We start from the raw sequence: 535,000 nt of genomic DNA, 5'->3' as shown, positions 1-535,000 counted from the left end.
GATAGATTATAGCCTAATTCTGTAAAATCAGGGGAAATCTGGACTGATGAATCGAGGCATAATTAAAACATTATTAGTGTGTGTGGGGTGATGGAGGAGTAAACACATGAAATAGGGTATAGAAACATTTTTCAGTTGATTATTTGACCCTGTTTAGATTAGCAGCAATGTGTGCGTTATTGTTTTTACCCTGTGGGGGAGAAACTCACAGGACGCTGTAAAATCCCAGGACGTAGCCTACCTTTTCCCACTGAAATCAATATCGGATGGTTAAATAGTCGTTTAGAACCCTCAGAGTTCTCAGTTCCACTTATGTGAATGATTTCAATAAGTTATATACAATTACAAAAACCCCACAAAGATGTTTAGTTCTTGTTCAACGCACTGGATTTGTGTAATTACTCAGACATGTTTTCATTTAGCTGATCGGATCAGGACATACGACTCTCTAACAGTCTAATGCACGTGATGAATCTAATGCCGTCGATCAAAAGCAGACCAGAGACTCGAGCTTCAACACTAGTCACCGGAACAAACCAGGAGAGGTTATATGCTCAGTTTGAGTTGGAACTACGGCTCGAAGGAGCAAGAAAACGAAAAACATATTTGCGGGATATTAATTAAAAGCAGTTCTAGTTTGAGTGTTTCTCTGTGGATCGGCTTATGGAGTACAGGCTCATGATGAGAGGACGGCTCTCGCGTGTCCGGAGCCCTCGGCCCCCATGTGTAACACATTAGCACCCCCGAAAAATATCACGGCATCGAGTTCGTCCCCATGCGCGCGCGTGTGCGTGCGTGTGTGCGTGCGTGTAGGTGACTGATCTTCGCGCCTTTATATGCCACCCTGCTGTGGTGAAGAAATATGTCTTTAATAATACAAAGTATAATTGATGACCTTCACACAGGAGTGTTTTTTTTTTTTTTTTTTGGTAAGGAGGAGGCGTTTTAAGTCGTTTTGCCTTGCATAAACTATCTTGTACGATAAAAGGCCTAATCACATTATTTCTTGACGTATAGCATTAATGTTATATAACTATGCTGGACGGTTTGGACCTGTTGCTGTACCTTCCCGCCTTGGTGATGATCATTTCCGTGCCGATGTCGTGGAAGCGCTTCCACAGATCCGCGCACTGCAGCTCCACCTGGATCTCATCCATGGAGGCGGCGGGGTTCAGATCCGCGGGGCTACCGAGTGAGCAGGACGATCTCTCCGCCAGAACCTCGCCGTCCGAGCCTGGACTGGCCTCGCAATCTGCCAACAGTACCACAAGAACATTATCCAAGCTAGACGTCACCTGCACTAAGCATAAAAAATTCGGGTTCAGAATGCAATCCAATGCAGCCTAACGCTGTGTGGTAGAATGAAAATGTATATGTGCGCACTAACCGGGCAACATATTTATTTCTGTGGTGTGTTCAGAGTCCAAGACAAATAAAAGAAAGCAGACAAATAACACGAATGTTTTTAGGATGATAAAATGTGAACCAAAAAATCTCACATCTCTCGACGTGTTTATGATTTAAATTCTCCTATTAGAATAAAAAAGGTAAGAGGATGCGCAAAAAAAAAAAAAAAAAAAAAAAAAGGAGCGGAATTAGAGAAATAGGGTTGAGTAATGCACTAACTGGCAGCCAAGATTTCTGAGAAATCGCACAAATAAATAGAGAATGTAAGTATATGTGCTAACACAACAGGCCTACTATTGTTTTTTTTAAATGCAAGAAAAAATATTCAAATTTTCACAGGTGTTAAGATCTGAAACTATATCTATGTACCATTATATTTAATTCCCTACACACAAAAGTATGACATTAACTACTTATTAATTATTATTATTATTATTATTATTATTGTTATTATTATTATTATTATTATTATTATTATTATTATTATTATTATTATTATATTCCAGGCCTGTCCCCTTCATTTATAGATTTTTTAATAAATGCAGAATCTCAATTTATGCATGCACACACACACACACACACACACACACACACACACACAAAATGCACAGCACAGGATATACCAACACTATTATTATATTATATTCACCAACACTGAATATAATGAGTTTAAGAGCAGAATTTCGCTATTAGCTATAGGATTGTTTTATGGTGTGTTTTATTACTAAAGCCACCATGCACAGAGTCTATTCACACGAATGAGATTGCTTTGGAAGCACTCGCAATGTAAATAAGGCAACACGGACGCAGAGCTGCAGAGAGACTGGACACTGGCCAGTAACATTGGCTTTATAAGTCACTGCACACACGAGACAAGCTCCTAAAGTCCCATGGCCGTGGCCTTGACTTAAAGAGAGAGAGAAAAAATAAACATTTATTGCCTTCCTGAAACTTTTTTCCTTATCAGCGTCTTCATGTCTCTCCCTTTCACACAAGAAGGAGCGCTGTAGGACTGTTCGTGCATGTCCATGAGTCCCAGAGGTCTCACCTCCAGCCAAACCAATCATATGGTACCGTTTCACTGCTGCTGTCATCAGCTCCTCGTTTCCTCAACACGAGCTCGCCTGTCTGAATATCATCGGTCAAACTCCATACCAGAAACAGTATAACAGTATTACAGATTACTAGATACCAGCAAGACCGAGTGAAAACCTTGTGAACGTGTTTGAATTAAGAGTTTATTGATATCTGATAAACTGTGCTTGTAGGTACATTAGATATTTAATAGACATCATAAATAACAACGTTTTGAATAGTCACGTGGGCAATAACTGATTACGTAGCATCATGTTAAGTTACTATAACAAATGTGGATGGTTACATTTCACTTTAAAAGTTGTGTTTTCAACAACGAATAATTTCTCGTTATGAAATCGATCTGAAGCCATGAGCTGAACATGTAATGCAGTGAAGAAGGACTTGAACTCGGGTATGAGGCGACTCACTAAGCATGAAATGTTAGAGTAACCCAATGCAGCAGGAACAGAAGCACCTGTTTCCCGCTGGATTTAATTCAATCCCACGTGAAAGGCAGGCAATAAAGTTAAAGATTAAAACTCCTTTTTAAGCACACACATCTGTCGTCTTTCGTTATAAGCTTCTCTCAATAAGACTCAAAGGGGTAATAGAGATCAGATTATTTATAGATAAATCTGAGCACACAATATTCTGTGAATAACCTCACACACCATGTCACTGAAGGAGCGCAGACATTTTTCATAGTAGCACATCATGGTGCGGGTCAATCTGACTTATTTAGAGTTTTCTTGTACAGGTGAGAGAAATGAAAAACATATATAGGTCTAATTTTCCTTTATTTATTTATTTTTTTAAAAACTAACAAAAAAACTTTAATGGTTAAATTTTAAGTTCTAGTCATATTAGAGAGTTCAAGTGTAGGTCATTTGTAACATAAAATAAAAGGGCTTAAAATAAAATATCTGTAAAAAAATTTTTGTTATTAAATAGTGAATTTTGGTCTCTCTCTCTCTCTCGCTCTAAATATAGGCTATGTACGTATATAAACACACACACACACACACACACACACACATATATATTTATATATAAACAATATATATAAACAATATATATATATATATATATATATATATATATATATATATATATATATATATATATATATATATAAACAAAACAGCCTAAAGATGGATTTAGTAAGTATGTAAACAAATGCATGGAAACCAAGCGGAATTTCCCATTTCATAGAAGAACACGCAATTTGAATGTGTTTAATGTGACTAACAGGAAAACGAAAATCCAGTGCAATGCCGTCGAATTAAAATAATTGTGTAATTAATATATATTTTGTAATGATCAAATACAAGTTTGCTTTAAAAAAAAAAAAAAAGACAAAGCATTTAACATTAAAAATGGATATCAACTACAAGAGAATCCGAATAATCCTAATAATAAAATAAAGCATAATATAGGCCTATACACTTAGTAATCTAGTTATCAATAATAAATAAATAAATAAAAAACCATGATAAATGCTTACAAAGGACTTAATTTACTTTAAACAACGGTACAAAAACAATGCCGCCTATATGAAGTGTATGGACTGTGAGAGGAATTACACACACCACTGGACACAGAAGATTTACAGCAGGGTCTCTTTTGCTGTTTAACCTTAGCAGCTTATTATTCATTAAAGGTTTTTAAACTTCTGATGTGATAGCTGGTCTGGATTTCCGTGCGATCCGGCTGTGGAAGTGTTTGTCCAGAGCGACCCGCGCGCACATGCTACAACCACACCGACCCCCGACATTACCTGGTTAATATTTAGCCATCAGAAATGTCATATCATGTCCTTAGGCTCTAAATGTGACCATAGACCAAGTAGGTGCTTTATTCTAATAAAGTGCAAAAAGGCTTTCTTCAAGTTTCCTGGTGCTTTATGTTCAGATAAACAACGCAGTTGTACATCTCCATGAAAACACCAAATACTGCAGAAATTTTAAATTTTAAACATGTCGAGTATTGTATCACGTCATCTAGATATAATCCATTTTTTAAAAAAATCCATGCATTCAGTCAAGATAAAATGTGAACTGAAGCGCACGTGTTTGGACCAGTCTTTAATAAGTCTGATTATTTTTGTTCGCCATCATTACATCAGATGTAATACATCTACTGAGGACACTGGATAATCATTGTGGCGGTTAACCTACGACATGTAGATTATTTTTAAGTAGTCCTAAAACCTGGGGGAAGGTAGACTATAGTCATCTGAATATATATATTTTTTAATCCTTTAATGATAAGAAGGGAATCTATCCTTTATTCTCAGTTATCCAGAAGCCTTGAAAGTGCCTATTCAACATTTTTAATTGAAGCTTGACATTACTATACACGAAATAACCTACTGAAGCAATGCTCTCTGAAAAATCCTGAATCCCAAACTGTGATTTAAATCCAGGTTAGGTAGGACATTTTGTAATGAAACATCTTGGAGGTGCCGTGTTGGTCCACCTCATTGGCGAGGCTAATCAAGTGATGACTGGCGCTGCAGCTGATCTCCGTATCAGGCCTTCAGACAGACAGACAGACAGACAGACCTCCCCCCCCCCCACCCCACACACACACACACACACACAAACCCTCACACACGGTTAGACAAGACTCTAACGTTTCTAGATCGGACGTAAACATACCTACATTGGACAACTACTGACCACAGAGGCTCACTCTCGCGGTCACTGCAAGTCAGGCCAAATTTCAAACAAGACAGAAAAGGAAAGAGAGCCATTTAGTAATAAAGGCCCATTAGCGTTAACTGAGGCCTGAAATAAATTCCCCAAAAGCATCGCACCCGGATTTTCATCTTAAGGAAGCAGTGTCAGCTAAAGTTACGCTGTTTTTGACAAGGCATGTGCATTAATTAAAAAAAAAAAAAAAAAAAGAATAATAATAATTTGTTTAGTAGACATTCAGCTTAAGTTGTTGATGTTAAAGATATATACTCACACGCGCTATATATATATATATATATTTATTAATCAAAGTTTAGGTACAATAACTATTACTATATAATAATTTGATCTCTCTTAAACAATGTGTTTGTAAAATTAAGAAATGTACCATTAGACATTTTAAATATTGCAGCCATACTCTAAATGTTCAGCAGAGATCTTCATATTCCATTGTATTATTATTATTATTATTATTATTATTATTATTATTATTACTCATGATGTTGGGTTGCTTCTTCTCATTTCCTTAATTCCTATTACTTTCACATATACAGATGTAGGTCACTTAAAAAGTAAGAAAAATGTTCAGGCTAACCATGTGGATTTTGACTGTTGATACAAGTTATTATAAATCATCTTGTAATGGCCTTGTGTTCGCCATTCCTACACTGTGTTTCTCATGCAGACAAAGTGTCCATGAACACCGACGTTACGCAAGAAAACTGTGCACTGTGCACGTGATTGCGCACTAACCCGGGTCGATATCCAGGCACTGACCGGTGTCTTCTCCGTCCCCCAGCTGTCCGTTGCTTGCGAGGTTTTCCATAGAGAGCTCGAGAGCCTTCTCCTCCCAGCCTCGGAGCTTACGCTTTTTGTTCGAGCCGATGAGAGCCTCCACCGAGAAGGCGTGCGCTCTGGAGCTCAGCGCGGCTGCCGATCGCCTCCTCTCGCTCATCTCTCCCACGGCAAATCCAGCCGAGAGTGAATCTTAACAGCACCTTCCGCAGGCACCAAGCGCAGGGCCGGCGCACACACTCACAGCGGTTGTACAAGTTCAAAAAGTTCTCCAGTGACAAAAAATAATCCAAACGAGCATCTAATTCGCACGTTGAAGGATCCTGGACACGTGCGCGGCCATTCCTAAAGTGCGTATCGCCTCGCTCCGAGCTGTATTTTGCGCATAGATCTTCTAGTTTTGTGTGGCTCCACTTTCTATTCCTCTGTCTCAGTGTGTTTCTTTCTTCTCTCTGATTGATACTCGCTTCTGGAGAACTTTTTTTTTTCTTTTTTTTTTTTTTCGAAGCGTCGAGGGCAACCCTCTCACACCCTGTCAAACTCTGCTCAGCCAATCACACACGTGGAAGCAGTACGAGCCAAAACGCGCTGTCCAATGAGAAAGGAGGGCAAAAACACGTCGTATCGGAGAAGTAGATTTCAGCTGGGAAGTCGTTCAAAACAAAAAAGTTGAACCTGTTCTATGAGAGAAAAATAAGAAATCGCTTTTAAAACGCTGTTTGTCGATTGTGTAAAGTATTCCATGAAATAATTCTGACTGTCTGATAGGAATATGTCTGATATGTGAGTCGTTTAATAACATCACACGTTAATGTTGCGCTGGTGTTTCTTCTGTAGCTATACATTTCCCATCTTATATTTATTAGGGGGAAACAATCAGCCTTAGGAGTCTATAAACCGATTCATTAGTAGAAATGTATAGGACATTCGGTGTTACATCCTGACTAAGAATTTATGCGGCTATTCATTTAGGATCGGTTTATCCGAGATTGTTCTTAGTGATTTTACTCGGTTAATGTCAGTCGACTTATTAATCCAGTGCGACTTTCACAGATAATGTCCTTCTCATTCTTACTTTCACAGATAATGTCCTTTTAATTCTTACTTTCATAGATAATTTCCTTTTAATTCTTACTTTCACAGATAATTTCCTTTTAATTCTTACTTTCACAGATAATTTCCTTTTAATTCTTACTTTCAAAGATAACGTCCTTCTCATTCTTACTTTCAAAGATAATTTCCTTCTAATTCTTACTTTCACAGATAATGTCCTTCTCATTCTTACTTTCACAGATAATGTCCTTCTCACTCTTACTTTCAAAGATAACGTCCTTCACATTCTTACTTTCACAGATAATTTCCTTTTAATTCTTACTTTCACAGATAATTTCCTTCTCTTTCTTACTTTCACAGATAATTTCCTTCTCTTTCTTACTTTCACAGATAATTTCCTTCTCTTTCTTACTTTCACAGATAATTTCCTTCTCTTTCTTACTTTCACAGATAATTTCCTTCTCATTCTTACTTTCACAGATAATTTCCTTCTCATTCTTACTTTCACAGATAATTTCCTTCTAATTAAGCTTTTCGTATATTTACGCAGTAAATCTGATTATAGCAAGAAAACAGGTGGCACAGTAAATAAATAAGTGCTATTGACTTTTTTTTTTATTTAAAGAAAGAAAAAAAAAGAAAAATCAAATAAATATAAATGCGGAACTCCGGTATACTACATGTGGGAGCAAAACTATAACTCTTAAAATGTAAAAATAATTTTAAAAAATAAAATAAAAAAAGGGGGGGGGGGGGTAAATAAAACAGTAGGCCTAAACAAAAACATTCAGCATGAAGTGTTACGTTAATTATAAAATGCGCGTTTAGATGTCCAAATAACCTCCTGTAACACTGTTATAACCAACTAGCATTTTTATTCAGTAAAAAAAATTTATTATAATAAAACCTCAGCTAATAATAATAATAATATATATAATTATATATATATATATATATATATATATATATATATATATATATATATATATATATATATATATATATAAGGAAGGTTAATTTCCTAAAAATAGGTCATTTTTTTCCCACTGATTAAATCGAGCAGCCATGTTATTCATATAAATAGTGAAGTAGGCATTTCCTAATAACAAGCAAGCGAACAGGCTGAAACAGTGATTTGATTTCTTAGCAAAACGTCTCTTAGCGCATAGAATAAAATCTCTGCTGCGGTCAAATGCGCGCACTGTTTAATCATCACTCCTGCTGGAAAACATCTAACGTCTTTCGATTATAAAATTCCACATTTAAATTTACAGCAACGCACGCCTTGTTCCACAAGAGGTGAAGATAAAGCGCATGAGATGATAATAATAATAATAATAATAATAATAATAGGGTAATAATAATAGGGTAATAATAATAATAAGGTAATAATAATAATAATAATAATAATAATAATAATAACAACAACAACATGTTATATGTATTTAATATAGGCTGCACACAAACTGTTGCTTTGATCTATATTATAAAAAGTAATATTCGTTACACTGTTTAAATATAATTTTCGTTCCGGTTGGAAATCAGGCTTAAGGAAAGCTTCAAGAGAAACTTTAGCGCATTTTGGCCTCTAACGGGTTCGTTTGTCCAAAATTAATTCTTGGTATTTACCAACCAACACTGAGGCTGTACAGTGCAAAACGGGCAGCATCAGAAAGACAGCCACAACCCACCTCCCCAAAACAATATCGAGGAAAAAACCTAACTATTAGAAATGTTAAGTACCCATGCAGTCTCCTGAAAGTGAGATGTTTTTGTGTGTTGCAATGCTGAGTGCAGCTTTTACACTGCCCCCTGTCGTGCCAGCCAGTTAGAGAACCCAATGCTCCGTGCATATGCGAGTGTGTGTGTGTGTGTGTGTTAGTGTTTTACAGAGGAGACTCGGCTCGCCCTGCAGAAACACACAGCTACAGCACAGTACTTACGGATTCATTTTTAAACAGCGCTCGCCACTTCCTTACCTTCACAAATCTCACAGAGATTCCGATAAATACCGACTAAAGCGAAGGGTTAACACGCAGTTAAAGCAAACTCGAATTGAATCCACGACCTCATAGGGAACAGTCAAACAGGCGCACAAATATTATCACGTAATAAACCAGCAAAAGGTGCGACAAATGCGCACACCATGACTGAATCAGACCTGAACACTGGAACATTCTGGACGTCTCCAGAAACAACACGATATGCTCTTGCTGGCGTTGTAACACGTGTAATATATCTAAAAAAAAATAAAATAAAATAAAAAGTAGATTGACTTCCTAACCTTAAAGCATATTAAATGGGTGCGTTTTATTGCATGGCTAGGCTATAGTCGGATCCTTTTTAAGTGAGACGCGCTATTTTCAGCGACAGCAGGACATTTCTGTAAAGCCTTTCATTACCTGCAAGTATCGTAGACTGCAATAAAAGGATGTGGTGGTGAACAGCAGTCTGCTCCGAGCCTGAAAACCCTATTTGATTCACTACAGTGGACATTGGAGCAGAGCAGAGGGTAATTAATCGCCAAGTAAGGTTTCCGCACCACACCTGCACCACTGCGCCGAAACGCACACTTTTATTTATGGCTGCTGTTTCATTGAGCATTTTTAAGATATTAGGGAGAATATATGACGCACGTAAGAATAACATTTACTTAAAGGTCTTTGAAATGTAGGCTGCTCTCACGTGCTTCCTGCACAGTGCTGATTTAAGATGCAAACTTCATGTGGCTTCTCTCACCACAAGAGGGAAAATGAACCACATGATGAGGGTGTTATTCCTGATTTACAGGAACGGACAGGAAATACAGGTGATATTCCTGATCTACGGTCTACAATCTACTGTTAAAACAGAAACGTTAGGCAGATCACCTGCTACTGAGAGTTACAGGCACTTGGAATTAAAAGCGGTTTTTTTTGTTAAACATTTCCCGATATAAAATAGTTTTTTTTTTTTCTTCCCACAATTAGAATATGGGGCTGATATTTAAAGACTCTTTTAATGCGTACGGAATAAATATCTTGAAGCATCTGCCACAAGCTGATATAGCTTCTATTTTGGCTTCGCAAGTTTGAAGCCTCTTCAAAGACCGAGTAAGTGTACATATCTATACGGGGAAAAAATGACAACCCGGTGTCCAGCTTTACAGTGATTTATTCTAGTGTGGAGATGAAAACAAATTCTGAAGATGTTTCAATGAAGCAGAAAGGATGAGACGATCATCCTTATCACGGTTGAGGCCGTGTCATTCTACCAGTCTGTGGAAAGCGTTCAATGTCACCTGTTCTTAAACAGATGTCCTTCTAAATATGGACTTAAGGGGACATTGCGATGTTCCTGTGTGGAGAGCTATTATCGTATCGATGAAAACACGTACACAGAAGAGGAGCATGGACTGAAATAAATACAAACATAAAATTGCAACGTATACAAGTGACAACATTATAGCGATTTATCATCTATAAACTCTCATTCACACTGTACTATACATCCACCTGTGACAGACTGCGTCATCTGATGATTAGGAGAAGCCCACCCGCTTCCTGACCTCCTGCATCACTGGGGCAGCCAGACTGCGGGCTTTCTCCGCTCCCTCGACTAACACGCTCTCCAGGTGGCTCCTGTCAGCCTTCAGTCTCTGGATCTCCTGCCTTATGGGCTCTAGTCTCTGCACCACAGCTTCTGCGACCACAGTTTTGTACTTGCCAGTGTCCAGCCCTTCGGCTAACCTGACCACGTCCTCAACAGTCTGGCCCGAGACGGCAGCGTGGATAGACACCAGATTGGCTACACCTGGCCGGCCCACGGGGTCAAAGGTGACCTCGGATGTGAAATCGGTCACAGCTCGGCGGATTTTAAATACTATGTCGTCAGGGTTGTCGGTAAGGAATATGGTGGCTAACTTCTGTGGATCCGACTTAGACATCTTAGAGGAGGGATCTCGTAAAGATTTCACCTTCCGGGAAGAACCTGGCAGGGAAAGAGACATCAAAGATCAAATCAACGCTAAAACGTAGCGCTGAATACACAACATTGCATTCAAACTCGATATTAAACAGGGAAGGTTCGTTTTGAAATAAAAACGGTCTTCGGGATGAAACAATTGTTTTGTATTAGACTCTTCCTCACCCTAGTGGTGCCATGACACAGATGAATCGTGATTGCTGATACTTAGATATAGTGTGTAATAAATAGCATGTCTAGAGGTTCTACGCTTTGGTACTGGCAAAGACATATAGGTCCAGCTTAGGACACAAAATGAAACCAGAGATCTTTTATATTAAGTAATAAATAAACAAAAAGAAGAGCAGTGTTCCAGACCAAGTTCCCATCATTACCCAATCAAAATTAGGTGCAGAAATCGGCAATCTATTATCCCTCCGTTATGCTGAAAGAAGAGGAAGGAGAAAGTCCTTTAATCAAAATGCCATGGCGTGCATGATTGGTTTCATATTGTGTTCTTATGATACAGATAATTGGAGAGCATAAAAGGGGCTCCAAGAAGAGCTCGTCCTGCTGCTATTTTAACGTAGCCATCTGACCGAGCAAGTAAAAGGATACGTTTCCCCGTGTACGGCTGATTGACTGTGCATGCGTGCGTGCGTGTGCATACACAGATGCAACACACACTGCTCAAGTCACTGAGAGAAACACTAAGCACGCATTTTATTAGTGCTGATTGCATATGTTCATGGAGTCAGCGAGTGCATACTCTTCAACGTCTTCTGATTTGAAGTACATTTCAGACCATAGTTCTGACCTTGTAAAGGGGAATAGCAGGTTCATAAGGATAAAGTAAAGAATTTTTACTGGGGGGGAAAAAAAATGAATCACTTACTAAGTAGCGCACGAGGCTCAGGAAAAAGCTGTCCATAACTGTTGTTGAAGATCCGGGCTAGGTCCTGGGCTAATTCTAAATGTTGGATCTGATCCTCCCCTACCGGTACATATGTGGATCTGCACGTAAACATTAATAGTCAAGATCTTAATCAATCACCAGAGCTATATACACAGTGTGCAGCAAATACAACAGGTCTTACTTGTAGAGTAATATGTCTGCAGCCTGCAACACTGGGTAGGTATACAGACCAACACTTCCTTCACCTTTTTGCTTACTTTTCATCTAAGCAAGAGAGAGAGAGAGAGACAGAGAGAGAGGTGTATAATGGTAGATATAAGAACATCAAACAACACTGTGGTTAAGAGATATCAGATGCAGGTACAAGAGGATATACCTGACATGCACATACAGAAATGAAATGACAAAACGTTAGAGAGAGAGAGAGAGAGAGAGAGAGAGAGAGAGAGACAGTGATAGTATTCCATGTGGATAAAAATAGACAGATGAATAAAATGGAAAGGCAACCACAACACATTGAACCTCCTGGTAGAAACTGTCTGTTTGTTCATCTGTACAACAATCTCCGTCTCTTTCACACGTTAACACATGCAGTCTGCATTCAAAGGCCGTTTTCCGGCACGTTTAACATGCACTCAACTGTTGAGTAAACAGCAAGGCCTTTTCCCTGCAGTGATGAGAGGCTGCTGCCTGAGCATTCCTACACACACACACACACACACCCATCCCACATACACACACATACATATACACACACATACATATACACACACACACACATACATACATATATATATATATATATACACATATATATATATACACACATATACATATATATATATATATATATATATATATATATATATATATATATATATATATATATATATATATATATACACACACACATATACACATATATACACACACCCACACACACCCACACACACGCGCACTCTCAAACTGTGCCGTGCTTCGGGAAAGTCAGATGCCTCTCCATCCCTGCCAGGTGCAGTAACACGTTAAAGCAGACTCTTATGAGAACACAGAGGAAAAACCCAGACATCAGACCTGGCACTAAACCTGATCCTCATCTAACCTTTCATGCTGTGACTGACTACAGAAACGTAAATAAGTATTTTAAGTAGAAATAATCCTTTGCTGAGCATGTACAGTCATTACCTTCCACTGAGGTAGGTGGCGCAGACGAGGCATGCTGGTCAGGCAGCCCAGGATCCAGGAGAGCTCAGCATGCTCCGAAACCTGCACAGGACAGAATGTATTTCTTTAAATCTCACACAAGCCCACCACACAAAACAACCAATAGGCTTTTACGTCCATAATGCTTTCATCAAAGCTTCCTGCGTATATTCACATAAATCTTGGGATTAACCCCTCTGTATGACTGTAAGGAGAACAGCAGTCCTTCGACACACAGACAAACGCGCGCGCACACACACACACACACACACACACACACACACACAGATGCAGCAAACCTCCCAACAGGTCCCCAGTAAGGAGCCTCTCTCATCCTCATCTGGCCTAATAACACTAATGCCATTAAATCGGCCCATCCTCTGAGGCTTAAAGAGCACAGACACTTAAAAGAGCTCTTTCCCTCATGCTAAAACCATGTGAGAGTTCTCTCATGCAGGGATCTTGGCAGTGTACATCCTGCTAAAATCTCCAGTTGCGAGAGGAAGAAAAGAGGCACTAAACTCTTCTGCTTCAGAGAGTTAAAGTTTATGGGTGCTGGCGACGTGGCCGCCATCTCCCTCGATTACAAAAGGATTCTAAAAAGACCCTGATGTAAACCGTGGCAGGAATGAACATTAGGAGCAATTTTACACCACGTCCTGGTGCGTTTGTTTGAGCCAAGCTAATATATGTGAGAAGGTGTGAGAGGGGAATGACGGACGAACATGAAACGATTCCATTTACAGATACAAAACAGCAGAGAGTAAAACGGTTGCTGTCGGTATAGAACCCAGAACTCTGCAACAGCGTTACAGAACAGGGTAAAGAAAGAGTTAGGAGAGGCTCCAGAGTGCAAAACATAAATATTGATTATTCTTCACCCAGATCAACACTGAGATGAGAGGTTGCATTTTATATACACTTGGATTTATGGGCCCGGTTCTGTCATTCCAATCTGACAGAAATATTCACATAAATCTCACTCTCTGGTGTGTGGCTATTATTCCCGTAAAAAGGGGTGTACACACACACACACACACACACACACACACACACACACACACACACACTTTAGATCCGACCGATTTCAGATTGTCACCATTTTTTCAATGAAGTCAAGTGTTTTCTTTGGACAGCACTTTTATTTTTACATGTGGAACAGTCCTGTGCTAGTGTGTACAATGGGAGGTCTTTAGCCCTGCCAAGATATGTGGCATGAAGTTAAACTGGAACAAAAACAGAAGTGTGGGAGAGTGTGTGTGTGTGTGTGTGTGTGCGCGCATGTCTGCGTGCATGCATAAGAACTCCATGCAGACAGAACACAACCCTACTCATCCACTCACAGTGTCTCTCAACTTCTACCAGGTCTAATAAGCAGACACACACACGTGTCCGGTATCTAAAAGCAAGACCTGCCTAAGCTCATCCTTGTAGAAGGTTTTTTTTTTTTTTTTTTTAAATATAAGCTGCTGAGTTGCTGCATACTGCAAGTCTATTATTATCGTCTCTCCTTACTTCATGTGGCTTTCTTTGAAGTAAATGATGGAAATGGTTTTGAACAGTTGCACTGACTAGAGAATTTGTTAAGCCCACAGTTAAGATAGGCATCGGTTTAGTCAAATAAGCAGGGAAACAAACCGCGATTAAATAAACATTTACCGATGGCAAGGATTCTCGCTGACTCTTGATTGGTGAGAATGATAAATGAATCTCAGGCCATTCCTTGGATGACAACAAGCCATTTATCATCTTCCTTGTCGAGTTAAATATAAATAAGCCATAAAAACAAACAAGAGACGCGAGATGCGGAGTGAAGATGGTTTATTCCGCATGTTCTGACATCGGTGTTGTTGATTTTCTTTAAGAACAACAACACCACCAAAAAAAATAAATACGTGTCAAAGAGAGCTGTGTGTTACTGACCACAGACTGTTGGAAAAGGATAGAGCGTGTGGGGTCAATGCCACAGGCCAGCAGGCTGGCTGCCATGTCCAGGATGTTGTTCTGTAGTAACTCTGGGTTCTGAGGCTGGGTGATGGAGTGCAGATCAACGATGCTGTACAACACGGAGCTGTAGTCGTTCTGCATGGACACCCAGCTCTCCAGAGCACCAAGGTAGTTTCCCAAGTGAGGAATCCCAGTGGGCTGGATTCCTGAGAACACACGCCCTTCATGGATGCCCTAGAGAAAGAAAGAGAGAGGGATGGTGTAATGGTAGATATAAGCCAATCAAACAACTCTGTGGTTAAGAGATATCAATAGCAGGTACAAGAGACATACACATACGGATACAGAAATGAAAACGACAAAAGATGCATTAGAAAAATATACAGTGGGAGAACTGACAAAAGCTGGATAAAGGATATAAGAAAACATCGAGAGGTGAATGAGTCGGCTCCTGCACTGACCCTGGAAAGTTAGCACGGGAAATACAGGGAATTCTGCACAACAGTTTAGGGCCTGTTATCCAAATGATCAATCTAAAGCAGACCCCGTCCAATGAAAACACTCCGTCTCCATCCAATGAGAGTGTTTTTCACTCTCTACAAAAAGGAAAAAAAAAGGACTGGACTTTACACATTGTACAGCTAATTAGGAATTTTTTGAAACGGATTTCAAAATCCTGGGAAGACTGGGAATGGGGTCCCTACTATTTCTCCTTTTTCAAAGGAAGAGAGAGGCAGCTTCGTAACGAATGGATCGTTCGGTAAATATTGTTCCGAGTGAGCCAGGCTGCCGTCAGGTCTGGCACGGCTTACTGAGAGAGTGCCAGGCTAAGCAGCTTGATCCCATGTAGTCGTGGCACTTTGCCCATCCCTCAGCACAGTAAGCAGAGGTGAAGAGGGCACAGGGAAAAGTAGAGGGCAATTGTAGACTTACCAGCCGAAGAAAGAATGAGAACGACATTAAGTCATGATGGGTACCTAGTAGTGCTGGGCGAAATACCGGTAAGGACATGGACCATGATATAGAGTATCATTTAAGTGTCATTTATAAATCAATTGTTGTTCAATATAACCAGCGACCGATTGGGTGCTAAAATCCAATTTATTTTCTTGCATTAACTAATGATTTTTTTTTTTTTTTAATTCATTCATCTTCACTAACCACTTTATCCTGATCAGGGTCATAGTGGATCCTTAGCCTATCTTGAGAACATTGGACATAAGGTGGGATTATTCACCCTGGATGGGACACCAATTCATCGCATGCCACCATACACACACAGGGCATTTTATCATAGCCAGTCCACCTACAAGCCAATTTTTGGACAATATTAAGAAACTGAAGAACCTAGAGGAAACCCACACAGACAGCTTGGAAGATGCTGCACAGACAGTAACCCTAGCTCAGGATTGAATCAGTGACCCAGAAGCTGTGAGGTGGCAAGTCTCACCAGCATGGTGCCCATATATTTGCTAAATGCTGAATAAAATATGCATTGTAACTAGAGATGCACCGATACTAAATTTCTCAGCAGATACCCATAACCGAATATTCAGAGTGATATCGGCCGATACCGATACCCGATACCGATCGTCCTGCCTTTTATATCTTCTTTTAAATTAAATAATAATTAATTCCACAATTCTGAACGAAATGCAAGTAAAAACTTTATTCTCTCCATTTCAACACGTTGTTTCACAGTAACTGGTCTCATACACAGAAAACACATTACTCACATTAACATTAACACATGAACTCAATTCTGAAGATTAAAGTAAGATTTCATAACTTACTGAATGTTATTAATGCATATTAACATTGACTGAATACTAAAAACCTCCTGTTAGTCTCACATTCACTCATCGCAAACAAAAGCATTTCTACTTCATCACTGACATCAAACTGGTTATATAGAATATCAACTTTTTTTATATATTAACATTAACTGGATATGAAATATACTACTCTAGAAATATATTTTTCTGTGCAATATATACTTTTTCGTCAACTCATCTTCATTTAAATCTTTCAACAGTGTACCGGCCCTTTAATTCAGCACGGCAAAAAAAAAAATTAAATAAGAATTAGACTCGATGCCGAAACTCCCGCTTCACTGCAGCTCACTTCCGGTGTCAAATTTTTGACCGTGCAGAGATTACAGAGAAGAGGTTTTAAACTATCGCCTGGCACCGATTATCAGCTGATACATCGGTGCATCTCTAATTGTAATGTATGGTGTGTTGTGATGTCATGACATTCCTTCCAGCATTGACACTTTGCCATATTGCTTACCCCAATGCCTAATCAAACTACTGTACCCAATTATGAATCCATTGGAATATGTTAAAGTCAACAATGTGTAAGACCATCAAACTTAAACTCCATTCTTTTCACGATAACATGAACTCTATACAAATATATATATATAGTTCCCCCTTTCATATTATATTTCTGAGAGTATGAGGCCGTATATAATCATACGAGCAAAGCTTCAAGACTTTGCATTAAATGACATGTTATTTCCTGTTCAAAGTCTGATATTACCGCCTGATCCGACGTTATTTTGGCTCAAGGCTAGACTCCATCTCCCAGCATATGACAACTAATGCAGAGTTATCAAGCAGCCGGCCTAGAGAAAGGAACAGTTTATTAATGCTGTAGCTAAGTGAGCAGTGATTGCGCAGTGGTCTGGATGCAGAGGGCCTCTCAGAGGTGTCAGGAGTGATTTTAGGGTATACAGTCTGAGTCTGGTTAATGTGTGTTCTCACCTCGCTCTGACAAACCAAACACATGTTTCCCTTTCACCTTCAGGCAGCCATTACCCTCTCAGACATGGTAATGTGTCATTTGAGACAATCACGCATAAGCTGAAACACGGCTAACCGAAACTACCGAAGGAATAATCATACTATCAGACCTCAAATCTACCAACACCTAGACGTGTCTGAACTTTACGAAGAGGGAAAAAGTCGGATTCCTTTACTAAAATCTTAGCATTGCTATATGAAAAATTCGTAACGATCGGGTTAAAGCTTCACAAGCCTCAACAGCAGAGCCTCCGCAATGCGGAATGCCAAATCTGCAGGGGGTTAAAACGTGTTCCTAACAAGCCTGTGTCTCTCATTATTTATATCACTGACCCGTCTAAGAACTTGGAAGAATTTGCCAGGTGCTATTCCTCCGATTGGGAAACGTTCAGAGGTGTTCACACTGAGAGTGGACCAGATGCAGATGGAAACTCGCATTCTCCTGAAACATGCTCTTTCCTTTTTTTCACACTTTTTTTTTTCCTTTTATAAGCTCATTAACATTAATGGTACTCTTTGAGTCCTTAGGCTTCATCAGACAGGTGAGGTACACGCTGTTCCTGTGCGTTCACCTCAGAGTGTCATAGCTCATTAAGTCGATTCCCTCCCACGTGTCTTCAGCGGATTTTCGGCATCTAGCCAACTAACGGCTTATAAAAGTACTGCTCAAAAACACAAGACAAACGGAAAACCAAATACGGACCACCATCTCAATGTTTTTTGTCATCCCACCTGCATGGAAGAGCACGACGACTGGCTCAATTATTCCTTCTCGGCCTCCACGTATCGAGATAGCCATTAACTCTACAGCCGTCCACTTTCCATTGCCTCCGTATCTTTCTGCTAGCTCTGACCGAACGAGTCACTTCCTTTCCCTCGGTTTGTTCCTGATGATACATGGCAGGTTTACAGTCGTAACTTTGTGTGTTCTCTCCTCGTATTTTACACAGACAGGCACGATGCTGCTATACCGGAGCAGGCGATGAAAAGTTTGTCCTAGCATATGGCGTACGTATTAGCCCTTAGTACTGTGTGTAGGTGTGTGACACCAACAGATCGGAAAGCTCGAAATATACAGGTTTTTAAACTTGCACCGTTTATTGAAATAAATATTTCATCTGTGCATGAGAGAATGTGTATATGAACATACACTGTACAATACGACTGTATGTACACTTGCCTATTGCAGAGAGATTTCACAGAGGTCAGAACAATCACTCTTCCATCCTGCATTGCCAATAGAAGAGAAGTCCAGAGGACACTGTAGTGTTTCAGTTTCATCCGTAATGCATGGCTCATTTCCATACAGTGAAGACGCTGGAAACATTAGCAACAGGGACGGAAAACCAGCGTCAGATACACCACTATGCAAACAGCGTTAGCTCCAAAAACAGCTCTTCAGAATGCTACAGGCTGGAATTGCTAGTTAGGAAAAAATGACTGGATGCTACAATTTATTGTACTTTCGAAGGCAAAACATGATTCTGTTTCCTTTGCGCTTGTGTTGGTTCACTGACAGACTGAAACCGTTTTAAAGTTTATATATTAGAACATAGATTAAGCATAGGTCCTCAATAATACAACAGGTTTGGGGTATGTGTGTAAATATCTGTATATTAAATGTGTGTTAAGTGCAAGAGAAATTGAAATGCTTTTGAGAAAAGGATATTAAGAGTTATACCATGGGACAACTGACTTCCCAGTTCTGATTGGTCAGAAGGTTGATTAGTTTTCTACAACAGCAGCAGCTGACAGCCGTTCTGGTGGGTGCTCTATGTAAGTGGATTTAAAATATAAATAAATAAATAAATAAATAAAAACCTTTGTAATTGTCGATACGGCGAAGTTTTCGGTGAGGAGACATTTATTTAACATTTTCACTGTCACAGCTGAGTAACGGTCAGAGCTGAACGACTTCCCGTACGTTTTCAGAGACGAGAACGTTTTCAAGATGGAGAGAGGCTCAGGGTTTGGGTTTTTTTTTTTTTTGTCTTATTAACTAACGAAACTAAACTAAACTAAAGAAAAAGAGAAAGAAAGAAAGAATGAAGGAAAGAGAAAGAAAGAAGGAAGGAAAGGGAAAGAAAGAACGAAGGAAGCAAGGAAGGAAAAATAAAGAAAGAAGGAAGGAAGGAAAGAGAAGAATAGGGAAAGAAGGAAAGAAAGAAAGAAGGAAAGAAAGCGAAAGAAAGAAGGAAGGAAGGAAGGAAGGAAGGAAAGAAAGAAGGAAGCAAGGAAGGAAAGAGAAAGAAAGAAGGAAAGAGAAAGAAAGAAAGAAAGAAGCAAGGAAGGAAAGAGAAAGAAAGAAAGCAGGAAGCAACGAAGGAAAGAGAAAGAAAGAAAGAACGAAGCAAGGAAGGAAAAAGAACGAAAGAAAGAAAGGAAGAAAGAAAGAAAGAACAAAGCAAGGAAGGAAATAGAAAGAAAGAAAGAAAGAAAGAAAGAACGAAGCAAGGAAGGAAAGCGAAAGAAAGAAGGAAAGAGAACAAAAGAAAAAGAAAGGAAGAAAGAAAGAAAGAAAGAAAGCAAGGAAGGAAAGAGAAAGAAGGAAGGAAAGAGAAAGAAGGAAGGAAAGAGAAAGAAAGAAGAAGGAAGCAAGGAAGAAGAGAAAGAAAGAAGGACAGAGAAAGAAAGAAAGAAAGAAGGAAGCAAGGAAGGAAAGAAAGAAAGAAGGAAGGAAAGAAAGAAAGAAAGAACGAAGCAAGGAAGGAAAGAGAAAGAAAAAGAAAGAAAGAAAGAAGGAAGCAAGGAAGGAAAGAGAAAGAAAGAAGGAAAGAGAAAGAAAGAAGGAAGCAAGGAAGGGAAGAAAGAAAGAAAGAAAAAAAGAAAAAAGAAAGAATAACTGTTTATGCTGCTATAATGCATGTGATAGGTCTTCTTTTGTCAAAGGTGATCTGAAAAAATCTATAATATAAACTATATACGTATGAAAAAGTTTGGAAGATTTTTTTTTTTTTTTTTTTAAAGTGTTAATTTCCCCTATGTATGGAGACTTTTTGTAAAAGAGCAGGCGGTCCATTTAGCGCTGAGAAAGACTGGGAAGAAAGGCACTACTCACACTGCTTCTACAGTTCATCTGCCCCCTAGCAAGCCAAAAAACACACAGAACTCGGTGTTAGCGTGTGTCAGTGTAGTCCTACGCACCCTGTTAAAACAGGCATCACGCTGAAAAACACGGCCACTCCTGCAGCCTCACTCCCACACCCTCTCACCCGACCCTGCTGGACCGGCCTACTCTCAGATCCCTGCTGTAGTGAAATCCCGAGCATGAGAGAAACTTTAGCGGTCCTACTGCTGCTTTTAAAAGTGTGATGCAGTGGGGCACCGTGTGTTTTCTCTGCATTGAAACACACTCAGCTTGAAGCAAAGTGCGAATGACCTAAAATAAAAACAGTGCGAACAGAATGAAAGGGATCTTGAGGGGGAAGAAGGGACGAGAGAGGGACGAGAGAGAGAGAGAGAGAGAGAGAAGAGGTATGTTAGGGGAAGGAGGGTAGTCTTCACGAGGTAGCGGGTGGGAGGAGGAGGAGGAGGAGGAGGGGGTGGGGTACGTGTTAGACGAAACGTTTGATTAAATCTGCGGTCGACATTTCGGACAGGTGAGATTGATGAGGTTCCTCTGCACGTCACACTGTGCAGAGAGTGCAGGGAGAAGAACAGAAACGTGCAGTGTGGAGAGCCAGGGCCAGGGGCCCTCTCGCACCGTGGGGTCCCCAACCTGATTAATGGCGCTGAAGTCCCTTCAAAAACAGCGCTTGCAGGAGAAAGCGCTGCGCCGCTCTCCAAAAATAACCAGACCAGGACAGCTGCACCAGTACGCGCCGCCGCTCAACATACCCATGGGGCCAGAGGCCTAAAGCAGAATCAGAGCCGTTTAGCACCACTGACTTTTATTACTATACCATCCACACGCTGCTGATCATCTTACAATAGCCACTAAATAGATTATTATTATTGTAAAGGCTTATTACTAAGACAAATATGTGTATAGAAATAAAAATGAGTGTTGTAATCACCCCTGAGCAAAAGGCATTAAAGATACAAACATACAGTAGTAATATACCGACACGAACACTACACGTTTTGTCAATCGCCGTAAAATATTTTTGCCATTGAATAAAATGCCAATTGATTGAAGTGTTACCCAACTAATAACACATTAGCCACATAAAACTCACAGCTAAGAAGAAATAACCCCCCCCCCCACACACACACCTCATAAATTAATCAATATGTAATTATGGTAATACTCAGGTGTAGCCGTAGCCAACGTCCTATTCTCCCCCTCACCGTCTTTCCCCATTGCTCACTCTGTCTAATTTCCTCCAGTACAAGCAGCGAATGTTGACTTGAGTGCAACCCAAAAGTGTGATACCAGATAGTCTCCCTGTACAATTTAATTAAAAACGGCAGATTTCCTGAAAGTGCACGTCGACATGTAGGATGACGCAAGACACCACCGAGACTCCAGTGGAGTTCGGAGCCAAACGCAATGACTGAATTATCTGGAGAAGAAGGAGAAGAAAAAATGTCATTAATAAGTCGACGAAATCTAGGGATGCCTTTAAGGCAGCGTTCATTCTTCAACGTGATGAACCTAATAATAACAATGCAGAGTGAATTAAAGTGCTTAAGTGACATGTAAAAACAAATGATTATATAAATGAGATCACTCATTGAATCGGGTCTGCTTGATATACGGTTCTCTTCCTCTTGTTCTTTCTCCTACTTACTGCTGAGAGTCGGGTTAATGGTTTTAACTGACATGAGAGCGAGTGCGTCTGGAGCTTATGGAGAATTAGGATCTGTTTCCTCTGTGTAAAAGCACAAAGGCTGACATGACTGATATCAGCCATTAAGACCACAGGCGATTAAGAGCTGCATAGGGAACGCTATGTTTTATCACACAGTCAGAGATCTCAGCCCACAGAGGCCCACTGCTATGCAATACAACATGCACAAGGCCAAGCTGAACAATTTCAAATATTCACTTTAGACGGTGTAGATGGATTATTCAGCCTCTCATTTACAGACCATTACAGACGGCTCAATAATGTACAACACGGTCGTTCTTTAAATAAAGCTTTGATGTTTAAAACTAAACTGCAGTGAGATGTGAGAGAATGACAATTTCGGTTTTAAAGTCAAGTTATTAAAAACAAAAATAATAAAAGTTAAGAAAATCCTTGTGAAACTCTGTATTTACATTCACTAAGGTTACGTAAGCTTAAATCAAAACCCGTGTCAGTATTTTTTTTTCTTTTCTTTTCTCCCCCCACAAACGTTTACTTACCATCTGAGATTTTATTAGGTCAAATTTCCAGTTCCAGACATTCTGAACACGGAGCATATAGTTCACCTCAATATTAGTCTACCATGGCTAAAATGTCTTTTCATAAACTTTCCCTGCCAAGAATACGCTCAGTGTTTTGACGCACGTAACACCTCGGGGCATTGTGAATGTCCGCGTTTGTGTTCGGTCGGCCACATTTGGAGAAAATTAAAACAAACGAAAACACCTCGTTTCTGATGTTGTTGCTGTTAATGAAGGGGTGATGTGATGGTTTTTGAGGGCTTACTATTTCTTGCCACTAGATCTGTGTAGTGTTCACCCCCTGCCGTCACGGCACACACCTCTCCAGCATCCCTAGTGACACGCTGCCTAACAAAACACAGACGGGTTGGCGGTCAGCACGCATTCCATCACACCGAGTGCGCAGCAGCCATCAAGTAACTCAGCTCGTCAATCATGTACAGAGACAGGTCTGAGCTGCAAAGGTGCACTTCAAACACTCCAGAGCACACTTACGGCTTTGTAATTAGGCTATTGTTGTACTTAATCTCAGCTGTTACGGAAACAAGTGACTAGGGTTAACAATGCATTAAAATACCGAGGTGTACTCTGTTCATGCATGTGTGAGGCTTTTTAATAGGTCAAAACAAGCCAAAAAGTAAAAAAAAAAAAATTCTTTATTTCTTATCTTCTGATAACACATTTTCAGGCCAATACGCTCCTATACTCAGCTTTCAGTTTAAAACTAAGTAGTGCGCAAAAGTAAAATGATACATGGAGCTGAATTCCCCAAACACTCGACTTCATGTCAGATATTGACATGAGCCTAAAGGTATTCCAAAAACATTCATATCTTTTAAAAACTGCCTCAAACTTGGAACATACACACTCAGGGGCCACTATATTAGGTAGTCCAATGTTATACCGACATGTACATTTACTGGTCACTTTCTCAGGTGCACTCTGTAATTATGCAATTATTATAACCGTCTGCCACAACAGCAAAAGAGGCTCATTGTTCAGTTACAGTTTTAAAATATATATTTTTTTTATCTAAATCATCATAGCATTAATTAATCCCATTATTGCTATACATTATAAGGACAAAAGTTTGTAGACACCTGACCATCACATCCATATGTGGTTTTCCCCCCAAGCTGTTTCCATAAAGTTGGAAGCACACTATAGTATAGGATGTGTTTTTATGCTGCAGAATTAAAATTTCCCTTCAGTGGAACAGAAGGGAATGAAAATGTTCCAGCATGACAATGCGCAAAGTGAGGTTCATGGTTTGGCAAGGCCGGTGTTGAAGAACTCGAGTGGCCTGCAGGAAGCCTTGATCTCAACACGTCTGAACACCTTAGGGATGAACTGCACCCCAGGCCTCCTCACCCCTGACATCAGTGATTGTGACTTCATAAAATGTTTTTTTTATACTGACTCAATAATAGAGAAGTCATAAAATAAACATCTATAACTAAATTTGTGCCAAAAAAAACACCCAAAAAAATAGAGTGCCTAAGACATTTGTACAGTACTGTACGTCAAACAGGAAGGAAGCGATTGAGGAAAAAACTATTTCAGCTATTTGACCTTGTTGTGACCTTGACCCTGTTTTGATCAATTCCAAAATCCAATCAGTTCATCTGCTGGTGACAATGATCATTCGAATTAGTATTCCAAGCAAAGGAACTTATGTATAGACAGACAGAGACAGACAGACAAAGAGTACATATCTGCAGGCAGACCTTCTCCATATGTTTCTCTGCATAATTTAAAAGCTTTTCTATTGAACGATGCTTAAATGGAAATGGACCACCATAAACAACCGTTGTAATTGTCACTGCAGTGCAGTTACATTAGTATACGGAAAATCGCCAGCAACAGCAGTCGTATGGTCGGAAAGACATTGTTAAAGGTTCCAAAGGACCGTTCATACATCGTGCATGGAAAAAACGAGCAATGGTTTGTAACTGGGTGTAAATTCACACTATTTAAAAAAATGTCATACATATGTACCGGCGCCGCTACCATTGCACTGTCACTGCTGTACTGAGAAAGATCCAACAATAAAATGATGCCTGGATGGACAGCGGTGGTCCAGTGGTGGTCCAACAGGATGACAATTTGTGCACAGAAAGAAATGAGCTACAGTCTACCTACAAAGTCCACTATATCATAGGTGTATGTAATAAACCCATTCCGTGACCACTAACTCCATAACATAGTAAAGACACAGAATTTCTCATTGGGGCAAAATGTGTGTGTAATTCTTTATTGCACGTAATTAGTTATCCTAAGAGCTTAGCCTTAAAAAAAAAAAAAAAAAAAAAAAAGGGGGGGGGGGGCCCTCAAATAAGGCTTCAGTAAATAAATAACTAAATAACTAAATAAATAAATAAATAAATAAATAAACACATTTAGTATTTTTCTGCTAAAAAAAAAAAAATAAAAAAATTTTAAACTCATTACAATAATAACCGCTGCATAATATTGTGCAAATACTGTAATATTGATCGACTTGGTAAAGCTCTAAACGACAGGGCTGATGGAATTGTGCTTGAAATTACACAAACATTTATGTAGCCCACATGACATTAAATTAGGGTTTAATATAAATTTACATTTTTACTTTAATATGATATTAATCTGAAATAACCACACACGAGGAGTCTGTATATGAGCAGACTGAATAGTTGAGCTAATTTACTGAAGACATTAGTGGAACAAAGAAGATAATATAATATAATATAATATAATATAATATAATATAATATAATATATAATAGCAAGCACTGAATATCAGCCACATCTATAAGCAAGAAGTCAAACAGCATGTTGTACAACTGCAAGGAACATTCTGAACATTCAAAGACGCATTCATTGTTTTGTTTTGTTTTGTTTATTCTTATGAAGATCAAAACAGTGTTTACATCAGACTAAATAGACATGCTTAATGTTTCAGTGTAAATCGTTAGCCTTGGTACGTTTTTTGTCTGAAAAAGCTGATTAATTAACTATTGATTAACTATTTGACACTCGATAAGGACCACAAGACATATTTAAGATCATGCATGTCACAGTCTGGGTGGGAAAAAGTCTGCTTTCTGATGATTTCGGAGTTATATCACGCAAAAAGTCACCATGTCAGTTTACTTAACGTGATAAATAAAAACCGATACATATCATATTGGGTTCAAATTCATTCATACCTTCACTTCGGACGCCTTTTGGGTGCAAAACGACCTTGTTTTAAGATTGTTCTTTTGAATGAAACTTAAAACGCGTTTCATGCTCCTGCTCATGGAGACCGCCATCTTGAATTCACACAGAACGGCTTGTACGGTGTCCCATAAGGTCCATCGGTCCTAAAGCAAACCCGTTCCAACACATTATATTACTCAGTCCACAAGGGACGCAGGGTCTGACATGTTTCATGTTCAAATATGTGACCTAATATGTGTACAAAAATCACTTGGAATGAACCATGAACAAATGGAAAAGTCTAAGTATGAAGTGATTAAGCTACAATCATAATTTTAATGCAACCCTATACAGATACCTAATGAATTTGCCCAACATTTGCCTATGAAAGTTTGGCATTGTATAGCTGCTTTGCAATCACTCAACTGTTCACACACTCCACCCTGCTGGATCATCCACAAGCCTGGATAATCTTACATCTTGCTGAGTTCAGATCCTTTATTATTCCTTCAGTCACATCTGCTGTTAATTTCTCCCACCTTTACATCTGGTTGTATTTGTATAATTCCATATTCAGGATCGTCTCCTCCGGCATTCAGCATTCTATCTCATGAAACTCTGATATCTGTATGTAGATATAGCAGAGGAACTGTCTGTGTTGTAGTGTCTCATACCCTCCCACCCTCATTCAGACCTATAGCCTCTGGGCTCGGGTTCCTGGCCACCCAGTAGATATTTTTCGCCTCCATTATGAAGCTCTTTCTATCAAAAAAGTGAATTATATTATTCTTTCCTTCATTTGTGCTTTGCTTTTCCTGTCCAGGAAAGATGGTTTAATTTAATTCCAGCCTCTTCTCACATTCCCCACTACCTTAATTCCTGGAAGAGACTTTGTTTTTTGTTTGTTTGTTTGTTTGTTTGTTTGTTTTTGTTTTATTATTATTATTATTATTAATATTCCATCAGGAATACTGTTAAGAATTTTAAAATATGAAATAGTTTTGATTTGCTTAATACTTTTCTTTGTCGATGCATAATTCCATATGTGTTATTTCATAATATTAATATCTTCATTATTATACTAAAATAGTCAAAAATACAAAAACATTTATATAATCTGAAAAAGCTTCTTTTTTTGATAGTCAAACTATGCTCTGCTAGTAATTAAGAAATGCCTGTCTTTATCTGTAAATGTAGTATTTGTGGTTTGTTTGTTTACTTGTTTATTTGATTGATTTTGCCAGGTTCTTCCCATAAGGAGACTATGCCATAATATGGTTTATAATAATAAGTTAATTATTATGACCTTCATTACATGTTCATCTACTCAGAGTCATTACAATATCTCAGCACCTGTGCAGGCAGAAAACTGGCTATCTACCAAGAACATGTCTTTCATCACTCTCTGTGCTCACTAATTGTTCATCTCCTCACCAACAGATCTATGTGGATGACCACCCTTTCAACTTTTCTAAAAGTTCTTGCAAGGTCTCTCTCCCATACCTCACTGGAGTGTATTATGATCAGGGCCTATTGACCGCACCTCCTGAGCTGAGGATTGGATAGGCTGCTTGGTGGTGACCGACAGTCCACCTGTGATAATAGAAGCAGGCAGGGGGTCTGGGGAGCACTGGGCCCCAGCCTGCATCAACGACTCCCTGATATGCCTCTCCATCCTGACACTGACAGACAGGCCTTCCCCTCTGACACTGCGGCCCGCCAAGCCCACAGGGCGGCTGCCACCCAAGTGGATGGATGGATAAATGGATGGGAAGATGGATGGATCAGCTAGTTTGACGGATGGATAGCTCCATGTGTTTGAAAAAAAAAATGTAAGGCGCGCCTAAGGAAATCTCCACGGCTTCAACCCGTAAACTCATTTTCTCCCCTGCTTTAGTGTGAAACTCTGTTAAGGAAAATAAACCATTACAGGCAAGTATTTTGTGTAAAGCAATGTTTGCTTCTCAGAGGAGAGTCTGGGTTTTATTATAGCCATGCCATGTCTGGCAAGGCTGCAGCCGAGAGCAAGAAAGCCAAACTAGCACGTAAGATTTGACTATGTGTGGGCTTATAATGGTGTTATCTCTGTCTTAGTTCTGTAATGCCACATAACATCCAGCAGAAATAATCAGAGACAGCAGACCTTCATGCACATGATCCTTCTGTCTTCTGTGTATGTGTATGTTTTGAACAGCATTGGAAGCAGAGAGTCCTGTTTGTGTGTGTGTGTGTGTGTGTGTGTGTGTGTGTGTGTGTGTGTGTGTGTATGTATGGTTAGTACGGTGATGGTGGGTGGGGGGTGTCCCTCAGGAGAGCTATGTTTCAGCACCTTGTCTCCTTGTCTGTTATAGCGCTGACAGAACGGGAGGGAATGAGTGCAGGAGGGAGGAGAGTAATCTGTTCTCTCACTCTCCTCCACTGTCTTCACTTTCCCTCCATCATATATTCATAATCGAGGGGTTTCAAGTTGATAGTCGCAGCTATAGCAAGGGAGCAGTGCAGCACTTATCACTTAGGATCATTTCAATCCATGCTTACAGAAATTCAAACACACTGTTCAATTTAAACACACACACAGAGAGAGAGAGAGAGAGAGAGAGAGAGAGAGAGAGAGAGAGAGAGAGAAGACTAGGAGGATATGTTGTGTGAAATCTGTGCTCCAACAAGCTGCAAACTCTTTAGGAATCTCTTAGAAGGAGCACACCTACACCAGCCATCAGTTCCTGTGAGGCACCAAGGTCCCACTACAACCAGGGAAATTAGGTTTACTTTGGCCAAGCTTGGGGTTGTATGATTATTATTTATCATTCAATCATTTATTGGTTCAGGATATCATTACCCAGCATCAGCACATTAGGCAACACTAATGACTGCTGTGTCACTCAGACTTTGCAGTTATGTGATGACTGACGAGAAGAGAGAAAGTTGAACTGGGGGACAGTCTAGAGCATGCACTCAAGTCAAAATTACAAGACAAAACTTGTTAGATTTTTTACATTTTTTTATTTTATAAACCAGCACAGTTAAGTACTTATTCTTATCCAGAGTATATGAGATGTTGATATATTAGAGAGTGAGAGATCGGGTACAGGAAGCCACAGAGCAGGACAGTGATAACCAGATAAAGCTGCTTGGCTTGTAGCCTAATTTAACTACTGCACATCATTACAATTCTTTCTTTCTCCTTTACTTTTTCCTTTCCCTCCCTTTGCTTGTGCTATCATATACAGTATGCTATATAGTGTTGCAAATAATGTACGCTGTATGGTGTATGGATGGAAAATCGTGCCCTCTTTAGTTTCTCCTGCTGTGAGCAGACTACAAATCGTATTACGCTGAAGTCATAGACCTTAAGCTCCTCCCTTCTCTCTGCATTAAACCTTGTTATTTCAACTCGCATTTAATTTCAGTGGAATCTCTTTATGTTCCTCAAAGTAAACACAGACCTGGTATCAGTAAGCAGACCCAATGATCCAACCCACTTAGTAAACATGAGACCAAGGTTCAAACAAAGAAGGCTAGGGTTTCTGAACCGACCAGAGTTTGATGGGGGTTTACAATGTACAGAGTGTTAGATCGGGGGGAAAAAATCTGCAGTGAACATGACAGATGCAATACAGTCTAATGAAGTATATAACACAATAACACCATAGACAGAGACATGTAAATAGTAAGCACTCCATGAATGCACAGTAGGTCTACATGCATAATGATTATGAATCCTCAAAAGACAATACGCTATGGTTTATTGGCAGCTGAGCATCCATAGACAATGATTCTAGTCAGAGGCATATGTGAGGTCAACTTAAAAAAATCACTGATTTATATGTCTGCACTGAAGCCAGTGAACTCACATTTCAGAAAATTAGAAGGTTCAGTGGCATAAACACAGCCAAGAACAAACATTTTAGCATGTAATTAGGAGCCCAATTAAAGTACACAATAGATTGCTTGGAGACTGCAGGATCTGGTGCCTGATTTTATGGCCTGGTGCTTTCCAGCTCTGTTTCTCAATAATGAAGAGGAGAAAAGTCCAGGCATATACAGCACAGCTGGAATCTCCTCTCGTATCCTTACAAGGCTGCTCAGAAATTAGTCTTTTTTTTTTTTCTCCAAACAAGCTGTTAACATTTCAGGTGAATTACTACATGATGGTTGTTGTTTATACAGATTGTTCTGGGTTTTATTATTATTATTATTATTATTATTATTATTATTATTATTATTATTATTATTATTATAAACAATGTAATTTTTTTTTTTTTTGATAAATCTAATTTTCCACTGTTTTTATCAGTGGTGTGAAACCATATTTACAGAAATATTCTGTGCCACAATATTAGGATTTTGAAAAGATTATCTTCAGAACCCCAGGAGTATTTAAATGCATTTCTATAGATTAATGCATGTCAAATGTTCAAAACATTTTTTTTATTTTTATTTTTTTACGAATTTGACAAGCAACTCATGTTTAAAATTTTATTATATCATTTATTGCTTAACTAAACAAATTACCAATTCCCATAATTCCCAATAAATCCTGACAGTAACAGTCACATGCTGCTACCAAAGTAACATCTGATGTTATAACCTGGTGAGCAACAAATGTAGTTGTCTACAAAAGACAGAATAATATATATAGTATTGTTTATTTTACCTTTTTTTAGATTTTTTTTAAAGAATAATTTTTGTTTGATGAACCAAAAGAGCAATTGATACAAGTATAAATATACATTGCGACAGAAAAGGCTTTATTATGATCTAACAACTCTGATAAAATATTATTAATTGAATTGGGCTTGATGGGTGTATGATAAATGAGTACAATGGAGTAAACATATGACACGAAGATGATAATGATACTGAATATGCCCCTATATTATTAATAATGCTTCCGTATATATTCAGAAGAATTGTTTTGGTACATAAACTCTTCAAACTGCTTATGACATGTTTCAATATGCAAAAACAGGACAAACAGGACAATGGTTTACATGTAGAGTTGTACATTTGCAAACTGCATATTCATAGAATCTGGATTAGGATAAAGAGTAGATGTTTCTATGCGTTCTGTGATCAGTTCTTTCAGTTAAGCAGTTTATTAGTATACATGGCCTTCCAAAGATGTTTGGGGTACCTTTTATCTGAAATACATTAACAGTTATGTAGTTCCAGGTCCCAGCAAAATGTTGCTTAACAAGCTTCTACATGAGCCCAAGAAGGACACTCTCCACCAAAACCTCCAAAGTTCATGGGTTAGCATGTCTGATGATTCCTGAGTATAGGCCACCCTCTAGTGGGGAGATTCAAATTTGTCTGGGAAGACTATCAGTTTCATCATGGTTTAGCTTGAACCTCACAGACAGAAACAATTAGACATAATGAAATCAGCCAACCATCCGCACCCACACTAAGAGGACTGGAACGTAATGAATCAAACCAAAACCACAGAGCCACGGGTGAATGATCCAGCCTAATGGAAATGATATAAGTGATTGGCCTTTAATGTGCAGTGAATGAGGATATCAGATATCATAGGCAGCATGTACTGGGGGGTTTTTTCCCCCTCTTTTTTTTTTTTAACAATATCAGGAGGTGCACTTTTAGGACAACGACACACCAATGGAAACAATCATCATTCCTGCATAATCAGAGTCTGTTAAATAAAAAAAATACTCTGCAAAACAGTGGAGGTTCGTTGCATTGTAAGTAGGGTGCTATAGAACTCAAATGTAAATAATGTGGTCTTTCAGTGCCATCTGGAAAAGATTGGGTCTGGGTGCCGCTTTTTGCCTGATACACAAGGGGCTCCATTATTGTATTCATTTGTACTACCCGGATCTCTGAATGAGATTATGTAGTGAGGAACTGAGATTGTATCCTAAATAAACAGCACTATTTAGGAATATATGCTCAAACAATAACGGATTTACAAGGCTTTATCCTATTCACAGTTTCCTAATTTTCCAGATACTGAAAGCAGACTGAAGGGGTGAATGTATAGCTCTGCGGGAGTCAGATGTGGGCTAGGGCTTCTACCATCATTTTTAAAAGAGTAGAATGGAGGGGCAGAGTGAAGCAGTGAAAAGCCAAGAATCTACCTTGTTATTCTGAAACTAGACAGCAAGTCAGGCAGGGATGTTTGATTGCAGACATTCTAGAATCAAGAATTTGTTCCTACTGTCAATTGTTGGCTCTCACATGGACACCTGATGGCTGCCATCCACTTATTGTTTGAGTCTTATTGAACGCAGCCTATCAGACTGTCTTAATCGCTAAACAATGTTTGCATCGTCTCCCTGTCACTTTCCATAAGAAATCCCAGCACACAGTATCACTACGATGTCAAGCTCACGTCTTGATTAAGTACGGGATCTCTCTGCTCGGGATAACAGCTGGCAAGACCCGAGAGTACTAGGAACACTCTTTCTTTTCCTCAGTCCCACTTCCTGCTTTTCCCATTTAAGACGCCGTACAAACTATCTGTTCATCATGCTTCCTGTTTCTCTTTGCTTTTGAACACTAGTTCTCTGCTCTTGTAATCCAGACAGTTAACCCCTATATGCATTTTACGAGCCCTATGTACAGTACAATTCATACAGTACATTCAGTATCTGTTTTAACCTGGTCAGGGTTGCAGCGGATCCAGAGCCGATCCCAGGAACACTGGGCATGAGGTGGGAATACACTACGGATGGGACACTAGTCTGTCGCAGGGTTCCATGCAGATAATTCCAAGCCACATAATAACATGTTTTTGGAAGGTGGGAGGAAACCAGAGAACGCAGAGGAAACCCACATGAGCACCAAGGAAGCATGATAAACTCCACACAGAGAGTAAAGTGAGCTCAGGATTGAACTTAGGGAACCTGTGAGGCAGCAACACTACCCTGTTCAGAGGTACAGCATGTGAGTGAATTAAAAGTCAGCGAAATGTTTGCAGTGACTCGATTAAAGACCGATTTTAACTCCAGACCCAAAAGCACACGTCTGCCCATATGTGTTTGAAAAAATTATTATTATTTTTCGTCCCACACAGGCAAGGACACATGTCAAACACACACACACACACACACACACACACACAAACCAAGCCTTTGAAACCATCCCATACTGTGTTCACTGATCTGTTGCCCACTAGAGAAAACACTGCTCTTGCTAGTCATGAGAATAAATTCTGAGTGTATATGGATTCTCTGCCTATGCTGAAGGTAATTTTCTGCTATAGAAAGCCAGTGCTCTTGAAATGGTGCTGCCTGTCATATTCTTTGCATACATCTGAGCCAATAAAGACCAGGTGATGGGCTCAAGGATCAGAGAGAAGTCCGGAGCAACGCTGACATGCTGACATGTGACCGCAGAGGAGTGATAAGAGAGTGATCGATGGAAAGTGGCTAACTCCACATGGTCTCAGAAGTCATATCCAATCAGTGGTCAGCTTCTGAACATCCAGAGGCAGTTCAAACTAATCATACTTCCTTTGAGAGTGAATGCGGTGCCATCCTAACAGCTGAGACTGCTTAGGCAGATTGCTGGGTCAAACTAGTTTGGTCTAATGAGGACGAGAGTATGATATGAATTTGTGATCGTAATCTCATAAAATGTTTTTCTTCCTTTTCCTCTCTGCTGTCTTGCCGTTCATCTGGCACTGATTTCTTTAAGTTGTCAGCCTTCGACCACTGGACCTCTTCCATACTAGTGCTAAGAGGAATGAAGCAAAGCAAAAAGAGGGAAAATTAGAGAGAAGCAGAAGATCAGACAGAGATCAAGAGAATGTAAGAGGAGAAAGGGAGACACAAAGTGAAAGGGATAGCCTGCACTAATTAGGGATCCTTTACAAAGCCAAGAGGAAGTGGGGCTGCCAGGTCAGCTTTCCTCTGTGATTCCTCATAGTGGCTGTGTTGAGAGCGCCTGGGGCTTGGCCCTCTCCACTGGAGCTCCCCGAGTGTGAGGTGCCAAGTCCAATATCCCCAATTTCTCTTTTCTTCTTTTGGAGTCCTGCTTTGCTGGGGGACAGTGGGGGAAGAAAGGGAGAGGGATCTCACGTCGTTTCTCCACACGCCTGTCTAAATGAGGCAAGATTACAGTCCTGTCTTGAATTATGTTCTGACTTCCTTTCATAAAGGCAACGGAAGGAGCTAAATACACCTTGTCGATAATATTCTCAAACTTTAAAACAAGTGTACATAAATGCATTCAGAGCACACAGTGTCCTTGTACCACGCAAGGTTATGATTGTAATACATCATAACGTTCATGAAACCCACAAATAAAAACAAACACCTGCCAGATGTTCACATGCTGATGTTCATAACTAAGTCCCGTCCATTTGTAGACTCCACCGGCTACAGTGTGGATAGTGCACGTTCCTCCAAGTACGTTCAGTAATGTCTTTCAGTCTATTTGCTCATCCGTTTAAAAGTACCTATGTGCTCCGCACAATCTGCAGTGCAGATGTGGAACTGATTTAGAGTCCAGCTATGAGTAGCGTTCACATTTTTATCTGAGAGCATTAAAAACAGATAAAAGCGACAGCATGCTTTAACGGGCTGAGCTGACAGGTTTGCGAGGTTTGCTATAAAGTGCTTGGAAGGAGACTGAGAATGAGAGGAGGACAAAGTTATCACCTCAGGAAGAGCTTTATACAAATCTCTCTGAAAGAATGATGGTATACAATAAAGCAAATAAAATCTGCCACATATAGGAGTCTGTACATTATAAACGCTTTTGGATAGTCAATCTGAGTACTGCACTCACTCCTTTAGATATACATGATATGCTGTCTGTAAAGTTCTGGATCACGGAGATCATAGTTTTTCAGTATTTCCGTTACTATGCCTTTATTCTCTCTTCTGTTGCTGTGTTATTTAAATGGTTTCGATTAGAATTGTTTCAAAGGTATGACACACAAGCCTTGGTGGAAGCCTTAGTGGAGGCCGTCGTGTTAAAAGAGATTAGACATTTCAATTTTGCCAGAGCATCCACACAGACACACAACATAATCAACAAGACAACACACATGTGTAATGTAATAATTGTGTGCTATGTGTCCCTGCTCTTTTTCAAAATCTGGAAACGAACGAGTTTAAAAATAATAATAATAATAATAATAATAATAATAATAAAAATAATAATAATAATAATAATAAGTTGACAGTAACATGTATATCAAGGAAACATCGTTAACAGTTTTATATCTATTGAGTCATTGGTGCTGTTCAAGTTAACTAGTTGTCAGTGGTTTCTGTCTTTTTTAAAAAAAAATCTTATCTAATGTATATTTAGATATGATCAGTAGACAATAAACATGCTTATTGTTTCATAGCCATTGTCATAAGAAATCTCACATGGAGCACTAAAGTTAATGTCAAAAGAAAACATGAGAATTATTGTTGAAAGAAATATTCACACAGCAGGGTTGTTCATGCAGGTAATGATAATGAGTCTTTATTGATCACATATACATGTGAAATTCTTTTCTTCGCATATCCCAGCATGTCAGGAAGCTGGGGTCAGAGCGCAGGGTCAGCCATGATACAGCGCCCCTGGAGCAGAGAGGGTTAAGGGCCTTGCTCAAGGGTCCAACAGTGGCAGATTGGCAGCGCTGGGGCTTGATCCCCAACCTTCCAATCAGTAACCCAGAGCCTTAACCGCCAATCCACCACTGCACAAGTTAGGTGAAAATGTTAATTAGGCTACCAGTTACCAGTTAACCTACCCTGTTTATGAATGACTCAGGGTAAATTTAGCTCTCAGCATTATATCTATAAGGCTTGATCCTGAGGTTAATGCTAGTATTAACATAATGTAGACATGATAAAGTCTTTGTCATCTCTCCTGCCTTTCCAAGGATCCTCACCGTGTCTCTCTATTGCAGAAAACCCCCCCAGAGATTTAGTGTTTTAAAGCAATATTTTGTTTTTTGATTGGCAGCCCCCTTTGCATTTCAACTGTCCTATGCTCAAAGCAGACGGCAAATGGTTGATACTGCACACACAGTGTGATTCGAGCAATTTGGAATTGAGGTAATTACCTGTTTAATACAGATGGGTAGAACTAGATTTAAACTTTTAATGAACATCACATCACAGTTTGAAAGTGTAGCAAAGTAGAGAGTGGTTTATGATTCAGTGGCGACGCACCAGGTGAAGCTTTGTGCTGTTATTTGGAAGGTTGTGAGTTTAAATGCCAGCACCACCATGCTGCTATTGTTGGGCGAACAAGCAAGGCGTGTAACCCTCAAAAGCTCAACTTAATTAAAGGTCGCTGTGGATAATAGTCTTGGGCAATGGAAATCAGAGACTGTGCCGTGTCCCCTTAGCTCCATTTATCCAGTAACACTCACTCGATGTCCATGCTGAGAAACTGGCTACCGCAAATTGAAGATACAGGCACACAGAAACAATAAGGCTGGAACATCAGTACAAGTGATCGAGAAGGCCAGAACAGAGCTAGTTTATCAAAAGCCTTTTTCCTTTCTCTCATAAATACCAAATCAGTGAATAAGAAATCCTCCATCTTCACAGAGGCAGATCTGGTCAACACATGAGTGAATTCTGTGCTGTGGGTGAAGATGAGCTCTTCAGAGGGCTCAGAACATACAAACAGCACATATAATGCACAGAACATGAATACAGTGAATACTGTCAAATTGATCTATCTATCTATCTATCTATCTATCTATCTATCTCTCTATCTATCTACTGGCACCCTGTCCAGGGTGTACCCCGCCTTGTGCCCGATGCTCCCTGGGATAGGCTCCAGGTTCCCCGTGATCCTGAAAAGGAGTAAGCGGTAGAAGATGGATGGATGCATGTATCTATCTATCTATCTATCTATCTATCTATCTATTGTTTGTTTGTTTGTTTGCGGGGTTGTCTAAATGTATTATATTATGTATTATAACATGACAATTTTATTCTGCTAATAAAATGGAGGGGTTTTTTTTTTGCATATTTTACCAATTTAGTTGAAGCTGAGAGCAGGCTTTGATAGTTGGAAGCAATGGTTGGGTTCACTGTGTTTCCCAGAAGGCTTTAAAGAGCTCCATTCAAATCTCTCTTCTGCGTAGGCATGTATCTAGGGAGAGGAAGGGATCACAAAGTGATGCAATCCTGAGCAGCTGATGAAGGAGCTAAGCCTTTAAGCAAAACAATATAATTGTACATAATAAAGGCCAGGAAAACTGATATGCTGTTCATTACAACTTCACTCACATCTTTGTAGTAGAACGCTCCTGCTGTTAATAGAAAACAGGTGCAGAGCACCCCTGGGGTTTAAGAAAACGCTTTCTGACACACATGCAAGGAGAAAAGTCTGATTCTGTAACCACCAAAGGATATCACCTGCGTCTACGGTCTCACAGGGCTAATACCCTGTGGTGTGAATGTACAAGACAATGAAGGTGAGATTGAGGGTGAGTACAGAACACACAATCGATCAGTTAGTCATGTACTTTTCCCTTTCTTTCAATGTAATCTGTGTAGTTCCATGTTCTCTCCTCAACCCATTTCTTTATATTACTAAGATCAAGCACATCAAATCTTTTAGAAACTGAAACTGCCAGAGTGTCTCAGTATGTTAATACTCCAGTGATGCGTCAGAAATACTGTTACATGTTCATGCCGATAAAGCTTGCAAAAAGAATTAAATTGAGAGAGAAGGAATGATGCATTTGTAGTGTAGCTGCAAAAGGTCATAATAATAATAATAATAATAATAATAATAATAATAATAATAATAATAATAATAATAATACTTAGTGTGTTAGTTGTCACATTAATTTAAATAATTCAATATTTTACATAATAATAATAATAATAATAATAATAATACTTAGTATGATACTTGTCACATAAATTTCAATAATTCAGTATGTTTATGTAATAATAATAATAATAATAATAATAATAATAATAATAATAATTAGTATGTTAGTTGTCACATAAATTTTAATAATTAAGTATGTTTATGTAATAATAATAATAATAATAATAATAATAATAATAATAATACTTAGTGTGTTAGTTGTCACATTAATTTAAATAATTCAATATTTTACATAATAATAATAATAATAATAATAATAATTAGTATGTTAGTTGTCACATTAATTTCAATAATTAAGTATGTTTATGTAATAATAATAATAATAATAATAATAATAATACTTAGTATGTTAGTTGTCACATAAATTTCAATAATTCAGTATGTTTATGTAATAATAATAATAATAATAATAATAATAATACTTAGTATGATAGTTGTCACATAAATTTCAAGAATTCAGTGTGTTTATGTAATAATAATAATAATAATAATAATAATAATAATACTTAGTATGTTAGTTGTCACATAAATTTCAATAATTAAGTATGTTTGTTATAATAATAATAATAATAATAATATTTAGTATGTTAGTTGTCACTTAGTTAGTTGTCATTCATTTAAATAATTAAGTATCTTTATGTAATAATAATAATGATAATAATAATAATAATAATAATAATAATTCTTAGTATGTTAGTTGTCACATTAATTTCAATAATTAAGTATGTTTATGTAATAATAATAATAATAATAATAATAATAATAATAATAATATGTTTAATTTATATAGCACCTTTCCAGAGCTCAAGGATGCTTTACAATAGTAATACAATGATACATAAACAATGAACAATCATGGGCAAACACAAAATGTCAACAGCAATGAGCAATCAAACCCAGAAGATGAAATACACAGTACAGAGAGTACAGTCACTGAGAGAATGCACAGTAACCGATTAGGACAGATAACATTGAGAAAACAGATATGATTTTAATTGGGATCTGAACTCGGAGATGGATGTGATGCTGTGAAGAGTCAGAGGGAATGAATTCCAGATTTTAGGTGCTACAACACTGAAAGACCTGCCACCCATCTAATATGTTTATGTTTTGCCACTCTTTCCCCCATTATTGTTACAGGATATTACTCTATCCACTCTTCAAAAAACAGCTAAAGACCCACCTCTTCCCTGAGCCCTTAACCAATCCCTAAAATTCCAACCCCCACATTATTAAAAAAATAATAATAAATAACTAAAAACGTACTCTGGCACTTACACCTCTACTCCGCACATTTTGCTGTAGTGTGCGTAATTGCAGGGGAAAATGCATGCTAGTTTATATCTGCAGCATGTGTATTGCATTGTAAGTGGACATCCATCCTTATAAAATTCAAGCTGACAGGATAATTGAGGTCTTCTTGACACCACGTCTATGTAAAAAAAATAGAAATGTACATGTACATACATGGATTAATCACTGACTGGCTTTGATATGAACAAATCAATCAGTATGTTTAGAATAAAGCACTTCCTCATACTGGTGAAGGACATGACTGTCTTCACTTAGATACAGACTCAATGATGATACTGTTATTCTGTTTATTCTGTGCAACGTTGTTTTATCATAGCAATAGCAAATTACAGCATCTGAAAAGTCCTTACACCTCATTAAAAAGCAGTTTCAGTGGAAATAATCCCTTTTCTCGACCTCTTTTTTCTTTTACAGTACACACACTGACACTCACACACATAATACACATCTGCTCTGCTTCATGACAAAGCCAAGCCGAATAAAAACAGTGCCTTCGCTTCTCACTCTGTTCTGTGCACAAAACACATCAAGAAAACGATGTCTGCGTGATCGAGGTCCTAAAAAATGTCATTCCTGTCTCCTTATGTGCAGCTGTAATAAATCAAGTGTCTGATTTCGATCAGCGGGGCTGTCTAAGCTCTGCACTGCATTATGATCACATGTCATTCACACATTGGAGACGGATGCAAAGAAACCTCCGGTCATTTCAAATCCCTGCTGAAAAAAGGGAAAAGAATCAAACAAATAAAGAATCAAACAAACAGAAGGAAGATAAGGTGACTGGGAAATCCTCGTGAAGTCACACCAAAGCCCTAATCTGTGTCTTCATGATGAACGACTAGACAATTCCCTTATGGATTTGTGTGTGAGGAGCACACAGCAACTCTGCCAGCAAACATGCAAATACGCCTGACTCAGCTGGGGCTCGCTGTCTCCGTCTCGCTTGCTTTGTAACACACACATAGTTGGGTCTGTGGTTTACTCTTGAACATTGTAGGAGACAAAAGACTTCTCTCTTGGGGTTTGCTTTCATGATCCTAAGTAACACACAAGCACACACATCTTATATGACTTTTCGTGGACAGGCTCTCTGTCTGCGTTGATTGATTTCCTCTGCAGTCTCCCAAATTACTCAGGTCAAAATCAGGAACATTTAGAGGCACGCGTGTGCACACACACACACACACACACACACACACAGAGACAGAGAGAGATGACTAATAATGAGCTCATTCTTAGGTTCACGTCATCATTTTCACTGAAACATGAATGACCTAATGCATCCTTTCTCAATTATTCTAGATAGAGTACAATTTTTTTTTTTTTTTAATCAAATAGAGAATTTAGTTCTCCACTACTTAGATTTTCACTCCAGTTTTCTGTCTTCGGATGAGAAAAAAATGTATTAGTTCAGTTCGTAAACATCAGTTTTAATCACACAGAAAAGAAACACCTGGCTTCTGACTTTGAATTTGGTGTTCTAATAAAGAGAGAGAGAAAAAAGAACCTTACGCGAGTAGAAATTTGAGTCGGATGGGCATGAGAGATTTCCTCGATTGATAGGAAAATCATCTGAACTACCTACTTAAAATGCTGATCACTGAAATCTTTGCTAGGCGCAATATGCAAGACTGCTCCACAAGGGCGGACTTTACCATTAGACAAAGGTCAGTAATTGCCTTGGGCCCCGAGCTACCAAGGGCCCCCAAAACGTTGCATAAACTTTTGGTTAAGAAAGTTTTATTTTTACTTTTCGCTAATTAATTATGCTTTTTCTAAAAATCCATACGCTAAAATGCCATCAGAATGCTTACTTACTTCATGAGTGGCGTAGTGTGGGCCGGGTGTGTTGGTCCGCTCTGGGCCAGAAAGTCCAGGGCCACTTTTTGGTCCCAGTCCACCCCTGATTATTGCTATTAATGCTAAATAAGACTATGCTAATGCTATTTAAATCTCGATGTTAAAACACTGAAATAGGGGCCCCATTCCTATATTTTACCAAGAGCCCCTAAATCACTAAATCCACCCCTGCTGCTCCAAATCACCACTATTACCCCATGTATTGTACAGTCCAGTTTATTCTCCAGTGAAACCTTAATCAAACACACAGAAAGCAGACAGCAAAAGCAGATATTACGCTCTACCTGGTGAATTAGGCATGCTGGGTTAGAAAGACTGCATTCATTAGTGTAATTGAAATGCTTCAATATCTCTACATTGGTGTTTTAACACATATATATATATATATATATATATATATATATATATATATATATATACTTATATGCAAATAAAATGTAAGGTTTTTTTTATATATATATAATACATTTTATGTTACATTTTTCCTTTTCCACAACAATTCTGTCAGCACAATATATTTCCTCAAATATCCAGGCATGTATTTTTGTCTATTTTAGTAATCACGTATACACAAAACTATACTTGAGTAAATGTTTAAAAGTATCCGTACATAAATATACTCAAGCAGCAGTAAATAAAAACATTAATGATTAGAAATCAGATCAAGTGGGGGTTTTTTTCCCCAACATGGTCTCACACCAATTCATAACAATTCAAATGACTCAGTGTATGAACACTTGTATGAATTATTATGAAAGTAAAGGTTATTTAGTGAAATTCTAAAACATCACACCCTTTCACTTGAATTCATGTCTTTTTTTTTTTTTTTTATGAGCGCTTCCTTTTATTTAAAGTAATTTTAATGTGCAAATAACATGTGGAAGTTACATGATTTATAGTTATAGGCGTCATACAAATTACGGTTTTTATTTATTTTTTAATTTAATTATTAATTTATTTCTAATTATTAACTTAATTCTAATTTTTATAAATTAAGTATTAAGTATAATTATGTTGTTTTTTTTTCTATGAAAATATAATAAGTTGTAATTCATTCTCTGATAAAGTACAAAATCACAAACTACAATTACTTAAGTACTTTCCACCTCTGAATATTACAACATAATTACCTACATAAGAGCATGTGACTTTATTTCTAATCACTAGAAATATTAGATACAGGAAACAATCTAATATAGTGGAGTAACACTTTAGAAGAGCTGTCCAGAGTGCTGAACTATCACCAATGACAATAATTTTTTTTTAAAATCATCATTACTGAAACTAGGAAACATTACCTGCATATATAAACACAGCACAGTAGCACAGACTCACGTACTCCCTATACAAAAGCCATGAATGTGCTAGAACCTGATCTCATCTCACAATGTGCACCAAATCACACAGGTTAGAGGGATGTGTCTGGATTTTGATTTCATACAAATAAAGCTGTTAGAAAAGAATGCTAAATATGCCAATATCCATTCATAACAATTTTCGTGCAAATTAAGGAAATTGTTCTGAGACATGAGACAATGCTAGTATGCTACAAAGATGCTGCAATGCAACTTTCAGTACTGATGGGAAAGAGTACATAGATTGAAAACATATTTGTTTACTCAAGCTTACCATGAATAGACGTTCTTTTACGCAAAGTATACGGTCTTATCCATCACGGGATAGAAAGCATACCTAATGATCTCTCCCTCTCCTTACCTCCCTCTCTCCTTCTGTCGAGTCACACATGATTTTATGGAGATGCCAGTGATCCTGACCCTTTCTGCTCTCCGGACCTGCCTGATCCATCCTGGTGCCCTACCTCTGGATGGAGCTCTCATGAACTGGAGTCTGCATCCTGGAGATTGCTTAGGATGGTACCGATTGGACTGCAATTACCACATGCAGTCTTGCACTCAGGTCTCCTTTAGTGAACAGTGGACTAGTTCAACAAAACAGATGTCATGTAAAAACCATAATGAACTTTCCTTTACTTTCACACTATCCGTTGTTACCCAGATGAGGACGGGTTCAATTCAGTTCAATTCAATTCAATTTTTATTTGTATAGCGCTTTTTACAATAGACATTGTCTCAAAGCAGCTTTACAGAAATATCAACATGGTATACAGATATTAAAGGTGTGAATTTATCCCAACTGAGCAAGCCACTGAGTGGCGACGGTGGCAAGGAAAAACTCCCTAAGATGTTTTAAGAGGAAGAAACCTTGAGAGGAACCAGACTCAGAAGGGAACCCATCCTCATCTGGGTAACAACAGATAGTGTGAAAAAGCAGTTCCTGCTTGCTGCCGACTGTAGGATCTAGTATGCTAGCATAAGAAGCATTCCCTTCTGAGTCGGGTTCCTCTCAACGTTTCTTCCTCAGATCATGTTTGGGAGTTTTTCCTCACCACCATCACCACCGGCTCGCTCAATAGGGATAAACTCACACACTTAAAATCTCTATCCTGTGTTTATATGTTTCTGTAAAGCTGCTTTGAGACAACGTCCATTGTTAAAAGCGCTATACAAATAAAACTGAATTGAATTTAAATGAATCAACACGAACAGATTTACATTTAGGGCTACATGTAATTATATTCGTTATAGGGTATTTTTAACCGAGTGTGGTAGAATACAATCCAAGCTTTTAACTAAGCAGCTAAACATTAAGTGTTTTGCTCTAGGGCCCAACAGTGGCACTTGGGCAGTACTGTGATTTAGATTCAGCGAGACATTTCAGTCACTATAACTGAGCTACTAGAGCCATAACGATATGACTAATCATATCATTCAAATAAAACTCTCCATTCAATCCGTCTGGGCATCGAACAATACGTAGCGTCCTCGTTATCTCAAATCAGGAGAGGCTAAACAAAAAACACTTCTGTGAAGCATGATGTTTTTCCAAGAGCACTTATGCTAGCATACTAGATCCTATAGTCGGCAGCAAGCAGGAACTGCTTTCCACCAAATATTTAAGGTCTGGTTTCTGGGAGCACTTTGGCTTCCCAGGAAGTTGATGCTGATAGCTAGTGAGTGGTGGACCAAAACATTACAGTGTGCTGAATCTGCGAAATATGTGTACAATACACCATGCCGTATAGCATATGGCTATACAGCATGTGCATGTGCATACATGCGCACCAGAAAGAACTCACTGCAGTGGAAAAATTCATATGTGGTAGTGAAGAACACAGGATTTAAAAACACATCGAAGGCTACAGAGAGCAGCGTGGCTCTGATAGCACCAATATCTAACAGAGGAATCAGAAAAAACAGCGTGCTTCAGATGTGCACCACGTCAGTGTTTCACTGTAATGCAATTTTGTTTCGTTATATGCTACTAAGAGTCAGAATGGACCGCACGAACATAGTGCCATTATTAAGTTTAATAATGTTGAAAGTTTAAATCAATTAAAAATGGAAATCTAAGACATACATACTGTAAAACCGGATAAGTTCATTTAACTCAAAAAATTTGAGGACTCTAATTACCTCAAAAAATTTAAGTTGATAAATCAATTTCTTTAAGCCAAATACAGTTAAATATAACAAAATTTCCCCTTTTTTATTTGAGCTCAAACAAACAATCTCCAGTTTCATTTCTGCTGAACATTTTTGCTGAACATTTTTGCTGAACATTTCTGCTGAACATTTCTACTGAACATTTCTGCTGAACATTTCTGCTGATCATTTCTACTGATCATTTCTACTGATCATTTCTACTGATCATTTCTAGTGAACATTTCTACTGAACATTTCTACTGATCATTTCTACTGATCATTTCTAGTGAACATTTCTGCTGAACATTTCTGCTGAACATTTCTACTGAACATTTCTGCTGAACATTTCTGCTGAACATTTCTGCTGAACATTTCTACTGAACATTTCTGCTGAACATTTCTTCTGATCATTTCTACTGAACATTTCTTCTGATCATTTCTAGTGAACATTTCTACTGAACATTTCTACTGATCATTTCTAGTGAACATTTCTGCTGAACATTTCTGCTGAACATTTCTGCTGAACATTTCTGCTGAACATTTCTTCTGATCATTTCTACTGAACATTTCTTCTGATCATTTCTACTGAACATTTCTAGTGAACATTTCTACTGAACATTTCTACTGATCATTTCTAGTGAACATTTCTGCTGAACATTTCTTCTGATCATTTCTACTGAACATTTCTTCTGATCATTTCTACTGAACATTTCTTCTGATCATTTCTGCTGAACATTTCTACTGAACATTTCTGCTGAACATTTCTGCTGAACATTTCTTCTGATCATTTCTACTGAACATTTCTGCTGAACATTTCTTCTGATCATTTCTACTGAACATTTCTTCTGATCATTTCTACTGAACATTTCTGCTGAACATTTCTGCTGAACATTTCTGCTGAACATTTCTACTGAACATTTCTACTGAACATTTCTGCTGTTCATTTCTACTGATCATTTCTGCTGTTCATTTCTACTGAACATTTCTACTGAACATTTCTACTGAACATTTCTAGTGAACATTTCTGCTGAACTTTCTGCTGAACATTTCTACTGAACATTTCTACTGATCATTTCTAGTGAACATTTCTACTGAACATTTCTGCTGAACATTTCTGCTGAACATTTCTACTGATCATTTCTAGTGAACATTTCTGCTGAACATTTCTGCTGATCATTTCTACTGATCATTTCTACTGATCATTTCTACTGATCATTTCTGCTGAACATTTCTGCTGAACATTTCTTCTGATCATTTCTACTGATCATTTCTGCTGAACATTTCTGCTGAACATTTCTACTGATCATTTCTTCTGATCATTTCTACTGAACATTTCTGCTGAACATTTCTGCTGAACATTTCTGCTGAACATTTCTACTGAACATTTCTGCTGTAGATTTCTACTGAACATTTCTACTGATCATTTCTACTGATCATTTCTAGTGAACATTTCTGCTGATCATTTCTACTGAACATTTCTGCTGAACATTTCTGCTGAACATTTCTGCTGAACATTTCTAGTGATCATTTCTACTGAACATTTCTGCTGAACATTTCTACTGAATCTTTCTACTGAACATTTCTACTGATCATTTCTACTGAACATTTCTACTGATCATTTCTAGTGAACATTTCTAGTGAACATTTCTACTGATCATTTCTACTGAACATTTCTACTGAACATTTCTGCTGAACATTTCTGCTGAACATTTCTACTAAAATATAAGAAAGTTGGAGTTAAATTTTTGTTATATTTACGTGTGTTTGGCTTAAAGAAATTGATTCATCAGCTTTAAAATTTTGAGGTAATTAGTTTCCTCGAATTTTTGAGTTAAATGAACTTATCCGGTTTTGCAGTGTATTCAGGCAATGCTTATTTGTACTGTATGAAAAATGTATAACATCGATGCAGCATCATTACGAAATTGTACTGAATTTGAATTTTGCGTATCGTTACACTGCCATGAGCTACCATAGTCCGCTGACCCATCTAGTCAAAAGTCCGTCCAGTTATTTCCCAGTGATTAATAGATGAGTCGGCTAAGGCGATGTTGCTGATAGACAGCAGTGTAAAACACGTGTGAGATTAAATAAGGTCTGGTAGGCTGTGGTGAGTGAATCTCTTCACTCAGGCGCAGCATCAAGAAATCATCAGTCTGTTTCAGCCCCAGATTTATGATTAGAGACAGTGACGGTATAACAGGAATGGGAGAGGGTTTATCAGTGAGGTTTGTCTGACAGGCTTAAAATTTGGAGACAGTGTGAAAGTTTGTCTTCTGAGACAAACTTCGGAGATTTTATAAAAGGTTGGATGTTCAGCACGTGACTATGACTTCTCTGAAAGAACAAAGCTGAACGTCCATACAAAATAACACCGGAAAAACTCCAAAAATGAAAGTTTAATAATATAGTCAAGTAATTCTAAGAGCCCTATGTACACCACACAACCGCGTTGATAAGGGAATCCCATTTAAGTGAGAAGACGTTAGTGTTCTTGATCAAGCACGTATATTATTGAGCAGCAGCCGGTGTTATTATGGTTCAGGGTGATGTGGAACGAAAAGGATCAGGTGAAAAACATTCGACCGTCCAACGTGAACTAAATCTACTTTCAGTACTGTCATTTGTGCATGTAGGGGGTTTGGGGTTGAGGTAAAGACAGAGAGATTGTGACCAGGTCAGTAGAAATCTATATCACGTATCACAATCCGATACACATGTTGTGGCCTGATGGTGTTGTAGCCTGAAGGCAAAGGCAGAAACAGCAGCTGGAGGGGGGAAGAAAAAAAACCTTTCCAACAAGAATTTTTTTAAAAGGCTCAGATTTGAGAGGCAATGTGAACCGAGTAGGGGTGATCAAAGATGAGAAATGTGTCTATGTGTGTGTGTGTGTGTGTGTGTAATGTGTGTGTAAAAAGGGTGGGAGAAGGAGACAGAGACAGAGAGAAAAGAAGATATGATCAGCATTAGAACCAGCTGTGGATTAACCCAATTTCCACCTCAGTAAAAGCAGGTCCCGTCAACACTTCCATGTGTTCCTCTGAGAAGGCCATCAAAGAGTTTCCTCTGAACCTGAACGCGGTACTCACCCTCTCTCAAACCAACTGCAAACCAAAATAACACCATTTTGGAATCCTGTGGGTCACTGGGGTGATCAAATGTAAACTGATTAGGCTGAATAAATAGGATAAAAAACTATAATGAAATAGAAAAGAAAATCGAATTTAGCTCTGGCAGAACCAGCGCGCTTAAGGTTTTGTTACAACAATGTTTACATTCCGCGATATCCTCACACACAACACATGCGAAAAGCCAACGATCAAAGTTTTTCACTTTCATACTGACGCACACCAAATCAGAGTCGAGATCCACTACTGAAGGAAGTGTATCTTATGTACCAACCAGCAACCGAAGATATTATTTGAATTGATTTCCTAACCCTGAATAATAGTCTTGCTGATACTGATAGTCTGTTACTAATCTACTGTGTGGTCTTGACATGATCTTCTTACAGAATTAACGTATCCTTTCTTTTTCCTTAATCTGAAATCAATGTGACTGTTCTGAGGCAACAGACCAGCTCAACGTCAACTGGCGCTATATAGGATTACACAGCATTCTTAAAGAAGTGCACATTATTGAAAACATCTGAAACTAAAAGTTGTGGCAAACAATATACAAAAAAAAAAAAAAAACTCTTGGGTGTCATGCCAGGGATTTAAACACAATCGAAACAAAACAGTTCCACTGACCCCTTTTCAGCCATATACAATGTGAGGACTGGGCCCACAATGCTGACAGTGGAGCTTATCTGTGTGTGTGTGTGTGGGTGTGTGTGCGTGTATGGGTGTGCGTGCGTGCGTAGTTGCGTGCGTGCGTGCGTGTGTGTGTGTGTGTATGTGTGTGTGTGTGTGTGTGTGATCGTTAGACTACTGTGTTATAACCCAAACTACACACGTGTAACAGGAAAAGGGCAAAGCAAGAAGCAAGAGCTTAAATAGGTAGGACCATCTTACTTTATCTTACTTTATATGTCTGTCAGCAGCATTTATTCTCTCTTCAGCTCCCTGTGAGTTGAGATGGATTACTTAAACCTACAAAACATAAAATAATGCAGACTAAAGAAATGATCTTATCACGAATTAATTTCACGTCATATCAAGACATGATTAAGTTTCCTCTAATATAAGTTATCCCTTTTAAGGTGGATATTTTACAATATTTTTGTACTGTACATTGACCAAATTTTTACATTTCTTAATTTGGTAAGTAATTTGTCAACATAAAAAAGAAAAAATAGAAAAGGTCTTGTTTCTAGAAATGTGCGTTAACAATGTGCCTTTAAAAGTGTGTGAATGCAGCTAAATGGTATGTGTGTGGTGCGCTGTAGTTGGATGCCCTCGCCATTCCCACACTGCTGACTGCTCATGAAGTTAAAGTTACTCAAGTGCACAAAAACATTTCATTCTGTGTAATACTCAAGCGAATATGCTGTCTCAGCAGCTATTTTAATGCATATGTATTCACTAATGCAGAGGAAGGAACTGACTGGCATTATATGAACAAAGTACTTCATATCCTTTGATTTTTTCAGTTCATAATCTTTAGCATTCTAAGCAGCCACTTGTAGCAAACCACGTGTGTGTGTATATGTGTGTACGGTGTATATACAGTGTTATATATATATAATAGAAATAAGTACCAGTAATATTTACACACACACACACACACACACACACATATATATATATATATATATATATATATATATATATATATATATATATATATATATATATATATATATACACACACACACACACACACACACACACACAACTAATGCAAGGATTTGAAGATGGATGCTCCACATAAACAGATTTAAAAGCGTGTTTTTTATATATATATATATATATATATATATATATATATATATATATATATATATAGTGAAGCTGTCTGGAAGGAGCTTTCTGTATTTGAGATTTCTGGAAGGAGTCTCCAGTGTTAGCTCTTTCTATAACATGATGTATACGATGTATTTTGTTTATTAGAAATATTACTGGTGCTTATTTCTATTTCTGTTTCTTAAAATCTATATGTACATACATATATATTATTGAACTGTGGTGTAAAAAAAAAAAAAAAAAAAGCCCTGTTTCTCTGCAAAAACTCTATATAATATACATACAGATTGTGTTCATCCCACCAGTACAGTTCCAGAGACTTGTAAACTCTATGTGGTGGCCCAACAATTTACTCGCACACTTGATGTTGATTTTTCCTTTAATTTGTCTGTATATAAACAGCCTGTCCTTGCTTACGCTACGGCCACCCGGTGTCATTGGTGTATTTTAATATTTTTCTACCATTCAAAGATCTGTGTGGATGTTTTCAGACTGAAGTCAAGGCATATCACTTCACGTTGAATATCTCCTCGAGCTATAGGAAAATGGATTTACGTGGCTTGATTACAAAAATAATATGTCCGATGTTGCTTTCAGACCTGTGGACATTAGGGAGCTCATCTTAAATCACTTAAAACACAATATAGCATAACCTTGTGTATCTTTGCCAAAACTACTTGAGCCATACATTTGCAGATGTTTACTTTCAGTTGTTAATTAAAGCTGGTGAATAAATATGTACAGAAACATTTGCTCTTTTGCGTTTATAGAAAACCGAGTTAAGAAGTCAAATAAGGGCAGGAGAATCGAAACAGATCCAAAAACACACCTCTAAAAGACTGAGAATGCCCAGCACTACTGAATCACCTTCTGCCCTTTATTTTCTAATTCATGAATCAATAGATAAGCAAGTTAAATAGTTATGTGATTAATCCTTCTTCTGGCATATGGGTAACAAAAGTAAATCTTCCTTTAACGGTCTTAAACCTGCCATCTTTGAGTGATTGTGCCACTCCAAGAACCCTGCATATGCACTGATGGACATGTCCAATTTATGATTGGAGCATGGCTATGTAGTTAAAGAGGTTAACGCTCTTTAAACTAAAACTTTCAACTAAAAAGCAAGTCTATACAACTCACTGAAACTATGACCTAGACATTTCTGTTTATACAATGATCTTCTTTAAATTATTTTCGTATTATTTAAAGGATGATGATGTTCACTTTTAATTAACAATTTAATTAGCATTTTTTTAAAAATGTACAGTTAAAATGGCAGATCAGATCAGTCCTGCTATAATAAAGACCACGAAAGCTGTGAGGAGAAAAAAGGATGAAAAAGGTTATTAAAACATCAGCAAAGCTTTGAACTTTCCATTATAACAAAACAGAAAATATATGCTAAAACCCAGACACTACCGAGATCAGTCCAAACTGAGCGCTCGGGCAAGAAGGGCAATTATAAATTAAAAGTGTCTTTTGGAAGAATGATAACAATTGGCACAAACCAAACAGAGCCCAACGCCCAGGTAAAACCGTTCCTGTGATCAAACATGTTACTTTATTTAATTTTATCACTGTAGAGTCACTTCAAAAGGCCCAATTCTAATATAATAAATATACTATTTCTAAAAAAAAAAAAAAAGAAAATCCCATTCTAATATATTTAAATTTTATGTTGCAATACAGCAACAAGATAAATAATCACTGGGGGGTAATTACTTTCTGGAGGCACTGTATATGATGGATTGTGTGGACTTAATAAACTATGTACTATGTTATGGACTACACCAACATACTGACTCGGTTGGTAATGCAACACTCACGTAAACAAACTGAATAGGCCTATACATCCTGTAGGCTACACGTGACAGAATGGAAACAAACTCCAATAGAAAGAGAAAGAGAAAGAGAATCCGATCAATAGGCTACACAGTCTGTTGTTACTATGTCACCGCCCCTCAACCCCCTCAATTGATGGAAAGGACCATCACCATCTCACAGCAGTTACACTGACATACTGTCTATCAGGCTGGAATTTTTAAACACCACAATATCACACACACAAAAAAACTCAGTCAACAGTGACAATGAGAAAGGGTCAAAGGGACAATAAATACACTGTGTATTGGAGCAATCTTAAAATCATGTATTATTATATATAAGATAGATTTACTTCCTTGAGTACTTACCTGTTTATCGATAGAACTTCTTAACTGTTATCTGACTTACCTACCCTACGTACCTGTTATCCAAATATCAACGCCTAGTGTTGCATACTAGTCACCTGTAGGCAAGTAGGGCTCTTTTATACTGGAAGTAGTATCTACTTTAAACCGCCACTTGGTAGGAGCAAATAGTTTTCAAATGCACTGTTAGTCACATGGTCCTTGTTTGCATTGTTGCAATGGGCCTTTTGTTTGATTCCTTAAATAAGGCTTTTGAATTTCTTGTAAAGAAACTAATTGCTTATTGTGCTAATGGTGGCTAATTCCTTTGAATTGCCTTAGTCAATAAAATGTGTAAAATGACTGAAAACTCATCGACCGGAATCTGGCTATTACACTGTGAATGGAAAAAAGATCAGTTTATAGTACCTATACATTGACAAGTTGGGACTAAGAAGGTAGGTGGGTTTTTAAAAAGTGGCCCATCAGAGTTCAGTGTTTAAAAAATCTTATCTGTGAAGACATGTTTTGATTTGGTATGATTGATAATGTTCTTTTTCTACTTGGTTCCCAAAATGGAAAACAACCAAAAGTGAGTGATACTTGTGGCTTAAAGACCCCCTGTAATAGACATAGATAGTAAAAGTCACCATTTGTGGTCAAACTACCATATTTTAATGACTTTGTTTCAAAACAACCAACCCAAATGACAAAACTGACAGCATTTCAAGATAGGTTTTACAATTTGTGCTATTTTGGCATGCCTAGTTGGTGATGTTAACTCACTAGTAGAATGTGTGAAATAACTTTAAGGTTCAATTAGCAAAGTCCTTCCATGTTGTCTTCATATTCAAACTTAGATACCAGGCCATGTTTTGCTCAGAATCGACTGTACACATTTACATAGAATATCTATGACTTTGAGGTTGATACATAAATTAAATCAAACCCTTTAAATGAGATAAATATCAGCAATCTTCATTTATTTGAATTAGAAAGAACACAGTTGAAACTCAGAAAGGATGATTTAGAAAACAAACATACATTACTCCTTTAGGTCCTATATAGGCTGTATACAGCCCCCACTGAAAGTATTGGAACTGCAAGGCCAATTGTTGTTTTTTCTATACACTGCAGACATTTGAGTTTGAGATCAAAAGATGAACAGATTGGAATTTCAGCTTTCACTTCCTGATATTTCTATCTAGATGTGTTAAACAATTTAGAACATGGCACCATTTATTTTAAACCACCAATTTTTCAAGTCATCAAAAATATTGGAGCATGTGACTGGCAGGTTTCTTGTTGCCCGGGTGTGTCCTGTTAGATTGACGGTTTAAATGGTAAATGATCTGCACTTATATAGCGCTTTTATCCAAAGCGCTTTACACTGATTCTCATTCGCTCACACACTCACACACCTATGGTAGCCGAGCTGCCATGCAAGGTGCTAACTTGCCATCGGGAGCAACTTGGGGTTCAGTGTCTTGCCCAAGGACACTTCGGCATGTGGAGTCATTTGGACCAGGAATCGAATCCCCAACCCTACAATTAGTGGACAACCCGCTCTACCACCTGAGCCACAGCCACCCCGGTTTAAACATTTAATAGCTCTGAATGTCTGATCTTGGTTTGAGCCATTCCTCTGTATAGCTTGTACACATTGGACTGAAATGTCATTTCTCCAGGACCAGGGTGCAACACATAACAGAACACAAGAGTACATAAAGTGCAGATACACAACAATGTACAGGACCATAGCACTGTCTGTATCTGAGAAATCCAGTTCTGTGCTGCAAAAGTTCAAGTTTCTCCTCTGATAATTCTCCCAGTATGGTGTTCTGGGCTGAACAACAGGCAGGCTTTTATATCTCCTTTTTATTGTTGAAGACTGAACATGATCTACTTCAAGTTTATTTCCAAATTCATGCCTGTACGCCTGTACAGAATCTTGCCTGATGACATAAGCCTACCAGCATGCTACAAACACAATAGCATGTTCCTGTGTACAGCCATGGAGCATGTAGTCAAGTCAAAACTTGAACTACTAGGGGCTTGCGTTTACTTTCAATCATATTTCCATTAAATTAAGATATTTTTTATAACTTTGTCTTTTGTTTAATACCTTTATTAACCCCAAAAAAGAATTTGGGGTGTTTGGCTTACGATATTCTAAAGTCTGGGATCCAGTCAAACAATTGTCCTTATATACTCACAGAACACTTCATTAAAAACACTATACTAATACTGGGTAGAGCGTCCCTTTGCTCTCAAAACAGCCTCAATTCTTTGTGGCATGGATTCTTCGTTCTATCACATCCCAAAGGTGTTCTGTTGGATTCAGATCCGGTGACTGGGAAGGCCACTGAAGAACACTGAACTCACTGTCATGTTCATGAAGCCAGTTTGAGACGACTTTTGCTTTGTGACATGCTGCATTATCATGCTGGAAGTATCCATTAGAAGATGGGTAAATTATGACTACGAAGGGATGCACATGGTCAGGAACAATACTCGAATACGCTGGGGCATTCAAATGATGATTGACTGGTATTAACAGGCCCAAAGTGTGCCAAGAAAACATTCCTCACAGCATGACACCACCTCCGCCAGCCTGGACTGTTTACACAAGGCAGGATCCGTAGATTCATGATGTTGACACCAAATTCTGACCCTACCATCTGCCTGCCTCAGCACAAATAGAAATTCATCAGACCAGGCTACATTTTTCCAGTCTTCCACTGTGCAGTTTTGGTGATCCTGTACCCACTGCAGTCTCAGCTTTCTAGTCTGGGCTTACAGCAGTGGAATCTTCTGCTGTTGTAATTCAAGGTTAGACGTGTTGTGCTTTTCTGCTCACCACAATGGTACAGAGTGGATATCTGAGTTGCTGTAATCTGTCAGCTTGAACTAGTCTGGCCATTCTCTGCTGTCCTCTCTCATCTACAAGTCGTTTCCGTCTGCAGAACTGCTGCTCACTGGATGATTTTTCTTTACTGCACCATTCTGAGTAAATTCTAGAGACTGTTATGTGTGAAAATTACAGGAGATCAGCAGTTATAGAAATACTCAAACCAGCCTGTCTGGCACCAACAATCATGCCACGGTCAGAAACACTGAGATCACACTTTTTTCCCCATTCTGATGGTTGATGTGAACATGACCCGAAGCTGCTGGCCCGTAACTGCATGATTTTATGCACTACACTGCTGTCACACGACTGGCTGATTAGATAATTGCATGAATGAGTAGGTGTGCACGTGTTCCTAATAAAGTGTTCGGTGAGCGTGCTGTATGTATGGTCGAATAGGCAAAAATAAGGTTCATATCTGGATATATCTAGATATGAAGACAACATGGAAGAACCTTGCAGCTTGAAACATAGCAATACAATAATTTTTCATGATTCTACTCATTTATAAGTCAACATATTGCAAAATTTTAAAGATTAACATGTAACTTTGTCAGTATCTTCAATTGGGTTGGTTTTTCAGACCTCAGATTTTGATACAAAGTCAATGAAATATTGTAGTTTGGCCACAAACTGTGATTTTTACAATCTGTGTGTATTAAAGTGGGGTTTATAAGCCTCCAATATCACTCATGCTTCAAAATATTGCACATTTCTCCATTTTGGGAGCCCTGTATGAAAAAAACTGACCTTCTGTGGTGACTTCTGAGCATATGCCAAAATTCATGAGACTGGGATTAATATTAGTATTCCGGAGCTATTAAAATCGTAAACAGCTCATCCCAGGTAAGGCAATTTTTAATTACAAAAAATTATACCTTTCAGGAACGTGAAAATATGTGCCAATGTTAGAATTCAGCAGAAAATCTGAGACATGCAACAACACATCACCAGGATTCTGTCTGAATTGACACGGAATGACCCTCCTACCAGTGCAACACCTTCTAACGGCCTCAACATGTCAGTATCACTGCTGTGATGCAAAGTGTCTACCCATACAGTATCTGGCCAGTGACGGTCCTACAGTGGTTCCTATTCAGTGACAGTGACAGTGTGCATAGCATCAGATGGGATACAGTCAGTAACTGGCTTAAAGTTGGCTTGACGTTGGACGTTCGATATTCACAAATTGAGGGACCGTCTCTAAAGTTACATACGACCTATGATGCAAACCGTTTAGATTTTTTTGATATTTAATAAAACAAACCATCAAATCATATGTAAGAAATTGCAATGTATTTCACTACCGAACAGGCTCAAACACAAAATATACCACAATTTAAAGCTGAATAGCATTTGAAGAGACTGACTTACAGGCACAAAACCAACTGGAAAGTGTTCATGTAGGTGTCAGCTATAGTGAAGTGCCACGATTCTGGCGTTTGTCCTAGTGACATAACATTCATTCTTAAGTTCAATAACACACACTAAATGTGTGTCAGTCTGGGGAAAACCCATTCACATGATCTAATTTGGAGAGGTTCTTTTGTTTGACACTATATTTTGTTCTGAAAACTCCATTCGGTTTCGTTTTTGCTTGCATCTCAACCAAAAGTAGAGGTTAGGAGCTTTGCCTCAGACCTCCGGAGTTGGGGGTTCAAATCCCACCGACGCGTTCGCGCTGTGTGCGTGTGCCGCTTGCATGTTCTCCCTGTGCTTTGAGGGTTTTCTCCAGGAACTCTGGTTCCCAAAGACATGCGTTGTAGGCTGACTGGCATTTCCCAAATTGTCTATAGTGTGTGATTATGCCCTGCGATGGCGTGGCACACCATGTCCAGGGTGTCCCCGTCCTTGTCCCGCTGGTTCCCTGGGATAGGCTCCATAGGCTCCACCATGACCCTGTGTAGGATAAGCGCAGAAATTAGCAAAGAAATGAATCTTTTGACATAACACAATATACAGTAGACAGCTGCTTGATTACAGTTCTGGTTCTCTCTGGCCAGTCGTGGCTCGCATCAGCAACCTCCCGGTGCATGTGCAAATAAATTTGAAATGCTTTTCTTAGGGTGACCACAGGTCCTCTTTCCCCAGACATGTCCTCTTTTTCAGACCTTTAAAAAAGGACCTTTTTAGTTCAGTTGCCTTTTAATACTTAAAATCTACTAAATATAATTGCTCTGGGAAAGCCGCTCGACCAATCAGATTAGTGGGCCTGAACTAGCTGTTTGTTGTATAACCAAGAATTCCTCTCAAAGTTCATACTGAAGTGCAGAGCAAGGGTCATCAGTGGTTCCTGTTGCGTCATCAGTGGTTCCTGTTGCGTCACCAGTGTCATACTGTGCTGTAGTTGCTGTGCTTGGACTGAGCATTTTTCTCGATAAGTTGTTTACTCTTTCAGAGTTTTAATCAACGTAGGTGTTTAGAAGCTATGTCATTACTCACAGGCAACATTTAATCCGTTTGCATCGTGTCTCGTTATACTGACATGACTTTAATGCTTACTTTAATGCGCGTGGAGACTTTTATTTAACTTTTACCATATTTGTATATTCATTTCTGATTAATAGTCATCTTGAACCGTTTTTATGGTACTGTAGTAGTGCATAACACTACAGCGGATTATTCTTTCGTTTCAAAAAATAATAAATAAATAAATAAATAAATAACACCGAGTTGTAATATGCGCTCTGGGCGCCACCTAGTGGCCAATATCAAGAATAGCATTTGTGCGTCCTTCTAGTGAACATGTTCGTCTATTTAGGTCTACTACAGTCCATAAATTTTGAGCACTCATAAATATATTAGAAATGCAATTCCACGGGTTGAAAATGTACAGTATGTATTAGTTATCAGATATTTTTTCACTGATATGTCCACAGAAAGTAACGTAAGTTACAAACTGGAACTATTGTGAAATGTTAAACCGTAACAGTTGCTTTATGGTTGTTGACCCCCTTAAAATTTATTCCCACAAACATTCTACACCATTTATGATGACATATCCATGTTTGATTTAAGTGGCAACGAACAAATATACACTACCGGTCAAAAGTTTGTGAAATGTTTCTCATGATCTTAAAAACGTTTTCATCCGAAGGTGTGTGAGTAAATGTTCAAAACCGGTGTCGTGGAGAAAAATAGAATCGTGCCGACGTATTCGTTTCTTTCATTAGAAAAGTAACATTATATTTACAAAATCGAAATTTATTAAACGGACGACTCGGAGCGAAATATTCCGAAAAGCAGTCGATAAGAGTCCAGCGTCGGTGTGAACGCATTTAATACTGTTTCATCCTTTTAATACTGTTTAACCTCAGGGAAATTCCTCAAGAAATCGGTTGATAAAACGCCAAGAATAGATTTCTAGGAGAAAAGGGTGTCTCCTTTGAAGATTCTAAAATACTAAATTATTTTGATTTATTTTGGATGTTTTATCACAACATAATTCCCATAGTTCCATTTCTGTTACTCCAGAGTTTTGATGACTTTATTATTATTATTATTATTATTATTCAAAAATGTGGGGAAAAATTATAATAAAGAGTGAGTGTGTCTAAACTTTGACCGCTAGTGTATATTATGAAATATTGTCACACCCAACCCCCCCAATCTTGTCGATGTATCAACACTTGTGTGCTCTACTAGTTATTTTGTATCAGGATGAACATTCCGGCTAAGGTGTGTCTGAGTGATTTTGAGGAATATGCCAAACAGCATCTCTCCAAATCTGTCTGGGATTATTACTCCGCTGGAGCAGATGAGTGCTACACCAGAGATGACAACCTCCAGGCCTACAAAAGGTAGTGTCATGTCAAAAGGTTATGTCAATGCTCCAAAAACTCTTCTTATTGTCTCGGGTGAAATCACCACCAGGATCCGTCTAAGGCCTCGGATCTTGCGGGACGTGTCCGTGACTGACACACAAACTACCATTTTGGGCACCGAGATCAGCTTTCCTGTGGGCATTGCACCCACTGCTTTCCACTGTCTGGCCTGGCCTGAGGGCGAGCTAGCCACTGCCAGGGGTAAGTATGAAAATACAGACATTTTTGGGTAAAGTCGCAAGCATTTAGTGCAATAAAACGTATTACGAACTTCGCAGTGTAGCTTGATGTATACTGATTAATCTGATTTTACATAAGGAAGTAGATATAATAGTGTTTGGTTTTTTTTAGGGCTTTTTCCTATTAACATTAGATTGCGATATGGTGTTGTGTTCTTGAGTCGATGCGGTATTTTCCACTATCTCCATCCTGATTTTAATCTGGTCCTGCAGCCACGGAAGTTGTGAACACCTGTTACATTACCAGCACTTACTCCACATGCTCGGTGGAGGAGATTTGTGCAGCAGCTCCAAATGGCTACCGCTGGTTTCAGCTCTACGTGTACCGTGACCGCAAACTATCGGAGCAGCTGGTGCACAGAGTGGAGGCGCTCGGCTACAAGGCCTTAGTGCTCACAGTCGACGTGCCATACACTGGCAAACGTCGTGATGACATCCGCAACCAGTTTAAGCTCCCCCCTCACCTGAAAGTGAAGAACTTTGATGGCATGTTTCAGGTGATGATGTACTTTTCTCACACATACTGATTTATGTTTAAGCTGCGTTTAAATTTTCTCCTATCGGGTATTGGCCCTTTCGTGTATTTTTTTTGTTTGTTTTGATGTTCTTACGTGTGTTATGCTTATTGTTAAGACCGAATGCGTTCTCGTACAGGACGCTGCAGAACCTGAAGAGTATGGCGTTCCGTCCTGCACGTTAGACCCATCCATCAGCTGGAAAGACATACACTGGCTGCAGTCTCTCACCCGCCTGCCCATTATCATTAAAGGTATCCTGACGAAAGAGGACGCAGAGCTGGCTGTGGAACATGGTGTCCAAGGGATCATCGTATCCAACCATGGAGGCAGACAGCTGGATGGGGGACCAGCGACAGTGAGAAAACGCACTGATTTTTAGTGGTTTTATAGCTTATATAACTTCTACTTTATAATGCAGATTTTTAAACCGCTTCTTTGTTTCGAATTCTAACAAGCTCCCTTTCCCTTCCTGTTTTATTCCCTCTGTCCTTGTCCCCTGCTTCTGCAAACAGATTGACTGTTTGTCTGAGATAGTGGATACAGTGCAAGGCCGGATTGAGGTGTACATGGATGGAGGCATTCGCACAGGCAGTGACGTGCTGAAGGCCTTGGCCCTGGGAGCCAAGTGTGTGTTTATTGGAAGACCTGCAATCTGGGGCCTTGCTTACAAGGTAACTGTGAGGAAGTGCGTGTGTGAATTTCTTGATGTCCTTGCTGGAGTTAAAATATTGTTGACTACCGTCAGTTTAGTTCAGAATTTTTGCCCAGTCTGTCAGCAGTGACGCTCATGTCTGTTTTGGACAGGGTGAAGACGGTGTGAAAGAAGTTCTGCAAATACTACATGAAGAGTTCCGTCTATCCATGGCCTTATCCGGTACCGAAACTCCTCACGTTCACTGTGAATCTCAGCGCATTCTCAGTTCAAAGATGTATGACTGTACACCACATTTTCATCTTTCTTGTCTTCTCAGGTTGCAGAAACGTGGCCGAGATCAACAGGAACCTCATTCAGGTTTCTAAACTCTGATCTGATCGAATACAAGGAACTAAGGGCAAGATCAAGATAAGCTTCAATTCAACTCATTCTCTATACGATATCTTTAACGGCTAGCTCGTCTCTCAAAGGCCGACGAGCACAGAATGGATGTAGTCAAATGGTTCACATTATATGATAGTTTATTCAATCAACTATGTACAAATGGGCAGCAAAAATCCTTCACACTAAAAAATTATTTCATATGATTGAAGAGGCATTTCATGGGTTTGTAAGTTAACGCATGAGTGTCTTCTTAGCTAGCTAACACAAACAGCAGATATGACTATTAGTTCTTTATCAATGACATGAAAATATATGACACCTCAGGGTCAGGTTGGTTGGTTTGGTAGCAGGAGATCGTAAACTTTAAAGATGAAGGGTGGGTTGCACCAATAAGGATTAACGCTTTAAACTAGATTAAATCAAGGTTTATCTAATAATTCTGTTGCGCCAAACTTTAAACCTTGTTTAAAATACGCAGGTTTGCATTTAAACCATCACGTTCATCCCGGATTTAATTTCACAATAAACCTGGATTAACTATAATCTTGTTGCTCCATCACTTTAAACACAGATTAAATTATTTATTTATTTATTTATTTATTTATATTTTTTTCATTTTCTCAGCCCGTATCGGTTACGCGAATGAGCGGTTAATAACGGCAGTTGATTTTCTTTTTCTTTTTTTTTTTCCATTCAAAGTTTAAAGTTCACGACCCCTTTGTAGCCACTCCAGTGGAAGTGAAAGAGTTACATCGTTGCTGTTTAGTTACCCCGGAGAATTCGTATATTTCCACGTTTATGAAATCCACGTGCACTGCCGCAACGTCGTCGATGGCGAATCCATCATGGTGGCGAAAACGAATCGTAGATGCAGGTTTTAATCGCAGGTTAGAATTCTAATCCCTGACCTGTTCATCTGTGTTTAAAATGAAGTGGTGCAACACAACTCGATTTAAAATAAAGCCCAGATCAACAAATCCTAGATTAGCTCTAAACTGTGCTTAATTTAATCCTCGTTGGTTCAACCCACCCTAAAAGATGAAATGAAGTTGGCTGTTTGTGGTGGTTATATCTAGTTGCGCAGTGTTTTATCAGTCCCTCCAGGATTTTGTGATTTTACGATCGACTAAATGAACACAAAATAAAGGTTGTTCAGCCACATGCGCATCCAGCCAAAGCCTCTCTTCGATTCACATGTGTCGAACGTGCGAGCGCTGCGAAAGACCTTGCAAAACAATTTTGTGCAATTACAATTCCGCCAATTCAAAAAATTGCGAAATCCTGTAAGGACTGTATTATGAGTAGATGGAGAGGTCTGGTGGGGGGAAAAAAAAAGGGTTTGGAACGTCATTACACAGAAGGATCAAATGAATGTCTTGTGACGCAGGGTTATGCAGTACCTGATATTAATAGCTGACATTAATTGAATACCTGAAGCACAATATCAATAACACTGAATAATAAACTGTATCGCAGAGCCGGCTCCGGTTGATGATTTAACAATGTCTTGTCTTGAGGATTAAAAATCAAATAAAAGGTTCTGTTAAAGGTAACAGTTATTATTTAACAAAGCATTCAGTATTTGACTCTGTTTACTTCTATCATGTCAAATCCACGATGGTATTCTGAGTATACAGTTGTGCTCATAAATTTACACACCCCTGGCAGAATCTGCAAAATGTTAATAATTTAAAAAAAAAAAAAAGTAAGATTTTGTCCACAAGACACAATAATTACTGAATTTACACAAATGAACCAGTTCAAAAGTTTACACACGCTCGATTCTGCTTCTATGTGTTGTGTTTGTGATAGATAACCTTTTGTAATAGTTTTGCAGCTACAGTTGGAAAGGGGTCAAATATGCAGAAAATGCTGGGAAAGCATATCCAGGACCTGGAGGATGTTTCTGAAGCACAGTGGGCGGTTTAACTGCTCAGGACAAACAAGGGACTCGTGAAGAACTCTCGTAAAAACGTTGATCATCCAGCCAACAACACAAAAATGAACTGGTTCATTTGTGTAAATTGACAATTTACTATTGTGTCTTGTGGACTATATGTAAACATCTGTTGTGTGAAATAGCTTCTTCGGGGCGGTACTAAATAAACAACGAAACGCACGTTTTAATCGCCCCTCTAATTATTTGTTTCACGATTAACGTCTTGCGGATTCTCCAAGGGGTGTGTAAATTTATGAGCACGACTGTAGGTATAGCTCATATAAATGTCACGTTTGACACTATTCTTCTCACACGGCTATTTAAAGTAAACGATGAACTTTGGTGTGGTTTGCCACTCTTTGCATCGTTAAAAAAGATTCACTTCAACACTAAAGGCAAGAGATCAAAGAATAGGGAAACACCACTATAAGGTAAGACACACACCAATCCCTAGTATATACAGGATCACTCTTCCTTCATCATCACTGTGTATGGATTTAGCTTTTAGAGTATATATGTATAGAGAGTTGCCAAAAGTGACCTCTTGACTAAAGAATGTAACCTTAAATAAAAAGAGGAAGAAAAAACTGTCTGTGTGAGAAAGAAACAGACAGAAAAAAAAAAAAAACTAAGAAAAGAGAAGTGAGGCAGGAAGTTGAGTGGCTTGTGGTAAACAGCTCACAGAAGTAGCAGTGAGATGCTTAGTGCTGTGATGCGCAGAAGACCTTGAAAGTATCCGTACCCAGAACGTATCAGTGTTCGGTAAGTTCCTGTATAGGAAACCCTTTTCTTGTATTCTTTAAGGAGAACACTATGATGTTATAAACATTTGAAATCCTTTTTTGCTATATACATTTTTCTGCTATATGATGCATGTATTTGAGGAGCGTTTCATTATGATCTGTTGAAAAGACGCTGCGCGGTTCAGTGTGAACGATGTGTTCATGTAGTCGTGCGAATGTCAAAGGAAATGCGAACGTTTTTGGACATCTACTTTGTGTCATGCCACGTTACACCTGTTCTGGTGGTTTCTTCATGTGGGGTGCGTATAAGGTCTTGCTAACCTCCTTTCACTTCCTTTTTCAGACACTCAGCTCTGTGAAAGCGTTCTCAGTGTGATCCCAGAACAACATTTCGTGTCGCGTTCGTTCGTTCGTTCGCCCGTCACGAAGACCGTGCGAAGTGATTGAATTATTTGAACGTCACAAACATGGGGTAAGATTTGTTCCTGTTCATTTTATGTTCGTCATAAAACATCACATGACATATTTTGACAGGAAAGCGTTGAACGAATTGGCATAAGTGAACGGAATGTTGTCGAACTTTGCACTTTGCATACCGATGAGCCGTCCGTATATAAATGGCGACTGCTCGAAGCACCCGCTACTGAATTAGATACGACCACTTAGAGAAACACACGGTAAATGAATTTGACTGCTGAATGTAGCTCTTCGTACACTTTGCTAAGATCACAACGTCGAGTACGCACTTGTAAGCAGAACCGGAGACGATGCAGAATATCTCTAGATCCTTGCTTGTCGGCTCACGTCTATAGATCACCACTCAGGTGCTGTGTATGCAGGCGTGGTTAATGATCCAGTTTGGATATGGATTGTTAACTTGTGAATTGTTTTAAATCACTGCTATACTGGATTTATTCATTTGGCAGGTGCTTTTATCCAATGCACTTACAGTTGAGCTGGGCAGATGTTAAGGAGGGTTACGGGCTTTGCTTCAGGGCCTTTGTTTAAAGGAATGCGCAGTCTTCTGAGCAGTAGTCCAGAGCCTTAACTGTTGAGCCCCTACTGTCTTTTGGATTCTCTGACAACCCAGTTTTACCCTAGAAACAGCTAGTTTCTTTGATATGTCCGGAAATGTACCAAGCCGTCTGACGCCATGACGTATCCAACCCCATACCACACAGTGGGCATCTGCATTGCCTCATTTTTGCATTCAACTTTTGTGGTAAACTGACTTTTTTTTGTGTGTGGGTGTGCTCTAAATATTTTTTAGCTGGCAAGGAAACTCCCTACTAGCACTCTTCCAATAACTCTAGATGATTGCATTTGGTCATTGTTTTGGAAACCATGATGCAAGCGACATGTGCTTTTTGTGACCCTTGGAGCAAATGTACTTAATAATGTGTGAGGTTAAAAATAAACCTGGGACCAAATTGTGCCTAAACTTTTAAGCAAGGATAAAATTGTGAATATGTAATATATCTTTTTGTTTTGTTAATTGTAAAAGATATTTTTTGAGAGATTTCTGTAGAAATATTTGAATTATTACCTGAACGCAGCTTCCGGTGACTTATTAGATGCATGCAAGTAATTTTTTTTTTTTAATAGGTCTGATAAAGGTTCTCAGTCACGGTCAAAGGTATCAAGTGCATAGCACTGCATTTTTGGGTTTTCAATAACAATAAAAGCACTTACTCAGCTCATGACAACCCTTGACAATTACTTATTGTGTCATACGTGTCATGTCGTACGTGTCACTGGATTCAGCGTCCAATGACCCAATCTGCGTTCTTTCAGAAACAGTGGAGAGGAGGGAAAACTGCACCGAAAACTGTCTCGCATAGGGAGCAGGAGTCAGAGAGAACCACCGAGACCTCCACCTCAAGCGGAAAGGCCTCCACCTGCCGCCCCACCTAGACAACCTGAACCTGCTCCAAAACCTCCAGAGGCTTCTGCAAAACCTGTAGAGCCTGCACCCAAACAGCAAGTGGTCTGTCCAAAGCCCCCTGATGCCTCCTTAAAGCCCAGTATTCCTCCCAAACCTCTCATACAGGTGTTCAATAGCAAGGAGCATGGAAATGCCATACTCCAGGTAAAGGGTCCAATTTTGAGTAATGAAAGCACGAAACAAAGCAGGATTAAATTGTTCTTGCCGTATCTTGATTAGAATTGAACAATATGCTCATAAGCTCTTTATAACCACAAGTGTAATGTTGTTTGTCAGGGTCTGGATCATTTTCGCTGTGATGAAACCTTGTGTGATGTCACTCTGGTGCCCGGCGATAGCGCTGAAACCTTTCCGGTTCACAGAGTGATCATGGCTTCCGCCAGTGACTACTTCAAGGCCATGTTCACAGGTGAGTCCTGGAGATAAAAAGAACTAAACGATGTTGGGATGTTCTCAGCGTTCAAATAAACGGCGCCGATTTTTAATATTCGAACACAAATGATCCGTTTAACAAATGACTCTGTATCTGGCAGGTGGAATGAAAGAGCAGGAGCTGGCTGAAATTAAACTACATGGAGTGAGCAGCACAGGCCTGAAGAACATTATTGAGTTTATTTATACCTCTCAGCTAAGTTTGAACTTAAGCACGCTCCAGGACACTCTGGAGGCTGCCAGTTTTCTCCAGGTGCTTCCAGTTCTCAGCTTCTGCAATCAGCTACTTAGCAGTGAGGTATGTGGCTTTTACATAGAACAGAAATTGCTGGAATGAAATCGCATATACCACACGTACGTAGTGTATTGTTTCTAAGAACCACTTGGGGTTTTTTTTTTCTTCATACGCTAGGTCACCATAGAAAACTGCACAGAAGTTGAGCGCATTGCTAATGATCTTCTCCTGGAGGATGTCCAGACCCACATACACAACTTTGTCTGTGAGAACTTCTCAGCTCTAGTGCAGAGTGGTCGTTTCCTGCAGCTTTCTGAGGCTAGCATAGCACATGCCCTATCCAGTGATTCACTGAAAGGATTCTCAGAGATGGAGCTCTATCGCACTGCCCGTGCTTGGCTGGCACATAAACCCAGTGAACGCCGGCCTGCGGCCTACTCCTTGATGCGCCACGTTCGCTTCCCCCTGATGAGCCCTGCTGAACTCCTACAGATATCTCAGGAGGACCAGATTGATGAGGCAAGCGGTGATGAAAAGGAAGGCAGGGAGCCATTCATGCGTTCTGACACAGCTTGCGTGAACCTACTCTTGGAGGCTAGCAACTACCAGATGCTGCCGTTCCTTCAGCCTTCACTCCAGACCGAGAGGACTCGCATTCGTTCAGACACAACGCACCTTCTGGCTCTGGGTGGGGTGATGAGGCAACAGCTGGTGGTGAGCAAGGAGCTTAGGCTGTATGATGAGGAAGGAAGAGGCACCTGGAGGGCCCTCCAGCCAATGGAAGTGCCTCGCTACCAGCATGGAGTGGCTCTCTTAGGGGGCTTCCTTTACATTGTAGGAGGGCAGAGCACTTATGACACAAAGGGTAAGACAGCAGTGGACAGTGCGTACAGGTACGACCCTCGTTTTGACCGCTGGCTGCAGGTGGCCTCCCTGAATGAGAAGCGGACATTCTTCCATCTGAGTGCTCTGAAGGGGAAGCTCTACGCTGCTGGGGGAAGAAACGCCACCGGAGAGATTGGTAAGTTTCAGACATTTAGATAAAATAGATCTCTAGTACTGACTCTCACTGGCTATATGACAAATGGCTTGTGTACTTTATTTAAAATGATTGCAAAAATGCTTAAGCGGCATTCCAGTTGTGATATGATTTGATGTTGTGTGATATGGATGAAATACACAAATGCGTACCACTCATTAACCCCTTAAACACCTACGGTCATTTGGCAGGTCCAGACTTACGTTCCTCACTCACATAAATATATACACTTTTCTATCATTTTAAACTCATAATAATATTTCAGTAATACTTTAGAATTCATCGTAGTTCCTAAATAATACACGATATAGCCAAACGTTCGTGGACATCTGACCATCAAACCCATATGTGTTTCTTCCCCAAACTGTTGCCACAAAGTTGTAAGTACACAATTATCTAGAATGCTGTGGCATTAAGATTTCTCTTCACTGGAACTGAAATGCCCAAACCTTTTCCATCATGACAATGCCACTGTGCATAAATCAAGATATGGTTTGCCAAGGTTAATGTGGAAGACATTGAGAGGGCCGAGTCCTGACCTCAACCCGACTGAACACCTTTGGGATAAACTCCAACTCCAACTCCAACACGAACAAAGGGGGGAAGCCCCAACTCCATATTAATGCCCATGGTTTTGGAATGGGCACATATGAGTGTTGTAGTCAGGCGTCCAAATACTTTCGGCCATACAATAAGTTGAGACTTTAAGGACGTAAAACTCACCTTACTCTAGCGTCACACTATCATGATATCAGTGTCTTCTTAAACAAATGTCTTGGGAATGCTACAAATTCTAGAAATTTCTACTAAAACCTTCCCCACAGACACGGTGGAGTGTTATAACCTGAGCAAGAACGAGTGGACCTTTGTGGCTCCCATGAGTGAGCCTCATTATGGCCATGCTGGTACAGTGCACGGAGGATTAATGTATGTGTCTGGTAAGTACCAAAGTTTTCTAAAAGATTACTAATTACACAACATTGTCCACATTAAGTTAACATCCAGTCCAGAGGGGAAAAAAAATATACAGGGAGATAAAGTGAGTTCATTACCTAACTAATTTAAAGCATATTTTCTTGACTTAGTTCAGTCTGACCAAGCTCTTTAATAAAACCTTTAACAGAGGATCCCCTACAAGTTTCTTTACACAACCTTCAGGCTAATAAGAACATTAATAACAACTCAGCAACTCTAGAAATTAAACCCTTTTCTTCCTAGAATGATGATGTTAAAACGTAATGCCTTTCATTTCACATGAATACATTTGTTTCTTTTTTTAAAATACTGACCTTTATTCGGATAAATGTGAGTTACGACTAGCCTGAAAGCCTGAGTGGGTGGGGGGTTTTTTGTAATTGGTTGAGGTCATTTAGTTCGCACTCCTAACCACATCCTTGCTGCTGACAGCTATTACAAACTTGCAGAGGCGCAACAAACCAACAAAGTTTTTTTTTTTTTAGATTCTCAACAAAGATTGATTTTTTTTTAAAAATTAGATAAAGAAATGAAATATGTCAATATTTATGTTCCTCCTTTAGGGGGAATAACGAGAGACGCTTTCCAGAAAGAGTTGGCTTGTTATGACCCAGACACAAACTTGTGGAGTCGTCGCGCAGACATGATGGAGCTGCGTGGACTCCACTGCATGTGCACTGTAGGAGACCGACTCTACGTTATGGGGGGAAACCACTTCCGTGGAACAAATGACTATGATGATGTCCTCAGTTGTGAATACTACACTCCTGCAATTGACCAGTGGACAGTGGTGGCTCCGATGCCCCGAGGTCAGAGTGACGTTGGCGTGGCCGTGTTTAAAGGCAGAATTTATGTGGTAGGAGGCTACTCTTGGAACAGTCGTTGTATGGTCGACATTGTGCAGTGTTATGACCCTGAAGTGGATGAGTGGGAGAGGGTATTTAATGTGCTGGAGCCTTTAGGAGGTATACGTGCTTGCACCATGACTGTACATCGTCCAAGTGGGTCTGTAGATGAAGAGCAGATACAGGAATGTCTCCTTCAGACAACTAAGAGCTGAGGAACAGAGGAGAAATGACATATTGACATGTCTGAAAAATACACAATGAGTGTATATGCGTGTGTATTTTTCAGGATATATATATATATGTGTGAATGGAGAGTGTTCTGGAGAATTAGACTAGGTGCCCCTGTATAAACCGCATATGAAATACTTTTAATAATGTGGCTTTATGAAATGAATCCCAGTTTATTTGATTCACGTGGAAACTTGCTTTTGTACCAACTACTGATTAGAAGTATTATATGGACATTGAGTCTTGAGGAACGAGACCGCAAACTGTGAATATTGTTTGTGTGCATTGTGTGTATTACTGTATGTTACTCCTTTTTACTCTTTGTGTAACATTAACGACAACAACAAAAAAAGACCTGCTTTTTATACAGTCTCGTCCTAACTATAATTCAGTAAACTATAATGCAATAAATAACGCAAATATCTCAAATAGTGCAGTCTGATTAGCTGAAAAACATTCTAGACATACTATTATATCTGTATCGAATGTACATTTTATATGGGGTGTTATTGGAAATTACATCATGGCTGTGATGATCTACAGAACTGGCTGAAGTCATGATGATGATGATATATATATAGTATATATATACTGTGTTCTATTGCTTAAACTCTGGATGAGATGCCAGACCATCACAGGGCACCATGCACAAACCATCATGAAAACATCAGTTGAGGGAATATCCTTTGGTAAGAATGGTGTTTATCACTCCAGTACTGTTCCAGAGGTGTGTATACTTAATTAACATACAGTTCCTTAGGGTGAGATAGTCTTAACGTACAGTTCCTTAGGGTGAGATAGTCTTAACGTACGGTTCCTTAGGGTGAGATAGTCTTAACGTACGGTTCCTTACGGTGAGATAGTCTTAACGTACGGTTCCTTACGGTGAGATAGTCTTAACGTACGGTTCCTTACGGTGAGATTGTCTTAACGTACGGTTCCTTAGGGTGAGATAGTCTTAACGTACGGTTCCTTAGGGTGAGATAGTCTTAACGTACGGTTCCTTAGGGTGAGATAGTCTTAACGTACGGTTTCTTAGGGTGAGATAGCCTTAACGTACGGTTTCTTAGGGTGAGATAGTCTTAACGTACGGTTGCTTAGGGTGAGATAGTCTTAACGTACGGTTGCTTAGGGTGAGATAGTCTTAACGTACGGTTCCTTAGGGTGAGATAGTCTTAACGTACGGTTCCTTAGGGTGAGATAGTCTTAACGTACGGTTCCTTAGGGTGAGATAGCCTTAACGTACGGTTCCTTAGGGTGAGATAGCCTTAACGTACGGTTCCTTAGGGTGAGATAGTCTTAACGTACGGTTCCTTAGGGTGAGATAGTCTTAACGTACGGTTCCTTACGGTGAGATAGTCTTAACGTACGGTTCCTTAGGGTGAGATAGTCTTAACGTACGGTTCCTTAGGGTGAGATAGTCTTAACGTACAGTTCCTTAGGGTGAGATAGTCTTAACGTACAGTTCCTTAGGGTGAGATAGTCTTAACGTACAGTTGCTTAGGGTGAGATAGTCTTAACGTACAGTTGCTTAGGGTGAGATAGTCTTAACGTACGGTTCCTTAGGGTGAGATAGCCTTAACGTACGGTTCCTTAGGGTGAGATAGTCTTAACGTACAGTTCCTTAGGGTGAGATAGCCTTAACGTACAGTTGCTTAGGGTGAGATAGTCTTAACGTACAGTTCCTTAGGGTGAGATAGTCTTAACGTACAGTTCCTTAGGGTGAGATAGTCTTAACGTACAGTTCCTTAGGGTGAGATAGTCTTAACGTACAGTTCCTTAGGGTGAGATAGCCAGTTGGGGGGGTCCATCCTGCTATAAAACACATTGTGTCTCTTCCATTTGGTACTCTGGTCACTGATACACTTCATAGAAGCTCAGGGGTGTAAAAGGGTGCTTTGCACAATACATGGGGCTTCTGCCATCAAGGGCCTTTACCATCGGGGGCTTTTACCATCAGAGATGCTTTACCATCACTCATCCTAGATCTCTGACATTGACCATCACTTTGTAAGTTCTCTTTGTTTCTATTTTCTGTATATCGTTCATTTGGATTTTGTATAATAAATTAATTTGTGATTCTATCTCTGAATACTCAGCAGTTCTTTGGAAAGGAAGTATGATGCATTAAGAGTGCATGATTTGCAGGTTTTGTATGGTCACTATAAATAGTTCCCTAAGCTAAAGTTTTCGTACGTTAGACTTTAGACACGTTTGAAATCAACCTCTGACAAGCTAATATAAAAGGCCTAGGCTTGCACATCGATAGAAACCTCTGAGCTAATAAAATAATTGTTTAATAAATTAATTAATTATTTTATTAATTAATGCCATCTTAATGAAAATCTTTCTTGAAGCTGTTTTAAAGTGAATACTACTAGAGCACTGAGATTTTACACTTCCAGCACTAACTAGAAGATCATTCCATGGAATCAGATAAATACGTTAACAGTCATCATTATCTGGAGTCGGATATTTAAATCCGAAACTAAAATATTAAGCGCATACTAACCCTTTATACTTTAGCTCTACATGGTGGCCCAGCACCTTACTAAGATTCATGTTCGCTTTCATTTGTCATACTGTATTTAAAATAAGACACGATGATGGATCCTTCAAACAGACTTTGAAAAAAAATTGCAAAGCTCTAACCGTTATAACCTTGACAGTTCAGTCATCACAGACTGCTGTTCTCTCAGGAGTCTAATCTCTAAAGTGGCATTGGATTTGTCCCTGGCAGAAAGCTTTAAAAACATGCCTCCCTTCTTGTGCCTCTGTGAGCCTTCAGACAAAGGCATTTTCCTTCTAATCTCCGAGTGTCTTGGCAGTCCTTTTTTCTGTCTGTGGAACATTCTAGGCAGGAGAAACTATAGCTATGTCTTTTACCGGAGGTGTGTGTGTGGTAACAGGAGCATGTGGCTTTCTTGGTGGAAAGCTAGTTAAGCTACTACTGGAGGAAGAGAATCTTGAAGAGATTCGACTGTTAGACAGATGTATTCGACCTGAACTCATACAATCACTAGAAGGTAAACATCAATCCTGAGTTTTATTTTTATTTTTTTAACCCTTTGTCTCTAATTCACCGTCAAACCCATGTCGTGCTGTTTGTTTTTGTTTGAATTTTCAGTAGGTATGACAGCATGCAAAGTTTTCCTCAATAAAACGAGCTTTACAAGATAAATCACATGTACCTGTAATTTTGTTTTTATATTTTTTTTTGGATAAAATATTCCGAAAACAAACATCGGGACATTCAAGAATAATTTGTAACATGTTTAATACTCGTGGTTTAATATTAGGTTGCCAGGGTGAGACAAAACTGAGTACGTTTGAAGGAGATATAAGGGACAGTGACCTGCTGAAGAAAGTGTGTAAAGGAGCATCCATCATTTTCCACACTGCCTCTCTTATCGATGTCACTGGAGCTATTACCTACAGCGAACTGTACGAGGTAAATGTGAAAGGTGAGGTGTTATTTTGTTGAGCTGCCATGTGTTTTCTTTAACCTGTATTTAGTCATAAGTTTATTATGAACATAAACCTAAAGGGAAGGGGTTTATGGGTTTTTTTTAAATTTCGAATCCCATCATGAATCTTGTTGAATGATGTTCGAATCCTTCTGATCTGTTACTACAAGTAAAGATAGGCACATGGCGTAGAGAAAGCCTGTGCAAGGAGTGGATCCAAAACACTAAACATAGCAATGAATATATTCAGATTAGAGACGTAACCAACCAAATGTCGAATACGTTATTCAGAATTTCCCAGAACCTAAACCAGTATGACCCTGAACAGATCGTTACTAAGAATGAATGATTAAATGCTGAATGGCCATGAGATAAAAACCTGCATGAGCAGATTAAAAACAGTCTCTAGTTGAGACCAGTTATGAATTTGATGTAGCTTGGGTTGAGGAACTGTCAGCACGTTAGAGGCATTATATTTTTGAGTTGTCTGTGTGTCTGAGATTCTTGTTAGTGCACACGAATCTCAAGAACAAGTGGTTGAATGTTTGTAGGATTTATACGGAATTATCTTTGTAGCCAGCAGACGAACTGATTCGATTTTGGAAATTGATCCAAAATACGATCAAGGTCACAGCAAGGTCATATGATTGAAATTTTTCCTTCATGTTAGAAGTATATTTTAAGGGTATTTCAGGCATACAAATTAGCAACAAGAAGGACTAGATTTGTCGGTGGCAGTGGCATCGAGTTCTACGTTCCCTAGTGTTTTCCACTGTTTCTGAGGACTTAGTGCTAGGGTGTACATCTGCATAGAGATACGGATATATGGATAAAAAATATTTCAAGCAGATACAGAAATCGATGCAGATGCAGATTATTGCGTTTCACCCCAAATACACGGGCAACAGCGCTTTAAGTGATTTGAATGCAACAAAACATCAGTTTCTTTTGTTCTAGGTACCAAATTACTTCTAGAGGCATGTATCCAGGAGAACGTTGCTTCCTTCATATATACCAGTAGCATTGAGGTTGCTGGTCCAAATCATCGTGGTGACCCTATCATCAATGGCAACGAGGACACAGTGTACAACTCTTACTTAAAATTTCCCTACAGCCAGACCAAAAGAGAAGCTGAACAGCTTTGCCTTGATGCCCAGGGTGAAATTCTTCCAAATGGAGGCCGGCTGGCTACCTGTGCTCTCAGGCCGATGTATATATATGGAGAGGGCTGCCGGTTTACTTTAGGCCATATGAGGGATGGAATCCAGAATGGTGATGTGTTATTGAGGACTTCACGACGTGAAGCGAAAGTCAATCCTATATACGTGGGAAATGCGACTTTCGCGCATCTGCAGGCCGCACGAGCCCTGAGGGATCCAGAGAAGAGAACTGTGGTTGGTGGAAACTTTTACTACATCTCAGATGACACTCCACCTGTGAGCTATTCTGACTTCAACCACGCTGTTCTGTTACCACTCGGCTTTGGCATACAGGACAGACCCTTCCTACCTTTCTCCATTCTGTACCTCGTCTGCTTCCTCATGGAGGTGGTCCAAGCCGTGCTCCATCCCCTTCTACGCTTTACCCCAGCACTGAATAGGCAGCTTTTGATAATGCTAAACACACATTTCACCTTCTCTTATCAAAAAGCCCACCGAGATCTGGGATACACCCCTCGTTACAACTGGGAAGAGGCACGTAAAAGGACTACAGATTGGCTAGCGTCTGTCTTGCCCAGAGAAAGACAACGAATGAATATGAAATAATAATAAAAAACCCCACAATGGTGTACTTTTATCTTTTACTCAGTTTCATATAGAATTTGGCTGCTTTAAATCTCTTTCCTGTAAACGGGTAACTGCAAATAAAGTCAAATCTGTTTAGAAGCCACATGCAAAAGTCTAAAATCTTAAAGCAGAAAATAATTTTTCGGATCATGTGGAGAATCCTTTAATTAAGCTAAACGAAGCTAAATTGGTTTGTTAAAGAGTGTTTTTGCTTTACTTTACTGTTTATTTCGGTTTTTTTAAGTCATGTTTAGTATTCTAGAACAGGGTTTCCCAAACTTTTCCAGGGCAAGGCCCCCCAAATGGCATTAACATTTGACCGAAGCCCCCCTTTTGCAAGATGTCTTTAAAACACATTAAAAATACAGACTTCTGAATATATCCCCCTTTTTTTTTTTTTATTAATTCTTACATCTTTACATTACATTAGGAGTTGATTGTGTGTGTGTGTGTGTGTGTGTGTGTGTGTGGTTGTCAGAGTGAGAAAGAGAAAACATACTAGTGGGATGGATGGGCACACCAAATTGTTGAGGCCCCCTGGGCGCCCCCTGGGCGCCCCCTGGTGGCCCCCACTTTGAAAACCACTGTTCTAGAATGTGGACTGTGTAATATGTGTAAACATTACTTTATTTGAATGATTTACTTTTACTTGACATAAAATAATCAATGCCAAAACAAATGTAATCAATAAAAAAAAAAAAAAAAGCATTACAACACTGTGTTTACTGTGTCTATGTGCTTTTTAAAGTTCACGCTTGAGTATATCTGCACAAATCAGTCGATTTTAATTGGAATAATTGACAGTGCGTACACCGAGATAAGATATGAATCAAGTGTCTGGATCATTGTCTTATTCTGTCTACAAGTCCCTGCTAAAATAACTCTCAGAAGTACAGAGTGAGCAGTGCCAAAGGGCAGAGTCCAGCGGTACAACACAAACAAGCATTTAAACCCAGTGAGGTCATGGATTCACAGCCAGCTGCAGCACAATGAACACAAGGCATTTGTTTCACATTACCCGAGTTTGATGTTTCTTCACCAGCTGCAACTTCGGCTGCCTCTGATTCACAAAATGGATGGTGCGAGTTAATCCCACGCAAGCCTAACTGTTGCTGTAAATTATAAAAACAGGGGAGAGTTCGCCAAAATCTCCCACGTCTCACTCAATCGGATGTTCGTTTGCTCTTTTTTTTTTTAATCTGTTTTTCTGTGGATTTCAAGCCTTACCTTGCGTGCTGGCTACAGATTAAGAAGAACACATCCAGTTTGGCAGGATATATGAAGAGAAATGCTTATTTGACATACAATAAAGGAGAAATCACATCAATCATAAAATAAAATTTTTTTTAAAAAAAACACACTGGCACATCCGTCAAGCAGATCTTCATTCGGTGGGAAAATGACCTGGAAATGGATCAACGTAATCTGCACTCTTTTGTCACTCTGCATGACATCAGTGGTAGGTAAGTGCCCTGATGTTTTATAATATGCCAAGAAATTCAACTTAAAATCTAATGGCGCTGTAAAAAAAAAAGAAAGAAAGAAAGAAAGAAAGTGGAACAGCTTGTATTTGACCTCAGTTCACGTCAATCAACTGTTCAACAAGGGAATGGCTCAAAAAAGGAATATAAACAGTTTGCCTCCCTGTACTGAAGTCCCATAGTGTCATCTATTTGATATTATATGATATCATACAGCTGTTGGATATCTATTACATTTCATACACACAAAAAAAAGTATGAAAGAAACCCCTCATTTTAATTAATGGTTGATGATTTGTGTGTCTCTTTACTGCAAAGTTGACCCTTTTTTTTTTTTTTTCTTAAACCCAAACACTCCTGTTCTGTTTTATTAAGTTAATTAATTCACGTTAAAGCATATTATTCGGCAGTGACTACGATTTATTCAGCAGCTACTGTTAAACAAATAGCAAATGTGTGTAGTTATAAGAGGGATAAGTTGCGGTGATTCGTGGGAAGGTGTCTCACCACTACTGTCAGTTTTTAGTGTAGTGTACACTAATCCTGGCAGGTATGATTCAAAATGAAACTCCAGTACTGATACCAGAAAGCATTTCTCAGCGTATAAAATGTACTGTTAAAGTGCATCAACTGTTCTCACCCAATACCTGCATGTCTCTGTGTGCTCACAGTTAGTGACGAAGAACCCGGAGCAAACTGTGCAGACTTCAACAACACGACGTGGCTAAAATACAGACAAATGAAAGGTGTTCACGTCCAGTACCTGCTCCTAACAAGACAGAATGCTAACTGCGCTAGTTTCTTCACCCAGGACTGTCTCAACCATACACAGAAACATACTGCACACTTTAACAGTACACTTCCCACTAAAGTCATTATTCATGGATATAGGTAGGTAACATTTTGCACTCTGATCATTGTCCATATGAATTTGCACCCTTTCTTTCACAAGGATAAATATATAATGCCATCTCTTTCAGTGCTCTAGGCAGGAAGCCCTCGTGGGTGAGTGGCTTAGCCCAGGCTTTGTTAGAGAAGGAGGATGCGAACATCCTGGTGGTAGACTGGCTCAGTGGAGCCTCTTATGCCTACAACCAGGTTGTGGATAATTACAAGGAGGTAGCTGTGCAGATATCAATTCTTATAAAACAGCTTACGGTAAGTGTGTTATATAATATAAGTATAATATATTACTTCTTCAAACACTTGCAAGATTGTGGAGAAATATTCATCAGTGTGTGTGATCTGAGATACGTAACAGTGCTCTTTTGTGCTGCTGATGCAGACCAGTGGTATTAATCTGGAATCATTCCACCTCATTGGAATAAGCATGGGAGCTCATGTAGCAGGATTTGTGGGAACTCTGTTTGCAGGCAAACTGGGACGAATTACAGGTGAGGAACCACTGTCTGTATTACCAGCACCGTCAGTTGAAATAGGTTACATATCAGACTACAAACCGAGCGAAAGCAAGATGCCTGCGCCTGTGTAATGAGTTGTACTTAATTGTTTGGGGAAGAGCTTCAGGACAAAGTCATTTTTTTCAAACATAATGGAAATATCAGCCTTGTAGCTATGTATAGTAGTATTTGTTATTGCAGAAGAAATACCAGTATGCAGAAATGAGTATGGAGAAAAATCTTTTGCACACTCACACTATTTTAATTAAACCGTATGAACAATACTTTCCACTATATTGAGAGAAATCACTACTTTTCTGCGACAAATGACAAGGTACGCTGTTTTCTTGACATCTTCTCGTGTTTCCCAGTAAGTATTACGTTCTTCAGAACAATCAGTTAAAACTAAGGAAACCCTGAAGCTTTCCTAATTCTCCCACAACACCTGTAAGTCTATTTTACACTTTCACTTTTATTTTACTTTTATAGCAAGTTCGGTCCTCTTTTCCAACATGTTTCCACAGGTCTTGACCCAGCAGGTCCCATGTTCAAAAATGCCGACCCATATGACCGCCTGGATCCCTCCGACGCCATGTTTGTTGAGGCTATACACACTGACTCCGACTGTGAGAATTCAACAAAACCTCACATAACGTTAAACCTGCTGTAAAATGAAAATAATAACCGCCAACTCTCCTCTTTTCTGCTGAACTGCTCACACAGAGCCTAATTTCTGATATTGTATTACCCTTGCATCATAAACTCCTGCTTATCATGCTACCAATTCTACTCTCAAGTAACTCTGTCGTGCTTTCATTCTTTTATTTACATTTGGCAGCGTTTGGTATTTCTATTCCTGTCGGACATGTGGATTTTTTCATAAATGGTGGGCTGGACCAAACTGGATGTGTACGGTCAAGTTTTGCATCAAGTATGTGGACAAATTTCAATAACTCTTCCAAGCTCTCTGGATGATTCAGTTACAACATCAGGGATAAAAAAAAAAAAAATACAAAAAAAAAACATGCTTTATGTATATTTTCTTACATTATGCAGTCACATACTGTATACCGTTTGGGTTTATATTGTGTATAAACATGTAGCGTTTCAGCAAATCTAGATTGGGCCTTTAAGGAATCATAACAGTTAATTGAGTAATTATTGTAAAACTTAAAGATAACTGCATTTAACTATGAAGGTGAATGATATAAAGGCTTAAAAGGATAACACAGCTACAGTAGCTGAGATTCCTGGTTTGTTGTCAGTTTTTATTTATTTTCCAGTGTATGGCTATGTAATCTGTGACCATATGAGGGCGCTGCATGTGTACATGAGTGCACTAAATGGCTCCTGTCCACTCACCGGCTTCCCTTGCTCCAGTTATGAGGACTTCCTGGCCGGCCGATGTACCAGCTGTGATGACCCCTTCAACAACATTTGCCCACAGATAGGTAAAATAAGACGTCTGATAACTGATCCCATAATGCATGACAGTAGACAATCTCTGCAGTCTCTGTAAGAAGGATAACATTTTACTTAAGGTCAGTCTTTATATGGCAAACAGGCCACTTTCATGAACTTTAATCACATACTAGGGATGTCACGATACGATCAAAGCGCACGACAAGCAGGGTTATTGACTCCAAAAAGAAGGAGTCGATTCTGAACAGCTGAAACGAGTCGTTGGTGATTCCAGACTTTACTTCCTGCACTAACCTACATAGGTTTGTAACAAAAAGCCCCGCCTCTGGTCTTCATCGGCAGCTCGCTGACAGCGGTAGACCAATCGCATCAGACTGGGACATCTGACCAATCAGAGCAGAGAATGCGCTCTGAAAGAAGGAGTTTAGAATGAATCCTTTAGGACGGATCATTTAATGAGTCGTTTTTGACACTGGGGGGGAAAAAGGTAATGCTGCAGTTTAAATTATGAGCACATTAAAGTGTTTTTTGACCTCGGATGCATGTAAACCCATCATATAAGACCTTTAAAACAAAATTAGGCACGTTTCAAAACCATAATAGGTGCGCTTTAACTTGAGTCTGATAAAACAGTTTGTGCCTTATAGAATGTAGGTTTAGGCCAATTGCCATGAGGAATTTATGAAGTCATTGTGTAGACTTATGAACACCATCCTAAAACTGAAAAAAGGAATTTTATATTATGAACTTGACTCTATCTAGATCATTATTGCTATGCTCCCAAACCAAAGCACTATGTTCTCTGTGTATGATGAACAGAACTGTAGTAGCATATTAGGAATATATATATATATATATATATAATTGTTTTATGTCAAAATGTGCTATTGCTTTTTCTAAAGACAGTTAAGTAAACTCAGTAAACTCCCATCTGTGTGTGTTTGTGCTTCAGGCTTGCTGAAGAACAGTGGGATAACAATGTCGCCATTACCCATACATGGGAAAGTCTACCTCCTGACTACATCTGAAGTTCCCTTTTGTGGTGGGGTTGTTTTTCTAACAGATTTATCATCAAGTTTCTGAGATGAAGATGAAGATAAATAAGTATACTGTATATGGACACAGATTAGACAAGATTTTTTTCTCTCTCATTAGTCTTTGACGGTCTTGATCAAACATACGAAAGCACACACTTTGCATAATAAATCTGGATTCCTGTTGAGTTCGTCTGTGCTTTGTCTTCCTTCATAGTCCATCACATACTGATTGAGCTGAAAGTGTCCTCGCTGAAAAAGAGTGCAGTGGTGCAGGTCACTCTGGTCTCCATGCAAGACATCAAGACAGAGCAGAAACTCCATCTGTGTGTATAACCTCTTTCCAGCTTCTCCACTATTATTAACACCAACTACAACGAAAGCTCTTATCGAAAGCATTTCACATGTGATCATACGTTTTCCACGTGTGATTACGTGAGTCACGTGAAAACCATGTGAAGGTGCATTTCAACATGTTACTGGTATACTTGTGTGAAGAGTGTGTTACTGTTTGCACAAAATAAATACATTTGTATTATATACTCAGAATGGTTATCTGTATACATACTCCAGACAGACCGGCAAAACCATTTATAAAAAAGTGGTAGGGCACCCGGAGCATCTATGCAAGATCGAGTCCATCCATCTAAAGAATATTGGAGCATTATTATACAGACAAGGGAACGTCCACTTTGAATACATCTGTATCTCCAAGATCCCTAAAATGAGGTAAAATCACCAAGGATGTTTAAAGTCCACAAAGTATAAAACAAGCATATGTATTCTGCAGGGCATGCTGTTAACTGTGTGTTACTGTTTCTGTTTATGCTTAGGAGGCTGGACAAATTGTGTGTGGAGAACATAAAGATTGGCAGGAGAGCACCATGGTCACATCACTTCATCCAGGTGTGCTGAACATCAGGACGGAGAGAGCAAGCGCCACACAATGGACAACATTGGAAGATGCATCTTACAAATGCACCGATGGAGAAAGACCACACGCTAGAACTGCAATGTAAAGACAACAGCATTTATTAAAGTGTTCCACTAAAAGCAGACATATCGCATGTACAGTGTAAAAAACGCCGTTTACAAATGCATTATTCGCTAACAGTCCGATGATATTAGGTCAGATATTACAGAGCAATTAAAATGTTCTTTCCTTCTAATATCAAATAATGCAATATCGTTAAGATGAAAATTCTTCACGTGTGTCTTATTAACTTAACGTTAATGTTAACCTTAATGTTTTTTTTGTTTTGTTTTGTTTTGTTTTTGTGATATACAGGAGCTTGGCATTTTTTAATGCATAAATTATCTGTGAAATTAATTAACAGTGTTCAGGCAAATTTATGCACAACTTTTGGTAATTCAAATGTAGAATAAAGCTTAATCTGCTACAGGCAAATTATAGACTGGGATCAATATCAGCCATGCACTGAATTTCCACTGAGGTTTTATTAAGGAAGAATTGGCCCCATGAAAATACACTGATTCCTTATGGTGAAATAAAATTACATTAAATAGTATAGGCTGGTTGAATGTTTTCCCTGTACTCATTATTTAGTATTTATTATGTACTTCAGAAAAGAAAAGGAAAAAGCAAAAACACAATGTGACATTAGGAAATCAAGTGAAAAGAGAAGAGGAACTCTTACTTACATTCAGATCTACCAAAATACTCAGACTACAGGCTTAATAACAACATTAAAGGAAAAACTTTAAAGTTATTCTATAATGATATTAACATGGAACCTAAAACTATTTTTGGCTTTGTTGATCGAGGCCAATTGAAAGGATTATTACTGCTATACTAGTATAGATAAATCCTTTCTAAAACCTCGTTAAGATGTCCGATTTACAATACGTCTCTGTACTGTACTATAGAAACATAACCTATGACAACAGAGGAAACGAGAAGCATGTAGTGGAACTTGCTGAGGCCCCGGTTCCACTCTTGGCTTTGTTTATGGATTAGATTATTTTTAGAGCCTCGGGGTATCCGTGAGAGCCAGTGGAGCACGTCCTCTTTGATATCGAAACCTTCCAGGAGTATCACCCTCTGTCAAATTTATAAAGAAAATCAACAAGTGGTCATTTGCAAACTTATGGCAATAGCTTACTATTATAGAAGTCCTTCTAGAGTAACTTATGTTGAGATTGTTTTGAATCTGTCCTGAATCACTACAAGTCCCCCTTGAAAGTATGGTGTAGCCTATCTGTCCACATAGCCCAACCCATATCTCTCATTCCTCCATAGGCCTTGTGTACAAGGTCACCATTTCAGTGGACAGTGGCACCCATCTCTTCCCGTCAGCTGTCCTGCATGCCATCCAATACCACCCTTTCCACCCCCCTGCCCCCCATGTAACGCAATATCACCCACAGCTGGTGCAAGCATGAATTTCAAATGAGGCCAGAGGTGGATTAATGGAGCCTACAGTTCGGGATCACTGGACCGCTCATGACTTTCCAGCCTTTAAACAAACAAATCTGCAGAACGATGAGAAAAATCTTAACTGACTCCTGTTCACTAATTATATTTCCCTTTTCCACTCGTATTAAAATGTGTACTGTATTCATTTGTAATATGTGAGGCAAGGAAAGAGCTCAATGCCTTCTCTCTCCTTTGACTCACACCAGTCCATGTAGACACAAACACACAGATAGATTTCGAGAGACAGCGATTTCCTGTACAACTTGCAAAATTTCTGATCTCTTTTGCTACATAGAATAAGTCTATTTGAATCTTTTTCATGCATACAGTAACACTCATGGAAGAGTTAGATGATAAAATGCACATTCACTGCAAAGCACATTCCTCTCCTGCATTCTCTGAAGTTAGTCAAGTGCTCAGTGCCAAAAGAGTGCAACGGTGCCATTCAAAACACACTGCACAACACACACACTTCTTCCCACATTACCAGTCCTAACCTACTTGTGTGTACTTACATGTAACTTAAGAAGTGGCCCTGAGTGTTAGCTTCAGCACCCTATTTTCTACTTCAAATAATCCCTTTCACTCCTATAGTCCACTAGAGAGCCTATCATGTCAGCAAAGTCCTCGAGGACTAGGCTAGTTGAGTCCTCACCAGAAGGCATCTCAGGATCCGTGGCCCAGGAAGAGTGTCGCTGGGAAGGCTGACCTTTTAGAAGTGGGTCCTTCGCCTGTACTTGTTGAGAGCTTGCTACACCTACATGCTGGTTGCTAGGTGATGGGTCTATTGGCAGGACTGTCTGATTCCCTTCGTTTCCCCTGGGTGCAGAACTGCCACTGCCCCCCTCACTACTTGGTGGCGAAGGGGCAAGAACATGGTAGAGGCTGGGCAGACGGATGTCAAGGTGCACCCCGCTCTTGACAAAGAGTTTGTCATTAATAGAGTAGAGTTTGTCTGCAATGTCATTGCCAAGCATGACCGAAAAGAGACGAGCAATGTAGCGATCTTTGGCCAGAAGGAGATAAAGACGGCGGCGGCGCCAGGAGATGTAGTGGCAATCTGTCTCTGCTGTCAGTGTCACCTGAGGATGGGGGAGATTCGAGCGTTCATGAGATATCAGTACAATGTCGTATTTAAAGACACAGCAAAGATGAGATATTTGAGTTTAGGGACTTTTGTTATGGCACCTGGAAATTTCCCTCCTCTGTTGGTCTGAGGGATTCCCATTCCGGAGAATCCAGGAACTGGTGAGGGAATATGTAATGAAGGAACTGACCTTCTAAAGACACCCGAATCCTATGAATTAAAAGAGAGAGAGAGAGAGAGAGAGAGAGAGAACTGTGGGTAGGCTCTATAGCCAAAATAAATATCACTAAGTACTGAAGAAATGTTATGCCATTCAAATCAAATCAAATCCAAAAATCTTTTTTCACTAATTTTCATTAAAACATTCAAATACAACAAACTGTGTGTTACAAATGTGTATTCCTACCAATCATAAATAATCATGATAATTTTACTAAACACGGTGCCTAGTCAAATACCATTGATTTAAATACAGTTGAGTTGATCCTCTATACAATAAATTCTAAATTGAGATCAAGACATTGGTTCTTATTCACTGAAGCTGTCAAATCTGACTGTAAAATGAGTTCATTCATCAGTTTGAATTCAATTCAATTTTATTTGCATAGCGCTTTTAACAATGGACGTCACAATGCGGCTTTACAGAAATAAATACTTTCCGGATATGAATTGTAAATGTATAAATTTATCCCTCATGAGCAAGCCAGAGGTGACGGCGGAAAGGAAAAAACTCCCTGAGACGATTTTGTCTGAGCTTTAGATCGATCTTTAAAACTCAATTCAATTCAATTCCTTTCAAAACTCAGCTCAAAACCCATTTATTCACCCAATATTATCGGTCATAATTTGTATCTGCTTCATGTAATACTACCTGTATTTGTCTGTTTACACTTTCTGTGCTGTATACATGATGCTAAGTGTCTGTCCCTTGTTATGCTTTTGAATGTTGTACATTTACAAATTAAGTATGCAACTGCATTGTTTCTTGCTCTGGACTGAGCAAATGTCCATTGTCCATATGACCCATATGTTCGACTGTTGTATTGTATTCTTATTGTCTTTTACTGTGAAGCGTCCTTGAGCTCTGGAAAAGTGTTATACAAATTAAACATATTATTATTATTATTATTATTATTATTATTTAAAATTAAACTCATGTCTTGTGAGAAAAAAAAAAGTTTGATTTGCCAGCAAATATACAAAATCAATGTCACCGTTAGTAATTAGGGCTAAATAGTAAGTAGAGTCACAGACTAAGTACTAACAATATAAAACATGGTACCATTTCCACACACAGGAACCTTGTACTAAAATGTACATATAGTGTCAATGTGTAAGTTGTATGTTGCTTGTGAATTTAGAATGTGGTTCTTCTACTTCCAAAACTGTCCCAAAGCTACAGTATATACATGATATCATTCATTTCAGTAAGTAGAAAGATTAGGACAAGACAAAGCTATTGGACTATCCACTAAAACTACGTTTCCTCGTGTCTTGGACAACTATTGCTTTCTGAATACTTTACGTTTATTGACACAATTAAAACAACATTGTTTTAACGTAAATGATATGTACATAAGGGTAAAGTGGGGTGTGCCGTACGCATATGACATGTAAATGAGGGACCAGTGGGAGGGGAGGGAGCTTGCATCCACACAGCTAAAGCTGCATATATTTTTCTTGTGCTCAAATATATGCTTGTTTCTATGCAACTTTAATGAAAGGTTAATTGAAGGACATGAATCAATGTGGCCACGGTAAAACACTAATCCTAAATGTTGTTACTAACCTTCCAGAGAGCAGAAAGGAGAGCTGGTCGATAGGTGTTTTTCCCTCTATAGCATACGTCTCCTCAGCCTTGAGAGCGAGCACCTTGTTCTCACAGGCAGCAGTGATCTCTTTGAACACCCGCACAGGTACCTCCAGTGGAAGATAGACTGCAGAGTAGAGGGCAGAAAGCTCGTCATTGGCCAGACCATCTCGCATCAGACGGAAGATCAGGTGGCACACCTGGGCTAGGCACTGCAGCATCAGCAGCATGTTCCAGAGAAAGACATCGAGGCCACACACTGATAACCAGCCCCACAATGCCAAACACAGGAAAGCAGGAGCCAAGAAAGAGAAAATGTATAGTGCTCCATAAGTTCCACTGCCACCCATGTACCCTAAACTGAGGATGGTGTTTCCCAGTTGGTAGATGGCACCCTCTGTGCTGTTGGTCCATCCTGTACATAGTGAATGACCATAGATTATCGTATCGAGGTTAAAGTTGGTGTTGTTCATGTTCTACTCTCACAACATCCACGCGAAAGAGATTTCTTCAGAGTCCAGGAGGAGCCTTCAGAGGACTGTTCTTTTTTGTTTTGTCTTGTCATAAAGTTTCCTTTTTTGTATGAAGCCAAAGTGTTCACAAAGAATATAAACTCAAAAAAAAGACGTTACAAAATGTTCCCCTCTGCCTTCTTAGCCGCTTCCTTGTTCTCTTTGCCCATGATTTAAAAAAAACAACATGTGGAATGTAGTTGCCTTCATTCTGTGAGCCTCTTCATCTCTCTCGCACCCCCTCTGTCTTTAATTTCCACTATTTCACCTGCTATGCCTCGTCTCTTCGTGCCTCCTACAGTGGAGTGAGCACTGCTGGAAACACAAAGCAGGAAAGGAATGGGCTGGGGTGGGAAGTGAGACACCCCTAGAAGGATAACCATGTTTGGAATTGAAATCCAAGGAGGAAAGAGTCACAGACAGAAAGCAGACCAGCTACTTAACATAACATACACCCGTGGCAGGGAGAGTGAGCTGGGCGACGATAACAAGTGAGAAAAGCCAACGTTTTCACAAGGCTGCAATCAGAGTGACACAGGCTTGCAGTAAAATGGCGCTTTTCTCTTGAGCAGAGTTGGCAGTCTTAGAGGAGATGTGTTCTGGGTTTTGACATGAAGCAATGCTGGAGATGCTGATTTGGGTAGAATTACAGAGGTCATGTTACATTGTTTACTGTCCCCTCTTTGAGAGTCTGTCATGGTTCTATGTGCATATCTTGTCCAAGAGCCACTATGAGAGGGCTGTACCATTTTGTCTCTCAGTAGGGGTGCAGAGGCTAGGAATAGTTTACTATTATTTTATGATAATTCAACACCCAGCAGTCTTCACAGTGGTGTGGGAATAGTGTAAGGTAATTAGGATACTGTGGATAGTGGTTTAGGATACTGCATGTGTATATTTGAGTTGAATATGTACAGTACTGTGCAAAAGTCTTAGGCACAAGCAAAGAAATGCTGTAGAGCAAAGACGCCCTCAAAAATAATGAACTTAAATGTTTCTCCATTTTAAATTAAAATACTCTAAAGAGCTGTAAATAGTAGTAAATGAAACAAATGAAATATTTGGTGTGACGACCCTTTGCTTTAAAAAAAAAAGAAAAAAAAAGAAGTAGTCTCAGATAGAATTAGTGCAGTTTTATAAGGAAATGAGCTTGAAGTGTTATTGAGCGTCTTGTAGAACCAGGTTCTTCTGGAGACTTTGACTGGCGCACTTGCTTCTTATTTTTGCAGCAAAATCCAGCAGCCTTCATTGTGTTTTTTGTCTGAAAAGTGTCTCTTACTACTTAATCTGCTGCTATATATATATATATATATATATATATACACACACATACATACACACACATATATATATATATACACACATATATATATATATATTTATACACACACACACACACACACACACACATTATATATATATATATATATATGTATATATATATATATATATATATATATATATATATATACACATACAGTCATGTGAAAAAAATAAGTACACCCTGTGGAAATTGTTGTTTTGTTTTTACATATTTGGAGAAGCACACATTTGATCCTCTTTGAAACGGTGCCTATTAATAAAGTTGATAGACTCTATCAAATGGCACATAAAATTAACATTTTGTAGTAATTTTCACAATTTAAATTAACAAAAAAAAAACCCAAAAACAGATCAGTCACATGGAAATAGTAAGTACACCCCTACATTTATCAAATCCATAAAATTATTCTCAGGTGTTGAAGATCAGGTTCCAGTGATTAGAACCTGCTGAGGGAGTGCAGGTGGAACCGGTCTTATTTATACCACTCTCATATCTAGTGTCTGGTGTTCCCTTTGTTATTGAGGTGTGTGGGGTCATCATGCCAAGATCTGAAGAGTTCTGTAAGGCCTTCAGAAAGAAGGTTGTGGATGCCTATGAGTCTGGCATGTGATTTAAAAATATCTCCATATTATTTGAAATGCATCATACGACTGTAAGGAAAATCATCTACAAGTGGCACAGATTTCAAATGACTGACTATTTGTCCAGGACTGTCCATCCCAGCAAATTCAGCCCAAAAGCAGAGTGTCTGAAGCAAAAAGAAATCTCCAAGAACCTCAAAATTTTATCACAGGATCTGCTAGTAAGTCTTGCAACTGTTGGTGTCAAAGTGCATGCTTCTGCAATCGGAAAGAGATTGTACAAATTTGACCCGCATGGGTGGCGTGCCAGGAAAAAGCCTTCGCAGGACTACAGTTTGCCAATGAGCATATAGGCAAAAACCAGGCCTTTTGGAATAGTGTGCTCTGGACAGATTAATCAAAGATAGACATGTTTGTCTCAGACCAAAGACAGCTTTTCAGGAGAAGCACCTAAAACCAGCTGTGAAGCACGGTGGTGGAAATGTCATGGTTTTCGGTTGCTCCGCTGCCTCAGGCACTGGAGTGTCTGAGTGCTTGAAGATAACGTGAGGCCATCTCTCCAAAAGTTGAAGCTGAACCAAAAGTGGACCTTTCAACAGGATAATGATCCTAAGCACACTAGCAAATCCACCAAGGAACGTCTCAGAAAGAAGAAATGGAGGGTTACGGAATGGCCTAGTCCAAGCCTGGATTTGAATCCTATTGAAATGTTGTGGGAGGATTTTCAACAGGCAGTACATGCAAGAAAACCCTCAAACATCTTACAACTGAAAGAATATTGCATGGAAGAGTGGTCAAAAATTCCAGCAAGCCTGGTGGACAATCATGCAAAACACCTACAAGCAGTTATTTCTGCTAAAGAGGGCAATACTAGCTTCTGAGGCCAAGGGTGTACTTACCTTTTCCACAGACAAATATCACACCTATTGATATTTCTGTTGAATAAATGATTGAAAAAGCTAATTTTTCTTGTGGTTTTGTTCAAGTATATCAACTTCATTAATAGGCACTGTTTCAAAGAGGATCAAATGTTTGCTTGTCCAAATATGTCAAAAAAAGCCAACAATTTCCATGGGGTGTACTTATTTTTTCACATGACTGTATATAGTGAAACAGTGAACTGTATATAGTGAAACATCCATTATTCTAGCATGTAATGAATGATCTGAAATTTGAATTTGTCATCAATATGGATTTATAATTATTGGTCTTTTTCTGTTTGCAGAGCTGTGTTGTGAATGGAGTGTCTCCTGTGGCACAGCGAATGTTGCACTTTAAAGTAGGAGACTTTCTCATCCATACAAGGCACTGCGCCAGAAAGAATGTGAGGGCACATGCATGGCTCATGTACCGCAGCCAAGTACTATGATATACTGAGCCAGGGGAGATTTCATGCAGCTGCTCAGCTAAATCTTCATGTCAATTGTAAATCTTATCATATATTCTTAACATGTTTAAAGCCAACTAGGTTTTTCGTATAATGTGTCTAGGTTAAAGAAGAAAAAAAAAGGCATTTAAAATAATTAATTAATTAATAAATCAACACATTATTATTATTGTTGTTTTTGTTATTAATAATAATAATAATAACAACAACAAATGAAATTTAAAGACTCCATTTAAGAGAGGTTTAGCTAGGCTAAACAATGGCATGTGCACAAGAGGACTGTACTTTTAATAAAATTAGATCCAGATAAGAAATGTATAAATAAATTCTTTATCGGTTCGGGCCTGGAGCTATAAAAGCCCTCTCCTCCACAGCTGGTGATAGATTGCTATTGTTTCCTGTCATCTCTTCATGGCTGTGCTGAGTGAAATTTTTCAGCCTTGCAGCACGCTTAGGTCAGCATGGCCTGGTTCTACATTTTAAGGCGAACCTTCCATGTTTAACATGTGGGAAAGGGCCCTAAAGAAACCCCTTACCGACACCTCCACCACTAAAGGGTCCACCACTGGCTCGCTTTCCAGTTGAAAATACTGGACCGGGCATCGACTACATCAGAGCTGTAGGTCTTGATGACTATGTCGCAAGGATACAAACTGCAGCTCTGCCAGTGGCCTCAATCTGACCAAAGAAAAGCGGGTATAGCCTACAGCTCAGGAAAAGGGGTTCTACTCACCATACTTTCTTGTTCAGAAGAAGGACAGTGGTTTCCATCAAACCAATTCAATTCTAGATTAGAGACGTATGAACTGGTTCCTAAAATCACATCAGCGTATAGTACATTCCTACATCCTGATTGACGTTTGCCTAGCAAGACACCAAGACCAAGCACTTCAGTTCAGTTTGACACTTCGGCCTCTCTTTAGCACCATGAGTATTTCTTTGAGCTGCGTGCACGTGGCACTCTCAATTCTGAGCGCCAGAAGCATCAAGTACGTCTAGAACATCAGTCTCTCAGGGGAGTGTAGCAGACAAAGGCATTTTGCACTTTTCAGAAGGTTCTGAGTAGCCAGCAAAATGCCATCTGTGGTGCATGGGACCTCGTCAAGTCCCATGACAAGCCTCTACATCTACTGTATGGACATGTCCTCAACTATGCTAAAGGTGTATATTATGGCCATTGCAGTGCACCATGGCCTACAGGCAGGTTGAATAACCAGCCCCTACTGTGACATGCCATCCTCCAAGGAACGTCTCTATTCCATGGACATTACTTAAAGCCGAATCACTTGAGGAAATCTACTACAGGTGCTACTGCACTTCCCCATGCACCTTCAGAGGATATATATTAACCCTTCTAATAGTGTGAGTGCATTTCCAAACACCTTTCCTGTCAGTCAGTTGCGCTTCCAGGTTTCTCATAACATTGTGCTATGTTGTAATCCAGGTGATTCTCCCTGTAACTCGGTGAAATAGCAACCTAGTTTCATATGTAACTGTGATTCTATGAATACTGGATAACTGCCACAGATGGGTTAGCCATCTTTCAGAACCAGCGCTGATCCAGTGGGAACTCGGCAAGAACTTTCCAAAGAAACAACATCTATAGGACAATGGCATTTGAGTCAAATCAACCATTTGGTCACTTTGTAACTTTGTTCAAAGGGTAACTCTGTTCAAAGATGAAGACTAAACCCTCCCACCTAAAGTGTCTCTATGTATGGGGTGGGGTGGGGGGGGCCTACTATTAAAAAAAAAAAAAAAGTAATATTGAGAATATTCTTGTTAGAACAAAAACAGTTTCTCCTATTGTTCGAGTTGAAAATTGGAATTATTGTGTGTACTGTTCATTTTATACAATCATGTTTGCCCATTTTTATGAGAGAGTCTATAATCAGAGGATGAAATTCCATAGGATTGCATAGGATGTTTATTCAAAATCAAGTTTGCAACATTCATACAAAACTAAGAATACATCACATTCAGAGGAACAACTGAAAAAACTCATTCTTCTCACAGCAGTATAAATAGTAGTCCACACACCCAACCACAGTCCAGTTCATCCTGAAAAAGCCAAGATAGTTATTAGGATGTGTTTGTTTTATTTTTTTTATTTGGTCAAATATCATTAAAAACTTTTTTTTTGAAGTTCAACATAAATAAATAAATAAACCAACGATGATGCAAGTATAATTAATCATTATAGTTTCTGGACAACACACTCACCAATGTTCTAGCCTCATACAAAGTTTAGACACTGACTCTATACAGCATACTGTTAGCATTAACCAGATAATCATTTTTGTTTAACATATAAACTGATATCATTCGGAACATACACGTATGTGGTACGGCTTTACTCCTTTTTTTTTTTTTTTTTTTAAAGATTTAAATGTTTATTAGTGTTCAGTTGCATCATAATGCATTTGCTCGGATTACAAAATTCTGATGTTTCATTAAACTATTCCATTAATATGCATTAAAGTTTAGTACACAACTACTTAATAACGTTTGTTTACCTCACAACCCAGTCCTATTATATCTTGAAACCAAGTGCCCTCATGCACTCCTTGTGCGCCTCGATAAGATCTGTGCAGCTTTCTTCACCCTTTTCGATTATACTGAGGAAAGAAAACCAACACACATCAACCTATACATGTCAAATGTGAATGCATTCAGTAAGACTGGTGGCTAATACTTTCTCCCAAAGACTAGCAGATCATTAACACATTCACAGGTTAGTACATGTTCTTCTACTTATCAATATTACATTGTGGTTTTACTGAACAACAGAAGCATGTGGCAAGTATCAATCAAAACAAAACGGCAGTTACTTAAGTACGACGGCATTTTAGTGGCACGTAAAAAAAAATAATTCAAAATTAAGATTACGAGAATGAAGTCGTAATATTTTGAGAATATTAACGACTTTATTCCCACAATGCTACGACTTTAGTCTCAAAATATTACGACTTTATTCTCGTGATCTTTATTTTCATTTTTTTATGTGGCACAAAAACGCCATCATACTTAAGAGGTACTACTGTTATTATGATTTCCCTCATATACTTTTGTAACATAAAACTAATCATGAGTAATTAACCATCAACTTGACGCAAACTGTTGTGACAAGAAGCAGCCACACCGTTGCATACACACACTCATGGCCATATATAATCGACCAGTTCTCCATTCATCAAACCTCATTAAGCTAATACAACTCGGGCACTGGGTAACGAAACTAATTTCACAAGAAAGATAAATGAGATGATCGTCATTCAATGAACTAGCAACAAATTAGAGAACAAATAAATATGAAAAGGATACATTTGATTCATCACTAAAAAAAAATTCATTTCCCATATTAGCTATACTATGACTCTCACATGCTCTCCCCTGTGGACTCGGACATCCACGTCATACTCGGACATAATTAAAGCGTCATGACCCAACCCAACACCCAGGATTGTTAGTGTGTTTAACAGCAGCTCAGGAATGTTATATAACACAGGATTATTTCGTCCCCTGCCTCAATGGAATGATGTGAAATGTTGACGTTAAATGGGCCAGCTCTCTTTACCAGGCATCTCTTGCTTTTTTAGTTTCAGGACATGCACAGCACGGCTTCAGTGGCTTCTTCTCCTCAGCAGCTGTAGGCTCCACACTAGCAGCAGCTATGCTTGACATTGTCCTTTAAGATCAGCTGTAAGAGCAAAACACAACTATTACTGATGTGATGCATCTGCAAGGGTTGTACACTTACAGTAAAATCAGCCTATATAATTAACAATGAATAATAGTCAATCAATTCACTCATAAAACGTTAAGGCCATATTGATTAATATACTGGCAAACTGCGCATGCGCGTAACCCTTAATCACATCAAGGGCAACTGCGTAACACAGGATTCAGTAACGCTAACTATACATTACGTAACATTACATAACTTAAATCCCATGACGCTTTTCTATTCCTCAAACAAAGTAAATAAGCAAGTCTGTCTGTAATTAGTCAACTTTTAGTGAGCAGTCCACATTGTCCGCATTTTAAAATAATTATACTAGGTAACCACACTTTGGTTAATGATAGCTAGCTAGCTAGCAACTGTTTGGGAAAGAAATAACAAGTTACACAGGCAACTAATTCCGTTCCTGAGCTCCAGTAATTTAACTGTTTAATAAAAACAAATTTGCGATTATTAAAAACTATCAGGACAAAATAATTAAAGTTATCATTAACTTACATAACCAGTAGCAGCGGTTATGTGTATGTACCCTTCCTTATACAGCGTGCTGGCGGCTTGTGGGAGGGACACAGGTTACGTCTAAACCGCATACTAGCGTACTAAAGAGCATGCTAAAGTAGTGCTGCAGTACAGGTTTTAGCATACTGTTTAGTACGCTAGTACAGTATGGACGCTGGCGTAACGCGCACGCCTACTCTGAAAAACATGCGGAATGAAGGGTGATAGAAACTTTTTCGTCAAAATAAAAGTACGATAAAAATATAAATTTGACGGTTGATTTTAATGTACAGATCTTTTTTTTTATCTTCTTGTCAAAATAAAAATGAGTCTAAAATAAAAATAAATTTTAACTGAAAACTTTTCCCCCTCTCAAAACGATTGTTAATGCGCTTGGCTTAATATCTCTAATGACAATTTAAATTTAAATCCTGTTTTAATCATTTGTCACACCTGACAAAATAAGGATCCCCCAACATGCTGTGCATTTTCATGGGTCTTTCATCCCCCCCGAGCTGTAAACCGTAATCATCAAGATTAAAACAAAAAAAAAAGGCTTGAAATATTTCACTTTATGTGTAACGAATCTACAGTATACGAAAGTTCCACTTTTTGAATTATATTACGGGGGAAAAAATGAACTATTCCACGATATATATTCACATATTTTGAGACACATTCACATTTTTAGTTTGTAATCTGTGAGACCTTTATTGAGCGATTAAGCAATTTGCAGTTGCACTTCCGCCAGAACCCGGAAGTAGCGCCAAATTTGAAAACTGTATGGCGGTCGTTTTGCTCTGTTGTTACTGTATTTCGGCAAATGTTTAATTATATCTAACTTATGTAACGTTGTGCTACTTTCTAACAAAGTTAATATAGTAAAAAAAAAAAAAGTGAGTCGTGTAAGTTAACTGAATGAACCTTGTGTGTATTATTATATATTAAAAAGCAAACTAAGCCGTTTTGTTTTGCTAGCGTTTGCTAGGAGAGCCACTGCTGCTGATTTGTCGCTTACTTTTATGTTGTATTTAACTGAATGAGCGTTTTAGTTGCTAGGTATTTCTTTCCATATTAGCTTCTCTGAGTCTAGCCTGTCGGATTGTTCACATGGACACGTCGACACGCTTTTTCTCCAAGTTACGCAGTCTGGCTGTGCTTTTAGACACAGAAAGAGCCAATCTGGAGCACACTGCGAGCCTGGACCTGGACCAAGACTATGGTACTACATATTAGTTCTCCTATAGATCCTTTATACAGACCCCAGGTTCTGGAGTACCCTTATTTGAGTGTTTTCCTGCTTCCAACACACATGATCCTTATCTTCAGATAATTGACAGCCTATCCTGAGTTGAAGTGGGTGTGTTAGAGCAGGGAAAACACTCACATGTGCACGACATGAGTACCCCAGGACCTGTGGACCTGTGATGTAGATTAATAATTGTCTTGATGCGCCTATAGATATTTAAAATCATGGGATGTTTTGGATTTGCTGACTTGTTTAGATGATGCCGAAAGTGGCGCAGTCCAAGCACTACATGAGCTCCATTCTGAAGTTCGAGGACTTAAGGTAAGTAAGTGAGTCTCGCTGGTGATGCTTTAACCTGCTCAGGGTCCTGGCTCTTGTCAGTGACTGACGTGAAATAAATATAATTTACTTCACAGAAACGGGTCCAAGGCCAAGTGGCATCTCGGGAGGATGGGAGTACTGAGCTGAGGAGCTTCGTTAAAGCCTGTATGGTGCTGAAACAGAGGACTACAGAGGACATTGAACGAATTCAGAGACACTATGAAAAATATGGCTACAAACCGCAGAAAGCCTGCCCGAAGCCAGGTGTACATTTTACACGTTGTAGTAATTTCAGCATAATGGCTAGAATCTTAATCCTTTAAGTGAAAATCTTTTATTATATTATTATTATTCATTATTATATATCATTACTCTCAGATAAATCCTCCTACCATATATGTGCACTTTCTAGATACGAACTAATCTGTTGCTCTGCACAATTTAGCAGCCCATCAACCCTGTCCAGCAATAGAAAAGGAACGTATATCATATAGACATATATAACGTATAGAAAAGGAGCGTATATCATTTTAGGTGCTGATATGGTATTGTTTGAGGTGTGTTTCAGGTACAGCAGTGCATAATGTGTGTTAATTATACTCTAGCTGTTTGTTGGTGATTAGTTTCCGATCATAGATCCTAGGGCTGGATGTTTTGTTTGGTGGACCGTCTTTCTCATCCTAGCAACTGAGGTGATATTTTTTTGTTTGTTTGTTTGTTTTTTAAATCCCAGCAACGCTGCTTTGACTTATGTACACACAAAATCACATCATTTCCATGTCTGTGGCATGGCTGAGAATGGTCCACTGCGCTAATAATATCAGGCCATTGATAGTCCCATGGCGATCCCTTTCCATTTCCTTCAGAGAAATGGGGGCAGAGAAACTGCAAGGAAACAAGTGGGCTACAGTCAGTAATCAGAGTTACTGTCCAGGATGATTAGCATTCTTCATTAAAACGAGCAATGCGATTGTATTAAATTAAACATTAAACACAGTAATTACAAATAAGAGGAGAAGCTGTTGATCTTTCTTCCAAGAAAATGATAGTATATTTTTACTAAAAAAAAATTGCAAACGAATGATCAAGCTTGGCAACCTTATTATTTTATTTTTTTTTTTCCATTCTGTCTTTACCTTTAACCCAAGCATCATTAGAACTACACTGGGCATCCTGTGTTGTGGTCAGTTGAGACCAAATTCAATAGTTTGTTTTGTTTTAGTTTTTTTTATATACCATCAGCATGTTTAGAAATAATAAGGGAACTGCATATGAGGAGGAGAACCGGATAAAATATCGCAATGGATCATTGATGCTTTGAGGCAGTTTTCTGGCTGGTGGTTCAGAGGTTCTTGTGAAGATTGATGCCATGGTGGATTCTGCTAGATACCAGAATATTTCAGCCCAAAAGGGTCTTGGACATGGATAGCACTTTCAGTAAGATGATGAGGCAAACATACTTCCAATTCACCACAGAAATGGTTAAAGAAACACACAGCTAAAGTGTTTCTTTGGAATGTCCCTGTATAGTTGAGTGCAAAATGTAACTTATTGTATCATCATTTTGGCTCTTTTCCAATATTATCGAGGGCACCCGCAAAGCGTATAATGGTATACAACCGTCCCAACCCCCTCCTGTTTTCGGGGTCGCCACAGCGTATCTCCCATCTGCATACTGATTCTGGCACAAGTTTAACCCCAGATACCCTTCCAAGCGCAACCCTCCCCGTTTTTCCAGGCTTGGGACCAGCACTGAGAGTGCACTGGTTCCTGCAGCCCTCCAGTGGCTGGGGTTGGTTCCATGACTAAGTGTTGTGAACCTGGGCCGTGGTGATGAGAGCGCCGCATGCTAGTCACTAGTCCTCCAAGGAGCACTATATGCCACTAATTGCCACGCCGTTTAGGTGCGCTTATTAAACTGGCAACCAAGTGTATAATTCTTACATGTATATATTTTATCTTGGTTTCTAGAAGGCGAGGCAGATGCAAGATGTTCTGTAGATGGTGAGCCCGAGGGAGAGCTATCTGTAGAGATAGCGGGAGATGAAGACGAGCCGGTTGAAGCTCCAGAGTGTAAAACACCCGAGAAGATGGCACCTCCAGCTGTTGACCCAATGCGCACTCCGCAGCTCTCGGATTTCGGCCTGTCTGCGCTTCACCTGCAGATGGTGCTTGGCAATTCAGAAACGTTTCATGGTTTAGCTCCAGCTGTGGCTCTCACACCACCATCGCTTGACCTCATGATGATACACGAATCCCAACCAAAGACACCAAAGTGCTCTCTGATTATGGACGAGGAGGCCCTGACCCCTCGACTGGAAGACTTTGGCATCACAGAAAGCACAATGTGTTTTAATAACGATTTTACCATGGACCTGTTTCGCAAGCGACCACCAAAAGACAGGCAGACTAACAGGTACACGTCACTAGTCTCCTGAAGAATGTGCATATAGAATTACAAGTGAATTATGTGTGAATTATTTGTTATATCTTTCCAAGCACAACACAAGAGATTGCTCAGAGAGAACCACACAGCCTGCCTACATCTCCATCTTGTGTCCCCCGTGGGAGGCTTTCTGCCGGTAAAGATTTTATTCTCGTGCTTTTCATCTTTTTGACAATTTTTTTTTCTTGGTTTTTTTGAATCAATAATTTTTTTTAGACATCATACTTATAATTTGATATAAAAAAAAATATACTTACTGCATTTTGTGTGAATGAAAAACATTCTCATGATGCAGTTCTTCACTTTGAGCTTTACCCCAATGTACTACGCCTCTTCTAGTGGCCTAGATGATTGGGCTATTTTACGGAAAGTATTATTCTAAATTTAAATTTTTAATAGGTTTATTTCATATGTTTTCTCCTATTGTGAAAGACCAAGGCTAGTTTTCTAGAACTCAATTAAAAGATCTTGTATGGTAACACTACTCCACTTGATATTCCGCTTTGCTTGTATTTCCTCATTTGTAAGTCGCTTTGGATAAAATATGAATGAATGTATAAATGTAAATAGATTGATTCATCCTGTATGTGATCGATTTATTGTAGGCCGAATCAACAAGTAGCGTAGTTGACCCCTAATTATTCCTGGTTTTTGGTTGGACAGACAGCATGGAGTCCCCAGAGGTGCCTTTGTTTTCTACGCTGGAGATTAAGATGAATAAACAACTCGGTCAATCATATTCTCCGCCAAACAGAGCGAGCGATCCCGGTTCCCCCTCTCGTCTGAGTGCTGCCCCTGCTACGCCTGAACTCCCTACGTTTGAGACCCCTTACGTCGGCAAGCTCATCAGTGCCAGAAAGGTGTGTGCTATGGATTTTTAAAGGTTTAATACCTGAGCAATGAAAACAATGGGATAGGAGGGTGCTGTACAAATTTGTTTGTGGTTATCTTTTTCTATTAAATAAAATGTTGCATCATACTGATAGTAAAATCCACTGACCGCTGTACCTCTCAGGAGACCAAACGCAACAAAGTAGGGGGTCTTACAGGCTCACCGAAGAGCACGTCGTACCAAAACGAAGGCCCGTCTGTCAGAGTTTCATCGTCTGAAAAGCCACAAATGCCAGTCGGCCTTTCTCAGATGGAGGAGACCATGCCCGAAATGCCAAGACTGCAGTCCTTCTTTAGCAGCACTTTACCTCATGTAAGTAGATACCCATGTGTTTAACAATTTTTGCTTAGCACCTTTGAACCCTGAAATAACGACTGATATACCCCATGACTGGTTTGTGACTTCATGGACTAAAGATAGGGGCCGGTGATCGGTCAGCAGTGACCGAGCCCCCAGGTCCTCCGCTTCAAGCTGATGAACACACACAGGATTGGTGTCTGGCCACACCACGCATCCGCATGGAGTTTGACGTCGAGCCACGCACACCTGAGATGCCGGATATGAGCTCCATCACACAGGATATCTTTAAAGTGAGCTATTACCAGATAAATCGTCTACAAATCTTGGATCACTCGAAATAGTCGTCACATTTATCTGAATCGTCGGTTCAATGCAAAAGAGCGTTTCGGAAACGAATCACGCGATGAGTTCTGGTCTAGTAGTGCTTCATCCATAAGTTTGAAATAGTTTTTTCATTTAAAAAATTTGCACGCAACTTGCTAATGCTGAAATATTTAATAGCGAATATGGAAGTTTATGCCATTTAAAGCATAGATAAAAGAGTTTTAAACATTGTTTGCTCAACTTCAGTGAACATCTCGCCTGCATGTGAGCTAATGTATATATTGTCTTTACTCTTGTAGCTTGTGGCTCAGGCTAATAAGCAACAACCCACCACTACATCAGTACTTACAAGCTCAAAGACTAATCTGAACACACTGGCCCCTGGGAAGGAAAACAGGTAGGTCTGTTTTTTCTAGTATGACGCATGAGTATCATTCACATACTTTTTTTTTCCAATCGCTGGCTCGTCTGCTTAATCTTGTAGAGATTTTAATTAGACTGAGAGAACCTACTCGGTTCTTCTTGTGCTTTAACTGTCATGACAGAACTCCGAGTGTTGCTCAAGTATCTGAAAAAGAGTTTCATGGGCTGGCATCTTACATGAAACAGATCCCCCTCACCAGTCTCAACTCCGCACTCAACAAAATCAACCAAGTACTTGACAAGCGGCGCAGAGGTCAGTGGACACACAGCCTTACATTCATAATGTACTACCGTCAGGTAGTAGAGGTCGATCGATTGATCGGATTTGCCGATAAATTGGCACCAATAACCAGTTGCTGGAAGATTGATCAGTAATTGGTGAAAATCCACATCGATAGTTTTCCCCTTTCGCGTCCGTTGCGAGAAAAACGGTCTATCTAATATTTTTACATGTACCTATCTTCTCTGATAGACGGTCTACCAAACTCTGAAGAATTTCACACGGAAGATTTGAGGAAGATCTTGGACGTGGGGCCTCAGACTCCCATGTACATCTTTTGTCTTCTTGAGCTGAAAAGGTTGGAGAATGTGCAGGGATGTGGAAGAAATGCAATTTTTAAGATCCTAACTAAGACATAAGCAATTAAAGCAAATTGTTCAAAAGTCTTTTTGTCACATAAACAGAATCTGATGCCGAATTCTCATATCTTCAATGACGCCCCATCCGAGCGTTCTTCTGCTTCAGTGCCAGATGTTGCAGTTGTAGTTAATTATTTGAAGTACATTGTGTAGTAAATGTATATTATCCTGATAAAATATATATATTTGCGTGTATGATTTCTACTCCTCTTAGCTGTTTTTTATGTAAACATTTCATCTCGAAATATTTTAGAATCACTTGCTTTAATACACAGTGTGCATTCAGTGGTTTGTGGATTAAGCCGTGTCTTTTTAGATGCAAGAAGAGGCTTGGGAAGCAAAACAACTGCCTTTGTGTTCATTTTATGTGTAGTACTAAATAAAGTTTAGACAACTTCCAACAGATTGAAAAATAAATGACCTAAAAGCCCACTTCTAATATTCTAATATTAAGATGATAAAGTAGAGACCTTGTTTATGCACAGAAAAAGATGTAAACACATGCTTTTTTCAATTGCTGAAATGCAGTAAACATTTAGGTCCTTCAAGTTCCTTTTACTCGAATGTCCAGGTCGGTAAGTTGTGAGGCATAATGCATGAGGATCGGTGGTGGCTGGTGGTTATTAATCTTGAGGAAGCACAACTGTGTGTTATGGACATACACGTTTAACATGAAAAATCAGTCTATATTAACGCGCTTGTTGTGATATGTTGCTATATCTATACTAACAGCTCGTTCACAGGAATTTTTAGGATGGATGCGAGGCATAATTTAAGACAAATATATAATAAACACAGCCAATCGATTTTACTACATCAAGACAGCTTTTTTCGTTCACTGAGTTTTGAATTAAAGTCTGCCGCCTTATTTCATTTTAAGTCTCTCTTCATAAGCAGGAGCATCAAAAGACTTTTGTAAAATCAGGTGAAGCTTAGCAGTGTCAAAACATAGCTAAGCTGCTAGCTGGCTAGACTTAAACCACCTATTTTAGAAATGAATACAAATAATCAAACAGAACTTTTATACTTGCAGGTTATTTACAATATTTACTAATTACACCACTGGGGCAGATATGTCTGAGTTTGAGAGGTCAGTCATGTTCATTTCGATTTCAGTGTTTGGCCCCTTTGAGAGATGCACAGGCTTCACCGAGTGTGTATTAGTTCTGCGTTAGGGGCGAAGGAAGGAAAAATCTTTCACCCAGGCGGCGTTGTCAACCAAAAAGTTTGACTTAAATGAATGAACAGTGAGATATTTCATTGAGATATTTTGATTCCATTCATGTATAGACCAAGGGTGTCCCAAATCCGGTCCCAGGACCAAACGCCAAACTCGGACAGACGTTACTTGCCTATTAGGTAGAGAACCCAATACACTGCATTTTTTTTCTTTACAAGTCTTTATAAATAAAAGCCTTTTTTCTCTCTGACTACGTCTGCAAATTAATTTACAGGATATTTAATCATTGTTAGAGGCACAAACTTAACAGTGAGAGCAGCTGATTTCCAAAGAGCTGGAAACCACCAAGCATGGAAAATGTTTTGTAAATTCTTCAGTCTCCTTTTGTTTCAAGTCCCAAAGTGGATTCACTAACAAGTATTTAAAGTGATAATTTGATTTTATATTGTGAGTTTGTCCAATTACTTTGGTCCCTGAAATAGGACCACCCCTGGTATAAACTTTGGGAAAAATTTCATAGCTACACGTTAGTGACATTTTTAGGGGTAGGGGAAGCGGAGCTCCCTGTGTAGTGTTGAAGCAATCGCATGTGATGAAGACACAATGATGACTTGTGATTAATGGTTATACAAGCATTTGTAGATCACTGAATAACTGTAATATCCCTATACGTCATCTACAGATCTATCAATTTAATGGACAGGTGGTAATACCTGAACAGTCAAATAGGGAATAGCCTGAGGACTGGTGGCTTGATTGTGAGACCAAATCATCCTTAGGAATCCTATTAAAAGATAATAACAACCTCTGATAAGGACCTGAACATTCATTACTCACAACTACACAATTAATAAATGTATCTTAACTGCTACATATTTTTCTGCATAAATACCATTGTATTGCCAGTGTGTAAATGGGCAAACAGTCACATTTTAATGAGCTCACCATGTAAGGTTTTCTGATATTCTTGGTATCAGCACTGGCATATAAATACATAGCACGGGGGGGGGGTGGGGGGGGGAATATTCACGTTACCGTAAAAGCAATAAAGGTGAGTATATCCCACCCTGAAGGCCAGCAATGAAATTGGAGGTAAACCAACCATTGGGATTTGTTTTTACACACAATATAGCCTATGTTGGGGATTTCAATAATCTATATAAGCCAAGCAAAGTTTTGTAGGAAAAAAAAAAAGATTTATTCAGCAAAACAATTTACATGGTGGTAAATGAAGATACTAATATCTTAAAAGTTCAGAGTACATCTGGTACCAACAAATAGGAAGCATAAAATGTCAAAGAAAATATGCAACAATAACAGCTATGAGCCGATTCATCTGCATAAGATCAGTATGGTCTCATGCGCCCTTGCAGCGGAGGAGCACGGTTCGGAGGTGTGATGGCTATATCCAGGTAATCCCCAATCTGAAAACGCTGAGACTGCAGGGTCATGGAATCATCTGCCCCCTTCCGACCCGACACGGTGTTCCCGATCTCCTTAACTCTACAGCAAAACAAACACACGAGATGATCAAGGAAAGGTGATCACACGTGTGCACAATGCCCGTTATGTCAACAGCAGATTAGAAGCCTCATTTACCTGTACACCTGCCGTTTTGGGTCTGGGAATACGATGGCGAAGGCAAAATGTGTGCCTTTCTTTCGGGCCTCAGGATAAACCTCCTTCACCAGGCTGGTAAGTTCTTTAAGGGTGGCGTCCATCCTGTCATATAAAAATAACATGCATGTCCAGTTCAGATACTATGGATAACCCTGAAATGTAAGTTGTGGAAGGGAAAAATAAAACCCCAGGATTTCGCAGAGGTTTTTTGTGATTGTTGTGGCCAAAAACACTCGATTTTGCTGCGGCTTTCCCCCCCCCAAATTTGCGATTCAGCTTGCAGGGTTTTTCATGCAGAAAACTACGTTAGTTGGTGAAATAGGTTGATTTTACGTTCATTTCTGTGATCGCAAAAAATCCTTTAATGATTGAAGGGTCATTGTTTCAACTTAATTTCTTAAAATAACGAATTGTCTCATTTCAACATATGGAATTACATAAATGCAAGTGTTATTATTCGTCTTCATCAGGGTACCATATACAGTTGTGATTGTTTCATTTAAAATTTTATGAAAGCTTCAAGTGCAGTTAATTATTTGTCATGATATACATGCAAACAGATGACTGCTTGAAGCTGTGGGCTGCATCCCAAACCGCATACTTACCTAAATACAGGTATTTCACCTGCTATATAGCAGGCAAGTACACGGTTTATGACGCAGCCGTGCGCTCTCGTTTGCCGTCAAACGGTTGAGCGCTGCCGTGTGTGTACGTGTCCTGTTGCACAACGCGGCGAAAACTCACACGACGTTAATAGTGTGATTAAGGTGTGTACATGTCTGTAACACACGTCGATAATGCGACTAAAACAGGAATACTCCACACGTCTTAATTCCGTTTGTGTTTACTCCGAGTATCACTTTAGCTCGATTAAGGTCATCAATAATCGCTATTTACGTGCTAGTTTCTTAATCTTGTTACACGTGTAGTGTCTTAATCGGGTTAATATCGGATTATTGTTGTCCACGTAAACGTACTGAATGTATGTGTGTCGATTGGAATCCACTAAACTCAACATCTGACGAGGTATTGAGTGAGTGGCAATAACGACATATCATTTCAGCACTGTTTCCCCCCCTCCACCAACAACAGCTCAGGACTTCTAGAAGATAGAGGTCATTTTGTCGAGACAGAACTGAGTGTTGCTCTACCAAGTGTAAATCTGAAGCTCGCTCGATGGCACATTTCCTCGTGCAAACTCGTCCATTCGGTGGTGTCTTCCGTTATTAGTCGTGAAAACTCTGAGCAGCAGCGGGCATGTCTGCAACAACAACAAAAAAAACACTACAATCAGCACTAATTTTTTACCCACAAGCCATTAGACTCCTGAACAATACAATACATTAAACACTAACTACCTCAATCCCCATTACCCTCACTGACTGTTACCTAACATATATTTGCACATTTTGTACATATTTGCAGATTTTTTTTGTATATATATCTATACACACGATTACATACATACGATTTGAATCGATCTTCAATTTAATGAAACGATATCGTTAAATCCCCGAATCGATTCTTAACCCACGTGCTTTACTTGAGGCCACATGAATATTATCCGTAGTCCGTCTCTCGTCCTGAACACGTCTCCATCTTTCCTGTTTTGAATTTTGAAAACGGTCTTATTTCTTAAACATGTCTCAAGTTGTTCATGAATTTCACTGAGTCTCAGTGTGCAGTTTGTGCTTACCTTGTGTGCATTATATGCACATATTTATGACTTCTTGTTATGTTTGTTACTCAAAGTAAAAGTAAAAAGTAACGAAACATAATTGTGTGGGCCCTATTGTTAAAGTTCACGTGTATTTCAGTAAAATAGCCAAGTAGGAGGGTTTCCATTACCAGCATTTATATTAAAACATGGATTCCATGTCTGCAAAACTAACATTTTCAATGAAATATTGATAACTAATCGATATTGAATCGAATCGCCAAATTGGTCGCAATAACCAGTGCTAGCATATTGTATATTTTTGTAAGGGAGACTTACAAAGTAAGAATTTTATCGAAACCGTGGTGTTTTTACTGCGCACATGACGCTAAAATCTCTTGAATCCTCCATCATCATCATCATCTCCAGCTATAAGGAGTATACTGATCTACTTGTATACGGCTCGGCAATTACCCTAAACGAGAAAGGAAGTTAAGAACGATTTAGCGATTTCAAACTAAACTAAAATATCTATATTTACCAAACAATATGTAAATTTCCGATGAGAAAAGTAAAACATTTTTACTGGCGCGCGCGTGCTTGTTTGTTTGCGTGTTAGCCCATTCTGCTACTAGCCTGCAAACAAGCACTCGCCGATAGCATGGCTAGCTAACAAGCTAATTCAAAAGCCTAAATATTTCCCAACATACCTTTTCTCTATCAACCGGCTTCTCTGGTTCTTTCTTGATTTCCTCTTGCGTGACTCTGGATTCCACCGCCATAGCGACCTCCTTTCGTCTAAAACAAAAAAAGTATGGAAAAAAAAAGCGCTCTAATGGCGTCTTATCCACACCGCTGAGCACCGGACGCTTTATGATGACATCATACAGCCGAGCCGTCTCCTGACCAATCACCATTCAGTACATGACGTCAGCAGCAAAGGGCTGAGTGTAAACATTGCTCTCGAGTGTACATGTAGTGCACTACTTAGCGAGAAGAATGCGTTGTGTTCCTACTCTACGTAGTGCACTATGTAGGGAACAATGAGGTAATTAGACATTGCGCACATTACAGTAGTACTCCCACCGACATTTTGGGAGTCAGAATATAAATATTGTTGTTGTGTATTTTTGGTGTGCTTAATTAATATGGTTCACACGTGCGTGGTGGCTGGGTGTCGGAACAGGAGGACCCCCGGTACCGCTTTATCCTTCTACAGGTTTCCACGCGATCCGGAGAGGAAGCAGCGCTGGATTGCTGCTGTGAACCGTAAGGGCTGGGTGCCAAACGAGGGCAGCAGACTCTGCAGTAACCACTTCATTTCAGGTAGTCTATTATAAGAAAGTTGTCTAACGCATGCTCAATCCACAGGTGATCGGTCATCCATCATTTCATAACTGATCATGTGTAAGTAAGTTCTCTGCACATTTATTTGTTTGTTTGTTTGTTTGTTTGAGCTGGCTGATATAGTTTCCTTGTTTCAACACAGGTAAACAAGTGAAGAATCCTAGATCTCCAGACTACATCCCATCAGTTTTCACCTCTGCTACACTATCCCCAAACACTGAAGAAGCAAATGCTTTTGAACCGTTTGACAAACAAGAAGCACAAGTTGAAGCTGCAAACGCCTTGCTTTTCCTTCAAGGTCAGGGACATTCTAGTGATGGACGTAACCCATGTCAAGCTGAGCCTGAAAGCACATCGTCTTGTCTGAACAGTGACGATGAAATAAAAGACGGCGAAGGGACGGAAGAAATCGTGTTAGAGAGTGAAAACGAGAGCGAAGGAGAAGAGCCCGAGAGAAAGAGTTTGACGAAGTCTGTCGTCTATGAGGCCAAAGTAAATGCCCTGAAGAAAGAGAATATGAAACTGAAGGAGTCCTTAGAGAAGATGTCTCTCACCGAAGCCTCTTTTAAGAACGATCCAGAAAAGGTTCAGTTCTACACGGGATTACCGAACTATTTTGTCTTCGAGACAGTAATGTGGCTCCTTGTGCCGCATATGAAAGGGGACACAAATGCAAAGCTTTCGAAGTTCCAGCAATTACTTTTGACTTTAATGAGACTTAGGCTTGATCTTAGGAATCAGGACTTGGCTTACCGTTTTGGAGTTAAAGTTTCCACAGTAACCAGGACTGTTCATCGAATCATCAACGTAATGTTTACAACGCTGGTCCCCACTGCTGTATTCTGGCCGTCTAGACTGGAACTCCGGAAAAACTTACCAGAAGCTGTGAAGCGGACGCATCCAGACTGCGCTGTGATTATAGACTGCTTTACAGCGTCGCTTGAAAAAGCAGTCAGTATAGATACGCATCGTCAAGGCGCGAGAGCAACGAGAGACGTGACCGCTCCATCATCACAGTCTGCTTTTATCAGTGAGCTCAAATATGTCATCGGTGTTGCCCCCCAGGGGGCGGTCATGTTCGTCTCCAGAGGAGCGCCCGGCAACATTAGCGATAAGACTCTGGTCGAGAGTTGTGGTCTCCTTCATAAGCTCCTGCCTGGAGATGTGGTTCTGGCTGAACGTGATTTTGACATTAAGGACTTGGTAGGAGCTCACAGAGCTGAGCTCACGATCACTACAAGCGAACGTCACGAGATTGACCAGAGAAACCAGGACACAAGAGACGAGGCTTTACTGGTTTCTACAGAAAGAATGAACGTGTATAGGCATGTGGAGCGGGTGATACAAATGGTCAAAAAGAGATATTCTATGCTGACTGGACCAGTAGAGAGCGCTTTTACAGTCATAGATCGTAGCACCAATGTGACCACTTTTGACAAGATGGTACAGGTTGCATGTGCCTTAAATAACCTGTGTATTTCTGCTGTTCCACTTGATTGACTGGCATCCTAGAATGTGGAAAACATCAGAAGGATACATAACATTTCTCAAGGGATCACAGTTAATAGGGTTTTCATGTTTACGCATAACATATTGTAGCTATTTCAATTGTTTCCGTTTATAACGAGCCTTTTATCATGTGATGTTAGTATGAGCGGGTAAAGGCTGCACATTGCATGTAAAGCCTAACTTGTCATCTATCTAAATCACTATCTAACTATGAACCGTTGACAGCTGGCACATGGATCACAGTAAAAAATATTCATTCTCTAACTGGAACTTGTCTTATAGTTTCTGGCAACGAAGTGCACCTGAAATTAAATTCAGCCACAGAATGTGTTTGCAATCATTTGTTAGTTATTTGTGAAATATTTAAATGCTTTTCATGCCTAGGATTTTTTTTTTTTGCAGCACTGTTTTATTTGAATTATCTCAAGGAGCAAACTGTTTAATGCCACTCCCGTAAGTATAATCCGTAACTGAGTTTAGGCCTTGCGAGTGGGATTAGTCAGAGTCAGTGTGATTAAACATTATATGTATAGTTTGATTTAAACATAGAATGCTAATGTTCAGATAGCTCCTTTATTGAATAAGCACTATAGCTCTATAGTAGGCTCTGTAGCTAGGAAAGATAGCTGTTCTCGTGTACTAGTGCCTCAGCCCGGTGGTTCTCAGAGTGGTGTCTGGTTTGTTTACAGTGGCAGAAATCACTATTGTCAATGCTATTACATTTATCACTGACTTATTATAGTTTTAAGTACGGCTGGGTGATATGACAATATCATACCACGAGGACATTTCTACAATACACATTACATATCACGATATATATCCAACAAACTGTCTGCAAAACGATAGTAAAATAAACACACACACAAAAAAAAAAACGTTAAATTGAGTTTGAGGATAGTTTTCTTTAATGCCTACAAAGACAAAGAAGATTAAGTTTAAAAAAAAAAACTTGACATCCATTCGGTACCATTTAATTTGTAATGATTAAAAACGTTTCAAATGTTTGGTTTTTTTTTTAAAAACATCACCATACCAACAATATCTCAGAAAAGTATATCGCGTAATCATTTATCACGATAATTATATTATATCGATATATCGCCCAGCCCTAGTTTAGGTAGCTCAAGCTGTAATGTTGACTTGGACCTAACGTCGTATCTTATTGGAAAGTTCAGGAATAAAAAGCTCTGTGGCGCCAATAAATAGCCAAGATATGGTACATAGTGAATGGTTGAATGACATTCATAAAATTAATCCCCGACTACAAAAAGTTTATAAAGGCTATACAGTATAGTGAAAAACAGCTATTGTTGTCAAGCTGTTCTGCTTTAGCACCAAGCTGCCAGTAAGACCAAAGGTAATGCTGCATAATAAGTTATTATTTGTATTGTTATTCCTTAGAAAGGCACTAATGCACTATTTCATAGTATTTACGCTGGATATGGTGTATAAACCTTATGCATCAACATATGATCATTAGCTGCACATTATTAGCATTGCCTTGTGTTCTGACATGGCTAAGCCCCATCACTGCATTTTCCTCTGGTGTTTGTATGACTGCTAAAAAAAAATATATGCTGCACTCAGAGATCTTATGATGCTGTGCAGAATCCAGTATTGCATACGGTTAATGTATATGTGTTTGTAGCGCATAGATTTTGCACAAATTATACAGTGTGGTCCAAAAGTCTGAGACAGCATTGAAAACCTGGGATTTGTTTGCATTTAAAACTGGAAATAAACAAAGATTTAGAATAATCTGAAAAGGAAAAAAAAAAAAAGAAAGAAAAAAGGAAATGTTCAATAGCTTGTTTATGCAATATTCAACATGCTGCACAATTTCTATGCCGCTATTTCAATTTAAGCGTCCAGCGATTTTCTGTACCGCTTGTCCTACAGGGTCGCAGGGAACCTGGAGCCTATCCCATGGGGCACAAGGCGGGGTACACTCTGGACAGAGTGCCAATCCATCACAGGACACAATCATCCACATTCACACACCCATTCATACGCTACGGACACTTTGGATGTACCAATCAGCTTACCGTGCATGTCTTTGGACTGAAGGAGGAAACCCCCAAAGCATGGGGAGAACGTTCAAGCTCCGCACACGCAGGGCTGCGGTGGAAATCGAGCTCTCAACCCTGAAGGTGTGAGGCAAACGAGCTAACCACTAAACCACAGTGTTCCCTAAAATTAAGCAGATGTGTCATATTGACCATGTTAACATCTAAGTGCAAAAGGTCAGATTTTCCGTGAGTCTCATCCCTTCCACTGACACTCTGACGGATTTGGTGCATCATGGATCATGGTTTTGCACAAACTTGAGTCTGTGTCAGTTTGAGTGCATATTATTTGTAATGAAAACCTTTGTATTAAATTAGAAAGCCAAAGAGAAGCATTTTGACTAGTGGTCTCAGACTTCAAAGGCATTTGCACAATTGTTGTTGTTTTTTTTTTTTCCTTCTCTCACTTTATGTTGATTTGTTCAGCAGGTATGTGTATGGAGACACTGCTCTACCCTAATGTACCATCCTGCACGTTAAATATACCTTGTAAAATGAAACTCGCAACAAAATCATTCAGATGGTTTCTCTCTTTTTTTAATACTATTTCTAATTACCATTGTGATTGACTCTGATTTCTTTTTTGTGCTACTTTAGTTTAAGCTCCAAGTTATGAGTAAGTACATTGAACATTAAGAAACGTTTTGTTAAACCAGTGGAACATCTGTAGTTCTTTGAATTAATCACCATCACACAATTACTGGCCAATTATCCCAAGCGTGGTGATAGAATAGAAATAATGCGTGCAATTATATAGTACTATATATATAGTAGTATATATATTCTGATCGAATAGAAATAATAGCGTGCAATTCTCTGTTGAAATTGTCTCACTCCTTTTAGTGTATATATTTGTCAGGCAGCCCAGAATTTAAAAAAATAAAATAACATAGTCAGAAGTCCCAATTCACAATTTTGGACAACAGTCAAAAATAATGAAAAAGGATGAAAGTTTTTCTGCTAATAATATACTTTCATTTCCCTGATTTAAGAATACATAAATATATTTGAGCAAAACCACATGGAAATGTTTTTAGTTCAGTTGCCTTGGTGGTCTGCCTGCAAAGTTAATGTTGGGTAAAGGAGCCAGTTTAACAAATGCAGCAGATTATTATTGTTTTGTTTTTTTAGAGTAAGGGAGTGGAGATGGCACAGAATCCATCCATCCATCCATCCATTTTCTATAAAATGTAATAAATGTATTACATATATTACATTTATAAAATGTCATATATGTACATTATAAAAATTCATGAACAACTTGAAACATGTTTAAGAAATAAAACCGTTTTCAAAATTCAAAACAGGAAAGATGGAGAAAAAATATAAAATGTATTCTGTTAAAGTTCCAAATTGCTTCATAAAAAATTGAATCAGTGACGTAATCCAACTATCACAATATGAAAGCAATTTAATCTGATTACTTTTGGATTACTTCAAAGCCACATATGTAAATAACGTCAAGAGAAAAGCAATATGATCTAAAATACTTTTATTTAGAGCTTATTGTAGAGCTTATAATAGTGTTCAATATTTGGATTTGTTTTAATTAATTAATTAATTAAATGAAAGATCACTGTTCCTGCAGGTAACGTTACATCACAAAAGCTAAAAAGTATATATTTTTTTTCCTTTTTTTAATTATTTATATTTTTTACTTTTTTTGGGGGGGGGGGGTCTTAATAGTGTTCCAAACAGTGTTACTATGAATGCAGACTTTAATACACTGGAAAAGACACACTATTAGCACTATTAGCATCACGTAAATATACAGTGGGGCAAATAAGTATTGGACACATCGACATTTGTTTCAGTAAATATATTTCCAATGAGGTTCTTCGCAGGAAATTTTCACCAGACGTCAGTATTAACTCAGGAAATCCGGAAATATAAAGTATTCACAACATTAAAGTCTATAAATAAAGTTATTCTACCAAATTAACTTTGCGCAAAATTTATTTGCACATGCACCAGGAGGTTGCTCATGTGAGCCACGACTGGCCAGAGAGAGCCAGAACTATAATCAAGCAGCTCTCTATACCGTGTTATGTCAAATTATTAATTTCTTTGCTTTTAAATTATTTTTTTTTAATTATTCCCTTTTTTTTTTTTACAAAATGTCTGCCTACCTGTAATCTGATTACATTGTTGTTACTGTTTTTTTGTATTCTGATTACGTAACGCCGTTACATGTCTTCCGTTACTCCTAAAGCTAAAGGTCACAGTGGAGCCTGTGGAACCTATCCCAGGGAACTTGGGGCACAAGGACGGGGACACCCTGAACATGGTATGCCAAGCCATCGCAGGCCACAATCACACACTGTAGACAATTTGGAAAAATGCCAGTCAGCCTATAACGCATGTCTTTGGACTTGGGAAGGAAACCTGAGTACCCAGAGAAAACCCCCAAAGCACAGGGAGAACATGCAAGCAGCACACACACAGGGCGAGCGCGTCTGTGGGATTTGAACCCCCAACTCTGGAGGTCTGAGGCAGAGCTCCTAACCTCTACTTTTGGTTGACATGCAAGCAAAAACGAAACCGAATGGAGTTTTCAGAACAAAATATAGAGTCAAGCAAAAGAACCTCTCCAAATTAGATCACGTGAACGGGTTTTCCCCAGACTGACACACATTTAGTGTGTGTTATTGAACTTGAGAATGAATGTTATAGGCTGTCACCAGGATAAACAACAGAATCGTGGCACTTCATGTAGCCTAATAAAAGTTTATTCAAACATAATAATTTGATCCCTCCATGGATGGCATAGCGGTGTGTAATAAGAATGGTGGTGTAAACGGAGGAAGCCCCGCCCTGGAGTATGTGCAGTGCTGACGTGCATTGGTGCGTCACGTGACGCCTGAGGAATGTTAACAATGCAGTAAGTGTCCAACTTTGTACTGCATTTCTACTTGTGCCGTGAGTAACGAGAAAATGGAGGACAGGCTCGCGAAACGTAAAGTGTGCTTTTATTAACGGGACGATTCCAGCTGTCGGTAAATGAAGTAAGCGCGTGCGAAAGCGCACATCTTGTTCAGTGCGGGATTTCACGTTTCTCTTACATGGTAAGTGGCTGAAAGCTTGCGCATTTTTGCTTTCTTTCAGGGGGTCCGGAAAGGAAAAAGGCAGTGTGAATGTGTTTGTGTTTGTGAACTGATCTCAGTGTGGTTCAGACAGAATGACCGGTAAAGGTTCGGTTCGGTTGGGTGCGCTGGAATGCTGAACCGCTCTCGCGCGGCGCGGCGCTGCGTTGCGCTGCTGCGTTCCTCTCGCTCCATTCCTCCTGCCCCGTTCCTCCTGCTCCATTCCTCCTCCAAACACTTCTTCTCAACTTCAGGAAAGGCTGCAGGAAAAGGCCTTGAGACTCCCTCTGTGCTCCTACACCGTAAAACTACTGTCAGTATCAGAACATCTGTAAAGGACAACAACAACACCGCTCCAGGGGTTCAGTGCAGATGCGCCTGAGAATTAAAACAATTCAGTACTTTCCTCTCGGGACGCATTACTCGGTAACTAAAGTTTGGCAGCAACAGACAGGCCTATGTGAATCACTTTCCTCCTTTTATTGTCATTTTTAAAATGATGTATCATGTATAAGTTAATGTTTCTCTGGAGTCTTTAATTAAATGGTTGTCTGTTGTTGTTGTTATTATTATTATTATTATTATTATTATTATTATTATTATTACTAGAGCTTACTATTATTATTAGACCTATTATTAAACCGAAAAAGTTATTATTATAATAATGTTATCAGCGATTTAATAAATTTATTTACATTATTACTATTATTGTTTATTATTATTATTATTATTATTACTATTATTATTACTAGAGCTTACTATTATTATTAGGCCTATTATTAAACGGAAAAAGCTATAATAATAATCACAATAATAATAATATTATCTGTGATTTAATTAAGTAGTTTACATTATTATTATTGTTATTATTATTATTGCTGTTATTATTATTATTATTATTATTATTATTACTAGAGCTTACTATTATTATTAGGCCTATTATTAAACCGAAAAAGCTATAATAATAATCACAATAATAAAATTATCTGTGATTTAATTAATTAGTTTACATTATTATTGTTGTTGTTATTATTATTATTATTATTATTATTATTATTACAAGAACTTACTATTATTATTAGGCCTATTATTAAACAGAAAAAGCTATAATAATAATCACAATAATAATATCATTATCTGTGATTTAATTAATTAGTTTACATTATTATTATTGCTATTATTATTATAATTGGGCGCATGGCCTTAGCACGTTCTCCTCACACCTCCAGGGTTGAGGGTTCGATTCATTGCTACCTTTTGTGTTCTCCCCATGCTGCGGGGTTTCCTCCCCCAGTCCAAAGACATGCATGGTAGGCTGATTGGCGTGTCCAAAGTCGTCGTAGTGTATGAATGGGTGTGTGAATGTGTATGTGATTGTGCCCTGCGATGGATTGGCACCCTGTCCAGGGTGTTCCCCGCCTTGTGCCCGATGCTCCCTGGGATAGACTCCAGGTTCCCTGCGACACTGTAGGATAAGCGATATAGAAGATGGATGGATTCTTCTTCTTCTTCCTCTCTTCTTCTTCTTCTTCTTCTTCTTATTATTATTGTTGTGTATTCTTTTATCACAACCTACTACTAAGATGTTCAGCAGGTAACAATTCAACATGGACATATCCTGTAAGACGAAATTGTTTTCTAAAAGTCTTACGAGAGACACGGCAACCTGAAATATTTGAATGTATTTGTAAAAGTGTTCACCTCAAGTGGCAAGTGACAGTCACATGTTGCAGCAGGTTGTCTCCTCCAGCCCTCGCTTAGCGTTCAGCCTGCTGTGTACTGCATACAGTTTGCCTGATGGAGCTTGTGATTTTAGCGTATTAGTTCCCTTCCAGTTCTTGTTCATGTCGTTTGTGTATGTTGTGCAGATTGTTGCCTTACCTGTTTATTTGTTTTGCCTTTTGAATGAGTTCAGGATAACTGCAGGAGGTTTACTGAATTTAAAGGAATTTTTTAGTCAGTTGTAACTGCTAGATAGGTAGTTGCTAAATGTAGGACGACTTTATCTGATTGAAGAAACAGGAATTTATTTATTTTGTACCCTGCATTGCACGTGCTCTAGGGACAGTGGATGCCAAATAATTTTTTATCGAGTGTTTTATTGTAAGAAAAATGGGATCAATAGATTCAGTACAAAGTAGCTATATAATGCAGTGATATAATTGAGTTTCAATCTTTATTGAATTCTTATGGTGGGGGGGAAAGTGAAATAACATTGTTTTGCTTCGAAAGCTATTGGTTTAAAACAACTGAGGAACTTGATAATAAAGGCTTGTTGGAAACTCTCTGTTATGAGGAGTGTGGGGAAACACGTGTTAATTCCCGTCATTTCAAAGATAAATAAAGGCAGACTATATGAGATATATGATACTTTTCCTAGAATACATTTAATTATGTTCCTTGACAGCACTTTGAAATTATAATTGTAGGTTTCACAAGTCCGTACATGTTGTATAATGACTTAAAAGGGTCCAGCCACAGCTTAATGGAAGACGTTCAACAATTTTGATTAAAAAAGTGTCAGACTATATTGTGTAAAACGTGTATAAGACACAAACGTTGTACACACACGCTGAGCATTGAGTAAAGTTGTGTTTGTGGAAATATGAGGTTTCTATAGCATATGAGACATACATGATGTATTATTTTATACTCACCAGAGGTGGCTTTTAACACTGTGGTACCTCATGTATAATATATATACTCAACTTTTGCGTAGTGTTTATCCATGGAAAACATCATTCAGTAATCTTATGAAACTGAAAGTAGTGTATCCTTAAAGCTTGTTTTGGATTGCAAGCAATCCATTCAATGTGGACTTTAATTATAGCTTTACAAGGAGACTCACTGATGCTGTAAAGAATTCAGTATAGAGACAGTCTTCATGCTAGCAGTCTGCCACAAACAGCACCAGAAAGTGAAACCATAACAGCCAGACTTTAATGTGTATTGATTTATTGATTTATTCTGGGTTGGTGGTCTTGTGATTCACAGCTATTCATGTGTTTACTTAGAAAACAGAAGCAGGAATGAGAGTTTAGGAGAAAGATTCTAGCGATAGGAGTTTAGGATAAAGATTCCAGAGATGTGATTTCCAGATGTGATTAGATTATGAATAATGCTAATAGATTCTCTGTTTCTAACAAGGAGCCTTGCTTGCGTCAGTAAGACATGTGCTTCTTCTCCTCATCCTGTCCGCCGCCTCAGGAGAGTATCAGCACAGTGCTGGAATGTAGACAGTGTTGTTTGAAATAAACCAGTATCAAAGTGCTAATTTCTGATTGGATTCTGGTATTTCACAGCGAGTAGAGGTGCAGGAATCAAACTGTAGACTGTACCACAGCCTAATTTATATTATCTCACCTCATCCCACTGTCTCCACAGGCAAAGATGCAGACCAGGCTGGAGTGGAAGCAGCACACAGGCTTAACCCCTTTTGTGTTAGGGGAGGTGGGGGATTGTGCCCCCTAAAAGGACCATGTGCTCCAGTAGGACCTTGAAGATCTACTAAGTTTACACAAGAGTCCATCTGGGTGGGGGAATTAGCTGCCATTCATAGCTCAGCATTGGGTGTGTGAGTGTGTGTGAGTGAGTGAGTGTGTGTGAGTGTGTGTGTGAGTGTGTGTGTGGGTCTATGAATTTATTTTTGTTATTTCTTCTCTGCTTCTGCAATTGACTTGGTATGTGTGAGTAAGCGAGTGAATTTGCCAGTGTGCAGGGGTGGGGGTGTCTGTGAGTGTGTACCATAGGTTAGGGTGGGTCTACCCATGCGGCCGAAAACTTTCCCTGCAGCCCCATATGTGGGCAACACACGCCAAAGGCTCCAGGAGATCAAGGAAGGACTGAAACAGCCAGCTAAGATGGTGAGCCAGGCGCTGTATGGAGGCAGTGCCCGAGGAGAAGGGAGCAGAGGGGGAGACTGCAAAGGTAAAGACCAGGCTGGCCGTCAGCAACAACTTCGTCAGCCCCAGAAGTTCAACAACTACCAGAATGCCCTGCGAGAGATTCGCAAGTCTCTCATGCCTTTTGCTAATGAGTCTGGTCCAGCATCCAGCTCCTCACACCCAGGTGGAGACGTAAACAGGCAGATGCTGCAGGAGCTCGTCAACGCTGGGTGTGATCAGGTAAGGCCTTTGTTTTTTCCTCTCTCTCTCTCTCTGTTTTTGTGTGTTTGACAGTGTATATATTATACAGTGTGTCCCAAAAGTCTCCATACATACGGCACTACGTTTGCAGCACCACATCGGTTTTGCCTGCGTCAATGGATTTTCGTGGACGTCCACTTCTCGCTATTTTGAATTTGTTAATAAGTTTGCAACAGTGTCAGGTGTTATGTGCCATGCATCGCAACCTTGTGACGTCTTCCCGATCCAGCCATGAAAATGATTTCAATACGTTTCTTATTTTGTCAAAGGCATTCTTAAAAGCTATCTATGATGACTGCAAAACACTCCAAAAAAGTTGGGACAGTCGACTGTTTAGCACTGTGTAACATCACCTTTTCTTTTAATAACACTTATTAAGAGTTTGGACGCTGAGTGAAGACACCAGTTGGTTAAGTTTAGCAAGCATTTTCCCCCATTCATCCATTATGCATTTCTTCAGCTGCGCCATGTACGGGGCCTTCATTGCCTTATTTCACGCTTCATAATGCACCACACATTCTAAGTCGGAGACAGGTCAGGACTGCAGCAGGCCATGCTAGCACCCGCACTCTCTGTTTACACAACCATGCGCTTGTAATCCGTTTGGCGTTGTTCTGCTCTGGATGGCAGCATATGTCGCTCCAAAATGTGTACATATCTTTCTGCATTAATGGTGAACTCACAGATGTGCAAATTACCCATGCCATGGGCACTGACACGCCCCCATATCATGACAGGCGCTGGCTTTTGGACCTGATGCTGATAACAGCTTGGATGGTCCTTTTCCTCTTTGGCCCGGAGAACACGACGGCTGTTTTGTCCAAAATCTATTTGAAATGTCGACTCGTCAGACCATAAAACACGGTACCACTGTGCTACTGTCCATCTCAGATGAGACCGAGTCCAGAGAAGTCGGCGGCTACTTCTGGACAGTGTTGATGTACGGCTTCTGCTTTGCGTAGTAAAGCCTTAACTTGCATCTGTGGATGCAGCGGCGAATGGTGTCGACTAACAAAGGTTTACCAAAGTATTCCCGAGCTCATGTCAGGATCTCCATTACAGACTCATGACGGTTTTTAAGACGGTGACGTCTGAGGGATCGGAGATCACGCGCATTCAGAAGTGGTTTTCGGCCTCGCCCTTTACGTACCGAGATTTGACCGGATTCCTTGAATCTTTTAATTATATTATGCACTGTAGAAGCCGAAACGCCCAAAATCCTACCAATTTGTCTTTGGGGAATGTTCTTCTCAAAGTGTTGGATTATTCGCTGACGCATCTGTAGGCAGATTGGCGAGCCTCGACCCATCCTCGCTCTTGAAGGACTAGGCCATTTTTGGAGGCTCCTTATATACTATGATTAGACGATTGCCTCACCTGTTTCACATCACCTTCTTATTTCAACTTCTCACATCGCTATTAGAAAATTAAATTTAAATTGCCCTGTCCCAACTTTTTTGGAACATGTTGTATGCATCACTTTCAGAATAAAGGTTTATCTTAAAAAAAAAAAAACTATGCTGTTGATTAGGTAAAACCTCTACCTTTTTTGTAGTTTTTTGTTTAAATGCAAGTCAAAGTACAATTACAAATCACTCCTCTTTGTTCTTATTAGCATTTTCCATACTGTCCCATTTTATATATATATATATATATATATATATCTGTGTGTGTGTGTGTGTGTGTATATATGTATATACACACACACACACACACACACACATATATATATATATATATATATATATATATATATATATATATATATATATATATATAATATATATGTGTGTGTGTGTGTGTGTGTGTGTGTGTGTGTGTGTGTGTGTGTATGTATTTGTATGTGTATACATATATAATATAATATAATATAATATAATATAATATAATATAATATATATGGATCTTAAAATCTCTATTGTATGACAAAATAACAGCCTTTAATATGTGTATATACTACAGCCTATACATATACTTTTAACATACACAAACACATATGCCTTTTTGACAAATGTCTATGCTCAGTAGAATTTTGGGGGGGGTTGAATGTTACCATGAAACCATGTTTACTACTGAAAGTTTCAGGTGTGGAATGTGTATTTTTCTTGGCTATTGAGAAGAAGGTATATATTTCTATTTCTCTGTCTTATGCTAATTTGCTAAATCTGTTAACTGATTTGAATTAGGCTAGATACAGTACAACTGATAAAGCAAATCCGAATTTCATTTAAACAGTTTGAGTAGTTTGGTCTTCTTCACATTTCCAGTCCATTCGTATTGATCCCTACCTATTCTATGTAAAGAGTAAAACGTAACTACCCTTTTCTCCATCCAGAAGAATAATATAAAGAAAACCGATCGGTAATGCAAAGGAATAGTGTTTATAGTCAAACTGTAGAATGACTTTTCAGCACATCTGTGTCCCATGTGTTATTTCAGATGTATTCTAAATTTATTCTGAATGAGTTATGTTTTGGTTTTTTTTTCTTTCTGGGTTGTAATGGTATAGTAGCACAATTGCTGTATAGTAATTGTCAACGACCAAGGACAGTGCAATGTAGTGGTGAGCGTTTCTCAGAAACAGAGAAAAAAAAAATGTCTAAAGGTTGTCAGTAAAGATTGAAAGAATGCTGCTCCCCGGATAGGGATAGTGACATATAAACAGCATAGTTAAACACTGACCCACAACCAGCAAAAGAAGGCACTGACCTCTTTCGCAATCTCTTGGACTTATCGTCACCAAACATAATGTCTTTAGTTATCCATATTTTGAAAGTTGTTAACATTTTGATGAGGTATAAAACGATTATTGCGTAGTGCTTTGGGTCTCAAACAGGTAATGAAGCAAGTTAGCCAAAGTAATAAGGTTATTAGGAAGATATTTATCGTGAGTAAGAACTACTATTTGGAAAACCGAATCATCTTTGGCCAGATTTTCAGTATGATAACACACACACTGTATGAACTCTAGTGGTGTTCCAGAAGCAATGAATGTAATTGTTTTTTCATGAATATATCCTTTCATACTGCATGGTGTACCTGTCATAATGTCTATTAACTTTACCTTAGTCTTGAAACAGAAGGTATCTGAAAAATCTGAAGTAGTGAATATTCATAGTAGTTGAAACGGCAGATATATGTCACAGCCTGGTAATCGTTGTCTTTGAGAGTCATGTGGAACATGTCATCTACAGACAAAAGAGCAGGAATTTCAAGGAATGTTTCTGATAGGAAGAAAAATCAATAACGTTTCCACACCAGAAGCAAAGACATACATAGATATTTGAGTACATGAGCAGTGATGTGTTGAACCAGTATTTGTCTTTGATACTGTGTGATTGTAGCAGTGCCTTGTTGTGGTCCTTGCAATGGACTTTATTTATTATTTATTTATTATTCATTTAAATTATTTATTTATTTTTGTGTTGATTTATAAAACTTGTAAATATGAGCATAAAGCCTGGGCATTAAGCTTACGCTCTTCTTTACGCTGTATATGACACTATTTGAAACAGACCCTCAGCTACAGGCCTGAGAGCAGCTCTGTGATTGTTAGGCATGTGAGGAATGCTATGCTCAAGCCCATGCACAACACCACTGAGAAATCCACCACCGCACAGTGGAATTATGAGGCCTAGCCTGAGGGAGCCTGAGCTACCTCTGTCACGGGCTTTAGGACATGGCTAAATGCAGACTGGAACTGTTTTTTTTTTCTTTCTTTCTTTCTTTCTCTTTAAACACGTTATCATCTGGGTTGTAGTGTGTTTCAAGTTGTCTGGATATATTCCTGACTCTTTTAAGTACCGGTCACAATCTTGACCCGTTTGCAGTATTTTTAATGAATAGAAATAGGTTTGTAATCACTACTTGTGTGTGAAAGTGATGCATTTAATGACATTAAACAGAACAGTGGACTATTGTTATTAGACTTTTTAGAAAAGAATTACTGACTTCTTTCTGTCAGGACAATGATGGATAGAGTCAGCTTTTACTTAAGCTCACAAAAGGACTCTATTATCTTGATTAGTCACTATTTTATTCCCATAATTCTTTTATCTGGCGGCTGAAAGGAGTGCCTTACCCATATGGCAAACTGCTATTGTTACTGATCTCGTCTGCATAGGACAGGATAGGATAGGATAGGTGTAAACAGTAAATAAACATATTTCCACTTGTATTTGATAACCAACCATATACAATGTTTGTAGGGTATTTCATTTTGGGTTTGAAGTGGCTCAAAAACAAGTTCTGGTTATCGTAATTCCTAAGCATTCGGATGGAGTCTGGGCTGGCGATGGACCATCACTCATTTACTGTCTGGTAACTGACTGACACGCAGATCACCTGTTTACATGGATTTATTTCTTACGCTCAGTATTCGCGGCAATGTATTGGTAGAACAATAGTAAGACTGAACCGTCGTGAACATGCAGGGGAAGTGTGTCCATTCAATAGCATCTGGGTGGAACGGTTTCCCCAGTGGGTCTGATGAATTCGCCTGGGACGACACAGGTTCCCTGAACGTATCTGCAGGGTTGGATTTTATTCTCAAGAATACACATCCCTTGGTTCATTTTGTCTTTACGTTAATCCGTGAATGACAGAGATTTACAGACTTATCAGCCATACTGTTACAGCAGAGTATACATTTCAGTAAGCCTCATTATTATTATTATTATTATTATTATTATTATTATTATTATTATTATTATTAGTGATGCTCATTACTATATAATGATTCACCCTTTTGTATATGGCTTGATATTTTTCATTTTTAGCCTATGCCACTCAGTTCCTTTTTTCCCGCCACCACATTCCAGGAAAGTAATGGCTGCCCTAGCTGTCCTTCAGTGGGCTACTTTTGCCTGATACTTATCGAGGCTCCACAAATTACGCAGCGAGGCAGCAGCTGCTTATATAATCACCTTTAAAAAGGAAATGTTTTGCTGGGGGAAGAGGAGGGGGGGCTGAAGGGAGGGGCTGAAGGACTCTTTAAATCCCGTCTTTATTTTGACTGTAGAAGATGCTGCAACTTGTAAGGTGAAGTGGCATACATGTTAATGTTTGCATTGGCCGAAGTGACTGTACTCAAGCTACACCAGCATACCGTACCGTATGTCTCAAATTACAGTGTTGAAGCGCACACTGCTGTTATACGGGTGCAAATGTAACATCGAAAATCCCCTGAGAACACTAGGGGACGTTAGCATGATTGTATCGTGGTCAGAAAAACATAAGCTTAAATAAATCGCTTTTATTAGGTTTGCTAATGACATTTCTATAAAATGTGAGTTTTCTATAAAAAAAAAAAAAAAAAAGAACTTCACCTCACAGAACAATACAGCACAAAAATAAATGGACAAAATCACAGAACGCCTTGTTTTATTAGTATGGTCAATGTAAAGTAATATACCAGCGTAACAAAGTGGACAGAAAGCTGTAGACGCTGCTATAGATGTAAAAGCCAATGAAATGAACCCATGGGTATGACATGTTAGGATTTTAATAGAAAGCAAAAAAGGCTTTAATACAAAAGACTATCACCGTTTTTATTGTGGTGACGAATACCATGGTATATACCAGAGTACCATCAGATACCATTATATAACCATGGTAGAACCACGGCACATTTTTGTGAGGAAGTTCCCAGACTTATATACTTTCTTTCTTTCTTTCTTTCTTTATTTTAGATTGTCCAGTAATTCGAACTGTGCTATGTTTAGTCGTTATGGGTTTCGGTAGAAATTGTCACTCGTTTTATTATTAGTGTTCCAAACTACAGGAGTATATCGATGTCGTAAACAGGAGGTGAAAGTGTCTCTATAACTCCTTCACAAAATCGATGTAGTTGTTCTTCGCTTTAGGACTTTAGGATGTCCATCTTTCTGTGTGTCCCTCTCTAAGGGTCCTCCATATGGCATTCATTTACACAGTCTATGAAGGAATGTGATTCAGAATTAGGTCAAAGTGAAGAAAAAAAAAAAAACCCTACATTTTAACACTGACTCACTGCATTGTAGCCAGCAATAGTTATGTCACTCCAGCCGTGGAGACAGTTTGTTTTTATAAATATTCCCACAAGTTAGAGGTTTGCTCTTCCCAGTCAGGAATGTGTGTGTGTGTGTGTGTTGAGATGGGTGATTAACTGTCTGTTGTTCTGTTGAGACATGTGGTGGTGACAAGTATGACCAGGATGTAATTGTGAATGCAGATATTATGGGCAGAACCCATAGCGCCTAATGCACACTGCACGTTTGCCTTGATTTTCCTGTCACAGACCAATTTTGTGGAAAAGTGACAACCGATTGGTAACCTCTGCATTTTCAAGCAATTATTGGCAACGAATCTGGTAGTGTGCGCACATATTTGACAAGTAGTAAGAACAGCAATAATCCACCGATGAGAAACATTTTCAGAGAACAGGCACAAAACAACATGACAAGTCTATTTCATGTTTTGTGCTGTTTCAAGAGATCCATCCATCCATCCATCCATCTTCTACCGCTTACTCCTTTTCAGGGTCACGGGGAAACCTGGAGACCCAGGAAGCATCGGGCACGAGGCGGGGTACACCCTGGACAGGGTGCTGATGCCTCAAGAGATGAGATATATAATATAATATATATATATATATATATATATAAAATAAAATATATATATACCCTAACCCTGTCCATGGTGTACCCCGCCTTGTGCCCGATGCTCCCTGGGATAGGCTCCATGTTCCCCGTGACCCTGAAAAGGAGTAAGCGGTAGAAGATGGATGGATGGATGGATCCCATATTCTCTTTTTTCCTGTTCTGGCCCAAATGCATCATGTGTGAGTCACATCTGTGCTTGATCACACCTTGCATACCTCTATTTTGACAAGACATCCATTGCAAAACAACCAATAACCTGCAGTGTGAGTAAGTACAGAAGTTCTGGGATTTGAAACCCGTGTATTATCCACTATGTATGAGGATAGTTTGTACAGAGAAAAATAAAGCAAAAATAAATAAAGAGGGGTTGATTCATAGATAGTAAGTACAGACTTTACTCATAGCTGGAATATTTCCTTCTTGGCTTGTGGAACGTCCTGAGCATCTGTCATGACTGGGTCAAACAAAATTCAACCCCACTTTGTGTGTGTGTGTGTGTGTGTGTGTGTGTGAGAGAGAGAGAGAGAGAGAGAGAGAGAGAGAGAGAGAGAGAGAGAAGAAAAAAGGGGTGCTAATTTTCCCATTAAAGCATTGTGGCTGTCACATGTATAATTTTAAACTGTGCCCAGTGCACCCATGCTTGATCCAATTGACCATTCATTTCTCATCTAGTCATTTTGTCCCAGTTCCAACTGCTACATGACCACTGGAACTCTAGTGCTGTTTAGAGAGTTCATAATTATTGAACAACAGAGGACAACCCACTTGTTTTTTTTGTTTGTTTGTTTATTTATGTATGGCCTGTCAGGTGTATTATTATTTCTGACCACTAGAGGCATTGTCAGACACAGAGTTTGTGGTAGAGCGAGGTTTAGACAGAATGTCTTCTGAATGAGGTCATATGCCATTCAGGGGGATTTCCTCATATAGGTGTGGGTTGCTGTGTACAGTTGTTTTTATTTAGAGTGCTTAACTTGCAAATTATAACTTGGTACACTTGTCTGGAGTGTATTTATCTGCAAATTCCTGTCTGCAAATTAGCTGATCCTAAAATGTTCCATGTTTTGTGTGTGTGTTTGTGTGTGTATGCACACATGTGTTTGCGGACGTCCTTTATTGTAACACTTTAAAGGAAATAAGCATTCAAACATTTTGCTTTCACACATGGAACTTATGTGTTTCAAAATTTGTATGCGTGATTTGTGTTTTTGTTTTCCACTGTATAAAAGGAAATGGCAGTACGTGCATTGAAGCAAACTGGCAGCCGTAACATCGAGGCAGCATTAGAGTACATTAGCAAGATGGGCTATCTGGACCCTCGCAATGAGCAGATCGTGCGTGTCATCAAACAGACTTCTCCAGGTTGGTGAAATATGTGCCATGCTACAAACAAGACATTTTTTTTTAAATAAAATGAAATAGAGCTCTGAAAAAAAAACTTGCATGTTCAATGTGTAAATTTCCTCTAAACTAAATCAAATGTTCTACCTTCTGAAGGTAAAGGTGGCATTGCAAATTCAGTAGATCACAGGCCAGCAATGGAGAATTCCAGTGAAGGTGCTATGCCCCCTTACCACCAAATGGGACCACCGTTATATGAGGGAGCTGGCTATGGGTCAGAGGGGGAGATGGCACGTCCATATATGGGTGGACCACCAGTCATGAACTACATGATGCCACCTACTAACTCAGCACAGGGTCCTTCAATGGGGAACCCAATGGCTCGGCCCCCCAGCATGGGTGCCTATCCACCAGCCATGACTTCTCAGAATGCCCAAGGAACCGCAATTTACCCCTCTGGTCCTGCTCAGCAGAAAGGATACACAGGGGGCATGGATCAGGCTATGATGGGCTACAGTGTGTCTGGTCCACCCATGCAACTCCAGCCCCAGCCACCAGGGGGCCCTGGTCCTCATTATGACTACAGACCTCTTATAATGGAGCCCTCTGGCTATAGTGTTAAACGGAGTGCTTCTTTTCAGAACAAGATGCCCCCTCTGGCACCAGACAACTATGTCAATATGCAAGGCAAAGGGGCTATAGGTCAAAATGGTGGTGGATACCCTCCTAACCTTTATCTGCCTCCTCACTCACACCCCCGCCAGGCTAGCCCAACTTCACACCAAGTCCACATGATGTCACGCTCCCCTGGAGGAGCAGCTGCTATGGGTCCTGAGTTCTCAGATATCCCTCAAGGTCTTCTCACCCCTTCCAGGGCCAGCCTCAACCTTGACCTATATGACCACCACTGGGCTGGAGCTCAAGGCCCAGAGGCAGCAACTCCAGCCAGGCAGCCACAGGGGCCTTTCAGAGGGGAGGTACGTGTCCCCAGCAGGACTAATTCTTTTAACAACCACCAAAAGGTGAATGTAAGACAAGCAATGGCCCCTGCAACCAATGTATCTAGCAAACAGGAGGCTGGAATGGGGCCACCCAACACCATCACTGCAGTGACTTCTCCACCAATCCAGCAGCCTGTGAAGAGCATGAGAGTCATGAGACCAGAGCCAAAGACTGCAGTCGGACCATGCCACCCAGGCTGGTTAGCTGCACAGGCCCAGGATACTCCTGAGACTCATGGGTACTTGCCAGACGAAAGTTTTACCTTGGAATCCTCTCAGGAGCCCCGATGTCCACCACCACCATACCCCAAAACGCTGCTTATGTCTGGAGCCACGGGTGTACAGGAAACTGCACCCTTGGAAGCTGGAGGCATAGCTGGAGCTCCAGACCACAGTGCCCCAGGTAGGCCTGTCCCAAGTGCCCCAGCAGGAAAGCCAGAAGAGCGTGCCACCAAAGACAAAGCAAAGCCAGGAAAAGGAGAGAAGATTGTGAAGGATAAGAAGCAGATTCAGACTTCACCAGTACCAGTGCGGAGGAATGCCCGTGATGAAGAAAAAAGGGAGTCACGCATCAAGAGCTATTCTCCCTTTGCTTTTAAATTCTACATGGAGCAGCATGTAGAAAACGTTATGAAAACCTACCAGCAGAAGCTAAATCGCAGACTGCAGCTGGAGCAAGAGATGTCTAAGGTGAGAGTTTCTATACTTGCTGAGCCATAAACCAGTAGTTTATAACTCAATTCATACAACTAATTTAAAATCATGCTTTTTCTTCTCCTCTGTTCCAACTTCTGCCACCACCTCCATTTTGATCCACCTTCCCAAGGCTGGTCTGTCAGAAGCAGAGCAGGAGCAGATGAGAAAGATGTTGAACCAGAAGGAGTCCAACTATAACCGACTGCGGCGTGCCAAGATGGAAAAATCCATGTTTGTGAAAATTAAAACGCTTGGAATTGGGGCCTTCGGAGAGGTGTGTCTGACCCGTAAGGTGGACACAGGAGCTCTGTATGCCATGAAGACTCTCCGAAAGAAAGACGTCCTGAACCGGAACCAGGTGGCTCATGTTAAAGCAGAACGGGACATCCTTTCGGAGGCCGATAACGAATGGGTAGTCCGACTGTACTACTCATTTCAGGATCGAGACAGCCTGTATTTCGTTATGGACTACATTCCTGGAGGAGACATGATGAGCCTACTAATTCGTATGGGGGTTTTCCCTGAGCCATTAGCCAGGTTCTATGTGGCAGAACTGACACTCGCTATCGAGAGTGTTCATAAGATGGGTTTTATCCACAGAGACATCAAACCTGATAACATCCTCATTGACCTGGATGGACACATCAAGCTTACTGATTTTGGCTTGTGCACGGGGTTCCGCTGGACACATAACTCAAAGTATTATCAGAAAGGTGAGCAGATTTGAGACTTTTGTGATCTTTGCTAGGCTCTTACAGAGACATCTGTAGACCGACTGTTTCCGTCAATCATTTTATCTTCTTTATTTTTCACCCATAACATCTACAGGGAACCATATTCGCCAGGATAGTATGGAACCCAGTGACTTCTGGGATGATGTGTCTAACTGTCACTGTGGTGACCGGTTAATAACACTGGAACAACGTGCAAACCGTCAACATCAGCGCTGTCTTGCACACTCCTTAGTGGGCACTCCCAACTACATTGCCCCTGAAGTGCTACTTCGGAAAGGTAAAATATGAACTGCTACAAAAATATATAAAAGGCCTATACACTAATGGCATCCTAACTGTTGTTAGTATCTTTTAAAGTATGATCTGTTGTGGTATTTGTGTGCAGGATACACTCAACTGTGTGACTGGTGGAGTGTGGGAGTGATTCTTTTCGAGATGCTTGTGGGCCAGCCTCCATTCCTTGCGCCAACCCCTACAGAAACACAGCTCAAGGTCGGGCAATGTTTCTGTGATGGCAGTATGATCCCTCCCCCCAGTTCTATACTATAAATGAGTTATAAACCAAATTTTCCTTGACCCTTGCATTGTTTATTTATTATTTTCTTTTTATCCATTATCATGGTTGTTTTGATTTAAAGACTTTCCACTTTAATGAAATTATTTTGTCATTTTTAAACGTGTCCTCAATATTAAAATGTCCGAAAGTGTGCACTGCATTGTGGCACTAATTGCAGATAATGTTAGATCATCATATTTGCTACACTACATTCCTTCCCTTATCTCAGTACATTTCTGAGGTTTCTGTAATTCTAGCCTGGTAGATCACATTTTTTAGTACTAGAGGTACTCAAAAAAAAACTGTAAATGTACAGAATATCCTTTAATAAATATAAATCTATCTAGTCTGAGGGCAGCTGTGGTGCTGCTTCATCAGTTATCACAACAAGAGCATATTCGTTTGACTGGTTGTTAATGTGAATCAGCTGAAGAGGATTGATGCCACTTTCATAAAATCTTGATCAAAGCCCGGACTGTAGGGATTTACTTAACATGACATGGTCTCTTACCTTTTTCAGGTGATAAACTGGGAGAACACGCTGCAGGTGCCTCCACAAGTCAAACTGAGCCCTGAGGCCATTGACATCATAGGACGTCTCTGCTGTTCAGCAGAGGAGCGTCTGGGAGGAAATGGTGCTGGGGAGATAAAGGCCCACCCTTTCTTTGCTCAGGTGGACTTCTCCAGCAACCTTCGCACTCAGCCTGCTCCATACCGACCGAAGATCGCTCACCCAATGGACACGTCCAACTTTGATCCAGTGGAAGAAGAAGGTGGCCCAGGGGCATGGAGTGACAGTGGAGACAGCACTCGTGCTTGGGATACCCTCTGCTCTCCAAACAGCAAACACCCTGAACACGCCTTCTACGAGTTCACCTTCCGCAGGTTCTTTGATGATAATGGCTGTCCGTTCCGTTACCCTAAGCCCCTTGAAGAAACACAAGGGCCCCCCAGCAGTAGTGGGGCTAGCAGCTTGGGCCCCGAGGAGGAAGAGGATGAGGAAGAAGTGGAGGGGGGAGAAGAAGAGCAAGGAGAGGGGTGTGAGCCTGTATATGTGTGAGACATGCGGAATGAGTTCACATGTCGATTTAGCTTCACCAGTCGGGCTTTTATTAAATAACACACAATACACCAGACAATCCTGCGTATTTAAGGTTTGGTTGAAAGGTTTGGAGAGAAGGGAATTAAGGACGGATGGTCATGGAAAGAGAAAGATCATGCTATGTGAAATGCATATTATTACTCTAATATTATTGTCCAGAATCTTTTACTTGTTCACGGATATGTACGTCTAATGGAAACTGCAATCTGGGACCAATAAGTGTGGACTGTGGCAGATTGGGTGTAACACAGGATGATGTGTCTCTCTGCAAGTTTCTCTGTCAGTGAAGGTGACACAGCAATTCCTAATTCCAGATGAGTAACTGTGATCATAGTGCAGGGCTAAACCAGGGGTGGTGGTGTTTTTTTGGTGATTATTAACTGCGTGTGTCATATGACCACACCACTTAATCCGAATCCTTCTACCCGAATAATATAAGGGCCCAAATACACTCAGATGTGTTGTTCCTTTTGCAAGTATCTGTAGAGACACCCATGTGAGTCTACCATGACTGGCAGATCAGCGACTCGTTTTAAACCTTGAAGGGTTTATACAATAAACAATAAAAATAGATGTCTATTTGGAGCCTGTTAGTCCCGGGAGAAAATGCACCTATGTGAAGATAAGATATGGCTCAGGTTGTTTTCTTGCTTGTGTTAAGGAAACTTCTGTATCAATTACAGAATATTTTGGTTTGAAAGTGATTTCACAGTGTCGCCTAGTGATTTCAAAAACACAGAGTAACGCTCTACCTGAAAGAAAAAAAAAATATATATATATATATATATATATATATATATATATATATATATATATATATATATAATTTTTTTTATTTGCTACATATATGTATTACATATTCTGACTTTATCTGCACCTCAGAGCTTTCACAGTTATGACATTATTGTATAAGCTGGTCCTCTTATCTGTAACGATTCGTGGCACCACAATTCTTTAGGAGTCATAATTACTTCCTGGTTTCTCTTGGTATCTGGACCTTCCCCAATGCTTTAATATTAGCACCTAGGCATATTCTGAATATCAATTTAAAGTGTTTCTCATCAGTTATTTACTATTTCACTCATATACTGTATATATAATATACAGAAATGGATATGTTCAGCTCAATAAGGAGTCTTAACGATCAGGGGACGTATTTTTTTTTTTTTTTAACATCAATCTAATGTAGATTCACTGGCAACACTTGTACCCAAAACATATTTACATTTGGCAATTTTTAAAGTGATTGCACCACACGCATACACTGTACAGTGTTAAACATGAAGTCTCTGACTAAAATATAAAGACAGTAGTAAACACTTATAACACAGTAGTGAAAAGTGTCAGAAGAACTATTAAACAAAGTGTCAGAAGAAAATAATTGTATGGGATTACTATGTGCAATACAGAAGATATATTATAGAATTTTCTATTCACACAAACAGCTTTTTAAATCAATACTGAAATACACTATGTAAAGGTAAAAAAAATAAATAAATATTGGTTTTATTTATTTTTTTTTTCTCAATATAGATACCTGACCCAGTGCTGCTCTTTGTTATTGATATTACATTATCACCATACTTTCATATATGCCTAATTTTTTTCGTTTGTAAAAAGCATGCTGTTGGTTGCCGGTGTCATTGACACAAGATGTGACGAACTGTGTGTCTTCTAATGAATGTGTGGGTGTGTCCACAACATGCTGATCAGTATTTAAGAAGGAGATGGAAACATGCTTTTTCCCTTCACTCAGGCTGGTCCTAAATGTTTGGGAAAGGGTGTTTAGAAGAGAGTGAGGAAGTAGAAAATAAAGATTGGAATGAAAATGAGTTCAATGTTAAAATGTTACAGACATAAGAAGACAAAGTGGATTTGATTGGATTGTATAATGCCTGTTTCTTAAGTAAGATGATGTGGAAGTAATTGTATTGAATTGAATTGTTGAGTCCGATTTTAATTAACATTTTTGTGAAGATAAGAATTCGTAATAGGTAACCGTACAAAACCAACGTTATCTTTGACGCTAATTGACAATCACTAAGAAATTTTGCAAGCTGTTGTTTTAAACTTACTGAACCACCACTTAGAACACCCGACTGGAAGAACTTCAATCTACAGTCCATTATGGTGTCTCGTAAGTAGTTAAAATTCAGTCACAACCGATATTTAACTGAATAACGAACACTTAAAACAAAATGTATTGCGTGAGTTAATACTAACATCACACCCTTTTATCCCGGTGAGACTGAACCGTAAATGTGGCAGATGTTCTGCTGACCCATATCCATCACGATGGAACACTCAGTGAACATTTCAGGAGACAGGCCTAATAGAATAATTTGAGTATCATTTGTGTGCGTTTTGTTTTGGATGGATTTTCTGTGTTTCACTTTTGAAAGTGCTGACTGACAATCTTCGGTTGAGAATAACTGATATTGGACTTTTGTGTGCCTTTTTTTTTTTTTTTTTTTTGTATTTCAGTGCTTTAGTCGGGTGGGACTTTTTGACTTCTGTGATCTTCCTTAATGTATTATGTAATACAGCTACTATTGAATATATATAGATATATTTATACAGATCTACATATTTTTTGTATCTTTATTATTTTCCATTTTTCTGAGCTAACTTCTGAACCTCTGTGTATTCAGTATTACAGACAGTAAATATTTGGATTCATATCTTTTTACATACATGTATGAACCAAGAATTTGTTAAATATGCTTTCACTGTTCTCACATGTGTAAATGTATATTCCTAAATTAAATTAAATAAATGAATCCCATTGTTCGCATTATTTCGAAATACATTGTAAATTTCAGGGAAGATTAGTTTAATTAGCACTTTTTAGTGTGTGGTGCTGGCTCACAGCTCCAGGGTTCAGGCTTGATCCTGAACTTGTTTTACCGGCTGTGAGGAGGTTTGCATGTTCGCTTTGTGTCTGTGCGAGTTTCCTCCGAGTTTGTCGATTTCCTTTCACCTCCGATAAACATGCCAGTAGGTGAATTGGCTTAGCTAAATTAATCTAGGTGGGAATGAGTACATGAATGTGTGTATGCTTGGTGCCCTGTGTTGGATTGATGGATGGGTGTCCCAGTCAAATCCATTCCTTCTTCACACCCAGTGTTCCCAGGATAGGCTCTGGAACCTCCAGAACCCAGATGAATGAATGAATAATTTGTGTGTGTATATATATATAAATAATTTACTATAATATAATAAAAGTATAAACTGCACTTATATGTGTGTATACACTCACCTGACATTTTAATAGGAACACTGGTACACCTACACATTCATGCAGTTATCTAATCAGCCAATCATGTGGCAGCAGCACAATGCCTAAAATCATGCAGATGCAGGTCAAGAGCTTCAGTTAATGTTCACATCAAACACTAGAACGAAGAAAATGTGTGATCTCTGTGACCTTAATCGTGGCGTGGTTGTTGGTGCCAGACGGGCTGGTTTGAGTATTTCAGAAACATTCTGTGTGCAGAGGGTCTGCAGGCTGAAACACCTTGATGAGAGAGATCAGAGGAGAATAACCAGACTGGTCTGAGCTGACAGGAAGTCAATAGTAACTCACTCTTTACAACCGTGGTGAGCAGAAAAGCATCTCAGAACTCAAAACACTTTAAACCTTGAGGTTGCTGGGCTTCAACAGCAGAATACCACATCAGGTTCCACTCCTGTCAGCCAAGAACAAGAATCGGACATGATCATGGGCACAGGCTCAAGTTGGGCACAAGCTGACGATTTGAAAAAGACCAGGTAATTTTTTACCCCAGCCTTACAACAGCCAACTGTACATTTTGGGTCAACCTGTGCTCATTATAACCTCAGATTCCTGTTCTTGGATGACAGGAGTGCAACCTGTTGTGGTCTTCTGCTGTCTGCTCATCCACCTCAATATTCGATGTGCTGTGCGTTCTGAGACGCTTTTCTACTCACCACGGTTACGAAGAGTGAGCATGCGAGTTAGCCTACTAGACCCTTCCCGGCAGCTGGATCCGAATCATTTCCTCCAAACCAACATTTTCCTCTGACCTCTCTTATCAACCAGGCGTTTCCACCTGCAGAACTCTCGCTCACTGTGTTTTTTGTTTTTCGCACCATCCCGTGTAAACTCTATCCTGTTGTGTGTGAAATTCCCAGGAGTTTCTCAAATACTCAAACCAGCCCATCCGGTACCAACAACCATGCCGCGGTTCACATTTTCCCTCCATCCTGATCTTTGATCCGAACAATTTTACCTGAAACCCTTGACTTGTATTTGAACTGCCCTGCTGCCACATGATTGGCTGATTAGATAACTGCATGAATGTCTCTAGAGGTATACAGGTGCTCCTAATATAACGGCCAGTGAGCACACATGGGGCACTGGTGGCTTAGCGGTTACGGCTCTGGGGTACTGATCAGAATGTCGGGGGTTCAAACCCCAGCACTGCCAAGCTGCCATGCTTGGGCCCTTGAGCAAGGCCCTTAACCCTTTCTGCTCCGGGGGTGCTGTATCATGGCTGACCCTGCACTCTGACCCCAACCTCCTGACAGGCTGGGGTATGCGAAGAAAACAATTTCACTCTGCTCTACTGTATATGTGACCAATAAAGACTCATTATTATTATATGGAGCTCTTGATCATAGTTAGGATCGAACATTTAAAGAATATTAGACAACTTTATTAGAAACCTCGGCGGTCTCCATTCCAAAACTGAACACTACAGTACTAAGTAGTAATAATAATATGTTTTGATCAGCTTTGCTTGTGTACTACTTTGCCATGCCGTGCTACTCAGCATGCTTGGATGTCGCCATTGGCCTGAGCTCGAGCTCAATCCCACAATGCAGTGCGTGGCGCGTCATTGAAGAGAGACCATGATGGCGGCGCTCGGTGCACCAGAAGTGATTTCACAGCTGGAAAGCGCTGCCAAAGTTTTAATGGTGAGAAATACGGCGCTGTTTTGCTGTGTGTGCTTGAATAGGATTGAGTGCGAGTGTGAGGTTGAATGGTGGAAGTGTTGCGAGGCTCGGCCATGTTTAGGGAAGGCTGGCTAACGCAGAGCGGTGCGTGGCTCCGTGCTTGTTTCACTCTCCATCCCGCAAAAACGCCGCTCATACATCCACAGTCGTCTCCTCGGGGGGGAAGAAAAACACCCCAGTGGGTCGTACTACCTGCTGGGAGAACAATAACCAACACATGCCGTTAGAAATGAGCGCGACGGACCTGTTTTCACTCGGGGTTAAAGTGTGGGAAACTGTTTGTCTCTAGGCGGCTAACGGCACGCTGTTCAAACACTCCATGATGGTGAGATGCTTCAGGTCCTGCTCTGACCAGGTGGAAACTAGTCGAGAACAAACTTCTGGGCTGTGTCTCAACCTGGTCGAGGAGTTATAGAGTCGTTAACTAGCTTAATCTAACGTTTAGAAAGTTCCTCTAGAAGACCAGGTGCAGTTTTGGAGCCAAACAAGTGGTATGAGTAGCTAGCTTGAGTCCAGGGCTCAGACCTTTCTCCTTTAGAGTGAAAACCTTCTCTGTGTAGCAACAGTCACACAGGAGCATTTTTATCTTTTATTTGAACTCTTAATCATGTGGACTCTAGTGCTTTTTAGTGGTTTTAGTCTCTTGGGGAATTGATGAGGTTTGTTTATATCATTTTAGGCCCAGTCATGGCCACCCTGCTGAAAAAAACAAAACAGAACAAAACAACAATAACAGAAGCCTGCAGAGAATTTGTAATGGTTTTAATGGAAACTGTAATGGTGCCTGTGGGTCTGTACTGACAACTTGTTGCTTTCTGTTTAGTCTACTGGATGCCGTTAAGGACCGATAATGGTTTTAATGGTTAGTTGATGGATTGTAATGGTATTTGAAGTGGAAACCATTAGAATTTCTGTGATGGTTTGTGGTGGTGTTTATTTATTTATTTTTTTTCCAGCAGGGAAGTCAGACTGTGATATTTATATTGTTTGTTATTTTAGCTTAGTGAAACTTTTGGCAGTAAACAACTGACTATTTTATATATATATATATATATATATATATATATATATATTTCTCTTTCATTTTCATTAACATGACAGCGGTACTAAGATCTCAAGACAGCATGTAGGACATTCACTAGCTTACACTCCCTACACACAATTCTAGGTAGGATATCAGGACATGGCATATCAGAGAAAGAAAAGGGGGGGGGGGTAATAATTTAGATTTCTAAATAAAGGTACAGTAGTACATGGAATAAAACAGACACTTGTCTTCGTTAAGAACGTCCCAAAGAGAAGACTGAGTGTGCCAGAAAAAGTCAGATCTGTTATGATCAGACTGCGCGTTCAAGTCCTCCTGGGAAGTTCGTGTTTACGAGTCGAGAAGTCGTAATTGCGACGTAAGCTGTGTTCAAGTCACTTTGGTCGGAGCAAGATGTTAATTAACTACGAAAAATACAGCGTTTTTTTTTTTTTTTTTTTTTTTTTTAAACTCTACTTGAACAAAGAACGCACGTCAGGTGTGTTTTGTAAACTTTATCATTACATATTACATCGTAATTGTACAATGCTTATTATAAATAATTAAAAAAGAAGTCTAACAATAACTCACTGCTTAATACAACATAATAACTGAAATCAGCTTCTGAGATGAGTAAACATTCAGTTTCAGCTAATTTACCGTCAGCTCCAGATGTTGTGCCCGTTGATTCCACCACGTTTTCTTACTTAATGTTTAAGGCATATTGGCAGGCGCCCTTGTCCAGAGCGACTTACAGGAGTGCTTTGAAGTCTCTATCGATAATACATTGCGAATGTGCGTTCAGCTCGTCAATGCGACCCCGATAGACCCGATCCCTGTGAAGTCGACCAGAACGAGAGTGTACGTTTTCTAGCCAGAACAGGACAAAAGTTCAGTACACACTCATCATCAACGTCAAGATTTCCAACAACAGTACAGTTCAAGTGATGCGTATATATAGTCGGAGACATGGCAATTCTTTCCAGCAATCTTTTGTATAACTTTGTGCATCTCTTTCCTGTAGGTCTTAACCTTTTATACAATCCCAAAATGTATGCGTCACAGTACCAGTGGCTGCTTTACACTTCAAACATAATGAGAGGTGTTGGGGGGAAATTTTGTTGAGGTGAACTGGTGTTAAATAAGTGTAACCTATACATTTAAAAATGTCGTTCATGAGACGAAATCGAATCAGCCTTTGGGAAAAACAGATGACCACTCCATTGACTATTTTATTATTATTATTATTATTATTATTATTATTATTATTATTATTATTTTAACCAGAAAGATTTTCCATTGTAGCAGAAGTAGAAGAAATTGCAATACGATTACAGCATAAAAGGCCATTTAAGAAACTCCAGGCTACAGTTCAACTAAATAGTCGCTTAGTTCATCTTGATTTATTTTCCTGTTAATTTTAATGGTTTGAAAATGGAGGAAGGGCGGGCAGTGCCAAGTCTGGCCCTTCACTATATATGTTGTTTTTTTGTTTTTTTTTTTCAATTTTATTTTATTTGTCATTTATTTATTTATTTTTTTAGATTTGATCGTTTTATCAGTCGTATCTCGACTGAGAGTAATTGCTGATCAGTCAAATTAGATTAGTGCAACATGCATAAAAGAAATGAATAATAATAAAATCAAACGATGGATATCATGGGGAGGTTAAAGACCATAAAGCAGATTGGTAAGTGCTTTTAGGAAATCCAACCTTTCATGTGATGCTTTGTTAAGCCTAATGGGGACAACTTTAAGAGATTGTGCTGCACGCATTTTCATTGCCTTCCTTTCCATTGAGCTGGTGTTTATGGAGGCAACAGATGGAAGTTAGCGGTTAATGATTTCGGAAGCAGTGTGCACACTTTTCTCTACTGGCTCTAAAAGACACGGAAATGGTCTGCACCTTTTATACCACCACTTACAGTACTAAGGATTTAAGTAAGGATTAAACCATGATGGGGGGTGTTCTGTTCTAGGAAAATAATCCATCTGGGGTGGTGTGATCCGGCCCAACACAAAGCAACAGGCCGATACCACACCCCCAACCGTGCACCCCCCCCTCCCCACACACACACAGTCGATTATTTTCCTATAAGAGTACATCTCGAAAGCGTTTTATTCCTTAAATCACAGCAATTTGCCAACTGTTGCAGTTTTTGATTAGTTAACATAGTACATGTTGTGCGTTTTAACTGTTTATAGTTACATTAATGTGTTGGACCGTCTGTGAGTCATCCGATGGACGTTAATAAGACAAAAGAAGGACACGTCATCGTGTTAGTCAGAAACCGTAAAGTGATGCTTCCCGAATACTTTCCCATGGCGAAAACCTTTACTGACCGTTGCCACCCAAGACTCCTTCTTTAAATATTAACAAGTCTACTTCTAGAAAGCGTCCGCAAGGCTTAGCCACTCTTCCTTGTTAAATAAGGGCATTTTTTAATAATGAGTTTTTTATTATTAGGCTGAGATTACGTGAAGAGTCTGACGCATCCTTAGATCGAGCTCATTAATATAAACCTGTCATTAATGTTTCAGCTGGAACTGCTGTCAGAACTGCTGTTTCAGAAGATTAATCACGATTTGGGACTTCAGCAGCACTGCGGATTTATGCGAATATTACAGTGGTATATTTGAGAAGGATGCATCTCTTACCACTTTAATGAAATTATAAGTAAAAACTACAAAACCCCTTCTTTTCTGTGTGAGCAGAACTGCGTGCGTGTGTCGGATCGCGTACTGATCACCAGCAGCTTCTTCTTGTAAACAACTCGGGAACCGTGCTAGCGCTGGGAACTTTTGTTCTTACTCTTTACTGTACAGGGGAAACCGTTTTCCCACAGAATTGTGCAGAATCATTGCCAGCTTGTCAGTTGCCATATTATCTGGGGTTATTTCTACAGGTCATTTGATATTAGATAACATTCCAGACATGGGAACATACAGTTTTGTTTTTTTTTTTTGTGTGTGTTTTTTTTTTAATGCACTCACGTGATGGATTTTTTTTTAATTTAATCGCAGATATACAGTAGTGATCATCAGTGATGTCTGACGTAGGAAGATTGACGTCTTCGCCCTTTATCCAAGCATATTATTAAAGATTTATTTTGCACGCATTTTGTGTGGTGGGGCTTGAAGTCTGAAACGAAATGGTCTTTCACACCGAGCGCGATTAAGCGACGCGAATGTACGACGCGATGACGCTCTTGAATCGAAACGATAGATCCCTACGGAGCTATTCACACCAGGCGCGATCAATCGTGGCGCAACAAAGCGAGATTTTTTATGAACCGGGCCGTCCAATTAGATTCGCGCTTTTCTTTTTCCGAGCTTCTTAACAGTTTGCGTGCCTCGTGGTGCTATTCGCAAACATTCACGTGATTCTTCTTCTCGGTGATCGGAGACGATCGGCCGATCAAATGAGTAGTGGGTTGCGCCACCTGGCGTGCAGGTGTAAAATGCAAACACAAACCATTTTGTCAATTAAATACCTTAACCATGTTTAGTGTTCTCTTCTTCCCAATATAACACACTCCACATATTTTGATGGTTTAATCGAACCTGTAGGGTCATTAAAAGCAACCATTGTGTAAAAACGTCCCCTCCGGACATCACTTTCGGCCACTACTGTACTCTGGCATTATCGTACATTTTCCCAGCTCTCCAGCTTAGACTTGGCTCTTTTGGGCTTAAGCGGTGTGTCTGCCTTCACTGCTTTAAGAGCCAGTACACAAGCTGAAACATGGACTGGATTCATTTTATTGCCTTGGCATCAGGATTGTTTGTTTAAAGAAGAAAGTTTGTTTTAGGAGTTGGTAATGTATTGTTTTCTAACAGAATGAATTTACTAAGTGGCTCAGGTGGTAGAGCGGGTTGTCCACTAATTGTAGGGTTGGCGGTTCGATTCCCGGCCCACGTGACTCCACATACCGAAGTGTCCTTGGGCGAGACACTGAACCCCAAGTTGCTCCCGATGGCAAGTTAGCGCCTTGCATGGCAGCTCTGCTACCATCGGTGTGTGTGTGTGTGTGTGTGAATGAGTGAATGAGACACAGTGTAAAGCACTTTGCATAAAAGCACTATATAAGTGCAGATCATTTACCATTTTAACGACTTGTTCGCAAGACTGCTGATGTGTATTGCAGTGTGCGTTCATTTAAAAAAAATTTTTAAAGTCGCCTCGACGTTTCACAGATCACCGTGGAAACCTGGCAGACGTGGATGTTTGGCTCTGATGTGCCATCCTGTAGGTAGTTCTTTTAATCCTCCAGATGTACATAAGGTGCTCAGGGAAGTAGGTGAATAATGCTGTGTCCTTGTTATAATTTAAGCAAAAGGCCCTCTCTTCACTGGTGTTATAACTGGGAATGAAATGTCTGTCTTTCCTACAGTGTGATAAACTGCACTTTCATGCAGTGCTTTTAAAGAACCATCTTTTTTTTGTTTGTTGTTAAAACACAAGTTATGAATTTGTTTTAATATGGACGTTCACGCCTGTATGCATGTCTTGTGTGTTTTCAGGCACCACCATCCATGGTCAGCACAGAACAGAGGCAGCATGCCGAACACATTTTCCTCTCCTTTCGCAAGTCCAAATCGCCTTTCGCTGTTTGTAAACACATTCTTGGTAAGTGGTAGCTCCCTCTTTTGAAAACGTTTCTGGGCAGTTTGGGTTTTGTTTTTTTTTTTCCTCCCCTGAAAGGGTTTAGGACATTGTGTTCTGGAGTCACTTATTTAGATTTGTTAAAGAGCAGCTCCAGTGAATTTCATAAAAAAATTAAAAAATAAAGGGGGGGTGGGGAAGCTAGATCGAGATAGGTGTGGAAGAATATTTTGTGCATTGTGTCCTCCTCCACGGTGTGGATTACTATGACGTAGGGCAGCACGATTATGGCCAAAATGATAATCCCGATTATTCTGATCAATGTTGAGATCTCGATTATTTATCATGATTATTCATTGATCTTTAGGGACAACATATTTTTATTGCACTTTCACATTTAAATAAACAGACTGCTGCTTTCACCTTCATGTTGTGCTACATTCCTGATAATGTACAAATCTTTAACAGTGTTTACAGGAGGAGAGAAGCAAGACAATTTGTTTTAGGCCTAATTATAAAAATTTAGGAGCACAGTTGAAGTTTAGGGGTTTTTTATGTACATTTTTTTCTTTTTAGGGATGGTAACGTTGATGTGCCACAATATAAGTAAATATAAGTAGGCATGAGAAAACTTCAGCTGGACAATTATGACAGAATTTCCACTGTCATGGTTCTGGGCTGGAGTCAGTTCTCGAACCGCTGTGTATATTGTGTATATATCTGAATAATCTCATATAGGATGTGATTGGGTGAGTTCATTTACCCGTCAGATGCAAAGCGCTTTAGTGTAATGGTGTTCATTACTGACGCTCCGATCGGGATTTTTGCAGACGATACCGATCCAGATACCAATCTTTTTTTTGTTTAAGCTTTAATCAGGAGGTCTGTCATAAACAGTTAAATGTAAGCTCTCTGCTCATGGTCACTGTTAATTGAATTAAAATAATAGCAATGAGAAATACTGTTGGTTAATTGATAAATAAACAAGCATAAAATATTTATTTTTAAAATATCTTAAACATTAAAGAGTTCTAATTAAAAGCAAACTAACACAAGCATGATCCATATTTGGAAAAAGACTAATAGCTTTCTAAGGAGATAGCGAACTAAGATTAATGTCAAATTGATATTAAATGCAACCCATAGTAATTAAACCATTTAATTTATCTTTTTATTTATATTTTATAAAGTTATTATAATATCTATTTTTATATGAAACTATTTATTCATTACTAAGCACATTTTCGGTCTTTATATTTTATTAGTTTTCTGTTTGTTTGTTTGTTTGTTTATCTGTTGTTCCTTTTATATCGGTTCTCCAGTACAGTGTCCATGTCTGCTGATAATATTGTGTTTTGGGGGATTAATCAAAACATGGAAACTGGAGTTGACATTTCTAGTGATATCTGGCAACCGTGAGTTTAAATAAAGTGAATTAGGGTTCGTGAAGGAACGCGGCAGTGTACTGTATGTTTACAGACGGAGCAGTTGCTACTCTTGATTGTGACTGGTGAGGAATTATTTAATAAAGAAGTTTGAATTAAACCCACCTTGTAGCGATAGCATTATTATTTATTTGCTCCGTGTGAAGCCGCTGTGTCTACACGAGCAGGTGAAAGTTCAGGTCATTTTGCGGGATCAATAAACGATGGCGGTTGTTGAAACATTAATGTCGCAGGCGATCATGTTCATTTAATCGTGGGCAGTCAAAATTGTAATCGCGATCGATATTCGATTAATTGTGCAGCCCTACTATAACGGCTGCAGTTAGTACACATTCAATGAAAATTTTGGGCTGTGTCCCAAATAGCACTCTACTGCCATGTAGGCATCCTATTTAGAGTGTAGTTATGTAGGAAGGAATGTTGTTTATTTGGGACATGCCGTTCAGTTCTGCAGAAGAGTTATGAGAATAATCAGCCGACTTAGACAGGAAATACAGTCAGCTCCATCACAAATACACACACTAAAGGTGAGCAAAAGCCTTGATTGTCGTGTTTACTTTTGTCAGTTGTTACCAAATTTTTTACAAAGCTTACTGTGATTGATTTAATGTAGTTTGGCGCACGTGAGCAGCTCAGATCATTTCCAATAAATTGTAAATGGGAGTTTTGCCAAGCTGAGCAACCTGTACTCTCAACTACTAATCTGTACCCTGTCTCAGTTGTATATCGCAGTGAATACATTTGTCAGCTGAATGAATAAATGTAATCTAAAAATAATCAATAGAATAAACATAATTTCCTGAACTGGTTGTCTTGTGTGGTGAATGTATACACATTGCTTTGCGAATGTGTTATGTTAAAACCGCAGTAGTGAGCTTTTGCCTCTCTATCGCCATCTCTGTTTGAAACATAAAACTGCAAGTTACTTGCCAAGTTAAAAAAATTAAAAATAAATAAATAAATAAAATGTGGGTTGTGATTTCGGCACTGCTCCTCCACAGAGATGCATCTGATGGTTTGTGGTATTCGTGTGGGTTGTATATTTGCTCCAGTACTTGACAGTGGAGGTGGCGGCGGATATGGTTTTCTTGGTGTGGAGGCGAGTTGCACTCTCTCAGAGCGAACAGAAAATAAGTGCAATTTACCACACTGATCAAAACAGATCAACATAGGAAACTCTGTCTAGCTGAATCTAGCGCAAAAGTGTGTTAATGTTATGTACCTATTGCGCCACTTAAAGGTCTTACCTGTTTGGCAGAAAAAAAGCCGTCTCTGCGTCAGTCTTCAATCTCTTCAGATCTCGCCGTCTTCACCACCTCTCAAAAGCCATGCCGAGATTTATTCTCGTTTTAGCACGTGCTCTGTCACTTTTCCTTTCTGACTGCAGGCTCTCCGCAGTTCGAGGTTTTCTGGTTTTGATAACCGCTGATTCCCCAGATGTCAGTGATGATTGCGTTTAGAGCGATCAGATTAAAGCAGCCTTCTAGATGACAAGTTTAAATTCTAAACAAGTGTCGTAAGGACAAGCTACAAACACTCCACCATCCTCAGCACACGCAATATAGTAGCCGGGTCTGCTCCGTCCTGTTTACAGACAGCCTTCACGTGGTTACGTCAAACGAATGGCCACGCAAATGACCGCGCAAACTATAAATCATTATTACAAGTTTACCGTTGCGAATCTGGGTAAGGTAAGGAGACGGTTTGAACACTTTTTTTTTTTTTATAAACGTACTTGCTCAATAATTGTTATTTTACACACTTGCTCAATCATTGTTGTTTGTTCATTTTTAACCAAAAAGAGTTCCATACTGCAGCTTTAAGCTGAAATACCCCAGCAGTGTTAGTTTAACAGAGCGGTGTTACTGTTTCTGTTTCCAGAGACCAGTAAGGTGGACTATGTGCTGTTCCAGGCTGCAACGGCCATAATGGAGGCTGTGGTCAGAGAATGGATCTTGCTGGAGAAGAACAGTATCGAGTCGCTCCGAACATTCCTCCTCACCTACGTCTTACAGAGACCCAAGTAAGTGTGACCGTAGAAAGAACCGATTTGGTTCCTGTGTTTCTCCTATTGGCTTTTCCTGATACATTGTTGCACTTTTATTTTGCTCTTTTAACTTCCCTTCTCTCCTCATCCTCAGTTTGCAGAAGTACGTTCGAGAACAGATTCTATTGGCCGTTGCGGTTATCGTGAAACGTGGTTCATTAGACAAATCCATCAACTGTAAGAGCATCTTCCATGAGGTCAGCCAGCTTATCAGCAGTGGCAATCCTACAGTGGTAAGCTTATGAGAATAGATTTAAAACCTCACTAATAAGAGCGCAACATCTCACACTAATACAGCTTCGGGGAAGGATAATGCCATCTGATCATGTTGCTCACTAGAGGGTGCTGTGTGTCTACTGGACTGTAGGGAAATGAGGCGAGACAGAAATGTCACTCCTGGAAAAAGGAGGGGAAAAAAAAACTTTGAGCTTGTGTGTATGGCAACCTAAAACTCGGGTTAACTTTTGTATCTAGTAATAAAGGTTAATATTAGGGATGCACCGAAATGAAAATTCTTGGCCGAAGCCGAAACTGAATATAATGAAAAACTTGGCCGAAGGCCAAATACCGAACACGTTTTTTCCGCGTTTTTTCCATTTATTTTGCCATTTTTTTCACCATTGCATAAATTAAATAGTCAAAATGTGCTTTTTACTATTTTGTCTTGTTTTTCAAAGAAAAAAAATCAATTACAAAACTACAATTTCAAAATATTTATTTAACACTGAACATTTTTTTTTTTCACTCCAGCAGGCATAGGCTACCAACAAGGCACAATATAACTTTAAATAAATAAATGAGTAAAATAAAAATATTTTGATGTGGTCATCTTTGAGCCCCCCTTGAATAGCCGATGTTAGGCCTATAACTGACTGCTGAAAGAATGGAACACACTGTAGCCTACAACAAAAAGTGCATTGACGAGTGCAAAAAATGGTTCTATTGGGTTCTATACGGCTGATTATATTGGGGCTATATACCGCTCGCGTCCCTGTACACCTTGCGGAGTATTATAGTAGATATAATATAGTTAGATACGTTGTTAATGTTATGTACCGTGATAGATTTAGTTAGTTTAAACTATAGATTAGATTTAGTCCCCGCTGGTTTTTCCGCTCCCAGTCCATAGTACTAGTTCATGTTTCTTGTTTTGACCCTGTTTTCTGTGACCGCGACTCTGATTCCTGCTTTGCTCCGTTTATGCCTGTTTGCAGGTCACCCGATAACCCTTTGCCTGTCTTGACTAAGTTTTTTGGATTACGAATTGGATTTGTCTGCCTGCCCTTAAATAAATACGTCTTTACCTGCTTCCGTACTCTACTCCCTTACGTCTCGCGACGTGACAGAATACTCCAGAACAGAAACAAAAACGCACATGTCCACAGTAAACATCCGAAGAGCACGTAGCTCGTGCATGCGCGTGCCCCCTCATTGAGGTCGTGACATTCGCACGTCTCACTCTGGTTACTAGGCTATTTGGTCGCGTCATCAAACACGTCATTGTTCGGTCAAATTTATTCAGCCTTTTCACTTATTTGAAAAATGCTTTTTTTGCTATTTTCGGCCGAATAATTTCGGTTGCCGGACATTCGGTGCATCCCTTGTTAATAGATATTAAACGCTTTGTTTTGTTAGTTGGTGGGCAAACAGTGTCGTCATTTGCGCAAATTCTAAGGTGATAAGTAATCGATGCAGTGCAAAGCAGTGAACGGAAGCTTTGATTTATCTTCTACATTCTCTTAAATATTGTGTTTCTATCAAATTCTAGCCAAATAAGCGACTCCAGTTTGGAAGTCAGTGGTATGAATGAATTCTGACAGAAATATAACCATAATTATTTATAACAGTTCATACCCCAAGCGCTTGAGTGCTTCTTAAGTGCTTTGTTGGACTGACGGGTTCGGTTTTAGTCATTTAGCCACAGGATTTAGCAGTTTTTGTAGTTTAAAAAAAAATAGTTTAAGGTTGTTGCAAACAAAAACGCTTTATAAAAATTTGCGATGCAATATGCAGAGTTTTTCTGCTTCTTTTCTTTTTTTTGCGGAAAACTACTTGAATTGGCGAAATCGCAGTTGCCTTCAATTGTTTTGCGCGGTCTTTCACAGTGATGTTTGTTAGTGAATGAGACCTTTTAGCTGTACTCACGTTCGAGGCACGTGAATGTGAATCGAAGAGGGCTTTGGCTGAATGCATGTTGTGATGACGTCACACGACGCTTCTTGGCCCAAATCTGCGGAAAATCTGCTGTAATTTTGAAAAATTGCAATAATCTCTGAATATTGTGGAATTTGCTTTTTTTTTGTGCTAAGGTCTAAATTAAAAACAAATTGAGAATAGAGAAACAAATGCCTTTATAAAACAAATCATTCATTTTTAATTATATTTAATCCCAAATTTATTTTTGCATTCATTTTTTTTCCTCCATTTATTTTCTGTATTTATTTTAAATGTATTTTTTTAAAATTCTTTTTAACTTTATTTGTTCTTTTATTTATTTATTCCATTTATTTATTTATACATTTCTTTTTGCTTTTTCGAGTGCAACATGCAAATGAGGAGGCGGTCCTTGCGTAGCTCAGTGCGTGATTGGTTGAGAGCTCACGTATAAGCGTCAGGTCTAACGAAACGATAGAGATCAGAGTTTTCAAAGAAAATTACATATAAATAAATATAAAACTAAATGAACGCTTGTATGTATGAATAAATATAAAAATGGGAATGAATAAATAAAAGTTAACGAACGATTCATGACCTTTATTTATTTATTTATTTATTACCCATTCCACCCTGTATCACACTAAAGATAGGAGCACGAATGAGTTTTTGAAGACTAATTGTAGTGTATCTTTAAATTTTTTGCATTGTTTTATGGTAATTTTCAAGTAATTTCTATGTATTTCTGGCTGTTTTTGTCTCTGAAGCAAACACTGGCATGCTCCATCCTGACAGCTTTATTAAGCGAGTTCTCCAGCTCCAATAAAACCAGTAACATTGGCCTCAGTATGGAGTTCCATGGCAGCTGCAAGCGTATTTTTCAGGTCAGCCCTCTTTTCTACGTTTGATCATTTACTGTTGTGTTGTTTTGTATTATTCAGGGTTTTTTTTTTTTTCTTTCCATGTACGTGTGCATTCTTCTCTTGTAGGAGGATGACCTTAAGCAGATCTTTGTACTCAACATGGAGGTTTTGCAGGAGTTCAGTCGTAGGGAGAACCTCAATGCTCAGATGTCGTCCGTGTTCCAGCGTTATCTAGCACTGGCTAATCAAGTGCTCAGCTGGAACTTTCTCCCACCTAATCATATCCTTTTTTTAAAAAAAAAAAAAAAAAGTGTACGTTTGCGTTGTTCTTAATTTGGAATGGACGGAACTTCTGAGCCAGTAGCCTGTGTAGAATGCTTCTGAGAACTGCTCCTAAAAATATCCTGCTCTGAAGTAGTCTATTATTTCCTCATTTAACAACTCGCTGTATTTAAAAAGCAAAAAAAAAAAAACAACCATACAGAAAGTATTTTAACTCCCTGAGCAGTCTCTCAGACGGAGCTGTTACAGGTACAGACACGGACTGACGACCAGAGCTCTTGATAGTATAACTGCTCATAATACGGTATGTAATTTGGTTAGTGTGCAAGTAAACCGTTCTTCTCAAACTAAAAGTGGAAGCACTTCATAACTGGTCGTTTATGTTTACAATCCGCATATTACATCATCTTACTTTCGAGATCGGGCGGACCGAGCCTCCAGGTGAGCACGTGCAACACGTTTGAAACGGCTGTGCCTGAATCAGCCTTTCTTCTAGTGTGGCTGGAGATATTTGTTTACTGATCATTCTGTTCTGTACAAAAGGCTAATGCCGTTATGAGCTCTGCGTCATCATTTGATCGTAGTACATCTTGACTAGCGTGCCTGTCTTTCCCGTCTCGGTGCTGCCGCCTTTCTCTATTCTTAGCAGTTAAATGAGCACTGCTAAATACTGACTCATTTAAGAGTACTCTGAAAGCTGACGTATTTTTATCCTTTCTGTTCTCCCGTTCTAAGTGTGGAGTAAGTGGCCTGAAATGTTCCTGATATTTTGGCACTTACGCCCAGAGTTTCTGAGTGGCTTTATACATCGTGGCACTGATTTCTGCTTCATTCTTTGCTTATTGATCTGCTATTCCCGTTCGATTTGAATAGATTTATTTTATTTTTTTTCTTTCAAAATCGCATGTTGAAAATGTTCATTTATTAGAAACGTGATTGAGTTGTTCTTGCATTAATTTGGAAAGGGATGCATGGGAGCTCCACAAAAACATTGGAGAGTGAAGGGTTAACGTGAAGGGTGCACTGGATTATGCGTGTTGTAGTTTGGGCTGGAGATCGAGGCTGTGAGCGTGTCACACAGACAGACGGTGTCGCTCTCTTTTTTGGCCATTCATCATTGTGAAGGGGAGAAAAAAAACATGATGAATACGGAAAATTCCCCCAGAGTGGCAGAATGGTTAGTGCACTCCAGTTCCTCAGGAAAAGAGGCTCGCCTGAGCAGGAAAGGTAACAGTAGTATGAGTTATCTCTCAAAAACACACCAAAAGAGCAGCCTTTTTCTTCCCAGTAAAACAGCAGATATGCCAAACGACGTGATTAATCCGTCAATATACACTTCCGGTCAAAAGTTTGTGGACACTCGACTGTTTCTCATGATGTTAACAACCTTTTGATCCGAAGGTGTGTGATTAAATGTTTGAAATCTGTGTTGTAGAGAAAAATATAATCGTGCCGACGTGTTCATTTCTTTCATTAGAAAACTAACATTTTATTTACAAAATAATATTTGTTTAAACGGGCGACTCGGAGGGAAATATTCCGAAAAGCAGGCGATAAGAGTCCGGGGTCGGTGTGAACTCCTTTAATACTGTTTAAAAAGCATCTCAGGGAAATTCCTCAAGAAATCGGTCGAGAAAACGCCAAGAATACATTTCTGTAAATTGTAGGCGAAAAGGGCGTCTACTTTGATGATGCAGTATATGGACAGAGCCTGTGATTGCAACTGCACACTCATACATCAAGCCTGACCTGGTGATGGAGGAACCACTAAAGTTGATGGTATTGGATGTTTCGGTGGTGGCTGGACGCCGTATGGCGGAGACATGGAACCTTAAGGTTGAGAAATATGGGTCTTTAAGTAACATCGAGGCCATAAAAAGATGGAGAGAGACGGAGAAGGAGGTAGTACAACTCCCGTTGATCTTTTCAAACAGAGGCCTTTTGTATGAGCCCTCAGGGGCCGGTCTTCGTCGAGTGGGGTTAACTGAGAGGGATCTGAGTTACCTTTGCCTGTCAGTAATAAATGGGTCAGTCCGTTGCTACGATTGTTACATGATTGGGACGAGATGAGTATTATAAATAAATAAAAAATTTTAAAAAGAGGCATTATCCGAGTCTGTCAGAGAGAAGGATCTATCGCCTTTATGATCCGCCAAAAGCGGTGATACCTGATGTTTGCATAGCCGTTAGCACCTGCGTGCCTCAGGAAGAGAATATCAACCTGATAACAAGTGTTAAAGTATAATTTATTTATTTTCGCAACATAATTCCCATAATTCCATTTGTGTTATTCCAGAGTTTGACTTTATTATTATTTTAAATGTGTAAAAATAAAGAATGATTGCGTCTAAACTTTTGACCGGTAGTGTATGTTCAACTCGGCTAACGTCAGACAAATATATATTTAACATCGGTTTACTGTATTTATTACATGTGATGCTGAAACGTATTGACCGACAATGATCAAAACGGCTCTTTCAGGTTTCAGACAAAACAGGAAATGCTCTAAGGTAAAAAGATAAAGTAGGCCTACAACAAAGTGTCAGATTTTGCACTTTACAAATAATGTTAATGTTGATGATGATGATGATAATTAGAAGGGGATTAAACGTGCTATGTCCCCCCCCCCCCCGCCCCCCCCTTTTATTCTTTTGGAAAATTTTCAATCAGGAATAAAATTAATATTGCGCAAATCTAGGTATGCTAGGTGTGGAAGAACATCTTGTGCAGAGCTACGGTTAGAAAGTTGTTATTTAAGAGTTTAAACAAAGGTCTTGATACAGAGGCAATTAAATAAAAGCGCAAAAATGATGCAGGAAATAAAGAAATTGGAAAATGATACCCTTTTTATGTGGTTATTAAAGCGCTCCTCTTCTATTAGGAAACGATTGGGATTTGCCTGACGGTCTCGGCTGTTTCGCACCACGCATTTGTGTTCCATTTGAAGTTATGCTACTTCATTCTCTGCTGTTGCTAGTTATGTTACATGTGCCTTCGTGTCGCTTTCCGTGATCTATCATGGGCTGCACGTGCTAGTGATTGTATATGGGTGTGCGTTAGCTCTTTTGGGTGCTAATCCCACTCAGGCAGGCCGTGTGCCTCTCTGTCTGTTTACAGGGATCCGGGCTGGCGGCAGCACCAACTAGGATCACATATCACTTTCAAAGAGTGCCTGTGCCTTTATCATTCCCGATAAGTGTGCCTTTAAACACGCGAGTCTCAGAGGATCTGCCAGGAATGTTGAGCAGGCGCATGTGTCTCGGTGTGTTTGTATAGACAGACCGAGATCACAGTAATTGCTGACTGGGTGGTACGTGGAGGAGATGCTCCTCTGGGACGAAGAGCATTTATTAAGGGCACTCATGGGGACAGTATGTGTGCTGCACGGATGTGCGTGCACACATGTTAACTTAAGGCCTGTGCTCAAAAATGTGTTCCTGACAGCCGCGTCTGCTTTATTCCACTCAAAGTGCCGCAGTGTGTATGTAGTCTCCGCTCCGGCATGTGTGGCATCTGTCCCCCCCCCCCCCCCCCTTGCTCCTGGAGTGTGTGTGTGTGTGTGGAGGTGTCATATGAGATTAGACACGGCTCCTGCTGCTCCTCTACCACTCCATGTCTCTCCTCAGCTTTAGCTGCTGCGGGGCAGGTCAAGCCTGGGCCTTGTGTCAGTCAGGTGCTCTGAATGGGTGAGGGGGATGACGGACGACGACAAACAAAACAGGAGTGGCTTTCCAGGACATGTGTTATTGGATGGGAGGGACGAGTGTGTAGAGACGGCATTCCTGAAGCGTTCGTGCCTACACCGAGGGAGTGATGGAGTCTTAAAGGGGAGGAAGTGACACTTAAAGACCGTAATATCCCTCGCACGTCTTGGCTGGCTGTCACCGAGTGCCACTCAGCACTCTTGTAATTATTACGTTAGCAAGATGTGTGCATCTTTATCTGTCTAGAGCTCATATTCCTCGTACGGACATTTCCAGAACAGTCTTGCTGATGGATAGATACCTCATTTTACTCCTGATATCTTCTCATACTAGTTCCCTTCCTCCTTCCCTTCAGTCTTAACGGTGCGCTAATTTCCGATTCCGTGAACATCTGCGGCATAACCACTGACCTGGCATTCAAGGGAATTGAGGGGAATTTTCCTTTTAAATACTTTTTTATGTTTGTAATTCTACTCCACATCCATGTAGGGCAATTTTTTTTTTTTTTTTTTTGTATATCTCGTATACCTCTTAAACCATACTCCTACCTTTTCTTCTCCAAAGCCATTAGCCAGGTCTATGGCCATTTTGTCTTCATAAAGTCAAAAGGTGTTGTGTTGTACGCTTTTGTCTCTAACTTGGGCAACAGATAGGATGACACTTTCTTCCGTCAAATATGCAGACGAAGGCCAGCAGTTCATGTTCCATACACACCTGTAACATCGAGAACAGTATGGTATTGTTTCCTTCTTGGCAAACGAATGAAGCATATGGCATGTCACTCAAAGAGTGCTATTTTTTTTTTTTTCCCTCCCCCATCCTGTTGAGTATGGATGCAAATATGGATCAATACCGACATACTTGATTCCCACTTTATTTTGCTCATATTGCAGGCAGTGGTGTTGAAGGCTTGGCTCCAGCTCTGCTTTCCTCTCCCCTCCTTAACATGGGTCACACAGAGTTCTATTGCCCCAGTGCTATATTTAAAAAGCCATAAGGACAGGCCTGGTTTGGGGGAGACGACGACGACAACACACACACTCACCACTTGCTCAAACTTTCCCACACACACAGTGCTTTAAACTGGCACCTTTTTCAGTGTGTTGATGTTTGGAGTTGTATGTCTTTATTGCTGTACTACATATTTATGTTGTTACTATAGTGTGTGTGTGTGTGTGTAGGGAGTGACTGTAGATCCAGCCCAGAGGAATGCTTGGCCTTTGCCGGTAACTGGCCTTGATCATACATTCCTGTGGAAGACACTCTCTCTCTCTCTCTCTTTATTTTGCGCTCTCTCTCTCTCTCTCTCTCTCTCTCTCTCTCTCTCCATCCCTCCCTGTCTCCCTCTTTTTTTCCAATGGGTTATTAAGTGAGTGACCTTGAGGTACAGACTTTGTGGGAGGGGACAGTTTGGGTTTAACTGTAGTAACACTCTCAAAGAGTCAGAAAGAGGGATAGCTTGAAGCAAGTGGAAGATAACCAGCGTAGAGACCTTTTCACTGCAGACAGAGCTATTTTGACAGAAACGAACCCGAGAAGGTGAAACAAGCGCAGTAGCAACGTTTTCACGTTCCAGGACCGCCGTGTGACTTTTGTGATGCTGTTGACCTTAACCAAGACGTCACTGGGCAGACACTACATTGCCATGTTTGAAGCCACTCAGAATGTCATGCTGAAGCCTACAGAGTCGTGGAGGGAAGCGCTTCTGGACCACAGAGTTATGGACCTCTTCTTTACGGTGAGTGATCTCCTGGTTTATCGTTCGTTCACTGGCATTGTTTGGTGCAGATGTGTGCGATTTCCTTATAAACAAATCCTTATGTAGTTTTGCTGCATGATGCTCTCCTTACCCACTCACTTCCTGTTTGTTTCCTTTTGAAAGGACGCTATGTTTTGTGTTGGTGTGGTTAGAGCATTGACCCTCCCAAGCTCTACCCTTTTATCTCTGTTTCTCGATTTATCCACACACCCATCCACACAGCCATCCGTTCATCCGTCCATAAACATTTACGATCACAATTACTTTGTTATCATGGCTCCAAATGAGAACACTGTCAGTAATGTGGGAGCACTTCACTTTAAATTGGATGGGAATTGCAGTCGGTCTGTCAGCTTTCAGATGCGAAGGTAAGCGATCACTACTTTGCAGTGTCTGTTGCTTTCTACCAATTTCCTGGTACTTGCAACTGATGACTGAGAATGATTTTTATTTTTTTTTAAACTTGCTTTTCTTAATAATAATAAATATAGCTGCAAGCAGCAATGGCGGATTCCTCGTCAAGATTGCGGACCATTTCAAAACTGACATGGTCGAGAAATGTGTCCTACAGATGCGTTCTCAACGCATTTGGATCAATGGCAGATTTTAAGTTCATTTTTGTAGCTTTCTTGCTACAAAATGATCTTTGTAGAGAAAACTCAGGAGTCAGTGAGAATTTTGGAGAATTATTTTGTGCTGATAAAACGCTACTTTAACATTATTTTGAATTGATTCCTGCTGCTATAACATTAATTTGATTTACTCTGTGCTGCTATAACATTAATCTGAACGAAGTGTGCTTTGGCTTGATCCAAGACAAACACCGCCATCTAGCAGATGATAATGATATTGTTAAACATATTATAACTTATATTATCAAAGATAATATTCCTTTTAATGTCATTGTTTTTGAAGATATGACGTTGCCATCGCACATGGTAACGTACTGTAATGTCCTCTTTGGGCTTGGCATAGATCAAGTCCATAAGGGTAATGTTCCATTGAATTATGGACACAAGAAATATGTGCAACAGTTGTCAATTCACCAATATGTAAATAGCTCTGCCAATTTTTATTTGATTCCTTATTGCTCATCAACCTATAGAAAGACATTTATCCCACACATATGCACCACAGTTCAAGTCATCTTGACTTGAATCTGACCTACGGTTCATGAGGAGAAGATTTTTGTAATTTTGGACAAATTTTCAACATCTGTCATGGCGGACTTTATGGGTCCGAAGGCCTTTTTGTTCCCCATGAGAAATAAGGCATGTATACCAATTTTCAGATTTTTTGGACTTGTGGGGCAGAGGGGAAAATCACATAGATTTTGGGCGTGGCCTGTAGCGCCACCTATGGGCTCATGTGGGCCATTTGTGGTGTGGGAGTTACGCGTGGCCTGTAGTATCAATGTGCCAAATTTCAAAACCACCTACCATTTTAGATCTTGAGTTATTGGGCACTTTAGGGAGATACGGAGAAGAAGAAGAAGAAGAATACTAACAATAACAATAGCTTTCCTCCTGATGGAGGAATCCTAATAATAAAGTCCCTAGGGGGGCATGCTGGCTTAGTGGTTAGCACGTTTGCCTCGCACCTTCAGGGTTGGGGGTTTGAGACTCGCCTTCACTCTGTGTGCGTTGAGTTTGCATGATCTCCCCGTGCTTCGGGGGTTTTCTCCAGTTACCCCAGTTTCCTCCCCCAGCCCAAAGACGTGTTATAGGCTGATCTGTAGTGTGTGAACTTGAGTGTGATTGTGCCCTGCAATGGGCTGGCTCCCCATCCAGGGCTTTCCTCGACTCGTGCCCCGAGGATAAGCTGTAGAGAAAATGGATGGATGGATGGATGGATGGATGGATGGATAAAGCCCATCTGATCCCCTAATTAATGCCTTTTAGACTTTTGTGACCTTGCAAGTTGAATTGCTCAGTCTTCATTCATCTATGAGTCTTGTTAAACCTTAAAACAGTACTAGTGATGTCTTGGGTGTATATGAACTGGACACCAACAGCATTCTGTGAATGTATTGTACATTAAATGTCCAGTAATTAATATTGTATATCTCATAACACACACACATTTTTTCTCTCACATTGTAAAATATCTATAGGACTGTAAAATATCAGTCTCGTTATAATGGTCATGGTCAGTACAATGCATTCATGTGCAGAAATTGATTTGTAGCCTAAAAGGTAATGTCATTCCTTTCGAGTAACAGACCGTCTGATGGACATGTGAATAAAATTGACCATTTAATTGTCAATAACAATGGGGGGGAATAATTATCTGTAAGAGAATGCGATTGACGCTGAAGAAAAAAATGTAACGAGGAAGACGCCAGAGCAGTCAAGCTGGTTGAAACAAAGTGACATCTTAAGAGTTTCATGAAAAAAATTAAATAAATCTGGCAGGGCTGTCTGATCGAAAAGATCCTGATGTCTGGAACAAATCCGTCATCTTTCCGTCACCATCCAGAGCACGACTTCCCCGTTCTTCCATTACGTATGCATAGTCTCCCTGAGCCATCAACTGCCAAATACTGCTATACTTACTCCATCAGTGCCAGCTGCTCATGCTGCCAGATGAATTAACATGGGTCAAGGGAAATCCCGGCGTCTTCAACCTGTTTCAGCAGTGTGGCGTTTCTGCCTTCTCATTGACATTGAAATGAGCTGAATCTCATCTGTGCTTCATGTCCTCTGTAGTAAAGGACCGCGACCCCAACTGGCCAGGAAATCTCAGTGAGAGAACAAATATCAAGAGCTCATCGTATCATAACAACGAGTAGTACAGCTGGACGAAATATAAGCGCAGACAGAGGCTTCTGTACAGTCTGTCAGGCTTCATCAGGGTGTTTTTGCTTTGTCTGTGTGACATTTGGCTTTATTTGCAGAGGGTCAAGGGATTGTTTTTGTTAGGTTGAAACGTAGTCAGCTGTCTCTCTCTCTCTCTCTCTCCATATCTCGGTGTGTGGTGTGTTTTTCTATGCTCATACCTGACATTATGTGCTATACTCTCAGCTGTGACAGGGGCAGGTGGGACACGAGGCCATGCGCTGCAGGGGTCAGAGGTGAGTATAGACGGACGGCAGGCTGGATTAGTGTACGACCCCTGATCGAAGAACTCCTTTTAACAGACCCGTGAAGCCCCTTGGCCTGTCACTTGGGCAGGCAGGGAGACCCGAGCATGTCCCATCTGAGGGGACGGACTCTTTTTGATGATGTAGCTCGGCGTGCCCTGGAAAAAGACAACAGGATGAGAGAATGAAGCACAGCCCAAAATAAACTCGCACCTAATAAAGCTATGGCTACACTAACATTTTCCTACTCAAACCCTAGTCTAGCAAGGAGTGTTTTTGTTTGTGGTTTAGGGTTATTTTTACACACGCATACACCCTCTGTCCCTCATACACATGGACACATACTCGTGATTAGCAAATGGCGGTCATAATTTGGTTGCAATTTATTTATTTATTTATTTTTTCCCCCATGCAGCCAGGGAATGTTGGAATCGGATCAGTCCATGTCCTCTTTCAGAAGGCACGTGTGGTTCGTTTATGGACTAAGCAGTTTCGTGTTTTGTCGTCGCTGATTGAGATCGATGCGATAATGCTGATTATTAGTTGCCCTTTTGCTTGAGTAACTGGATCCGCGTAGACGCCGATGCCGTGATGATCTGATCGAGAACAAAAGGTCTGCTCAGGAGATGGACAGAAGCTTTGTCTTCCTCCTAAAAATGGTTGTCTCTGTCTGACAGGAGGCATCTAAATGAATATATGTCAGTCTAACTATAGTTGGATTCAAGGCAGTTGGAATAGTTTGCGTGGTGTGGATGTTCGTAAGCGCAGCTGTTTTTTCTGCCCACGTAACTTTGGCCTTGCGCTCTGTCTCTCTATTTAGCCCTATCTTTTTCTCTGGCTTTGTCTCTCATCTACCTCTCATTCACCTCCTCCCCTTCTCTCCCTCCCTCTCTCTCTCTCTCTCTCTCTCTCTCTTCTGTATCGGCTCAGCAAATGATTTCACACTGTGGAAAACGGAGTCCAGTCCTCCACTAGATAGATCAGTGCCACACTATGTTAACAGTAATGGGTCTCCTAGCAGCTCTTTTGTCCAGCTTGTGAAGACAGGAAGTAGTGTGTACTACGAATCGTAGTTTCATAGAGATGGAAACTTTACGTTTATTTCTTTTTGGACTCGAAGCATCTTTGCCAGAATGTTTGGTGGACAGACAGGGTAAGGCTCTGAGATAGAAAAGAAAAGAAACCGAGCTGAGGGGGGAAAGAAAGAAAAAAAAAAAAAGAGAGAGAGAGAGAGAGAGAGACCCAATAAGAAGTGAAGAGGATTTTGTGCCAAACATCCGCTCTGCAGTGGAACCACATGTGCTTCTGGTATGGGAGAGCAGGGCACTGAACTAAACACACACTCCTAGCCATGGTACCGCTATGGCCGGGGATCTCTCGCTCCTCGCAAATGGCAGAGAGGCCGATTTTACTTTAAAGCATCTCCGAACTGCGATTTGAATCGACTTCGCGTTGAGCGTCGCGCATCTGGAGAGTGACGACGACGGAGAGAGAGTTTGGCTTCACTAGGTGAGCGGTCTTCCCGATTCTTCACGCGCTCTACCTTTTCACGTTTTAAGAAGGCGGCTTCGCGTACGTTGCACGACTGCAAAATTAAAGACAGATTCGTCCTTTCAAGTAAGGCCGAGGAAAAAGGGCAGGGGGAGTGGGTGTTTATGCGAGAGAGATGCTTTTCTGTGTAATTCAGAAAGACCGTGTGTGAGCTCCCCAGCTGTGTGTTTGATCAGCTGCCAGGGAGCCAGTCTGCAGTTCCTCCCGCTGCAGAATGCCTACAGGGTTTATATAGCCTCACCGTTTTTTCCTTTTTACTTCTCTCTCGCTCTCGGTCGCTCTCTCATGCACACACATTCTCTCCCAATTTTCTATCGTCCTGCTTTATCTCCGTCTTTAATATCATGCCTCCTAACCCGAGAGGAGCGTGCACGTTGGCGAAGCAAACTGATTCATACCGCTTTGAGGATGTTCGTCTTTTTCAGGTGTCGTCCTGTGATTTTGTTTGTTTTCGTGTAGCTCGTTTGGATCTCGACTTTTCATATCTTGGAATCTGTTCGTGTACGTGATTTACAAAATTTCGATTGGCTTTCTCAGGTGCACAGGAAGATTCGTGAAGACTCCGACATGGCCCAGGATTCCCTGCAGTGCCTGGCCCAGCTGGCGTCTATGCACGGGCCCATCTTCCCAGATGAGAGTGCTCAGGTCACCTACTTGGCCCACCTTGTGGAGGGGCTACTCAACATGATCAACGGGTGAGCATGAATTAAACCGTGTCTAACGCGTCGTACAAGTCTTTTTAGCGTAAAAGACACGCTTCGACTCGAGTCGATCCGTGCGTGCTTTTGTCTGTGTATGTGCAGTCGGAAGTGTGATCGGTAAATAGGCATACGTTCTGTTTGGCGCTCACTTTGAAGCGTCTTCTAGATCCGTGTTTAAAAACCGAAGGATAATCTTAATGCATGTGCAGACAGGCTCCTGAAATTCGATCCATCGTTGCTGGAGCGAGTCAGGGTCTTTCTCCTCAATTCTTCCTTCTACTTCTCTGCTTCACTTGCAGCTCCATAATCACCTATTTTTGGAGCTTTTTTCCAGTTGCATCATCGGAAAACCATGCGGCAGGTCCGTTGTGATTGAACTGCTCTGCTTGCAATTTAAATCCATCTGATACGGGTTAGAGCCGTAGAAGTTGAGCATAAGGGAAACGGATCCCTAGTCGCGTTCTAGCTTTTTTTTTTTTTTTGTGAGGAAGAATCCAGACAATCCAGGCCGTTGTGCACTGTGTGGATTTGAATGGAATCGATTTGCCTACAACCTCGAAAGCACGAGAACGTAAACGAGTGTATGAATGGAGTTCTGGTGATTCGAAACATTCCCACACATTGTGCTGTGGTAGTGCTTTTTTTTTTTTCTTTTTCTTTCTTCCTACGGAGTCTTGAAGGTTCTTCTGGGACAGATGTTTGTACAGCTTTTCCAACACTTGATCTATTATAAGATTCCACCGCCATCCCTGACTTTTATGCAGTTGTTTAGTCTGAACCACTTACTCCACTTATGTAACTTTTAGTTTTGACCTTTTGAGGAAAACAAAGTGCTTGCTTATTTTTTATTTTTTTTTCTTTCTGGTACACCCTGAAGTTTGTTTATGGAGTACCGACGCAATTAAACGTCTTTTATTTAACGTCAGAGTGTAAATATATAAATAAATATATTTATTTATATATTTATTTATTCATGCGTCACTGATTTGTCTTTATTAAATTCAGGCCGTTTGCATTTATAACAGCACTTGGTCTTCTTGACTTTATTTATTTATTTATTTATTTATTTATTTATTTGGTAGGAGTATCATTTTGTGTAACGCTAACGATTTCGTTCACGTGTGCGCAGGATTGAGATCGAAGACTCCGAGGCAGTGGGAATCTCGAACGTTATCAGTAATCTGATTGCCACGTTTCCCCGGAGCGTTCTTACGGCTCTACCGAGCGAGCTCTTCTCCTCCTTCGTCAACTGCCTCACTTTGCTCACCTGCTCCTTCGGACGTAGCGCCGCCCTCGAAGAGGTGGTGAGTACTAGACTCGATCCCCAGATCGATTCGATTCGTCTAAAGGTCACGCCCTTTGGGGATTAAACTCAACTGTCTATCTGATACGTTCTGCGTATCAGATAGACAAAGAAATCGTTTTAAGGTCGGCCGATTGTGAAGGCACGCTAATTGTTTTCACGCACTTAACTGTAACCCATGTTCATTCCTGCTATGTTTTCTGTCTCCTTTAGCTGGATAAGGATGATATGGTTTATATGGAAGCATATGACAAGCTGTTGGAGTCGTGGCTCACGCTGGTACAGGAGGATGAGCACTTCCCCCGTGGCTGCTTTGTCCAGCCGGCTGTGCAGGTCTTCAACTCCTACATTCAGTGTCACCTTGCAGCCCCTGACGGAACCAGAAACCTGGTGAGAGCGGTCCATCCATCCATCTACATGGCATAATTTCAGCCATCTTTCTCAATCCTTTCTTCTACAAATTTGTAGTGCTTATGTATGTATTTATTTATTATTATTCTGAACTCGTAACGTAAACTGGCAGTCGTGACCCTTTGGGTCGTCTTCGTCTCTGTGTCTAGACTGCAAACGGTGTCGCATCTCACGAAGAGGAGGAGATCAATGAATTGCAGGAGGACGACCGAGAACTGTTTTCAGATCAGCTAGCGAGTATCGGAATGTTGGGGCGCATTGCGGCAGAGCACTGCATCCCTCTGCTTACGAGGTAAAAGCGCACGCTCGCTCATCATCACCTTGTATTGAGTACTGAAGAAATTCCTATTCACCGTCGATCGGTTTCTCGTTATTAGTTTATTGGAGGACCGAGTTACACGGCTTCATGGACAGCTCCAGAGACACCAGCAGCACCTCATGGCCTCGTCGGAGCCAGACTCGGTGGACCGGAGAGTTTTAGATGACCTCTATGAAGATATTCACTGGCTCATATTAGTCTCAGGTCTGTCTGAAATAGAAGAGAGTAAAATCTAAGATTTCTTTACTCTGTTCTGATGTTTTATTAACAGTAAAACCGGGGAAATGCGTACTTTTCAAGAATGTCAATGAAATATTTTCTGTTTCTAAGCGCTCAATATTACAGAAAAGTGCAAAACAGAATATTCATTTACGTTTTGTCCGGGTCGTGACAGGCTACCTCTTAGCTGATGACCCTCAGGGGGAGACGCCGATGATCCCCACAGAGGTGATGGAGTTCTCTATAAAACACTCCACCGAGGTGGATATCAACACCACGCTGCAGATCCTCGGCTCGCCCGGGGAGAAAGCCTCCTCCATCCCGGGCTGCAACAGGACAGACTCCGTCATCAGGTAAAGAGAGATCGAGGTCGACGGACGAGCTCGGTTAACACCAGCAATTCGGAACATCTGACGACTATCAGTAGCGTGGATGACCACTGAAGGCAGAGCCCTCGGACACTTTGTTTATCAGACGGTAGAAGTGGTCACATGTTTCTCTGGCTTTAGTGAGCAGGCTAACCTGATGACTCCGTGGTATTTATATACACTGCCGGTCAAAAGTTTAGTGACACTCATTCTTTATTTATATTCCCCGAACCCCCCCCCCCCCACCCCTCCCCCCGCACTCTTATCGGCTGCTTTTCGGAATATTTCTCTCCAAGTCATCGATTAAAAAAAAAATTCTTTGTAAATAAAATTTTAGTTTTCTAATGAAAGATATGTCGGGACTATTATATTTTTGTCTACGACACCGATTTCAAACATTTATTCATACACCTTCAGATCAAAAGGTTTTTAAGATGATGAGAAACATTTCAGTCGCGCGTCCACAAACTTTTGACCGGCAGTGTACGCAGAGTTTAACTATCCATACTGTGATAAGTGCAACCGGTGCATTGTTGTCAGTGGCTTAACTCTGTGTAATGTCAGATGAATGCTGTTTCCATGCCAGACAGAGCCTTTAGTGATCAATTGTTGTACAGCGTACCCTTCACTCCGCCCGCAGCAGCGGTCAGTAAAACATGCAAGCTTTAGCAGCAGGAAATGGTTCCTATGTGTCCAGGGCTGGTGCACTACACAGTGTCTGATCTGCCCTGGTAGCAGCAGTTCTATTGCCCAGCGGGGAATGTCCTGGCCATGTGCCAGTCAGAGTGGCCACGCGAGTGGCCCTGGCGCCGGCCGAGTCTCTAATGCCACGCCGCACGCATTATTCAATTAGAGCCAGGACAGGTGCAGTGCTGAGAGAGCGGAACAGGGGAAGTTTATGAATGGAGAGCAGAGGGTGTTTGAGGTGACTGAAGGGTAGGAAGCGGGGTGTTGACTTTAAACAAGCCTGGTTTTAAATCGTCTGAACTGTACTTGCTCGTATTAGTTTAAAAGTAAAGCCGGTATTGTAATTCTATTGATAGCGTCTCGAGGCTTCATCCTTCACCTACAGACCTTTCTGTCAGTGGTTGTGAAAATGGGAGAGAGAGTATGGAGGTCAGGGCTGAGGAATTGAAAGGGTGCGATGTCGATGGGTTCAGCACTAGGAGAGCTTTGGGGGACGGTAAGAGAGAATAGCAGAGGGGTAAAGGATTTAGAGAGACAGTAGGTTGGTGGGGGGGTGTTGGATGGAGGATTTGGAAAGACAGTGGGCTGAAGGATTAAGTTTCCTAATGACAGCGTCCTGACCCCACGGCTCTGAAATGTCAATGGGGTTTGTTTTTGCAAACAATGTAAACCATTCGCTTGTGCTGCCCTGGCTCGTCAGAGAAGCCATATCTATTTTACAGGTCATTCATCTGCAGTAAGCCGTTTCTTCAGTATCCTTGTTGTCTTTCCACTGGAGGTGGAACAAAAGCGTCCGTGTGCTTTTTATAGGTTTGAATTCTTTCGCATTGTCTTCTCCTTGTTTTCGCAGCTCCCTTTTTAATTTAAAGGGACTGCACATTTTCTCATTAGCCTGTTACTGTGACACTGTTAAAGCTGTGGATTGACTGGAAAATAATTACCCCTGTTGTTAATCAATAGTATAATTAGTACTATTTCCTCTGGGCCAGATGTGGATGTGGAGCCACAAAGACCAGAGGTTTTTTTTTTTTTTTTAAATCCTGAATTTGTCAACATTTTGTTGTGAACAGTAGGAATGTGAGAAGAACTGACCAACTAGGGCTGGGTAATTATATTTTGATATAGGATAATACTTTATTAAACCGCAGATGGAGAAATTAGGGATTGTTATAATATCGTTATCGTGATAAATGATTAGGTGATGCACTTTTCCGAGATATCGTTGGTATGGTGATGGTTTTTAAAAAAAAAAAAAAAGGTTTTATTCATTATAAATTAAACTGTACTGAACGGATGCTGTTGATTTGATGTCATTTTTTAAAAACGTAATCTTTGTATGCATTAAAGAAAAGTATTGTCAGTCAGTTTAATGTTTTGGGGTTTTTTCCTGTTTTTTTTTTTTTTTACTACTGTGTTGAAGAGTTGGTTAGATAAATTATATATCGTGATACATGTCGTGTATCGTAGAAATGTCCTCGAATATCGCGATATATGATGTATATTTTTGTGATGTCAGGTTTTAAGATTTAATCAGAGCCGTGTGTCATTTCTTTCCTCTCAGATTGTTATCAGCGGTGCTGAGGACATCGGAGGTGGAGTCTCGGGCAACACGGGCGAGTCTAACAGAACTGTTGAGCCCTCAGATGGGTAAAGACATCGTGTGGTTTCTGCGGCGTTGGGCCAAAACCTACCTACTAGTGGATGAGAAACTGTATGGTCAGGTGAGCTCCGGATATTCTCTATAGAAAACTGCGATTCGCTGATCTTAATTAATTTGAGATTTTATTACTCGTGTAAAGACCTTGAATGTGGCGCCAAGTCTTGACATTTTAACTAAAAAAAAAAAAAAATTCATGTTGTATTGTACCCGTTTCCCTCCCTTTAGATCAGTATGCCCTTAAGCACAGCGTTCGGGGCTGACACCGAGGGGGCTCAGTGGATTGTGGGGTACCTGCTGGAGAAGGTGATAAATAATCTCTCCGTTTGGAGCTCTGAGCCTGACCTGGCCAATGACACGGTGGAACTTCTGGTCACTCTTGTGGAAAAGAGAGAGAGGTATGCGTGAACATTGGAAACTTATCTTCGAGATTACTATGGATTCAGTTACTGTATTTATTCCTGTACATTTGCACCCCCTGCTGGTGAAATTATAGTAGCGCTCCTAAAGTCTGGAGTCATCTAGAGGCCATTTGAGGTTTAGAATTGAGGGGCGTAGAACATACTGTTTACCCTAGAATTCACAAACTATAAAGTCTTTAAACACTAAAATGGTATTAAAAGTGCTTTAATTTAACATGTATAAAATAACGAAGCTGGTTATTTGTATTTTAATTACAGGGATTTTGTGATTTATGTGATTTGTCATCCAGCACTAGCTTTTAGATGCCGAAATCCCGTGAAGTAGCTCTGGACCTTGTTATCCGCTGTGTAAAAGTTTTGTTTAATTTCACCGTGGCTTTACTTCCTGTCCCATTCTGTCCATCAGAGCAAACATCGTGGTGCAGTGTGAGAACTGGTGGAGTCTGGCCAAGCAGTTTGCCAGCCGCAGTCCTCCGCTGCATCTGCTGTCCAGCCCAATCCAGCGCACGCTGATGAAGGCGCTGGTCCTCGGTGGCTTTGCACACATGGACACTGATACTAAACAGCAGTACTGGGCAGAGGTCAGTGCACTTCTACTTTACCTGTGTATTATTTTTTTTTAATCTAATATGTGAGATTGGATCTTTTGGTATGGTAGAGTTTAGTACTTATTGGCAGTATGCTGATAAAAATGACTGCCTGCTGCAAGTAAGCAAAACAACAAAGGCACCATACGTGTCTTCTAGTATTACTTGATTAGTTAGTTTGGCGTCCCTGTATGGGATTGTTTCATGTGATCGGGTAGAATCTCTGCTATGGAGTTCTACTTTTTCACTTGGTCTTTTTTCTGTGTTCCAGGTTCTTCATCCACTCCAGCAGCGGTTCCTGAACCTTATTAACCAGGAAAACTTTGCTCAGATCTGCCAAGAGGAGGCAGTGAAGCAGGAGATTGTAGCCACTCTGGAAGCCCTGTGTGGCATTGCAGAGGCAACTCAGATAGACAATGTGGCCTCTCTTTTCAGCTTCCTCATGGACTTCCTGTCTAGCTGCATTGGCTTAATGGAGGTCTACCAGAATTCGCCAGAAACGGTCAACCTCATCATTGAGGTGTTTGTTGAAGTGGCCCATAAGCAAATCTGCTACCTGGGAGAGGTGAGTTCAAGTGTGTTTATATATGATATGATATATGGTGGCCTGGGAAAACCCTGCACGTCATGAAATTGTGACCTTTTTTTTTTTTTTTTTTCCATTATTATGCGTCATTCTTAAAATTGCAGCCTTTCCCTAACTGAAATAAATGTCTCTTTTTTGTGTGTGTGTATTTCAACAAGAAATTAAGTTCTAGCATCTTAAATAAAGTCTTGTTACCCCCAGAATTGAAAAGAGAGGAAAAATTACATTTAAAGATTCCATACTGACTGTGATGCAGGAGCTTCAGAGACATTCTGACAGCCGGTATCTGATCAAACGCTGAATGCTTCAGGCTTATGTCCCTTTTGCTGTGGCACGTAGCTGGGGGTCGACCGATAATGGCTTTTACAGATACCGATAACTACGCTAGGCAGTACCAGTACCTGTCAATAAGGATTAATCAACAGTACTGACTGTAGCATGAAAATGTACTGTACTTTTTAAAATGAGATAAATCTATACATCTGAATGTGCATTACCTGTCAAAAGTTTAGACACACTATTTTTTATTTTTCCACGTTTTACAATAAAAATAATGTCATCAAAACTCTGGAGTAACACAAATGGAACTATGGGAATCATGCTGTGATAAAAATAAATCAGAATAATTGAGTATTTTAGCATCTTCAAAGTAGAAGAGCCCTTTTCGCCTAGAATTTCCCGAAATGTATTCTTGGCGTTTTCTCGACCGATCTCTTGAGGAATTTCCCCGAGATGCTTTTTATAAACAGTATTAAAGGAGTTCACACAGACGCCGAACTCTCATCGCCGCTTTTCGGAATATTTCACTCCGAGTCGTCCGTTTAAAAGAAATAATAAAGAAATAAAATGTTAGTTTTCTAATGAAAGAAACGAATACGTCGGCACGATTATATTTTTGTCTACGACACCGATTTCAAAGATTTAATCACACACCTTCAGAGCCAAAAACTTTTTAAGATCATGAGAAACATTTCAGTTGTGTGTCCACAAACTTTTGACCGGTGGTGTATATCTGAACATGTATTAACTATGAATAAATATTAAAGTAAATAAATATACACACCCAAACTGAACCAAAAAGTAACACTCCAAATAACAAATAAAAATAGAGACATCCAAAATGAAACCAAAAAAAAAAAAAAACACTTCAAATAACACAACAAAATCTGTCCGCGATTAGTTTTTATTTCGCCTCTATCGTAACGCATAATGACATTTGACCCCCTCAGCCACTCCAGCAACGGACGCAACTGGGGAAAATCGATCAGTGTGGATTTTTTTGCCAATAACCGCTAGTTCCAGCAATCGGTTACTGGTTCTGATCAATCAGTCGACCTGTACGCCTAGCTATCAAATCATCACATACAGGAATTAGGTATCGTATCAGGTATTGGTGTTTGTAAGTAAGCAGTTTCTATAAAGTATCTTTGTTTTTCCTGCAGACTAAGTCTATGAAGCTGTATGAGGTGTGTCTGACGCTGCTGCAAGTCTACTCGAAGAACAACCTGGGTCGTAAGAGACTCGACGTGGCTGCAGAAGAAGACCAATACCAGGACCTGCTGCTCATCATGGAGCTCCTCACCAACCTGCTTTCCAAAGAATTTATAGACTTTAGTGACACCGGTAAGAGCACTCTGGCTGGGTCAGGAGCTCTCGGTTGCGATTATATTAATCGACTAATCAAAGTTTATTTGATTCTTTCTTACTTTTAATTTGGTTCACTGTTATCGACGTGTTATCGACGTGTTTGAACGTGCAGTGACGTGACTGTGTTTGTAACCCAGATGAGGTGTTTCGAGGGCAAGAGCCGAGTTCAGGAGCCGGTCGCACGGTCTCGGCGGCTGACGTGGTGCTGTTTGGGGTCAACATTGTGCTGCCCCTCATGTCTCAGGACCTTCTAAAGGTGAGGCTTATATTTCATGAACATGAAACGACCACGTTTTTTGATTATTTTATTTTGATTAGCATCGTAAGCCGATGTAAGCGCGTACTATAGAGAATGTATTAAAACCTCTCTCCTTTCTGTAGTTCCCATCTTTATGTAACCAGTACTATAAGCTCATCACGTTCATCTGTGAGATTTTTCCTGAGAAGATCCCTCAGCTGCCAGAGGAGCTCTTCAAGAGCTTAATGTTCTCCCTTGAGTTGGGCATGACCTCGTATCCTTACGCTGCTTCAGTGTGTGCATCTATTACACCGTGTGTCTAAACGTAGTGTATATTCAGACTACAGCAGTTTCAGCTGGTGTGTGCTTGTCACTACTGTTTATTATTGTATTGAATTAGATAATGGTCGATTTGATTCTGTCATGAGATCATGGTCCCGCTTTCACCTTGACGTCCATCGTGCAGAATGAGCTCCGAGATTAGTCAGTTGTGTCTGGAATCTCTGTCGCCGTTGGCGGAGCAGTGTGCCAAAACACAGGAGAAAGACACCCCTTTATTTATTGCTACTCGACATTTCCTCAAGGTCGGTGTTGACCGTTACAATGACTACCTTTTTAATCTCATTCGATCATATTCGTTATATCCGACATGACCTTCTGTCCGTCTGTCCTGTATACAGCTGGTGTTTGATATGCTGGTACTGCAGAAGCACAACACTGAAATGACCGTGGCAGCTGGAGAAGCGCTCTACACACTCGTGTGCCTGCATCAGGTAAATATTGTTGTTTAATAAAGATCTAGATCAAGACTAGCGTTAATTTGCAGGATTTAGTCGAATAGTTAGAGCACAACAAAACAAAACGTCATGATGATAATAGGGTATTATATAGAAGCTGTGTGTGTGTGTGTGTCAGGCGGAGTACTCCGAGCTGGTGGAGACTCTGCTCTCCAGCCAGAGAGACGCTGTGATTTACCAGCGCCTCGCCGACGCCTTCAACACGCTCACGGCCAGCAGCACACCTCCAACGATGGATCGAAAGCAGAAAGTGGCCTTCCTCAAGAGCCTGGAGGAGTTTGTGGCCAACGTCGGAGGGTTGCTCTGTGTCAAATAACCACTGTCGCCAGCATCCTCTTCACTGTTCTGGATGCTCCCTCATTTCCACCCGCCCCTCTCTTGTACCATTGAAAGAAAAGCTCTTCTTCTTCTCCTTCTGACGTTCTCTCTGGCATGACAAGCTCTGGACAATCATAGCAGAACTGTGCTGTTGGAGAGGAGCGTCGACGTGTCTGAGGTCATTCGAAATGTTGCTCTCGTTCTCTCCGTTGTAGCCAGCAAGTCTGCCGGAAGCAGAGGATGGAAGTTTGGGGGGGACTCATCGCATTCATCTCAGTCCAAGCTGATAAATGGCTACTGTGCCAGTGAGAGGTTGTCAGAAGGGACGTATAAAGAGTTAGGGGCAAATTCTCCTCCCCAGTCTAGACACACACTCACTTTAATGCCTCTCCTCGAGTGCCTTTTTTCATGTCTCGGATCCAGCTGTCTGTACAGCAATGGGTAGAACTGTGTCTTATTGCGGAGCCTGTAGTCTCATCACAGAGGCTGTTGGCTCTGATAGAATTGGTTTGGTTTGTCACGTTAGCAGTTCCTTTTCTGAAGGCTCTAAATATATTTGCTCATTTATTTAAAAGTACAAATCCACACAAGCAAGCAATCACCAGGGAGGAAATACGACCGCAGGTTCGCGGAGACCTTAAACGTATCCTAAACCCTTCTTGGTCATAATAAGAGTCGCTTTCTGTATGCCCAACAAAATATTTGGTTTTAGAGACACCTCAAGACCATCATCTTCCAATTCCACGACGCATTAACGTGGCCGGCCGCGTAGAACGAGAACATAGAGCTGCGTGTCCAAGCACGCGGGACTAACCGTAGAAACATCGGCAGTAGCGTAAAAGCCGAGCCGCGGTCCCCTAGTGCGACCGAGTGAAATGATCTGGAGCCTCAGCGGGCAGCGTCGCTAGTGAAGCCTTAGGAGATCTAGACTGTTAGATGATTAAATATGAGCTCCGGTTGACATTTTTATGACGAAAGAAGCCTTTTCTCGCCGGACCTGAAATGCGGAACGCAGTTACGAAGAGAAACCAAATCGCTTTGCGTTCACTGAGGGTGTACATATATTTTTTTCAAAAAAGGAAACAAAGGAATGATTTAAAAACAATAGGGACTGACATTTTATAAGATTGTAGATTACAGCCTTTGAAGCTTTTATGACTTCACCTGGTGGTAAATGGGTTAAGATCGATTTGTAGTTTTTTTTTTTTTGTTGTTGTTGTTTTTTTTTTTAAACCAGGTCTCCCTGATCACAGTTGTTGTTGTTGTGAAAGTCATTATAAAAAAACTAGATAATGAACGTTTCCAGCAAATACACGGGGGTCACTAAATGATGTATGCCATTTGCTTTTATTTTTTTACTCTTATAAAATCATGGTGCAACACAAACTAGCGCACACTCATCCAAACCATTGCTATAACAATAAAATACCAAAAAGAATTCACTTTTTTTTTTTTTTAAAAGAAAGACTCTTTTGTTTCCATTTGTTTAGAGCACTAATCCTGTTTATTTCTCTTTTGGAATGCCTGAAATGTATTGTAAGATGTATATAAACTTATTATATAAATATATTGTGCGCGTGTACATTTATATTTATTTTTATTTTTTTTCCATGCTTGCATAGGCCTGTTTTATAACAAAGGGTCATTCTACTTCATAACTTTTTTTCTTTTCAGGATGTTCCCTGATCTGGGAATTTTTAATGCCATGTATACATGTGTGCCCTGGAATATGACTGGTTTTATTAGTATCCACTGAATGAATGAATGAATTTATTTATTTATTTTAAAAAGAGGATTAACAGGAAATGAATTGTGGTTCATCGGCGTTAGGTTGGGAATGAAGAGGTCATGATGGTCTTCAGTGCTCTGTACTCGATGGCCTTGATGCAACAGAAGCACTCCAATTACATGATTACTTTGGTAACTTGTAACCATTAATCAGTGGTTCTCAAACTTTTTCAGTCTAAGACACCCTTTTGTGTTAGGTGCATCCCTTTGTGGCCCCCTAGAGTCGTCAAATTTTTTTAAAAAACAATAATGTTCTAGAATTTCTATGCCCCCCCCCCCACAGGGCCCCCAGTTTGAGAACCACTGCTTAATGAAGAAAGAGTGGGCACACGGTGGCTTAGTGGTTAGCACGTTCGCCTCACACCTCCAGGGTCAGGGGTTCGATGCCCTGTGTGTGCGGAGTTTGCATGTTCTCCCCGTGCTGCGGGGGTTTACTCCGGGTACTCCGGTTTCCTCCCTCCGGCTTCCTCCCCCATGCATGGTAGGCTGATTGGCATGTCCAAAGTGTCCGTAGTGTATGAATGCGTGTCTGAATGTGTATGTGATTGTGCCCTGCGATGGATTGGCACCCTGTCCAGGGTGTACCCCGCCTTGTGCCCGATGCTCCCTGGGATAGACTCCAGGTTCCCCGTGACCCTGAAGGAAGGATAAGCGGTATAGAAGATGGATGGATGGATGAAGAAAGAGTTCAGGAAAGTTTGACACTAAACGTATGTTTTCAGTACATTCACTATGAATGTACTGAAACCGTTATTGTTATAAAACCGTTTCCCCCGGTGTTAACGTAGTATAGTCATCGTCTGTGGTAATCATCCATGTGCTACAAGTGTATTAGAAATCAGGTTGAAAAACCCAGTTGTATTCCTTTAATATTGGCTAGACCGTGACCTGTATCGACCCCTATTCCCATCGTTCACTCTTTTCTGCACTCTAGACAATCATGTCACGCTTCCTAGACGGTCTGAATGCAGGGATCCCTCCTGGCCCCAGATGTTCTGTAAACCAGTGGCAGGTGAGCTTTGCTCATGCCTACTGTAGAAATATTTGTGCACTCATCTATAACCACCATTTAAAAATAAAAATAAAAATAGCAGTTATGACAGCTGTACCCATGGACATAATGGCTAGCAATCTAGCAACGGAAGCTTGTTTGATGATGAACATTACAACTGGAGGAGTTCTGTATGTCTAATTCACACCTGTAGTGTACGCTGAGAGGAGCAGGCATGGACGTGTGCATGTTTTTGGTGCGTCCAATGTGGTCCCCACGAGGAACAGTTTTTATTACAGGTTTTAATAATCCTGTTAATGGAAGGTCCTCACAAGGATAGTTAGACAAACGTGGGTGAGAAAAGATCTAGATTATTTAGTAACTTCTGGTGGATGGGTTACATGTTTGACCGGGCTGACATCCATTCATTTTCCATCCTGCTTCTCCTACACAGGGTTCTCGAGGAGACTGAAGATTACCCCAGGGAACTCGGGGCACAAGGTGGGGGACACCCTGGACGGGGTGTCGATCCATCACACGGCACATTCACACACTCAGGGACAATCTGGGAACGCCAATCAGCCTGGAGGAAAACCTCGACGCACAAGGAGAACATGCATGCCCACAGGGCGGAGATGAGGTTCGACCTGGACCTTCAAGCAAACGTGATGACCACCAAGTCATGACCACATCGGAATCATTATTAAAATTATTATTTCACCTTGTGTTCTTGAACATCCTTGGTCATTTTAGAAATAAATAAATAAATAAGACATATTGTCTGAATGATACTTTGATGACGTCAGTAAGATGCTCGTGTCTTTGATGCTAGTTAATATGCAAAAAAACAAAACAAAAAAAAACCTCATGCACCACACACACACTTGATCAGCACAGCATGGCGAATCGGATGATCAAGTTTGTCCCTTAGCGTCTGCCGTACTTCGCCAAACACGTGGAGGAAACAAACATGGCGGACATGCTGCAAGTCTGACGGGGTAGCATGTGACACTCATACGGGGCTGATATCGTTTTCTTTCTTTTCTTTCCTCCCCCCCTTCATTTCCGGTAGGATATTTGGCACAGTTATAATATTGTCCATCACTAAATTGACACTTAATCAGCAGAATCCGGAATGTTTTATATAAATAAATAAATAAATAAATAAACAGCAGTGTTGAGTGGCCAGGGCTAGATAACTGGTGAGCACTGACTGTCACTGAAGTGTGCAGGTATCTGTAGAGGTTCCTTTAGGGTTCTTCACTCCATCATGAATCACCGTGATGATGATGGTGGTGATGATGATGATGATGTGCCCCAGCTCTCGGCTGCTGCTCTGGCGGCTCTGCAGGAGTTTTACGCGGAGAATGGAGCTGGACCCTCGGCTCTGAGAGACAGCTACACCGTGGGGGCCATTAAGGAGGACTGGGTGAGTGGAGGAGTTTTTATTATTGCACTGTACAACAATGTGTATAGTATTTTTGCATCCAGAGCTTAATTTGACCTTAATAAACCTTGAATCTGTGTTTCGAGGAGTAAAACATCTCAGGGCATGCTGATAGAGGAAAATAATGAGTGACTGGGTGGTTGCATCCTGGAGTGATAAGAATAACAATAACAGTACAATACTTTTTTTTTTTTTTTTTTTTTTGTCCGTCCATTTAGAGTTACGTTTAATGTTGCGGGACATAAGTGAAACACGTCCTGATATCACTTGCATTTGAAACGTTCATCCACTCGCCAGCTTCTCGGTTTTTCTGTCTTCACGTTACGACTCAAAAGCGCTGACACTGGAGACTCCTTCCATCCATTTTCTATACCGCTTATCCTACAGGGAACCTGGAGCCTATCCCAAGGAGCGTCTGGCACAAGGCGGGGGGCACAAGGGTGTCAACCCATCACAGGGCACACTCACACACCCATTCATACACTACGGACACTTTGGACATGCGAATCAGTCTACTATGCATTTCTTTGGACTGGGGGAGGAAACCGGAGTACCCGGAGGAAACCCACACAACACTGGGGAAAAACATGCATACAACAGTGTAACGGCGGGAATCGAACCTCCAACTCTGAAGGTGTGAGGCGAACACGCTAACCACTAACAGTCCGCGCGCCGAGACTCCTTCCAAGAACGCTAAATAAATGTCTCCTCGCTGAAAACTTCACCATATCAACACTAAATGTTTGTGATTTGTTCGCCTTAGACGACCCTATGCAAGTTATTGATATAGAAATGACGAGCACGTCAGAGCTGCTGTTATAAAGAACGAATCTTTATAATCCTTTCTTTCTGACCAGTCAGAAGTGAGATGCTGTGGTATAAAGCTGTTTGTAGTAAAATATTATAGATTATAGGCAAGAAATAAAGTTCCACAGTAGGTCATTATATTTATGTTAACGATCCGCATTGCAGTCCTGACATCAAGAAAAGTATTCAGTTGTCCCTGATGTTTTATCTGTAACCAGCGGATGAGCCAGTTCTGGTACAGTGATGAGACGGCTACACGGCTGGCTGAGGAAGCCATACAGCAAGCGGGAAAACAGGGGAGGTTAGTTCATCTTTATTTACTATGCCTATTAATTAAAGTACTGTGCAAAATATACGGTTCTGGCAGACAGCGAGTTTATTGTAAATCCGTTTACTTTGCCGTATTCAGACTACAGTCGTGCTGTGGTATTGACTAATGTCTCAGTTATGTTTATTATGGCCTTCAGAATAGCATGCATCAGTGCTCCCAGTGTCTACCAGAAGCTGAAGCAGCTGGAATCCGAGAACGTCGATGGGTCACGCCGCGTGTCGGCCGTGCTGCTCGAGTTTGACCGTCGATTCGCTGCATACGGTGATGAGTTCATCTTCTATGACTACAACAACCCGCTGTGTTTGCCTGAAGATGTCCTCCCGCAGAGCTTCGATATCGTGGTTGCAGACCCTCCGTACTTGTCTGAGGAATGCCTGAGCAGGGTGGCACTCACAGTAAAATACCTCACCAAGAGGAAAATCCTGCTGTGCACAGGTAAGTGGAGTAGAGTTCAAAGAAGGTTCGAGAAAATCTCTCCCAAATTACTTCAGTTCCAACCAGTGACTCAGAAGATGGAGCATGTTCGGCCTGATTTATGACTTTACTTTCATTGTAATTTCAGGAGCTGTTATGGAAGAGCATGCAGGAAAACTCATGGATGTGAAGATATGCCGTTATCTACCCAAACATAATCACAACCTCGCTAATGAATTCAGATGTTATGTTAACTATGAGTCAGGTCTCCTCTAGGCTTGGAGTGGAACTTTAAAGTAAAGCCAGTTACGGACTGTTGAGAATTCTTATGGGATCATTTTGTCTGGATTACCATATTTGGGTGGTGTGATATTTTCGTGCCTGACCAGCTTTCTTTTTTTTTTAAACATGGTTTAATCATGATTAACATGAATTGTACAACCTCAAATCCAAAAAAGTTGGGACGCTGTGTAAAATGTAAATAAAATGATTTGCAAATCTCATAAACCCATATGATGTATCACATGTTTAAACTGAGTAAATGTACCATTTTAAGAAAAACATAAGGTCATTTTGAATTCGATGGCCGCAACACGTCTCAAAAAAGTTGGGACGGGGGCAAAACAAGGCTGGAAAAGTAAGTGTTATTAAAAGGAAACAGCTGGAGGTTCATTGGCAACAGGTCAGTAAGATGATTGGGTATAAAAAGATTATCTTAGAGAGGCAGAGTCTTTCAGAAGAAAAGATGAGCAAAGCTTCAGCAATCTGCGAAAAACTGAGTCTACAATTTGTGGAACAATTTCAGGATAATGTTGCTCAACATAAAATTGCGAAGACTATGAACATCTCGTCATCTACAGTACATAATAAATATAATCACCAGGAGGCATGATTCTGTAATGGAAATCGCTGCATGGGCTCAGAAACACCTCCAGAACTCATTATCTGTGAACACAGTTCGCCGTGACATCCACAAAGGCTGGTTACAGCTCTATCATGCAAAGAAGCCATATGTGAACATGATCCAGAAACACTGCCGTCTTCTCTGGGCCAAAGCTCATTTAAAATGGACCGAGGCAAAGTGGAAAACTGTTCTGTGGTCAGACGAATCGAAATGTGATGTTCTTTTTGGAAACTATGTACGCCGCGTCCTCTAAATTAAAGAGGAGAGGGAAGATCTGGCTTTTTATCAGCGTTTGGTTCAAAAGTCTGCATCTCTGATGGTATGGGGGTGAATTAGTGTCTATGGAATGGACAGCTTGCACATCTGGAAAGGCACCATCAATGCTGAAAGGTATTTCCAGGTTTTAGAGCAACATCTGCTTCCATCCAGATTCCATCCCACCTTTACTTCTGAGAGACTCTGTCTCTCTAAGCTACTCTTTTATACCCAGTCATGTTACTGACCTGCTCCCAATTAACCTAATTAGTTGCGAAATATTCCTCCAGCTGTTTCTTTTCAGTAGCACTTACTTTTCCAGCCTCGTGTTGCCCCATCCCAACTTTTTTGAGCCATCAAATTCAAAATGACCTTCTTTTTTTCCCCCCTTAAAATTGTACGTTTTCCGTTTAAACATTTGATACGTTTTCTATATTCTACTGCGAATAACATATCCGTTGATGAGATTAGCAAGTCGTTGCATTGTTTTTATTTTACGTCTTACACAGCGGCCCAACCTCTGGAATTGGGGTTGTACAACTTATAAACAATAGCATCTTGGCTCTGTGGAAGAAAATACATTTGTGATGCTTAACATGGCAAATCTAGGCTAGCAGTGTTGTAAAAACTGTTCTAAACTGTTTATCTTCTTCTTCTTCTTCTTTTTTAAATCAGTCAATCAATCAAATTAGCCTCTATATTTGCTCAAAACACATCACATTCAAAACAATTCCCACACATATTATAATTATTACACTTTGAATAAATAGAAAAAGAGCTTAATCATATGCATGCATGTAGACAAAGTTATTCTGATCAAGAACATGCAAGGGAAGCCTACACTCATTTATATCAGCTGTACAGTGCAGTCAGATCTGATTGGATCATTCTTTCAGCAGCATTATAATGGATAAAACATTGTGATAAATGTTCTGGTAACTTGGCTACACAATAACGCACCAGGTTCCACCAAAAACAAGCCTTTTTTTTTAAAAAAAAAAACAACAACATTTGTGTGCACTTTGAGCAGCATGTGCGTTGTAATGGTTTAGTTTATGACTTTTTTTTTCGTCTGTTGGAGTTTTGGACGGCTCTGCGTGTGCTCTTCTCGGGCTTTAGTGCTGGGATACATGTGCAGCCCACCGGTATGGACTCGTAGCTCTCGGTGTAGGAGCGGCGGCCTCCAACGCACGAGCCTGCGCGGCGCAGCACGGCGGTGGGCACGAGCACCGGAACGCTGCGGTACTCCTCACTCTCCTCACCGCTCGGTCCCATCAGACAGCCCTTACACAGGCAATACGCTTCCGGAATAAAGCGCGGATAACGGGCTGGGTCGTGTCTCAATCTGGATTTAGAGAAATAAACGTCCTTGCTCATTTAAATGAAGAATAATAATAATAATAAATGAGTCGCGTTTTCTGCGCGTGCACGCTACCTGTACGCCCATGGTGAAAGACTTCGCAGATTCACAGGAATGCTGGATCTCTGGACGGGCTGCAGGACACCAGCTGATGGGCAGCTCAAGTTCTGAGGCTCTGCTGTGAGTTGGAGTGTGTGATGGAAAGCGCTGAGCACTCCGACAGAAAGGCGACCGAACCTCTGCTCCAGAATCTCCTCGGGAAGATCTGCACACACTCTCCGGTTCGCCTTCCCTCCCCGAGCCGCACAGCTCACCACGACCACCACCGCCAGGAGCAGCGCCACGACAAAATCTCCTCCATGCATGCTTCCGCTCTTTCCGACACTCCGAAATCAACCCAGAGCACTGCTATGCTGTAAACCTTCAAGAGTTAAGACTGTCTATTTTCTGATTTGCGTGGCTTCTTCAAGTTCTGGCGATGTTTCTTGCGCCTCGAGTGTTTCTTCTCGAGTACTGTAGTAATCGCAGGGTTCAGAGAGAGCGAGATAGTCCTCAATTTACCCGCGTTATTTGGAGAAATTAGTGGAGCAGGACTTGTATTGCTATGTGAAAACTCCCAGATTGCCGTGAGTTTCGGTCAGTCGCGTCACCAGGTTCCTTCAGTGCCAAGTTCTCTCAGAGAAGATTCAGAAAAGATCCGAGAGGCAGACTGAGATGCTTAGTGTCTGACGAATTGAGAAAATGCTCCCCCTTTCTCTCTTTTTTTTATTTTTTTAAAATGAATCCAAACTAACATCTTAATAAATAAGCGAAAACAACAGCACAACAATGTTAATCTTCTAAAAGTAATGAGGTAAATTTATTGTCTCCACCTGTTACAAAAATAACAAATCAGATATGATTTTATGAAAATGTGATACACACACACACATACACATATATATATATATATATCTATGTATATAGATAGATAGATAGATAGATAGATAGATAGATAGTCTTTCTAGCACTGTGTTCAGTAACCTGGAACAAGCCTATTCTCTTCAAGAAACTGAACTGATACAAATGTTGTACGTTCACGTATTTACGTTATGCTTACATACGCACTACAGGAAAACTCTTAAATAAATACGTGTGATGAGAGCACAGCACACAAACAGCCCATCATTCTGGAAGTAGGTCGTCCCCCAACTCTTCGTCTGCAAACTCGTCTTCCTCTGCACGTTTCTTTGCTGCGGTCTTCGGTCTTTCCGTTTGTGGCCCCAAAGGGTCAACATAAGAAGCATCTGGAAAAAAACGATGGCGGTAGTGTGTTCATTTGGACATTCTCAGAAAGAAAGAGTAATATTGCCTTGGCGTGATACTGAGCTGTTCCCAACATCGCAGCTATCCTATGAAAAGCTTGCGGACACGTGTTAACAGGATAACGGTGATCTGTAAAATGTGACGATGTAACGAGGAATGCGTTATGGACGGGTCAGGAGAAGAAGATGCCAGGCTGACATAATTATACAGACTCCTGTCGCAAACAAGGAGATCTTTCGTTTTTGTAGGTTTGTAAGAGTGAGTAAGAGTGGATTTACAGACAGCTTCGGTAAAGAATAACTAAATGAGTAGAGTAACCCTACAGATAATCCATAATCACAATATAAGCAGAGGCATATATCTTTCTGATATGCCCAGTTTGTATTGTAATGTACACTTTATTAGGAAAACCTGTACGCCTACTCAAATCATGCAATTATCTAAATCAGCCAATCATGTGGAAGCAGTGCAATAAAGTAAAAACATCCAGTGAGCGGCAGGTCTGCAGATGGAAACATCTTGTTGATGAGAGAGATCAATGGAGAATGGCTGGACTGGTTCGAGCTGACAGAAAGTCTACAGTAACTCAGGTAACCACTCTGTACAATTGTGGTGATCAGAAAAGCATCTCCAGAACGCAGAACATGTCTAGCCTTGAGGCGGATGGTCTACAACAGCAGAAGACCACGTCGGGATCCACTTCAGTCAGTCAAGAACTGAAAGTTGAGGCTGTAGTGGGCACGGGCTCACTAAAATTGCGCAGACTGGAAAAACGCAGCCTGGTCTGCAGAATCTCGATTTCTTCTGGAGGCACACAGATGGTAGGGTCAGCAAAAGCATGAATCCATGAACCCACCCTACCTTGTGTAAACAGTCCAGGCTGGTGGAGGTGGTGTAATGCTGTGGGGAATGTTTTCTTGGCACACTTTGGTCCTGTTAATACCAATCAATTATCGCTTGAATGCCACAGACTATTTGAGTATTGTTGCTGACCGTGTGCATCCCTTCATAGTCATAATTTACCCATCTTCTAATGGATACTTCCAGCATGATAATGCAGCATGTCACAAAGCAAAAGTTGTCTCAAACTGGCTTCATGAACATGAACATGTTCAGTGTTCTTCAGTGGCCTTCCCAGTCACCGGATCTGAATCCAATAGAACAGCTTTAGTATGTGGTGGAACGGGAGATTCACAGCATGACAGTGCACCTGAAAAATCTGCAGGAATTGCGTGATGCAATTATGTCAACATGGACCAGGATCCCAAAGGAATGTTTCCAACATCTTGTGGAATCCGTGTCATGAAGAATTGAGTTTTGAGAGCAAAGGGAGGTCCAACCCAGTATTAGTACAGTGTTCCTAATAAAGTGCTCACTGAGTGTATACTGAAGAAACCAGTCTTAAAAACTTTTTGAAAATTGGCACAAATCAATGCAAGTCTATGGGGGCCACTTCCAGTAAGTATGCACCACTGGAGTAGTGTGCACTCTGTTGGCTATTAAAGTCACTAATATGTATAATGTACGTCCCACCCATATTTTACAGAATGTTCCATGATGAGACATTTGGGGGGGAATCCAATTAAGAATCTTTTCAAGTTCAGACGTTCAAAAGACGTTACTGCTCACCTATGTCTCCTGGGGTGCTTGCTTCATAAGGTTCGTGGGGCTCTGGAAGTGACCTCAGCTTGACACCCAGCCTCTCCCCTTTGGCACTTGTACCATGGCTGCTCTGTCCACTGTCTAACAGACACACACACAGACATGTTGGAAGTTTCATTTACAAAAATAATAATAAAAAAAATTCAAGAACCTCTTGAAAAGGTCAGGATAACAACTATTATTGTTAGTCTTTGTCCCAGGTCAGAGCTCATCTACACAACAGAAACAAAAAAGTGTTGTGACACAGGACTATTTCTAAAGCAATACACTTTCACTAGGCACCATGGCAAAGTTTGCCATTCCACTGTATTCATATCCTGGCTGCAAAAAAAAAAAAAAAAAAGGCACAAATAGATCACTCTAAGACAGACCCAAGACTGAAAGCCAGATAACAGTGAAAATTGAAATAGTCCTCAGAATAATAAAACAAAATAGAGAAAAGGGGGAAATGATTATCTTTCCATTTTGACCAAGTGGAAAAAAATCACTCGTATCACCATCCATACAAAATTTAACTCCAAACTGGAATTCAGTCATTCATACTGAGGGATATTTCTGTTTTTATAAGAACAAGAATGATGCTTATTATCAATTTCAGCAGTTTTAAAGCAACTGATTAAGCCAGGGGTTACCAAACTTTTCCAGGGCAAGGCCCCCCAGATGGCATAAACATTTGACCGAGGCCCCCCTTTTGCAAGATGTCTTTAAAACACATTAAAAATACAGACTTCTGAATATATCCCCCTTTTTTTCTTTATTAATAATTACAACTTACATTTTTACATTACATTAGGAATTGATTGTGTGTGTGTGTGTGTGGTTGTCCGAGAGTGAGAACTGATTTTTCACACCAAATTGTTGAGGGCCCCCCGTGCGCCCCCTGGCGGCCCCCACTTTGAAAACCACTGGATTAAGCAACTGTTTTGTAGCGCTAGTTAAATGTGTGTGCATATTTGCTGAAGGGCAGATAATGAGGGGATGTTCAGTAAAATGATACACAATTTTGCAATATTTGTCATTCTAGCTAATGTTGCATATCATGTCTGGATCTCATATTGCGATTCAGTTTATTACAGCGGTTTCCGTAAGACCGTAACCAGGCTGACCCGGCCACGTCTGAGAGTCCTGCTGGCTGTTGTTTAGTTCACAGGAGAACTGTGATGGCACAGGTTAAGAGGTGTTGGTTTACTCTTTGCACTGTACCATGCATTGTTCCTAGAAAAGTAAGTGAGAACTTTTTTGGCATAGCACATAACTCTGTCCTACTTCAGTGCAGGATTGTGGTTGATCTCAGAGCGATAATACAGACAATCAGAAAATGTGTATGGAAAGATGGAGAGGACAGGAAAAGATCTTTGTTATTCCAATACCGTTTTAACTATACTGTTAACTATTAACTGTACGATCAACAGCTTATTATGTTCGAATAATGCACATCCAATCAGAAGAGAAAGAGAGTGAGAGCATTATGAAACATTATGAAATGGTATTCTGCAATAACATCTTTTTCTATCAGAGAGGGCAAAATTCAGAAATCTAGCAGTTTGAGTTCAATCACAAATACTACATCACTTAAAATCCTGTGAAGAGAACGTAATGCTCACCTGGCTTGATCTCCATATCTGATGTCACATGAAGAGCCAATAATTACAGAATTAAAAGGGAGAGATTGGGGAAAAAAAATGGGAAATAACTATACAATGATTTTAAAATGTGCAGTGACAGTCTACAGGGCTTAGGTGCCAACTTGAAACTACCCCACATGTCTCGCTCAGCTGACGGATAGGAAACAAACACCCAGGGAATTAGGGAACGATTATAAATATTTCATTTTGTTCAACACTACTATTAAATTCAGCTAATTTCACATTATATGGGGACTACAGTTGCTGCTCTATAATCTGGAAAACTACAGTGTGTGTATTTTAAGGGTGAAGATTTATTTATCTGTGCTTTTGTTTAATGTTTCAAAACTATGCCACAAATGTAACACTAAAACAAGAAGCCAGAGACAGCCTTCCAGAAGCTATAACAATGATGGAGTAATCGTCGTACCACTGACTTTGTGAGGGGGAGTGTGCATGGTCTTTGGAGTACTCTCGTTTTGATTCACTGCATTGGACAGCAGATTAAAATAAGTCCGAGAAAGTAAAAAGTTGAACATTGCACACTGTGGAACAGACCGAATGAACGACGACGTGGATGGAACAGAATAGTTCACTTACCACTGCTGGCGCTGCCTTCTCTCCGGCCTCGAGCACTGTTCTCCCTCCCCGACTTCACCCTCTGAAAGGAAGACAAAACACAGGTTTACAGCAGTGGGGAAAAAAGGAAAATAAGTGAAGCATGACTAATACAGAGATACCAATGTACAGTGAGGAGGATAAGTATACCAGCCTGACAATAAAGCACTAACAAATGCGAAAGACATGAATGAACAGTACACTGAGCACGAGACATAGCAGGGACATAGCAGAAGAGAGGAACAGTATGTTCGACAGGAAAAGGAGCTGCTGACACTGAACATAATTCCTTTCTCTGAACACACTTACTTATCCAAAAATCCCCTGTTGATTTGGAAACAGCTGTTTCTCATTCAAAGTACATTTTCTCTAGAACTTTATTTCTCTCGGTCAAATCAGTACTGAAGCATGACCCTCTGACACTGGCACAAAAAATAAATAAAAAAGCACAGACACTCTACCTGTTCTCTGATCTCCTTCATCTTTTCCACTTTTTTGAGTTTAGTGGCATAATCTTGTACCTCCTTTAACCCCATATCTGTGCACAGCCTCACAAGGAATCGTAGACCTAACCAACACAAAAAGCTCACGTGAAACTTATTACCTGAAGGAGTGCAACGTTGAGAAGTAAATGAAAGAGAGAAAATGCTTGTGTAAGTTACATTCTGCGTTTTCAGGGAATTTGCGGTGAATGTCCTTATAGGTCTCGAGTGCTCGCTGATAATTTCCTTAACGAGACAACCAAAAGCACAATTTATGACTCGAGTAACAATATCGATATTGTTGGTCAATTTAATTAAGCTAACGCGATCTTTTCACGATTGTCATACCACTTCTCCTGTAACAGCTAGCCACCATCAACTGCCACACAACATGATTTGGTCTGGAATTCACATGAAACAAAACAAAAACAAACAAAAAGATTTCCATTAGTATTTATAATAAACTCATACTGTATATATTTATAAATAATTTTTGGATTTGATAAATGATAGTTTGGAGGTTATGTAAAATATTTGTGTGATGTAAAAGATCTATTATTAAAAGAATAGATTTTAATATTTTTAAAAAATATATTACAATCTTGTTATTTTGTGCAAAAATCCAAGTTTTGGATTAAATTTTTGTTTTTGTTAATTATGCAATAAAGGTTGGACATTTAATCCGAAATCAGTACAGTATACTGTATATTCAGTGATGCATTATATATCCAAGATTGTATTCAACAAACAGAGATAATAACTTACTGGATGAGGACTGCTCTTTCAAAATACTGAATTGCCTTTTCACAAAACTGTGTGTCTATATAATATGCTCCCAACCATTCAATGACGTGAATGTTGGACGGGAAGTATCTGAAAGACTAAGAAAAAGCATGGCTTTAAGAAATTTTTGCTATACGTCTACAGTTCACAAAATAAAAATAGAATTTGTCACACATATTCATTGTTTATTAAGCTACAGTGATTTGAAGCAGTACAGAGGAAATCAGGCCTTGCCTCGTAATAGTACTGGAAGGCTTGTGACTTGTCACCTTCATTGTCATATAACTCTCCCAGTTTGGCCAGTACGTGAGGGTCCGTTGGGGTGACACTGATCAGCTGCATGAGCCACTCGATAGCCTGGTGAGGATCCTCCAACATCTCATATCTAAAAACTGCTTAAAGACCACTAACTAGATTAACGGAAACTGAAACAATACAAATAAATCGTTTTATGACTGAAACGCTCATAAATTCAAGCACATATTTTAATGAGTGCGTCATGCTTAGTTAATACTTCTGAAATATATCGTTTATATAATTGTTTAAAAAAAAAAAAAGGATACAGATTGGCCAGCTGATACATAACTAGAGTGCTGTTCCTAAGGATGGCATGGAGCTTCAGGAAGCAGTCGAGGGCTTCTTCCAACCGCCCCAGTTTCTTATAGGTCAACCCTACAGGAGCAGATCAAGCACGGGTCAACACAAAGCTATACAAATACAGTTGGAGGTACGACAAAACATGCGCCTGTGGAAAAATGTTATTTCCCCAGTACACTGGAAAACCATCCCAAAATGTATGAACATCAAAAGTTATTCAAATAAAGGGGGTATAAACGAAAGATAATTAGTAAGAGTGCTGATGCAGAACAGTTTATAGTAACTTTAATAAAAGACCTAAATTATAAAGAGCCTCTGTGCAGGATGAGTCGTTCCGCAGTGCTTCTTTATAAAACTCAGCTGCTTTCTCATAGTCTTCCTTCACAAACACCGTGTTGCCTTTATTAATGAGGGCAGCAGGATTGTAGCGGTCAGCATTCATGGCCAATTCAGCATAGCGATCAGCTTGGTCAAAATCCTTCTCCTGTTAGAAATAAAAAACAGCAGTATTTAATACAATAAATGAACGTAATATATTGCAACTAACACTTTCACACGTTTCATTCTGTTACCCTACAATCAAGTACATTATTTTTTGCATCAATCTGCACAAAAAGATGAACAATATCACATTTACATAAACACTCAGACCCTTTGCTATGCCACTCAAAATTGAGCTCCTTAAGCATTGGACATCCTTAATTACCTTGATTACCTGTACTAAAAGCAGTTTAAAAAAACCAAACACATGATTTGGAAAGGCACACATCTTATGTAAATTTAAAGCCCCACAGTTGACAGTGCATGTCAGAGCAAAAAAAAAAATACACCAGGTAGCAAAAACTACGCATCATCTGGCCAATTCTATCTCCACATGAAGCCTGGTGGTGGTAGCATCATAGCAGTGCCAGAATGTTGTGAGGACGCTTTTCAGCAGTAGGGACTGGGAGGCTCTGAGGATTGAATGAAAGATGAATGGATCAAAGCATTTCCTTAAGGAAATCCTGCTCAAGAGCATTCAGAACTTGCAATATGAGTGATGGTTCTCCTTCCGACATGACAATAATCTGAAATGCAACCAGGAAAGCTAAAGGATAAGTCTGTGAATGTCCTTGGGTGGCCTAAACAGAGTCTGGACTTGAACCCAAACAGCAATAGTGACACTCCCATCAAACCTAAAATACTTAATAATATAATTGCTGTCAATGGTGCTTCAACAAAGTACTGGTTTAATTCAAAGGGTCTGAATACTTATGTATAAGCGATAGTTCAGTTGCTTTTGTTTGTTTTTTAATCTTAAACTAAACTATAAAAACCTGTTTGTGTATTTATTATGCAGTATTTTTGCAGATTGATCAAATCAAATGAATTCAATCCATTTTAGAGCAAGGCTGTAACCAAACAAAAAGAGGAAAATATTGAAAGTTCAGACACTTTCTAAATGTATTCTACTCTACTCTATCAAATAAATGTCCAAGTCATCTGCACAACAAGCAATAAAATTTTTTTTTATATTCAGTGTACTTGTGTATAATGTTATGTATATTAAAAGGTAATTGGGGTGGGGGGATACATTCCTGCTTTCAAGTAGTGCAATGTCAGAATGCCTTTCGGTATAATTACCAAGTCTGCCTTGTACTGTACAGAACATGCATATCTACATACCAAGAAGTAGAGAAAGGAAAGGTTGGTAGCAGCAGCACTCTTCACCCGGCTGTCTTTCTTCTCAAAAGCTTTCAGCGTGTCCACTGCCTGCACAGTAGATCCAGTGCGTCAGATATTTCGCGTATTTAGAAAACAAAAAACAATTCAACCCTAATAGCACTGTAATACACCATTCTAGCATATTTACGTATCTTCGAGAAAGATATTGATAACTAAGGTGTAGTGTGAGAGAGAATTAGAATCAAAAGCTGCTCTTGGATCAAGCCCTGATTTGGGTTTCCACTTATTTTATTTGGCACAAATGACAGGACACACATACCTCAGCCTCAACAGGCAAGCAAATGTAAAAGCAGAAAAAGAAAATTGGGGAATATAAATGTGTGAAACTGAAGAGACACATAACGGTGTGAGGAAAAAAAGAAAAAGAAGATACACTACCAGTCAAAAGTTGCGACGCACTCATTCTTTATTTTTTCCCCACATTTTAGTCATTAAAACTCTGGAGTAACACAAATGGAACTATGGGAATTATGCTGTGATAAAAAAAATCCAAAATAAATCAAAAATAATTTAGTATTTTAGCATCTTCAAAGTAGGCACGCTTTTCGCTTAGAATTTCCAGAAATGTATTCTTGGCATTTTCTCGACCGATTTCTTGAGGAATTTCCCTGAGATGATTTTTAAACAGTATTAAAGGAGTTCACACCTACGCTGAACTCTTATCGGCTGCTTTTCAGAATATTTCGCTCCGAGTGAAATGAATACGTCGGCACGATTATATTTTTCTCTACGACACCGATTTCAAACATTTAATCACACACCTTCAGATCAAAAGGTTTTTAACATCATGAGAAACATTTCAGTTGAGTGTCCACAAACTTTTGACTGGTAGTGTATGTGGGCTAATATGTAACATTCATATTCATCCATGCACTACACACAAACTAGGTCAAGAGCAGAAGTGCATTAGGACCTCCCTCACCTGGTTAAAGTTCCTCTGTCTCAGGTACGTGATCGCTTTGTTAATCTCTAGATCATTGGCCAGCTCCACATACTGCGAACCTTTAACCATATCTACGCACCTAAAACAACAGTACTACATTCAACATTCAGGCAAAATAACTTTTTTTTACTCCCTTTGTAATAATTGCCTAATTGCCTTTAGCTTACATATAAATTCTTAGTGTGTTATTATTATTAGATTCATTATTAGTTATCTTAGCTTATTCTCCACAGCCCTGTATTGTATTGAGTGAAGAAAACTCACCAGTCAAAACCAGCTGCGAAAGTGGGCTCAACAGCTGGAGCAATAAGCTTTGCTGACGTCATGATGTACTTCTCAGCCAAAGCTTTTCTACAATAGAACACAATAACGCATTACTTCCTCAAAACATTAAACAACACTGTGCAGTTTCATCTTACGGAACATACTGTGGGTTCCAAAAGTCTGACATCACGAGGGAAAAAACGCTTCTTTTTCAATATAACACAAAAGTTTCATTACAAGTTATATTATCAGCAATAACTTGAGCGAAAAATATCATCTTACATATAATTACAAGCGTTTCTAAGTATTTAGTCCGTCCCTGTTTTTTGCTTTCGTTACAGTGTGTACTCGAGCTGACACAGACTCCACGTTTGTGTGAAACCTGATGATGCATTTTAGATCAAATACATCCGAGTGTTGTTGGAAGGGATAAGACTTACGGAAAATCTGACCTTTTGTACACAGGAGTTAACGTGCTCAATATCACAAATTGGCTTAAATTTAAATAGCGACCTAGAAATTGTGCGACGTCTTTAATATCGGATCGTCACGATGTTGTGCGTTTTCTTTTTTTGTTTTAGAATTTTCAAAATTCTACTTTCCAGTTTTAAATAAAAAGTAAAACCCCATACTGTCAGTGTGATCTCAGACTTTTGGACCCCACTGTATATTAAATGATTAAACAGTGAAATGTATCTTCTACCTCTCTCGCTCCATTTGATGAAGCTGATCGTTTTTGATGGCTTCGATCAGTAAATTTGCATGGGGGTCATCCTAGCAAGAAATGGAATCACATCTATTAGCCTCAAATGATTCTAGCGTTGCAAAATTAGCACTACGTTCTCTTTTACATTCTCACATTTGAAGGGATGTACTTCTCTTCCTCATCAATGCCCAGGGGCACACAGATTAGTTTCTGGAAAGATTTTTTCATCATTTTACGGTCTCCAATCGCATAGTAGCATAGAATTAGATTGAAGCCTGTCTTTATGTTGGGACTCTCACTCATAATGTGCTCAAAGGAGGTTATGGAATCCGAGTACTGGCCCATGCGTATGAATGAAACACCAATGTTCTGCATGATCTTGATCCTATTGAAAGCCACGACAAAACAGTCATCAAACAGACGTCACACTCCATTTAAAATTTTTTTTTTTTACATCTTCAAGATATAAAAAATACGTGTCAGCTATAAGAAAGATTGATCAGCTTATTCAAAGAGGTAATTAAATGAATACATTCATCATAGGTATTTGATAGCACAGAGACACACAAACAGAAACTTAAACCCAGTATTCCCCGTATCCAAGGTGTCTTAACACAGTTCATAATATAAGAGAGTACATGATATAAGAGAATTTCCTTTCATTACTATTTATTTACATGACATGGCATGTGTACTGACTGATTTTCTGTGAAACTTGCCTCATCTCTGTGTGCACATTAGAGATTTGGTCCAAAGCCATACGATAAAATTTAATTGCCATGGGGTAGTTCTTCTGTTTAAAGTAGATATTAGCCATGTTCACTTTCAGTCGCCCTATAATCGGAAGAAGAACAAAAGGACAAATATTGTAATTAGAGATACGCATGATATTTATTTATCCTGCAGTATTTTAAATGATCACCATCTTGACTATACACATTACATAGCAATAGGTATTCAGAATGATTGGTCACTTTTATAAACTATTAACTATACCAAATGAATCGTTTTACTGACATATTATTATTAGCAAAACAGTATAACATCTATGATGCTAGTATTAAGGTTCTCCTGGCATATGGTTTAGTACTTTATTTCTTAGGTTGTCCCAGCTCACTCTAGTAATGGCACGATCTATACTGTTCAATGAGTAACATGTCGAAACACTAGTCATAACATCACCTGCATTGTTAAACATCTTGTTCTTCACAATGACCTGGTATGTGTTCAAGGCTTCTGTGTTCATGTCATTGTTAGCGTACTGATTTGCCAAATTAAACAGCGCCTGAACAGAAGAAGCACAAAAAAACCCCCAACATTTAATATATGGAATTTCATATCATTTAATTGTGGCTTTGATTAATTAGAAATAAACTCACTGAATAGGTTAAATCCAAATTGATATGATCCGCAGTACCAGTTTGCTCTCTTTGTCTCAACAACACTCTTTCTTTCCTACCAGCTTCTTTGGCCTTTTCTAGAGCCTGAATGAGCAACACACATTGTCACAGTATTTTAAAAGTATTTTTAAAAAGATCCATGCACATATTTACATATAAACAACTCACTAAGCTTATTTAAGGCAACATTTTACTCACCAGCTGTAGATTGCCACTTGCATGGGCTATACAGCTCTCCTCAATCAGATCATTCACTTTCTTTTCCAATATCTTAATCTTCTCTTCTGGCCTGGAGTGCACATAAATATTGTTCAGAAACTTGAGAGTCTATGGGCTGCATAAATATAATATAAATTGCATATGGAGTGCCAGGTTCTCATGAATTAGGCACAATAATAATAATAATAAAAAAACAAAACAGAACACACGTGTCTTCGTTTTTTGCTTCTAACGGAGGAGCCGGACCTCTTGACTGTCCGAGTGGATCAAAAGTAGAGCCTAAAAAAATTTTTTAAAAAAAGGATACGCTTGCATTCTCCAACAGAACTGATACAAACAAAAAAAATTGTCAAGTAAAAATATACACCACCAGTCAAAAGTTTGTGGACACTCGACTGAAATATTTCTCATGATCTTAATAACCTTTTGATCTGAAGGTGTGTGATTAAATGTTTGAAATCGGTGTCATAGACAAAAATATAATCGTGCCGACATATTCATTTTTTTCATTAGAAAACTAACATTTTTTTTACAAAATTTTTTATTTTTTTTTTTTAATAAACGGACAACTTGGAGCGAAATATTCCGAAAAGCAGTGGATAAGAGTCCAGCGTCGGTGTGAACTCCTTTAATACTGTTTAAAAAGCATCTCAGGGAAATTCCTCAAGAGATCGGTTAAGAAAATGCCAAGAATACATTTCTGTAAATTCTAGGTGAAAAGCATGTCTACTTTGATGATGCTAAAATACTAAATTATTTAGATTTATTTTGGATGTTTTATCACAACAGAATTCCCATAGTTCCATTTGTGTTACTCCAGAGTTTTGATGACTTTATCATTATTATTCTAAAATGTGGGAAATAAAGAATGAGTGTGTCTAAACTTTTGACCGGTAGTGTATGTCTGATGGTTGAGAGATTGTCAGTGTAGACAAAAACTAGGTATTATATCAGTTTGAACAGTAAAAATTTGTCATTTGAACACTTACCTCTAGCCAGAGAGGACGAGTATCCTGCTGCTCGCACTGCAGTCATGGGACGAGCAGCCACATCCTTAAGAAAAAAAATACAAAACTATAGGTAAATGAATGTCCTTCTACTTCTGCAAAGAAATTTTTAAAGCATAAAAGAACCCATAGCACTTGATCTTCTCACCTGCACTGCCCCGGTCATAGGCCTTCCCATTGAAGAACCCATAGTCGTCCGTAGCTAATGAACAACAAATGAAGACCATTAACAAAACTAACAATTGGGACAAATGCGACACTCTATCCAGATGTGGCTTCTTGAGGAACTATTTTCGTTGATGGAGCGAAAATAAACAAAATATTGGCCATGTTTTTTCTGAAATGTCAGTTCCTCAGTATAAATTTCTTGTTCATATAACTGTTGTATAAAAGCAATATCACACTCACAATCATGATGTTGTACTGAATATCAGCATTACCTGCGGCCTCATGCATATGGCCAAATCACAGCCATGCTGATATTCAGTACAACAGCACTCTTGCTCATATAATATTGTTTAAATATTTTTTATAGACTTTTTGAAACAGCAAACATGCTAAGAACATCTACTCTCTTTCTCGATATATATCATAGATCCTATCACCGGACATCTTATACTGTTTAAAATGAATCTGTTCATATAGGTTTCCTTGTGTTACTTACGCCAAAGGACGTTCCTATGGGTCTTCCTCCAACAGCGGTGCCAGGAAATTTTGCAGTCATCTAAGAAAAACATGCTGTAATAAATATCTATCATACATGTGCCCAACATTACCAAGAATAATTCCCAAAATGTATAAGGTGCTTCAACATCATATTCCAATGTGTATTAAGCTTACTGCCATATCTTTAGAATGAAAGAGATAACAGAACATAATTAACGATCTCACATCAAATACATCACACAAGATGATAAAGGAGTGATCAAATACACTCACTGAGCACTTTATTAGGAACACTGTACTAATACTGGGTAGGACCTCCCTTTACTCTCAAAACAGCCTTGATTCTTCATGACATGGATTCCACAAGATGTTGGAAACATGGATTCATGGAATCTGGTCCATGCTGACATGAGTGCATCATGAAATTCCTGCAGATTTTTCAGGAGCACTCTCATGCTGTGAATCTCCCGTTCTATCACATCCCAAAGCTGTTCTGTTGGATTCAGATCCGGTGACTGGGAAGGCCACTGAAGAACACTAAACTCATTGTCATGTTCATGAAACCAGTTTGAGGCGACTTTTGCTTTATGACATGGTGCATTATCATGCTGGAAGTAGCCATTAGAAGCTGGATAAATTGTGGCCATGAAGGGATGCACATGGTCAGCAACAATACTCAAATAGTCTGTGGCATTCAAGCGATAATTGATTGGTATTAACAGGCCCAAAGTGTGCCAAGAAAACATTCCCCACAGCATTACACCACCTCCACCAGCCTGGACTGTTTACACAAGGTAGGGTCCATAGATTCATGCTGTTGACACCAAATTATAACCCTACCATCTGTGTGCTTCAAAATTCATCAGACCAGACAACATTTTCCCAGTCTAGTCTAGTTTTAGTGAGCCCGTACCCACTGCAGCCTCAGCTTTCAGTTCTTGGCTGACAGAAGTGGAACCTGATGTGGTCTGCTACTGTTGTAGACCATCCACCTCAGGGTTCTGCATTCTGAGATGCTTTTCTGCTCACCACAATTGTACAGAGTGGTTATCTGAGTTACTGTAATCATTCTTTCAGCTTGAACCAGAGTTCTGAACCATGAGTAGGTGTACAGGTATTCGTAATAAAGTGCCTTGTGAGTGTATATTACAGTAGTATACTGTATATGTAGTATAGTATAGTAGTAGAAGACTTGATACTACGCAGTATAACATTTATGGCAAGAGCACGCTTGCTAATCTCCCCTCAGAAAAGATTACATGCATAAGAAGTTAAGTCCGGCTAGGAATACCAATGGCAAAGCCTTTTTCTAATCGCATCTCTGAAACTCTCAGATATCTTTAACTGTAGTATACAGGTGGTTGATTAACTCAGCGAATCTTACAGGTGGTCGTCTGCCATGACTCGTCCTCACAGCTTGCTGAAAGCCAACATCATTGTCCAGCTCCTGTAGAAGAAAGAATTTGAACATGAACCCTATGAAATAACCTATACAATAGTTAGCAGATGTATTTTCAGGATGATCTCTGCAGAAAGGACATGTGTCATCCTTACACATACCTCTGAGTCGAATGTGGGATTGTAGTCATTGTAACCTGAATACAGATCATCTTCATCCTCGGCCACAAGATGAACATTGTCCATCATAAACCTTTTTTTTAGAGCGCAAAATCAAATGAAGTCTGAAGAAACACAAGAGAGACAGGCATGCATGACGTTAAGAATGGCGATTACATATGTAATAATAAACATAGTGAGGATAATGTAACTTGACAGTATTATCACATGTAATAAGCAAAGCTGCCATGATGTCGCTGTTTAGAGTAAAGTTTATTTCCCTAAAGTAACTTTAACTCGCTAAGTTAACTAGAGAATCGCTAGGTGTCTCGAGCTAATCATACAGTCTTAGCTTAGTTTGCTAGGCTAAGTTATCTAGCGAATAACATACTGGATAAACTGACCCTAAGCTAGCGCGGTCTAGCAATAGAGTTAGCTGGTACATAAACTAAATGTAAGGTAATTAATTTAAAAAAATGCTTTACTTACAGCTTTCATTATGATACAGCGGTCTATTAGCTAGCTAACTAACAAACAAACAAACAAACAAACAAACAAACAAACAAACAAACAACCAAGCTAACACGGTTATGCAAAGTAAAGCTGTGCCGTTGCTAGGATACAAGAGAATACTTGTGCGCGTGCGCAGACGGAGGTCTAGCTAGCGACGCATTTATCTTTACTTTTTCACTGTTCTCTGAAAAAAAAAAAAGACACAACATCTTAAAACATAAAAATAAAACCCAGTAAGAGCGCTTAAAACATAAAAGAAAACCTATGCTATTTGCAGCTAATTTGGTACGCGTAGGCTTCCGTAGGTGAATGTGATTCACGAGACTGGACCGATTTTTTTTTTAGTTGGTGTTAGTAACTGTACACGATGTCTTCGTCTAAAGGGAAAATAATTACAGTTGTTGGAAGGTGAGCATGTTAATGACTTTTAATTTTAAGTCAACTAGTTAAATAACTGTTAAATATATCTAATACCGGAAACACTGCAACCCTATGGAGCTCATTTCCTGCAGCTGCACGGTTTGAGTTTCTGCTCGACCTTTGATATGCATATGGATATGTATATTTGCCTGTTTATTTATAACGTTATATGATTAATCATGTGTTAGGTAAATGTTAAAGCTGTTGTCCTAATATTATCTAATAATATCGTGTTGTGAAGGAAGAGTATGGTGTTACTTTTCCTACTCCAGCTCTTATTCATTCATTCATTCATTCATTCAGTCATTCACTCACTACTTGATGTTGATCTTTAATACCTATTAATTGTTTGACAGATCTTGACAAATTAACAGTCGGCACAATGGCTTGGGGCAATTTAAATATTGTAAGTTTGATATCAATGTGTTCCCATGTAGCCTCGCTCATTGTCCATGGATCTTACAGAGATCTCCCAATGTTAATCATATCTTTATATAACATAAACCTGGATGGTTTTTATCTTTCAGTGGGCTAATTGGCCGCTCCTGGGCCATGGTGTTCTTAAGCGGAGGTTACAGGGTTAAAATCTATGACAATCAGCCAGGACAAGCATCGAGGGCCATTGCAGAAATCAGGTCTGTAACACATTAGTAGAAAATGCTAGGCATTACTTTAAGTTAATTGTTATCCTGTGAAGTGGCAGAACACGAATAATTTCCAGGCGAAACACTGAAAACAAACCGCTATTAAATATTAACAAAAGTTAATATTTAACTTTAGTGAATGTATATTTTACCAGCCTCACTACTAGATACTTTATTTGTATAGTTACTTCATCCCTGTGATTTGGTGCAAGATAACGTCTTCTGAAATTACTTTAAGTCTTAAACCTACCCTGTCACGTAACACATGATACAGTGGTGATACATCATGAGTAGCTGTGTATATAGTGAATTTAAACTTATTTGTCAGTATAGAGTGTAGCAGGACATTTTGTCCTATACAGTTGTGCCCAAAAGTTTGCATACCCCTTGCAGAATCTGCTAAATCTTTATACTGTTAACACAATAAGAGGGACCATAAAAATCCCATTGTTTTTTTATTTAGTACTGTCCGGAATAAGCTATTTCACGTAACAGATGTTTACATATAGTCTACAAGACAACATAATAGCTGAATTTATATAAAAAAAAAATACCCTGTTCAAAAGTTTACATACACTTGATTCTTAATACCGTGTGTCGTTACCTGGATGATCCACTGATGTGTTTGTTATGTGATAGTTTTTCATGAGTCCCTTGTTTGTCCTGAGCAGTTAATCTGCCCACTGTTCTTCAGAAAAATCCTCCAGGTCCTGCACATTTGTTGCTTTTCCAGCATCTTCTGCATATTTGAGCCCTTTCCAACAGCGACTATATGATGTTGAGATCCATTTTTTCACACTGAGGACAACTGATGGACTCATACATGACTATTACAAAAGGTGCAAACAATCACTGATGCTCAAGAAGGTACCACGATACATTAAGAGCCAGGGGGGTGTAAACTTTTGAACAGGATGATCGGTGTAATTTGTTATTATTTTGTTTAAAGATCTTTTTTTTTCTTCTTTCAATATAGTACTGCCGTTCATACGCTAAACATTGTTGTCATAATGATCTTGGTCGAGTATTGCTCTACATGTAGTACTGTATTGCTGTATCTTAAAACAGGCATTATACACACACACGCAGAAAGAGAAAAAGAGAGAGAGAGGGATGGATACATTAAATGAAAGATATAACAAAGTGTGTTAGTAAGGTGTTGGGCCACCACAAGCCATCAGAACCACATCAATGTGCCTTACCATAAATTCTACGAGTCTCTGGGACTCTACTGAACTAATGAACTCCATTCCTCCAAAAATTATTCCCTCCGTTTGTTTTTCGATGGTGGTGGTGGAGAGCACTGTCACACATCAGCCCAACATCCCCCACAGGTGTTCAAATGGTTTTGAGATGTGGTGACTGTGAAGGCCATAGCATATTGTGTACATAATATTGAAAAGATAAACTTGTTTTGTTCATACTTGAGCAGGAAGCAAGTAGAGGAGCTTCAGGAAGCTCAAATGCTTAGAGGAAATCTCAGTGCTTCAGAGCAGTTGAGTCAGCTGAGCAGTCATGATGACCTTTCACAGGCACTAGAGGGAGCATTTTTTGTTCAGGTAAAGTATTGACATGAACCACTAAACACCTCCATCAAGTATTCTGTCTATATCTTAATTGTTCTGGCGTGCCAATCCTGAGGCAGGAATAATTGAAAAATTATGCATAAAACTGGATTAAAAATGTTTATACCACTGGATACTTTTAAATGTGTGATTTCTAACCTACATTCAGTCACCATCTTTGTTATGCATTGATATTTGACCTTTACTTCTGCATGAGTACTATAACCTTAAACAAGTTTTCTGAATAAATAGTTTTGAATGAGTGCAGTACTCTTTTGAGCTTTTCAGTCAATACAAGTACAGTTTGTTGTGAAATGAAGCAGACGGAGAAAACCATAGCGATGAAAAAAAGGTTTTATGTCGCAAAGAAGGCGATGCTGACATACAATAGAGATGGAATGAGAATGTTGCTAGTCATTATTTTGCTTTTGTTTATTGCCAACGCGTAGAGATATGGTTGTACGACTAATCCTTCCAGATGACTTATATTTCATCATAGTTCTGAGAGAAACTTTCATTCTCACACAAGTCTGTGTAGTCAAAAGCATGTTCTGAATGCAGCAGCAGATAAGTTCAGGTCCTAACAGGAAATGATGTGTCTAATCACCGTTTTGTGTTGTTTGATAATTATATTAACCACACAAGGAAGAGTTTAGGTTTTTCAGCCTTCGAGCTAATGACAATCCAGTGAATGTGATTCTAATCTTTTGGCAACTAAATCTTATCAGCGTGTATGGTTTTGTTATATGGTCCTCAAAAAAAAAATCTAATGTTAGACTCTTATTTAAAAAATTTCAATGCTACAAAATACAACTTACTGGCTAAAAGCACAAATGTGTTTGTCATACAATAGTTGTCATAGTTATCCTTTATTTCACTGTCGAAATGTTCACTTTCTTCAATCTGAACATGGTTTTTCTTGTTAGGAGTGTGTTTTTGAGGAACTACAGGCCAAGCAGACTGTTTTCCAGGCTGTGGAAAATCACGTGGGTGAGGACACTATCCTCAGCAGCTCCACCTCGTGTCTGATGCCGAGCAACGTCTTCTCTCTAGTCCAGAACCCAAAACGCTGTCTTATATCCCACCCGGTCAGTGAGCTTTGCACTGTAACACTGTATTTTGTATAGGAATCCTCAGAGGAGTCTATGGTAGAGGGTAGGGTTTATCACCTCACAGCTCCAGGGTCTGGGTTCTAATCCCAAAGCCCAGTTACTGCCTGTCCTGAGTTTTGAATGGTCTCCCTGTATCAGTATTGGTTTCCTAAAGGTACTCTGGTTTCCCACCACTTCCCAAAAACATGCCAGCAGGTGCATCGGCTATGATAAATTGCTCCAAGATACGAAGGACTGTGTGAATGAGTGAACGTGTGTGTGTGAGATGCCTTCGGATGGACTGCCATGGACTCGTATTTCCATCTTGTACAGTGTTCAGGGTTACTGAAGTGTCTGTGTACCAAAAAGTGAATGGTTTACAGTTACATGTTTAATGCTAAGCATCAGGGATTAGCTCGAAACATATAAGAGTGGACAGTCCAGCAGCATCTTATCTTTAACAATGCCAAACACAGCGCATTGTTTTCCCTGAGGGAAGGATTGTGTTGCAATAATTGGTATGTTCCTTTCATTTTACAGGTGAACCCACCTTACTATGTTCGTCTCGTAGAACTGGTTCCTCACCCTGCGACCTTGCCTACGGCTATGGAGATGGCTTTTGAATTGATGAAGGAAGTGGGGCAGGCCCCTGTTCGCCTCAGGAGGGAGATCGATGGCTTTGCACTAAATCGAGTCCAGTATGCCATTATAGCGGAGTGCTGGAGACTGGTTAAAGTAAGTCCAATCAGAACTGCTATGAACATTACATCACACAGATATTCAATAGTAAATCACATGTACACACATACAAACAGCCAATTATGTTGCAGCAGCAGAGTGCTCTTTAGAGATGTTTTGCATGAAAGTCCCAGGAGCTCAGCAGTTTCTGAAATATTCAAACCGTCAACCGTGCCACGGTCAGCATTACAATGATCCCATTTCCCCCCGTTCTCATTTGGTGTGAAATTTAACTGAAGCTTGTGATTTGTAGCTGTATGATTTTATGCATTGCTCTGCTGCCACGTGATTGGCCGATGTTTGTATAGCTGTGTGAGTAAGGAAGTATTTTTCTAGGTTATTTCCAGGATGGGTTTTTATTTGTTCTGCACACCATATTGACAATAACAGTTAAATGATGTATACATCTGTGAATGTACAAGGCTACTGACTTGCCCTCATGCAGCTCAGGTGGAGTTCAGCGGTCATTACATGGGTTCCTGACTATTCCGAGTAAAAAGGTAAAGGCTGCAGTTTGGACTTGTATCCATTGGTGTGCTGTTCTATCACAAAGGAAGAAGAAGAAAGACTACGAAAATAGTAGTAAAGAGCTCGTAACAGACCCTACTGTATTTTATACAAAGCACACAAGTGTATCAGGTAACATTAGGAGATGAGCGATACCAACCTTTTAATTATCTTTCACTTGTGAAATTTGCCAAGCACTTGAGTTTTCTTTGCTCCCATTGGGCATTTTGTCCAAGGTTAATGTGTATCAGAAGCACCCTGAATAGTAGCAATCCTTTCTAAGAGATGGAGCCCCATGGGGTCTGTTCACAACGCGAAACAAAAAGGCAAGTCCACAACACCTCTGGTACTCTCACTTAGCAGAATTGCGTAATCCTTTACATTTCTACAGCTTTACAAGGAAATACAACGTGAAATGCAAAGTAGAAATGGAACTGAAGTACTAGCAGACAACACTAATTAAGTGAGTGAAGCTCTAAAAGTGTTTATAGTCTGTTTATCTGGTTGTAAACCCTCCAAGGCCTCCCACTATTCATTGTGATATTTGTTATGCCAAATAGAGTAAATTGTAAAAACACTAGCACTACTAGTAAAATATATATTTTTCTGCATGCTCTATAGTTCTGGCTGACCAGGAAATGAGAGAGTCCCTATTTGAGGTTAAAAAACAAACACTTGAAGCTTGAATCTTTGAGGATTTGGTCAGTTATATTTCTTTGCCTCAAAGAAATAATTGAGAGAACTATCGAAACCAAGGCGCACGGTGGCTTAGTGGTTAGCACGTTCATCTCACACCTCCAGGGTCGGGGGTTCAATTCCCACCGTGGCCCTGTGTGTGCGGAGTTTGCATGTTCTCCCCGTGCTGCGGGGGTTTCCTCCCCCAGTCCAAAGACATGCGTGGTAGGCTGATTTGCATGTCCAAAGTGTCCGTAGTGTGTGAGTGTGTATGTGATTGTGCCCTGCGATGGATTGGCACCCTGTCCAGGGTGTACCCCGCCTTATTCCCGATGCTCCCTGGGATAGGATCCAGGTTTCCCTGTGACCCTGAAAAGGATAAGCGGTATAGAAGATGGATGGATGGATGGTTCTACCTGTTACTGTAATTATAGCATGCACTTATTTTTCCCACCTGGTTTCTGGATGGTTTTTTTGTTGTTGTTATTGTTGTCACCTGAGGTTATTTGTTTTTAGAAGTCGGTGAGGAGCACACAATTATTTAGGTCCTGATAAATAAAAACATGGAATTAAAGGAGGGCATACTTTCCCTTTCTGTACATCACATATATCTCACATATGTTATTTTAAGTGTTGTTTTTAAGTCTGTATTTTTAAAACAAGGTTTGGTTTGTTCTTCGTGCTGTAATTGTGCTGCTCAGGAAGCAGTGCTTCAACTCACGTCCTCAGTGATGACCTGTGATAATTTGTCATCACTGTAAGGAATACGAGCTTGTGTTTGATTGCCAGTAGTTCCATTTAGAGGTTCACATTTGGACTGTGCAAAGTTTACTGTGTTAGTGGTCCCAGCGTTCTCTGGTTATAGGAACGATAAAGTGTGATCTTGGCTTATTTGTGAACGTGTGCACTAACTCTTGTCACACTTCTCGTTATTCCGTGTCATCCTGATTTACAGTTCTACAGCTAAGTAATCGTGCTATTTTATTAAAGAATAAAGCATCTCTTCAGTCCTCAAGAGGTTTTTATATACCTATATCCTGGAATCATAGTTCAGTACATCGGGTTTGCGTCCAGGTTTTAGAATAAACAAGTTTAAGATGTGTTGCGTGACAAAGTGCACACGTGGGACAGACACTAAAGAAGTCCTTGAGCTAAAAACCCAATTATAATTAACCTGAAAGTACAACAGATTGACAAGCTTGACAGGTGTTACATTCCTCCTGAGTCAGGAATCAGGTGTACCCTCGGGTTAGTTAGCATATTTGGTCTCAAGGGCTTCTTTAGTGTCTGTCCCATGTGTGTACTTTGTCATGCAGCACGTCTTAAACTTGTTTATTCTAAAATCTGTCCCAATCGATACTGTTTGACACTGAGATCTCGTACATGTTTAGTAAGCTCTTTATGGGCCATGGCTTCAGAAGTCAGATGAAACCAAGAGGTTCCTGCGTAATCAGCTGCTCTTTATTTGGGGTTAATTAGAAACGTATCATTGACGACAATGATGATTTACGTTTGAACTTGAGATGGAAGGTGATGTGCTAATGGGATCATTTTGAGCACAGTCATATGCTAGATTAAAAAGGGGTATACACACTTGTGTGGCCAGGTTATTGTAATGGTTTTTCTTTTTCTTTTTTTTCCCCCTAAAAATGAGTTTTTCAACAAATCACATTGGTTTCTATATCACAAAAGGACCTCACATGATTTACCTTGGTTTCATTTTTTACATCAGGAAAAAACCTCCAACCTAAATATCTGTCAAATTTGTGAAACTTAAGGAATCTGGTTTAACCTGATGGTGTGCAAGAAACCTTTCTGCAAATTCCCCAGAAGAGGAATGTGAGAAATTGTCTGAAAGAGCGGAGTCAACCTCTGAGGCCAAATTTGATGTCTGAGTTTGTGGAAAGTTTGTAGTTCATAGTGTTGGTTTTTGTGCTTACATATTGTACTGCGAGCCTTTGAAAACCATGTACAAAGCGTTCTAACTCAGTTGGGTAAAATCTTTTGTTGCTTTATTTCTTTCACATTGTTTTCTGTGTAGTACACCATTGAGGTCAGTATTAGTTTATGTGCGCACACACACAAGACCATCCAGATATGAACTTTGGTTACATGCAACTCTGAGAAAATGTGTGTAACACATGTACAGTATTTTACAAACAATCAAGGTCATTGATAGAAACAGTATATAATCCCCTGGTGCCCACTTTCAATTTTGTGGGCACAGTTTTTCCTGCTCGAAAACACTTCTATTAAATGAGCAGTTTATACCAGGTTTAATATATGCGCTAGAACAACGATACCAGCAATATCTGTTAGACTCCGGCCCTACACTACAGGACCTGGGCATCTCGCTGGACGTTTCAGTCAGTTTAAATGTGTTTCACAGACCCTGCCATATCAAATAATCACTCCTGTATCTACTAGTATTCTATTGAAATACAATATGATCCAGACAAAAGATAAAACCGTTTGTCAAAGTTACAGAGCAATTTCCTACTGTAACTACCGGGCCTCTATCATTTCATTCGAACCGTGTTTCTTTTAAAGATCACTGCACTACAGAATCCTCTCCAACTGTCAACAACTCTTAGCCTGACAGCTAAGGATCATTTCCAGCACTTCCATAACATCACCACTAATGTGCAGTGGTTGTCATGCAAAGTTACTGTGAAAGAAACGCGTCCCTACAAAACAAAATACCACCCGATCAAGTTTTCTAAAGTTATACGTGTTCTGTGAGAGACGAGAAGAATCTTTGCGGCAAACGTACAAGCCTTTACGTCGAGAAAAAACAAACTGATGAAAGTAAGCATATAGCCTAAAAACAAATGTTTAGTGTAGGAGAACTGTAAAATTATATTCTGCTGCTCAGAATTGATCTGCTGACAGAATATTGATTTATCAACATTTGATTGGGCTTATGCAAAAAAAAAAATGTTGGTACCAATAATAACTGTAAATAATTCAGTAAATAATTCTTCAGACAATTTATTCAGTAAAGAAATGAATGGTGAAGGGTGATTAAACAACCTCTGTTATTATGCCCTACATGAACAAATCACATTTTAAGAGCCGTTCGTGTGGATTTCCAGTTAATTCAAGGGATTCGGAAACATACAGGATTGCATGGAGAGTTCAAGAAGGACTGTTGAGAGAGAGCCAGTACTGGAAAGTGGAGCAGCTGAGAAAGCTCCCGGTTGCCTCCGGTGATTACTGCAAAGGAAAGGCCTCTTTTCTCGACTCCCACAGCCAGTTTGTCGCCCGGCGACCATGATATAACGGGTTCGTTGTTGCCCACAGGAAATGAACAAAGACCACCCTGTCCCCCTCCCAGTCTCTCCCACTTTTACCAGGTCTGTGTCCAAGCTTTGATTTCAAGCCGGTCATGCAGCAGGTATCTGTAGCCTGAGGTAATCTGAGTGCAGAGTGGACCCAAAGCTTGGCACTACCACCCTTCCCTCGATACCGTCCCATTGTTCCCATGGCACAGAATTAGATGATGAGAGAAATCCAATACATCAGGGTCTGTTGTAGTGCTCTTCTACTGGGATAAAAAGGAAAGACTGTCACTGTTTTCTGCTTGCTCTGTGGGATCAGCATACATTTGCTATACAGAGAAAAGGCCAGGAAGTACCGAACAAAGACCCAAATAAGCTAAAAATACTGAATGTACCCAGATAATCACGAAACCAGTGAGTCATTCTTAAATGACGGCATTGTTAAATAAAGGTTAACATTTTACCGAGTTGTGGAGTTTCTGTGTTTTCAGGATAATGTGATCTCAGTAAAGGATATCGATCTGGTGATGTCAGAGGGACTGGGCATGCGCTACGCTTTCATCGGTCCAATTGAAACGATGCATCTCAATGCACCAAATGGCAAGTATTCATGCACTTTAATGTGGTTATGAACAACATCTGTTTCTTATATAAAATTTTAATGGCCAGATCATAGCAAGGAGACTGTTTGCATTCTCGTAGGCTCTCCAGTCAGACTTGAGGGCTTCCATAATACAACACATGACTATTTGCATTACTGTGCGACTCACATGGTGTGTGTGTGTGTGGGGGGGGTGTGCGGGGGTTATGTTACATCTTAGTGGGATCCAAATACCCCCCTCAAGAATAGGAATGTCTGATCATTTCACTTTCAAGGGGATATTTGGATATTTTTTTTGTTCTTTAAAAAAAACGAAAAGACCCAATATCTTTCCTTTTGGTTACAGAGGTTAGGGTTAGGGTTAGATTTGAAGAAGCCCACAAGGGTGGGTGTAGGTGTGTGTGTGTGTTGTGGTGGCCACATGTTCATGGTGAATACCGGAAGGCAGTGTGAAGTATGCAGGATAGCCTTACTCTGTAAAGCCATGTGAAAACAAGGCCTTCTTTTGATGGCTAAATACTTTTCTTGCTCCAGTTGGTCAGTCCTTGGAGCCATAAAATCAAGAGTAATGATATTTTGACGTGCCTATTTTTTTTATTTTATTTATTTTTTTTAAATATAGGACTGAATACTTCCAATAATAGCATACTGGAATATATGTTAATCAGTTTCAATCCTACTATAGCATTCAAGATGTGTGCTACTTATAAGGGAACTGAAGTTCATGTTTGCATTCTTGTCTCTCTGTAAGAGTCTTCTGTAAGCATCCAAGCCCATCTGATAACCATTTGAGTAGCACTTCAGGATCCCGGGGAACAAGGCTAAAGTATACATGGCACTCAAGAATTAAGTTTGTATAACCGCTGAGTCATTCTGGATGTGACTTGGTCTATGAACAGATTAGATAGTATTATAAACCAGTAACGTACACCTTTCAATGCATTTAAACATGAAAACAACTATTCAACAGAGAATATTTACTAAAACAGTTTGTCCTGGTTTGTCATGCAGAAAGTTATAACAGACTGGTGTAATAATGTGTCCTCTTCTCTGTATCCTCAGGTCTTGAAGACTACCTTGGACGCTATCGGGAGGGAATGAGAAGAGTTCTGTCGAGTTTTGGGCCTACTCCTGAGTTTGATGGAGAGGCAGCAACTAGAATCAATAAAGTGTGTGAAAGAAATTGAAGAAATAATGCACTTTTCATATGAATACAGTCTTTGTTGTAACGTTACCTTTCTTATCTATTTAGGAGATCTGTGAGTTTATCCCAAGTGACCAGGAGAATCTCTCTGCCAGAAGAGAGAGAAGGGATCAGCTGCTGATGAGGCTGGCTAAGCTTAAGAAGTGAATGACTTCTACCTCTTTACTCAGTCTCAAAACAAAAAAAAACAAAAAAAGCATTAAAGTTTAAGCCAACTCTCAGAGTACCGGCTAATCCTCTGTTCTCAGGAATACTGTTTTAACAACAGGATGTCTCTGCTTTCTGTGCATTTGATTCTGAATTGAAAACATAACCTATTACTATTAAAATTTTTAATAAAACCCTTCTTATCATTAAAAAAGAAAATAAACCGGAACGGGGGTTGGTAGTGTTTTTGTTCTCCGTGATATATGGTGAGTTAGCATTTTGGCTTTAGTTTATCTCGCTTCACTTGTGACTGCCACATGATTTATTTAAGAGTTGCATTTGCATCAGCACAATTACAGCCCACTATAGTTCAAATTTTTTTAAAAAAATAAATAGAAAAAGTGCACACTTGAGATGGCATGTGTGATGCCATCAGCAAAAATCTGACAAGAGTCAAACCAATTCAAAAACATTCATTACTCAAGATAGTTCATTTTAAGTTATTGCCTAGAAAATGAAAGAAAATAATGTGAACTAGTAGCCATGATTAAGGAAAAAAAAATCTGAGACTTTTTCCACACTTATTTACTTGTCCAGATGTTAACTGTCACATACTGTATATTATAAGGGAGCATTTACAGCATAGTGTACAGCATTACCAACAACAGGCCTATTATTAACTGGAATTATATGGTAGCATAACTAACATGGCTTGACATAAATATATTAAATATTTAGTGTGCCTACTGTTTCACTCATTTAAAGACATTATCTATCAGCAAAAAAAGTTTCTCCTCTCATTTCTTATACAGATGTTATATTTCATCTGTAAGCACGTAGAAACTGAGAGCACACCTATTAAAGACCGATAAAGACTGAGGCTCCGCCCCCTGACTGCAGGTGCAGCCTCCTATAGCGGCATTAAATCAGCGCCGCTCACACCGCCGCTCATTACCGCCGCTTTCTGCGCTCCTGAATATGGGTGCGCATTGCTTTATTCTCTAAACACAGGTAAGAGGAAACGTAGTTTTTAACAACTCTGCATCTTAACAGTTTACACAGCTTTATACATTTATACAGCTTCCGGCTATCATCAAAGGTTTAAACGCTAAAACCTTATCTGTCTTAGAAACTTTATTTTTTTTTTTAACTTCAACTTTTTAACTTTTTTTTTTCTTTTTCTTTTTTTTTTTTCCAACTGACTTTTTTTTGTTGTTGAGATTTTGCTCCATTTTGTCAGGTTCGAAAATAGAAATTGCACTAAAGTAGAACTGAAGTGTAAAGTGAATTCGGATAATCCGGGTTAATATTTGTGGATTTCATTTCTCCGACGTTTCTGAAACCCGGCAAATGTTTCAAAGCAACTCTAGACTTCATGAAATCCTCAGGATGCGACCTATTCACGTGTTCATGTCCGCATCTGAGAATAATAACTATAGGACGATTTGCTTTGAAAAAATTCTAAATCTGCCCCGGATTTATTTTTATTTATTTATTTATTTATTTATTTATTTATTTATTCATTCACAAAACATAATACTAAACACATGTACATGTAAATACTTTACACACACGTACACTATTTTATGCTATATTTAACTTCAATCACTTCATCTCAGCGTTTTCCTTTTCATGCTTCATGTTCCTATTTTAACAAAACCTGTTTGTTCTGTTATATGAGGACTATTTAAGACCTTTTGTGTCTAACCTTAGCTGTTAAAGATCAAACAGACTTAAAAAACAAAAGACTACTGAAAAGTGTGTGTGTGTGTGTGTGTGTGTGTGTGTGTGTGTGTGTGTGTATATATATATATATATATATATATATATATATATATATATATATATATATATATATTAGTGTGTGTGTGTATGTATATGTATATATGTATGATTGTATTTTGTAGTATCATATATGTAAATGATATCATTAAAATTCATCTTTCCTCAGTTTGAACAGCTTCCGTCTGTCTGTCCCATGCCTGAGAAATGCTGTTCGGCATTTTCTCTTTTTTTCAAGTGAAACAGCATAAAACGACTTGATGACAAAAAAATAAAACACCATTTCACAAATGTAATGTGTGTACACGTTATACATACAATTAATGCACCTTTAGGCAATTAGCCAGTCACTGTAAAAGTGGTGTAAGAAATTTTGTAACTGCGGTCTGCAAGTTCCTGCGAAAGAAGGGGAGGGTGTCACACAGTGGTGCCTATTTGACATTTTTATTTTTTGCCTGCAGGGTTAGTGATCAGCAGCAAGCAAGATGAGTTGGGCAGCACTATATAGCCAGCTAGGAGGTGTGAACAAACACTCCACTAGTCTGGGAAAGATCTGGCTCTCAGTTCTTTTCATTTTCCGCATCACTATCCTGGTGCTGGCCGCCGAGAGCGTCTGGGGAGACGAGCAATCAGACTTTACTTGCAACACACAGCAGCCAGGTTGCAAAAATGTCTGCTACGACCACTTCTTCCCAGTCTCTCACATCCGTCTCTGGTGCCTGCAGCTGATCTTCGTTTCCACCCCGGCTCTACTGGTGGCCATGCACGTGGCATATCGGAAGCGTGGCGTCAAGAAAGAACTCATTGCATGCAAGGGTGACAAAGCGAAGGAGGAAGACTTGGAGAGTCTGAAGAATAGACGCTTGCCCATTACAGGCCCACTGTGGTGGACCTACACTTCTAGCCTGTTCTTCAGGCTCCTTTTCGAAGCTGGCTTCATGTACGCCCTCTACTTTGTCTATGATGGCTTCCAGATGCCACGTCTCGTCAAGTGTGAACAGTGGCCTTGTCCGAATAAAGTCGACTGTTTCATCTCACGTCCAACAGAGAAGACAGTTTTCACCATTTTTATGGTTGGATCTTCAGCTTTGTGCATTGTTCTCAATGTCGCCGAGCTGGTCTATTTGATCGTTAAAGCATTGATGAGATGCTTAGCTAGAACCAAGAGGAGGCACTCGTATAGCCACTCATCAGAAATGTCTAAAGATGGGGCTCTGTTGCAAAACAAAAAGAATGAGATGTTGCTTTCATCAGTCTCTGATTCCAGTAATAGCAAGTCTATATAAAAGGTCCAGTGTTTGTTTTATTTTTGTAGAGTTGAACGTGAATTATTTTCCCCTTGAATGAACATTACAAACATTAAAAAAAGAAAAGAAAAAGAGCATTAATGCTATTTTACTACTTCAGTAGTGTTCTGTTCCCTTCTGCTGAAATAAAAGCACAAGGCACTAGGTCATGAACATTCACTGTTTAAAGTGTGGCCTTCTTGTCCACATTCCACACCTGTGTTCTCATTTGGGGAGAAATCAATGACACCTAGTGGTTAACCAAATGCAAATAAAGTTAGGTTGCCTCTGTTGTTGAACTTCCTTTTATTTTGTTTCATATCTACATTTTAAGGTATTCTTACCAGTTCAGTCTTTTTGGCAGGCAGCTGAACCTTTGTAGGATGATAGGCAGTGATTTCATGCCTTATTTGCAAAGGGTCCGTTATGAGAGCTTAGTCTCTTTTTTGCTTGCATTTTAACTTTGAATACAGTGTTGTTGTTGTTGTTGTTGTTTTAATTAATTGTCATGCTTGGTTGATAAACATGAACTTGAGTAGATGTCTCATATTGGCACCAAATTATAGCCTGCATGACTTTATGTTATGGTTTAATCTGCAATGGTGCAGGTAATGATTGTGAGTTTTATTTCTGTATACACATTTATATATAATAATAATAATAATAATAATAATAATAATAATAATAAATGATTGTGAGTAAATGATTGGGTAAATGTGTACTCTTCTGTAATATGAGAAACTGCATTTATTTGTTAACTTACAAGAGTAAAATTTGCCAATAGCTCTATGTGTTTACACCTTGCCTTAGTTAAGGAATGCGGCTACATTATGTTATAAAATGTCTTTCGAGTTTTTGTGCTCCAGTTCTAACCACAATCAGATAATAGAGTTGGATAGGATATTGGATAGGATATGGTAAGGTATCTCACCCCTGGTCCTGGAGGATCACTGGACTGTGGTGTTTGCTCTGTCCTCAAAACACCTGATCTAGCTCATGAACTACTTCTTAAGTCCTTCATTAGTTGGATTCAGTGTGTTTGGATTCAGGGACAATCAGAACTTTAGGGCAGTAGACCTTTAGGACTGTAGAGCATAAGGAACCTTATTCAGAACCTGTAGCTCATCCTGTCGTGTCTTGTATGGTTGGACAGCTTCTTTTTTTTTTTTTTAACATGAGAGGCATTTGTACATTTTTGCCTACTTTTGTACAATTATATAAGCACAATTGTTATGATTTATATAAAAGAACTGCACAGATCCGTGTAGCCTATAATGAATGCATAAATAAAGAAATGCTTACATGCTGGATGTGTGGTATCACATGGGGTTTAATGTATGGTAGATTTTCTTAGAATTTCGCATGAGATCGGATTGTGGGTTTTTCTTATGTTTTGTTTTGTTTTTAGCTCTATTACAATCGGCAATAGTACAAAACTCTCTGGTGGAGTCTCACGGAATGGAAAAAAAATAATTCCGGGAGATAATTGTTGAAGGGGAAATTGTTTATTTATTTATTTGTTTATTTATTTATTTATTCTTTCTTCGAGTTGACAAAACCAAACCAATCCAATCAGGCTTTATTGGTAGCATGACGCTGATTATCAACACACTCTCTCAACTCTTCTCAAGGCTTCGATCCTTAGGCTGTGATTAGTCCACGAGCGCGTGCATGTAAATGCGTGACGTCACCACCGAACAGCCAATAGCGTTCAACATGAGAAAAAAAAAGCAGACGTGCATACTTCTGGTTGAAAATCAAGAAATTATTTTGTAGAAATAAATATGAGGAATTTAAACCTACACTATCCGCAAGAGGCCACACCGTTGCGGCTGCCAAAGCTCGGGAACATTACTGATTGTGTAAATGCGTACTGAAGTTTACTTTTGAGCCTATATTCTCACAATGAGAATAAACGGATTGAAAACTCTTTCATGTAGCCTAATTTCATTTAATATAAATGTAAATTGTTTTAATTAGGCCTAAATGTTTCTCTGCGAAGGTGATCTTCTTACAGTTTGCGCTGAGGAGTTGAATTAGTTGCGTCATTAATATGTCACTTTGCTCTCAGCTGATTGGTCCAAGTTGGGTTTGAGTTACCCAGAACATCACCTGTCCCGGAGCAGGTCAGCCATGGAGAGGAAGTTACTATTAAGTAAGTTACTATTAGTAGGTACTAAGTTGCGATGAACAGGGGCGGATTTAGTGATTTGGGGGCCCTCATTTCAGTGTTTTAACATCGATATTTAAATTTTCAGCATGTGTTATTTAGCATTAATAGCAATAATCAGGGGTGGACTGGGACCAAAAAGTGGCCCTGGACTTTCTGGCCCAGAGCGGACCAACACACCCGGCCCACAACACGCCACTCATGAAGTAAGCATTCTGATGACATTTTAGTGTATGGATTTTACGAAGAAGAAAAAACATCAATTAGTGAAAAGTAAAAATAAAACTTTCTTTACCATAAGTTTATGCAGCGTTTTGGGGGCCCTTGGTAGCTCGGGGCCCCAGGCTATTGCGGACCTTTGTCTATTGGTAAAGTCCGCCCCTGGCGATGAACATCCGGCCCTGGCTTCATGGTACAGGCCCCGGGCTGAATACTGACCAAGCAAAAAATTTAATATGCATTTCTTACGCTTTTTGGTTTAACTTTTGAGGCCATTCTGATAAGTTTAGATATAAAACAACAGTTTAAAGTTTACTGATGGCATCAATTCAACTCAATTCAATTTTATTTGTATAGCGCTTTTAACAATGGACATTGTCTCAAAGCAGCTTTACAGAAACATATAAACCCAGGATAGAGATTTTAAGTGTGTGAATTTATCCCTATTGAGCGAGCCGGTGGTGACGGTGGTGAGGAAAAACTCCCTAAGATGATATGAGAAAGAAATCTTGAGAGGAACCAGACTCAGAAGCGAACCCGTCCTCATCTGGGTCACAACGGATAGTGTGAAAGTAAAAGAAAGTTCATTATGGTTTTTACATGAAGTCTGTTTCTTGAATTAGTCCACTGTTCACTAAAGGAGACCTGAATGCAAAATTGTATGTGGTAGCCTAATTGTAGTCCCAAGGCCATCGCAGCAACCGTAGTCCCAGCAACCACAGCGAGAATGTCCATGTGGAATTGAGGTCCAAAACCATTTTCATGGTACCTCAAGCAGCACCACCCTCAGCAATCTCCAGGCTGTAGCCTCCAGCTGATGAGAGGATCACTGTCTCAAACGTTCGTCCTGAATCAGAACACAAATAGTTCTGTTATTTCAATAACACACATGGTTCTGTGTATATTGTAACTAGGCCCATGACTGCCATAGCACTGTGTGTTTGCAGGAATAAATGTTATTTGACTCCAGTTATTTCCTTTAAAGCACGATCTTTGCGGCAGCGGACTATTTTTACCCAGACATAAATAAATAAATACATACATACATACATACATACATACATAAATATTTGAACTACGACCCATATATAACCAGCACTCTTTTCCTCCAACCACACAAAATTCAGTCAGGCCAGGGAAATTAGCATATAAAAGATACATTTAAACATTTAGTTTTACATTTATCATTTGGTTTTAACATTGAACGTTAACATTGGGTTATATTTTACATTGACATTTAATATATTTAACATTAACGTTTAGGCATATACCTATTTAGCACTTATATTCATCATGTTGATTTATATTTATTTAAATTTAACATATTTACATTTATGTTTAAAACACATTCATTTACATTAAGCCTATTTATAATGTATGATTTAAAAAAAACCAAAAAACATTATGTATAGCAAAACTTTGCACTGAAAAGGAACTATTATTTTACATGCATTAAACAAACAAACAAACAAAAACAAACAAATACATCCCATACAGTTGTTTTAAATTCACCAGCTGTTGCGTTCCATCATAACTTGAAATATTTCAAATATTATTAGCCTATAGGCTAATTAGGCTACATTTTATAGGCTACATTTTAACAAAGCAGTTACAACTTGGTTTGTTAAAGGGGGGGTCAATTGTTTACACTGAGTTGATAAACCTGCTCTCTGTTAACTCCTCAGAAAACCAATGGAGGGCGATGTCCTTCAAGTTATGTTGGGAAAGGCACTTAGTTGGATGGGTAATTATTGTGACCCGTTTTTTTTTATTGAATAAATAAATATACTGTAATTCAATTGTTAAGTCTATTTATGATCACTTTTAACACCTAAAGTGCACTGAAGAGGCTTAAGAGAGTTTAGGTTTAATTTTGCTCGAGAGCGGGCAGGTGCGTGTGTGTGTGTGTGTGTGTGTGTGCGCGTGCGCGTGTGTTTAGAGGGGCGTGGTCGCGCGCATCGGAGCTCATGGTTCGCGTCTTCACACGTCCTGGGGCGCAGTGAGAGAGGAGAGAGGCGCGATGGCCTGCAGCAGGACTCAGCCGCGCTTCACCAATCACCGACTCCTCACCCGACTTTTCACTAAACACTAGCTGATTCCTCTTACATCTGGCCTCGAGTCCACGCTTGAAAAAAAAAAAAGAAAAAAAAAAACCAGTGTGTGCAAGAATGAACTGACCGACTCATTTCAAATCAGTTTGGTAAGCTGGGTTTGCAATTTGGGGTTGGGGTTGGAGGGGGAAAGGGGAGGGCATCTGCTCAGTCTAATGATACAGCATCAGTGACTTTCTGCAGCTCTACTTGGCATCTCCAGTCTAAGGTATGCTTAAGCCAAGACCCATGTCGCATTGTGAATAATTTCAAGTCTGTGGCCTACAGGTTTTCTTCTTCAGTTTAGTGGAAGGTCACTGATGATTAAATAACCCTATAGAAACGTTTTAAACAAGAACTGTTTTTGTTAGGGCCATACAGGACAGGAACAAAAGGAAATCTAGCACAGGCCATTTTGTCATGCTGTCGCATCTATACTGTTAAAAAAGATTTCCACTGAATTCTTGGTATTATTATTATTATTATTATTATTATTATTATTATTATTATTAGTTGGTATGAAGGTATCCATAACTTAACAAACGGTTACCAGCTAATTATTAAACTGTCTCCAAATGATTTTGTGGAGAAACCAAATACGTACATTTCTTTAAATATTAAATATTACTTTAAATATTTTAAATAATTTATTTCTGCTAGTTTACAAGACCAAATACATTAGCAATTAATAACTAAGTAGTAGTAGTAGTAGTAGTAATAATAATAATAATAATAATACTGATCAGTTGGATCTTATTATTTCATTATCAACCCCTTAATAATGCTGGACTGTAGATACTCAAGATCAGAGTTGTAAATGTCTGCTTTAGGAAGATTTCTGGACAGATATTATATGATTAACATAGAATATTACAGGAAGACAGAATTGTTTAGGGGCTTGGCAAAATACAGTGTATATTGACATTGCGCAAAAAAAAAAAAAAAAGTAAATAAAAAAGTTTAAGCGAAACTTTTCAAACCGTAAAATAAGTTTTTAATCTTCGTACTCGTTTTATTTCAGGTGTAATCAGCTGCAAAACTTATCTGATAGATTTGCCTTCCTTTATAGTAGATCATTCTAGTAAGTGACTTTTATCTTACCAACTGAATGTTTTTCCCCCACGTGTTCTTGTATGTACTAACAATTTTTGAGTGTATATTATATTGTTTAACCCAACAATATAAATTTCAGATAATGATGACTGTGTAGACGGCGTGTGATACACATGTATTCGTTTTCAGAACAAAATAGTGGTGTTAAGTGAGAGTTAGGTATGCCATCCTTATTACCTAAATTATATCTCCACTATTATTCTTTTAAATGTACTTGGCTCTATTAGTGCATACTGTATAACTCTGGGAGGAGGGTACCTCATGGCTCTCCACAGCAGTGTCCACTCAGTGCGCTCACATGTTTTCGAACATTATAGTGTCGATCTCAGCACATACCTGCTGAGCAGTGAAGCGAACAGGTGAGAGAGAAGCGCACCGTGTGTATGAGTGTGATGATATAATATCTATATGAGCGCGTGTATGTGTGTATAAATGAAATGAGAGAAAGAGTGCAAGAGAAAGCGAGAGAGTGCATACAGTATCAGACTCGGCTCGAAACGTTTTTTTTTTATGACATTAACAGTTAAGGACAGTAACATACTAGTCTAGTAGAGCTCTATTCTTTTGGACTTGTTAATCTTTGTTTGTTTGTCTAAACAGCAACTGCTTGAACAGAACCACATTTTATGCAGAGATGTGAAATGCTATGTGAATTAGTGTGGAATGATTATGTAAGTCCAATTTGCTGAAATTATTCAAAGTATTTTAGTTATATTAGTATAATCAGATCCGTTTAAATGGGCAGCTGTTGCTCGGTAGATCCTGTTCATAGTTCATGTTCATGTTTGTTTATCTGTGTATATTTTAACACAAGACCATCTCGCTTTCTCCCCTTTCCTCACCCTTTTCCTCTCTTCTTGGGCGTGTTCCCTCCAGACTGTACTTTCTCTTCAGGTTAGAAATCGTGAAGCATGGGTGACTGGAGCTTTCTTGGGCGACTGTTGGAGAATGCACAAGAACACTCGACCGTGATTGGCAAAGTCTGGCTGACTGTCCTCTTCATCTTTAGGATCCTGGTGTTGGGAGCAGCGGCAGAGGAAGTCTGGGGCGATGAACAGTCGGACTTCACCTGTAACACGCAGCAGCCTGGTTGTGAAAACGTTTGTTACGATGAGGCCTTTCCCATTTCGCACATCCGTTACTGGGTGCTGCAGATCATCTTCGTGTCCACTCCAACACTCATTTACCTGGGTCACATACTACACATCATCCGTATGGAGGATAAGCGTAAAGAGAAAGAGGAGGAGCTGCGAAAAGCACAGGGACACCAGGAGGAGAAAGAACTCCTGTATAGGAATGGGGAGGGTGGCAGAGGAGGTGGGAAAAAGGAGAAACCGTCAATCAGAGATGAGCACGGCAAAATCCGCATCAGGGGTGCCCTGTTACGTACGTACGTGTTCAATATCATTTTCAAGACTCTGTTTGAGGTGGGTTTCATTTTAGGTCAGCATTTTCTCTATGGTTTCCAGCTCAGGCCACTTTATAAGTGTGCACGGTGGCCCTGCCCCAACACTGTGGACTGCTTCCTGTCCAGACCCACAGAGAAGACCATCTTCATCGTGTTCATGCTTGTGGTGGCTTGTGTGTCACTTCTGCTGAATTTATTAGAGATTTACCACCTTGGATGGAAAAAAATCAAACAGGGTGTTACCAGCGGATACATCCTTGAGCAAGAGTTGCTGGCCCATACTGACCCGGTGGAGACAGGAGCCATTCCTGCTGCCTCCAGAACTGACCCTGCAACCCTTAGCTATCCTCCCAAATACACCAAGTTGGCAGCAGGTAGCGCATCATTCTTGCAGACTGGGTCAGTTCCTGTAACAACAGAGTTCAAGATTGATCCTCTGCACGAGGAGCCAAACTCTTTCTACATCAGTAGCAACAATCACAGGCTGGCTGCTGAGCAGAACTGGGCCAATCTGGCCACTGAACAGCAAACTCTGGAAAAGAAGGCCATCGCTCCCTCTACTTCCTCCTCCTCCTCTGCCTCTTCCTGTGATAACGAGCAGCGCCTCAGAGACGCTGCTCCCACTACCAGCATTCCCAGCTCAAGTGGTGGCATTTTGAGTAGTGGGAAGTGGGAGCCAGAGGAGAGTCACGTCACCACTACGGTGGAGATGCACGAGCCACCTAGCGCGTTTACTGACCTCCGATGCATGAGCAGAGCAAGCAAGACAAGCAGTGTAAGAGCAAGGCACAATGATCTGGCTGTCTAGTAACCTTCATTGCACAGCTCCAATTTTAATATCTACACATTAGGAAATGCGAAAACATAATGTTGAAATAGAAACGAGAGTCAGGCTGCTGGATGTTATCTAGGGAGATTAAAAAACATAAAACATCGACAGCTGTTCAATCAGTGAGTTGTGGTGCTGACATATAACACTCGAATGGCGTCTGATGTAACGTGGCAGTTCAGTGATATGACAAAAGAGAGCTTATTCAGTTCACATGTTGGGTGTTTAAAAATATTTCAGAGTATTGGACCTCGACCACTTTAAAGTCCCCATGAAATCAAAATGGACGTTTTGTGGCTTTTAGTATAAATATGTTCGCCTTAAGGTTATCTTTAAGCTATTGTGCTCCAAAACAATGACAAAATTTGCATCTAGATGATATATGCATTCAAAATTGACAGTCTCTCTCTACCACCAAAACGGATCAACAATTTTGATGACATCATTCTGCACTTTGGCTTCTCATCAGATTGTCTGTCCAATCAAATGCTCTTTAAAATCTGAAGTGTCCCGCCCCCAACATTCTAAAAATCCACGGTACGAACTGTCAAGTACGGCTTAGCCCAGGCTGTGAGGTAAGCTAAACATTATTGGCTATTATAAACGGGGAGGGGCCACGCAATATGTCCCACCCTGTCTTCCTGTTTCAGTGAAAATTACGTCAACACTTTTAAAAATGTTAAACATTTCAAGGTACTTCACGGGGACTTTAAGAGGAACACATGTACACCTGCTCGATAATATAATTATCCAATCATCCACTCATGTGGCAGGAGAGTAAGAGCTTCAGTGAGTGTTCACATCAGAATGATGAAAAAATGTGATCTCAGTGACTTGGAACATGGCTTCCGAGGTGGCCTGGCTTGAATATTTCAGAAATGGCTGATTTTCTGGGATTTTCATGTGCAAGAGTCTCCAGATTTACATAGAATGGTGTGAATAACAACAAAAAAAAAAAAAAAACATCCATTGGGTGGTAGTTCTGCAGGTAGAAATGCCTCGTTGGTGCGAGAGGTCAGAGGAGAATGATTTGAAGCAGACAACCACATTGTGTTTCCTCCTGTCAGTGGAACAAGTTCACCTAAACCACACAGTTAAAGATTGAAAAATGTTGGTGAGGCTGCACCCACAGTAGTCTCAGATACCTGTTGTTTATTTGTTTTTCTTGTTTTTTTCACACCATCTCTATGTAAACTCTAGAGACTGTCTCTGCTATTGTAGACTTCCTGTCTCCAGGTTGGCATGCTGAGAGTTCTGAGATCCTTTTCTGCTCAACACGGTTGTAAAGAGTGGTTGTTACAGTTACTGTAGCCTTCCTGTTTCAAACAGTTTCTCCTCTGACCACTCCCAACAACAAGGCATTTCTGCCTGAATAACTGCCACAGACTTGGTGTTTTTTGTTTTTCACACCACTCTGTGTAAACTCTAGAGACTGTTGTGTGTGAAAATCCCAGGAGATCGGCCGTTTCTGAAATACTCAAACCAGCCCATCTGGCACCAACAACCATGCCGATGTCAAAGTATATATAGACACACATACATTATATATATATAACACTTTTATATGAAATATTTCATACAAAGAGTTGTTTTTAAAATGCAATATCCAGTTGCTACTTGTCAGTATTATGAATGGCCTTTTTCTTTTGTTTCATTCTTTCAGAGTTTTGATTCAATAAAATCCAGTACTGGTCCACATTTTCAGTAGATGAAAGAAACTAAATATCAGTCTGTGAATGTGCATACCAGAGTGTAATTGATATTCAGCAATCACCCTTATTCCCTGCATGTGTATAATGACACATATTGTCAATTATAGAGTATTACAGTATGATAACATGGACTGACATACTAGAACTACGTTTCACTCATTAACAGCTTATTTCTTCTAAATTCTTAATGAATACTAACACTAATATATAATTCAGTCCTGGCTTATTGCTGAAGATATATATATATATATATATATATATATATATATATATATATATATATATATATATATATATATATATATACGTTGAGATCACTGCATATCCAGGGTGAAAAATCGAGGACAGGACGTGCATTTCGTTTTAAAACTGTCCAGTATCAGTTTAATGTTCTGTTTTGAAATTTGTTAAGCCCTCTTTTATAGTAGCAGATCTGCTTATAATCTCGTAAAAAGAATCCCCCTGGAGCCAGCATCTGCCTCTGCATTTGACTCATGCAATTAAGATGGGAACATTTTATGAACATTGAGACAAAAAAAAACCCAAAAAAAAACCAAAAAAAAAACAAAAATCAATATCAGTTAAATGTAGTTTTCTGTCTGAAGGAGAGCACAGTTTTCTGATCTATAAATTTGAAGCTAGACTTCTAGATTAGATTTGGAGAGGTTTAACATATCTTTCAGTTTGTCATCAAATACATAGAAGAGTTTTAATACATTTAATGTAGATTGTCATGTGAATACAGTGGTACATGTGCCATTTTGCATTTCTTTTGAGTTTATTCATGACAAAATGCTATTTTAAAAAGTTGATAACAAAAACAAACAAACAAACAAACAAACAAAAAGATTCTTTATTGTTTCATATTTTTATTCCAGACTTTCCTGTAGTCATTTTGTGATTGGGAAAAAATTACGTATTTGCTTTGAGTGCATCGAAGATGCTACGAGTCTTGGGTTACTTTTGCGGTCCTACTCATTAGTGACTACTGCAGCTGTTTTAATCAGGGGAATGCTCAGCGCTTTGTTATGAACCTGACAAAGACGGGTCATCCCTATGAATCACACAAAACCAGTGCAAAACACCTAAACACTTAAAGGACCGAATCTCTAACTCTAACTTTACTTCCTTTAGAACGTAGATTAAAATGAATACACATAAACAGCAAAATATTGAAATATGGGCTTACTCCTATAAGCCTGCTCAGACTTTTGCTTGTGATAGCACTAAAAGCATTTAACTTTTTTTTATTAAAACACAGTATTTACACATGTATGTAATTTATTTTCCCTATTTTAATGTACAAAGCACTGTGTTGCTTTTTTTTTTTTTTTTTTTTTTTTTGGTCCTTAAAGTTTACATTTTTAGTAAATAGATGAAGATTTGCACATACGAGTAAAACATGCTGTTCAGTGAAAAAGGATCCTTAAAGGAAAATGTCTTAATAATATTGTGTTAAAGACAGTATTTCTCAAATACAATGACATCAAATGTGATATAAAAAGAACATGTAGGTTACAGGTATAGATTTACCACGCTTTGGTTTTAAGACTGTTAGCCTGAAAGGCACACAGAAACGATAGATACGTACAGTATTACAATCAGAATTTTACAAGGGTTACCACCGATTTCCATTTAGTTCAATCAGTAATGTACTTAGCTGCAGCATTTTACTTTAACGTTCATCGTGTGAATGATTGAATTATCTCGTTCAGAGCAAGATTACTCTGAGCGGTCAGGGAAATTAACCCCATACATACGCTCAGAACAGCAGCCTGTTTAAATGCTGTCTTAAGAGAAGTGCCTTGTGATATACTTTGTATAAAACATGTTGATGTAAATGTTCATTTACCTCAATTGTTTACAAAACTCTTACTAAATAAACTTTTTTTGTACAATAAAAATTCATGTTTGAGATGATTTTTATTTATTTATTTATTTTTAAGTAGCTAAGTGATCATGTTAAAGCTTTGAAGAACAGATCTAGTAGAACGACACTGCCAAGGGGAGATAGAACCTATCAGCTAACATTTCAGTGCATACAGAGTGCGAGATGAACCAAGACAGAGGCGCTCAAAAGCACTAAGTGCTGGCAGTCACACAGTTGGATATAGTAAGCATATAAAAAAAAAAGAAAAAACAAGAAACGTCTCTTTTTCAGGAGACTGTATTTTAGAGATCATTTTGTAAAATCCAAATAAGCTTTTAGAGATCTTTATTGGAAAGGGTTTAAACGATGTTTTTCATGCTTGTTCAATGAACCGTAAACAATTATTGCACATGCACTTGTGGAATTAAGGTCAATTAAGGTCACAGTTACAATAAGTTAGGACACTAAAGAGACCTTTCTACTGACTCTGAAAAACACCAGAAGAAAGATGTCTAGGGTTCCTGCTCACCTGCGTGAACATGCCATAGACCTGCTGCAGGGAGGCATGAGGACTGCAGATGTGTCCAGAGCAATAAACTGTAATGTCTGTAATGTAAGACGCCTAAGACGGTGCTACAGGGAGACAGGAAGGACAGCTGATCGTCCTCGCAGTGGAAAATTACATGTAAGCGTGTGTCCCCCCCCCAGACGTGATGGAGAACTTGTAAATGCCTTGGTGGAAGAGTGGAGGAACATCTCACAGCAAGAACTGACCAATCTGGTGCAGTCCATGAGGATGAGATGCTCTGTAGTACTTAAAGCAGCTGGAGGCAACACCACATACTGACTGTTACTTTTAATATTGACCCCCCCCCTTTTGTCCAGGGACTCATTATTCCATTTCTGTTCCTCAAATGTCTGTGAAACTTCTTCAGTTTATGTCTCAGTTGTTGAATCTTTTTATGTTAATACAAATATTTACACATGTTAAGAAATGTGCTGGAAATAAAAGCAGTTGTATGTGAGTATATTTGCAAAAGATATTTATTATCCCCCACCGCCAGTTCCCTTATTAGCTCTACATGACACCAGAAGCCATAGTCATGAAAACACTCATTTGAATACATGCTTCTACAGAACAGACACTCATCAACCTTTGTTAGACTTACCTATCCATGACATTAAATTCCTCAAGGGGACGTGAGGGTTAGGGTCATGATATTGACTTGGGAAGGAGGCAAAAATGACACATCACTATCACACTCTTTGCTCTTCACACATGTGCCAACAAACAATTCGAGTGAAATCAAGTAGCAATAGTTTTAACCTCATACAATCTGACAAACAGGAATTTAATGTTGACAAAGTCATACTCCGTGCATTACTGAGTGTCACTACTTATTTGTCTCTCTTTGTGTTCATATTACTTAGAGTAGCCAGTTTGTTGAATTACCTGTTTTGGGGGAAGATTCCGGATTGTGGATTATGAAGAATCTCTAAACACCTCACGCTTGTTTCCCAAGTTCCATGCATTTGTTGTGACAGAAGACTTGCTTAAAACTGTTACAACATTCAACTGTGTTCAATTAAATTCATTTCATACTCTTACAATCTGGACTCATATGTACTTCATTGGGATTTTTACCATTTGATAACTAACATTTGAAGGTGCAAGGTATTTTTTATTAGCTTATTACATCTTGACTATGATTGCTGTATATTCTTCTTGGCAACGTTGGTCAAGACATTTTAAATGAAGCCTAGCTTTGTGTCTGAGCTATAGTGGTCTGGTGAAAAGCTTCTCCCATCTGAGCTGAACTCGTTCCTCTTGGTTACTTTTCGGACTAATGCCTTCTTTACCTGGTCAATGTCACAGTTGCTTCATATTCTATTATTTTAGTTGAAGAAAATGTTCAACGTTTTGGATTTTGATAATGATTGACACTTTTCCAGGACATTGTCCTGGACTTGTTCAGGTATGTTAACATGGCAGGTTTTTGTGAAAATAAAAAAAACAAACAATGAAACTAAGATAAATCATGCCAGATCTTTTCTCACGTTTAATGTGAAATTGCAAAGTATACAAATAAAGTGAAAAACTCATTTTTAGGGGGAAAAAAAGGAAAAATAAAAAGCTGATTTTACTACACCGCTCAGTCTTTTCGATTAAGAGTCAATCAGCATGGCACATCGTGACTTGGCAATATTTTCCCGCTCTTTCTTGCAAAAAAACATTCTAGATCTATCACATTGTGAAGGCATCTCCTGTGCACCGCTCGCTTCAGGTCATCCCACTGATTTTTAGTTGGATTCAGGTCTGGGCTCTGGCTAGGGTTATTCACAAACTGATCTTCTTTTGGATAAACCATTCCTTTGTTGGTTTGGATGTATGCTTTGTGTGACTGTCGTACTGAAAGGCGAAATTCCTATTCATATTCAGCTTACTAGCAGACTATTTGTAGCTATTCATGATTCCCTCCACAGTTCTGGCTGAAGAAAAGCAGCTCTAAAGCATTATGCTGCCACCACCATGCTTCACCATGGGGATGGTGTTCTTTTGGTGACATGCTTTTTTATTTTGCACTTAACATACCTTTTGGAATTGACCTTAATAATACATTTTGCCGCATGGTTTGCCACACTTATTCAAAAAGGTTATTGTAAATTTTTTTATTTTTTCCTATTTTTCTCTAAAATGTTTCTGATTGCTTTTCACTTCATTTTTATACGTTGTAATTTCACATTGAGCGTGGGAACAGTTCTGACATGGTTTATCTTGGTTTCATTTCATTTGTTTTTTGTTTTGTTTTTTTACATCACAAAAACCTGCCGTTTTAACAGGGGTGTGTAGACTTTTTATTATATCAAAATTTATTATATCCATTATATCCACAGTGCTACATTAAAAGGTGTTTAGCAAAAAATAAAGCAACTTGTCCCACTACTTATAGCCCTGGAGTACATCCAATATATTGTCCAGCAGGGGTTTATTAGGCCCACCATCTCTCTTGTATAAGCTACTGTAGGTTTCTTTCTTTGCAGGAAGAAAGAATGGAAGTCTTTAGGTCTTTTGCCTAATACCTTTTGCAAATTGTCACTAGAAAAAAAAACCCCTATGATATAGGGAATTGTGAATATGTGTAGATATACAGTACTGCACAAATGTCCAACATTCCCCTTTTTATACAAATTTGTATTTGTTATAGATGTTTATGTTGTGACTTGTACGGTACAGAAAAATGTCTATATTTACCACTACTGATGTTTACTGAAGTGTTGTCGCATGAAATATTGACTTAATTTAGTGTGTTACTGTTTACTGCTCCTTGTAGTATTTTCTTTTCATGTACAAAGGTCTAATATCATTATTTATGAAGGCATGTGAATGTCCCTAAGACATTCGCACAGTCCTGTATATGATTATTATATTATTTACCGCTTGTGTTTTACTTCTAGTGTTACAGTGACATGTTGCCTTTTAATACAAGTACTAGCCTCTCCCATGTTTCATATGGTCAGTGTCTAGACACCTAGGAAAGAACACGAGCCCACAGTTATTTTAGGAGTGATGGATTAAGACAACAACGTCCACAGTAAACAGTAATGAATGTTGGCTCTCCTGAACATAGCTCTTCAGATTTTGATTTCTGACTATTTAAACAATATGAATATGAAACCAAAAAAGAAAAGAAAAGAAAACTGGAAACACCAAGGAAAAGAGGCTTCTGAAAAAAAAAGAGGTCATTCAGGAAGAGAACAGTGAAGCAGAGTTATCAAGGTCGGGTGGGGGATGAGGACCTGAGCTGTGGATAGATGATGATAAGTAGGGGGTGTTGTATTCAGTGGCTGCAGTGTGTCATGCGATGGCCTGTCTGTTAGTAGTGATAGCTATGAAAAGAAGTGTCTATGTGGCTCTTTGTAGCTCCAGTCCTAAGAGTTAAACACACAGGAAGTTATTTATAGCATTTAATCACCAAGCAAATTCAATCCAGCCCTTCAGCCTCCTTGTGTTTATTCCAGGGAAGTTTTTCAATGTATTACAGCCATTATGTGTACTGGTCTAAAATGCTTGAGAGTTAGTTTGATCATTAGTTGCTATATACACTGTTTAATATTAGCCTTTCTTTAATAAAGATAATAGGAGATAATTATTGAATTAATACCATAATGTATGTGCGCACACTATGTCCTGTGATAGACTGGTGTCACATCCAGGGTGTAGGTAAGGGTAAGGGTTCTCGCCGCTTACCTAGTGTCATTGGAACCCTGGTCAGGAAACTAGAAGTTACTGAAGATGAATGAATAAATGAATAAACAAATAAACCTTTGGTAGAAAAAAATAGATCCAAACCTAGACCTGTGTCTAGTATTTTACATATGAACAACTACTAAGGGTAGTTAGCACGTTCGCCTCACACCTCCAGGGTCGGGGGTTCGATTCCCACCGTGGCCCTGTGTGTGCGGAGTTTGCATGTTCTCCCCGTGCTGCGGGGGTTTCCTCCGGGTACTCCGGTTTCCTCCCCCAGTCCAAAGACATGCATGGTAGGCTGATTGGCATGTCTAAAGTGTCCGTAGTGTATGAATGTGTGAGTGAGTGTGTATGTGATTGTGCCCTGCGATGGATTGGCACCCTGTCCAGGGTGTACCCCGCCTTGTGCCCCATGCTCCCTGGGATAGGCTCCAGGTTCCCCGTAACCCTGAAAAGGATAAGCGGTATTGAAGATGGATGGATGGATGGATGGAACTACTAAGGGCCATAGCAGTGAGAGAAAGAGTTTGAGGGAAATGCAAGTTTACTACCAGGACGCTATTTGGTTTGGTGGATTATATCAGCTGCTAAGGCTTATGTATAATTACCATGTGTAAACCGTACAGAAACAGCAGTCAGACAAAGTTATGTCATTTTGTTGTTGTTGTCTATTCGCACACAATTTGTGATCAGATCTGTGATGTAGGGAGTAAGACTGTAGTATCATTCAATGAAATTGCTCCCACTACCATGCTTCGTATCCTACTTTACTCAAGTAAAAAAGTACTTACGTAAATAGCAATGGACAATAATTTTTGTGCTATACATTCCACTGTTAAATGATATTACGTGTTGAAGCGGTGCCTATACCCACAAAGAAACTAAGTGTGTTGTAACGACAAAGAATGTGAGAAATGCAGCTGTCATCCATTCTGGTCCCCCTCTGTTCTGCGTAGCTGAACTCTCTTTTACTCCCTGAACACACACGGTCACTGCATCCGCCCCTCCCTCACCCACACTCTCTATTGTTTTATAATTAAATGGTGACATTAGTTCATATCATGTGATTCTGAAAGGATTCATCAGACATTAGCGGGCTTAATCGCCCCCTATAGTCTAGCCCTTGTCTCTGCCATGGCTTGATCCCAGTTGACCCTGCTGAGAGCGGCACTTTCTTTATGTACCATGAAAGGTTTGGGGATTGAGCCCAAACAAAAAAAACCCACAAGGGTGAAAAAATGTTTTTACACCCCACCCACCCACCCACCCGCCCTCTTGCTAACCTGGCTGTGTGCTCGTTTTGGTTTTCGATCAATAGAAGGTATTGAAGTCTGGCCAACTTTAACACACAGGAAAAGAAAGCAAAAAGCTGTCTCTTCAAAACGACATGTAAGACATGTCATGCAAAAGTGTTCCTAAACAGTACAGCGTACTACTGTCCCAACATAATCATTCAGCTTTCTTATACTGTCTCCACAACGAAGACAAAACCTGCACTCGGACACTGTGGGTCTCTCACAGAGAGAAAGGACAGCAGCGACTCCAGACCTTTGCACAGGTATGGTGGGTAGTTATTAAAGGATGTTATATATTAATGAATTTAATATCACTATTCCATCCCAGTCCCACCCCTGAATGTCCACACACATCCAGTAAAGAGCTCCCCCCTGTGGTCATCCTTCTCCATAGACGTGCGTAGCCTCATTGGAAACATAGTTTCCAGTCTGTTTGATTGGTTTGGCTTTCTACCACAGCACACTGCATGTAAAATGAAACAAGGTAAGTGAGGATATTAGTACTCCACGTCAAGGTTTCAAATGCGCAAAATCACCAACGACTTGGGAGCTTTTTTTTAAGGTCAAAAACATGTAAGCATGTCTAACACGTACTAAAGACAAGGCTGGGAAAACAATTTGTTCAACAATCTGACACCCAGCACTTTAACGTCATTGCTAGTTTCTTCTAAAAGTCAATTTTGGAGTAAAACACAGCATAACCGGTCACTGTCCAAATACTTACAAGCTGCAGTGCATATGACTGAACCTTGAAGTTTCCATTTTGATGTTGAAACTTGGACACGTGTCCATTCTGTGTAGTGTTGTGAATGTACTGGAGCTGTGTGATGGGATCTCACACTAGCACTCTGTTTCCACATAGACCAGAATCCAGCTACTCCTCAGGGTTACCATGAGCAGTCCAGACGTCAGATATTACAGTCCCAAATTAGACTTGTTTTGGACTACAGGCTGGGAGGAGACCAAATCAGCAGTCGAGATGTAGAGATAATAAAGAACTGAGATTTCATTTGGTGAATGAGTTCTACAGTTTGCAAATGTATAGCAAGGTACCTAAAATGTACCAAAATAAACCCCCCAAAATCCTCAAGGATTGTCTTTTTAGTGAACAGAAAGTCTCAAAAGTCAACACATCAAGGTCACTTGCCAGCACAAGCATTTCCACACCTCCTGCTCCTTCTTCACACACTCTTCAGCATTCCATGAGCATCTATAAATAACACAAGCAACACATAACACCACAAAGGTAACCAGAGAGGTCGGGCGAACACTGCACATTGACGGCAATATAAACATTACTTACTGGTTTAAAGATTACTGAACATTTACTGATGCACTACACGTGCAGTAGGTTACACAGGGAGTACGATGCAAGTCAATCATGCTGTTTCTGGCAGTGGCGGAGCCAGGAATTAATTTTAGAGGGACATGGATATAAAATAAATAAATCACTGTTTGATCAGTACAATTATATCGACGAGTGTGATGCATTCTTGCATAAATCAGACTGCAGTAAGAGCGATTAGCTCGGCATCAGTGCTTCTGTTGTTCATCAGTTATAGCACAAGCTGTACACAATATTAACCACTCTTCCTATTGTAATAATGTTGCCAAAGATATAATCTGTATGATATTTCCACTAGAAATGAAACTAAATAAACCTCCAGGATCTCATCAGATATCCATGAAGAAGTCTGGGGTGGTTAAATGTGGAATCGTACTGATGACCATGTTAACGTTATATGAACGTTATGCCGAGACAAGACAAGGCCAGTTAAGGTTATTTGTATAGCACATTTCATACATCAAGGTCATTCAACAGAAAAGAAAAGAAAAAGATAAGAAAATCCATCCATCCATCCATTTTCTGTACTGCTTGTCCTACACAGTGTCGTGCCGGAGCCTGGAGCCTATCCTAAGGAGCTTAGGGCACAGGGTGTGGGACACCCTGGATAGGGTGCCAGCAGGGCACAACCGCACACGTTCACACACTACGGACAATTTGGAAATGCCAATCAGCCTACAACGCATGTCTTTGGACTCGGGGAAGAAACATGAGTACCCGGAAAAAAAAACTGGGAGAACATGCAAACGCCTCACACACACTGGGCGGAGGCGGGATTCGGACCCCCAACCCTGGAGGCGTGAGGTAAATATGCTAACCACCAAGCCAATGTGTTTAGTGATTTATAGACTAAATGCAGCAGTTTAAAATCTATTCTGTAGTAGTTCGCGTAAAGATTTTAGAAACTGGAGTGATGTGCTCTGTTCTCTTTGTCCATGTTAAAACTATCTTGACATGAGTTGTAGCTATTTAACTGGGAAGTCCACTTAAAAGACTGTCACGGAATTCTACTTTGGTGGAGATGAAAGCGTGGGTTAGTTTCTCTAGGTCTTGCTGGGACACTAAACTTTTGACTCTGGCTAGGTTTTTAAGATGTTAGAAGGCTGATCAGTGACTGTTTTGATATGGCTAGTGAAGGCAAGATCTGAATCTATTAAACTGACAAGATTTTTAGATTTTAAATCACAAAACAATCTCTCTTTTGCCCTTATTTAATTGAAAAGTTTACAATTTTTTTTTATGTGCTTCAAATATTGACACAGATGACCAAAAGTATGTGGACACCTGACTATCACATCCATGTGTGGGCCTTCCCCAAACTATTGCCACAGTTGAAGGACACAATTGTATAGGATGTCCTTGTGTGCTGTACCCTTACAGTTCCCTTCGCTGGAACTAAGGGGCCAAAACCTGTTACAGCATGACAAAGCCGCAGTGCACAAAGCACGGTCCATAAAGACATGGTTTACCAAGACTGATATTGAAGATCGGTGACTCGGAACTCTGACTGCATGACCGGCCAGGCCTCCGCACGTGACATTCGTACCCAGCCTCATGAACACACTTGTAGCTGAATGAGCACAAATCCCCACGGATGTGTCCCAAACTCTAGTGGAAAACCTTCCCAGAAGAGCGGAGGTAATTATAACACCAAAGGGTGGACCAGTTCCCTATCAATTCAACAAGCCCATATGGATGCGATGATCAGACGTCCACATACTTTTGGCCATATCATGTAGGTCACCAGCAGAATTATGATATGCAATTTTGTTATCTTGGCGTATTTAGCCTAATGCCAAATGAATAAACGTGGCCCAAGAAATGATCCTTGAGGGATACCACATGTCATAGCCATCCCATCATATTCAGAACTTCTATCCATGACACCCAAATCTTTCAGGATAAAATTATCCAAGACTGCATCAACTAAGTCTGTACTGTTGGTCACAAAGATATACCCTCCATAAACTGAGCAATAGTACTCTAATTTACATACCTTTTCTTTAATTAAAAACAAACTGTTTGCTTTTTGTAAGCTACAAGCTAGACAGTTAAATGTGATGTGATATATTTCCCTCCTCAAACAGCAATCTGTATAGTCACAGTTGTAGATTCAACAAGCAAATAAGTGTGAATGTTGATTGATCCAAAGCCAATACTTGTATATACACACACAACATAAAGGTAAGAAGTGCTCCTTTGTTTAGCTCTGATGCTGTGCTCAGCCATGCTGATTTGACGTCACTCCCTAAACTGGGAAAGCGCTCGTAGTTGAGAAGGGTATACTAAGCTGACGAGACGGAATTTCAAGTTGAGGGGGTGTTCTCTTGGGCTTTTCCTGGTTGGGGGTTGGGAATTATGAGCTGCAATCTCGAGTTGAACGCAGCATTACTGTAACAGGAAAAACAGATGTACTTAATGACTGATCTAGAATAATCCATCCATCCATCTTCTGTACCACTTATCCTACACAGGGTGGATGGGGAGCCTGGAGCCTATCCCAGGGGACTTGGGGCACAAGGCTGGGGTCAAGAATAATACATAAGTATTTGCAATAATACATAAGTATTTCTTTATATTTTTATTGCTGAGCTACACGTGACTGAGCATTCGAGAAAATATACTGGCCGAAGGATTCGTTTTGCACGAAGAGGCTCATTAAATCAGTGAAATTCCAAAAGGTCGTCTTTGTAAAATAAAGAAAATGACTTTTAATTAGTTGGTAAAAAAATAGAATTTATAAAAACAGACAATGACAACATAAAACAATTTAACATATAAAGCTGTTTCCTCCTTTCATCTATAAGAATGGGTTTTTAATGATCAAAACTATCCTTTGCAGATGTACAGATTCTTTTCAATCACAAACCCCGCCCGAGTACAGTACAAATTTTCCGTTCTACCATTAACAAAATGCCACTGTGGAATCAACAACGCACTTTTTGTCAAGTGCTTTGTTTATTTCAAACGTATTAAAGAAACATCCAAACGTCATTAAAGTTGGAAGCTGGGGAAGAAAAAAAACAAAAACAAAACAACAACAACAAAAAAAAAAAAAATACAATACACATTGGGTATTGATAAAAAAATTAAATGGTTTAGAGAACTGATTGCTCAAAAGAATAGCTTCACACTAAAAGTTTAATACCAACAAAAAGCCTGCTTCAAATAAGCCTGCTCTGCAAGCCAACCAACACACAAACTCCAGAGAGAGAGAGAGAGAGAGACAGAGAGAGAGAGAGAGAGAGAGAGAGAGATGGGTGGTCAAGGGCTACAGCAGGCTTTAATGCTCTTAATGAAGGTGAGAGAAATGGCACAGCGTACGTACACACACACACACACACACTCCTGTCTTAAGGACTCCAACACGTCACAAACTGCAATAAATAAATATTTTCTCTTAAGAAGGCTTGTTGGATTTGTGTTGATTTCTTTCATTTTATTTATCTATAGCATTTCAATGTATTTTCTGTTTCTCACACACACACACACTTACTTCACACCTCTCTCTAACAATATATTCAGAAATATTTACAGACCACAGCAGCCCAATCTGGGCATCGCAGGTAATGCTACATCACATACACACAATTTCCTAACAAATGAAAAACAACAAAAAATATACAAAAAAAAAAAAAAAAAAAAAAAAAAAAAAGCAGCAGTCTGTGGGTTGCTTTTCACGTAAAGCACCAATCATCAGACCAAGTCTTCTGGAAACACTGATTTAGAAATCAGTATTAAGCCTTAAACCCCTCAAGTCCTGACGTACAGTATTTGCTTTGCTTATAACTGTAATGGGATCAGTGTGTTTAAAGGGAAAGTGACATGTAATGCAGAGGGTGCTATGGTGGCATACAAGGCCTCAGTTCCACTTTTCCTAAATTTCCTCATCCTCCTCCTCCTCCTCATGGCCGCTCTCTCTGTAGATATCCCTCACCAGAAGGACTTGAGTTAGTAGGCTCTCCAGCACATGCTTTTCTAAAGGACTTGAAGTGAACCACAGAGGACTGTCTGGTGTTGAGGCAACCTCTGGCTTCACATAGAAGAAATCTGTCCTCTGCCTCACCGACTCAGGGCTGGGAAAAGTGAGCAGGAAATTCATCTTAGACGTACTGTTGATTCGCGGTTTTTTTTCTTTTACAGAGAGTGTGTGTGTGTGTGTGTGTGTGTGTGTGTGTGTGTGTGTGTGTATATACACACACACACACACACACACACACACACACACACACACATATATATACACACACACAAACATACACACATATATACATACACACACACGCTACAATCCAGAGCTATTCAAACTGTAGAGCACAAATATTATGTAAATATTTAAAAGAATTGCATCAGACCTGGCAACTTTTACGCATTCTCCGCATTTTAATGCCGGAGAGTGCTGAAACACAAAAAATACACCAATAGAGCGGATCCCCCCCCCCCACTTCCCCCTCCCCCAGCACCTTTCCCCTTCTCACACAGTAATCTCTCACTCTGACTTTCTCACTTGAATGATTTGGCATGCATGCATTATATTATATTATAGTAATAAATAAAAATCAATCAATCACATTACTGTGCAGCTCCCCCCCCCCCAATACAAACGCTGTTAAAGATTTTTATTTTATGACTTCTACATTATCGAGTCAGTACAAAACACAGACATTAGTTTTCCAGCCCAAAATGAAACGTTACAGAAAAAAGTGTTTGTATGTCAGTAAAGAAAGCAGCAGATTAAGTACTAAGAGACACTTTTCAGACCAATAAATAAATAAATAAATAAATAAATAAATAAATGACACAATGAAGGCTGCTGGGTTTTGCTACAAAAATAAGAAGCGAGTGCGACAGTAAAAGTCTCCAGAAGAACCGTGTCTGGTTCTGCAAGACACTCAATAACACTTCCAGCTCATTTCCTTACAAAACTGCAAAAATTGTACCGGACACTACTAATTTTTTTTAATTTTTAATTTTTCTGTCACACCAAATATTGACCGTTTCATTTACGACTGTTTACTGCTCTTTACGGTATTTACTTTTTTTTTTTTTTTTTTTTTTTAAATGTAGAAACATTGAGGAGAAACTCACCACTTAGACAAGTAGAGTTCATACAAGCGGCACTCGTGTTTCTTCACAGGACAGTGAGTGAAGCCTCCCGAACCATCGTTCTGATCAAAGTTCGAGTCACTAGCGTCTTTACGCCTCCTCTTACTTGCCGTTGGTTCTGTTCACATCGGATTAATGCACAAAATTAATCCATGATGAATCCATGACCAATAAAAGACAAGCACTAAACAGCGCTTCAAAAAAAATGTCATCCTTGGGCCCGTGTACACTATAAATCCGAATCTTACCGTTAACCTTAAAGCCTGTGTGTGCACGAACGATCGACGCTGTTTAAAAACAACTGGATTTTCCTTTAAAAGGATTTGTAAAACAAAACCTTTGCTCAAAACGTTCAAGAGAACCGCAATGGAGAACTTCGCATATATAATAAAAATGCAGCAAACGGTGATCGATCACTGATAACGGGCAATGAAATGGCACACCATCACTAGACGATTTACAGGAACCTTGTGATCTCATGCTTGTGTTAGCTGACTGCAGTGAAACCTACCGTGTTGATCCGGTGAGATGGAGGGGATGCAAATACAGACAGTGGTGTCGTGATCGTGAGGTTTAGAAGTGCTGGGCCCGTAGACGTTACCAAACGAGAGGCGCATGTGCTGCTCGACAGTGCGCAGGCCGAAGTATTTTGTGTTGAGATAGACGAGAGAGCGCAGGAGAACCGACGGGGAATGTTCTCCTAGCTGTCTGCTGCTCCACAGACACGGCTCCTCGACACGACCCCACAGAGAGCCTGAACACAGTAACACCACATACATCATCTACACATGCAGAGCAAATGGTATCTTATACTTATTTCTGATAAGGCATATAAAAAGTAGTAATAATAATAATGATAATAATAAGGGAAAAACAAAATTTTACAAGCCGCCTCTTTTAAATATTAACTTCAAAATGTCCTCATTAGTTGTGAGTCAACATCTTTAGTTCAGGATGTGAACAGCAGTGGTTCTAATCATCGGACACTTGATTGAACAGCAGCGTAAAGTGACAAGGACGGAAGAGTATTACCATCAGGAAGAACGCTGGGCTGCCAGCCTTTGAGAACCTTGTTAAGCTCCTCCTCAAACACACTGTAGCAGGAGTCATTAAACAGGTCATCTGTCCTTCCTTTTTCCTGCAAATACTTCAAGTAAACCAACAGAATGTCAGGAAGAATAACGGTGAGAGCACGGTGACTGTATTAGGGAGTAACTTCTGACGCGACGCCTAAAAACAGCACGTGTCAGATTGTCCCAAAACGAGCAAAAATACATCGAGCAATGTATCTAGATTCTCAAAAAGTTCCAAAGAAACGCAAGCCTGTGTGTACACACTGCACAAGTCTCCCGATTCTGCAGCGTATAAAATCCCAAACCAAAAGGCTTAAAGAAAATCCAAATAAACCCACCAAACTGCAATGGCACATAAGCTACACGTATATATGAAGCGGTCACACATACCTTCTGTATGCTGAGGCAAAGGTAGAGAATGCTGTCTGGAGCATAGCGCTCACCGTTGGGCCGACGCACCTCTCTGACGAACTGAGACAGAGCCTTGCTCAGATCTGCTGCACCCAGAGAAATAAGACTGCCTTTCAACCGAGGTGGAGTCACTGGATACGGACAAAAAAAAAAAAAAAGAAGAAAAAGTAAAGATGTCAGTATAAACTCAGCCAAAAAAAACTTAACATGTGTAAATATTTGTATTAACATAAAAAGATTCAACAAGTCTCTGAACAATAGGGGGGTCAATATTAAAAGTAACAGTCAGTATGTGGTGTTGCCTCCAGCTGCTTTAAGTACTACAGAGCATCTCATCCTCATGGACTGCACCAGATTGGTCAGTTCTTGCTGTGAGATGTTCCTCCACTCTTCCACCAAGGCATTTACAAGTTCTCCATCACGTCTGGGGGGGGACACACGCTTACATGTAATTTTCCACTGCGAGGACGATCAGCTGTCCTTCCTGTCTCCCTGTAGCACCGTCTTAGATTACAGACATTACAGTTTATTGCTCTGGCCACATCTGCAGTCCTCATGCCTCCCTGCAGCAGGTCTATGGCATGTTCACGCAGGTGAGCAGGAACCCTAGACATCTTTCTTCTGGTGTTTTTCAGGGTAAGTAGAAAGGTCTCTTTAGTGTCCTAACTATTTGTATCTGTGACCTTAATTGGCTAGCGTCTGTAAACTGTTAGTGTCTTAAGGACTGTTCCACAGGTGCATGTGCAATATTTATTCATGGTTCATTGAGCAAGCATGAAAAATATCGTTTAAACCCTTTCCGATAAAGATCTCTAAAGATTATTTGGATTTTACAAAATGATCTTTAAAATACACAAATACAGTTTCCTGAAAAAGGGACATTTCCTTTTTTTTTTTTGCTGAGTTTATAATCTACTCACTTATGTTGGACGGAAATGAAACTGAAGTATAATTGAACATTAAGATAATTTAATTACAAATCATTGAGTCAGAAGGGGGGGGGGGGGGGGAGCCAAAACAAAAAACAAAACATTAAACACTACGATGTTCCTGAGCTGTAGTCACCCTGACAATCCTGTCGTAGCAATAATTCACGCTCCACAACCGTGAGAGTAATGCATGCGGTGGTGGAAGAATGCAGCACAAACCATTTTATAAAAGCAGGTTTCCACCAGACAAGACGGAGTTCGAAAATTGTACAAATCTGTAGTTTAAAGTAAACGATTTCCTTAAAGTAATACTAGTATGTGACATGACGGCCTAGAACAAATTTCCAACATATTCCTCATGTGATCATCAATACGTCACGTGTGGTTATAAAACAACGAGGAAGCAAAACATCTCTTGGCTGTACATCATTGATATATCCAGGTTTATCAGCAAGGATGATTCTCAGCGCATCACTGCATCCCTACTGTATTTTTCTACAACGCTCCTCTCTAGCCTTTCATGAACATTAGCGCCATTTCTTACAATAAAAAGCTCGTGTCCTCATAACATCAAATGATCAACACCAGATGTTTCAGGATGTGAACAGCAGTTATGTTATAATCATCGGACACGTTGAGCATACTGACTCAAACGACTCGCTCGTCACCGGCTGGCGAACGCCTTCTCACCTTGCTCGCAAGCGCCTTTCTCTTTTACGTCACTGGACTGTGCAGCTGATGATGCGATCCATCTCCTCCAGGCGTTCAGGCCATACCTGGAGCTCAGGGGGAAAGAGGCGTCTGCTGCGAAAGGCTCTGCTGACGAAGACGACGCTGTAGAAATCTCCTCTTCCGCGGCCCGTGGTCTCTTGATGCCCTACGTCGTAATTAACGTGACGATAAACCATGAGTGCTAAGGATGACGACTTCGAAATAAATTGCATACGATTCGTAGATACTAATCGTCTGAACGTCCTCAGAATAAAACATCAGCGATCACTGTACATCAGAATGTGAACAGCATAGTGTTTATAATCACTGGACACACACTTGCGTAAAAAAAAAAAAAAATATCTCACGATGTGCGTGTGGGTAAGTACCTTCCTCCTGGTTCGGGTCCAGGACGTCTCCTCTCGCTCCTCAGTGAGGACGGGCGGCAATGTGAAACCCATCTCTGTGTCGATCCCTTCCAAGACGGGCACAGGCTCTGAAGCTGAGGAGAATTATACCTCCGAATTACTTCTGTGTGTCTTTTTAAATGATAAATAACTAAATAAATGTGTGTGTGTGTGTGTGTAAAGGTCACAGCACTTTTCTCAGCCCGACTAACAGTGAAAAACCCGCTAATAGTCGAAGGAGAATTTTAATCCAAGCTACTAGACTCTACAGTTCTCTATATATTACATGCGTCACGGTGAACATTAGCTATGACGACACTAGCTTGAGTATGTTACCTAACATTTACACAATGTCAGTGTTTAATAGTTTTGGTACCTTGAGGAAGATCTTTTTCCAGGTCCAGGTCGGGTTCATACTTGTCTTCCTCCTCGCCTTCCTCCTCGTCTGAACTGCTACCACCACTGATGCTATTTACTCTCTCCCTTTTAACCACTTCACTGTCCTTTTCACATTTGATATCTAAAACAGATAAATGTAAAATACACTACCTCAAACTGCGGAAAGCCATGTCTCTTCACAAATTTAAGTTCTGTGTATTTATTATTCGAGCCATGGCATCACGTATCTGGGTTACGGGGGTGTGGTGGTGGTGGGGTGGGGTGGGGGGGGGGGAATGAGATATCCAAATTGCTGTGTTTTTCAAATGCATCATCAACAAACGGTACGTATCAGGGCATGTAGAGCCTGTCATGACTACACTACAGTGGTGGTGGATGCAGCCATACGGCATACGGATAGAAGAAGTGGCATTTAGAGCAATGGAAGAAGAATGCAAACCTGTAACATTCTCTCACATCTTTAAATGCATGTGAATGAAAATTCTTGTCCCTAAAACGAAAAACCAGCTGCTGAGTTTTTTGTTAAGTTAAGCAGGATTATAATGGTAAGACGCACAAAATACTAATTCAGCACTGTGGAAAAACACCAGTCACTGATATAAAAATGAGCCTGGTGGACGTATGCGTGAAGACAAGCCTAACTATGTCACTTACATGATGTGATCCCTCCCACCCCCCATTAGTGCATCCCTATTCTGAATGATCTCACAGCCAGTTTTAAGCTCCATCAAGGCAGAAACACAACGAAAGTGGTTTCCAGGAAAAGCTTCACACCTAAGCAGTCAGGTTTCTTATCCTCCTCTGCAATCATTTCAGCCATAGCTATCAGATCAGCTTCGAGAGGATCAGTGGGAACCTTGGCTTTGAGCTCATCTATGGTCTTCACAATATGCTCAGCACTCTGCAGCGTGGTGGGCAGAAACACTGGCACAGGGACCTGAGAACGGCAGAACCGAACAAGAGTTCAAGCTGGAACGTCATCGTACGTTCACGGTGAAAACTACCGGTCAAAAGTTTGTGGACACGCGAGTGAAATGTTTCTCATGATCTTAAAAAGCTTTTGATCTGAAGGTGTATGATTAAATGTTTGAAATTGGTGAACATATTCATTTCTTTCGTTAGAAAACGAACAATTTATTTACAAAAAAAAAAAAAAAATTATATTTGTTTAAACGGATTACTGGGAACGAAATATTCCAAAAAGCAGCTTATAAGAGCCCAGTGTAGGTGGGAACTCCTTTAATACTGTTTAAAAAAATCATCTCAGGGAAATTCCTCAAGAGATCGGTCGAGAAAATGCCAAGAATACATTTCTGGAAACTCTAGGTGAAAAGGGCGTCTACTTTGAAGATGCTAAATTAAATTATTTTGATTTATTTATCACAACATAATTCCCATAGTTCCATTTGTGTTACTCCAGAGTTTTGATGACTATTATTATTATTATTATTATTATTATTATTATTATTATTTTAAAATGTGGGAAAAAAATTAAAATAAAGAATGAGTGTGCCTAAACTTTTGACCGGTAGTGTATGTATATCTCATCAGCAGTAAAAATAACTATGATATTAAACCGTTCAATAGCATTTCTGGGAATCTCAATAATTGACAGGGAAGCTCTTACAGGTACAGGTATTGCAACAGAGGTGGGTGTGGCCTGAGCATAGAGATTCATGGGTACGGGAACGTAAACAGGAACAGGAATTGGAACAGGGACATACTCCTTCACCAAGCCCTCCAAGCCATCTTCTTCTGTAGAGACAGAAAACCGAATGCGTGTTAGTCTGTCTGTAATGAACACGTGTACGGGGTGCTATGCTCGATCTACCTGTTTGGAGCGGTTTGCTCTGCATATGAGGTTTGCAGTACGTGGCTTTAGTCATGGTGAGAGGTTTACAGAGGACGGCTTTATTCTTCACATCCTTAACAATCCCTCCTCCAGCATATGACACGGGTCCCTGATTGGTCAGCTGCGTGGAAAAAAAAAAAAAGGGACAGAGAGAGAGATTGCTGCTACATATACTCGTCTAAATAGAGGAAGATTAAACCGAGTGTCTCTATAATTCTTACATCAACAATCGACATGATAAAATGAGGAAAATATAAACTGACTAATACTCACAGTTAACTTTGATGCATGTGTCTGTCCTATTATAAGACAAAATGATTATTACGTTACTTTTTTTCCAATAAAAAAAACAAAACAAAACAAAACAAAAAAAAAACGTATTGCATATTTTTCCTGATTTTATTAGGATTGTTTATTACCTAATGCCGTGTTTTCCGGCCCTTTCTGAGTTGCCATGTTGGGCTGATTCTGCTGGCAGTAAAAACGGAGGAGACACTCTTGATCACAGAAGTGCTTCATCTCAGCACGCCACTGCACAGACTCGGTCAGGTTCCCCTGCACCTTACAGCAGTCGCAGCGCGCCGCCTGGTGGACGAACGAGAGAGGTCCACGTTTAAAAAGCAAACGGATAAAACGCAGAGCACGTGGACACGGAAAATGTGCAAACCTTCGAATTGCGTCCTCATATTAAAATAGGAAATCGACACCATGGTTCAGAATGTGAACAGCAATAAAGTTATAATCATAGGACGCGTTTTTTTTTTTTTTTAATTAAAAAACCAGAGACGTAATTAATACTTAAGAATGAATCACAGACCTTGTAGTACCAGTCATGAAACTTCTTAGCACAAGTTTCACTGCAGAAGTCTCTGCTGACACCATCTATCTGTTTGGTAACAGATTTTTTGCACATCTGAGTGCAGTGGTTACAGGTGACACATTTGAGGCCCAGACGGTGTATAAAGTCCTGCTTGAACAACAGCTTGCAACCTGCAGCCAAAGAAAGTAATGGTAAATGGTCTGCTTATATAGCACCTTTTTTTAACCTTAGTGGATCTACGAAGCACTTTACACTGTTTCTCATTCACCCATACACTCACACGAACCACCAACCCTACAATTAGTAGACAACCCGCTCTACCACCTGAGCCACAGCCGCCCCGGACAGTTATTCTACTGATCAAGTAATCTATACAAACTGGTACAGTCACAGAAATCACACCCACCATTATCAAAGTTATAGTCATAGCTGCCTTTGAAGTTGTAGAATGAGTTTAATAACTACAATCTACACATTTATCAGCCTGAACTAACTTGGCGTGTTCCTCTAAACCTCGTTTTTAAACTGCAGTGGTGTTCTAATCCCAGGTCAGTAAACAGGCTGTCATCCAAGGAACAATAGAAAGTACCTTCACTACAGAAAGGCCTTTTGACGCCTGAAAACTTGACAGTCTCGTGAAGGGTCTTCTCCTCCTGGCAATACTCGCAGAATGTCACAATGCAATGGAGCTTCTTATAGTCCTCACAGCACGCCTTACTGCAAAACTGGTACACTTTATCCTGAAACGAACAAGAACGTATCTAACGGTCATATTAAAGAAAATAATAATTATCCGGCTCAACGTCCCATCTAGTTCATAAGGTAAACAGTAATGATGAAACAACAGACTTGGTTGATAACGATACCTCCCACTCCAGAATCTCTGGTTTCAGGCTGAAGGAGCCGCGGCAGTAGTTGCATTTCAGTTGGACGTTGCTAGAAGCTGAGGCAGGAAGTTGGCCGTTGGCTGATGTCTGTATAGTGGCGTTCTAGAAAACAAGTAAATGTGAAAGACATTGGAATTAATGAAATAAGGGTACAATTATGGCCCAAATGATCCTTAAATTTATTCAAAGTATGCCATGCAAATATGTCTATAGGTTATACAGTTTGCAATGCATGTACCTGGAATTTCGTGACACACTGAGAGCTGCAGAAGTTTAAGACCTTCCCTTCAGGTAGTGTTGCCTGATACTGAGGTAATGCATTTCTCTTGCAGAAATGGCAGCAAGGTTCAACAACTACAAAGACAGATGCAGAGTGTCAATACAAGCTATGTAGGTCTTAAACATGTCATGACACCATTTCTGAAACCAAGAAACCGTTAGCAGCCAATGAAAATCAGCTGTGCACGGTTCGAGGGCAATGCGTTTTAGTAGGGCTGTGCGATTAATCCAATTTTCGATTTCAATTATGGCCGCCGACGATTATGAAAACAAAATAATCGAGATAAAATGATCATCGTGCCGCATTCTGTTTCACAAAATGTTCTGGTTTTGTATTTTTAAAAACCGAACGCCATTTTTCTTTACAGCGGTGTGCTTTCGCCCCTCCCTAAAAGGCCGAACTCACTCCCCGCTAGGCTGCGGCATTTTTTGTTCAGCTCGTGTCAAGATGACCAAGAGAGCGAGAGCGCCTTTGGTCGCATGAAAGATAAAACCGTTTCAGCCGTTTGGAAAGAATTTAGTTTCAAGGAGTCTGCCGTGGAAGAAAAAGAAATAATGTTTGGTATCGTTGGAAAGCTTGTTTCCTCTAGCGCCATGACAGCTGGTCTAAATATGCTAGTCTCCTTTCTAGAGCTCGCTAATATTGAGAGACTACAGGCCGATCTAAACCAGGAGACAGAATTTCATTGGCTAAGGAAGTTTAAAGTTCATTTCTGGTGATGCGATTCGCCGAAATGCGTCACATGACGTGCCCCGCTCGCTTTGTTTTACATAATACACTGTTAAAAATACAATAAAAGTTGGGTTGTTTTTTTGTTTTTTTTGAAAAGTCCAATAAATGCATGATGTTTCCAAAGTCATGGAGTAATCATGATCGCAATATTGACCAAAATAATCGTGATTAGGATTTGCGCCATAATCGAGCAGCCCTACGTTTTAGTGCTACTTGAAGTGCATCAGTTGATGTCTCTATGCTGTGTACTCAAGAAGCATAGTTGCCTATGAATCATATTTAACAAAAAAAATCCATTCAAATAAAACCATAAAAATGTATAAATGGCTAACAAACTGCCCAGGAGCATGTCTAAGCACTTCCATCCCAGCCCCGCCTCACACCGGTGATTACACAATTCCGGGAATCAACACTCTTCCTGGAGATTAAACTTCCTTCAGAATTCAGTTCCAACCCTAATCCTGCACACCTGCTCCAGATAATCAGTCTACTTGATTAGCCAGATCAGCCCTGTTGGATTCGAGCTAGATCCCTAATGAATTCGCCAAGAAGGTAAAATCAGCAGCAACAGCACTCATGATCACGGTGCTAAGCTGTTACCTGCTAAAGATATTTTTAAAAAGATCACGTATCAGAACACTGCAAGTTATAATTATCAACTTTTACAACAGCACTTACTGATGTTCCATCCATCTATCTTCTATACCACTTTTCCTACAGGGTCGCAGGGAACCTGGAGCCTATCCCAGGGAGCGTCGGGCACAAGGCGGGGTACACGCTGGACAGGGTGCCAATCTATCACAGGGCACAATCACATACACACTCACACACCCATTCGACACGCCAATCAGCCTACCATGCATGTCTTTGGCCAGGGGGAGGAAACCGGAGTACCCGGAGGAAACCCCCGCAGCACGGGGAGAACATGCAAACTCTACACACACAGGGCAGCGGTGGGAATCGAACCCCCAGGTGGAGGTGTGAGGCGAACGTGCTAACCGCTAAGCCACTGTAAATATTACTAGTTCACTGCCATGAAGCTAGCTCACACTTGACCCAAGTGGGACCTCCGTGTCCAACTCCTGTTAAGTCTAGTCCTATTCTCTCACAAGTCTCACAAGCAAGACCTCCCGCATTCGCTAAAGAGTCTGGTATATTCCGTCAACAAAAACGTCCAAGAACCACTTTCACAGATTTCACAGGCGACTGGACCTGAGAAATCAGTTCCAAATAGAAAAATGGCACTGTGATGCCATTCAACACAAATATGTGTGTGTCACACACACACACACACACACACACACACATATACATTATTTATATTTATATATATATATATATATATATATATATATATATATATATATATATATATATATATATATATATATAAAATCGGAATACGCCATACCAGAGGAGTCAATTCTACAAAATGATTCATTTATAATGGGCAAGGCTAAAAGCTGAGCAATATAATTACACTTAACAATTATTTACATCTGCAGTGCCTGATCTCCAGACATAGACTATTAATAATAGTATTACTGTATATTAAATAGGCACGAAAACAAAGTCTCGTTTACTGAGTGCACAGAACATAAATGAAACCGGACAACCTAAAACCCAACTGATAAGAAACGGGCACCAATGAGTAGGCATCCCCAGAGTTGTAACAGTACTTACTCTGTGCAGCAGCTGCAATTTTGCTTTTATTCATACAGGATGAAGAACAATAAGGCTCCATGATGCCAGTGGGTCCAATACCATGAGTAACGTCAAAAGACCTGCACATCACCTTACATCCACTACACTGTGTCATCTTTCCATGCGTCTAGGGTAAAGTAAAAAAAGAAAAAAATTTCAATTAAAACTAGTATTTCAATAAAAAGGAGGTTCACTTCAATTAGATACATTCTTGACAAGTTTCTTATGTTGTTGGGTAACTTCTCAGCAAAGGGGGAAACACTTGAAAGATGGTGACACAAGGCGGAACAGTGGCCTCAGTGGCTCCGAAGCAGAATTCCTGTTTTCGTCAACAGAAAAATCCTAACACGGTGCTGATAACACAAGGTACTATTTGAGGGGGCAGTTACGAACATTGGTGGAAGAGTAACCAGGCGAGAACCTTTATAATGGTGTTTTTGTTTGGCAATTTAAAAAAAAAATCCAAATCAGACTAATCAATTATTTCAGGGTATTTTGGGTAACTAACAATTACCCAAAGTAATACATTCCCAAAGCAGGTTGATGTAATGGAAATGACTGGCACAGGCCTTTTATTATGTAGCCCCAAGGTAGTTTCTAGAAGAAGCTTTTTCTAAACTACACCTCCATGCAGAGGTGTGTACTGGGACTCAACAAAAACATTGTAGGAACAGGCAATTCTTAACCCCACAGGGTAGAAACTAGTGGTCAGATATAGAGCTGCGACAACTAATCGATAAAATCGATTATGAAAATCGTCGTCAATGAATCTCGTTATCGATTAATCGGTCCGCGCGTGGCACGGGGTACGTTTACCCAACGTGTTACTACTGTTCCGAAAACACGCATCGGAGTGCAGACCAAACTTGTGGCACAAACGACGTACTATACACTTACACTATGCACTATGTATTCTACCGTCTAGTGTGTGACTTTTAGAAAGGTAATATCATCTCAAATGGAACACTAGCGGTTTTTTTATTAACCGGAAGTATGAGCCGTTTCCCAGCCCATGCTGCATCACGCCAACGGAAATAAATTTCTTCAGTTTACTGTATTGTCAGCGTTACCTTTTATCCCCAACACGACCTCAGACACCATCAGACGGTGGCGAAATCGTCAAGTGACGGCGTTTTTTATATTAAATGTACTGTAGAAGACTTTAACCTGCAAACTTTACAAAGTGGAGCTTGTGTAGCACGGAAGCACGACAGTGATGCACGAGCACAAACTTATATTTATATCCAAAGTGCACCAATGTGTGTAAGGGGCAGGGGAAACTGGTGCGAGTTGCTTAAAAGGTTTCGTTTAAATCAAGTTTATTGTCGTCATATGCTGTATTTGCGTGCTTGCAGTGTACATTCTGTCGTTTATTATAACAGGAGTGACACACACACGTGAGTGTATGTGTATACACATACACTAATAAATTAGTGTGTCAGCCCTGGTCAGATATGAAGACCGTGGGAAGACCAACTGAGATAGGCTACATATAGGATGCACGTGTTGCAATGCGCTTATCGTGTTCATTCATTATCGTCAGCGACCCCTTTGTCGTTTTAGTTAACACGAATTATCAGTTCATATTTTGGGAAAGAAAAAAAAACTGATTTCCTCAGAAAATTTTGCAGACCAGCACAAACGCAAATAAATGCAGGAATGGCCATACTAATCAGAACTCCTTTAGAAGCTGTCTGAAGCAGGATTAAAATACATTCTGTGCACACCTCTATACCCAAGGACAATAGGAAATAAACCAGGAATGTCACTGTTCAAAAGTTGACTCCACCTGTTTGTAGTCCCTGACACAGTTCTGACAACAGAAGCGTTTCTGCTGCCCGTCAATAAGCAAGAAGTGATTTGCTGTGGCCCGGCTGGGAAGGTAGTTCCCACACTGCTCACAACAGTTCATGATCAGGCCATTAGCCATACGGTAACGGTTAAAACAGGCATCGCTGCAGATTTTATGGGTGATGTTCTTGAAGCTGACTTCGTGGCGAATCTAAAGAAATACACGAGACAAATGGATTTTCAGAACATATATACGACTTAAACATAGACATAAAATGAAAGACAGGACTGTAATATAGTATATAAACTCAAAATCTGTCTCACTGACCTCTGTGAGCTTTCCGCAGACGGTACACTTGGTTTTGAGGGTGTTCTTCGGGGGGTTCTGTTTATTTTCGTATGCAGCCAGACAACCGGTGCTGCAGAACTCCTGAAACGATTCGCTCGAGTCCACCTGAGCCACAATTGTTCCTTTCATACTAGTAATGTCCCTAAGTTTAACGAGAAATCACATTTGGCAAGTTTATCATCGCGTTAGTCACTCGAGAGAATAATATATACACCAAACAGCTCACGTTTTTAGGTCTTACTTTTTGCACATGGTGCAGCTCTTTTTGGGCGTGGGTTTGTGGGAGAAGGCAGAGAGGCAGGTTGTAGAGCAAAACAGGTGGGAGGAGCCTTTGCGCTGATAAGCAGTCTGACCTTTTTTTAAAGGCTTTTTACAGTTAGCACAGGTGACCTTCATGGTGCGTGGTGGCTGCTGGGAGCCTGAGGAAGACTGGCCCGGTGCTTTGGGAAGAGACGCTGTAGGAGAGGGAGAATCCACCCCTGGCTGCTTCTGATTTCGGGGAAAAGATGCCGACTGAGAGATCCAGGAATCTGAAAGGAAAGCAAAAATATCAAATTGACTTTAAAAAGTGGTTTTGTTTTAAATTATTGAGAAATGGAAAAATTCTACACGGAAAGTAAGACAGTTCAGTCAGCTTCTCTATATTGATATATATAAAAAAAAACTTCCATATTGATATTTAAGGCTCATGATGTCCGAGAAAGATAGATATCTAGAACGTTTTAAGTAAACAAGACACTTGTCAGTGACACTTTTTTTAATCAGTAAATAACTGATGGGGGATAAAGTGCAACGCTAAAGCATACAAACGATTCATTCCACCAGGCCTACCAGAGCATTCACATAAATGAACTGTGAAAATGTAATATGATTAGATTTACCCTTGCATACAAAAACCCATTAACAAAAACAACCAGTAACGTAGAAAAATAGACTATATCCAATCTGTTAATTCTAAACTTCATTAGGCACAGTAAGAAGAGTAAATTCAGCCCATTCAAATAAAACAGGATCAAATAAAACCCAAAGCATCGTTAAAACCAGAACGTCCTCTCATTCCAACTATATCATACATTAACGCTAACTAACGTATTTAGTCATCGTTTAAAGCGGCTCCGTGATGAACCAAATGAGGCGGACATTTTTTTTTAAAAAAGCTGATCAATTTTAAATCAATTCATCTGCTAATAAGTATTTCTCAGATCAAATCAAAAAGTTTAAGAGTTGTCCAGGCATTACCAGATCTCTGGTGAGTCCCTGTCTCGCCGTTTTGAACCGGCTGGGTAGCCGAGTTAACGCGTCCTGGGTTGAACGTTGGTGAAGGTTTACTTGCTGACCCTTGGCTCTGCTGGGCCTCTGGGTTTAGGCTGAACGTGCTACTGATCTGCAAGCCGTTTTCTGCAGCTTCCATCTCTCCACCAGCCTCTGCTTCGTCGTTCCCCTTTAATGAGGTCACACTTGTGATTTTGAGGTTCATGCTTTCCTCGTCGGATGGGGCTGCGGATGTCTCTGCTGACGTCGACATGGCCACCTCTGATGAACATGTCCCTCCCAGCGTGGTGACGCTGGCAATCTTGATTTCCGAGTCCGGCTCTGTGCTGCTTAATGCTTCTCTGGTCTGATTCGATGCCAGCGAGGAGGAGGAAGAGTCTCTTTGCTCGGGATCTTCTTCGTCGTCTATAACAATGGGCTCAGTTTGGCTTTTGGGAACCATCGTTGCTGCAGCTGTGGAGGAGGGAGGAGGAGGAGGAGGAGGAGAAGGAGAAGGAGTGTTGGAGGATGTGGTCGCTGTGGTGGCTGGCTCTGCACCGTCTGTGGTCTCAGCAGGTGCAGGGCTGCTAGAGGGGCTTGCTGCTTTTTTCCCCTCCTGAAACTGAGGCCCCTCCACCAGCACAACGTCGTCATCATTATCCTCTGGAGCCTTGGATACATCTGTTGTCATGACACCGGTTTCTTCAAGCTGCCCATCTGCGCACAGTTCTGTTGAGGGTGTGGTTTCCATGGGCTCATCCCCATTATTTAATCCCTCCTCCACATCTGTCCTGGGCTCCAACTCTTCATCCATCGCTTAGGTAACCAACCACCTGTTACCACAAATAAAGGAGTGAGGCATTTACCTGGGAAAAAAAAAAAGAGACATATTAAGATGACAGATATACTGAAATTTGAGCTTTAGTAAAATTAATCAGCCACAAAAATACAGCTTAATTCATCAATCAAAAAAAAAACCCAACAAAACAATGAAGGTGAACCATATGTTGCAAAAACCACCAACTGAACAGCCATCTTCTTTCATCTACTGCTTATCATCATGAGTCTAACTGGCCTCGTTACACTCTCAGACACTTATATTCTAATGTCATGTTTTGAATGCTGTTGTGACCCTCCTGTATTAAACATCATTCCTGCAACCCCACGTGTATGTTTCTTGGTTACTTCGCATCTATGGTTACCATGGTAACAAAAGCATCGAGGGACAATTCCTCTCGATGCAATCTGTAAGTGTTCACTATGCAGCAGCAGATGACATGTCTTATGTGCTAGAGACAAAAGATTAGCCTCTATTTGTTTGACTAATTACCAACAGACAGTGAATATTATATTATTCTATACTATACTTACTAGTAGATCACTCCAGGGCTTCTGAACAACTCAGTCCGTTAAGTTAAGGTCACATCCTAGTGCCTCACTAAGAGCCATACATTACACGTATGCGTTGGGTCTGGGTGAAGCAGACAGGATGATAAATTGGCTGCAACAAAGGCTCTCGTATATTTTATATATTTTATATATATATATATATATATATATATATATATATATATATATATATATATATATATATATATATATATCTCTCTCTCTCTCTCTCTCTCTCTCTCTCGAGTACATATAAAGGGCTATAATTAAGGCTTGTTTGTCCACTGTTTATCTGTAACTATCTAGTGATATTATTCCCCACCCCCACCCATAATGCAGAAAACTGACTAGTACAGTAGTCCTTACTGCAACCAGGGTCCAAACAGCAACCTGAAAAGAATGTACTCCAATAAACACCTTTGGATCACCTCAACATCTCAGTGACTAGATTAATGCTGTCCATGTAAACGTAATTATTGACCTTATTCTGAATCAGACAATATCATGATTAACGTGTTTACATGAGAATATTCCCTTCATGTTCAGGTTTCACATGCTATAGAACAGAGATGGATTAACGGTGCACGTCGTTACGTCACCACACCACACCACGCCACGCCGTCCGACGTCCCTCCAGAATTTCACGTATCGACATAGTTAGTCTTCGTTATGGAACCGTACACAGTATTGGGTGTTCCATTTGAAATTTTACAAAAGCTTCAAGTGCAGTTAATTATTTGTCATGCTGTACGTGCAAATAGACGACTGCTTGAAGCCGTGGGCTGTGTCTGAAACCGTGTACTTAACTAAAAATGTGTATTTCACTTCCTACTATATAGTAGGTAAGCACGTGGTTTGGGACGCAGCCCTACACTCGTTTGCTGTAAAACGGTTGAGCGCTGCCGTGTGTGTACGTGTCCTGACGTACAACGTGGCAAAAACTCCCACACGACGTTAATAGTGTGATTAAGCTGTGTACATGTCTGTAACGCACGTCGATAATGCGACTAAAACAGGAATACTCCACACGTCTTAATTCCGTTTGTGTTTACTTCGAGTCTGACTTTAGTCGGATTAAGGTGATCAATAATCGCTGTTTACATGCTAGTTTCTTATTCAGAGTATCGTCTTAATATCGGATTATTGTTGTCCATGTAAACGTACTGACTTGCTGATGAACTGGATTGATGCTGTCTCTGTATTTCACATTCTGCTTTGTCTAGTCCAGCAGACACACATTGAAACGAATACATTATAGTGAGTGTATGTGTCGGGTTTTGATTCTACAGGACCAACGCAATACGCCAGACAGAAAACGTGCGTCTTGGCTAGCGCTGTGAAATGATAGGAGACCCAGCTGATTGTGGAAATTAAAGAGCCTGTATTGCTCTGGCAGTGCGCTAACGTCCAAGCGTCAGCTAACCACACCGTTTTCCATTTCACTCTAAAGCGCGCCGAGATTCTTAAGTGATCCTGCCTGTTTCTACTACCCATTACCTCATAGAAACGTAATTACATTCTTTTTCCTTCCATTACATGGTAGCAAATTCAACATGTTAACAAGAACAAGAGATTGGTTACCATGACATTCTAGCTAGTTAGCTAAATATCTCGAAGCAGGTGTACTTCTGTGTGATTTTTGACGTGTTTACCTGTTACACACAGTTTAATCAACATCTCATGTGCCTCAGCTAAAGGAAATAAGTAAAATAAATAAATAAATTTCACTTCCATTTCTCACACTGCAGCATACTGCAAAATCCTCAAAGCTTTTCAAAAGGTGTCTGTGCCTGGTTACAGTTGCTAAGCTACAACTGGTTAATCATTCTTTATGGAAGGAGTTAGGGCAGCTAATAGACAGACGCAAACATTCTGATGCTCAAGAAGGTAACACGATACATTAAGAGCTGGGGGATGTAAACTTTTGAACAGGATGATCGGTGTAAGTTGTTAGTATTTCGTCTTCTGGGAGACATGTAACTATCTTATCTAGCGTCTGAAGGGCAGTACTAAATGGGGGAAAAAAAAGATCTTTAAACAAAATAATTTACACGATATTTATATACGCGATATATAATTTAGCTAGCAAACTTTCCACAAAACAGTAGTAAAATAAACAAACAAAAAATATGTTAAACTGTCTTTGATGGTATCCACAAAGACAAAGAAAGGTAAATAAATAAATAAATAAAAAATTCCAATTACATCAAATCAACGGCATCCGTTCAGTACCGTTTTAATTTGTAATTATTAAAAACAAACAAAGACATCACCATACCAATGATCTCTCAGAAAAGTGTAACGTGTAATCAATTATCATGATATGGATATTACATCGATACATCACCCAGCTCTATTCATCTTGTGTATTTTTACCTTATTTTTTAAAATAAAAGTTGGCACACAAACAACTCCTTTACATACACCCTGATGAAAACAATGGCACCTACACGGGGACAATACAACAATTTTAGACGAAATATAGAGGAAAAAGTTCTCCATGATCTGTTTTTACAGAGCGATCGCACGTACCGTTAAACTAAACGCGTTTTATCAGTTGGGGTCAAAATTCTCACACGGAGTTGTTTTACGGACCATATGTGACTTTGTTCGCTAGTCTACTTTGCATTCTCCATGAAAGACATATGAAAAAGCTAGGCTTGCTGAGATAGCTGGCGTTACAGGTGTTGGGGCCGCACACCGATTACATCCCTCGCCCACAGCGGTACTGCCCCCACTGTCGTTTCGCCTTTGTATAGTAATAAAAATCATTTAGTTCAGTTAGAGAACGGACGCTACGATGAAAAATTCATGAGCCGAACGAGTCCGAGTCGCAGCACAGATCAGCAGGAATCAGATTTCATTCATCACGTGACGAGAGTGAGGCGAGCTGACTGACACTGTGGCGGAAGATTTGGTTTCAAAAGTTCCATGTTTGATATAAGCGAGTGTGTCATTGTACTGTTTTGTAGTCGTGTTTTTCATTAAGAATAATAACGTACCCACCGTTCAAGCAATTGCCACGCCTTAACTGCTGCTAGTTCGAAAGCGAAAGTGAACTGCACGGGCATTCATAAGCCCCCCGCAGGTGATACCGGTATTACCGGTCTTGTCACACACCGAGATTAACCGGTGGGAAAATTTCCTCACTGTCACATCCTTAGAACAAACCAATAATAGCCAACTGCTAGATTTTACACAACAGACAACGGTTGTTTTTTAAAAAAAATAAAAATAAAAATACCCAAAGGCAAGACTGGCACACCAAAGAAAAATAAACTTTTTCAAACCACTTCAAAAGAAAGCACCCCAAAGGGTATGCCGAAACCAGCTGGATCGATTCAGATCAAATCAGCCAAAACATCAGTCACAGCTGTCAGGCACTTTTCAGATGCATACATACATCTCATCAGGGTATATCCACAAGACTTTCCACAAGTCCGACTTCCCACAGAAGCAACTGTAGAAAGTTAGGTGGCTAATCCTAGCTAGCTAGCTGACGCACAAACGATGACTGGCGAAAACAAGTCGGATTAGATTTGAAAAAAAAAATACACCGGCCAGAAAACAAAACCCGCAGACCAAGTGATAGGAATACATACGATAGAGGTCAAAAGGAGTGTTCTGTCCTCCGTGGTCTTTCAGCTAACCAGCTTGAGTACAGCAACACAACAGGAATACAGTCAAAACCTTCGGACCGCGTGTGAGAAATAAACACCGCTGTGGAATAAAACAGTAGGAATACCACAGCATTGTTGATTTCTCACATTGGGTCAGAAAGCGTTGATTAATTTGGTTTATATTAACGCACTCAATCGAATTTTTTTTTATTTTTTTATTTTTTATATATATATAAGCAACAACTCTTACAGTGACTTGTATGGTGGACACTCTACATAATCTAAGGCTAATAAGCAGACAAAAATGGGCTATAACCAAGAAAGGCACATAACGGTTCATAGGTTTTCATTAAGGAGACATTTAGGAGGAGTCTCAATGTGAAAATGTCATCAGGACAGAGGACTTTACGCTTTTTGGTTTCTCGGTAACTTGACAAGTTGTGTTTTCTTGTCTTCATTAGAGAAGGTGGCGAGCTGCTATAATGCAAGCGATAACGGGAGTGTGTTATTCTTAAAAAAAAAAAAAAAAAATCGTAATCGCTGGTAAATCTCCGTCATGTAAAAGAAATAAAATACTCAGATACATGCTGTTATTTTAAAATAAAGCAACTTTGGGATGGCAACGGCTGCATCACGTCACCGCGTTACGGACCGGCTACCGCATCACGTCACGGCTCCCGCATCACGTCACGGCGTTACGGACCGGCTCCCGCATCACGTCACCGCGTTACGGACCGGCTCCTGTAACAGCACACTCCATCATCATGTTTTATTCCGTACATACCGTACTTCTCAGGAGTGGGCTCGAATTTAATCTTAGATTTCTCCCTACGACTACTATGGACGTATTTTCCAGACTATTTTCAAAACTAACTGCAAACTGCAATTGCCTTTTCTATTTGTGGATGCGTAAATTCAAATGAAAACGCTTCGCTCCACAGCATCGGCACAATCGTCTGTTCAGCACGTTTTCCTTTTTGGCCGACGTCGACTGTGACTGACGTCCCTTCCGAACACAAACACGTCCCATAAGGTACGGCTCGGCTTGCTTTACTTTTCCACCGCGGTTTAATGCCACCTCAACGCGGGTGCCATCTTCCACTCAGCTTCACGCAGGAATAACGTCGTATTATCAAAGCCCTGGACAAATACACGGTCAGACCGTGTTCCAAACGCCTTTCCCGTTCACTGAACACGGAGCCTATTAATGATGTAAAATAACGGCACTCTAGACCCTACGTAGTTCTCATGACTGCGTTAGATTCAGCCGTGACAGGTTTGACTTCGATAAACACCTGACTGGAAATCGGTGACAAGCACGATGTAAAAATCGAAGACAGAATCCTTTGTTGTAATTTTATCTGTAATGAGATAAACGATACATAATTTTCAATTAATAGAATATTACCGTACGCAAAGTATGTATTAAATGACACATTGATTTAGGCACAATACAGAACCACTCGTTAAGGAGAATTCCCTACTCCCTCAGCGTGTGACTCACATTTAGTATCGGCTCGGCTCGCTCGGACCGAGTAGATACTTAAAATAAAATTTTAAAAAGTACCAGGTACTATCCACAGTGGAAAACAACCAAAAAGCAAGTCAAGTCGAACCGTGGAGTGGAAAAGTACCAATAATAGTGTACTCCCACTCAACTCTGACTGACAGGTTTCTGTGCAAGGCATTGGAAATGCAAAGGGAACTGTGATTCTGTTCGAATTTTGGCAGGCTCCATATGTGATGCAGAGGAAGTGAAGTAAAGGAGGCGATGACAAACGCCAGGGTTATAACCCATGAAAGATGGGAAATACTACTGCAAACAGACTTTGCGTTTCAATTTGAAATTTGGCAGGCGTTGTATGTTCACGTAAACGAAAAGGCCATGGTAATACATGACCTCCATTTTCATTTGAATTACACCCCAATATTTATGAGTCCACAAATAGAAAGAAAGCGCAATTTGCAAAAAGTCCGGAAAATACTTCCATAAACCGCCGACCCTTATTCTGCTTACTTTAAATTAACCTGAATTAAAAACATGTCTACCAAAAAAAAAGAAAAAAAAAAACAGCGTACAGTACACGTGACGCGAATTTCGTCATCAGCAGAGTACGCGTGTACTGTACGCGCGCCGCCTAATTTCTCTAACCGCAGTTGCACGAGCACATTTAATTCTCTTGCACTATTTAGTTGCTCCACTAGGTGGCAACAGTGACCCAGGGCCGTTGATTCTCAAGGTACATGAAGAAAAAAAACCCGGAAGAGACGGAAACGAGCGCAGGTAATAAAGTGCCCGATTTTGTATAAATTTAACCTTAAATAGTATAAAGGATTTGTATACGGGTGCGAATCGTGGCGAGAAATCGCCCGAGCATTATTCTTCGTGTTGTGATTCTTCTTCGTTGTCGTCCTTCACGCCAGAAGACCTGCTTTACTGCTCCGTACTGACTCCTGTAGGCCAGGGGCGTTAGTGCAAGTTGCAATGTGTACGAGCATACTGTGAACGACTACGCGACTATACGACCGTGCGCGCACGCATAAAGCTTTACGCTGCTCAATGAGGCATACCACAGTGTAATAACATCTCAAACTATGATGCAACTTTTTTTTTTTTAATAAGCCAAGTGTTTACAAATGGAAGGATTCAGGAGTTCCCAATGGCTGGAACTAGATCTAAGTCATAAATTTGTCTACACAGGAGCACATTATGCAATATTTGAGATCAATCAAACGTGCTTTAGATATCCCAGGGGTTTAAAGTTTAAAAACAGCCACGTCTATTGTTACTCTTCGAGGAACATGTGCTATGGGTGTGAAGTCTTCACACGTGCTAATGGGGGCGACAGACGTGTGAATGGAAGAAAAAAAAAGAAGAGAAAGAAAGAAAGAAAAAAAACACCCCGAGTTAGATTAGATCAGATCAATAATCAACACGTTTATGCCACGTGACCAGAGACCACGTATTTCAGAGAAAATCTTCCCTGCTCTGAAGTTGCTCCGTGTCCACCAGGGAAACAAACAAAACCCGAGAAAATGCTCCGGGGTTTTTCGTCTAAAAGAGGAAACGGAGTAAGTGAGTGAGGCCCACCTCTAGTGCTGCACCCTTCACTGGTGCACTCGAGTAGTAGTAGAGCTCGCGCTGGGGTTTGGGGCTGGACCAGGGCCGCAGCTCCACGGTCCCGACAGCGCGCGCGTGTCACAGCAAGTCCCCATGGTATATAAAACACGTATAAATAAATAACCACACCGACTCTAGTTAACTATGTAGAATGAAAAGCGTGTGTGTTTTCCCCAGGCTGAAGTGTGGTCGTGTTTCAGCTCAGTGTTCCCACCCCTGGCCTCTCTGGCGCATGCAGCCATTGGATTAGCGTGGAAGTGGAGGGAGGAAGAGCCTGCCTGCCTGCGTGCGTGCGTGTGCGCGAGACTGCGCCATTGTTATTAGCTACGGAGAAACGTCGCAAAGTTATTCGCGAATAATCGTAGCATCGACGCAGCTACTAAGTGCATTAAGTGCAAAAGGTCCGAGTACTCCCAATTCCCTTTAACCGTGATCTCTTTGTTATGGTGTCCTCGGCATATCATTACAAGATTACTGTTATATCAATGTTACAAAATAAGCATCACAATAAATAAATAAATAAAAAATGATTAATTAAAAACACACAAACATCCATGCAACAGTACATTGTATATGTATATTTAGTGCACTTTTAGTGTACTCTTGGGTGAACATTTAATTCGGAAGTTACCCCTGAGCTTTTACCCCGGGTAATCAAAACGACATGCACGTGGCTACCTGAGGGGGCGCTGTTCACTTCAGAGCATCAACTAAGAACGCCTCGGTACACAATTTTACTAAATGAACCGGATCATTAAGAGAGATACTGAATCGAGGAAGCGTTAACGCGGACAAAATAATCAGCTAGGAAAGTAAACATCGCTCGGTAGTTGAGCAGTAACCCCACACTCAGTGGGTAGGGTAGTAGTACTGTCTCCTGTCCGCCATTAGAGAGCCAGAGAAACAATACGCGGACGCGCAGCGGTAACAGCACCAGCACCCTACCACGGCAGAGAGGGGGAGAAAATCTCAGGCGGGGTAAAAAAAAAAAAAAACCCACTGCCTGCCTCTCTCCTGGTTAAATTAGATTTAAGAAGCACGCAGGTGACCCGAATCGTGTCTTTAGGACGAGCTAGACACTACAGACAGTTGTGAGAACTTTGGGGCAATTAAACACGGTAGCTATAGCATCAAAACCGCCAGTGAAAAATTCTTACCGGAGTAGAGCTGGAAACGATATAGCGCCAGTTTTGTGCCTTGACATGAATCCAGAAGCGCATGCGCGGAAACGTACGGACGTTCCAGGCGCGTGGGAGGACACTGCCAGCGAGGTCCTTGCCGCTCGTTATCGCGCATGCGCACTGCCTTCCGATCAACTTAAAAATTGAAATCCAACAAAAGGAGGCACGTGGGGGAAGGGAGGGGGGTATCACGTGGGCTGACATTAACGTACAGTAACACAGTGATGTCATTGTGCCGTAATTATTATTCATAATACTAATGAATTTTAGACCTAAAAGTCTTTGTTTTAAAATAAATATCACCAGACTTTCTTTTGTTGTTGTTGAGTAAATATATCCAATCTTTGTCTTTCATCTTCAGTCCTCTTTGTCAGTTGTAGGTTGTATACAGATAGATTTGAGCACTGCTTAAGTGCATTGCTGACTTGTTAGAGGAAATGTGTAAAATACCAGTTTAGAGATACATGACTTGCAAAACCTCCTGTTGGATAAGAAGGATTGGATAACAATGATTGGACTATACAGGATAACTGGTATAGAAAGAGGGGGGGAGAAGAGGGGAGGGGAGGGGGGAGAAGAGGGGAGGGGGGAGAAGAGGGGAGGGGGGGAGAAGAGGGAGCGAGCGGGGGAGAGGGGGAAGAGAGGAGGGGGGAAGAGGGGGGAAGAGGGGGAAGAGAGGAGGGGAGGGGAGAGGAGGGGAGGGGGGACGAGAGGAGGGGAGGGGGGACGAGAGGAGGGGAGGGGGGACGAGAGGAGGGGAGGAGGGAAGAGGGGGAGGAGGGAAGAGGGGAGGGGGAAGAGAGGAGGGGAGGGGGACGAGAGGAGGGGAGGGGGGAAGAGGGGAGGGGGAAGAGAGGAGGGGAGGGGGGACGAGAGGAGGGGAGGGGGGACGAGAGGAGGGGAGGGGGGAAGAGAGCGGGGGAGGGGGGAAGAGAGCGGGGGAGGGGGGAAGAGAGCGGGGGAGGGGGGAAGAGAGCGGAGGGGGTGGGGGAGGGGAAGGGGGGGGAAGGAGGGGAAGGGGGGGGAAGGGGGGGGGAAGGGGGGGAAGGGGGGGGGGTCGGGTGGGGGGGAAGGGGGGGGGGTCGGGTGGGGGGGAAGCCTGCTTTGTGGGTTTTATGTCAGTGAGAGCACTCGAGAGACGGTGTGTCGTCTTTAAAACCAAACAGAAATAAGAGTATCATACCGTTTATGTGGTATAATCTGACGGACTAGGTGATACTTTGGTATCCTCTCCCTTGTGTATATGCAACTCTTCTCATAGCCTTCGTTTTGTTTAAGCACGTTATACTGCTTAAAGGTCTAGGTGTTGTTAATGTTTTATATATATATATATATATATGAGCAACACATCTATATCACGATCAGTATTTGTCAAAGGAAGCTTGTGGGCCTTTTATTTTGACAAGGCAGTGACTCATGCTCCGGGCGCGTCCACGTTGCTGCACGTTTCTCGCGATGGCTGATTTATGAGCTTTCGGCTCAGTTTAGTTGAGTGATGGAGGCGGATTACTTGCTTTTAATCTAAACTGTTAAACAGTGCTTTTCTCGCCTAATGTGGCGATGGTTTAATAAAATAAATCACATTATGCATTTCCTTACTGTAAAGGCCTCCTTAATATGATTCGAGGCCCTCGCTCTTCATCCAGAGATATGAAGCAGCAGAAGTAATGGACAACTCGAAACTCTTAGGGAAAATTTGTGGCATTTTATAAATGGGTTATATATCTGAGTTCATTTATGTTTGATTAATAGCTTGAGGCGAATTCTGCTCACGGTAAATAACTCAGTAAAACTGGTTTATAAACACACTGGGACTTATTTGGAAAAGAGTCGAGGAGTCGGTTCGGGGTCGGTTCTATAATCAAATGGCCATCATTTTCTGACAACTATTTTTGCAGTTAATTTACATTATATATATATATATATATATATATATATATATATATATATATATATATATATGTGTGTGTGTGTGTGTGTATATGTATATATATATATATATATATATGTATGTATGTATATATATATATGTATGTATGTATATATGAAGGTGGGCGCATGGTGAGAGAATAGGACACAGATCCCACTCATATCTACTTCTGTCAAGTATGAGCTAGCTTCATGGCAGTGAACTAGTAACATTACCTACAATCCACTACATTTGTACATTAGCAGAGAGCAATATTAGTAAAGGGCGCACAGAGGCTTAGTGGTTAGCACGTTCACCTCACACTAGGGTCGGGGGTTCGATTCGCACCGCTGCCCTGTGTGTGCGGAGTTTGCATGTTCTCCCCGTGCTGTGAGGGTTTCCTCCTCCAATCCCTGAACAAAAGGGGGGGTTGATATTAAAAGTAACAGTCAGTATGTGGTGTTGCCTCCAGCTGCTTTAAGTACTACAGAGCATCTCATCCTCATGGACTGCACCAGATTGGTCAGTTCTTGCTGTGAGATGTTCCTCCACTCTTCCACCAAGGCATTTGCAAGTTCTCCATCACGTCTGGGGGGGACACACGCTTACATGTGATTTTCCATTGCGAGGACGATCAGCTGTCCTTCCTGTCTCCCTGTAGCACCGTCTTAGGCGTCTTACACTACAGAGATTGCAGTTTATTGCTCTGAACACAACTGCAGTCCTCATGCCTCCCTGCAGCAGGACTATGGCATGTTCACGCAGGTGAGCAGGAACCCTAGACATTTATGGTTATCATCTGTTTATGGTTCATTGAACAAGCATGAAAATATTTTTAGAAGTAGGATTATTTGACCAGTTTTAAAATTTTATTACATTTTGTTCCTGAAATCCTCCCTGAATCCACCCTTCTGCTGGGATCAGGATAATAATTTTTTTTGGATCACAGGCATCCCAGTCTTACTAAAAACATTTTTTGGAATTGGGGTTGTATATGTTACACTTGATTTGTTTAACCGTTACAGTGTTAAAGTAGATAAAGTATACATTAGGCTACCAATTAAGCCTTTCTGTACAGCAAAGTAAGAAAGAAAAATGTTGTCCCCATAAATAATCCCCCAAAGAGCTGTCAATGTCAAACAAAAATAATATATTTAATCTTAACTGCCATTTGTCACTGTATGTTAATTACAACCCCAATTTGGGGGGAGGCGGGGGGGGGGGGGGGGGGCAACGGCAACAAAAGGCTGGAAAAGTGTTACTAAAAAGAAACAGCTGGAGGAATATTTCGCAACTAATTAGGTTAATTGGGAGCAGGTCAGTAACATGACTGGGTATAAAAGAGTATCTTAGAGAGACAGAGTCTCTCAGAAGTAAAGATGGGATGGAATCTGGATGGAAGCAGATGTTGCTCTAAAACCTGTAAATACCTTTCAGCATTGATGGTGCCTTTCCAGATGTGCAAGCTGTCCATTCCATAGGCACTAATTCACCGCCATACCATCAGAGATACAGACTTTTGAACTGAGCGCTGATAAAAAGCCGGATGGTCCCTCTTTAGTCATCCTCTTTAGTTTAGAGGACGTGGCATCCATGGTTTCCAAAAAGAATCTCAAATTTCGATTCATCTGACCACAGAACAGTTTTCTACTTTGCCACAGTTCATTTTAAATGACCTTTGGCTCAGAGAAGACAGCAGTGTTTCTAGATCATGTTCATATATGGCTTCTTCTTTGCAGGATCGAGCTTTAACCAGCGCTTGTGGATGGCACGGCGAACTGTGTTCACAGATAATGAGTTCTAGAGGTGTGTCTGAGCCCATGCAGTGATTTCCATTACAGAATCATGCCTGTTTTTAATGCAGTGCCGCCTGAGGGCCCGGAGATCACGGGCATGAAGTATTGATTTTAACCCTTATCCCTTGCGCACAGAGGTTTCTCCAGATTCTTGGAATCTTTTGATGACATTATATACTGTGGATGATGAGATATTCATAGTCTTCACAATTTTCGTTGAGGAATATTATTCTGAAATTGTTCCACAAATTGTAGATGCAGTTTTTCGCAGATTGGTGAACCTCTGCCCATCTTTACTTCTGAAAGACTCTGCCTCTCTAAGATACTCTTTTTATACCCAATTATATTATTGACCTGTTGCCAATGAACCTCCAGCTGTTTCTTTTTAATAACACTTACTTTTCCAGCCTTGTTTTGCCCCATCCCATCTTTTTTGAGACATGTTGTGGCCATCAAATTCAAAATGACCTTATTTTTTCCTCAAAAATGGCACATTTACTCAGTTTAAACATTTGATATGTTTTCTATGTTCTATAGTGAATAACATATCCATTTATGAGATTTGCAAATCATTACATTCTGTTTTTATTTACATCTTACACAGCGGCCCAACTTTTTTGGAATTGGGGTTGTATATTTTACACTTCATATGTTTAACCTTTACAGTGAAAGTAGATAAAGTATACATTACACTACCAATTAAGTCTTTCCATACAGTAAAGAAAAAATATTTTGTCCTCATAAATAATCCCCCAAACAGCTGTCAATATCAAACAAAAATAATATATTAAATTTTAACTGCCATTTCTCACTGTATATTAAATGATACAATCATCAGAGACGAACCAGTAAAAAGTATTTTCTAACAGTTGTGTCCCTTATTGCTCTCCACACATGAACTCTGAACGTTCTTATTTTGTTAACTTTTGGACATAATTTAAAACATGTGTTCAAAAGATCCACAATGTATTGGTCAATAATGTAGATTTGTTTGATTTTATTTATTTGTTTTGGGTCAGATGAGGGGTCTGACTGTTTTAAAAAAATGGTAAAATTAAGGCGATGTTTGTACTGTTTTATGGTTTTGTTTTCTGTATCTTCAAATAAAAACATTTAGTGTGACCCCATGTGTTCTGCGTGTTGTTCTTTACATAGCTAATAGCCTACATTGTGATATGTAGCCCCGTGTACAGCACTGGTAATCCAGATCTGGTCATCTTGAAGAGTGATCCAATCCAACGTTGCTTCGAAAAACCAACACAAAAGTAAGATGGACTACCTGATCCTGGATAGCAAAACATGGGATTACCAAATCCGGATCATTTTGATCCAGATTAAACTTTTTGAACAAACGGGCCCAGAGGTCAAAAAGTAGTATCATGTTAGTAACTTATTTGGCATCTAATCCATGCACAATTACCCACTAGGACAATGGTTTTCAAAGTGGGGGCCGCCAGGGGGCGCCTGAACAATTTGGTGTGAAAAATAAATAAATGTGTTTTCTCTTTCTCACTCTCAGACAACCACACACACACACACAATCAATTCCTGATGTAATGTAAAGATGTAAGATGTCATTATTAATACAAAAAAAGGGGGATATATTCAGAAGTCTGTATTTTTAATGTGTTTTAAAGACATCTTGCAAAAAGGGGGCCTCGGTCAAATTTTAACGCTGTTTGGGGGGCCTTGCCCTGGAAGAGTTTGGGAACCCCTGCACTAGGAGCTCACAGTCTCTCATTTAAATCATAGAAAACAAGTGATCTGTTATTGTAAACACTTTTTTGGGTACGAATGTACATGTTTGGGTGTTCACTATCTGCCTATATCTTCAGAAGGAATACAAGTCAGCACTGATTGTATTAATCAGAACTGACACCATGTACATTTGTGCCATTTTTCTAAAATACAACGGCCATTTGAATTCTGTTGTTTGTCCTTCACATTTAGGAATCCCCGATCACAGGTTTCTATTGGGAATATTTATTTAGCTGTTCTCCCCCACTCTCTTATGCTCTAATGGTTATTTATGAGGCTATTGAATGAACTCATCTTATGCCTCTGGATGATGGCACATCATTCACTTTGTTTGTGTATTAGTTGGTTTAAGAGACATATTTCTGTGATCAATTATATTAAAAGCTAAACACTAAATTGTAACAATCACACCAAAAAAAAAAAAAATCCTCCACTTATAACGATACCTAGAATCCAGTATTATTTTTATTTAAGGGAGGGAACAGCAAGTGGCTGTCATTTTTTTCCTGTATTGCACAGACCTGAGAAAATGGATCGAGTAGCCAAATATTATTAACGTATTAGGCGATTTGCTAGATTCTATACAAGCCTAGAGGACTGGTGAATCTCTGGCGGTAAAGAGAAAATAACAGATTATAGGTTCAGGATGGCCCTCTTTTCTTCAAAAAATGTAAAATCTTACCTTGTGTACTCGCATTGTTTATCGGATGGGATTTTTTATATTTGTCTTTCAAACCCCATGTGAATTTTCCATGTAAGCCTTCACGAGAGAGAAGATTTGCTGAATTGAAAGCTGAAGGTATAACTAGCACACGATCAACGTTAACGTTAAATAGACTATCAAACCTGGTTTGCTTTAGTCCGAGACGTGTCGCGTGATCAATTTTACTCAAGAGCCAACACTATTTGCTTACACGGATTCCAGAACCGTTATCGTCGATTTCCTCGGTTTAAACCTGTATGAAAACATGACAAATTCAACAGGATTTAAGATTATAAAAATCATACATATATAATAGTTATAATTCAGGAAAAGCAGCAAATCAGCCATATAAATCAAAGTAACTCATCAGCAGCATCACTCAATGATGATACGACCTTTAAACAAAACTTTAAATTGTGAAATTAAACAAATTTTCCTTTTTCAAATGTTATGGAAACATATGTACAGTTTATTTGAACAGGAAGTCAAGCTGTGTGCATTCTCTCACTCTTCCATTTATCACACAGGAAGGTTAGCAAACAAAAACCATGTCTTGAAGTTAACAGTCAGGGGGAAATAAATGAAAACCCATGTTGTCCGGCACACTGTTTCCAGAAGAATCTCTAGTATAGTAACTCAATCCTGGTTGCAAATTCCAAGTATGACCCAGTCTAATCATGATCTTAATATATATTAATCATGTGACAATTCATTCAATTATTAAATCACGTGACAATTATCTCTGCCGATAGATTATGTTCTCACCGTTCGCTTCGGCCTTTATCATAACTAGTCGTATAACCCGACTAAAAGGTCAGCAGTGTTTAAACAGCTAACCACATACACCTTGGGGGTGGGGGGTGGGGGTTAGAAAAGGAAAGAGGAAAAAAAAAAAAGTGTATGATCAAAAATTCATCAATTCGTTCGTTACAAGCCTGATGGAGATGGGATGGAAGCAAGATCATTCAATCCTAAACAAAAGGCATCATCAGACATGGTTCCTCCAGCCTCTGAGCAGATACTAGCCCTTAAAACAAACAGACATCCCTGATACACACACATGCTTTGATAATACTTCCTCTGTACTGTTGAACAAACCCAAGATTGATAGATATAGTACATTTTCTACACTAATGATCCTACTCTCACAGTTTGCCCCAGAGGTCGAGGTTCGGTGTAAAAACCGCCGAATGGGACAGTGACGGGAAGGAAATTAACTCCGGTGTTTAAAAGGTCAAGTCTCATATCTTGGTCCCACAAAAAAAAACAAAAAAAAACCTAGTAGCAAGAAAAACGGACACCTGCTCTCTATTTCACACACTAACACTCTTTCAGACACACATGCACAAGGCAAGTACACGGTGATGAGAAAACAACGTAAAAGAACTAGGGGTAAACCTGGAGTGATAAATTACTGTATTTAAAACAAGAAAAACCTTTACAAACATGATTTACAAACGAACCTTTACAAATGCCGATCCCTCCCGCTTGTTTTGTATTTGTCTGGAAGTATAGCCTAACCAAAAAAAAAAAGAAAAAAAAAAAAAAGAAAACCCAACAAAAACAGAAATCCTGTAAAACTCAGAAAACACGTCGACGAACGTGTATCCAACGTCCGCTATGAAAGACTGGCTTGTGTATTTAGGCCGCCATTTCAAAGCCATTAAACTGAACAGGAACCATCTCTTCTTCTTCTCGGCTCTTAGTGTGGTAAAAATTCTCTGCTGAACTTTGACTTCGAAGCGAAGACTGGACATCACTGTAGCTGGACTCTGTATGCACCGATGAGAAGTTTAACCTGTGGAGATACATTAAGATGCAGTCTCGGATTAAAATCGTTCATGTGAAGAGGTTCTCTGCATGTTTGAGTGTCTGGCACTTCTGTAAACGACCCTCACCTTAGCTGTGGGTGACTCGGCTAGGCGAATAAAGAGTTTATTGGCTCCTTGAACAGGGCTGAAGGAATAAATAAAGTGGCTATCCTGTTGAGGGTAGAACACAATCAGATGGGTTGTAGATATTTACAGCGATTTCTTATATATATACACATATAAAAATAAAAAAAATTGTGAATAAAGTGACTTACGAGGAAGATAGGCAGCTGGAACTTGTCGTTAAGGATGACAGCATGGACGCTACAGGGCCCGCAGAGCCTGGCTGTGATCTCGGTCATGAAGTTAGCATGGAAGATGAAGAGAAGGATACCAGATCCTGACAAGAAACAATATTTTCACTACCTGCCTCAGCCTCAGTGTTAATATACAGTCTGTGCAGGATTTCCAGAGGTTGACTGCGATTGAGATTGTTGCAATTCAATTTTGATGTTCAAAATTTGCGATGCGATTTGCGGAGTTTTTTTGTGCTATTTTTTGCAGTGATGTTTGTTGGTGAACGAGACCTTTTAGCTGTACTCGTGCTCGATGCGTGTGAACTGAAGAGAGCTTTGTCTGAACGTGTGTTGCGATGACGTCACATGACGTGCCTCGACCCAAATCGCAAGCTCCGCTGAATATTGCAGCGTTTGCCTGATTCATTTCTGCGTTCGCAAAAAATCCTGCAGGGACTGAATACCGCTTATGGTATTGCCATTTCTTTGATTTCGGAGTCTTACCCTCTCCAGGTGTGTGCTGTGGGGGTTTGTAACTGAATTCCAGTGAGAAGTCTGGTCCCTCACACAGGCGATGGCAGGCCAGAGGAAACACGGGCTCGAGCAGAGCCAAGCGCGTCTCAAAATACGCTCTGATGGTCTCCTCTGCCACTGTCGACAACCTTGGAATTACATTCAAAAGATGTTCACTGATGTAAATCTCAGGTTTTAGGTTTTGTGAAATCTATGCATCATTCATTTTTTTTTTTTTCATCTGTCATTGATTTTAAAACTCACGTCTGGATGTGGTCTTTGATGAGGTCATACACCATCATGTTGTTGCTGAGCTTGGCAAAGTGCAAGGCTGTTGTCTTGTGCTTGGAGAGGATGTTGCAGTCAGCTCCGTACTCCAGTAGGAGGCGCACTACATCTGCGTTTCCTCTCCTACATGCCTAATAAGGCCAACAATGATAAACATGAATCTACTGATTGATAATTGTTGGAGGACCGAAGTCTAAAAATACCCAAAAGGAAAACAATCCGTTTATCAGCACTCCCCAAATGAGGGAAGGAGTCTCCCTGGCTCTTTCCCCCCCATCGTTACCTTCATAAGAGCTGTCTCTCCACCCAGTGTCTGAGCGTTTAGACAAGATCCTGCCTCGAGAAGAACGGCCACAGTGGTGAGGAAATTCTGGAGAGAGAGATAACGAGGTTATTGCAGACCTTCTTTCTACCCTGTATGACTAAGACATTAGTGAGAGACATGAACAGATGTCTTCTGTGGTGAGTGTAAAGCAGCAGAACAGCTGCAGAACGGTTTTAGCAGCAAAGCAATAATTACCTTCTCAGCAGCGTGCATAAGGGCCGTGGTGCCGTTCTTCTGCCGCCCGTTAACCTTCACTCCTCTCTTAATCAGCAGCCGGAGGATGTCGTCCTGTCCGCCTGCGGCGGCCAGCATGGACAGGGACATACCGCTGGAGTCCTGCAGAGGACAGAGTGGGCACACACATGTGCACAGACACCCAAAAAGGAAACCACAAAATATAATCAGTTATCTAAAAGATTATTATTTTTCAAAAAAGATAGAGGCTAGCAATGATACTACAGGCCAGATGCTGACATAACATAAAAGACAGTCGAGACAACCCGAACATGATACAGCGAGACAGCTTTTCAGTACGGCTTCATCTCACAAGCTCATGAAACGCACTTTGACGTGAAAACAGGAACTCGTCACTTGGTACTGAAAGTCAGCAGTGTTTTTTCAGTTTTTCAGTGATTATAGACAAAATGCTTATTTACAAAGTTCTCCAGTTAAAAAACATACGACACTAATTTACACTCATCTACAAAATTCCACTCGTCGAAAACACACTACCAGTCAAAACGTTTAGACACACTCATTCTTTATTTATTATCCCCGTAAAAACTGTACACGTCTTACCTCCTGGTCCAGATTATAGTCCTCTTTGGAACTGAGTGCACGTTTAACGGCCATATAATTCCCGTTTTTTACGGCATCCCGCAACTCAGCTGTGTTTGAAAACAAAAGAAACAGAGTAAAAGGTGTTGACAAAGGAATTCAAATCTTTATCTGTTATTATTATTATTATTTATCTGATTACTGTTATGAGTGTGTGTGTGTAAAACTCACTGGGAGTTAAGGCTAGTGGAGAGAGATTCTCATCCTCTCCGTTTAAGTGTTTTTGAAAGTCTTCCAGTGTCATCCAGTCCAGCTTCAGCTCAACTCCCAGGTTGAGAGAAGGCGGGCCCCTGTCTGTTACACAAAAGCCACAAAGGCATTTTAGTACGGCTACACGACGGCTCCTCGGGACAGACGCTCACGACATTTACAATGCGCTGTGCAGCACCAGAATGCTCACACAAACTAAGGTTCGATTTGAAATCGGTCAGCCTACAACGGGATACACGAGAAGATATTACAGAGTATTCCGTAGAATGGTCACTGGAACCGAGTCGAAACGTAACAATCCAGAATATACACTACCGCTCAAAAGTTTAGACACACTCAATCTTTATTTATTTATTTTCCACGTTTTAGAATAATAATAATAATAATAAAGTCATCAAAATTCTGGAGTAACACAAATTGAACTATGGGAATTATGTTGTGATAAAAAAAAAAAAAAAAATCCAAAATACATCAAAATAATTTAATATTTTAGCATCGTCAAAGTAGACGCCCTTTCTGCCTCGAATTTCCAGAAATGTTTTCTTGGTGTTTTCTTGAGGAATTTCCCCAAGATGCTTTTTAAACAGTATAAAAAGGAGTTCGCTGGACTCTTATCGATGCTTTTCGGAATATTTCGCTCAGAGTCGTCGTTAAAAAAAATTTTTTTATTTGTAAATAAAATGTTTCTAATGAAAGAAATGAATACGTCGGCACGATTATATTTTTGTCTACGACACCGATTTCAAACATTTAATCACACACCTTCAGATCAAAAGCTTTTTAAGATCATGAGAAACGTTTCAGTCATGCGTCCACAAACTTTTGACCGGTAGTGTATGTTTCGGGAAGTGGGAGGAACCTGGAGGAAACCCACATGGACTTGGTAAGGACCTGCACAGAACCTCCAGAGACAGGACTGAAGCAGGGATGCAGGAGCTGTGAGGGGACTAATGCTACCCGCTGCACCACCAGGCCACCCACTGTTTTATTTACTATCATTGACTGGAATTATTATTATTAGAGTCTATTATTTCCCGTTTTCAAGTTTAAGTAATGTATTTTTGTACACATGAAATAAAAGTTTCGGCCAATATGATGTTTTATCAGACATAGCGTCCACCCCCTAACAGGTAGTTTGAGCCCTGACTGAGACAGGGCTGCAGAACCCCTGTATTTTAAAGTGTTACGTGACTATATTTTATTATAATACAATTCAGCGTGAAATGTTTTTAAGAGAACAGCAGAAGCGGGTACAGAGCGCCCCGAGTATAAAGATGTCGATGCGACCCTGCAGATACAGACCAGGCGTTTTGTCCGAGCGTTCCAGGGGGTCCTGAGAGTCCTGATTGTCGTCGCAGGCGATGAGAAGGCGAGACTCGCCGTCCTCCCGCCTCTTCCTTCTCCTCTCCTTCCACCTCGAGTCTTCGGTAGACTCGGCAGACGCAATAGTCTCCATCACGGGCCTCCTGTCCAGCCGATCTAACCGGGCCTCCTCGGCCAGTCTCTGTCTCTCTCTCTGTGCCTCTTCCATCCTCACCTTCCGCTCTCTCTGGGACTCCTCGAGCCTCTCTTTCCTCTTTTTCTCCTCCTCCTCAAGCCTTTCTTTCCTTCTTCTCTGCTCGTCTTCTTTCTGTTCACGCTGTAGATCCTCCTTCGTCTTGGCCACGGGTTCATTTGACCGCTCACTCTTTTCTGACTCCTGTGTGCTCTTTTCCTGTCTTTCTTCCGTCTCAATGGCCGTAGTGCCTGGAGATGAGCGGTAAAAGAAAACATCAGCATTAAATAATTAATAAATAAATAAATAAATAAATAAATAAGATTATTGTTATTATTTAGCACGGGTTAAAGTTTGAGGAATTGGTCACATACCCTCCTTTGCTTTTTCAGCTTTGTCAAACTCAGGCTTTTGCACCGGAGACTCCTTTTTCACTTTTTTGTCCGTCTTCACTGAACTCTGCAACATATAAACAACGTCTCTAAGCACACTTGTCAACAAACAAACAAACAAAACAAATAAATAACTGCCCGGTACCTTCGGTGTTGTGTGAGTTGCCGATTTCCTAGGCACACGATCCTTGGCCTCACAATTGAGCAAAAACTTCTCGAAGAGATTATTAGGAGGAGCACCCTTCTCTCCAGGTTCTTCCTTCGTTTCCTTCGGCTCCTCTTCTCTCGGCTTGCTGGAAGCAGCTAAGACCGTAGAGGACGAAGAGGAGGAAGATACAGAGGAATCCTTTTGAGGAGTAGTGCTTGAGTCAGGACCTTTAGGCTTGGTTTTCGCTCTTGGCGTGGGCGCTGTGTCACTGGAGTCAGGCTCGTCCTCGCTGCGAGATGACTTGCTGCTGCTCTTACTGCTAGCCAGGCTCTTCAACTTATTTAGGCCACTCTCTTTGAGCAGCAGGGCTGAACTGTCGGTCTTCTTGGGGGTCTTGTCCTGAGCCAAGTCTTTGAAACCTTGCAACTTCGGGTCAGATTTGTTCTTCTTCTGTTTCGCCTTGGAATGCTCGCTCCCGCTTTCGCTCCGATTGGACTTCTCGACGGTTTTGGGCGTTGTAGGTTTGGCTGTGATACTCAGGTTGCCTGTTGAAGAAGTGTCATCGGTGAATAACTCTGACGGCGCGTCGCTCTTGTCCGTCTCGTCGTCCGAGGTCTCGATCTCTTTCTTTTTAACGGACTTAACCTTTTTTTTCTTCTTTTCGTCAACACTGTCTCTCTTTTGCTTCCCTAAATCTTTAGCTTTGTTTTCTTTTTTGTGTTTCTTCGCGGGAGCGTCGTCCTCGTCCTCGTCGCCCTCTTCCTTTTCGATGGCTCGCTTCTTTATATCTGTGGCCTTCTCTTTCTTAGAAGGTGGTGGTGGCGGTGGTGTAGGAACCCTGTCCTCCTCTTCGTCAGACTCGGGAGCAGGCAACGGCTTGTCCTCCTTCAATCTCTCCTTCTTTTTCTTTTTCTTCCTGTCCTTCTCGTCGTCCGACTCCTCTGCGTGTTTCTTCTTTTTTTTCTTTTTCTTACCAGGTGACTCTTTCGGTCGATCTTTATCGCTTTCGCTCTCGGAGTTTGCGTCAAATAAGTCGCTCTTCATAGGCAGCTTCTGAGGGAAAAAACAATGGCAACTTACAATTATCTCATTTATAAAATGTACATTTAAAAAAAATCAATTACTTTTTTTTTTTTTTTTAAGACTGTGTGGGAGAATATCTCAAGTCTCACCATGCTAGCATCTTTCTTAAGTTTTCTCTCAGCCAGAGTTCTCTCGTAGGCCAGCAGCACTTCGCTACAGTCCTCCAGGTGAGCTTTGGGTTCCCAGGTATCATCGTCTGATGAATAGTTCTTCCACCGCACACGGTACAGCACCTCTCCCTAAAAAGATCCCAAAGGCAGAGTCTGTTAACTCAAAAAAATCACAAACAAAAACACACAATCGCAACATTAGTTTTCATTTTCTAATTCTACACAACAAGTTGCACAACGCGTTAATGCGAATGTCACGGAGGATCATTATTCACCATGTTGCTTAGTAACAGTAACCAACTGGACGACTGGTCTGCCTGTGTTTCTGGGCAGCACTTGAATAATCACTACAGCTTGAACACAAAGATCTGCATTCATCTGGATCAGACAGGGCGGGCCTGCTTCCCTGTCAGTTGCACCACTGTTTCCTCTTACTGCGCTTTATCTCACTACACTCTTTTCCACAGTGCTTACACCCGCCCCCCAAGAGCAGTCAATCTTGTCTTTTAATTATCAAAGGTAAACCCCGACGCCTGCCGTCTAATTAAAGTGATATGCTTACAGGTTAGGCCTATTCCCTCGGACAGCGCGCTTGACTGTATAAGCGTATTTATCTTACACGCACGTGGGACAGACTGTAGGAATTAACGTCTTATAAATGAGGAAAGCGAAAAGTAAGTGTGCTGTGTTGGTGCGTGTTCTCAGTCACTGAACGCCAAAGTTGTAACCACAGTCAATCTGTCGACCCGGGAAAGGCTGAACTGGCTCGGGACTCCTTAGTGCCTGTCTCCTGTTTCGTTTCTCGACTCGTTTAGAGATGACCGGGTCGATGTCGATGATAACAAGCAGAGCAGATAGCATAAGCAGCCATCTACGTCACACGGTATGCAATAAAATTGATGTATTTCTCCATGCAGGATCTTTTTTTTTTTTTTTTACATTTTGGAGTAGCCATCAGATTATAATCGAACAGACACTGAAGTAATGCGATCGCTATAATAAATCGAGAAAATAAAAAAAAGAATAAATAAATAACCAAATATTTAGGGGTATCGTTTACTATTCAGACAGATGATTAGCTCTTAGGCACTTTACAATATACTATAGCTAAACCTCAATACGTCATTAATGCAAATAAATTGCCATTCACGATTCTTAATCTAGCTTTGCTGATTTTGTCTGCAGCCGGATTTACATTAAAGCAGGAAGACAGACCTGTGCCACGCACACACACACACACACATTCAGAGCTAATGACTCCCCATCGACACCTGCGAATAGGTACTGCTTCAATAGGGAGGAGAGTACATGGACTAGTAACAGCACTGTGTGTACACTACTGGATTTTCCCGTCAATGTACGTCAGCTGGTACATCACATGGCTCTAAAGCACTAATGTTCATGCAGCAGGATCCAGAGAAGCTCAAAACACACACACACACACACACACACACACGAGTGTGATAAGTGAAGCATCTCAAACGCTTTTAGCTCCACTCACTTACACCACCATCCAACCTGAATTTTGCTCCCTTTCCTCTAACTTTCTCTCTCTCTTTCGTCAGTCTTTCTTTCCCTGTTCCTCTTCATCTCTCACACTCTTCTCCAAACTGAAATGTTCTAGGACACTTAACAAGGTACAGTGTACAGCAAGGTACTTACTTACTTACTTACTTATAAATAAATAAATAAACACTTAAGCAGTCTCCCTCAATCACATGACTGTTACTAAACTTGGAAGCACTGTACCAATCATCAGAGACAGTAGTGCACAATGCAGTTACACATACAAATGTTAACATGGCAGCCAAAATAGGAACAAAACCTGCTGTGAAGTAGGGCACAGGCCTAACCAATCAGCTAGCAGTTAACAGAGCACTTCTGGTCTGTGGTATTGTGTCAAGCTGTAACGTGATAGCCGTCAATGCCAGACAGTTCATGAAGCCTCTCTCGACAGGAAGGGAAAATGTTGACGAGACACACGCACGCAGACAAATTACAGCAGGCCACTTTAAAACAGTGAAAGCCTACTAAAATGGTCTCTACTGTGTCTCAGGTTTGTGCATACACACACACAGAGACCCCTGCTCATGTGAAATATGTCACATTTGGATCACGCACAGATATGAGAGGGGGTTCAGAGCTTATCTGAAAATGCTGATTAACCCTGTTGCACTTAACAAAAGTGAGGTAGTTAATCTATGTACCATGAGTGCATTGATGGATGCGCTCTCAAAGCACACCTACTATGGTTTTGAAACGTGCCCAATTTTGTTTTCAAGGTCTCATACAGTAGATTTACATGCATCCGAGGGCAAAAAACACTTTTAATACTGTCATAATTTAAATCGCAAGCATTACCTCCCCTCACAAACGACTCGTTTAATGATCCTCTCTAAAGGATTCATTCTAAACTCCTCCTTTCAGAGAGCATACTCTGCTCTGATTGGTCAGATGTCCCAGTCTGTTGTGATTGGTCTACCGCTGGAAAAGGAAACACCCACTTCCATAGGTTTCAGCTCCGCCAATGAAGACGAGAGGCAGGGTTTTTGTTACCAAGTTACGTAGGTTAGTACAGGAAGTAAAGTCTGGAATTACTAATGACTCGTTTCAGCGGTTCAGAATCGGTTCCTTCTTTTGAGAGTCAATGGCTGCATTTACACTGCAGGTCTTGATGCCCAATTCCTATTGGTTTAATGTAGCAGATTTTTTTTTTTGGCGACCCACTTACATCTTTTAAAAGTGACCCATATCCGATCCCTCCATTTACACCATACACTTCCTGAAAAGCGTAGGCTGCAAAAACGGTGCAATTTGCAACGGACGCAGATGAAAATTTAAGACAAGCTTTTGCTTTCAACACCATATTTAAAAGGTAATCAAAACACCAGCCTCTCAAAGCAGAGGAAAGAAAAACAAAAACAAAGAAGAGAGCCCTTGTTGAGAGTTGTGTTTTCGCGATTGGTGTCCACCTGAGCTGACGTCATTCGCCGCCGTCGCTTTTTTAATGACGTTGCCTACGACTCGCATTGACAGGGGAATATCCGATCTGTCCGCTTACACGGCAGACGCGAAAGCACGTATCCGATTCATATCAGTTTTATTCCCATATATATGAACGAGGCCTGAAACGCATCTGAGAATATCGGAATCCATGTGTTTTTTTTCAGGAATCGGGTCACTTGAACCATGTAGTGTAAATGCGACCAATAACTCCGTTTGTCATGCGCTTTGATTTGAAACCTTGCAGACGCGTTTACATTCACAAACAGCTCTAACAACACACTACATGAAAGGGAATATTTGAAAAACAAACATAACAGAACAGCTGTACTTTAACTTTAGATTAGTGCTGCTTTCTGAACAGACATACAGCTGCGTCTCTCCTCTCCCTGGCCATCGCTTTACAAGCCAAAAACATGTCCAGTACAGGAAAAGCTTTATGATGAGGGTTGCAAACCTTCACCCTGTAAGTGTCGAGTAATCATTACTTCCGGTACCGCTGTGGTACTGATACCTCTCCACAGGTCACTCATGTCAACAGGGTTGACCAAGTAGGAGACGTTTAAATCTTTATGTTTTTAAACTACTTCAAATCTGGTAGAAATTAAACAAAATCAAACAGAAAAAACTCTCAGTCTATTATTATTATTATTATTATTATTATTATTATTTTCACAAAAAACAAACAACCAACAAAAACAAAACAAAACAACAAACAGCTGCGTTTTTAAGTACTGCGCATTTTAAACCACGCAAACAACGGACAAAGAACCAAAAATAGCCACTGCAGAGTTCTTTCCATAATAATCTGCTGCTACATAGCTGGCCAAGTCAATCAGCAAATGAAGTGACCCTTGACGCTAGCCTGCAGCTAACGCTAGGAAAGTTAGCCGAGCTTACCTCATCTAAGCTAACTCCCCCAAGCAAGTGTTAGCAACGACTAGCAATTCCTGACCACTGGAAAAAAAAGTCCGCCTCTTTAAGACTCATGCACGTTTATCCACACAATTTTAGCACTTTTCCCCTCAAGAAAAGAAACAACGTAAAGCACAGCGCATTGGTCTAATCGCTCCCAATGTTGAAAGCTCCGCTGCGCCAGCTAACAAGATGGCATCCCAGCTAGCATGATAGGGACTAGCCGTGTAAGCTAACAGTCGTTCCCACTCTCTCACTCACTCACTCACTCACATCTTCCACTCGCATGTCAATAATCCTTTCCACTTCGTATACATCCTCTTCTTCGTCCTGTTCGCTATCCCCAGGGTCCGCTCTCTCTGCACCGGAATCCATTTGTATATGCACAAGGTAAAAAAAGCAACACTTTTAAACTTGCTACAAGAGCAGCATTGCACGAAAGACCTCGCCTTAACGGACAACTCCTCCAGAGAGCAGCAGGAGCTGTTCTGATTAAGGTGGGCGAGGGGCGGGGAGGAGCTGGGCGTCTGGGGGCGGGGCGGAGCGTCCGGGGGCGTGTCCACGCCGTCCAGTACTAGTGACCCTCGCCCAAGAGAGAAAATACACTGAAGAGTGAAGTTATATTATGGCAACCTCATGAGTAAAACATTTTACATACGTATTTATAGTTCCACAGACCACCAGGTGGAAGATATAGTCCATCTGTCTTGGTAGTGATGTGTTGAGCCGACTCGCGTATATATATATATATATATATATATATATATATATATATATATATATATAAGATTTGCCCAAATGTTTGCATAACCCTTGCAGAATCTGCTAAATCTTAATACGGTTAACAAAATAAAAGGGATCATAACAATCCCATGTTGTTTTTTTATTTAGCACTGTCCTGAATAAGCTATTTCACATAACAGATGTTTACATATAGTCCACAAGATAATAGCTGAATTTATAAAAATGACCCTGTTCAAAAGTTTACATACGCTTGATTCTTAATACTGTGTGTCGTTACCTGGATGATCAACGACTGTTTTTATGTTTTGTGATAGTTGTTCATGAGTCCCTTGTTTGTCCTGAGCAGTTAAACTGCCCACTGTTCTTCAGAAAAATCCTCCAGGTCCTGCAGATTCTTTGCTTTTCCAGCATCTTCTGCATATTTGAGCCCTTTCTAACAGCAGCTATATGATGTTGAGATCCATTTTTTCACACTGAGGACAACTGAGGGACTCGTGCACGACTAGTACAAAAGGTGCAAACATTCACTGATGCTCAAGAAGGTAACACGATACATTAAGAGCCAGAGGGATGTAAAGTTTTGAACAGGAAGATCAGTGTAAGTTGTTAGTATTTATGGGAGACATGTAACTATCTTGCTTAGCATCTGAAGGGCAGTACTAAATGAAAAAAAAAAGATCTTTAAACAAAATAATAACAATTTACAGTGATTATCCTGTTCAAAAGTTTACACCCCCTGGCGCTTCCAGAATATGCTGGAATACACAGGTTAGCTGATCATGTATTAGGTTAAGGAATTTGGCTCTGTTTTTCTACAGGTAATATTGCACATTACACTGACAGTAATTCCAATTTAATCTTACAATTACAAATATATATATATATATATATATATATATATATATATATATATATATATATATATATATATATATATATTGCAATTGCAATTAATTTCTAATAAACATTACTGCACAAAAACAGACACTACTGCACAAAAAATCTTTATAAAAGTCATTTTTAGAAAATTGTTGACAACATTCACAGTGCTTTAAGGACATCAAAATGAACTTATATAAAATACAAAAATATGTCAACCTAAAAAAGTGTCCTGTTCACATACATATGCCAGCAAATGCCAAGAGCTAATGAAATAAAACACTTCACTAATTTAAGCCACATCATTCAACATAGTATTACAAAGAAAGAATGATTTCTTCACCGCATTTTATAAAAATGTGGCACATTTGGCAAAGTAACGCTCTTTGTACAGAAGTACAGCTGTGTGACATTACTACAGACATTCATACTTTCTTATGGGACACTTTCTCCACTTCAATAAAATAATAATAATAAAAAAAAAACAAATATCCAAATCCGTGTTCGTATTTGTTGTGGGCTGTTATCTTACGAAGACAGAAGGCTTCCCTGATTCGTCTTAATTGTTGCAAGAAAAAAGTTAGCGAGACCAGCAGTTCATTGAACTTCTCCACAAGAGACTCTTAGGTCCTGTTATACTGTACACTTGTCCAAATAGAGGAATGGGATTCTTAAAATGGGTTCAAGGTAAATGAACTGTCTTTTGTAAAAGCTGAATGTGGGTTCAGGTTACAGTGTGTAATACAGTAGAGCCATCAATGAGGTGGCGGAGTCTGAAAGCTAGGACAAATTGGCACTGATCCGTATCCACTGTAGCCCCTGTCTTGTGTATTGGACTATATGAGCCATGCTGCTGTGTAGGGTCAGGGGTCCAGTCAGTGTGTTCAGGTAGTTAAAAAACTCTAGATATACAGAAAGAGACAGACAGACAGACAGACAGAGAACAAAAATATACAAATTAGAATTGATGTGTGTATATGATGTAGGCACAGGAACAACGTTTGTAGCTGTTGCTGCTTAATAAATAATACATATTAAATATTGCATATATGATGATTATTATGATTATTATTTACTCTGAAATGCCAGTTTACTCTAAAGCCTCCCCAATATGCCGGTGAGTGTAGGTGTACCTATAAACTGGCAACTCTGTATACTAGTAGTTTATATGAAGTAATGTATATTATTAATTATTTCTACTTGATAAATAGTTAATAAATGTATTTCTTTATAAAACAGTTTTTTTTCCTGCATTTGTGAAATTACCAATGGACCTGGAATGAGTTTTTATATAATGTTTTTATACAGTATAAATGTAAATGATTTTATTTACTACTTTCAATCTAACTATACCTGGTTTCTACAAATTCAGTGCATACTGCGGTAACGAAATACAAAATAATGTAAGTTCCACCAGGAACAGTGTCATCATCAGAAAGGATTTACTCTAACAGGCAACATACTGGCTGCTTCCTAGATTTACTAGAACAATGCAGTACGGTGTTAGATCTTTGAATAGTAGATGTGACAATTTCTTTAAAAAAAAAAAAAAAAAACCAAACCAAAAATTATTATATACCCTCTCACGTAATAATACAATAATTGTGTGATCAGTAAAATGTCTTGTCTTTAGAGGGTGCTGTAGTCTCAGTTATGTTTAACTCACCTTTGTTTTCCTTGGCCAAGGTGTCAGCTACCTCCCAGTACTCATAACTGTAAAGCACACTGTTGGTAATATTGAGGTGATTTGCTGCCATCTGGTGGATACGCTGGGGAATGTTGATGAAAGGGTAGGTGATATAGCTGCCAGGTTGGGACCCAGTTAAACCAACAGGGGATATGCAAGTGGGAGGCACATTTCCCCTAGAGAAACACACACCCAAGCACACCCATACAAGCACACAAACACAAACACAAAAAGCACTTAGTATCAGTTTGATATCTAAATCAAGCCCGTGTCTATATTTAATATCCAGGATCGATAAAGCCATACTTTGCACTATCGTTCCAGGGAGGTGGTATGTGAGGCACTTTTGGTAAAGTCTGTAAGACCAGATACAAGAAAATCACTGTAGATAGAACTTAATGTGAAAATCAATATAATACATCAACGGAGGATTTCTCTTAGCAACTTCAATAATTATGCATTACATTTCAGGAACGATTCCGTGTTATAGAGCCTACCTTGAAGTAGTCCGTCAGGGCTTTGGAGTATTTCAGGGCATGGTCTTTTTTCAGCCGGAACATTTGCCAATATAGAAGAGCAAGACAACGGAAACTACAATCCAGACACATAAGAGGTTTTTTTTTTTTTTTTTTTTACACACATTGAGATGGCTACACAATGATACATTTCCTTAGTATTTAATCATTTGACAAGGATTTTAGGCTCTCTCGCACTCTCCCCCTTAATTTAAGTAAGGATTCAGCCAATCTAGATCAAACTACTAAGGTAGTTAGATGCTAAATGGCTGGTAATGATGTGAAACACTTCAGATGATGACATGTGGGAACCATCACTGTGGATAGGTGGTGCTATTTCAAGTCAACAATAAACATGGGAAAGATAGTTAAATCCAGATGGTTATAGAGTCATATTTACCAAAGTACAGCCAGCTGCCTGTCCTCCTGCCTGGCTCCAGGGCTTGTGTGACTCTTTATCCTCATGGCATATCTACCAAAGACAGAGCATAGTCGTGTAATAACAACAGATTAATGGCTGTGTGTGTACGTGTGTGTGTTAGAGTGTTTTAAAGAAACTAAGGGGAAAATAATCAGAAAAACAGAGAAATGCGAGAGAGAAACACCACTTAATTACCTTATGAGTTCCACAGTTTCTGCATACATTGTATAAGGAGACTTAGCTTCCAGAGGGCCTTCCTCCATGGCCTTGCCACACTCCATAAAGGACAAAGCAGCGTCCACATAATTCACAGCTTTCCCCAGTTTATCCACCTGACAGCAACAAGAATAAAGGGTTAGGACAACGGAATTAAATGATGGTGCAATGTTTAAATCAACTGTGAGACAACTTTAATAGCCATGTACAACCCCAATTCTGAAAAAGTTGGGACAGTATGGAAAATGCTAATAAAAACAAAGAGGATTGATAATTGTAATGATTGTAAATGTACTTTGAGTTGTATTTAATAAAAATAAAAATAAAAAAACGCCTAGGTATTTGATGTATTACCTAATCAACTGCATAGGTTTTTTTTTTTTTTTTTTGAAGATAAACGTTTATTTTGAAAGTGATACATGCAACACTTTCCAAAAAAAGTTGGGACAGGGGAATTTTAGGCCTAATAGTGATGTGACAAGTTGAAATAAGATGGTGATGTGAAACAGGTGAGGCAATCATCTAATCATCTAATCATTATATAGTATATAATGCCAACTGGGACGGCCAGGAACCTTGGGGTGACTTCTGATGACAGCTTGACCTTCACAGACCACATTTCAACAGCTGCATGATCCTGTAGGTTCATTCTGTATAACATCAAGAAAATCAAAACCCTATCTCACCGAACAGGTTATACAGCTACTAGTCCAGGCTCTTGTCATATCAAAACTGGACTACTGCAACACACTACTCTCAGGTCTCCCAGCCAGCTCCATCAAACACCTTCACATGATTCAGAATGCAGCAGCATGCCTTGTCTTCAACCAGCCCAAAAGAACCCATGTCACACTCCTTCATCTCCCTCCACTGGCTTCCTGTAGCCGCCCGTATCAAATTCAAGACCTTGATGCTCACGTACAAGACCTTGTCTGGAACAGCACCCTCCTACCTCAACTCTCTCCTTGAGGTTTACGTTCCCTCACACTATCTGCGATCAGTTAACGACCGACGATTAGTAGTGCCTACTCAGCGTGGCTCAAGGTCCCTTTCCAGAACCTTCAAACTAACTGTCCCTGAGTGGTTGAATAAACTTCCAACCTCAATCCGGACCGAAGAATCTGTCACTATCTTCAAAAAAACAGCTAAAAACCCACCTCTTCCATGAGCACTTTACTAACACCTAAAATGCCAAACCCCTACATTATTTAAAAAAAAGGAAAACAACTTTACTCTGGCTCTTACACCTCTACTCTGCACACTTTGCTTCTCTAGAACTCAATTATAAATCTCGCATGGTAGCACTATTTGTATTGTTCTCCGCTTGATATAACGCTTTGCTTGTATTTCCTCATTTGTAAGTCACCTTGAATAAAACTGTCTGCTAAATGAATAAATGTAAATATAAATGTAAATGTAAATGTAAGGAGCCTCCAAAAAAGGCCTAGTCCTTCAAGAGCGAGGATGGGTCGAGGCTCGCCGTTCTGCCAACAGATGCGTCAGCGAATAATCCAATACTTTGAGAACAACATTCCCCAAAGACAAATTGGTAGGATTTTGGGCATTTCGCCTTCTACAATGCATAATATAATTAAAAGATTCAAGGAATCCGGTCAAATCTCTGTGCACAATGGGCAAGACCGAAAACCACTTCTGAATGCGCGTGATCTCCGATCCCTCAGACGTCTTAAAAACCATCATGAATCTGTAATGGAGATCCTGACATGGGCTCGGGAATACTTTGGTAAACCTTTGTCACTCAACACCATTCGCCGCTGCATCCACAGATGCAAGTTAAGGCTTTACTACGCAAAGCAGAAGCCGTACATCAACTCTGTCCAGAAGCTTTTTTGGAGTGTGCTGCAGTCATCAGATTTGAAATGAGTGTGTATTTTCAAAAATAAATGAAATTCACAAATTAAAACATCGAATAAAGTGTTAATACAGTGTTTTCGATATAGTACAGGGAACTGAACTGAATTTGCAAAAGACTCTTTTTGTTTGTTTTCTTTTTTTTTTTCCGCTTTTTCCATACTGTCCCAACTTTTTCGTAATTTGGATTGTATTTTTCTTAAACTACAATGCTTATACTAATGTCATACAGTGGTCACAGTGTCTGTATTGCTAACATACCATAGCATCAGCTCGATGCTTCAATCTTTTGGCTTCATGCATGTAGTACTCTGCATGGTGTGAGCTAAAGTGAAAGGGGAGAAGATTGCTTCGTGATCTCTAGGGCTGGGTATTTAGTGTATATCACTACTGACATTTATATCGATAGGGAAAAAAGGTAACACAGATAATATCGATAACTCACACATCAGTGTAAGGCACAGTTCCTCCGCAGGACGATTCCTTTGCAGAAGGAGCCCAGGTTCCAGAAGTGGGCTGTATGTTTCCTGACACTCCAGCACACTCCGCTTCAATCTTGGGCCGAGCTTTTTGTATCTACAACAGAATTTAAGATAATAAAGGTAACAAATACAGCCCTTCACTTCATGGTCCACTCCATAGCTACACATAAACATATGTTTCCTTTGCTAGAATGTCTAAATGCTCTGAATTGATGGACAGCTTCCTGAGTTCACAGGAAACAGACAGGGATGCCTCATTGTCCTGATTGGTCTGTTGTTGGTGGTTCACGTTGTTTTTTTTTTCCCCCTTTCATTTACAGAGCCTCGGACACCATAGAGACCAGATCATTATCTTATGAAAGCTGACAAAATAGGAGAACTTCATCCAACGTAACAAAAAGTGCTCTGACTGGCAATTTCCGATCCAGAACACTTGATTGTGGAAATATAATTTAATTAGTGAACATTAATCGAGGCTAGTAAAAGCATCAAGGGTCAAATTGCATTGTGTACCTGTGTTTTTTTCACAGTGGAGTCTCTGTCTCTTGGTGGGTTTGTGTGTTGCTTGTCTGAATGCTGCATCTTTGAAGCAGATGGAGGAGAGAGTGGGGACAGTGGCCGCTTGGTGTAAACATAATCCGCGCGATGACTGTGTATTAAAAAAAAAAAGACTTCAGGTCTGGTTCAACTTAGAATACAGTAAGGTGGTAGTTGATCTAAGTTAGCATGAAAGTTCTATTTTTAGACTAGCAAGTGAGAACCGAAGACGTCTTTGTCCATTTCTGAACCGTGACTTGGTATATACAAATCTATGCAAATCTGGATCAGTATTGTCCGTATTGGCATAGCCTCTTTTAGGTTTTCTTCCAATGGATTTGACACATGTAAGTGGTCAAATAAATGAACACAAGGGGAATCGTAAATATGCATGTTATGTATAAAAATTTGTATTTGTGTTCAAACATACTCATTCTGCCTGTTGTTGGAATGAGACTCCTGCTTTTCTATGTCAGCTGAGTGAGTGGGAGCTGGGAGCTTTTCAGTGTGAACATGGCTTCTCTTACTTTCCCTTTGAGTCTCTTCATTCTCAGCCTAGATCAACACAGGAACACACATCAGAAAAGACGCCAATAGCTTCACATTTCTTTGCATTATTCTGATCTTCTAACCTTCCGTTTGCTTTTGGCATCTCCAGTTTCTTGGTCTTGGTGGTACTGATGCCTCATGGAGGTCTTTTCTTTAGCTTTAGCTGATGATGAAGATGATGATGAAGATGAAGACCCTCTGTGTGGGACCTCACTTGTGTTAGGGACTCTGGCCAGAAGTGAGAGGTCTATCTTGACAACCAGATTCCTCAGTCCTCTATGAGAGACAGTGGTGGACTGTTCAGTACGGCCAAATGGCACCAGTGTGTAGAGTTTGTGTTTGCCTGGACACTGTTGCCCTTCATCTGGTGAAGCATCATTTGATCTCAACTCAGAGGGTCTGCATTGCTCCTGATGCCTCTGCTTTGGTTTCTGGCTGGATGTAGAGTCCGCAGGAACTTTAGCAACATTTGGGGGCGGACTGGGCTCAGAGTCTGAGTCCGAGGAAGACGAGGAGGAAGAAGAAGAAGTCGAAGAGGAAGAAGAGGTAAAAGGTCGACGAATGGGGCGGACGACAGGAGTAGGAGAGGGTGGGGATAGTGGAGGAGAAGGGTTGGAGTCTATAACTCCAGGGTTGGAGGAGTGCTCTTCACTGCTCCTCCTCCTCTTCTTCCTCTTCTGGTCCTCCCGCTCAGGTCCACTGTATTCAGTTCGGGGCTGATGCTGACTGTTGGTGTGGGGTCTCTGCTTGGGCTGTACCGCCTGCCATTCAGCATTATGCTCCTTCCTCCTCCTTCTCTTCTTTTCTCTTTCTCCTTGTTCTTTTCTCCTCTCCTCTTCCTCCTCCTCTTCCTCAGAACTCCGGACCCAGCGTTGCCTTATCAGCTGCTCCTCCGCCAGTCTCCTGTGTCTTTGAGCTTCTATAGTTTGGACCAGGGCCCTTCCCTGGTCTTTACCCCGGCTATGCAAATCTGGCTCTCGGTCCCTTGGCTTTTGCTCCTTCTGAGAAGTCCTAGTGCTGGGAACAGCTTCCTCTCTAGATTTTGTTTTGGGTTTTGTGCTAGGGCTGAGTCTCGAGCTAGGTTTTGAGAGAGACCTGGCTGAAATCTCTGGGGCGGGCCGAGGTGGTGGCCTAGAGCTGGAACTGTGGACTGAGTGACTGTTTGTCTCGGTCACAACCTTAAATTTGGGTGTGGGGCTGGGCTTTGGTTTGGAATTTAAAGTCTGGTTCAATTTGCTCTTATGATCACTGGGTCTGTGGCTACGGTCAGTGCTGCGGTCAGTGGAAGACAAGTGCCTGGCCTTTGTTTTAGGGCTGAAATTGGACCTGGAACTAGACTGAGACTGATGTGGAGCAGGACTAGACCTGGATTTTGATCTAGATTCACTGCTTTGGGATTTTGACTTGTGTGGAGTGTCTTTGTGAGTTGAGTTGTGTTTGGAATGATGCTGTGATAGGGCAGGTTGTCTAGAATCTTTTTGTCTAGAGTCATTAATACGTTGAGTGTTATGGTCTGGTGGTAACCATGGTCTGACCTTAGGTGGACGCACAGGACTGGAGGTAAATGTAGCCTGTGTAGTAAACTTAGAGCTTTCCTGGTGAACCTGAGTATAGGAATGGATTCTTGGAGAGGCAGGAGCAGAGGTGAGGCTCGGGCTAGGGCTTTTGGGTGGGTGAAGGTGTAAAGGACTGGGACTTCGACTTATTCTTAGGCTAGCACCTGGGCTTGGACAAACACTGGGCACTGGGCTTGGCACAGGACTAATTCCTGGGCTTGGACAAGGGCTATACCCTGGACTAGATCGATGACTATGCCTGGGGCTGTAGTCAAACTTAGGGCTGGGGACAGGGCTCTGGTTTGGGCTGTAGCTCTCTCTTGTCCCAAGGCCAGAATCTCTCTCCCAGTATCTTCCTGGAGATGGTCCTCTATCAGAATCAAAGCCTGCACAAGAGCTGTGACCTCCTCCTGGGTCGTGATCTGACTGTTGGGTTTTATGAACTTTCTCAAGCCACTTGTCCAGCTGCCAGTGTGTCAAGGATGGTCTCTGATTCTGGACATAGAACAAGAGAAAGATTCGGTTCACAAACCGACAGAGAGTATTAAATCTAGTTTGAAAATAAGAGCATATGTTAAACGACGTTGCGTGCTTCTAATCGCACAGAAAAGACTCATACTGGAACTCATTCTGCAATCTACGGAAATCATCAAATGTAAATCGTTATATTGAGATGAACCTGCGATGATGTTGGTGAAATGATAAAATGTCCTTATGATAAGATATTATGACTGACCTATGCTGCATGAAACATTTCATAAAAACATAACCTCAATTCAATAGTACATGCCAATATGCATTTGAATTCCATTTGTTAAATGGGGCAAATTGGTTCGCACAATGTGAGTGAGAGGAATGGACTAAAATGAGACTGTTGACACAAGAGCATGGACTCTGTGACCTGAGAGAGAGAGAGAGAGACTAAAAGAGAGCAATATGAATGCAATTAGAAACATTAAACTTATTGATAGAAACGGATTTGTGCAAACAGCTGATACCATACATACAGGGAAAGAGATAGAAGAAGAGCATGAGTATCTGGGGAATGTGACATAAACATCATTCATCTAATCCTTTCACCACCCCTTAAATAGCATCACAAAACAAGACATCTGAACCAGCACTCTTGACAAAAAGACTCCACACGACAAGCTTTTAAACCTGAAGTTAATTTCTTCCATACACAATCAAACAAAGCTATCTTTCATACCAGCAAATTCAGATTATATCCTAAATGCTGTCTGTCTAAAACTTTGTGAACAATAAAGAAGCAGTTAAGCTCAATCAATATAATAGGACAATACTCACTTGCAGGCATACATAGGAATGAGGGCAGTCTACTTTCCCTGCTTTCCTCTGGTGGCTGACCTGTGCTAATTTAAACGTCCACTGCTCTACTCAAACATCCCCCCTTCCTCATCCCTCGCTCTTTTTCCAGAGAAGACACTGCATCTCTTGTGCCCTCTCTCACTCTCCCCCACCCGTTCTCTCCAACCACCCTCTACCTGGAATGGCACGTTGTTTCCAAGCTTTCCTCCTCAGAGACACTCTATGGCTGTACATAGATGAAAAACATATGGCATCCCCTCCTCTTTGCTGCATGGACTCCCGTATACAGCATGTTCAGCATGTAAAGGAAGCTATGTCACACAGGCACTTTTATTCATACAGTTGAGCAGGTCTCTGTTCCTGGAGCGTGCCGGGTAGCAGACCCTTCTTTCTTCCCCACCCCCTCTGACAATTAACTCTCCCTCCTCCAAAATAATGAACTGAACAGTACAACCATACACTTCAGTTTTAAGTGACAAATGCATACAGACTTTACTCGTGTGATACCAATATTTTTTTAATCACTTTTTGTACTCTCCAGTTTTCCCAAACAATTGGGATTTCTACTGTATCCTGTACATACTAAGTCCAGGGAGACTCCACATGTTGACATGACACTGAAACTCTAAATTCTCAGTGGCCTGCAGCCCCTCACCCCCCTTACTCACATTCCTCATACCCCACGCACTCCTCCAAGTGCTTCCTCCTCCACTCTCCACCATCTATACCTCCAACGCAAAACAACCTCTGGTCGTGCTGGTCAGATCAAAGAACAATCATTGAAGACAAAGGAATGAGAAACAAAAGTGTAAAAGTACCTCTTTGCTGAAGGTAAGAGGCGGTGGCTGGCTGGGGATCTCAGGCTGAGTCTGTGGTTCTGGGCTTGGGCTGCGTGACCGCTGGCTACTGCTCCCAGACTCACTAGAGGAATCAGATCCTGACGAGCCCGAGCTGGAATGTCTTGCCCTCCTGCCATATGTGTGTGTGTGCTGCCCTGACAGACTGTCATTCAACACCCACATACACATATACACAGGCATGAGTAAAGAATCACCACGCATATAAAGTTAATGAAAATGTACAAGTGAACATGATGTGTTTTTTTTTTTTAATCTATGAAACTGCAGTATGCACATTCAGATTGAATGATTCATCATGACTGAAATGACAATAAATGCCCCAAAGTCTTCATATTCCAATTGGTAATGGATGAAATAACATCCTAGTTTAAAAACACAAACATGAACACTTACTTGTGATTTTCGGACCAGGAAGCGGTTTGGTGAGGTCCCTTTATGAAAAAAAAAAAAATAATAATAAAGATTTCAATATTTTAATTCAGATATTCACAAGCACTGATCAAACAGAACATGGATTTGATCAACTAAAGGTCAGCTAATAGAAAGGTCGTAACTCGGAGCATAATATGATGATGAGTCAAGTTGCTGTGACTCATAAGCCAAGAGTCCAATGCTTAAAGGCACATACACGGACAGCTATTAAACTTCATAAGATCCCCCCAACCCTCCACACACGCACACACACACACACACACACACACACACACACACACTGACAGGGTACTCCACACCCCAGAACAACTGGAGTTAATAGCGCTGCTTTAAAAACAATTATCCATGTTGTTACAGACTGAAAGCAGCCTTAAATAAATAAAAAATTAGAGGAAGTTATATAGCCACTCCCTAGGAATTAGGTCAAGGCAAAGAGTTAAACGTGTGTGTGTATGTGTGTGTGTGTGTGTGTGTGTGAAAGAACATTTGAGTCATATCATATGCACGTCCACACAAGGTCACTGTTTGTGTCTTACAGACAGTCCACAGAATTGCTGCAATTTAACTGTTATTGACCCTGAGCATGCTGAGGCGAAAGAGAAACACTCACTCTTCTAATGTATTTCTTTTTCTCTATTTCAGCCTCTCATCACAAAAAGGGAAAGGGTATCCGAGCATGAATGTCTGGCCACATTACTTGGCCAGACACTCAGCAGATACAAGGGTGTTTTCCCACTGCACATTCAAAAACAAAAACTGGCCTAAACGCCAGCAAATGTAACTTGGGATTCTGGTTCCAGTGAATTCTGCACCAACTGGTACAATTAAAGTGACAGGAGGAAAAGCCACTGCAACATCATTCTCTGAATGACGACATCATCACAGTGCACAGTGTGTTTACTCCATCGTTTACCACACGGAAGAAGAACTTGGATATTTTTTTGCCTGATTGTCTGTTTGGTTATATTGGCCATGATCAAAAGTTAACCAGAGTCTCCTCGTCACTCCAGGGGCTCCATTTCCACCATTTTCAAGCAACAGAAAATAACTGGTCTGCTGAAATATTCTTCTAAAACCGGTGACACTGTATTTGTCTGTGTGTATTGTGTTGCACATTGTCTGCATAGACAATCAGCAATCAACATTGATGCAATCCCCACCCTCGAGTACCAATAGTTCCTGTTAGTAACAGCACCAATAACTATACAATTAAACCCTGGTACTGGACATATGGCCAATGGGACCAGAACTTCCCGTTTTCTGATGCTGAAGGTTCTGGTAACTTGTGCAGTGGAAAAAGACCCAAGAACACGTAAACACAGTTCTAATACTAAATTGCTCACCCATACCTTGTCACTGTCATCCTCATCACTACTGAGCTTCAGGTCGTCAGCAAGCATGCTGAAAAGGCAAGATTACAAGCTGTGAGCCGAGCATCAGTATCAGTGTGTGTGTGTGTGTGTGTGTGTGTGTGTGTGTGTGTATGCATCAGTACAGTGGGCAGAGCAGTTATGACCTGAGAGTGTGGATGATGAGCATCCTCCCAAAACACACTCATAAACACACCCCTCAGACCTTCATTTGCATTGTGATTTGGATGTTGTGTCTGACTGGGCTCTCTCTGCGTGTGTTAATCTCGTCTTTAATAACTCCACGGAGTTTATGCACTTAATGATGTGTGTATTGAGCTTGGGGAGGACAGAGGTACAGTTGCGATCAAAATTGTTCAACAAAATGATTTTGAAACCGGAGAAGCCGTTATAGGTTGCATTTTCCGTCAAATACGGGGAAACCCCTGGAAGCATTCGTCGTGTTGAACTAGTTTGATTTTTGCTTTTGTTTGATTTGTTCATCGCAGAACCGCTGAACATCTGTAGATTTTCACAATAAACCTGATTTGCAATCAGTGATGAAAATTTTTTGTTACAACTCTACCATAACCTTCCATACGAAATCAACTTCAAAAGACTTGGTCTCAAGTTGTAAAATTCTTGCTGTCTTCCCCTTTCCTTCTGATTATTTCTCTTTCACATAGTCATTCAGATCATAATTTCAAAAAATACAAATGCCTAACCAATTTTGTGCTTCTGGTTCCATACCTTTGGCTACATGTACATAAGGTTATTTGTTACAAAATGAAATCCTAGTTGAACATTTCTTTATTTTCTCTTAAATCTGTTCAGTTAAACTGTTGGATGTATTTAGTGTATATTATGGCTTTAAATGTTTCCATCCAGTACGAATACAACTGGCAGATATGAGCAGTTAAACCCATGAGAGTGAGAGTGGATGGGAGAATGTTTTTATATCTTGATGGGGACCAAAGCAGTATCCCCCTAAGAGCGAAATGTTACTGAGGTTAGATTAGGCTTAGGTTTAGAAGGCAGAGCATTAATTAGCTGCTAATTAGAAGATCCTCACACGGTCACAAAGAGTGCATGTGCACTGGATAATAAAACTCACAGTCTGGGGCAATCCAGGTATGTAGTGCTAGTGCCTGGATATGCCACCAGATCAGGTGTCAAGGTGTCCCACTTACGATTTGTGAGGGGCCACACGTGGCATCCTTACAGGGGCATCATTCCTTACTGAGAGAGAACAGATGACCGTATGAGAAAATGCGTCTTAGAAAACTGTGTAAATCAACATGTGAAGCATATGAGTGTAACAAAAAAACAAAACAAAACAACATTTCAAGCTTTGTCCACATCTACATTAATACACACATATAAAGAACCAATGAATCAATGAAGAGATGTAGCTACATGCAGTATTACCTTGTTTCTGCTGAGTGCTGTGGCGTTTTCCCTCCTGCAGCAAGCAGATAAAACATACGATTCACTCAGCAGGTAGTTACACAATCAGCATGCTGTCAGGTAAGAAGGTGTGGATCCTCTGGCCCAGGGTTAACGTGAACGCTATCATATCCCTTATACTCACTTTTGAATCTGAATACAGGAATCGTTCTGTCCCCACTCCACCTGGGGGCTGCTGGGAAGGCCAGGAGTGGGTCATGTCCTGATGGGATGGAGAGAAGAGGTCAAAGCTTAAGCAGGAGAGGTCAAAAAGATTTACACATTCTGTGTGAAATACATACAGAGTGGAAATGCAAGGGTTTTGCTGTCTGAGGTGTGAGACAGAGATGTCCTACTGACGTATCATGTTTCATTTGTAGTTTGCATATCTCAGCTCTGGTACATTTACGCCATGTCATCATGATTGTTGGCCACTAGAGGCCATACCAGGTGGTTTGAATTATAATACAGATCTAGCATCTAGCCAGGTTGAGAGGGTGTCTGTGATTACAGGGACACTTTACTGTATGTATTGGAACTGTCCTAATATTTGGAAAGAAGGGTTGTGAAAAAGTTTAGCACATCTGTCTCTGTAGGGATGTAAGAAATATTAAGAAATATTATTGATTCAGATACGACTAGGAAACGTAATATTTGTTGTTTTTTTTGGGGGGGGGGGGGGGGGTTGGATGAAACGTTGGAATAGACCAGGGGTCGGGAACCTATGGCTCGCGAGCCAGATGTGGCTCTTTTGACGGCTGCATCTGGCTCGCAGACAAATCTTTAATAAAAGAAATAATAACGTTAAAAATATAAAACATTCTCATGTATTTCAATCCATTCATTTCCTACCGCTCATGTTCATGGTTGCGGGTGGCTGGAGCCAATCACAGCTGTCCTCCGGGACAACACCAAATTTTTATTGGATAATGCGTAACGTACATGGGTCGTTGTGAGGTCAGGAAGTAAACTTCCCTCCTTTTAATCAAGTAGTCAGCTAGCTAACTGCAGAAACCCTTTTATCGAAGAAGATGGCTAAAAGAAAAAAGATGAGGAGTATCGTACTTTTCAGCAGGAATGGACAGAGGTATTCGCCTTTGTGGAGAGAGCAGGTTCTGCAGTGTGTCTAATATGCAATGACAAAATTGCATCGATGAAATGGTGAAAATGCAAGGTGTTGGAAATACAGTCTTATCCCTTCAACAAGCAGTGTCTGCATTTGAAAACAAGCTAGAACTCTTCATCGCCGACATTGAAACAGTTCGTTTACTACACTTTGAAAAACTGGGAGAGTTTAAAGATGCATGCACAGCAAGTGACCCTGCTCAACATCTTGATCTTCAGCAGCTAGCGGGCTTCACATCTAATCTCCTGCAGTCATTCAAAGCGCGCTTTGGAGAATTTCGTGAGCGCACTCGTCTTTTTAAGTTCATCACCCATCCACACGAGTGTGCAGTGGACAGCGCCGACCTGAGTTACATCCCCGGTGTCTCCGTCAGAGATTTTGAGCTACAAGCTGCTGACCTGAAGGCCTCAGACATGTGGGTGAATAAGTTCAAGTCACTGAATGAAGATTTGGAAAGACTTGCACGACAGCAAGCAGAGTTGGCGAGCAAACACAAGTGGGGAGAAATGAAAAAACTTCAACCCGCGGACCAGCTGATTGTCAAAACTTGGAACGTGCTTCCCGTCACATACCACACACTGCAGCGTGTGAGTATCGCTGTACTGACAATGTTTGGCTCTACGTATGCATGTGAGCAGTCTTTCTCACATCTAAAGAACATTAAGACCAACCTACGATCACGTTTAACGGATGGAAGTCTCAACGCCTGCATGAAGCTTAACCTCACCACGTATCAACCAGACTACAAAGCCATCAGCAAAACCATGCAGCACCAGAAGTCGCATTAATGGTAAGAAGTACTTTATTCATCATTGGTTAGCAACAGCATAACAACGTTATTAAAAAGAATTCAGAGACTTATTGTACTTTAAAAGTGTTGGTCTTACATAAAATGCACACATTTACTTGTATTTAGTTTTAAACATATTGTATGGCTCTCACGGAATTACATTTTAAAATATGTGGCGTTCATGGCTCTCTCAGCCAAAAAGGTTCCCGACCCCTGGAATAGACCATGGTTTAGGCCACGCCCACTTCTAGTTCAGATCCAGATACATATATTTGCAGCATTAAACAGACACAGATACAGAAACAGATCATGGCATTGTATTACAACCATACAAAGAACCTACTTATTATTTTATATTATTATATAAACAATTACTACTACAGCGGTTAGAATCATTTTACAATACTATTGCAAAGTCATAGCATATCCATTCATCCATCAATCATTTTTATGAATATAGAGCAACAGATCATATGAGTTGAGCAAGTTATGCCCTGCATATGTGTGAGCGCCACTAGGACTGTGATCCTGATCACAGGAAACACAGATGTTATCAAAGATTAACAGTAAATACGTATGCACAGCCACAAATACAAAATACAAACCAACCAAAAAAGTAATCTAATGTTATTTTTATATTCTATATGATTTTTCAGTGTACATTAACTGTAATAATCAGATTAGCAAGATGTCTGAAGATTACTCAGTCCGTACAGGATTTTTCTGAATTTCTTTGTAATTGTTGCAGCCAAAAATGGTTTTTTGCTACGATTTTTCTGCCAAAACTTTGGAGTATTTTTTGTGCTTTTTTTTTTTTTTTTTTTTTTGCAGAAACCTCCTGGAGGTACGGATTACTGAAGAAGTAAGTATAGGGCCTTTAAAGGGATAGTTCACCCAAAAATTAAAATACTGTCATCACTTACTCACCCTTGTGTCGTTCCAAACCCGTAAGACTTTCGTTCATCTTCGGAACACAAATGAAGACATTTCTAATGAAACCTGGGAGATTTCTGTCTCTTCATTTACAGTCCATGTAACCAAAACGTTCAAGCTCCAAAAAGTTCATAAAGACATCGTAAAAGTAATCCATGTAACTCCAATGGTGTAATCCCAATTTTATGAAGAGATACGAATGCTTAGTGTGCGCAAAAAATACTAAAATTAAATTTTTATTCACAAAATATCATCACATCCGCGTTGATTCCCGAGAGAACCACGACGCACGCGTGTTATGTTGACGCGAGAACGGATAAAAAAAAAATGCAAGTGTTCCTCTATGTCGAAATCTGCAGACATCTCTGTTACAAAGATTGTTCTGTGTGACTCGGTTTGTGTACAGCGTCCCTCTTCTCTGGACGTTCACTGTCAGTGCACTGCACTGTTTACAGCAGAGGAAGAGGGACGCTGTACACAAACTGAGTCACGTGGATAACTTTTACGATGCCTTTATGACCTTTGTGGAGCTTGAACGTTTTGGTTACTGGACTGTAAATGGAGAGACAGAAATCTCCTACGTTTCATTAAAAACGTCTTCATTTGTGTTCCGAATATAAACGAAAGTCGTACGGGTTTGGAACGACACAAGGTTGCGTAACTGATGAGAGAATTTTCATTTTTGGGTGAACTATCCCTTTAAGTCCTTTATTATTCAAATTCTCTTGATTTATATATATATATATATATATATATATATATATATATATATATATATATTTTTTAAACAAACGTACAATTATTACGTACAGTCTAAGCATGTGTTTCTGTCTTCGGTTATATATCAGAATGTCTGTCTCTAAGCAAAAATAGCTTCAAACTATTTATTGCATCATCTGTTTTATGCAAGACTTGTGCATTGCTCTGTGCGTGTGTGTGTGTGTGTGTGTGTAGCGAATAGGAAGTAGTGTGCAGAAAAGGTCGAGTGGTAGCCCGTCAGAGGAACAGATGAGGTTATGTGTGTCATAGGGCAGACATTAGGATAGAATAGAAAAGAGTCCTGCCTGCGTCACACACTCGAAATCTAATCAACAGGTACACTAGAAAAACTTACTCTGACAAGCAAAAGATCAGTATCATGCTATTTACTAAGACATGATACAGATGTGTATCTAACTACCTAAATACTAACCTCAGTGCACACGCACATGTACAGATGTGCGCAGATATTCATGCAAATGCTTCATAAATCCAACCATGTGATATTCCTTTAAAAGGAAATCATTCGCCAAGGACACGCACCGATTAAATGCCACACATGATATTGGTCCCGGTTAAGACAACCCATTTCCTCCTATCTTCTCTAGCTTATCTTCAGAGCATCTCTCACACAAACACAGTCCTCCCAGTGGAGTACAAGCTTTCCTCTTTCCACTTGTCCTCTTGCTTCATTATATCTCTCTGCTCTCGCAGTCACTAAGGACCAGCTCGTCCCTCTGTTCTAACAACAAGGCTTCCCAGGTGAGGCTGCTCCTATGTGCTGTATTTCTGAATACATGTCTGACTGTTTTTGTTGACTGTTGTCTTTGGACTCACATGCAAGGAGACAAATTTACACGACACAGTGGAATAAAGACGGTTTAACACTGATATTGTGGACAGGGAAACTCATACACAAAGCCCATGCATGCTTACACATATGCCATTGAATTGAAGGTTGTTGGTTTTTTTTGTTTTGTTTTTTAAATCGAGCTCTTGCATTGAGAGTATCTTGAATGGGGGGGGGAAGAATGCTGCTCCTTTACCTGTGATGAAGTAAATAACTCCATCGTAAGCTTCGTTCAGAAACCACACACACACACACACACACACACACACACACACATGCACACATGCACACAGACAGAAAAATAGAAGATAATGTGAGCAGGTGATTGCTGGTTGGCCACAGCTGAGTGCAAGAACCACATGTATACAGTGCTGCAGCACCTTTGCATCTTAACATACACATTTAGCACGCTTATGCCTCCGCATCTCTATGCCTCAACATCCTGTGAGATTAAAGATTCTCTCTCACATGTACAATAGGCTAAGAAATGAGGAGGGCAGGCCTATACAAAATCTGTAAGCTCTTCTAACCAACATGTAATACAATTCAACAAGGACATCAACTTTAATTCAAATAGAGGGTTAACAATGGCAAGCTGCATCAAGCAAAACCAGTTAATTAAAATTACTGTGCTCAGAAGTACATTACCATATATCCAGGTCAATTGAGTTTCATTCTGAATATGATTCATTCATTCACGTATTCATTGATAAATCTTCAGTAACTCCTTCGTCCTGCTCAGGGACGTATTTTGGAGACTATGCAAGGAACAAAGCAGGGACACACCCCGAATGAGATGATGGTCCATTACAGGGTGCTCTGAATACTAAATATCATGCTGACATATTTTTAATAAAAAGTTATCTCCGATTCCCTGCCTGTGTTTTTTAAATTTTTTTTTAAATTTTTTTTACTGAGACTACCTGCTTGTGATAAACATATATAAGCAGGCCCCCAGTTTATCAGTACACAGTAAAATCCCTAGTGTTGAATTAACACCCAGAGTGTTCATTTGTGTCCAATGGACTTATATAAACACTGTAGAGTGTGCATTCAACACTCTAGGTGTTAAATCAACATTGGGGATTTTGCTGTGTAGTAGATGACATCCTTACAGGATAGCAAGGTTATGTCTTGTTCTTGCCTATGTCTTATTCTGGTAAATTAGCTAGATAATATCAAGCTCAGGGATGGGAGAAACCTGGCGCATGTCAATATAAGCCAAAGTCATGTTTTAGATGAAATGTTTTATAGCCAGTGTATATTTTAAAGATGAGTGATAAACAAGAAAAAATCCAGTTTCTTGGAATCATACTGATCTGGGTTTTTATTTTTATTTTTTAATGCTGACCTGACAGTGTCGTGCTTTGCATACTGAGTATAAGAGGCCAGGAAATCAGTTGAGAGATCACTGAAAATTTCTTTTCCTTTTTCGGGCGCTCCCGATCGGGGTCGCGGGGGGCAGCGGATCACCTGCGGGCATACGTTCGTTCTGGCACAAGTTTGACGCAACCCTCCACATTTATTGGGCTTGGGACTGGCAGTGAAAATGCACTGGCTCGTGCAACCGTCCAGTGGCTGGGGTTGGTTCAATGACCGAGAATCGAACCTGGGCCGCAGCAATGCGAGCACCGCATGCTAGCCACGAGTCCACCAGGGAACTGAACGATCACTGAAAATGACAATTTTGTCTTTGAGGAACAATGCAGTGATTTATTTGCCACGTTGCTTTAGAAATAGCACATCTGCACTCTTTTCACTTCATGTTGGTTAGTGTTGAGTTCATTAGCACAAGTTAGCTTACCACAGGGCAGTGTGCATCATCCCCAAATAGCATACAACTGTGCTAAAGAGTGTCAAAACAGTATGCTGTTGTTTTATATAGTGAAGTAAATTTTAAAACAATAGATAAGAGGTTGAGTGGCATGACATGACATCCAGGTCCCATTCCCGCCTCATGCCCAGTGTTCCTGGGTTAGGCTTTAATTCAACCATGACCCTGACAAGAATAAAGCAGTTACTGAATATGAAAAATGAAGATTTGCAGTTTGGGATGTGGCCCGTGTCTTGTTTCCACTCTATGTTGATTGCAGCCAATCACAGTCAGTATGCAAATGTTCCTCTCTCATTTGATATAGATAAGGTCTGGAGTTGTCATCCTTATAATTGAAACACCACAGGAAGCATACTTTTCACAGTATAGCCCCTTTACAATCTTAGATTCCAAATTGAATACCCTTTTAATGCATTAGTTTTAGCCACATTATTACCTGCAAATCACAACTGCATGGAAACCATAGGCAAACTTCAAGTCTGCACCAAGCCTCACCCATCCATATTAAAATTATGTACTTAGAAGACTAACCAATGAGTTTAAACAACAGGTCATGCATATACAGGACTGAGTGCTGGTAAAGACAATGTCTGCTAACTAACATCTCGATTAGCACCTAGATATAAAACCATATTCATGTCATTTGTTTCATTTTATTAGCTATGCTAAGCGCAAGGTCTTACTCTGACCCATCAGTCAGGAACTGACTTTTTTTGTTTTTACCACAGACTCACTGAGCTGTGAAAGGTAAAAGCTCTTTAAAACAAAACCAAAGAAACATTAACTTCAAAGCATCTTTGACTGCTAGATAGTGTACAATAGTACAACTAACAAACTACTAAATTTAGCATTCATTGCAAAGTCCATTAACATAGCTTAGCGTTACATAGACTCCGTTCACACCTGACGTTAACACGTGTCCTGTGTGATTTGCGTGCTATTTGCATTTATTTATTCATCTTGAGTTACCACTTTATCTGGGTCAGGGTTGAAGTACTATCATGCTTATGCATTTCTAATAAAAATGTTCTCTATATATGCCTCTGCAATTTCCAGCCTGTTTTATTGAGACTAGCTATAAAGAAAACAAACTGCACTAACATCTAGCCTCTAAGTAAGAGATGTAGTAATACGCTATTAACAAAGTCTCATCACTTTTATCAAACATATTTACTACAGCAATATTGTGGTGGCAACAATAGTTCGGTGTCGGAGATCTCAGTAATTCCAATGCAATATCTATATTTACTCTAGTTTTACTTCTTACTATGTTGTACAGTTTCTGTTGTTATAATGCACTTATATCACGTTGTAATTACCACTTGGAAACTTGAAATTTTCCCCTCCCACTCAACTCCCACTCGCCATTGTGCAATGCAACGTTATAAACAAATATGACTGAAACAATGGCAGTAGCGTCTGCGGTTAAAGGTATTTTGGAGTGTTGTAGCAGGATTTAACGCTATTTGTGTTTATCATATATGTAATTTGATAGTAATGACTCCCTAATTAACAGTATAGTGTCGTCTTCCTGTCTCAAACCGATGAAAGACATTAAGGTACTAAGTTCCATGTGTGATAACAGCTATAATTTGAATCTTCAACTCAGCATGTTGCAATTACTGGCACTATTAGTCGCTTCAGTTACCTGTCATGATGTGTGTGTGTGTGTGTGTGTGTGCGCATGCTCCATGGTAAACAGCGCTAGCAGGTCACACACAGGTGAACCTGGGGGAGCGTGCTGTGGGTAGGGCTCCAGGATGGACTCTAGTGAATCCTGTTCTAGTTTAAAATGTAAACTTATTTAAAATCCCTTTGTCATCCATTAGAATGGGGGGGGGGACACAGACGAGACGGATAATTATTGATCTGCGTAATAGTTATAAGTAATACGTAAGCAAAGGTCTCAAAGATCTTTAGGATTGCACAGTTTAGTTTAGTCTTGTGGTTGTCGAGGTCCAGAATCAACTGTTAAACACCATGTTCAATAACAAAAAGCTGTTTGTAATTGATGCAAGAGCATCTGAAAAAAATGCAGTCAGAAATTCACCGAGCGTCAACTACAACTGGCATCATGTGTGGTGGTCAGATTAGATCATTTTCTTTGGCAATGATAGGGGGCTGTACCTGAGAGGCACCCGATACGCGCTGCAAAACATGGTGGTTGATCATTGGTGCATTGGGGCTGTTTTGGGGCGGACATGGCCATACATAGCGCCGTTCAACTAGATAATAAATCAAACATACTTTCAAATCTTCCAACCCCCCCCCCCCCCCCCCCCCATGCTTCGCAGTGATCATGGAGGAGTGGATCTACTGGAGTTTTACATGGAGGAGTGGACCAAGATACCACTACAAGTGTCTTCAACCTTGTTAGACCTTACATTAAGAGACTCATTGTTGTTTTTCTCTCGAATGTAGGTGTTAAGAATAAAAATAAACATTAATTTATGACGGCACTCTAGGCTCTGTGTCTATCATAAAGACTCACTCTCTCTCTCTCTCTCTCTCACACACACACACACACACACTGTGGTGTAGATTAAAAGACCTAAAGTCACGTACTCACTCATAAAGAAGCAATAACCGATAATGAGCCTTACAATGTGGAAGTTTAATACTTTGAAGTATCCCACCTCACCTCCTCTCATCACTCATATGCACAGACCCACTCAGTTCACTCTGTCCTCTCAACACCCCCAACAGCTGCCTTTATCCACCTCTCTGCATGTTTTCCTGTCTGAAAGAGTGACTCATTTTTGGTGCTATGACTAGGAGACTGTGCATGTGAGACAGAGAGAGAAAGAGAGGGAGAGAGAGAGACAGAGAGAGAGAAAGAGAGACTACTTCTGCGTTCCACTGATGGTGGTTTGATCACTTACTCATCCAAGCAGATCAGCTCTTCTCTAGCAGAAAGGCCTCAGGGGGTTGATGTGATGAACCACCTTTCGAACCTTCTTCAAACTCTTCTTCCTCCAAGCAGGTGCTGATGTGTGTGCATATCCAGCTCCCGACATCAGTCTGTACAATCTCTACCCGCTTAGAGTCCTACAGTTCCGGCGGCTCCTGAGCGCTTCACCGGCGGCTCCAAACGCGGCACGGAGAAACGGTGAGAGCCATGCTGGGACACAGAGAGACTCGGATGACGGAGTGCACCAGCCCTGCAGTGACACAGCAGAGGAAGTCTCAGTTTGAATGTTTACATTTGAATATTTCAGACTTCACCTAATCATCAGCGCGCGCGGCCGCAGAGCAAAACCGAAAACACAAGAACTGCGCTCAGCGCACCTTCAACCGGAAAACGGTTTCAACTGTCAAAACTGTGGTAAACACAGCAATCCTAGCACCGGTACTGCTCCAACTCAAACTACACATCACAACACAAATGAACAATTATAGCCTACTAAAGTGATGCAATGTGTAGCCTAATGAAGCAACAGTTTAGCCGTATAAAAAAACTTTAACGTTCTGGATGAAATGTGATTTTATAAGGCTTGATGCAAATCGTGCAGCAACAAACCTTACGCAATGTTAAACATTCCATGAGAACAACAAGACAAACAATTTTGTTTCTGGCTACATGCAATAGAAAATGAACAAAATGATCAATGAAAGCTTCTCGCTTACGTGTGATGAGTTCAGAAGCATGCACAAATTCCTACACGTTTCCCCCTTTTTAAAAAACACAGCAGGCATGGTTCTGTTTTAGTCCTTCCAGTAATCCATCATGGTGCTAGTGCGCTCAGCTGCTCCGCGGTAAACAGAATTAGCGGGTCACGCGCGCGCGCGCACACACACACAGACAGAGGCACGCACGCACGCTCGCGCACACACACACAGGCACGCACGCACGCACGCACACACACACACACTAAGAGCCCGGGGAGCGCGCGTGGGCAGGGCCACAGACACAGATACACGCCAGTGAGTCCCTGTGCAGCGGCTGTGTCGCAGCTGTAACGGGTCTCAGTGTGAATCGGACGGAACGACAGTCACCAAAATGATATGCAAGCATGAAGCGTCTATCGCAAGGCGTGTTTGCAGTAAACGAACCTACTCTCTAAAAAATGGTTCCTAGAATATATCTGAGTGATTCTGGTCTCAGTGGCGGAACCTATACAGATGTCTCTACACCCTTAAAAATAAAGGTTCTTCAATGGTTCTTTACAGCACCATAGATTCTGCAAATAACTTTATTCTTGTCAAGAACCATTTTCCATTGTATGAGGTTCTTGAGTTGAGTAGAGCTGGTTGTTTACAGATTAAATAACTTGTTTATGTTTCATTTTAGGCTCTTAAGAGCGGTGTATTAGTTCTTGAAAACACTGTATCATCCCTTAACAGGTTAAACTGAACCATATCAATTCCTTTGTGTGACTGGAAAAGGTTCTCCTGGCATCACTCTTAAGAACGTTACTTTGGTTCCTTAAAGCACTAACTAAGGGTTTTTAGAGAACGTATGATAACATGGTTCCTTGTGGCACTGCTGCAAAGAACCATTTGTGAGTTCTTTAACGCACCAGTGAATACATGGTTCCCTGAAGAACTTGAGCGTAAAAGATTCTTTGTGTAACTTAAAAGGGTTCTCCTATGGCATCAGGCTGAAAAACGCTTTTTGGTTCTAATTGGAACTTTAATTTTTAAGAGTGATAGCGGCCTTGTTTACTAAAAGAACACTTAATAAGAGGCCTTACAAGGTCCCTAGGAGTGTAGACATTTAAATAGATTCACAAAACAGATTCCTGGGTGTGTGTTGAAACTGTCCATCCTCCTCTACATATGTCAGTGTTTTTCATGCCTAGCCATGTTCTGAACCCGCACAATACACCTGTGGTAGAGGGATAGGCAAGAACAAATCTTCACTTGATGCAGGAGTTGTATGTGGATTCTATTATGTAGCGTCACATTATCTCATGTAAAGTCTTCACATGCTGTTGACTGACATCAGTATTTCATTCATACCTCAGATGAAGAGAAAAACGAGCAACTACTAAAAGAATAAGATGAAAGGATGAATAAAATGTGGAGCACTTCGATTTGTCATAAGATTTATACAGATACTATCAACTCCCTTGTCTGTGTATTGATTGCTCACTAAATCACAGTGAATTGAGGTGGAACGAGACAAAATGGGATCAGACTTAGCTGGGAGGTTCACATTAAAGTGAACAGATATGATGCTATTAAGGGCTGCAAAATAAGGAGACCACAAGTGTGATCCAAATCATCTCTTTTACTATGTATCCTACACTTTTACTATGTATCCGCTCTGATTTTCTCAGTGGTTGGTACACAGTAAAATCTCTAGTGTTGAATTAACACCCAGAGTGTTTATTTGAGTCCAGTGGACTTATATAAACATTGTAGGGTGTGAATTCTACACTGTGGGTGTTAAATCAACACTGGTGATTTTGCTGTGTAGTACACTCAGGATGTGTTGCTACCTTACATGATCATAATTGTATGACTTGGGGGCCTGGGGCCATACTGTTTATACTGTTTCCCTTTCGAAACTGTTTGATTAGTGACATCTAAATAAGAAAAAAACAAACAATATTCCAGCTAGTCAAACCATCCCACCCATTCTGAACACAGTCCCACCAATTATATAACAGAATTGCTGTAGTTTAAATGCAATATTGTGACAGAGATAGACTGAGAGTTCTTCTTCAGTACACAGTTATAAAGTGACTTTTCAGCCCACTTTTAACCCATTTGTGCAGATGTGTTTCTATTTTCACTCCCCTCTCTTTGTCATGGTTTCACAAGTCAGATGTGCAACTTGTGACCTCTGAGGAATTATTTACCATGCTGAGCAGGAACAAGAGACACACCTGGGCAGGAAAATAATCACTGAAGCTAAGGTCCTGCATGTGTGGGCATTGGGCAATAGAAAGACAGAGAGCAAGAGCACATACCAGAATACAGAGAATGCAAGAGGGAGAAAGACAGAACAAAGCGCGCGCGCGCGAGAGAGACAGAGAGAGAGAGAGAGAGGACAAAATGAGGGACTTACAAATTTTAGATATGAAACTTGAGCTCATTTGAATGCAAAGTGGATTTACAGGCTGACAAAACAACACCACAGAGACTGCAGAAGATGTGTTAGCAATGCATTTGTGTTTAACGACGCCTGATGGCTTTGTTTATACGATGTCACAACTTAACATGGTATCCTGAGTTATGGCATTATTATATCTCCTACACATGGGAGTGCAGGAGCATGACACATGCATACTGTACTGTCATAAATCAATAGAGAAAATCATCTATAAAGAAGTGATCAAAATCAATAACAATGCTCTCAACAAACCTCTCAGTCTCTTACACATGAACACACACCCACCCCCAAGCCAACCCCCACACACACACTCACTGCAGAGATATAGATTCTCACATATAACCAAAGCACATTCCAGCATTCATCACTAACACATTCTAATATTACATTCACATGAATAATATGACAGTCAAACATTAAATTAAAGATTTAGGGGTAGGCTGTAAATAGGAGGCAAATATGATATTAGAAGATAAAGTAAACAATGAATATGACCATGACTATACAGTAGGAGGAGGTCCCTTGGTTACAACTCCTGCTGACTGACCTGGGGGATTATGAGTATTTCCATGGCAAGCCTGTTAATGCCTGCTATTCTGCACTCCCAACCACAGGAGTGCAGACTCTCTTACTCTAACACCCCCAGAGAGTCCAGAACCTCTACCAGTATCCATGGTGACCCACTGGGAATTTAGATTCCTCCAGGTATCTGGTCAGGTGATGCCATGGAGCATGCACATGAAATGTGTGCCATGAGATAGAGTTTGTGGGCTGATTTTACCAACACAGATTCCACTAAAAGACTCCAGACTTTTCAATGCTGAATCAGCTATGTATTTCAGAATTCATAGAAAAAAAAATATATATACATACCTATATATGTACATATATAGTGCCCTCCACTAATATTGGCATCCTTGGTAAATGTGAGCAAAGAAGGCTGTGAAAAAGAATGTTTAGCCTTTTGATCTTTTGTTGAAAAAATTACAAAAATACTCTGCTCTCATGGATATCAAACTATTGCAAACAAAACACAGGCTTATCCAAACAAAATATAGGTGTGCAACAATTATTGGTACCCTTTTGCTCAATACTTTGTGCTACCTCCCTTTCCCAAGATAACAGCTCTGAGTCTTCTCCTATAATGTCTGATAAGGTTGGAGAATACTTGGCGAGGGTTCTGAGAGCGTTCCTCCGTACAGAATCTCTCCAGATCCTTTAAATTTCGAAGGTCCATGCTGGTGGACTCTCCTCTTCAGTTCACCCCACAGGTTTTCTATGGGGTTCAGGTCAGGGGACTGGGATGGCCAGGACAGGAGCTTGATTTTGTGGTCAGTAAACCATTTTTGTGTTGATTTTGATGTATGTTTTGATGTATGTCATTGTCCTGCTGGAAGATCCAACCACGGCCCATTTGAAGCATTCTGTCAGAGGCAGTCAGATTTTAATTTAATATCTGTTTATATTTGATAGAGTCCATGATGCCATGTATCCTAACAAAATGTCCAGGTCCTCTGGCAGAAAAACAGCCCCAAAATATTAAAGAGCCACCACCATATTTAACCGTGGGCACGAGGTACTTTTCCATATGGCTACCTCTCTGTGTGCGCCAAAACATCCTCTGGTGTTTATTACCAAAAAGCTCTATTTTGGTTACATCTGACCATAGTTCCAGTAGTGTCTGACAAAATGAAGACGCTTGAGTTTGTTTTTGGATGAGAGTAGAGGCTTATTTCTTGAAACCAAACAACTTGCGGTGATGGAGGTGACTTCAGATTGTAGTTTTGGAGACTTTCTGACCTCAACACGCAACTAACTTCTGCAATTCTCCAGCTGTGATCCTTGGAGATTTTTTGGCCACTCGAACCATCCTCTTCACAGTGTGTTGAGATGATATAGACTTCATAAAATTTCCAGTTGACTGGAACTTCTTAATTATTACCCTGATGGTGGAAATGGGCATTTTCAATGCTTGTGCTATTTTCTCATAGCCACTTACCATTTTGTGAAGCTCAACAACATTTTGCTGCACATCACAGCTATATTCCTTCTTCTTACTTATTGTTATGAATGACTAAGGGAATTTGGCCTGTGTGCTACCTCATATTTTTACCCCTATATATACACCTATATATAATCTTTGCCTGAAAGACTGCTAAATTTGTGAGAAATAGAAATAGGGGAAATACTGTGGATATCACAACAATAAAACATGAATTCACATGAGTCAAAACCTTTCAGTCATAGGTATTCATCAGTATTAATAAAAACTCTTGTTCTCCGTTATATGTAAACAAGTTAGCGTATTTAATTTTCACAGACTCAGTACAAACACTATAGCCTACTAGTTCAAATAACCTCTTGTGGTTACAGCTAGTATCGCTGATCTTTATCTATAACCAATATGACAATTCATTTTTAAAGTATCTGATCTGATCTAACATATGCCTACATGCACTCTCTCTAATATTGTAGGTTAGATAGCGCCTCCCTGAGGTCACCTGAAGAAATAGCGATAAGAAGAAATAAATGGAGCCTATAGAACAGGGGTTCCCAAACTTTTCCAGGGCAAGGCCCCCAAATAGCATTAACATTTGACCGAGGCGCCCCTTTTGCAAGATGTCTTTAAAACACATTAAAAATACAGACTTCGGAATATATCCCTTTTTATTATTAATAATTACATCTTACATCACATTACATTAGGAATTGATTGTGTGTGTGTGTGGTTGTCTGAGAGTGAGAATTTAATTTTTCACACCAAATTGTTGAGGCCCCCCGGGCGCCCCCTGGCGGCCCCCACTTTGAAAACCACTGCTATAGAATATTTATTGTAGGAGGAGCAATGTTGGTATTTTGATAGCATCACAGTGCACATTAGATGTGGAATATAATGCATTTGTATAATATTAAGGCAATAGCCTAATCTTTCTTTCTTTTTTTTTTCCCTCAGACCCTAATTAGTATTCACTATACACCTACCTTACGACAAACCTTGCCCAGTGTCTTTGTCATGCACATGTAAAATAATGTAAAACCTACCCAGGGAACATGCAAATGCGCTTGTGATGGCATAAGTCTCTCTCTCTCTCTCTCTCTCTCACACACACACACACACACACGGCTGTCAGTGATGTCATTTGCCAGAAGGTGAAGAGGCAGACGAGGCAGGTGGATGGAAGTGTGTTCCTGCTAAAGGCGTGTTGACAGCCACATCGTTCATGATTTTTAGACACGCTTTCCACAGCTCAGAGGGACACCCAGCCTACACGATGCGCCACATTCAGACTGGCGGCTGCACGGAAAATGGTGGCGCTTAATTCAACGGCCGGCTGATAACCACTCCTTTCATTATTTTCCCCTTTATTCTGTAGCCTCTGGACTAGGGTAGCTATTCGCGGCGTTTGATCATGAATCCTGCAGAACAGACGGTTACATGGCTCATAACGCTCGGCGTTATGGAGTCGCCGAAGAAGAGCGTGTCGGACCCGGCCGCGTTTCTGCAGTGCGCGCTGAAGGACGGAGTCGTGCTCTGCAGGCTGATCGAGCGCCTGCGCCCCGGAACCACCGAGCAAGTAAGATCCGTGATGCCTATAGGCGCTAATGAGCGGTCTTTCTCTACAAACGCAATGTGTTTGTTTGTTTATTTATTTATTTATTTTTTACAAGAGCCCACTTCCCTCATGCGCCTATTTTATTAGACCTTTTATAGGGTGATCAACGCAGGATGTTTCATTCATCCGAATAGCGTCAGATAGGACTGAATGCGGACGTGTTGAAGCAGCGCAAACTGGGTTACAATCCCGCAAATATCCCGCAAATATCCTGCAGGCCTGCGTGTTTACCCTTATATCCTTGTTTTGGGGAGAGATAGGCCTGTATGCATGGGATTCTCTGTAGGTCATCTGTAAAAGACAGGCAACCCTTGGCTATATGATCACGTTTTGTTATGAAAAGACGTATCTAGGCCACGTCTGTTGATATTCAGTAGCCTATTATTCCACATTTAGAGAACGGACTGCAATTAGGCTACTGTTTATTGATTAGTCATTAGGGCTAATTAGTGCCGTTAACGTACACGTTTAATAGTAGGCTACCAACATCAATGTTTATGCTAAATGCTTTAAACGTAAATGTATATGTCACAGGTGGACTATTAAAAACCGTTATGCAAGTTCAGGTATTTTGCAGGTGGTTTATGTGCACGTTACAGTCAGCTGACACCTTGTTAATTTTTCATATAGCCCACTGCTGTCCTGTACACTAATATTCAGACAAAGGACAGCCTGATGACTGCACTGGGCTATATAGGTTGTAGGCAGGTAAATTGGGCCACTTTTTTTGAGGAAAATTATCTATGCTTTTAGTAAGGAAGAACGCTTCTTGTTGTTTTGGGTTGTTCGCTTTCTATAAGGGTTCTACTCGGAGCCCATTCTGAAAGAGAAAGAGTTATCTTACATAAAACCTTTAAGGATTCTCCATGGACAATCAAAGAACACTTAAAGGGATCTAGATTGAATCTTTATATTTTCTATATTAGCATTAATTAGCTACAGGTAATTAGCTAACAGGGCTGTTTTGTCAGCTATAATGAAAAGTAATGACAAAATACATTCTTAAATCCTGGAACCATTAAAGTGTCAAATGTTTCCTGGTAGAATGAGCCACTCATTGAAGTGAAATGAAAATGTAGCTAAAATCATTCAGTAATTGGTTTGGTAAATGCCTATTAAATTAAAAATGTTAGGATGGCAAATTAGGGCGTCACTGATCCAATACTAAGTATCGTAATCAGGCTGGTATTTACCTGAAATGCTGGATTGATATTGGGCTAGATAGGACATATTTTCTGATCCAATCCCCTGGATGTGTTTAATGCAGTGAATGAGTGTGATGTTGACTGACATCTTGCATGTGTACCTTCAATATGGACCTTTGGGGTTTTCATATTAAAAGCAGATGCCAGTCATCTGAGCTTTTGTACAGCTCCAGTAGATGAGTTGCTCTCAGTACAGCTAACCATCTGCTGTGATAATGCTGACAACTGACTGTCATAACAATATCAGAGTGGACCAACACATGGAGACATCATAGAAACTCCTGTGGAAACAAGTGCATTCATCCTGCAAACTCACCAACGTGAACCAGTCCTGTGGTTGGCATGAATTACATCCGATATCCTTATGATATGAAAAGGGAAGGTGTTTAGGAACCAGTTCAACCCCCTCAGATCTAGCATTGATGGACACCATTGTCCTTCATTTGAACAAAATGCATGATGAGTAGGACCCTTTGTTTTGAACTGTGGGGTTCCACCTCTGTCTAAGAGAGAACAAACTTCATGGGTAAGATTAGGGGCCTATCATTAATTCAATAACTTTTTTTGTGCAATCATTGACATTGATGTTGTTCTATCTGGCTTGTCTTGCTCTCAGCAAACCCATTCACAGAGAGTGGTTCCTTGCAAATAATCACAAAGGGTTTTGCCAAAGGTCAGAGAGCACTGATATGAGCTCCGATTAAAGGTGCATTCACACATACAGTGACTCGCCGCGACAAAGCGACTGGAGACCATTAATTTTCAATGAGAGCTGGCGACTTCCGGCGACATGAGTGACGATGACTATCGGTGACTAGATGTGGGTGTGTGCAGTGACTTTGACACTTGAGTTTATGCAAATTTGGAGCAATTTGGTGATGCGACTACCAATGGGAGTGAAGACAGTCAAGCGCACGTGATCCATAGCCACCCGTGCTCACTAGCAGAAGTAGCGCCATTGCGGTAGTAGCCAATTAGGTTAGCTTAGCTTAGCTTACTATCTTAGCGCATTTAAAGCAAATAAATAAATAAATAAATAAATAAAAGAAATAATAATGAAAAACACTTTTTGTTGCAATCGAGCAAAATCCCAATGTAGCTCCTGTCTTGGGTGAAGTGTCTTGTCACTGATTCGGCACCCGGGAATGAGCAGCACCAAGCCGGACACTTCACCCAGGAAACACAGAGGACACCGCCAAAGAGCCGCGGTCCGACTCCCGGTCACCATCGAACATATAGTGAATGATACCCTGATGGTGATGCTCACTTTCTGAGATAGGAGCTACACTGGGATTTTGCTCATTTGCAACAAAAAGTGAGTTTGTTTCATTATTATTGTTTTGCTTTAAACGCGCTAAGGCCATAAGCTAAGCTAAGCTAATTGCCACTTGCACTTTTGCCGCAGATAGATGTCAGCAATGGCATCAAAGAGCACACACTGCTTCTCCTTCATCTTGTAGGATATGATACATATATACACTGGTGAATTTTATAATAGATTGCACTCCCTCCAGAATGTTTCATTTTAGTGGTAAGAAAACTGGTTTGTCAAGCTAGGTCTGTGAGGCTGAAAGGGTGTCATTCAGGACAGGAGCTAAGACATATCTAACAGTTATATGGACATATAGATTAACACTTTTAGTGTTTTTTAATTTGCAATTTCTTTTTTTTGTAATTCTTATGTTTTTTATGTAATTACTGGACATGTGAGACAGACACATGCAAGTATTAGGCATAAACATAATCCATGTGTACAGTTTATCCTACGCAGGGTTGCAGGGGGCCTGGAGCCTATCCCAGGAAGACCCCCGATGCACGGGGAGAGCAAGCACCGTGCACGCAGGGACGGAGGTGGGAATCGTGTTAACCACTATGCCACTGTGCCTCCCATAGAGATCCCTGTTAGCAATAATAAAGACAGTGCTAAATAAAAGAATGTGCTATTATAATTTACAATTTACAAAATAATAAAATAATTATAGGTAAGTAAATAATAAGGACTAAGTTATACGGAGGGAAAAATGGAAAAGGGGAAAAGGAACCCACCCCAACCCTCAGTGCAATCACTTATATTCTTAGATTACTACAGACAATTGAGAGTATTAGCTAAGGATAGAGATACATGTGGCAAGAATGTTCAACCTGTACATTCATTTATAATATAATGATAGCTGGACTCTTGTCAAGGTATGACATCAGAGATTGTTTCTGGATACACTTTTCAACATTACAAACTTCATGTTTAACCTCATTTGAAAAACTGATTGATTTTTCTTCTTAAATAGCAACACGTGTTCTAAACTATAATGAACAACAACATTAAACGGTTTGTCTAGCGCCACACATTTTCACTGGTTGTTAGCTGTGTAATTTTGCATACACGGGATTACAAGTCTTTCTGTATCAATTCAAAAAATAAATGTCTCAGGCAGCACACATGTAAACCAGGCTGGATAAGGAGGAGTCATTTGTCTGTTTGTTATATATATATAGTATCTCACAAAAGTGAGTACACCCCTCACATTTTTGTAAATATTTGATGATATCTTTTCATGTGTCAACACTGAAGAAATGACACTTTGCTACAATGTAAAGTAGTGAGTGTACAGCTTGTGTAACAGTGTAAATTTGCCGTCCCCTCAAAATAACTCAACACACAGCCATTAATGTCTAAACCGCTGGCAACAAAAGTGAGTACACCCCTAAGTGAAAATGTCCAAATTGGGCCCAAAGTGTCAATATTTTGTGTGGCCATCATTATTTTCCAACACTGCCTTAACCCTCTTGGGACATGGGGTTCACCAGAGCTTCACAGGTTACCAGTGGAGTCCTCTTCCACTCCTCCATGATGACATCACGGAGTTGGTGGATGTTAGAGACCTTGTGCTCCTCCACCTTCCGTTTGAGGATGCCCCTCAGATGCTCAACAGGGTTTAGGTCTGGAGACATGCTTGGCCAGTCCATCACCTTCACCCTCAACTTCTTTAGCAAGGCAGTGGTCATCTTGGAGGTGTGTTTGGGGTCGTTATCATGCTGGAATACTGCCCTGCGGCCAATCTCTGCTTCAGTATGTCACAGTACATGTTGGCATTCATGGTGCCCTCAATGAACTGTAGCTCCCCAGTGCCAGCAGCACTCATGCAGCCCCAGACCATGACACTCCCACCACCATGCTTGACTGTAGGCAAGACACACTTGTCTTTGTACTCTTCATCTGGTTGCCGCCACACACGCTTGACACCATCTGAACCAAATAAGTTTATCTCGGTCTCATCAGACCACAGGACATGGTTCCAGTAATCCATGTCCTTAGTCTGCTTGTCTTCAGCAAACTGTTTGCGGGCTTTCTTGTGCATCATCTTTAGAAGAGGCTTCCTTCTGGGACGACAGCCATGCAGACCAATTTGATGCAGTGTGCGGTGTATGGCCTGAGCACTGACAGGCTGACCCCCCACCCCTTCAACCTCTGCAGCAATGCTGGCAGCACTCATACGTCTATTTCCCAAAGACAACCTCTGGATATGACGCTGAGCACATGCACTCAACTTCTTTGGTCGACAATGGCGAGGCCTGTTCTGAGTGGAACCTGTCCTGTTAAACCGCTGTATGGTCTTGGCCACCATGCTGCAGCTCAGTGTCAGGGTCTTGGCAATCTTCTTATAGCCTAGGCCATCTTTATGTAGAGCAACAATTCTTTTTTTCAGATCCTCAGAGAGTTCTTTGCCATGAGGTGCCATGTTGAACTTCCAGTGACCAGTATGAGGGAGTGTGAGAGCGAGGACACCAAATTTAACACACCTGTTCCCCATTCACACCTGAGACCTTGTAACACTAACAAGTCACATGACACCGGGAGGGGAAAATGACTAATTGGGCCCAAGTTTTACATTTTCACTTAGGGGTGTACTCACATTTGTTGCCAGCGGTTTAGACATTAATGGCTGCGTGTTGAGTTATTTTGAGGGGACAGCAAATTTACACTGTTACACAAGCTGTACACTCACTACTTTACATTGTAGCAAAGTGTCATTTCTTCAGTGTTGTCACATGAAAAGATATAATCAAATATTTACAAAAATATGTGGAGTGTACTCACTTTTGTGAGATATTGTGTGCATATATATATATATATATATAATATATATATATATATATATATAGTGTGTGTGTGTGTGTGTATATATATATATATATATATATATATATATATATATATATATATATATGCCAGTCATATTTCAAACAATGAATATGACAATAGTCATTTCCAACATATAGTATAATAATATTGAACAAATATAGACTACAACAAATAGAAAAAGAGAACATACAGTATAATATATAAGATAATAATACAAGTAAAAAAACCCTCAAAAAACAAAAAAAACAAAACAAAAAACCCCAGAGAAGGGCCGTGCAGAGAGTTCCATAGTGGCAGGGGCTCAAATGTAAAAAGGGGCTATATCACCAATGAGCTCATTTGTTTACTACTTTAACTACTTTACTAACTGTAATTTAACTACATATTTATATCACCTTGGAAGACATTGTAAACAGACTGTGTGTGGTCACAATAATGAATATGGGAATGACACTACTAATATAACCTAACGGTATTTTATTTTTACATTTATAGAAATAATTACAACAAAACGGCAACTTTTATTGGAGACATGAATCCAAAGAATCTTTAAAAAAAATTAAAACATTATGAAGTAAAACAACAACAACAACAAAAAAATTACAGTATTACCATCCACAAATGTAGACACACCCACTGTATGTCACTTACTGTAAGAGTCAGTAAAACTATTAATTTCACAATATAATGTACATTTGGCAGCAGCGCTCTGATTTCCATAAAACCGCATACAATTCTCCGACTTTCTTCTGATTCATTTGCTACTGTTTTGTGTATGCTATTGTGATCATTGGAATTCAAATGCTTTTTACATAATATAATTGTTTATTAATTAATGTTGAGAGGGGGCAACTTTAAATAATTTAGAAAAAGGGGAGGGGCTTGAACCCCCATAGCCCCGCCCTTCTCCCTGTCCCTGCCCCACAGAAAAAGGAGCAAGTGTAAAATCATCATACAAATAGCCTAAAAGCATCACATAGAGACCTAGTATGTTTCCCTTTACTATTTTCCAACCCAAGTAGTAGGTTGAAACTCAATATAATTTTTCATATCTAGCCGATCTGAAATAACAAAAAGCTGGGGTTTCCTTCAAACCCAGTTCTGTTTATGTATATGGCATTCCCCCATAATCAAACAAATACTAACATTAAACACCACATTCGGTGGTAATCTTTATCTATTAAAATACAATAAAATAAAATGTGTTTTATAATGCATTTACAAAGGAAGCCTTCCAAATATATCCCAAACTTTAAAAAAAAAAACAAAAACAAACAAACAAACAAACAAAAAAAACCAAGTGGACAACATTCACATTCAACATCTACATCAGGACACAAACATGAGGACTGTTTTATTTTGCCCGCCTGATAAGCAATGGATGCGTCCTGACTCCACGCTGCCGCGTCATTTCCGGTTTTCCTTCCTCACTTCCTAAAGTGGGCATTTGGTTGAGTTTAGTTAACGCTGGATGCGCTGGAGTCCGCTCGTCCCTGGACACTCATGAGGAATAGACTATTTCAGCTCAGATTCCCGACAGTTCCGGGAGAAAGTCGCACTCCCGGCTCACTCTCCTTGCTCTATTCTTCTTTCTCCAGGTTTTCCAGGAGCCCAAAAACGACAGCGAGTGTGTGAGCAACATAAAGGAGTTCCTGAAAGGCTGCACTGCGTTTCGTGTTGAGGTGAGTCGAGTCTTGGGGACACAATAACAGATAAATATCCGGATTTGTCACTTAGGGAGTCTTTGGTGCTGAAACGTCATGAATAGCGGTATGTAGAAAAACAATTAACAAAGGAGTGCTGAGGACAGGAGGAGGCACAGCCATGAACTAACTGAGCGCCAAATACATGGCTCAGTTGCTCTGAAAAAACCCCCCCCCAAACATCCAACACTTCATATAATTTACAAAATGAAAATCCTCAAAACTGTGCTTCCTGATGAGCGTTTTAAAAGTGTGTAATATTCTAGATATCCAAAATGCATTTGTTCATCCATGTGATGCTTTGTGCTTACTGGGATTCTCCATGCTTTGGAAACATTGTTATTATTATTTATTATTCCTTGCACTCCAGTGAAACTCTGAAATCTTCAGTGCTTGTGATTTTTAGTTACAAAATAACAGCAGGGGTGACTGATGTCAGCACTCAAAAAGTGAGTGAAATCCCTTTTCACTTATTTTGTCCCTTATACTAGTCTCATATATTTATCTGGATGTCCAAAATATATATATATATATTTGTAGCTATAAATGATTATAATGTTTACTAATACTCCACATGTAGACTAGGACATAAATAATAATCAGTGCTTTATACTGCTGCAGTTATTACAGTCGGTTTTTCTTCTCACGTCTGTGGTTACGCTGACAGCTAGCTTCTTAACTGTGTAATATTTCCATTGTGTTGCTTGATGATATTATGAATGATTATGCTTTTAGTCTGCCAGGTGAACCTCCTCTTCCCCCATTGTTTATAGGATATATACGCCTATATTTCATTAAGGATGAATACAAAGGGCCAGATTGCAGCATGTTGAATTATGCGCATTTATTATGGAGCCAGATGGGTTTGGATGGAGCCCATATACTTGAGTGCATTGAAAGAGGATGGGATTGAGGAGGGGGGTGTTAGTCTGTTAGTCTGTCATTGGCTCAAACTGTAATGACAAAAAAAAAAACAAAACATGCAGATTGTAAATATTTAATTAATGATATTCTGAACAAGTTGTTGTGGACAAGCTGCTTGAGGAGCGTTTGGACAGCACGTTGATTTGATCAGTTTTCTGCTTCAGTCACAGACGAAGATGTGGTCGCTGCGTGTGAACGTCGTACTGTTGTTTCTTGTGTGTGTACCCGCTTCATTTTTAAGCTGTGTAAGATGCTGCAGGATTCTCCACACATGTAGAGTGCTGACACGTTGCAGTGTCCTGGCATTGCTAATGCCCAGCTGGGCCATGCACACACAAGCCACTCTTTGTCCTTGATGAACGCTGTGTTTGAGAAGCTAGTGTATTCTGCTCTGCATCATTACTGTTGTGTTCGATCACAGCTGACTGTAAGATTTCAGCCCCCAAGACAACATAGTCATGGTCTGTTCACACTTGTTAGCAGTGGATTGAATAATCCTAGACTTAAAAAAAAAAAAAAAAAAAAAAATGAACCAAATTGTTTGCAGATAATGTGCCAAAATGACCTAGAGTTTAAGGTAGGGCTGTCGGGCGATTCGACACACCTGGTGTTTATATTTTCCTATAAGTCCATGGGTTGTCGTGTTTTGTTCCTTATACGGTCCACATTTTGGCCTTTATGATTGATCATTCTCTGAACATCTGTGAATCCTTCTGAGATTATCTCAAGAATGGGTGATTGAATGTTTGTAGTATTTATATGGAATTATCATTGTAACCAGCAGATGAACTGAACAGATTTTGGAATTGATCCAAACAGGGTCAAGGCCACAGCAAGGTCAAATGTCTGAAAGGACTAGACTTTCTTGTAAGTTCTTGTAAGGAACAAGTTCTACATGTTCTGTTTCTGGCCTAGTGCCTTTAAAAAGAAAAAAAAAATCTTATAATATCCAAATATTAAAAATGAGGAAGTATGCTATTTTATTTTTTAAACTATATCCCTGATTAAGCTTTTTAGGCTAGACTCAATTCAATTCAATTTTATTTGTATAGCGCTTTTTACAATGGTCATTGTCTCAATGCAGCTTTACAGAAATATATAAACACGGGATACAGATTTTAAGTGTGTGAATTTATCCCTATTGAGCGAGCCAGTGGCGATGGTGGCGAGGAAAAACTCCAAGATGTTCAGAGGAAGAAACCTTGAGAGGAACCAGACTCAGAAGGAAACCCATCCTCATCTGGGTAACAACGGATAGTGTGAAAGCAAAGGAAAGTTCATTACGGTTTTTTTTCCCATGTGTAATGATGTAATAAGATGTGCTAGGTGCCATGACGCCATGACATCATGTGACTTGTCCAGTAGTATCGATCAAGCTAAGCTATGCTTCAACGTTAGCCTGATACAGAGCAGGTTTATCCAAATGCATGTGTTGCCTTAGTAACTGAGCTTCATTTGTGGAACTGAAATTGATGGAAATTATCCAGGCTTGTTGAAATAAGCCTGGTTTATGAAGTTAGCTCACTTTGTGGAGTAATCTACTGATTCAACTCAACAGATTTATCCTTAACTTTTGGTGTATGAAGGAAAAACACAAATGTCTGTAGGTCTCCAGTTTTTATGCTTACAGAGATACGTGCTTTTCTGTATGGATGCAGAGTCATATGTTAAATTTGACCCAGATGGCAAAACATTTGGTGTGAATCAGCTCTGTGATTTTTATTTTATTTTTTGTTGAAAATGTAACCCTGTACTGTACAGTCAAAAGTGCAAATCTAAAACCATTAAAATTATTTCGCTGTGGTGATGCAAGCACTCAGTTCCTTTCCTGTCTATTCGTCCAGACATTTCTAAAGCTGTGCTCCCACTATGAACTGAATCCCAGATTTTGGCAGATTCAGTAGTCTGGTGCATACCTGAGTATAGGTGGAGTCTTCTCATCTGTCTGACCGGTTAATGTGATAACAAAAGCGGTTTATTGTCCTCAAGTTAATTATTTATCCAGGACTGCTCAGACCACAATTACTGTAACTATTCTAATGCAACTGCACCTAGAGCAATGACGATGCATGCACACATAGGAAGAGCAACACACTACTAACAAATATAGGTTGGTACAAGAACACTTGTAATACAGTAATGCTGCTTCATCCTGCTGCCTCATGGTGAAGATCTGTAATAAGTGGAAAGGGAATTTGACATCTGCATTTTACAGTAAGCGGAGACTACTGCCACTCAGCCGTATTATGATTTCGTTCCCATCTCTTGCTGTACACTAAATCAGTTAACACTACAAGAGGACTAAAGTACCAGATTAACTTTATAAGAGAGGAGATATTGGAATTCTTACTACCAGGTCCAGAAAGTCAAGCAGAATGACAGAATGGTGTGGGTAAGAACAGTGATACTCCTGCACCAGCTAGAGCGAACTGATTGAGGATGGGACTGACGAAACTCCTCATTTCCCATCAAACCTTGCTGTGAATTGATTTGTTTGCACACATTGGAGTTCACCCAGACTTGCTCATCCATCCTTCCATCCTTCCACCCACCGACCCTCCTACCGTCCCTCCCACCCATCCATCCATCCATCCATCCTTCCACCCACCTACCATCCCATCCATCAATCCATCCATCCATCCATTCTTCCACCTACCGTCCCATCCATCCATCCATCTATCCATCTGTCTATATATCTATCTTCAGTAATTATTGTTTCCTGGTCAGGGTCATGGTGGAGCTGGAGCCTATCCTGGGAATACTTTATACAGTGTTTAATAGTATTTATTTTTTTTTCTAACTGTGTATTCTTATATTCACTACCTGATTTCAACAACCTGAGGTCAACAAACATTGGTCATATTCCTTAAGGGCACCAGTCAAATAAAAAAAATAAAATGATATATGTGTGTGTGTGTGTGTGTGTGTGTGTATTTATTTAAATAGTTACTTTTTGACAGTCATTTTCAATAGAAAAAGATCAATAGTTTCTCTTATTTGTTGAGTGGAAAATTTGAATCATTGTGTGTAATATTTGTATAAAATAATCATTCAAGGCACTGTGTGAGTTTGTGTGTGTATAAATATATAAGTAATGCGTAATACTGTAGTAGTCTAGATGGGATGATATAAAAGCAAATATAATGTTGTCTATATGGTAAATGGTCTGCTTTAAAAAAAAAAAAAAAAAAAGCAGTTCTACAAAGTGCTTTACACTGTTTCTCATTCACCCATTCTCACACACACACACCAGTGGTAGCAGAGCTGCCATGCAAGGCGCTAACTTGCCATCGGGAGCAACTTGGGGTTCAGTGTCTTGCCCAAGGACACTTCAGCATGTGGAGTCATGTGGGCCAGGAATCGAACCGCCAACCCTACGATTAATGGACGACCCGCTCTACCACCTGAGCCACAGCCGCCCTAGGTTATGAAAAGAAATTAATTTTAGACATTGGTTAAAGGTGACAAATCTGAGGTGTGGGTCAGAAATGAACCCCTTATCCCTGACATGAAGTTTTATGTACTGTGACAGTGGTTCTAGTTTATTTCTTGCACTGTTTGCAGAAATGAGCTTTCCGATCCGCTTTTCCTAAAAACAGAGCCGATATATGACTTGAACAGTTACATGTATAAATGAATACCATCCAATCTTTCCAGTGATCATTACAAAAATATTAAGAAAATGTCAAATTGATATGTGAATTTTGTTTATTTAAGTGGTGTATATATGCACTTATGGGAAGTTTTAATAAAATGTACTCCACATTAATGGTGATTTTCATCTCTTTTTTGCCTCCTTAGCCGTTTGAGGCAAGTGACCTGCTGCAAGGCCAGAACTTCAACAAAGTTCTCACCACATTGGTGGCACTGAACAAAGTGACTGCAGGTGGGCTTCACACATTACTGTAGCATATGCAAACAGTTTTCAAGAGTAGGGACGTGAACGTTTATTGTTTAAACTGTTTCAACAAAAGTGATCTGTGACGTCAAAGTGTTGAGTTTGCTGGTAGCTTGATGGCAGGTTAACATGCCAAATATTAATCTATTATTATTATTATTATTATTATTATTATTATTTTTATTACATTTTCCCATGTTTGCTAAATGCATCATCATTCCTAAAGCTTAATTCTTTTAAATGTATTATTATTATTGTTATTATTATCATCATCATCATCAATATCAAACAAAACATGCCTCGCTGTGACTGTTATGAATATTATATACTGTACTCTAGTCACAAGCTTTGACTATGCCTGGACCTCTATTTTTTTTGTTTACGTGCACTGGACCAGATATTGGCATTGGCAGTGATTCTGTATGCACCCGTCACTCTACCGCTCATCGCATCAAGTCCTTTGAATCTCTGGTCTCGCAGACCTCACTGGGCCGATCGTCCAAGCTCCTCCATAACCAGTTCCGAAGCCTGGTGGGTAGCGGGAGGCTGGATAAAGCCTCTTGCATGACTGTGTACTAAAGCAGTGACACACAATGACCCCTATTCGTCACTTAACCAATCGTGGGTGTCTGTGAGCTCAGGTATGTGGAAGAGGGTAGATAGCGCCGACGAATAAGGGCCATTGTGTTGAACTGAACAGCTTATTGATTTTGAGCTGCACTAACAAATTTTTATTAGATGCAGATTAATATTGTTAATAACATTTTCGTGTAAGTAATTACTTATGTATCAAAAATTTCTGTCCGTTCAAAAAATATTAAAAGCAAACTTTGTGTGTATTCTGTGATCTTCCTCATTTTAGGATATGACCGAGAATAGTAACACTCAGTTGGTGGTGAAAGCTCGCTTCAACTTCCAGCAGACCAATGAGGATGAGCTTTCCTTCACCAAGGGTGACATCATCACGGTCACCCGTATGGAGGAGGGGGGATGGTGGGAGGGCAACTTCAATGGAAAGACTGGCTGGTTTCCGAGCAACTATGTCAGAGAGGTCAAAGGTTGTGGCAAGTGACAGTTGTGTAAAAAAAAAACAACAAACAAACAAAAAAAACCCCACACTTCCTTAACAAGCAATTTTGTTAATGTTTTATCATTGTTGGTCCTTCAAGGACTTTTGAGTGTTAGTGTGTGTGTGTGTGTGTGTGTGTGTGTGTGTGTGTGTGTGTGTGTGTGTAAGACTGCTTTGTTTTCTTCCTTTCTGTCACAGACAAACAAGTTTCCCCCAAATCTGGAACACTTAAAAGCCCCCCTAAAGGTTTTGACACCACTGCCCTTAGCAAAACCTACTACAACCTGGTGAGAATCTTTAGCTCAGTATTTTCAAACCTTTAAACGTGTTTCTTTCCATTTTACTAGTATTACAAATGTTAAATAATAAGTAATAATATATCTATAACACAGTGACTGATAAAACTACCATATATGTTGGCTCTTGAAGTGAGATGTCATCACTGGACACTTCTAATAGTGACGTTTCAGGAATATGAGGAACATTATGTAAGCTTGTCCTGATTCTGTCAGACTCCTATATTTGTTTTCTTTGACATTTTAATGTTCATTTCTGCTTCTTGTTATGGGGGTGGGGGCGGGGGGGGGGGGGGGTTGGGGGAATTCCATCTCTTTATTTAATGTGTTGAAATAGATTATAAATGAAGATCAATCCTCATATACCTTTTTATAATTCTTCACTCTGTCCTCCGTAGCAAAAGGGAATCTTGCTTACTTTTTGTGTTTATTAGTGCTTAAACGTAAAGAAAAAGACACATTTATGATTGTTCTATCCAGATTTAAATTTCTATTTATTTATTTATTTATTTATTTATTTTACAACACAATGTTCTCATTAGCAGAGGAAACCAGAGATAAAACCCTTTAATTTTTGTAGTTGTGCAAGCTATGTTCAGTGTGGTTCTGCTAGAGCTAACACATTGGGTGTGCCTGCATCCTGGGTACAGTAAAGGTATCAAGGTATTTTAAATGTAGTTGTACTGAAAATGCTGTTGCTATATGGACTACTGACACTCGGACAATTCTGCAGTAAATGCAAAAGCAACTGTGTATGTTAAGTGTGCAATATTTAATTTTCTAAAATAACCATGAAACATTGATTACCTTATATTCACACCAAGTCATAGTGTTTTTGTCATACTTTGCATTAAGCAGGATGAATTTAAATGCATGCTTATATGTTTCAAAGTATGAAAATGATCAGTGTGCACAACCAGGATATCTGGGCATGACCATGATTGCTTTTAGTGTAGATGTGTGTGTTGGTTTTTTTTCTATATGAAATTTATATTTATATATATATATATATATATATATATATATATATACACACACACACACACACACACAGTATCTCACAAAATTGAGTACACCCCTCACATTTTTGTAAATATTTGATTATATCTTTTCATGTGACAACACTGAAGAAATGACACTTTGCTACAATGTAAAGTAGTGAGTGTACAGCTTGTGTAACAGTGTAAATTTGCTGTCCCCTCAAAATAACTCAACACACAGCCATTAATGTCTAAACCGCTGGCAACAAAAGTGAATACACCCCTAAGTGAAAATGTAAAAATTGGGCCCAAAGTGTCAATATTTTGTGTGGCCACCATTATTTTCCAACACTGCCTTAATCCTCTTGGGACATGGGGTTCACCAGAGCTTCACAGGTTGCCACCGGCGTCCTCTTCCACTCCTCCATGATGACATCACGGAGCTGGTGGATGTTAGAGACCTTGTGCTCCTCCACCTTCTGTTTGAGGATGCCCCACAGATGCTCAATAGGGTTTAGGTCTGGAGACATGCTTGGCCAGTCCATCACCTTCATCCTCAGATTCTTTAGCAAGGTAGTGGTTGTCTTGGAGGTGTGTTTGGGGTTGTTATCATGCTGGAATACTGCCCTGCGGCCATGCTCTGCTTCAGTATGTCACAGTACATGTTGACATTCATGGTTCCCTCAATGAACTGTAGCTCCCCAGTGCCGGCAGCACTGACAGGCTGACCCCCCACCCCTTCAACCTCTGCAGCAATGCTGGCAGCACTCATACGTCTATTTCCCAAAGCCACCCTCTGGATATGATGCTGAGCACATGCACTCAACTTCTTTGGTCGACCATGGCGAGGCCTGTTCTGAGTGGAACCTGTCCTGTTAAACCGCTGTATGGTCTTGGCCACCATGCTGCAGCTCAGTGTCAGGGTCTTGGCAATCTTCTTATAGCCTAGGCCATCTTTATGTAGAGCAACTATTCTTTTTTTCAGATCCTCAGAGAGTTCTTTGCCATGAGGTGCCATGTTGAACTTCCAGTGACCAGTATGAGGGAGTGTGAGAGCGATGACACCAAATTTAACACTAACTGACCTTGTAACACTAACAAGTCACATGACACCGGGGAGGGAAAATGACTAATTGGGCCCAATTTGGACATTTTCACTTAGGGGTGTACTCACTTTTGTTCCCAGCGGTTTACACATCAATGGCTGTGTGTTGAGTTATTTTGAGGGGACAGCAAATTTACACTGTTACACAAGCTGTACACTCACTACTTTACATTGTAGCAAAGTGTCATTTCTTCAGTGTAGTCACATGAAAAGATATAATCAAATATTTACAAAAATGTGAGGGGTGTACTCACTTTTGTGAGATATATATATATATATATATAATATATAAAATGTGTGTGTGTGTGTGTGTGTGTGTGTGTGTGTGTGTATATGTGTATATGTATATTGAAAGCAGACAATACTGTTGTTTCCTGACTTTTATAAGAAAAATAATGCCCAAGACTTTAGTCTTTAATTGCGTCTGTAGCGTTATGATTTAGCTTGATGTCTTGCAACGGTAGGTTGACATCAGTTTAACTTTGTCTGTACTCTCTCTTTCAACAGGTGCTACAGAACATTTTAGAAACAGAGACGGAGTACTCAAAAGAGCTTCAGAATCTTCTGACCAACTACCTGAGGCCACTTCAGAACACAGAAAAGTGAGTATTTGAAGTCAGTTTTGTCCATCCAACTTCTGCATTTCCAGACGTGCCTAAATCACTGAACAGAAATGAATAAATATGTACAGTAGGATCTGTTATGTTACTGTCTTTGACTATTCTGTGGTCTATATTTACAGTGATACAATTGCTTATCGATTAGAATGCGAGATTCTTCCTTATTTCCTCTTCGTCTTCCTGTAAACTTCTCATTCCACTATAGACTTAGCTCTGCAGACATCACTGTCATCATGGGGAACCTGGAGGAAATCAGCACCTTCCAACAAACTCTTGTCCAGTCACTAGAGGACTGCACTAAGTGAGTACCATTAATAACTGACTACTCGGTGTTTGCTTCTATTCTTAATAACATGAATCAATAAATTATTATGCATTGGTATATACAAAAGCAGCTAAAAGAATACTATGTATGTAGTTCTAATGTACGACACCGTGAGATTGTTACTGGGGACAGGGAACACATCTATTGGATTGGGAATTCTGTGATGTTTCAGTCACGTAAATGACTAAATGTCAGAGCACTGTAAATTAAATGTCATCGTCTAGACCTAATTTCTACAATTAGACAGAAACGATGATATTTCAGGAAGGAGAGCGAATTTACGTTTAGGAAGTCAAATAATCACTGAAAAGTAAAAAGGAGAGTTGTCTCTGTTCACTTTAACAATAATATTCTAAAACCAGATAACACTGACTATGTTTACATGGACAGCAGCAATCTAATTATTGACCTTATTCTGAATAAGACAATATCCTGATTAAGGTGTTTTCATGAGTCGCTTTTAGAATATTCCTTTCATGTTCAGGTTTTACACGTTATAGAACATAGATCGATTAACGTCACATGTCATTACATCCCCGCGCCACGCCGTCCCACGTTCCCTCCAGAATTTCACGTATCGATGTACAGTTCGTCTTCGTTATGGTACCGTATACAGTTTTGGGTGTTTCATTTGAAATTTTATGAAAGCATCAAGTGCAGTTAATTATTTGTCATGCTGTACGTGCAGATAGACGACTGCGTGAAGACATGGGCCGCGTCCCAAACCACGTACTTACCTACTATATAATAGTTGAGATGCATGTATTTCACCTGCTATATAGTAGGTAAGTACGCGGTTTTCAGACGCAGCCGTGCTCTCTTGTTTGCCGTCAAACGATTGAGCATTGCCGTGTGTGTACGTGTCCTGTCACACAATGCGGTGAAAACCCTCACATGACGTTAATAGTGTGATTAAGATGTGTACATGTCTATAACGCACATCGATAATGTGATTAAACAGGAATACTCCACACGTCTTAATTCCATTTGTATTTACTTTGAGTATGACTTTAGTCGGATTAAGGTCATCAATAATCGCTGTTTACATGCTAGTTTCTTAATCAGAGTCTCGTGTTAATCGGGTTCATATCGGAATATTGTTGTCCATGTAAATGTACTGATTGTGAGCACTGAGGCACCTTTTTGATATTAGAATAACTCCTTATTTCTTATAGAACTGACAGTTATCCCTAGTTCCGTTTTAGAGAAATCTTCAATGAGAAGAAAGAAAATATGAGAGTGGAGAATCGTTCGTTTTTTTTGTTGGTGAATTAAATTTTTCTCTGATGTTGCTGTTTCAGACTTCCAGAGCTGCAACAGAAAGTTGGGGGCTTTTTCTTAAACCTTATGCCCAAAATGAGAGCATTGTATACGGGTTACTGCTCAAACCATCCATCAGCTGTTAACATTCTGACTGATCACAGGTACGCCACTGCAATCTGGCACTCCTACCTTTTTTATATATATATATATATATATATATATATATATATAAAATCATTCCACAGGAAGTTAAATAGTGTTCACACTGAGTATTTGTCTGCCTTATAGTGAAGAGCTAGGAGACTTCATGGAGAGTAGAGGAGCAAGTTCTCCAGGCATCCTCACACTGACCACAGGCCTTAGCAAACCGTTCATGAGACTAGACAAATACCCAACTTTACTGAAAGAACTGGAGAGACACATGGAGGTAAGAAAACAACTCTTCATTCTTTCGAGCATTTATAACCGAATTAAAGTGACAAGCATGTTAAAATGTCTCTATGTTGTTTTCATTTTGCTCTTAGGAGGGTCATCCAGATCGGCTTGAAATTCAAAAGTGCATGACCGCATTCAAGAATCTTTCTGTGAGTTTTCTTCTTCTTCTTCTTCTTCTTCTTATTTTTGTTTACATATATACTCTTATTAGTAATTAGTGTGATGGATTATACATGTATGTATAGGGTGTGCTACAAAAACTCGTCATATCTGCTGTCACACACCAGCGTCCCGTGTCACACTGCATCCTGACTCGGGTGTGGATTTTTGTGGGGTTTCCATGTTTACAGGCCCAGTGTCAGGAGGTGCGGAAACGGAAGGAGCTGGAGCTGCAAATTCTCACAGAATCCGTTCGTTTGTGGGAGGGTGAAGACATCAAGACTTTTGGCTCTGTGATCTACATGAGCCAAGCCATGGTACAGAACCAAGGCTGTGAGGTGAGACATTACTCCAATGAACATTTCTTTGTGTTTATGTAGTAGGCATTCTGTTAGTATACATTATTTTATACAACAGTTAGGTCTGAGCTACTAAGTTGTTTGGACAAGTGGCCTTCCAAGAGTGCTGATATTTAATATAACTGCACTGGTAAATGTCACTGTTTGGATCACTCTGCTGGTCTGTTTGCGCTACATGAAATGCCAGTTCTAACAATAGGTCATTACACTGAAACCGTTACTACACTTGCTACACGCTGTCAGTCAGTATGTGCATTACATGGCAATATGTACACTCCTACTCCTATCCAGCTGAGACTTATTTAGGAGCTGTTTTTTGTTGACGCTGCAAAAATAAACAAAATATTTGGCCATACCGTGTCTGAAATGTCAGGTTGTATAAAAGCAACATCACACTCGCAGTCGTGCTGTTATAGTAAATACCATCACATCTGTGATTCTTCATGGACCTTGCACAAAGGTTGGTGTGGAAGAACTCGAGTGGCTTGCACAGAGCCCTGACCTCAACCCCACTGAACACCTTTGGGATGAACTGGAATGCTGACTGCGCACCCGGCCTCCTCACCGAACATCAGTGTGCCTGACCTCAGTAATGCTTTTGTGCTCGAATGGGCACAAATCTTCAGTCCTGTTCCAAAATCTAATGGAAAGCCTTCCCAGAAGAGTGGAAGCTGTCATAGGAGTAAAGTGGGGACCGACTCTATATTACTGGCGACGGTTATGGAATTAGATGTTCAACAAGCACATGGAGTCATTGTGGGGGGAGTTGAGAAAGAAAATACATCCTCCTTCAATTCTCTGTTTTTATTTATCAGCGCCTAAATAACAAATGTGTGGTCCTCACCAACTTCTATAAACAAACAAATAACCTCACCTTAAGAAGATTAGAAAAAACCCCACCTGGTCTTTTTCCTGTCTTCAGCTGTCCAGTTTTAGTGAGTCTGTGCTCATGATAGCCTCGGATTCTTATTCTTGGCTGACAGGAGTGGAACTCAATGGGGTCTAATGCTGTTATAGCTCTTCCACCTCAAGGTTTGATGTGTTGTGCATTATGAGATCGCTTTTCTGCTCACCACAGTTGTAAAGAGTGATTGTTACTAAACCAGTGATTGTCAGCTCAAACCAGTCTGGTAATTCTCTTCTGCTCTCTCTAATCAACTAGGCGTTTCCACCCACAGAACTGTCGCTCACTCAATGTTTGTTTTTTGCTTTTCGCACCATTCTGTATAAACTTTAGACCTTTGTGTGTGAAAATCCCAGGAGTATGGATGGGCGATATGGACTTAAAACTATATCACGATATTTTCTGGTATTTATTGCGATAACGATATCAGTGACGATATCAATATAGTACCGTTCACCACTGTTTTTGGCTACAAATGATAGCAGTGATCTTGAGAGTCTCAGAAACACAAACATTGATCCAAAAGTAAAACTGATTTTCTGTAAACAGACCAGTTCCAGATTGTAGACGTAGCTCCTCGTTTAGCTCCGCCTTCCGCCGTACTTGTTTTCGCTCTGCACGTGAGCTGCGAACGGGTCGCAGACCGTCGCACACGGAAACACGTCATCGACTAGGCTTTATCGTTATTATCGCGGGAAGACTCCTTCTCATTGGGGGGAGAATTTCTACCGGTATATCACAAACGATAAGATATCGCCCATCCCTACCCAGGAGATCGGCAGTTTCTGAAATACTCACACCAGCCCATCTGGCACTAATAACCACGACATGATTAAAATCAGAAAGATCACACTTTTCAGATCAGAGATCAGATATTACAGCTGAGACGATTCAAAAGCTCCTCAAATGAATTACAAAGACACTGGAGGAAATGATTGAAGCAAAGCACAGGGATATCAAAGCTTTTTGGAGTTTATTCTCCACTGTTGATGTCGTAGCATACACTGTATGGTTCACATATAATAATGAAGGAATACACAGTGAAACGTGCACTAAATGTCTGATTTGTTAGAAATTAGTTTAACTTTATTTTGTCACATTGGTATGCAAACGTTGGCATTAAATTGTGTATTCGAGCAACTCTCATGGCACTGATGTGTGTTTTTCAGGAAAGGAATGAACGTTACCTCATGCTGTTCCCTCATGTTCTGCTTATCCTCTCGGCCAGCCCAAGGATGAGTGGCTTCATCTACCAGGTCAGAATATGGTCACTATGCTACGTCCTACTAAATAAGCAGGATGTAGGCGTTTACCACTGTTCGACATTGTCCACTTTGTTTCTTACAGGGCAAGCTGCCTTTGAGTGGAATGACAGTAACTCCTTTAGAGGACTGTGAAAGCCACAAAAATGCTTTTGAGCTCTCCGGTAAAAAGCCTCCTGCAGTTTTTAAAATTTAACTGAGAGCATACAGTGCAGAGGTGAATGCATTGGGATGGTTTGTTTAGTGTGTGTGTGTGTGTGTGTGTGTGTGTGTGTGTGGTCCATCCCTGCAGGTTGCATGTTTGAGAGGCTGCAGGTTATCTGCTTTAATAAGCACGATCAACAGGATTGGCTGGAGCACCTTAACCGTCAGACCAAACACACCACCATGACGGCCTCAAGCATGAAGCCACTCACAGTCCCTTGCCACACGGTGAGTTTCTGCTTACTGGACCTAAATCGGATCTTCTCAGAGCATCAGCGAAATAAGACCTGAATGTCTGCATGCAGTGAATACATAAAGTCCACTTTCAAATTCATATATTGCACTTTCACCATAACATGGTGATAAGTTTACTGTGAACACTCTTCCCTCTCTTTTGCAGTTGTTAACATGTTTTCCTCTTTGTTCCTCTGTAACTCTTCCCAACCAGGTACAGACAGATAAAGCCCCTCACCATTTGCGTATTCTTTTGTCTCCCCGAATACCATTCGCGCGCATTTACATACCTTCCCGAATAACATTCCATGACTTCCTGAACACCATATATGGAGTTACTTACTTTGATATGCTTCCTGTTAAATGCAAATATGCCCTTCCGCCTAGCCAATCAATTGTTAACCCGTTGTCTTTGTTGTGTGTCGAGCATGATATATACTCTGCCTTTCTTTACATAAAATAGAGAGATCTTGCCATTTGAATTTTGGGTGTCTGTGTGTCATTCTTTGCACCAAGGCCGTGGTGTGCGAAGTGCACAGTCTTCACGGGGCGATGGCACAGTCTTCTTGTGTACTTTCACTGTCTCTCTTCTTAAGAATCGTAACCCGAAGATTCTCAAATCATAACATGTGGTTTCATATTTTTTTATTGTCTAAAGCATGGGAAAGCTGTCTAGTTTTATTTTACACCAATAGCTGGTGTGTGGTGGGCATTCTGGTGCACTACGGCTGCCGTCGCATCATCCAGGTGGATGCTACACACTAGTGGTGGTTGAGGAGATTCCCCCCTCCCACCCCATCCACATACTATGTAAAGCGCTTTGAGTGTCTAGAAAAGTGCTATATAAATGTAACTGTAACTAACTAATTAAAACTTATGTTTTATATACTGTTTGCAAAAATAATTGGCACCCCTACAGTTAATATTAGGTGAAGCCTCCTTTGGAGAGAATGACTGCACTCTTTCACTTTAATCTCTAGCAAAGTTGGAGACACTTATAGAGGATTACTTTGTGCAGGAGCACAAATGTTGGTGCTGATTTGGATGGAGGTTTGGGTCATTTATTTATTATTTATTATCTCTCTCTGCTTCTGTAGCTCCCATCCCACCCCCTAACCCCATCCAGGCACGCAGAGAGCCGAGGCCTGACTGTGGCTCCTGCCTACCACACGCTCCCTCACTCCTCCTCTCATGGAGCTCCACACAGCACTGTAATGTGGGGGCCTCTGGAACCTCCCAAAACCCAGAAACCTTGGAGTCTGAGTTGCCTGAGGCCAGCACCCCCACTCAGACCATCAGCTGCCCTCTGCTATAAAGAGGTCAGTGTGTGTTTGGGTTGTGACGTCTGTCTTGATGACTTTGTTGGACTTGAGGCATGTGTATTGCCTCATATTTTGAGATGGTCGATCATATGTATTGTGCGCCACAATATAAAGTCTTAAACGTGTACTTTAAAGGTAACTAAAAACCTGAGATATTGACTTGATTAGGTTTGGAAGAATTTTATAATGATGCCAATACTTGTGATTTCTTATTCTTTTAAACAAACATTTATTTCCATATGAAAATGTATTATTTTTTTTAAATCTCTTGTGTAACCGAAGTGTAAACCGTCTCCTGTTTTTATCTCTTTGTCTCACCTTAAACTCTCTCATTCATCCTGATCCTCTCCATTCTTTACACTGCTCCAGGATCTCAGTAAAAGCCCCAAAAGTATGAAGAAGCTGCTGCCCAAACGGAAACCTGAAAGGAAGCCGTCTGATGAGGAGTTTGCGTTGAGGAAAAGTAAGGAAAAGTCGATGGATTTGTTCATGCTGCTGATGAGAGTTACTGTGGTGACACACAAGTACTTACTCTGTAACTGCAACAGGTACCGTAGCACTGGAAGAGGATGCTCAGATCCTGAAAGTGATTGAGGCGTACTGTACGAGTGCCAAAACCCGACAGACTCTCAACTCAAGTAAGATTAAGTCTGTATGTCTATCATAGGACTAAGGCAACATAACGTTGCATCACTGATGTTAACAAAATCACTCTTGGAACTCTGGTAACAATATCCTCTTTTTCTCTTTCCTCTTCACTCTTTTTGACATCATTTGTTTATTCACTGTTAATCCCTTTCTCTTTTTTTAACATTCACATATAACCATTTCCATTTCCATCTTTCCAACATGGTTGCACACTTTTTTTTTTCTCCTTACCTTTTCACCCATATGGTTTTTGCCATCCCATGTACCACCATTGCATTTTGGGAAAATCTCCCACTCTTTGTTCATTTGATTGGACTGTCCTCACTCGCTGTGGCTGGTGTGCCGTCTCCTCTGGCCATCTCAGCATGGCAGGGCACTGATCTGATGCATAACCACGTGTTGGATCAGTCGAGCATGGAGTGTATGGGCCGTCGCAGCAGCATCTCTCGTCCAGAGGGCAGCTCGGACCTTTCAGAGGACTCGGACTATGACAGTATATGGACGGCTCACTCTTACAGGATGGGGCCGGTTTCCCGTAAGAGCTGCAGCTCCTACATCTCCCACCAGAACTAAACTCCCTCACTTGTACTATTTAACTTCATTCACTTTAGTTTGTTTATTTATTATTTATTTAATTTATTTTCTTTTATGTTTTATTTATATTTTTATTTATTATATTTATGTCTTTTCACTTGCCTGTATTAAACCGCACTCCTTGTCTTCTTTGTGCACTTATCCAAATTTGTCCTTGTTGCCTTGACACCCTTTTCACCTGTTGTTTTGACGTCCCTTCACGTGATCTTTGGGGAATTCGCCTTTTCTCTGTCTCTAACTAGTATTTCATCAATAAGATTAAAAGAAGGACATTTCGCTTGTGTTCTTTCGAAGCGTGATCTTGTCCTGCTAGAATTGATGAGATCTGAACTTTGTAATTATTTTAGTATTGTCATATATTTGAAATGTGAAGTATTATTGTTTACCTAAGGGAAGCATTGGACACAAGAATTCCAGCTTCATTTGTTTCAGGATGCAATTCAATAGAAAAGTTGAAGAGAAAATGCTTTGGTAAAATAGAAGAAAAAAAAAAATCACTAGTTTCTTCTTGGGACAGTATTAGTGGATGTGTCATTTTATTTATGTATTTATTTTTGACTTGTATAGAACGTGCATTTTTATTTTTATTTTTATATGTTACATGTATGTTCATAATATTGTCTACATATGGTATGATTGTTTGCCAAAATATGCTGAATTTTAATGTCCCTTCAACAATTTGTTTGATTTTAAACCAGGTCTGTGGTTTTGTGGTTCTCTGTTACTTACTTATCTGAAGCTCTGAGTACCTGTAGTAATTTAAGATGAACCTTTTCTCTCTTATGTATGATTTTTGTTTATCAGACAAAAGAGAAATACATATTGCCAGTTACAAAGGTACTTGAACAAAGAATAAGAATATAACTCTTCATGTTGTGTGGTAATCCTTGTGACCAGGTTCTCTTCTGTGATAAAACAAAAAATAGACAAGAAATTCAAACACTTGCTGCCCTTTTGTCTGTTGTACTGTGCTGGTATTCTGATTCCCTGTACAACTCGGAAGTCGGTGATGTTTACGTGGTTCAAAAAAAAAAAAAGATATAATTATTGTATCCATTACATATGTATATATACACACGCATATATACGTACAGATTCCAGTATGACAGAGCAGTCACTGTAATATACATTTTCAATAAATATTGGCTTTGCTAGACTTTCGTCAATATTTTTGTCCTTTCTGCAGAAGTACTTGAACCATAATTTTCTTTTAATGCTTAATTTACTTTCTTTAAATATGTCCCTTATTGGTTTCAGGAACTTCTAAGTGTCATGATGATACGCAATTCATAATTCTCTAGAAACCTGTTATTGGAATTTTTCCAGTCTTGACATTTACTTCCTGCATGACTAACCGGTCTGTCTTCAGTCTCCTGCACAGTTCTTTTAACCTGATCCTTTCACCGTTTCAGAGCACATGTGTCTCTTTAACTGTTCTTACCAGTCAGTCCTTCACGTAGAGATGTGTGGAAACCAAACTGCAGGACTTTTCTTTTTGGAACAGGACAGAGAAGAGACACTGCTCCAGCACTGATACTGCCGGCGGAGGAGAAGATAATCCTGGAGGAGATCAAAAGCAACGGACAGACTGTTATAGAAGAGAAGTAAGAATAACATCGATTTTTCACAAACTCCTTTCCCTGCTGGGGAAACCGTTAAATCTGTCATACTTGTGTATAATAAATTAGATTTCAATGCCATACAGTGCCATCAAAATGACTCATTTGAACTCTTACAGGAATCTCATGGATGTTGTTTATTCACTAAGACATGAAGTCCAAGAACTTAAACAGGTGCGTGTAGACCAATCTTTCTGTCCCTGGTATGATAGTGACCTATATATGTGTGTGTGTGTGTGTATGTGTGTATATATATATATATATATATATATATATATATATATATATATATATATATCTCTTGATATATGACTTCATCAATCAACAGGACGGTAAGAAAATGAAACGATCTCTGGAAGAGGAGCAGCGAGCTCGTAAAGATCTGGAGAGAATTGTACGGAAAGTTCTAAAGAATATGAATGACCCATCTTGGGATGAGACCAATTTGTGAGATCATGAGAGAGAGAGAGAGCATCATACAGGTTTGGTAGCATTTGTGAGGATTTCAAATGTTATATTTCCAATGAATTTGGAACCAGCTCTGCTTATAAATTCACATTAACACTCTCAGCTCTCAGCATTATCTTGTAATTAGTTCACTTGCGTCTCACTGCAGTCTCTTAAGTTGACACGCAGATGCTTTATATCGAGGATCAACGTTGTGTGGCTAGAAGTTTGTGGACACCTGACCATTCACACTCGTATATGCTATTTGAACAGCCCATTATAATAACTTTAAGAACAACTTCCACGCTTCTGTTAAGTCTTTCCACTAGATTTTGGAGCATGGCTTTGGGGATTTACCCATTCAGCCACAAGAGCATTAGTGAGGTCAGGCACTGATGTCTGGTGAGGAGGATTGATGCGCAGTCCGAGTGCCAATTCATCCCAAAGGTGTTCAGTGGGTTGAGGACACCGCTCTGTACAGGCCATTGGAGTTCTTTCATGCCAACATCGGCAAACCGTGTCTTCATGGAGCGCAATTCGTGCACAGGAGCACTGTCATGCTGGATCATGTTTGGTCCTCTTGGTTCCAGTGAAGAGAAATTAAAACGCTCCAGTATACAAACAAAGACATCCTATACAGTTGTGTGCTTCCAGCATTGTGACAAAAGTTTGGGGAAGAACCACATACGTGTGTGACAGTCAGGTGTCCACAAACCTTTGGCAATATAGTGTACTTTTTCAGCTCTGAACTTAAAAAAAAAAAAAAAAAAAAAAAAGAAGACCCAAAATATAAATGAGTTAGCGGTAGCACATCTCTATTGCTGCAGCATATTTTATTTATGACCAATGACTACAGTAAATGCTTCTTAAAATGAATCCCTCTGGTAATATGTTTGCAACTAGTTATTGACCAATTGTGTTGGAAATTGAGATTTAATTACATTTGCACAATTACTCTTTAACTTTTAATACAAATTCCAAATAGTTGATTTCAGGTCATTACTCAGTGGAATCATGTAAATTAACTAATGGGTGTAATTTTCTTCTAAGAACTACTTGGACCTTACAACTGACATGACCGGTCAACTGTGTAATTCTAGACGAACTCTTCCTGGGTTACTTCAGCCACTATAATGACGTAGGAAACCTCACTGAGGATTGTACATAGTACTGCTGTGCATTGTTTTAACTGTAAACTTGTGTTGTAAACATACTCCATATGTGTCATTTGTAAATATTCCAGAGCTATGGTACTTATTCCAAACGTCCAATTTTCTTCTCATGGAAGTAAACCGTATAACGACTAATTCGGCTAGGTTTACAAACAAACTTTTCAAAAGTTACGCGTGTTTATGTTAGGGTTTTTCAAATAGTGTAGTAAAAATGTTAGCAACCACTGTATTACTAAAAGCCCTTGAAACACGATTCTACACTACATGTAGCTGCACTTAACTCTCAAGTCTCAAGACTCTTTATGTATGGACTGATCTTTCTGTGAGTCCTCGAGCACCGAGGACCATCAGGACAGGAATGACCTCACTAATACACTTTCAGTGTATTTACTGATGACCCTTAACCTCCACATGACTCATTGTCATTGTAAATTCTGTAAATAAAGACGTTTTCTTAAGAGTTGTGATTATTTTGAAGATTTCATTGTACTCCTTTTTTTGCATTTTTCTCTTTTTTTTTTTTTTTTTTTAAATAGAATATGCTATACTCCAGCATATATTTATTTTGTAATTACATTTTTATTTTATTTCAATCAGGTGTCACTCTTGAGCCGCAAAGCGTACAGGCACGAGTGTAAAAGTAATGCCAGAGTTTAAACCAGTGGAATTTCTACACTTAGTTCATGAAGGGGAGGCCAATGATGAGGATGATTTTGTGCCTTTGTCTCTTTTTCCCTGTACAACAGTGCAGGATGAAGGTTGTGCATACACTAGGACCTATTACACTGACAAGGCAATCTAGGCCCTTTGTGGGCGATGATTCTACTTCATTGATTTACAATGGAAAGGATATAATTTTGCTAGTGTTGGCAAAAAGCTCAAATGTCAGCCTTTTCAGAATGCCAGCATTGCCTTGTTCGGGGATGAATGAGGAGAAAGTCACCTTTTGTCTCCTGTTAAATATTCCTGCATAAATACAAAGGGGCATAATGCCATCCCGATAAAATGGAAGCCCTGATTTATCCCGATTTATCCTTTAGTGTAGATAAAACCTGCAGATAAATGCCAGGTTGGCCTTTTCAATTTTTTTTGTTCACTTCTATTCTTTTGCATTAAAAAAAAAACAAAAACGTATTCAGTTCAGATGACAGTGTCGTTGCTTTCAGTGGTGTGCTCGCATTATTCATAAGACGACTGTCTCCTACACCAAATAACAAGAAAATTATTAAAAAGGAAACAGCATGATGTGTTCACTTCCTTATCTTCGCAATGGATCATTTTTCTAGCTGTAGCGCTAGTCTTTAGCATTAGCCTTGGTTTTATTAAAGACTAAGGGTATAGACTGAAGAGTAGACAGTCGAGAACAGTGCTAGTAACACCTGTAGAGTGTGATGTTGCTCTGTTTGACTCCTAAGTTTCAGGTATTAATACCTCCACTGTTACTGACAGTGAACTATAATAGCTGTCTTTGAAGGTCTGAGTGAAAGGGACAGCAGGACTCTGTGGACATTGAATCAATTAGCTTTTGACCAACCTATACACACACTTGCACTCGCGCACACACACGCTTCTAAGACCCTGTCTTTTCCTTTCTTCCCCTGGGTCTATTCAGTAGCTTGTGATCATTTAGATTTGACATGCATTGTGGCTGAGCTTGTCTTCCTCTTTTGCTCTCTCCCTCTTTTGCTACTGTCTGTCATTAATTTCCAGGCTTTACAATTTGCCAAAAAGAAAGAGAAAGGAGAGTGAGGGACGGATGGATGGATAAGAGCTCAGTGTCCTTTTGAAAGGGTTTGTTATTGCACAAAAAAACAGCCGCCCAATAATTTTTCGTCAATGTTTAACTCTAAAAGCCTTTCCCCGTCAGCTTTGAAAAGAAGAGCAATAAAGCCCTATTGAAAAGGACTGAATAAAAACAGTCCTCTGGGGCTTTGACCAAAGGGCTTCTTTTCCTCTGCCTCTAATCAAATAGGAACTGAAATGAATTAGTTTTCTTATGAAAATAGCCTTTGTTGGCGGGGAGGCCAGTAATTCATAAACAATAAGCAGTGTCATTGTGTGCATAGTAATATATTCATGCCGTGGAGAGGCTAGAAGGCAGTACTATGGCTCTGTGCATGAGGAGAGAAGAGGGATGGATTACTCCTGGACTTTATAAACAGCTTGCTCAGTGAGTGCTTCTCTTCACTTGTAAGCTCGTAGTCTTGTTATCTCTTGATTTCTTTTAATATTTTTCTTATTTATTTTTTTTTTTCCTTGCCCTCACAGTTTTTCTTTCTGTATTTCTCTCCCCCCCCCCCACTTCTTAGAGATTCATTTTTTTTTTTGACATTCCAGCAATGTGTCTGTGATCTGGAGCTTACGTTTAACTCTCCTCCCTCCCTTTCTTGGAGTCAGAAGACCAGTTTTTATTATTATTATTATTATTATTATTATTATTATTATTTTTTTTTAAACTTTACATCTAATTAAGTTGGATGTAGTGCTGGATTTGTCTCCTACATGTTCATCTGCCCTCCCTAGGAGATACTAATGGACTACTGCGACTACAGGAGGGGAAGGGGTGACTGGTGTCCTGAGGGAATACCTGATGCCTGTCATCACAGAACAGGTGGAACGTCGGAAACAGGCATTGTATTCCAGAGGATTCGAAAAAGGAAGCAAGAAGATGGATTTAAAACTTGAAGATATGTATTTTCTAGTGCAGGGTGTTTTGTACTGGTACATGAACACCTGATGGGACTACTTGACAAAAATGGGAGCAGTTAGTAGTTCTCTTCATTAACATCTTTAGACAAAAAGGATTGCAAGTTAATAGGAGCAAAACAGTTGCTGACATCTGAGTCCGTTTGCTCATCAACAGCTTTTTCTTTCCTTCTGCTACTTCAAGTCCATGGAATTATGTGTCCTGTCAAAATTCCCATATTGCTCAGGTAACAAGAAGCATGAGGAAACCGAGTGGAAGTACGTCTAAGGAAATGACACTTCTCTGTATCTTTTGATGTTACTCCTGAGACTGATATCATCTGCAAGCTTTTTTTTTTTAAAAAACAAACAAAAAAAAAACCTAATATGGAGTAATTTACACTTAGTTTTTGGTGCTGTAGAAAAGCCAGCTACTAGTGCAAACATCAGCTTAAAAATCTAGCTTTCTCCATAAAGAAGAAATAAGCTTTTCAGGACCATTTCTGTGGTGGGAGTTGTTTTGATTGAAAGTAAATCTCCTTTGGAGCTCTGACATGTCATCAATAAATCAGCTAACAAGTAAGTGAGTGTGTTTCCTGTTCTTTGGGCTCGGGATGAGAATTGCTCGTTGTAGAATGTATTAATTTTAGTGAACATTTTGCTAATGATTCTTGTGAATCGTTTCACTTTTCTCATGGAGGTTTATTTTCAGGCAGTAACTGATATGTTCTTTCGATTGAGTCGGTCATGTTTGCACGTTGTTCAGAACCTACACCAGGGGTCGACAGGGACCTCCACAACTGATTCTGCTGTAAAAAGGAAAGTCATTTGTTACACACGAATCAAGTTTCCCAAACCGTACTGCTAAGGAAAAATTATACACTTCTTAGAAGGCTACACTTTCTCAGCAGCCTTGCGTTAATACTACTATAATTTTCGTTCATCTAAGATGCGAGTGAAGTAACTGAATGTAGTTCTGACTAGTTCTGAGGTCCTATTGGAGCTAAAATAGATGTACAGACTTACTGTACAATCTCAACATGCCCATCTGTATCTAATATGCTCTCCCTGCTGGAAAATCCACTTTGACTAGCTACCACCTTGCCAAAACACAGGCCAAGCTGGGAGACCATTTTCACCAGCTGTGATAAATGCTGGTTGACTTGTCCCAGCTTCTGAATGATGCAACATCGTAGATATGTTATTATTTAGAAAATAGCACAACATTTAAGGTCATTTGGAAACCTCAAACATTTAGCTTCTATTTTGTCAAGTTTAGTCAGGTAATATGGGACCTGGAAAATAACAAAGATAGTCTACCTGTTTGACCAACCCAGGCAATGTTCTGGCAGCCATGCTGAAAAAAAATCTGATTATTATTATTATTATTATTATTATTATTACAAACATTAGCTAAAAATTAAAACCATTACTATTATTGGTCCTTAATGATATCCACTAGATATGACATGCCACCAATAGAAAGCAACAAATTACCAGTAGAGACCTACAGGGACCGTTACAGTTACCATTAAAACCAATACCATTCTCATTACACCCATTAAAACCATTACAAATTCTATGAGGGTTCTTTGAGGGTTTCTACTGGGGTTTTTTTTTTCCAGCAGGGATCTGGTAGCTGATCAGACTGAAATGGATTTTTCAGAGCTCTAAATGTATTCATATCTGTTGTGAAAGTCGAGTCTGTTTTATACTACAGATCTGAGTACGTATATATTTCGCGTCAAGAGTCTCAGTTCTGAGGCACAGACCAGAAAATGAAGAACTTGTTGTAGTGCTAATATTTGGACAGCAGAGGGCAGAGTTGTACCGGGGAAATAAGATCTGGAAAATAACACGGACTCATTCACTGAAACTCAGAAGTGGTATATTTGTAAAAAAAAAAAAGAAAAATATTAATAATTTTAAAATAGTGTTTCCGAGAACGAACAAATACGTGTGTTTCCCATGTTTTCACAAAAATGTGACAGAAACATACTTTTAACAGTAACACGTGAGTAACAGTAGCTCTGTTGACTTCCACTGCCTAGCACCTGTGTGAACACAATATCTAAGTTACCAACCACTAGATGGCGCTCTTGATACATTTTCTTTTTACAGCCTTGACGCACTTGCACTGTTTCCAGCAGGACAGTCATGAGGACCTGGATACATTTTGACGTCCTAGTAAAATCCACGTGTAGCTAAAACACACGAGCTGTAAAGATAGAAACCGTTGTATTTACTGTATATATGTTTGCAGTGAAAAAAATATCAGCAAGCACACACAGACTCCAGTATCCACTGCTTTGCTTTTCAACACGATACACCTTCTGTATTTGTATGATTCAGTTCATGTGGTCTGATGCCATTGTGGAGATGTGTGTGTGTGTGTGTGAATGAAGCTGATGGAGGTGACAAAAGGCTGGTCAGTGTTTGTCTTTGGCACATAATAGTCACTTAGCTAAAGTGTTATAGTAGCATCAGTCTAATCCCAGTTTATCCCTTGAACAGATTATATTTATATATATATATATATATATATATATATATATATATATATATATATATAGGTTGAGCTGAAATGGGTTTACTAGCTAAGGTCACTAAACTCTCTGTAAATGATACCTTACAATGTGTTTAACATTGACTTTGAGGGCACTCTTACATTTGCTGGGTGGTTAAATGTTTTTTATTAAAGATATCCTAAAATGGTGGAATATTCTATAGACACACTTGGGCAAATACAAAAACAAATTGCATACTGGATTCGAGAGGAAGGAATGGTCAATCAGGAACACTTTCAGAAAAAAAGGGTACTAAATTGTATCTTTCCTTGTTGCTGGAGTGGTACCCTCAAGGGTGTAGTGAACCTTTAATGCTTTACCACTTAGTGTCCAATTATGTACATTAAATCATTACAAAAGTACACCAGATCCACATTTCCAGGTAAAAGATGAACAACTTTATCAGCTCTCACATCAAACATCGTCCTCAATGTTGATTGCATCGAAATTGCACGGATTTTTCATTCTATTTCTCTAGCTTGAGACGAGTAAGAGCTTCTGTCAGTGTTTCTGTAACCAAGGGTAAGAGTGCTTGGCCCTCCAGCTTCACCATTTTCCACTTAACCGACAAAATGTTGTTATCAGGCTCCACAACAAGTAATGGGTGGGTTACACTAAGTGAATGTGTTACTGCAGGGAAAACACTGAAATGTGCAGGACAGAGGTACTCCAGGACCCGGGTTGGGAATCTGTGTTGTACAGGAGTGCTGACGGTGCATCTGGTACAACTATCTAAATAAGAAACCCGTGCATGTCTGACTTTAAGCTGTGCGTTTATTTATTTATTTATTTATTTTTTATGCTTGAGCTGTATCCATGATGACACCCCCACCCTCCCCTTGCCCTTTCTCAGGCTCAGCCATTGAGTATTTGATTGACAGGTGCTCAGATGTCACCTTTAAGTAAGCAATCTTTATTCGTTTCTTCGTCCTTTTCCTTTCACTTTCCGTGTGTATTGGAGGACCTCGGTCTGCTCATGTGTTTTAGTGCGTGTTTGTGCCAGCCATTCCCTCTTCCACTGTATCTCTGACCTGATTACTTGCTTATTCATTTACTTATCCAATGCTCTTTTATAACTGATACACATTACCAGCGACAGGCTCTCTGTATAGAGGCCAATGGCAGAGATGGCAGGCCATCAGTTTTAGCTTTAAGACTGTATTAATCCATCTCAGCAGCCTATAGAGTAGAGCGCTGTACCTGAGTTTCTGTCATATGAGAGCATCACAGCAGAGATTCAATCAGAGTAATGGTCAGAGTCTCACAGTGCATTTGTATCGATCCTTAGGACATTGTATTGGCTGCTTTAGTGAAAAGGAAATTGCGTGCTATTTTCTAGTCGTCACAGTCTATTTGTCATTTAGAATTTGGACATCCTGTTCTGTGGCCTGAATATGAGTTTTAAGACTAGCCTTGTTTGTATGCTTGCTGGCGTGCCAGTATCCATTTGTCTACTTAGGTATAATGCATATGTGCTCTAATAACTAGTTTGAACAGTTTGGCCAGTTATTTAAAATTCCTTCATGTTTTTACTTTGAGCCTATTCAGCAGGGAATAAACTCCAGCTGGTGTCCTGAGTTTCAGAATTAATAAAGTAATGGAAGTGTGTGATGCACTAAACTCACACAGGGTGTAAATCAAATGTCTGCAGGGTCTTAGTTTCCAAAAATAATTAAAAATAAATAAAAGAAGAAAAAGGGCACGCTATACACCACTTACTTTAAGAATAACAACAAGGAAAAAAAGATACATTTTGTTTTCATTGTGTTTTTTTTTTTTTTTTGCTGGGCATTTCGGTAAAAGTCTACATAATAATGAAAGAAACGGTGACATTCAGCATAAACAAGCCCTTTTGTTGTGAATCATTATTAGGGTTATAAATTCATTTTATCTCTATTGCTGATAACCCATTCATGATCTGGCCATTAAGAATTTGATAGGCTAATTGAATAGAGCTTGGCCTCACACTTTTGTAATAGACTGTTATACATCAGGGGACAAGGTGACAGGGACACAAAAGGTTGTGTTTTAGAACGAGACCCTCGCCCTTTCTGCCTTCGACTTTACAATAAGTTTCGCAGCTTTAACTGTGAGGGAGTGTTTCTCTTTTTCCATCGATTGTCCTCTTGCTATTCCCTTCTGTTCTCTTTCATGGGAGGAGAGAGTAATGGCTCTATTGAGGGCCATGATACAGAGCCCTGGCTCTTATCTAGATTCTTCATGTGCTGCAGGTCCACATGGACCATTAACCTCCATTGTTTTATCTAATTCTAGTGATTAGTGACAAGACCTACAGTCCTTATTTGTGCACGCTGGGCAGAGAGATTGTTGATCTTTTTTTTTTTTTTTTTTTTTGTCTGTGAGTTTTGGTATAAATTGGAGTTTCTAAAATGCTGATCTTATGATGCATTGTGATAGCATTTGAAGCGGATTTGTATGTTATTGTTAATTTCAGTCATGTAGTTATACATTTGAAATCATATTTATAATTCTAGGTCATAAGGTTTTTTTTTTGTTTCAATCTTTGTACTGCGTATTGCGGTTTTTGGCGGTTTTAAATATCACTCTTGAACAGCCAAGCATTTTATATAACCTCTATACTCTATAATATATCAGTATATAGATTTAGCACAATAAAGTGATCTTGCTATCAATAAAGAGACTAAAACTAACACGCCTACCTTTGCGTTCTGAATGTCATATGTCTTTGATATTGTTATTGTCCTTTTCAATGACAGAGCTCACAAGGTGGGCAATTGCTAATATTTTTCTGATACATTCATGCATTTTTTTTTTTTTTTTTTTGCTATCATAATCTGTTCTCCTATTGGGTTATACCAGTGTTAAATCTACTGATTGGGGGGGTGGGGGGGTGGGGGGGGGATCTGCTTTTAATTGATTTTAATTTGAATTGATTTTAACAGCAAATTAATTATTCCTAATGATGCTAATGATTGTTGAAGCCAGTCAATGACCCTGATGGAGATATCCACAATGATCCATGGCTCCAAATCAAAGGTCAGGGTGAAAAATGCATGTACATAATGACCTCTTTGATTAAGGTTTAATCAATGACTTAAATTGAAGCACATTCTGATTCTGTGATCATACTTTTGTCATTTTCATGCATCATCCATACTAATCCAGTTTTTATTCTCTATTCCTTCTGTGTCCTCATCTCGAATCCCTCTGATCCTTCATTCCCCTATGCATCCATTCATTTTGATGACAACTTACCCTTAACTGGGGCACAAGACTCGTATATCTAGCCAAGTATACGGCCAGGTGCAAAAGTATTTGGACAGCACTTGGAGTCTTCTTCAAGAATGTGAATACAGAGGTTTTACCTCAAGATGCAAACCACTGGTAACGCTCAAGATTAGAAAGGCCAGAATAGACTTTGCCAGAAAACATCTAAAATAAATAAATAAATAATATATATATATATATTTTAAAAGCCTGCCCGGTTCTGGAACAAGATTCTTTGGACAGATGAAACCAAGATTAGCTTTAGATTAAACCAGAATTATGGGAAGAGAAGAGTGTAGAAGTAAAGGAAGGGCTCATAATCCAAAGCATACCACATCATCTGTCAAAAATTGGTGGAGGAAGTGTCATGGCATGGGCATGTATGTATTTCAGTGGATCTGGGTCAAACCCGTGACTGCTGATAGAAGAAGCAGGATGAATTCTGAGGTATTTAGAGCTATACTTTTTTTCTCAGATTTAGTCAAATGCTGCAAAACAGATACGACGGCATTTCACAGTACAGATGGATAAAGAGATTCTTAAGGCAAAGAAATGGTCGAATCAGTCACCTGACCTCAACTCAACTGAGCATGCTTTTCATTTACTGAAGACAAAACTGAAGGCAGAAAGACCCACAAACAAGCAGCGACTAAAGGAGGCTGCAATAAAGGCCTGGAAAAGCATCTCAAGGGAGGAAACTCAGCATTTGATGATGCTCATGGGTTCCAGACTTCAGGCAATAATTGCCTGCAAAATATTTGCATCCAAGTATTAAAAATAATCCTTATAATTATGTTAGTTTATACAATTACTTTTGAGCCTGTGAAAATATTTTTTTGTCAAACCCCAAGCTGACATTCTACACTTGATTGCTTCATTTCAAATCCATTATGGTGGTGTGCAGAGGTAACGGTACCAAAAAAAAAAAAAAAATTGCATCTCTGTCCAAATACTTATGGACCAGACTGCATGTCCAACATGTTAAGAGTGCCGAAATGTATAGACTGATCAAAACTAAGGTTCAGTTGAACTGTTTATGATTCTGCATTGCAATATTCACAGATATTTCCGTCTTGTGATTGCAAATGTATGTGAAATAAACACCAGCATTCAAACGCCACTTTTCAGTAACAGAGGTGCTGATAAAGCAGACTATTTTGGTTGTGGTAAAAGTAAGCAATACTTGACACTCGTCTGATACGTCACGGTCGGAGACGTGAACAGTTGAGTGTGTGCGTTATTTTAGGCATACTGCCAGCATGCAGTGAAATGAGCTGTTGCTGTATTTTAGTGAATGTGTTTTGTTCTGGTGCACTGTAGTACATCCATATCACACTTTGACACACAAGCTCATTTAGGCTCCCACACATGTACACGCATGCGCACACACACACACACACACACACACAACGTTGCACTAATATTTATGTACTTTATCTGCAGTGGTGTTTTAGTGTGCTCTTGAGTGCTGAGTGTTGTTGACAGAGGGAGTGGAGGTGTGTGCTGCTATCACTCTACCTGTCAGAGCAAACACACACACACACACACACACGCACACAACCCTGTCAGAGAGGACGCTCCAAGTCAGTAGTGCTACATGGAGAGGCTGGTAATGGCGTCTATTTCTGCAGAAGTGCTGCTCTCTTCAATTGAATGACACTTACACATGTGTCAACACTGTCACCAGGACATGGTCATCACAATTTACAGGAGTTGGCTAGATATATATATATTTTTTCCGTTAGTTTGTTTGTTTTTGCATGGTCGAGTGCTTGGAAACTGGACATAACTACAGCCAGATGCGTTATTTCTTTATAAACAATTACTTTTCCATTGTAGCTTTTTATACTAGCCGTTTTTCTATAGATCACATCATGATATAAATAAACAGTTACTGTTTGTAGCTCTACCTGGCGTGAAGTTTTTCTACATTCAGCACAGTTCTAGCTGGCACTGGTAGGCATTTCTCTCTTTTTTGTGTGTATAGGTGCTATTCACTGGAGCTTGAAAAAGCATTTACCTCTATTATAGAACATAATCTAACCCTCAACCAAGTGAAATCTAATTTTGAGGAGGTCTTAATTTGAGTCAGGGTTTTTTGCCCTTCCTCTGGATCATATATTCTCTCTATTGTTTGTGCAGATGTAGTTATTTTCAGTTTCTTTTACGTCAATCAAATTCAATTTGGTCGTTAAAGAAAATATGCCCTTTTACAAGCAGCTTTTTTCCCCCCCGTGCGCTCTCCTTTTCTTTCCTCTCTCTGTTTCTTCTTAGTTGTGTGTCCTTGCATGTGTGTGTGTGTGTACGTAGACATGTGAATGGAGGAACACATCTGTTTGTATGTTTTTTGTATGTATGATATAGACGATTTTGGCAATTGCTGAAGTGAACTCATCTTACTTACGAGAGAATAGGCCAATTAAGACCTAGCAGGGAAGAAGCGGTGGTACAGGAAACCCACTGAATGTTCCATTGATTAGCAGTGTTAGCTTAATCAAAGAGTCTCATAAGCTCATATGCTTCAGTCAGTAGGGGTTCACTCTCTACTCCTCTGCAAGAGGGCAAGGTTTGGGTGGCAATGTGGAGGTGAAACAGGCCAATGATTGCATTTCCGTCGCCTCAAAGAACTGAGGATGTCGGCCAGAAAAAATGAGCAGCGATTAGTGCCAGCAACTTTTCCTGCTCCATGAAAAAAATTTCCCGATTTACAGGAAATGGGAAGATTCACTTGACTGGAAGGTCTGAATGTGCGCTAATGTTAGCATGTGTTCTTTATTTATAAAGCTTAATGGATGGTGTGTAACATCAGTTCATATTCATTTTTATTCACAGAAACCCCCCATAGCTTTTTTTTTTTTTTTTTTTTTTTAAATCCCAGCCTCAATTTTTGCAAATTGAAAAGTGATAGAGAAGCATGCTTGTCTAATAAGCATTACTTATCATATTAATTAAAATTGGATGACACGATATGGCCGACAGCTGTGCGTTTTGATTTGTTGTGTTGCTAATGTGACACTCATTATACAGGTCATGGTAAGACAAAACTGCCAGGGTAGCCATGGTAGCATGCAGATGCACAGACTATGGCCTGCTACACAAATACTGGGGTCTCGCCTAAAACGGCCCATAATTACTCCAACACAGGCGAACAGTAACCATGGAGAGGTGAACAGCATCTACAACCTCAGACATGGGACATGAATTCAAAGCCGTAATTGCTTTTAAAATAGAATTGGTTTTAGTTGGGCTTTTTAAAATGATGTGTATTTCTCATCAACAGCTTGTATTCATAGGCATTTAAATGAATACTGAACTCAAGATGCGTCTTTTTTGTAGACCCTCTCCACCCCTTCTCTCTCTCTCTCTCTTTCTCTCTCTCTCTCTCATTTCTTTCTCTCTAGGTCACTGGCATTCAGGAAGGTTTGTTGTTTATATAGAATAAAACAGTGTTTTGACCCTCAAGGTTACTGTATTGCCTGTGCCACATGCTGTTTTATTCTGTTCTTGCTATTCAAAATAAATATTACAGAATAATTTCTGTGTAAGACGGTTCTTTCTGTTGGTGGTCATGGGGAGGGGGGTGGGGTGGGGGGGTTTGTGTGTTTGTGTATCATTCTAAGAACGAGTGAAGACTGGATGAGACATGTGTGATCAGTCATTTCTGTCTCTATTCTTTGAGCGTGACCGTCTCAGCAGGGTGTCTTCTAAAATGTACTGTTCTGTAGAAAACAGCTGACCTGCTCCCTTATATGTTATTCCTATATATGTCTATAAATATATTTTCAGAATTCGTCCCAGCTTAACCGATACATAACGTGGCAAATACAGTGCTCGATCTGGGGTTTGGACGCTGATAGAAGACTAAGCTGGTGGGTAAGTAATACGAAATGAAAAACGTGTTAATACACATCTACGTATTACAAATGACTCGAATGTGTGTTTGAAGCAGAGAGATGACTGTGTAGCCTGTCATCTTTTATTTGTATTTGTAAGAGAGAGAGAGAAAGACAGGCTGTAACAGGGACTTATGGAAATTTAGGAGACAGCAGAAAGGAGTGGGGTGAAATGCAGGGTCAGGATTGGACGTCCTGAACGCTCACCCCAACACCAGAGGCCACGGAGAGCGGGGCGTCACTGTGGTTGGGTCAGTGCAGAGGTGATCCAATTCCCCCCTTGGTGCAGCACTGCGAGATTGGGCTAGATTGTGTGCAGGTCCTTTTGAACCCACTCCATGCAAAGGTCAGCAAAATAAGATGAAGAATCATAACATGGTGAACAAGGTTTGTGTACACCACTATCAATGTGCCTGTATTCAGAATTCTGTGTGTGTGCGTGTACACGTGCATGTGTGTGTGTGCGTGCGTGTGTGTGTGCGTGTGTATGTGCGCATGCAAGCCTGCATGCTCGTGAGGTTTTGACGCCACATTATAGTTTGTGGCAGCAAATCTAAATGACATTGACAGGGCCAGACTGTAATTAGTGGTCTGATCGGAGCCCCTCTGGAAGCAATGCATTGTGGGACATTTCCTCTGACACTGAGCATTTACCAACAGCTGCCTGTCAATGTGATCTCTGTCTCTCCAAGAGCGGACGCTTTAATTAGTTGGAATCCCAAGAGGAGCCTCTCATTTACAGTCATGGCCATCTTCATTTAAATCAGCCCTATCTCTCAATCCCACATCTCTCCCTCTTTTATCCATCTTTTCCCACCAGCACTATCGTATTGAATTCTGTTCTCCCCAACACACCTGTCTATTCTTATCGGAAGTTAATTGTCTCTGCTTTCTCGTCTTCTGTACCTCCACCCACTCTCTTCAGTGATCCCTGCCATTCTGTCCTTCGTTATTTCTACCACATACAGCCCTTATTTCCTTATTACACTACTGATCGTGTTCTACATCTTCCTCTTCTTTACGGTTTCTCAGCTTGTGGTCATGCTGATGCTTTTGTATTATGTTAGTGTGTGTTGTGTGTGAGACGTGTCCTCTGACACCGACTGGAGTCTTTCCCTGCCTGCTTTCTCTCGATCTCTAGAGCCCCGTTTTTAACACAGCACCCCTCTCGTGAGGCTTTTTCACCTCGAGTTACTGCTCATGGGAGTGATATTTGCATTGACAACATCTCTGTTCAGATTTAAGAAACACAGGTCATCCAGGGGTCAGCAGGCTTCTAGCTTGTGCTTTAGAACTCATTATCTAGAGCTGCAAATCTTTTAACTGAAAAGTGTTTTACCCATTTGGACAGATAATAAACACTTTCAGTAGCCTTGTCGAAATGTGCTGTTGCCTTTGTCTCATTTGCTACCTTGATTACTACCCCTAGATGTTTTCCTGAGAGGTTTTTTTTTTTTTTTTGGGTGGGGTGGGGGGGGGGCTTTTTGGGTTCTGACAGTTTTATCCCATTGTTCCTGCTCCTTTGTAAGTTCTGTGAATGGAACAACACATTGCTACTTGTTGTCTGTCAGTCATGTTGGTTTTAAAAGGCTGAGGGAACTCGACATCTGTTGAACGTTGTAGTGCTGTCAGAGCTGCCTGTCTATCTATGTCAACCCGTGAAGTTGTCATTTCAGATGTCAATATGACATGACAATAATCAGGAAAAGCAAACAGGCTGTGAGGCTGTGTTCCCCTCCTCTCCTGCACACTGCTGCATGATGTGTTGTGCAGCTAATAGTTTAGAGCCACTTTTCTTCTTCATTAGAAGATTGAGGAAAAGTTCAGCAATATGTCAGATCTAACTTAATGCCTAAAGTTGGAAGTCGGTGCTTTTAGAGCAAATGCGGTGACCGAAAAGTCTCCACAGATAGGGGAAATGAGCAGTTTTTTAGCAAAATGTCTTCCAACATTTTTCACACTTAGTTTATGTATATTTTCTTCAGATAGACTTTGACAACGTATTGAATTCATTCTCATGGCTGGATCAGGAAGCTGTCGCAGGCTTGCGATGAATTTTAACAGGAAACAGGGCAAGCACATCATCACAACACACTGTTGCCAAACTTGTTAACAAATTTCAAAAAGACTGGAAGTGTTGCGGATCAACCGAGAAGTGGACGTCCACTAACATCCACTGGTGAAAGCACGACCGATGTGGTGCTGGCAAACCACTATATATGGAGACTTTCGAGACACCCTGTAGTAACTTCACACTAGAGACTCAATGAAATATGGTGTACTCCTTATACCCAGGTGAATAATTTAAAACATGTAATGCCTACATACACTCTGTGGTTACAGCCTGATCTACATAGAGGTGGGTGCAGTTTGAATTTCACTAAATAGTTTGCACACCGTGAAAGGATGCCACTACACTGCAAATGTAGATTAGAAGCAGAATGTTTTTGCTTGGACTTTTTTCCCCGCTTAGTGGTAGAGACTGTTCTTGCAGAAGTCACTGTTGTGGACACCATGTACCAAATATATATTTTTGTGAAAAATGTTGAAAATTGGCAACAAAACAAAACAAAAAAAAAACCCCGAAAATGTCAGTACTACATGCTATTTGTACATGGTGGAAGAATCTAGTGCATATTAGAGCTGGCTAATATGTGGATAGAATATTGATATATCTATATTTCTGAGATATCGCGTGTGTGTGTGTGTGTGTGTGTGTGTGTGTGTGTGTGTGTGTATAGTGATATCTATCTATTTTGCTTGTATTTCCTCATTTGTAAGTCGCTTTGGATAAAATCTAAATGAATAAAGGTAAATCTATTACTAAGATTTATAATTACCCACTCTTGTGAATTACACATTCTGATTGGAAACAACTGAGGTGATGTTAAAATGTAAAAATAAAGTGTTCATTTATTTCTGTAGATTTTAAGGTTAAACTTAAAACTCGTTAAACTCAGTTTATTATTATTATTTTTTGCTTGCAGTTTATTTGTTGTGAAACATATCATCTATCCTAGAAATGGTTTCTAGTCTCCAGACTCACTCACAAGTATCTGTTAACGGGTTAAGATCCTCCTTTATGCCCCTTTATTTCCCTTATATACAAAAAAATATATATATAATTAGGTAATAGATCAGATTAAACATATATAACATAATTAAGCATGTTTATAGAGATTATTTCATATGTATTATTTCAATGTATTCAATATATTGGAATGTTCATATCGTGTTAGCAAACCACCCCCTCCCCCCCCCTCAAATAAATTCTTCAAATTACTAAAATATATTTAATTCAATTCAATTTGATTTGTATAGCGCTTTTAACAATGGATATAGTCTCAAAGCAGCTTTACGGAAATATATAAACACAGGGTACAGATTATGAATGTGTGAATATATGCCAGCAGAACAAGAATAAGAACAGAAATAAGCTGAATGAAACTAAGATGAATAATGTTATTTTCATTTCATAATGAGAAATATTAAATAAATACGCCCTTGTTCCTGATATCTGTACGTGCTAAGATATACGTACATCTTTGTGCTAGCATTTCCAGCACAGTGGATGAATTTGTAACATTTAATTTACCCCAATTATAAATATGTAAATATTTGTTTACAAGTTCCACCACATGCATTAGCTTTTCTATGACTCTCTTCCGTTTAAAAAAAAAAAAAAAAAAAACTCATGCTGTGTAAATGGTCCGTAGTGATATGTAATTATCCTATGTTGTGCGTCTGGCTCTGTTGCCATAAGTCAATTTCCCTGTCTCTTCTCCTGCTTTTCCTGTCTGTCTTCTCTTCTTACCTTTACTACGGTATAGTGCCAAGATAGATGCCATGTCCACATTTCCGACTCTTGTGTAATCTGTGCCTGCTCTCCTTTCCTGCTCACACTTTGAGAAACACCTCTAAGCAAGCAACATTTTATGGTGTCCAGTTTGGCTTCACTTAGCTTGAAATCAATGCATCACTGACAGGCCGACACTGATGCCGACTCCTGTTCACCTCTAATAGGCTTTACTAACATGGAGGACACCCTGTCTGACACATAAAAGATACGCCTCTCAGTTCACTCAGAGGAGTTTGAGAGATGGCCCTCTAGGCTCAGGAGACAGAGATGGAAGGTGACATGCACAGAAGGTTTTAATCCTTCTGTGCTACAGTAGACTCTTCATCTTCAGACGCAGCTTAGGGCTTGTCCAGTAGGCTCCCTGAGGGATTATTGTCAGACTCTGGTTTTGTCATGCCCCTTGATCCGGTTTTTTGTTCTCAAGTGTCCCCCTGAGCCTTGTGTCAGATGTCTGAGTGTAATGGAAAACAGATCACATCTTTATTGATATTAAGACTGAATTTGGTTGCTGAATCAACTGACTGATGCTGACTTGCAGACTCATGATGCCTGAACTACTTCGAGTGACATTTAAAATGGGAGAGATTGTTGTTCATAGAATATTTAAAAGATGAAGAAATAACTGGAGAACTGATAGAGAGACATTGTAAAGTGAACAGAGATCATTTGCAAAGCTCTCTCTCTCTCTCTCTCTCTCTCTCTCTCTCTGTGTGTGTGTGTGTGTGTGTGTGTGTGTGTGTGTGTGTGTGTGTGTTTTCACAAGGATAGGAATATTTGACAGTTTTGACCTTGAGAGGACATTTGGCTGGTCTCCATGATAATTTTTTTAAAAACAAAAACTACAGCTTTATTTTATTTCAACCTTACACAGGTTAAGGTTTAGTATTACTTGGTGTAGGCACAGCATTAATTCGCTGGTTTAATAATTATGTCATCGGAAGGTGTGTGTGTGAGTGTGTTGAAGGGTTGCTGTGCTGTGAGGTAGGGTGTTTTTGGATGTTTACCAGTGTTGCCATCTGAAAGTGACAGTCTAAAGGCTTTAGCGTGACATCAGGCCCCTCTGTCATCTCCAGCTGTATATTACCCACCTGTTTTACTCTCTCAGGCTGGTTGTCAGTAAGTCAATTCCATTTCTGTTCAGTTTCAGATCAGCTATTATACAGCTATTTTACAGATGTTCCATCTCTCTCTCTCTCTCTCTCTCAAGAAAAAAGCCTCTACTCTCATCCAAAAACAAACTCGAGCGTCTTCAGTTTGCCAGACTCTACTGGAACTTCAAATGGGATCGGGTTCTATGGTCAGATGAAACCAAAATAGAGCTTTTTGGTAATAAGCACCAGAGGTGCTTTTGGAGCACACAGAGCGGTAGCCATATGGAAAAGTACCTCATGACCACGGTTAAATATGGTGGAGGATCTTTAATATTTTGGGGCTGTTTTTCTGCCAGAGGACCTGGACATTTTGTTAAGATACATGGCATCATGGACTCTATCATATATCAACAGATATTAAATGAAAACCTGACTGTCTCTAACAGAAAACTTAAAATGGGCCGTGGTTGGATCTTCCAGCAGGACAATGATCCAAAACATACATCAGAATCAACACAAAAATGGTTTACTGACCACAAAATCAAGGTCCTGCCATGACCATCCCAGTCCCCTGACCTGAACCCCATAGAACACCTGTGGGGTGAACTGAAGAGGAGAGTCCACCAGCATGGACCTTGAAATTTGAAGGATATCCTTTGATATCCATGAGAGCAGAGTATTTTTGTGAGTTTTTAGAACAAAAGATCAAAAGGTTAAACAATAATGACAATGACTTCTTTGCTCATATTTACCAAGGGTGCCAATATTAGCAGAGGGCACTGTATAGATATCATATATATTTTAAAGATGCTGTTGTATTTGCAGCCTTCGATTTGCAAAACAACAACAACAACAAAAAAAACAACCCACCCCTACCCCACCCCCCCACCCCATCCATCGTTTAGTCTTCGCACCTACAATAACAGTTGATTTCAGCCTGGTGCAGTGGACTCTGGCAGAAGGTAGCCTATGTAACATGCATTCAGAGACTTCCTGAGTCCTCTATTGAGACCTTGAACTGCGAGACTGCCAGTCTGTCATATTCCCACTCTATCTATTATAACTCACATGCCACTGTCTTTGTGAGAGAGCTAAAGAAAGCTGTTGCTGAAACTCCACTGAGCACTGATGCGGGTGGTGTATCTGCAGTAATCTGTTACATTTCTGGGTTGGTTAACACTGATGTCCCCTGGGCTTTGAGTAAATGAGATGGCTTTATTTCTCTGCTCTGCTAAGTCATTTTTAATCAACCCTCTGTTTACATATGGATAGCCCAGGGGATGAAGGGGTTGTGCTTGTGGTGCCAGGCCCCAGGGAGGAGAGTTTGTCTCAGGCCAGGGATGGAGAAAGAGCTGGAGAGGGCACCTTTCTGAAAGCTTAGTAATGACTGTGTCACAAATAAACCTGAATTTTTATAAAGCAAATACAAGAAGGCAGTTAAGTTTTCAGGTTAAGTAAACAGCACAAGCTGTGTATGTATTTGTGGCATACAGCCTTATAAATGCATGCATGCATGCAAAAAGAAATAAATAAATAAGACTGTGGGTGGTGTTGAGAGAGAGGAGATAAGGGGCTAGTGCTCCAAGTCTCATTATATTGCACTGTAGCTTCAATAAACTCAAACTGACCAAACCAAGATGAGTTATCATCAAAAATGAGTTATGAGCTGTTGTCTGAAAGCTTATGCAAACATATAAAACCTTTGGCTTAAAATTAAAACATAAAATTCAGTAAGGACATAGATATTAGTTATAGGAGTGGGTGATATAACAAAATTATCATATCATGATATTATTATTATTTTTTTTAATACCCAATATGCATCATGATTTTTGATGGTGTTATATCCAACTGCCTGAATAATAATAATAATAAAAAAAACAACTTATGAAAAACGTTTACATGTACATATTCTACTAATTAAAAACAAACATTCTATCAATAAATAAAAAACACATTTTACAATTTAAAGGTTAAATACAGAATTTTAACATCAACTCAGTTGCTTCAAATCAGTTTGTTATTGCTGTTTTTAATAAAGTGTTACAACCGTTATGTCCGAAAAGTGTATCGTGAGATAATTTACCATGAGTTCGATAATATATTGCCATATAGCCCACCTTATTAGGTATTGCCTTATCTTTTACACAGAGAATTATTTTTCACACATATCTTTATATAAATGAATGTGAAAACCTGGAAAACGCTTTAGTCTCAAAACACTCATTGATACGTCATTTAACTTATATGCAGCTGCATTCTCTTTTATTTGAGACATTTGAAATCGAAAAATTAAAGACCTCACGCAAAATTTGACAAAATGTAAATGTAAAGAGAGAAACCGGGCATTTCCTGATGATTTTGCAGCAAAATAGATTTGGAAGTGCTTTGTAAGCTGATTAGATTTTAATTTTCTTCTATATGCCACCAGTCAGTTTGCTCATCAGGGCAGAGCCATAGCAAGCTGAATGGAAAAGATGGCTCCAAAATGTCAATACGAATGGACTAAATGGCAAATGCAAATGTAATTATTGAATTTAATTCTTCTCTTGAGCAATAAATTGCTTATTTCCGTGCAATTTTAAAGAATAAAATGCGTAGCTAATTAAAATATTACATATTAGATTTGTATTGTGCTTGCAGGAAGCTTCGATACGGTGGCAGCTCCACTGCAAGGCTGAATACAGGAGCAGCTAAAGCTTTCTAACAGACCTTCGTTTCATTGTGTATAAGGACACTTATTCATACTTGTTTGGCCTCATTATGGATACAGACAAAAAAATAAGTATATGCATTTTGTCGGAGAACTCAGCATGCGGTGCTGGGGAGAGCAGCAATTCTCACCAGTTAAATGTACACAAGTTGTTTGTTGCACACTTAAGTGCACGGATACCTTCGTTGAAGTTCACCTTAGCGTGATTCCTACGCATTCCGGACAAATTACATGCATACCGAGAGCCTATACCACACACCTAGGCATGCTGACACACACACACACACACACACACACACGCTCCAAGACAGCAGTGGTGAGATAACTTCTAACTTTGTTTTGACACTTTTGATTAAGGACCATTGAAGGGACACCTGTACTGTGGCGGTGAACAATAGCTGGGCCCCAGGAGAGATTGATTTTCTGCATGAGAAAAGGAGTCTTTGTCTAAAGCCACAAGCTCCTTTCTTATGCTAACGAGTCATGGAAGATTTCCAAGTCAATTTCACCTGAGCGTTGGTCAGCTCTCCACTCTTTTGTGTGCTGTCCCTCGAGCCCCTCTAGCAGACATGCGCAGACACACACACTCTCGCTCCCCCCATCCTTTAAACTGCAATTTAGCTGTGATGGGTGGGTAGTCCACGGGGAGGAGGATGCATGATTGACAGGTGGCTGGGAGCTTTCTCTGTGATATCTCTGAGGCTCTGTACCACACAGAGCTAGACCGGAGTACATACAGTTCCTTCCACAAAAAGCCCACAAGACCTTGCTTTTAAAGAGAGGAACAGAAAGGACTTGGTGATGATCTAAAATGTTCTAATTTATAGAAATTCATTCTTACAATCAATATCCAGGCTTTCTCATGCACCAAGATACCATAAGTACAGAGCAGATGATTGGCTGTAGGTTGCTTTCCTTGAACGTATTCTGAGTTCTGATGGCTCTCATCGTCTCATTTCAGAGACTAAAATCAGGTCAATTTTCCTCGTGAATTAAAACGTACGAAAAGCAATATATTTTAGTATAGAGTAGCTTTCTAAAATGTTTCATCTGATATTTGAATGGATTAAAAAGACAAAGATGTTAATGCAACATAACAAGGGTTGAAATGCGGCACATGTATTCAATAAGGACGTGATGCTTCTTCGTTTTCTAGTTCTCTTTTGTTGGTGGTTTATTATCCTGTAGCTCTTACATTACACTACACTACACTGCTGGATACTATAGTTTGATGTTTTGATAAATAGCATACGGTACGAACTAGACAAGACTGAGCAGAATTCAGACATGCTAAAAAAAAAAAAAAAAGAACCATGTCCATTTTTAATCACACAAGAATTACACCATTCTGAATATACATATATAAATGCACAGGAGAACAGTAAATGTTAGCATCTGACTTGCATTACAGAATTTCTCAATAGCTAAGAAAAGTATTCTGTGTGATTTTTGAGAGAATAGTTCCCCTCGTAAGGCCGACCATACTTGAAATGGCATAATTGAAACTGCTGCGAGGTATTATGCAAGCGAATACTATAATATTTGATTAGGATTTATTATGCTTCGAGTATAGCCATAAAATGGCGAGAAAGTACTGATACTAACACAATGCATGAACTAAATCCTAAAATTAAATATGGGAGATAAAATGCTTGAATAAGCTTTTATTAAGCCTACTTCATAACAGTACCATTTCTAAAGAAATTCAACAGACATTCATGGTTTTCAAAAACCATGGCTCAATAGACCTAGTAGCACTTAATTAATTTCTCTCACCAACAAAGCTGATGGGAACAGCATATACAATTGCAAATGGGCAAAACTACTGAAACAAATGAGCAAGTCATAATTTGCTGAGCTGCACCAAAGAAATAGAACATTACTGACTTAGATAAGCCAAATGGCACCAAGCTTCAAAATAGTCACATAATGTATAATGCAGAATTAACTTTTCAGTATTTTTTAGTATTTTAGTTGTGATCAAGTTGAAATTATTTCTGAGAAGGTAGACTCCGTTGGCAGTGGATGGTTTTTCTTTTTTATTTATTGCATGGTGTATGGTGGAGGCATTAGTGAAAAGTTCTGATGTTTTTTGCTGATTGCATTCTTTCATAAATCTAGTAATAAACTATATGGAATCCCATATGACTTTAATGCTTCTGGTTATGAGTTTAATGATTGGAAATGATGCTGTTATATTATATAAAAAATATATATATATATATATATATATATATATAAAATTGTCTGAGCCATCGACAATTTTCACTTTGTCGCCTCTGATAATGTCTAATTAATTTGTCACTTATTTCAGCGAATGGAGAAGCCATTTTTATTTTTATCACATGACTTTATTAGAGAATGTGGTCCCACTGTAAAAGCAACATAATCCTGCCTGAGGAACTGTTATATTTAGCATTTAGGGTCTTATAACTTTGTAGAGAATATGAAAAATAATTAAGATTGTTTGATGCTAAATCAGTGCATGACTGGTGTTTAAGCTGTGCTTTAATTTGGTCTTAGACTGTAAAGTCATTTGAGAGGAGTGCTGTCTCGTGTGACTCTCTCTCGGTTCCTTCGTCTAAACTGAATTTGTGACATGATCACCTCCAGTATGCATTTGGCCCTGCAGGCTCCTAGCATTGCTAAGGCAAAGGCACATGAAAATTGTTTTAAAGAATAAGAAAGAAAGAAAGAAAAAAAGAAAACAAATGTGGTTCCTCCTAGGCTTGCTGTTTTTGGTAAAAACCCAAATCCCTTAAGATTTTTTTTTTTTAATTCTAATGCTGATTCTATGCTTGCCAATCTCAGGAACAGGATTTCCTTGGTCAGCTTCCCGCATCTCTCCTTCTTTCCTCTCTCTCTCTCTGTTTCTCCAAACTGCTGGAGGCAAGATTAAGGATATCTAAATTCTGCCTCCACGTTAGTAGCAAAATACAACCCCTCCTGAAACTTGAGATGAAAAAAACAGCATTCAGCATTCACCAAAAAGCTGTTTTATCACTTTTCCAAACATATTTCTTTCTGAAAGTCATTTCAGCTTTTCATTGTGAGACCACGATATAGAGGTTCCTTTGCAATCAGCCACCAAATCAAGCAGAGGAGAAGACACAGGGTGACTGGGAAAGTGTTTAGATCATTGTCCTGCCTTGGACCTGAGCTGGTCAAGCTGGTGGCTTGGCCAGCTGTTATTTTCCAGCTTCCTGATTAAGTTGGAGATTAATGAATGTGTGACATTTTCTAATGGCCATGCTGTTGTGTTATTTTCATGGGAAAAATAGTGCCTTATGTTATGTTTAGCAGTACGTCACACACATTTTTCTCAATAGCACTATCTACCTAGCATTTATCAGCTTGGTCTCTCTTTTGGCAGCCGCTAAGTCAGATCAAGCTGGATTTTTAAGCATTAAATATTAAGTATTAATCTCTTAATTTAACATAAAATCACAAGGCTTAGCGATTAATACAAAATCTCAAAAAGAGTTTTAGTTTGGGGGCATGGTGACTTAGCGACTTAGTGGTTAGCACGTTTGCCTCGCACTTCCAGGGTTAGGTGTTCGAATCCCATCTCTGATCTGTGTGTGAGGAGCTTGCATGTTCTCCCTGTGCATCACGGTTTTCCTCTGGGTTCTCCGTCCAAAGACATGCACTGTAGGCTGATTGGCATTTCCAAATTGTATGTAGTGTGTGAATGGGTTTGTGAGAGTGTGTGTGATTGTCCCCTGCGATGGGTTCTCTGGAGGATGGATGGATGGATGGATGGGTGGCGTTTTAGTTACGGAAGTATGATCTTCTATCTGGGCAGAATTTAGCATTGACTTTATAAAGCATGCCGTGTTTGTGCCCATGACAAAACTTCACATCATTAAGTAGTTGTATTTTTTTTTAACAATTGCTTAGCTAGAGCATTTTCGTTTTTGCACAACATTATACCAGATCCTCGAACCAGCTAGATACCCGAGTTGCTAGATGGAGTGTGGTGGCAAGGGAAAGCCCCAACATGGCAGGAAAAAGAGAGTTAAGAGCTGCTACTGAGCAACAACAAAGAGCTAACTAGTGAGCAGTGAGTATGAAAAATGCACTTACCATGGTACAAGAGATGATGCGAATCTGTTACCAGGTTTGGAGAACAGGGTACCTGTAGCTCTGACTGTGGACTCAAGCTGTTCAGCAGATGGTGCACATGAAGAAGAATGTAAAGATGGCTCTATGACAGCAGTATTTATTTATGATTATTGCCTCAGATTATGACTTTGTGAGTTAGCAGGGGTGATTAAGAATGTACTGTAGTTAGCACATTTCACATGTTCAGCTTGCGTGAAAAGATTTTTAAAAATAAATATACAGTATATAGAGTCTATATAGAGTTTTTTTGCAGCCAAAAATGCTAAATGATTTTGCTGCATTTTTTATTATTTTTTTTTTCAAAATTTGCGATGGAACTTTTTATAGTGTAAATGCCTTTTTCAGTGTACATTAACAGTAATAATCAGAATAGCAAGATGTCTGAAGATTACTCAGTCCGTACAGAATTTTGCAGAGTTTTATTTTTTGTGATAGCTGCGGCCAAAAATGTTTGATTTTGCTGTGGCTTTTTTGCCTAATGCGGTGGCTTTTTGTACTTTTTTTGGCGGAAAAATACCTGAAATTGAAATGGTCTTTCGCAGTGATGTTTGTTGGTAAATAAGACCATTTATCTGTACCCGTGTTCGACGCACATGTATAGAAGAGGGCTTTGGCTGAATGTGTGTTGTGATGATGTCACATGATGCATCTCAAGTTCAAGTTCAAGTTCACTTGTCATTTCAACCATGTACAGTACACACTGAAATGAAACAACGTTCCTCCAGGACCGTGGTGCTACATAAAACAACACACTAACTACACGAGACGACATTCGTACATAAAGTGCACGTGCAAACGTGTGCTAACAACACAGGACTGTACAATACTACTGAAACAGGACAATAGGCACACTAAGTGACAGTGTATCGCCGACCAGTACACAGTTTTAGCGTGTAAACTTGGCCCAAATCTGTGGAAAATGAGTGCTAATTTTGAAAAATCATGCAGCTCTTCTGAATATTGCAGAGTTTGTTTGATTTTGTGCTCATTTCTGCCATCGAAAAATTGCGAAATCCTGGAGGGACTGAATATAGGCTTTTGTTTATCAAATAAATAATATCAAAGTGGTAGGCTGCAGAGGAAAAATGGTCTCTGGTGTGCCCCTAAGTCAAAGTTCTACTTGCATTTTTTTATTTTTTATTTTAAAAAAGGAGCAAATGTGAGCAAACCACTCTAAAGCACAGTAGAACTCTGGTTTATGAGTAGATCATTTTTTACTGATCTTATTTTACTGATGTAATGACATTGGACAGTTGTTCATGGCTGTGCACTGATCTGTTCATTGCTCCTCTTGCTATATGAAAGTATGAGCTTTAATACTCACTGAAGTTATCTTGCACTGCCAGTGGTTTCCTTTCTTAGACGCCAGGCATCTTAACCAGTCATTTTCCTTTCATCACTGGCAGAAGGATGTAAAGCTGATATGTGATCTCAAGTTCATGTCTCAGGTCAGCAGTTACCTGAAGGTCCCCCTCAGAGTGAGCATTATGGAGACAGGTAGAGGAGCCAGGTCAGCTAGAGTTACACCTGTTCCTGTTAGAGGTTTGTGCTGAGTGCATCCCCACCCTTTTCCACCCTCACCTCGGGCTTCACTGTGACTAATGCTCTCGCCTAGAGGTTTTCATTTTGTTTCCTATAAAACATTGTTTGAGAATATCAAAAGGGAAATACGGTGGTGTAACACACAGGTGGATGTCATTAGTTTTTTTTTTTTTTAGATCAGAAAAAAGCTATTTCTGTTGCTGGTCAATCTTGAGTAGCTTTTTTTTTTTTTTTTTTAAATTTATTTTAAATTATGCCTCTGGTTATAGGATGGATATTAAATTATAAAATCAGCAGCCATCAGTGTGTGAAAGTGTAAAAGACAAATTCTTCTTGGTAATTTACACATAAATCTCTATAACAGGGGTATTCAAGTGAACATTTGTAAAGGACCAGTTACATAAAATTCCTTGCTTAGAAAATAACCGGATAAACAACAATTTCATGCTTACCCCTTATCATATAGATCATGTCTATAAATAAGACGATTTGAAGTGGTTATATTTTGTTTTGCAATGGTACTTCACTTCAGCTAAATGAATAATTGACATAAATATATGTATTTGGACAATAGAGGATCAGCTACAGAAGCTATTCTGGTTCATGTTTAGAAAATGTTTATCGGCCCTGCTACAGTATTTTTTTCTCGTTTCAGTGAAATACTTTGCTGGGTTCACACCAGTTGGCGACTGCTCTCCACCAGTTGGCGACCCCTGCTTTATAGTGTCTTTACATAGCTTATTGTATTACTCAATTATCAGTAGTCATGCATTAACGAGTTGTAAATGTCTATTGTTTTGAAACTCTGTACTGTATGTTTTACTTATGTTGTTTAACAAAGGATTTAAACAACTTTATGACCTGCGTTAAAATGATTCCCCACACTGTATATTTTGGTGGTTGTGTATTGCTGGACTGTGTATTTTAACTGCAGCACTGCACTGTATTGGTGTTGGAGTGTTTATTGGCGTGTAATGAGATCATCCCTCTGTGCTGCTGGCTATCAGAGAACACCATCAGTGAAGAGAGTAGATGATCCATAGAGAGATGAGAGGCTTAATCCTCCTCTTTCCTTTCTCCTTTCTCTTTCTGCTTAAGGGAATCTCTCTCAGACTCTCTCTCTCTCTCTCTCTCTTTCTCTTTCTCTCTCTCTTATTCTGCATTATTATATGCTACTTGGCATCCTTCCTCTGCCTCTCCCAGTGCCAGCCAGTGGGAAGATGAGGTAGCAGTGGAATTTAGAGTCTAAATATATTCACCGTGGGTAAACATGTCCGCTCACACTGAGCGAGAGAGCGCACTAATCCAAGCGGCCTAAGAGAGATTAGAGATTTTCATATATAATCCACTCAGGTTGAATCTAAGAGAGTGTGCCTATGCTGCTGGGTTTTTATTTATTTATTTATTTATTTTTTTAGTTTGCCTCGGCCATTTTTACATTTAATTACAAGGCAATATAAATATTGTGATAATGTATGCTGATGTGGAATTTGCACTGTATGATATCATGAATGAGTATTTCCTTGTAAGACTGGTATCCACTTGTCCGGAAATGTAGTCCAGCTCTCCACAGGAATTAAAGCTAGTGCAATTTTACATTAAAAACAAATAACCTCTTAAAATATGATTATTGTGTAAGATCTCTGAGCTTAATGTGGAAAACTGAATCTCAACGCTCATAGTATGATAACTGTTGACTTAAAGTTTTTATGTTAATACAAATATTTACACATTATTTAAGAAATTAGCTGGAAATAAAAGCAGTGGAATGTGAAAGGATGGTTCTTTTTTTGCTGAGTGTGTGTGTGTGTGTGTGTATATATATATATATATATATATATATATGTGTGTGTATTTAAACTACAGAAGCCCCACAGATGACATACAGTGCAGGCTGTTTATGTGGTTTGTTTTGTGGTTGTTTATAAATAAGTTTTTCCTTTTATAGACATTTACGGCATTTGCCAGACGCCTTATCCAGAGCGAGTTATGTTTATCTCATTTAAACAACTGAGCAGTTGAGGGTTAAGGGCCTTGCCTAAGGGCCCAACAGTGGTAACTTCTGATCAGTAACCCAGAGCCTTTAACCACTGACACACCACTGCCCCATAGGCGTTTTCAAATGGGAATATGGTCTCAGGGTAGGTCTTATTAAACAACACTTTAAAAAATAATACAGCACAAATAATGCCAACATCTAATTTTACTATTGTAGACAATTTACTGTGATTGTCTACTGATAGTTTATTAATTTATTCTCAGTACACACTTCATGAGACTATTTACCATAGTTTTACTTAAAGTGATAACATGTTAGACCCTCAGTGTGCTAAATCATACAACCTTTATTGTATCTTAACATACCATACCGTATTAGAAGTCCTTATATGGCACTAGTCAATTTTTGTGTGCTAAATCATTTACACTCAACCTTAATAATAAAATAGAGTTATATGTTTTTGTCCCGGAAGGACACTGTGTGCGACAGAACTGTGGCGTCTCCACAGCTGAGCACAACAGCCCCTGTTTTCACGCAGCCGCTGATTAGTTTAGTGTCGCCTGATTAGAAATTAATTAAAATGATGAAACAGACTCCTGGGGGGAGGATGTGCCTGATGACTTTCATGCAACAATTATTCCTCAGTCCAAGGGGGTGTGTTTGTGTGTGTGTGTTTGCATGTGTATGATAATCACACTAATGTTTCGTGCATTTTGGAGAGACTGTGTGTGCTTTGTAGAATCCCCTCCCCCATCTCTTGTTGTCTCTTTTCCACTATCTTCAACAACAGCTTCTGAGAAACCCTCTTCATTACTGCATCTCCCCTACACGTTGTCTTTTAAGCCTCCTTCAGCTCATTCTCCATCTAGTTGCCCTCTCTGATCAATGCTGAAAATTTTCTCACTCCAGTTTTCTTTTCTCTCCTGTCCCTACCTGTGCTTTGTAACCTGACAGATACAATTGAAATCAAAATTATTCAACCCCCGTTGCAAATCAGGTTTATTGTCAAAATGCAGACCTTCAGCTGTTTGCAACGAATAAATCAAACAAAAGCAATTGAAATAGTTCAACACAACGAATGCTTCAAGCGGTTTCCCCAAATCCAACTGAAAATGCAACTTATAATGATTTCTCCAGTTTCAAAATTATTCAACCCCTTCATAGCAAGCATCTTTAGTACTCAGTAGAGCACCTTTTTGCTGTTATGACCTGCTGCAAATGAGATGCAGAGCGTCTGGCAGCGTTCCTGAGGAATCTTAGCCCATTCCTCATGAGCAATGGCCTTCAGTTCAGTAATATTCTTGGGTTTGCGTGCTGCAACCGCTTTCTTCAAATCCCACTAGAGATTTTTGATGGGGTTCAAGTCAGATGACTGTGACGGCCCTGTAGAATCTTCCAGGACTTCTTCTGCAACCAAGCCTTGGTGGAATTTGAGGTATGCTTGGGATCATTGTCCTGTTGGAAGGTCCAGTGACGCCCAAACTTAAGTTTCCTCACAGACGGCATGACGTTTTCTCCTAGGATTTCCTGATACTTCAGTGAATCCATCTTGCTTTCCACAAAGCAGCCCCAGAGCATCACCGAGCCACCACCATGCTTGACTGTGGACAGAGTGTTCTTTCTTCATCCTCCAGACATACCACTGATCCATTGTGCTGAAAAGTTCCAGTTTTGTTTCATCGCTCCACAGAACAGAATCCCAAAACTTCTGTGGCTTATTTATATGATTTTGAGTGACTTTTCTTGTGCTTTTGGGTCAGTAGTGGTGAACGTCTTAGAGTTCTGGCATGGAAACCTTCAGCATTCAGTACACACCTTACTGTGCTCACTGAAACCTCAGTGCCTGTTGCCACCAAGTCTTGCTGCAGGTCTTTTTCAGTCACTCGAGGGTTTTTCACAACCTGCCTTCTCAGAAATCTGCTTGCAGCCCTTGATAGCTTCCTTTTTCCGCCCCGTCCAGGTATTTCATACATTTTCTACCCCTAGCCAGTTCAGGTATTTCATGTGTTCTAGCTCAAGCACACCTGGTACAACTAATAAAGCTCTTGATTAGTTTCATCAGGTGTGCTTGAGACAACACCTGTTTTGCATCTTTGTGCTGTTGTGAGGGGTTCTATTCAGGGGGTACAATAATTTTGAAACTGGAGAAATCATTCTTTGAACTCATGTTGCATTTTCAGTTGAATTTGGTGAAACCACTTGAAGCATTCCTAGTGTTGAACTATTTCAATTGCTTTTGTTTGATTTGTTCATTGCAAACCGCTGAAAGTCTGTAAATTTTGACAATAAACCTGATTTGCAATGGGGGGTTGAATAATTTTGATTGCAACTGTATGCATTACAAACACGAGCTTAAAATAAACGTTTGTCTACCAGTTCGTTTGTGTATACATTTATTATGTGAACATGGTGTCAGTTCAAATCTTGGAGTGCAGGAGCCAGCATCCCTGCAGCAAAGCTTAAAATAACAAATTGAAATTAATTACCTGAATTGTTTTAATGAGCACAGTAAGTATTATGTAATGGTAAATGCTATGTCGTATTAGGGTGTGATAACATCAGCCTTATGGATAGCGCACAAATTGCTACTCCATAAGCGGTTTATACAGCTGTTGCGTTTCTGTATTTCACAGCTGAATGAACCTGTAATTGGAGCCTAATGAAGCCCTAAGGGGCTGGGTGGCAGCGAGCGAACACTCCGCTATTTATTTAACTGTGGACTCTTCAGATTAAAAGGCTTCAGTGTTTACCCCATGGCTCAGTGGATCATCTTTTCAATTTAGCCTGACAAGCGCTGAACAGCAATCCCTCAGAGGCACACTCAATCTCAAATAGGTGAAGAGAGGAAGAGCATGCAAGTGTGTATGCGAGAGTGTGTCATGAGGAAAGCGGGAGGAACAGAGGGTGCTGTATTGAGAGATGAAAAACCATAAGCTGTTGTATTTGACAGGATTATTTTTGGTTGAAAGATATTAAGTATTTGGCTTTAATATGTGTCTTACTGTCACATGGCTGTGGTCTTAATGTTGTGTATTTTGTGAATGTTCTGAGTACAGACAATGTATTTTTTTTTTTTTTTTTTTTTTTTTTTTTACATGTTCAATAGTTTAACTTTTGGTTATTCTTGTTTATTTTGTGAAAGTTTTTGTACTCTGTGAAAATTCTATCAACTTAATGTGGGTATAGTTGGCTGCCTGGATGGATACATGGTTACACATGGTGCAAAAACATCAATGCACAAGCTAGACATAGAGCAGAAATGCTAAGCAGAATTCAGCTTTAATGACGTACTTCTACCTATCTTGAAAATGGCCTCCTCTATGCCCACATGTGCTGCTGTAACTGTGTGAGCATATGCATACTAAATGGAAAATGCTTTAAAGAGTTTGTAGACGGGGCGGCCCAATAGCGCAGCACGTAGCGTTGCTGCCTCACAGCTCCAGGGTTACTGTCTCTGCAGCGTTTCGCATGTTCTCCTCGTGTCTGCATGGTGTGTTCTGGGTTCTCTGGTTTCCTTTGACATCCCAGTAGCTTAATATGTGTGTGAATATGAATGCATGGTGTTGGGATAGGTTCTGAATCTGCTGTGGCCCTGAGCAGGATAAATTGGTTACTAAAAATGAATGACTGAATTACATTTTCTAAACAGGACAATGGTTATAGTAATTGGCTTGGAATTATTAGTGTTGCTCAACAGTTAATATATGTACATACACTTTATGGCCAAAAATATGTGAACACCAGACCATCATACCTATATGTGCTTGTTAAACATCCAATTTTAAAGTTGCTACAACAGCCTCCACTCTTCTGGGAAGGCTTTCCACTAGATGTTGGAGTGTGGCTGTGTGGATTTTCCCATTCAGTCTCAAGAGCATAAGTGAGGCCAAGCACTGATGTCGGGTAAGGAGGCCTTGTGCACAGCTGGCAATCCAATTCATATCAAAGGTGTTCAGTGGGGTTGAGGTCAGGGCTCTGTGCAGGCCACTCGAGTTCTTCCACACCAACCTTGGCAAAACATGTTTTTATGGAGCTCACTTTGTGCACAGGGGCATTGCCATGCTGAAACGGGTTTGGGCCCCTTAGGAAAATCTTAGAACTACAGCATAGAAAAACCTTGTAGAAAATTGTGTGCTTTCAACTTAATGGCAACAATTTTTGGAATGCCCATGGTTGTGATGGTCAGGTGTCCACATACTTTTGGTGTGTATATATGTATGTGTGTGTGTGTGCATTTGAGTGAATGAATATACGTGTATGAATGGACTTGTCCTGCAAGTCTGTTCTGAACCTTGAGCCACTCAAGGAGGTCTGGGGTGGTGGGCAGAGGCTCAGACAGAGGCATCTTTGTTTGGTTTGTAGATCCGTGGGTGGCCCCAATGCAAGGAGAAAGACACATTCAGTTCCAAGCAGATAATGAAATAAACAGAACCTATTACAAAAGCTGTCCTCCCTCGTGCTCCCATCCTCCAAAATTCCCAGCCATCATAGTTGTCTCTTCTCTAATAGACCCTACTGTGTGTCTATCTAAAATGTTTTCAGGATGTGAGACAGTAGCTACAATTAATTTCCTTCATCCTTCCTCCTCTTGTCCTATTTTCTCACTCCAACCCCACTTTACTTACACCCTCTTACCCTTTCTCTCTTCTGCGCTCTCACTCTCTCTCTCTCTCTCTCTCTCTCTCTCTCGCTTTCTCTCCTTTTTCTGTTCTTCCAATCACTAAGTGGCCTCTCATGAGGCATAAGAAGGAAGTGAGTTGAACTCTGGATCTTTAGATTGACCTGCCCTCTCATTATGCCATACTTACTTTAGAAAAAAAAAAGAAGAAGACCTTAAAATAGAGAGAGAAAAGCGTGAAGGACACGTTCTGAATTCTCCGAAGTTGGTGACACTTCTGAGATACTTCTAAGAAGTATGAGTCATGTCATTCAGAATTCACCCACTGCTCCTATTCATTTATTTTAAACTCAATTTAGCCAAAACAGTTTTTTTTTTTTAATTAAAAGGAACCAAAAAAAAAAAAAAAGTTCTGCAAATGCTTCTGCATGGTTCATTTCTCTACAAGTCGGTGCGTTCTTGTTGTTTTGATTTTATTAACGAGCGGCGTGTCAGATATCTCGTTTTCAGGGTCCTAACCTGTGTTCTGCATGATAACTGATTAAATATGTCTGTGGCATGTTTCTTCCCTCCTTTGGCCCTAGTTTGTCCTGACCTGGATCCTTTGTTCTAAATTTTCATGTATTTAAGGGTATGACTGGTCCCATGGCCTTTTTGCTGACATTTATTGGGCCTGTGCAAGGACATGCCCTTTTCTCCATCTCACCCATTCCTCCCTGTTAATCAGGGGTGTCTGAAAACCAGGCAGATAAGCCCATTGTTTGGCCTGACAATGTTCTGATGATATGGCCAGAGAGGATCGGTACCCTGTGCCTTCCTTTTCAGAGCTAGCCTGCCACCAGAGAGAACTCATTACCACAGAGCAACCAGGTTAATTAGCTGAGAGAGAGAGAAGGAAAGAGAGAGAGAAAGAGAGAAGGAGAAGGGGGTCTTGCTAGAGAAGAGATCGACATCTGTATTTATTCTGGACCAAGATTATTTTAATAGGCATGATGGCTGATGAAGAGTCCTACCTGTTCTACTATAGTCAAACAGCACAGACCAGTCATCTCTGTGTTAAATGAAGTATTTTACTTTATTTGTGCTTTCTTTATTTTTATTAAAACATTTTACAATATACACAGTGCATTTTCTGTAGAAATGAACAAGCAGGTGGATTGTAATCATTGCTGGGCGATGTGATCAACAGGGGGAGCTCTGTAACCCTCCAACTCTCCGTGTTAGGCAATTTTCATATGATCCGAAACCATATTTGATGATATACTGCAAAAACACACTGTAGTGAAAGAGTAAATTATTTAATCAGTTGTGTTGTATCTTTTGGGGTTAGGTGTTTGTCCCCATGGTAATAGGAGCAGTTCTTGTGCTAGTTTCAGTGTGTGCGCTCTTGTAACATAGAAATAATTTATGTTTTGGGTGTGAAGCAAAAAAAAAAAAAAAAAAAAAAAAAAAAGGCCTTTCATGTGTGCTAAGTGTTGGAGTAGGTCTGTGGTGAGAGCCATTTTTCTTTAGTAGCTGTGCCACTGGACTGCTGAATAAGATGGAGGAGATGGTGTTAGTGGAACCTGTTTCTGTAGCGCTTTCCTTTGTGTGGTCTACCACTGAAACTTTACACTTTGGCTGAAGACTGATCTGTATATATGTATGGGTATCTCTCTCTCTCTCTCTCTCTCTCTCTCTGTGTGTGTGTGTGTGTGTGTGTGTGTGTGTGTGTGTGCGCGTGCACGGACATGTTTCTGGTTAATGTGAATCAGCTGGATGTCAGCTCAGCTAAATTTCAGTATTTCCACTGCCCACTGTGGTACCTGTTAGCTCAGTGGGCCATTTCTGGTCCAGGCAGCTTTTAGCCAGAATTAGAGTACTAATCTGTGAAACTGGGGCACTATGACAAGCACCTTTTCAAGTACTCTGTAATCTTCATCACATTGACGCCGGCCTTCCTCTCTTCCAGTGTGATCGAAATGATAGAGATCCAGAAGAGTTTTCCGATGTCATTACCAGCACATTTCTGATATGCCTGTGATCTTCTTAAGCTCAGCTAGAGATCTGACATAGAGTTGTAGCTGCAATACTGTACATGGAGGGTTGATAGAAAGGGAGAAAGTCACAGGCTGCCAAGTGCTTCTCTGATTTCTAGCTTTCCAGGCCATTAGCTTTCATAGTAAAAAAAAAAAAAAACCCTAAGTGCTCTAAGTTGAACATACTGTATTGTTGGAATTCGTTTAAGGGAGTTAGTCTGTATTGTTGAGCCTGCTTACCACCTGAAAGTGAATCTCACTATGACGCTGCGTAACATGGATGGATTATTTTATTTCTTATTGCTGTGAAAAAAGTATTTGATTAGTAATCTGATTTCTTCTGTTTTTGTGTATATCGTATTAAATAGATTTAGATCTTCAAATGAAATACAACATAAAACAAAGGCATCCTGAGTAAACACACAATACAGTTTTTTATTTTTATTATTGAAGCAAAAAAAGTTATCCAACCCCGATCACCAATGTGAAAAATCTTAAACCTTGCCCCCTTAAACTTGGAGTAAAATCTGGTTGTGCCACCTTTATCAGCAATAAATGCAACCAAATGCTTCTGAAAACTGAAGATCAGTCCTTTTCTTACTTCTAAGATTAGGACTTACTCCTATGCTTTGGCTCATTTTCTTGCTGCATAATCCAGTTGCGCTTGAGTTTCAATTTACGGACTGAAGACCGGACATTTTCCTTTAGGATTTTCTGGTAGAGAGCAGAATTCATGTTTCCTTCAATTGTTGCAAGTTGCCCAGGCCCTGAAACGGTAAAACATCCCCACACCATCCCACTACCTCCACCATACTTGACTGTAGGTATGATGTTCTTTTTGTGGAATTCTGTGTTTGGTTTACGCCAGATGTAACAGGACTCCTGTCTTCCAAACAGTTCCACTTTCAGCTCATCAATCCACAGAACATTCTCCCAAAAGGTTTGAGGATCATCAGGGTGTGTTTTGGCAAAATTCATACGAGCTTTAATGTTCTTCTTGGTTAACAGTGGTTTTCACCTCGCTATTCTTAAATGGAAGGCATTTTTACCCAGTGTCTTTCTGATAGTTGAGTCATGAACAGTGACCTTTATTGATGCAAGAGGGGCCTGTAGGTGCTTTGATGTTGTCCTTGGCTCTTTTGTGACTTCCTGGACGAGTAGTTGCTGTGCTCTTGTAGGAATTTTGGAAGGTCGGACACTTCTGGGAAGGTTCACTACTGTGCCGAGTTTTTCCATTTAGAGATAATGGCTCTCACTGTGGTCCTTTAGAGTAACAGAGTCTTTGAAATAGCTTTGTAACCCTTCCCAGACTGATGTATTTCAATCACCTTTGACTGAAAAAGTTCTATTTAAGTGTAGATTTGATTGAACAGGGTTTGCAGTAATCAGGTCTGGTTGTGTCTAGTCCAGCTGAACACCATTATGAATGCAGGTTCATAGATTTGGGGAATTAGTAACTACAGGGGCAAATACATTTTCACACAGGCCAGTTGGTATTGGATAACTTTTTTGCTTCAATAAATAACATTATCATTTAGAAACACTATTTTTTGTTTACGCCGGTCACCTTTGTTTTATCTTAGATTTTGATCTCATTTTATCTCAGAATTTGTTTCATTTCTGAAACAATTTAGAGATACACAAAAACTGAAGAAATCAGGATGGGGCAAATACTTTTCACAGCACTGTATGTTGAATTCTCAATTCTGATTGGTCAGAAGGTGTTGATTCATTTTTGGTAACAGCACAGGCCTATTATATTTTATTCCTTACTTAGTCTTTGGTTAATTTGTTTTTTAAAAACATGTTATGCATTGTACAAGCTAAATTTTATTGTAATATTAAATGCCAAATGAGTGCTTGTGTGTATGTGTGTGTGTGCGCGCGCACACAACACCACACCAGTATCATGCTATGCTTAAGTTACAGATTTGGCTGATCTCAACTCTTCCTCCCTCTCTTCCACCCTTCTGCCCTCCATTGTTTCCATCCTCCCTCCATCACACCCTCCCTCCCTCCCTCCCTCCCTGTCTCTTCATTCTCCCTTTTCTTTAGAAAGAGCGAGAGGAGATGAGCAGAACGAGGGAATCCATGGCTATTGTGTGTCAATCACAGTATGTGTCATGGTCTCTCCCCCTCCTGGTGATTAGCTCTCTTAGTGCAGCTCTGCAGTATCTCCTCAACAAATAAACCCAGCCTACAGCCAGGCAGTGAGGCCTTGGGCATGAGTTCACACACGCACACGTACACACGCACGCACACATATAAACACGCACACACAATCCAATTACTCACACCCCTTTGTCACACTCAACTCCTGCTATGCAATGCACTAACTTAGCTATAGTGGATATTACTGTGCTCTCCAGATCTATAATATTTCCATAGTATGATTTCTATTAAATAAATTATTGTTAAATTATTAATTCAGCATTATATGTTAGAATGAACAATATATTTTTAAACATGTCTCTGCTTGAGTTTCTCTTCCATGCTCTCTTTCTTTAATACCTTTCTAAATAATACCTGACAGTGGATACATTTGCCCTCCACGTGCATGATTTATACAACATTTCCTCTTATACGTAGGTGCCATCACATGCAGCCAATACACAACCAAGGTTGAAAACTCAACAATTTGATGGTTACTACATTGAATAACTATTGCATCAAACCAATATGATCCTTTCCCAGTGCATGCAACTTATAGATTAGTGCATTTTGCTTACATTTGTTAAATCAACTTTAAATAATGTTGCTGGGAACACATTATGTCTGACTTGTCACTTGAACATAACTGTCATGTGCATGGCCACAGCAGTACGTCATCATAACAGGAAGTAACCTGACCTGTCATCCTAACTAGAAAAGAAGGTCTCAGGTTACAGAACACCACATAATTCATGGCCTGTTTATGGAAAATGATGCTTACTGTACCTTGTCTGTATTCACTGCATGTTGGAAACATAACAGCGAGCTGCACTTCCACCGGACCACTGTATAATATAACACATATACTGTACAGCCTGCATTCCTGTAATCTGAGCTTAGTCTCATAATGTGTTGGAGTTTCTCAGTTGTAAGTCTTCGATAGCTGTTCTGTAGTGCAGCTGGATGAGATACTGAGGTAGAGATGGTGTCAATGGAACCTCTTTCTGTAGCTCTTTTCTTTGTGTGACGCTTTACTGTAAAGTCCTGCTGTAGGCAACTGGAAAATATCCTGTTCCCCAGCAGGAAGGGAAGAAACAAGGGAGACGTTAATCATGTCCCACTGAATCAGAGCTGGGTGGAGAGATTAAATTCTTTCAGATCAACAGAGTTGATCTTGTACTGTAGAGATTCATTGTGAAAATAATATAAATGTAGTTTGTTTATATATATATATATATATATATATATATATATATATATATATATATATATATATATATATATATATATACACACAGTGGCAAGAAAAAGTATGTGAACCTTTTGGAATTTCATGGTTTTCTGCATAAATTTGTCATAAAATGTGATCTGATCTTCATCTAAGTCAAGGGTATTGACAAATATAATGTGCCTAAAATAATAACACAAAATAAATTCTGATCCCTCATGTCTTTATTGAGAACAACCAAAAAAAACTCATAGTGCTTGTGGAAAAAATATGTGAACCCTCGAGTTAATGACCTCAAAAAAGCTAATTGGAGTCAGGTTTTAGCACACCTGGAGTCTCGTCAAGAAAATGAGTTTGGAGGTGTGGATCAAACTTTTGGAGTTTGCTCTGCACAAGAAGCACACGCTTTCTTGTCAATTTCTTGTCAATGTGTGTATATGTATGTGTATATATATATATATATATATATATATATATATATATATATATATATATATATATATATATATATATACACATTGACAAGAAATTGACAAGAAAGCGTGTAGCTAATTAAATTAGCTAATTTCAGTTTGTTTAGCTTTATAACAAGCTGGAATAGGAAAAAGATCCAGCTGTAACTTTATGAGCGGTTCGAGGAAAAGATGACTGTATGACCAGTATATTTATATATTTATATATTTTCATTTGCTTCAGAATCGACAGAGATACATATCATCCACAAACAAATGAAGATCCTCAAATTACACCTGTAAAGGTACACTATATGGCCAAAAGTATGTCAACACCTGACCCACAAATAGTGGCTATATAACGGCCATATACACTCACTGAGCACTTTATTACACTATACTAATTCTAGGTAGGGCCTCACTTTGCTCTCAAAACACTCTCAATTTTTCATGGCTTCTTCCACAAGATGTTGGAAGCATTCCTTTGAGATTCTGGTCCATGTTGACATGATTGCATCACGCAATTCCTGCAGATTTTTCAAGGTGTTCAGATCCGGTGACTGGGAAGGCCACTGAAGAACATTGAACTCACGGTCATGTTCATGAAGCCAGTTTGAGACGACTTTTGCTTTTTGGTGCATTTTTATGCTGGAAGTAGCCATTAGAAGATGGGTAAATTGTGGCCATGAAGGGATGCACATGATCAGAAACAATACTCAAATAGTCTGTGGCATTCAAGTGATAATTGATTGGGATTAACAGGCCCAGGAGATCAGCATAAATACTCAAACCAGCCCATCTGGCACCAACAATCAATGGTCAATCAATGCACAGTCAGAATCCCTGAGATTCTGCACCGAAGCTACTGGCCCATATCTGCAGGATTTTATGCATTGCACTGCTACCACGCGATTGGTTGATAAGATAATTGCGTGAATAAGTAGCATACAGGTGTTCCTAATAAAGTACTCAGTGAGTGTCGTGTATTTGTAATTTTGCATATTCTTTCATATTGTAAATTTCTTATGCCAAAAAAAAAGCTATTCCAGCACAAGCAGCTCAACAACAAGTATCAGTTTCATGGTTGCTAGCATATAAACTCAGCTAGTAGCATAAAACATGTCAATTTAGATTAGTGCATAGCTTAGCGTTGGAAGGGTATTTATTAGCTAATTTCAGTTTGTTTAGCTTTATACCTAAAAGTTGGTTAGACAGCACAATGACAGATTAACTTCACTGATCTTCCAAACCTGCGATGGGTTGCAAAGTCAAATCTTACTTTTCAAATGCATCTATGAGTAGGGCTATGTCTAAATAATCATAATGTTAGTAAAGAAGAATGGAAAAGAGCTATCCTTGAACTCATGATGAGTTGAGAGTGATTCTTCTACTTCAAACTAATTTAAATGGAACTTTATTGTTATAATAAACTCATGATGAGTTGAGAGTGATTCTTCTACTTCAAACTAATTTAAATGGAACTTTATTGTTATAATAAACTCATGATGAGTTGAGAGTGATTCTTCTACTTCAAACTAATTTAAATGGAACTTTACTATTATAATAAAGTTCCATTTAAATTAGTTTGAAGTAGAAGAATCACTCTCAACTCATCATGAGTTCAAGGATAGCTCTTTTCCATTCTTCTTTACCAACATTATGATTATTTAGACAACAGCTAATTCTATACACTGCTAATACCTGTATCAGTCCCATGAATATCTGAAACTAGGTTCTCTAACCATAGCCCTACTCATAGATGCATTTAAAAAGTAAGATTTGACTTTGCAACTCATCGCAGATTTGGAAGATCAGTGAAGTTAATCTGTCATTGTGCTGTCTAACCAACTTTTAGGTATAAACCTAAACAAACTGAAATTAGCTAATAAATACCCTTCCAACGCTAAGCTATGCACTAATCTAAATTGACATGTTTTATGCTACTAGCTGAGTTTATATGCTAGCAACCATGAAACTGATACTTGTTGTTGAGCTGCTTGTGCTGGAACAGCTTTTTTTTTTGGCATAAGAAATTTACAACATGAAAGAATATGCAAAATTACAAATACACGACACTCACTGAGTACTTTATTAGGAACACCTGTATGCTATTTATTCACGCAATTATCTTATCAACCAATCGCGTGGTAGCAGTGCAATGCATAAAATCCTGCAGATATGGGCCAGCAGCTTCGGTGCAGAATCTCAGGGATTCTGACTGTGCATTGATTGACCATTGATTGTTGGTGCCAGATGGACTGGTTTGAGTATTTATGCTGATCTCCTGGGCCTGTTAATCCCAATCAATTATCACTTGAATGCCACAGACTATTTGAGTATTGTTTCTGATCATGTGCATCCCTTCATGGCCACAATTTACCCATCTTCTAATGGCTACTTCCAGCATGAAAATGCACCAAAAAGCAAAAGTCGTCTTAAACTGGCTTCATGAACATGACCGTGAGTTCAATGTTCTTCAGTGGCCTTCCCAGTCACCGGATCTGAACACCTTGAAAAATCTGCAGGAATTGCGTGATGCAATCATGTCAACATGGACCAGAATCTCAAAGGAATGCTTCCAACATCTTGTGGAACAAGCCATGAAAAATTGAGGGTGTTTTGAGAGCAAAGTGAGGCCCTACCTAGAATTAGTATAGTGTAATAAAGTGCTCAGTGAGTGTATATGGCCGTTATATAGCCACTATATGTGGGTCAGGTGTTGACATACTTTTGGCCATATAGTGTACCTTTACAGGTGTAATTTGAGGATCTTCATTTGTTTGTGGATGATATGTATCTCTGTCAATTCTGAAGCAAATGAAAATATATAAATATATAAATATACTGATCATACAGTCATCTTTTCCTCGAACCGCTCATAAAGTTACAGCTGGATCTTTTTCCTATTCCAGCTTGTTATCCAGTGTTAATAGAGCTGTAGTAACTAGATTTCTGTTTCACCACTGCTATCTGCCAGGGATGGTTAATATAATCTGAATAACATATCCCTGACCCTAACATAGGAGCTGACCCACCTCAGCACTTACTGGAAAGGTGTTTGTAGGTGACTGCTTCACTCATGCCACTAGAAGGAGTGATGTTATCCATTTACAACCTGGAGAATTTGGACAGTAAAACCCAGGTAGAAACAGTGCTAACAGGGGCCACACATCCAGCCAGCCTGTAGGCCATGATGATGTTGCCCATCTCTTTATATTTAGGGGAGTTCCTCATGTCTTTTCTTTTTGAAGGCAGATCTGATGACCGAATTCCCATCGTCCAGTCCTCATAGTACTGTAGGCGGTTTTTCCCTCATGGAACACTGCAAGGTCAGTCAATTGTTTAACAAAACAATGACTACGTTTACATGGACAGCAGTAATCTAATTATTGTCCTTACTCTGATTAAGATAATAATGTGATTAAGGTGTTTACATGAGTCGCTTTTAGAATACTCCTCTCATGTTCCCATTTTACATGTTATAGAACATAATTAGATTAACAGCCCGCGTCATTACGTCACCGCGCCACGCCGTCCAACGTCCCTCCAGAATTTCACGCATCAACATACAGTTCGTCTTCGTTATGGTACCGTATACAGTTTTGGGTGTTTTTATTGAATTTTTTTTACGAACGCTTTAAGTGCAATTAATTATTTGTCATGCTATACGTGCTAATAGACAACTGCTTGAAGCCGTGGGCTGCGTCTCAAACCACGTGCAGTTCTTCCACTCTTTTTGCTGCGGTGATTCTAGAAAAAAATTCAGTCTTCAGGTAAACCAATTTCAGTTTGGCATCTTGCGTGTGATGCATAAGGAGATATCCCACACGAGGCTCTTGCAGAAGCATGATGGACGAAGGCCAAGAGTGCTGAATCTCTCTCTCCTAGTGAGAGCAGCCGTGGAGACCAAGGCCTGACCAGCCATTTTGGGGCCACAAGTAGGACTATTTAGCCCAATTGCTGAATTCTGCACAACGTGTAGCGTGGCTTCACCTGGGAGACCCACAGTTGACAATGAGTTGATTTGACAATCGCAAAGAGTTCCAGCTGTGCTTTACCAAACCTCTTGCAGATCTAGGACACCACTTAAAAAGGCTACACACTACGCTGCCTTGACAGGTGTCATCCTGGCAATTGAGTTGCCCTCAGTAAGGTTAATAGTGGGTGTACCCAACTGAGGAGCTTTTGTGCAGAGGCAAAGAGACCCAGTCAACCTTGTACCCCTGTGGGCTCCATGGGACTCATTAGTACTCATGGCGGACAGTACTTATGTAGTCTGAAATTGCCAAAGCATTGAACCCTGAAAAGGCTGGGAGCCAGTGTGAGAACTGTAGTTTGTACCCATTTGACACTGACATTAGGACCACTGATCTGATGTAGTTGCTATCTACTGAGCAATGTTCTTGGCTGTAAGACCCTACATTGTTAACCAATGCCATGCAGATATATGCTTGGGGTACTGGCCCTGAAGTGAAATGCAGCTTTCTCCGATGTGGCAGCTATTCAGTATGATTTGCTTGTTTGCTTGCTTCAGCAAGTAGCAGATATTGGAGAGGGGATGGAGGATGAAGGGGAAATGAACATTTCTTGCTGTTTAGCAAGAATTTATATTGCGTTTAATAACCAAGCCATTACAGTAGAAAAATGTAAACATGTCAGTTGGGCCAATGGGATGGCCAGCAGATTTTGGAAGGGGCAATGCCCTTGGAGGCTCCACTGTGCTCAGGTTGTGTTTGTGTATGTGTTTGTGCAATTCATATAGACTAATTGAGGACTAATTGGGTGCACTACAAAGGATGTTTCACAAACTTACCCTCCCAGATTTGTAAGACAAGAATGTGTTTCTGTTTGGTCTTCTGTCCCACGTCATTGGTCAGGTTACTTAATTATGGGCACTTCTCGCTTGTTACCTCCTGAGTTTTTATATATTTATATTCTCTGGTTTGTTATTGTGTATTTTAGCCCTTAGTTTCTTGTGATTTTCCTTTTTCCTTGTCATAGCCTAGAATCTTAATCTTTTCTGGGTTCATAGGTTTTTTTTATATATAGTTTTGACCCATACATGTTTGCCTGTTTAGTAAATATAATTACCTGTCTGCCTATGTATTGACTTTGAGTATTGGAATTGTGCAAGTAAACAATGAATATATTCATATCGGGCCCTGTGTCTAATTACCACACATTACAGGTGTACAAGCCATTATTTGAGATTTTACTAGACGTATGAAGACATTTGGTATTCAACCTATATCTTCACTATTATTTGTTATTAGCAGAGGTGACATCAATCATGGATGCAGATTTAATGGAATTATGCTATTTTTACCTTATAGTTTAATGTAGTCATAGATAACTGCATTAAAAGCTCCATTAAAAGTTACTACAAAAAAACTTCTTTGTTATTTAGATTTTTCCACATCTTTACTTTGTCATTTTAAACTCACTGTGATCATTATTTAGAATGTAACAGACGGGTGCTGAAGAAATGCAATCCACTTGTATGAACCACAGTCACTGATGGTAGCCGAATCTTCCTTCTTGCGTAATACTGTAACTGGTGATGCCTTACCTATCTGTGAGGATGTATGGTGCCTAAAAAACTGACAGCTGTGACTTTTGTTTAGAATTAGTCTTCAAGTCTTTTCAGGGTGAATTGTCGTAGTGCAATAACACTGTATTAGAGGTCCATTCCTCATCTACTGGCACTATAATACTATTCATATTCTTTTTCTAACAGAAGTAGTTACGTACGTGTGCTACATCTAAAAATAAGCAAAACTGCTTTGAGAATGAGAAAGAAAAACTTTGTCCCTTTACAACACATACCTTAAATGTCTTAAATGTCAACTGGATTTTACTCCTCTGACCATTAGCTATGCTCAGTCAATAAACTATGGCATTATTTGAACTGACTAGTCAGCAATGGATGTCAGTATTCTGATAATGTAGCTATGAAGTAAAAGACCAAATTATGTTTATCCATTCTTCAACTGTCCAGTTAGTGAGCCTTGGATTCCTGTTCTTGGCTAAGAGGTACTCAATGTGGTATTCTGCTGTTGTAGCCCATCCAGTTCAAGGTTCATTGTGTTGAGCATTCTGAGATGTTTCTGTGCTCACCACAGTTCTAATGATTACTGTATACTTCCTGTTAGCACGAACCAATAAGGCCATTCTCCTCTGACCTCTCACCTCAACAAGGTTTTTCCATCTACAGAACTGTCACTCACTGGATTTTTTTCAACATTGTGTGTGTGTGTGTGTGTGTGTGTGTGTGTGTGTGTATTTAAATATAAATTTTGACCATACACCAGATCCATTTGTGTGGCTGTGATGTAGCTGCCACATTCATAATTGAGTGTAGTAGCTAGCGTGTTAGTTAGGATGATTCACTACATGGTATTAGCTAACGATCTTATAAGCTTTTTAATGCTTGCATATTGAGTGAAGACAGGTAAATTGGGCCACTTTTTGGCAGCTCCTATAGAAGACCTTCAAAATTAACTATGCATACAGGTATAGTGCATGACTTTCAAATGTGTGCTTTTTATTACAGTTTTTCTCGATTGCTGAAACACATTTCTTGAAATGATGCCTCCTTCTTGAAACTCTAAACACAAATCCCGAACTTCTCACCCAATTCCCCAAACCCTCTTTTCAGGTCAAAATGAAGCTCTCTACTCAAAACCATTCAATCTTGCTGAAAAGCCTAACTTTGCCCTCAGACATGACACACAAGCCCTGAAAAACACCCACACTACAACATAGTCTTACATGCTGGTGAGATACTACAAAAACTGGTAATAAGTTATGTTGCTTGTGGTTCTCCTCCTCAAAAACCTTTCACATGATGAACAAAAGACACAACAAATGTATACATTTGCACATTTTTTTTATTCCTTAACGTAATGTACACAACAACACACCAAAGAGCAACGAAAAAATAATTCTGCCCCAGCATCCCGTCTTTGGTCTGGGACAGGCCAGAGAATCTCGTCATCACCACAGGCTATATTGGCCCAAGCCAGGGAATGGGGGTACAATCCTCTTGCATGCCTGATCCAACCCTGGCATGCATCAACTGAAATGTCTAGGCAGGCTTCTTACATGGCCTGGAGGAGGTGAACACGGATGTGAGGTTGTCGGTCATACACTTTCCACCGCCAAGCCGAAAAAACCCTCCTCTATCGGGTTTAGAAAGGCAGAGTATGCAGGCAGAAAGATGCTGGAAAACCTCGGGTTATTGTCACGAACCAGAGCAGCACGATGGACATTGACGTTATCCCAAACAACAAGGCTGCTCTGGTTGTGCTGGCTCCCTCTGCTCAAGTTGGAACACACGCTCTCTTAGACCATCAAGGAAACCAAGCGAGATCATAGTGTTATAGGGTCCAAGAATGGCATGGCGGTGGAGTACCCCTCTTTGGCTGATGGCCGTGCACATAGTGATGTTCCCTCCTTGCTGGCCAGGGACATTCACAACAGCCCCTTGGCCAATTATGTTCCTCCCCCTTCTCCTTCTTTTAGTCAAGTTAAATCCAGCCTCATCAGCAAAGATAATCTCATGGGGAACAGGCCGGCCTTCAATCTCAAAGATTAACAGTATAAACTGCTGTACTGCTATACTGTGACGGTACACAATACTTCATACAGTATAAAAACTCATACTTGAACATATTCCAGACATTGGTCTTTAACTCTGTCACAGTTTCGTTCGAAAGGGACGCGGTAGGTCTGTTTCATCCGGAACCGGAGGATGCGATCAATTGTGAAGAAGCTGATGGCATTTATCCCTCTAAATTGGTGTTTGTCTTCAATCACTCTCCTTTCAATCTCTCGCAGGCGGATTACATTGTTGGCAATGACCATATTTACCAGATCCCTCTCTTGCTCCTCCGACAAAAGTCATAGCCTTCCTCCACCAGTTGGTCGTCTCTGTGTTCTACAAAAATAGAAGTACTGATTACAGTAATTGTAACACATCCTTTTTACAAAATGGAAGCATACAGTAACTCTGTCTGTATGTGAAGCAATTTGAGGCATTTCTTTTTATTACAGTAGTAATAGTGCAACAGTTACAGTACATGTACGTGTTGTAAAGGCACATAGTGCAGCACTCAAAGGTTGCAGTAGAGAGCAGTCTGAAGTGCACCTACCTGTTTTCCTCCATGAAGGTTCTTATGATCAAGGCGACGGTGAAGCGTCTCAAGTTTGACTGTACTCGCTGCCCAGCCTCCCTCATAGTCATACCATGGACAAGGACATGGTCAACTAGAGTGCCACGTATTTCATCTAAGACTGCTTGTTTCCTTGCCCTTGCCCTTTCCCTTACCTCTTCCTTGTCGTCATCGTCCTCCTCTTCCTCTCCCTACTCCTCCTCCACCTCCTACTCCTCTTCCTCCTCTCCCTACTCCTCCACCTCTTCCTCCTCTCCCTACTCCTTCTCCTTCTCTTCCTCCTCCACCTCCTCCTCCTTCTCTTCCTCCTCCACCTACTCCTCCACCTCTTCCTCCTCTCACTCCTTCTCTTCCTCCTCTCCCCACTCCTCCACCTGTTCCTCCTCTCCCTACTCCTCCTCCTTCTCTTCCTCCTCCACCTACTCCTCCACCTCTTCCTCCTCTCCCTCTTCCTTCTCTTCCTCTTCTCCCTACTCCTCCACCTCTTCCTCCTCTCCCTACTCCTCCTCCTACTCCTCTTCCTCCTCTCCCTACTCCTTCTCCTTCTCTTCCTTCTCCACCTACTCCTCCACCTCCTCCTCCTCTTCCTCCTCCACCTACTCCTCCACCTCTTCCTCCTCTCCCTACTCCTCCACCTCTTCCTCCTCTCCCTACTCCTCCTCCTTCTCTTCCTCCTCCACCTACTCCTCCACCTCTTCCTCCTCTTCCTCCCCCACCTACTCCCCCACCTCCTCCTCCTCTTCCTCCTCCACCACTTCCTCCTCTCCCTACTCCTCTTCCTTCTTTCCTCCTCTCCCTACTCCTCCACCTCCTCCTCCTCTTCCTCCTCTCCCTACTCCTCCTCCTCTTCCTCCTCTCCCTACTCCTCCTCCTTCTTTTCCTCCTCTCCCTACTCCTCCACCTCCTCCTCTCCCTACTCCTCCTCCTCTTCCTCCTCTCCCTCCTCCTCTCCCTACTCCTCCACCTCCTCCCCCTCTTCCTCTTCTCCCTACTCCTCCTTCTCTTCCTCCTCTCCCTACTCCTCCACCTCTTCTTCCTCTCCTTACTCTTCCTCCACCTCCTACTCCTCCACCTCCTCCTCCTCCCCTCCCTACTCCTCCACCTCCTCCTCCTCTCCCTACTCCTCCTCCCCTCCCTACTCCTCCTCCTCCTCTTCCTCCTCTCCCTACTCCTCCTCCTCCTCCTACTCCTCTACCTCCTCCTCCTCCTCTTCCTCCTCTCCCTACTCCTCTACCTCCTCCTCCTCTTCCTCCACTCCCTACTCCTCCACCTCCTCCTCCTCTTCCTCTTCTCCCTACTTCTCCTCCATCTCCTCTCCGGTGTCCTCGACCTCTTCCTTCACGTCTCTCTGGATCCATTGTTCCAGAACTGAATGAACTGACTCGGGCCATTTTCTCTATCTATTGAAGGTTCTGATTGGTGTGTGATCAATTTGGACTCTTATTGTTTCCACCTGGGTAATTGTGTGCTAATTGAACTGAAGTTGTGCTGACTTTACCGAACAATATTGAACGCTAGTGCTTTCTATATGACCGCATGGTGTAGGCAATGAGAAATGAAGGGATTTGTGTGTAGAGTTTGACAGTGACAGTTCAACAAATCTGACTCATGTGTCAAAACAGGGGAATGGTGTTTATAGTTTCGGGAAATGGGTGTGCTTTTTGATAAATGACATTATGGTTTTGAAATTTTAGTTCAAAAGCCTGGTTATAGTGTTTAAGCAATCAAGAAAAACTGTAATCAACCCCCATAATATACATGAAACATGCTATAAATCCTAGCTTTGTGTTTGGTACAAAATGTTTTGATTCTATATCATGCATACATTACAGTTATATGCATAATTACAACTAACATATTATTTTCGTAGAATTTTTACTCTTTTATTTGTTCGCCTTCTATTTGTGATGGGGCTGAGGTTGGTCCTGCAGTGCAAGTGTTGCAGGAAGTTTGCTGTTTTGGACAGCACTGTATGAACCGGTGGTCTGACTCGCGCGAACTGATAGCAAGGTGAGGCGCGTGCCCGTGTGCGCTCCGGTTGCGAGATTGAGCACGAGACAGTATTTAGGGAGCGCGCCAGTAATTTGGGTAATTTTATTGCAGGGTTTGTCTATCCCTGAAATTACGACGCCAGTGTCTTTGTGTGCGCTGTAATTTCCCTGTTTCCCTGGTCCTGATTGAAGTGAAATGGAGGCTACAGTCTCTCTCTCTCTCTCTCTCTCTCTCTCTCTCTCTCTCTCTCTCAAAAGTCTTTTCGTCCGCCCCCCGATTTATGCAGTTCTTTTCAAATCAAAAGTGGCTGTAGAGTAGACGTGATGCGAAGTGAAACCTGAACACACTGAGAATGATGCAGGTACTGGCTGATTAATAATAATAATAATAATAATAATAATAATAATAATAATATAAAATGTTAATTAGCCCTTAAGAATAGCCTACATAAAATTCTTCTTCTTCGTCTTCTTCTTCTTCTTCTTCTTCTTCTTTTAAGTCTTTTAAACTCGCAAGTGGAAAAAGGGGGAAAGGAAGGTGATGAATGAGTGTTACATTCTTATTTTCTTGTTTATTTAAGAATTCTTCACGTAGTGAATATTATAACAGGCTTTTTGCTTAACTGCTAATCAGTAGCTATATTTGCTGGAGATGGTTTATTCTGTATAAATTATTAGTATGCTGTAGATTGTTACCAAACTGCTAAATCGTGTTCAGGGTCTGAACGGGAGGCTGTGACAAAATGCTCTGCTGTTTACCATGGAGACGAGGGGAGCACACTCTCCGTTTCTCTGGTAACCGAGGCCTTTCTCCACGCCGACGGCTATTGAGCTCCCAGGGAGAGACAAAAGAGCGGCCTGCGCTGGTAATTTCTTATCTGGAGAAAAAAAGCCCATTAGTGCCTGGGTTTAACTAGAGCCCACACAAAAGTAAGGAGAAATCATTGCCATGCAGCTCTACTAACGTGATTGGGATGAGGGGGCTGTTGAAGGTGTGTGTGTGTGTGTGAGTGTGATTTTGTATGTGTGTGTGTTTGTGATTGTGTGTGTGTACTTGTGATTGTGTGTGTTTTTGATTGTGTGTATGTTTGTGATTGTGTGCGTGTGTGTATGATTGTGTGTGTGTGTGTGTGTGTGTGTGTGATTGTGTGTGTGTGAGTGTGATTTTGTTTGTGTGTGTGTATGATTGTGTATGTGTGATTGTGTGTATGTATGATTTGTGTGTGCGTGTGCGTTTGTGTGTGTGATTGTGTGTGTATGCGTGTGTGTGTGTGTGTGTGTGTGTGTGTGTGTGTGTATGATTATGTGTGTGTGTGTGTATGTGTGTGTATGTGTGTGCAGGTGTGTGCGTGTGTGTGTGATTGTGGTAGTATCCAACCCAATGCCATTCCTTCTCTGTGTAAACATGGAGATTATTACAGGTAATGGTATCGCATTAACAAAACAACATACTGTAGTTGTGCTTGAAGAGTTAGCCATCATCATCATCATCATCATCATCATCACTATTAGCAGCAAGAATTAATGCAACGTTTCAGCTTTTTTGTTGTTGCACAATCTGGGTTCTAGCTTGGCGTTATCATTCTGTAAACCTGTTCACCGTATTAACTTATGACAAACAGTCTACAAATATGTTGCATAGATTCTTTCTTGGCTTGATTGTATGAATTTGTCCTGTTGTGCTGTGCAATAATTTCTGATTTCCTTTCACAAAAGAAACTGAATAAACCAGTAGTTGTGTACGAGAAATGGAAATAGATGATCCAGGTTGTTTGTATCATGGATTGAACTCATTGATCTTTGCCCCATGTTCTCAACAGACTTCCAATAAACACATAAAGGAGTAGAAAAAGAGAGCTGATGAAGGAGGGAGGCAAGTCAGGTGACCATGGAAAAGAGATATTGACCTCTCTCCAAAAAGCCCCACAGAAACCTAGTGACCCCCTTGCTTAAATGCCACAACCCACCGTCTCTCTCGATGTGGATTGATGTGACATTTGACATAACTGTGAGGACAATCATTTTCTCCTCCCGTCATTCTTATCTGCTCTCTTTTGCTTTCTTACCCTCCCCTTGCACATAGTACATATAATTTGTGGTTACACCTGTAAGAGTATTTAAGCTCACGTCGAATGGAAAACGCTGAGCTGGGAAATCCTTATCCACAGCAAACTGTCTCACGAGCCTGTTATTTAGTTCTCACATATAATAGAGCCCCTTTAAGAGGAGAAATGAGCAGCTATCCAGTGCTCGATGGACGGTTTCTTGATTTCTCCTGATTGTCACTTATTGTTCACTTTCTCAAGGCATAACTCAATTTGTAGAATTTATAAGTACCCACTTAACCTGTGGTGGTTCAGTCCATCATCATCATCATCATCATTATCATCATCATCATGGAGGAATTGAATTTGTTGTACTCATTTAGCCAAATATACCAAAATATACCTTTTCACGTCACTGGGTTAGTACCACTACAACGTCCAATTATTACCTCAGATTATTTTTAAAAAGTTTACAGATCAAATAGATATTAAAGGTATAAAACCTGTACCGCTTGATGGTATCACCCCATCTACAAGGAAAGTACAGTTTGGTACTTTTTTTTTTCTGAGAATGTATGTAAACCGAGAAGCAATAAACTAAGGTGTTAATGAAATATATTTTAAAGTAATTCAGTGCTTGTAGATTTTTTTTTTCTATCACACTGTGTTATTCTTTTTCAAGGTTATTCTTTATAACCTTTATGTGTATATGAATGTTATTTTTTATTTATTTAAGCAAATTCTAATTGTTTAATCTGTCCAATAATGTAATGTTACCTCCTATGAAATTTTCCCATAGTGTATCATCCCACTGTCTTATCAAAGTCCCACAACCCCTCTCATTAATATGGGGTACAGACTCCTGAACCCTATGCATCATTGTCTAGATTTAGGAGGCAGGCTAATCACTCAGCTCCTATCAGCTGGCTGACAGAAGGCAAATCATGCCTGTCAGCCGGCCAGGAATCATGGGAGATCAGGATAGGTTAAACAAGGCTGACATACGTGATAATGAGGGCTAAGCTATAAATTAAGATGTGACTATGATAAAGAAAGAGGGGGACAAATATCCCTGCCCATGACAAACTTAAGAGTGACATTTTGGTGCGTGTGTGTGTGTGTGTGAGAGAGAGAGAGAGAGAGAGAGAGAAGTAGAGTGAGAGTAAGATTGAGTGTTGCACCATCATCATTTTGCTGTCTGCCTATGACCACTGGCATTTCACTCTATACTGGGGGCTGAATGAGACCGTCCCAAATCAGCAGAGACATCTGATAACATGTCCATTGAGTTCCTGCTATCTGACAGGAGCCTCTGCTCTGACAAGGGATGGAAAGGGAATTAGGAAAGAAAGGCAGGCGAGAAAGAGTGATTGAGAGGTTAGGGCAAGAAAAGGTTCAGCAATATGCTGTAATGAGTAGGACACCATTTTGACTGCTGCTGGTCCAGACACCATATTATCTTCCTCATGGATATGGAAACAGGCAGCTGAAACTTCTTTCCAAGGAGGAGGAGATGGACCCTTATCTGACAAAGTTGTTTTTTTTTTTTTTGTATTGGATTTCTGTATAATTCCAGATAAAGAGGTTACAGAACTGACATATTCCCTCTGTAGCTAAAGAGATTAGCATTACAGGACCTTTAGTGAAAGCTGACAGGGAATTAGGAAAAGCCAGGAAAAAGTAATCCATCTTTTATTTTCTTTTGTTGTATGATGCTGTGTTTGATCATGGCTGTGGGCACATCTGAGCCATGTAAGCTTTTAAGATGCTCTTCAGTAATTGATAAGCTTCCTGAGGCACAGAGAATTTCGCTCTAGGGTAGATCACTCAGGCCATATGAGAGGCTTGCAGCTCTATATTTTACAAATGTTCTTTTCCCTTAGTATGTCCTTCTTTTTTTATTTATTATTTCAGGCTCTACACTTATTGAGTGTGTGTGTGTGTGTGTGTGCGCGCGCGCGTGCGTGCGTGCGTGCGTGCGTGCGTGCGTGTGTGTGTCTCAGATGTTTTTCCCATTTCCTGTACTTCAAATCATGTCTCAGGTTGGATTAAAGGTTAAAGGCATGACACCGTGCCTACCCTCCATTTGACAGTAAATACCCTCAATTCACTGTTCCGCACCAACACACTCACACACTCTTGTAATGGGGCAAAGGAAATAAATACACACAAACACACAAATAGAGTCATAGTAAGTAATTCAGGATAAAATAATCCCGCACATCAACTACTTCATTCTTTATTGTATTGACACTTTTTGCATTGCATTTTTGTTCTCCCACAGTGAGCTCTGTTTGTGTATGAGTGTAATCACAGACACACAGGTGCGTTCTCTGAGAAAAGCTATGTGGAGAGTGATGGAGAGTGAGTGAGTGAGTGAGTACGTGCGTGCGTGCGTGCGTCAGCTGGGGGTTGGGGATAAGGCAGTTATGTGCAGGTGTAATCCCAGGTCACTACACTATATATATATATATATATATATATGTATATATATATATATATATATATATATATATATATATATATATATATATATATATATATATATATATATATATATGTGTGTGTGTGTGTGTGTGTGTGTGTGTGTGTGTGTGTGTGTATATATATATATATATAATGTATGTATATAATTTGCCTCCAATAATTTCTGTGCATAACTAAATATATAATAATGATATATCATTATATAAGGTATTATCTCACACACACACACACACAGAAAATCATATAGTCACTCAAGGTTACACATTAAGGTCAGGATAGAAAAAATTCAGGACTTGCCCACACCATTATATGCAATATATTATATTTTTAGAAACTGTATTTTTTCCATAGTAGTGTATCTCACCACTCAACTAGTATGGGAATAGGAAGAAGACAGAGAGAGTTTCTGCTTTGTTTTCTTCAGAATGAGAATTTATAAGATTGTATCACAATTTGTAAGAATTCTCATGTAAGTAATTCTCAACTTGTAGGAAAAGTTATGAACGTTTAAAGTTAAATAAAGGGAAGGACTGTGGCATTTGTTCCAAACCATCGCAGGGCACAATTACACACACGCAATCACATCAGCCTTCCATGCATGTTTTTGGACTGGGGAGGAAACCAGAGTTCCCAGAGGAAACCCTTGAAGCACAGGGAGAACATGGAAACTCTGCACACACAGGGCAGAAGCAGGATTCCAACCCCAGAGATGCAAGGCAAATGTGCTAAACACTGTGCCCCCCACCCTCTAACTAATATTTATCCTATCTCTGTCAGTCAGGCTTTTGCAATCTTTATATTAAATTGTATTCAATTGCAAACCCTGCTAATATGAAACGATGACAAACAAGACTCCAGCTGACGCTGCTTCAGTGTACGAAATATTTTAGCAATAGATTTTGTTTGTATTATTTTGTAAAGATCAACATATCTTATATATGCTAAATTATTACAAGAACAAATGAATACAACTAATTAATTTGTGTACTATAAGTATGTTACCGTGTTGGAAGTAGTCCCATTGGCAGCACTGATAATAAGCGGTCTATTACTAGTGATTGATTGGAAGTTTTTCAGTCAGAGGGTAATTACACTTCTAATTGCAGTAGGGAATTAATGATCAGTATTTCGGTAGAGCTAACCTAACTTGATGTTTCACTGCATGTGCTGCATTTCTGCTAAGTACCAGGGGAGTGACAGATGCTCTGTTGCCTCCTTGCTCAGTCTAAACCGCTCTTAATCAATCTGATTGATTCTGTTATATACAGAGGAACAACAAGAGACAGTGAATGGATCTAGACTCAGTCAGCAAACACAATAAGCTGTCAGTCCTAATCCTGTTCCACTGGTCTTCAGACAAAAGATATCAGAAGCACTGGACCCACTTAGGAGAAGTCAATCAGTACATATAAGGTTAATGACAATATGTTTATAATGCATAGCAAAAATGTAGCATGTCCTGCTTTTAATGGTTCTGTGCAAATTGTCTTGTTTCAGTCACTTACTTTATCTAGCTGAATTGCTAAGTGTTATAGATTTTTTTTTCTAGGTATTTGACTAATCATACCATTCTTTTCGCAACTGATTATCAGTGTTATATCATTTTTTTAAAAAGCATGAGTAAGGTAGGAAAGAATTGGGAAGAGGACAGAATGCAAGATTAAGGGGACAAAACCAAGAGAGTCAGAGATGGCATGAAGAATGTGGAGAAAAATCCTGTGCATGAAGGGGGAGAGAGGGAGAGAGGGAGAGAGAGAGAGAGAGCATTTGGAAGAGGGGGAGCAAAGAGGGAAGTATGAGTGGAATCTGACAGAAGCACACCCTCAGCAACCCCAGGTGTCACTTGGTGAAAAAGGGAGGTTCAAATTAGAAAAATTAATAACAGCGTGCAGGATGAAAGGAAAAAAAATGCATATTTTGGAATACAGCTGTGACAAGAGCAGAGGAATTAGTCCAATTTATGGTGTTAATTGCTTCGCTAATTCTTCTGTTAATTTCTCTTTCACTTTAACTAAGGATGATAGCATAATAGCCAGAGACTTACATTTAACCCTTTAAGTGGACCTCTTTCTCATTATATCTGTTGTCTTTTATTCCAGCGTCTGTGACTCTCTAGCAACATAATATACAGACAATGTTTTTTTATTTAATTTTTTTGGTTATACATATCTAGAACATGAGCAAATGTAAAAAGGAGATACTACTAAACCCCAATTTCCCACCACTTACAGAAACTCAGGTTTCAATAACCTAACATCACAATGATGCTATGGCATTATGGAGCATAGTGAGCATAGTGAATGCAGACAAATGGCTTTTTCCAGCTGCTGAAAAGACAAACGCACATGTGTTCACACTTCTTGTGGAACAATTTTGGAACAACACACATCAGCACAGTTATGTGGCTCTGAACGCAATACCTGAGCGTGCTCATCTTGAGAGACTTAACTGTCAGCTCACGGTGAATATATATAGAGAAAGAAAAAGCCTTCGACTCTCAGTATGCTTCCAGTCTTCGTTCTGTTCACATTTTCTCAGTGGTTTAACATTGGTTTAGTATGAGACATCTGGATTTGCAGGACCTTGCATTTCCAATCATTCTATCTGAAATGTAATTCTGTCATGTATCAATTAAATAATATACATCATTTACTTGAAGCAACATCGTCGCTGTGAAATATTATTAGCTGACGATTGAACATATAATTGATACGGTAGCATTCCATCTACATGACGTATTGTATGTTCCAAGAAAACGTTGGCAGCCTAAAATAATGTTTTTAATCAAATTTGGATTGTGATATCTGGATATGTATCTAATATTTTCCTGGAAGTTTAAAAAGCTCACACCTGATTCAAACCTCAGTTATATATTAGTGCAGTTATTTCAGCATTAATCATTTAAAAAAAAAAGAAGAAAAACAAACATGATTAGGACATTGTGTCCTATTTTCTCAATGCTGATGTTTTCTTATTGCTCATGAAAGACTTTCAGTGACACTGGTTGATTTCTTTCCCCTCCATCATGTGAATTTTATCTTTTTTTTTTTTTTTTTTTTAGGGCAATAGTATTTTGGGTTGGGGCCTTTCTCTGTATTTATTTTGTACAGCATCTAAATGTATAGATGGAAGAAATAATGGTTAATATGTTTAATTATTTATGCTTATATTTGTTTAATATTCAATACTCAACTTGCTGACCTGTCCCTAATGTTGTTTACTAGAGCAGAGCAAGCTGATATTTTTGAGAGTTTTCCTAATTTGTTATTTTATTTATTTATTTATTTATTTATTTATTACAAAGCATAGGTCATTTGAGCTTCAACAAGATAAGGACAGCTTTTCAAAAGCAATGTGCGGATTCCCTTCATTGTTAGTAGTCCTACATTAAGATTCACATGGAGTAATTCTTAAAAGGAATAATACAAGATGACTTATATATAGAATATAGAGAAAACTGTCCTCGTCTAACTTTGCCATCAAGCTTAAAACAAGAGATTTTTGGTTTAATATTAGAGCTCGGAAGCACTTTTTAATGTAATACTATGTCTTCATAAAATGTGAAAATTATTTCAGCTCTGTGTAATATCGTCATGTCATTCACACACACTCAAACGTTAAATGTTTGCTTTGAGCATCAACTGAGAATCGCAATTTATATTTTGTGCGATTTTCAGGTCAGGGTGGATTTCCACCAAGTATTTGTAAAAACTGAGGAAATGGCTGCTGACATGAGGTCTCTCTGGGCTCAGCCAGTCAATTGAATTCCCATCTATCATGGTTAGTTTCACAGTTGTCATCTGTTTTGCTGTTGCCCAGCAGTCTACTTGAGACCTTTAACCTGGAGGCATTCTGTACAAATCGCATTAGCAGCCCCTGTGTTCTTTAGCGCACCTTTTGGACCAATTAAGTAAGACATCTGCTGTGTTCTGCTCCAGCTCAACACCCTGACTGGTCTCCCTTCTTGCTGTTTGTTATGGACAAAGTTTCCCATCTTAACAAAAACCCAACTAAACACTATGAGTGTAGCAATATTTCAGGAGTTGCATTACTAATAAGAGCTATTTATTTATCTTCGTCACTGCAACATGACCTTTTCCCCTGAGCTTTATCAGTTGCAAATGTAATTCAGGAAGCATCAGTGCTGAATCCTATATAGCTAATTGTCCAGCCTTAATTAGTGTAGCTGAACAAGGCATGCAGTCTCGAGAAGAGGCTCCATTATTGTGTAGAGTATTCAGAGCCTGGAAGATAGCAAGTGTCTAAGAGCTAATGCAAATAAAAATAACATATGCAATTATAAACCAGGTGCATCTCAAAGAAAACGGATAAGGGGAAAGAAAAAGGGAGAGCGTCAGGCATGAGTGGAAGTGAATGCTAGAAGGGTGGAAAATAACCTCTGACAAATTTTAGTCGCACTGCGTAACCATCTTAAATGAAGATTGTTGAGGTCCCATTGAAAGAACTCACACTCATATTTCCATTACACCCCCACCCCCCCGTCTTTTTGGTATGTCACGAACTTTGTAGGTTTGTAAGTGCTATTTGCAACATAAGATCAAGTGATCTAGACTCAGTCAGCAAACACAATAAGCTGTCAGTCCTAATCCTGTTCCACTGGTCTTCAGACAAAAGATATCAGAACCACTGGACCCACTTAGGAGAAGTCAATCAGTACATATAAGGTTAATGACAATATGTTTATAATGCATAGCAAAAATGCAGCGTGTCCTGCTTTTAATGGTTCTGTGCAAATTGTCTTGTTTCAGTCATTTACTTTATCTAGCTGAATTGCTAAGTGTATATATATATATATATATATATATATATATATATGGTATTTGACTAATCATACCATTCTTTTCGCAACTGATTATCAGTGTTATATCATTTTTTAAAAGCATGAGAAAGGTAGGAAAGAATTGGGAAGAGCACAAAATGCAAGATTAAGGGGACAAAACCAGAGAGTCAGAGATGGCATGAAGAATGTGGAGAAAAATCCTGTGCATGAAGGGAGAGAGAGGGAGAGAGAGAGAGAGAGAGAGAGAGCAATTGAAAGAGGGGGAGCAAAGAGGGAAGTATGAGTGGAATCTGACAGAATAACAGCATGCAGGATGAAGGGAAAAAAATGCATATTTTGGAATACAGCTGTGACAAGAGCAGAGGAATTAGTCCAATTTATGGTGGTAATTGCTTCGCTAATTCTTCTGTTAATTTCTCTTTCACTTTAACTAAGGATGATAGCATAATAGCCAGAGACTTACATTTAACCCTTTAAGTGGACCTCTTTCTCATTATATCCGTTTTCCTTTATTCCAGCTCCTGTGACTCACTAGCAAAATAATATGCAGACAATATCCGTTTTTGCAGTTTATTTATTTATTTATTTATTTTTTTGGTTATACATATCTAGAACATGAGCAAATGTAAAAAGGAGATAGCACTAAACCTCAATTTCCCACCACTTACAGAAACTCATGTTTCTGAAAGTGGTGGGAGTACATGTACAGCTCATGCTGTTTCCTCTATTTAAGTGACTTACAAGCTGGAGCATTAATGCAAGAGACTTATTTTATTTGGCTGCTTTTCGGGACAGAGATGACCACTTTCATTCATGGAATTTCTTACAAATATTGTTTATCATTTCAAGCTAGGCTAAAGCACGTGTGCTTGGAAAGCAGTTGTTCTTTATTTAATGTGTGTCTGTGTGTTCTCATTGGATGTATATTAAACATGTGCTGTAAAATGATAGTTATATTACCTACTGATGTGCATCATATGCACAGACACACTCTCTCTCACACACACACACACACACACAGTCTGCAGTATAGCTCGATAGCAGTTTCATTTGGTGAGGTCTGTATTTTCACTCAATTTCGTCCAATTTCATCTCGATTAAACATTGCTATTGTGACTAATCACAATAGCCGAATTACCAAAAGCTTCCATATAGCCACATCCCTGAGCTCAACACTAAGGTTTCATTGTGTACGTATAAATAGTAAGAGATGAGAGACATCTGAATCTAGTATTTATCACGCCATTACTGAGTCATATTGATCTGTGTGTTTATTTTAATGAAACTCTGCATTCACACATGCATATGAGAGAAAGACGAGACAGAAAATAGCATTGTTGTTCTGGCTGAAATGTAGCTACATGAGCTATTAATTATCATCTTTCCATTGTGTGATTCGGTGGCAAGCTCAGCAGACTCAGCAGGCTGATAGTGGCTACACGTTTCTGGGGTCGGCATGTTTAAGATAGGTGTGTTTGTCCACACTAAAGAAGGCCAGCACCTTTACTCTTCTTTCAAAGTCTCTGAAGACTGGCTTTGTATTTCTGGGTAGAATGGTGCTGAAGGAAATAGCAGCCACAGTAGACTCCGTGCCAAAGAATCAGGAAAGGGTGGGTAGGGAAGACACACTCTGAAGCAGGAGTATTTTTTTTTAACCATGGCTGTCTTTATTGTGGTGCATATTGCTCTCAAGGCCAGGGCTCGAAACTCATTACGGGGTCATACTAATGAATAATGGAGATTTAGTCAAGGCTATATGACTGCACGTGCGTGTTGGCTGAAACCGTCAACCGGAGGTTACACACAGGCGTAACCTTCCACAACCCTTTGCGTGGTCTTTGGAAGCTCAAGCCCAAGGACAACCTCCATTAAGACATCTCTCTCAGAACTCACATTCAAACCACATGAGCTTTCAGTTTGTGTTTAGCTCATGAAAGACACTTTGAGCCTGTATCAGAGGGGAAGAAGGTTTCTATACAGCCCAACCACAAAACAGGCAGCCAGGGACTGAAGCAAGGTGAACTGCAGTCTCCCATCCCTGTAAATGTCTTTCTTTCTTTCTTTCCTCATAATAATAGAGAGAACACATGAGAGAATACATTAGGAATAGCATTTGGTTACAAGGTCTTTAAAGACTATTTAAACTATTATAGACTATTTAAAGACTATCCCTCCATACTTGTGAATTTGATTCACCTCCTTATGCCTTGCCTTTTCAAATCAAAACTAAAGGTGTGGGGTAAAGACAAACCTTTCATCTTCAGGTAATAAGTGTCACTCGTGTGTGTGTGTGTGTGTGTGTGTGTGTGTGTGTGTGTGCACGGACATGTGTATGCACATGTGGTGGGAAGCTAATAAATGTTGACTAACAAGGTTGTTTGCCCTCTTTACCACAAGAATAGACCCAAGATGGTTCTCCCTCCTTCCTCTGTCTCTCTCTCTCTCGCTTGCTCTCTCTCTCTCTCTTTCTCTCTTTCCCACTCTCTCTCTCTGTCAATTTCACTCACACTCTATCTGTCTCTCTTGCTCTCACACGATTTCTCTTGCTCTCTCTGACACGTAGCAAATATTATTCATAGGTACAAGGGCAGTATTTTGAAAGCAGCAGTTCAAAGGCTTTGGCACAGAAAGCAGAGTGAAGGTGTTTTTTGAAAGACCAGAGTGCATTTTCATCCCAGCTACAGAGCACAGGGCCATTTGTGAAGATGAGATGAAGAGCAATGTATCTGTGTATGTTTGCTGGTGGAGGGGCAGAGGTTATACAATTATTATTGACATAGGTTTTTTAAATGGAGGATGCTGACATTTTTTGTTTTTGTATATGATTAAACTATTTGGTTATTTGGCAAAGAATGTGTTTGTCTAAATGTCCTGTCTTACTACAACCAACTATCAGAATCCTGTTCTCAGGATCATGTCCAGGTCAGGTCGGGAGTGAAACCAAGTCCGTGTAGGGTTAACGAGCCAGGCACCCGTTGCTCATCAGGCCAGCTAATGAGTTCTCTCACACAGACCTATCACATGACCTCAAGGGTCACATGACCAACCAGACCCTGTGTGCCTTTCCCTGAATCATCTGAATATTTCATTCAGCTGAAGATTAACAGCAATCAATTAGTCATCAGAGCACAGGCAGAATCAGTTGTCCAGAGTCTGCAGCTAATAAAGCCATTCAGGGGTGACTGAGCTAGACAGAAGCCAGAGAAGGCCACATGCTGTGGAGTGACCTGAGGCCTCATAGCTTGAGTTGGTTCTGAAGCTTTAGTAGGAATTGGACTCAAAGTTATTCAGTTGTGACTTATTGCGGGGGTTTGTCGCTATCAGACTAGAACAGGTTGGAAAAGTGCTTCAAGTGAACACAGATGAGGTCATCGAGTTGTACATGTTGGGGAGTGCTGAAGTTTAAGACAAGTGCAAAGAATGATACCCCTCTCACTTTCACCCATTTGTAGTTGAGGAATTATATCAAACACCCACAAATGTTTGCAGTTATATAAGTGTATATATATACATATATGAACATTCATTAACTATTTACACTGTATTAGTGAGGTGAGTGTTAAGGGTCAACAGCCTGGTGTTAGTATTGCGTGTCACCTTTTGCACAGCAGGCTGATCAGGTGTCAGTTTTTTTTTTTTTTTTTACCTCCCCCAACCACACTACCTTTCTTATAAATCTGCTGCCTGATCTTCATAAGCAAAGAAAAAAAGAACAATATGAAGTAAATGGATTTTTATAACAACACATTCCAGATATGTATTCTTGCAACAAAGGTCCACAGAAAAATATGTATATTTTCTTCCTTAGTACTCTTGTATATCAAAGACCATTAGCATTATCCTGTAGGTAGCTACTTTGTACAGTGCTGTGGAAAAGTATTTGCCCCATCCTGATTTATTCTGTTTTTGTGTGTGTGTGTATATATATATATATATATATATATATATATATATATATATATATATAGATATATATATAGTAATAAATTGTTTCCGAAATGAAAATAAAATCTAAGATAAAACAAAAGGCAACCTGAGTAAACATAAAATACAATTTTTAAATGATAATGTTATTTATTGACGCAAAAGAAGTTGTTTGATTGATAGATTTTTGCTTATAATCTTTAGAATCGAGGTATAAGTGGATTGTGATACCTTTGCCCCAGTGCTGTGATGGATGTTGGTGATGCCACTGACTGTTTTTGGGGTTTCCTTCTCAGCTCTCACAATATTTCTGTCACAAACTGCTGTTGTTTTCCTTGGCGGACCTGTTTGATGTCTGGTTGTTAGTACACAAATGGTTTCTTTCTTCTTCAGGACATTCCAAATGGTTGTACTGGCTATACCTAATTCTTATACAATGGCTATGTTAGATCATCCCTCTTTTCTCAGCTTCAAAATGGCTTGCTTTTCTCCCATAGTCAGCTCTCTGGTCTTTATGTTGTTTTATCCTTTTATACCAAATGAAGTCTTCACAGGTGAAACCCAGGGCTCAAACCAAGAGTAGACATTCAGAGCTAATAATAGTTTACGCTGTCAATCTTACAGGGCACATTGGGTAGCAAGAAACACCTATCAGTCACACGTTCCAATATTTTTGATCACTTGAAAAAAATGGGTGCTTTTAAACAAAAGGTGCAGTGTTCTAAGTTGTTTAACACATCTAGATGTAAATATGAGGAAATGAGAAGCTGAAATTCTGATCGAATGTCTGATATTCATCTTTTGATCTCAAACCCAAATGTCATCAATGTATAGTGAAAACAATAGAATTGGCCTTGCTGTTCCAATACTTTCAGAGGGGACGGTATATTCCTTTTTGTACATGAGGTATATGTTATGTTTCGCACAGTGGCAATTGTCTGGTCCGAAACTTGTTTATTCAGGGACATGCTAGCTGTGTTCATCTAAAAGGTCTGCATATATTTCCACCTTTTTGAAGCGAGTAGTGAGTGCATGAATACTGACTCATGTAATCATGACTGATAATGATACATTAATGATAAAGACGATCTCTTATGTCTACATCTAGCTGAATGGCTGTTTGTACCCGATTCAGTGGTTGACTGAGAGAGATTAGGAGTGTTGTCCTGGGCTTCTGAACATTTTCTCAGGGATGATTGTGGTGGTGTTGTGTGTCCTGTTCCCAGGCTGTTCTAGGGTTGTTACTGTCTATGTGAACAATAATACAGGGCCTGGCCCTGAAATCTATCAGATAATGACCCGTCTCTGTCAGAAGAGAAAGCCAAAGCGTTTAAATGCTTCTGTGTACCCCCTGCCAATTTCATTTCTCTCTTCTGTTCTCTTCTGTTCTCTCCTCTCCTCTCCCTGTTTCTTGCGAATGCTAGAAGGAAGTACATTCGGCTCAAATATGGCATTATTTGATAAGCAGATGGAGTGTAGTATGTGGCGTTCTTACTACTCCTATAACCCCCTCAGCTCTTCATCTTTGCCGAACCTCCCAGGGGAAGTGAACAGGTTATTAAATATGAATGGGAGAAGGGAAGGGGAGGTACATATTCCCTTTAATTTTTGTGTATTATTAAGCAGGTGGCTGAATATGATAGTGCTGGCTGTCATGTACTTAATTAGGGGCTATTTTCCGTCAGCTCAGCTTACAGTGCCACTCTGCTGTTCATCTGGAGTTCATACAGCTTCTGGCCACTGCTCACCCCTGGCATATTCTCAGCTCCTAGCAACTCATGCACAATTACAAGGAAGTCAAACTTTTGAGAACAAAACACACCAGAGCCTGCGTATTTTGTTTGGTTTACAGTCTTTTTTTTCTGTTTAATATTTGGTGTGTCTCTTCCACTTCTCATTGCTTCCTGTACTTTCCTCTCCTCTCTTCTATTTCTTGTCCTCTCCTCTCCTCTCCCCTCTTCAACTTATTGACTCTTCCTCTCCTTTCCTCTCCTCTCTCCCACTTCTCATCTCCTCTTCTCCTCTCTTCTCCTTTTCTCTCCTCTCTTCTCTTCTCCTCTCCTCCTCTCCTCTCCTCTCTCCCACTTCTCATCTCCTCTTCTCCTCTCCTCTCCTTTTGTCTCCTCTCTTCTCCTCTCCTTTCCTCTCTCCCTCTTCTCATCTCCTCTTCTCCTCTCCTCTCCTTTCCTTTCCTCTCCTCTCCTCCTTTCCTCTCCTCTCTCACACTTCTCATCTCCTCTTCTCCTCTCTTCTCCTTTTCTCTCCTCTCTTCTCTTCTCCTCTCCTCTCTCCCACTTCTCATCTCCTCTTCCCCTCTCCTCTCCTCTCTCCCACTTCTCATCTCCTCCTCTCCTCTCTTCTCCTTTTGTCTCCTCTCTTCTCTTCTCCTCTCCTCTCTCCCACTTCTCATCTCCTCTTCTCCTCTCCTCTCCTTTCCTTTCCTCTCCTCTCCTCCTTTCCTCTCCTCTCTCACACTTCTCATCTCCTCTTCTCCTCTCCTCTCCTTTCCTCTCCTCTCCTCCTTTCCTCTCCTCTCTCACACTTCTCATCTCCTCTTCTCCTCTCCTCTCCTTTCCTCTCCTCTCTTCTCCTTTTGTCTCCTCTCTTCTCTTCTCCTCTCCTCTCTCCCACTTCTCATCTCCTCTTCTCCTCTCCTCTCCTTTCCTTTCCTCTCCTCTCCTCCTTTCCTCTCCTCTCTCACACTTCTCATCTCCTCTTCTCTTCTCTTCTCCTCTCCTCTCTCCCACTTCTCATCTCCTCTTCCCCTCTCCTCTCCTTTCCTCTCCTCTCTTCTCCTTTTCTCTCCTTTCTCCCACTTCTCATCTCCTCCTCTGCTCTCTTCTTCTTTCCTCTCTTCCACTTATCTCCTCTTCTCTCCTCTACTCTCTTCTACTTCTTGCCTCCTCCTCTCCTCTCCTCTCTCCCACTTTTTGACTCCTCCTCTCCTCTACACTACTCTCTTCCATTTCGTGTCCTCTCCTCGCCTCTCCTCTCGCCTCTTCCACTTCTTGTCTCCTCCTCTCCTGTCCTTTCCTGTCCTCTCTCCCACTTCTCCTCTCATATTCTCCTCTTCTCTCCTTTCCTCTCCTCTCTCCCACTTCTCGTCTCCTCCTCTCCTCTCTTCTCTTCTACTCTCTTCCACTTCTTGTATTCTCCCCTCCTCTCCTTTTCTGTCCTTTCTCCCTCTTCTCCTCTCCTTTCCCCTCTTCTCCTCTCCTCTCTTCTCCTCTTTTCCACTTCTTATCTCCTCCTCTCATCTCCTCTCGTCTCTTCCTTTCCACTTCTTATCTCCTCCTCTCCTCTCTTCTCGTCTCCTCTCCTTTCTTCCACTTCTTGTCTCCTCCTCTCCTCTCATCTCCTTTCCGTTCCTCTCTCCCACTTCTCCTCTCCTTTCCTCTCCTCTCCTCTCCTCTCCTCTTATGCCCTCCCATTTTCTCTCCACATTGTGCTGGCCTATCTGATCCTCGGCTCTTTTGTTGCTCTTTGAAAGGCCCGACCCGACACTCATTATTTTCTCCTTTATCTTCCTCTCTGATTAGGGTGGTCGGGTTTGACAGTCGCCTCCACAGAGATCCTATCCATTACGCTGTCACCACGGGCAGTGTGTGTGTGTGTGTGTGTGTGTGTGTGTGTGTGTGTGTGTTAATGTATATGTGTGAGAGAGTGGGAGAGAGGAGATCAAAACAGAGAGTATAGCAATGCCAATATATGTTTGCTTGGTGTGTGTGCGTGTGTGTGTGTGTGTGTGTGTGTGTGTGTGTGTGTGTGTGTGTTTTGCAGGTTACAGTGTCAACATAGGGTGTTGTGTGAGAATCAGCAGCCCATCTCCAGCTAATTATGCCAGCCACCTTGTTAATTAAATCCCTGTTAGAGATGGAGGCAGAGCGGCTAATTAAACTGCTCTCTCCGTTCATAATTACAGGATGATACAGTGTGGAGCTGGGGGAAATATGCGAGAGGGGAGATATTTGATGTAATGGGTTTTGCTGGGCGCTCTAGAACTACATACTAAATGAATGTCTTTGCTTAAAGAGCTGGAGTAAAATTTATATTACATTGCTGGATGGCACTGTGTGTGTGTGTGTGTGTGTGTGTGTGTGTGTGCTGCATTGTGCCAGTAGGTAAACAGGAACAGTCAATGGACTGCTGATGCAGCCAGACTATTCTGGAAGATCCATTGTGCTGTCATTTGTTGTCACTGACCTCATCCTGGACCTTTTGTGTTAGTCAAATGAGAGTGATTGTGTGTGCATGTGTGCTTTTGTGTGTGTTGTGTTTGTAACCTGTGTGTGTATGTGTGTCTGTAAAAGGGAATAAGCTATAACTGTGGTGGTTTATATGTGATACATTGGTGGTAATAGTGTACATTGTAAATGTTACTGTTGTTTTCATTAGAGTAACATATCCCAGGTGACTGTTGGGTACTGCTGAGTGTCTTTGACAGCACTGAGACAATACAGAAGTCATTGAGTCCCTGTGCATAAGCGTCTGTGTGTGTGTGTGTGTGTGTGTGTGTGTGTGTGTGTGCGTGTATGCGTGTGTGTGTCTGGAGAGTCTAGAGAGCTCTACATTCATGATTGCTCGATTGCTGGTTTTGCCACCAAATCATAGGGCTGTGTGGCTCAGTGATGAGTGCATTTACCATCCTGATGACCGCACTCCCTGTGTGCATGTGTGTGTGTGTGTATGTGTGCATGTGTGTACAGGGGAATGTGTGTTTGGCTGTGACCTTCATGCTAAATTTGTTGTTTAAGAGAATGTGAAGAAGTGACACATTCTGTTTTAAGGCTATTCCAAATGTAATAATAAATTCTATCTGGTATGACACTCAAAGACGTGGTAATCCAGCTAGCAAATCGTTAAAGCGCTTCAATCTATGTTTACCGTTCAATCAACAATACGCTTTCCACGTCAGAGTTTATATTTCTACTATAAAAGTATTTATAAATTGATAAAAACGCACTTAAGACACGAAAAAAGGTGTCCTCTTTTTAGGAAACCAGAATATGGTCATTCTAACTTCTTTTGTGATGTACTGTTACCTGCCGCGACAGTGATCTTTAATTATTCATTTATTTATTTATTTTCTTAAAACAAATCTAAATATTGAACGTGTTTTAAGCTTAAAATAAAAGTATTTTAGATCACGCTGTATTTTAGATTTTCTCTTGACTTTATTTACATACGTGACCTTGAAGTAATCCAAAAGTAATCAGGTTACATTACTTTAATATTGTGATGCTTAAATTACGTTACTGATGACAATTTTTTTGAAGTAATTTGTAAATGTAATGGAATACATTTTTAAAGTAACCCTCGCAACCCTGTATTTACAGTACTTTACAGTAGATTAGACCATATAGCCGGTATAGCTTGTGTATGATCTTATATTTGTGTGTGTGTATGTGTGTATATATATATATATATATATATATATATATATATATATATATATATATGCACACACACACACACAAATTTTTCAACCCTCATTGCAAATCAGGTTTATTGTCAAAATTTAGAGACTATCAACAGAACAAACACTTCAAGTGGTTTCACCAAATTCAACTGAAAATGCAATTCCAGTTTCAAAATTATTCAACCCCCTGAATAGAATCTCTCACAACAGCACAAACATGCAAAACAGGTGTTGTCTCAAGCTCACCTGATGCAACTAATCAAGGGCTTCATTAGTTGCACCAGGTGTGCTTGAGCTGGAACACATGAAATACCTGAACTGGCTTGGGGCAGAAAATGTATGAAATACCTGGACGGGGCAGGAAAAGGAAGCTATCGACGGCTGCAACCAGATTATTGAGAAGGCAGGTTGTGAAAAACCATCGAGTGACTGCAAAAGACCTGCAGCAAGACTTGGTGGCAACAGGCACTGAGGTTTCATCACTAAATGCAGAAGATTTCCATGCCAGAACTCTAAGATGTTCACCACTACTGACCCCAAAGCACAAGAAAAGTCGCTCAAAATCATATAAATAAGCCACAGAAGTTTTGGGATTCTGTTCTGTGGAGCGATGAAACAAAACTGGAACTTTTCAGCACGATGGATCAGCAGTATGTCTGGAGGAAGAAGGATGAAGAAAGAACACTCTGTCCACAGACAAGCATGGTGGTGGCTCGGTGATGCTCAGGGGCTGCTTTGCATCCTCTCCACTGGAAACCTGCAGCGTGTGGAAGTCAAGATGGATTCATTAAAGTGTCAGGAAATCCTAGGAGAAAACGTCAGGTTGCCTTTGTTTGATGGTGTATTTTCGTTGAAGATCTAAAACTATTTAGTATGAGATATACACAAAAATAAAAAAAAGAAATCAGGCAAATACTTTTTCACAGCAGTGTACTATATGTTACTGTGAACACACATCTTTCAAACTCTGATTGATTCTACTAGCAGATCTTCAGCCTAGATTGCGCTGGAAGGTTCAGTTTTTAGGCATATCGCATGTAGCTAGAGTGGATAGCAATGTGTTTTCCCCCAGAATTATATATAATTATTATGTACACCTTCCATCAATTCTATGTTTTTATTTATCAGGGCCTAAATAACAATTGTCTGGTCCATACCAACTTCTATAAGCAAACAAATAGTCTCAGGTGGCGGCAACAACAACAACAAAAAAACACACAACCGATTTTTATATATAGTCCATTTTTTTTTTACGTACACACTTCCTTCTTCTACAATTATTAAGAGCGCAATTTGAAACGCACCATTCTACAGTGAGAAGGATTGTTTATAAATGGAGAGCTTTTAAGACAGTTGCCAATTTTTCCAGGAGTGAGTGTCTCAACAAATTCAGCCCAAGGTCAAACCGTTTAATGCTCAGAGAAATAAAGAAAATCCCAAGAGCTACATCATGTGACTTACAGGCGGGAACAGATTAAATGTTTACGTTCATGACAGCACAATTAGAAAAAGACTGAACATGTATGAAGGGCTAGGAAAAAGCCCCCTCTCTCCAAAAAGAATACGGCAGTACAACTTCGGTTTGTAAAATGCATCTGAACAAACCACAGAAGTTCTGGTACATTATCTTATGGACTGATGAGATCTCCAAGGTGGGGATGTTTGGTAAAAAACCAAACACAGCGTATCACCACAATCACCTCATACCAGCTGTCAAGCATGGTGGTGGAGGGGTGATGAGTTGGGCTTGTTTTGCAGGCACCTGGGAAACTTGAGACAACAATGAACTCTACTTTATACCAGAATATTCTTGAGACAAATTTGAGGCCATCTGTCCAGCAGCTGAAGCTGGGCAGAAATTGGGTCATGCAACAGGACAATGATCTCATGCACCCAGCAAATCAACATCTGAATGGCTAAAGAAGAACAAATATCAAGGTGTTGGACTGGCCAACACCTTGATCAACACAAGTTCAGACCTCAACCCCATTGAGATGCTGTGGGGGATCTTTAGAGAACTGTGCATAAACGAATGCCCTCAAACAGCAAAGATCTGAAGCAATGTTCTAAAGAAGAGTGGGCCAAAACTTTTGCAAAATGATGAGAGACTCCTACAGAAAATGTTTACTTCAACTTATTGGTGCTAAAGGTGGTTCTACATGATACTGAATTATAGGGTGTACTTATTTTCCCCTCACCTGGTTTCTGAATTTTGGTTTACTTTTTGGAAAAAATATTGAAATCTGTTTGTGTTATTTATTTATTTATTTATTTATTTTTTGTTATTACCCGAGGTTATTTATTTGTCTATAGAAGTTTGTGAGGACCGCACAACTGTTACTTATAACTAATAACACAATTATTATTTGATATCATTATACAGAGCTTCTTGATCTCCTATAACTTCTCTCCTCTCACGTATGTAAGAGTGATATATAGATTAGGGCCATGTTGTTAGTGTTGGCAGTTTGTAACAATGTATTCAAATTCCTCCAGAATGACCAGTACGGATACATTGGTAGTGATTTGTGTTTCATGGAAGGGACTGATGTTCAGTAGTATGGAGTTCCTACTGAACAGAGTACGCTGTGCTTTTAAGGCTAAAGAGATTAGCATACCTTTGACCTGTCATGTTGGTACAGTGTTAGAATGAATAAGTCTGGCAAGGTTTTTGCTGCTAAGCTTCTGTGAGCTGTTTAAGTGAAAGTGTACTCATAAGGACAGAGTAGCTTATGTTTGACAACTACTTATAACGCTATGCCCAGGTAATTTAATTCACAATACAGCAAAACATGACTTTTTTTTTTTTTTTTTTTGCTTTATTTGTCATTCATAGATTGGTTGTTGTTTAACATTCATTTTGTCCATCTGTAATGGTCAGAATGTCATTTACCTTTAAATTGCATTATCATAAAGGAATAAACCAGAATTTGATGAGCGATATTCACCTGAGTTAATGGAATATGCAATTTGTGGAGAAGTAATTATTTGGTTTTGCAGGAAATAGACGTATTTTTTTTTCTAGAAAGGACCGAAATGAATTTAAACATTAATGGGCCCCTTGATTTGCATCACAATGGTATGTTATTGTCATGAATGCAGGCTGATATTGGATGTGCATTTCTGTTGCTCTAAGCGCTCGTGGTTTTAAAATGCACAGCAAAGTTAAATATGCTGATTAGAAGCCTTATCTGGCAACATGGACCATCTCATCACTTCTGTCAATGGCTGCTTCATTTAAAAAAAAAAAGATGCATTAAAAATGGCGAGTAGGTAATCGAATATAAGTGAATTAGTGGATTTTTCCCCACACAATTTCTACCTTAAGCAATAGACAGAAAATACCGCAGTAAGCAAAAATTCATGGGGAGCTTTTGAGGACTGGGCATCTTAAGGCGTCCGGGGCCCTCTTAGAAGCTGCTAGTCAATAGGAAACTTCAGGACATAAACGAGAGAGGGGAGAAGAGAGAGAGAGAGAGAGAGAGCAGCAAAGAAAGAAAAGGGCAGGTGTTGGTTGGAGACTTTGATCCACTCAGACCTCCTTTAAAAGCATGACCTCATTTAGAATGCTGGGAGCCAGGATAGGGCGAGAGGGGGTGCCCAATGCCCACCAATTCTCTGTGTTTCTCTGTGTCTCTGTCTCTGTCTCTCTCTCTCTCTCTCACACACACACATACGCACACACACTAATCAGCAGGGTACCTCATTGACCCTTCATTCTCAAAAAAAGGGGGGAAAGGACAGGGGGACCAAAGAAGCTTTTAGGCTAATTTGGCTCTGGGGAGGCTGCTGCCCTGTGGCTACGCTAGCTCCTGGGCTAGAGAAGTGCCACCTCTCTGGGGAGGACAGGCCACTTGGGCACAGGGTGGTACTGTGTGCACTGGGTCAGGGACCGCTGTTGACTTTTTAAGCCAAGAGGCTTTTTGGTGTTTGTTGTTACCATGTCACTTCTAATTAGTGCTGTGTAGTGAGGTTAAATGAGATTACACAGTCTCCAGACCCTGCTGCTCAGCCCATGGGCATGCTAAACAGCCTTTTCACACACACACACACACACACACACACACACACACACACACAGAGATGCAATATGCGAGGCAGATTTTCCTCTCATTCCTCACCCGCATTTAAAGTGTCTTGAGCAATTCTGTAAATCAAAATATCACTCATATTAGAAGACAGACGTATTAGAAATGAATACATTTTTGTGTACATTTTTATGTCTCTAATGATGTCGAATATGATGTGTCACTTGTCATCTGGTGATTCTCATCACATGCTCTTCAGCTGGAAGCTAGTCTGCTCTCTCTGGAGTGTAGAGCATCTGTGTGAGCCTTGTAAATTCAAGCATAGCATCCAAGTCCAATAATAGGTGCAGCTGGGAGCTCTGGTCCTAACGAGGCCTAAGTGGGAAAGTGGTTAACAAGGAGACCATCGCTCCCTCTCTCTCTCACGCTTGCCCTCTTCCTCCCCCTCTTCCTTCTCCTTCACTCCTCGCTTCTCCTTGTGCATAGCAACCATTGTGCCCAAAGTGAAAACCTTGCTTCTTCTTAAACAGTGAAGCTGCTACATTAAATAGCATAGCATTTCAATTACAATATACTAAAATCTCCACATCATTTTGTCTATTTTCTTTCCTTTCCTGCTATTTCTTTTGCCTAAATTTTCCCTGAATATATTTTTTGTCACCTTAACGCTTACACCCCCCCCCTTTCTCTCTCTCTCTCTCTCTCTCTCTCTCTCTCTCTCTCTCTCTCTCTCTCTCTCTCTCTCTCTCTCTCTCACTCTCCTTCTCTAGTGTTTGGGGGTCTTGTCTGATACCCATTAGCGTTAGGGCTTATTACCTGGGTAATGAGCTACACAGTCTCTAATTAGCTGGGGCCTGGAGAAGCTGACATTATTCCAGCCCTAGAGCCGCCACAGCCATTAACAGAGCTACTCTAAGTGATCTGTCTGTGGACTGTTAAAACCATTACATTCATTATATATCAATCAAAGGAAAGGTGTTGCTGCTAATTGAGGAGTGGGAACAATGCTTAAAATCTTGCCATTATTGATGGGTAAAAAAGGAAAATAAGAAAAACACCCCATCAATGTCTGGATAATGGTCATATGTGCTCTTGCTATGATGGATAGATTTCCTTACATAATGGATGATAGTGAATATACTGTGTCTTTTAATGAAATTATCTTTAGCAATGACTCTCTTCCTTCTGGCAAAAAAAAAAAAAAGCAGATGCATTATTAAAAGTTTAACTAAACTATCACATTCATTTAGGAGTACTGTTAAGCACATTTTTTAACTGCCGAAGATTTTATCGGTTTATCTTGTGCAAAAAATAGTTAGCCACGATTAATTATATTAAAATAGTCCCCCCCCCCCTTTTTAAAAAAAAAACAAAAAAACAACAAATTCATTGCATAGGAAAACTAGATGCAGTCATAGATGCAATTTAACTGATGACTTTATGGCACCATCATTTCTGGAAATGTCTTAGGAAGTCTTTGAGTATTGAAACCCACCAAAAGATGCACACACACATTTTAGTGGTGATGTTGTATTTCATTTTAACACACTAGATGAATCTCGAACCAGTAGGCATCTTATTTATTAGCCATCTCAAATCCTATTATCCACTCATGAGTCTTTTGACACTTTCCTGCATTAAAAAAAAAAAAAAAAAAAACGAGAGAGGAGTGTTGTGTTACAAGTGTGATATTGATTCGGCTGTGATTATTACACCCAGTTCCTTCCTAACATTTATTCTATTTTTAAGAGGTTTGTTTTGCTTTTTAGATTTACGGCTGCTGAAGTTTATATGTTCGAAACCAGGGAGGGGGAGAACCCTTTGAGCTTTAAAGCCTTTGAGTCCATCTCTAACACAAGGCTTTTAGACTTGACCCCACACTTCTCGTTTCGGCCCATCTTCTCTCTCGCTCTCGTTTCGTTGTCTTTAAAACATATGAGGCTGCAGACAGCTCTGGACAGAGATATGAGGAGCCTTCAAAGCAGTGTTGTGACTGCCGTTTCATCTGAGTACAAAGAGCGACATGGAAATGCGTTCAGCCTTTCAGTACGTTTTGCATTTATGCTAATGATGCATAAATCAACAGATTGCAAGAGAACCGTGATGCCATGTGAATGTGTAAACAGACATAAGAGGCATCTCTCTGAATATGTGGAGTTTGCTATGAATCTTATGGACTAGTGGTGGTGACTACTAGTGATGTGGTTACTAGTTAATTCCTTAAACTCTCTCCTTTATTATTAATTTCACGATCAGATTCTGATTAATTCATGGCAGTTACTGAATAATCTGTTTAATAAGGATAATTAACTGAATAAAATAAAATGGGAGTTTAACTGTTAGTTAAACGAGTGGTTCTCAGATTGGGGTATCTGAGGCATAGTCCACAATTTATTTAGGTCCAGTGGTGAAAATCATCAATCAATCCACCATTATCAAAGTTATTTATTATTTCATGGTTTTTTTTTTTTTTTGTTATTAGACTGTATGACTGGCCACTTGAATTTAAAAAGTTTACATTTATGACATCTGGCAGATGCCCCTATCCAGAGCGACTTACAGAGGTGCTCTGAAGTCTCTATCAGTAAATACATCCTCATGCTAGTTCACTCGGTAAGGAACTATAGGGGTACCATCAGTCTGAAACCCCTTTTGAGAGTTTATTACAGTATGAAAACACAAGACAAATATTTTAAAAAATGAATTTAAGTACTTGGTGAAGAGGTAGGTCTTTAGTATTTGTTTGAACATTGGCAGTGAATATTCGTTCCACCACCTAGGTGTCAGGACAGACTGTGTGTCTTCCTTGAACCCTGAGAGATGATGGGTCCAATCAAGCAGCGCTAGAGGATCCGAGGGCGTGTGGTGCAGAGCGGGGTGTGATAAGTGCTTGACACTAAAAGTGTTTTACACAAGTGAAATGACTATATTGTTTTTGTATGAATGGGTGATCAGGATGGTTTTCACATCATTTTGTAGCAAAAACTCAACGCGACAAGATCCAGTTCTCAAAAGCCATGTGAACAAATGTTTAGTATGTATTTATATGGCCTTATTTCAGTGACTTTAAATTTTTCTAAACGTTATTTTCTCAAAAATACAAACATGTACAGTACATACATGCTGCTCACATATTATTGTAGCCCTGTTTGTGCTGAATACAGTGTAATCAGACTTTAGAAATTAATATGTTTATAAGTAACTGAAGAAAGCACAAATGTGAAGGCATGTCAAAACTTCTCCAGGGCCCCAAAACACCCTCAGACCCCCAGACGGTTAAGGTAGGTGGGTGCTGGTACATTTTTGGCTTAAGCAGACAAGCATCAGGTTTTGTTTTTTTTTTATCTGATGTGGGCAGCTAGAGGAAGCCAGTGGAGGGAGCATAGCAATGGAGTAGTGTGGGAGGGAATACAAAAAAAACTATATGTATCTAATAAATAACCCAAAAATTTGTACACACTGCAATAAGGAGCAAGATATTTGAATATTTGGATTATGTTCATTAAAAAAAAATCTTTACTGAAGGGATCCATGGAATTTATTTCATAGTTAAGGGGTCCTTGGCTGAAAAAGTTTGACAACCACTGAGTTAAACTATTATAATATTTTTTAAATCTTGTTATAATTGGTTAACAAATCTAATACTCTTTAGTCCATAATGAAATGTGTTACATACCTGTCTCATACGTTTCATATATATGGCATAATCTGTGACATTAAAGATGATCGGGTCTTCAATCTTATTGCAATAATGAGATAAATAAATAAATTTAAATAAAAGTGCTAAGGTATAGCAGGCTACTAAAGAGTCCTGCTGGGAGGAGGTTACTGTGCTTGTTTATGTTTATGAGAGAGTGCATTTGATGAACTGTGCGAGGCAAAAAAAAAAAAAAAAAAAAAAAGATTTGATTATTTGTAATTGAATTTCTGCCAAGTGTTTAATGCAACAGATTGGCCACAATAGCAGTGAGAGAATCAATCGCATATGATCCCCCCATTATCCCACCGAGGCAAAGTTAGGAGACAGATTGCGGTGGTAAATGGCAGAGACAGGCTTGACACCTGCTCATGTCTCCTCGGCTCCCACCGGTGTCGGGGAGAGGGGACTTGATTAGCTGAGCATTGGTAATAGATTGAGAAAATTACCACAGCGGTATCCTGCTGAAGAAGTGCTGTACCCTGAGAGAGATGTTTAACCACTGGCAGCCCAAACAGCCATGGTAAGAGATTAATGAACTGTGCAGTGATCGGGTTCAGTGTCCTGCTGATGATGGGGTTCAACAAGACTCTGTTGGGGATAATGATCTCATGATGAACTGTATACACTGTTGCTTTATTCATAAGTCTGACTACTGTGTCTAATTTCATTGTACTATGCATTTTTGTTGTCGGTCCAATAAACAAGTAAAATTTAAGTCAGTTCAATGGTTTGAATGTTTTTTTTAAAGAAGATCTTTAGTAAACAAATAAGACAACGCTTTAAATTTACATCACACCAACAATCTGCATGTTAAAACAACCAAGGCAGAATATAATAATACGTAAGGAGTGTTGATTTTGTTGTTAATATATGAATTGCTTGATTATATACTGAATCATGGGTGTAATTTGTTTCTATCATCCATCTACCAGAGCATATAAACCTAATCACAAATCACACATCATGATAACAGTCAGTGAATTAAGCAATGGATAAAATTGACCAAACAGGGTGAAAGCTTTACCGCTCCACGGTCCCAGTTTGATCTTGAATTCGGGTTACTGTCTGTTTGGAGTTTCTGGGCATGTTTCCCTGTGTCTGTGTGGGTTTCCTTTGGGTTCTTCAGTTTCTTCCCACCCCCAGGTAGTTTAATTGTCCAGGCTAAATTCCCTCTAGGTGTGAATGAGTATGTATGGTACCCTATGATGGTCTGGCATCTTATCCAGGGTGTGTTCCCAACTTTTGTTCAGTGTTCCTGGAATAGGACCAGTTATGCCCTCCTGGACAAGTGTCATGGGCAGGTCATGGATCTCCCAACAATCAGGCCACTTTCCCAAGGCCACTTGGTTATTATTTTTTATTTCACACATAGCTCTACAAACTGTGTCTGTGATATGTTCACCCAATATAGGCAGGAAAAACAAAAAACACCAACATCAGATTGAGAGTGTGACTAATTGCAATGAAAAACCTACTTTACATCTGAGCCATAAAAAAAAATGGAGTTGAAACACTTACTGAGTACTTGGAATGGATCAGCAAGAATGAAGGTCATTGCTGTGTGTATATTATTCGTGTGTGAGAGGTTTTTTCGAATTTGAGGTATTTTAGACTTTTCAATAACTTCAGTGTATGACATCTTCTTTTGGTCTATTTAAGTCTTTCAGTGTAATTTATACGGTTCACATCAATCCTGTGCATGGACATGCTTTAGAAAAGCTTTAGAGAAATTTTGTTTTTCTTGTAATAAATTGATTGGAATTCTTTGGCTTGTTTACCTTGTTCAAAACATTTTTTTTTCACCTGTCACAAGGAACAATCAGCATTTACTTTGGAATGCTTGTTATTTATCCAGAAGAAGTTTCTTCTCCATTGTCTTTTTCTAAAGTGGGTACTTAGTATTAAGTGCCTTCACAGTAAATATAGTAACCTGGAAATAGTGTAAACCATCCATAGCCGTCACCACGTTGATCAATGGTGAGGGTTAGTGAATGACTAGAAAAGAGATATTCCAGATCCTTTCTAGGGTAACATACTGTAAGCATCTACCATCAGATGGAGATGATGTGGTTCCCACTGAGCCTGTCAAAGCTGTTGTATAATGGCTTACATGCTCCATTGCACTGTCAAAAACATATGGTATACTCAGCAAAAAGGGTTCGAGACAGTATTTTTTTTTTCTTAGCAATAGTGGAACTCTTTTAAAAAGATCTTTAAAGAACCATATACAACAGGTTACATATGGCAACATTCAAGCAAATTTTGCTTGTTCAACGTGAATTTTTCTTAATTTTTATTGTATTATCACATTCATGATTTTACTTTACTTCATACTTTACTTTATGTACACAGCATTATAAAACAACGGTTCAGTATGTTGTTGCCCAGATGAAGATGCAATCTTAGAATATAGCGAGCAAACATTATGTGTATACATCTGTACACATAGGGCTGTATTTGTACAGATCTGGGAAAAGATGTTGATTGTTAAAAGAAGGAAAGAAACATTCCCATCCAACAAGCCCCCAACGTGTGTGTTGTTAACTAGATAGACAAATTCCCTAGTCAGTGAGGGGTAGCAATTTTTCCTAGAGTTTCTTCTTCCTCCTCTTCTTAATAGTAGTAGTAGTAGTAGTAGTAGTATATTTTTATAAAACATTCAGAGATTGTTTATTTATTACAGAAAAAATATGTTCATGTAATAAACATCCAACTCTAAACTGAAGGAAGTTACTATTTTGTGAAAACTTTGAAGCACACATATTGCAGTCATTATTATCATTATATGAAAGTGATTGGTTTTAGAATGATCTCTAATAAGTGGAGATAGCTGTTTAGCTAAACAGTGCCTGCTCTCGATTGCAGGATTGAAAATTTATTTTAAACTACCTTCTTAAGCACACGTCATTACGTCCCCACGCCACGCTGTCTGACGTTCCCTCCAGAACTTCACATATCAACATACAGTTCGTCTTCGTTATGGGACCGTATACAGTTTTGGGTGTTTCATTTTTAATTTTACGAAAGCTTCAAGTGCAGCTAATTATTTGTCATGCTGTACGTGCAGATAGACGACTGCTTGAAGACATGGGCTGCGTCCCAAACCACATACTTACCTACTATATAGTAAGCGAAAAACGTGTTTCTCCTACTATATAGCAGGTAAGAACACGGTTTCGGATGCAGCCGTGCTCTCTCATTTGCCATCAAACGGTTGAGCGCTGCCGTGTGTGTACGTGTCCTGTCGCACAATGTGGTGAAAACTCCCACACGACGTTAATAGTGTGATTAAGCTGTGTACATGTCTGTAACGCACGTCGATAATGCGACTAAAACAGGAATACTCCACGTGTTTATATTCGATTTGTGTTTAATTCGAGTATGACTTATGAGTATGACTTATTCGAGTATGACTTAATTCGAGTATGACTTTATGTCGAATTAAGGTAATCAATAATCGCTGTTTATGCTAGTTTCTTAATCAGAGTATTGTCTTAATCGGGTTAATATCGGAATATTGTTGTCCATGTAAACGTACTGTTTACGTTTACATGGTGCCTTTCATCTGTGGCTCTGCCACACTGTGCTTTCAGGCACAGGTTACTTAAAGGTGCGAATTACTTTTCTCGACAACTATTTGGCATAACTATTTTAAGTAAATTAAAGTAAACAAACTTTGCCAAAATTAGTTACTGTACTTTTTAATGTAATTTCTTAGTAATCACATTTTTTACAGTATAGATGCAAGAGAGAATATAACAGATTAACTGACCTTGTGGAGACAACTGTTGTATATTTTGAGATCTGTCTGTCTCTGGGCCTACAGAATCATTCAGTCCTCTCCTACAGTGCTCCTTGTAGCAGGCTAGATACTAACTAAAATTAAAAATGAATTGAGATTTGTCATCCTGTATTATGTGTTGCATACAGGCCCACGCCAACACGAGCTCCCAGTCACTCTTTGAGTAGCTTAAACATTGTCCTATGGTCAGTTGAGAACTAATCGCAACTGTGTATTTATTTATTTATTTATTTATTTATTTATTTTAAAAACCCAACAATTTACACATAATAGGCTATGCACTCAGCCACTTTTCATACTGAATTTCATAACTGAGACTCTGTGAAGATAAAAAGGAATAAAAGTAACCTTCTGAAGTGTTGCAACAGTTAGAGCGACACTAGCTAATCATGAGCATCTGTGAGCTGTGAAAAAATGGAAGAAATAAAAATCCTCTGAGGTCCAGTCTAAGGAAAAGTCACCAGGATAGCAGAACATTTGGGCACATTAACTGTGACAAGGGTGTATTGTGGGCCAAAACTGTTCCAGTTGTAAGCAGCCACATTTGGAAACACAACCAGCCATATCTAACGCACGTGCAGTATTTCAGTTTTGGTCTGAACGTGTCCCAGCTGTTCTGAAGTTCTGAACCATATCACGTCTGACATGATAATGATAGAAAATGTAGCTGATTTCCTAAACTTTAAAGTGGTGGTTAGTGGTTCATTATATACCCAGCATTTCTGGTCTGTAATGAACCTTGAATGTACTCCCTATTGACGTACTTTTGTAGTAGGCGTCAAGCGAGAAATTGGATGATGCGTCCCTCATTTTCCAGTTTGGAGGAGAGGTTATTATTGAAAAAAAATTTTTTTCTTCTTTCAGAGCCACACACTGAGACGTTTTCTTTTTTTCTTTTCTTTTTTTTTTATTGTCTAAATGAGCCTATGCGCATAAGTGCTGTATTGTGAGCGCCTAGTAAATGAAAGAATGTCTGTTTAGGGATTCTTTTATTTAATTTGTGTAGTGCTCTCCGGAGCCTTGTTGTAGCTGACAGACTTTTGAGGCGATCGAGGTTGCGGATATGCTGCTGCTGCTGCTGCTGTCGCTTCCGCTCTCCAAGTCCGTTACTATAGAGCAGAGTGGCCGCGCACCGAGACTCCGCCCCCAAGCGTCTCCTGCGCGCGCCGCAGCTGCTTTCAAACCCAACTGCTCGACTCCATTCATCCTCGAGAGGGAACAAAAAAAAGTGGCTATTTATTAGAATACTTGTTTGCCATTGTTTCGCGCCACACAAAAGGCGCTTCATTATGTAAGAAGGAGCCCTTTCGCCGAGAGAAACAATGACTTGAAATCGTCTTTCGAGTCTATAATAAATTTCATTTTCTTGCTTCTCTGCTCAGTGTGTAGTGAGTGGTGGGATGGATGGGGAGCCGGGCTCGCGCAGCATTGGCGCACTAAACTAGTTTGGTTTTGTTTGTTTGGTTTTGTTTTTTTTAACAGGGACGGAGCGATAGTCACGAGCAACAACAATTTTCCAGCACTGCAAAACGGGAACGGTGGAACTCGCGTAAGTTTGCTTGATCTGAAATGATGTAATGATTCAGATTCTTTTAGAGACGAAGGAAAATAAATAAATAAATAAATAAATAATTTGCTGCTAAAACTGATTGTGGACGACAGGAAAATCGGAAATATCTCGATTTTGTTATTTAGATGCGAGCGCGTGATGTGTTAAACGACTAATCCTCGTCAATAACGGTTTGGAGCAACTTGGCACTGCTGCGCGCTGGAGCTGACTACACTGCCCCTATGACGGGTGTTTACAGCCTAATTAAGTCCACAAGCTTATATTATATTTAGACTGAGATATATATATACGCTTAAATGTCTTTAGGTAAATCGGATACGTTATAAATGACACATTTGCAGTGTGATTTTTTTTTTTCCTAATGCGTTTGTTGACTGCCGCGCGCCGGAGGAACGCATGCCGTCAACATCCCGTCGTGACAATAGTCCCAGATTTACTCACAGACAATGAGATGTCAATAAATCTGAACAGTTTACTTATAAAGTTGTTTAAGCATACTCTAAATGAGCATTTCTTTAGCAAGTTATAGTGTCAAAGTTCAAAGTGGAATTCATGCTCATAAATATGAAGAAGAAACATGAAGTGGGTATATTTGGATCGCAGTGTTGTTTTTTTTTGTTGTTGTTGTTTTTGTTTTTTTTTAATCAGTAGATTATTCACACTTTTTAACAAATGGTCATTTTAACACAACCAACCACCCTGGAGGTCATCGATTAACAAATTATAGACTAGCACCGCCCTGTGTTAAAAACCAAGTTGTTTATATTAAGAATTAAATCCATCAGGTTGTAAGTGTAAATTGTAGGAGGCTATAGCTATAATAAAACTGTAACTGTAAATAAATGTAAATGGTCTCAAACGACTACACTAGATTCAGGATAAATATAAATGTCTCATCAAGAACGGAAGAGGTTTGGTGACACAGTGTTGCCTAATTTGTCATCATACCCTTTATCAGTGGGCTTTACTACTGAATTATATTTATAGGCCACATTGAAATTCTAACACTCACGTGCCAGATTAGTTATATCAGACGAAAAATATTTTTGCACAATTATGTTTCAGAGACAGAATCATGTGGAGACAGTTAGAGAGTCTAAAGAGTTCACTCATGTAATGGAAATTTGTGTTTACGGCATTTGTGCTATAGATTCTGAGATCTCTGATATCTGATAAACAACCCCCCCTCTCCAAGTCCATTTTTACTGTTCCACTCTCCCTACAGCGTAATTATGTTTTGTGAGGCCGCTAACACCTGTCAGATGGGGATGCTAAACTGCCTGCTCACAAGTTCAAGAGACTCTCCACTTTTGGGAGCGGTTTCGCAATGGGAGGGAGAGGGTACACTGAGGGGTAATAATTCGTTTCTAGATTAAAAACTGGGGTCTCTAAATTTAGTTTCAAGCCCACGCATTATTATTTCTTGCAAATATGCTCTTATATCTTATATCTCTAGTTTATACATTATTAGTAGTACTTGTCATGAGAACAAAGTATAGGTCTAATAGAAAGCAGCTTATTAATTTGGATAGTGCCATTGTGGGCGCTGAACAGAATCTTTTGTGTTTCCAGAAAGAGAGCGCATCCATCTTAATCCAACAAATAAGAACCCTTGAACAATTATGAGGGTCAGTGCTGTTTGTTTAGGGGAACTGCTGTGACCCCTGCAGTCGCGCGCACACCACTGCCGTCCCCTCTCCCCCTCGTCTGCACTTCTCCAAAGCGCGCAGCGAGGGACACAAAATAACAAGGACAAAGTAAATGTGTCCCACGAGGGTTACGGTGTGTTTCAATTGACTTTAATCCAAGCGAAACGGAAACGTCTAATCTTACTAATCCCCTCGTCAAGCAGTTTTCTAAAAAACATTTTAAGGTAAAGAAAATTTGTAAATTAATCGGTATAAACACTAAGATTGGTTTGCCTTTATTAACAACACCAACAGCAATAAACTAATAATAATCCTACAACAACAACAACAACAGCTGTATAGTAATATTAATATTAATATTATTAATACTACTACTACTACTACTACTACTACTACTACTACTACAAATAATAATAATAATAATAATAATAATGTTGCATCATCATCATCAACAACAACAACAATAATAATAATATAATCATTACGGTGTATTCTTCTTCCGCTTCTTTTTCTTCTTCTTCTTCTTCTTCTCCTTCTTATTATTATTATGCTACAGTGAGGTAAGTTGCGTTATTTCGGGCATCATTGTCTGCCTGGGTTTAGTTGATAAAATGTAGATGAATTAAGTTAAACTTATTATTATGGTTGAACGTTATTCTTATTAAATCAACCCTTTAGAAATTTTAGGAACTCGAAAACATACATAGAAAAAAAAATGAAATGAAACCTTCCGGCAGTAATGTTCTGGCTGTGAAATCGTGTTTTCTTATATTACAATATTACAATATATATATTCTCATATTGTAAGGGATCCTTAATTAGGCGCAAACGTATTGCTTCGTGGTTTATAAACAATGGAGAAAAAAAATTCAAGATATCCCCGTTCTATGTTATTATTTGTGAGCAATATATAGAATATCACAGCATAAAATATTTAGATGCAATCCTATAACTCCGTATCAATTTCCACAGGTGTCGTTTAATATTAGTGGGGGAAACGGAGGAAATAATTGATATACTTTATACTCGACATTCTTCTTACCTGTAATTTAAATGATCTCGCCTCGAGTCATTGACAGATATGATATTTACCACTGTCATATGCTTAAGTACAATTACACAATTTGGTGTGTGGTTCACGCTCAGTGAGTCTTTTTTCTCATGCACATCGGTATTAACCTAATTAAAAGCCATACAGCTTGGCATCGTTAGCTGCGCAGCGGGGCAGGAATATTTTTGTTTTGCCTTCAATTAGGGGCTGATTGGTGTTTTCAGGGCAGGTCAGCTGTGAAATTCGAATTAAACATGTGCTGCGTTGTGCACAGTGTGAGATTTTCCCCTGCCAATAGATTGTAACATGCACTTGGTCATAATATCGTCTTCAGTTTGACCAGCGTTGCAAACAATATACCGAGTAAAAAATAAGTACATATTTATGTATTTTGCACCTAATCCGTTGTTTCAGTGAGGCGCCTTAATATGTCTGTCTATACGTGCTACGATGCTGTCTTTCAGAACCATCACATATTCCAAACACTGAACTGCCAGCAGACGGCACTAAGACTCCTTTCAGACGTCTATGGAATCGCATTCCCCCTTTTGACTAAAAGTATTTGTTGAACATATAGGCAATCTCTTGTAAATTTAGCCGGCGGCTGGGATCCTACGGAATGGATGCCGATAGGCAGAGTGTGTGGCGCTTGTGGGATGCAGGTAAGCACAGTGCGCACTTTTGTGTACAAGCGCATTCACAGAATAAAATATGTTACTTATTTATAATAATGTTGTTTTTGTTTTGTTTTGTTTTCTTAACCATTTTCTAATTACTGAAACCAGTGACATTCTGTAAGGGCTTAAGGTTTTCATGATATTATGTGTATTAGGTTATATGCATTGTCATATTCAGCAGAGCATTAAATAAGGTCTAAACTTCACTTTTTTCCTTTTCTTTGCTAAACTGGACACAGCAAGAAATGGGGTTATTATAAACTATTTAATTTTCGAGATCTTACCTTTTATTTCCAATTAAACACAATTTTGTTTGATTGACTGTTAAAGATAACCGAACGTTTGAACTTTAAAACACGAAGTGTATTTTTTATTTATTTATTTATTTGTTTATTTTTGTTATTAATTTACTGGGTGGGAAAAATCTACTAGACATATAATCTCTCATGGTCTCCCGCTCTTTGGTTTCCGTTAGAGGGGCGTGGTTGACCCCTGCTGCACCCCGCCTACTAGGTCTGTCCTCGCTCCTACGTCACTGCGCCGATCACCATGCAAATCGCTCCCGTTCTTGCACGCTATTGGCCGCTGGTTCGGTTTAATCGCTGTCAAAACCCGTCATATGGCCGCCACTTTAACTAACTCCTCAGCTCCACTAGGGAAAGTAGCTCCAATGCGCTTTCAATTAACGTGGATGTAAAACAGCTGTTGGGGACAAGACAAAACAGGCTGCGGGAAGATTAAAAAAAAAAAAAAAAAAACCAAAACAACAACGCCAGAACTTCAAACTCACAGCCACTGTTCGGATTAAATTCCACTTCATTCCGGAGTCCTCTTTGCCTTGCTTGTGTTGCACCTGCTCCGGTGGACCAGCGCCGAAAGTTAATGCTTTTTTGTATTGGTTGAGAAGTCTTTAAAACCACGTGAATGTATAGCATGATGATGGAGACGGACTTGCACTCCCCGGTACCCCAGACCAATACAAACCCGGGGCAGACAGGTCCGAACTCGGGGAACAAAGCCAACCAAGAGCGCGTCAAACGCCCTATGAATGCTTTTATGGTGTGGTCCCGCGGCCAGCGCCGGAAAATGGCTCAGGAAAATCCGAAAATGCACAACTCTGAGATCAGCAAGAGACTCGGCGCAGAGTGGAAGGTGATGTCAGAAGCTGAAAAGCGGCCCTTCATCGACGAGGCAAAAAGGCTGCGCGCCATGCACATGAAAGAGCATCCGGATTACAAATACCGACCGAGGCGCAAAACCAAGACACTGCTTAAAAAGGACAAGTACTCTCTGGCTGGCGGTCTGCTCGGCGGAGCGGCCACGGGCGCGGGAGTTGGCCTCGGGGTGAGCATGAGTGCAGCCGGTGTAGGCCAGAGGTTAGAAAGCCCCGGGGGTCACGGAGGCTCAGCCGGCGCTGGTTACTCGCACATGAACGGTTGGGCAAACGGCGCGTATTCGGGCCAGGTGGCTGCCGCCGCCGCCGCTGCTGCTATGATGCAGGAGGCGCAGCTCGCGTATGGGCAGCACCCTGGCACTGGCGCACATCACCACCATCACCCCCATGCCCACCACCATCATCCGCACAACCCGCAGCCAATGCACCGCTACGACATGAGCGCTCTGCAGTACAGCCCTATATCCAGTTCACAGAGTTACATGAGCGCGTCGCCGCCCGGCTATGGAGGGATTTCCTATTCGCAGCACCAAAACGCGGGTGTTGCGTCGTCGGCCGCCATCGGCACGCTGAGCTCTTTGGTCAAGTCCGAGCCTAACGTAAGTCCTCCAGTTAGCACGCACTCCAGAGGCCCGTGCCAGGGAGACTTGAGGGAGATGATTAGCATGTATTTACCGGCTGGAGAGTCCGGAGAACCGTCCGTTCAGAGCAGACTGCACGCTTTACCGCAACACTATCAGAGCACGACGGCCGGAGTAAACGGGACTGTCCCGCTCACGCACATTTGAAATTGTTGAAGAATGGGAGGGGGGATTCAGACACACCACCAAATATTGACCTCTTTTCGATGGCCATTTAACTACTTTTGTACAGAATGTTTTAAGATGTCCTTGTAATTTAAGATAAAAATAGCTATCATTCCGGTTTCTGTTCCGAGGAACTCGAGAGCTGATGATATGTCACTTAGACTAAACATGTTTTTTTTTTAATTATACTGTTCATGAATTCTAATTTGACATTCTTCCTGGCCATGCCAAAAATCCCGCGATGTTTCACCTTGACTGAAGTGTTCCTGTTCACATATTTATTTGTGCAAATTCATTTTTTTTTAAGTTAATAAGATCACATCTAGCATAACTTGGATAACTTGGAAAAAATGTTTCTGGGAATTTATAAAGAGTTTCTTGCATAGCCTATTACATTTGAAACATTTGTACACGTGAATCTATGTACCTGAAATATGCTGTAACATTTCTTGTAAATTGTGAATAAGTTTTAATATTTGAAAAGACTGGCACGTAACTGCTACTGTATATAATTTATGAAATGCATTCCTGCCAGTTTACATCCTCACTTTGCGCTGACTCATTGTCTAAATAAAATTTGGAAGAATGTTACTATGGTTCTAAAATGTGTTCGTTTTGTTATTTTGTTCATGGCATTGTGCAATTGTTCCGCTCCTTCTCTCACATCTTTATTGGGGAATAATGTGCACCTATTTGCTCTTTAGTGTAAAGGACCACCTTTAATTGCACCCTATAATTCAGTCGTTAGTCGTTATTCAACCGTCCATCGTCGGTGTTTCAGACAACAGCTGATTTAAAAGAAAATAAATAAATAAATAAATTAGTTGTTATTTCTAGTAATGTAAGTTAACTGGAGATTTCTTACTTTATAGAGAATACAATCTCATTAAAAAAAAATATATCATTCCAAGAATTAGACATTATTATTATTATTATTATTATTATTATTATTATTATTATTATTATTATTTACTTTATGGGGAAATAATAATTTTTAAAAAACGGTTGAGGATGTCAAGCTTGAGGATGTCAAGCAGGTTTTTGTTTTTTTTCCCACAATGTATTCAATCTGCTCTCTTGCACTTTACCTTGCAAAATAAATTATGATTCCCACCGAAAACACGTTTACCAGAGACTGAAAAACAATTCATTAAATTGCAATTAAAAGCTTATTTATAATCCAAGTTCAAGCGTTGTAATTGCTATAGCCTATATTAAGGCGAGCACAAATCAAGCACGATTTTAGTCTCTTTCATAATCTAGGTCTAGACGCTTTAACTTGGAAAAACTGAAAGGCATTACAATAATGTGTATATCTGCGGCTTTGAAGAAGTAACACCAAAACATCTTTGTGGATGCCGTTCTGACAGTTTACGGCAATTTCACAGTTTAAACAGTTTATACTGAATTTAAAAAAAGAAAAAAAAAACGGGTACTAAATGTTGATAGGCTAGTGCACTATACCTAAACTCCATCTCGGATATGAAACACCTGCGCAGTTTGATATTTCGCGTATGAGTTTGCAGACAGAATCCGAATCATTTCCAATAAATCATTTGACACAAACTGCATGATTTGAAGGCCATGAATCACTCAGACACTAACAAACAGACGTGTCTATTAGACAAAACCCCTTCAAGTACATGTAAAAATGTGGGTTTTAATAATTTGATATTTCCTTGTAAACAATGTAAGCCTCACATGGTGTTCCGACAGACCAGTTTATTACATTTAGTTTTCTGTGCACTCATTTGCTGTACATTACTTGGGAGCTGAGTAGTGGACCATGTCGTGCTCATGTATTTTTGAGTGCTGAATCACAAAACGACTTGGATGGAGTGTGTTAGGGGACGTGGGATTAACTAGCAGACGCGCTGACCTCTGGGTCAGCAGCAGGTCAGAGTCTATTATCGCTTCCCTGTTACTCTGGAGGAAGTTCAGCAACAAGTGTCAGACCCTCAGACATTTCAGCATCCCATCCCATGCACAATGACAGAAGGATAAAATAATCTCCAGTATCTAAATAGTCATAGGATTAAAAGATAAAAATGCATTAACCGTTAGAGTAGCCTAATTAGTTAGTTGTTTAAAATTGCTCTTATAAATTAACTACAATAAACTAAAAGGAATTTAATAAACCAAAAATTTTAAGGTAACGCCTAAATAATTTTTTTTGCCTAAATAGTTTGTTAACAATAACTTAACCATGTAATAGACTCTTTTCCACAATTAAAGGTATGATGTAAAATGTAACCTAATATCTTCTTCTTCTTTTTCTTCTTCTTCTTGTCACTTCTTACTAAATAAACATTCATATAATATTCAGGTTCTTATAACGAGTTGTCATGATAACCGAATGATCATGATCCTTACTAGGCCTACACTTTTACTTGCCTGAGTAGTGGAGTAGCAGAGCAGAGGGACTGCCCTCTCTGCAGTTCTTTGTAATTTTGGTGCCCCCGAAATGCGACACGGATTAGCGCTGAAAGCTCAGAGGCGGGGCATGATTTAGGGCACGTTGCCAAGTTGAAGCCAAAGCGTTCTGGTAAATTTCACCAAAATAATTTACTCCTCCGCCAAACGATGGGGCGGGTGTGCGTGGAAAAAAGATGGGATGATGTTGGAAGTGGGCGCCAAAGTGGTGGGGCTGCTGGTTATGGCGGTGAACCCCAACCAATAAATCGTCTCAGGGCGCGATGTCCTTATCTTGTAACCGCCGATATATTTTGCGTTGGGAAAGCCTTGGCTGCTGCTGGCTCGTATTCGCCTCTCTCACTCTCTCTCTCTCGTGCAGTCCCGATCTCTCGCACTCGCTGTCCTAAATGGGGATAATTAGCATCACTTTATCACGCCTCTGCATATTTCTCTCCCTTCACCAAAAAAAAAGCCGGTATGCCGCTATTGGTCGCCGCTCTGTAGCAGAAGATTACGGAGACAGATTGCACGGAACGAATGTGCTGAACGAGATTAGGGGGGAATAGAAATAGCAACTGGGCCAATAAATTCCTCGCGAGGGCCTTATCGTGCAATTACACGTTGACATGTTTAACAATCTTGCGGCCTCTTAATCCTGCGCCCTTCCAAGAGGAGAGATGCTGCTGCGCCGCAATTTCTGCAGCCTGCGACTCTCTAGCAGGCTTTTAAGCGGCACAAAATGTAGTTTGGAGTTCAATGCGTCCCTAACCCCCCCCACTATCCCCCCCCCATCCCCACCCCTCCCCCCAACCAACGCACAAAACTTAGTTTAACGTTTTTCTTTTTCCAATGTTTCGCTCCTTTCTGTTCGGATTTTCTGGTACATGCCAATATTAGCATTATTGTAGTCTTCTATTTGTGATTTGTAAGAGGCTGGCAGACTTAATGTGCTGAGCCTTAACGTGGTAAACTTTAAAATTGCTCTTGACTGCAATCACTGGGCCTCATATGCAATGTTGTTCCAACAGACACTTGAGTAAAATCAGCATTCACACAGGCCTACCTCAGGCAAAATTGAACTTGGTATTGAACTTCAAATTCCATTCAAGGAGCAACTGATTGTTACACTTGACAACTTTTATCTCAACGATCGCCTCTTTTTGGCTATTTTTTTATGATCGCATCTAAATGTCTTCTTCTTCTTCTTCTTCTTCTTCTTCTCACTCTTTTTTTGTGCCTGTGTAGGGGTGATTGTGAGAGACTCTGCAGGAATTTGGCAGGCCCGGAGTTTGGAGAGGCGCCCCCACGCTGCGCTGCCATTCAGTGGTCGAGCGCGCTGTGTGGTTGGGAAGTTTGCACTGAGCCGTGGCCTCAATAGCTTCACAAAGCTGATTACAAGCCCCAGCGAGTTCGTGAAGGGAGCAGGCCAGTCACACAGGTGTGCGTTAGATAGGGGGCAGCCCTCCAGAGCGGGGCAAGGCGGGGGGACCACACAAAAAGCCAAAGCGTCCCGGGAATTTGGTGGGAAAAGAGTGTGTATGCTGAGGGAAAACGCCACCTCTTCAAATAGCCCTCCCATCCGTGAGTGCACAGAGGAACATTTTTAGTAACACCCTTATTATCGCCACTCATTTAAATAGTAAGACTGTATTCTGTCTGAATGAAAACCTATTCTCTTGCATGCTGTAGTCTACATCATTGTGTTACTAATTTGTGGCATATGAAAATTTGCATATGTAAATTTCACAAGCTGCAGTCAACTAGTGTTTCTTGATGTAGTAAGATAAGTTGCAGTGTTTGGAGGTTAACACAGAATCATTAAAAAAAAAAAAAAAGCCTAAATCTCGTTGCTTAATCCATTCTCTTTTATTCCCTCTGCTCCGCAAAATATGACATCAGTGGACCAGGCAGCCTATTTAATTAAAGCAGAGTCTAACTATCAATTACTCAAGAAAAACAGAGGCTCCCTAAGGGCCGCTAATCAGCACCCGAACAGTCGGTCTGCTCGCTCATTACAGCAACACTGCAGCCCGCAATGATAATCAGCCGCATCTGCCCGCTTCCCTCATTTACTGGATCTGAATGTTCTCGTTCACAACTTCCTAACGTAATTCTCACGCATGACGCTCTGTTTGTATTCTTCTTGATTAACAATTTAACTGTGATCATAATAAGCTACTATTCTTAAACGGTACAATAACTGAAGCTCCAGCGAGCCCATGAACACTATGATGTGTGATACGCCTATCATTTCTGTAATAGAGTTTGGACAGCAGTTTTACACACACGTGGGTCCAATGTAGTCCGTAAGCGTTTAGATTATGTTTTTAAAAAGACACAATATCCCAATTTATAGGCTACGGTTTATTTAATTCCCATCCTTTATAGAGCCATGGGTGGGTCTCATGGTCAGAAGGGAGCACAGAGGATTATAGTTCTTTTTTTTTCTCTCACTATAAAGGGTGCAGACCAGTGAACCCATTCTTCGGCATTTTTTTATTATTTTTTTTTATAAATAGGCCTAATATATAATTTGGGATAATAATTCAGTTCCGCAAACAGAGATCTTTTTTGGGTCCTGCTTCTGTATTCATGCCTTCTACCAAAAAAAAAAAAAGAAAAAAAAAGAAAAGAAAAGAAAGAAAGAAAGAAAGAAAGCCGTTAGTCTATTGTAACTTTGGCTTCACCTGGGTCCTGTCACCCCCGTCGTCCTCGGGTGATGAGGGGACAAAAGCACCCAGGCTCGTCATTCAGGCGCGACCGACTATGCTAATTGAACTAAATGGCGAATACTTATCCAAATGTTGAGGAGACCTTCAGAACTCAGGGCAGCTGCAACGCCTCTGTTCTCTATACTCATTCCCCTTCCGACTGCAACACTTCTTTAACTGTATGTCTCGGTATGTGAACGCGAGAAATTCAGAGTATGCATATCTTACAAAAAGTCGAATTCAAGTTACAAACGCGCGAGGTTATTCCATCCGCTTCTGAGGAGCTGTCCTAGTTCTGAAATGACAAGAGCAACGAACTACGCGCCCCGGCACGCGCGCAAGCACACACACACACACCAAATTTTACATCTGAGGATGTCTAAACAATGCACCACTGGTAACAAGAAGGATGGGGGGAGGGGGAGTGGGGTGGAGGGGGGGGGGTTATTAGTGCTTATGTGAAATTCATTTTTGTAGACTATTTACTGCCTTTATTATGTCTTTTAACGTGTGAATTAATTTAGAGTAGGGCTTGGGTGCCTAACGGACAATTTCTATGTAGCTACATAACACACAAAATATACTTGTATTAAGGTAGACACTGCTAGACTGCATTAGACACAAAGAATTTATTGCATAAAATGTTTTGATTAGCATAGACATTGTGCAAACATTTTTTTTTGTGTGCTGTTCAACGACTAAAACGTCCACTAAAACAACGTTTTCACACGCCATGTTAGATGTCAAAACAGTGTAAGTTAATTAGAAATGCTGTTGCACACTTGCCTGTAGATGGTTAAACAAACTGAGAGTGATACTAGCTTTATATAATAGTTTAGTTATGCAAGATTAGCTTGGGCATTTCTCCCATTTCACACAGTTTTGGTTTAGATAAGCAAATGGTGTGATCCATCAACAGCGCAAATGTCAACTGTAAATGACTTTCCTCGTATATAGTTTTGCCCCATCTCATGAGGTAAACTTCGTCTCAGTAGGAGTCCACAAATGGGTTTTTGAATTGTTTGGTGTTTTAGGGCTGCACTGTGCCTCTGTATTTTCTGATAGGGATAAACTTTGTGTCTGATTGTGTTGTGCTTTTAAATCTGAAAGAGGGAGACAGATAGAGAGAAACCACAACAAAGAATTTGATGTTCATGGATTGATTATTGATTTTGTGGCGTCCATCTTTGTGAGTTTTCTTAAAAGGAGGAGTGGATGGAAGGTGGAATAGTGAAGCACGCAGACCATCAGAAGGGATGTTGCAGAGGGGAAGTGGAGTCTGCGTGGACAGTTGATGACAACAGGAGCACCTGCCTTGAAGACAGTGTGGCGGATGGAGGGCAGAGGGGTTGGGGTGATAATGGCACACCCACTGAGAGTTATTACTTAAAGACTGTGCTGGGATGAAATGACATTGTAATGGGAGGGTACTTTATGCCCTGTTTTCAAGGAACTAGGTATTCTTGCTTTACAGCTTATCTCTGTCCTATTTTGTCTCCTGTAGCTCTTCATCTCTCTCTCTTGCACTCTCTCTCTCTCTCTCTCTCTCTCTCTCTCTCTCTCTCACTCTCTCTCTCTCCCCTTCCTTTCTACTGTTGCTTCCTTAAGAATCTTTATGCTAAAAAAGACTTTTATGCATGCCTGGTCCATACATTTGTCGGATAATAACCGGAAATTCTGAAAATCAGTTTGAATCTTTTGCTGATATTTGAGTAGAGGCCGAGTGTATCTGGGCCAACTCTACAGTCCTGTACGTGCTAAGGGTACTTGAGTTCTTCGGTTAACTACATTTGCCCACTGTTTGTGTAAAACATTTTCTCGAATATATTTGTGGAAGTCATGGAGACGACCCAAGGAAGTGCATAATGATGGAGTACATACTCTAATGTGATTGAAGTATTTGAAAAGTATATTTAAAAAACACACAAGGGATAGTTGAGCAACAAGTGTGTGTGTGTGTGTGTGTGTGTGTGTGTGTGTGTGTGTGTGAGAGAGAGAGAGAGAGAGAGAGAGAGAGAGAGAGAGAGAGAAGGATCTGGTTTGCAGTAGCCAACTCCTGGAGAGGTCCACAATCATGCTGTGTGTAATAAGTAGTTTCCTGCATAATTGTTTCAGGTCTTATGTGTGGAGGGACTCCTCGGGCTTATACATAAAGGACTGTTAGCTCGGCTGGACACTTTCCCCTTGGATTCAAAAATGCTTTGAGAGACAGTTTTACCCCGAAGCAAATCAGACCAGTAATCATTCTGACAGTGTCTACTTATGACCGAGGGAGCATGTGTGTTTGTATGTGTGTAAAGGCGACTTTCTAGTTACCTCATTGTAGAAATATGTAGAAATATAGCAGATTAGTCCATTAGCATCAAACGTATTATTGTTTTGTTCATGGGGAAAGAGTATAGGTTTGTACATTCGTGGTTCAGCCGTAGAATCAATGCAAGGTGAAATGTTCTTGCTTCAAGCCAGAGAATAGTGTTTATCCTTCATTCTTTGTTTGCATATATGATTCAATATACAATTTCGATGTCCTTATAATTCAAAAATTCAATATACAATTTACACATATACAAATTTATGACTATATACTTAGTAGAATATTATGATGTCAGAGCGCTAGGCTTCTTGACAGGATAATACAGTTTAACACAGGAATTTTGCATACAGTAAAAAAAAAAAAAGCAAAAAAAAAGCAATGGGCTAAGTAGCTTAAACTAAACAATAAAAAAAGACTTATCTGATATTAAAAGGAAATGTAGCATTCAAATGTACGAGAAAACCAGTTGCTGTGGGAGTATATACAGCTGATATCAATTTTAAAAAGATCTAATATAGCTGGACAATCGTGATGCCTATACATAGCCTATACATATATGAGGTCTAGTACTTGTTCATATTATTTCTGTATCATGGCGGCTTTGAATTGATCCGCTTTCACACTGGCAATAGTTTGTAAAAGAAAATGCAAAACAGAAGAGTACCAAAACAGAAACGTTTGCACCATGTTTTGCTATTTATGGACGGTTAATTTAGGATGAGATTGAGCTATACTTAATAATGAGGTACTATATAACTCTTACATGCTTAAATTATAAAACATGCAGATTTTTCAGATGGATTTCTTACTAAATAATTGCATGCAACATTGAAATGGTTGAAAATACCATTTTTAAAGCATACATCAATTGCGCAGGTTAGGGCTGAAGTTATATGACGTCATATTTAAATGATAGTCTGGGCGTTTTAATTAACGAGACCTTTTACGTATACTAAGTTTAAGCAGAAATGCCTGAGATGTGCTGCACCTGTCACTGTCACCGTGTGGAGCATGATTGAATGAAATAATAAAAATCAGGATAATCGTGTATATGAGAGTGGTTAGGAGTTGATTTAAATCTTATTTCTAAAAACTTAAGTCTTAAGTTAATAGCCTGTGCGAGTGGATGCAATACATGAAAGGGTTAAACAGCATTATGGGGTTTGTTATCACACACTATTGACATAAATAGCCTTTGTGTATCTTGAATTCTGCCTGCCACCACATTGAATAAATACCCCCATTCCATAGGTACATACAGTATTTTCTCGCTTCAGTCTGCCTTCAATCTTTCCTGGGTGATTTTTGGCGGCAAAAACAAGATATTTAGAGTAATGAAATTACTACATTATTTAGTAAAATGAAATCAGTGTTAATCACTCATGCATACTGGCACTATTACCGTAGGCTTCTTTTCTTAACTTCAGCTCATTGATCCAGCGCTGCTGATGTGCACAGGGCAAAAAAGTAGAGTAATGTTAGTGTCAGCAAGAGTCACCATAGATAAATACACAGATGGATGTGATATGGCTCCAGAGCTGTGTTGCTCTTCTGGTGCCTGTACTGCTAATGTGGCAGTATTTCTCACTAGGGTCAAAGAGAAACTGTCAATCCATACAGAGGCACACAACCAGTGACTATCCCCGATCCCGAAACGGCTAATCCTGTTAGAGGTTTCTTTACAAACTGTAAACTTCATACTTCTTATGCAAACCAAATAAAAACACAATTCAACAAATGAACACAGTCTTAAATCTGTCTCACAAACACCCGCAAACATTGGACTAACATTGTGCTATCTGTGTGGTATGTGATTATTTTCCGTAGAGATTAGATAAATGAGAGGTCAGGAGGTAATGATAGAAACAGCCGGCTTGTTTCCTCTGGGTGTCACTGATAGCTCTCACCACTGCTGACCTTTGACCTCACTTACAGTGTGTGATCAGCAAACACAGGCCTTTAGAAAGCCTTTATGACATGATTTGCACCCATTTGGTTTGTAATTAGAGAGCCGAAATTTATCTCACTGAAAGCTAAATAGAACGGTAGTCCTTATATACAGAATATTTTGTGATTTTATTTTTCTTAATTAGTGTGGTCAAGCGGGTATTCAATTATCATCTTTCTTGTATAAATTAAACAGAAATGCTCTTCAAGGTTTTTTTTTCAGGGTGGTTTGGATAAATAAGGGATCTTAGCTTTCAAAAAAGGTTCTACTTGAACGCTTTTTTATGGACATACTCTGTTGTATGGTTCAACATTGAAGTCTTAAGGGAGGACCATTAACAGTTCTAAAAATTCTAGCACTTATATTTAACCAGATTCATTTTGTTTTGAGTCTGCTATCAGGTCAAGTATCAACGAAGGCACTTCACTGAAACTCAGATTTCTTGTTCTTTTCCTTTGGAATAAAACATCTTTCTTACTTGTAAATAATATAATTTTTAGTGCCAAAAGTAAATTTACAGTATATATGTTTTTACATTGTAATTACATACATCAATGTCAAACAACTGTTTAAGAAGAATATTTTTAAAAATAAAAACTGCTGTATATGTTTCTATTTTTTTTTACATTGTATGATATGAACGCTCAATATAAAGCCCGAAGATTTTTTGCCACTACTTACCATAGAACCCTGGGGAAAGATTTGATGACCAGTTTGCCTTCGCAAATCTACCACAAATCTACAATCTTGAAGACAGTAGTCATAATATACTACACAGGCACTCTTCATCTCTCAATTACTCTCCAAAGGCCAGCCTACCAACTTAAGCCAACTTAAGGTCAAGGTTTTTTTTTTTTAAATGATTGATTATGGAGTAATAAATTAATCTTCATTCAACTACGTGGACTCACCTGTCGGCCTACGTTCCACCCAATCTGTAAGTAAACGGCACCTGGTAATCACCACAACATGGCACTGAGTGTGAAACCAGACACTCTTCCACTTTTATTTCCGGGATATTGGAATAAACTTCTCAACTCTGTTCACGCTGCAGATTCCCTCCCTACCTGCAAGCAACACATGAAGACTCAGCTCTTCCTAAGATGCACTGATACCAAACACAATTAGCTCTCCGATAGTGTCTGTGTGTACATGCGTGCGTTTGTGTGCGTGTGCATGTGTGTGTGTGTGTGTGTGTGTGTGTGTGTGTGTGTGTGTGTAGGGTAGACTGGGAACGACTGTAACAGTTTTTACTTTTTCTTTAGTTTCATTTAAAAAAAAAAACCCCACCACCAAGACCAGCCAAAACATCTGCTTCAAACTAATGCAATTTAAGTCACTTAGACGAATACTTTTAATTAGATGTAAATAATCATCAATCACAGTGAGAGAAATGTTCAAATTTACAGCAGAACCCAGGTCAGGTGTAATCTGCTCTGGGGTGAGATGTGGAAAGAAGAGATAAGTAAAGAGAAAAAAAAAGCCATAATGGCATGGTATGAAATGAAATGAGTAAACTGTACATGCTAACTATGCATACAGATCATTTGCAATATCAGGTGCAATCGAACCTAAATTTTTTCACCCACATCACCTACACTTTCCCTTGTGCCCTTGCCAAAATATTTAGCACCTAGTAAAGCTGCCATATTTATTTGTCGCGCTCTCGGTTCCATCCTGAAATATCTTGCACTTGCCTATGGTCAGTTGGTGCATTTAGTTATACAGCACTGCTAAATATAGATGATGCTGCATATCAGTGGATGGAAGCAGCTGCCAGATGTATATGTACATGTACAGCATGCCCAGATGCCAGTAGTGGCATGCAGAAAAAGAAGGCTTCAATATCACAACTGATAAAGATTTATTGATGAAAAATTTTCTGCAAATGTCTTTCATTGGAAGTCAAACTTTTTTTTAGGATTTCCTTAGTGCTGGATCGTCATCATGTCCAATCCAGTTCAATACACTGTAAAACCGGATAGTTCATTTAACTTAAAAAATTTGGGGACACTAATTACCTCAAAATTTTTAAGTTGATGAATCAATTTCTTTAAGCCAAATACACTTAAATATAACAAAAATTTAACTCAAACTTGTTATATTTAAGTGTATTTGGCTTAAAGTAATTGATTTATCAAGTTAAAATTTTTGAGGTAATTAGAGTCCTCAAAAATACACGGTTTTACAGTGTATGTCGACCATATGCCAGGTTATCATGAGAAAAATGGCCTACAAGATAGAAGAGACTAGTACTAACAATTAAAAAAAACCAAAAACAATGTCGTCTGTGACTAATAAAACATATCTGTACTTTTCACAACACAGAAATTGCTTTAGAGCTGTCCAGTGGAAATGAAATTCAAAACTGGGGCTGACAATCATATACTTGTTCCCATGGATTTGTGAAAACATGTGGTATAAGAATTGCTCTCTGCACTCCATGCTAACCAAATTAATCTGCAGTTTTGCTGTTCCATGTGTCTCATTCAATTTTTTTTCTGTAGAGTTTACTGTCTGGAACTGAAGAAAAACAACATAAAGTAAGTAGAATCATAGACTGTCTTTCTTATGCCTAAAGGGAACCTGTATATTATATTTATATTAATATTAATAAGCATTCACAAGTACTATCATTCTGATACTTCAGCGTGCTATAGTTGATATATTTTGGAACGATCTTCAGCATAGTCTGTTATTTCCAAGTGACTAACAACATGGCACTGATGAGATTATAGAAAAATGAGACTTGATATCCAGTTGTAACACACACATGGGTTCTATTGCCCTACTATTTCATCACTAATACCAACCCTATTAACACCAGACTGAAACCATATTCACCCATGAGCATGTGTGTCACTAAGGCATCACTAATCCACCTTTTCCATGGCGTAGTCTACTGACCCCGGTTTCCCCTTCATTGGCTTCCAAAAGTGTCCCTGTCTTTAAGCACGCCCATGAGCATGAATACAGCTGAGTTGAGATTGTCTCATGTCCATGGAAGTTTTTGAAGTCTTCTGTCTGCTACATTACTTGAAAGGAGTAAATCAATTTCTAATAAACTTCTTCAATAGTACAATTTTGCCTTTCAGTGGCTGCTTTGAAAAGATCCAGTTAGCATTTAGCAAGAGAGACGGAGAGTGAAGGATGATTACAGAGATGTGCACTCCTGAAGGTCACCGTTCAGGCATAATGAACAGTGCATTGAAACTCCACCTGAGCTCACCATCCTTTTCACCAACCCAATCTACATTTAGATGTGCTAATGACAACTTATTGATTTCAAAATAACTGTCTTGACTAATCATTATATTTCTGAAGGGAGATGTGTCTTGCATTCTTTAAGAAGAATAACATAAGCGTATGACTGGAATGATAAAATATAAAGCACAACTGGAGCTCTTAAGGAATATGTAAGCATATTAAAAAAAAAAAAGCTCATGTCATGTCTTATTTGATTGATTTTGATGATTGCCAGAACTACTGAGACATTTTTTTTATGTTGTTGAGAGACTTTTTAAAATGTAGTTTACAAACTCTATTCCATCTCTTGGTAAAGATGTGTAATTCATGTATTTAAGGCCATTGAGAATGGTTGTAAAGATTCTAGGTGCCAATTTTCTGAGCATGGATAAAACTGATTTAAATAACACTCCTCAGTTCAAACCGAACATTTATACTAATCTTTTGATGAATTAGCTATACACGTACATCTATGCTACACTTCTATGTTTCTTTACATAAAGAGAATGATCATTTTTAAATTTCAGTCAATGGCAACTCATTTATTTCAATATGACTTACATTGGGATTATAGATATTATATGAATGTTTTTTTATTGCCACCATCATATTGAAGTAGCATAAATGACTGCTGTGAATAAAGAATTACTGTAATAAAATAAAAAAAAGCAGTCGTTCATTTTGTGCTTCTGGAAAGTGTCACTACAAGGATCTCTGCTAAATCTCTCTGAACATTAACATCGTAATACAAAAGAAAGGGGCAGACAGGAGAGATTACCTTTAAAGATAAGAGGTCTCGCTCACATAGGCCCACACACTAGCTTTCTTATTTGCAAAATTACTATCATCAAAAGATAGGCAGTATTTGATCAGGAAAGTAGTTACGTAATATTTTGAGTGTCATTGTGTTTTCTATGCAGACCGTAAGGTAAGGTCTTGTTTCCACTCAAGGCTGTGTAATCTCAGGTGAACTGCTGTAATGGGATTATAGAGATGCTGCTGTTGAACTCAGCATGGCCCCTCTCCCTGCTCACTCATGAGACACACAGTTATCACACAACAGCAGATTGTTTTGAACTACTTATTAAAAAGGCACAGCGTCTGAAGACAGAGACACCCCTGCCAGAGTAAGCCAGTGTTAAGTGCATGGCTGTTCCTGTTGTTTTCTTTAGCATCTGCAGAATTCCCAGCATAGTTAAGGTGCTTTGGAAGAGGATTAACTGTTGCTGGCAGTCTTGCAGATTTCCCTCAAGCAAAAAAAAGAACCAAACAAACAAAAAAAACAAAACAAAAAAAACAAACAAAGAGGAGAGGGAAGCAGGGAAAAAAAGAGAGGAAGAAGGGAAACCACATTGTATAAACAAGACCTCGGAGAGTGAGAGATGGGGAAAGGTGAAAATATATGACACCGAGTTATTCCCACATGTGGCCGTGGCTTTGAAACATTTCTGCCTATTACATCAGATATAAACACACCTTTTTCTTAATCTTTAACTCTTTATTTACTGTGCACGCTATCTGTTCCAAACGCCACCATCCTACCTCTTTCAACAGCTTGCTTTCTAGTTTAAAAGAATTTTCCAGCCATATCCTTGATGTTGTTCCCTAATAATCGCTCTCTGATTTTTTTTTTTTTCTAATTAGAACAGTAAGGGGCTAACGGGTGAAGGCCCTCAACAATAAATTATCCACTCACTCAGACGTATCATGAGAATGCTCCTGATACATTAATTTCACATGAAATTAATAAATTAATTAAAAAAAAACAATTACACCTGAGTGATTTGTAGTAATTTGTAGTGCATCTAGCTTTTTTTTTTTTTTTTGTATGGTTCAAATTCCCAGTACTAGAACAGAATATAACTCTGAATGCTTACTTAGGCTAACTTGGTACAGAGACAGTGCATGCTAGTGATTGTAAGTTCAAGTACTTTCAGTCAAAGATGTGTTTAAATGCAATGTGAAAGCTTCTGTAAAGAGTTTTTTTTTCAGATGGTGAATAAATGAATTTGAACCATTCACTATTTTGCTTTACTTTTTCTCTAGCACAACTTGCATTTAAATATAACATTGTAGTTATTCCTGTAGTTCTGAAAACTCTGTTAACAGGTGTAAATTGTATTACTATATTCTGAGCTTACATTTTGTTTTGTCTTTTGTCTTCTACACATTTTTATTTATTTATTTTAGGGGGGGGGGGGTGTTAATGATGGTTCTTAGCTTCCGAAAGAAGTTCTACCCAGAACCCTCTCTGATAGGAAAACATTCTGGTGTAGGGTTCTGTGTTGACATTTATGACTTTAACCTTTAAGAATCTAAACTAAATCCACTCATCTGGGATTTGACCATATTTGATTCCTTTTCATCATTATTATTATTATTGTTATTATTATTATTATTATTATTATTATTATTATTATTATTAAAAATGAAGCATATGTGTGACTGCCAGTTTCTTAGGGTTCTTGGCAAGACAAAAAACATCTTAAATAAATCCAGATACATTCCTGTAGTATCTGGATTATGCAGTATTTTTCTTGTATTTGTTATAAACAGTCATATTTTCTTTAGTAAACATCTCTTCTTGTGGTTATTGTTATTGACATGGTATCGACAGATACTGTAGGCGTTGTGTGTGCTTCTCTGCTGTGTCTGTGGATAGGTGCCCTGTTTCATATGCAGGGAAACCCAATCTGACCTGTTCGTAGAACCACAAACAAAGGCACTTGACAGACAGCCAGATTTCCTCCCATGACTGCACTCAGGTTTCCACGCTCTCAGTATGTTGCTTGAGAGACGGCAGGTAATGCAAGCTCAGGTGTGCTCAGGGCCATGGCTCCTCCTTTTCCCCTTCTTGCCTTCATCACCCACAGGCCAGCGACAAGCATGGCTCTGTTTCAGCTACTTGTCCTGAAATAATCATCTGATCAGCAATCAGTCACCCCCCCCCCCATCCCCCCATCAGTATTCATTTCATTTCAGTTCACATAAGAACAAACATAAGCTATCAAGTTACACAATAAAAATGTGCAAAAATCGAATAATAAGACACTGCGGCACAATTAGGACAATAGTGAAACAATCATTGGGTCACAGTCCTGAATATCGGGGGGGGGGGGGGATGCACAGAAAGGAAGCTATATGCGTTACTTATTTAAAATACGAGACAACTAGCAAATGTTAGCTACGTACCTAGTCTAACATCACCTTGTGTTGCATAGCATTACCTCCAGTTTAAATATATTATACCCACCCTGCTTTGCAAAACAAAAAAAGAAAAGAAAGAAAGAAAGACAAAATAATAATTGAAGCTGTGCACAAACATGGAAGAAATGGAAATGGAAAAATCAGCTAGATGAGGTTCCTTCACTGCTTAAGGGAAATGCTTCAGGTGCTGAATCGTAAAGTAAGATTAATGATACTGTATGTTTTTTTGTGTTATTACGATAAAGTTACAGCAGTGTTACAATAGTTATACAGTAAGGTCCTTTGATACAGTATTATCTACCATGCAGGCTACAGTATCAAACTGGGGGAAGAAAAAAACACATGTAATGTATCATACTGGTTTGAACACTGAATGATACCGCTGAAATTCTTTACAGTGTTTCTAAAAGGCGTTAAGTCAATTGTTCTCTAATAAAGGGTTTATTGTAAAACTGCAATATACGAATATATATCAAAGAAATTTTGTTCAAAGCCTGGCATGTCTTTGTTCATGCTAGATCTAATATATGTAACATAAAAAATGTCAAATGTAAATATACATATACATCACTGCTAGCTTGGCTCTAGGATAACCTTAAAAACTCATTCATGTGTGTACAGAAATGAGCAATATTATCATAGTTTATTATCAGATAATAATGATAAATATTTACTTAAAAATTGAACTGTAATTTTTCTGCACTGAACATTACTATATTAAGATAAGGACGGTAATCAAAAGACGGACGCAAACTACACCATGCATGATAACCTACACCGTGCTTTAAGTTGCCTTTTTGGAGTCAGTAGCATACGGGTGAAACGGGAATAAAACATGACTGCTTCAAATGCTATATATGTGTCATATGTATGGTTAAATACTAGGGCTGAAAATTTCTCTCCACACTTTCTAGGTGTACTTTATATACTTGGGAGGGCTCCCTCCCGGCTGTGCTCTATTTTAGAGTGCCCATTTAGTCAGGCCCCCTACCCTTCTGGCAGCTGATGGAAAAGGCAGTGGAACAATGAGCCCCCACTGCGCCTCGCTGCCTGCCCCCAGCCACCAGGGGAAGAGGAAGCAGCAGCCACTGCGCAACACATTATTCCGTCCCCCCGGAACCTGCAGCCAGGCCAAACCCCCCCCAGATTCCCTTGGCCCTCTAAGTGCCAAGCCAAAGACTGAGTGACATTTCCAAAGTCCTGACCTTTGTTTTTGCCATTGACTGGGAAGACGTTTGAAGGAGATGCAGTGCACACTGCTCCACTCTCAGCAATGTGCACACACATTCAGAGACATTTCACACAAGTATACACACACACACACACACACACACACACACACAAAACAAAGTAGCATACAAAGTGAAAGATGTATAGAACTGGTTTTGCATGTGCAGCTACTGTAGAGTTTATTGACTTCTGTTAATGCCTGAGTGCTTGTTGGAAATAAGAGCAAATGTGACATTATATAAATGTCACGATATGATTAAATGAAAATCAACGACCAACAGCTATGATCTCCGAATTCTTTTACAATAGCTTGTTATCTTGGCCTATGTGGAAAAACAAAGAAACACGTAATCGTCTTATGTATAACTGTGATTGTTACAGATGTATTATGTCCAGAATTTCACCTGCTCAAAAACTGGTTCTGGAACCAGATCTCCTAATTAGAATCACAAAAAAAACTTACACAGTGTTCATTCAGATGACATGGTGCTTCCAGGTATGGACTCTCATTAAGGAATGTCCTTTTAAGTTCATATTTAAAAGCGAAGCAGGGAAGGCTCATGTGGAGTAAATGGCGTAAAGTGGTCTGACTTGCGCTGTTGATAGCTTGTGTTCAGTTCAGCTCTCAGTAGATGCCTGCAGGTCTAAGGTCTTACTGAATATCGAAGGCCCCATTAGTCATATATATGGAGCGCTGAATGTGGAAGGCCTCATTAGTGATATAAGCTGCTGCCCAGGGCTTTGGTCAAATCAGACTCCTGCTATGAGGCCACACTCAGAGACTTATGACATGACATAGAACTGGACAAGTCAGAGGCAATGCTAATCGCTGGGCTTAATTGAGCGCTATGCTGCGATGCAAACTGCCTTGTGCAATCAAGGCTCATTTAAGCTTCACACCATGTGCTCATGGCCCATGAGGTGACATTTGCTTTTTAGTCTATTATTTTCTGAATATTAACTTTGCTTTCAACATGCTCCCTGCATGCTCCCCTATTTAATACATTATAATTCAGGTTGTTGATTTTCTCAGAACTCTGAACGTGTGGAAGTGGAGGGGTGTGATTGTTCATCCTCTGATTTCACCTAATCTCTTCCTCCTTAATTCCTAACAGAGTTCAACACAGAGTTCTAAGATCTGTTAATTACAAAAAGGGGAGAATGAGATCATGTGCAAGTGCAAGACTTGGTGCCTCAGGCAGAGGTATTTATACCGTGGAGACGTACTATTTATATCAAATAGTCCCGCCATTACACACATGCAGTGTGGCGTGTTATTTTTCAAACTGGCTTGTTGCACTGCTATGTTATAGACCAACACAGAGAGTGGGTAAAGAGCCAGATAACAAAGTAACATGTGTGAATAACTCTGATAGATAACCTTTTAAAAGAGTGTAACAACAACAAAAAAAGAGTTCACATTGTATGTGTTTCCTATTTTCATTCTTTACAAAATATAGCTACACATTTTTGACATTTAAAAGTGTGGATTTTTTTTGTTAAAAAAAAAAAACCTTTCATGTAAACATTGTAGTACGACCAAGTTTGCTTGATTTTTTAAATGTTTTTTTTAAAATTTGCATATCTTGCATAACAGTCGAACTCTAATTCGGAAATTTTGCTTAGAACATAAAGCAGCAGTGGCTAAAAAATGCAAATGAATGAGTGAGAAGGAGGAACAGGCTTGATTGAAAAAGGATGACTACATTTACCAAGGTATCATGGTGTCAAACAGTTAATCTGTGGTTCAGTATAGCATGTCACGTATCACACATGGGTTTTACACACACACACACACACACACACGCACAGACAAAGCCGCATGTTTACAGAGTATCAGGTGTGAGTCCTTACACAGTGAAATTGGCCAGGCTATGGCTATCCATGGAGTGAATCTTCTTCTCAAGTTAGTCTTTATTGTCTAAGCACTCAGTTGTTTACTGCTTTGACCTGCCTGATGCACACACTTATCTGGACAAAGTCAGATGTTTTAGTTATTGTTACTGTGTATTTCTCCCACAGCCAACAGCGGTAACTTCATTCAGCACAACAAACGAGTTTTCTTCAGTTGAAGAAATAATGACAGTAATACTGGACACAGCCCAAAAGGACCATATACTGTACATATCCACTGACCGAGTAATGCCGTTCAAAGTGAATGAAATGCCTTGAAAAACAACACAAAATGCTCTAAAAATATATTCTTAATTGCCTTTTAGACTTGGCATTCATTTTCCCAGGACTGCTCAGGTAATACGGGTGTTAAATGTATAGGTCACACAGGGTGAAGAGTCATTTAGGAAAAGGTTTATCAGCGGCATTGTGTGTTGTCATGGTGGGGAGGGGGGCTGAAGGTGGAAACTGAGACTGAGTGACCTAATTTGATCTGTGTTGGTTTTGATCCGCTCCCTTGCTTGCTGGGGCTGTGGCTGTGCTATTGGGAGAATGCTGAATGCTGACCTTAATTGCCTGACAGACAGCTCAGATAAACTCATATCAAACATGGCCGCTGTAACCGTAGACGCTGTGTAATTATTGAACTCCAGGGAATCAGATAAGGCATCCAAGACTGCAAATCAACAAGCTAGTTATTCATTTATAAGGGTACTAAAATTCATTCATTCATTCAAAAGAAAAAAAAAAAAAACCAAGCACATCTTTCAAACCTGCTCAACTTCTTTTGGTCTATTGTACAACTCCCAAACCGTGAGTGGGTTATCAGATTTTCTTTTTTGTCATATTAATATCCATACACACGTTCAAAACCACACACATGCACAGTTATGGCATCAGCTTTACCTGCCAAAACATCCCAGTGGCTTAGTTAGCTTGGAAACACCTCAGCCATGTCAGTTAGTCAGTAAGCCAATCCTGTGGTTGGATGGAGAAGTTGCGGGGGGGGGGGGGGGGGAGCGGTTGTTGCAGGCAGCAGACCTATCCCATGACCAGGCTTATGGAGGGGGCGGAAAGTCTACCTCATAGCTAAGACAGGCCAGGCAGGGATCACTTACAGGCCGCAGGGTGGGAGCATCGGTGTGGCACCAAAGTGCCCACAGTATTTACAGCCCCCCGAAACACACTTCAACAGTCTCAGGTTCAGCTTGCCGTGATGGCACAGATAATCTGCCTCTAGAGGAACCATCTGGAAAACTGAGCTGCCACTCTCCTGTTGCTGCTTTAGCTTATCCCCACCTACCTGCACACCAGAAGCCTTCGACACACACTCACACCTTTATAAGTTTACAAATAATGATTCAGAAGTGTTTCCTGTTCAGTTTCTACGTTGTTAGTTTTAACTCACTCTCTTCTGTCTAAAGGGATCAGAGCATGAATAAACTGATTATGTGCTCTCAGTGGAAATGACAACATTAATCGTATAATAATCCTGCACTCAACAGAGAGCCAAAAGCCGTAGCACTTTTCCGCTGAGGATACAAAGACATTGAATGTTTTAATGTCGAGTAGAAAGCAGAAATTTTACTCAATGCTTATATCTTTTATTTGTCAGCCAGCAAGGCATTCAATAAATGCAAACACAACTACATTAAAATGGTATTACCTGTAGATATAAGCATAAGCATTTCCATGGCGTTACATCATTTTAGATTTGGAAAAAACATTCAGACCCAATCTTAGGTGCTCTATCAATATCTGCTGAACCAAGATGTACAATTTCTAGGTTAGTAATGTAATCTAACTGATGTCTTTCAAACGGTGCTTGGTAGATACAATACGGTATGTTTATATTTGTAGTTATAAATGTGTGTTTGTAAGCCGTTGCAATGGACCCTTGTGTGTGCGTGTGTCTTTTCCCTAATGATACCTGTGTGGATGTGAGTGCAGGCTGTTTGTTATTCAGCCTCACTTTCCTCCTAACCCACAGCTGTCTATTCTGCCAGCTTTGGAAGTGTTTTCTTTCTTCCTGCTTGTTAAGGACAAGGAGCAATCTTTCATGTCGGATCCGGTGACTGTAGAGAGGACAGAGGGGAGGAAGCAAGTAAGGTGTGGTCAGCCAGGTACATGTGCCTTGGGCCCCGAGTCTCCCCAGAGACATCTCCCTCCCTCCCGTTTCTCCCTCCTTTCCTCTTTCTTTAACTCCTTCTGCCTCAATTCTTTCGATAGACTATCAGCGATAGCCGAGAGCAGACTTTCTCCTAACCGCATCCTTTTCCTCATTTGAACTCATCTCTTCTTGACAAAAGCCCTGTGCTTCTGTGTCTACCTGAGAGTGCTGCATGAGACCACTTTTTGCCTTTAGGAAATGTACAGTACTTTGATGGCAGTAAAGGAAGGCCTTGAACATCGATTACATGTCAGTGTCATGTTGCCACCCCTCCCAACCAAACTGAAGCGGACCCCGCCGGATTCATTACAACAGTTTTGCCTTTGCTTATCCTTCCTTATACATTATAAAGAGAAATGTTCCGGTCATGGCAACTCAGATAGTTCATGTGGTTTAAAGAAATGTAGACTGGTTTCAATTTCAATTCAATTCAATTTTATTTGTATAGCGGTTTTAACAATGGACATTGTCTCAAAGCAGCCTTACAGAAACATATAAACACAGGATACAGATTTTAAGCGCGTGAATTTATCCCTATTGAGTAAGCCGGTGGTGACGGTGGTGAGTAAAAACTCCCTAAGATGATATGAGGAAACAACCTTGACAGGAACCAGACTCAGAAGGGAACCCGTCCTCATCTGGGTAACAACGGATAGTGTGAAAGTAAAGGAAAGTTAATTATGGCTTTTATATGAAGTCTTTTTTGTTGAACTAGTCCACTGTTCAAAGGAGACTTGAGTGCAAAACTGTGTGTTGTAATTGCAGTCCTAAGGCCATAGCAGCAACCGTAGATCCAGCACCACAGTGCAACTGTTCATATGGAATTGATGTCCAAAACCATTTCCATGGTACTTCAAGTGGCACCATCCTCAGCGATCTCCAGGCTGCACTGCTTGGGGTTGTCCTCAGTGGCAGAATGTAGCCTCCAGTTGTTGAGTGCTCCATCCAGAGGTAGGGCATCAGGATGGATCAGGCAGGTCCGGAGAGCAGAAAGGGTCAGGAACACGGGCATCTCCATAAAATCGTGTGTAGCCAAACAGAAGGAGAGAGGGAGGTAAAGAGATTGAGAGATTGTTAGGTATGCTTACTATCCCATAATGGATAAGACTGTACACTGTGTGTAAAAGAAATCTGTCCATGGTAAGCTTGAGGTAACAAATATGTTTTCATCCTGGACATAAGCACTGAACTGGTCCAGAATTGGAAGGCTGTTCCATAACTGTGGTGCTTTGTAAGAGAAAGCTCTTCCCCCTGCTGTAGCCTTCACTATTCGAGGTACCAACAAATAGCCTGCACCTTTTGATCGAAGTAGGCGTGGCGAATCATAAAAGACCAAAGGTTCGCTCAGGTACTGTGGTGCGAGACCATTTGGAGCTTTATAGGTCAGTAGTAGTATATTATAATCAATGCGAAATTTTACTGGGAGCCAATGCAGTGTGGATAAGATAGGGGTGATGCGGTCATACTTTCTGGTTCTGGTTTCTCTATAGAGGTTAATCTGCTTTTTAGAGGGTGAATAGAAATCAATGTAAGAAGCAATCTTTGTGTTTCTCATTAGCAGTTGACTGTTGAGTTAATCAGCATTGGTCAACAGCCTTCCTCATTGATCCTGATAATAATCTGGCCAGATGCCTAACGAGGCACTGCGTTAACAGTCACCCTGCTTTGATCATGTTGGTTAAGGGTTTGATTTAGTGATTGATGCATTGATTGACTGGCAGTGCAGGCATGGGAATGGGACAGTGCTGGGGTTCTCAGTCTCTGCTCTGGTGGACGATAGTAGTGAGAACATCTCCAGTGCTGAGCTTGCTCCTCTTGAGAAAGACCGCTGTGACTGTCAACTTACACAAGGGAGGCCTGCTCAAAACCTGACTGTTAATAAAGCTCTCTCATTCAAAAAGTCATCTTGTTCTCTGAGGAATTCTTAGCCCTTTTTCTTACAAGGCAGATTGTGCTCTGCTTTTCTGTGGGAGAGAAAAAAAGCTGCAAACCATGATCAGTAGGGGGTCGATCTCCCCAATGGATGTCACAGACTTTAACGAGCAGTTTCAGCCCATCTCAAAAGACACATAGCACAGCAGGGTGAACAAAGATGGCCTTTGTGTGTGTTGTGTGTGTTGTGTTGTAGTGTGTGTGTGTGTGTGTGTGTGTGTGTGTGTGTGTGTGTGTGTGTGCATGTGTGTGTGTGTGTGTGTCTGTATGTGCACACATTAGCAAGTCTAGATGGGTAAGTATTTCAACATGCCTGCTCTCCAGGGGTTCCAGCAGTGAGTTGTCTAGAGCTATTGGGTGGAGGGTGGAGGATCAAATTAAGTCATACAGTGTAGGATTTGGGCAATTATGTTTAGAATTCACCATACAATAAATAAAAAAAATCCCTTCAGCCTAACATCCTAATATGAACATCTTTGCTGGTTGTGAAATATAGCAGGATACAATTGAGTACAGCAGGTGACAAATTACATGGTTATGGCCATAATAATTTATGATAAAAGGAAAGGTAAAATGTATAATCTGATTACATTTTCAGAAGATTATGTTCTAATTTCTTAGCCATATTATTTTAGTTCCTCAGTGAGTTCCAACTCAGATATATGTCAATTTCTGGGCCAGTGTGACCTGATGTAAATTGGCCCATAAAAAGATGTTGTTAATAGTCCATTAGAAATCAGACATGCTTCATCTTGATCTGATCCACTTTGATATGTCATTTGGTCAGTATTAGATTTGACCACAAAAGCCACCATTCAATTTCCTGAAAAGCTGCATTAAAAACTTTAATTCTGGCTAAAATCCAGATGTCCCATAACCATCAAATGTCTTTTAAATGTCTTTAAAATGTCTTTGGTCAGGTATAATTACCCAGACAGGAAAAAACAACAACATTGATTGAAGAATACAGGACACCTGATTAGTGATTATAATATAATATAATATAATATAATATAATATAATAGCTCTTCTCTTAAAGACCATAATACTGTAATGCTCTTATGTAGTAAATGATGGATTCTACTGTCTATCCTGAGTGAGCTATCAGTTACATTACAGTATTTATCTGAGTGTTATTTGCCTGTTACACATATGTGCAAGTTACATAGATAAATACATACGCTTGCTGAATGTGTCCAAGGTTTAGCAGATTTCTGGCTCTTGTGTGGTGTTTTAAGAGACAGGCTAAGAATAAGGGAGAGGCAAGAGAAAGAAAATGAAATACGTATGTGTGCCTATGTGCCTATATATGTGACAAGATTTATCATTCTCTTTTTTCTCTAATAGCCCAGGCTAGGAAAAATGGCCTTCATCCAGAAAAAGATTGGAGTAGCCATAAAACATTAAGAAAAGGTCGATTAGAAAACAGACACATGGAGAAAAAAAAGACTGTGGGTCTTCATTTATGAGTAGAGTATATATGTTTTTATTAATATTTACAGTGTCTAAAGTGTCCGTAGTGTATGAATGGGTGTGTGAGTGTGTGTGTGATTGTGCCCTGCGATGGACTTGGACTGGCACCCTGTCCAGGGTGTACCCCGCCTTGTGCCCAATGCTCCCTGGGATTAGCTCCAGGTTCCCCCGCGACCCTGAAGAAGGAGTAAGCGGTAGAAGATGGATGGATGGATGGATAATATTTACAGTATTTAATAAATATTTATTATTAACTGTTTTTGATACATGCCTATATACTTTGTTTTATGCCATTTACTTCTGTGTCTGGTTTCTTTTCTTATGTAAGGTGCCTTGAGAGGCCTTTTTAAAGTGGCAGCTCAATGGTTAAGGCTCTGGGTTACTGATCAGAAGGTCGGGGGTTCAAGCCCCAGAACCGCCAAGATGCCACTGTTGGGCCCTTGAGCAAGGCCCTTAACCCTCTCTGCTCCAGGGACGCTGTATCATGGCTGACCTTCGCTCTGACCCCAACTTCCTAACATGCTGGGATATGAGAAGAAAAGAATTTCACTGTGCTGTAAAGTACTGTATATGTGACAAATAAAGGCTTCTTCCTCTAAAGTTGCGAAATAAAATAAAGCTTCTTATTATTACTATTATTAAAATAAATTAATTAAAGTCTGACCGATCATGCGATGGTCAACTAAAGGAACAACCTCTTGCATAGCCTACAAGTTGCTACTATTATTCCTTCTAGTTTAAGTCTTTCATGGAAATGATTGAAATCTCTCTGTTTCCTCATTGAATGCATATCTTACAAAGGTTTTCAAGTGAGAGATCTTCCAAAATGTTCTTTAATAGGCACATGGGCTTGCAAACATGAGGTCATGACAACATGATATCTTCAGATAGAATGAAGCTGCTATAATTCAGGCATCCCTCTGATGATGAGACATTCCATGACAGCTTTAAATTGGTAATGTATTATTCATCATATAGATCTTAATACTGCTTGGTTACTGTGTTTGAGCATGTGTGTGTGTGTGTGTGTGTGTGTGTGTGTGTGTGTGTTTATTAAGCATTAAGCACTTTATCAAGTCATTCATATTAGTTCTCTTTAAATGCATTAAATTCTCTTTCTTTATATGATTTCCAGCACATATAGCACATAGTTTCCGTGTGCCTCTGATGCTATATGTGTAGTCAGCCTGAGTGGTGCAGCTATGCAGAAATTCTGAATGTAAATGAATCCTTGCACCTGTACTGTCCAATTACCTTCCAAGAATCGCACTACGTCTCAGGATGTGTGGCTTTCTGGAATAACAGAATCGTGGATGAAATGGCAAAATTACCAGCATGCTTGGCAGGAAATTGGAAAATGAGAAATCTGTCTGGTGAAAGTATTCAATTACAGAGATCCTTTTCTGTGCTCAGCCACATTTTAGAAACATGGTAATTTCCGCCTTTCTCAGTGCCTCTCATGCAGAGAACAGAGGCTACACCAATCATGGATTATTATTACATAGAAATGAATGAAATGCGCTCCAGTTCATGGCGGTACTCTTAAAGATTTTTTTTCTAGGTCTTTTCCCTGATGCTCTGCTGAAATGTTTGAGCACGATGATGACTTTCGAATTAAGAAGCAGGTGAGAATTCCACACAGTAGAAGAGCCTAATACTAGTATGCCCTCATTGCTTTGCAAAAGCGATGTGCATAATCTCTGGTTTAATAATTACGCTCAAAGACGCATACACACCAGTCAAATGCTGGCAGACTCCGTTCTGCATTTCTCTGTCCTAGTGAGATTTGTGTCTCCTGCTCCCAGTCCACCTCTTTCCTGGTGAGAGAGGCCATGCGTCTGATACCATGTTGTTATTGACACTGGCTGTTCCCTTCAACAAGAGTAAGCGGGAAAATCAATCATCTCCATTAGATGCCGAGAGAGTGACAAGATGGCAATCCCTGGCAAAGGCCCCCTTCTCACCCACTCTCCCTATCTGAGACGCTGTCTCTCTCTTTCTTTCTTTTATTCAAGCCCTTTTCAAGGCTTTTATTTTTGTTTCAGCCTCTTTCTATCTCTGTCCCTGAGTGTGTTTCTGGCTCGCCAGCCATCATTTCTTTCCTCACGCACAGGAATTAAGATTGTGTGCATGTGTGTATTGCATGTGTGTAAGTATTCGTGAGCTGTTAAATGTGTGTATACCTTTCTTGTTTGAGGTAGTGTCAGAGTTTATGAAGTCAGTATATCTTCATCACAGTGATAAATACAGATGTCATTGTATTTTAGAACAGGGCATGAATAGGACACATAGACTCACCTGATGGAATTTCTGGGCAATTTACTCAATCAGGACCAAGGTTAATGATGTTGAAGTTGTCCATTCACCCCTAACTATGTCATCTATTGATAAGGGTTGGAGGAATCTGAGCCAGAATGGTGGTGATCACTGACACAACATGCACTTTAATAAAGCTCCTCATGATACTGTAAGCATGCTGAATGCTATGTCAAGGCCTACTTGAATAGTTTGATCTGCTTTCCTTGTTAAGAGAAATTGCATTTAAATTCATATTTAATAATTAAATATTTTAATCATGGCCCCCCCTTTCAGCTGCTCCCGACACAGCGGATCACCCGTCCACATGTTGAATGTGGCACAAGTTTTACACCAGATGCCCTTCCTGAAGCAACCCTCACCATTTTCCAGACTTGTGACTGGCACTAAGAGTGCACTATCTCGTCCAATCATCAAATGGCTGTGGTTGGTTTCCTGACTTGGAATCGAACCCGGGCCGTGGCGATGAGAGCACCGCATGCTAGCCACTAGTCCACCAGGGAACCAAATCTTTTACTCATGTACCTTTCAATAGTTTATTTCTAACTTTAAATTAAATTAAGACAAGCTGATCATAACATTTGATACAGCAGCCATGTGCATATACTGTTTGACCTCCAAACAACAAAAAATAGTGATGCAAAACTATACACTGATTCCATGGACTACCTGACATAGTCTGTATAAAGAATAAGATGTGAAGGAAACAAAACCATAGTCTAAATGTACTTTGTCACACCTATATATATATATATATATATATATATATATATATATATATATATATATATATATATATATATATATATATATATATATATATATATATATATATATATATATATATAAACAACATTTGTATGATCTGATTTCATGGTCATTGTTGCTCATTCAGCATTAACTTCTCAGCCTCAAATATGTATAAATGGCAACCTTTGTTAAAATGCTGGTGTTAAAGGGAATGTTGAAAATTGGATACAGAAACCTCTGTGTGAGTGAGAGGAAGAGGTGAGGAGATGACGAGAGAATTACAGTAGTCACAATGCAGATCAAAAGCATCCTCTGTTTACCTCTGTGTACATGCCTGGATTATGCTTGTAGCAAAACTTGAAGTTTTCAAGGAAACACCTGTTTGGTGTCAACTTCTTTAGTTCAGCTCAGCGAGACTCAGCTCTTCTCCATCCAGCTCTCTTCCCAGCTGTGAATAATCACAACAGCGAGGATTTAAGTCCTTGGCCGCTACAGTTATTTCCACGTTTTCTTGCATCCCCTGGCTTTTCTCCACACTCTGTTTTCTCACTCTCCTCAGTTTGGTGTAAATACTGCTTATTATGGTTGTTGACTTTATACAAATCACAACTAATCTCTACATTCATTCACATAATAACTGTTAAAGCATTCACTTACTGGACCCTGTTAAATAATACTGCTAAACATTTCTGCTACAGGAATTTCTTCGAATTTATATTTTATTCTCTTACAATCTAGAAATGATTCCACAGAAAATTATCAACTGATGGATTACTCATGACATCTGTCTCATTTGGCTGGTACCTGGCCTGGCTCTACCAGGACACAATGGTTCACTTTACAGGACAATGCTGCCATCTAATGGACACATGAATAATTCAAAATAGACTATTTTAAATTTGGCAATTTTAACAGTTTACTACTTTGATTGTTGTTGGTATTGTTTATTTGTTTTAACTTGTTATAAATTCATTTCGCCATGCAAAATCACTCTAATCAGAATTGCAACCATTTATAGTTTCAAAGTTTGTTACCCAAAATGTCACCCAAAACTGTTTTACAATGTAGTTTTTACTTACTTAACTTCATTCGAATTCTGTGTTTAAAACCATCCTTATCTAACACTTCCTGATTTAAAGACATTCTAGTAGTATGCTCTTGTTCATGTTTATGCTCAACATCTTTCTCATAATCAGTCTTATAATAATAATAATAATAATAATAACAACAATAATAATAATAATAATAATAATAATAATTATTATTATTATTATTATTATTATTGTTGTTGTTGTTGTTGTTATTATTATTATTATTATTATTATTATTATTGTTATTACTATTATCATTATTATTATTATTATCATCATCATCATCATCATCAAGAATTTTATTTATAAGCACCTTTCATGGTACCCAAAGACACTGTACAGTTACAAGAAAAAAAAAATCATACGGTCATGGTGGTAAATAAAAAATATTAAAAATTAAAATTTTGAATATAACAGTCACTAATAAAGGTAAACAAAGAGGGATACAAATGAGAGTAAAATGCATATGTGTATATAAAACTATGACATAAAACATAGCAAACTATATAATAAAGGGAACAATAAGATTGAGAGCAAGAGTGGGTGTGAACAAATGCAAGGCGGAAGTGATGTGTTTTTAGTTGAGTTTTAAAATGTTGAACAGTGCAGGCACAGAGATGGAGAGGGAACTGAACACTGAAAGCCCTGTCTACTATGGTGTGGAGATGGGAGGACAGGACATCAAGCAGGTGAGCGTCAGAGGCTCTAAGCATGCATGCAGGTGTGTATGGGAGCAGGATTCTAGCTGAGTAAGTGGGTCAGAGACCGTGCAGAGACTTAAAGACCAGAAGAAGTATCTTATACTGTATACAGAAAGGAACAGGGAGCCAATGCAACTTTTGGAGTATGGTCTCGTGTGGGTAATAACCCTAGCAGCTGAGTTTTGCACATACTATAGCTTGTTAAGACCCTGCACTGGGAGTCTGTAAAGAACCGCATTGCAGTACCGAGTCTGGAGGTGTGGATGAATGACAAAGAAAAAAGAAAGTGACAAAGCCTGTCAATGTTCCTAAGGTGAAAGAAAGCTGTTTTAGTAATGTTTTTATTGTGTGGCTGATATGAGAGTGCGGAGTCCAACGTAACACCAAGGCTTCAAATGTGAGCTGAGTTGGATGTAATAAAACCTACTATAGATAATGAGTAGTGCCTTGTTTTCTTCAGTGTGGCCTCAGATTTGTTACAGTTATGCCTCAGAAAGTTAGAATTCATCAAAGTCTTTATTTCTGTCAGACAATCTATTAGTGCTGGAGGATGTGTGAGGTAGGTATGTATGTAAATCTGAGCATCATCAGCATCGAAATGAAACAGCAGGCAGTGACGCCTGATTTTATTGCCAAGAGGGAGCATATATATGATAAAGTACAGCGGGCCAAGAACTGAGCCCTGAGGAACTCCATGGGAGAAGTGAAACAAGTCAGACTTAAACTATCAATAAAACAAATTGTTGTCTGTCAAAGAGAGATATGATCTAAACAAGTACAGGACAGTACTAGTAAGGCCAACCATTTTTTCTGTGCATCTTATGATATATACTGTGTTGAAAGCAGCAGTGAGGCCTAGAAGAACTAGTACATTCAGCACTCTCTGGTTGTCTCTCATGCAACCAGCAGGAAATTTGTAACCATGATGAGGGCAATTTCAGTACTGTGGTTTGGCCTAAACCCACTGTCTGTATATACCTCAAACAGGTCATTTGTGGCTAAGTGATCTTTCAGCTGAGCTGCTACAGTACTCTCAAGTACCTTTCCAAGAAAGGGCAGGTTAGAAATTGGTCTGTAGTTACTGAGCCCCTCAGGGTCAAGTCCAAGCTTTTTAATAACTGGTGTGATTGTAGCCAGTTTCAAGTTGATGGGAACAGAGCGAGAACTAAGCGAAGCATTTACAGCCTTGGTAATGAGACTGGCACGATGAAGGCATACATGTTTTCATGCTTGTGACAGAAGAGGAGGGTGGGACTCCTACCCTCCTAAGGTGTCAGAATGTAGAGGCAGAGACAGACGCAAATGCAGTGAGACAGTTTATTAATACAAAGTCCAGCAAACAAATCCAAAACGATAGACAGGTGCAAGGCCAAAGCAGGCAAAAAGGTCAGGCGATCAATAAACCGGATGTCAAAGGAGAACTACAATACAATAACCAGGATATGAGCAAAGTCAAAAAAATAAAACAAAACAGAACAGCAAAGATAAACAACAGCTTGATAAGTCAGAGTAAATACAACTGAGCGTTCAAAGTGACTGAAGTTCCTATATAAGGGGTGGTGTGTGTGTGTGTGTGTGTGTGTGTGTGTGTGTGTGTGTGTGTGATTTGCAACAACTGATTGTCATTAGTACTCAGGAGCCTGAGAGTGTGCTGGTGTGTGGAGTTGGGAGGTTTAGTCCGTTTCCGCCATGTTTGTAGGCGGCAGTGCATACTGGGAATTGGAGTTCTGAAACAGTGTGGACCTGACATAGGGTTGTCCTGGCCATTGCTGATGACAGTGGAGTAGTAGTATATCTTGGCTTTCTGAAGTGCTTCTTTGTACTTTGTGACATGATTTCTGTAGGTGAGCGCATGCAATGTCAGGCCTGTCTTCCTGCTGAGTTTTCAACCAGCGGCTTTCGTACAGCAGAGCTGGAGTGAACCAGAGAGAAGGACATGTTCTGAGCGGAGCTAGTTGATTTATGCCAGTGGAGACAATAGGCAGTGGTGGCTCAACGGTAATGGCTCTGGGTTAACAGAGCCCTGGGGGTTCAAATTCAAACCACAGCACCGCTAAGCTGCCACTGTTGGGCCCCTGAGCAAGGCCCTTAACCTTATCTGTTCCAGGTGCACCGTATCATGGCTGACCCCGACTTCCTAACAAGCTTGGATATGCGAAAAATGTATTTCACTGTGCTGTAATGTATATGTGACAAATAAAGGCTTCATCTTCTATGTTGTTAGTGGATGACCTGAGCATCTTGGGATAGAGTTGGAGGAATAGGAAACTGCTCAGGCATGTTGTTCAGGGCATTTTTTTTTTTAAGATTCTGAAAGTAATATTGTTTTCAGTGCTTGCATGATAGAGAGGGAATAGACAGGTCAAACAGCCTTGTGGTCAGAGATGGAAATACATGTTACTCCGGTTAAGAGGTGTGGTACCTTACGAACACATAATATCCAATGTGTGACCTTAAATTTACATGCTAAGTAACCAATGGTTATGTTTGTTAAATTATTTTATAAAACAATCAAACAAAGAAACATTAAAGCTCTCATTTGTCCTGAACTCTTTGATATTATCTGCATAAAGAACTAACGTCAGTGTCCAGATTTTTAGTTCTGATACCAGTAGGGAAAGTATTTTGCTCTTTGAAGAAAAAAAAAAATGCCAGTCTTTTATCAGATTTTTTAAAAATCTTATTTGTTCTTTAAGCAGTGTGCCAGGTTCACTCTTTTTCTTCATAAATGTTTGAGTTATTTGACAGGAGGTAATATCCAAAACATTGCATGATTCAGTGTTTTCTCTCTGCTCTAAAAGAATTGATTGATTCTTACTAAACTACAACTGTTCAGTATTTCAATTAGGAGTTTGAGCAGAAAAATATATAAATGACATGGTAGAGCAGGGAAATATTAGATATTCTGTATTGCTTGAGATTAATACATAATAATAATTACCTTAATGATAGTTCTACTTCCTCAATTTCTGAACCACCCGAGCTAATGTCTTTGTAACTATAGTGGAGTCTTTCAGCATTCTCCTTTCCTAACTGTGTACAAAACTAGCAAAGTTGTCTGTGACCTCACGTGGGAAACTGTGGGAATATAAATTCAACATCACGGTAACTGGGGCTATCACTTTTTGTCTGCGATGGCTCTTGGTGCTCCTGTCCCATTCTTTGAATCGGTGGTCATTGTTCATGATCATCAATACTTGCGTTAAGTGTAAATGCAATGCCCTAGGTGTGGACTTTTCTTTATCTCTATGACAATGAAGCTCATGTGGTTTAAAGAAATGCAGATTGGTTTCACTTCCATTAAATTTCAATTCCATTCAATTTTATTTGTATAGCGCTTTTTACAATGGACATTGTCTCAAAGCAGCTTTACAGAAACATATAAACACAGGAGACAGATTTTAAGTGTGTGAATTTATCCCTATTGAGTAAGCCGGTGGTGATGGTGGCGAGCAAAAACTCCCTAAGATGATATGAGGAAGAAACCTTGAGACTCAGAAGGGAACCCGTCCTCATTTGGGTAACAACAGATAGTGTGAAAGTAAAAGAAAGTTCATTATGGTTTTATAACTAGTCCACTGATCACCAAAGGAGACCTGAGTGCAAAACTGCATGTGGTAATTGCAGTCTCAAGGCCATAGCAGCAACCGTAGTCCCAGCAACCACAGCGAGAATGTCCATGTGGAATTGAGGTCCAAAACTATTTCATGGTACTTCAAGCGGTACCATCCTCAGCAATCTCCAGGCTGTAGCCTCCAGCTGATGAGAGCTCCATTCAGATGTAGGGCATCAGGATGGATCAGGCAGGTCCGGAGTGCAGAAAGGGTCAGGATCACTGGCATCTCCATGAAATCATGTGTGGCTCGACAGAAGAAAGAGGGAGATAAAGAGAGGGAGAGATTGTTAGGTAAGACTGTGTACTTTACATAAAAGAAAGTCTACTCATGTTAAGCTTGAGTAAACAAATACGTTTTCAGCCTGGACTTAAACACTGAGACTGTGTCTGGGTCCTGAACATTAATTGGAAGGCTGTTCCATAATTGTGGGGCTCTGTAAGAGAAAGCTCTTCCCCCTGCTGAAGCCTTCACTATTCGAGGTACAAACAAGTAGCCTGTCCCTTTCTAATCTAAGTAGGCGTGGTGGATCATAGAAGACCAAATGTTCGCTCAGGGACTGTGGTGCGAGACCGTTTAGTGCTTTATAGGTTAATAGTAGTATTTTATAATCGATATGAAATTTTACTGGGAGCCAATGCAGTGTGGATAAGATAGGGGTGATACTTTCTGGTTCTAGTAAGGACTCTTGCAGCTGCATTCTGGACTAACTGGAGTTTGTTTATGCTCCTACTGGAACATCCAGACAGTAAGGCATTACAATAATCTAGTCTAGCGGTGACGAAAGCATGAACTAATATTTCTCCACCATGTAGTGACATTATATTTCTTATCTTAGCAATATTTCTTAGATGAAAGAAGGCTATCCTAGTAATACTATCTACATGAGCGTCAAATAAATGACTGGAGTCAATAATCACACCAAGGTCTTTTACTGCTGCACATGATGAAACAGAAAGTCCATCCAGACTTACTATGCAATCAGAAAGCTTACTTCTAGCTACACTAATACAAGTACTTCTGTCTTGTCAGAATTAAGTAAGAGGAAGTTAATAAGCATCCAATGTCTAATGTCCTTTACACATTCCTCAACTTTATTAAGCTGCTGTGTGTTGTCTGGCTTTGCTGAAACATACAGCTGTGTATCATCAGTGTCACGTTACTAAGGTGGAGACGGATGCAATCACAGACTTTCAAACATTTAATAACAAGTAACCCAACAAACTACAAAAGACACTAAGACAACTAGGCAAAATACTGTGGTTAAGGCTAAACATAAACTAAGAAACAAAACATGGTACAGGGACAAACGTCAAGTTAGACAATACGTAAAATGAGGAAGCAGTAAAAAACATAGGAGTGCTCGTTAAACAGAAACGTGATGTAGGTGCAGATGGTCATGTGACAATGATGTAGTATGGTGCAGTGGCTGCTAGGAAATGAACTCCAGAGTTCCCTCCTTGATACATGACAGAACCCCCCCAAGGGCGCTTCTCCCGGAGCGCCCAAAATGCACTCCCTCCCTCTGGCGGTCCTGGCCCCCTGGGCAAAATGTCCCCAGCTGAACCAGGAGACTGAGTGGCTTCCTCAGTGGAGCAAGAAAGCAATGCAACGTCCTCAGTGGAACAGGTAAGCAGAGCGGCGTCCTCAGTGGGGCTGGAGCTCAGAGCGACATCCTCTGCGGGGCAGGACAGCGGGACAACTTCCTCAGCAGGACAGGAGAGGGGAGCAACGTTCTCCGCAAGGCCCGAGGGAAGCTCCAAGATTTCTGTGAGGCCATAGAGGGGAGCGAGGTTCTCCGCGAGGCCAGAGAGGGGAGCGAGGTTCTCCGCGAGGCCAAAGGGAGGAACGATGCTCTCCGTGAAGCATGAAGGGGAAACGATGCCCTCCATGGAGCAGGAAGGGGGAGTGACATACGGCGCGCAGCAAAGAAGAGGAACAAGGTTTTCAGTGGAACATGGAGGTAGAGCGACGTCCTCAGCGAAGCAGGATGTCAGAGCAACGACCTCAGCCGAGCAGGATGGCAGAGCGACGACCTCAGCCGAGCAGGATGGCAGAGTGACGTCCTCAGCCGAGCAGGAAGGCAGAGCGACGTCCTCAGCCGAGTGGGAAGGCAGAGCGACGTCCTCAGCCGAGCGGGAAGGCAGAGCGACGTCCTCAGCCTAGCGGGAAGGCTGAGTGGCGTCCTCAGCTGAACATAAAGGTTGAGTGGTGTCCTTGGCTGAACAGAAAGGCTGAGTGACGTCCTCAGCCGGGCAGAAAAGCGGAGTGCCTTCCTCAACGGAGTGGTAAAGCCGAGCGATGCCCTCAGTGGTGCAGAAAAGCAGGGCGAGTTCCTCAACAGAGCAGGCAAGCACAGCGTCGTTGTGTGCAGGGTTGGCGAACAGAGGGGAGCACTTGGGTTTGTCGGGACACGGAGCAACATTTTCAGCCAACCAGGGCGACTGAGCGATGTCCTCAGCTGATCCGAAAGGCTGAGCGGCGTCCTCAGACGAGCAGGGAGGCTGACTTATGTTTTCCTCTGACTCAGTTTGCTGGACTAGATCCATAATAGGGGAGGGAGGGTGGGAGATGGTACCAGCCCAGTTAACAGGCTCCCACTTGTACCGGGACTCCTCCATGTCTTCCTGCTGCTTACGTAGCGCAGCTTGGTACTCCTCCTCCTGTTGGCGTAGCGTAGCATAGTTATCCACGAACATAGGTGGCAGAGTGAAGCCCAGGTATATCATGTTCATCTACTGCTTCCGAGTTTTAGGTCTTACGTTCTGTCACGTTACAAAGGTGGAGACGGATGCAATCGCAGATTTTCAAACATTTAATAACAAGTAACCCAACAAACTACAAAAGACACTTAGACAACTAGGCAAAATACTGTGGTTAAGGCTAAACATAAATTAAGAAACAAAACATAGTACAGGGACAAAGGTCGAGTTAGACAATATGTAAGACGAGGAAGCAGTTTAAAAAAAAAAAAAAACCCCAAACAAACAGTGGCTATATATAGGAGTGTTCGTTAAACAGAAACGTGATGCACGTGCAGGTGGTCATGTGACAATGATGTAGTATGGTGCAGTGGCTGCTGGGAAATGAAGTCCAGAGTTCCCTCCTTGATACATGACAATCAGCATAACAGTGGAAGCTAATTCCGTGTTTACGAATAATTTGACGTAGAGGTAGCATATATAAAGTAAAAAGTAGTGGGCCTAAAACAGAACCTTGTGGAACTCCAAATTTAACCTCGGTATACTTGGAGAGGTCGCTATTTATATCTACGAACTAATAGCGATCGGTCAAATAGGACCTGAGCCAGGAGAGGGCCGTTCCCTTAATGCCAACAACGTTTTCTAGTATATCAAGGAGAATAGTATGATCTATAGTATCAAAAGCTGCACTAAGGTCAAGTAACACAAGCAATGTGACACAACCCTGATCAGAGGCCAGTAGTAGGTCATTTACCACTTTAACCAGCGCTGTCTCTGTACTATGAGGAAGCCTAAATCCTGACTGGTACATTTCATGAATGTTGTTCCTATGTATGTATGCGCACTGCTTTGTCTTCAGACTCCCTTGAAATTAGTCCCCTGAGCAGAGAGGAGCACAAATTGAGGTTTCATAGCAGGAGATAAATACTTTAAGTGCTATAAAAAAAAGCACAAATGCTATTTAAACCTGGTTTTAAGAGTCTCTAGGTATGTGTATGTCTATGTTTGCTACAGACCCATACACAGTCTCTAAAGCATAACAAAAGATATGAAGATCACATCTCCTTCTTTATGAAAGTAGGATGACTGATAAGTGTTAGCTGAGGAAGCCTGTGCTCCCATTACATCCAAGCACCTAGCAGGTCCGCAGGTCCATTGGGATCATCCCAGCTGATCATCATCTTTTGTGACCAGAGAATCTGGACTTGATCATCTCATATGATGAAGGGCAATATGTACCACAACGGGTCATACTGTATCTCCATTCCTCATTGCAATAGTATTTGGCTTCAGATTTAGCATGTGCAATTCTAATTAGCAGGGTATCTGCTGACTTCCTGATGAATCACAAATCTCCCTGCAGCTAAGTGAATTTGTCCACTGAACGCTTTGCTTCTTCCACAGTAGACAATTGTTAACTTGTCTACGCTGTGACAAGACACATCTCTGGTTGGCAGGGTACAGCAGGGGTTACAAGTTCCCAAATGGTAGAACACTAGACCTGGTATGTGGAGGGTAATTGCTTAGTATTTTGGTCTCTCCATGGGAATCTCAACAAGGTGTTATATATCTGTAGCAAGTGAACATGATGGTGGAACATTTGCGTAATGTCTCCACTGTGTGAAACCCGATGAGTTAAATTTACTCAGATCAATTAAGGAAATGGATTGCCTTCAACCATTTAAGTCTAAGATTGCTTTGTACAGCTAACTTATATATTTTTTTTTAGTTAACTTAACATATTCTGGGCCACACTTATTTAATCAAGATATGGTTAATGAACTAATTAAGTCAATTTTGAAATGCTCTTTAGATTATAAATCTATGTTAAAAATAAACATCTCCGGGATCCTAACGGATAAAGCAGCCAATCTTAGCCAATCCACCTACCACTGCACCGCTGTTCCTCCAAAATAAAACAGTAGCCATTAATGGTTAAGCATTAAGGTAACTGTTGTACCCATTCAGGCATGATAGTCACTTATTTGGACCTTTATAAGGAAGGGATTTTAAGAAACTGGACATCTGCTAATTTTAATTGAATACCTATGGCCTATATTGTTCACATTTGTTGACCCACTGAATTCAAGTTAAGCATAAGAACAAACCCACAAGGATTTGTCTGAGGTGTTATGAGGCATTTGAAAGAAGAACTTTGGTCTAGGTTTAAATTAACATTATTTGAGTAACTAAAACTTAAGTAAATATGACATGAAAAGACATTTGAGTAGAGATTACTAATTTCATTTGGTCATTTCCACTGTTAGGTTTTGCAGTGGTGATTTGATGTTCTCTGAAGCACAAGAGGACTCCAAATGAGAGCTCCAAGGTGTCATGGAAATACCGGAAAAGGGACTAGAGACTACATTTCCCATCAGCCACTGCACCTCACCTGACCATGTCACATGACTGTCTGGACCTGTTTTCAATTTCACTTGTGGTACTGTGAACCTATATAAGCCTCATTCTCTCACTGCATCCTTGAGAGTAATTATTCTGTTTCCTTTGTATTCTGTTATTACAAAGCCTTTTTCCCCCTCAGTATTGCTATTCTGGTTTTTTGACTTTGTTTGTTCACTGGTTTTTGTATTTTGTTTCTCGATGATATCCTGTTTGCTGATTGCCTGACTCTTTTGTACCTGCCTTGACTTTGAATCTGCCTTACATACTGGATTTGTTTGCTGGACTTTATATTTTAAAACTGCTTAACCGCATTTGCATCCATCTCCTTCTCTCCGTTGTGACAGAATGTGACAGATTTCTTCGCTGACAACATGGATACAACAGGAGAGTGACAGGAACGTCACACCAGAATCTTGATGCGTTTTGTTGAGGCATTTGATTCCATACAATTTCCCAAGAGGCTTTTCATAGACACCCTGGCTTGATTTCAGGGCTTTGAAAGCTCTCTGAATGGATTTTTTTCTCCAATGCTAATTTTATTTTGTTAAACCCCAAGCCCAAAGAGAAGCAGTGGCTGGGGTTCATGCTGTTACTGACCCAGCCTACCACTGGGTGGAGCTCCTAATTGCCACAGGCAACTTCAGCCTGGGAAACATGGCTGAGTTTGGGTGATTTTTAATGCAGACCTTCAGATTGATTTGGAGAAATTTTTGGGGAGGGCCAGCCTGACGGCCAAACACACAAGGCCATTCATCACATACTACGAGAGGGAGCCAGAGGCCGATGTGGCAGCCTCACCTGCAGCGCACCCTCTAGAGGCCGACGTGGTGGCCTCATTTCCCAAGCTATAGCCTGAGACCCATGAGATGATCTCCCCTGGCGAGCTCCAGCCGGAGATCAGTGTGCCGACCTCACCTCCAGAGCTCCAGCCAGAGACCCAAGAGGTGGTTTCTCCTGAAGCACTCCAGCTTGAGACCTACATGTGGTATCCCCTGCCGAGCTCCAGCCGGAGGTCAACGAGGTGACCTCGCACACCAAGTTCCTCTCTGAGGCTGATGAGATGGCCTCCCAAGCTATGCGTAAGATCGTTCCCCACTCTCCCTCCCCAATTGCAGATCTCATTAAGCCTGCCGAGTCAACGGAGAATGTCGAACGTCCCTGCTCGACTGAGGACACCGCTCAGCATCCCTCTTCAGCTGAGGACATTGATCCCATTTTTGCCAAGAACTCCGCTTTACCTCCCTGCTCCACCTTGGATGTCACTACGCCAGGCTTCTCTTCGGACATTGCTCCACCTTCCTATTCGGCTGAGGACATCGTTCTGCCTCCATGTTCCACTGAAACATCACTCTGTTTCTCTGCTTTGCGCCACATAGAGGACATCGCTCCCCCTCTAGCTTTGTGGAGAGCATTGCTCCCCCCCTCTGCCCTCATGGAGAGCATCTCTCCCCCCCCTCTAGCCTCGTGGAGAGCATCTCTCCCCCCCAGCTTCGTGGAGAGCTTCGCTCCCCCCTCTGGCCTCGTGAAGAGCACCGCTCCCCCGCTCTCGCCTCGCGGAGAGCTTCGCTCCACCCTCTAGCCTCGTAGAGAGCTTCGCTCCACCCTCTAGCCTTGTGGAGAGCTTCGCTCCACCCTCTAGTTTTGTGGAGAGCATCACTCCCCCTTTATACACCCATCTCATTAAAGCCTTGTTGGTATTTTAGTGTTTGTTTTTGCTGTTTTGGTCTGGTCAGATTTCAAATACCAAACCATGGCAGAGGGTAGGACTTAAAATGCCTGTCACTGAAAAGGCAACCCTGAAAGGAATTGTGGAAAGGAAAAGTGTCTTAGCCTAACAGATGGGTTTAAAAAGCCCCAGAATTCCTTGCCCTGATCATGGGATCTATCATACCTATTATGCTTTTGCCCAGAGGAAAAAACAACTTTCTTGGGACAAACGGTTTCTCAGTGGGAATGGACTTTAGCTGGCCCTAGGCCACAAAGTCTGGGTCAGTTGCTGAACTGAAGATTATACCCAGGCTTTGGGAGTAACGGAAGACATGTAACGGCATTACGTAATCAGGACACAAAAAACTGGTAACTGTAATTTGTTAGTTAGGTCAAAAAACAGAGTAATAAGATTACAGATACATTTTGTAATACTATCAGGATCAGTTCTTGGACATGTCCTCTTTTTCGAAACTTAAAAAAGCGTCGGGCCGGGATTTCTAAATTTGAGAAAATGTCCGGGATTCGGCTTTAGTTTCATGATGTGCCTATGGTCTACTACTGCATGTGTGTGCATGTTTGCATTGCTTTAACCCCTGTCTATAATTCCTGCCTTCTCGCACACCAATTGGTCGATTATAAAAGGCTTGCAGTAACTATTGGCCTGTCTCTCAACCGCTAGCCTACTCTCAGCAAACGCGTGAAAGTGAAGCGATGATGTGTACAGCATCAAACAGTTGCTTGACAATATGCCAGCTGTCCTGAGTCGAAACAATGCTCATGGCCATATAAGGTCATTTTAAATTTCATGTTATCACATTGCTTCCTATTACATGGTCATTCAAATGTGTAAATGAAGGCAGAAGGTACCCTTGTGGCATCTGATATTTTATTTTATTCCATGAAACTTCAAAAGAATGTAGGAAAAAATGTCAAACGTGGGCAGAGTGAAACCAATATTTATACCAATTTTATTTAATGTGATGCTAATAGTGTGTCTTTTTCAGTGTATTAAAGTCTTCACTCATAGTAACACTGTTTTGAACGCTATTAAGACACCAACCCCACCCCACACCCAAATATGTGACCTTGAAGTAATCCAAAAGTAATCAGATTAAATTACTTTCATATTCTGATACTTAGATTACGTTACGTTACATTTTTTATGAAGTAATTTGTAACTGTATTGGAATACATTTTTAAAGTAACCCTCCTTACCCTGCTTATACCCATGCGGTTTAGTAATCGCTGTCTCTGTGATTTTGTGTGTCAAGGTAGTTTGGAATTCCTGTCGTTAGAAGGCAATGTCATGAAATACCTGTGTTCCAGAGCAATGGGAATATCAAAGTATGAATTGAAAAGATCGACAGGTGAACCACTCCTGTGGATGTATGGCTACAAGGACATTTGACAATTTTAGCATGCTGAATGGCAAGGTTTTAAAGTCCCCGTGAGGTGCCTTGAACACACACAGCATTATATGATGCAACGATGTAATTGGTACTGAAACAGGAAATCCAGAGTGGGACTTCCAGAGTGGCCCCTCACTCTTTTAAAATAGCCAATAGCGTTTAACTTACCTTACAGACTGGGCGAAGCTCTACTTCATTGTTAGTACTATAGATTTTTATTATGTTGGGGGAGGGACACTTCAGATTTTAGAGAGCATTTGATTAGACAGAAAATCTGATGAGAAGTTGAAGTGCAGAATTATGTCATCAAAATTGTTGATCCGTATTGGTGGTGGAGAGAGATTGTAAATGTTTGAAAGCATATATCTTCAAAATGCAAATTTTGTCATTGTTTTTGGAGCACACTAGCTAATAGATAACCTTAAGGCTAACATATTTATACTGAAAGCCACAAAATTTAAATTATGATTTCATGTGGACCAGTTCATTCCTTTTAAGTCTAGACTTTTACAGATCCTCCATTAATCAGAAAGCACGCTGAGTTTTCCCCTGTTCTGAACAGCAGGGTCAACTTTCTCTGTCATTTCCTTGTACAAATGGGAGTGCACCTGAAACTGCTGGCCCGTATCTGTGTGATGTTATGCATTGCACTGCTGCCACAAGATTGGCTGATTAGAAAATTGCATAAATTGTGGCAAATTTGACTGGATCTGCAACTGATGAATTCCTGGAAAGGTTGGGGGCTGCTGGCGAAACTGAATCCTGTATTCCTGTGACATTGTGGACAGTTGGTCCGAGGTGGTTTCTGCCTAGTGAGGAATGTATTGGCTGTGAAGCATCCCACTGGCACCTGACTGTCATGGTCAGGCTCCATAGGATTCCTTAGCACTCCTTTGCCTACTAAAGGTCTTTGAATGCAGTTCAGGTCTAGTGCTCAGAGCTGATAAGCCCTATGTGGCTGATGAGCTTGGTTGTAGCAACTAAGAAGCGTTTTGGCTCTGCTTTACTCTAATAGTATTACTACTAGTAGTAATGATGCTATTAATACTACTTCTACTACTAGTAGTAAAAGTAAAAATAATAATGATAGTAATAATAATCATTTTCTTTTTTACTTTTGATTCTAATAGTGCACGTGTACATGGAAGATTTTTTTTTTCATTTTGGCACAGATATGTGCACAAAGATGGTGCCAAAATAAAATAAAAATAAAAAACCCAGAAAGACATAATTCCATTTGCATTTTAATTTAATAAAATAATAATATAACCATATACCTTCATCAAGCACTTTAGTAGGAACACCTGTACACCTACTCATTTATGCAATTATCTAATCAGCCAGTCTTGTGGCAGCAGTGCAATGCACAACACCACACAGATACGGCCCAGCAGCTTCAGTTAATGTTCACATCACTGAGACTGTAGTAGGCACGGGCTCACCAAAACTCCACACTTGAAGACTGGAAAAACACAGCCTGGTCTGATGAATCTCGATTTGATGGTAGGGTCAGAATTTGACACCAACAGGATGAATCCATGGACCCAACCTGCCTTGTGTCAACAGTCCAGGTTGGTGGAGGTGGTGTAATGGTGTGAGGAATGTTTTCTTGGCACACTTTGGTCTGTTAATTCCAACCAATCATTGCTTGAATGGCTTCTAATGGCTACTTCCAGCATGATAATGCAGCATGTCACAAAGCAAAATTCATCTCAAACTGGTTTCCTGAACATCACAATAAGTTCAATGTTCATCAGCGGCCTTTGCAGTCACCGGATCTGAATCCAGTAGGATGGGTAGCTTTGGGATGTGGGAAAACGGGAGATTCACAACATGAGAATGCACCAGAAAAATCTGCAATAATTTAGATGCAATAATGTCAACATGGACCAGAATCTCAAAGGAATGTTTCCAACATCTTGTGGAATCCATGTCATGAAGAATTTAGGCTGTTTACAGAGCAAAGGGAGGTCCAACCCAGTATTAGTATAGTGTTCCTAATAAAGTGCTGAGTGATTTTATACATATACATACATACATACATACATACACACACACACACACACACACATATATATATATATATATATACACACACACACACATAATATACACATATATGTGTAAGATATATATATATATATATATATATATATATATATATATATATATATATATACACACACACACACACACTCACACATATATGTGTATATGTGTATGTGTGTATATATATACACATATATACATAATAATATTATAATATGTATATATATCATTTTCCCATATATATATATATATATATATATATATATATATATATATATATATATATGGGAAAATAATGCCAAATCGGAGTTTGTATTTTATTTTTGGCACAAAATCGTAATTACATGCTGTTTCTAAACACACATCTGAATCCATCAAGGGTTATCTAAGGTAACTTCTTCCCTGCATGTTAGGGATTTGGAATACTGCGCGCTCTTGTTTGAACACTAGAAGGCGTTATTTGAAAAAAAAACAACAAACAAACCACACAACAAAACAACAAAAAAAAGCTTGCCAGTACGCATGCGCAGTGAAAATCAACTCTGGGGACGAAGAGACGCATGCGTGAAAAAATGTCGCGCATGCGCGGTGCGCGGCGGTTAGGAGACGCAGCTCGGGTGGTGACAGACTCGGGGAAGAGCTAACAGTGAACGGCGGACGCGCGATTGGCAATGGAGAGAGAGGGGACGGTACGGGGAGAGGGATCATTCTGGAGCCACGAGAGCATGTCGGTGATACCGAAAGACGCCGTTTGCATGACTGTTCCTTTAGTGATCTTTGGAAACACACGTAGAAAAGATTAAGTGGACGACGCTGCTGATCTCTGGAAAAACGACGGCGCGTTTGGTTTGGACAGATTAACATTAGTAAAAAAAAAAGAAAAAAGAAAAAGGGGGCAGAATTAGGTGAGCAGTCATTTTGGCTTTCAAAGGTTGCAAAGCAAGACAAAAACAGCTAGCCCACTGTGGAGCACACACACACATGCACTTCCACTTTGTTTCTCATGTGCATGTGTCAGTGTTTTTGCTAACAGATCATTACCCCGGGTTGCTTTAACTGGGCTTTTTGTTCTCTTTGCATGTCTGTAAGTCGTGTTTACTGCAGTGCTTGATTGGAGCTTAGTTTGCAGTGCCACAGTACTATGAACACGCTAATCTAGTCGGCCTCGCTGCTGTTTGCTTATTTATTATTTCACCTGGTAGCTTAACTTCTTACTAGTTTGCTTTATTATCATTAGTGTCATGTTTGGATTCGGAAATGTATTTGAGTTTCCGGCATGTTGCAGGAAGCCAACACGATAACATGCCCAGACTGGTATCACCCCACCTCATATCAGGCGTTCGAGCATTGTGGTGTATTATTTATGCATGTCTAGCTGCTCCTAAATCATGGGGCAAGGTGACATATTGTTTATGAGTGTGAACTTGGATGACCTCAGTGACCCAGTGAGAATGTAGCAGTGTTGAGCAGCTTGTGTGCTGCAGAGGAGTGCAGATTAGATCAACACACTGATTTATATCATGATCATGATGATGATGATGATGATGATGAATGTGATATTTCCTACATGTAGCATGGTAATGTGTAGAGAGCTGTAGGAGTATTTTGCATTCATCAGTCCCTGGTGTCATGTCATGCCAGTTCAACTTTCACTTTTAACATGTGTTCACTCCCCTTGAAATGCATTCAACATGGTGCACATAATCATATCGTGATCATATCTTTATCTGTTTGTTCTTCTACAGGACAGCCTGGAAGCTTCGTGGTGCGGTTTGCAATTTGTAATTCGCCTGTAATAATTATATGAGCTCAGATCATTATTCAAACAACTGTAATTCAGAGTATTGTTTTTTAAAAAATGTTAAAAAATTTGTACTGTTCTGTTTACGCTTTACCGGCTGAGCAGGTAGCTCCATCCCAGCCTTTTTCCCCCCTAAAAGGCTCACAAGGAATATGAAACAGTAAGAAGAGAGGCACTGGAGTCAGTTCGAGAGAACGGGGTGAAGGTGTCAGGGGTTTCACTGCAATTCACGTTCACCTTGTAGGTGGCTTAGAGCTCTCAAAATTACAAACCGCTCTTTTAAGGTTGAGTGTGTCTGGTGTTCGCCTCATGAATGCCTTATTCAGATTATTAGCAATGCAGATCGGTCAGAAACTCTTGACAGATGACTATCTTTGACCAGCACTTCATAAATTGTTTCCACCTGCTTTAGTGCTTTATCTCCTGCAAAAGCACCATGTGTGGGAGAGAGAAGATTGATGGAGAGGCAGACTCTTTGTCAGGGTGGGATGTACTATCTTACTGAAGAGAGGGGATGTATTTTCATAAGTGATACCTGTGAGAGGTATAATGTCTCTTCTGTGTGTGCAGCATAGTCAGTAAGGGGTTCTGTTGAGAATCAGGTTGTGTGTGCACGTGTTTCTTTCTATGAGTGTCGGGGACCATGTTTTCACAGAGTATATGGACTAATGGAATGAAAGCGAGAGAAGGATGTCCCTTTTGGTGTAACCTCATCGTGTGTCTGTGTTAATGAGCTTCAGGGATCAGTGTGTTAAACACCCCCCTCAGCAAACTAACAGATGGACCAAGCTTAATGTAGAGGCATTTATAAGAGAATAAACTGAAAGAATGAGATGCCGCTCGTTCCTCGTTGTGTGAATGTAAGCAATTCTTCGCAGGGATCTTTGTTTTAGCATTAGTTAGCGCAAATGTTCACCATTTCCATTTGAATGGTGTAGGGTTAATATTTTTTTTTTAAATCCAACATTTTATTCCTGCTTTTAGGATAAGTAAAAAAAAAAAAAAAAATGCCATTAACTGAGCACATGTCTGCTATTGATACTATTGAGGCATTCTTTTGGAAGTCCAAGTCATATGTCAGTCCTTCCAGGATTTTGCGATTTTGCATGGATTAATTCATGCAAAATCAAGCAAACTCCGCAATTTTCGGAGGAGCTTGCAATTTTTCGAAATTACCTCAGATTTTCCGCAGATTTGGGCCAAGACGCGTCATGTGACGTCATCACAACGCTCATTCACCCTTTGATTCACATGCACACATGAGTACAGCTAAAAGGTCTCACTTACCAACAAACATCACCATGAAAGACCTTGCAAAACAATTTTGTGCGATTGCAATTTCGCAAATTCAATTAGTTTTCCGCAAGAAAAAGCATAAAAAATTCTGTGCTTCGCACTTAAAAAAAAGAAAAAAAAGAAGCGGCTTTTTTTGGCCGCAACAATCACAATCAAACTCCGTGAAATCCTGTACGGACTGCAAGATGCTATAATAAAGGTAATATGTGGTGGTGTGGGGAAAAAAAAGGTGTGTGTGGGGCTGCACAGGTACACACATGAGTCGTGTTCTTTAGCTTCTTAGAATTAATGTTAATTCAAGATCACTTCCTAACACTTTCTCTTTTCTTTTCCTGTCAAGTTCCTCAGTATGAGTCGAGATGGATGGAGAAAGAAAGCCAGTGAAGGTGATGGTTGGGGAGGAAGGGTAAGACTACACGGTAGATTGTCTGAAAGGACATATTGCTCATTGTTGATGTATTACACATTGATTGGCATGTTTAAACCAGACTGCAGCGCTAAACATTTCTTATAACATTTCACATAGGCTGCTCAAATCCATTTTTGGCACATCGATTAAAAGAGAAAAACATTCTGCAGAAACGCACACGGAGTTAACCCTCCTATTATATTGGGTGGAAAAAAGTTACATGCATTATGTTCTGGGTCAAAATTACTTCCACGGTTTAAATACTCACAAAGACAGTAAAGAACAGCTTAAAATGAGGAAAGTCAAAAAATTTCAAAGAGGAAAAAGAGAGATTAAGCAGTGTTTCAGACTTCTCAAATGTGGAAATGGGTCAACTTGACCCATGATATAATATAAGGGTTAACCAATCTCACTTATTTTGATTAGACTCTGTTCACTTCTGTATGTGCTTTCAAGTCCGTTTCAAATCCTGGGCATGCATCAAATTCGACTTCATGGACTAAAACCAGCATTAAGGCAGGTTGGGTACCTGTGTCTGGAGCAATAACCAGATTTCTTTCTTTCTTTCTTTCTTTCTTTGCATTCTTTATTTTGAAATCTCTTCCGGTTTTGTCGCTGTTGTCTGTGCCAAATTCATTCAGAATCATTACCCATGTAAAACGTAATGCGGGGTGAAATCTCCGCACCGGTGCAAAACCAGATGATCTGCATTTAAAATGTAACTCGTATTCCAAAATACACTTGAAAATCGTGTATTTTAACCGTGTATCTACCAAACATGCATTTGGAGTTTATTTTGAGAATGCAGTTGTCCTCAGGTGCTCCGTGTCCGAAAATGTTGGCTTCGTTAAAAATGTTCACGTGAATTGAGAGTTTTTGGTATGGTGCTACAGGCAGAGGTTGCCTCTGTATATTGGGCTTTTCCCTCTTTTGTCTGTTTATTGCTTCAGACTCAACTCCCGAATCCCTGAGTTCTTGCCGTTACCATGGCAACATGGAGCCGCCGTGCCAGCGGGCTCGCGCCTCCAAGCGCGTTGAATGTGTGAGGCGTAATCAGACGCTCGTCAGCCAGACACTGCCCAGTTTGTTCATTGTGTGTATTTCTGTCTGATTCAGCCAGATCATTTCAGGAGCCGTCACCTGCTCAAAGGTTTCTTTCTTTAAACGTGAAAGGGACTTGGTTATTGTGTATTAGTGACTGCTTTTGTATCAGGTGATACTGTTCAGTGAATGTGTATGTGTGGGGGGGGGTTGCAGGGGGGCTACATGGCTGCTAAGGTCACTAAGCTGGAGGAGCAGTTTATTCGGGATGCTCCCAGGGAGAAGGAAAAACAGGGGACCTCATCAAGCATCTTCAGTGGTGTGGCTATCTATGTTAATGGATACACAGGTCAGATAAAACACTGTTTACTTTCTGGAGTCCAACTGGCACCTTTTGTAAAGATGGGTAAAGATTCTTTAAAAATGTGACAACTGGAAAAAATGAGAGGAATATAAACATTAATTGAAGAAGGAAAAAAACTTTTTTTTTTTTTTTGTTTTAAATACAAATAATGTCACTAATGCATTGAGTACATTGTCCATCCTCTATTTTCCACAATAAAACACACGGTCTTCTCCTATAATGCTTAATGAGATTGGAGAATACAGACAAAGGAATCTGGAGAAAAGTCCTCAATACACATCTCTCCAGATCCTCCAGGCTCCTCAGTCCTCTCTTGTGGACACCTGGTTCCAGTCAAAGTTCCAGTAGCATGTAGCAAACTCCTGTCACTTACATTTGTGCTTAGATTAAAAAAAAAAAAAATTTCTTCTGATAGATTTTCTTCTGGCATGCCTTCTAGATAGTTTGTTAAATTATAATATGTTTAAATATTTTCCATATGAGAATGATTTCCATAACCTTTTAGCCATCCTTGCTAAGGGTGCCAATAATTCTGATGTTGGGTGTGTGTGGATATGTGTATATGTATGTGTGTGTATATAATATATATGTGTGTGTGTATATAAAATATATATATGATATAATGTGTATGCGTTTGTGTGTGTGTGTGTGTGTGTGTGTGTGTGTGTGTGTGTGTGTGTGTGTATATATACAGGTGCATCTCAAAAAATAGAAGCTTGTGGAAAAGTTTATTTTTTTCCGTAATTTAATTGAAAAAGTGGAACTTTCATATATTCTAGATTCGTTAGACACAAAGTGAAATATTTCAAGACTTTTTTGTTTTAATCTCGATGATTACTGCTTACATCTCATGGAAATGAAATAATCCAGTATCTCAAAATATTAGAATAAAGAATTTATAATTACATTTATACTTGCAGGTTTTTGTGATGTAAAAAAAAAAAAAAAAAGAAGAAGAAATCTTTATAAATCATGCCAGATCTTTTTACACATTTAATGTCATATAGCAATCAGCAAAATTCAAGTGAAAAAAAACAAATAAATGTTTTAGGGGGAAAAAAAACCCCACCTTCCTGGTTCACAAGTGTGCACACTCCTTAACTAATACTTTGTTAAAGCACATTTGGCTTGTGATACGTCACTCGGTCCTTTTGGGTAAGTCTACCAGCTTAGCACTTATTTTGATTTGGCAATTTTATTCAACTCTTCCTCGCAAAAAAAAAATGCTCCAGATCTATCAAATTTCGAGGGGATCTCATGTGCTACGCCCTCTTCAAGTCATTCCACAGGTTTTCGACAGGATTTAGATCTGGGCTCTGTTTGGTGCCAGTGCAAAATGTTGATCATCTTCTGTGTGTATAAAAATAGATTGGTATTTGGAGCTATCATAATACCCGCTATCTTGACTTGAGCTCCAGTCCCAACTGAAGAGAAGCAGCTCCATAGTATGATGCTGCCACCACCGTGCTTCACCGTGGATATAGTATTCTTTGGGTGACATGTTTTTGGGCTAAACATATACTTTTTTTTAGAATTATGCCCAGAAATATCTACCTAGGTCTCATCAGACCATAGCATATTTTGCCACTTAGTTTGGCAACAGTTAGGTGGACTTGGATATATTTTTTTGGGTGGGAAAAAGCTTCGGTCTAGCCACCTTACCCCATAGCCACAGTGACCTTCTCATGAATACAATAAGATTGTTGTCACATGCAGGGAGTGAGCAGAACTTGCCAGATATTCCTGCAGCTCCTTTAATGTTGCTGTAGATCTCTTTTCAGCCTCCCTCATAAGGTCTCTTCTTGTCCTCTTGCCGATTTTGGCGGGACGTCCTGCCCCATTATAAAAGGGTGTGCGCACTTGCGCAACCAGGTTTTCTTTTCCTTTCGCGTCCCAAAATGTTTCTATTTGGTTTTATTTATTGTTTTTTTTTACTTCACGTAAAACTGCAATTATAACAAGACGTGTGTAGACTTTTTATGTCACCATGTGCGTGAGTGCATACGTGTCCAGTACTGTGCAAAAGTCTTGGAACAACCTACATTTTTATATAAATATAATCACGAGGCACAACCTTCTGCCTTCTGCATTCGTGTACAAGATTTGATTGAATATTTTCATGGAATATTTTACTGTTGCTTTATATAGTCATTATTTTGACACTTTGCCTGAGACTTTTTCGTTATAAGACTTTGCAGACGCCCATGTGAAAACAAATGTGGATTTCTCATTTGTGCAGAGCCCAGTGCGGATGAATTGCGCAGACTAATGATGCTACATGGAGGACAGTTTCATGTGTATTACTCGCATAGCAAAACTACGCACATCATCGCCACCAACCTGCCTAATTTCAAAATAAAGGAACTGAGAGGGGAGAAAGTAGTACGTCCAGAATGGATCACTGACAGGTGTGTGTCTGGCTGTGTCTCTGTGTGGTTTTAACTTGTTAACTAGGCAAGTCGCGCTATGTCCACGTTAATGCGGATACATTTGAACAGTGGACTGAGAAAACAAGATATTAAAAAAAAAACGATGACGTATTTTAAGTCACGTGACCCATTAAACTCAAAACAAACAAGATGGTACTGCAGATATTGTGCCTTCTGTCCAGTTTGATAGTGCTGTTAAAGGCTAATATCACTTTGAACGTTCAGATTGCATTTTTAAACAAACGCCCGACGGAAATGATGCAGACTAAAGCTTCTTACATTTTTTTTACGCATGTGCAGTATAGTATACAAGCGTTTTCAGACGTTTCAGTGTGGACAAGTAATGCAGCTTTCAGATCTATCCGGATTAATGTGGACGTAGCCTCAGTGTCCGTGTGTGTGTGTTTTGTAGTTAACTAGCCAAGTACGTTAGGGCCATTTAGGAGCATGCCTTGTCCTGGTTTATAAAATGCAATTTCAAACCTCTCTGCTTACACAGCTACATTTACCTTCTACCTACACACAGACATTTTATATCTGTGATGCTTTAACAGATTCTATTAAAAAAAAACCCAGTTATTTTGTAGTTATTATTGTTGTTTTGCGCTGACAATATTTGAAAATTCTATTTGTTGTGTTTGAGCCTGTTATTTAGTGTGTGTGTACACGGTAAAGCTTTGTGTTGGTCCTGCTGTTTCACCTTTAGCATAAAGGCAGGGCGGCAACTCTCATATCTGCAATATCAGCTATATGCAAAGCAGAAGGGCCTAAACTTTACCAGTGTGCGACCTCGGCAAGTGCAGGAGCAAGCTGGGTCCGGTCAAGGGCCATCCCAGTTCAACCTGAACCTACCACAACCAAGCAACCTCCATAATTTCTCAAACCCAGCTCTCACGGTTACTCAATCAGTGCAATCCAAATCTACAGAGAAAACCAGTCAGCAGATGGTAAACAGACTGTAAGTAGAAGCTTTGTATTTATTATGTATGTGCATCATTTGAGAGGCTGTCATGTCTTCGTCTTGGTCGTGGAATACTTCCTCCCTTCCTGACCTATTTTTGCTTTGCTACAGGAATGGCTCACATCTAAGTTTCTCTAAGGAGGAAGGTCCCAAACTTAATGGAGTACATGATGGATACAGTTCTGCGGTTACTTTTCTTAAAGGCTCAAAGGACCATCTGCAAAAAAATGGTTATGTTCATCCTCTGAATGGTGCCTTAAAACAAAACAATGTTTCTTGTTTAAAATCTACACACCAAGGAGCGGAGTTCAGGTGCCCTCAACCAAAAGCTGAAGAAATGGGGACGTCTAGCTGCCCTTCTTCTGGTGGTCTTGCGTCGGACTTGACGGCATCCATAGCCAGCACCTCACTAGCACTCAGCCCATCAAGGCCCACTCGTCATGAGCGAATCTCTGATTCTTCCACGCTTTCAGAGCCGCCCTCAGCAACAATCACAGCTATTCAGGAAAAGCAAGTAGATTCCGAACGGTCGCTTGACCAGGATCAGATTAGCCGAGTCAGACTGAACGGGAGTCACCATATCGCATCTAATGTCACCCTAACAGCCAGGCAGTCAGCACAGGGCTCAGAGACTGGGATTATCTCAGAGTTCTTCTCTCACTCACGGCTACATCATATATCTACGTGGCGGAATGAGTTCTCCGAGTATGTCAATACCCTTCAGAGCAGGCGGCGGGCTGCCGGGGGGACCGTGTTCTCTGGAAAAGATAAGCTGAAGAAGATTAGAACTGACCACTGTGCAGGTAACGTCACTAAATGTTCATTATGCATTTTATTTGTTAATGAGCTGTACTGTGGACCAGTGGCCGTTCGCAGTGCCTGTCTTATTGTCTGTTATCCTTCTCACTTTAACAACTTCTACTCAGACTAGGCTTGTTATGGTGTCCGTTTCACAGTTATTCACGACCTGTGATTGGACTGTTCCAGAAATACCGATTAAATTGCATTTCTCGCTACCTTTTTCTTACTCCAGTGGTTCTCATCCTTTTTGTATCCGGCTACAGCTCAAAATATAGGTTGGATTTAACAACCCCCTCTCTCTGGACTCCCCAAAAGTCATACAACATACAACACAACCTCCACGTCTCACACGAACTGTACAGAAAGTATTTACATTACCTCTGCTGGCACATCTAGCACGTTCGAAACTTTTTTATTACACCCTAATTCTCAATACCTTGATAGTCTTGTACATGGTCTTGTGTGATTGTGATTCTTTGCTGTACTCTTGTATTTGTTGTCTGATGATGGGATCGTAAGGAGAAGGCACTGTCTGACTATATATTTACTGTCTGAGTAAAACCTTTTTTGTTTTCTCCCTAGGTACCTCATTTATGCCTGCTCCTCAGGTATGTCAGTCCTGTATTCTGCATGTGGACATGGACTGCTTCTTTGCGTCGGTGGGGATTAGACATCGCCCTGAACTTCAAGGTGACTGTCACACACAGTGGAGCAGATGCGACAGAGCATGTTATACTGTACATGTAATAATTATGTGGTGGAATTGCTGATCATGCCATTCTTTTTGTTGTTGTTGTTTTTTTTTGCATTAAGTGCGTATTTCATGTGTACTCTTCTCACTCCAGGGAAACCCGTGGCTGTGACGAGTAACCGTGGGCGTGGCCTTGTTGCTCAGCGTCCTGGTGCCAACCCCCAGCTGGAGTTCCAGTACTATCAGAGGAAGCGGAACCAGCACAGAGCAGGTGATTTTTCCCGTTTGTGCAACTTCAACATAGACTGTCACACTTGTCTATGAATGTTTTCGCTTCTGAGATAGAAACGATAGAATACAGCTATCTTATATCTGCAGCACTTTGATTGGTTGATTCAACTTGATTGATTGAAAGGAGCCTTTTAGTCACTTTTGGAAGGATTTATGATTTGGACTAAAAACAGCTAATTGTTATAATAGACTCTGAAATAAACAGGGGAGGCTGGTACTCGGTAGTAAAGTGGAAATGGGACTTAATGTTGAAATCAGGGCTTGGTATGGATGCTTTTCTTTTCTAAACAGACCGTTTTTTCCTTTTGTAGAAAGTGCTTATGATTGTTTTGCTGTCTGATCTCTTAGGAAGAACGGTTGATGACATTGAGCTTACCCCTTCTCCAGAGACTGAGGAGACTGGTAATAATAGAGTGGAGCATGACCAGGCTGCTCTCTCTATGGCAGAGATTGCTTCCTGTAGCTATGAGGCCAGGTACTCAAAAATATTCATTTATGTGTCACCAGTCTCCTACGAATTTAAAGCTGTAAATTTACTATATGTTTATTATTGCATGTACATAAAAATCGATACGTATCTTTACAGACAGGCTGGTGTGAGAAACGGCATGTTTTTCGGTCAGGCGAAGCAGCTGTGTCCTGAGCTGCAGTCAGTTCCCTATGATTTCCATGCATACAAAGAGGTGGCACTGGCAATGTATGAAACTCTGGCCAGGTATACAACACTGACCCAGCGCATGCTAATCTCTGACATGCTAACAATATCGACATGCAGTTCTACATTACGCTGTAATAAATGCTCACTCTGTTTTTGTAGTTATACATATAACATCGAGGCTCTGAGTTGTGATGAGGCCTTACTGGATGCCACATCCCTCCTGGCAGAGCTGGGGGTCACCCCTGATGAGCTGGCCACTGCCATCCGTGCTGACGTGAGGGAGAAGACTGGCTGTTGTGCCTCCGTCGGCATGAGTGAGCAAGCTGTTTTTAACTAATGAGGATTAAAAACCATCAGTGTTTGATTTATTTTTTAATGCCTTATTAATAATCATAATACAAATGATGCTTCCTGTCTCTCATCAGGCTCCAACATCCTTTTGGCTAGGATGGCAACCCGGAAAGCAAAACCAAATGGCCAGTATTTTCTCAGACCGGAGGAGGTGGATGACTTTATCAGAGACCAGCCTGTCACTAGCCTGCCTGGTAAATGCATGAAGTCCCTTCATGCACATATTGTTTCAGTTTACACTACCGGTCAAAAGTTTGTGGACGCTCGACTGAAATGTTTCTCATGATCTTAAAAACCTTTTGATCTGAAGGTGTATGATTAAATGTTTGAAATCGGTGATCTAGACAAAAATTTAATTGTGCCAGCATATTCATTTCTTTCATTAGAAAACATTTTATTTACAAAAAATGTTTGATGTTTTTTTTTTTTTTTTAAACGGCCGACTCAGAGCGAAATATTCAGAAAAGCAGCGGATAAGAGTCCAGCGTAGGTGTGAACTCCTTTAATACTGTTTAAAAAGCATCTCAGGGAAATTCCTCAAGAAATCAGTTGAGAAAATGCCAAGAATACATTTCTGGAAATTCTAGGGAAAAAGGGTGTCTACTATGAAGATGCTAAAACACTAAATTATTTCAATTTATTTAGGATTTTTCATCAAAAGATAATTCCCATAGTTCCATTTGTGTTATTCCAGAGTTTTGATGACATTATTATTCTAAAATCGGGGGTAGTGTATTATACACAGTTATGGAATGGTGTGTGTGTGTGTGTGTGTGCGCACTTGCATATGTGTAGGGGTGGGACGCTCTATAAGCAGTAAGCTAGCCTCTCTTGGTGTGACTACTTGTGGGGACCTGCAGCAGTTGTCCATAGTGCGCCTGCAAAAGGAGTTTGGCCCACGGACAGGACAAACTCTCTTCCGCTTCTGCAGAGGGCTGGATGACCGGCCTGTACGCAGTGAGAAGGAAAGGAAGTCCGTGTCTGCTGAGATGAACTACAACATCCGCTTTATAAACGTGAGCTCAGTCATGGAGTCAGTCCACCTCTAAAATTCTTTCCTATCATTTTCTCTTGCTGTACATCATGTATCCGAGATACTTAATGAACTCTATCTTTAGATTTCCTTCGAGATGTCTCGATCCTCATAATGTAGACAACTCAGGACATATAGTTATCTGCTTTATATATTGATTCCTTGTAGGTAGAGGAGGCAGAAACGTTTCTGACTAACCTGTCTATGGAGGTACAGAAAAGATTGCAGGGGGCAGGACTTAGAGGTCGCCGAATTAACCTGAAAATTATGATGCGCAAAGCAGGCGCTCCTGTGGAGCCTGCCAAGTATGGAGGCCATGGCATCTGTGACAACCTGGCAAGGTGGCCTAAAATAAACTTTCTAATTTTAGAAATATACGTTATATATTCTGTTGTTCATTTGTTTTAGGGTGTTGTCTGTGAGTCTTACTGCTCTGCCTTTGCAGGTCTGTGTTACTACCTCATCCCACAGACTGCGGGCAGCTCATAGCAGCTGAGGTCATTAAGCTCTTCCGTGCCATGAAGCTTGCTGTTACAGACATGAGAGGAGTGGGACTGCAGGTGCATCTGCTGGAGAGCTCACACTCGGACGCTGGCCCGTCTCGCTCTCGCACCATCAGAGAATTGTTCAAGCATAGCAAAGATGTTCAAAAAGCAGGTCGGGGATCTAGGATGTAGGTCTTTATTTAAATTCTTTAAAGCCTGACCTTCAATTATCAATGGTTTCTTAATTTTTTTTTTCTTCAGATTTGTCTAGAATGTCTTCCAATCAAAAGGAGATTTGTTCTCCTGCCACAACCTCCTGTACTTTTTCCGATTCGATGCCTGGTACAAGTAAGGGAGGACCTTCTGCCACACACTCACCCAGCCACTCTCGAGCGGACCTCAACCTCAGCATAGAAGTGCCATCTCCTTCTCAGGTTAGAACATCCTATTCTGGTTGTACCTCATTATGTTGACAGAGCACTGCTCATCCACAATTCATCCACTTTCTCACAAGTCTGTCTTGCTTTCTTCAGGTGGATCATTCTGTGCTGGATGCTTTACCTCCAGAGTTGCGAGAACAGGTGGAGCAAGCATGGAACCACAAGCAGGTACCAGATACCTCATTTCACCCAGCCACACCCCAGCAAAACTTTAGTGTAGCACCCTCTGTGCTGCTCCACCTCCCTGACCAGCCTGGGCAAACGGGCAGCACGGGCATCATACTGGAACTTCCCGACTTCTCGCAGGTATGTTTTAGCTGACTTGTATCAGGATTTCATGTTTAAATCAGATGCACATGGTGGAATATTATTTCATGCCTTGGTTTTTTTTTTTTTTTATGCAGTATTTATTTACATTTTTGACCTTTTGCTTCAACAGGTCGATCCAGACGTTTTTGCAGCACTGCCCAGGGAATTACAGGAGGAGCTACGCTCAGCTTACAGACGCAGAGAAAATACTCAGGCTCAAGGTATTATGAGTTAGCAAAGAGAGAGTGCGTTATACAAGTTTAGGCAACACCCTACTCATTACTCACTCAATTCTGTTAGTAGTGGAGCAGAGGAACCCGCTCCTTCAACTGAAGCAGACTGTAGTTGGCAGGACAAAGCGGCGCTACAAGAGGAAAAATGCCAGTCCCGCCAAGAAAGGAGCTAGTCCGTTAAAGAGACTCATCCCAGGAAACAGTCCTGCAAAATCCAGTCCCTCCAAAACTATCCCACTCTTACTAAAAGACAAAGAAGCCCTCTCTGGCTTCAAGGTAGATCTACACCTTGCATTTTTACACTTTCTCACTGTAATGACTCAGTAGTGTTGTAATCCACACACAGTAATTTGTAGTAAACCTATATTTATTTTGACTGGACTTGTACATTCATGCAAGTATACCATTGATTACGAGTTCCAACTGTTTACATGATATTAATCTGGTTGTCTGTTGTTAGATTGAAAATGAACCGCCTTCGTCCTCTCTGAGCCATCAAGCACCTGACGCGCTATCCAGATGCACTCCTCGCCCTTTCCCCACCCTAGCTGGGGCTTTTGAACTTGTCGATGTCAGAGCCCTGCTGCGGGAGTGGGTTACTACCATTTCAGGTAAACGTGAAACGCGAACATGCATGGTTCACGTTTCCGGCTGATAATCAGACCAGTCTTGTTTAACCATCTACCAAGATGGGAGATTGCTGATAACACAGACGTTTTAACCCTGTAGAGCCTATGGAAGAGGACATTCTGCAGGTAGTAAAGTATTGCACAGAGCTAGTAGAGGACAAAGACCTGGAGAAACTTGACCTGGTCATTAAATACATGAAGAGGTAAAATGAATTATCTCTGGCTTCTGATAACCCGTTACTTTTGTCTTTCCTGTCCCCTGAATTTGAGAGTGGAATTTCAATTAACCTTTTGGCTCAATATATTTTTTTCTTCTCATTTTTTTTTTTGCTTTTTGTCAGGTTGATGCAACAGTCAGTGGAGTCTGTGTGGAGCATGGCCTTCGATTTTATACTGGACAACGTGCAGGTGGTGGTGCAACAGACCTATGGCAGTACCCTGAAAATAACATAAGCATTTGTGAGGTATGTTCCTGCTTCTGACACTGTGACAGCTCGAACCTGCCCTCTCGCCAGGAGATTATAGAAGCAAGATTCAACACTGGCGGCTGCTTCTCTGTATCTCCCTGTTGCTGTTGTACGGCTGCACTCTTCTTTTGGATCAGGCCTTTCTCTAAGGACACAAAGAAGGTGTCATTGGGCTTAAATAACGACTACATTTTCAACAACAGATTATTTTTGTAGCAACAAGACAAGGATTTTACAGCAGCAGCAGCAGTTTGAGACGCATGTCTGAGTGCAGAATGACACCGCGTTTTAGGCTGGTCGTAATACGATCTTCAAAAACTATCCTGATGTCAACATGCCACTTCAGAGGAACTATCTGAATGTTTTGCCCTGGCTGCTCTGCTCTATTTCACGAGTGCTATACTAACACCAGGCATATATGTGGCAAACATGGTAGCAAAGTAAAGGGTGACTAAGGATTTTTCCTCTAAAACAGGTCAAGCCTAAGGTTTGACAAAAACAAAACAAAAAACTAGCATTTTGTAACTCTCAAGTGCCAGATTTTGTAACTGTATTATGTAGATAACTACATGTATGTAGATGACAATATTTCTAAATATTCTTTTATTTGTTTGTGTATATAATGTTTACAACATTTTGTCTTGTGTAAGAGAGAGAAATGAAGAATAATATAATTGTAATTAATCATTTGCCAAAGTCCTTTTCAGATTCTCAGACCATTTCATCATGTATCTGTATGATAAGCCCATAGACCAGCGTGGAGTTTTGGGTAGCCTATATATATATATATATATATATATATATATATATATATATATATATATATATATATATATATATATATATAAAAAATAAAATAAAACATCATCAGAATAACACTTCGTAATTAAGCAGATTTGGATGTGTGTTTTGAAAAGAAAAGATGGGCGTTAGTAATCTGCTCATAGTGCACTTGTTGTATTCTTTTTATTCTGCCACGAGTATACATAAGGGAAGGCCTGGAAATCTATTTGGTCAGCAAAATCTGTCTCAAATGACTGACCTGTGCCTGAAGACCTGAAGCTGTGACATCATTTGTATGTTTTTTTTAAAAAAAATTTGTTAATAAACTTGGATATCTGCTCTTATTAATTCATGCAAGTTGTTTATTTGACAGTTGATAACTTTTGGACCAGAAGTGAAGGAGAGCCAACAGGAATTTGTTAGTCATCCCAAAGATTGTCATTGTCCCGTAGTGACAAATAGACGCTTTATTATTAGTTGCTCTAATGCAAAAGTCTGAGCGTTCAAAACGTTACTCGCTTAGAAAGGATTTGACATTTACAGGGGTTCTCAAACGTTTTGAGCCAGGATCCATTCCACAAACCCTCTAAGCACAGATTTATTTATGAACATAGAACTACTCGCATATTAGTCTCATTAAATTATTATTCACCTGGCTACTCGTTTTTGAGTTACTGGGGTTTGGATTAAATTCATTCAATTCAAGTGACCAGTCAAATCGAGTGTCCTGACATTTCATCCTACCTGTTCAATTGTCCTACCATGGCTTACTGCGCATGCGCACATCAATATTACGTCATAGGGTATTTTGCACTGTAAAATCTTCCTACCTGTTTATTTTATACTGGTAGGACATTCTTATAGGGTATTTTGCACTGTAAAATCATCCTACCTGTTTATTTTATACTGGTAGGACAGTCTGACAAAGTAGGACAACTCACACCGGCAATAAAATCTCAATAGTAAATATAAAACTGTGATAAGGGTGAGTTGTGATTTCCACTACCATTTGAAACCCACTTTCAGAACCACTCTTTTACATAATCTTATCTAGGAGCAACTTGTTCCAGTAAGAAGGTGCTGTGGCTGCAGGTTAAAGAGGGTTCAGTAGGAGAAGACACCGTAAACACTGGTGTTAAGCAGAGCTGGTATTTCTTGCCAGATGTAACTGAGGACCGAGAAGTTATTGCCGCTGTTAGAGTTTGATTCCAAGCTAGTACTATTTTAGACGTAGTTGGCTTGTCTATTTTTAGTCCTATCTGGCAAGATCTCCACATCAGCCGCCATCTTGCTTTTTTTTTTAGCGACTATCTCGCGCGAGGCATTCTGGGATTCTGTCCAAGGTTCTGCGTCACTGTGACGCCATCATTGTGACCCGACCCGAGTCTAGCCGTGCGCGCGCCGGTAAGTTAGCTAACCGATTCGTTAATAAGGATTCCTTTCTTCTGTGTAATATTATTAAAGGTATATATTTTCTTGAGTTATACACCGACACTTTTTTTTTTAATAACAGACAGGAATATCGTTTATCCAGCTTTTTATATTCTGCCGAAAACTGGTTAGCAAGCTAAGCTTGGCAACGTCACGGCTTGGTTCTAATTTGCTAGCTCATTTGGTAAATTTAGTGCAATTGAGTTGAGAGAGAGAGAGAGAAAGAAAAAAAAAATATATATATATATATATATAATATAGTAGTCGTTAATGAAGGTCGTTAGGCTGTCAGAGTCTCCACTAAGATGGACTTATAATAGCCACCATTCTTCTTTAACCTAGCCGCTGTTCATTTTTGAGGCGGCTAATAAGTTAGCCGACGCACACTAAAAGCTTAGCTGACAGCTGAGGTACCTCGCTATGATGTCTCCCACCTGCAGATTTGTCCACGGAATGGTTTTAGCCGTTGACAGATTAATTTTGCTCCAAAATGAGTCATGACTCTGGGTTAGAGGGACGCATTGTAACCATGGCAACAGCTGCGCAGTTAGACTGTCTAAGGTAAGGTGAGGTGCTAGCGCTGCTGTATTGTTCTGGATAGATTCTCTCTCTCTTTGTATTTCTCTCTCGCTCGCTCATACATACGGATTAGCATGTTTAGCTCTCATTACTTTAGATGGTTGGTTTCCATGGACACGACGGGTCCAGGAGTTAACAGTGAAGAAACATGTCGAATCCAGATGTGTTCTGCATGATGTACTGTATTTAAACAATCCACTTCGTTTGTTTTGTATAAAATGCTGATCAGGATCATCTGAACTCCATTTTGGATCGAGGTGGCAAGAAGAAAAGATGCGACTGAGTCTGAAATAGGGGCTGGATGGCAGGAGCTTCGTTGTCTGTGCAGTGATTAAAGTAACATCTAGAAGAAGAAGAAGACTTTATTGGTCACATATACATTACAGCACAGTGAAATTCTTTTCTTCACATGTCCCAGCTTGTTAGGAAGTTGGGGTCAGAGCATAGGGTCTGGCATGATACAGCGCCCCTGGAGTAGAGAGGGTTAAGGGCCTTGCTCAGGGGCCAAACAGTGGCAGCTTGGCAGTGCTGGGGCTTGAACCCCCGACCCTCTGATCAGTAAATCAAACCCTTAAACATTGAGCCACCAGTGCCCTGAATCTACATTCATTGAAGAACGTCAGTGAATAGGGATGACCGAAAGTGCGTATTGACTGTGATGCTCGTATATTAGTGCAGTATATAAGGTAAAAAAAAAACATAAGAGCGACTGTTCTTTAGGTGATTGAGAATAATGACCGTGCAGGATGTGAACAGAGTGTCAGCAAGAGCTAGGGGGAGCCTGGAGCCTATCACAGGCAGGCGGGATACACCCTGGATGGGGTGCCAACCCATTGAAGGGCGCATTCACACACTACGGTTAATATTGAAATGCCAATCAGTTTTCAACACCTGTCTTTGAACTGGGGGAGTTAACCAGAGTACCCAGACAAAACCCCTAAAGCACGGGGAGAACAATCAAGGATTCAAACCCCCAACCCTGGAGGTGCGAGGCAAACGTGAGAGATGTGGGGGAAAGTAGAATATTTTTAGATAGTACTATAGTCAGATGAGTCATCCTTCACCGTTTTCTCAACAAATGGATGAGTGCATTTGTGATGTACAGCAGTGACCCAACAGCTTTTCATTTCGTTTATCATCTGTCTGAAACATCAAGGGCGGGACAGCACTGGGCTTTTGGAATTGCAGTCAACATCACACACAATTTCATGGCATAAAATACACCAACGGAGCAGAAAACACGGCAAATTGGTCTGAAAGCAACACAGATACTCAGCATTGGTACATGCCTATCTCGTGTAACTTTTTCCTGTGTCTTCTGCATCACTTCAGAGAGAAAGAAGAAATGGCCAGTCAGTCACTGGACATCGTAGCAAAGTCGCTGGAGCAGCAAATGCTGCACTCAGCACAGATCGTTGAGGAGCAGATAGACGCTGAGCTGGACAAGCTAGAGCGCATGGATGAGGACGAACTTCATTGTCTCAAGGAAAGGAGGCTGGAGGCTCTCAAGAAAGCCCAGAAACAGAAGCAGGTGGGCACTAGGAGATACATAAATGTCTATATGTAAAGTCATTTAGGTTATGTTTTATAATCTGGGGCAAAAAAATGGCAAGGTTGTTTTAAAACGCATACGTGTTGCATATTATTCAAAGTTAGGACCCACTTTGTGTCTACCACAACCTGTCTGTTTTCTGTAGGAGGCAGTTAAAACTGAACTCTACACTGACTGTCTAGAAGACCTCATTATTTGAGAGAAAAAAAAAGTAAAAATAAGTTATTCTGTTTTATATTATGTGGTATCAGTCTTTTTATTCATTTTTTAATGCACTTTTTTGTTTTTATTTTAGTGTTTATTACTTGTAGTGTTTATTATACTTATACCATGGTCTGTCTCAATACTCGATTCTGATTGGCTGGAAGGTGTGCGTTCAACCCCACCGTATAATGCACAGGTAGTTCCAGTCCGTTTAATAACCGTTGTAAAATAATGTGCAGCATGTAAACAATTGTAAACATGGTAACACAGTTACAGTCTCATACAGTAGTTAAACTCACAGCTTCATTATTAGTAGAGATGCGGCACAGGCGCAGGTAATTCACACGCGCACACCTCTCTCTCCTTTCTCTCTCTTATAACTGTTTATTATAATTCATTCAAATAAATGTAATCTTATCACACTACTTTATCTCTGTATGATTTGGAGCGGGCAGAATTCTAGATATAACGACTCATATATCAAAAAACTAATACATTATGTAGAGGAAAAAATTATGGAATCAACAACAGGAACACCAACAAAGAAAAATCACAATTAGTACTTTTGTTCCTCCTCCTCGAGCTTTTATGACGGCCTGCATTCTTTGAGGCAGGGACTTCACTAATGATAAACAATAAGCTGGTTACAACTTTCTCGAATAGCGGTCGACAGATCAGCTTTGCAGGATGGAGCCTTGTCATGGACCAGTTTTTTTACATTTCCATCATACATTTTCAGTCTGATTGAGATCCGGACTGTTTCATTGAGTTGATATGCCTTTCCTGAAGAAAATCTTTAACACTTTTTGCTCCGTGGTGAGGTGCATTATCATCCTGAAAAATGACCTCATCATCACCAAACCTATAGAATTCAAATTTCAATTTAAATCCCATTTCATTCAGACGATTTCTTAGAGTTACAATCACAAACATTGACTCCTGTTTCTGCCCATTGTACTATTTTCAAGGCGTATCGCTTTGAGTTTTCTATCCTGACGCTTTGAAGTCTTCCTCGGTCAACCAGTATGTTTTCCTTTGATAACCTTCCCATTTTGTTTATACTTGCACCATATTTTAGACCCAGCTAACTGGGGACAACCAACATCTTTTGCCACACTCCGTGGTGGATTTCCTTGTTGTAGGAGTTTTATAATCCTTTCTATTGTTTCAATCGACGAGTCTCTTGTTGGGGCCATGTTTCCTTTTTAAAAGTCCAAGGTTATAATTCAATAACTCAAATCATTTCATTTAACTTGTTTGAGGTATGTTTCAAGAAGCCAGAATGTTCACCTATTTATCAAAAATTGTTTTGTGTCATATCTGTGATTTGTTTATTTGCAACAAAGTAAAAAACCAAAGCGAGGATCCTCCAAGTGTGGTAATTTTTTTAAAAAATGGGTTGGCTAAATATAGATGAATAATCAGTAATAATGATATGTAAACACTTTTATTGTTTTTCTCCTTAGGAATGGCTCTCTAAAGGCCATGGTGAATATAGAGAGATCCCAAGTGAGAAAGATTTCTTTACTGAAGTTAAAGAAAGCAAGAATGTGGTTTGCCATTTCTACAGGGATTCCACTTTCAGGTACATTTTGTATTAATAGGTCACACTTTTTCAATCAGTTAATCATTAATGAATTAACAATTAATCTCTTGTATGTCTCTTGTTTAAGATGCAAAATTGTGGACAAACACTTGAGTGTCTTGGCAAAGAAGCATTTGGAGACAAAGTTCATCACATTAAATGTAGAGAAGGCTCCCTTCCTAACCGAGAGGCTTAGGATTAAAGTTATTCCTACACTAGCACTGGTGAAAGATGGGAAAACGAAGGACTACGTAGTAGGCTTCACTGATCTCGGTAACACCGATGAATTCACAACTGAAATGCTGGAGTGGAGACTGGGCTGTTCAGATATCATCAACTACAGGTAGGCAGAACATTTTCTAAATACATTTGTGTAATTTATATCTGATATCCTCGTAGATATCGTGGCTGAATTCTCAGAAACTTTATTTCCTTCCTCTAGTGGAAATCGCTTAGAGCCACCTACGCTGGATCAGAAACCAGGGACAAAGTTCACCAAGCTGGAGAAAAAGACGATCAGAGGGAAAGCTTATGACTCTGACTCTGATGAAGATTAGAAAACGTTTTCCACAGGCCTTCCTAGAGTCTTTGTAAAACTAACTTAGGTTTGTTCCTCTGTCTTCTTTGTATACCTCAATTTCATTTCATTTCCATATTTCCTATTAAACCCTTGCTTCATGACAAATGTGCTTTCAGAAACACACGACTGCATTTTCCTTTATACACCATGTAGGCAGGGAAATCTTTACTCCAGTGGTCTTGTCTACCTGGTTTCGAACTGAAAGAAGTGGAGCCTTTGCACTTTAAATAACAGCATTGCGTATTGGACAGAGTAAAAAAAAAAAGTACTAACAGCATATGTACAGATCAGAGCAATCAGCACAGATGTTTGAATCGGTGAAGCTGATGTTTCCTGAATTCTGGCAGTAGCAATGCTCACTTATTTCAAAGTGGCTTTATTTGAGTTTAAAGTGAAAGGTTGTTACCAGGGTTATGGGGACTCATGTGGTAATAAGCATGAGGTACTTAAATGTGTATTTTTATGATGTAATTCTATTTGGTTCCTGTAATTAATTTATTACTTTCACATCACATTCACCCAAAACTAGAGTTCAGCTCTAGGGCTTCATGAAGATCAGAAAAGTGCCAACAAGTTACCATTACTGTAATCACTGCAGTTTGACATTTTGATTTTCTTTATTTTTTATAGCACTAAATGAATACTCATTAAAAGAAACTCCAACGCTTCACTGTCAATGTGCAACTTGTCCTTTTGTTTACTCTCCTGTCAATATAAATGTGGATGAACTAGTAGATGCAAGTTCAATAAATTCAGTGAGAAGTTTTAATTTCTCCATTAAAAAAATGTAGTAATATGCTTATGGTAACTTGCGAAAGTATTCACCCCTCTTGGCTTTTTTCTTATTTTGTTGCCTTCCAACCAGGAATTAAAATGGATTTTTGGGGGGTTTGTATCATTTGCTTTACACAACATGCCTACCACTTTGAAGATGCAAAATATTTTTTTTATTGTGAAACCATCAAGAAATAAGACTTGAGCGTGTATAACTATCCAGCTCCTTTAAGTTTGATGGGTTCTGCTGGTGTACAGCAATCTTTAAATCATACCACAGATTTTCAATTGGATTGAGGTCTGGGCTTTGTCTAGGCCATTCCAAGACATTTAAATGTTTCCTCTTAAACCACTCGAGTGTTGCTTTAGCAGTATGCTTAGGGTCATTGTCCTGCTGGAAGGTGAACCTCCGTCCCTCGAATCTCTGGAAGACTGAAACAGGTTTCCCTCAAGAATTTACCTGTATTTAGCGGGATCCAAAATTCCTTAAATTCTGACCAGTTTCCCAGTCCTTGCCGATGAAAAACATCCCCACAGTACGATGCTGCCACTATCATGCTTCACTGTGGGAGAGGTGTTCGGTTTGCACCAGACACAGCCTTTTTCTTGATGGCCAAAGAGCTCAATTTTAGTCTCATCTGTCCAGACTACCTTCTTCCATATGTTTTGGGAGTATCCACATACCTTTTGGCGAACAGCAAACGTGTTTGCTTATTTTTTTTCTTTAAGTAATGGCTTTTGTCTTGCCACTCTTCTGTAAAGCCCAGCTCTGTGGAGTGTACAGCTTAAAGTGGACAGATATTCCAGTCTCCGCTGTGGTGCTTTGCAGCTCCTTCAGGGTTATCTTTGGTGCCTCTCCGATTAATACCCTCCTTGCCTGGTCCGTGAGTTTTGGTTGGCGGACGTCTTTGGGCAGGTTTGTTGTGATGCCATATTCTTTCCATTTTTTAAATAATGGATTTAATGGTGCAGCGTGGGATGTTTAAAGTTTCTGATTTATTTTTATAACCCAACCCTGATCTGTACTTCACAACTTTGTCCCTGACCTGTTTGGAGAGCTGCTTGGGCTTCATAGTGCCCCTTGCTCAGTGCTGTTACAGACTCTGGGGCCTTTCAGAACAGGTGTGTGTATATATACTGAGATCATGTGACACTTAGATTGCACACAGATGGACTTTATTTAACTAATTATATGACTTAGTGTGAATGAAATTGGTTGCACCAGATCTTATTTAGGGGCATCATAGCAAAGGGGGTGAATACATATGCACACCACTTTTCTGTTTTTAATTTTTTAAAACAAGTTATTTTTTTCATTTCACGTCACCAATTTGGACTATTTTGTGTATGTCCATTACATGAAATCCAAATAAACATCCATTTAAGTTACAGGTTATAATGCAACAAAATAGGAAAAATGCCAAGGGGGGTGAATACTTTTGCAAGGCACTGTATACAGATCCTTTCAACTCAAATACTTCATTATATTGGGTCCCATAACCACCGACACATAACCTAATAGATCCATTCATCGTTCACAATTACAGAAACAATAGGATGAAAATATTTTGCAACCGAGTATTCTAAAAGAAAAACAATCACATTACAGGTTTTTTATTTTTATGTTTAATAAACAGCGAAAACAAGACAGACAGGAGAGGAATTATGACTCCATGGTTTTCTGTGCTTCTGACATTTGAAGATGTTTTATTACCAGCTCTCCTTTACTGTTCAAATATGAGCCTGCCATTTCTTCTTCTGAAGGTAGTCCATTAGGAAGCTTCAAGGGCTGGATCCTACATGACATTAAAGTAAAAATAAAATCAGTAGTGGATCACTGATGTGTCCCTATCCATCTGGAGACCGGACGCTTCTTTCCGTGTCACTGGAAGCAATTCAGCTCTAGTACATAATGTCAACAATGCGTTATAACAGGCTGTGTGCTCTTTCCTTTCGGTCCTGCTCCAAAACTAATTCGACTTAATTATTTCTAAGCCGTTCAGGAGCAGAACCGTGTCACCGCACAGACAATGAAACATGGGCTGGGAAAGTCAGTTCTCTTATCCGCTGGAAATGGAGAACATCAATAGCATTTTTTCTCTGGACAGTGCGACTGGGTTGAACAAATTACACATGACCCCTGTGCTGCTGAATTTGATTACCCTTCTTAACCTCAGGTACAATAGACTGCAGACTATAGACTGTGTCCACTGTAGTGTTTTAGTAGTTACCATACTGTCCTGTGTTGTTTGCAAACGTTTCCACATGCACTTTATGTAGAATGTGTAAGTCATTTTGTATTAGTTCTGTGTCGTCTGGTGCAGTTAGTGTGTTTAGTTTTATGTAGCACCCTGGAGGAACGTTGTTTCATTTCACTCTACTGTACCCGCTGTATAAGGGTTGAAATGACCATATACATATTTTAAAAAAATAACCACTTGTTCAATGTTTCTGGCTGCAACTGCTTCTCTAGCAGCACAAAAATCTTTGTAGGCTAGCGAATCAGTAGTAGTAGACTAGTGTAGTGGCTGCCAAAGTTTCTCACTCTTATCAATAGTCCTTTTTCCAGTATATTAAGAAATAAAAATGTCATTTAATATCCCATTATATAATGTGTTTATTTATTTATTAACCTGTAGTCACGTTTTCTAATTGCTAATAAGCTTGATTTTTACATTTCTTCCTTATGTTCCACGTAAAATCCACCATCTTATAATTAAGGCAAAGCCCCAATGGCTTAATGCATAAAGTAGAACATGACGGCGCTGAACACCCTTCCTAGTGTTCTTAGTGTAATTCGATGTTTGCGATTCAATCCCATGTCCTCTGGGAAGGTTTGTACTTTGGATGCGTAAGCAGCCATTAAGTAAAAGTTTGCTCTTCTTCATTTTGACTTAAACATTGTAGCTTTGACATCTTCTATTTGAGCCTTTAAAACTTGTGTGTCATACTCAACCTATGACACAAAAACATGGCAGCACATCACACGATTTAACATCGTATGAGTTTCATTTCAGTCTTGTTAGTGTTTAAGTAGTGGATTACTACTAGTGGATGCCTATCAAGTCACGTTCTGATAACGCAGAGGAAAACTCCTACTTTCACACGTAGAGACATGTGATGGGAAAATACCACATTTGATCAGTATACGGGATTTTTTTTTTTTTGCCGAGCTTTTTTATACTGCGGAGAAGATGTAAAAGCGTGTGTGTAATGCCAGACATTGTATACAAGCACCACTGCTTTAAACCTTTCAGTTATAAGTTGGGAAATGCATTAAAACAGTGTAAGAAAAACAGAACTCACCTAACCAGGTGCTTAATGATTTTCAGTTGGTTATTCACCGATGGTGTGTTCTTATGTACTCTGGGCTCATGTGACTGATGAATAGAAAAACAATAAGTATGTCATTAAGTCATTCATACTTCTGAGATCAAAGTTGGGAAATTCTGGGAAAGGATGCTAATCCGTTTAATCACAAGACATTGTTTTGTTTATAGTATGTTTTTATGTTATGGTTATGCCGACTGAAGCTTACGACACGTTTAGACAAACGACGAAAGTATGCAGCTTCATATACGCAAGAGTTATTTTGCAGTCTTACATACAGAAATGTAGCTCACCTTTTGTAACCCCAAACTCTTCACCACCTTTTTTTCCCAGTAAGGTCGTCCCTTCGTGCTCTTGACCCGGGTCACTATGTGGAGTTTATGTGGCTGCTCTGGATCACCGCCATACATTTCATGTTCCTTAGAATGCTCTTCAAATACCTTGATTGTAGGGGGACATTTAATATGGTGATAGAACAACAACGTAGCTGCCGTTCGTTTTATTTCTGCAGAGATCCAATCAGCCAATTGTGTGGCAGCAGCACAATGCATAAAATCATGCGAATACAGTTCAAGAGGTTCAGTTAATGTTCACATCAAACATCAGAGTGAAGAAAAAGTGTGATCTCTGTGACTTTAACCGTGGTCGTTGGTAAGAACAAGAATCTGACGCCATCATGGGAACAGACTCACCGAAACTGGACAGCTGAAGACTATTTCTCATCTTCAACTGTCCAGTTTTGGCGAGTCTGACAGGAGTGGGACGTGACGTTGCGTTCTGCTGTTGTAGCCCATCCACCCTTAACATTTTGTGTTTTGTGCATGCCGAGATGCTTTTCTGCTCTCCACAGATCTAAAGAGTGGTTATTTGAGTTGTTTTTTTTTTTCCTTCCAGGCACCTCGAACCAATCTAGCCATTTTCCTCTGACCTCTCATCAATACGGTGTTCAGCCTGCAGACCCTCCGCAAACACGATATTTTTTGTTTCCTTGTCAAAATCACCGAGATCACATTTTCCCCCCATTCCGATGTTTGATGTAAACATTACCTGAAGCTCTTCACCTGTATCTGCATGATTTTATGCATTGCACTGCTGCCACATGATTGGTTGATTAGATAACTGCATGAATGAGTAGGTGTACAAGTGTTTCTCTTCCTATTCTCTTTCTCATCCTCTCTACGCTGAGCTGAGGAGGCTCAGGAGCACATTCAGCCACAGATTCATCCAGCCACATGCCTCAAAACATCTGCGGGGCTCTTTTGTACCATCAGACTTCACATTTCACAGATATTGCACATGTACATAAATACCGAGTATATTGCGCATGTACATATACAAATAGAACTCCGGCATATGTAAGTACACACAGATCTGTTGTATTGTTTCTATTGTATAGGTATTATGGAAATTATTCTTTTCTTTCTTTGATGTGACTCATCCTACTTGTGGTGCTGTGTCAATTTGACTTTCAATAAAAGGTACATCTTATCTTATCTTATTAAAGTACTACGTGAGTGTATACTTCACCTAACACAGACGTAAACAAATCAAAACAATTTAATCCCAATGCGAAACCATTTTAATTTACGTACCTGTGGAGGAATGCGAGATCTTGTAAATTTGCTCCGACAAACCATGTACACTGGCCCTGATGTAGCTTCTGACAGATTCTACAATGACAAGTTGACAGGTCATTTATTACTCTGAAGTCAAGGGAATAATCAACCTGAGAAAACAGAGCTGTATCTGTACCTTTCCCAAAGCAGTAACAGACATGAGGACTCGACCCAGTCCTGCCATTTCTTCTGTTTGTATGAAGGAAGCTCACATGTATACCAAGGTTATTAATGTTCTAACGTGTGCTGTGCTAACGGAAAACTAAATGCCAAACAGTTCACTCCACCCAAATGTCTTGTTAGCCTAACTTCACGCGAATCTGCTCATAAACATTAATAATATCAAGGGAAACTTTCAAATCTCAAGTGCACAATTCTCACATATATCAGCGCGTTAACGCAAAACGGAAGCGGAAGTTGGTCCCGCAACATAAAATGTATCAGGAGTATGCGTTAGAGTATTAGATAGAGTTCCTATGCTTTTAACGTTTCATTAAGCTGAAATCTCTTTATTTATGTTCTATACGTATAGGATATGAAACGATATAAACTTGCTACTAGATTCTACATGGAATACTACTTGTAATTTTAAGGCAGATGCAGAGTTATTTCCCATTACTGTAGGACAAACAATTAATCAACCAGTAGAGAAATAGGTATTGGGCATTTCAGTCTAAAACATCTACTGTAGGACGAACGATTAGCACAGCACAGCACAATTTACATTTTAAGGCATACAGGATTTGTGAATATAGGACATATATAGGACTAGACATGCAGAATTAGTGATTATAGGACATATATAGGACTAGGCATACAAGATTAGTGAATATAGGACATGTATAGGTATATACATACAGGATTAGTGAATATAGGACATATATAGGTATAGACATACAGGATTAGTGAATATAGGACTAGACATACAGGATTAGTGACTATAGGACATATATAGGACTAGACATACAGGATTAATGACTATAGGATAGATAAAGCAAACGGAACAGGTCACATCTTGATACCTGTAGCTACACTGTCCAGAAGGAGGCGGTAATAAACCTTAACGCTGGCTGTAAGCCGCCTCTATTCAAAGAAGAAGAAGAACAACAACAAACCGCTCACTTGAATGTCAGGAAGTGTTCAGTTTGGGCGTTTTTAACTGATTTTAAATAGATAAAGCACATCCGAAATGCATAATGTGACCTAATATGTTGTAGTTATTTACCTAATTAGGAGGACAAAAGTGAGGTTTAATCTGTGGAACTCAAATTTTCTAACAAGACCTGATCAAGACAGAGAGTCATGGCACAGAACTGTCTTCCTGGCATGGAAACATCAGCCGTGTCTGTTCTTAAGAGAGCTGTAGAGCTTGATCAGAGTTCTCGCTTTCAGGAATCTCTTGTGTGCTACCAGGAGGGCATTCAGCTCCTTCTAGACGTGCTGAAAGGTAAATAAAACCTCCTTTTAAACCATAAACCTCAGTCAAACATTGAGCAACTCTTTATCTGATACAACTGGATGAGTATTTTATAAATGTGTGGCGGTCTGGGCCTGGGAAAACCCTTCACATGGTGTAATTGTGACAGTTTCTTTTAATATGATGTTCTGAAAACGATTTGCTTTCCTGGACTGAGATTTAAAGTGAAGTTAAGGTAATTAAGGTCCAGTCTCTCTCCCCAAATGTTAAAAAAGGAGAAAACATCACTTAAAAGTTCTGTTCATGTTTTATTGAAAGACACAGACACACTGATTGTCCAAAGGTAACTTGATTTCATTACAAATTAATTGCTTTAATTTTTTATTGAATTTAAAATGTAATCAATAAAACAGAAAAGAATATGATGGCGAAAGTCATGTTTATCTTTATCTATACCCCTTTTATTCATGGCCTACAGCCATTTTTGCTCTTGCATTTGTTAAACTGGCTTCGTATTTACCGAACCTGATCTTTGCCTGGGATCTTTAGAAAGTTAATGAAGTCATTTTACATTGTTCTGGGGGAATAAATCCAGAAAGTTGTCATTTTCTTTCTTTCTTTCTTTTGTGGTCATTTTCATCTTATGTGTTTTCCCAGAATACTAATTCCCTGTCCTAACCTGCCTTTTTCCCCAGTGATAAAGGATGAATCTAAAAAAGTCCACTACAGAGAAAAGATCAAGGGTTACATGGATCGAGCTGAGCAGATGAAAGTTCACCTAAACAAAGTGAAAGAAGGTAAAATAACGATGCATGCTCAGGGACTCTCCCAGAAGCTCTTAGAGAGCATGATACTCTGTCACATGTAAATCATTGCATTTCCGACCATTACATAGACTCTCTTCTTCACTCACCTTCATTTAGCTTGACTCGCTAAATCATTGTTAATAATCACTCATAACGTTTTTCTTTGCTTATTCTTTTCGATCAGAAGGGAAATACCATGAGCAAATTAAAATCACTGACAGCGCAACAGGTTTCAGCTATGAGACCCTGTTCAAGCCATACATTAGAGAAGGACTCACTGAAGTCTGGGTTGAGGACCCTTATATCCGCCATGTGCACCAGGTAACAATGACACAAAATAGTCTACTTTAATGGACATAAGTTGTTGTTTTTTTTTTTATTAAAGAAAGTAAAATCATAATGCGTTCTATGTTTTTTGTGTGTGTGTGTGTTTTTTTTACCTTGCAGCTGTATAACTTCCTGCGTTTTTGTGAAATGCTTTTAAAGGCCGAATGTAATGTTAAGAAGATTAATCTCCTGACTTCTCAAGATGAAGTGAGTCTTGTCGTGTTTGTTTATCTATATGTTATGTACAGTACTGTGATTATGCTAGCAATCTCAAATATTGTAGGTGATGTTTTTAAATACATTCTTTTATTTGTGTAGGTTAGTTCCTCCCAGCAAGAGAGTGCCCTAGCAGAAATCCGCCAGTCTTTGCAGAGTCAGGGCATTTGTCTGGACATTAAATATTCCTCCACTATTCATGACCGGGAGGTCAGGTAAAACAGATCATACGAAAGACTGGGTTATGACTTTTCTGTAATAAAACATACTTTTAAACATCTAAGCAATAAGAGAAACAATGAGCAATTAAACATTCTCATTTTTGTAAAGTATAATTTGGACTGTAAACTGAAATTAACAAGCAGTGGTTTATTTGCTCAGATTCGATAATGGTTGGATTATCAAGATTGGCAGGGGGCTTGATTATTTCAAGAAGCCTAAGGTAAGACCCATATGAAACTGTATACTCTTATAAAATGCTATTTTTTCTTTAGCATATTGTGGTAAAAGGTTATCTACTGTATAATTCTAAGGTATTCATTTTACCTACTGTGTTTTCTTTGGGGGTTTTTTTAAGGGTCGTTTTTCCATTGGCTACTGCGATTACGACTTGAGAGAATGTCATGAGACTACAGTGGATGTCTTCCACACAAAGCACACCAAGAAGACATGACCAAAAAAGCATTTGTATTCGGTGTATTTGAGTTATCCTACTATGCGCTATTTAGATGGGTGGGTTTATTCCTGTTTTGTATTTTTAACTCTGTTAAGGGTTTACCGTTTATAAAGTAAGTGCCTAATATATTAATGTGCATGTTGCTGGCAATCACACTGTAATGCATGGGTTTTAAACCATGACCATGCTGTTCAAAAACATGAAAATATGAGAGCGTGATGGACGTGGACCTGCTGTGGTCTGGTGTTTTTTTTTTGTTTTTTTTTTAAAAAAAGGACTTTAGAGGATCTCAGAATGAAGTCTAATGAAATGTTAATAATAAATAATCAGACTGTTTTAATTACTATTATTAAATATTCCATAAATCGAGTTACATGCCTAGAACGTTATTATATCTCCTGTGACCCTCTCCATATTTTAGGGGACAGCACAAGGTTGAGAACATGATGTGCAGTAATGTCAGCTAATTGTGTTTTTTTGTTTATTTATTTTTACATTTTCCAACTCTGTTGAGAATCGTCATGAAAGACGAAAGCAGATGTTGATTATCTACATATGATTCATCCTTTTGTTTTTAAAACTGTTATGAATTTAAAGCCTTGTGGACTTTGGGTGGACATTTATATGAGGTACAGAGTTGGGTATAACACATTACAAAGGAAAGATAATGTACTTTACATGCCACTGTAGCAGCTAAACCCATACAATGATAGCTTAGCTGTTCCTCCCCTTGGCTAGCGACACCAAACTAGCCTAGTTAGAAAAGTTTTATATTTTATCCGTCAGGTAGTTGTACAAACAGTGACAACACCCGAGGCAGGTTTTATGATAAATCCAACTTTTTCTGATCATGTCAAGTCTAAAATTACTGAAAGAACTTCGAGTTTCACTTTGTAGTGTATTTTCGTAGGCTTGATAGGTTTTGAAAGTAACGTGAAAGTAATGAGTAATCGGATCACTTTTTACATGCAGTGATCAGTAATGTAATCAGATTACAATTTTAAAGTAGTAATTACTCATCTGTATTGGATTACCTTTTTTTTTTAGTGACTTACCCGACAATGACGATGCAGTTTGATTACATTATTTGTAATAAAACACTAAGACTGTGTGCAGTGCTTAATTTGTAAAACATGAGGTACCAGAACACCAAGGGACAGGTGCTCCAGCAAGTGGACATAGAGAGAGAATTTTTGGAAGGGAGGTGACAATAATTTAATAAATTAATTTTATTAGGCTTCGGTTTAAAATGTAAAAGAAAAAATACGAATAAAATCACTGTAATGGATAATAATTATTTTTGTCACCTCCTTTAAAAATTACAATTGGCTCGTTTATATGATGACCAATTGATCTACACACCTTATCAGTCACGCACAGTTACTTTATTTAATTGTATTTTTTTATTATTAAAAGAAAAAAAGCTGCAGAGGTGCCTGATCAACATAAATACATAAATCCAGATTAGATACTGGCGTATGGGATCTCGTCTTTGTAGCTTTTACAGGGTTAGTGTTTTTCCTCTGCACAGTCGCCATCTAGTGGGCATTATGTTAAACAACACAAGGTTTTTATTCTGAAATGCATGTTGTGGGCGGAGTCACCCAGCAGCCGCCCGTTCTGATTGGCTGGCTCTCAGCAACAGCTGGCCATGCGCAGCTCCAGTGATCCAGCGGTGCTGAGGCTCTTTGAAGCAGACATCCAGGCTACAGACTTTGGATTAGTAGTTCGGTTGAAGTGGGCGGACGTGAGTAGTCTAAACATTTATTTAGTAAAAAAAAAATGTTTTCATTCTACCAATGTGTGTAACATAGGTTGGGTTAATATAATTGATTCATTTGAATGCGACCACGGTTCGATGTAACTTCTTTCTATAGACAAAAAGTCTGACAATGGCTGTGATTCAAATGGTCTTATTTATTTTATTTATTTATTTATATATTTTGTTTTTAGTTTACAGTTTGTATAAACCTACAATTTCGAAGTCCGTATAAAAGCTTGCTGTATATCTTTATAAATCATAAGTGCACCCATATCCCAATTCTGCTATAACTCGTCAGTGGTGTCTTATAATAGAAAACGTTTATTTCAGTGAAATAACAGCTCCCATGCCCCTGGAAGAGGATTACAGCTGTGTATAATCGCCCTTAATCCCTGCAAGTCCTCATCATCTCAGATTTTTTATTTTTTAAATTTTTTTTAAATAGAGTGGGTCTGTAAATAATCTGTCAGCCAAGGGCACTGAAGAGCTCACGTGCTACACTTATTTCGAAAAGAGAAAAACAAACAACATGATGACATCATATATGATGTCCAGATCTGGGTATATTACTATTAAAGATAAAACTATGTAGAATTAATTAATTAATTAACAAAAATTTGTTCGTAATATCGTATGTTAAAAACCTTTTGTATTCAGTGACATGTAGGCAGTGTGGTTGTCAGACTAAGACTTCTTGAGTCTGAACTCCCAGTAGGGTAGCCTACTTAAAGACAAGTGTGCCATTATAATAAATAATATGGCTCCTTATTAACTGGACCATCCGTGTGAGATGTAATAAAATGGCAGCTTGTAATGTAGGGTAGCTGAAAGTCACTCAGATGTCATGTTGACTTTTTGTCCAGTAGGAGGAGGATTCGCAGACTCCTGGTCCTGGCACAGATTTGTGCTCTGTATCTGGGGCAAAGCCGCTCTGTGCTTTGTGCTGTGCTCGATATGAGATGTTCCATCCAGAAGACAGAGATAAATGTTTAAGCGAGTGACTTTTTTTTCTTTTCTTTCCGGAGAGGGTTAACACATGCCTAGGCTTAGTAGTTGTGTATTTTACTATGAGGAACATGAAGTCTTGGAATAGTTTGCATTTGTCAAAATATCCACAAAAAAAACAACAACCCCAAAACCCTGTGTTTGTAATGTGTAGTTGCTCACTAGTAGTGTGTTTAACACACTGGAATTCTCTGCCATCTTTAGTTGCATTATCCTTTTTTTTGTTTTGTTCAATTCACGACTGCACACGTTGGTAATCTGAGGTTTAATGAAGAAGTGTTTACATAATTGTGTACTGAAATTAACTGAGTAGAACAGAGAGTGTTTAACCATTACATTAATATCATTACTTCAACCAAAATATTCATAATTAAGATTGAGCAAGGTTTCGAGGAATAACATATTTAATCTGAGCACAATCTCTTTGTTCCATAACCAGCAGTCTATACTGCTAAGCTATTAAACAACACAGAAAATAATACATATATATCCTATTGGTAGGGTGCATGGTGGCTTAGTGGTTAGCACGGTCGCCTCACACAGCCAGGGTTTGGGGTTCAATTCCTGTCACTGCCCTGTGTGTGCGGAGTTTGCATGTTCTCCCCGTGCTGTGGGGGTTTCCTCCAGGTACTCCGGTTTCCTCCCCAGTCCAAAGACATGCATGGTAGGCTGATTGGTATGTCCAAAGTGTCCGTAGTGTATGAATGGGTGTGTGTATGTGAGTGTGCCCTACGATGGACTGGCACTCCATCCAGGGTGTACCCCACCTTGTGCCCCATGCTCCCTGGGATGAGCCCCAGGTTCCCCGTGACCCTGTAGGATAAGTGGTATAGATAATGGATGGATAATGGATCATATTGGTTAAAATGCCTGTTCCTTATGGTTAAAAATAGTGATTTTATGGATTTGATGATTAAACATGCAATATGAAATTTATAAGCAGTTGAAAGTTTAACTAAAAGCTTACAACACTAAATAAAACTCTTCTACTGATTGAAACTTTCTGACACTGAAAAGCTAAGTGACATATGGTGTGTTGTAGTGATGTGTAATGATGCTTTTCTCTTTCCATCCCCCGTTCCTGTGCTCCAAATCTGTTTAGTTTCTCATAAGAAGCTTGTGTGTGGATGCATAGCTAATTCAAATTCTCCTTTTGTGTGTGTGTGTGTGTGTGTGTGCGCGCGCGTTGGTGTCTTGGTTCATTTATTTAGTTATATGGGGCAATAGTTAAAGATGGATTCAGCAATTTTTTAAGTCCAAACATGTTTTGTAATATCCATTGAAATTGTCCTTAAAAAAATCTCTCTAGCTTTAGCTAACCTACACCAAAATCACTAATTGTAGCTTTAAGTACATTTGATTGTGTTACAGAATTTAGACAAATCTGCTCTTATACACTGATCAGCCATAACATTAAAATCACTGACAGGTGAAGTGAAGAACATTGATTATTCAGTTCAATTCAATTGAGTTTTATTTGTATAACGCTTTTAACAATGGACATTGTCCCAAAGCAGTTTTACAGAAATATATATTTACAGAAATACATACATTATCTCATTACAATGGCACCTGTCAAGGTGTGGGGTGCATTAGGCACAGTCAGTTCTCAAAGTTGATGTGTTGGAAGCGGAAAAAAGGAGCAAGTGTAAGGATCCGAGTGACTTTGACTAGGGCCAAATTGTGATGGCTACTGTAGACGACTGGGTCTCTTTCAGCAGGATAATGCGCCCTGTCATACTGCAAAAATTGTTCAGGAACAGTTTGAGGAATATGTTAAAGAGTTCAGGGTGTTGAGTTGGCCTCCAAATTCCCCAGATCTCAGTCTGATCGAGCATCTGTGGGCTGTGCCTGGTAAACAAGTCCGATCCATGGAGGCCCGACCTTGCAACTTACAGCACTTAAAGAATCTGCTGCTAACATCTTGGTGCCAGATACCACAGCACACCTTCAGAGGTCTCGTGGAGTCCATGCCTCAATGTGTCAGAGCTGTTTTGGCGGCACAAGGAGGACCTACAGAATATTAGTCAGGTGGTTTTAATGTTATGGCTGATCGGTACATGTTGAGGTTCCTCGTATACTGGTTAATGTAGACATCTAGACGTGTACCTGATTTTATATAGACTTTTTGACAAGCACTTGTATTGTATCGTGTCAGCTACAGAATGAGACCAAGAACTATTTAGATTCGCATGCAGCTTATGGGTCTTGGAGTGCTGACCCACTTTTTGTGAACTGAGCGAGGTGATTTGTGCCACATCCACTGGTAAATAGACACTACATCTCAAAAGCCAAGGCACTTTTCAAACAACCAACATGTTGAACATCTAGTTAAGTTGTACAAAGATCTGGCCCCTAAGGTCAGCAAATCTCTCACCAAATAAAGCTGCTGTGGGATGAACTTGACTGTTCAAATAATAAAAGAAAAAAAAGTGCAGCCAACCAGTGAAAAGGGTTAAGAGTGCCATACCAGTAACAACCACGTATACACAAAATTCCTGCAGACATACAGTCTAAGATATTACTGACTTGCAGCTCACACATTCACATAAGAAAACACAAGGTCTACTTAGCTGACCTTTTGGAGATTAAGTAGTGCAACAAGAATGGACTTGAGTTACATTATAGAAAAGAAAGCTACATAGTCACGTCATTCTGGCCTGGATCGAAATAAGAAAGAACATTATTGGTCTATTCTCACATGGGAAAATGTAACTTTGTCTTATATTTATGAGCAATAAGTATTTAACAACAATGAAGGAAAATTCTTATGTCTATAAATCTCTTATCCTACATCAAATGTCTACATGTCTCTGTATCACACCCTGTCTTACATACACACCTCTCTAATTTTGTCCTTTCTTAATTTTGATAGCTATGAAGAAAATGATATGTAGGCCACATGGGATCAGAAGGGAAGGAACAATGAAAATTTAAGAGGTCAGAACGTCCCCAGAATAAGCTGGTACCTGATGTGTGTTCTCATTATAATCACATGAATTTCAATTTTATTAACTCAATGTTTTATAGCTCTCATTATAATTGACAAAAGTGAATATATTGTCATAATAGGTTGATGTGTCTGTTATTTACAGTATAATAATGTTATTTCTTTATTAAACAAAAATGACAGCTAGTAGCTAAATACAAGAACTACCATTTTAAATGGCCTAATTAAACATTAAGTACTTTCTAACTATGTATAACTATAATCAAGCATAGTTTCTAACACTATACTTCTACCCGTAATGGATTTATTTCTTCTGTTTTTGTGTCTCTCATACTAAATAGTTGTAGATCTTTAAGCGAAATACAACATAAAACAAAGGCAACCTGAGTAAACACAAAATATAGTTTTTATTTTTATTTTTTATTGAAGCAAAAAAAAAAAAAAGTTTATCCAACACCTATCAACAATGTGAAAAACTAACTCTCCCCTTAAACCTAAAATCTGGTTGTGCCACCTTTAGCAGCAATAACTGCAACCAGATGCTTCTGATAACTGGAGATCAGTCTTTCACTTACTTCTAAGACTAGGACTTACTCCTATGCTTTGGATCATTGTCTTGAGGCATGATTCAGCTGCGCTTGAGTTTCAGTTTACGGACTGAAGACCGAACATTCTTCATTAGGATTTTCTGGTAGAGAGCAGAATTCATGTTTCCTTTAATTATTGAACGTTGCCCAGTCCCTGAAGCAGTAAAGCATCCCCGCACCATCACACTTCCACCACCATGACTGACCGTAGGTATGATGTTCTTTTGTGGAATTATGTGTTTGGTTTACGCCAGATGTAACGGGACTCCTGTCTTCCAAACAGTTCTACTTTTGACTCATCCGTCCACAGAACATTCTCCTAAAAGATAGCGGATCATCAAGGTGTGTTTTGACAAAATTCATACGAGCTTTAATGTTCTTCTGGGTTAGCAGTGGTTTTCACCTCGCCACTCTTCCATGGATGCCATTTTTACCCAGTGTCTTTCTGATAGTGGAGTCATAAACTGTGACCTTTATTGATGCAAGAGAAGCCTGTAGGACCTGTGATGTTGTCCTTGGCTCTTTTGTAACTTCCTGGACGAGTAGGAGGAATTTTGGAAGGTCGGCCCCTTCTGGGAAGGTTCACTACTGTGCCGAGTTTTTCCATTTGGAGATAACGGTTGCTGTGGTTCTTCAGAGTCCCAGAGCCTTGAAGAACTGTGGTTCTTCAGAGTCCCAGAGCCTTTGAAATAGCTTTGTAACCCTTCCCAGACTGATGTATTTCAATCACCTTCTTCCTCATCATTTTGGAATTTCTTTCAACTTTGGCATAGTGTGTTACTGGTTAAGACCTTTTAACCAACTTCATGCTGTTGAAAAAGTTCTATTTAAGTGTTGATTTGATTGAACAGGGTTTGCAGTAATCAGGCCTGGTTGTGTCAAGTCCAGCTGAACCCCATTATCAGTGCAGGTTCATAGATTTGGGGAATTATTAACTACAGGGTAACCTGTTTACTCAGGTTGCCTTTGTTTTATCTTAGATTTTGCTTTAATTTCTGAAACAGTTTAGTATGAGATATACACAAAATTTCTTCTTCTTATTATTCTTTGTTTCTCTTCTTTTCTTTTGTTTTTCTTATCACAAGTCATCTCAAACGTTTTGTTTATCTCTTTGACGTTTAAGATCAAGTTAACACTGTTTGGAAAAATGAAGAAAAAGGGGAATGTAGGTGTGATGAGGCAGAGTAAGTCAGCTACTGACATTACACCAGGAATTCTGGACCTAAAAGATGACTTCCGGTGAGAAAATACATTACTTCTATGTCATGTTTCGTTTTAGTAATTAAAGAAATTTAGTTTCTTTACAGTATAGTGGACATTAATTTAAATTTTGTGATGTATTTTGACTGTTTATTGTAATTAAATTAAAATCAGTAACATTGTCATTAAATCTGTAAACCCTCCTCTCAGCTGTTTCCAGAGCAGGCTGGGAACTAGGTCATTGTCACATGACAGTATCTTTCTGTTGGAACAGCGTCAATCAGACCCTGAGCCACCAAGAGTTCTTTCCCAGGAGAATGTCCATGGAAAAATCCAAGCACTGCAAGTGAGTGTGTAACAGTTACAAAGTGAGAGTTACAGTTAAATTACAAGCACTTACATTCTCTGCTCCTTGGTGTGTGTTTATTAGATGAAGCTACAGACACAAAAGATGCATCTAGGTCCACCACCTTTGGTGTTGACCATTAAACAAATTGAAGACCCCTCTGAAGTCCTGACATTGTCCAAAAACCTGCCACACAAGGTAACCAAGTTTACACACAGCCAGCCTGACCAAATGCCCATAACTATTTGCCAGAGCCATATCTCCCTGAAGTTCTCACCTGGTTTCCCACTGAAGCTGAAGCTAAGCAGGGTTGAGCCTGGCCAGTACCTGGATGGGAGACCTCCTGGGGAAAACTAAGGTTGCTGCTGGAGGTGGTATTAGTAATGCAAGCAGGGGGTGCTCACCCTGTGGTCTGTGTGGAGCCTAATGCCCTGCTATAGTGACGGGGACACTATACTGTAGAAACAGCACCTTCTTTCTGATGAGACGTTAAACCCGAAATCCTGACTCTCTGTGGCCAGGACACTTCTTGTAAAGAGTAGGGGTATAACCCATCTCTATCATGGCCCCCTAATAATCCTCGTTTCTGAATTGGCTGTATCACTCTCTCCTCTCCACTAATAGCTGGTGTGTGGTGGGCGTTCTGATGCACTATGGCTTCCGTAGTGTCCTCCAGGTAGATGCTACACACTAGTGGTGGTTGAGGAGATTCCCCCCTCCCCCCATACTATGTAAAGCACTTTGAGTGTCTAGAAAAGTGCTATATAAATGTAACAGTAAAAACTAATGTACTCTCTGAAAACATATTTACTATAGCTCTAAAATATAGTTTAGCATGTCTCTTAGCCTAATCCTGTGTAGAAATCAGTATAATGACCTGTATTAAGTTTTACAGTACTGTGTCCTTTGCTTTGCTGTGACCATCTTTATGGTGCATTACTGTCATCCCATAGTTTATGTGACTGAAATCTTCCCATTCTTTTTGAACAGTTTTCTGTTTTCTCAGGAACCACGGATGTTTAAGCTTAGGTGTATGTTTAGTGGAACTGGGACTATTATTTTTGGCTCAGCTTTCATCTTGTTCTTCTCTCTTTATATCTACCAGTTCTGTGCACCTAAGCCTTGTCATTACAAAAGTTTCTCAAACTTCATAGAGATCTTCCTCAAATAGTTGGCTAAATCCTATAGCTTAAAAATGCTCACATTTCATCAGGACGGGGCTTAGACAGGGGTGTAGACAGGGACGGTCTTAGATCAGTGGGAGGCCAGGGCTTAAACCATTGTTGCGGCCCTGTACATACATTATGACATGACTACACTATGGTCAAGTCCATCAGATATATTTTTTCTTTGTCAAAACTATTTTAAGTTTAAGTTTTGGATTTACCAAATAAGCTGGTATTCATATGAACAGAAGGCAGTGCAGACATTAAATTACTTTTATGGTTCAATGGTACTTTATTAGCCACTGTCTCACAGAGAAAAAAAATCCAAATGTCTAGTGCATACTTATACATTTTTAATTTATTACTTTTAATTCAGTCCCACCTGAAGTCTACATCACAGGGAGTTTTACCCCATCCAATCAGCCCCACACTGCCACCATTTTATTCCTCTGCACCTTCACCTGGGGTAGATTTCAGCACCCTTCCCCAGTTTATCCCCTGCCTGGACAACTCTGCTGCCCGCCATCGGATGTCCATTAAGCCTCGGAATCAGAGAGCCAGCACTAAGAGCAGAAGAATGCCCACCTCAGTGAGTCTGACTCACTCAATCCAAGTACGTTAATATTGGAAATACAGCATTTACTGTATGTAATAACATTTAGATTCATTTTTAATAGAGTGCTATTTGTCTGAAAACCTCTTACACCCTTCTCCCTGGACAGGATGGAAGCAGACCTTGCTCAGAGAGTATGATCATCCTGGAACGGTCTCTAACTGAGAGTAAAGAAGAGGACGGGATAGCTGTGACCAAGGAAATGACCCATGTTCGGTCCTACTCCTCGCAGATCATTAGGCCAGGGAAGGGCCTTATCGCTCCTCCAATCAAAAGCCCATGTCTGACTTTACCTCTAAAATTACCGGTGGGAGCTGATGATGATGACGATCACCGACTTGCTATGAGTCAATGTAAAGAAAAGGTAGTGCCAACTGTGTGCACCACTGCAGATGTAGGAACTAAGCAGATACTGAAATCGGCAGAAGAAATGGCTGCTAAACGTCCTAGCTCTGCTGGGCACACCAGTCGTAAGGGGAGTGGAGACCATAAAGAGAGTCTGTATAGCTCCAAACTTAAGGGCGTTGAAGGCAGTGCTGTTTCGATTGTAAGCTCTGTATATACCCCACGTCTCATTTTGTTAGGTACTGAGCAGTCTCAGCCAAAAACTGACAAGGACTTTAACACAGTAACGACTCATTTTAAGAGAAATGCATTGACCCAAGTCCAAGACACAAAGCAGGAACATAATCTTCAAAGCCAGCCACTGAAACCCCTTTCAATGCACAAAAATACATCACGCTTAGATAACAAATTTGAGGGCAGAAATATACACCAAATCTCTTCAATGCCAATTTCCAGTGAGGACGGATGCCTACAGGAGTCCACAACTCAACAACGGTCTCGAAGCTTTTATATCTCCTCAGATAAAAGCCACGAGAGGCAGAGAACCGGAAGCTTCACTGGACACATGGAGCAACCAGGAGGAAAGAGAGAGCATGTCTTTCCACTCACAAAACCTTCATCAACCCTGAAAACACAGGATCTACACAAGAATGCACAAGTAAGAGCAACAGGGAAAGATCCATTACAGACAGGAGTTACCAGCATTACAGCAGTTTCATCCAAGCCTAGAGAGCTGACAGCATCTGTGTCTGCTGGTCAAGAAAGAGTGGACAGTCCAGCAAATAAAAACCGAGATGTGGTAGTGGAGACTCAGCAGATAGTTAAAGAGGTAGATGAGGCAAATAAGGAGAAAATGAACATGGTCAGTAAGGAGCAGAAAGAGGAAAGGAGTGCTCCAGAAGTGAAGCTGCACACCATATCTACATCAGAGTTCAATGTCAAACAGCATAACCCTGAAGTCAGGAGTCTGAGCACACCTTGGATGCCAGAATCTACTACTCCTTCAGCTGTAGGCCCGAATGACAGCAAAGCGGGGTCTTTAAGAGAACCTTGCACAGTTCTCAGAAGTCCTCCACTCTATAACACTGAACTCTTTATATCTTCTGAGTCGCCAGTGTTCTCCAGTATTCGACCTCAGAGTGCCAGAAGGGACCAAGAGAAAGCTAGACTAATTAGATTTCCTGGTAAGTCTGTTTTTGTTTTATGGAAGTTACAAATTCCTCAGATGGAAGGAGTGACTAAAGAGCTCAAACAAAATAAATCGTTCCCAGATGATATTTTCTTTCTTATTAACACCAGAAAGTAATCTGCGCAGCTCTCTATGGCCTTTTCACACTTGCACATCTTTTTCTTCTGGACCTGGGTCCGTCTGCAGTGAGAATTTTGGTGTGTTTGGTCAAGTGTGAAAGCTGATCTCGAACACAAGCTGTGATCTATTGAACTGATCTCAGGGGCACCTGCGAATGGTGGTATAGGGTTTGTTTCACGTAAGAGTCAACCTCTTCCAGGGTCAGGTTCTGAATAATGTCATTGGTTGAATCGTCAGGTTAGTTCCTATTTCAAGTTCCAGAACAACAAGGAAAAGAAATGTATGGTCTGCAAATAAAACAGACTTTCTTAATGACATTAGAGTGTTGAAGGCATTCAAATACAAGCGAATACAAACTCAAAGCTCAATTATTTTGAGACGTAATTGAAAACCAGCTGTTTTGACCAAAAGGCAAAGTAATGCACTGTAGATGGGTTGCCAGACCATTGCAGGGCAACCTGCACACTTACTCATTCATAAGACAATTTAAAGTAGCCAGTCCACCTATCGGCATGTTTGTGGGAGGATATGCAAAACTGCACAGACCTGAGCTCCGGATCAAGCCAGGGACCCTGGAGCTATGATGTGGCCACTTATTATGGAAACATTAATTTAATAAATGTCATTAAATAATAGCTAATATACAAATAAAGGAATAAAAATATGCCTATTCAACACACAGTAGCAGTGAGTTATAGAATCCCAGTCTAGAAGGAATTTACCTTTAATGCTTTCCCACAAATGAGTCCAAAATCCGTACAGGATACAGAGTATTCAGGCCAAATGTGAAAATGTCCTTAGCGTGCGCTAAGATTCATTCAGCCATTTGTCCTATCAGATATGTGTCCTTCAGTTCACATTAAACTGCCTCACTCATTATTTACAGTGCCCATATTAGTTCTTAATCAACTATACAAACATAGTGCAGACAGTGGAGAAATTTATTTCAAGAGGACTTTCTGTGCTTTACTGATTGAGAACAGTATATCACATGGTCTTAGCCTGGATAAAGAATCCCAGCTTAACTTAAACAAACATACAAGCTCAACTTCATTCTTAGAGTTGATCATTTTAATGAATAATTATCGTCGTATTCATTTTTGTTCAAAATAAACAATAATAATTTGCCATTGAGCAAATAACGCACTAAACATATGTTTAACTGCCATTCTTTGCAGATTTGCAGGGTTCAGCTCAGTCGCCGGGTTCACCTATTAACATCACTGTGAGTTCGCCAGTGTGTGTGATAGAGAAAAGTCCTCTACAAACATGTGCAAAAGAGTCAGGAGAGGCTTCCACTGAGCTATCTTGGATGACTATGGCCCGAGAAAAGACCAGAAGTCTCCAGCAACTTTTTACAAACACACTGAATGACCTTGCTGGCCTGCAGACAGCCACACGACCAGCTGCATCCCCACTAACCCAGATATCTTCACAGCCCAGTGCAGGACCTATAAGGCCTATACATCAAATATCATCTTCACAGCCCTCTGTCAGTCCATTAGAGACTCAACTTCCAACTGTACATGCTTCTGTAAGGGCAATGCAACCAACTCAACCACCAACTATGAAGACTTCCATCAGCCCGGCACAGCCATCCATAGATCAGTCAGGAGGAGTTGATTTCTCCTTCAAACGAATTCTTTCACCAACAAGTCAAGTACAACCAACACATCTCAGTGCCAGACCAGGACAAATGTCTACTCACTTAGCTTCAAAACCAGTGCAACTGACTGGAATTTATATACCACCTACCCAGTTCAATCCTCAAATGATACATGCACCACAGCAGCAATTATACCAGTTGTCAATACATCAAGCTCATCCGATCCAGCAGTCTCTGCCACAAAGTGTGCCAAAACCTGAAGCATCACAATCCTTGCGCCTATCATTGAGCCCAAAGCTGACACGTCATCAGCCTGCCCATCAATCTCCCTCGCCGATTTCACAGCACAGGCCACTTGGGGAAAGCTTGTCCTCTTTGCCTTTAAGGAAAATGGACTGGACCTCCTTGCCCCAGGGAAAAGTCCCAACAGAAAGCCAAGCTCAGTATGCAGGAGGCCTGGGGAGCAAAGCTTTACTTGTCGAGCAATGGCACCACCAAAAACCTGACGCAGTCAAGGTGAGGCTTTTGGATTTTTGCCTTTTTCAGAGTGGGTCCCACTTTAAATCAAAGTTTCTGTCCTCATTGTCTTCTACATTATTAACAGGTAGTGGACCAGAAATCTACACCAGACTCCCGAACCTATCAGCCTTTGGATGAATTTCTAACCATTTCCAGTCATGGAAAGTTCACAGGTACTGGTCTAGTGCAAAGGTGTGTATGCATGAAAATTAATGTGACAGAAATTCTATTTCTAACTAAATATATCTGACTTTATGCCTACCTCAGAATTAGCAGCTTCTCCTGGTCCCATGAGGTTAGAGCGAGAGGCCAAATGTCAGAAGAAAACATTACCACCGCCATCACCTTCTTCATCGTCACTCCTTCAGTCAAACAATGATAGTAGACAACCTACCTGGATGGAGCTGGCAAAGAGGAAATCTATGGCATGGAGTGATAAGACTATGGACTGAATTAGATATAAGAGAGCATACTAAGTTGTAAAATTTCAGGAAGGACTGAGAAGACAGAATATCTCATCTATCAAGTTTGTGTGTTTGTGTGGGTGGGCAGATAAAAAAGCAGTGGAAGGAGAAAGAAAAAAACAGTACAAGAAGAACAACAAGGTCTTGCAACTCCCACAAGCAAACAATTACACAATATTTTCCTATACCCTTGGTTTTGTTATTCTCAGGTTAATCACATAGTGGTTTTATTAAGGAATTCTAATATAATATAGTATAATATAATATACAAAAAGATACATTTCTATCTATTTATGAATGATAGTTTTTTTTGTTTTACTAAATGTGACCAATTTTAATTATAAGTTAACATGTGGAATTACAGAATTAAATGCATATTAGCAGAGGTAAAATGATAGTAAGTTAGTCTTTGAAACATATAGATATATGTATATGTATAAAACGAAATATAACAAAACAAAACAGTTGTGAACAGATAAACTTCACTTTGAAAAGGATTTTGCAATGAACTAGTTTAACTGGTTTGAGGGAAACAATTAGACCTTTATAAAAGTTATATTTATTACTCAGAATATTGTATTTCTACAAACTTCAATCAGTAAGTAAGTCTGGATGACTACTTGTATTTTAGCATAAATGTTATTCAGGTAAAGGCAAAAAGATTGTTTATCACAATCTACCGAAATATATTAGCACAATTATTTAATAGTGCATATTTGAACAAAGTGTTTTAAGCTGGAATCTGGTCACGTGCTATTCATTATTTAAAGCAAGCCGTTGTCAAAGTGGGGTCCGTGGACCCTCAAGGGACTGTGAAGCATAGCCATTGGAGTCTGTGATTTATTTATTATTTTTTAATGTTGTTACAATACTGGAAATCACAACCTACTGCTACCAAAGTCAATATATTTACTATTGAGCTCTTATAGTTATTAGCATATCTGACTGGTCACTTGAATGGATGGATGGATGGATGGATAGATGGATGAATGGATGGATTTAATAACTCAATAACTCCTGAATAAGACCTATAAATAATACCAACTTAAGTTTGATGTCTCCTGTCGGTGGAAAGGTCGGGAATAAAATATATATGTATATATATACACACACACAGACATATGTATATATGAATATATGTACATATATATATATATATATATATATACATACACACACAGACATATGTATATATGAATATATGAATATTATATATATATAAACCCATTTTTAATGAGTTCATACGAGTCTGCCCTCTAGCGCTTCAATGCAGACACAGCAACTTAACGCAGAAAAAACCCCCCTCCTTTCAGTGGGCGGGGGTAAAGACGGCTACCGGTGAAGTGGGCGGGGGTAAAGACGGCTACCGGTGAAGTGGGCGGGGGTAAAGACGGCTACCAGTGGAGTGAGCGGGGTTAAAGACGGCTGCCAGTTGAGTGAGCAGGGTTAAAGACGGCTGCCAGTTGAGTGGGCGGGGTTAGAGACGGTTGTCAATGGAGTGGACGGAATTAAAGGCAGCTCTCAGTGGAATGGGCGGAGTTTAAAGGGGGCTGCCGGTAAGTGGGCTGAGTTAAAGGCGGCTGCCATAAGAGTGGGCGGGGTTATGGTGAAGGTTGATTGAGAGCCCACCATTAGTACATGTTTGCGCTGCGGTCCGGTAGTCTCTATTATTTTACACACCAATAAGGAAGTACGTATACGTTTTAAACAACCGGATCCATCGCTGCCATTTTATTACATCGGAACGAGTGTATGTGCACCCTCCCCTGGATATAAGAGTAAGTATGAAAACTTGTGTTTTAGGTTTGTTTGTTTGTTTTTTGAGCTAACACTCCCGTTGTGTCTGACACATTCTCCGACAGGTAGCTCCTGTATAGACCGCAAGGCTGAGCTCTGCACCCTCAATTCATTCAACTAAATAAAACCTTTCTACATTATAAAACGGCTTCTAATTTCTAACTTGGGTCCACCTTATTATTGTTTGTCTACAGCTAGTAACGCATAAGTGAGCCATACGAACGTCCCACACACAGCTGGCTAAGTAGAGACACGGCTAGCTCTGTTAGCTAACGTTAGCTCATTAGCTGCACAGCCTCACAAGCTGCCTGTCTGCCCGCTAGGACCGGTAAACCTGGTCGCTTTACATTCCCCCGACCTCAGAGCTGAATCTCTGCTACACCGTGGTTAAGATAAAGCTCGCCTGTAATAGCTGGAAAATATCTTGACTTCCCAGGTCACGTTTCGTGTTTCATTTTGTTGCAGAAGTTGAAGAGGAAGCTGCCGCTGCGACTCATGTGCTGTTCAGTGTAGGAGGTTAGCTTCTGGCTTTACGCAATCGGAGGAAACGATGGCTCGGCTCGGTCAAGGCGGATTTGGGAGACGCTGAAGCTCGGGAAAACGCTGGAGGGGAGGAGGACAGCCGCTGAAATGAGATGAGGCTCAGAAATGGAACTGTTGCCACTGTCCTCATCTTCTTCACCTCTTTTCTCAGTCTGTCCTGGTACACAGCCTGGCAGAACGGAAAGGGTGAGTTTAACCACAAAGTATCAGTGTTCACATCGACCAGGTTAAAGGGAAACTCTACCCTGAACCACATTAAATAGATTTCTATAGAAATTTGTCTGGTTTACTTGGAGATTCTGTTGCTGCTTTGTTAGCTGGTGCTGTGTTTATGTAATTCCTGTGAGAAGATTGAGGTTATGTACCACATTGACGTCACTCGGGGGACAGTGCTAGCATTAAGGCTCTGGTAGGCTATACTTCAGTTTCTTTCTTTCTTTTTTTTTTTTTTTTATAACCACGTACGTTAACGTATGTGCTCAGACGTATGCGTAGCTTTTCAAAGTATACTCCATTAGACAGGCGGTCGACGTATGCGTGTTACGACAACTTGCACTACCGCTCCTGGTTAAATAAATTTGCAACTTTGGATGGAAACACAGCTACTGGGCAGGTTTTGCTGTTGGAAGAGCAAGCGGTTTGAGCACTGACGTGTGTGTACTGTGTACGTTTCCTGTCGCAAAATGCTGCGAAAACTCCTACACGATGTTAATGGTGTGATTTAAGGTGTGTACATGTCGATAATGCGACTAAAACAGGAATACTCCTCACGTCTTAATTTGATTTGTGTTTACTTCGAGTATGATTTTAGTTGGATTAAGGTGATCAGAAATCGCTGTTTACATGCTAGTTTCTTAATCAGAGTATCGTCTTAATCGGGTCAATATCGGATTATTGTTGTCCATGTAAACGTACTGAGTGTGTGTGTGTGCTTTTGTATGTTTGCTGTAAGTCCATCGCAACCTTGGACAGCTTCCTGATCCAGCCATGAGAATGATTTCAACACAGTCTTCCTTTGTCAATGGTGTTCTTAAAGGCTATCTGGGAGATAGATAGATAGATAGATATATATATAATATAAAACAAAATTTTGGAAGACATTTAGCTTAAGAAGTGTTCATTTCCTCTTTGTATGGAGACTTTTGGGACACCTTGTAGAATGAAAGCTGAAGAGTGTACAGATGAGGAGGTGAGAGAGCTGGACAGACTAAAGGATTAAAGTGTTGCTGCACTGGTCCCCTAAGATAGAGCTGATGCAAGAGTTAAATCCCACTGGCATTGCTATCAGCAGGTAGTCAAACAACATTGTGGGTGAGGTAGAAAGTTGTTAGACAGACAAACATAGACAACATGGAGCAAAAAGAAATTTCATCCAATAACGGCAAAATAACTTAATCATTGCAAAATAAATACTGGACACCACAGAATATTGAATATTGTATATGGTAATTATTAAGATTGATCTGCAAGTCATTCAAAGCGGATTTTTCCTTTAACTTGATAATCTACACGTGTTTATGAACAGAGTCAGTGGGTTTCTTGAGTAACTATCTCCCTGACCTATTTCTGGGCTGTTGGATGCTGTGGAAGGTCTGTGTTGTGTAAGATGACTCTCGTGTTAGTTGGAGATTGATCACCTTCTGTCAGAAGGTGTGCACCTTCTGACTCTGTATTGATCAGCTATAGTTTCTCTTTCAGCTTCATCCATGTTCTATCTGGTTCAGATTTGAATTGCTAAGAAATACACAACGATGCATTTACATGTATTTTATATAATGGATACATTCCTTGGAAGTTCTTGGCTTTTTTGACACATTTGGACAAGCAAACATTTGATCCTCTTTAAATCAGTGCCTATTAATAAAGTCGATGGACTCAATCAAACGATACATAAAATTGACATTTTGTAGTACTGTTAGATTTCCATGTATCTCAGGAATCTCTAGATCATGCCTTTCAGATCTACCGACATGCCTTCCAGCCTGTTCTACAATTACTTCTATTAACTTTTAGTTCCGTTCTTAGAAAGTGTGGTTCTCCTCAGAGGGTTTCAGATCAATCTGGGGAGCCTAAATGAACACACACTAACGCATGCATACTCAAATAGACATCGGAGTTTATTCATGCAAACCAAGAGTATTTATACACATTGATAACAAGCAGTGTGTGGATGGTTTCTACTGGTGCAGGTGCTGCCAGCCAGATAGACAAATCAAAACACACAGCACACTATGAAAATAAGTCTTTTCAAGAGACATGTGCCAGCTATAAGAAAGTTGATCAGCTTATTTAAAGAGGTAATTAGATGAATACATTCATCATAGGTATTTGATAGCAGTTCATAATATAAGAGAGTACATAATATAAAAGAATTTCCTTTCAAGTACTTTTCACAATTTAAATGAACAAAATAACAGATCAGTCATGGAAAAAGTACATCCCAACATTTATCGCACTTTCAGATCCATAAAATTATACTCTGGTGTTGAAGATCGGGTGCCAGTGATTAGAACCTGCTGAGGGAGTGCAGGTGGAACCGGTCTTATTTATACCCCTGTCATATCTAGTGTCTGGTGTTCCCTTTGTTATTGAGGTGTGTGGAGTCATCATGCCAAGATCTAAAGAGTTCTGTAAGGCCTTCTGAAAAAAGGTTATGGATGCCTATGAGTCTGGCAAGGGATTTAAAAAGATCTCAGAATTATTTGAAATGCATCATACCACTGTAAGGAAAATCATCTACAAGTGGCACAGATTTCAAACGACTGATGATGTGTCCCGGACTGCCCGTCCCAGCAAATTCATCACAGGATCTGCTAGTACATCTTGCAATTGTTGGTGTCAAAGTGCATGCTTCTACAATCGGAAAGAGATTGCAAAATTTGACCTCATGGGAGGCGTGCCAGGAAAAAGCCTTTGCAAGACTACAGTTTGCCAATGAGCATATAGGCAAAGACCAGGCCTTTTGGAATAATGTGCTCTGGACAGACGAATCAAATATTGGCATGTTTGGCCACAGTAACAGCAGACATGTTTGGTGCAGACTAAAGACAGCTTTTCAGAAGAAGCACCTCATACCAACTGTGAAGTATGATGATGGTGGTGGTGGAAATGTTATGGTTTGGGGTTGCTTGGCTGCCTCAGGGACTGGACAACTCTGCATCATATCAAAGAGTGCTTGAAGATAATTTTGGGCCATCTGTCCAAAAGTTCAATTTGAATCTTTCATCATTATAATGATTCTAAGTTATGGAATGGCCTAGTCCAAGCCTGGATTTGAATCCTATTTGAATCCTGGGAAATGTTGTTGAAACAGGCAGTACATGCAAGAAAACCCTCAAACGTCTTACACCTGAAAGAATATTGCATGGAAGTGTGGTCAAAAATTCCAGCAAGCCGATGTCAGAGACTGGTGGACAGTTATGCAAAACACTTACAAAAAGTTATTTCTGCTAAAGAGGGTCGTACTAGCTTGTGAGGCCAAGGGTGTACTTACTTTTTCCACAGAAGAATATCACATCTATTGAGATTTCTGTTGAACAAATGATTGAAAATCTAATTTTCCTCATGGTTCTGTTCAAGTATATCAACTTTATTAATAAGCACTGTTTCAAAGATGTTTGCTTGTCCAAATATGTGTTCAAAAAAAAAAAAAGCAGTCAACAATTTCCATGGGGTGTACCTTTTTTTATTTATTTATTTATTTATTTATTTTTTTAAAGTTTTATTTATTTTCTCCACATATTGTCATAAAGTGACCTTGGCTCCATTGTCCTCAACACAGGATGCAAATCTTTTGAAATGAAACTCACCTGGTAATTTGTTTTGCCCTTTTCACCCTGAATCATGTAGAAGCTTTGCCTTTTGCTTGAGGTGTCTCTGTTGAACTCCACCTTGTTCTTCAATTTTCATTGTATTCCCCAAATTTTTTCTTCTACAAAGTGCTCATTCACCCATTCTCTCACACACACCAATGGTAGTGAGCGCCATCGGGAGCAAATTTGGGGGTTCAGTGTCTTGCACTTCAGCATGCGGAGTCATGTGGGCCGGGAATCGAACCGCCAACCCTACGATTAGTCGACAACTCGCTCTACCACCTGAGCCACAGCTGCCCACTGTTTCTGTTTTCTGGAGCAGCTTGAGCCACTTGCTCAGATCTTTTAGTCCTAATGGGTTAAGGTCAGGTGACTGGGACGGCTGTTTCATTACAGATAGTGCTGCTTGCTCTCCAGATATTTTTGGAAGAATGTTTAGGTTATCGAAAAGCAAACGTTACTTAGAAAGTCAACAATGGCATGCCCACAAACCTTTAACAGGCAGTGTAAGTAAACTTACATTTATGGCAATATGGCATACGTCCTTATCCAGAGCCACTTACAGAAGTGTTTTGACGTCTATCAGTAAATACTAGAGATTCGGAGCGTGCATGATGCAGTGCAGGTTGTGATAAATGTTTTGAGGTAGGTTGGTGCTGGTCCGTTTTTGGCTTTGTAGGCAAGCATCAGTGTTTTAAATCTGATGCAGTAGCTACAGGTAGCCAGTGGAGCGAGCGTCTCAATGGGGGTGGTGTGAGGGAACTTAGGAAGGTTGAATACAAGTCATGCAGCTGAATTCTGGATCACTTGCAGAGGTCGAAGATCACTCGGAGTCAGACCTGCCAGGAACAGGTTGCAGTAGTCCAGTCTTGAAATGGGAAGAGACCGAACCAGCACTTTGAGTGGCCTGTGTGAATAGAAATATGAGCTAGAAAGACAATGGTTATGTGGTAAGTAATTCATGTAATTAAATAACAAGCTTAACACTACTAAGTAACTTTAGAGGCTTAGAGGAGCTTTAGAGGAGTCTTTTCAAAGTTGAAGTGAAGTTCTATGGTGCAGGAAAAGTTTGTGTAGTTTGCTCATGACATGCACACCACCAGAGCTCACGTGTATATTTCTCTGAGGAAGCACATGATGGCATTTGTCCTCCCTGGTTGGTATTCTATGATAGGGCAGAGCTACCTGATGTGTGGGAAATGGCCATTAAATTAGGGGCAAATTGCATGCAGAGCAAGGCACTTTCAGAAATAATGATGGTAATTGCTTTATTTGAGTAAGTGTTAGCTTGCTTTGATAGCCAAAATTACGACAACGTTATCAATGCTATTAACTTCATCCTAGTTCAACACGCATGATATTTGTTTAGCTGATTAACCGAGTTGAGCTTTAGCAGTGATTTTAGATGAACATGACGTGTTTGCGATGTGTCGTGCATGACATTTTTTTTGTTTCCTTTCTGGGTTTTTTTTTTTTTTTTTTTTATCTGCTGGAGATTGAGTAATATGGTAGAGCAGGAAGTCACAAGATCATATTAAATAAGTGAATTCCAGCAGTTTGGTTCAATTTCCTATTTCGATATTCCTACATTTTGCAGTTTCAGATTGATCATATCCCTGGGGCATTTCATCAGAAAGCATTGTGTTAGATGCTTGGTAGTTTTCCAAACTTTGTGCTTTGTGTTTTTAGTTGTGGTGTGTTCAGGCCAACTGAAGAATTTAATAATAGTCATGAATCTGAACATCATAACTTCTGCATTTGAATGCTTGTTTCTTGTCCTGTCTTGAACATTTGCTAAATGTTAACCTCCCTAATAAAGTAAACTGTTAAGCACCACAGAAAGTTTCGGACTGCTGTTTATGGTTGACATGATTAGAGTTTAATAATAGTATCTCCATCGTTTTCCATTTCTCGTCTGTTTAGTGATGTATTGGTTTTTTATTCACACCTCTTTTGGTTGCTCCAGTTTGGGCTCACCATAGTAAATCGGCCGTTTTACACCGGACGCCCTTCCTTCCTGACGTAACCCTCCCCATTTTCTGGACTTTGGCACGGCGCTGAGAGTGCGCTGACTCGTGCAACCCTCAGAGGGTTGGTTCCCCGACCGGGATTTGAACCTGGGCCGCGGCGTTTAGAGCGCCGCATCTTAGCCACTAGTTACAACTACTACTATCTTTGGATGAAGCACCTGTTGAAACTTTCGATGCAGTTTGGAGCCTAAATTCAATCACTCCAGTATCCTGTACCAGCCTTCTGCTTTCAGGAATACACATTATACAAGTGAATGGAGTGTCCTTCTGTAGTGGTTACACTTACTGTATGAAATAATATCACTTCCTGTCCTGGTACTTGATCCCACTCTCATGTTCTGTTGTAACTAGCAGTAAATAAGAACCCCACCTTTTTGTTTATTCCTTCTTCCTCTGTGGATGGATTTCTTTTGTGCTTAGCACTCCTCTGGGTAAGTGGAGCACACAATGGGCCCAAAAATAGCAGACTGATGAAAGGCACCATTATCCTACCAGTAGAAAAAACAGATAAGAAGCATGCCTTAGGACAACATGGGAGCAAGGGGCAGTCTATAATGCACAGCTTAACTTTAACTCTGGTCTTATGTGGTAGCTGGGTTATATCAGATTCAGGACATGAGAGCCCATGCATTTCTGTCTAGTTTGAGAGTTTTCAATCCCTGTAGTATTTGTACATCTAAGACCAAATACTAGTGTCTTCATGCTTAATACTGAACTTAATAATGCTGAAGGGATGCAAGTAGATTTGTGGTTTGTGATGTTTAATGAGCCCATAATATATAATCCACAACCAATCCAAATGTGTTCATTTCACCAATTTTGCTCATATTCTTCTTATAATCTGAAACCCTCTCGTTGTGCTGGTTTGCACATGCAGGTATAACTCGCCCTTCTTTCATTATCTGCCAAATTCAGCTAGGTTGAGATCGAGGAAGGAAAGATGTACGGGATGTAGTATGATATAGAAGGGTTTTTTTTTGTTTTGTTTTTTTTGCGTGACGTTTCTGGTAAAATCACACGAAGGATAGACTTGTCAGTGGCATGGGATGCTCATTAACTTGTTAAACAAGGTTCTATGCTCATTTTAAATTATAACCTTGTTAAACCTTCTCTTTGTTCGATGGCTTATATCACTGGCTTAATTTCCTCTCTTACCCCCGTGCCCTCATTCCAGAATAAAAAGGAGGCTCTTCGTCTTTCCAAAATGCTTTAATTGAGCTAGATTACTCACAGCGGCACTCCCTGCCACTCTGACATTCTTCCTCCATATTAGGCCTGAGAACTGGACTATTGTCCGGGAGTCTTTGCTTGTCCTGTTTGGAGTCCTGAGACTCCTTAGTGCCCTCGCACTTTATTTAGCACCCCCTTTTCACATAAACAATTCACATTTTTATCTTCTATTACAATTCCATAGTTATGGTACAGTGAATGAGTAAGACAAAAAAAAAAGTGGTTGTATAGCAACAAGATTTGCTGTCGTCATTACAATTTCTGTTTGTCTGTTTTATTTGTGAAATATTAATCCATTTTCATTCTTTTTATTTATTTATTTTCCCACCAACAAAAGTACATTGTTTTATCTTCAATGCTGCTATTATACTCTATGAAAGTGTACAGTCACTCTGAATGACATGATTTTTATCAGCTCTATAGAAGATCAAATCCTTCTGTTTATTGTTGTTTCTTCTTCTTCATCATCATCATCATCATCAGGATGATTGCATTAGGAGGCCTATGTAATTGATGTAACCAAAAATCTAAAATGCAGATTTTGCGCAAAGCAACAACAAAAAGGATATTCTGAATACTGATGCATATTCTTATTTGGTAATGGATTATATTTAAAAATCTATATTATATATAGATAAAATATCTTTACTGCTCAGAAAATGAAATATGTGCCATCTTCCAGTATACTGTTTGTCAGTGTTGACTCTTTCCACTAAAAAGTCCATTAATACAAACTCTGGACACTGTCAGCTGTCTACTTGGTGTAGGGACCTAACCTGGGATTTTCCCCAGGTCCCTGGAACAGCGCCGGCAGTGATCGAGAAGCAGAGAGGAATTAACAAGATTATAAAGCTGTACAGAAGCCCGTGTGCTATTTTTATAAATGCTACAGGCTATCTAGATATGAAAACATCTACCATAAAACATTCAAACTAGCTAAATGGACGGTTAAGAGGTTCTGGCCTTCATAACATGTTTCTTCTGGTTTTATGACCGTTGGCATAGTAGATAGGAAGGAAGGCATTTGTTCCTGAGGGGAAATGTGTGAACTCCTTCATGCATGACTCTCCTTACATCGGCCAAAAAAAAAAAAACCCCCAAAAGAAACCCCCTGCAGATCAGACATATCCTCATATGTGTTCTTGCACAGTATTTGGAAATGACAAAATGCAGATTATTCTGAATACAATCCACTTTCAGTGCTGATGTGTTTGTGTGTGCATGCGTTTATAAGAGGTATGGAGACTGAGAGAATCAGAAGACCTTTCTTCTCTTGTGGTTCGAGGTATGAGGACCTCTAGGGAACGAGCAGCTGTTGTAAACATTCTCAATTTCTTTTCCACCATTTACCGCTAATGAGTAGTCTGCCTGGGGCCTGCGGTAATTTGCGCTGTCTTTATCGTGTACTGTGTGTGAGTTGTGATATGTACAATGCCATAATCATAATCTGTTCAGACGTCAAGCCTGTCAACACACAGCACATTCCCAAGTCCCAGGCACATTTTTTGTGTCAGTGGGTTGGATATAACCTTCCTGGAATTACAAGAATTACAAGAGAAAAGGAAAGACGAATCAATCGGTTTGGGGTGGGGTGAGGGATTATTATTATTATTGCCTGTTACTGTAATCAGTGTGCATTTTAGACTTTTTTTTTAGTTTTACTGCAGAATAATCTCATTTTATTCTCTCTCACTCTTGCTGTGTAGAGAAGTTGGTAGCATATCAGCGGGAGTTTCATGCTCTGCGTGAGCGTCTTCGTGCGGCTGAGCACCGAACCCTGCAGCGCTCCTCGGAGCTGAACACTATCCTGGAACAGTTCCGACGTGCCATCGCTGAGACCAACAGCAGCAAGGATCCCCTCGCCAACTTCTCGGGTAAATGTATACGTTTATATTTAGTCTTTTGCATTACCAAAAGTACGCATACATACACTGTGGCCAAAAGGTTGTCGACACCTGACCATCACATGTGCTTCTTGAACATCCCGTTCCAAAACCATGGGAATTTAAAGTAAGTTGGTCCCGCTTTGCTGCTATAACAGCCTCCACTTTTCTGGGAAGGCTTGTCACTAGATGATGGAGCATTGCTGTGGGGATTTGCCCATTCATCCGCAAGAGCATTAGTGAGATGTTGGGTGAGAAGCAATGGTGGGCAATTGGTGCACCGTTCATCAATAAGGTGTTTAGTGGGGTTGAAGTCAGGGCTTGGTCCACTCAAGTTCTTCCACTCCAACCATGGAGCAGGTTTGAGCCTCTTAGTTCCAGTGAAAGGAAACCGCATACAAGGACAGCCTATACAGTTATGTTAATGGTAAATGGTCTGCACTTTTTTAATTTTATTTTAAAAAACCTTAGAAGTTCTACAAAGTGCTTTACACTGTTTCTCATTCACACACACACACGTGTGCGCACACACACACACTCTCAGTGGTAGCAAAGCTGCTATGCAAGGCCCTAACTTGCCCTTGGGAGCAGCTTGGGGTTCAGCGTCTTGCCCAAGGACAGTTTGGCATGTGGAGTCAAGTGGGCCGGGAATCGAACCGCCAGCCCTACGATTAGTGGACACCCTGCTCTACCGGCAAACTTTGTGGGAACATTTTTGGGGAAGAATCCCATATGGTTGTTATGGTCAGGTTTCAACATACTTTCGGCCATATAGTGTACAGTGTCCTCCACTGATATTGGCACCCTTGGTAAATATGAGCAAAAAAGACTGAAAAATCCTTTATTGTTTAACCTTTTGTTCTAAAAATTCACAAAAATACTCTGTTCTCATGGATATCAAAGAGTTGCGAACAAAACACAGGTTTATGAAAAAAATGTTAAACATAGGTGTGCAAGAATATTCCCGTTCCCACTGGGTGACTAGGAACAGGAAATTGTTCAACCATGACTACCTGTTTCACAGGGGTATATATATGAGGTAACACACAGGCCAAATTCCTTCATTCATAGCAATGGTTAAGTCCAAGGAATATAGCTGTGATGTGCTGCAAAAGGTTGTTGAGTTGTCTCCTTCATAGGTATTCGTACAGGGAAGCACGGTCAAAGTGACTTTTGGTGTACGCTCAAGCAAATGTGAATATAAAGTTATAACGCCTTCTTGCTTTCTACCTTTCTACCTTTAGAGGAGTTAGGGCTAGAATTATCTGTTCACTTATTTTACAGGAGGATGTCTGAAATGTCTTCAAATGGAGGCAGTTTCTATACAAATGATATGTACTGTATATAGATAATGTGAAAGTTAGGGAGAAAATACAGCAGTACCAAAAGTGTGCTGCTGATTTTTTTTTGGAAAGAAAAGAGCAACAAGACAACAGAATAGTGTTGATGTTTATTCATTCATTCATGTATTCATCTTGAGTAATCGCTTTATTCTGGTCAGGGTCATGGTGACACTTGACACCTTCTTATGAATGCTCCCTGTGGCCATATTTATGTTTACATATGTTTTCGATATAGTGCTTAAACATGTGACTTGCATAAAAACAACCACCACCTTCTCATTTTCAAAATTCTCTTTTCCCCCACACAGATGAGACCCAGAAACTGTTGAAGGACCTGGCACACAGGAAGCCTCTCCAAGTGCCAAATATCTTCCACCACTTGCCACACCTGCTAAACAATGAGGGCAGCCTACACCCTGCGGTGCAAGTTGGCCAGGGACGCACAGGAGGTAAGCACCTCACAGCTCTGCAGCAGATACCCAGCACCACAATATTGCACTTTTTATACATCCACATATGACTGCACAGTAATGGCTAAAACAGTCAAGATTATTTAGCTCAATACTGAAATCCTGTTATTTAGCAGAATCAATTAACCAGTTAAAAAACAAAATCATTCAAATGAAATTTGATAAGGAGTTATTCTTATTCTTGTTCTTGCTCTTCTTGTTCTTCTTGTTCTTGTTCTTCTTGTTCTTATCCTTCTTATTCTTAATCTTATTCATATCCTCATATTCTTATTCATATTATTCTTATTATTATGCTATTCTTCTTATAATTATCACTATTCTAATTCCTCTTATTATTCTTAACTTCTTCCTCTCTCTCTCGCACTCTCTCTCTCTCTCTCTCTCTATATATATATATATATATATATATATATATATATATATATATATATATATATATATATATATATATATATATATATAAAAACATTTTCTGCACCATTGTGTGTTGAATGTTCTTCACAAAACCAAAGGAACTGTTGATGATTAAATTTGGCTGGACAGAAATCTGAATGCTGTTTGACTTTGATGATATTTGTAGATTTTCACAGTTCCTCTGTCCACTACTTTGTTTTCTTTCACAGTATTAAGCGTTGAAAGCATAGCTGCAAAAGTGTAGGTACACACCGCTCAGCAGTGGGGAATTCTTAGTCAGGGATCATGTTTCAGAAATGTAGGGCAACTGATTGAACGATGTTGGGGAATTTACGGACTGGCCAACATGTTGACCTTTAGGGCCGCTAGGGACCACCGCATTAGAGTTTATTAACCACTGCCAGCAGACTCTGTTACTTTATTGATCACAAATACAAATTTGACACTGTGTAATTCCAGCTGTTAGTATATTCACATTGTTTTCGACCATTATTCTTGTCATATTTGTGAAAGAAAGCTGGCAACACTTATTGTACTTCTAGTCAAAAGTCTTTTCATTTCACAAAATAACATGTTTGAGGTTTAATGGAAGTATGTGGGTTAGCTTAACTTGTGCACATAGGAAGAATAAACATTTTGAAAGCATCAGCAGCTGTTTTACATAACAATCTTATGGAGTAGACTGTGTTTGTTTTTATATATATATATATATATATATATATATATATATATATATATATATATATATATATATATATATATATATATATATACATATATACATATATACACTACAGGTCAAAAGTTTAGACACATTCTTTATTTTCCACATTTTAGAATAATAATAATAGTCAACAAAACTCTGGAGTAACACAAATGGAACTATGGGAATTATGTTGTGATAAATAATTTAGTATTAAAATATCTTCAAAGTAGACGCCCTTTGTGCGTAGAATTTCCAGAAATGTATTCTTGGCGTTTTCTCAAGCGATTTCTTGAGGAATTTCCCTGAGATGCTTTTTAAACAGTATCAAAGGAGCTCCCACCGACGCTGGAATCTTATCGGCTGCTTTTTGGAATATTTCGTCCGAGTTGCCCGTTAAAAAAGTGTGTGTGTGTGTGTGTGTGTGTGTGTGTGTGTGTGTATATATATATATATATATATATATATATATATATATATATATATATATATATATATATATATATATATATATGTATATATATATATATATATATATAATATATTATAATTTCTCATTTATTTATTTTTTGTAAATAAGATGTTAGTTTTCTAATGAAAGAAATCAATTTGTCGGCACGATTATATTTTTGTCTACAACACCACTTTCAAACATTTAATCATACACCTTCAGATCAAAAGATTTTTAAAATCATGAGAAACATTTCAGTCGAGTGTCCACAAACTTATGACCGGTAGTGTATAAATATAAAACACACAGTGCATTGCATCGTGCTGCGTATGGGGCCGCCGCAGACCGGACAGAGTGCCCATACTGACTCCTGTTCACTGCTGGAAGCGCCTACAATGGGCATGTGAGCATCAGAACTGGACCATGGAGCAGTGGAAGAAGCTGGCCTGATCTGATGAATCATGTTTTCTTTAACATCATGTGGACGACCGAGTGCGTGTGCTTCGCTTACTGGAAGAGATGGCACCAAGATGCACTATGGGAAGAAGGCAAGCCAGCAGATTGGCAACAGCAGTCTCTGATATCAGTGGCCTCTTTCAGCAGGAGCCCTTCCACCCTGCACATCATTCATGTTGGGAATGGTCATTCATGTTGGGAATGCTTTTCAATAGTCTTCATGATGTCTGGCACTCCTAAATACACCTGGAGCTTGCTAAACTCTACTTTGGTTTGGTTTATCTCTTTTGCTATACAATTGAGCTCAACACTACTCTTTCACTGTAGTATTAGACAAGGCCTTGTTGCTGTTTCCCTGCACACACCCAGTCATACCAGAATTTAATAAGAAAATAAGTAAAGACAATACGCAAGTTGTTTGCTTGGGAATAATTGTCATGTGACCTTTGATTCATACCTGGTGTTTCATTTTCCTCAAATGTTTGTGGAGAAAATGATTGGGAAATTCAAACATTGAAATATGGAGTGGTCGCTCTTCACTGTTAACTCTATTGCTGTTCACTTTGTCTCTCCACTGGCTTTAGCACCACATAGTCAATATTAACCCAGTTGTGTCCCTGCTTTTTAACGGGGTTAATTGGTCTCACAACTATCTTGCTGTACTAGAAAGTGCCGTTTGTGGGCTGTGATCATCACAAGAGTAATTTTAAAACCGGCTATGCGGAGCTTAAGCCGAAGTTAATGGCAATGATGATGATGTGGTCGGTCACTAAGACTGGTTATCTTCTCAGGAAATTGTTTTCCTGTGAACTCTTACTCACGTCTTTCTCCTGGGAAGATGAAGAAAATTTCCCCTATTGAGAAACATCAGCTCCTTTACATGCATGTGGTTTCTCCTCAGTGTACCATTGTGTACTCTCTTCACTCTCTCTCGCCCACATTGAGACCGTGTACTTCCCACCTTCCTCACTGCTGTACTAGATTCTAGCTGTGGAGGAGCTAAATTTAGGTATGTAAATTGGGACATCACTTGTCCACCCCTTAGAAACTCAATCTTGCACGCTTTTTCTTTCCCGGGTGGAGGACGAGAGTGAGCGAGAGAGGGTGTGGGGAATTATGTGAGATTAGAAATCGCTGTTCTCTCAGCAAGGCAATCACTGATGTTTCCAGAGACGTCCACGTCGGCATTTGCAGCAAGTTATTCGCCAAGCCAGGTTTTTCCATATCATGGCACCTGCTCCTTCTTCCAAATCGCTTACACGTTCTGATCCTTTCATCCTCGACCTACTTTACCTATTCTCTGTTTGGTCTCTGCCTCTGCAGTAGGAGATGATGTGAAATGAGGACATATTTTCATTTCCCTATGCTCGTGCTGATGAAGTGTGATGATATTTCTGTCAACGCATCACTCTTCAGGTGTACACACAGGCTTAGCTGAGACTCTGTCATGAAAACTGTCGCTTGCACCTGATGAATATAAGAATATACCTGCATTTACAATTAGCACAACATCAAGGTGATTCTGTGAGAGCTCACAGAATATTCGATGTCTTCTTTTTTTTTTGTCTGGATAAAAATCCAGAATTTAAAAAAATAATAATAATTTTGAGTCATTAGCAGCATTTGTTTGAAAAGGTCTAAGAGACTAAGTGGAAAATGGTGGACATGGTGCTGTGTTTATCCTCGTGTGTAGGTGTTTGGGATTCAGCTCGGTCGCACGTCCATCGTTCTGCAAGGCTGTAGGAGAAATGAAGCTCTTTATTTTCACTGCTTCATGTGAGATATATATATATATATTTTTTTAGTTTCACACACTCCTCCACATACACTCTGCCTTGTGTTTTCTCAGCCCAAGGTCTCACACAAGCATTTCTCAGTCTGCTCTAAATCCATTACACTGTGGTTCTTCTGCTCACTCCATCTCTGTTCTCTCCCTCCATCTTCAGAGGAGTACTGTATAATAGAGGCAGTGTAATGTGTTTGCCTTGGGGGCTCTTCTCCCGGCTCCCTAAAAGCACCCTTGTTTCTAGTGTTTATTAGTCTGGGGTAGGAAAGAAACAGTGCTGTTTAAGGGGAGGGAGGGAGGGAGGGGGGCAGTTATATCCTCCATCAGTTTACACTGGTTGCTGCCCTTTCTGCATATTTGAGAAATTCACGTTAGGGGGTGGTTCATGGGTATGAGTGTGTAGGCAGTGCGTGATGAATGTAGAGAAAGGGAGTATATTAATTAAAATGTGGCGTAGACAACTGGCAGTGGCTTAATACAGACTTTTTAGCCATTAGAGAGAGGACAAACCATACCGTCCATAATATTTGTAGACATACTGGTGTTTTTGTGGACTTGCATCTGTAACAGCAACAACAACGACAAGCTTGTGCCTAGATGTGTTGACACTGTACTGTATATATTCAGATCAAGTGTTAATTTCTAACACCAGGTCGTACCTTGTATTCTACAGTTTCTGTGGTAATGGGGATTCCTACCGTGAAGCGGAAAGTCAAGTCGTACCTGGCAGAGACTTTGCATTCGCTCATCGACAAACTCTCACCTGAAGAGAAGCTTGACTGCGTAATCATAGTCTTCGTAGGGGAGGTGAGTGTGTACGTGAAATGGACAGTGTGTGTATCTTTTGTTTTAGGTTTTTTGCCTGTGCTGGGAAGGTGTAAAGGGACCCCTTGAAAGTTACTTAACCCTAGTCTACAGTGACAGAGGAACCACTTTTCTAATTTATATATAGATAGATATATATATAGATCTATCTATAGATCGAGATCGATCTATCTATCGATAGATGATATAAGGTTGTGTGTTTTTTTTGTTTTTTGTTTTTTTTTAAAAACCACTGAAATTGCTAATGTGGCCAAAACATAAAAGCAGTGTTTTCACATTTCCCCGTGTTACTCCAGGGTAGGCGGAGTAGTATTGTACGTCCTCTTAACAATATTTTTTTTAAAATATCCTTTAGTATAATTAAAATAAATCTCATTTTGGATTTTGTGTTGTAAATGGCAAGAATACAGCCATTGTAAATTGTTCACCAATGATCTCTATAGTAGTAATAGCCTTTATATTTTTGTTAACTGCTCTTTGTATATTTAACTAAATACGGTTTGTTCTTTTTCCCCCCAGACGGACATAGATCATGTGCACAGTGTGGTCTCCGGCCTTGAGAAAGAGTGAGTGATTCATTTTATTGGTCAGTGATGTGCTTCCTGGCTGCTAAAAATAAAACAAGGCCTACAGTAACTAAATTATTTCAGCTGTATCGTACAGTATTTGCTTCAGCCACACATGGGAGTCGAGGTATATGCCCTATTGTAGACCCAATGAGAACCTAGTGTAAGCTGTATGTTGAACATTTTCTATAAAAGATATGTTTTGATGCTTACAGTTTAACAGCAGAGATTATTTAACACCGATATTGATAATTTCACATAGTACAGCTCAATTTACAAAAATACATATTTTTATTAGATTTTCTACAGAGCTGAATTCCGGGCTGTTGGAGGTCATCTCTCCTCCTGCAAGTTACTACCCAGACCTCAACAACCTCAAAGAGACCTTTGGGGACTCCAAAGAGAGAGTGAAGTGAGTGCAACACATCTTCAGCACTTCTCCTTCCAGTCATAATATCAACACTGTGGCGCAGGTGGTGTTATTGTGGTTGCTGTTATTGTTGTTGCTTTTTCCTGTGCGCTCATGGGGAAGATTCATATAGCTATGTTGAATAGCCGCTGTACTGGCTCAGACAACGGTATGTTCCAGACTCTGGGGGAAAAACATTAGTGAGATGATGGAAGTGTTGTGAACAGTAAGTAGATAGCGAGGTTCAGTTTCTCCGTGTGCACGAGACACTTACACAGAGATGTCACGGTTATTGCCTGTTCGTTTCTTTCTCTCTTTACTTTTATTTTCAGTCTTCTTTCACCATCTACATATAAGCAGACTTTAAAGGGCTTCTTAGAGTCCTCCTGTCTTTCCTGACTCTGCGTTTCAGTCTCTATCTCTGAGTGTCTCTCTCTCTCTCTCTCTCTCTCTCTCTCTCTCTCTCTCTCTCTCTCTACGTTTACATGGACAACAATAATCCGATATTAACCCGATTAAGATGATACTCTGATTAAGACACTAGCATGTAAACAGCGATTATTGATCACCTTGATCCGATTAAAGTTATACTCGAAGTGAACACAAATCGAATTAAGAAATATAGTAATTTCTATTTTAGTCGCATTATCGATGTGCATTACAGACGTGTACACACCTTAATCACACTAACGTCGTGTGGGAGTTTTCACCGCATTGTGTGACAGGACACGTACACACACGGCAGCGCTCAACCATTTGACAGCAAGCAAGAGAGCACGGCTGCGTCCCAAACCGCGTACTTACCTACTATATAGTAGGAAGTGAAATACATGTATTTCGGCTACTGTATAGTAGGTAAGTATGCAGACTGGGACGCAGCCCATGGCTTCAAGCAGTCGTCTGTTTGCATGTACAGCATGACAAATAATTAACTGCACTTGAAGCGTTCATAAAATTTCAAATGAAACGCCCAAAACTGTATACGGTCCCATAACGAAGACGAACTGTATGTCAATACGTGAAATTCTGGAGGGAACGTCAGACAGCGTGGCGTGGGGACGTAATGACGTGTGACCTTAATCGAACTTTGTTCTAGAACATGTAAAACGAGAACATGAAAGGAATATTCTAAAAGCGACTCATGTAAACACCTTAATCAGTATATTGACTTATTCAGAATAAGGTCAATAATTAGATTATTGCTGTCCATGTAAACATGGACTACGTTTACATGGACAGCAGTAATCTAATTATTGACCTTACTCTATTTTGACCTTGCACAATATTGTGATTTAAGGTGTTTACATGCGTCGCTTTTAGAATACTCCTTTCATGTACCCGTTTTACATGTTCTAGAACATAGTTCGATTAACAGCACACGTCATTACATCACCGCGCCACACCGTCCAACGTTCCCTCCAGAATTTCACGTATCAACATACAGTTCGTCTTCATTATGGTACCTGTATAGGTTTGAAACCTGTATAGGCTAGACAGACAGAGAACCGACATCGTCTTGGGATTGCTGTTTAACTAAAAATAATGCCATCGCTTTAGATTTTGACCTTGTAAACTAAAGATATTGATTATCAGGATTTTTAGCTGCTTAAAACGATCGATGACAATATCAGTCAGTCCATAGTTTTAACAGTTGTTCTGTACTTTTTACAGATGGAGGACCAAGCAGAACTTGGATTATTCATTCCTCATGATGTACGCAGTCAGCCGAGGAGTTTATTATGTCCAGGTAACGACAGCATTGAATGAAGAGCTTAAAAAAAAAAAAAAAAACAGTAGTAAGCTTTTGTATCTACACTCCAGAAACATCCATTTCTCACTACTAACACCTTAGCATGCAAAATAAATAGTCACTTTTAAATATTAAGTGCATAACTTGTTTTCTTGTAACAAAATTAATTTGTTTTAAAGCGGTAAACAAACATTTCAAAAATATATTTTAAGTGTGAAAAATTAAAACGATATTTCTTAAGCATATATTACCCATAATTACAGGAACTGCAGTGTTCATGCTGTGATGTTCTTCTGTCTTTGCCTTAAGGTTGCTGTGGTAACCTGCTCTCAATGCAGTAGTGCATTACAATAAAGATGTGGTAAAGCGAGAATAATCAAGGGCGTAAAATCTCTGTATTCTAAAAGACCACAGTGGTCGCTTAAAACGTATTATTTTTTTCCCACCGTATGTTCTGCTGACCTTGTGTTTGTGTTTGTATGAGGAGAGAGTGTGTGCTTTGTGAAAAGGTTGCACTCTGACTTCCATCAATGTGGCAACTCTTGTCTAGTCCCTACAACTATTGTACTGTAAGAGCAAAAGCATCAGCCTCACCTTCCTGTCCTTCTCACACACTTTCTCATTCTCTCTCTTCACTTTCCATATCCTTATTCATCTTTCAAGCTTTCCAGACTTTGATTATTTTGTGTCTTATTTGTCACAATAGTTAATCTGTTTAGTGTCTCCATTTCTCTGTCCTCTCCTCCCATGCCATGCTGTCTTACGAGTGGGGAAAGGTATCACTTTCATGCTTTGTCTTTTAACTTAGGTCGTGTTAGGCTCTATACATTCTGTATTTGTGTGAGCGAGATGCTGAGGTTAGAACCTGTTTTCTTTTTGTGTGGATGTTGAAGAGAGAGACAGCTTATTAATTGCAGAATTAAGACTTATTCTGGATTAGCTAGCTGGATTAGATAATTAGCTGGATTAGTTCACCTGGTGAGGTTCTGTACTATGATTTTGGAGTGATCTAACTGATTGACGGATACATACAGGATAAGGAACATTTTGTTATTTCTGTAGAAATCATTGAAGAATGAACACTTCGGATGAACTAAAATCATGAATGTAGTAGTTGGTGCAATTCTAGAACCTCTCCGGATAAGATTAGTCCAGCTTGATAAAGGCCTTTTAATTTGCAGCTCGGCCTCACTTGGCTTTTTATCTCGCAGTTAGAAGATGATATCGTTGCAAAGCCCAACTACTTTGCCACTATGAAGAACTTTGCTCTGCAGCTGGCCTCTGAAGACTGGATGATCCTGGAGTTCTCCCAGCTTGGTTTCATTGGTATGACCGTGATGTTCACATGCTTTAATCATATCACAAACAATGCAATTCTGAGCTTCTACGTTTATTGGTGTAGGTTTTAATTGATTGGTAAATGCGTGTTCTTTCTCTTAGGTAAGATGTTCCAGGCTCCTGATCTGAATCTCATAGTGGAGTTCATATTTATGTTCTACAAGGAGAAGCCTATCGACTGGCTGTTGGACCACATTCTCTGGGTGAAAGTTTGCAACCCTGAGAAAGATGCCGTAAGTCTGTATTCACTATTTATCTGTGACTGTGCATCCTTTTTTTTTTTTTTTTTTTTTTTTTTTTTTTAAGGGTTATCTAGCAAAGGCTTTTTGCACCTTGGAGAGTAGGCGAATGAGTGCCACTGTGACCTTTTACCTTCCTTTGCGATCTCAGGCTCACACTCCCTAGCCTGAAGTTCATTCTGTGCATCACTCACCTCTCTCGATCTTTTTCCACTATGTACGTTCCTACATGATTTGTTTAAGACCGTGCGCTTATTGGCCTCCCGAGTGATGCAATAGAAAAGCAGTTGTCCTATTGTCTGGATTCGCATGTTTCAATTCTGATGATACCATAGCTATCTATGACTGGGAGTACAAGAGAGTAAAATTGGCCCTGTAGTCTGGATGGGAGGAATGGCGTTACTATACTCCATCGATCAAAGTGAATTTTAATGTTTGAGCTGATTGTGCAGTACAGCAACCATTGTGTGAGAGTAAAAAGCTGAAAACGTTGCATGTATGTTCCAGTGTTTCCCACATTTACATGATACTTTAGTGCTGGGCCCATGTATATTGACATAAGTTGAAAAGACTCATTTTATTTATCAATCTCTTCCAAAAAAATGTGTTCTGGAGTGTTTTTTTTTTTTTTTTTTTTAAACACATGGGTTGTGATTTCGGCACTGCTCCTCCACGGAGATGAATCTGATGGTTTGAGCTATTGGTGTGGGTTGTATATTTGCTCCAGTACTTGACAGTGGAGGTGGTGGCAGATACGGTTTTCTTGGCGTGGAAGTGAGTTCCTCTTGCTCAGAGCGAACAGAAAATAAGTGCAATTTACCACACTGACCATAGCAAAACAAAACAACATAGGAAACTCTATCTAGCTGAATCAAGCGAACAAGTGTGCCAATGTTAGCTAGCTACCCATTACGCCACTTAAAGGTCTTACCTGTTCGGCAGAAAAAAAGCCGTCTCTGCGTCAGTCTTCAATCTCTTCAGATCTCGCCGTTTTCACCACCTCTCAAAAGCCATGCCGAGATTTATTCTCGTTTTAGCGCGTGCTCTGTCGCTTTCCCTTTCTGACTGCAGGCCCTCCGCAGTTCGAGGTTTTCTGGTTTTGATAACCGCTGATTCCCCGGATGTCAGCGATGATTTGTGTTTAGAGCGATCAGATTAAAGCAGCCTTCTAGATGACAAGTTTAAATTCTAAACAAGTGTCGTAAGGACAAGCTACAAACACTCCACCATCCTCAGCACACGCGATATAGTAGCTGGGTCTTCTTGGTTCTGTTTACGGATGTGACGTAACCACGCAAAGGCATTGTGATGCCACGCAAATGATACTGTTTGAACACGATACCTTGTTGAATACCTTGAGGCTGAATAGCAACTAAATAACTATTTGCGAGTGGATTATGTTGTACCTCATTGTCTCTTTTTTCTTTTGTAGAAACACTGTGAGAGACAGAAGTCCAGTCTGCGGATTCGCTTCAGACCATCTCTATTCCAGCATGTGGGCCTGCACTCTTCGCTTGCAGGGAAAATTCAGAAACTCACGGTAACACACGTATATTTACACAGAATAGTATGAATTAAAAAGGCAGAATGGAATTGTAGACTTGCTGTTTTTTCATCTCCTGTACAGTCATTAATATATAGTGTCATTTGACACTAAGTCTTAGACGGTTTAGTCTAGCCATGCACCGATTCTTTGTCCTGTTGTCACGGAGTATCAGGGGCAAAATCTCAAGTATCTGATGGTACCAGTGGTAGGCTATAAGCATCAGAAATGTGTGTAGGAATATTAAATGTCCCATTTTATGAGGTTTAGGCACAAAATGGTGGCACGACTGTCCCTCCTAGCGCGCTGCAAAGCTGGTGAGCTCTCTCGGTTGCTCTCTCTGTTTCAGGATAAGGACTTCCTGAAGCCACTGCTGCATAAGATCCATGTTAATCCACCAGCAGAAGTGTCCACCTCTCTAAAGGTGTATCAGGGCCACACGCTGGAGAAGACCTACACGGGAGAGGATTTCTTCTGGGCCATTACTCCCATGGCAGGAGACTACGTGCTCTTTAAGTTTGACCGTCCAGTCAGCCTCGAACGGTAATTCATGCCTCGCTCTTGCAGTGTTCTCCTTCTCTTTGTCTAGTTATAAAGTAGGATCTTTACACGCAATCTCACATGCAGCTCTGACGTGCCTCTGGATTTCGTTTTGTCTTTTTTTTTTTTTTTTTCTGTTCACTCCGAGTCAGATACCAGCGACGCATACACTCACACAGGCTCTACATATGCTTAAAGCAAGCAGGCTTTCACACTTGCTTTGTATAAAGAAAACTAGTGCACACAGACTTTAGACATGCACTGTCCTCATTGGGAAACAGGCTCAGATAATGATCGCTTGCTAAAATAAGAACCTGCCTCCCAAAGCCTCGAAACAGCAACAAGGAGACCGTCAGAAAGTACATGTGAAAAGGTATGAGTCACATTTAGAGGAAGTAAAGGGTTGAAAAGAGATACTTTGTGACACGAGGAAACATTGGGGAAGTTTAAAAAAAGAACAGGATCTAAACTGTTGTAGAGTGTACCGAGTGTGACGGACGGATACAGACACAACTGTTGTCTCAAATGATCTGACTGACACATTTGGCTTGGGTTCCGTCTGTCTGCATGAGTCTCCTTACTGTCTCGAGCTTGATTACACATCCCGTTTAAGCACTAATGGGGTAACATATCTACTTTGTGAGATGTGACTATATCTAATTTATAAACCTAAGTAATGACCTATTTAAGTAATTCATCTACGTTTGGTGGGTGTATATCTACAAGTACGTGCGTGTACACATCTCCATGGATTTGTCTCTGTATATGAATATTCATTATCACTGAACGTTCTATTGACAGGTTCCTGTTCCGCAGTGGAAACCAGGAGCACCCAGGGGATAAAATCGAGAACACCACGGTTGAAATTCTGCCCTTCTCGGTGAGACACTCGTCGAAATGTGGGGTGGAGGGGGGAGGATTCTTAACTATATTTAGCAATGACATTGCCATGATGTTCCGTCACTCCTGACTTGACAGCAGTTTGAGCTCTGTCAGTAGTTCTAAATTTGCATGCGAGCCATAGTTCAGCCTTTACTCTAGACTGCCACTGTGTGCTAATTTTAGCCAGTAGCAAGTTGTGCTGTTCTATTAATGAGGCTGGAACCCACAGGGCTGCTGGGAAATCGGGCTTAGTGAGCCTGTGATTATAATGATGTTATTAAAGGTTTAGCGCTGCTGTGAGTTTCCTGTATACAAAAGTTTTGTATTAATATGAAGCAGCTCATAAGCATGGTGGTGTTCACGGTTTATATTAACGGGGAATACCCGCGTTAGGTTTTTAATCTTCATTCGTTGACGTTCTCGTGGATTCTAAGTGCTCGAGTTTTCTTTCAGGATGCAGAACTGAAGACCAAAGAGAAGTACAAACACACAGGTGACCATTTTTACAGAATCGGTAAGTTACTGTTTAAACGTTTTTTCTTTTGTGGCTTCCGTTTCCTGTTGTTCAGTCTTAATCCCTTTGATTCTCTGCAGCTGAGTTTGAGAACGGAGTAGCTGAGGGCAAAGTGGACGCTGCCTTTAACCCGGTGGCTGCTGTGCGTCTCAATGTTCTGAAGGACTCTGCGGTGTGGGCTATTATCAGTGAGGTTAGCCATTCTCACCACAGTCACCTCTCAGCACCTCTTCTCACTATATATAGCACTGCATAAAGCCCTACATTATCAGGCTAGCACAAATTCATTTCGTTTTACATTCTTTGGAGCATTTGATTTTGCTTAAGAGATACTGATAAATATGTTGTTCCTGATGGCTGTATATTGTATTTCTATTTTCAGATCCACATCAAGAGACTCGCTGGATAGTTGTGTGTAGGCCTCCGCCATTCGTGCTCCCATGAGGCCCAGCTGTGCTGTAAAGGCCCTTGCAGGGATTTTAACAGAGTGACATTTTCAAAGCGCATGGACGCTACCAATCAGAGTGTCACATTAAGGATTGCTGGCTCATTCTCTCTTCATCCCTTTATATATTTCTCCTGGGTTTTTTTTTTCTTTCTTTTTTTACTTTAGATGACTCTTTATTTTTCTTTTAAGGATTTCATTTATTTCCCCAAGACACTTTCTTCGTGTTTTCTGCTTGTCAATGTGAATACTACTGTATAAAAGATGCCCTTTTTTTTTTTTCTTCTTTTTTTTTTTTTTTTTTTTTTGAACTAACTAAACCAGACACTGAAGTTTGAGCCTTGAGGAATCGTGTTTAGTGCTGTATCTAATTAAAGGTTGGTGTTTGTAGGATTGTTGGCTGGTGCTGGAGGGAAGGCAATTCTTCCCACCGAAGGAGAATATTACTAGTACTGACTCCTCGTGGACACTCCATTTCCCGACCAGTATGACAAAGCAAGGCAAACATATTTTGGTGTATTTTGTTTTACTTTCATTTTTTAATGTTGGCGTATATTTTACATAAAGTTATCAGGAAAAAAATGAAGACATTTTCTGTTTAAAAAAAAAAAAAAAAAAAAAAAAAGTTTCTCACTCCTTGAGTTTAACAGTACAGGGATAGGGCACTCTGTTCAAACATATTTCATTATGTTTCAAGAAACAGTTTGTTGTAATGACTACTTTGCCAAAATGCTTTTGAAAGAAATTTTTAAAGAACAGAAACCATAGTTCAGAACTTCTGTATAATAGGACATTCCGCCTACCCTTTTCCCCCTCCCTAAACAGTGTCCTTTGATATTCAACCAATCAACAATTGCCTTTCAAAAGAAGGGACACACTTATTTTCACGATCTATAAAGGTGATTTAACTTATTTGAAATAAATGTTTAATTTGTACAAGAGTTATTTTTTTTTTTATTTTTTTTTTATGCTGTGAAAAGTTTATGATGCAGAAAACAAATAATTTGGTAAATATTTGAAGTATATTTATGCTTTACAATGATTTGAAAGTGAGGAATTGGGGTCATGTCTGTTTTTTCTCTATATAGTTGCAATGGGTGCAGGTCCCCCACGTTTGTGCCTTATTGTCCAGAAAGGGACTGCCTCTCTGTGTCAGAAACCCTGTTTTTATACAGGAGTAACTCGGGCAAGAAGTTCCCAGTTCAGTCCTTGAAAATCCCTCTTTTTTTAAACAAAAAAAAAACAAAACCTTTTTTTTCTGCATTCCTGGTCCAAGTATATGATGGCTGCTTATCTGTCACAGATTTTTGAGAATTGCAATAGATCAAAAGTTTTGATTTACTGAGGATTCAAAAGGACTAGAATTGGAAGTTTTGTCACCCGCTGCTCTGTGCTTAGCACATGGTTCTGTACATAGTCCATATGCTACAATGACTATCAAACACATGATATTTTGTTGTTGTTACATTTTTCTTTTCCAATTTGGTTCACTGCCATCTTGTCTGTTTTGAGCAGGGAAATACAAAAACCATACAATTATGAAGGATGGAACATTTGAATCTCTTATTTTTTCTTTTTTTTTTATAATTCGTGTGAATTCTGTTGATCCACTGTTGTGTATGAACACTGGCTGAGGATTTAATGTAGTGAGAGTATTAGCACAATGCGTATGGGCATTTAAGTAGAATGTCTCTGGAAACAGTTTAGACCTGTTGAATTCTATGGTTTTTGGCTTTTTTGCTGAAAAATGGCTGCTGTATATATTTCCCAAGTGCTCTCGTCTCATTTGATTGTATGTATCTTTTTAGAATTGTTGTAGAAATATGATTTGAGCTAGAGGAATCATGTCATTTACTGTTACGCACCAATGAAAACATGTAACCAGTAAGTGTGTCAAGCATATCACGTTCACTCCCATATCATCTGCTTGGAGTAGATTGAACAGGTCAAATCTGCTGGATGTGTGTCTGTATATATTTCTTTACACGTTTTTAAACATTTGTTCCTGCTTGGCTCTGGAAACGTAAATTCCTAAATGAGCACAAGTGATGGACCGTGTACTCGGAGAATGTGCCGTGTCTGAAATACCCTCCAGTTTATACGGTTTGAGAACAAACTTGACTAGCGAAGGTATCGTAGCATGAATGGCATCTGGCCTTCTTAGTGTCAAAATTCTTGTACATGATTGCTTTTGTATAGAATGAGGATTAAATTCTCAGGAGGCTGACTATTACCCTCTAACCCCCTCTGCCACTTAGTCTAATGTTTTAACCTCCCCACATTGGGATGGGGAAAAAAAAATAATAATTCCCCTTGTCTGGTGCGTCCCAGCTTTTCATGTGCCTTCATACGTGCATCGTTTCAAGCTGAAATCGATTTAAATGGAGATTACAAAAATAAACGAACCCTGATCTAATTCATAGTTTTCTGTTTTAATTTCTCTCTCTGCATCAGTCATTCTGTTTTACTCATGAACACACATTTCAGACACAAACTGCTGCGAAAACAGTGTCAATGAATCAGTTCCTGCTTTTATTCTCATTATTATAGAGTATTACATGACTTAAGGAAACCTTTGTGTACCCCAACATACAGTGAAAACCAGCTGTGCTGACTTCGAGCCCTCTTGTGGCCAGAAGTTAAATGTGTTCAGTGTTGTTTGGTCACGGTGCTGCATGTTGGCTCCTGATTTATGTTGTTTTCAAAATCAGAGCAACTCCACATTGATCATTAGTTCCATCTTGCCATGGTTATTATGCCACAGCAATTTGTCAACAATGTAAATTATTGTAATTATTAATAGAACAACACACATTATGCATTTTATCTGTTTATGATTTAACATTTAAGATCAGTTCCTGTTATTACTCACCTTATAGCAGCTGTAGACAGTTGTTCCCTCACTGCCACTTGAGGTTAACAAGATAAAATGCAGCTTGGTTTTTTTTTCTTTTTTTTCTTTTTTTTTTTTTGACCAAGAAACCACAAAATACAATGTCCTCAGAAATCTCAGTGGATCAGGATAATGCATGCATCCATAAGGCACAAGGGCTCACTAGATGGATAGATGAGTGCAGTGTGCACTCTACAGTGTGGGCATTAAATCATTGGTACAGTAAATTTGGGCAAATATGATCAGAATAAACGGGGGGGGGGGGGGGTCATCTACAACTTTATTGTAAATTGATGTGTACACTCTGGTACTACAGTAGTATTGTGATACTAAAGCTTCAAAATACAGCAGATGCCACTGTATATTTTTAAACAGTTGAATCAATGAATGCAAGCTGTCCAGTCCCTGTGGCAGCCAAGCAACCCCAAACCATAACATTCAAACCACCACCACCACCACCGTACTTCACAGTTGGTACTTCAGTTTCTCCTGAAAATCTGTCTTTAGTCTGCACCAAACGTGTCTGCTGTTATTGTTTCCAAACATCTCTATCTTTGAGTCATCTGTCCAGAGCACATCATTCCAAAAGGCCTGTTTGCCTATATGCTTGTTGGCAAACTGTAATCTTGCTCTAATGTTCTGTTTTGACAGCAAAGGCTTTTTCCTGGCACACCTCCCGTGCAGGTCAAATTTGTTCAGTCTTTTTTCTGATTGTAGAACCATGCACTTTGACACCAACAGTTGCATGACTCACTAGCAGATCCTGTGATGAAATTTTGTGGTTCTTGGAGACTTCTTTTGGCATCAGACGGTCTGCTCTTGGGCTGGGACAGACAATCCTGGACAAATTGTCAGTCGTTTGAAATCAGTGCCACCTGTGGATTATTATTGTTATTTAACCTTCTGAAGGTCTTACAGAACTCTTTAGATCTTGGCATGATGACACCTCAATAACAAAAGGAACACCAGACACTAGATATGAGAGGGGTATAAATAAGACAGGATCCACCTGCACTCCCTCAGCAGGTTCTAATCACTGGAACCTGATCTTCAACACCAGAGTATAATTTTATGCATTTGAAGGTGTGATAAATGTAGGGGTGTACTTACTTTTTCCATGTGACTGATCGGGGTTTTTTTTATTCATTTAAATTGTGAAAATTACTACAAAATGTCAATTTTATGTGTCACTTGATAGAGTCTATCACCTTTATTAATAGGCATTGTTTCAAAGAGGATCAAATGCTTGTCCAAAAAAAAAAAAAAAAAGCGCAAACAATTTCCATGGGGTGTACTTATTTTTTCACATGACTAGATAGATAGATAGATATATTTTTTTGGGTATTTATCTTATGGAAATATCAGGACCGGACATAATGAGTGTCGCTTTGAATACGACCCGCCCCCACGCAAGTGCTGCTGGGAAAACATGGCCGCTTTCATAACAGTCGCGTACACGTAGCTTCGCTGTAGGTTTGTTTTTTTGGACATATCAACAATTTAATGTTAAGATAAGCTCGAATGTAAATTGAAAACAATGCCACAATACTACGAAGATAAAGAGGAGGATTCTCGCGCTTGTGCCGGAATCAGAGAAGATTTTAAGACCTGTCTCCTTCAGCATGACTGCGTTGTAAAGGTTGTTTAGCTTAGCTCATTGCTAACATGCACTATTCCTGCCTTAAGTCACTGCATCTTTGAAGTATTTACTTATCCTTATTTTACATAACTGAATGTCGGGTTAGTTTTGAGTATATTTGAATGAGACACGGCAATGTATGTGTTTGTTAATGTATCCAACCCTGGTCCTGGAGTACACTCTGTCTTACACGTTTATTGTTTACCTTTTTGAATATACTTTATTGAGGATATTTCAAAATAGGTACTGCTGACAGTATTATAATTATCAGCAGTACCTGTAATCATCAGTACAGAGATTCGTCTTGTACAGATAGAAATGCAAAAATGCTCAGCACTACACGTTATCACGAGTATCACAACAGAAGTTGGCCATATTTACAGTCACATTAATAGTTTTTCCAAAAAATGTTTCTAGTCACACACAAAAAGCAAGAAAATGTCAACATTCATTATTCAGAGGTTCAGGTATGTCCATGGGTACTCCCTACCTTTTCTACTGTCTTCAGTACTGAGTCTTTTTCAGATGATTTATAATTTGTTTTATACAGTGGTTCTCAAACTGGGGGCCACCAGATGGTGCCGGGTGCTCTAGAACAGGGGTTCCCAAACTTTTCCAGGGCAAGGCCCCCCAAATGGCATTAACATTTGACCGAGTCCCCATTTTGCAAAATGTCTTTAAAACATTAAAAATACAGACTTCTGAATATATCCCCCTTTTTTTAAAATTATAATTACATCTTACATCTTTACATTACATTAGGAATTGATTGTGTGTGTGAGAGAGAGAGTGAGAAAGAGAAAATCATGTATTTACTTTTCACACCAAATTGTTGAGGCCCCCCTGGCACCCCCACTTTGAAAACCAATGCTCCAGAACATTATTATTTGCAAATTAATTTGACATGTAGGTAAATCGGGATTATAAACCTTTACACTATGATGTATAATTAAATCAATTATACACAGCACACTATATAAGACACACACCAAACAGAGATGTCTGTTGATATACTAGTGTACAGTACTGTTAGTCACAAGCTGATAAAATCTGACTATTTAACATGGATCAGTTTTTAGATAGAGGACATAGTCTCTTAGCCGAGAAAGTTAATACAGAAGAGCTGAGTGTGAAAAAAACAAAACTGGGAAAATTTGATGACTCTAGGGGGCCACAAAGGGATGCACCCTACACAAGGGGTGCATACTCATCTAATCAGCTAATAGCCTTCCTGAGTTGAAGTGGGTGTGTTTGAGGGAAAATGCCTAAAATGTGCAGGGCATGGGGTACTCCAGTTCCAGGGTTGGGAATCAGTTCTGAATCCTATAACAAAATAACTTATATTTTCCTGCTTGTCTTTTTAACTTTTGAGAGTTAAAATAAGCTTGAACGCAAAGTGAGCACAGTGTTGAATGTTTAATTTTTATTTTAAAAAAATTAAAAAGCAGCTAACAAGAATTGCATCCCTGTTTCTGACACCAGTTTTTTGGCTTGTTTTTAGGAAGGCAAAAAGCCCAGTGAGTGTCTGAAGGAGGGACACTGCAAAGGCCTGCAGGTTTCTTTCTTTGAATGTAAAAGATCAATGGTTAGTATGCTGATGCTGCTTATGTCTTCACTATTGCTGTTCTCAAATGACCCACTGTTTTTGTTACTGTTTTTGCAGTAGTAATAAAATGGCTTCTCTGTGTTTTTTTCCCTTCAATTTTTGTTTGTAACGTGCATGTTGTTGGACAATAAGTTGACATTACTCTGTTATTTTTGCAGCTGGACACAAGATCTCGATTCAGAGGCAGAAAAGGCTACTAACGGGACCGCGGTTTATTTCTACTTGGTGCCAGAAGGAGCAGGAGATCTTGGCTAAATGATATTGTAATTTCACTGTAAATATGAGCTTTATTTGACATTGGTTGATGCACTGGGCTATTGAAAATTGCGAGTTGAAATCCTAGAACTGCCAAGCTACCACTGTTGGGTCCTTGAGCAACAAGTTGTTTCCTGTGTCAGCTGTAAGTCGCTTTGGATAAAAGCATCAGCAAATTGAGATAAATGTAAATGTGTTGATTTTTCTTACTCCAAGAAGCACTTAAACGTTCACACCGAGATGTAAGCTCATAACTGTGTTGTGACACAATGGCTTGAGGGCTGTGTGAATAAAATTCAATGTGTTTGTTAGTAGCAGACTTTATATGACGTTGTGATAGGATGTTGCCTCTGTTTTCAATTACACTGGTCTTTCTCAGGCTGCAGAAACATTTGTAGATTCTAACATAAGACGGAAGCACTTACTGAAAAACATTACAGTCCATCATGTTTTATTAACAGCACCAATATCATTACAGATACAGATTTTCGTTTCATTGCTGTGGGGAATAACAGGTTGGGATTTTTCTAAAATTATAAAAATAGAAAGTTTACTTAAAGACTGCTTTCCATCCATAATTCATACTAAAGAACATTTATTACAATTTTTGTTGAAGATTTTAAAAATAGATTTTTCAAGCTAATGCTAGCATAAGATCTGTTTCAGTGATTCAGAGATAATCATCGCAGTCATGATCCTGATAAAATTCTCATTTCAAAGAGTTCATCATTAGCACCTTAAACTTTTCTAAGTCCACCTTCTTCAAAATGTAAGCTTTATGAGTCGTCTTAAGCATCTCAAGGTGATCTACCACCATCATTCCCCTGGTATGTTCCCCAGTGAGCTCTACAGTCACAGCCTTATGGTCATACTCAATGATAAACGTGTCATCGATGGCAGCGGCCATGGCATAAGAATCACAAGAAATGAATCCTGCTCCTGATACTAGCTCTTTAGTAATCCTCTCATTTTCACACATGGCCATGCTGTGCTGGAAGATCTTCTTCATGAAGTGAGCTTTATCGGTGTCCTGGGCCAGCCAATCATCGCAGAACTCCTGCAAAGGCAGTATCAATATAGTACAAAGCTCTGTATAAGCAGTACATGTTCTATACCTTTACACAATGGTAGGAGATCATTAAAGTAGTGTTGAAAGTAGTGTTGTGCTGCTCTTCTTAAAGGGGTTCTCTTCAAACCCTTAGTGATCGGGGAACACACTGTTGAAGAGTTCTACACAGAACCTTTAAGTGTTCCCTCAGAAGGATGTAAGGTATGGGTAAACGGCGCACAACACTTCCAGCAATATTTTCATACATAAAATGGTGCACATCAGTATGACAGCTTGTATTTAGAGCAGTGAAAAAGGTCTGAATAAACTATTTTTTAAAACTTTCTTCAGATCTTGGCTGTTCCTCAAAGCACAAATGGTTTATGTGTCTAATTCAAGATTCAGAAAAGTCTGGATTATTCCCCTCCGGGTACGAGACAATCCAGCTCAATTACCCTGATAACGAACAGCTCGATCTCTCCCACAATATTTAAAGAGCCGAGAATCTGAAATTAACGTTAAAGTATATTTAACGATATTAATAAATGGCAAAGAAGAATCTTGCAAAGAAGTTGTCTTTACATAATACATTACTTTCTGCCTAAATATCGACTGCAAGATAAACAATCTTATACACTGTCAGCCATTTTGTGTGCACTATTATTATTACAGTAGTAATTAAAACTCCAAAACAAAACAAAGAAACCCACAAAAACATTACATACAGTATTTATTTGCCTAACTCTATGATTTGATTACATTTTCAGGTCTGTCATGAGTGCATGATGGTTGTTTAAGTTAGCAGTGAATGCTGAGAAGAAATGTGACTAATTTAACTTTACTAAACATTATAAACTTTGGACACGCATATTCTATGGACGTAGACCAGGAACGCCTCTTGCAGAGCCCCTCAGAGGCTTGCCTAGAGGTCAGTCTTACAGCAATGAGGCGATGAATAAGAACATGACCTAATTTATATTTCTAGAAACTCGCAATATAAATTAGGCATGTGACTAGCAAGCTAAGCATGTTAAATTATTAGTTAGCATGCCAACTGCACTGTTTTGATAGTTAGCTACTTAGAGGAAATGAAATGGTCTAGGCAAAGACACCTAATTGTCTGTAACATTCTTCTGTTGGCTTGGAAAGGTGTCTGATTCGACAATATACACGACGCGGCGTATTAGAAAACAAATTCTGGCTTGCTCTTGAAAATAACTAAAGTCCCGCTATGTTTTTCCAGGATGCTGACGTCAGAGTGAGACATCAGAGTGACATGTCTCACTCAGAGGTCCAGATTGGTTGATTAGTTGATCAGTAGGGATTCCCAATGGTTGACTTTGCATACTGCATGCTGGTTATTACAGTTTCACTACACTGATCAGTGAAAACAGGAAAACAGTAGAAAATAATGTATTCTGTTAAAAACGCTGACACTAAGGTGATACACTACCATGCAACAGAATACTCACATACCACAACCCAAAACATATTAAATCCTAGTTATGCCAGAACGCTCCTGTAATTAAGCTCAATTCTGAATGATTTTTCCACCCTTTCTATCTTCTGGAACAGACCCCAGGTGTGTTTGATGAACAGAAACAAAACTGTGCAGCACTAAGGTACCATGCAGAGAAGCTCTCCAACTTGACATAAATCCTACATAGGTTGTTTGTTTTTTAATGTATTGTATAAGGTGATATTTACCCAGGGCAATTTGCTGAGACAAGTGAACTCCCAGCTGGCAATGTAAGTTGGGCACAAGTATTCATTCAGTACAATATACGCTGCTTCAGGGTCTGCTGTAAAGTTGAATTCTCCGCATATAGTAGTGTTCCCCCTAGCTAAAGACAGATGTTGATACTGTTAATGTTTACACTGACAACTGTTGGCTGTTATTCTTCACAATAGAGCAAAAACTAGTAAATGAAATGTATAATGAATGAAGAGATTCAAAAGAACTAGTCACCATTTTAGAAAACCAAAGTTAGCTGTGCCACTTTAAAGCAATGGACAATGTACTCACCATCTGTGTTGCCTCCCATGATGTACAGGCCTTTCAGCTTCTGCGGCAAGGTAGGATCCAACCTTACTGCCAATGCTAGGTTTGTCAAAGGAGCTGTGGCCACTATAGATACCTGAGGGATTACAGAATTATTTCAAAAGTATAGCACCCCAGAGCAGAATTCTAAAAACAAACAGACATTACAAACCAAACTTAAAAATCACCCCTAATGACTATGCAGTGGCTAGTACACACCTCTCCTGGATGCTCATTGACGATGCGGATGATGGCAGACGCGGCTCTCTCCTCCTGTAATAGTTCCAGACCAGGAGCATTGGGGTCTGGAGCATCACCAAGCCCATCATGTCCATGAAACAGCGAAGCACTTAAAACATCCCCAAGAAGTGGCTTTGATGCCCCTCTGAATACAGGAATCTAAAACATATATCCAAACCGGCTTTTGCTAATTAGGGAACATGAACGAAAGGTGAGATTGTAACCAAGTGTCTGCAAGTCAGTTATAAAAAGTCTCTTTACCTGCCACATGCTCACATTTAGTATATTACTCGTTTTTTAGCCAACAAATTATCTG

At 39.9% G+C, this 535,000-nt stretch overlaps 32 protein-coding genes and 1 pseudogene across 52 annotated transcripts in view; 20 read left to right on the top strand and 13 right to left on the bottom strand.

Moving 5' to 3' along the window:
• The window catches only part of tbx15 (T-box transcription factor 15), a 20,881-nt gene extending 12,993 nt beyond the window's left edge, over positions 1–7,888 (bottom strand). Inside the window, exons 1-2 of the mRNA XM_053627554.1 lie at positions 5,937–7,888; positions 1,066–1,252 (exon numbers count right to left, since the gene is read on the bottom strand). Of these exons, the coding sequence (XP_053483529.1) occupies positions 1,066–1,252; positions 5,937–6,138 (389 nt within the window). The 5' untranslated portion in view covers positions 6,139–7,888. The remainder of the gene's footprint in view (positions 1–1,065; positions 1,253–5,936) is intronic.
• A 2,286-nt stretch (positions 7,889–10,174) lies between these two features.
• On the bottom strand, positions 10,175–27,196 carry wars2 (tryptophanyl tRNA synthetase 2, mitochondrial). Its single transcript, XM_053627553.1, has 6 exons — positions 26,352–27,196; positions 15,016–15,273; positions 13,075–13,155; positions 12,071–12,153; positions 11,869–11,987; positions 10,175–11,000 (listed from the first exon to the last, which is right to left on the bottom strand). Exons 1-6 carry the CDS (start codon positions 26,454–26,456, stop codon positions 10,552–10,554), a joined length of 1,095 nt encoding a protein of 364 aa, XP_053483528.1. The 5' UTR covers positions 26,457–27,196; the 3' UTR covers positions 10,175–10,551.
• A 29,774-nt stretch (positions 27,197–56,970) lies between these two features.
• On the top strand, positions 56,971–62,003 carry hao2 (hydroxyacid oxidase 2 (long chain)). Its single transcript, XM_053627551.1, has 8 exons — positions 56,971–57,246; positions 58,481–58,635; positions 58,709–58,860; positions 59,112–59,395; positions 59,553–59,771; positions 59,929–60,087; positions 60,221–60,290; positions 60,388–62,003. The coding sequence occupies exons 2-8, from the start codon at positions 58,496–58,498 to the stop codon at positions 60,441–60,443; spliced, it is 1,080 nt and encodes a 359-aa protein (XP_053483526.1). The 5' UTR covers positions 56,971–57,246; positions 58,481–58,495; the 3' UTR covers positions 60,444–62,003.
• Positions 62,004–62,267: 264 nt separating this feature from the next.
• si:rp71-68n21.9 (kelch-like protein 9) lies at positions 62,268–69,268 on the top strand. The gene is made up of 8 exons (XM_053627544.1): positions 62,268–63,156; positions 63,481–63,609; positions 64,932–65,226; positions 65,359–65,491; positions 65,616–65,812; positions 65,927–66,770; positions 67,613–67,726; positions 68,327–69,268. Exons 2-8 carry the CDS (start codon positions 63,605–63,607, stop codon positions 68,821–68,823), a joined length of 2,085 nt encoding a protein of 694 aa, XP_053483519.1. The 5' UTR covers positions 62,268–63,156; positions 63,481–63,604; the 3' UTR covers positions 68,824–69,268.
• A 1,923-nt stretch (positions 69,269–71,191) lies between these two features.
• hsd3b1 (hydroxy-delta-5-steroid dehydrogenase, 3 beta- and steroid delta-isomerase 1) lies at positions 71,192–74,801 on the top strand. Its single transcript, XM_053627548.1, has 3 exons — positions 71,192–71,865; positions 72,139–72,303; positions 73,264–74,801. Exons 1-3 carry the CDS (start codon positions 71,715–71,717, stop codon positions 74,070–74,072), a joined length of 1,125 nt encoding a protein of 374 aa, XP_053483523.1. The 5' UTR covers positions 71,192–71,714; the 3' UTR covers positions 74,073–74,801.
• A 234-nt stretch (positions 74,802–75,035) lies between these two features.
• On the top strand, positions 75,036–81,419 carry pla1a (phospholipase A1 member A). 3 transcript variants are annotated; one of them, XM_053627546.1, is made up of 11 exons: positions 75,036–75,552; positions 76,246–76,465; positions 76,555–76,732; positions 76,860–76,968; positions 77,499–77,600; positions 77,813–77,905; positions 78,240–78,425; positions 79,349–79,438; positions 79,648–79,756; positions 80,004–80,159; positions 80,264–81,419. In XM_053627546.1, exons 1-11 carry the CDS (start codon positions 75,504–75,506, stop codon positions 80,343–80,345), a joined length of 1,374 nt encoding a protein of 457 aa, XP_053483521.1. In that variant the 5' UTR covers positions 75,036–75,503; the 3' UTR covers positions 80,346–81,419. The 3 variants fall into 3 exon arrangements, with proteins under 3 accessions (XP_053483521.1, XP_053483522.1, XP_053483520.1); XM_053627547.1 differs by having other exon boundaries at positions 75,037–75,556; positions 78,258–78,425; XM_053627545.1 differs by having other exon boundaries at positions 75,037–75,556.
• On the bottom strand, positions 81,409–85,849 carry popdc2 (popeye domain containing 2). Of its 2 annotated transcripts, none has more exons than XM_053627550.1 (4): positions 84,744–85,849; positions 83,056–83,164; positions 82,523–82,949; positions 81,409–81,492 (listed from the first exon to the last, which is right to left on the bottom strand). In XM_053627550.1, exons 1-4 carry the CDS (start codon positions 85,235–85,237, stop codon positions 81,416–81,418), a joined length of 1,107 nt encoding a protein of 368 aa, XP_053483525.1. In that variant the 5' UTR covers positions 85,238–85,849; the 3' UTR covers positions 81,409–81,415. The 2 variants fall into 2 exon arrangements, with proteins under 2 accessions (XP_053483525.1, XP_053483524.1); XM_053627549.1 differs by having other exon boundaries at positions 81,419–81,492; positions 82,383–82,949.
• A 4,628-nt stretch (positions 85,850–90,477) lies between these two features.
• LOC128609386 (cytochrome c oxidase copper chaperone) lies at positions 90,478–92,921 on the bottom strand. Its single transcript, XM_053627922.1, has 4 exons — positions 92,809–92,921; positions 92,146–92,268; positions 91,085–91,186; positions 90,478–90,629 (listed from the first exon to the last, which is right to left on the bottom strand). The coding sequence occupies exons 2-3, from the start codon at positions 92,250–92,252 to the stop codon at positions 91,102–91,104; spliced, it is 192 nt and encodes a 63-aa protein (XP_053483897.1). The 5' UTR covers positions 92,253–92,268; positions 92,809–92,921; the 3' UTR covers positions 90,478–90,629; positions 91,085–91,101.
• A 750-nt stretch (positions 92,922–93,671) lies between these two features.
• Positions 93,672–101,520, top strand: ska3 (spindle and kinetochore associated complex subunit 3). The gene is made up of 11 exons (XM_053627542.1): positions 93,672–94,030; positions 94,314–94,378; positions 94,474–94,642; positions 96,350–96,794; positions 96,878–96,960; positions 97,488–97,684; positions 97,840–98,028; positions 98,133–98,306; positions 98,640–98,737; positions 98,886–99,016; positions 99,236–101,520. The coding sequence occupies exons 1-11, from the start codon at positions 93,919–93,921 to the stop codon at positions 99,400–99,402; spliced, it is 1,830 nt and encodes a 609-aa protein (XP_053483517.1). The 5' UTR covers positions 93,672–93,918; the 3' UTR covers positions 99,403–101,520.
• A 236-nt stretch (positions 101,521–101,756) lies between these two features.
• On the bottom strand, positions 101,757–104,724 carry sap18 (Sin3A-associated protein). Its single transcript, XM_053627921.1, has 4 exons — positions 104,570–104,724; positions 103,354–103,463; positions 102,182–102,304; positions 101,757–102,085 (listed from the first exon to the last, which is right to left on the bottom strand). Exons 1-4 carry the CDS (start codon positions 104,639–104,641, stop codon positions 101,929–101,931), a joined length of 462 nt encoding a protein of 153 aa, XP_053483896.1. The 5' UTR covers positions 104,642–104,724; the 3' UTR covers positions 101,757–101,928.
• Positions 104,725–104,940: 216 nt separating this feature from the next.
• LOC128609133 (uncharacterized) lies at positions 104,941–109,635 on the top strand. Of its 3 annotated transcripts, XM_053627541.1 has the most exons (3): positions 104,941–105,128; positions 105,231–105,266; positions 105,349–109,635. In XM_053627541.1, the coding sequence occupies exons 2-3, from the start codon at positions 105,263–105,265 to the stop codon at positions 106,704–106,706; spliced, it is 1,362 nt and encodes a 453-aa protein (XP_053483516.1). In that variant the 5' UTR covers positions 104,941–105,128; positions 105,231–105,262; the 3' UTR covers positions 106,707–109,635. The 3 variants fall into 3 exon arrangements, with proteins under 3 accessions (XP_053483516.1, XP_053483514.1, XP_053483515.1); XM_053627539.1 differs by lacking the exon at positions 105,231–105,266 and having other exon boundaries at positions 104,941–105,185; XM_053627540.1 differs by having other exon boundaries at positions 104,941–105,266.
• An 832-nt stretch (positions 109,636–110,467) lies between these two features.
• Positions 110,468–128,837, top strand: lats2 (large tumor suppressor kinase 2). The gene is made up of 8 exons (XM_053627538.1): positions 110,468–111,849; positions 115,252–115,991; positions 123,883–124,015; positions 124,151–125,685; positions 125,822–126,404; positions 126,520–126,702; positions 126,811–126,917; positions 127,502–128,837. The coding sequence occupies exons 2-8, from the start codon at positions 115,635–115,637 to the stop codon at positions 128,039–128,041; spliced, it is 3,438 nt and encodes a 1,145-aa protein (XP_053483513.1). The 5' UTR covers positions 110,468–111,849; positions 115,252–115,634; the 3' UTR covers positions 128,042–128,837.
• Positions 128,838–132,940: 4,103 nt separating this feature from the next.
• xpo4 (exportin 4) lies at positions 132,941–167,295 on the top strand. Its single transcript, XM_053627524.1, has 23 exons — positions 132,941–133,024; positions 138,612–138,717; positions 142,020–142,161; positions 142,280–142,418; positions 145,107–145,223; positions 145,329–145,482; positions 150,814–150,926; positions 156,118–156,275; positions 157,411–157,585; positions 157,798–157,974; positions 158,145–158,287; positions 158,373–158,518; positions 158,709–158,886; positions 161,150–161,309; positions 161,474–161,643; positions 162,074–162,248; positions 162,526–162,819; positions 164,283–164,463; positions 164,625–164,743; positions 164,869–164,999; positions 165,192–165,309; positions 165,406–165,498; positions 165,641–167,295. Exons 1-23 carry the CDS (start codon positions 132,959–132,961, stop codon positions 165,836–165,838), a joined length of 3,453 nt encoding a protein of 1,150 aa, XP_053483499.1. The 5' UTR covers positions 132,941–132,958; the 3' UTR covers positions 165,839–167,295.
• Positions 167,296–169,482: 2,187 nt separating this feature from the next.
• eef1akmt1 (EEF1A lysine methyltransferase 1) lies at positions 169,483–173,260 on the top strand. The gene is made up of 5 exons (XM_053627536.1): positions 169,483–169,687; positions 169,862–170,048; positions 171,092–171,174; positions 171,341–171,639; positions 171,767–173,260. The coding sequence occupies exons 2-5, from the start codon at positions 169,890–169,892 to the stop codon at positions 171,892–171,894; spliced, it is 669 nt and encodes a 222-aa protein (XP_053483511.1). The 5' UTR covers positions 169,483–169,687; positions 169,862–169,889; the 3' UTR covers positions 171,895–173,260.
• Positions 173,261–173,550: 290 nt separating this feature from the next.
• Positions 173,551–174,816, bottom strand: il17d (interleukin 17d). Its single transcript, XM_053627537.1, has 2 exons — positions 174,213–174,816; positions 173,551–174,122 (listed from the first exon to the last, which is right to left on the bottom strand). The coding sequence occupies exons 1-2, from the start codon at positions 174,500–174,502 to the stop codon at positions 173,831–173,833; spliced, it is 582 nt and encodes a 193-aa protein (XP_053483512.1). The 5' UTR covers positions 174,503–174,816; the 3' UTR covers positions 173,551–173,830.
• A 71-nt stretch (positions 174,817–174,887) lies between these two features.
• On the bottom strand, positions 174,888–190,360 carry ift88 (intraflagellar transport 88 homolog). Of its 8 annotated transcripts, none has more exons than XM_053627526.1 (28): positions 190,186–190,360; positions 189,700–189,821; positions 189,524–189,586; positions 188,138–188,197; positions 187,622–187,675; positions 187,456–187,519; positions 186,676–186,745; positions 186,446–186,536; positions 186,227–186,331; positions 186,030–186,132; positions 185,567–185,681; positions 185,001–185,232; positions 184,845–184,915; positions 184,142–184,228; positions 183,857–183,956; positions 182,875–182,961; positions 181,507–181,693; positions 181,176–181,284; positions 180,847–180,997; positions 180,595–180,710; positions 180,178–180,230; positions 180,010–180,075; positions 179,809–179,915; positions 179,330–179,390; positions 179,160–179,216; positions 178,709–178,726; positions 177,072–177,185; positions 174,888–175,423 (listed from the first exon to the last, which is right to left on the bottom strand). In XM_053627526.1, the coding sequence occupies exons 2-28, from the start codon at positions 189,784–189,786 to the stop codon at positions 175,302–175,304; spliced, it is 2,550 nt and encodes an 849-aa protein (XP_053483501.1). In that variant the 5' UTR covers positions 189,787–189,821; positions 190,186–190,360; the 3' UTR covers positions 174,888–175,301. The 8 variants fall into 8 exon arrangements, 7 of the variants coding, with proteins under 7 accessions (XP_053483501.1, XP_053483502.1, XP_053483503.1 ...); XR_008386191.1 differs by having other exon boundaries at positions 175,287–175,423; positions 179,167–179,216; XM_053627527.1 differs by lacking the exon at positions 179,160–179,216.
• An 87-nt stretch (positions 190,361–190,447) lies between these two features.
• cryl1 (crystallin, lambda 1) lies at positions 190,448–201,284 on the top strand. The gene is made up of 8 exons (XM_053627533.1): positions 190,448–190,617; positions 191,157–191,264; positions 192,706–192,832; positions 193,765–193,926; positions 194,470–194,664; positions 199,622–199,730; positions 200,794–200,900; positions 200,984–201,284. Exons 1-8 carry the CDS (start codon positions 190,577–190,579, stop codon positions 201,080–201,082), a joined length of 948 nt encoding a protein of 315 aa, XP_053483508.1. The 5' UTR covers positions 190,448–190,576; the 3' UTR covers positions 201,083–201,284.
• Positions 201,285–201,339: 55 nt separating this feature from the next.
• gjb8 (gap junction protein beta 8) lies at positions 201,340–204,853 on the top strand. The gene is made up of 2 exons (XM_053627534.1): positions 201,340–202,093; positions 203,326–204,853. The coding sequence occupies exon 2, from the start codon at positions 203,350–203,352 to the stop codon at positions 204,148–204,150; it is 801 nt and encodes a 266-aa protein (XP_053483509.1). The 5' UTR covers positions 201,340–202,093; positions 203,326–203,349; the 3' UTR covers positions 204,151–204,853.
• A 3,823-nt stretch (positions 204,854–208,676) lies between these two features.
• On the top strand, positions 208,677–212,001 carry gja3 (gap junction protein, alpha 3). Its single transcript, XM_053627523.1, has 2 exons — positions 208,677–208,739; positions 210,343–212,001. Exon 2 carries the CDS (start codon positions 210,654–210,656, stop codon positions 211,956–211,958), a length of 1,305 nt encoding a protein of 434 aa, XP_053483498.1. The 5' UTR covers positions 208,677–208,739; positions 210,343–210,653; the 3' UTR covers positions 211,959–212,001.
• Positions 212,002–225,159: 13,158 nt separating this feature from the next.
• zmym2 (zinc finger, MYM-type 2) lies at positions 225,160–250,866 on the bottom strand. Of its 2 annotated transcripts, none has more exons than XM_053627521.1 (23): positions 250,440–250,866; positions 241,141–242,018; positions 240,143–240,431; positions 239,881–240,043; positions 239,551–239,763; positions 237,741–237,888; positions 235,284–235,399; positions 235,025–235,147; positions 234,748–234,898; positions 234,156–234,328; positions 233,758–233,923; positions 233,612–233,637; positions 233,318–233,459; positions 233,114–233,241; positions 232,261–232,423; positions 231,464–231,607; positions 231,070–231,182; positions 230,660–230,846; positions 229,020–229,171; positions 228,589–228,703; positions 228,068–228,310; positions 227,539–227,674; positions 225,160–226,526 (listed from the first exon to the last, which is right to left on the bottom strand). In XM_053627521.1, the coding sequence occupies exons 2-23, from the start codon at positions 241,964–241,966 to the stop codon at positions 226,328–226,330; spliced, it is 4,116 nt and encodes a 1,371-aa protein (XP_053483496.1). In that variant the 5' UTR covers positions 241,967–242,018; positions 250,440–250,866; the 3' UTR covers positions 225,160–226,327. The 2 variants fall into 2 exon arrangements, with proteins under 2 accessions (XP_053483496.1, XP_053483497.1); XM_053627522.1 differs by lacking the exon at positions 250,440–250,866 and adding an exon at positions 249,253–250,414.
• A 6,659-nt stretch (positions 250,867–257,525) lies between these two features.
• Positions 257,526–268,545, bottom strand: mphosph8 (M-phase phosphoprotein 8). 2 transcript variants are annotated; one of them, XM_053627520.1, is made up of 14 exons: positions 268,329–268,545; positions 264,117–264,266; positions 262,942–263,994; positions 262,779–262,863; positions 262,212–262,655; positions 260,871–260,993; positions 260,661–260,749; positions 260,058–260,198; positions 259,821–259,907; positions 259,514–259,668; positions 259,241–259,398; positions 258,716–258,840; positions 258,528–258,611; positions 257,526–258,427 (listed from the first exon to the last, which is right to left on the bottom strand). In XM_053627520.1, the coding sequence occupies exons 1-14, from the start codon at positions 268,428–268,430 to the stop codon at positions 258,386–258,388; spliced, it is 2,838 nt and encodes a 945-aa protein (XP_053483495.1). In that variant the 5' UTR covers positions 268,431–268,545; the 3' UTR covers positions 257,526–258,385. The 2 variants fall into 2 exon arrangements, with proteins under 2 accessions (XP_053483495.1, XP_053483494.1); XM_053627519.1 differs by having other exon boundaries at positions 262,942–263,997; positions 268,329–268,542.
• Positions 268,546–269,779: 1,234 nt separating this feature from the next.
• aff3 (AF4/FMR2 family, member 3) lies at positions 269,780–293,056 on the bottom strand. The gene is made up of 19 exons (XM_053626061.1): positions 292,849–293,056; positions 292,104–292,382; positions 283,075–283,152; positions 282,912–282,945; positions 282,674–282,722; positions 281,484–281,535; positions 280,096–280,133; positions 279,661–279,844; positions 276,041–278,008; positions 275,839–275,963; positions 275,385–275,520; positions 274,835–274,965; positions 274,651–274,714; positions 272,497–272,633; positions 272,281–272,352; positions 271,863–271,956; positions 271,672–271,721; positions 271,345–271,541; positions 269,780–270,580 (listed from the first exon to the last, which is right to left on the bottom strand). The coding sequence occupies exons 3-19, from the start codon at positions 283,147–283,149 to the stop codon at positions 270,459–270,461; spliced, it is 3,528 nt and encodes a 1,175-aa protein (XP_053482036.1). The 5' UTR covers positions 283,150–283,152; positions 292,104–292,382; positions 292,849–293,056; the 3' UTR covers positions 269,780–270,458.
• A 5,034-nt stretch (positions 293,057–298,090) lies between these two features.
• arhgef7a (Rho guanine nucleotide exchange factor (GEF) 7a) lies at positions 298,091–329,153 on the top strand. Its single transcript, XM_053627518.1, has 22 exons — positions 298,091–298,857; positions 305,841–305,924; positions 310,671–310,755; positions 311,165–311,298; positions 311,630–311,825; positions 312,035–312,123; positions 314,725–314,819; positions 315,043–315,138; positions 316,464–316,586; positions 316,714–316,852; positions 316,950–317,009; positions 317,211–317,357; positions 319,452–319,538; positions 319,630–319,708; positions 319,837–319,976; positions 321,080–321,301; positions 321,674–321,767; positions 321,853–321,942; positions 322,317–322,487; positions 324,051–324,150; positions 324,285–324,339; positions 324,494–329,153. Exons 1-22 carry the CDS (start codon positions 298,693–298,695, stop codon positions 324,614–324,616), a joined length of 2,574 nt encoding a protein of 857 aa, XP_053483493.1. The 5' UTR covers positions 298,091–298,692; the 3' UTR covers positions 324,617–329,153.
• A 59,934-nt stretch (positions 329,154–389,087) lies between these two features.
• Positions 389,088–390,457, bottom strand: LOC128608398 (uncharacterized; annotated as a pseudogene).
• Positions 390,458–408,791: 18,334 nt separating this feature from the next.
• On the top strand, positions 408,792–412,182 carry sox1a (SRY-box transcription factor 1a). The gene has a single exon (XM_053627516.1). The coding sequence runs from the start codon at positions 410,217–410,219 to the stop codon at positions 411,252–411,254; it is 1,038 nt and encodes a 345-aa protein (XP_053483491.1). The 5' UTR covers positions 408,792–410,216; the 3' UTR covers positions 411,255–412,182.
• Positions 412,183–455,122: 42,940 nt separating this feature from the next.
• Positions 455,123–470,056, top strand: rev1 (REV1 DNA directed polymerase). Of its 4 annotated transcripts, none has more exons than XM_053627509.1 (22): positions 455,123–455,461; positions 457,994–458,059; positions 459,320–459,452; positions 461,707–461,875; positions 462,603–462,854; positions 462,969–463,660; positions 464,241–464,348; positions 464,504–464,620; positions 464,989–465,115; positions 465,227–465,355; positions 465,458–465,612; positions 465,724–465,843; positions 466,445–466,665; positions 466,851–467,023; positions 467,128–467,339; positions 467,429–467,601; positions 467,701–467,913; positions 468,047–468,137; positions 468,220–468,425; positions 468,610–468,760; positions 468,879–468,981; positions 469,120–470,056. In XM_053627509.1, the coding sequence occupies exons 2-22, from the start codon at positions 458,003–458,005 to the stop codon at positions 469,229–469,231; spliced, it is 3,714 nt and encodes a 1,237-aa protein (XP_053483484.1). In that variant the 5' UTR covers positions 455,123–455,461; positions 457,994–458,002; the 3' UTR covers positions 469,232–470,056. The 4 variants fall into 4 exon arrangements, with proteins under 4 accessions (XP_053483484.1, XP_053483480.1, XP_053483482.1 ...); XM_053627505.1 differs by having other exon boundaries at positions 455,124–455,461; positions 468,217–468,425; XM_053627507.1 differs by lacking the exon at positions 455,123–455,461 and adding an exon at positions 455,986–456,597 and having other exon boundaries at positions 468,217–468,425.
• A 1,296-nt stretch (positions 470,057–471,352) lies between these two features.
• txndc9 (thioredoxin domain containing 9) lies at positions 471,353–476,636 on the top strand. Of its 3 annotated transcripts, XM_053627514.1 has the most exons (6): positions 471,353–471,432; positions 473,371–473,569; positions 475,261–475,379; positions 475,468–475,722; positions 475,822–475,984; positions 476,076–476,636. In XM_053627514.1, the coding sequence occupies exons 2-5, from the start codon at positions 473,384–473,386 to the stop codon at positions 475,934–475,936; spliced, it is 675 nt and encodes a 224-aa protein (XP_053483489.1). In that variant the 5' UTR covers positions 471,353–471,432; positions 473,371–473,383; the 3' UTR covers positions 475,937–475,984; positions 476,076–476,636. The 3 variants fall into 3 exon arrangements, with proteins under 3 accessions (XP_053483489.1, XP_053483487.1, XP_053483488.1); XM_053627512.1 differs by having other exon boundaries at positions 475,822–476,636; XM_053627513.1 differs by having other exon boundaries at positions 471,402–471,492; positions 475,822–476,636.
• A 1,700-nt stretch (positions 476,637–478,336) lies between these two features.
• mrpl30 (mitochondrial ribosomal protein L30) lies at positions 478,337–482,076 on the bottom strand. Its single transcript, XM_053627515.1, has 5 exons — positions 481,816–482,076; positions 481,656–481,733; positions 480,357–480,503; positions 480,040–480,113; positions 478,337–478,529 (listed from the first exon to the last, which is right to left on the bottom strand). The coding sequence occupies exons 1-5, from the start codon at positions 481,861–481,863 to the stop codon at positions 478,397–478,399; spliced, it is 480 nt and encodes a 159-aa protein (XP_053483490.1). The 5' UTR covers positions 481,864–482,076; the 3' UTR covers positions 478,337–478,396.
• Positions 482,077–482,195: 119 nt separating this feature from the next.
• Positions 482,196–485,490, top strand: mitd1 (MIT, microtubule interacting and transport, domain containing 1). Of its 2 annotated transcripts, none has more exons than XM_053627511.1 (7): positions 482,196–483,126; positions 483,792–483,893; positions 484,087–484,223; positions 484,389–484,436; positions 484,548–484,660; positions 484,827–484,887; positions 485,023–485,490. In XM_053627511.1, exons 1-7 carry the CDS (start codon positions 482,982–482,984, stop codon positions 485,116–485,118), a joined length of 702 nt encoding a protein of 233 aa, XP_053483486.1. In that variant the 5' UTR covers positions 482,196–482,981; the 3' UTR covers positions 485,119–485,490. The 2 variants fall into 2 exon arrangements, with proteins under 2 accessions (XP_053483486.1, XP_053483485.1); XM_053627510.1 differs by having other exon boundaries at positions 484,350–484,436.
• A 140-nt stretch (positions 485,491–485,630) lies between these two features.
• Positions 485,631–499,498, top strand: cracdla (cracd like a). Its single transcript, XM_053626060.1, has 11 exons — positions 485,631–486,868; positions 490,764–490,828; positions 492,549–492,664; positions 492,836–492,971; positions 493,056–493,283; positions 493,596–493,605; positions 494,386–494,750; positions 494,860–496,279; positions 497,583–498,526; positions 498,615–498,702; positions 498,797–499,498. Exons 3-11 carry the CDS (start codon positions 492,573–492,575, stop codon positions 498,979–498,981), a joined length of 3,468 nt encoding a protein of 1,155 aa, XP_053482035.1. The 5' UTR covers positions 485,631–486,868; positions 490,764–490,828; positions 492,549–492,572; the 3' UTR covers positions 498,982–499,498.
• Positions 499,499–500,414: 916 nt separating this feature from the next.
• mgat4a (alpha-1,3-mannosyl-glycoprotein 4-beta-N-acetylglucosaminyltransferase A) lies at positions 500,415–526,210 on the top strand. The gene is made up of 16 exons (XM_053627504.1): positions 500,415–500,771; positions 501,256–501,519; positions 510,112–510,279; positions 511,940–512,080; positions 516,585–516,718; positions 517,256–517,302; positions 517,601–517,714; positions 519,383–519,458; positions 520,673–520,787; positions 520,902–521,032; positions 522,471–522,578; positions 522,931–523,124; positions 523,923–524,001; positions 524,457–524,517; positions 524,598–524,710; positions 524,900–526,210. Exons 2-16 carry the CDS (start codon positions 501,426–501,428, stop codon positions 524,924–524,926), a joined length of 1,602 nt encoding a protein of 533 aa, XP_053483479.1. The 5' UTR covers positions 500,415–500,771; positions 501,256–501,425; the 3' UTR covers positions 524,927–526,210.
• A 3,049-nt stretch (positions 526,211–529,259) lies between these two features.
• Positions 529,260–531,666, top strand: LOC128609115 (cytochrome c oxidase assembly factor 5). The gene is made up of 3 exons (XM_053627503.1): positions 529,260–529,494; positions 530,996–531,079; positions 531,259–531,666. Exons 1-3 carry the CDS (start codon positions 529,393–529,395, stop codon positions 531,298–531,300), a joined length of 228 nt encoding a protein of 75 aa, XP_053483478.1. The 5' UTR covers positions 529,260–529,392; the 3' UTR covers positions 531,301–531,666.
• Positions 531,667–531,795: 129 nt separating this feature from the next.
• Positions 531,796–535,000, bottom strand: part of si:dkey-4e7.3 (uncharacterized protein LOC402865 homolog) — a 5,385-nt gene continuing 2,180 nt past the window's right edge. The window contains exons 4-7 of the mRNA XM_053627502.1: positions 534,664–534,843; positions 534,430–534,541; positions 534,111–534,247; positions 531,796–532,412 (exon numbers count right to left, since the gene is read on the bottom strand). Of these exons, the coding sequence (XP_053483477.1) occupies positions 532,065–532,412; positions 534,111–534,247; positions 534,430–534,541; positions 534,664–534,843 (777 nt within the window). The 3' untranslated portion in view covers positions 531,796–532,064. The remainder of the gene's footprint in view (positions 532,413–534,110; positions 534,248–534,429; positions 534,542–534,663; positions 534,844–535,000) is intronic.

This window comes from Ictalurus furcatus, chromosome 6 (genome assembly GCF_023375685.1).
Source record: "Ictalurus furcatus strain D&B chromosome 6, Billie_1.0, whole genome shotgun sequence".
Lineage (NCBI taxonomy): Eukaryota > Metazoa > Chordata > Actinopteri > Siluriformes > Ictaluridae > Ictalurus > Ictalurus furcatus.
This window is presented reverse-complemented; position numbering and strand designations above follow the sequence as displayed.

What these genes read in the sequence shown, in the direction of transcription:
- gja3 (XM_053627523.1), top strand. Translation starts at nt 210,654, where the DNA reads ATGGGTGACTGGAGCTTTCTTGGGCGACTGTTGGAGAATGCACAAGAA.
- lats2 (XM_053627538.1), top strand. Translation starts at nt 115,635, where the DNA reads ATGCGGCCGAAAACTTTCCCTGCAGCCCCATATGTGGGCAACACACGC. An exon ending in CTCAAAGTATTATCAGAAAG is followed by an intron (nt 126,405 to 126,519) that starts GTGAGCAGATTT and finishes TAACATCTACAG; the next exon opens with GGAACCATATTCGCCAGGAT. An exon ending in TGAAGTGCTACTTCGGAAAG is followed by an intron (nt 126,703 to 126,810) that starts GTAAAATATGAA and finishes ATTTGTGTGCAG; the next exon opens with GATACACTCAACTGTGTGAC.
- LOC128609133 (XM_053627539.1), top strand. Translation starts at nt 105,008, where the DNA reads ATGGTTCACACGTGCGTGGTGGCTGGGTGTCGGAACAGGAGGACCCCC. An exon ending in CAGTAACCACTTCATTTCAG is followed by an intron (nt 105,186 to 105,348) that starts GTAGTCTATTAT and finishes GTTTCAACACAG; the next exon opens with GTAAACAAGTGAAGAATCCT.
- zmym2 (XM_053627521.1), bottom strand. Translation starts at nt 241,966, where the DNA reads ATGGATGAAGAGTTGGAGCCCAGGACAGATGTGGAGGAGGGATTAAAT. An exon ending in GTGTCAGGGACTACAAACAG is followed by an intron (nt 237,889 to 239,550) that starts GTGGAGTCAACT and finishes ACTTTACCCTAG; the next exon opens with ACGCATGGAAAGATGACACA. An exon ending in GAGCAAACCGCTCCAAACAG is followed by an intron (nt 233,242 to 233,317) that starts GTAGATCGAGCA and finishes CTGTCTCTACAG; the next exon opens with AAGAAGATGGCTTGGAGGGC.
- mitd1 (XM_053627510.1), top strand. Translation starts at nt 482,982, where the DNA reads ATGGCACAGAACTGTCTTCCTGGCATGGAAACATCAGCCGTGTCTGTT. An exon ending in ATATCCGCCATGTGCACCAG is followed by an intron (nt 484,224 to 484,349) that starts GTAACAATGACA and finishes TTTACCTTGCAG; the next exon opens with CTGTATAACTTCCTGCGTTT. An exon ending in ATTCATGACCGGGAGGTCAG is followed by an intron (nt 484,661 to 484,826) that starts GTAAAACAGATC and finishes TTATTTGCTCAG; the next exon opens with ATTCGATAATGGTTGGATTA.
- wars2 (XM_053627553.1), bottom strand. Translation starts at nt 26,456, where the DNA reads ATGGCGGTCTCCATGAGCAGGAGCATGAAACGCGTTTTAAGTTTCATT. An exon ending in TCCTTTTCCAACAGTCTGTG is followed by an intron (nt 13,156 to 15,015) that starts GTCAGTAACACA and finishes TGTCCTGTGCAG; the next exon opens with GTTTCGGAGCATGCTGAGCT. An exon ending in GCAGACATATTACTCTACAA is followed by an intron (nt 11,988 to 12,070) that starts GTAAGACCTGTT and finishes GTTTACGTGCAG; the next exon opens with ATCCACATATGTACCGGTAG.
- LOC128609386 (XM_053627922.1), bottom strand. Translation starts at nt 92,252, where the DNA reads ATGTCAAGCATAGCTGCTGCTAGTGTGGAGCCTACAGCTGCTGAGGAG. An exon ending in AAAAAAGCAAGAGATGCCTG is followed by an intron (nt 91,187 to 92,145) that starts GTAAAGAGAGCT and finishes TTCTTTCCTCAG; the next exon opens with TATAATCGAAAAGGGTGAAG.
- LOC128609115 (XM_053627503.1), top strand. Translation starts at nt 529,393, where the DNA reads ATGCCACAATACTACGAAGATAAAGAGGAGGATTCTCGCGCTTGTGCC. An exon ending in AGCATGACTGCGTTGTAAAG is followed by an intron (nt 529,495 to 530,995) that starts GTTGTTTAGCTT and finishes GCTTGTTTTTAG; the next exon opens with GAAGGCAAAAAGCCCAGTGA. An exon ending in TTGAATGTAAAAGATCAATG is followed by an intron (nt 531,080 to 531,258) that starts GTTAGTATGCTG and finishes TTATTTTTGCAG; the next exon opens with CTGGACACAAGATCTCGATT.
- si:rp71-68n21.9 (XM_053627544.1), top strand. An exon ending in ATCAGCTACTTAGCAGTGAG is followed by an intron (nt 65,813 to 65,926) that starts GTATGTGGCTTT and finishes TTCATACGCTAG; the next exon opens with GTCACCATAGAAAACTGCAC. An exon ending in AAACGCCACCGGAGAGATTG is followed by an intron (nt 66,771 to 67,612) that starts GTAAGTTTCAGA and finishes CCTTCCCCACAG; the next exon opens with ACACGGTGGAGTGTTATAAC.
- hsd3b1 (XM_053627548.1), top strand. Translation starts at nt 71,715, where the DNA reads ATGTCTTTTACCGGAGGTGTGTGTGTGGTAACAGGAGCATGTGGCTTT. An exon ending in ACTCATACAATCACTAGAAG is followed by an intron (nt 71,866 to 72,138) that starts GTAAACATCAAT and finishes GTTTAATATTAG; the next exon opens with GTTGCCAGGGTGAGACAAAA. An exon ending in GTACGAGGTAAATGTGAAAG is followed by an intron (nt 72,304 to 73,263) that starts GTGAGGTGTTAT and finishes CTTTTGTTCTAG; the next exon opens with GTACCAAATTACTTCTAGAG.
- arhgef7a (XM_053627518.1), top strand. Translation starts at nt 298,693, where the DNA reads ATGAATCCTGCAGAACAGACGGTTACATGGCTCATAACGCTCGGCGTT. An exon ending in AACATTCTGACTGATCACAG is followed by an intron (nt 316,587 to 316,713) that starts GTACGCCACTGC and finishes TCTGCCTTATAG; the next exon opens with TGAAGAGCTAGGAGACTTCA. An exon ending in CCGCATTCAAGAATCTTTCT is followed by an intron (nt 317,010 to 317,210) that starts GTGAGTTTTCTT and finishes CCATGTTTACAG; the next exon opens with GCCCAGTGTCAGGAGGTGCG.
- rev1 (XM_053627505.1), top strand. Translation starts at nt 458,003, where the DNA reads ATGAGTCGAGATGGATGGAGAAAGAAAGCCAGTGAAGGTGATGGTTGG. An exon ending in CCAGAATGGATCACTGACAG is followed by an intron (nt 461,876 to 462,602) that starts GTGTGTGTCTGG and finishes TTTCACCTTTAG; the next exon opens with CATAAAGGCAGGGCGGCAAC. An exon ending in ATGTATGAAACTCTGGCCAG is followed by an intron (nt 465,356 to 465,457) that starts GTATACAACACT and finishes CTGTTTTTGTAG; the next exon opens with TTATACATATAACATCGAGG.
- pla1a (XM_053627545.1), top strand. Translation starts at nt 75,493, where the DNA reads ATGACCTGGAAATGGATCAACGTAATCTGCACTCTTTTGTCACTCTGC. An exon ending in CAAACTGGGACGAATTACAG is followed by an intron (nt 76,969 to 77,498) that starts GTGAGGAACCAC and finishes ATGTTTCCACAG; the next exon opens with GTCTTGACCCAGCAGGTCCC. An exon ending in CAACATTTGCCCACAGATAG is followed by an intron (nt 78,426 to 79,348) that starts GTAAAATAAGAC and finishes TTTGTGCTTCAG; the next exon opens with GCTTGCTGAAGAACAGTGGG.
- eef1akmt1 (XM_053627536.1), top strand. Translation starts at nt 169,890, where the DNA reads ATGAATCACCGTGATGATGATGGTGGTGATGATGATGATGATGTGCCC. An exon ending in CAAGCGGGAAAACAGGGGAG is followed by an intron (nt 171,175 to 171,340) that starts GTTAGTTCATCT and finishes TATGGCCTTCAG; the next exon opens with AATAGCATGCATCAGTGCTC. An exon ending in GAAAATCCTGCTGTGCACAG is followed by an intron (nt 171,640 to 171,766) that starts GTAAGTGGAGTA and finishes TTGTAATTTCAG; the next exon opens with GAGCTGTTATGGAAGAGCAT.
- mgat4a (XM_053627504.1), top strand. Translation starts at nt 501,426, where the DNA reads ATGAGGCTCAGAAATGGAACTGTTGCCACTGTCCTCATCTTCTTCACC. An exon ending in AGCCTGGCAGAACGGAAAGG is followed by an intron (nt 501,520 to 510,111) that starts GTGAGTTTAACC and finishes CTTGCTGTGTAG; the next exon opens with AGAAGTTGGTAGCATATCAG. An exon ending in TCCCCTCGCCAACTTCTCGG is followed by an intron (nt 510,280 to 511,939) that starts GTAAATGTATAC and finishes TCCCCCACACAG; the next exon opens with ATGAGACCCAGAAACTGTTG.
- mrpl30 (XM_053627515.1), bottom strand. Translation starts at nt 481,863, where the DNA reads ATGGCAGGACTGGGTCGAGTCCTCATGTCTGTTACTGCTTTGGGAAAG. An exon ending in CTGTTACTGCTTTGGGAAAG is followed by an intron (nt 481,734 to 481,815) that starts GTACAGATACAG and finishes TTGTCATTGTAG; the next exon opens with AATCTGTCAGAAGCTACATC. An exon ending in GATCTCGCATTCCTCCACAG is followed by an intron (nt 480,504 to 481,655) that starts GTACGTAAATTA and finishes CCTACAATCAAG; the next exon opens with GTATTTGAAGAGCATTCTAA.
- gjb8 (XM_053627534.1), top strand. Translation starts at nt 203,350, where the DNA reads ATGAGTTGGGCAGCACTATATAGCCAGCTAGGAGGTGTGAACAAACAC.
- ska3 (XM_053627542.1), top strand. Translation starts at nt 93,919, where the DNA reads ATGGACACGTCGACACGCTTTTTCTCCAAGTTACGCAGTCTGGCTGTG. An exon ending in TCACACAGGATATCTTTAAA is followed by an intron (nt 98,307 to 98,639) that starts GTGAGCTATTAC and finishes TTACTCTTGTAG; the next exon opens with CTTGTGGCTCAGGCTAATAA. An exon ending in ACTTGACAAGCGGCGCAGAG is followed by an intron (nt 99,017 to 99,235) that starts GTCAGTGGACAC and finishes CTTCTCTGATAG; the next exon opens with ACGGTCTACCAAACTCTGAA.
- aff3 (XM_053626061.1), bottom strand. Translation starts at nt 283,149, where the DNA reads ATGACCCACTCCTGGCCTTCCCAGCAGCCCCCAGGTGGAGTGGGGACA. An exon ending in CCACTGTGAAAAAAACACAG is followed by an intron (nt 274,966 to 275,384) that starts GTACACAATGCA and finishes ATTCTGTTGTAG; the next exon opens with ATACAAAAAGCTCGGCCCAA. An exon ending in AGGCAGCTGGCTGTACTTTG is followed by an intron (nt 271,957 to 272,280) that starts GTAAATATGACT and finishes TCTGGATTGTAG; the next exon opens with TTTCCGTTGTCTTGCTCTTC.
- mphosph8 (XM_053627519.1), bottom strand. Translation starts at nt 268,430, where the DNA reads ATGGATTCCGGTGCAGAGAGAGCGGACCCTGGGGATAGCGAACAGGAC. An exon ending in TTAAGAAAGATGCTAGCATG is followed by an intron (nt 263,998 to 264,116) that starts GTGAGACTTGAG and finishes TTTTTCCCTCAG; the next exon opens with AAGCTGCCTATGAAGAGCGA. An exon ending in GAGAGACAGCTCTTATGAAG is followed by an intron (nt 259,669 to 259,820) that starts GTAACGATGGGG and finishes TGGCCTTATTAG; the next exon opens with GCATGTAGGAGAGGAAACGC.
- il17d (XM_053627537.1), bottom strand. Translation starts at nt 174,502, where the DNA reads ATGCATGGAGGAGATTTTGTCGTGGCGCTGCTCCTGGCGGTGGTGGTC. An exon ending in CTTTCACCATGGGCGTACAG is followed by an intron (nt 174,123 to 174,212) that starts GTAGCGTGCACG and finishes CTCTAAATCCAG; the next exon opens with ATTGAGACACGACCCAGCCC.
- ift88 (XM_053627526.1), bottom strand. Translation starts at nt 189,786, where the DNA reads ATGATGGACAATGTTCATCTTGTGGCCGAGGATGAAGATGATCTGTAT. An exon ending in ATCCCACATTCGACTCAGAG is followed by an intron (nt 189,587 to 189,699) that starts GTATGTGTAAGG and finishes TTTCTTCTACAG; the next exon opens with GAGCTGGACAATGATGTTGG. An exon ending in AGAAGGCAGCGCCAGCAGTG is followed by an intron (nt 179,217 to 179,329) that starts GTAAGTGAACTA and finishes TGTCCAATGCAG; the next exon opens with TGAATCAAAACGAGAGTACT.
- sox1a (XM_053627516.1), top strand. Translation starts at nt 410,217, where the DNA reads ATGTATAGCATGATGATGGAGACGGACTTGCACTCCCCGGTACCCCAG.
- hao2 (XM_053627551.1), top strand. Translation starts at nt 58,496, where the DNA reads ATGAACATTCCGGCTAAGGTGTGTCTGAGTGATTTTGAGGAATATGCC. An exon ending in CGAGCTAGCCACTGCCAGGG is followed by an intron (nt 58,861 to 59,111) that starts GTAAGTATGAAA and finishes CTGGTCCTGCAG; the next exon opens with CCACGGAAGTTGTGAACACC. An exon ending in TCTATCCATGGCCTTATCCG is followed by an intron (nt 60,291 to 60,387) that starts GTACCGAAACTC and finishes TTGTCTTCTCAG; the next exon opens with GTTGCAGAAACGTGGCCGAG.
- popdc2 (XM_053627549.1), bottom strand. Translation starts at nt 85,237, where the DNA reads ATGAACAACACCAACTTTAACCTCGATACGATAATCTATGGTCATTCA. An exon ending in TCCTTTCTGCTCTCTGGAAG is followed by an intron (nt 83,165 to 84,743) that starts GTTAGTAACAAC and finishes TTTAATTCATAG; the next exon opens with GATTCGGGTGTCTTTAGAAG. An exon ending in CAGAGGAGGGAAATTTCCAG is followed by an intron (nt 82,950 to 83,055) that starts GTGCCATAACAA and finishes CCCCATCCTCAG; the next exon opens with GTGACACTGACAGCAGAGAC.
- cryl1 (XM_053627533.1), top strand. Translation starts at nt 190,577, where the DNA reads ATGTCTTCGTCTAAAGGGAAAATAATTACAGTTGTTGGAAG. An exon ending in ATAATTACAGTTGTTGGAAG is followed by an intron (nt 190,618 to 191,156) that starts GTGAGCATGTTA and finishes TTTATCTTTCAG; the next exon opens with TGGGCTAATTGGCCGCTCCT. An exon ending in GCATCTCAATGCACCAAATG is followed by an intron (nt 199,731 to 200,793) that starts GCAAGTATTCAT and finishes CTGTATCCTCAG; the next exon opens with GTCTTGAAGACTACCTTGGA.
- cracdla (XM_053626060.1), top strand. Translation starts at nt 492,573, where the DNA reads ATGAAGAAAAAGGGGAATGTAGGTGTGATGAGGCAGAGTAAGTCAGCT. An exon ending in GACCTAAAAGATGACTTCCG is followed by an intron (nt 492,665 to 492,835) that starts GTGAGAAAATAC and finishes CCCTCCTCTCAG; the next exon opens with CTGTTTCCAGAGCAGGCTGG. An exon ending in GAAAAATCCAAGCACTGCAA is followed by an intron (nt 492,972 to 493,055) that starts GTGAGTGTGTAA and finishes TGTGTTTATTAG; the next exon opens with ATGAAGCTACAGACACAAAA.
- xpo4 (XM_053627524.1), top strand. Translation starts at nt 132,959, where the DNA reads ATGATGGCGGCGCTCGGTGCACCAGAAGTGATTTCACAGCTGGAAAGC. An exon ending in CTACTCAACATGATCAACGG is followed by an intron (nt 156,276 to 157,410) that starts GTGAGCATGAAT and finishes ACGTGTGCGCAG; the next exon opens with GATTGAGATCGAAGACTCCG. An exon ending in AACAGCAGTACTGGGCAGAG is followed by an intron (nt 162,249 to 162,525) that starts GTCAGTGCACTT and finishes TCTGTGTTCCAG; the next exon opens with GTTCTTCATCCACTCCAGCA.
- txndc9 (XM_053627514.1), top strand. Translation starts at nt 473,384, where the DNA reads ATGGCCAGTCAGTCACTGGACATCGTAGCAAAGTCGCTGGAGCAGCAA. An exon ending in TACAGGGATTCCACTTTCAG is followed by an intron (nt 475,380 to 475,467) that starts GTACATTTTGTA and finishes CTCTTGTTTAAG; the next exon opens with ATGCAAAATTGTGGACAAAC. An exon ending in TCAGATATCATCAACTACAG is followed by an intron (nt 475,723 to 475,821) that starts GTAGGCAGAACA and finishes TCCTTCCTCTAG; the next exon opens with TGGAAATCGCTTAGAGCCAC.
- sap18 (XM_053627921.1), bottom strand. Translation starts at nt 104,641, where the DNA reads ATGGCGGTGGAATCCAGAGTCACGCAAGAGGAAATCAAGAAAGAACCA. An exon ending in GAGCTTCAGATTTACACTTG is followed by an intron (nt 102,305 to 103,353) that starts GTAGAGCAACAC and finishes TTTATATGACAG; the next exon opens with GATGGACGCCACCCTTAAAG. An exon ending in CCAAAACGGCAGGTGTACAG is followed by an intron (nt 102,086 to 102,181) that starts GTAAATGAGGCT and finishes GTTTTGCTGTAG; the next exon opens with AGTTAAGGAGATCGGGAACA.